Source organism: Marmota flaviventris, chromosome 19 (assembly GCF_047511675.1).
Source record: "Marmota flaviventris isolate mMarFla1 chromosome 19, mMarFla1.hap1, whole genome shotgun sequence".
In the NCBI taxonomy this organism is placed as follows: domain Eukaryota; kingdom Metazoa; phylum Chordata; class Mammalia; order Rodentia; family Sciuridae; genus Marmota; species Marmota flaviventris.
The window spans coordinates 18183906-18760621 of record NC_092516.1 but is presented as its reverse complement, the minus strand read 5'-3'; the positions used below and the strand labels follow the sequence as shown (position 1 = coordinate 18760621).

Sequence of the window (576716 nt, the reverse complement as noted above, 5' to 3'; positions counted from 1 at the left end):
ATTGGTTCCACACACTGTTTTAAGGGTGCGGGACACAAGATCAATTGCATCTCTGTATGCTCATGATAAATGATTGGAAACTTAGAAGAAATACTTGCAGTTTGATAGGAGATGCATAATACCAGCACACTGAAAAATGATCAAAATAATTTTTTTTTTTTAATATTTATTTATTTATTTTTTTTTTAGTTTTCGGCGGACACATCTTTGTTTGTACGTGGTGCTGAGGATCGAACCCGGGCCGCACGCATGCCAGGTGAGCGCGCTACCGCTTGAGCCACATCCCCAGCCCCCTGATCAAAATAATTTGACAATACAAATCAAAGAAGGCCCGAGTGGAAAGATACAGTGTAAACTGGGGAACCAAAAAGCCCTGTTGCCAAGAAATTGCCCTTTTTCCTCAAACTCTCACCAGAATTCTAGCAGGTTATTTTTTTTTTGTAGTAGTTGATAAGCTAATTCCAATTTTTTTTTTGTAAGAAGACAAAGAATTTACAAGAGACAAAGCAACTTTGAAGAACAGAGTTCTAGAACTTCTATTGCCTGATTTCAAGACATATTGTAAAAGTAGAGTAATCCAAATGGAAAAAAAAAAGAATAAAATAGAGTATGGAAATAAACCCACAGACAAATATATCTGGTCAACAGACATTTCACAAAGGTACCATGGTAATTGGAAGAGGAAGATAATAAACTTTTGTGTGTGTGATACCAAAGATTGAACTTAGGGGCACCCTACCACTAAGCTACATCCCTTTTTTTATTTTTTCAGTTTTAAAAAGTATCTCACTGAGTTGCTGAGGTTGACCTCCAACTTGGGATCCTCCTGCCTCAGCCTCCTGAGTCCCTGAAGGCATGTGTTATTGCATCTAGCTAAGGCACTCTGAAAAAGTTTGACCATTTCTTTAAAAATTAAATATATAGCTATGATATGACCAAATAATTCTCACATATCTCTCTAGGTATTGCCACGAGAAAAATGAAGGCAAATGCCAACAAAATATTTGAACATAATACTCTTATCAGCTTTATCCACAGTAGACCTAATGGGAATCAGTCCAAATACCCATCAAGAGGTGATGGATAAACAAAGCTTGTACGCCTGTACCACAGGCTCCCATTTGGCATCAGCGATGCTCACAGCAACACGGTTGAACTCACAATAATCATCCTGAGCAAAAGAAGCCAGGCCAGGGCTGGGCACAGTGGTGCATGCCTATAATCCCAGCTGCTCAGGAGGCTGAGGCAGGAGGATCATGAGTTCAAAGCCAGCCTCAGCCAAAGCAAGGTGCTAAGCAACTCAGGGAGACCCTGACTCTAAATAAAATACAAAATAGGGCTGGGGATGTGACTCAGTGGTCGAGTGCCCCTGAGTTCAATTCCTGGTACCCCTGCCCCCCAAAAAGAAGCCATGCCACAAAATACATGTTATCTGTTTCTATTTATCTAAAATTATAGAAAATGGGAACTAACCTGAAGAGACAAACAGGAGGGGTTCTAAATGGCTCAGGGAAACTTCTAGAGATAATGGTTATCTTCCTAAATGGGATTGTGGTGATGCTTTGGTTGGTAGGAGCAAACATCAAACCTCATCAAATGGCCCACTTTAAACAGCACAGCTGTGTAGGTCAAACATAACCTCATAAAGCTAAAAAGGGCAGCAGAAATACAAACCATGCTTCTCTCCATCCTCTCTGTACCTGACTCGCAAGTAGGTCCTTCTTACGAGGTAGAAGGTTTGGTCCATCAGTTTCCCATTTCTGTCCCACCTGTGGAACCACCCGAACCACCCGATCTCTTTCTCAGTCCCCCCCAGGGAAGCCCATGTGACCTTGGGCATGTTTGGTCACTTATCCACCTCTGAGATGTGCTCTGCGACTCAAGTGAAGTCAACTGGCCAAGGCTGTTTGATGGGCACCATTTTGGAACTAGAAAGGAGGTTCAACTTAATATTGGCTATAAGGACTAAGGGTCAGGGGCAGTTTCCAAAGGAAAACTAGGGTTATATTTATGATAAATATTCTAGGAACGTATTCAAGCTGTTCTGAATGTATTCAAGAGGTATCTACCAATGTTGCCCATCCTGGATTCTAGGTGGATTTGGAAATGCTCTGAGAAGGACTTGAAGAGATGAGCCTACCTGGGGGTCCACAATAAATACACTTCAAATACGACATCCCCGAGGGACCCTCACTGTCTCCAGATGACCAAATCAGAACAGCAAATATGAATTCTGTGGAGGCTCAAATAAATGAGAGTCTGATCACCAAATGTTGGCGAGGAATGAGCATCTGGATCTACCTGCCCTGGGGGCGGGGGGGGGGGGTGTAAGACAATACAACCATTTTGAATGAGATGAATGTGGTAAACATATGCACCCGTGATATGTACTTTAGGATTCATTGATATGGCTTTTGAGAACAGGTCAAAGTTTAAAAAAAATCATAAGTCAGAAAGTGCGTACCTCTTGGGAAGAGGGCTTGACTGTAAATGGGCATGAGAGAAGTTTCTAGACGGTGGAATTGTTCTCTGATGGTGGGGTGCGTGACATCAAACTGAATATATACAATAAACTGCATATAAATCATACTTCCGTGAAGGCCAAAGAAACATGGGAGCAGTATGAATAAAGCAACTTTTAATACTACGGTAGCAAACATTCACTGACTTCTTACCTGAGTCTTCTCAATAAAGCCTCACGTTAACTCTGAAAAGTAGGTCCTCACGTCATCCCCATTTCTAGGTGAGGAAACTGCAGCTTGGGGGGGGGGGGTCTGAGAAGTGTCCAGTGTCACTCGACAAGGAAGTGAGATTCCAACCTGCCTGGAGAGTCTATCTAGGTGCTGTCCAGCACACTGGGTTTGGGTCAGGAATGGACCACCTCTGAGACACTTCCAGAATGAAGGTTGTGTTGAGTGGAAACTGAGAACCCAGAGTTTATCATGCCCCAGGTGAGCACAAACCCAGATGGGAGAAGAATGAAAATGTCATTTATCACTAACATGGTAGGCTCTATCTGGGCGAGTTCGTCCTCAGAGCCCGAAGTCTCAGGTTGAATCTCAAGGACCTAGTCCTCTCTGTTTGGCGTTGGAATACATGTGTCCATCCTTCCATCCATCACTTCACAAACCTTCTAGCCAGGTCTGTCTTGCTGACCCTTATTCTAAAGTCAGGCCCAGCATGGATGATTGCCCAGGAGCCATAATGATCCTACCAGAAGATAACTCCAAGACCCCAGATCATTGCTAGAATTGACAGTCTTTCTTCTAGAGCCTGCAGAAAAGGGATCCCCATGGTCCCCTGCACAGGCCAGTTGGAATAGGACCCTCCACCGCTCCTAGGTTGGCTCTAAGCCTGCCCCTGGATGCTCACAGAGCCAGTGTTTGACAGGATTAAGATTTGATTTGACAGCCCACTGGGGCCCTGCTCAGGAACTCAATTGTGCCAAGCAATGGAGTAGCACTTATTGGTTTCAAAGGGCATGAAACACAATTTAAGCAACTTCTGTTCTCTTCAGCCCAGACACACACCATTGCTCTGTTGACTTAGGAGCAGCTGCTGACACTGAGCAGAGACGGAGCTCTCCCTGAAATCCCTCTCTGGCCTGTCTCCAACCCATCAAGGGGAAACCGCATGCGCACATCAGGCAAAAGCCTCTCTCTCCATCACTCTTCCAATTCGAGTTCTGGCTGCTGATCCCGGGGAAGGAGATGGAGGCTGGGAGAGAGAAAAGTCCTGGAGTCTTGGGGCCAGGAAAGGCAGAGGGAGTTTAAGAGGGTCCTGTCTTTAAGGGTATTGTGCAGGTAGGAAAAAGAGTGACAGAGCAAGTGAAGGGGAATTTTAACTGACTCAGAGGTGGCTGGCTGGATGCTTGGTTTTATTTATTTGATTAGTGCATATTATGGTTTGGAAGTGTGAGACAGGCAAGAGGGTTTGGAGGAGAAATGATTGGATTATAGCCTTGGTCCGAATCACTGGGTGAGTCCCTGATGGGATTAACGGGCGTGGCTGGAGGAGGTGGGGCGTGGCTGGGGGAGGTGGGGCGCGGCTGGGGGAGGCGGTTCATGGGGGGGGGGGCTTTGGGGGCTATATCTGTATCTGGGGAGTGGAGTCTCTCTCTGCTTCTGATCACCATGTGAGCTGCTTCCCTCCGTCACATTCTTCCACCACAATGTTCTGTCTCACCTGGAGCCCTGAGGAGTGGAGCCAGCTGTCATGATTGAGATCTCTGAAACTATGAGCCCCCAAATAAATATCTCCTCCTCTACAGTTGTTCTGGCCGGGTCTTTTAGATGCAGCAGGGAAACAATTGACTAAAACAGTGCATATGAACTAAACAGAATAACAGGTTTCTTGTGACATATTTGCACATGCCTATAACATCCTTCAAATGGCTTTGTTGCAGGCAGGGGGACTGATCCCCACATACTTGCCCAAAGACAGAAGAAAAAAAAATGCAAGAAAAAGAAAAAAAGTAGTTTAATATCGGCTGGAATAAATATCCTGGGTCAAGATTTCTGGGTAACAGAAATTTCCAGAATCAAGTAGAAATATGGATTCGAGATTGAAGAGTCAGAAATATCAATAGAACAGTGAACTCTTTGGTTTTTTTTGTTTTTTGTTTTCACTGCTGGGGATGGAAGCCGGGGTCTCGTGCATGCGAGACAAATTCTCTAGCACTGAGCCATGCCCCAGCCCCTTAGCCTCAGAACACAGGGCTCTTGAGTCGGGTCAGGTGGGATGTGGGTTAGCAGGAAAAAGAAGGACCAGCCTCGGAAGTCCCTTGGTTTTAGGGCAGGTCCCTAGGGCTATACTTTTGGTTCTATTATGCATCTGGCCCTGGGCTGCCTCTGTAGAGTTCATAGTCCAGGGGAGAGATGCAGAGGTGGCTGATGGTGGCTTCTGCACAGTGATGAAGAGTCACCGGGGTGGGGCCGAGAAGTCACGGGGGGTGGGGGGGGGTGCCCCCAGGATGGAGGCGAGCTGCAGTCTTCACAATGAACAGGGGTGGGGCAGGGTTATGAGCATCTTAGGGAAAGGTGGCCAATAGAACATGGGCTCGGAAGCAATCCATGTTAAGGTCCTTGCTGGATTTGGAGTGTCCCCCCAAAGCTCATGTGTTGAAGCCTTGATCCCCCAAGGCCTTGGGGAAGTGATGGATCACGGGGCCTCTGACCTCATCAACGAGTTCATCCACTGACCAACTCCAAGCTGCATGGACTACTGGGCTGTGTTGGAAACGGTAGGAGATGGGACCTAGATGAATGGAGTGGGTCCTCAGGGACAAACTCTTGGGGACAATGCCTTATCCCCTGCCCCTTTCTGTCTCTTGCTTTATTTCTGTGCTCCTTTGCTCTCCACGCCCTTCTGCCCAGGACATTGCCACCTTGACCCAGGCAACGAAGCCAGCTGACCATGGACCCAAACCTCTGAAACCATGAGCCAAAATAAACCTTTCCTCTTTTTTAGTTGATTTTGTCAAGTATTTTGTCACAGTGATGAAAAGCTGACTAACACAGTCCTGAAAAGAAACTACAACATTCTGTGGTATAGCATTGGTTTTCAAACCTGAAAGGAAATTTTTACAATGCTTTTAAAAATACAGAGAGTCCTTCTCATCCACAGAAGATACATTTCAAGACATCCACTGAGTGCCTGAAACCATAGATGGTACTGAACACCACATATGTTATATTGTTTCCTGTGAACACCATCTATCCTATATAGTGCCCTGCAACATTGACACACAGTTCTGAGTTAATCCATCCTTCTATGTTTTAATGCACTGAGGCCTCCTCTGCATCATGACTCTTGTGCTTTGGGATCAAATAAAATAAGGATCACTTGAACACTGCAACATGGTGAGAGTTGATCTGATAACTGAAAGGGCTGCTACATGTCTAATGGGAAGGTAGCATATACAGTGTGGATACACTGGACAAAGAGTTGATTCTCATATTGGGTGGGATGAAGCAGTACCGTGAAAGGTATTTCACATTATACATAGTGGTGAACAATTTAAAACTTATGAATCATTTACTTCTGGCATTTTCCATTTAATATTTTCAGAACACTGTTGATGATGGATAACTGAAACTGTGGAAAGCAATACCATGAATAAGAGAAAACTATTGGACTGGTTGATCTTCAAGGATTGCCTCTAGAGATTTGTATTTAATTGGCTTGGTATAAGACTTAGACTGTGAATATTATAAAGCCTGTCAAGTGACTTTGATGGGCAGCTTGAGCCAAGAACTACTTTTTCAGAAAAAGCTGTTAGACACTAATGCATTTGAATTTTTTTTATTTACTTCTTTGTTTTTGACTACTCAACAAAACAACATATATCTCACTTTCTCACTTTTTGTTGTTGTTGCTGGGGATTGAACTCAGGGGCACTGAACCACTGAACCACATCCCCAGCCTTTTTTTTTTCATTTATTAATTTTGAGACAGGGTCTCGTTAAATTGCTGAGACTAACTTTGAACTTGCAATCCTCCTGCCTCGGCCTCCTGAACCCCTGGGATCACAGGCATGCCCCACCATATTCTCACTTCTTTAGTAATACTCCTCAATTCCTTTCTGGGAAATTACCACTTCCCCTGTCTGTGAGCCACCCTAGCTTGGTAGCCACATGAGGTTGCGCAGGTTGTACACTACACAAGCCTCCCCGACCAAGGCGGATTTGGTGACTGGAGTTTAGGCCTGACTCTGTCCACCAGCTTTGCATGCTTGGATCAAAGAAGACATGTTTCTACAAAGGACATGTTTCTATAACTCGTGCCAACACGCTAGCTGTCCTGATTGTCAGTCAGGATGACTCGCTCTTCTTCAGCCCAGAATGGGACCCATGGTCGAGTGTGTACCCCCAGGGGTTTCCCTCTCCTGGGATCTCACACATCAGTGTTTCAGGAGTTGATTCGGGATAGTGGCCCGAGGAATTCCATCCGATTGTAGCACAAGGACCTCTCACAACTCCTCGGCCCCTGTCCTTTGATTTAAGGTGCCAAAGAAAGTTGGAGTATTCTGGAGGGCTCAGCAACCTGACCTCTCTGTGCCTCGTGCCCACATCTGGGGGTCACGACAGAACCTACCCCAGGAGGTTGTGTGACAGTTAAAATATGTCAGGCACTCAAAAGAGAGCCTGGTATGTAAGTGCCCAATAAATGTGAGCTGTTGTAAATTGTGATGAAAATTAGATTCTTATTCTCAGTGAAATGGGAAGTCCTTGGAGGGTTTTAAGGAGGAGAGAGACGTGAGCTGGTTCAAGGTTGAAATGATGGCTCTTGATATTATCTTGAGAACAGACTGACTTGCTTAAGTGGAGAATCTGCAATCCAGGCCCATGTCGATCACGGTGGCTTGGAGCCAGATGAGTGGTCCTGTACTCTGCTTCAGTTCATCAGAGCTAATTCCTGTGGTTTCCAAACCAAGATCTTGATAGCAAGGCTAAAGGTGGTGGGAGTTGAGGCAGGAGAGATAGTCAGTGGTCAGATCATGTGAGGTCTTAAATACAATTCTAAAGAGGCCGATTTTTTTTTTTCACACAAGCAAGGTGTATGTAGTCTTTGGAGGATTTTGAGCAGAAGAATGATACAATCATATTCGTATTTTCCAAACATCCCACTGTTACTTTCAGAGACCCAGATATGAGTATCACCAGCCAGTTAGCTGGAGGGAGAGTATTGTGGTGGTGACATTAAGTTATTGGGAATACCAGCTAAGATGAAAAGACACCTTTGCTCCTCTTGGTGGTGGATAAGGACTTCTCAGAAGAGAGGAGTGTTCCAGATTGCAATGGGCTGAATTGGCAAGAACCATCTCCCGTATCGATTGGTCTTAATCCAGTGCTGCAAGAATTCTACACAGCCCAGGTTGTGGAACTTCATCAAAGTTACGGGAAGTCATTTCAGACAGCCGCCTCTGAGCCAGGGGTCATGTCCTGTGGCAGCCCGCGGACTCAGAATGCCCTAAACCTGCTTTGCCGGCCCCTATCACTATTTTAAAACGTGAATTAGTTGCTACGGAGATTTGAGGTTGTTTCCATCCACAAAATCTGGCTGACCAGGCCGAGGTCCCATGCTCCTGGCAGAAATGAAGGAAGCCTGATCTCCAAGTGTCCCCAGTGTCGCCCTGGCTGGCCCATCCCAGATCTGTGGCCCTGCAGAGGCAAGGTCAGCCCACACCTGTACTACAGAGAAACGGAGGCACCGGGCTCATCTGCAAATACAAGGTCAGGGGTGAGTCACCTGTTCACCCCACCCATGTGCCCAGTCCCCGCGGTCACCATGCTCTGCCTCCAGGATCGCCCAAGCCATCGTCCCGGGGATCCATCCCCCCAGCCGCCCGTCTCCCTCCCTCTTTGGTGGGTGCCTCGTGTGCCGGCTTCCTGGCCCTCAGAATAATTGGGTTTGAGCGAGCATCCCTTCCATAAATATTAATTCGGCCATGCTTGGAATACTCGGCTTCTCTTAGATGAATTGTTAACTAGCTTTCTCATCTAGAGCTCTTTGACAAGCAGGAGCCAGATCTCCCTGCTGGCAGCCTCCTCCTCCATGGCGGTGGGGGCGGGGGGAGGAAGAACTCCCTAGAATTTGCAAGGGTTTCTTTTAGGAGGTCATCTTCACACGGATGGGCCCCCTGAAGCTGCAGGTACCCCAGGCTCTTTGGAATGATCTCGATAGGACCACCCTTGGCAGAAAATCAGCATCACTTAGGGCTTGAGCCCCTGACACATCCTAATTAGGATCTCTGCTCTGCCACGGAGGGGAAGTGCAACCTTGGGCCGGTTACTTAACCTCTCTGGGCCTCAATGTTCTCAACTGTAAAGGGATACAATGAGGATATAAGGATATGTATAGCCAGCGGCGGACATGGAAATTAAATTAGGTAATGCATAGCAAGTTCTCAAAAGATTAAAAAAAAAAGGAAAATGTGATCAATAAAAGAGGATTTTTAGAGCAACTTCAGGAAAGTCAAGACATGTAGATGGTTCTGGCCACCTGTGCAAACCTCGGGGTTGCCTTTGAAAGGTTTTTCCTGGATCCAATTTGGGGTGTAGATACAATTCCATCATTCCATCAGGTTGGGAGGGTGGCACATGCCCGTAATCCCAGTGGCTCAGGAGGCTGAGGCAAGAGGATCGTGAGTAAAAGCCAGCCTCAGGAAATTCGTGAGGCCCTGAGCCACTTAGTGAGACCCTGTCTCTAAATAAAATATAAAAGGGCTGGGGAGGCAGCTCAGTGGTTAAGCCCCCCTGCACTCAATCCCAAATACCAAAAAGAAAAACAGGATCCCACCCACTATCATTCTGTCTAAGCCCTGGTGCAATCTTGAAGCAGCAAATCCACCCCCCCGATCTATTCCCATATTGGATGAACACACTGAGCACCTACTATGTGTCTTACACACCCTCAGTGCTCAGACCCAAGCACTAAGGATACCCTGGGGAGCTGGCGCAGCCACGGAGCTGCCACGGGAGGGTGCTCGCTGCTGGGAGCCAGCACGTCTCAGGGTTAGGGGTACAGATTTTGGACTAGAGAGACTAACAGTCCATCATGACGTAACTGTGTGACCTTGAGCGGTGACCTCAGCTCTCTGAAGTTCACCTTCTTGGCCTACAGCATGGAGCGACCCTGTCTCCCCACTGGCTTTGGGCATAGAGCTTCGGCTTCGGCTTTGCTTACTTGCCTGGACTTATTTCTTGAGGTTCAAATTCCATGAGCTAAGGAAGGGGAACTTGCTCTGTCCGCTGCCTGTGCAGATGGACATGTAGTGCTCTCTTCCTGAAAGGAAGTTGCCCGGGCCCAGCGCTCTCAGGAGTGGCCACGCTCAGGTCATCGTCCAGGCCAGCCCCTCCTAGGACTGACGTGGAACCAGTGTCCACCCTTCCTTCACCTGAGCTCCCCAGTCAGCTTCCTTGGGGAGTGAGCTGGCAAAGCAGGTGATATGACCCGTCACGTAGTAAGCACTCAATTAAGTCTTCATCAGTGTCACTCGGACACCATCATTCCTGGTGTTCCACCATGTGTCCTAGCTGGGAATGGGACAGTGCTGAACTGAAATTAAAGGAAATATAAATGACTGGTGGTATTTATTTTTATTATTTTATTTTTATTATTGTTAATATTATTATCACTGTTATTATTTATAGTGGAATGAAGACCAGGTGGCTGGCACGTTTGGGTGGAGGCAGAGTCCTGTTCTCACCCGAGAGCTCTGGGCAGGGAGAGGCTGCTAGGGAGAAAGCCCACGCGGCCCAGAGGCTTGTCCTCCTGTCCATCTGTCCTCTGTTCCCAGAGCAGTTTCCACAAGGAGCTGATAATTGTTTCCATTGAATTGTCTGGTCCCTTGCTGGGCCCCAGGCAGAGCCGGCTCAGGCAGGCTGTAGAGTGTCCTGTGTCCCCCAGGCTGTGATTAGTGACCATCCTTAAGGCAGATGGGGAAACTCAGGCAAGAAGAACCCCTGTGGCTACCTCTGTCCTGGGGCTGGGCTCCACCTGCCCACAAGGTCAGACTTGCTTCCTTTCTGCAGGGCCCCAGGGCAGCCAGGGCTGGCTGTGCCTAAAGTCTCTAAAGTAGGTTTTCAGGACAAAGGAAGTATCCAGGCAGCTTCAGATGCTCCTTGACCTACGGTAAGGCTCCATCTGTGAGCCCACCGTAAGACAGAAATACCCTAAGCCAAAACAGCCCTCAATACACCGAGCATCATAGCCCAGCCAGCCCGCGTTCGCTGTGCTCAGAACACTTAGCTCACAGCTGGGCACAATCATCTACCACAAAGCCGATTTTATACTCAAGGGCTGAATATTTCATGCAATCTATTCAGTATTGTGCCCAGAGTAAAAAGCAGAAAGGTCGTGTGGGTAAAATCATGGGATCGTCAGTGGAAGTGTGGTGGGCCAGGACTGTGCATCTGTAAGAGTCAATGATTCCGGTAGAAAGTGTTAGTCACCTTGTCTCGTTTCACCAGCCTTTGAACTTCAAAAGGGCAGGATCCAGGTCTATTTAGTTTTGGTCCACTTTCTACATAGGAAGTGCTGAAAAGTACTAGTGGATGGGTGGGTGGACAGATGGATGGGAGGGTGAACAGGTGAATGGATGGTTGGTAAGTGGGTGGGTTGGGGGTGGGCAGATGGATGCATGGATGGATAGATAAATGAATGGATGGATGATGGATGATAAATGAATGGACAGATGATGGATGAATGGATAAGTGATTGGATGGGTGAATGGATGGATGATGAATGGATAAATGAATGGATGGAAGATGGATGGATAAATGAATAGATGGGTGAATGGATGGATAAATGAATAGATGGGTGAATGGATGGACAATGGATGGATGGATTGATAATGGATGGAAGGGTGAATTAAAGGATGATAGATGAATGGATGGATGGATGGATGGATGGATGGATAAATGAATGGATGATAGATGAATGGATGGATGGATGGATAGGCGAATGGATGATAGATGAATGGATGGATGGATGGATGGATAAATGAATGGATGGATGAATTGATGGTTGGGAAGATGGATGGATAAATGAGTTTCTCTGCATCTCTTGGTTGCCAGCACCCCACAGCTGCATCCCCTGGTATCCATAGCCACAAAGCAGTTCCTGGACTCTTCTGAAGGTGGAGGTTAACCAGCCAGTTCTTCCATGACACTTCCACTGGATGGGCCCATTCATCTGTCTCTGCTCCAGTGGCTCCTCCAACCTTGGCTTCTCTGAGCCAACAGGACTTCACAGAGTCCTAGCTCATACCTTCTGACTCCTACTTTCTGTACTTGGATTCTGAATGCCGGTATGTTAGAGCAAGGCGAGATGCTGCCATGACCCTGCATCTCACAGGCTTAAGGCAACAGCATATTTCTTGGTCATGTCACGGTCGGGCCAGATATTGAGCCAACAACGTTACATGCAGTGATTTAGCATCCCATCTCCTTCCATCATGAGTCTCACACTCCTCAGCTGAATCTTTATGCTACAAACACAGAGAGCAAAGCAATGATCATCAGAGCCACAAGGGACTGGCTTAGGAAGTGGAGTAAATCATGCTCATCCACATCCCGCTTACCAGAATCAGCATGTGGCCTCAGCTTAACAGCAAGGGAGGGAGGAAATATACCTTCCCTATAGTCCTGGGTCAAGGAAATGGGATTGGTGAACATGCAGCCACTCTCCATCACAGAAAGCCTGCCTTGTGCCCTTCCTCACACCCTGATTAGGATCAAACTTCTGCTCCGCTTCTTGCTCCAATGGCTGGTCCTGTCTGTAGACCTTGGGTAAGAGAGAGGCCATGTCATGGTCTGACACCTTCCTCTGAACAGAGGCAGCTCTGACTACTCAATGACAAACTAGTGGCTAAAGTTCTGCCCCCAAGGGAGGTGCGCTTGACTTCCTTATTGCTGAGGAATCTGGATGTGTTCGCCATTAATCTGTAAAATGACAGTTGATGGCCAAGGTCACTGGGTACCCTAACTTGCCCACCCGAATAGCAATCACTCAAGTCTGTGGCATTATCAACTCACTTGCTCAAAACCCAAGAAGAACACTCCACTCATGCCTTTTCTTCTCCTATGTTATACCAAATCGCTCAGCTGGTGCTATTAGATCTTTGGATTTACCCCCAAATATGCCCCCACTATACCACGTTGTTTTTCTACCACGGTGACCAAAACACCGGAGAAGAACAATTTTAGAGGAGGGAAAGTTTATTAGAGGCTCATGGTTTCAGAAGTCTCAGTCCATAGATGGCCAATTCCATTGGTGGAGGAAGAAAGCAGCTTGGGACATGGCGGACAGGAAGGAGAGAGAGAGAGAGAGAGAGAAAACTCCACTCACCAGGGACAAAACATAAACCCCAAAGGCCCATCCCTAGTGACCTACTTTCTCCAGCCCCACCCTACCTGCCTAAAGTCACCACCCAGTTAATCCATTCAAGTGGATTAATCCACTGATTAGGTTAAGGCTCTTATAACCCAGTCTTTCACCTCTAAAAATTCTGGCATTGTTTAAAAAATGAGCTTTGGAAACGGGGGGGGGACACCTCATATTTAAACCACAACATGTTTATTAACTTTATCATTAAAGTCTAATTAACACACAAGATGTGTACATATTTCAAATATTAAGCACGGTTCAGTTTCACTTTAGAATGTGCCTGTGCCACGTTCTCAAGAAGATCCACGTTTCCAGCATCCTGGGTGTTCCACTCTAGTGAATCCTTCCCATTGCAACCATGATTGTGAGTTCTACCATCTGTTCTTGACGGGCACATTAGTGGATTCAGACAGTGCATACTCCTTTGTGCCTTGTTTCCTGTGCCCAGCACTCTCTATGTGAGTTCTCTGCATGATGCTAGGTCACTGAGTTGCTTATTGCTTACCCGTCTTCCTGTTGATGGATATTTGGTTTTCCATTTTGGGGCCTGCCCTGAGCAGAAAGAGTTTCTCTACCCAACACACTCTTGCTGGCCCATGGCTGCGTTTTCTCCACCGCTCCTTCCTGTCTGCGTCACCTGTCCTGGCCTGACTGTGAACAGTCCTTTGCCACTTACCCGTTAAACTCATGAAAGCATGAACTTGCCCACCAACAGGGTGGGTACCCTCAGGGCCCCTTGCAGACCCCCATGAACAACGTGTGCTGGATACACTGGGAACTCAGGCTTATGTAGCCCAGGCACGTTCTGCAGCTTTTTCTAATGGCTCGTCACGAGCGCATTGCATTTTTCAAACAATCCCAAATTATATTGTGGTAGGTGATATTTAAAAGCAACTCAATTTCCATTCAGGTTGGTCGGATTAGAATCCAACCTCACCAAAAGATTCTAACGAGAGAGAGAGAGAGAGAGAGAGAGAGAGAGAGAGAGAGACCAAATCCACATCTTGACAGCTGAGCTCCCCTCCTTCAAATCTCCCTGCCTGTGTCTTCCAGAAGCATCCACTGACCTCTCAGTCCCAAACCTCCCTTCTCTGAACACCTCCTGCTTCTCCAGTTTCTATAAAAATCTGCCTTCCAGGGAACTCCTAGAGTAGAGATTTACTCCTCCCTCTGAGAGCCCCAGCGAGGGCAAGAAAGGGATTGTTATCATTTTCTCCATTTTTCACTTAAATAACCTGGGGCACGGGCCAATGGGGTCCTCTCTGCCCAGCGGTACCCGACCACGGTGCTGAGAGAGGGCTGCAGAGAATCCATCCACCTTCGTGAGTCTGTGTTGGAGAGAAAACAGAAACAAAACAGGTGCTCTTAGCGGGCTGGAAAAAAATGAGGTCCTTCTCCCAGCAATTTCCAGTGGCGCAGGGGAGGACGGATGCCCCATAGAATAGGCAGGGTGATCACTGTGCACGGGGACCAAAGCTGTTGTGGGACCACGCGGTCCTCCTGCAGGTGGGGGTGAGCCAAAGCCACTGGCAGCCTGGGAGCTGGGCGGTGCCTCTGTCTCTAGACCCCTCCGTCTGTCCATTTCTGTTTCTGCCATTTCTCCCTCTTCCTGACCCTCAAGCCTTCCCCACCCCGGGCCCATATGGACCTGCAATCTACAAATGACAGAAATAAGGTCCCATCTCACCTCCTTCCCTCAAGTCCACATGCACCTCTGAAGTAGATGTCCATAGGGGATATCTCTCCACGCACACACACGCACGCACACACGCGCCCATGTGCACACACACACAGCCCTGTGCACACGTACCAGCTCACACCACCTTCTGCCCAGGTGGAGTGATTCTGTCCCTAACCTTCATGCACCGCTGTCTGTCTGTCTGTCTGTCTCTCTCTCCCCACGAGTTCACATACACCCAGACCTCCAGGACCACCAAACTTAGAACCTCCTCCCCGAATGCTCTGCGTTTCCCGACGTCCCCAGAGTCACCCAGAGCTGCCCGCGGGCCCTGTTTTGCCTTCTTTGTCCTCACGCGGCTGGGATGGAGAAATTCTGTGTTCTCCCCACCTCGCTCCAGAGCGGAGTTCACTGTGCCCTGTCCTCAGTGTGGCTGATCCCTTGGGGTACGATGCACAGGGGCGACTTCTACCAGCCTCTTTGCAAGATGTCACCATGATGGACGGCAGTGACAGGTGGCCCTGGTGACTTTCCTTGGCCATCTTCCCCTCAGTGGGAAGCAATGCTCCAGGAGTGACAATAGCCTCACGCTGTTGACCCAGGGCCCCCGAGAACTGGGGTGATGAGAGTCAGATTTTCACCCCCAGACGACCGCTTTCCTCTGCAAACTAGAGTCTTATCTGCAACTTGGGAGTGACCCCGCACTTGTCCTTCCTGCACCCCAAAGCCCTATGGCTTATCACTGTGCGCTCTTCACTGACTGAGAAAATCTTAAATGGTCAATGAACTTCTTAGAGAAAATCAATAAATATGTCTCTGGGTTCTGGCAGCAAGAAGCTAAGGACAAAGGTCCTAAAGGGTGCTTGCTCTCGTTGAATGAATGGTCCATCACCCCTCCTGCACCTCCACCGGACCACCCATACATTATGCTTGCTCTCACGGAAGGAGCCGTCCATGCATCTACTCTCCCACCCACCCACCGGTGCTCCCATCCATGTGTCTCCTCCTCAGTGCATCCTCCACTCATTCTGGCCTCCACGTCCACCACCCTGGTCAAGGTCAATGTCGCCCTCACCCTGCACCCACTGGGCTCTCTCCATCCCCACCCTGCCTGCAATCCCATCTTCACCGGGGACCAGATGATCTTCTAAAACCACAAACCAATCCCTGCCTCTCCCTGCCTGGAGCCTCTCAGCAACTTCCCACTGTCCTTAGGTTATAGTTTAAGGTCTTTATTTAGCCTCAGGTTCCGAGTGACCTGTCCCCTGCTCCTTCTCTGGCTCTACACCAAGAACTTGCCTGAGACATTTCCCTAGCCAGCTAGATGGCTCTTTCCCAGGACCAAGTGGCCCTGAGGGACACCTACAGATGCAACATGTGACCAAGTGAACCAGCGTGGACCACAGCAGGTGAGAGAGCTTGTCATCTGGGGGTAGCATGACCAATTCTAGCTGCACATAAACCCTGTCCTCTCTTCCCATCGGCTCAAGGCGATGGCATAGTTTATTCAGATGCTGCTGCTATTTGGTGCAAATCCAAGTCACACTCAATGCTTCGGGGCTCAGAGGTCAATAGAGGTTGATCTATAGGACATGTCATCCTTAGAACTTTCTAATGCAGATAATGATAAGGTCCGTTTCTGGACTCCAAGGAGGGCAGCAGATGCTTCTATATCAAGAGCAACGGGCTCTTCTTCTGAGAGGACTCGATTCGGCTTCGACTGCAGCACGGTCTCCAGGTCCCTGGACACCCGTCTGTCCCTCACTTGCTGATTTCATCGCAAATTCTCAGCTGCATGTTAAGCTCTTTCTCCTCATCACCTAAGGTGACAAGTGTTTTCCGCCCCCCTTAATCCTATTAAATGTTGTTCCTGCAAGTGCCGGTGATTCTCAGTCCATGCACGTTGGGATTTGGCACGGCACGAAGCCACCGAGCTTGGTGTCCATGTCTGAATCATGAGCAGCCAGAAGCACCCGACCTCCCGGGCCCCCCGCAGGACGATGGCTGAGGGCAGAGGGGACATTTGGCCTCTCTGACGCTTGGGAAGGAGGTAAGTAGGAAGATCAGAGGCAGCTGAGGAGAGACAGAGGGGACAGGTTCTGTCCTGGTTCTCGGCCGCGTGGTGAAGAGCCCAGAGGACAGGGCTGAGGAGGCCGTCCCCCTGCCCCCTGCGCTCTGCCCTTCCCCCGCTGGCCACAGCCACATGGCTCCAGCTCTGTCCCAGGTCCCAGCTCCCTCACTTGTGAAGAGAGATTGGACCCGGAGTCCGGAGCCTGAGCCTGCAGCCGCCAAATGGGCCCGAGTCCCTCCAGGCCGGGGCTGCCGCCTGCTCAGGGCACACAGGGGCCGTGGTCTGCCGACGGACCTGACAGTCGATTTCTCTAATTATAGGTAATTTTTTTTTAATATAACCCAGCAGGGACAGAATGGGTCTCTCTGAAAAATTGTCCCCGGGAAGTTGAGTTGTCAAGGAAAAAGGACTTTGTTTCCTGGGCTCCTCTTTCCTCCCTCCTTCTCTCCCTTCTCTAGTTGCTTTCTCCTTCCTGATCTCCCTCCCTCCCTCCCTCCCTCCTTCCCTCCCTCCCTTCCCCCTCCCTTCCTTCCCCACTTTCTTCTTTTCTTGTTTTCTGATAACTCTGAGCTGACCTTATTTTTCTTCTGGAATCTACTCGTCTTAGACACCAGTTGCTACTTGGAGGTTGCAAAGCACCACAATCCACCAGGATTATCCAAAAGAGTATGTGTGTGTCTGTGTGTGTGTGTGTGTCTGTGTGTCTGTCTGTGTCTATGTCACTGTGTGTCTGTGTTTGTGTGTTTGTGTATCTGTGTCTATGTTATTGTGTGTCTTTGTGTGTCTGTCTCTGTTTATATCTGTGTTTGTGTGTCGGTGTCTATGTTACTGTGTGTGTGTCTCCATGTGTATGTGTCTGTGTTTGTGGGTCTGTGTGTCTCTGTCCATGTGTCTGTGCATGTGGATTTATCTTAAGGCATTGGCGCCCATGATGGGCAGGTCTCCCACCTGAGTCTGTAGGGCAGGATGTCTGGCTGGAATCTCAGGCAGGAACTGGTGCTGTCGTCCTGAGACAGAATTTCTTCTTCTCTGAGAAGCTTGATTTTTAGCTCTTAACACTTTCACCTGGTTAACTGAAGCCCACCCGCGTTGCTGACGGCAGCAACCTTTGCCCACCACCCAGGTCTGCAGACCCCTCCCCGGCAGCAGCTGGCTCAGTGTCTGATTCCCACCCCGGGTGCCCCAGGCTGAGAGGACACGTCAAACCCGCCCAGCATGCGGTTGCTGGTGGAGCTGTTTCATTTTCTTCTTTGCTGTTGTTGGGAACCCAGGGGTGCTTGACCACTGAGCCGCATCCCCAACCTCTTTTTTATATTTTATTTACAGACAGGGTCTCACTGAGTTGCTTAGGGCCTTGCTAAAATGCTGAGGCTGCCCTTGAGCATGCAATCCTCCTGCCTCAGCCTCCTGAGCCACTGGGAGGACAGGCACTGATGGCGTGTAAGGTCTGCAGGCCTTCCTCACTGTCACCCTGTCCTGGGCCCATGCTGAGTCCTCCCTCCTCTGTCCCCAGTGTGAGGACCTGGCAGGGGGTGACCAGTGCAGCACTGGACATCAGCGCAGGGCCACTCTGGGGTCTTCTGAGCACCCAGCACCCTCTGTCTCTGTAAGAACAGCCCAGGAGGGCAGAGGTGGGAGGTGGGAGGTGGGCCAAGGGCAGAAGCACAGCCCTGTCCCTTGGGTGGGATCCTGGGTTGGCAGTGAGGAGGCTGCTGCGGAAGGAGCCCTCCCTTCCCGAGCCCCGCCCACGTAGGTGAGCCAGCCTGGCCCACAGGGAGCCAAAGGAGTGGGGGAGACAAAGAGCGCACAGGGAACAGCCATGGTGGGCGCTCATCAGGAAGGCACTAAATAGTCACAACAATGAGGGACGACTTGGATTTGGGGTATAGGTTTGGGGAGACAGAGACCCCCACAGAGAGAGTTAGGTACTGGTTGGGACAAGTGTCCCAAAGTCCCAGGCAGCCCTTCCACTCTTCATAGTAGTCATGGAGCTAGTAGTAGCAGTAATAGCTAAGAGGGACTCGCTGACCGCAACTCGATGACGTGCAAGCATTGTCTAAAGGGCTTGAGGAACTCGTTTCAACCTCATCGGGATATTATGAACTAGTTCCTTTTGTCCATATTCTATGTAGGAGGAAACTGAAGCACAGAGAAGTTGAGGAACTAACTCAACGTTGCACAGCTAGTTAATGACCAAGCTAGGATTCAAAGTATTGGACCCCCAATTCTGTGCTTATAACCACCATACTCTATTATACTATAATAATACAGGTTATAAGAGATGGGACAAAGTTGGGCCAAGCTCTGACAGGAGACCAGAATGAACAACAAACACAGCACCTGTGTTTCAGGTGTTTTTTGGGTACTAGCGATGGAATGGTAAATAGGATGTGGCGATGGATTCTTGTCATAATGGCAGAACGTGGCAACTGGATGACCTAGCGGGTTCCTCAAGGTCACAGGTCATTAGCATAGAGCGCTAAGTAAATTAGAGATCCTGGCATTGCCCTAAAACTAGAGACTTGTGAGCACAAACCAAGTCCTGTTGAACTCCAGACACGTGGGTGCCGCAGTCACTTGAGGGTCCTTGGATGCTGACACTCACAAGGATGATGTCATAAGATGCCCATCGAAACAAAGGACTCCTGACTCCAAAACCCTGGGTTCCAATCCAGACTCTGGTGATTACTAGCCAGGGGACATCGGGCAGGTCACTGAACCTCTGTGTTCGGTTCTCTGATTAAAAAATAAAAAGAAGGTGATAGTAGAAAACCCTCCTCCTGGGATTGTGAGTACTTAGCGCGGCCCGTTGCACAGGTGCTTATGTCTGGACCGGGTTGGTTGTAAATGCTGCTAACAGCGCTAGTAAAATAAGCTCCTTTTGTAGTTCAGTGTGTCCAAAACCAAGTTGGCGGTTATGGTTTGGATGTGACATGTCCCCTCAAAGCTCCTGAGTTGATTCAGGGACATTCTGGGGTGAACTGATGAGGCTACGAGAGCTGTGACCTGATTGGTCCATCCTGATTTGAGTGGTGACTGTGGGCAGGTGGGGCGCGGTTGGAGGAGGCGGGTGACAGGAGTGTCACACCTTGGAAGGGTGCATGTTCCCCGTGACCCCTTCCTCCTTCCTCCTGGGAACAGACTGTAGGGGCAGGAGTCAAAGCAGGGGACAGGATCCAGCGCCTGCCCCACCATGGACCAAACTCCCAAAACCCCAAAGGAGCTTTTCCTGCTCTAAGTTGTTCTTGTTGAGGATTTTGGTCACAGCGATGACACAATCATCTCCTCATCAGTAGCTATTTCCTTCTTCTATCTTCACTGCTTTCCAACAAAGATACCAGCTTTGCCCAGATGCCCATGGCGCTCGGGACGCTGGGCATCTTTCATCAAAGTCCTAATGGGGCTTTGGGGAGCCAGACCTGCGGAAAGCCAGAATGAACTCCATGAGGCACTCCAGTTAGAGCCACCGTTCAGAGGCTGACGCCATTTAACACCCCTTCGGGGTGGCATTGTGGACTCATGACAGCCTGTCTACCGATTTGGCCCAGCCTATCCTCCATCTAGAAGTTTCTTCCCTGGGCACCCTTGACTCTTTCTTATTCATTTATGCCAGAGACTTTCCCAGACCTTCCCACCAAGACCAGCACTCCCGTCGTCCCTCTCTGTTTCCTTTGTATTGTAAGTTTCCACCACCAGGGATATTCGAGGACTTCTTTGCATATTTATCTCTTTCCTGGCTCCCTCCTCACCAGGACCATGGGGTAAGATAAACTCCACCAGAATTGCTCATTATTTTACTCCCTGCACCAGAAACTAAAAGTTCTCGGCACACACTGGGCGCCTGATGAGTGATGACCAACATGAGGCTCGGGACACTGCCAGGCGCCAGGTGGGCACCAAGGCGCAATCGCCATTATTATTTAAGTCCGATGACTGGAGCTCACATCGGTGTTCCCGGCTGGTGTGTGAGCTCTTCAAGGACAGTGGCTGTGTCGGATTCATCCCCGTGTCTCCGTAGCACCCAGCATGGAGCGGGAGCCACCCTGTGCATGTTAATGTCAAAGACCTCTGCAGACATCAGAGGGCAAAACCAAAAAAAAAAAAAAGATAAAAAAAAATAGGGAGAAAGCATCCCCTTTCCTGAGTGTGCCGGAATCTGATGGATGAGGGACATTCCGTCCCCTGTTATCTCTGGCAGCGCTGACATGGAGCTTCTGAGGGGGTGGACGAAGTCCAGAGGATAGGCTGGGTCAGGGCCACCCTCCCCGCCAGGCATGTGGCTCCCAGGAGGGACACACTCTGAGCCTTGGCACCCCCACCCCCACCCTGGCTCCTGCCTCCCCCCCCCAGCCCGGGGGGCCTCCAGATCTCATCCTCCCAGGAGGCACCAGGATCCAGTTCTTTCCTACATAAGCATGAGTCACCCTCCAGGGGACAGCTGCTGTGACAAGCTCCCCTCTCAGCAGGGCCCGGGGAATCCTGCACCTGGAGAGCCCTGTGTATTTTCTCCCAGCTCTTTGTCGTGCTGTGAATGTTATTAAAATGCTCTATTTATCAGAGTGTGGGGGGGGGGGAATCCCAGCTTAAGCCAAACAATATATAGGATCTAAAATACAGGCCGTGAATTTAATTTCCACAGCAGCGGCCGGCCGTGAGCAAGTACAGGGAGGGAATTTGTGATTCTCCTGGGGAAGCAGAAGCCCAGCTGGACGCTCAGAGGCACCAGCTTCCTGGGTTCCTGACCTGCTCGAACCCTCCCGCCCGCCCCGTCTGCCCCAGGTCCTTGGAGCCTTCCGGAGAAGGAGGAGAGCACAGCTGGACTGCAGCTGGCGGCTGGGGCAGTGGGATCCTGCTGTCTGCAAACATCGGGAAGCTCCCCAGGTGTGCTCGTTCACACAGGCAGGGAGCATCAGGTGACAGGTAAACGCAGAAGGTATGTGGAGAAGGGTACCCTAAGGGAGAGGTGGTCTTTGCCATCCAAATGTGACGCCCACGTGACTGGAGTGAACAGGACTCTCACCACGGTCCCAGCGCACCCACCCTGAGGATGAATCAGCAGGTGTCAGGCGTCAGCTTTGCCCTAAATAATTCTGGGGGAATGCATTTACTCCTCGGCTCCCCCCCCCACCCACCCACCGTGGGTCCTGCTGTCTTCATTGTGTAGATAAGAAACTGAGGTTCAGAGAGGTTGAGAACTTTCTCACAACTGGAGACAGAGGAGGAAGGTCTGGGAGGAAGAGGAGGGAAGGGATAAAAGAAGGAGAGAATTGAAAAGGAAGGACGAGGGGAGGGAGGGAGGGAGGGACCCTGAGCTGAACACAGAGTAAACGTCCCTTTACCTTTCCAAGTACAGGGAGGCAATCTGTGATTCTCCAGGGGAAGCAGAAGCCCATCCAGATGCTTGGAGGCATTGCTCTGTCCCAAAGTGCCATTTAAAGGTCCGAGCCTGTGCATGACCTTTAACCTTCGCCATCACCCTACGCTGTAGATCACGTTCTCTCCACCTTGCAGGCGAAGACACTGAGCTCCCCTGGGCTACATGTCCCCGAGGACTGCTTTGCTGGTGACTGGCGGTCTGTGCCCTTATTAACCCAGAGCCGCTGTGTTCAGGGGCCAGAGGCAGAGGATGGGCAGCCTCCGCCCGACTCAAGTGGACTGTATCCCTCATGGCAGCTGAGCTGGCCCAGCCACCCCAGGGGGTCACTTTGTGGACACAGCCGATCCAGCTCACCCTGCTGCCATCTACCCCACGTGTGCGGCTGGCATTTATAAAAAGGAAGAAGGAGGTAGTCCTGAGTGTCCCCTCTGTGCTGTGGTTGACAATGGCCTTCCTTTCCAGCCTCCACGTGGGCCGTCCCCAGCGTGGTCCACATACCACTGAAGTGACCCAGGGAGGAGCCAGCCCTGTTTCTAAAGTCATCTGTGATTGACTGTGTGTTAGGAAAGGACAATGGGGGTGTGTGAGATGCTGTTAAAAATTAAGTCACAGATAAATAATATTCAGGTAAAATATAAAAGTGGGTCATTTTACAAGGGAAAAATTAAGTGTCCAGTTGCCCCAGAAGTACAAGTATGTGAAGATAAAATAATAGTGATAAAAGCGCAGGAAACTGCATTACTTTATCTAATTTTCAAGGCATCTCTGCAGATAAGTCAGATATATAAATAGATCCCCTTATCTGATACATCTAAAATAGTCAAATTCATAGGATAGAAGATGGCAATCGTGGTTCGGGGCATTGGGGGACAGGGGAAATGAGGAAACTAATCAATCAGCATACTTTTAATCAAGAGGAAGAAGCTCTAGAGATCTCCTTTACACCCCTGTGCTTATAGTCAATGGTAATGTATTGAACACTTAAAATTTGTTAAGAGGGTAGATCTCATGTTAAGTGTTTTAGGACAATAAAATACATTTTCTTTTTTCAACATCGCTTGTCCAATTTCTCAAAACTTGGATTCAGCACATGGGAGCTGTGGGAACTCCAGTGAGTCCTGCCGCCATCTTTGTGGTTTGAATCCAACCTGGTGCACTTGACCCTGAGACCCAGAACAAACACCCCCCCCACCTTCTTCCCCAACTCTCCTTCCTGCCAAGGCACTCTCTAAAATCTGGTGGAGTCGCTAAAGCTACGGAAGTGTATTTATTTAAATTGTCAAGATAAATTAACTTTTAGGGCCCCATTGGAGTCGTCCTGCAAGCCCGGGCTGTGGGTTGGGAATCCATGAATATTCAAGTGCATGCAGCCATTGAATTAGGCGGTTGCAAACATATTTGGAGGCAGCTGCTCATTTAATAATCTGGGACAACCACAGGAATAGACAACCGGCCGCTCTGGCCCATTTGCGTGGGTAAAGTGATAATTTTATAACACAATTGCAGCAATTAGGTTTCCCCAGACAAAGTCAGGGGAACACCTTTGGGGAGCAATCTTGGGCGTTGTCAGCCAAAGCCTGCTGCAGCTTCTCCCCAGCTGTAAAGCAAAACAACCTGCTTCCTGAAGATACAGCCTCAAGGAAATGGTGAGAAACTGTCCCAGGAGTCCGACAGACCCAGTTGTAAATCCCAGAATTGCTGTCTATTCCCCAGCTGGTTGCTTAACCTCTCTGAGCCCCCATTCATTCATTCATGAACAAATGGATAAACTGAAGGTAGCTTCTGTTAATGGTTGATTGGGAAGATTAAAAGTGTTTGTGTTTCTAAACCCTTTAGAACCCTCTAGTACAGCAGTTCTCAAACTCCTCTACATGTTAGAATCACTGGGGGAACTTCTGAAAAAAATTACTGATGCCCAGACTGTACCTCCAGAGATTCTAATTGGAGTGTGACTCTTTGATAACACCCCAGGTGATGATTCCAAGGCATGGCTACACCCAAAGCCACTGTTCAAGTATAAAAAGACAGGCTCCGTAGGCAGTAGCTGGTGTGATTATTTCCCTCGTCCCAGCACTGATAGGGACAAGTTTCTCACATACAAGGGGACTTGCAATTCATCAGTAATTCAACCTTGGTCCTTACCTCTGGTCTGGTCCAAACTCACTCTTGGTAAAAGGGTGGGATGTCAGGGGATGGAGAAATGGGGGCGTCAATCACTCTGAGCACAGTTTCTAAGGTTGGAGTCCTTCCAGCAGTTGCTACAGGTAATATCTAGACAGAGTTGGCAGGACTAGCAGAAGGGCCCTGGGGAAAACGGCGTTCAAACATGACCATACACAGAACATGCAGACAAAGTGGCCAGAGTGTCATCTCTTCCTAGGCTCGTCCCCCAAATGCAGGTACAGACCAGTCACCCTGATCCCCTTATCACACTGTCACCCAGTGCTGAATCTCAGCTGTCCTTCCAGGAGGGGGAGGGGGTGGGAACCCAACATCTGGGCATCTCGGCGAGAAGCCAGCTATGGCTACCTGGTCTAAGTACCTGTGGACTCGGTTCTGTGTCTCCGCTCCTTCTACTGAAGGAACCTTCCAGGACTAAAATCCATCCCAAATTCTGACCTACTTGACTCCGTCATTGCCTGTCTCACCTCCTCCTGTTTCTGACGTTCATCTTTTCCCCTTGGTGTTGATAGACAATCCCCCCCCTCCAACACACACACACACACTCTCCTTTGCTGGTAGAACCCATTTCTTACCTAAGAAGTCCAGAACGTTCATGGGATCTCCCGGTCTCTGGTATTTTCTTCTACCATGAAGACCAGCGTCCGTAGAATCTCCGCTCCTCTTCCAGGTAGCTAAGCATCCCTTCCAGCTCCGCGGGAGGCCAGATGTTCTGCAGAGCCTGGGAAAAAATGCAAAGTCCAATGTAGGTCTGCGCCGCTCTGTGTGGCAAAACCCACCAAAGAGGACCGGATGGGAGTTTCTTTTGCAGGGATATGTGTAAATATTTTGATCTTCCACTTATGAAAATTCAGGGCACAAATCCAGAAAACAATGTATGGGAACAGCCGAGGGCCATGTTATATGCGTGGACAGGCGTCTTGGGAAACCATCAAGAAAGAAATCCTTTTCAGAAGAGAGAGAGGCAAGAAAAACCTGTGAGCAGCCTGGGTCTCCTGGTTTAACAGTCATCACCCCCAAAGAGTGGCAGTTGTGTTTTTGATGGCAGGAACTACTCTCTGCCTCTAAAGACCACACACAGAGAAAGGGCTGGTGGGATGGTTGGCTGGACTCCACCTCTGAACCTCCCTACCCCCTCGTTTCAACCCAACGTCAATATTTGAAAACGGATACCCACCGAACCAAAACTAGACCAAAACCCAGTCTGCAGCATAAGTCATAGAACAGAGAGGGCTATCCAAGCCTGCGTAGAATTTTCTACTGAGCCTGAAATATAGTCTTGTAGACTTCGGGGGTTCTCTTGCGTTCAATGATAAAACTCCATGTTTTGCAGAAGAAATAAAAGTGAATAAGCCTTATCAGTAATTGTCTGTAACCAAATCCAATCTGATCTCTATTCATATAGACCAGAGGTTCTGATTTGCTCTCTCAGACAAGATCAAATGTCCACTGACCAAACACAGCTCCTCCTGACCTTTTTCCCATCTGATTCTAGGCTCCCGGATCAACACCCTGTTAGAGAAGGATGCTGCCATATGTCCACAGAGTGCAGAGCAATGTGGTCTCTGGCTTATTGAATAAAAGGCGTCCCAACATCCTTCTTCCCCAATGCTGTCTCCTTGATCGGGAGCCTCCCGTGCCTGTCCGTCTACCTCACCTCCTGCATCCTCACGGGGACTCCGGGAAGGTGAGGGTGTGGGCAAGAAGGAGAAAGCACACCAACCTTCTTGGAGAACTCATGGCCCACTCGCCAGCCATGTGGCCATGGGTAATTAATTTGCTTAGCTCTTTGGAGTTGCTTTGGCTAATTGATGATGACAGTGACTTCAGCGGGTGGCCTGGAATTCTGCCCAGATACCTCTGTCAGGGCTGACACATCCTGTCCCCTGGTGCTGAAGGCATTGGGAGAGTGTTGGCCATTGGATGCTCCCAGCTGTACCCCTCTCTGAGCACCCTCCTCCAAGGCAGGAACCACCTTGCCCAAGGTCATGCCCTTCTTGTGGGGCCGTCCCGACCCATGCGTGGCTGGCGTGAAGCTGGAATAGACCAGACCCTCTGTGTCAGTTGGGGAGGACTCCAGAAGCAGTCCCACCGCAGGGCCTGCTGTGGGGGCTGCTCAGCGGCAGCTTCAGTGTGTGCTGGGTCCTGCGTCCCTCACTCCCTGACAGGTGTGTCCCCAGAGAGACACCTCTAGGAGAGCTTCCCTATTTCAGAGTCTGTTTCCAGGAAACCTTATCTGAAACAATGCTGGTGGTGGGGAGGATAATGACGAGAGCGTTTCCAACAGTGCGGAGTGAGATAATGAGCCCAGAGAGGGCTCAGAGCTGGTGCCCTCGGACACGTGCCAGTTTAATCCGATCGGAAGCCTCCCTTCAGCAAGGAAAAAAAACCCACAAATCCCCTCGAGAGGCATTTGGTATGATTTACACCTCCTTATGATGTCATCCCAAGAGGAGATCCATTAGTCTCTCTGTTCTGATAATTCTGGTCCCCGTTCCCCGGGGCCAATTACTCCCCAGGATGGGACGGCACCTATAATATGCACCCGGAGCCTCTGGCCTCCTCAAGACTGCAAAGTCTTACTCCCTCTGGGCTGGTCCATTAGAATCCATCCCCACAAGCGATAAACAACCCTGATCACCTCCTTTCTTACGTTCCAAGAGAGCTAATCCCCTGTCTGACGTTTTATCAGTCTATTGAGAAACACCCCGAGAAACCTGCCAATCTAAACAGGATATAGTGAGGGAAATCATATTAGACCTCCGTGTAATTCACCCAACATCACAGACAGTGAAATTCTAATGCCATTGTGATTCTTTTACTGTGGTGAGAACAGGAATTGATGTGACATCAATCCACCCTTATTGAAATATTAAGATTCCCCCTAAAAATACAACGCTGAGCTCAGACTCAGAGGAAATTCCATGATAACCTGCTTTAAACTGTCCTACAACCAGCCTGGGATTGCTCAGGCTTTTTTAGCTCGACGATACCAAAAGATAATGATTGTGCCTCTTAGAAATATCATTCCCCTCACAATCTGAAGTAGATTGTGTTCATGGTAAATCCATTAACAGAAGGAGCCTGGTGGGATGGAAATGCAGATAGAGGAATTGAGACTTGGCACACGCAGGGGCACTGTGGTCCATGTTTGTCCTTCTCCCCCGACAGCGTCCGTAGGTCTCGTTGTCAAGGGTAGGTTGGGCGTGGCTCTGGCATAAAGGACAAAATTAAAGATGAACCCTAGAGGCATGGCAGGTGAATGGTGATAGGAAACAGACCAGTCTTCCAGGCAGGAAGAGTAGCGGGCAGACATCCAGGTGAGCGGAAATGGGATGACTCCAGATTAATCCACCTTCCCCACAAGAGCCTGAGTGTATGATCAAAAGGAGGTGAGCCTGCAGTGGGCCTGCAGGACACCATCCTTGCTTCTTCCCTGTGTCTAGAGACCTGATATTAATAAAGTAGCCATGTTCCCGCTCCAGGAAGTAAACCATATACCTCTAAGCCAACCAAGGCAGTCAGCAGTTGGTGGACCATTTCACTGACAGGATCTCGCTAAGTAGCTCAGGACCTTGTTAATTTTTTGAGACTTGCTTTGAAATCGCAACCCTCCTGTCTCAGCCTCCCTAAGCACTGGGACTCTTTTTATTGAATATGGTTGGCCCTCCATCTCTGCAGATTCTGCATCCACAGATTCAAGCAACTGTGGATTGAAAATGTAGTTCCATCTGTGGTGGTCGCATCTCTACCAACCTGCGTGGATATTTTTTCTTGTTCTTATTCCCTAAACTTTACAGTGTAGCAGCTACTGACATAGTATTTACATTGTATTAGGTGTTATGAGTGATCGGGAGATGATTCAAGGTACACGGGAGAATGTGCATAAATTATATGCAAATATTATAAAATTTTATATTAAGGACTAAGTATCCTTGGTGTGTGTGTGTGTGGGGGGGGTGCTAGTATGTGGGATCGGTCCTAGTACCAATCTCCTCCAGACATGGGGGGAGACCTGTATTTGAGAAGGTTCACCCTTCATAGCAGTGAGAAAAACAAATGAGATCTGGTCTCATCCATGTAGATAAATCTCACAAAACTCAAGACAGCCACCTAAGGGGACACGTGCAGTTCTATTTATATGAAGGTAACACAAAAAGGAGCTTCATCTACTGTTTGAAGTCAGTGATATTCGTTGGGGGGCAGCTGAGGTTGGAAGGTGGCCAAGGGTGCTTCTGTTTGATGTTCTGTTTCATGGTTTGTGTGATTTGTTTCGCGGTTGGGTTCCCTTTGTGAACAAAGCGATCTCAGGCACATTTCTGATTTATGTACTGTTTGTGTGTATATTATATACATCACTGAACATTTATATTTAGAGTTTAAGAGTGGTTTTTCTGGTAGAGAGCTCTATTGCTGCCACCCAACTCCTTGCTTCCTGCTCTCACACTGTCTTGTAAGGGTGCAATGGCTTGAGCAATCGCAGCTATTTTACAACCAAAGAAATATTCATGAGGATGAAAACCCAATATTCCCAGGAGGATGGACTGAAAGATGCAATAGTCCCTGAACTTGATGGCATGTCGGAGCTCTGGAATTATCCTTTGCAATGTCTACCTCTGGAATTTGCTTTAAGAAGAGCATAAACATCTTTGTGGTTTGGGCCACATCTTTAAGACTTTTTTTTACTTGCAGCCCAAAGCTTTTTGGTAAAGGAAGCTCCTTTACCTATGGATCTGCTCATTGACATGGGAACCGTATAGATGTGGCCATGCCCTGATTTCAGAACCCACCTGAGCAAGACATTTTTGCTCCCAAACTCCCTTGGGCAGAGCTGGCCAACCAAGTTGCCAGAAGAAACTACCTGGGTTCCATGTAAATCCTACGGGGCAGTGCCCCACGACCCTGGGCCTGAGGCACCAAAGAAAAATTCACTTAGGAGGAAGCATGAGGGGTACTGTCCTTGTGAAGATGGCGGCCATGTGGCCACCCGATGTCAAGTTCCCCTCATTCTGCTCCTACTCTCATGGGCATATGGGCTGTGGAATCGGCTAGAGTGGCCCTAACGTGACAAACTACAGCAAGTTGTCACTAGAAGTCAGGCACCATGGTACTCAATGGATGTATCATCTTGCACAGGGGGCCTGGCCATCGGCAACGTCCATCAAAATCACATGCGGTGGGAAAACTGCACACATTCGAGCCCTGCTCCAAAGATGACCTTTGAATGGGCTGGAGGTGATTCCAGGTGATTCTCATGAGGAGTCAGGGCTCAGAGCCACCTTCCCAGATCTTTGAATCATTGTCCTTGCTTCTTGCTCAGGTCTGGGCATGTGAGTCACAGTCACGTGGACGTTCCCATGACCCCCCCCCACCCCACCCAAGGGGGCTCCTCTAACCTCTCGCTATTTTAGTTTCTTCGGGTCACCGATCTCTCTGGACGATGAGCTTTGATGTATATGCTTATTTGTTTACATTTTTTTCTGTCTCTCTAGAAACGTAAGCTTCATGAGGCCTACCTGGACTGTGTTTTATTGCTGACAACAGTAGGAGGAGGTCCATATCGTGATTCCTATTTGTAGGGGGGGACCCTTAGACACAGAGGAGTTAGCGACTCACTTCTCATGGCATCATACGGACCAGAAGTGTTAGGGTTTGGGTCTGTGCCCAGGTTCAGTTGAATTCAGAGTCGCCCTACTGGGGCTACTTACCACTTATTTCCTTGTCACATTATGCTTCATTAACCCCTTTCTTTTCCAGGACACAATCCAATTACGCTCTCAATGGAATGCTGGTGTGAGAGATATCAATAATCTCATTTAACACTGGGGCCTAGATCTGCAAAGTCCCCCAAAGGCTCATGTGCTAAAGGCTTGGTCCCCAGCTAGTGGCACTACGGGAGGGGGGTGACTTGGAAGAGGCATGTCACTGAGATGTGTCTTTGAATTTTGTGCCTGGACCCTTTCCTCCTCCCCCCTCTCTCTTCCTCTCCTCTATTCCCATTTCTGGCTTCCTGAGCTGAGCAGCTGCTCTCTGCCACATCTTCCGCCACGATGTCCCCGCCTCTCCCCAGGCCTGAAAGCCATGGAGCCAGCCAACCATGGACTGAAATCTCTGAAACCAGGAGCCAAACTAGACCTTTCTTCCTTTAAGTTGATTTTCTCAGGCATTTTGTCATAGCGACAAAAAGTTGGCTAATACAAGGGTGTTAAAGGACTCCTTCAAGGTCATCATATAACACAAAGGTGGCCCGTTTCTGTGCTCCTCAGTCTCATTCTCTCCCTGGCTCTGTGTTCTGTTTCCTCCTTCCTCCCCTCTCCTCCCTGTCAGATACCCTTTCCCTTCTGTGGAGTGAGGAGGACTTGGCCGATTTCGGCTCCTCGTCAGACGCATCAGCAGGAGCAGCAACCCGCCAAGGAACAGCTTGACACAACTGTTCCCGCCACAAGCTGTGCCCGCCTGGCGTGTTCCCGGCAGATCTGCCAAGCCACGGCAGCCTCTTGGCACCTCAGCATCGAATTAGAAAATGATAAGGTTAGAACATTCCAGGAGGAGGTAAGAGGCTCAGCGCCTCAGCCCCGCACGACTGTGAGAGAGTGAGTGGGAATCGAGTGGCCAAGAGCTTCAGGACACAGAAAGACAAGAAGAACTGGCATTTCCTGGGCACCTACCCCTAGCCAGATGCTCTCACGCACAAGTTCACCGAATCCTGAAACGGCCCACGAGGTGTGAGCAGGAGGAGAGGCAGGAGTCACAGCTTCCCCTCCTTCCTGCCCCAATCCTGTCCCATGCATGACACCCGTATGGTGTCCTCGGTCCCCACCCTGGGACGAGGCTTCTTGAGGAGTCTCTCCACGTGCCCTCTGGCCTCCTCCGGTTCAGCATCCTCGCTGCAGCCAGAGCGATCCTCACAACCCAGATGTGATCGGGTCCCTCCCCCGGGGGCCACCTGTGACAGCTCTGTTTTTCTTAAGATAAAGCCCGAATCCTCCACAAGGTGTCCTGGTACAAATTCTTGGAGGATCCACTTCCCGCCTACCTTGCAAGTCTCTCCTCCCCGCCTGCCAGGCCTCCTGGCTCTCTTTCAGTTCCTGCAACACACCACGTTCCCGCCAGGCTTTTAAGCAAGCTGTTCCCTCTGCCTGGTACACACACACACACACACACACACACACACACACACACCCCACCTTCCTTCCAGTGATGGACACCTGCTCATTCTCTAGATGACAACTCAGCTGTCACTCTCCCAGACCCGGGGCACCGCCTACTAGCCCCCCTTGTCCTGTGGTCCTACCTCATGCCTTCCCAGCATCTAAATCAGCCTGAATGGTGCATTCATTTGGGTGATTCATTGGGGTTTTTTTAGCAATATTCACAAAAACAGACTTCGCTGAATTTTTCCCCTTCTCCGAACGTGGAAATTAGCACAGTGCCAAAACAGAGCACAGGTCCTCAATTCATGCCAGTTTATCAAGTGCATGGCTTGATTTCACTCGACAAAAAAAAAAAAAAACTGGGGCCCAGAAAGGTCAAGTTCCCTGCCTGAGGTCACTCAGCAGAGCTGGGACACAAGACACCTGGCCCTGCCTGAAGCAAGCCCTTGCTTGACTTCCAAATGTGCCAGCTGAGGAGAGGGTCCCCAGGGAAGGAGGACCGAGCTTCTGTGGAGCATTTCAGCTCCTGAGAAATAAATGGACTGAGCTAGTCTCAGCCCATCTGCACTCCGTCACCAGCCAGTTAAGGGGCCGCCCTCAGCGGTGGGAGAGAGAGACTGATGGTCCCTAAAGACCCATCTCATTATCCCAGGAACCAAACTGGGGCCCTGTTAAGAGATAACTGGCCCATCCATAAACCCTGCGCTAATTCTGCAATGGCACAGGGACAGACACGGATCAAAGTCCCACGGCTGTGGCCTCAGCTCCCCCACCCCATCCCTCTCCCGAGCTAATGGTAATTTTCAGAAAATAAATGCAGCCCTGAGCCCCCAGAAACCATTCCCTGTAATGTGCTGTCGCCTTCTTCAGTGAGTGCCTGATAAACTAATAGGCCTGTTAGGCAGAGTTCATTGTGCTTGTCCCCTCCCAGGCGGCACGCCCGGGTCACCCAAGGGAAGCCCTCAGTGCACAGGTGGCAGATGAAATGCAAGACAACCAGCCGCAGCAGAGTGCGCCTGCGCATCTGGGCGCGAACGCGCATGCGCACCATCTCCACACTTAACAGACACGTGTAGCTGTGCACATGAGCACCAGTAAGCAACCTGCAGCAGTAAGCTGGTGGGACACTCATGCTTTGGGCACTTGCCCCTTGTGGACTCACACAAATGTGCTATCATCCCAGTCCCTGTACTGGCCAGATGAAATGCTGTCCCCCTATAATCCTACAAATATTTGCTATAATAAAACTTTATGATTGTCATACTAACAGCAATAGCAATGATTATAAGAGACGGAGCAAAGCCTTCTCCAGGTATATATTCTTCGGTGCTGCCATTAGCTACCTCTGGGTACTTGGGGAGGACACTTTCCTTCTCTGATTGGCCTGCGATCTGCACAGCCAGCCGGAAGTGTCCATCGGATTGCTTTATTCTGAAAGAGGCGAGCAAGCCCATTCCTAGACAGAGGGTAGCTGGTGGACCATTGCAGGGGAATTTGAGGACAGACAGCTAACTCTTGGAGATTCAGCCAAAATAAACAAGAGAGAGGTGCCTGTGTCAAACATTACCATTACTGAGATGCCTGAAGTATCCAGGTGAGGCTTTGTCCTATGAATGCGTGGGGTCGAGGAGCACCAGGCCTGGCTTCTGCAGTACATTTGCAGATGTACAAAACATCTTCCTGGGAAACAGAAGATGCATGCCAGAAGATGGCTAAGTCACTGAACTTGGAGTCTGGGTAGAATGCAATAGGAAGCCACATCAGGAGAAAGAAAGACTGGGATAGGAGAGACGAGACATGGAAGAGAAAAGGAAAGAGAGAAAGAGTCTAGAAGCTGTCAGCCAGTAGGAAAGCAGAACCAGCATGAAGATAGGAGAAAGCTGTTTGGATCAAGAGCTGTGGTCAGGTTTAGCCTGTGCGTTGGTGCACACCTGTCATCCCGGCAGCCCTGGGAGGCTGAGGCAGGAGAATCTCAAGTTGAAAGCCAGCTTTAGCAGTTTAGCAAGGTCCTAAGCAACGTAGTGAGACCCTGCCTCAAAATAAAAAGTAAAAAGGGCTGGAGATGTGGCTCAGGGGTTGAGCACCCCTGGGTTCAATCCCCGATTTTTTTTTTTTTTTAAAAATTGTGGTCAGGGAAACCAGGGGCAGCTACTTCTGGGATTGAGCAAATGGGGCCCATGACGGGAAACCAAGTGGAGGCCCGTATCATTGAAGAAGAAGATCAGGTGGTCAGGGACCCAAGCCTAAGGGAGAGAGAGGTTCTCTTTAAGGGAAGATAGAGATCTTGTAACCCTTTGATAATCTCATGAAGATATAGATCCTAACGAGTAAAAATAAACGAATAAATAAATAAACAAAAAGGAACAAATGCCACCCCCCCCCCCCCAAAGGAAAAATAAAATAGACCCTTTCTCTGTGAAAAAATGTCACCTTTACCCTCGTTCACGCGCGGTGCTCCAGCAGGGGCCGCTGCGGAGGCGCCGGGGCTGGTGAACCTGACCCCAGGAGGGAGTAGAACTCAGGCCACAGGGCGGGGGTTTTCTGCTGAGATCTTAAAGGCAGCCACCCACGCCGCCTTCCTAACCGCCTTCTCGTGGTTTGTGGGAGCTGGGTGACTTTTCTGTTTTTTGCTTTTTTTTTTTTTTTGGATGGGGCTTATTTTGCATCTCAGTTCCTTCTATTCCCAGAGCTGCCTCCAGCTGTCTGTCTGCCACCTCCGTGTTTGGTGTCCCATCCAGCTCCCAGTGGTGCTGCTCCTAGTCTGCCCCTCTTCCCTGGGGCCTCAGGACTCTGTCTCTAGGGGTTTCTTTTCACCCACCTCTGCTGGGGTCCTGGCTTCCGGTCCCTCTGCCTGGTCCCCTTTTCCAGAGCACGTGGGGGCGCAGCTCAGAATCTATAGAGAAATGGCTGGAGGTTCCTTATCGCTCTGGCTGGGTCCAGCAGGGCCGAGTAACGGCTCAGTGGGGCCTGACCAAGCAGCGAGGGAAAGGAAAAACCTCGCCCATTCACTCATCTACCACCTGCCTGGCTGCAGAAAGCAGGTCATCAAGACTTGGTCCCTGCCCGGTGGACACTGATGTCCACTGTGCTGGTGAGAGATGCTCTGACTGCAGCCTGGGTGTAGCCAAGGGGACAGAGAAGGGCCAGCCAGGGAGCCCGGGTACCGCTGAGCTGGGGCAGAGGCACCAGAAGAGTCTGAAGAATTTGCTGTCAGCCAAAATGTGAAGATGGGAAAATCTGGGACTCCAGATCTTATCCTTAGAGGATGTTGGGGATCCAAAGATGGGCTTCAGATGCTCTCTGGACACCCCTCTTTCTGAGATCACCACCAACAGCTCTTATTTTTTTTTCTTTTTTGAGGGGAGTACTGAGATTGAAACCAGGGGTGCTCAACCGCTGAGCCACATCCCCAACCCTTTTTATTTTTATTTTTTAATTTGAGACAGGTTCTCCCTAAGTTGCTGAAGCTGGCCTCAAACTTGTGATCCTCCTGCCTCAGCCTCCTAAATTTCTGAGATTATAAGCATGAACCATCATGTCCTGCTAACAGCTCTTGCTTCAGCACCCCAAATGTGTCATTCTGCATTATAATTGCCCCCTGACCATTGCATTTTCTTCCGAGGCCCAGGTTTACCCAAAGGAGTGCACCTTGCCCGTGGCTGTATTTGCAGGGTCCGACCTACAAGCTGGGGTAGAAGGTTCTCCACTGGTATTTGTTGATGAATGAAGAACAGGTCGGATTATGAATGTCCTCATCCATAGCTCATGTCCTGATAGTGCTTTAGGGAAGAGTTCAATGGGACTTCACATCTGCAGATTTAGTTGTAAGGGGATGATCCACGTTCTCCAAAGAGAATAAATTCTCCAAAGAGGAGAGCTTACTCTGCATCTGCTACATGCCAGGTTCAAGGTGCTGGATTGCAGAATGGACAGACCCAAGCTTAACACCCACCGGCTGAATGGGGAAAAGCTTTTCTCCAGAAGTTCTTGGGGCCTGTGAGAAGAAAGCAAAGTTGTGAGTGGGGTTTTTTAGAAGGACCCCTGGGAAGAGTATACCTGGCTTTCCAGGTAAGTTCATGGGGGGAGAACAATTCTTCATCCCTGTTCCACTCGCCCGCCCCAAGACAGGGACATGGAGAAATGGAATCGCGTGGCCCGCTCACCCATCCTTAGCAGACCATAACCTACTGTTCTCTCCCTCTGTCATACCCTATAGGAAATGCACGAATATTCTCACACTCAGGGGAGCAGTCACACGTGTCTCCCTGGCACAGACCTCCGAGGTCTGCATGTAAGTACTGTGTGCACCCACACAGAGTGACATACTTGGAACATGCTCCTCTAGAAACACATTCACTGAGAGAAGCACTTGGGTGCACACAGATTCATAGCCACCTAGAGACCCAGCTACATGGAGAAGTGCTGTTCACGGCACACAGACACGCCCATCCACATGGGCACACAGACATGCCCACGCAATTACTGGAGTAGACAAGAACATGTGCTCGCTGTCACACCAGATTCTGGAGAGAGGATGAGGACCAAAGGATGTCATTCACATGGAGTGGAAATGGAGGTGGTGACTGTCCCTCCCCGGAGTTTCTAGGAAAGTCTGAATGATCCAGGGCCATGTGACGCCTTCTTGAACGCTCTTATCAAAATAAATGTTGGAGCCAGGTGGGGTGGTGCACACCTGGAATCCTAGCAACTGGGGAGGCCGAGGCAGGAGGAGCACAAGTTCCAGGTCAGCCTGGGCAACTTAGCAAAGACCCTGCCTCAAAATGAAAAGTATAAAAGGGCTGGGGAGCCTGCTCAGTGGCGGAGCACTTAGGGTTCCATCCCCAGTCCTCCTCACGCACCCCAAAGAGCGCCATGATAGCAAACCAGCAAATGCTACCTGCTTGGTAGTGCATGCAGAGAGGACCCAGGTTGGATTAAAATCTTGCACCATTGTCTACAGCCCTGATGTGAAGGCTCAGGCCTCGCTGGAGAAAAGTTTATTTTTATGTTCCCTGCACTGTAATCTGAATGCAGAAAGACCACAGCAAGTGGCATTGAAAGACCTGTAAAGATCAGCAGGGCCCTTCTGCCACGTTGCTGGCAGAATCAGCCCGTCTGAAGGTGGAGCCAGTCAGGGTGATGGGAACAGGGCCTCGTTGACACTGTTCATGAACACAGCCAGAGGCAGCCAGAGAGGCCACCAGCCTTTTCAGCCACTGCGATTCCCTACATCATCCAGAGTGGCAGGAGCAGAACTGCATGGCGCAACTTGTTGTGGAGCAACTGGGAGGTTAATTCAGGATCAAAGCCTGAGCCAGCACTGCCCAATAAGGCACAGAGATGGGGGGGTTTCAGAAAACCAACCCCACACAAAGCCAGGATGCAACACAGACGCGGGTGGCCAAGGGCAGCAGAGGGGGCTTGGAACAGCAGGAGAGAGATCGAGTGGAGGGTCAGCTAGATCTGGGATGAAATCCTAGACTGGAGTCACTCTTGCTGTGAAAACCCAGGTACTTTCTTCACCTCACACACAAAATGAGTCGGATCATATTTGTCACAAGAAGTAAATGAAATCTATATGCACAAACACTTGTTTCCATTCATTCAACATAGGTATGATCAATGATAACGAATATCTGCCGGATGCTTATACGTAAGTTTCACTGTGGGTGCTGTTAATCCTATGAAGTAAGAATTAGTGTAATTATCTCCATGTCAAAAATGAAGCCCAGAGAGGTTTAGCAACAGAAGAGAGGTCACGCAGCTAGTGAAGAGTAGAGCTAGGGTTTGAACCCCAGAGCTCTGGCTATAGAAGCTACATTCATAGTTACTAAGAACCAGAACAGTTTCAGATACAGGATTATCAGTGGTGAATAAGATAATCAAAATTCTTGTTCCTATGGTGCTATATCACATGGGGGAGAGAGAAAGTGAACAAATAATTGCAGGTCGTGAGGAAAGCCATGAAGAAAATAAAACAAAAGATGTGGTTCATGACAGGAAGGGCTATTTCTAATAGGGTGCTCAGGACCAGCTTCTCAGTGGAAATACAATCTGAGCTGAGTTGTGATTCAGATTACTAAAAGGAGGCACCTCGGGAGGAAAATGTCCAAAGTTACCAGCAGGCACCAAGCTCTGGGGGGTAGGAATGAGCTGAGAAATGTCAAGATACAGAAGGAAGCCGGACTGTAGTGATAGGGTTTTGTGCTAAGTTACTAAGCAGGCGAGAAACCAGTGAGGATGCGGGAGAGGAGTTTGGATTTATTTTTGAATGCAGAAGAAATACACATCCAATAGCTGGTAAAGGACAATGACATGATTTGATTTAGCTGTTTAAAGATCCCTCTGTCCATTGTGTCAAGAATGGATAAAACTCCTGCCTGGCAGAGACAGGGCACTCGATAAAAATAGGTTCCCTCCCGACACTGGGAGACGCCTGGGAGAAAGCCCAGGAAGCACTCACTCAGCAGAACAAGGGGATCATACAAATGCCTTTCTCTTCCAAGGAGCATGGAGGCTCCAGAAGCTACTTCATCTGAGCCTCTGTGACAGACAGGACGCCTCTCAGAGATGCGGGCATATGGCCTGCTCCCTTCCCAGTGGCCTCTTTGCTTATCCATCAGGTTTTGTTTAGCACTCATCTCCTAAACCTCTGTGAACAGCAAGTCCTTTCACAGTAATATTTACCAAACCTTCAAGTGGGACCAAGCCATTTGGCAGGAGGCAAAGATTGCGACTTCATGCCCACTGGCCATTAAGATATGGCTCATCCAAAGAGTCTTTTCTCAGGTTGTCTGCTGAGATATTAATTGCTAATTCTGATTTCATTTATTGTTTTGAATCCCGCTCTGATCTTTGAGGACTGACTCAGTCTTTTGGTTGCCAAAAAACAATGATGAGGAAAAAAAAAAATCATGTCTTGTCTATGAAGAAAGAAAGGCATTAGATGGAACCGGTGTCGAATCCAGTTAAAAATATATATAGAGAGAAATCCACAAGGAAAAGGTTTGATTGGGGAATCAACAAAACCTAGAACCACATCCCAGGACGTGCGTGCAGACTGGGGTAGCCTCTGAGATGGCTGGAAAAAAAAAAAAGAAAAAGGTCAGGGTTTGATTGTGAAAGAGAGAAATTACATAAGTTGTTTTGAAAGACTCCTTGGCATGTGTGGTGTTATGTAAGAGCTGGTGATCTCTGATTGGCAGGTGGTGGCAATCACTAGGTATAACTGGTGTTGAAGTCCTAGCAGATTCTTTCCTTGGATGGGGCTTGTGAGATTGCTCCTGTACCAGGCATCTGTGGCCTGAGTGTTTTCCCTACTGTCCCCTGAGTGGTTTCCCTACTGTCCCCTGCTAGAGTTTGAGTCTCAAGGTCCTCCAAAGTCCCAGGAGTTAAAGGCGTGTTCCTCAAAGTGGCACTATTGGGAGGCACCTTTAAGAGGCAGGGCTTGGTGGAAGGTTTTAGGTTATTGAAGGCCTGGCCTCAGAGGAGGATCTGGTTTGTACTAGATGCTTCAAACTTCAAAACACAATCAATTCTACATGTTCACTCTGTGTTTTGTTCCTGGTCAAAGTAGCTCTTTGACTCCTCTTTCTTTCTCTCTTTTTGCTTCCTGGTCTGGAGGAGTCTGGCCTTGCTCTACCATACATTCCCGCCACGTTGTGTGACCACAGGTTTAAAAGGAAAGGGGCTAGCAGAGCATGGACTGAAACCTACAAAATCTGAGAGCCAAAATGAACCTTTTCTCTTCATAAGCTGATCTGCTCAGGTGTTTGTTACAGTCATGGAAAGCTGACTAACCCAGCCTCTGACTCTGTTCTGATTGGATATGACAAGAATTGACTCTGGACCATGTGTTTTTGCACGGGGCACTGGGTGCTCTGACGGGGATGATTGTCAACGGTGGTCAACTCAAACACACTGGGCATTCTGCCCCACGTGCAGTCTCCTTGCCTCCTTCTCCTTTCCCTTGCTTCTGAGTAGCTGCCCACAGGTCCAGAATTAGACCTGGTCAAGTTCAAAGCTCAAGTTATGTGTGCACTAAGATCCCACTTGGTTCCCTACACAGAGGGTGCTCCAAATGCCTGTGGGCCTCTCAATTTCATAATGTCCACGTGCATCAGGTTTGATACCCATGGTTGGCTGGAGTCCTGACTGGTAGGAGGAAAGTCCAGAAATGGTGACAGCTACAAATCTGACCATGGTCACAAGTCTCAAAGTGTGGCAAAAAAAGCTGCAGTAAGTTACGGCAGGCAGGGAGTGCAGGACTCCTGGTCACCAGGGTGAAATAAAACCCTGGGGAAAATCTTCTCCAGGCCCTGAAGTATGAATTACTAGATAAAGTCACTTCTACTAAATAAAATCAAGTCTTTGAGTAATCTAGAGACCATGGGAGACCTCCCAGGCTCAGTGGAGAGCAGATGGGATCCTCTGGGACTGGGTTTTTAATGCCCTTAGAGAGTAGTCAAGGCAGTGGCTGCTAAGGGCTGCAAAGACTAGGTATTCTTGAATAAATCAGAGGACCAGGAAAGAGATGCCGAGTCTGTAACCAGAGAGGAGAAACCGCCTTCCAACCCCAGGAGCAAATGTCTGCGCAGGTCACTGAAAAAAAAATTAGTAGCTGCTCATGGAAATGTTAGAACCCTGGCCCCAAATGGGATGTTGGTTATGAATTTCAGTTCTAACTCCTCACGTGGGGTGGAAACTCCAAGCCATGAAATGGCTGTTCAAACTGACGAACCTCTAGCAAAGTTAAAACCGGAGAGTTGGGATATTTCCAAATCTTTGCATGTGCGTGATTCCCCTGCGTGGCACCTCCTGCTCCATGTTGAGCTCACAGGCAAAAATTACAAAGTGAATTATCTTAAAATGAATGCAAAGGATGTGCTAGCCAATAGACCTTCGCCGAGAGAACCTGCAGGGGCCATAACCCAGCAAGAAGGAAATTGAATCCAAATGGAAAGAGATGGATAGGAGAAGCCACAGAGAGGAAGTAAACAGAAATGAAGAGACAGGAAAAGAGGAAGATCAGCGTGGGTCCCAGCGTGGCCAGGCAACTCACAAGTTAACAAGTGAGCGTCCATCTGCTGGGGGATGCTTCCACCTTGGGGAGAGGGGAGGTTGGTCCCTGGAAGCAGGTGAGAGCTATTTTTCCCCTGGTGACTCACTGGAGCCAGAAGCTGATTCTGGTTTCTCATCTGTTTACTCACAGTGTCAAAGGTTAAATGTGTTTGCATCAGAATAAGCGTGCAGAAGAAGAAAATGAGCTTCTCTTGACCAATGCAGCACTCCAATCCATGGCCCAACCCACTCCACCAAATAGATCTAAGTAGATCATTGTGTTTGGCGCATGAAGAAGTTTAAGGAAGTCAAGAGCCTTCAGTCTTTTTTGTTTGTTTGTTTTTAATTTTTCCTTCTCGTTTTTCCGCTGCAGTATCTGCTGACCTCAACACGGCCTCCTGCTGTAGCACGCGTGAGTGGATGTTAGAAAAAAATCACATGATGTCAGCACTCACCTATGCCTTGGGATGGGAACCTGTTGGCGAATCCTAGCCCGTCAATCTCCAATGAGGGAGATGGAAATGTCAATTTGTACAGATGCCTCCCCATTTTTTTTTGGAGTACAATTTAGGGAGATGACACAAATATCCAGAAGCACATGCCTAATGCATGAGTTTAAAATTCCACACTGAAAGGAAGATGAGGGAGAAGGAGATGGGGGTGACGGGAGGATTTTTTTGCTGTTTATTGAGCAATAAATGTGGGCAATGAAAGAAGAATGAGAAAGCAGGAGAGATCAGTTTTCTTTTTCTTTTTTTTTTTTTTTCAGGAAAGATGCTGAGGGAAGGATTAGGGTTTGGTTGTAGAAACAGCCCAGCAAAGATGGGAGAGAGAAGAGAATTTAGCAAGTGCAACCTGTCCGCAGGACGCACAAAGGAAACGGGGGGGGGGGGGGGGGGGGGGGTGTCTTGATAACTAAAGCAAGTCCCAAACACAGAGGGCAAGAAAGTCTCTGGCGGCAATTCTGTGGACAGGATCGTGGTCCCATAAGCTTCTTTGGGGTCCCTTTGAGTTCTGTGATATTAAGACTTGAGGGAAAGCAATTTCTGTGCTTTCAGACTCCCTAAAGTGTAGAAACTGGATTATATTAACAGCTCCTAGCAAGCAAAGCACAAGACAGTGATGTTGTTTATTTTCTGAGCATGTTCCTCTCCATGTGATGGGGCCCCGGGCACGGGAGCAAAATATAAATAGCAAGAAGAGAAACGAAATCAGCAAGCAGCCTGTTAAGGTCCTTGATCCTCCCCGGTTCAGGTGCCAGAGGTGGGAGGCTCAGGCTGGAGGTCACAGAGAGCCCTTAATGATGAGGTTCACACTTCATCGCTATTTTGAGTCCGGGACGGCACAAGGTGAGGGTCGAGTTTACAGAAGGGAATTATTTAAAGGGATTTAGGGCGAGCTATATTGGGCACCCAGATCAAGGGCAGAGGCGATTTCAAGCCATTTTGACGTTTATTTCTCTTGTTTATTTTCTCCTGTGGATCCAGGTTTCCACAGTTTCTAGGCATCTTATCTTTATTTTTTTTTCTTTTTCTTTTATGGACCTTGACAGTCCAGAAATAATCTGGGCTGGATTCTTTCATCTCCTCTCTATTTGATGTGCATATGGTGTATGGCTTTCATAAATCATAAAAAAACCAGCAGCTCTCATTTATTGAACACTTACTAGGAACCAGGGATTAGCATACCGAACCCTCAGATCAATTTTTGAGGTAAATACTAACACCTCCCCATATTCCTTGTTAAAACTCAGACTCATAAATTGATACGAGTTCATAAGCTCCTAAGGGGTCGAGCTGAGACCGACAGACTCCAGAAACGTAGGTATAAACGCTACACCACAGATGCTCCATCCAGTTCGTACTGTCACCGAGTTGAGAGGATGACAATTGCAGCCCATTGTTACCCAGGTGAAAAACAGCTATGGAAAGATGATTAAGTCATGCCACGAAAGCTCTGAGAAAGAATACTAGTGGATTCAAAGGAGAGTAGCTTCTTGCTACCTACCAATGGCAACCCTGTTAGGAAGAAAGCATGGTTTACCTTGGCCGCCACGAACGAATAGATTTTAGATATTCTTCATATTTTTATTGGTGCCTTATCGTCATACAGAAGGATGGGATTTGTTGTTAGATATTCATACATGTACACGATATTACAGTATAATTTGGCCAGAAGCACTCCCCAGCATTCGCCCCTCTCTCTCCTCTTCCCTCCTCCCCAGTACCTTTTTTTTTAATTCTACTGGTCTCCCCAGATTGCAGTCTTTCATATACGTACCAGGAGTTCCATATACACACTCCACCCTTTCTCCATTGTTAACATCTTGCGTTGAAGTTGTATATTTGTTACAATTAGTAGACACAGTTGCAAACCAAGGTCTTTCGTTTACATAGAGGGTCCTCCTTGGTGGTGGCCGGTTCTGTAGTTTCTGACAGCTAAATGCCCTCTGCAAACCATTAGGATATCACATAGAATAGTTCCATCACTCAAAAAAAGAAAAAATACAAATCCCTGGGATTCATCTATTTATTCTTTTTCTCCCTTTCTCCAAACTTCTGGCAAAGGCCTTCTTTTTACTCTCTCTATAGCTTTGTCTTTTCCAATGTCGTATAGTTGAAATAATATAGTATGTAAAGCTTTTCTTCTCTCACTGAGAAAAACGCATTGACAGTTTCCCCAAGTGCTCTCAGGGCTACAGAGCACATTTCTTTTCATGAGTTGAATAACAATCCATTCCGTGGTCATGCCCAAGACTATTTAGTCTCTTACAGAAGAGAATCTCTGTCGCTTCCAGATTTGGACTATTATAAATAGAGCTACAATCAACTTTTTGTGTGTGTGTGCAGAATTTTGTGCATGCCAAGGTTTTCAACTCTGTTAGGTGAAATCCAAGAGGAGAATTGTGGCATTCTATGCTATGGTTGAGTTTAGGTCCATAAGAAACAGCGGAGCTTTCTAAATGGGCTGTTCACCATTCCCACCAGTGGGAGAACTCAATTCTGCTGCTCTGTGTCCTTGTCAGCATTTGGTATTGTCAGGTTTTTGGATTTTAGCCAACCCCAAATGAATGCTGTAGCATCTTATACTCTTGTCTTAATTTGCAGTTTCCTAATGGTATATGATGGATCTTTTCATGACTTTATTTTCCATCATATCTTTTTGGAGAAGTATCTGTTGGATCTTTTGCTCATTTTTAATTAGGTTGTTCATGTTCTTATTGTTGAATTCTAATAATTCTTTGTATATTTTGAGTAAGTCTTTGATCAGAAAAATAAATGTTTTGCAAATATTCTTTTTTTCCGGTCTGTGGCTTGTCTCTTCATTTTCTTAGAGGAAAGTTTTTAATTTTAATAAAGTCCAACTTATAAAATTTTAAAAATAAAGTGTGCTTTGGGTGCTAGATATGAAAACTTATCACAAACCCCAAGGTCACTTAGCTTAATTCCTATCTTATCTTCTAGATATTTTACAGTTTTGCAATTTATGTCCCAGAATCTTATTTTAATTTTTGTGCAAATTCTTCCTTCTCTTCTTCTCCTTTTCCAATACAAATGTCTAGATGTTTCAGCACCATTTGTTGGAAAGACTGTCCTTTCTCCATTGAATTGTGTTTGCTCCTTTGTTAAAGATTAGTTGACTATATTTGTTTGGATCAATCTCTAGGATCTCTACTTCATTCTATATACAATTTATCTTTTTTTAAAAAAAATCAAATAAGTTCAGAACTCTAACTTTGTTCTTCAGTGTTGTGTTACATAATCTGTCTTTTGCCTTTCCTATAAACCTCAGAATACGTTTGTCACTATTTACAAAATAATACGGTGAGATTTTGATCATGATTGTGTTGAATCTATAGATGAGGTTGAAAGAATGGATATTTTAACATACCGACTTTTCCTATTTATACATATGAAATAGTTCTCCATTCTCCATTTATTTAGCCTTCTTCAATTTATTTAACCAGTGTTTTGTAGTTTTTCTTACATAGACCCTATGCATATTTCATTAGATCTATGCCTACATATTTATGGTTTTAGAACTGTTGGGAGTGATATTGTGTTCTTGTTCTTCATTTCAAATTCCAGTTGTTCATTGCTTGCATATGGGGGAATTGACTTTGTGTATTAATTGTATGTCATGTAACCACGCTGTATTTATTAGTTCCAGATGAGGGGGCAATTCCTTGGGACTGGCTACATCAGCAACCTCCCAGTCTGCAAAGACAGTTTTATTTCTCCCCTGCAGTTCTCTATGCCTTCAATTTCCTTTTCTTTTGTCCTTATGTCAGCTAGAAGCTCCAGCAGGAGAGGTGAGAGGGGAACACCGTGGCCTTCATCTTGATCTTAAGGGGAATCTTCAAGTTTCTCTCTCCAGCATGATGTTAGCTGTAGGGTTTTTGTAGACTTTTTTTTTTTTTTAAATCAAGTTAAGGGTGTTTGGAGGTTTTCCTCTTTCCCTAGTTTTCTGAGACTTTTTTTTTTTATATATGACAGTGGAATGCATTACAATTCATATTACACATATGGAGCACATTTTTTTTATATCTCTGGTTGTATATAAAGTATATTCACACCAATTGTGTCTTCACACATGTACTTTGGACAATGATGTTCATCACATTCCACCATCATTTCTAACCCCCTGCCCCTTCCCCTCCTACCCCTCTGCCCTATCTAGAGTTCGTCTATTCCTCCCAGGCTCCCCCTCCCTACCCCACTATGAATCAGCCTCCTTGTATCGGAGTAAACATTCGGCATTTGTTGTTTTTTTTTTTTTTTTGGATGGGCTAACTTCACTTAGCATTATCTTCTCCAATTTCTCCAATGTCATCCATCTACCTGCAAATGCCATTATTTCATTTTTTTTATTGCTGAATAATATTCCATCATGTATATATGCCGTATTTGAGAATTTGTATTGTGAAAAGATGTTGGCTTTTGTTCATACTGCTTTTCTATTAATATAGTCATTTTACCTGTTGATATGATGGATTGCATTAATTGACTTCGCTGTTTACATACCCTTGCAAACCCAGAATAAATCCTTCCTTGGTTGTGGTGTATAATTACTTGTATCCATGTTTGGGTTCCATTTTCTAGTGTTACCGAGAACTTTTGCATCTATGTTCATGGGAAATATTGGTATGCCATTTGTTTTCTTTCCTTATAATGTCTTTATCTCGTTTGCATATTAAGGTCACCCTGACCTCATGCAATGAGTTAGCAAGTGTATTTTCTGGAAGACATTATAGAAAATTGGGACCAAAATCCTTCCCAACTATTTGGTGAAATTCACAAAAAGAAATGATCTGTACTTGGCTCTTTCTTTTTAGGAACATTATTAATGATAAATTCAATCTATTTAATAGATATGGGCTGGTTTAGATGATCTATTTATTCTTGTGTAAGCAGTTTGTGTCTTTCAAGGAATTGATTTGTTTCATCAAAGCTATTAAATTTGAGGGCTTAGAAGCATTCATATTCCTTGATCACTACGAAGGTCCCTCTTTTATTTCTGGTAATAGTAATTCATGTCTTCTCCATTTTTTTTCTTGGTGAGCTTGACTGGACATTTATGAATTTTATTAACCTTTTTTAAAAATTACATTTTGGTTTCATTGATTTTTGAAAATTTTTTATTTGCTTTAATTAATTCTACATGACAGTAGAATGCATTTATGCACTTTGATGTATCTCACATAGATGGAGTGTGATTTCTCATTTTTCTGAGCGCACATGTTGCAGAATCTTATTGGTCATGCAATCACATATATACATACAGTAATAATGTCTGTTTCATTCTAACTATGTTTCCTATCCCCACATCCCCTCCCCTCCCATTACTTCCCTCTACCTAATTTAAGGTAGTACTATTCTTCCCTAGTGCCCTTTGCCTTATTGTGAATTAGCAACCGCATATTAGAGAAAACAGTTGGCCTTTGGTTTTGTGGGATTTTCTTATTTCGCTTAGCATGATATTCTCCAGTTCCAACCATTTACTGACAAATGCCATAATTTCACTCTTCTTTAAAGCTGAGTAATATTCTGTTGAGAATATACACCACATTTTCTTTATCCATTTATCTATTGAGGGACACCTAGGTTGGTTCCACAGCTCCATGGAGAATTGAGCTGCTATAAACATTGATGTGGCTGCGTCACTATAGTATGCTGATTTTAAGTCCCTTAGGTAAAAGCCAAGAAAATTGGGAATGGAATCACCATTTGACCCAGCTATCCCACCCCTTGGTTTCATTGATTTTTTTTTTCTGTTAATTTCCAGTTTTTAATTTCATTGATTTCCATTTTAATTTTGATTATTGATTTCCTGTGCTTATCCTAGATTACTTTTTCTTCATCAAGTTATCCACAATAGGAGCTTAATTACTAATTTTTGTTGTTTTTTTTTAATGATTGATCATTATTTAAATGCCAAAATCATTGTTTAAACAGAGATAATAAGGAAATATGGAATTTATAATACATGTAAAACTAAAGTGTTGACACAAGTAGATTTTCTTTTCTAAAATACACATGCAATGCTATATCTTCCTTTTTAATCTCTGTTTTCGCTGCCTCCCGATATTTTTGATACGGTGTATTTCCATTTTTCTTTAGTTTAAAATAGTTGTAAAATCTCTCTTGAGCCTTCTTCTTTGACCCTTGTGCTGTTTGGAAGAGTGCTGTTCACTGTCCAAATATTTGAGGATTTCTCCAACTGTCTTCCTGTTGCTTCATTCTATTCTTGTCTGGAAGCGTATACTTCATAGGATTTTTACTCTCTTCAGTTTGTCAAGGTGTATTTTACGGCTCAGAAAGTGTTCGATTCAGTGAATTTTCCCCTGTGAGCCCAAGAAGAATTTGCATCCTGCTGTCTTGGATGAGATACTCTGTACATTCTGTACACAGCAATGATATTCACTTAATGGATGACACTCAAATATCACCTCATTATTTTTCTGCTGGATGAATCTGTCTATTACCAACAGATGGCTATTGTGGTCTCCAGTCACAACAGTGAATCCATTACGTCCTTCACTTCTACCCATTTGGGCTTCACGTAACTTGAGACTCTGTTGTGTGGTGCATGCAGATTCAAGATCCTTGTCTTCCAGAGAAGCAATTCCTTTATCTCATGTCAGGATCTTTCTTTGACAAGTTCCCTTGCTTTAAAATCTGACTTGACTGAAATTAACATAGGTTCTCCAGATTTCTTTTGATTAGTGTTCGTGAGCTAGAATTGTGCATCATTTATTGCCTATTAATTTTTAATCTGCATACTTACATTTTAAAATATTTATAGAGAATATGTAAATAGGTTGTTTTCTAAAATCCACCTTGATGTTTTCTGACAGTCTCTCCTGTGTTTGGTATATTTTGACCGTTACTGTGTATTTAAAGTCTTTACTGCTACACTTTGATATCTCCATGCCTGAAGCCCCTTTGGTATTCATTATCTCTGTACTTTTCTTCTTTCTTTTTCCCCACTAGCAGCCTTCTCTGGTTTTTAACTGAGCATTTTCTATAATTCTTGGTTCTCCTTCTCTTAGCATGCCTATTATATGTATTTTAAGATTGGGCTGGGATTGTGGCACAGCAGTAGAGCACTCGCCTAGCATGGGCGGGACCCGGGTTCGATTCTCAGCACCACATAAAAATAAAGGCATTGTGTTGTGTCCATCTACAAAGAAGATATTCTCTCTCTCTCTCTCTCTCTCTCTCTCTCTCTCTTTCTCTCTCTCTCTCCTAAAAAAAAAGATTAATAGCTGCTCTAAAGCATAACATACATTTATAACAATGTAACATACATTTGTACTGTAACATACAAATGTATTTGTAACATACATTTATAATGTAGGTGCACTTTTATTTTCTTTGAATTTTTTATTTCTTTTTTTTAACAGTGCACATTTATGGAATAGAGCATGATCATTTTATACATGTATACAGTGTGCAGTGATCAAATCAGAGTGGCAGATGTTTCTGTTTCCTTAATTTAAAAAAATTTGAATGACATGTAATAATTGTACACAAGGTGCCACAGTCTAGCTGCAGCAAAATAACCGGGGGGGGGGGGGTGACGAGCAACTTGTGTACATTGATACATCAGGAGTGGGAGCCGTTTATTGTAGGACAGGAGGGGTATATATACATTCCACACAGCTTATCTTAATTAACATAAACTAGATACAGCAGTCAACCAATAAGGAATCTCCACACTTAATGGCTCGCTGGCGTTACTTCACAAACCACTCCCTCTGGCAAAATGCCAGGTGCCATCTTGACTTGTTTACAGACCCTAACACGAGGTGTGGTGTGGTATTTCAACATATGTGTGCAGTGTGTCCTGATTCTATCAGCAAAATTAATGTTTCCATCTCCTTATCATTACTTTGTGTTTAGAGACTTCAAACTCCTCTCTTCCAATTATTTATAAAAATGTATAATAGCTTATTGTGAACTAAATCACCCTGCAGTGCTGTAGAATGCTAAGGCTTGTTCTCTGTATATAAATGTATATTGGTTTCTATTATCGGCTCTCCATGCAAATCCTAACCAGGAGCAGATATCATCTCACCCCACTTGGAATGACTATTACCAGAAAGACAAAAACAAAAAAACAAAAAAACCACAACAACAAAAATCCCACAACTGTTGCTTAGAATGTGAAGAAAGGGAACTCTTAGAACTGTTCATGGGAATGTAAATTAGCACAGCCATTATGGAGAGCAGTGTGGAGGTTCCTCAAGAAACTCAATCTAGACCTACCTTACAATCCAGCTGTCCTACTCCTGGGTATGTCTCCAAAGGAAATAACATCAGGCTATCAAAGAACCACATACATACCCGTGTTTATTGCTGTGCTACTCAGAAAAGCTAAGCTATGAAGTCTACCAAGATGCCTGTCAGTGGATGAAGGGATAACACACACACACACATACATACCATGGAATATTATTTGGAATACTATTCAGCCATAAAAAAGAATGAAATCGTGTTATTCGGGAAAACATAGATGGAACTGGAGGTGATTATGTGAAGTGAAATAAGCCAGCACAGAAAGATAAGTATTGCATAATGTAAAATCTAAAAAAAAAAAAAAAAAAAAAAAAAGATCTCATAGAAGTTGGATATCAAATGTGCTTATAGAGGCTGGGGAGAGTAGGGGAAGGGAATGATGGAGCAGGTGGATCAATGGACACTGGGGTGCAGTAAGATGGCAGTCAAAACTCTACTGTGCTATTATGGCATAGTCGGGTGACTATAGATAGCCATTGTGTGGGGTACGTCTCAAAAAGAGCTAGAAAAAGTATTGTGAATGTTTTTACCATAAAGAAGTAATAAGGTTTGAGGAGATAGATAAGTAACCTGATGACACAATGTGTGCAACTGTCACATGATAGCCCATTGATACAGACATCTTTAATGTTTTTATGTAGTGGTTAATTTTTTTAAAATGCCATTTGAACCCTTGTAAAGTTGCCCCTCGGTGGCACTATCATGTTCACCATGTTGTGTGACTGTTGCCAGCATCTCGTCCCAGAGCATTCCCATCACCTCCAAAAGCAAACCCCGTATCTTTTAGCAGTCCCTCACCACTGCCCGCCCCCCAGTCCTGTCAATCATGATGCCTATGGCTCCACCTCCATGAACTTTCCTATTCTGGATATTTGATGCTAAGTGCCACATTTGGGGGGCGGGGGAAGAAGGGCTGTGATAGCGTATAGGTGTATTATTTTGATTTTGATTTTTTACTTGAAGCACTTTCTGTTCTTTTCTCTTTGGTTCTGCTGCTATAGCTAACACTGTGATGGACATCTTCCTGCGTGCAGTTTCTTTCTCAATTAGAGTTATTTTCTTGGAGTTGATTCATACATGTGGGGCCCCTGGATGGGAGCATGGAGTGTGGATGGAAATCTTGATAAATTTATATTAATTTTCACATCTGATTATTTTTTCTACTTAGTTTACCATACCCTTTCCAACAGCAGTTGCTTTTGGATATGATTTCAGTCTGCTTTTTGGTGAGAACAAAGGTGTTTGCAGCTCTCCCACTCCCTCACACTGGCAGAACGATTTTCTCAGAAAAACCAGCATATTGAGCCAGAGAGCATTTCCGATTTATGGCTCCCACGAAAGTGGCTGTGGGATAAGAACCAGTACAGCCTGTGTTCGACCTCTTCAATTAGAACAGAACAAGGAATTTATTTCACCACATACAAATCAGCAAATCCCATCCTGGTTGAATCCCATTTAGCATTGATGTCGGCTTAATTAAATCACCCGTGGGGTTTCTTACAATTATAATGGCCTTCAGGAAAGATGCTCGCTAAAGACGTCTCCACAGTGGTGGGCGGGGAGGGCTGGGCCGGGAGGGAGTGAGGGGGGCTGGCTCTCAGGTCCCCACATCTCCTCCAGGCTTCAGGTCTCTGCTCACTGGGAGCTTGCGAACTAACAAGGAGCTTAGGCTGGGTGTGGGGAAGGGCTGGTGGACAGGGTCAGGAGCCACTGTGTTCACAACATCTGGATGGCTCCATAAGCCCTGTTTAGGAGCAAGCATGCCTTCTCACACTGGACCAGGCGATTTTATATAAACACTCCAGCCAGCCCACACCCAAACAGAGCCAGCCAGCAGGGAGGAGAGAGGTGAAATAAGCCAAGCACAGAAAGAAAGTATTGCATAATGTGAAACTAAATGATCAATGTTACCAATGATCCTTGCAGAAACTGATCGCTCTGGCTCACTATCTGGTTGGTTCTCCAACCAAGCACACAAATGCTCCCCATGACTTCCTCCTCCTCCTCCTCCTCTTCTTCCTCCTCCTCTTCCTGTTCCTCCTCTTCCTGTTCCTCCTCCTCTTCTTCCTCCTCCTCCTATTCCTCCCCTTTCTCCTCCTCCTCTTTCTCCTCCTCCTCTTCCTCCTCCTCCTCTTCCTCCTCCTCCTCTTCCTCCTCCTCCTCTTCCTCCTCCTCCTCCATTTTCTCCTCCTCCTCCTCTTCCTGTTCCTCCTCCTCTTCCTGTTCCTCCTCCTCCTCCTCTTCCTCCTCCTCCTCCTCCTCTTCCTCCTCCTCCCCTTCCTCCTCCTCCTCTTCCTGTTCCTCCTCCTCCCCTTCCTCCTCCTCTTCCTCCTCTTCCTCCCCTTCCTCCTCCTCCCTTTTCTCCTCCTCCTCTTCCTCTTCCTCCTCCTCTTTCTCCTCCTACTCTTCCTCTTCCTCCTCTTCCTCCTCCTCCTCCCATTCCTCCTCCTCCTCTTCCTCCTCCTCCTGTTCCTCCTCCTCCTCTTCCTGTTCCTCCTCCTCCTCTTCCTGTTCCTCCTCCTCTTCCTGTTCCTCCTCCTCCTCTTCCTGTTCCTCCTCCTCCTCTTCCTGTTCCTCCTCCTCTTCCTGTTCCGCCTCCTCCTTCTCCCCTTCCTCCTCCTCCTCTTCCTGTTCCTCCTCCTCCTCTTCCTCTGAATATTCCTGTTCCTCCTCATCCTCTTCCTCCTCCTCTTCCTCTTAATATTTCTGGTCCTCCTCCTCTTCCTTTTCCTCCTCCTATTCCTTCTCTTCCTCCTGCTCCTCCTCCTCCTCTTCTTCTCCTCCTCTTCTTCCCCTCCTCTTCTTCCTCCTCCTCCTCCTCTTCCTTTTCCTCCTCCTATTCCTTCTCTTCCTCCTTCTCCTCTTCTTCTCTCTCTCCTCCTCCTCCTCCTCCTCCTCCTCCTCCTCCTCCTCCTCCTCCTCCTTCTTCTTCTTCTTCTTCTTTCTCTCTCTCTCTCTCTCTCTCTCTCTCTCTCTCTCTCTCTCTCTCTCCTGTTAGAAAACACTAAATGACACTAGTTACAGTAATAAGGTCCCCATGCTTCCTCTCTCCAAGCCAGCATGGTAATATGCTGAGACCCTCACACACATTACAACCCAGCAGATTTCCACTCTTGATCCAGTTGAGCCCCTCTCCCCTTCCTAGTCTGTGCTAAGCTTTACTTGTTTCGGCTTGTGCTGAGCTTTCCTGAGCTCAACTTGTTTGATCCTATCGAAGGAGGAATGTAAGAGCATTAATCCCATTTTACAGGGAGTGGAGCAGTTCAGAGAGGCCACTTAAGCCAATCTTCCTGCCAGCTTCTGGGTTCAGGTTTCCACCCACCCCCCTGTACCCAGATTCTGGAGAAGAGAAACCTAAGCAAGTCTCTCCTGCAGAATTGGCCTCTCGTGTCCAACCCCAGGAACGCACAAACACGATTGCCCATGTGTGCTCTTCCCTTATGAAGCTTGGTTTTCTGTATTTAAAACCTCCAGGAGAACCTTGCAGCTAATTCATCTCCAGGGTGCAATCCAGTCTATTAAGAGAAAGGCAGAGTCAGAGGAATTTTTAAAAAATGTGCTTCAATGAGTGAAATCTTTTCCTCCATTGGATTCCCAGTCTCTCAGAATTTTGAAGTCCCAATGGAGAACTGCTATAAACAGGTTCCTTCCCACAGAGACCCAAAGGACCTTGGAACTATCTCCCCCATCTAGGAAGGGGGAGGATCGAACAGAGCCAGAGCTGTCACCTCCGTCATTGTATCCTCAACCCCCTACTTCCTCCAGGAGAGCAATGTCATTTATCCTCTCTTTGAAAGACAGGAGATGGCATTTCCCTGGGACCAATGACTCAGACCCAGGCATTCCTCCTTATTTACAAAGATGCTAACTCTATTTGCTTGGCTTTGCAGGCCCCAGGTGGTGGTGATGTGGTAGGTTAATAGCCTCTTTGAATATGATCACATGTGAATGGGAAAGCGGCTGAATGTCATAGAAAAAGGAAATTGAATGTTGAACACTAGAGTTGGGATCCTGATCCTGACACTTGCTACTTGATTGATCTCTGTTCAGCGTTGCACTCCCGGCATCTAACACAGAGCCTGGCACCTACTGAATAATGCCTGCACACCTTCAAACAATGTTGTTAAAAAAAAAGAAAAGAAAAAGCCATTGAGAGATTGTTACCGTGGACTGTTATCAGGCTGCCTGATTTTTGACTTCATGCTAAATCTGTGACCCTGGGGGGATAATTCAATTTTGCTTAAATCTTTGTTTTATTGTCTGGAAAATAAATTTAGCAATAGCCTACTCTAGGCTGCTGAAAAGACTACATGGACAATGTGGCACTTAGTAGCTGCTCAATAAGCTCTTCTGCTACCATGCCCTCCTGTGCAGGGTCGTGAACCATTGTAAATGTGGATTGGTCAACGACAGAGAGTATGTACCACAGTAGTCCCATAAAAGTATATTGCCCAAGCAGCATTTGGCAAAGGAGATAACCTCTTTTTTAATGACGCTTGGTTTCCAGGGCTCTATATCAGGGATAAGCAACCTTTTTTTATGTAAAGAACAACCAAACAGAAACTTTTGACTTTGTTAACTGTGTAGTGTCTGCTGCAGTTACTGACTCTGCTGTTGTAGAGTGAAAGCAGTAGACTATGGAAATGAAGGAGCATGTGTTCAATAAAATTTTATTTACAAAAAAAAAAAAAGTATATTGCCCGTTATCATTACGCTAAGTACATGCATGAAGACATGAAGGATGTGACTCTCCTTTGTGTACAACCAGAGATATGAAAAATTGTGCTCTATATGTGTAATAGGAATTGTAATGCATTCTGCTGTCATATATAACAAATTAAAATCTAAAATAAAAAGTATGTCACCCAGTGATGTCATAGGTGTCTTTATTTGTATAAATCCACCCTGTGATGTTGGCATGGTGATGAAGTCTTCTTTCTAGTGACGGATTTCTCAGAATGTGTCCCCCTTCTTAAATGACGCATGACTGTGCGTGTGGGGACAGGGGTGAAGGGAGCTGGAAGAGGTGGATCAGAGGGACCATATTTTGAACGGCTTTGGATGTCACACTGTGGAACTGGGTCTACTCTATGAACATCCCATTTTATGATGCCTTCTTAACGGTGGTGCCTGCTCCCACCGTGGTAGAAAGGCATCCAGACAAGCAGATCAAGGAAGCCCCTGAGCTGCCCTCTCTCCTTCCTTCATTCTGTTTTCTCATTCTGCCTTCCATCTTTCCTTCCTCTCCATCCTGGATGGCGACGGATGCTGGATCTCATCTGCCCTTTCCCTCTGGGACGCCAGATTCCTCACTGGTCACCCCACCAGAAGCCATCTGCCTAACCCCACGTGGGTGGACACGAGGGAACGTTTAAACCCCTCCCACGTGTCAGAAAAGCAAGCCCCCCCAACTTTCCCAAAATCCCTCCTCCCTTCTGTCCTCCTTCCTTGTCACCAAGGTCGCTGAAGCCTGTCTTGAGCCTCCTCCTCTCATCCTGCCTGATTCATGTGTTCATGTCTTGACTCTCAGCCAGCTGCTACGATGAACTGTGATATTACAGGGAGGCTTTATTAGCAGGAAAAGCATCTGTCAGGACAGAGTAGGAGAAGGTAGGGAATGTTCCAGAAAGAGAGAGAACAAGAGTGGGGCAGGCTGAACTCAGACTGGGACAACGGGCAAGGCTAATTGTGCGCTGTTATTTATTAATATGAAATTTTCTTTTTAAAGTTGGCACACTGAGTGCTTTTAAATGTATTAGCTCCAATTTTCTTAATACTTCTATGAGGTGTGCATTTTAATTCCCATTTTACAAAGGAGGATAACAAGATTCAGAGGCATCAGTAGCTGGTGCAAAGATGTGCATCTAGTCCTTCATAAGACTAGGGTTTAAACTTAGCCTGAGGACATGTCAGTGTCCATATTTTAACCTGAACTCACTCCCATCCAAAGCCCCCCCACCACTCCCATTACGGATTTGGATATGAAGTGTCCCTCAAAAGCTCCGGTTAGCATAAAAATATTCAGAGGTGGAATGATTGATTGGTGATGAGAGCTATAATCCAACCAGTCCATCTTAATGTGAATGGATTGGCTGGGTGGTACCTGTAGGCAGGTGGGACACTGCTGGAGGAGGTGGGTCCCTGGGGGCGAGCCCCAGAAAGGGACATCTTCCCTGCCAACCCCTCCCTCTCCCTCTCTGCTAATCCCACCATGGAGTGAGCAGCTTCCCTCCACCAGGCCCTCCCGCCATTTTGTTCCGCCTCACTACAGGACGAGAGCGATGGAGTTGGCCATCTATGGACTGTGCACCCCCAAATAGACCTCTCCTTCCTTTTTGAAGGATATTTTCAGAAGAATTGAAATTATTTCCTTTTAGCGCTTGGAAGCAATCGTTATGTGACATTCTGGATTCCATTATTTCACCTGGGAATAGACCATCAATTTTATTGTTTTTCCCTTGCATGAGATCTAGTCCTCCTCCCACCACATCCACACCTTTTATTCTGGCTGTGTTTAGTTTTCCTTTATTTGTTTTTAAGCAGTTTTCTACAATGTGTTTTTAGAAGGAGTTGTTTTTATTCTGCTTGCAATTTGGTGGTGATACTTGAATCTACTGCTTTTATTGATTCTGGAAAATTCATTAGCTATTATTTTATTCCATTCTCCTTCCTGGGTCTGTCTTCTCTGTCTCCCCATCTTTACCTGGATGTGCAGACACAAGCATAGCTATAGACATATACCTTTTCTTTCCTTACAAAACTCCAGTTGCACAAATGTTAAATCATTACATTTTGTTCCATATGTTTCTTATATGCTTTTTGTTTTAATTTTTAAACATTTTTTCTCTTCCTGATACAATCTGTATTACTTTTTTTTATAAAGTCCTATTTTCAAGTTCAGTGATTTTTCCTGTCAGTTGCTTTTAATCTATTAAAAAACTTATCCATTGGGTTCTTAAGTCTCCTACTCGATTTCTCAATTTTGAATTCTTGATGCACTAATTTATATTTTAAAAAGATAGATTCTGTTCTCAAGTAAAGTTCTTCATTCTTTCATCTATGAGCCACAGAGTTCAGAGTTGATGGAAAGTCTGTGCCCCACTTTTAATAACTGAATCATCCATGAGTCTTCTTCCATGAGGGTTCTTCTTAGTTCCACGTCTTTCTGTGCCTAGTAATTTTCGATTGAATGTTAGATATTGCCTATGAAAAGAGGTTAAGTCCCTGGCTGATCTTTTTCTCCAGAGTACTTGTTTTAGCTACTGGAAGCCAATTAAGTGGAGGTAAAGCACCTCAGTTCAATCAGGTAATGAGCTAATTAAGGCTGGGTTTCACATAATGTCAAGTTCTATGTCCAGCTTACCTTTAAACCCAGGGCATAGCCCTTTGGCAGTTGCTACTGGAATCTGAGTGCCTTCAGGACCCCGAATTCCAGTTTTTGTTTTGCAGTATTGTGAGCCTGCCAAAATCTCTGCCTACATTCTCAGCCTCTTTTGACAATCTATTCTCCATATCTTATTCTTGTCCTGTGATGCTTATGGATCGGCAAATGCCTCTGGTAGCAACTAGCCTTCAGTTCTGAGTTAACTTCTATGAGCTTTCCTCCTTACTGACATTTGGGTCCCTCGACTCCTGATCATTTTCGCAGTCCTGAGTGCTCATTTTCATTTATCTAGCTCCTGGATATTACCAGAGGGCCATGTAGCAGTCACCCCCTGCTCCAGTCCTTGACTACATCCCTTGCACTACTATAAAACTCCAAATGCCTCCAGAGACAATGGAGGACAGGAAACAGATCTCTTGAAAGAGAGTCTCCTTCTTTCTAAGACCTTGTTTTGCCTTGATGGCTCCATTCTACCATCTAATAAAGGAGGTGTTTATTTGGTGTTTTATGCATCTTTATGTTTCAAACTTAATGCAATATCGCACCTGTTGACAGTTCATCCATTGTGTCCTGGGAAGTTTTCAAACATTGTTGGTGTTGTTGTTTAAAAGAAATGGTTGGCCAATGTAGGTATGATGTTGTGAGTGCTCCTATGGAGCCAGAGAGAAAGACGAAGAAGACAAGAGAGATGCAGGCAGAGTCTAGGGAGAAGCGCTGAGCACACCACATGGAGCATGAAACATAGATGCCCTGATCGCTCCAGTCATGCACTGTGCTCTTCCGGTTGTTCATGCCATTGGGAATCTGAAGGAAGCATGGTAGAGAGGTCAGCCTCTCAGCACTCGGAAAGCGTCAGTCGACTTCGGGTAGACGTAACAGAGAACAACAAACACACTGCAGGCTGTCCTCATATTTTAATTCTGAGACAAGATCTTGCTAAATTGCTGAGGCTGGCCTTGAACTTGTGGTCCTCCTGCCTCAGCCTCCCTAGTCTCTGGGATCACAGGTGTGCACCACATAGCCTGACCCTCTATCTTCCGTCTGAACAGAGGAAAGTGAAGGGAACACTGTAGGCTTGTGGTGAGGTTTGCACCAATGGCTCATGTTTTCAGAATATCTGGAATCATATCATTGCATGAGAATAAGAGGTCTGGGGAGGGGCACTGAGGGGTTTGCAGAGGGATGGGAAATCCTGGAATCAGAGTCAGGAGGAAAGGAGGTGCTCTTCCTGGAGCAACCTCATGGGAGGATGGGCAGCGCCACGTGTCCGATCTGGGGTCATGAATTTGAAGGGAAGATGGTTGATGTGCTCACTAGGTTTTCCTTCCACCATATTTACCTAACCATCCAAACAAGGTGAGAGAGGCGGGGCACTCTGGATAGGTGAGGGGGTAGTTGCAAAAAATGGGTTATGACCTGTGAATCCCACTCCTGCATATTTACCCTAGAAAAATAAAAATTACATTTACACCAAAAACAAAAGTCAGGAGATCCATACTGTTTAAGGAGGCAGGAGAAGATAGAGGACTGGTCAGCAGTGGAGAGCAGATGAGGCCACAGGAGAAAGGATTGCAATGGAAGAGTTATTGCCTCGAGGGTCCTGGATCCATGGAGTGGAAATATGAACGCGATCGTGAGGCCGAGATGTCTGAGCTATCTCAGGAATGGAGAGGGGTAAAATCACCGTTGGTGCCAAGTTCAGGGTGTGAACACCGGAGTGGGCAGGTGACTGAGGTGGACTGGTATAAAACATCGATGAAGGAAAAGAGGTCAGAACCCAATGCCCAGCCATAGCACGAACTTGGAACCCATCAAGAATGAGGAGGAGACCTGGGAGAGGAAGAAAGAGTGTAAGTCAAGAGCTAAAATGCTCTGCATAAAGACACTGGGGACACTTGCTCTCTTATACACAGCAGGCTCTAGGCTTGTCAAAGCCTTGCTGTGGCCAGCAGAGCAAATCTGTTACTTACAAAACAGCTTCAGACCAGCATGGAGAGTTCTCAGGAATTGCTCTGGATTTCCATGCATTCTGCTTTGAGAAGAGACTCTAAGGCATTGGCAAAGCCAATACAGAACTGCTACAGAATCTAGCTTCGTATATGTTCAAGTTCTTTCTAAGAAATATATATATTTCTATGTAAAACATGTAACTAAATGTGAAGTATATTTAAGATAGTTAAATATGATATATTATGAATGATATTTAATTACATGCAATTAAAAATAGATGAAATATGCAATATTTTACTTACTTATTGAATACATAATATAACTTATTCAGTTAAATAATTAAATATAAAATATTATGAATATATAATCAAACGTTATGATTCTATAATTAAATATAAATGCAATTTATAAAACATAAAAGACTATCATAAATATTTATACATATTTGTAATATCATATATAATAGTTATATATAAATATGGCTAAATTAACTATGTAAGGTATTTTTATTATATATCTGTGTGTGTATAGGTACCTGTATCAAAAGACCTTGGGAGAATGAAGTAGTGACACAGAAAATTAATTTAGGCATCCTTTCCAGTATCCTTTTATCTCTTTGAAAAGTGGCTTTGTGGTTTGGGGGGAATTGACTCTATTCTCAGGCTAATTAGCATAACATCATTCCCCTTGGACGTGATTGGCTAAAAGGGTTAAACAGGCAAACTAATTACACCATTCAGAGTAAAGCTCAAAACGTTTTTATTTTTCTTTTTTTAATGATTAGGAAAAGAGAAGGTCTCTGGGGCTCTGTTTTAGTCAGCTTTTTTACTGCTGTGACCTAAAGACCCAACAAGAGCAATTAGGGGAGGAAAAGTTTCTTTGGGGCTCACAGTTTCAAAGGTCTCAGTCCATAGATGGCCAACTCCATTCTCCTGGGCTCAAGGTGGGGCAGAACATGATGGTGGACGTGTTTGGCAGAGCAAAGCATCTGGGAACTTGTCACCAAGGGAACAGAGAGAATGTATACCTCAGAGGCACACCCCCAGGAACCCACCTCCTCCAGCCACACCCTACCTGCCTACAGTCACCACCCAACTAAGCCCCATTAGGGAATTAACACACTGCTTAGGTTAAGACTCTCACAACCCAATCATGTCACCTCTGAACCTTCTTGCGTTGTCTCACACATGAGCTTTTGGAGGACACCTCACATCCAAACCCTAACAGGTTCTGATAAGACTTATATGCAGATCTGACATCTACCTGCTTCCACAATTTGGTCACCATGAGGATAAAATCAGGAGGGCAGGCGTAGAAAATGACAGAAATTGTAAAAGAATACTGACCGAGAATCCTGCCTGAAATGTAATGACTCTAGACATCTTTTTGTTATATAAGCTCATAAATTCTCTCCATATTTAATCCAGTTCTTTTAGGTTGTCCGTAACTTGCACCAGAAAGCATCCTTAGTAACGCAAAAAAAAAAAACAACAACAAAAAAACAAAAAACAAAAACAACCATTTGACATGCTCCCTTCTGTATCTCAGTCAAATACAGGCAGAGCATCTTGGAGACTCCCCGGGAGGGAGAGGTGAGCAACACGGCACAGAGGCAATGGTGTTGCTTTACTGGAGGAATAAGTTCTCTGATGCTCAATGAAACAGTAGGGCGAATATAATCAACAGGGTTGCATTAGGTCTCTCCAAATAGGAGAGGAATTTGAATGTACTCGCCTTAAAACGTGTAAAGTGATGGATATGCTAATTACCCGGAATTGATCACTATCCAACGTAAACATGAATCAAAACATCACATTGTACTTCATAAATATGTACAAATATTATGTGTCAATCAAATAAGTTTTAAAAAAAAAAACTGAAAAGAGATGGGAGATGTTATTTAACCAGACTTGAATCTGACCAAATCAAACAGAGAAGCTAATATTCTGGATTTTTTTTCAATGCTTTGGCAAAAAGTCCCCAGTGGGAGTTCTCCAATAAAACAGCCCGATGCTAAGTGACCCAAGGATTTAATTTGAATTTAGATGCACCTGTTTTCAGGAACGTTGCTGTGGCCCTGCCAACTGAGGTTCTGGTTTGGTTTCAAGCCAAGAGCAGATACTGTGCAAACACACTTGCCTTCATCAAAAGGGTTCTTCTTGCATATACGAGCTTCGTCCAACATCCTTTTTTCTTTCGGGCTTCTGCTCCTTGAGATGGGAGCTGATTTAAGCTGTGAGATTGTGCAACACAGCTTGCTCTGATGCCCCAGGGAACTCGGGGAAGAGACCGCTGGCAGCTGATTAGGTCAGAAATGCAGCCGTATCAAACATGCCTATTGACAATCCGCCTTGAAAGCCAAGAGCTTCCCTCGCCTATTAGGCTGCCCCAGTCAGCCTCATTGCTGTGCACACCTAATGAGGAGAGAGACTCAGGAAGGGCTCAGGGAAGGGGAGCACCTCACTCTTGCAGATAGCACCATCTGATTTACTTATGGGCAGAGAAGTGGAGTGGAAACAGCTGCAGGACCCATTAAAGGAAGCAGCCAAACTAGGCTCTCCTGTAGAAGCCCGGGCTTATTAGACTAAGGAGCAAACCAGATCCAGGATAGAAAGTGTAATCCTCTCTGCTAGTGTTTTATGTAAGAAAAAAAAAAAAAAGAGTTTAACTCCTGATTTCTCAGCTCTGTTTGGTGGATTTTTTTTTTCTTTTTCTTTTTAGGTACCAGAGATTGCACTTAGGGGCCCTAGACCACTGAGCCCCATCCCCAGCTCTATTTTGGATTTTATTTAGAGACAGGGTCTCACTGAGTTGCTTAGCACTTCACCATTGCTGAGGTTGGCTTTGAACTCGCGATCCTCCTGCCTCAGCCTCCAGAGCCACTGGGGTTACAGGTGTGTGCCACCGTGCCTGGCTGTTTGGTGGTTTTTGAAGTTCCACACGCAGTGCAATCTGTCCCAGCAACTGACACAAGAGGCAAGAGAAACATGAGGAGCTCCGTTTGCAAGATTTGCCTAGAAATAAATAGCGTTTTAGGCATGCGTCTAGGTTATAGATGAGGAGACTAAAGCTATGGAGCTATGCCATTTATCAAAAGTCATAGAGTAAATGATACGGATGAAATGCAACTTGAGCCCATTTGATAAATAAGCTTCTCTATAACACCAATGAAGAGATCCTACCCAAAACCCCACCCAACTGATCAGAATGAGTGGGGACTGGGCAGAGGTATATTTTCAACCATTTCCCCAGATGGGGCTTACATTGATTTTGGCAGTGAGAAAAGTGGGATGAGTGTGGAGATTCTCAAACTTTAAATGTGCATGGAAATCAGTGGGGAAGAGTGTTCAACTGCAGACGCTGACTCAGTTGGTCTAGGGTGGGAGCCGGGATGCTGCATTTCTATACAGTTCACAGTGGGTGCTGATGCTGCAGATTGGGGACCACACTTTGAGAAGCAAGGCTCCGTAGCAGTGGTTCTCAAACTTTGGTATGTATAAGAATCAGATAGAGAATAAAGGGAAGGGGGGTGGGAATAAGAAAGCAGAATGAATGAGACAGAACTTTCCTCTGTTCATATATCAATACACAGCCAATATAACTCCACATCATGTTCAACCACAAGAATAGGATCCTACTTAGAATAGGTCATACTCCATGCATGTATAATATGTCAAGGAACACTCCATTATCATGTATACCTAAAAAGAACACTTAAAAAATTATTTTTAAAAATCAGAGAGTACGCTCAGATTTGTTCGAGTAGAGTAGGGCTGGGGCTTCTGCACTGCACCAGTGTTTAATGTGTTGGTTCTCAAACTTGACCGCATATTGCAATTGTCTGAAAATTTTAAAAATTCCGAGTTTTACCCCCCAGGAGGTTTTGACTTAACTGAACCAGAGGCCAATCACTGTAAGCTTTAAAAGCTCCCCAGGAGATCCAGCGTTCAGCTAAGTCTATGAATCACCCGCAGAAGCAGCTTTTACAAACTTGCCCAAGAATAAGAATAGTAGGTTCCTTTGCCATTACCCCAGGCACTGCAAATTTTCATCAGTGAGAGAGGAACCTGAGAATCTACCATTTTTACAAGTATCACAGGTTTTTTATTTATTTATTTATTTATTTAAAACCAAGATGTAGAATTCAAAACACTGAGTGTGGAACAAAATGTGTCAAGAAATCATTTTCACTTTTCTTTAGGTCCAGAATGAATTTTATCTGTCTCCCTGAATATTGGAAATTTAGATTCCATCTTTTAAAACTTGAACTATACTCATGGTTAGGGTTTGGTTCCTGCTACTAACTAGAGTGGTTGGTTGAAAGATTCTTAGAACCTGTCTCCTTCTTTTACAAAATAAAGGCAGATATGGTTTGATGTTGACTGTCCCCCAAAGGTTAAAACTTAGTTCCCAGAGTGACACTCTTGGGACATCCTTGGAGACATGCTCTTGAAGGGGACAGCAAGATCCCAGCCTCTTCCTGTTTCATTTTGTTTCTTGACTCATGATAAAAGCAATATGATCCTGCAACATGTACACTCAGAAAAAATGAGAAATTATATCCCATCTTCGTATGGTATATCAAAGTGCATAAATACATTTTACTAATTAATTCATATATAACTAATTAAAACAAATTTATTTAAAAAAAAATAAGCAGTTTGCCCCACAACAAGCTGCTTGCCATGATGTGCCACCCTTATAAGAGACCAAAAGCAATATGGTCACCTGATCTTGGCCTGGACCCTTCAGAACCATGAGCCAAAATAAACCTTTCTTCTCTTTATAAGTTAATTGCCTCATGTATTTTGTTACAGTAACTCAAAGCTGACTAAGACAGGGGTTATGCCCCTATGAAGACCCTAAGGACTTTCTTGAAGACTCTAAGGAATTTCTGTAAATTATTGTAGGAAGAAGGTTAGCAAAATAGACTTTTATTGTTTACCTCTTTGTTTTTGAGGACTTTTCCCTCTCCTATTCTCTTACCCAGCTTCAGAAACTGACATGTAAACTAGAGGTAATTCAAGAATGGGCATGCACGTAGGCTCATGACACAAATAGAATGAAAAAAAAAGAAATAAAGGGCCTAGTGGTGCTAGAAGACAGGCAATTTCCTACTAGTGTTGAACCTGATACCTTCGGAAGAGGAGCCATTATCTGTTCCTTGCCTTACAAGGGGTAGCCTGGATCACTGAGCCTGAGAAAGAAATAAACATCATAGTGAAGCCAAAAGATGGAGACAAACCATCAAATTCGTTTCCCTGCTTAGCACCTAGATTCAGCTATGCCTGAAGACATTTGTTCTCCTATTATGCGAACCTACTTGGATTTCCCACAGGCCCTATTTGTGGAGTTTAATGTCCTTTTGCTTAGAATTAAATATGATTTATCTGACATAATACATTGAAGATGTACAGGAGATGATGTACAGATACACCCCCATAAGCATATGGAAACTGACTTAAAACCGAAACCAATAAACATAAAATTGGTACATTAGAGAAGAACTTACCCTCGGTGAGTATTTTTCACCATATAATAAAGCTTTGGGAGGCAGATACATGTATGGCCTGCAGTGGTGGGTGTCTTACATAGTGACGGGAGACGTCCATCATCAAAATCCTTGAGAAGTCCTGAAGAGTGTCCCCAGAGCTGCACCTTCTGATCTCTCGTCATCAGCAAACCACTTTGTGATCACTTAGAACTACGAATTTCTGTTACTTTTGAAAGATTGGTCATAATTTTTTTTAAATCATGAAACCAGCATATGACATCTCATTAGGTATTAATAAGAACAGAGAATTTCATTTTCATCAGAGCTGTCCCTGTCAACCAGGGGCTCTTGTATCCCCAGGTGACATTCAGCAATTCCTGGGGACTTTTTGTTTTCTGCTGTCACACTGGGTGGGGAGTGCTGATGGTCTCTAGTGGATTAGAACATCCAAGAAAAACTACTACACAGCTCATGATGTGTGCAAACACCTCCAAACCAAGTACATCTGAACCCCCAATTCTTAAAACTCCCAGGAGGAGACACCCTCAGCTCGGGGTCTGACTGCGTTTGCAACATTTCACCAAAATGAAATCTGTATGGGTGAGGTTCAGCATTCGGATCTGTTTTCAGTCTCTGCCAATTTAGAAAAACCTGGTGCATGGTTAAAGATGACTGGAAATAATGTAAAATATGCAGTCGTTCTATCATGTAACAGGGAGATTCAGAAAGTAAAAATAGACTTAGGCAGCCACTTGGGAGCAAAGTAAATGAGAAGGCTGATTTGTTTTTTGAATCCCAGGCCTCCTCTGGGCTCTTATTCAGGATACTGCTCTCTTCTCCATATCTGCTCGACTCTCTTCTGCTTCTGGTTCGGCAACGTCCTCCATGTTTGTTGGTGAGGGTCATGGCCCCGCCAATCATACACAGCCAAGCATTAGTCTTGAGGGTCCCCAAAGAACTCATCAGTCAATGTAACTCACTAAGAACGGTTTCTTCCATTTGAATACTTCTTGAAAGTCACCAAAAAGTGTTTATATACATTTTTTTCCGTTGGGCTGAAATGCAGTCATGTAAACAGGATAGGTATCATTTGAGTGAACCTATCGATAAGGAGACAAAGTTTCAGGGTGCCTACGTCACTTTTCTGATATCCCATGGCTACTTGGCGAAAGAACCAGAAAGACAGCCTGGTATCTACTTCTGTTCTTATCCTATTGAAAAAAAAATTTCCTTTCTTATTTTGTTTTAGATTATAGAAGAGTTTATGTTCTTACTAACTAGTGAAGCAATGAAAGCATATGAGATTTGAAACATCAAGTCTAAAGACAAAAGGACTTCATAGAAACCCTGAACAATGTTTTGCAAATTTGCTTTTCACAAGGGTATTGGTTGGCAACTCTCAAAGGACTTGACATCTACACTAGGGATAAATGCATATCATATGGATAGTGGAGAATGAGAAACGAATTTCTTACCATCAGAGAAAAAAATCACAAATAAACCTTGGGATATTGAGCTAACATCAGAGACATCACTATGCACAGATATAGATAGATAGATAGATAGATAGATAGATAGATAGATAATAGAGATGAAAGCATGCATGATGTGTCCATACGCCTTTATTCCAAGCTCTGTTATCGAGCAAATCCAGAAGTGGAGACAACTTTATAGCAATGAGAACATCTCTGAAGGCCTCGGCTTCTAAATATCATTCTGTGTGAAATGACTGATTCTCAAACTGAGTCAGGAAATATGCAAGGTGAAGTTGAAATATTTTATAGTGTGGAAATTAAGGAAGTGATAAATAATAACAATAATAAAATGGGCCATACCAAAGGGACACTGGGGACATAGCTGAAAGAAATCTCAAGGGCCCAGAGCAGAACAATATGAGCCAAAAAATAAATAATGTAGCATCACATTATGACCCAGAGCAGCATAAAGTAAATATACCCAGTTTCATGCTGATATAAATAGGTGATCAAATTAATTAATTAATTTAATTAATTAACAAATAAATTTCTTCATATGCTTTCATTGCTTCTAGTTAGAGGCAGAAAAACAAAAATCTTCCTTATAGAAAATTCCAGGGGCTGGGGTTGGGGCTTAGCGGTAGAGCACTCGCCTAGCATGCGCCAGGCCCTGAGTTCGATCCTCAGCACCACATAAAAATAAGTAAATAAAATAAAGGTATGGTGTCCAACTACAACTAAAATATAAATATAAAAAGAAAATTCCAAATGTTATACAAACGTGTTCTTCTATCTAGGAGACGGAGTTAGCCCCTTGCCCTCTGAATGTGGCCTGGACTTATCGACTAAGTAGAGTATTGAAAAGGGAAAGAAAAGTATCAACTTTACAGTTGAAGATTTGGTAGACACCACCTTAGCCAAGTCACCCACTTAAAGTCACTGTTTAATGCATATCTCCTGATACGAGGTGATGAGAAGGACACGTCACCTCTTCCAGTCTTTCCAAAGCCATAACCTTGATATATAAGAAAAGCAACAGACAAGCTTAAATTGAGAGACATCTAACAGAACATCTGGGCCATGCCCTTCAAAACTGCCAAGGTCAGGAAAACGAGGGAAGACAGAGAAATTGTCACAGACCAGAGACTAAGCACGTCTGAGCACTGGAATAGCCACATGGCATTGTTCATTAGACCCAGAAGAGGAGTACTAGTGTGAGAAATCAATAAAATACAAATAAAGCCTAGAGTCAGTAAATAGCTACATTAGTCAACTTTTCGTCTCTGTAACGAAAATACCCAACAGAAACCACTTAGAGCAGGAACATTTTATTTCGGCTCATGGTTTTAGAGGGTCAGTCCATGGTGGGCCAACTCCATTGTTTGGAGTCCAAGGTGAGGCAGAACATCATGGTAGAAGGACGCAGTGGTAACTGCCCTGTTCAAGGTGTCCAAGAGACAGAGAGGGAAAGGGGAAGGTACTGCAGGAAGATGTAATGTCCCAGCACGCACCCCCATGACCCAAGTGCTCCAGCCGCATCTCACCTGCCTACCCATTATGGTTGTCACCCAGACCGTCCATTCAAACTAGAATGGACTAATTCGTTATGGCTCTCACAATCCAATCATCTCACCTCTGAATATATATGAACACGGGAGCTTTGGGAACACACTTCATAGCCACAGGATAACAGCAGTAACGTACCAGTGTTGGTTCCTTAGTCCTGGCAAAGGTACCATAATTGCACAAGACGTTAGCAATAGGGAAACGGGGGTCCTATGAAACCCATACAAGGTGGTCTGTACTGTCTTGATGTCTTGCTTCAGATCTAAAAATGTCCTACAAAAAACTCAGAGGGTAGGCAGTGCAGCCATGTTCAGAGGTCAACGGATTAGATTATGAAAGCTGTAACCCCATTAGCCCATCCTGGTCTAAATGCACTACGGGATGGTGACTGTAGGGGCGTGGGCCTGGCTGGAGGGTATAAGCCACATTCCCTCTGCCATGTTTTTGCCTTAAAACCTGCCAACCACAGACTGAGGCATCTGAAACCATGAGCCAAAATAAACTTTTATTTCTCTAATTTCTTTTTATCAGATATTTGGGTCCCAGCAACAAAAAGCTGACTCATGTTCTTGGCAAAGAATCTTTCCGAAAATCTAAAATCATTTCAAAATAAAAAAAAAAAAAAAACATGCAGTTTCACACCAAGTACAGTGGTGTATATTCCAGAGGCTCCGGAGGCTGAGGCAGTAGAATCAGGAGTTCAAAGCCAGCCTCAGCACCTCATCAAGGCCCTAAGCAATTTAACGAGACCCTGTCTATAAACAAAATATAAAAAGGGCTGGGGAAATGGCTCAGTGGTCAAGAGCCCCTGGATTCCATCCCTGGTACTAGAAAGATTTAAAAAAAAATTAAATACAATTTCCCAGTATTAGCCTTTGTAGTAGCTGTGGAGACAGTAGGTCCTCAGTTGATTCTAATATTTGGTCAACGTTGAAAAATCACCTTCCCGACATGGTTTAAGAAGTTAACTTTTTAAACTGGTTTTTGCAATAACAGGCCTATGGATGAACAAATAAACACAAACTTGCTTTTTTAAATCATCTACTACTCTACATAGATCCCGCTCATCTGCCAGCATAATATCCCATAATAATATGAGTGTGCCGCCACATTTTTTTGGTCAATCACTCTTTTCTTGATAGACACACAGTCGGTCACATTTTGTTTGGGACAGGTCCCACTCTTTGTTCTCCCAACCTGAGTGATGTCAGCTTTAATGGTCTGGGCAAGTATTCTCCTGGGGGGTTTGTGATCCCTCCTCTGGCAAAAGATACACCTCCTCTTTGTGTCTGTTGAAAATCCTTTTCTGTTCCCAGTTGAAGGGCTGCCCACATTTCTGCTGTTGGATTTACTCTTCACCCTTCTCAAACCTCCCGCTGAAAACCATTGTGCCCTGGGCACTGAAGTGTGGGCTGTTGTGGGTTGCCCAGCAACACAGGATGGAGAGACTGGAGACTGGGAGAGGAAGCCAGGGCTGGTCAGGAGCCCAGGCCCAGCGCAGGGATGGGATGGGGCCGCAGAGACGTCCCTGGCTGCTGGAGGACTCGATCGATGGCCCATGTAAATCAGACCCTGCCTTTCCCACTGCCTGCGACTCCAACTCTTTTGAGTTCCATTTTTGCTTCGAATAAAATTCATCCTCCATACAATCTCAAGGACTGCGTTTCTGCTACTTGTCTGTCCTTCCTCCACTGTGGTCACCTGGGTCACCTGCCCATGGAGGGACAGTATTGGGCTCTGCCCCACCCGAGTGCCTTTGCACTTGAATTTTCTTCAATATTTGATCAGTTGATGGGGCAGTGTCTCATCTCTCAATTCTCACCTCTGCAGTCACCATATGCACAGTTCCTATCTCACCTCCCTCTCCTAGTAAAACTAGAATCCTAATTCATCTCGTCTCTTGCTGTTATTTATCCCCTCCTGACTGCGTTTCACAATCTGTGAAGACCTCATGCCTTCTTCACTACAGGGAAGATCCACGAGACCTGGGGGGGGGGGGGGGGGCTGACTCTTTGGTTGATTTCTGTCTCCCTAGTATCTGACACTTAGTAGGTACTTAATCAATATTTTATTAAATGTAAAAAAAAATAAATGTTTCAGGGACTGCGAGATTCTGAAATATTTCCCTATTTGCAAGCTAACAAGTTAAGCTGTCAGAGTTTTATGGATATTAATAGAAGACAGAAGGCTGGGCCAGAAAAAGTACCTTACTCACAGAGAATAGTAATAATCTGAGCATCAACATATGGAAGGGTTCTCTGATCCTGGCTTTGTATAGGATGATGCAGAGACATCTGCCCGTGCAGAAGGGGGCCTCGTTCCAAGTGAGGAACCCTGACTTGATTTCAGGGAATCCGAATCTTTTTAAATAAGCAGTAAACATACCTGCTTATTGCTCCAGGGGGAAACTATCTTTCATGTTCTTCCTGGGAGATCTTCTGACACCAACAGATTCTCCATTTCTCTGATTCTCTGAGACCATCCAAGGATCCAAGTCAACTCTGACACTAGCCGTGTTAGCACAAGCCCCCGGGTTAAAGGTTGCATCCACAGAGCTGACCTCCACTTAGATGATGGCCACAGGTTTCAGAAATGACCCGTCATAAATTTGAGGGCTCTTGTCACCCTCTCTCAAGCCTGATGCATTGCTGAAATGACCCACCAGGACTCAGGAGAGCAGCTCTGTTCACTTTTGAGTTTATTACAAAGGACACAGTTCACTCAAGTGGAAAGGCTGTGGAGAAGAAGGTAGAGGGTGGCCAGTGTCACGAGTCCCTTTGCCCTCTCCGGGGCACACCACCCTGCCAATTCCTTTGATGCATTCACCAACAGATGGCTCCCTGAACCCCTTTGTTTAGAGCTTTGGTGGAGCCTCCATTATGTCGGCATGATTGATTAAACCGTTGGCCTTTGGTGATGGAACTCACTTTCTGCCCCTCTCCTCTCCAGGAGGTCAGGGAACTGGGGCTAAAAGTCCCAACTCTTTAGTCCCTGGTCAGTTGCTATGGCAACCCAACCACCCCCCCCAGCTTTCCTGGGGTTCACCAAACATCATCTCATTAGCATAATCCCAGGTATCAGAAAGGGGCTCCCTGGGAATAACAAAGATGTTCCTATAGCTCAGGAAATTCCAAGGGTGTTCAGAAGCACAGAGTCAGGAACAGAAAGAAGACCATATATATTTATTTACCTTATGGTATCCCAGGATTTCTATTTTTCAATACCACAAACAAAGACACCCTATGCACCAGAGAGAAATGCTTTTTCTCTCTTCCAAGGCTGAGGACGCTACAGAAGGCCTTGAAAAGAGGTTCAGAACAAAGCCAGCCAGTCTTTCTGCTCCCAGGACTCGCAGAAATGAAAGGCCCAGGAAGAACTAACTGGCTCCAAGCAGAAGCGGGGCAGGGGCTGCCTTCCAAAGCCTGGGACCAACCTGTTCTGAAGTATGTTATTTTGTTTTTCAATTTCTATGTCTTTTTTTTTTTTAATTTATCAGTGTATTGTAACAGTATTCAGGAGTGGGCTTCTTTGTGACGCGTCTTACGTGCACATCACACCATTTGGTCAGTTTCTTTAATAGACCTGGAACAATTATAGTGAGTCCAGACTTTGAGTATTTCCAAAATATCCACCGATCTCCTGTCGAGTTTCTGCAGTAGGGATGGAGTTTGAAGTAACCAACTCAGAGATGCAGAGATAGTCTCAGATGCTCGGTCTGTGGTTCACAAGACCAAGTTCTTGGGTGAGCAACAGGTGATAGAAATAGAGAAGACCAAAGTGGACTTTTGATCCAGTCGCAGTGGGGAGGGGGATAGCGTTTCACTGGCTGTCTACTGAGTCCCCAACACCTGGCCCTGTGCCATTGCACACAAAGTTCTCGTTTTAAAAATATTATTATCATCATCATCATTGGTACTGCGGATTGAACTCAGGGGCACTCGACCACTGAGCCCCATCCCCAGTCCTGTTTTGTATTTTATTTAGAGACAGGGTCTCACTGAGTTGCTTAGGGCCTCACTTTGGCTGAGGCTGGCTTTGAACTTGCCATCCTCCTGCTTCAGCCTCCCTAGCCACTGGGATTACAGGGGTGAGCCACTGCACCCAGCTATTTTTTAAATATATATATTTGTAGATGGACATGATACCTTTATTTTATTTACTTATCTTTTTATGTGGTGCTGGGAATGGAACCCAGAGCCTCCCATGTGCTAGGCAAGTTCTCTATCACTGAGCCACAACCCCGGCTCCACGGAGTTTTATTCAATATTTGTTAAACTAAGGACTGGCTCCTGGAATTTAAAAATAACCCAAAGACCAGAAGGTTTTGAATCTGCTTCTAACCTGGTTTCATCTAGGGGGAAATCTTGCATTTTAGAATTCTCAACAGCTAAATCACGGACCCTGGTTCCCAGGTCTCAAAGTGGAAAAACACACATGAACACCCTATTTTTGCCTGGGAACCAAGGGAAACCGGAACGTGGCCTTCAGGCGGCTCTGCTGCATGGACCCAAAGGTGGCAGGGGCCGGCGACATGGCCCAGGTGCTACACGGGGCAGCCTGGAGGAGAGAGCTATATTTTTTACCTGTATGGGTAAAAAAGGTGGCTGGGTCTTTTTCTTTCTTTTTTTTTTTTTAAGTTTAATTATTAAAAATGATGAAAAGCCTAGGGGGGAAAAAAAAAGCTGGTTTTAGGCACTGCTGTGAAGAAGGTAAATTGGCAAAAATCTGCCAAACAACAACCACAAAAGAACCCTAAGTGACTTCAGTTCTGCTATTTGCCTAAGAGAAAACTGGCACGTGAACTGCAACATTATTTAATTTAGTGAAAAATTACCAACAACCTAAATATCTGTCAAGTAGGAAATAGCTAAAAATAAATGGTAAATAAAAAAGAATGAAATGTTACATAGTTAACAAAACGGAAGATTTTTGAATGAAAAAGTAGTTTCCAGAATGATGTCCTTGATTTAAGACATGAAATGATTCTGCTTCATCTTCACACATGCAATGAAGGCAACGTGGTGATCATGGCTGACTTTGGGTATGGAGAGAAGAGACAGGTACTGGGTTAAAGGCAGAAGAAAACTTTAGCATTATATGGAAAAGTTCCAGCTTTATGGGAAGAAAGCATATACGATGCTCAGTGAAACCTGATGGTTAGGTGGATACGTAATCTTTTAGTGTCGGGTATCTGAATTCGAACCCTGGCTTTGCCGTTCATGAGCTGTGTGACCTTGGCGATCTCTCTCAACCTCTCTGTGCCTTACTTTTCTTACCTGTAATAGGATAACAGTAATAGCCCCCTCATCCTTCTCAACAGAATATTCCAAGCATTGATGTGTGTAAAATGCTCAGAACAGTGCCTAGTGCACCGGAAGCCATCTCTAAACGTTAGATCTTAATATCATGTCTTACTAATATTATTTACATTCATTTAAAATACCATTCAAGGAAACGAGGAAGAATGCTTGATGCTGCTCTTTCCAAAGTAAAGGCAGGCTTTGATCCGGAGTGTGTGTTTACAAAACAAAATGTCCTCTTGTATCATCCCAAATGTCACCCTCTTCCTCCCTGGGCTGGTAATTATCCCGGCTGGGAGCTGTTTCTTCAGTGCATACCCAATCATGATGTGGCAGCCCAGAGTTCAGAGACAGGGGAATGTCTTTCTTTCTCTCTCTCTCTTTTTCTTTTTAACATAATCTAAATTTAACAAGCCCATTAAAGCAAATGTTTCAACAGACGACATTGAACTGATTACAATATTTAATAAATCCGACTCCCAAACACGGCTTCTGAACACCAGGGAGGAGTCCCCACTCTGCCACATTCGTTCCTTTTGGGCCAGGATCTTGTGGGGGTGTCAGATGGGGGACCCCCCTTTGTGCTCCATCAAAAGGAGGAAAATAATTAGGATCACCTTTAAAAGTGCCATTTATACTTCTCGTGAGGATGCTTGAGTTGGGGATTCAGGTCTTTTTCTTCATTTTTAGACATTCCCCTTGTACCCCCAGAGGCCAGCTCAATGCAGAGGGGACCCCGCTGTTCTGAGGCCCTGAATGGCGTCCCCACCCAGCCAGCCTTCTTGGGGAGTCCCTTGCCTTTTGTTTTAGTTAGCTTTTTCATCCTTGTGACCAAAACACTTGACAGGAACAATTTTAGAGGGAGAAAAGTTTATTTGGGGGCTCAGGGTCTCAGAGGCCCAGCCCACAGAAGGCTGACTCTTTGCTCAGGGTCAGAGGTGAGGCAGAAAGTCTTGGTGGAAGGGAGTGGGGGGGGGGGCGCTCAGGAGGTGGCAATCCAGAACGAGGGAGGGAGAGGGGGAGGGAGGGGGAGGGAGAGGGGAGGGAGGAGGGAGGGAGGGGGAGGGAGAGGGGAGGGAGGAGGGAGGGAGGGGGAGGGAGAGGGGAGGGAGGGGAAGGGAGGGGGAGGTGGAGGGAGGTGGAGGGAGAGTGGGGGGAGGGGGGAGGGAGGGGAGGGAGGGGGAGGGAGAGTGGAGGGAGGGGGGAGGGAGGAAGGGGGAGAGGGAGGGAGACGGAGGAAGAGAGAGAGTGACTCATGAGGACAAAATATACACCCCAAGGTCAGGGCCCCAGTGACTGCCTCCTCCTGCCATGACCTACCTGTCCAGGTTACAGCCTATGGGGTTAACCCCTATGGGCGGATTAATCCAAGGATTACGACCCAAGTCCCATAACCCAGTCCTTTCCCCTCTCAACCTTCTTTCATGGGCTCCCACCTGAGCTTTTGGGGGACACCTCACATCTAAACCTTGACACCTTTGCATATTTTGTCCGCTCAGCTACAGAACAAAGAGGTCTGATGGAATGAGGATCTGGCCGTGTACTCCGGGGTCACAGTCGTGGAGTCACAGCTGTGCTAAGTGACAGGGAAGGGAAACTTCCCCCTGAGCGCCGGCTGTGTGTGTGCGGTATCTTCCTGGTGCAGGGGCTGAGCTCCTGAGTGCAGCGACCGCGGCCTTCCTGCGGGGGTTAGCCGGTAGAGGCCTCAGGGTTGGGGGTGTGAGTGGAGGGGGTCTCTGTGCTCAGGAAAGGTGGTCTCTGGTAGGAGGAAGGGGAGCCTGCAGACTGGAAGGGAAAGCGTGGAAGTGGGCCCAAGGAGGGTGACCTGAGCACCTGTCCAGTACCCTGGGGGGCTCCCTCCTAGGTGTCTGTATGTCCATCTGTCACTCTCTACCATGTTGTGTTTGGTTTTCTTGTCTTTGAAATGTACTGATCTTTGTGACTTAGGTTTGGGTCCGTTTCTAAAATAGTTGGGGACTTTAAAGATCCAAAATGGACAGACAGATAAAAGAGAGGGAAAATCAGCCTCTGAGAGTCCCAGCGCCGGGAACCAGCCCCAGGTGACTCCCTGACAGCCAGCCTCCACCCTCCTGGGGCATCTGCCCTCCTTCCTGGGCCTGATGGGAGGCACAGAAAGGAACCTGCCACGACCTGGTTCCCCAGAGGAAGGGAGAGGAAGCAGAGAGCAGTGCCCCCTGGGGCTTCCTGCCTCCTGGTTGCAAGCTGCTTAGAAAACAGCCCAGGGGGTCCCTACTTCAGACAGGCCCTGCCCCTCCCCCCTGGTTCCCAGGGAAATCCAGGCGTCAATGCACAGGGAGGAGGGGTACCCTCCCTTCCAGGCTTAGCCCAGAACCATCTCTTCCCCTACTCCTGCCCCCCCCCCCCCCCAGAGTCCAGCTGCACAGGGAGGGGCCAGGGGATGGGCTCAGGCAGAGACACAACTGGACTGGACCTGCTAAGGCCACCCAGGCTCCTGACTAGCTCAGCGGTTTGCACCCCAGGGTCTGATTGATTGATGATGATTGGGGAACTCAGGACAGATTGAGACCCCCCAGGAGAACCACAAGGAGGTCTCCATCCAGGCAAAAGACGTTCCAGCTGGCTCCCAGCCCAGGCCCACCCTGGCGCTGCCCTCCCCCATCCGACAGCCGCACAGAACAACACACAAGAAATAGTAAAATAATAAAATAAAAATAAAAAGGTTGTTTCTTGGGAAGAGGTGGTTTGCAGGAGTGAAAAGGAAATGATTTAACCCTTATAAAAATTACCTTTTACTATTTTATACTTTTTATTTTGGGAAGCATACTAGAGATTGAACCTAGGGGTGATTAACCACTGAGTCACATCCCCAGCCATTTTTTTATATTTTATTTTGAGACAGGGTCTTGCTAAGTTGCTTAGGGCCTTGCTAAGTTGCTGAGGCTGGCTTTGAACTTGCAATCCTCCTGCCTCAGCCTCCTGAGCCGCTGGGATGACAGGTATGCGCCAACCCACCTGACTTTTTTTTTTTTATAATCACTTATAGGAATTGCTCCATTGCATATCGATACAGTTTCAAATGCTGAATAGGTGACACCACACATGGTAAGACATTTTTTAAAAGCACGACTCTACCCAGTCACGTTGACGTTTCCATTCTGCTCTAGGGTAGGCAGAGTAGGAGTCTCCAGAGATGTCCCACAACCTGTGGATGCACAATCTTACATGGTCAAAGGGACTTTGCTGATGGGATTACCCCCCAGGACTTTGAAAAGGATCCTCCAGGTGGGCCCAGCGTCACCACACAGTCCCTTCCAAGACAGGTAAGAGGGCCAGAGTGGGAGGAGAGGTGAAGATGGAAATAGAGGCTGGAATGACGTGAGACCACCCGTGAAGGAACACAGGTGGCCTCTAGAAGCTGGGACAGCCAAGAAGATGCCTTCTCCCCTCCAACCTGCAATTGGAAGTTACCTCTGCTGACTCACTGTAGGACTTCTGGCATCAGAACCGTAAGAGGACACGTACTTGTTTTAATCCACTGAATGTGTTAATCTATTATAGCAGCAAGAGGAGGTTCCTACATACAAAATGTTAAGGATGCTAAATCTATGGAGGTAAGTGCATGTGCATTTGTTTGGTTTTGTACTGATACCAAATCTATGCGTTTTTCTATTCCTCCCCCCTCTCTCCTAATAGTCTGATAATCCCCTAATAATGGAGGCCTTTCCACACCACTCTGTGCAGATATGCTTTAATCTTAAGTTTTTTTTTAATATAAAATATAGGGAAAAAATCGAGAAATTCTTGAGACTCTGTTTTGCATTCTCGTTTTGAGCTGACCTGCTCTGTGAGGATACTTGCTGCCTGATTTGCTCTGTCTTTAGTTCCCTGAAAGACCTGCTGGTAATTCAGCCACTGGTGACTGAGGGGGAGAAGGCTGTCTTCCTTCTGATACTCTGCGAACTTCGTTCTACCTCTAACAGGAAGAGGAAATAATTGGGCCATAAGAACTGGTCTCTTGGTACCTGGACCTCATACACTTGTCCCATCTCTTGGTTAATTCAGAAATCATCAGCCAGAGCAGTGTGGCTATTTCTGAATCCCAGCCATCCTGGGTTCAAACCTTAGCTGAACCTTTACTAGACAGATAAACCTGCCTCTCAGCTTCGTCTTGTGATAGCCTCCGACTGTATGAGTCTCATGGCTTAATGGCATTGAAGATTAAATTAGATGTGACGTCATGAATAAAGCACTCAGCACAGTACCCGTGCGTTAAGCTGAACCCCAGGTGTGAGGATTCCCTAGGACTCCAACAAACCCTTCTACCCCCAGTTATGCTTTATCAAGGTGAAAGGATGTACATTAGCATCAGCAAAAGAAAAATAAATATATATCAGAGTCTAGAAAAATCCAAACCTGTCCTCTGCCAGTGGAGTAACACAAACAGCATTGAACTCTCCCCAAGACAACACCTGAGTCATGTTGCCACCCAAGGAAATTCACTTGAGACTCCATTTCCTGGGGTTTACAATGTATTAGTCAACTCAACATGAAGCACCCACCCTGCATGACTGGTCTTAATGGCTCAGTATCTTGTTCCACCCCCCTGCCATATGCATACACATGATATGGAATTTATACAGTATGTCCCCAAATCTGCCATATGTAGGTGACCACTGCAAATCACATTGTTAGCAGTATAAACTAGCAGACAGGGCCCAAGATCTCAGGTATGCAGAGACTCACTTATCAGGCAGGGTATTCCAGAAGCAGGTCAGGGGGCCACCCTGCATGTGTAGGGTTTGGGCAACTCAGGTCTACGGAGTTAACGATTTCAGCACCATCCTTTTTAGAGTAGGTGAATAAAGTTGTTTCTCTGCTATAAACTTCCCCGTTGAACCAAACAAGATCGCTAGTAACCTAAGAATAGGCTGTCAACGTTGAGTCCTGCCTTTGGGTCAAGTGCTGTCTTCAACATCATCTTATTTGGCCTTTATAATAATTCCACATGGTGTCACCTGTTCCTTATTTCACAGAACAGGAAACCAAATTCAAAGAGGTTGAGTAATCTATTTTATGCTGTACCACAGGTGTATTCAGAGCGAGGCTATGATCACCTCTACCTCACCCGTGTGTCCTAAAATCAGCACCAAAGAGAGGCGTATGGCACTGCACTTTGGCATGGATGCCCAACATATTCATGAGGCTTCTCGTCTCTTTCTTAAAGATTACCCACACCAGGAAGAATTCTCTGGATCTTCACGTTTAATTCAGTGTAGCTCTCAGCAGAGACACAAGTAATTTGTACTAAGGACCATCAGCAAGAAATGGGGCATTAAGTCATGAAGTAGTGGATGCAGACGGGACCTCCCACTTGCTATTAGGGCCAGTGGACACTGTGCCCTCGGACAAGAGAGTGGGCACAGCTCTGTCTGCCAGCTGTCAAAAAAGCTAGACCTGGACAAGCACCCAGATTCCTTGAAGGACTGAGAAGTGACACCTGGAGGTGCAGACAGGAAGGAATTGCCGAGGGAGAAAGGGCATGGCATTTGTACAAGCTTTTAAATCATTATTTTAAATGTTAAATGTTTGAACTTCTTGGACCCTGGGCCAAATTCCAAATCACCCTATTATTTAAAGTTCTCCTGTAGTGCATATTCTCACTTTGAAATACACAGAGAAAGCATAACAGCAATTATTTCAAATGCATAATAGCTATTTTCCTACTAGGTATTATCAGCTGCTTAAAAGCTGAAATAATCTCTTATTCATCGTAATATCTCTTATTCATCATTTCCAGTGTCCAAAATGGTACCTGGTACTTACCAGGCTTTCAATAAATATTTGAATGAGTAAATGAATAAATGAATAAAGTAGGATAAGAGATGTCTTTTCCTGAAGCTAGTTTATTCACCCTTTGGGGACACCCCCCCCCCACACACACACACACTTAAGGATGAAATGTTGTCTCATCAGATTAGGTGAGAAGCTAAGCAGACAGGTTTACAAACGGATTTGCCTGATTGTAATTTCCAACTCCGCAACTTACTAGTTCTCTAAACTTTACCAAATGGACTAAGTATCCCTTATCCTAAATTCCTGGGACCAGAAGTATTTCAGATTTCTAATTCTTTATATTTGGGAATACCTCTATATATGTTATGCTTTAGACGTGGTATCCCCCAAAATCTCATGTGTGAGTCAATGCAAGAAGGTTTGGAGGAGAAATGATTGGGTTATAGCCTTAACCTAATCAGATTAACTGAGTGGTAACTGGTCGTAGGTGGAGTATGGCTGGAGAAAGGAGTTCTTTGGGGGCGTGGTTATGGGGTATATATTTGTATCTGGAGAGTGGAGTCTCTCTGCTTTCTGATCACCATGTGAGCCTTGTGCCTCTGCTATACTCTTCCACCATGATGTCCTGCCTCACCTCAGAGCCCCGAGGAATGGAGCCAGCCACTTATGGACTGAGACCTCTGAAACTGAGAGCCCTAAATAAACCTTTCTTCCTCTACAGTTGTTCTGGTTGGGTCCTTCTTTTAGTCATAGTGGTGAAAAAGCTGACTAAAACAATATACATAAAGATATTTTGGGGATGAGACTCAAATCTAAATATAAAATTCATTTATGTTTTATATATACCTTATTACATGTAGCCTGAAAGTAGTTTTATAGAATACTTTTATTTCATCTACATTTTTTACTATGACCCATCAAAACAGGTCGGGTAGAATTTTCCATTTGAGGCACCATGTCAATGCTCAAAAAGATTTGGATTTTGGAGCATTTTGAATTAGAGACGGTCAACCTGTATTAATTTTTGCATCTATAATATGACAATAGCATCAATCTATCTCACAGGGTTTGGAGGGTGAAAAGGTTTATTATTACATGGACTGTATTTAGAATAGTGCCTAAGACACAGGACCTGTCTGTCTCCAAAGATGGCCACCACAATGTCTCCCATTCCACACACCCTTTTGCAAGGTGATCTTGCCGTACCTTCCTAAGGGAGTGGGATCTGTGCTTCCTTTCTTTAAATTTTGATTTGCCCTCTGAGCTATTCTGACCAATAGAATGTGGTACGAGAGAGCTGAGTAATTTCAATAGTGGGCCTTGGGGTATCTTCGGTGTCCATCTTTGCCTCTTGGAGTACTGTGTTTCAGAAGCCAGCCTCCATGATGTGAGGAAGCTCATCCACCTTGAGGAGGCAACATGTGACGTTGACTTTGGAGAAACAGGCAGCAAGGGGGGATCTATGAACAGAGGCCTGAAAGGCAATGAGAAAATTGCTACAAAACAGTTGAGAAAAGGTTATATAATGACACAGCATGCGGTAACACTTCACGTATAGTTTGGTCCAGAGATGGAGAAAAATGGACTCAATAAATTTGTGAATCTCTAAGGAGATTTCCAAAAGAATGATGAAATTACTGGTTATTTTCTTCAAGTTGCCTATGATAGAGTATGGTGGGGGGAGAAGATGCTCTACAGAAAGAAATGTTCAATATCCAAATTGAGAAGATACACTTTTAAACTAGGACTCATGGGTTTAGAAAACAATTTCTATTTCTAGCTTCTCCTTTGAGTAAAGAAGTCTCAAAGTAAATAAAAACTTGGGGAAAAAAGATCAAATCGAGGTCAATACCACTAAAGCCTGGCCTCAGGGACAAGATCAATAAAGAGGGATGGCTGTAGGCTTCTCAATTCCTCAGGGAGGAGGAAAAACCCTTGACACTGTACATACTGGATTCTGGGACCACAGAGCTCAGTCCCTTTCTGGTGAAAGATCCAAAGGGCTAGTAGTTGTGTCACTTCCTGTCATTGAGCCTCGGTTTCCACATGTGCAAAATCTGAGCTGACTCTGGGACCTTATATGACCAATGAAATATGGTGCAACTTCCTTAATTGATCTTAAGGGGCCATAAGCACTGACCTATAGCTCTTGCAATATTGGCCTTGACATCCAATTTCTACGCCAAAGAGCTGTGTGGAGAGTCTCTCAAGGGGAAGAGTGCAGTTTTCCATCCGAAGTTCTGCCTGAGCCCCCAGAGAGCATCCAACACCAGGTGCTTACCATTTGGGTGAAGCCATGTTAGAAAGCCTCGTTTTCCTGGTTCCTCCACCAATATCACGTGAAGGTGAGGAAACATCTAGTCAAATCACAGAATGTTGGGAATAATAAATCGTTGCCTTTCGCCACTCTGTTTTGGTGTTATTGATCCATGACTGTATTTTCGTAGACAACCAAAACAATGAGTGATTGTTGATGTTATTGTTATTATTGTGATTTCTAGTATTTAAAAAGATATTCCCATGGTGTTTCATTTTTCCTTTCCTTGGCTTAGGCCCACATTGGATTCAGGGATGAAATGGAAGCTCACTGTCTGCACCTCAAATCACCTCTTATGCAGTCAAGTCACAGATTAAGAGACACAAAGATGACACAAATACCTGTCAAAGGATCTGACGAAGTTTAACAAGGATGAATGCAAGGCCCTGAATTTGTATTAAAAAATCCAGCTGCCCAAGGACAAGGTGTCTTAGGAGAAACACACATTTTTAAAAATGTGGTGCTTTCTTTGTGACATTAAACTTATAAGTATTGAGAGACTAATGAGACTGCCATAAAAATCTGTTGTTGTTTAGACTCTATTAGGAAAAGTAAGGCACCCCCAGATAAAGCAAGCTATGCACTTACTCTAGTGGGGTCAGACCACACGTAGAAGATGCCATTCAGCAAAGGCACTGGGAAAGTTGAAACAGACTAGCTGGAGTAGATGCAGGGGAGAAAGACAAGGCAGTTTGCAGAACTCAGGATAACACCTGTTATTTTCAATTAAGCAAAGCCTAAAGGCCCCTTTTATCCATTGGAAATTTTTTATAAGACATCCAGTGGATGTCTGAGACATCAGAGAGTATCAAACCCTATGTATATAATGTTTTTTTTTTTCCTATACATACCTGTGAATAAGTTTAGCTTATAAATTAAGCACAATAATAAACTAGTAATAATTTCCCTAGATCATAGCAACGTCACCATATGATTTATTTCTTTTCTTACTAAGTCAAGAATTTTCACCTTTTCACTTAAAGGAAGTACTTTACAGAGCCTCTTTGGCATATCTAAACTGCCAGCATCACAATTTTTATGCTTTAGGATCATTAATAAGCAAATTAAGGATGTCTCGAACACAGACCTGGGATATTGCAGCACTCAATTTGAAAATTGAGATGGCTTCTATGTCACTAAGGGAGGGTAGCATATACAGAGTGGATACAGTGGACAAAGGGATGATGTACATCTTGGGCAGAATGAAGTAGGATGGTCATGGCAATACTTAGAAGATCATGCAATTTAAAATTTAAGAACTAAAAAAGAAAGAGTATAAAAGAAAAGATAAAATAAAATTTTAAAACTTTTTGTTCCTGGTTTACCATTTAATACTTTCAGACCATGGTTGACCATGGTCTGAATTCACAGAAAGCAAAACCACAGAAAAGAGGGGACTACTGTACTTTTGAGTTAATGAGTGCATATATGCATAAATAAGTGACCAGGGGAATAAGTTTTAAAATTTGCAAATTCAATTCTGTATTTTGCTTTCATCTACTCATTAAACAAATGCTAAATAAACACTGGATTTCTTGCACCTTTTTAAGTATTAGCAATGAAGCAATGAGTTGCTTTCCATTTTGAATCTTGTATTTTAATAAAACCAAGTAAATGAACAAGGTAATTTGGGTGATTCATGTGTTGTGAAGCAAATAGATACGGATGATAGGATACAAAGTCCCCGGAGGATTGAGAAGTCTTTACTTAGTTATTCAAAGAAGGTCTCTCTAAGTAAATGACATTTGAAATGAGACTTAGCTAATTAGAAGAAAGTCATGCCAAAAAACTGGGAAGTATCTTTCTAGTAAGTAGGAACCTAAAGTAGAAAAAGTCCCAAGCATCAAACAAGTTAAAAAAATACAGGGAAAAAGTTGATGTTGACCGGATCATGAATGACATGACCTGATATGGACCAGGTACATTTATTTGACTGTCCTGAATTTAAATGTTCCACATTCCTGAAGTGTCCTCACCTCTGTCATGTTTCAGGTCTTGAAGACAAGTTTGGGGCATGATGAATGATTGCCATGCAGAGAAGACATGGGGGTTTAGACTTGAGGAGCAGCCCTAGGAGGACCCTCGTTCCCACAGAAGCCACCTTTGGATCTCGGGAAGGCTGGCGGGTGGATTTTTGGGTAGAGTTAGGTTCAGGTTTGTATGACCCCACAAGGTCACATTCATGATCTCAACTGGCAGAAGTCACAGGGGGTCATAGCTCAGCATAGGGCAAGAGTTTCTAATTTGTACCTATAACCAATGACAGGACCCACCTTGGTATTAATGAGAATCCCATCACAGGAAGGGTCCCACCACAGCCTGGGTACAGCCCTGAGGTCACTGCAGATGGACAGCTCACGATTGATGCCAGATGAGAATTAGTGTTTCCCCAAAGGGTGGGGCATGCGCCACAGTTGGTAATGGGGGTTCCAGCATTAGATAACATCTCATCAAGCAATGGAAGAATCATTCCTTTCCATTTTCTTTCAATTATTCCATTTTTTTTGGGGGGGGAGGAGAACAGCTCATTTGTCTTGAATATCTTACTAATAATTGCTTTGTAGCTCCTTTATGAAAAGAGAAATAAATCCTCAAATGAAGAGACTTTGCAAGAGAGAGTACCTTGCCAGACTTTGGAAATGTTACTTCGCTTTCACGTGTTTGTGCATTCATTTGTGTATTTAAGGTGTTTGGAATTTACATTTATGGCAGGAATATAATGATCGCCCTTAAAAATAAATGATGTCATTAAAGAATCGTATTGACTTAAATTAAAAACACCATGAATATAGGTCTGAGTGTAATGTGCCGTGGAGCATAACCGTGGGGGAAATAGCCAGAAAAATGGTACGCAATTGCGTGACGTTGAGAAAGCCCTGCCTGGGTCTTCAGTTCCTTCCCACTTTCTAGATTCTATGGAACAAAAAAAGATGTTCCGATTGCTTTACTTATTTTCTAAAATAAATTCCACCCTTCTCAATAAAGCAGACTCTCAGGATGTTCCGTTAAGAGGAATAGTTACCTAAGGATTTTTATTCCCATTCTTTACATTTTTTCTTTTGGTACCAGGGACTGAACCCAGGAGCACTTAACCACTGAGCCACATCCCCAGCCCTTTTTATTTTATTTTATTTTTAATTCCTGTCCTCGGAGAACGGGACACACTCATTTCTTCACCCAGGGGCCTGAAGGTAGAGGGAGCTGGCTTCCCCAAAGGAACGAATTTATCTGAACAGTGTGAAAGATCTGGAGGTAAGAATAACAGAGATCTGTCCCTGGAGTGCTTTTCAGATATTAATGGGCTTAAGAGCCACCTGGAGGCTGGTTAAAATGAAGGCTCTGATGGGTTAGGTCTGGGTTAGGGTCTGGGACTCTGCATCTGTAACAAACTCCACGAGATTCTGACCCTCTTGGTCCTGGGTCCATACTTGGAGTCCCAGGGCACTTCGCCAGCTCTTTCAGAGACTGCCTGCTGCTTTACAGTCAGTGGTCAGACCAAGGCGGGGGTCCGAGGGCCCAGCCGTGCCTCAACGCTGCGTTTTACCAGCACTCTTGCTGGGACGAGGCCCTGGTTTTCACCTCCAGAGGGAGATCATCTCCTTTTGCTAGAGGCAGGATAAGGAGGTGGTCAGATACATACATCCTGTAGCAGGATCCCCCCCCCCCCCCCCCCGGGGGCTGTTCCGTCTTGCTCAGGCTAAGAGAAGACAGATAAAGATGTCCCTGTTACCTGCAGGCCTTTGTATCCGAGTCTGTAGGCCTCGAGATTTACACAATTCACCAGTTGGATCAGAGAAATAGCCCAGAGCTGCTGTTTGTATTCTACGTATGCGATTCACTGGAGAAAACCAGAGGTCAAGGGAGAGTCATATAATTTCATGGTTGAAGACTTCAGCCCATACTGCATACTTCTCAAATAAGGTGTTTATTGCTGTAGGGGAAATTTGAACTTTGTTGGACAAAGGAGACCAAAAGTCTTTTACTTTTTAAATACCATGTTAGTCTTTCAGCTAAGGGCTTATATAGTCGGCCTTCTGAGTCTGGCTTTTCAAGAGTACAGGATTCAGGAGCTACCTGTCAGGAGAGAAACACTGAGGCTTAGGAAAATGTCTTCAGTCGGATCAACTATTCCAAGGTCCGGGCCAGACAATCAATAGCTAAGGCAATCAGGATGGTAGCTCGCAAGGAATGGTTACATTGTTGCCATTAGGAAAATCTTTTGAAACATCTTTTGAAGAATCTTTTCCAATGGTTGATTCTGTTCTCAGCTATTGACCACAATGATCATCAAATAAATAAGTAAAATAAGCACACTGAAAAAGAAAGAAAGAAAGATTTTGTTATCAGTTTTTGTAAAGGTGTGGTGATTTAGGTCATAGAAGACCGGCATGACTTATCATGGTACCATCTTGCCAGATTTCACAGAAAACAGGCAGAGGAAGCAGGTATGGTGTAGAGGTTGAGGAATTAATGGACTTCCCTGTATATGGAAAAATCAATCTCCCTAGGTAAAATAAATCAATAATCATGGTGGTTTCTTTCTAAAATAACTTAATTTCATTTAGTCACTTGATTTTTAAGTTTATGCATGTGTTCAAGTATTGATTTCCAAAATGAAACTCCATCTGCAACAGAAAGAAAACAGAATCAGGGATATTGGAGTGTTTTCCTTGTCTGAATATTACTTCCCATGAGGACCGAGAAAGTCTATCGACCAGCATTGATACCTGCAAAGGAGATGTTGACTGTATGATATAAATAAATCCTAAATAAATAATATGACATGACATAATGTGCAAGTGGATTAAAATAGCTGGAAAGACATATTTTTCTTCTCATAGAGTTTGACTTCTGATAAGAAAAAAAAATGTGTAAGGAAATGAAAACATGCGTAGAGCAATGGAGGTTAAAAAAAGGGGGGGGCCTGGGGTGTTTCAGAAGATGTGGTACAAATCAAATGTTGAAATGCAGAGCGGGGGATGGTGAGAGATGAGTATGAAAAGGAAGGAGGGAGCCAGGTGATGATGTAGATTTGTCAGGCTCTTTTATTTGTAAGTGGAAAGATACAATTTAGATTAGTTTGAGCCTACAGTTAATTGTATTGGCACATGAAAGTTCTTGATTCAGGTTTGGCTGCATCCAGGTACCCAAAGGGCACCACTGGGAATCTTTCCTCCTGTATATCATGGCTCAACATCTCCCAAGTTTTTCTCGTTTTCAGATAGGCTGTCTGCCAGGGGTAAAAGGGTGTGCATCAGAAACCCCATGCTCATGTCTATCTTTCTACTTGAGGAAGCACCGTGGAAACAAATGCATTGTACTCATTGCTTGAACCAAACCTCAGACCAATGTGCTCATCAGCTTCTACTGGAGCTCAGGTTTGGTCGCATACCCATCCTTTGGCCAGTAGAAGTAGCTCAGGTCTCACCCAAATACATGGATTAAGTTTGGGGAAAGCTGGGATTATTAAAGAAAACCTAGGAAAAGCAGCAAGAAAATAATTATAGTATCCTCTACGATCCCATTTATATACAATTTTACGAAATGGGAACCAATCCACAGTCAGAGTGGTTTCCTGCCCGAGGAAGGAAGGAATAGAAAGATGAATTACAAAGGCAGAAAGGGAAGCATTGGAGGCGAGGCGATAGATACGTTCATTACCTTGAAGGTGTCCTGAGTCTATTCATATGTCAGGGTTTATACAATTACATGCCTACGTAGTGGTAGTTCCCTACGTATTAGTTTTGCTTCGAGAGCACAATGGGCAGGAAAAGTCCTGTGGCCTGTGGTAGCCTGTCACAGAGCGGCCAGGAATGGCCCCTAGTTCTTATTCAGAAGAATAACGGAGTCAGTGGTTTTAAGATCATTATGGAAACTGGGTGGAAGAAAATGCTGGAATAAAAATATGGAAAATCAAGCTCCCTAGGTAGAATAAATCTAGAATCCTGGTGGTTTCTTTCTAAGGTAACTTGATTTGATTTAATCACTTGATCTTTAAGTTTAGGCATGTGTTCAAGGAGAGCAGCTGAGGGGCACCCTGAGGGCTTCCTGTGACCCACTTCATCTCTCAGGACACCTTTCCCTGGAGCTGTGCTGTGGCAGCCACTTCAGGCTGGGTGTTCCTGGACAGCACCTCCCCTCAGGTCCGCCTCCCTCTCACTCGCTGCCACCTTTCACCTGGCCAAAGCCGGGGAGCCCGGAGCAACCAGCCCAGCTTTCAAGCAAGCCTCCCCTAGAAGATGCAGGAGCTGATGCCCCAGAGGGTGTGGAGCCAAAGGACAGAGGCTCCCCTCCTCCTCCACCCCTGGTGGCCAGTTCCTGTCATGCCCTGATCACGTGCTCAGAAGGACCCAGCACCTAACCCTAGTCACCTGCAGCAGTGACCACATCATCGATTTCTCTCCCTTTCCCCCTCCCTGGTCTTTTTCTCCTGCTCACTGAACCATGTCCCAGTTCTAAACTCTATATGAAAGTAGCAAACTCCAATTTCTAGGGATTTGGGGTGTACAGAGAGGATGATCGGTGATTATGACAATCTGAGTAATTCCCAATGGTGCCATTTGGGTACCTGGATGCAGCCATCCCTGAATTACTCAGAGTACAGACCGTGTGAGATCATGTTAATTTTCTATTGCGTCTGTACAAATTCGCACAGATTTAGCAGCTCAAAGCAACACACCTTTAATCTCTCACAGATAATGCCAACCAGCAGGAATATAATGCAAGCCACATATTCACTGTTAAATGGAGAATTAATTGAGAGTCTGAATTACGGTTATTCTGACAACTGGAGTGAAGTGGAGGAAGGGTTATCCAAAGAAGAACTGGTGGGGTGTGGTGATCGGCCTTGAAGATAGTGGGAGACGTCACACACACACACACACACACACACACACACACACACAACACAGCTTTCCAGGAAATCAGTGATACCTACATATGTATGTGTATATGTATGTGTGTGTGCATGGAGAAAGAGAGAAAATGTGTGTGTCAGTCTTTGGGAGAAGCCAGGATTATTAAAGGAAAACTAGGAAAAGCAGCAAGAAATAACTATATCATGTTGTATGATCCAACTTACGTAAAATTCTACAAAATAAGATGTATTGATGGATTGATTGATTTGGTGCACAAATGAAGTGATGTATCTAGGAGCCACAATTCTGAGGAGCTAATATTTCAATTCTCTGGACATTTAATTATGGAAAAAACTCTCTATATTTAAAAAAAATGCCACAGTTATGATATTTCACTTATCCCAGGACAATCAACAAGCCATCTTCCATGCACATTGATATGGAAGGTTTTAATGGGATGGTGGGGTTCAGGCAGAGCAGTGGTGGATAGTTCATCTTGGCACCATGTCGTCTACATCCTCACCTGCAAGGGCCTAAGGCTGGGTCTAGTGATCATCTGTTGGCTCATTTGCTCTGGTGGTTGATGAGGACTGTTGGCTGAGGGCTTCCTCCCATCATGGCCGTGCTCCAAGGCTCCTAGGGAGACAGCACTGCGTGAAGTATGGTTCTTTTGGTCAGGAAAACTACAAAAACTCACTTATGTTTAAGTGACTTATCACAGACTCTGTATTTTCATATAGGCCTTTCAGTATCACATCACAAAAAAGACCATGTGAGATCATGTTAATTTTCTATTGCTTCTGTACAAATTCGCACAAATTTAGCAGCTCAAAGGAACACACCTTTAATCTCTCACAGATAATGCCAAGCAGCAGAAATATAATGCAAGCCACATATTCACCGTTAAATATTCTGGTAGGCATTTTGAACACAGTAAAAATATACAAATAGAATGAATTTTAATAATTTTTGTTTAATCCAATAGATCCAAGACTCGTATCATTTCAACATGAAATCAATATACCAGTTAGCAAGATATTTCACATTTTCTACACTCAATCTTCTAAAATTCATGTTTTTCAGTTACAACACATCTGATATTGGGTTAATGGCCATCAGATTGGGTAGCTAGACAACTTGTTTGAAGTTTTTCAGGTTTAACCTCCAAAAAAATCTAAATAATAGTGGGACATCACATATGCCATCAAATCCCAAATTCTCTCCTCTCAGAGAGTTTTTTTTTTTAATTTTTTTATTTTAAAGACTATTTTTTCCTGCTTCTCCTTTGGAGCACACTCTTCCTCAACCAGAGGTAGGTTTTCAGGTAGAGAAGAGGGGGGAGACAGAAGCTCTTGTTGGCTGACTTTCAGTGAAGGATCCTGTATCATTTGCTTTAACTCTTCCTACTTGTGTTCCGACTCTACAGACTACGTTGGGACAGATCACTGGGTAGAAGGTGGTGGATCAGGTGTGAACAATAAAATTTCTCTCCCCCTTTTTTTTTTCTAACTCTTTGTTGCTGGTCCCACAGATTGAGCACCCTTAATCCTAAAATTCAAAATTTAAAAATACTTCAAAGTCTAAAACATTTTGAGCCCCACGTGACAGAACAAGTGGCAATTTCCACACCAGGAAACATTTCTTCATGCCCCAGATGACTTAAAATACTGCATGAAATTACCTTCAGGCTATGTGTATAAGTGATATAGGAAACATAAATGTATTTCATGTTTAGATTTGGATTTTATTCCCAAGATATCTTATTATGTATATGTAAATATTCCAAAAATCTCAAGAATCTGAAATCCAGAATACTTCCGGTTCCAAGCATTTCAGACAAGGGATGCTGGACTATTATATCCCTCTTTGAAGGACAGGTCCTCAGGAGGTTGTTTGATGGACAGGGTTTTCCTTCAGCGCTCCTTATCAGCTTAGTGGGCTGCCCCAGGGCCTTTGAACATCAACCTTTGAACATCAACCCTTCTAGCTGATCCCACGCTGGAAGGATTGAGTTCTGGAAGGTCAGTTCTTTTCCCTGTTTCTCTCAGGTGCTTCCTCCTCTGGCTATTTGGAAAATCCCCTACTCAGTTTAACCTGATACAAATGGTATTTTCCTTGGGAAACCTTTCCCGGCACTGCTAATCTCTCTCTGATGTCACTTCCGAGTTCCCTTGTACAACTTCTTACAGAGCCCCTGGTGCTCTTCACCATGATGGTTAATTCATGTCTGCGTCTCCCCTTTGCATTCTCCAAGGAAAAGCCCAGGCTGTTCATCTCTTTATTTTCCGATGATTGAAAGGCTTTCCCCCACAGTCAATGCTCGGTCATAGAGGCTGCTTTGGTTCATTGAAGAGAGAAAAGCTAATTGGCCCATGTGGGAGGATGAATGTGCCACCTTGGGTTCCTCTGTCCCCTGAGCTGGAAGAGAGAATCTGCATGCTTTGTGGTCCTGGGTCAAAGGAGCCACATGCAGTTCAAAGTGGTCGGGGTTGAATGCAGGGCTACGGGGCTATTTGACAACGCACCTCTTTCGTTAGATAAAGGGGACCTGTTCGGATGCGGTGGGGAGGGGAATCAATGATGTTCCTGGTCCCTGAGCTTTGACAATGGTCTTTCTCACAATGGAAAGACGGAGCCCTCTAAGAAGTGATTAATGTGAGCTCCTGCTGAGAACTTCCAATTGATCTGGGCAAAGAAAATGTCATTTCTCTGCCTGTCCCTGGGTTTCAGAGAGAAGATATGGAAAGGAAAGTTTCAAACAAACCAAAGACTCTACACAAGATGTTTTCAAAGGAGGCAGAGAGTACGGCCGGCCATCCCAGGGTAGAGAGAGGCACATCTGTCCCCTTGGTCTTACCGGTTCCACCCCACGTTTTCATTGTCTGCACTCCCCGTCATCTGGCCGCCTGTTGTCATCCTTAATAAGGACATACCTGGCCCTCCGAGCGGCACTCTGATCTCACAGGCTGTTGATCCCGTGCTATGGTGGCGTTCAGTCAATTTTCTATGTATTTGCAGGGTACCTGCTCGTCTCACGACACCGTCTTCAGCTCTGAGAATGTGGAAATAAATCTGACAAGGTCCCAGCCCAGAAGAAACTCATATTTTAATGAAAAACCCACATATGAAAATACAAAATTATTATCTACTGTCAGAGACACAGTAATAAAGATGCCTATGAGACATATTGGGATAGAGAAAATACAAGTATTCACTCCCGTGTCTGTGTTCACTCATTCAACGCCTGGGTATTAGCAGCAATCTCGTGGTCCGTGGGGCTGTGGGGTTGCCACAGTGAAAAGAATACTCAAATTTGAGGCTTGAAAAGATCCCTGGGCTTATGAATGCTTGGATGGTTCGGAGATCTAAGGAGATACGGTGTGGCAGGAGCTCGGAAGACAGAGGGCACGTGGCATAAAATGAGGTTGCAGAAGAGAGCAGAGGGCACATCCAGATAAGCTCTGCAGATTGCACCAAGGAGATAGTGTTTTAGGTTTTTGTTTGTTTGTTTTATCCCAAGGACTAAATCCAGAGGCCCTTAATCACTGAGCCACATCCCCAGCCCCCGACCTTTTAAATATTTTTATTTAGAGACAGGGTCTCGCTAAGTTGCTTAAGGTCTCCCTGAGTTGCTGAGGCTGGCTTTGAACTTGCAATCCTCCTGCCTCAGCCTCCCAAGAGCTGGGATTACAAACATGCACTACCACTCCCCGCTAAGCAGTTGATTTTTTTTATTCTTTGGTTTTTGTTTTTTCCTAGGTGGAAGGTTGTAGGTACAGGAATAACAGCATACAATTTATATTCTTGAATGACCATCCTGGCTGCCATGTGGAGAATGAATTTATTGTTGGGACTTCAAGTTTAGAGATAAGTCAAGATTGGAGAAAGTTCAGTTGGGAAGCGGTTGGAGTAGTTCAGGTGAAAAGTTATGGTGCGTTAGGATAGGATGTGACGGGGAAAAAAAGAAGGAAGTGAGAAAGCATGCTCCTAGGGCAGGATGAGAAATCACAGGATAGAAGGAGGGGAAACAGAAGAATACAAGAGCCAGGTGTGGTGGCCCAAGCCTGTCACACTTCCCAGCAGTTCGGGAGGCTGAGGCAGGAGAATGGCAAATTTGAGGCCAGCCTCAGCAATTTAGTGAGGTTTTAAGCAACTTAGGGAGACCCTGCTTAAAAATTTTAAAAATAATTAAAAAGCGTTGGGAATGTGGCTTATCTTTTTCCAAGTCACCAGGAAAAGCAGAATCACACCAGAAAGATCACAATCACTACTAACACCATCTTTACCACCACCACATCACCATCTCTGACATCACCAGCATCATCACTAATATCACTATCACCACCATCACCATCATCACCATCACCCACACCATCACCACCATCACCATAATCCCCACCATCATCACCATCATCATCATCATCACCATCACCACCACCATCATCATCACCCACACCATTAGCACCATCACCATCATCCCCACCATCACCATCATCTCCCCATCATCACCATCACCACCATCACCACCATCACCACAATCACCATCATCACCATCACCATCACCACTATCATCACCATCATCACCATCACCACAATCACCATCACCACCATCACCATCACCACCATCATCATCACCACCTTCACCACCATCATCACCACCATCACTACCATCACCACCATCACCATCACCATCAGTATCACCACCATCACCACAATCACCACCATCACCATCACATCACCATCACCACAATCACCACCATCATCACTACCACCACCATCATCATTATCATCATCACCATCATATCACAATCACCATCATCACCACCATCACCATCACCACCATCACCATCACCATCACCACCATCATCATCACCATCACCATCACCACCATCACCATCACCATCTCCACCTCCATCACCATCATCACCACCATCACCATCACCATCACCACCTCCATCATCATCACCATCATCATCACCATAACCATCACCATCACCACCATCATCATCACCACCATCACCTCCTCCATCACCATCACATCATCATTATCACCATCACTATTATCATTTCATCTTCATCACTTTCATGCTGAGTGACATCATAAGGAATAATAATCTACAATGAATAATAGCTTGAGGGTACCGTGAATTAGCGTCAGCATTAACTCACTTGAATTTCTCAAGTAGACTCCTCAGTTTTGAATTCTCAGCCTCTAACTGCGACTATCTGATTGAAACACCTTTCCCCCTCAGCTGTCCCTGGATGGTCAGTTCCCATTGTCCTTCCGATCTCCTCTGTTTCTGTGGGCCCGGCTTCCTAGTTCCACTGCGTGGCGAGACATTGCCCACCTCTCTCCTACAGCTCTAGTGTTTAATCATGCCTTGAGCATCTCCTGCATTCTAACCAGCCCTCAACCTTGGATCACCTTGAGGATTCAGTTGTTCTGATTATGAACGTCACCAAATCTTGCGGAGGGCAACCGCTGTGATTCCACTCTCCGTGTTTCATCTCCTGAAGAATAATCATCCCTCGCCTTGGAGCCCCTGTGATATCTTATCCTCTCTCTATTCAGCAGTCAGCTCGGTGAATAGCCTCACCCCCAACTTCAAAGGAAAGACAAAGAAAACCCTCATAGTGTTCCTGCACCTCCTCTATTCAGCAGCTTAAAATCTTTCTTTGCACCATTCTTTTTATGATCTCAATTTATCTTTGTATCCAACTGGTGTCTTTTCTCAGTTATCAATAATGGATAACAAACTAGTTACCTGATGGTTACTTCTTTTGAATCTTTTACTAAGAGCTCATCAGAGACAGCTGTGCTGGGGAGGTTTTAAATTCTATTCTGACTGAATCTGGTATCGATGCTATCTGCTATAATGATATTTGAGGTCACCACTGCTTTATGCTCTCTCTACAGAGTAGACTTTGGGGACTTGATCACTCATTTCTCAGCTCTGATGAAGATAATCCCGCCCTATTCCCTAGGTAATTCTTTGCTCGGCAGGGATGTATTCTTGTTAGGTAGCTCTGCATCCCTCCTCTGCACAAGCGTGATGATAACACACCCTACACACCCACTGGGGACGTCAGTCTTTCAAATCACAGCAGTATGATTTTAATAGGTAACAAAAGGAGCTACATTATTTTTTAAATGCCACCAGATATACTCTTATACTCAACTCAGTTTTTATCAGAATGCCAATTAAGAAAAACCCTATGCAGAGGTTACTTTAAAAAAAAAAAAAAAACACCACTTACGATTTTTAGAAAATTTCCAAAGATGTACGTGGGCAAAGCCAACCACTCAATTGCCAGGAATCTGAATGATGTTGGACAGATTCCTGCAGAACGGCTTTCTTCCAAGATTATGCTTTCATGGTCTGACTCTAGACTTTGTTTGAGAATCATTAAAAACAAATGACCATATTCACATGTTCAAGTATGCAGTAACGGAACCCACTATTCTGCACAATTATTATGCACCAGTAAAAAATAAAAATTTAAAGTGTTACTGTGACATTGTTCTTGAGACCACAAACATCTTCTTTATAAGGATCTCAGGCATAGATTCCATCTGGACCCCTACGTCAAGAGGATTTTTACTTCTGAAAAATTTGTCCTGCATTTTGATTTCACAGCCTTGTGAGTAATGGAAACAGTCAAGCTTTCCCCAGCAAGGCCCAAAGGCAAATATTTGCCTTGGCCATTTCTGGGCTGCTGTAATGATATTGAGTTATATGGCAAACCCTCTGATATTTTTTTCCCCACTAACTTTCACTCCAACTGTAATTTGCAAAAACTTTATGGTGTTGCACGAACTGCTAGAGCCATCGGGGATCCTTTCTGGAAAAGACGGAGGCATAAATAAAGAATGTCTTAGTTTCCAGTGTCTTTGAAATGTTGTGTCCCCTCGATTGCTGTGAAAGGATACCAATAATGTCCAGGGGAGGATGGCCCAGGCACGCAGAGGCACTGGGGTTTGATTAGAACTCTGAACTCATCGTTAGCGATTTCTGGGACTGAGTCTGGGGATGACATCTCACTTTGAGATGAGAGAGACGACCCGGTTCCTGAGACTCTTGCTCTGCCGATGTTTTCCTCTCTGGAGAATTGAAGGAAGCAGAGGTCGTAGCAAGAGGGAGGGTTTAGACACTAAGTCTGCTGTAGTCCAAACAATGTTGTGAATCAAAGAATGACTTTGTGCTGGTGAGGAGGGACTCATCCAGGGACAAATGAAGTTCTGGGTTATTAAACCAGTCTCCGAAAGCAAAAACAACTGGAACCGGGCATGGTGGTGCACGCCTATCATCCTAGTGACTCAGGAGGCTGAGGCAGGAGGATCAGGAGTTCAAAGCCAGCCTCAGCAACTTGGTGAGGCCCTAAGCAAGTCAGTGAGACCCTGTCTCTAAATAAAATATAATAAAGGGCTGGGGATGTGACTCAGTGGTTAAGTGCCCCTGGGTTCAATCCTCTGTACAAAAGAAAAAAAAAGAATGGGATGCTCCTCCTCTGCTTAGGTCTCTGAAGATGATAAATAAGCATCCCCACGTTGGATGTGACAGATTTCGAGTCTTGGAGCCAAAAGGAAGCTGATTTTATCCTGTTGGGATAAGAAAGTCAGAACAGAAGTTGCAGGCTCCATTTTGAATCTGTAAAGGCGAAGGCTGCTGCTGAGTACCTCCCGTTGGATAACACCTTGAGTTGCAAGAATATTTTTTTCCCAGATAGCCTAGTCATGATCTAGAGGACTCTCTACATTTCACATGCCACTATTTGAAGAGAGGCATACCGAGATACACCAGGCTGTTGGTGACACTGCTTTTCTTGGGCACATGCCCCATGTTTGAAGGCTGATGGTTGGGTGAACTCTCTGGTGGGCAAGAGGAAAGAAACCTGAGCTACAATCATGGCGGTTGGTCCACAGAAGCCTTTCTGCACGAGTGCCGTGGTTAGGCTGTGCCCTCCAGAGCGCGTGTGTTGGAAACTTAATACCCAGTACAACAGTGTGAAGAGCTGGGGACATGAGAGGCGATTGGATCCCGAAGACTCTGTCCTCCTGAATGGAATCATGCTGCTATGATGGAAGTGGGTTCCTGATGGAAGAATGAGCTTGTCCCATTTCTGTCTCTTTCTGACATACTCCCTTGCCCTTCTGCCCTCTGAGATGGGACGATGCAGATCTTGGCCCCTTGATCCGGGTCTTCCTGACCTTCAGAACGGTGAGAAATAAATTTCTTTTCTTTATACATTACCCAGTGTCAGGCACTCTCTTATGGCAACACAAAACAGACTAAGACAAGGAGCAACTCAAATTCCTCTTATAAGTAGGAAGAAAGGCTCTAGAATAAGTTAAGTGCATATTAAGACCAAACACTATTCCTATGTATTACAAAGGGAGGACAAACCTGGGTTTAGATTCTAGTTTTTTTCCACTTCCTAACTTTGTGATTTTTAAGAGAACTTGACTCTACTACTCTTCAGCATAATCATTTTTGTTGGTGTTTGTTTATTTGTTTGTTAGCAGCACTGAGAATTGAACCACCAGGCTTGGCAAACACTCTATCACTGAGCCATATGCCCAGCCCTTTTAATGTTAATCTGTAAAAAAGATTATCGCTAAGTTGTCCAGGCTGGCCTTGAACTTGCGATCCTACTGCCTTAGCCCCTTGGGTGGCTGGGATCACAGGTATGGGACACCATGTCTGCTAACACCACCAGTTCTGAAATGGAAGGAGCGACAGCACCCACCTCCTTGGGTACGTACAGTTGCTATAGAATAGCACCTGGTGTGTGCTGAGCACATATGCGTCTCTGTGGCTATAACGTTGAGAAATCATTTTAATTTTTTTTTCAAAATTAGTAACTGAGGCTCATCAAATTGGGACAATTTTTTCAAGTTTTCTGCGCAGCCCAGGAAGCCACAGTTGTTCTTCCCTCTGTCTTGAACCTTCCTTCTCTTTATCAGGTCTCAGCTAAGGACTGTCCCTGACCACGTCTCTGGATGAACCCCTCCCCTCCAAGTCCCAGCCTATCCTGCCTGCCCCGTCTGTTTCCCTCAGTGAAAACCCAGAAGCTTCTAGTTACTTCTTCTGTTCTCCGCTGGGTCATGAACATATTTTTTCTTTAGAACATGGAGTCCATGAAGACAGAGTCGTATTGCACTGTGTTGACCGCAGTCCTTCCAACGTCTCTTGTGGAACCCGGAAGGTCATGGAATTTCACTATGTGACAAGAATAACCGTAACGTGCTCTTACGGGGTCCTTACACACCTCGTGATTCCACACGGTTTCCATATATCCAGTCTACCCTCCCCATGGCCCGGGGAGTTGTATTATGATTGCTACGGCCACGGCCATTATTCCTGTTTGATGGATGAGGAAACAGGTCCAAACCTGCCCTGGCTGAAATGCCAGTTCCACGACTTTGGTCCAAGATGCCAAGCTCTTAGCCCTCATCCACACTGGCATCCCCCACCCTCTTCCCCTTAGGCATGAGTGAGTGAATGGCTACTGCAGGAAGGGTCCCGAGACAGAGATGGTCTTTTCCAAGTTCCAAGCTATTAGGGATTGAATGTCTTGGTCCCTCTCCAATTCAAAGACCCAAATCCTGGCCCCTAAGGGGATGATACTAAGAGGTGGGGACTTTGGAAGAGGATGCGGTCAGAGGGTGGAGCCCTCGTAAATGGGATTAGTGCCCGTATAAAAAGACCCCAGGGCATTCTTCCACTCTTTCAAGCATGTGCAGACACCCTGGGAAGTTGGCATTCTGCAACCTAGAACAGGTTTCTCACCAGAACCCAGCCGCCCTGGCAGCCTGGTCATGAACTTCTGGCTTTGGGAATGATGAGGAATGAATATCTGTCGTTCCTAAGCTGGATCAGTCTGGGCTACTTTGTTACAGCCGCCAAAACATAGAGAGTGGGCACTTTAACTTGGGATAGAAAAAAATCCATTTCAGAGACCTAGCCTGGCAAAACCCGGACACTCCAGACTTTGGGTCCCTTAACCGTCCTAGGATGGAATATCACGTCCCACCAGAGCTCAGTCATAGGGCCAAGTCAGCCCTGGGACCGGACAGTTACTGTTCTGCGAAGATGCTGCACTGTCGGTGGTGGGGCAGTGCATCCTCTGGGGCTTGGATATTGACAAAGTGGTCAGCGCAGCCCTGGGAAATCCTCAGTCCTACCTCCTTATGCTCGGAAGTCATGGGGGAGCAGAGTCAGAACTGCCCCATGTTTCCTTCTTTCTCCTTGATCCTCCTAGATAGTCTCTGAACCCAACAGAATTCAAAGACCTTGTGAGGGACGTGTCCGAGTGTGGGCTGGTTGGTTTTATCCCCTTATCAAGACTCTTTTCTAAATGCCTCGTGGAATTACTGGTCTGGATACTGTGAGTGGGCTGCGGCAGGATTATCTCTTTTCCCTTTCAAGTCTTGGACATTTTATTCCAATAGTGTCATCAGTATTGATTAAGTGTCGACTCTGTGCCTAATGATAATACCAATAACCTGCATTTATACAGTCCATATAAGCCCTTGAGCTTGCAAGGAAGTTCCAAGGTCATCAACTCTGACGGGACTCCCACAGGCAGCCCATGCCCAGTATTGATTTCATTTTATTGAATCCTCAGCATCATGGGAGGCAAGTTGAAATATTAGTTCTGATTTAAAGACGGAGAGATGACTTACCTCAGGTCACATGAGAATAAGTGACAGAGATGACACTCAAATCACCGTCCCTGTAAAGTGACACCATGTGATGGATGGCTACAACCTGCCAACTCTACCTGGGATGTATTAGTTTGCTTTTACTGTATAATGAACCTTTTCAAAACTTAGTGGCTTAACATGGCATCTTTTATTTGTCTCATTGTACTGTGAATTAGCAAATTAGGCTGAGCCCCGTAGATGGCCCTTGGGGTCTTGGCTGAGGTCCGTGGGAAGCTGACCGGCCCAGGGGGTGCTCAGCTGTTATGGTCCGTCCTCCAGTCAACTCGCCTGGACTTTCTAATGATGACTGGCAGAGTCCAAAATAGAAAGGTCACTGTAAATTCTTCTGAGGCCGAGGCTCAGAACAGGGAGTACATGGTTTCTGCAAACATCTATCTGCCAAAGCAAGTCACAAGGACAGCCCAGATTCAAGGAGAAAGGGTACCAACTCCATCTCTTAACTGGAAGGGAATACAAAGTCCTCTATTAAATAGTATGGAAACAAGGAGAGGAAACATTTATAACCCTTTTCCAAAAAGTTGACTACGGAATTTTACAAAAAAGAAAATATTTTGTAAAAAAAAAACATGATCCTTGCATTCAGAACTTTTACATTATAAAGATTAGTGGATAAAGAAAATGTGGTATATATACACAATGGAGTATTACACAGCCATAAAGAAGAATGAAATTATGGTATTTGCTGGCAAATGGGTGGAAATGGAGACTATCATGCTAAGTGAAATAAGCCAGACCCAGAAGTCAAAGGTCAAATGTTTTCTCTAATATGCAGAAGTTAGTTTAAAATAAGGGAGGGAGGGAGGGGGAGAGAGAGAGAGGAAATGGAGGGGGTATTCCATCAAAATAAAAGAAGGGGACTGAGGGGAGGAGTACGGATGGGATGGGAAAGACCGTGGAATGGATCTGACCGACCCTTCCTATGTCATATATGATTATGCTACAGTGAATCTCACCATTAAGAATATCCAAAGACACTCATAAAAAATGAAAGTAAATAGCAGAGAGATCTGTAGTAGAAGAAAGGGAACTTGGGGAGGGAGGAGGCAGACGGTAAGGGTAAGCACTGGGCACTAAGCTGGAGCAAATCACTCTCTGTATAATTACACTTATATCAAAATTAATCCTAATATATATAGCTAATATGAATCAATAAAAATGAGGGAAAATTTAAATGAAGAAGTCCCAAGTGAGTATTACTTTAAAAAAAAGATTAATGTGTTGGTGAGCTTCCCATTACTATTTAAAAAATACCAGATAATTAATTCATAAAGAGAAAACTTTATTTTGACTCTTCGTTTTGGAGGTTTCCGTCTAAGATGAGGATTCATTGTTGCTTTGGGCATCTGGCAAGGCAGCCCCCCATCACAGTGGAGACACATGGCCAAACAGAACATCTATAACACCATCCAGTGAGCAAAGAGGAAGAGAAAATATTGGGGTCCCCCCAATCACTTTTGAGGACCTGCCTCTAAAGACCTAAGCACCCCCCAGTTAGGCCTCAGCTCCAAAAGGTTCTGCCACCTCCCTCCCTATGGTGCCACCCTGGGGACCAAGCTGTTATGGTTTGGATATGAGGTGTCCCCCTAAAGCTCACATATGAGAAAATGCAAGAACACTTAGAGGTGAAAGGATTGGGTTGTGAGAGTCTTTACCGGATCAGTGAATTAACCCGCTGATGGATTAACTGAGTGGTGACTGCAGTGGTGGGGTGTGGCTGGAGGAGGTGGACCTGGGGCATGGCTACCGGGTACATATTTGTGTCTGGCAAGTGGAGACCTTTCTGCCTCTGGCAGTCACGTGAGCTGGTTCCCCCTGCCACACTCTTCTGCCACAATGGAGCTGCCTGTATATAGACTGACACCTCTGAAACCAAGAGCCCTTATAAACTTTTCCCCCTCTATAGTTGTTCTGGTTGGGTCTTTTTTGTCACAGCAGCAAACAAACAAACAAACAAAAAAGCTGACTAAAACACAGGTCTTCAACACATGGGTCTTATGGGGGACATTTGTCCAAACCTAGCAATCACATAAATCTTCACATACAAATATATGGAAATGACTCACCTATGAGGCTGTCTTACCCTGTTCAAGGACTTGCATAACTCTTTTCTCTTTAACCAAAGAGCAACCCTGAAGGAGGGCAGACGGGTTATTCCTCTGTTGTGCCACATCTGGAAAATCTGAGAAAATCTCAGAAATCTGGAAAATCTCAGAAAATACCAAGGACAAGCCAAAGCCGTACAGTAGGTTGAAACACTAAAACTATTGTTCCATTATCTGAGTCAAGCAAGCTTTCTGTTATAACTCCAACGGCTTCATGTTGCATGAAAGATTTTTGAAAGCCATGGTGAGAGGGGAAAGATATAGATGGCCCTTTAGGTCCTAAAGGCCTGTGACATCCTAACAGCATCTTCATGGGACATCCTCATGGCCTCTTGGCTCTTCCCTGCGGGGAAGCCTAGAGGTGATCCCGGACTCCTCCCCCACTGAGTGGCTTCAGAATGGCCAGAATGCTCCTGTCCTGATCTTGGTGCTCCCAAGAAGTTCCTCCCTTAGTCCACACAGTTGCCAGGTCCCATTAAGACTGGTAAGACGTTTGGGGCTTTGCACACAAGTTTTTCCATTTAATCTCCACAACTGGAGATTATTCTGCACCATTCAGAGATCTGTACACCAGGACACCTGTGGCTGCAGAAATCTAACTCAAACCGGTTCAAGGAAAACAACAATAAAAACGAATTTAGTGGCTCACACAGAACATGGGCCATCATGCCTCCATGGTGCCCTGGTGCTTTAAAAAAAAAAAAAAAAAAAAAAAAAAAACTTCCACCTCGAGCTCCTGCGCGCAAGCCACTAGTTTAGGGAAAACAACTGAATGAACCCTCTGATTCTGGCAGCGCCAGTAAAATTCCAGGAAGGATCCTCATTGGTCTAGCCCGAGTCACGGGACCAGGCCTGCACCAATCACAGTTGTCAAAGGCCTGCAGCCCTCTGATTGGTCAGAGCTGGGTCCTGCTGCTGGTGGGGTTGGAGCAGGGGATGGGGTGGGTCTTTCAGAAACTCTGAGAAAGGATTGTACAGAGGAATATCCATTAGGAGAAGGAGGGGGACCAGGAGAGGTCAAGGGTGCTGTGAGGAAAGAATAACAGGTACCTACTGCAGCCAAGAAGAGAGGGTCATATTCATGAAGCTGTTTCTCTAAGATGAAGTGACATAGTCCAAAACTCCAGCTTGGAGGTCATGCACTATCCCTTGTTGTCACCCACCACGGGTGTGTGTGTGTGTGAGTGTGTGGGTGTGTGTGGTGCTGGGGATCGAACCCAGGACCTTGTGCATGTGAGGCAAGCACTGTACCAGGTGAGCTCTGTCCCCAGCCCTTACCACAGGTCTTGATGGTGTCCTGATTCTTTATTTAATAACAGCAAGTTATAATAGGAGTAATAATAGTCATCATAGTAATATGGACAGAATGGGCTTATGTCTAAGCTCTTAGATAAACATATTTATCTTCACGGAAAGATGATTAGGTTGGTGCTGCTATGATGCCCATTTTCCAGATCAAGAAACGGAGTCAAGGAGATTTTTTAAATTTGTGTACAAAAAACACTTCTAAAGACAGAGAGGAGCAAATATTCCAACACCTGCCCAGTCAGCAATAAACATATGTAATATCTCCTGTTGTATGTTTAAAAGTGTATGAATCTACACACTATGCTAAGTATGAAAACAGCTAAACTTGAATGATATTTATAATATTCTGAAACTGGCAGAAATATAGAGACAGAAAAAGCATATATTGTCACCAGGGTTGGGGAGGAGGTAGAGAGATTGATGACAAAGGGCACAGGGGGCTTTGGGGAATAATGGAATTTTCTATCTCATTTGTAGTGCTTGTGACCCAATGGAATATGTTTGTCAAAACTCACAGAACAGTGTACTAAAAGGTTGAATTTAATGTATGCAAATTGTACCATAATAAAAAACGGAAAAGAATAAGCATTAAGAGACTGATCATTCTTCTCTATATATAGTGTGCATTTTTCTAGAAAACTAGCATTTTAATATATTTACCGAGAGATGAAATTAGCTCTGTTGGAAATGCCCATGGATTCTTGCTAACTTCATGTAAGGATTAAAGCCATCGGCTTTGGAATCCTGCTGACTTTAGGTCAACTGTTGGCACAGTCACCTAAGAGTGCCACCTGTGGGCAAGTCACTTAATCTTGCTAAGCCTCAGTGTCGTAGCTACAAAGTGAGTGGGTGATGTGGTGTGGATGTGAGGTGTTCCCCCAAAGCTCCCGTGTGAGTGTAGGGATATTCAGAGGTAAAATGACCGGACTGTGAGAACTGTGACCTACTTTGACTGGACTGAGTGGGTGGTGACCGTAATTGGGTAGGGCATGGCTGGAGGAGGTGGGACATAGGGGCCATGCCCTAGAAGGGTGCATCTTCCTGTGACCCCTTCCATCTCCCTGCTTCCTGGCCACTGTGTCCAGAAGCTTCCCTCCGCCATGTCTTTCTGCTAAGTTGGGTCCAGAGTAAGGGAATCAACCCGGTATGGACTAAGCCTCTGAAACTAAGAGCCAAAATAAACTTTTCATCCTCTAGGTTGTTCTCGTCAGGTGTTTTGGTCTGGGTGATGCAAAGCGAAAGGGATGGTGGTACCTGTAGAGTAGGGCACTTGCCTGAAAGAATTTTGTTATCAGTGGCTAATGCCATGGTATTGTATGTCTACGATCAATCCATGATCGAAAGTCTACCATCTGCAATCTCCCGTCAAAACATCAATGGCATTCTTCACCAGAGAAAAACAGTCCCCAAATTCATTTGGAAGAATAAAAAGACCCAGAAGAGCCAAATTCATTCTAAGCCAAAAGAACAATTCTGGAAGCATCACAATGCCTGACTTCAAACTGCATGGTATTGGCACCAAAACAGACACACAGACCAATGGTGCAGAATAGAAGACACAGAGACAAACTCCCAGAGCCAGGACCGTCTGATTCTTAACAAAGGTGCCAGAAACACACACTAGGGAAAAGACGGCCTTTTTAACAAACGGTGCTGGAAAAAACAGTTATCCACATGTAGAAGAAGGAAATTAGACCTTTATCCTCACCCTGCCGAAAACTCATTCCCCTTCCTCTCCCTGCTCTGTATGACCCTGGGGGGTTCCCAGTCTCCCAGGGCACCTGGCTTCCGATGGCCCTGACCAATGGCAGGCAATGACCCTCTGGTGTGCACCAATAAGAGAAGGAGAGACGGGGCCCCTCTGCTCTGTTCAGATGGCTTCTGGGGCAGGGACTGTATTCTCCGTGGCTTTAGCTCTTCTGGGACAGATCTGCCTTGGGCATTCCTGACCTCTCTGAACAAGAGTTGGCAGCAACCCTAGTTGCTTCTCTCTGGGCTACCACTGCATGCATGTTGGATTTTCACTCCTCAATCACATAGGCAAGTGATTCTCCCTAAGAGCCCCTTCTCTATTAAATCCTCGAAGTCACATCTGTTTTCCTGCTTAGAAACACCCTGACATAATCCTCACGGCTGAGAGGTTTGCAGGCCTCAGTTTGGAAAGCATAGATCTGACTTCTGCTTTCTGGTTCACCATGAGCTCACTGGGGGGTCTTGGCCTCGGTAGTCAACAGTCCTGTTTTCACAGTTGTGAAGCCAGAGAGCGTTCCGAGCGGTGGTCACTAAGATCTGCTGTTCTGCAGATCGGCTCTTCTAGAACTTTGCACAACGGCTTGGATGAACTTTTTCACCATGAGTCTTAGGAACATAGGCCTGCATTCTCTTTACTGATAGCCTTTGATGATGTGGTCTCTCTGGGTGGCTGAGCCAATTGCTGAACGAGCTGGTCTAGATCCGGGTGGTGAGAACGTGTGCAGTGCTCGGGATGATGGAGGCCATCTTCTCACCGTTGCCTTGAGCAGAACCAGACAGCCAGAGCTTCCTCATAACCCCTGCCTCAGACCTGGCCTGTCCTTCCTGCAGCCACGGGCACCAGACCTGGGCAGTTGCTGGATCCTAAACTCCCACATCACGAGGCACACGGCCAGCAACCCTGCTGGCTCAGCCCACGTTGCAAGTTGCAGAAGCCTAGACATGAGGACATTCCACCGTCTGAGTTAATTAAGATTTCAGCTTCCAGCAGATGCTCGGGGGCCTGAGAAAGAAAGCCCTTTTCCTCCTTTCCAGGAGCTCCTCTTTCTCTTCACGTCAAGACTTTCCCTGGAGACTCTGGGGGAAAAGAACACGGGTCCTCACTCTGTTCTCAGACCACGGCAGCGACCATGGACCACGGCCAATAATAGTAACAGCGACAGCCTTCTGCGTCCCGGGCACCTGCTCAGGAGCATTCAAAGTTAGCACCTCATTTCATCTCCACTACAACCTAACGGCTAAATCCTGGGTTCCACATTTTCAGCAGATAAATGGCTTTAGAAGTTACGTCCCTGGTTAAATGCCTGTCACCTCATCAAAGAGATTTTTTCTGAGGACTCAATATAACATGCATGTGCACTCATGCACGTGTGTGTGCACACGTGCACACACACACACACACACATTTCCACCTCACCTGCTTTGTCTGGACGGTTTTTATCACTACTCCACCTAGAGAGCCATCCACTTTTTATTATCTGTCCTCCCACCAAATTCCACGGGGATAATGTGTCTTTTCTTCTTCTTTTGTGTCTCTAGCACCTATTACAGCTTCTGACACTCATACATACGGGTTGAGTGAACTCCTTAAGTGAACCACTTCCCTCACAACAGCCATTATTTTTGGAAAGCGTTCTAATCATTTATGTCAACTGTTACCATCTGTCCAGAGTGTTGGATCCAGGAGAATCGAGGCCTTGCCTAAAACAGTGCCTTCCATCCAGGAAGGGGTTAATAAATGTGTCTTTGGAACCCAGAGCTGGACTTGAACTCTGTTCTCTTTGATTCTTGATGCCTGGTTTTGCCCTCCACTTCTAGCTTAGCCCTGGTCATTGGCATCACAAACACCCTGGAACAAGAGCCAGAGGTGACAGTCCAGTGTTTTTCCACACAGGAGTCCAAGGAGTGTGTCCTGGTCTCTGTGCATCTTCTCTTCCACCAGTTCACAAAGCCCTGACAACATGGCCCCGCTGGGGAGAGTGAGGACCAGGACTCACAGCTAACACCATCACGTCCCAGCTTCATAATGCTGGGAGGGTCAGTGGAGGGACTTCCTAGTGTTAGTGCAGAATAGATCCAGGTATAAATAAGGGTGGAAATGTGTTAATTCATTCCCTTAAGTTAACTGAGCACCTACTCAGTGGAAGATCCTATTCCAGGTACTAAGAGTCAAAGGGGGAGAAGGAAGACAATGTCCTCTTTCCCTTCCTGAAGTTCAAATCCCAGCAGCCTTCCCAAGGACCCAAAAAGCAGGACCTGAAAGCAGTCGTGTCTGATCTCAAAGTCCATTCATTTCAGCATCGCGTGGAAACACGCAGGTACATCCTTTCAGAGCAAAGGTGAAATCGGAAGATTACAAAGGTCAAAAGACATGTGCAAGTTCACACTGCTCTCCAGGTCCCAATCCAGGGTCCAACGCTCCTTACACCTCAGACCCAAGGAAGAGCGAGGCTGGGGCAGCCGATCCCCCTAGGAGATGCCAACTAACACCCCTCCCCGAAAATAAGGTGGAGGTGAGGAAGGAAGGGAGAGAGGAGGGCAGCAAGCAGGAGAGAGACTGTGGACACTCAAAACGTGCAAATGCACAATCTCTCAGAGCCCTGCTCCGGGGGATGCTGCCCATAAGTCAGAGACCAAGGATCACTTCTCAGGAAGAGGCGGCTCACCAGGGACCTCTAACTGCAGTCCCCCAAGTCTTCAGCCCAAGTCCACTTCATGACCCTCAGAGCTCAGGTCAGCCCTCAGTCCACTCCAGCTGTGGCCCCTCTACCTGCTCAGGTTCCAGGATGTCCTGGTCCGCAAAGCCCTGCAGGGCTGCCCAGAACCTCCTCCAAGTCAGGCTCACCCACCCCCCATTGCCAGGCTCCCAGCAGAGGTCACCCACAGCCTGCTGTCTGACCCAAGGTCAGACCCTGCTTCTGAACCATGCTGATTTTTGTCCTAAAAGGAATTGGCGGTCCTAAGACCATTTGCCCCGAGCCTAATGATATAGTCAAACCAAAACTCCAGAGACTCAGAAATCTCTGAAATGAAGGGTTTATTGAGTCATTCCGCACCAGAAAACAGTTCCCATGACTTCTAGCGAGAGGTGGCAAATGTTGGCCAGACATAGAGCTAAGAGTGTTTTTGTAAATTTGGCGGGGGGGAAAGCGCTGTTTCCGTTGAACCTTGGATATAGATAAGAAGGGGTGGTAAAACCTTTGCTATAGGAGGGCCGTCACGATAGAGCATTGTGGCTTCTGTACCCATGGGATGAACCTTCTGGAAAGTTGACATGTGAACAGGGGGGTTGGCCCTGGTGGTTAAGGTTTTAGCACACACTCAGAATGTAAAATTCTCTTCTGTTCTTTGTGGCCTGGAGCTTGTAACTGATTAACCTCCTTTCATCTCTCCTTCTTTCCATTCTCTGGCCATGTGTAATTAAATTTAAGACATCTCAAAATGTTTCTCTTATCAATATTTTAAATATGCAGAGATCCCTACAACCTTTCAACTACGCATCTATTTGGAAACGATTCATAGACACCTCTAAAAATCCTAGGAGCAGAATCCTATAACATCTTTTATGCATTTTCTTGCGATAGCAACCTCTTCCAAAACTGTAGTTGGATAGCCCAAGCAGAGTATCGACACTGCGAAGTCGAGATGTAGTGTGTGTCCTTCACCCTGAAGATCTCTCGCGCTTTTAGTCATATCTGCACCCACCCTCCCCCACCACCTCCTTCACCCCTGCAACCACCAATCCGTTCTCCATCTCTATCCAGTCTGCATTTCGAGTATGTTCTCTAAATGGAATCATACAATATGGAACCATTTTTTTTATGATGGGTTTTCATCACTCAGGGTATTTCTTTCAAGATTCATCCACATTATCACGTGCATCAAGAGTTCATGCATTTTTATCACTGGGTATTTTAGTATTCAGAGGCATAAATGCATGAAAGTCTGTTTGCATTTAAACACTGAAGGACATCTGGGTCATTCCGAATTTGGTTATTATCAATAAATTTGCTGCACACCTGCATGCACACAGGTTTTTGTGTGAATGTAAGTTTTTATTTCTCTGGGATAAATGTTTGGCTGAGTCATGTGGTAGGGTGCCTGTGTTTAGTTTTTTAAGCAAGTGCCAAAGTTATTTTCAGAGTGGATGAACCATCTTACATTTTCACCAGTTTCTCCAGGTCCTCATCAGAATTTAGTGTTGGCGTTTTTTTTTTTTTATTTTAAATTAGTCATTGTGACAGAATATGTTCATCATATCCGATTGTTTTCATTTGTACTTCCCTGATTGCCAAGAATGTGAACATCTTTCCATGTGCTCAATTGCCACATGTCAAGAGCCCCCATGTCTTTAATCCATTTTGTAGTTGGATTTCTTTTCTGTTTTCACTCTTTAGTATTGAAAGTTCTTTATATATTTAGATACTAGTCCTTCATCCAATGTGGTATACAAACAGTTTCTTGCATCTGTATCTTGTGTTTTACTTTCTCTTAAAGGGCTTTTGCATAGAACAAAGGTTGTTAATTTTTTATGAAATACACTTTTTCTTTTAAGGATGTACTTTTGATGTCAAAAGTACAAATATTTTCCCCTGAATTTCTATTTTTTTAAAATATCTTCAGCCAGGAGTGATGACACAAACCTATAATCCCTGCAGCGGGGGAGGCTGAGTCAAGAGAATCCCAAGTTCAAAGCCAGATTCAGTAATTGAGGAAGGCCCTAAGCAACTTAGTGAGACCCTGTCTCAAAATTAAAAATAAAAAAGGGCTGAGGATGTGGCTCAGTGGTTAACTGCCCCTCGATCCATGATCCATACATAAATAAAATAGCTTTACCTTTTACGTTTAAATATATGATGCGATTTAAATAAATTATTGTGTAGATATAATACTTATGTAAAGGTATTTTTTTTAGTTCAATTGCCTTTTCATAGAACTTACAGAGTAATGGTATCTATAGGCAAAATGTATGAAACAATATCTTGTTAGAATTTTGCTAGGAATTATATTAAACCCACATATTAATTTGGATATAATGGGTATTTTTACCACCAGACTATAGGCTTCTTTGGGGGGTACTTATACACTTACAAATTCACTTTCCCCCATAGTTACAGGGCTATTCAAATCATCTCTTTTATATTGAGTGAGTTCTGGTAGTTGGTGTCTTTCCAGGAGCTGTTGGCTTTCGTGTAAGATGACACGTTGATGTTTCTGTAGAGTTCTTCCTAGTGTCCCCCATATTGTTCTGCTCTCTGTACAGTCTGCAGTGAGGACCCCTGTTTCATTCCTGATATTGAAAAATCATATCTACTCTCTTTTTTTCCCCTTGGTCTGTCTTGCTAGCGTTTTGAATCCTACCCATCTCTTCAAATAGCTAGTTCTTTTGTTTATTGATTTTCTCTTTCGTTTTTCTGGGTTCAGTTTCATGGGTTTCTGCTCTTCTCTTGATTATTTCCATTTTTTTGCCTTAGGCTTATTTTGCTTTTCTTTTTTCCATGTTCTCAAGATGGCAGATTAGGGACTTGAATCTTTTCCTCTCTTCTACTCTGTGTACTTTGTTCTGTAATTTTTCCTCTCAGCATTTCTTGAACTGCGTCCCATGAATTTTGATATGTCGTTTTTTTTTATTCCACTAAATGTCTTTATTTATATTTCCCTTGAGAGTCCCTCTTCCATTCATGACTTTATGACTTAGAATTATATTGTGTAATTTCCAAGCATAGGAAGTCTTTTGTGTTGTTGTTGTTGGTTGGTTTCTTTTGCAGAGCTGGGGATCAAAACCAGAGCCTCACCCGTGCTATGTAAGAACTCTACCACAGAACTACATCTTCAGCCCCGTGTGAACTTTTTCTGTTGTTTCTGTTATTGATCTCTAGTGTCAATTCCCTTGTGATGAGAAAACATGCTCCATAAGAATTAGATTATTTGAATTTTTGAGGTTTATTTTATGACTCAAGATGTGGTCTTAAACACTGAAATGATCATGTATTCTGTGTTTATTTGATGGGATGGTAAACAAATGTTGAATAGATCCTGTTGGTTGATGGTATTATCAAAGCCTTCTATAACCTTGCTTGTTCTCTTTTGAGACCGGGTTGTGGAAACCTCCAAATATAATTGTGCACTTGTCTCTTTCTACTTTCAAGTCTGTCAGCTTTTGCACTATGTATTTTTGTAGCTCTATTTAAGGAATACATATTTAGGGTTGTTACTTATTAATGTACTAATCATTTTATCCTTGTACAATATTTTTATGATATTTAATATTGTATAATATTCCTTTCTGTCTCTGCTGAAGTCTACTTTATATGATATTAACATAGCTATCCCTGCTTGGTATTGTTTAATGTTTGTATGATATTTCTTTCTTCCGTCTTTTTATTTTAATGCTGCTTACAGCGTAGTGTTTAAAACTATTTTCCCATAGATGATACGTATTTGGGTCATGAATTTTGTTTAAGCCATACTGCCATTCTCTGTCTTTTATTTGGCATATTTAAACCATTTATATTTAATATAATGATTGATATTTTAGGGCTTAAATTTGCCTTTTCTTTTTTCTATTTGTTTTTCATGGTACTGGGTATTGAACTTGGCAAGAACTAAGCTACATCCCAGCCCTTCTTATTTAATCTTGAAGCGGTTCTTGCTAAATTGTAAAGCCTAACCTCAAACTTGCAGTCCACCTGCCTCAATCTCCCGAGTAGCTGGGAATACAGGTGTGCACCACTGTACCTGGATTGTTCTCCATATTTCTATTATCCTCTATGTACATAAATTATCAGTCTACTGGCGATATTATTCTGCCAATTCAAATGAAATCTTATCTCTCTATAGGCTCATTTACCTCTCCCATTCATTAGATAATTATCTTAAATATTTCCCTTTTAGACATTTAAAATGTTAATGTATGTTATAAGTTTTGCTTCTGTTAAATATAATTCAGAAAACTCAAGACAAGAAGGAAAATTTGTGTTATCTACTCATAATTTCACTTATCACAACTTTATTATTATTTTTTCTTATAATCTCATTCTTTATAGTTTCCTTCCTGATTAGATAACTTCCTTTCTTAAAAAGGTTCAACTGCTGTTGATAAATCCTCTTAGTTTTCCTTTATCTGAGAATGTCTTCATTTCTCCATTCCTGAGCAGCATTTTTACTAGACAGGATTCCAGGTTGACCGTTTTTCTCTTTTAACTTGAAAGAAAATTTTGTACCACTTCTGTCTGATCTCTGTGGCTGGTGAAAGAGTCTCTGTGGTTATGATTGTTTCCTACAGATAAGGAGGCATTTCTCTCTACCTACTTTCAAGATTTTTTATTTGTCCATAGTATTGAGAAGTTTGACTGTGATTTTTTTTTTTTTTTTTTTTTTTTTGGTTACAAATTCTTTCCAGCTTATTCTATTTGGGGTTCACTCAGTTTTTTGAATTTATAAATTTGTGTCTTTGGCCAAATCTAGAAAATTTGCAGCCATTGTTTCTTTGAATCCTTTGTGCAACCCCCACCTGGGTTCCATGCACCTTGCTCCCTCATGATGGTCTCACAAATCCTTGAGGATCTAGTCATTTCTTGAGTCAGTCCTCTCTCTCTCTCTCTCTTGCTCAGATTTGGTCATTTCTCTTGTTCTGTTTTCCAGTTACTGATTCTTTTTCTCTCTCCATTCTGGTATTCAGCCTATTCATTGAGATTTTTATTTCAGTTACTGTGTTTTTCAGTTCGAAGTTTTACATTCAGTTTTTCTTTGCATCTTTTATTCTTGGCCATTAGTTTCTATTATTTTTTTTCCGTTTGTTTTAAGCATGCTGTTTTTTTTTCTCTCAATGTCACAGTATCTTTATGGAATCTCTTTAAGATCATGCGAGGCTCAGCTATAATTTCATATTTCTAAATCATTATAAAGACTATATAATGACTGAAGGAAGGCATTGATGGATGCATTAGAGAAAACAAAAGGGACAACCTATTAGGACCCAGATTCTTATGATAGACAGAAAAAAAAATCCCCTTCCCCATTGTGATCCTTGAATCTCTGAAGATGGTACCTGGTTACCTGATATGTCAGAAGGGACTTTGCTGATGTGACTGATTTCAGGAGTTCAAGATCAAGCCTTATCCTGGGCTTCCTGTGGGGGATAATGCACTCACGAGGGTCCTTATAAATTAAAGTGGGAGGCAAGCATGTCAGATTCAGAGAAAGAGGTCTGAGAATGGAAGCCGAGGTTGGAAGGAGGGATCTCCGCAATGAAGATGGAAGGGTCCCTTACCTGAGGAGGAGGATTTGGAAAACATGGGAGTCGGATTCTTTCCTGGGGCTCCCAGAGGGAACATGGCTCTGCCAACACCTTGATCCAGGCTCAGTGACAACCATATTGGCCTTCCCACCTCCAGAAGCATAAGATAATAAATTTATGCAGTTGTAAGCTGCCAAGTTTATGGTGATTTATTCCAGCAACAATAGAAAACTAATAACAGTGCACATTGATAACATTAAACGGGCAAGCTCTCTAATGAGACTATGATGAAGAGTGAATGATTCACTGTCCGTTTGTTTGTTCAACGGTCATTGACGATCTAGATACAGTCCTGAGTGGGTTAAGGTCATGGGGTGGATGAATTCAAGCAAAAATCAGTTTCCCCTGAATCTGTGCAGTGAGGAGGAAGCAGTGGGCTCATGGACGATGGCTGAGCAATGAGGGGACTAGTGGCATTCATGGGGCAGCAGAATCTCCCAGAATCTCTTTCTATGCACTGGATTCATCTTTGCCCATTACCAACATGTCCCTTTCTAGACTATTTTGCTTTCAGACTGAGTTAGACTAGTGTTGAAGGACCTTCCGGAAGGTTCTAGGACAGTCTTCCAGATACCTAACAGTGCATCAGAGCCACCATGCACCTCCCACTGCGTACAGTCTGGTTCCACCATTTACAGCCCACGTGGCCTTGAGCCCATGACTTGACCTTGCCGTCCTGGAGAAAACAGGAGCACTTACCCTTCAGGGTTGTTGTGAAGAACAAATGAATTAATAAAATAGCCTCTGACAGATGCTAAGTGGCATCTGTGAAATTGCTGAAGTTTAAAAGGACATCCTGGGTCTGACCCTCCATCAGAATTTCTGGAATTTCAGCCACTCCACAGGGGATTTGGGGTTTGCTCTCTTTTGTTTTCCCAGAGGCCTTTAGGAAGGTTACTCCATCAACCTTTTCCTTCCCAGACTCAGGAGGGAGAAAGTAGGGAGAACTTTACTCACAAGCTAGCTCAGAATTAATCTGCTGTAAATTTACCCTTTTTCAAAATATCTGAAGTTGGTGCTTCATCAGGGAAAGATCAACGAGAATCATGTGCATGTGCACTGTGTGCCCAGCTGCTCTTCTGTCACAACTGTGTGTATGTGTGTGTGTGTGTCCTTGTCCCAGCCTCCTAGTGAGATGCATATGTACCCCACTATGAATCTGTCACCTGCTATGGCAGAAGGGACTTAGCAGGAACTTGTGACTACATTGGGCCCACACAGATCATCCAGGGAATCGCCCCATCTTGAAACCCATCATATATATAAATTGTGAGTCACGACGCAGATGGTTTACACTAAAATAGAGGAATAATAAGACATCATGATAGCAGAGGTATGTTGCAGGGATGGGGTGTGTGTGTGTGTGGGTGAGCGTGGTGTCTGATGGTGTGAGTGTGATGTGTACAGTGTGTATCAGAGTGTATGTGTGTGTATATGGCGTATGTGATGTGTACATGACGTGTGTTGGGTGTGGGTTTGGGGTGTGGGTGTGGGCAGTGTGCTGTATGTGTGTGTGTGTGTGTGTGTGTTGGGGTCACATTGACTTCTGGGGGAGGCAGAGTATTTAATAGCAAACAACTCAATCAATCAAATATATGGGAGAGGAACAGGGAGAAGAAAGATATTCTAGGCAAAGATAAGTCTTCCTCTCAGGAGACTCCCCAACCTCAACTCTTTCTGCCCTGGGTGAAGGGAGAACGGTACTCTGTCCCTCACGCGTGCGGCTGTCCTGCAGGACACACACAATTAGGCTGGGATCAAAGCTGCATTTGTGGCTGAGACCTGGGCCAACAGATTCTCCATCCATCCAGGCTGCAGGGAGGAGCCGCGTGGGAGAGCGGGTGGACTCAGGAGCAGGAGAGGCCTTAACTCACCAAGATAATCAGGACCCAGGGCTTGGTGCCCAGGTAGAGTCGGCGTCAGATCCTGATTCTGCTACTTATGGGCTGCATGAATTGGGCAATTTATTTAGCCTCTTTAACCTTCCCAGTACAATATAGATCAAAATTGTGTTTTTCTAAAGATTTTTGGGAAGACTTCATGACATAATGCTTGTAAATATTGAGGCTAAGGCCTCCGAGCACACATTGAAAATAAAAATAGTAGTCGTTGGTAGAGGTGGCTTTGGGGTTAATAATGGTAGTGCTGGGTATTTTTGTGTGTTCGTAGTTGTGTGTGTGTGTGTGTGTGTTATCAAAGTAGTGAACATAATATGAGTTCGTCATCAGGCAAGAGAATACCCAGGGTGTATATTTTTCCTTGGCCCCTTCACCCGCCACGGTGGGTGCTTCTGCAGCACCGTGGGACTCTACAGCTAAACAACAGAGATGCACACAAAGGAAGCCTGATTGGCTCAGGAAGGCCCAAAAGTCTTTTAAACCAGTAGCCCCCCTCTCCTATGCTGTCCTGTTAGGATGGGGTCATCTGACTGGGAACCTCTTGATGGGACTTACGTTAAAGGTAAGTCCTTCCATTCCAACCCCCCAGCTTGGTCCATGGGTGGAGTTTCTAGGGATTGGACAGAATGGGTAGAAGCTGCCTGGTCATCTCCATCAGCCCCTCAACACCAGGGAAGCCTTTCCCTCGCTGGTCATAGAGGACGCGTCCGCCCTTTTCACAGTGGTATAGACCATTAGTGGTTGGTAAGCTTGGAGGTCTTGGAGGCTGTTGAGGGTCATCGTCTCCCTGTCTTCACCTCGGCTCCATCCATATCTGGGTTAGTCACCTGTGTGTTCCTGTGACCAAAACACCCAACTAGAACGACTTAGAGGAGTTGATTCTGGGTTTCGGAGGTGCAGTTCGTGGTTACAGTCTCCATCGCTCTTGGCCTGAGGTGAGGCTGAACATCCTGGCAGGTAGGGCATGGCCCAGGAAAGCTATTCAGCTCTTGGTGGTCTAAAAGAAGGAGCAGCAACAAGGACGACATATAAACCCCAAAGCACATGGCCAATGACCTCCTTCCTCCAGCCATGCCCCACCTGCCTACCAGTTAGTCCATTCAAATTATTAATCCATCAAGTGGATTAATCCACTGATTAGGTTACGGCTCTCATAATCTCTTTCATCTCTGAAGATTCCTGCGTTAACACAGGAGCTTTCGGGGCGGGGGGGCACCTCCTATCCTAACCATAAGCTCTCTGTGCCGTGTGCCATATTGAAGATCAGGCTACAGCAGATTGGCAAAACTCACTGAGTGAAGTCATGCTTCGATCCATTGAGCACCTACCATAGTCTGCTTTCTTAATAAATAAGTGGTTGATAGGTGGAAATTAGCCCAAGTGGTATATTTCTCTACGGAAGAGTGTGTAAATATCAGAGAGAAGTATAACATGTAGGTGCAGGTCAAGATCTCTAGCCAGAGCATTGGGTTCAATTTCTAGCTCTACCTACCACTCACAGCCCGGATGATCTGAGGATAATGATAACCATCTTGTTTTTCTCATCTATAAACAAGGAGCGTATTGTCAGCACCAAATAAATAGTCTATATTTCACAAGGATGTTGTGCAGATCCAATGAAGCTTCTTTGGGCATCCATAGGTTTGATTTTTTTGGACTCCTATTTGAGAATTCCCTCACACAACTGGTCTCTGGCACGACACACTTGCTTCTAGCCAAAGGTTTTAGCAACACGGACATAAATAAGTTCCTGAGCCTCAGGCTTCGAGAGAAGGGAAAGAAGGTAAGAAATTACAGAAAGTCAGAGGAAAGAGCTCTTGGAGTCTATTAAGGAGTCCCCATATATTGCAAAGAAATAGATATTTGGCAAAACAAGAAATCAATGTGCTGACTGAATTACCCGATACGTTCACTCACTTCTCAGAGCATGGCCGTGGCTCTTGGCATTTGGAAGGAGAATGGATTTTTATTGCTTAATTCTCTGTAAGTGAAGGGCTAGTGAATTGTAAAATCCTGTTGCTTAACATGTAACATTAAGTAAGTATTGAACTTGCAAAGAAAAAAAAATCAATTTCAGGATTGGTTGCTTTTCGTCAGGAATTGAGAGCAAAGTGCCAATATTGCTCTTCTCCTTAATTTATAAAACACTGTGCGTGAGACACTAAGCAAACATGCTCGCCACCCTAGGGCACAAAATTTCTGTTCAGTGGCTGGCATCCTACAGACCCTACATGAGCTCTTTCATGACATGGTCCCACCAGCTGTTCTGGATGAAAGAAAGTTCTAGAAAAGGTCACTTCCCTGTTATGGACATGCAGGTCACACAATGTTGAGGTGACTCCAGCTTCTTGGAGGTCTTCTTTGAGCATTAGACCCTGGCCTTTCCCCAGTTCCCATTAATTTCAGATTTAGCCACCTCACTAAGACACAGGACTCCTATGTCCACCCACAGGTAAACCTGCATCTTCTAAACCCTGCATGGGTGGCTATACTGTGCATAAGCGTCTGACCCTGCCTGCTCATGGACTTGCCATCTTCAAACCTCTGAAGCAACTCAGTTCACCTGACCTGGTTAACTCTTGGTTGTTGTTGTTGTTTGTTTGTTTGTTTTGGTACTGGGGATTGAACTCAGGGGCACTCCACCACGGAGCCCCATCCCCAGCCCTATTCTGTATTTTATTTAAAGACAGGGTCTCACTGAGTTGCTCAGGGCCTTGCTGTTGCTGAGGCTGGCTTTGAACTCACGATCCTCCTGTCTCATAACTCTTGGTTTCTTGTTCAGTCATCCATGTCAGAAATCAGCGTTATGATATCTTATCGAGTTGTTTAAATTATTATTAGAAACTCTGTAATTAGTAGTTGTTTACAATTACTATTAAGTATGGCGATGAGTGAGGGGCCAAAGAAATTTGGCCAAAATTTTTGAAGCCCAAACCGATCCCAGTTTTGTGACTTCTGGAGGAAGTCATCCTATGAGCCGAGAGTCCTCCTTCTCCCACAGACAATCCCCTTTCCTCTTCTTCCAGCAAGTGCACCAGTGGATCCCACTACTGAGATATTCTACATTTCCGGTCACCTTTTTTCCTTGGAAATCACACCTGTGTAATTCCTTGCTGTGTTTCTGCTGATGTGGTCTCTGCTTTTGAGTCCCTGTCTTCCCCTCCTTCCTTTCTCTCTGAAAACACTTGAGGGATGAGTATACACCAGACCCTGAGTTTGAAAGATGAGCCTGAACATGGTCTTTGCTTTTAAGGATTCGCAACAAGAGGGACCCAGATGATTAGAGTGTTGCATGAGGTGTTTTAAGTACCAAAGAACTGGAGCCAGGAAGGGAATCGCCACGCTGAACTTCGAAGAGCAGAGAAGATTCTGCGGGAAGAGAAGTTTGACGTGAGTCTTGATAGAGGAGGAGAAACATCAAGGATTCTAGGCTGATGGGAAGTTCTTAAGGAAGGTTTGATACATGCAAGAGATTGCAAGGAGCCCATCATGGATATTATCCTGAGATAGGTCTGAGAGATTGAAAGTAGGCAGGGCCTGGTCCAAGATGGGTCTCAGCTCCACCCTGAGATTGTCTCTGGTCCTGCAAATGGCAGGGCCCATTGGTAGGTGCTGTAGCTGGACATGAGGATACATCAGTTCATTTTTAAGAACATTCACTCTGACAGCAGCGGGGAGAATGTTTGGAAGGCTGGTAGAGATTCTGGAAGAAAAGGAGGCAAAAAGAGAATTCAGGAGGGTGGTTGGAATGAGGATGTGGCAGCAGGTGTAGAGACGAGGCAATAGATGTTTAATGAACTTGGGATGGAGAGCATCTTTTTCTCTACCTTATATAGCTCCACATCAGTACATTTATATGTGTACAGATCATACATCTTTGCTATATATTTACACATTACGATGCAATTTGGACTTTGTGCTTGACAGTTATTAAAAGACAAAATTTTTTGCAGATATTAATTATTTTGTGTGTGAGTGTGTGCGTGTGTGTGTGTGTGTGTGTGTGTGTGTGTGTGTGGTTCTAGAATCAGACAGTAGTTAGGACCAAAAAAAATGGATTAAAATGCCTCATTCCATCACAGGGATAAGATATATTTATAGCCAGAGAAAAGGAAGTGAGACATACAGAGAATGAAAGTGAGGTTCAGAGACAGTCCCCAGGTACAGTTCATGCTGTCTTACGTGAGCATGTTTGTGATTGGCTGAGCCTTGACTACTTGTTACGAGAGTAGATTACAGGTGCTTTACATATCAAGTTAGGTCATACTTCACTGTGCACCGAGAAACCTTTAAGTCAGTCTTAAAATATGGAATCCGGGTGCCGTGGCCCAACGCCTATCATCCCAGCAACTTGGGAGGCTGAAGCAGGAGGATCGCAAGTTCAAAGCCAGCCTCAGCAACTTAGTGAGGCCCTAAGCAACTTAGTGAGACCCTGTCTCTAAATAAAACATAGAAGTAACTGAGGATGTAGCTTCATTGCAAAACACCTCTGAATTCAATCCTCAGTACCGAAAGAAAGAAAGAAAGAAAGAAAGGAAGAAAGAAAGGAAAAAGAAAAAAGAAAGGAAGAGAGAAAGAAAGAAAAAAGATAGATAGATCGATAGATAAAGCTTTAGACCAAACTTAACACAATCTGTCATGGACATTTTTAATAGTCAATAGCTATGAATCAAGTATTTTTTCTAATTTATTTACGCACATGAATGCAGAGATCTCTTGTGCTCTAAGAATAAATACCTTTTTAGTTTCCTCCAGGATCTCAGCACAGAGCTCCTAAACCCTTTGGGATCTCTGAGTGTTAGGGATGAAGAGTGCCTCTTTTGTCATTCATAATGAGCCCCTTTCAACCAGGAGGAGAATCCAGGAGGATGGGATGGGTTGCCAGAGGAACAGCCTTGTGATTGGATGATTGACATTTTCATCCCCAAACTCTAATCTCCAGAGAAGAGAAAGGAGTTGGAGATTGAGTTCAATGGCCCATGATTTAATCAATTATGCCTTCATAATGGAACCTCTATTTAAAAAAATAAAATAAAAAAAACAATAAAACAAAACAAAATGAAAAACAACTCAACAGCAGTGCTTTAGAAAGTTCTAGGTTTGATAAATCTTCACACTCTTTGGGAACAAGAGCCCTTTTCACCTGATTCCTCTGTTCACCTCCTAATTTGTATCTTTTGTAATACCCTTTATAATAAATGGATAATAATAGTAAATGTTAGGGAGGGGAGAGGTGATAGGGTCCCTCATCCATCAGAAGGGTCATGGCCAACATCTCCATAACAAAAGACAGGTTAATGAGGGAGAAACATAACAAATTATTTAATCAAAGTTTTACATGCATGAGAGCCTTCGGAATGAAGACCCAAAGACCCCGGGGTGAAGTACTCATTTTTATGTTTAGGTTCAACAAAGCATAGACAGCTATGTAGAGATGGGATTGGACAGGAAGGTAGAATCTGGTGGAAAGAGACCGAGTGGGGACCCAGCCGGGCCTCTCCATTTGTGTGTGTGGGGGTCCTCCTGGGTCCCTCTGTGCAGCTAGTCTTTCCTTCTGGGTATAGGGCAGGACGCTGTCTGCCGTGGGGGGGTCTTATGACCTACAGTGAGACAAGGTAGCTCAGAGACCTCTGGATGGCCGGTTGTTACCCAGAAAGGGGCCAGAAACCTCATGGCTGGCTTTGGGGAAATGAGTTCTTGTTTCTGCCAAAGGTGGTAAATGAGAAGGTCAGGGGCAGGGCCAGAGCAAAGGAGCACAGAGAGGGTCTTCTGATGAGGTCAACTCCCTGTTTGATGAAGGTGCTTATGGACACAAGCCGGGGACTCAACCAGACAGACACTTCTGTACTCCTGCTCCTAAGTGGGGGACCCAGGAGAGAAACTGTAACAGACGCATGGACATGGGCAGGGGGCACCGATCAATCATAGCGAGAAGCCTGTGGACAGGGGAGGAGGAGATCAGGAAAGGAGGGAATTCAGGAGACCATAAAAAGAACCAGCCCAACCCCCCCCCCCCACCACCACCACCACCAGATTCCCAGCTCTGGGGCCCCTTCTCTTCCGAGAAGTCTATCTCTGTCACATCTGCAACAAACGTACTTATTGCTTGTTGTCCTGTTGTTCAATTCTGTGCTGCTCAGAGACAACAAAAGCCACCTCCCTAGATGGTAACAATCCGCCTTGGGGGAAGAAGAATTCTAGTTTCTGTAGCCCGCTGCAAGAAAAGGTGAGAAAGGAACTTTGCTTCGGAGGCTGATTCTGAGGCCTTTACTTTGGGCCTCCTTTTCTGAACTGCAACATGGGCAGCGTCTGCCTGAGTTCTTTGAGGTACTCCAGCAAACCACTCAACCTAAGGAGGATGTGGGGACCCCCAGCTTGTAGCCAGGTCAGTCAGAAGTTATGGGTCACCTGGGAACCCCACTACTTGCAGTTGGCATCTAACATAGGGGCAACCTCCGGAGACCGAACCCTTAACTGAACCCTCATCCTGCGTGGTCCGGGCTTATTTGGGTAAATAGAGTCAGAATTGAATTCAGTCGTAAACCCCGTCAGCGTCTGCAGAGAGCTTATCTGCCTGGTGTGATAAACCCACAAACTCGGTGTCAGAAACATAGTGAAGAGAGGAACAATTTCCTTTACTACAATACCTAAAAGGATGGTACCGTGAGCAGGTTTAATTTGTATTTTACTATTTTTCCGGCCCTACATCTAGATCCCATAATCAATTAACCTGTGCTAACAAATCAGCAGCAATTTCTTCTCTTTCTACCTTTTCATGTAATTTTATTTTTTGCAAATTTGCACACACACACACACACACACACACACACCTTTTCTTGTCATTGTTAGCTTAATAAAAATGTTATGCTATGGAACATTCCTGCATTCTTCCCACTCAACAATACTCCATAGAAACCTTTCTGTTGCAGCCATCATCGTTCATACTTTTAAGGGGCTGCAAAATATTGTTATATAGATTCCGCCACACTTTCTTTGTCACCAGCATTTCATTTTGTTACTTGCTGGTATAAACATCCTTGTGTATGTGTCCTAATATATTGACGCTTTTATTACTATGGGTTGGATTCCCAGAAGTGGCATTCCTGGCTGAACAGCATGTGTGTCTTAATTTTAAGAGATATTGCCGTTTTAGTTTCCAAAAGCACGATAAAAATTTATACGGCCTCTGGTTAAGTTTTGAGAAAACAAATTTCTCCTTATGTCCACTGGAAAAAAAAAAGAGTTATAATTCTTAAAAATAAAAAAAAATAATTTTGGGGGGTCAAACTCTTGAGAATCGAGTGATCTTTGGTTCTTCCGTGAATTTTAATTTTCCTGACTTTCAATGAGTCTGAACCCCTACCTCACATTGCATACAAAACACAAATTGGGCATGAATATTCATAGCAATGTTATTTAAAATATCCCCCAATTGGAAATATCAGGAATGTCCATCAACTGGAGAATGCATGGACCTATAAATAAAAGGTAATTTAAGATATTGAAAAACCGTTGAGAAGCCAACATAGACAAATTGCCAGGATAATGATGTTTTATTGTAACAGGGTCCACTTTATGCTTTGAATACAGCCCTTGTGCTCTGCCTCTGCAACTTATTTCTAGAATAGACAGGTTTCTTCCTCTTCCTCTCTCCCTGCTCCTCCCTACTCCCTCCCCTTCCCTAATCTCAAGGGAGACAGGATCACCTTTCTTTCCCCTCCTAGGCAGAGTATCTGTCCTGAGCACACACCCACCATAGGAACAAGTCATCCCGACTTTGGGGATGGCACCTGAAGATCTCAGAAATGACTGTCTCCTAAATTAACAAGTGAATTACAATCCTAACCGAAAACCTGTGGAATGTAGCTTTGGAGTCACCTTTTTAAAAGCGCCCCCCCCCCCAATTCCTTCTGGTGGGCAGAACCACAGCCTTTGGGACAGGAGTCCCCTGTGTTTCTCCTTTGCTAGCAAAGCAATAAACCTTCTTTTTTCCTTTTTCTCAAAACCATGTCCTTGTTACTGCATTGACAGCGGGGATGAGGACCGCACTTTCAGCAACATTATCAGTTGGACCCGCATACCGGAGGCTACGTGTATACCTGAATATATATGTAATTTGACTAAATGTAATTTTGTACTTTGTATGTCAAAACATGGTCTAAATAAAATCAGAAGACAAACGATAGATTGGAAGAATATTTTTATACAAATGATACGCAGTGGCTAAAAACCTGCGATACACAAGGAACTCTTCTTACACACTGACATAAAGAAGCCAATGATTCCATGGAAGGATGAAGGATGCTTGTAGAATCACAGAAGAGCAAATCCAATGGGGGGAGGTGGGCGGGCAGGGGGAGCATGAAAACTTTTTATTTTTCCCAAGATAACCACAAAATTAATATCGGATTCTTATGAAACTAAAATGAAACCCACCAACACTACAGGAATTTGTACAAGTGCAAACCACATCATCTGCCCCGTGAGACAGGGTCCTAGCGTGAAAGCAGATGACCCTTTGAGGAGTTTAAACACAGAAGGTAAATACAGGTGCAATATGTGGACAGGGAGAGGTGGGCACCCGGTCGGGTCGGGCATCCACACAGAATGCTGACCTAAGGGCCAGCAGCAGCAGAGGGCAGCTGTTGTCACCGCTGGAATAAAGTGTCCTCAAGGGAAATTCTGCTTTTCTAGATCAGCAGCTGCATCTGTGGGAGCAGGGCCATCTGACACAGGCTGTGACCACCGAGGAATGGAGAGCCATGGCAAGACACGCAGCGAAGGGGCGAGGACCTAAATACCGGCCACGCTTCTGTCACCCTCTAATCTATTGTCAGGGATGCCCTTTAACCAAAACCAGCTAGAAAACAGAAAGCAAAGTCGTGCTAGCAATCAAATACACAGAGGACAGTCTCCTGGGCACAGAATAGAACAGGAAACAGCTGGGGTGGGGAGGGTGGCCCCGGATGGGGCTGCCAACTGAGAATGCCTAGCTCCACCCTGATCCCAGAGACAGGACATCATCCATAGTTGGGAGTTTATGCTATTAACATGTTTTCTATGCACGGTCTCATCACTGTATTTTTTCCCCCAAAGCTATGTATTTGATATTTAAATAACTTCAGTGGATCCATAAGGAAGAAAAAAGAAGAGCAGCCAATGGGAAAGAATCGGGTGACATAAAGTGACATTCACAGATGCAAAAAGGAAAAAAAAAATACATATGGATAATAGAGACCTAAAAGAATCAGCCTATTTTGCAATCCAATGGATGCAAATTAAAACAACAATGAAATGTCATTATTCATCTATCAAAGTGACAAAGAATGAAATTACATATGGAATACCTCCTGCTGTCAAGTGGGGGGGGGGAGATAACACTGGCACCGATGGGAGGCGCCTAAGTGATTGGATTCTTTCTTGAGAGTAATTTGACAAGACGTAGCAAAAGGTTTTTTAAGTGCCAATATCCCTCCCGAGGTAATTCTACTTCTAGGAATTCCACCTCTGGAATTTTTCCAGAGAAAAGACTCAGAGATGCACCCACGGATGTTATCGCACGTGATCTATGGTAGGGATAAATCACAACATAAATAATCACCACCGACGATCTGCGAAATAAATTATGGTATGGCCCTACAATGAAATATTATGAAGCCATTAAAATCATGTTGCAGAACACTATTTACAGACATGAGATAATGCATATGCTAATTCTATTAAGCAGAATCATCTCAATGTAAGCCAGGATATATGATACACCCTAAATCTTAATTTTTGTAGGGAAAAAAAAAAACCCTTCTATCTGTAAAGTTAAGATCATACAGATTTTTTTTATATTCTCTGTACTTTTCTGTATTTTCCACAATAGGTATGTTTTATTATCTATATAAATTTCATGAAGACAGGCAGAGTTACTGTACCCATCCACTCGCCCCCTATTGGCCACCTACAAGGGATCATTTCTCCCTAAATTAGTAGCTATCTTAAATTCCCAAATAAGAGGAAAATTTTCCAGAATCTGGAGAGGAAATGATAGCGCTCTTTCAAATACAGAAGCTCTGTGAAGTCACTCCTTGGATGATTTTTGTATGGGTGCAAAAATAAATAAAGAGGTTTTTTTTTCCCCCTCTTTGAATCTGTCTTCTGGAAGATAAAATGAAATAATCCCTCTGTATGAAATCCAACCTCAGAGGTCTGCTAACTGTCTAAACTGTGATCAGCAATGGGTGAACCAGATCTCTAATTAATGGAAAAGGATTTGTCAGAGAGAATTTGAGGGTGAAAACCTCCCTCTTCAGGACCGGCTGACCTTTTGTGGGTTTGAGTTTGTAAGTACTTACGAAGGCTGTGTGCTACAACATACAAATAAAGGAGTCCACATCTCCCAGGCTTTGAGGAGGAGCATGGTTGTATTTTAAACCGTGGGATGAAGACAGGTCTCTATATCCAAATATCCAATCTCTCTCTCTCTCTCTCTCTCTCTCTCTCTCTCTCTCTCTCTCTCTTTTTTGGTACTAAAGATTGAACTCAGGGGCACTTGAACACTGAGCTACGTCCCCAGCCCTTTTTAATTTTTTTTTATTTTGAGACAGGGTCTCACTAAATTGCTTAGGGCCTTGCTACATTTGTAAGTCTGGCCTTGAACTTGGGATTCTCCTGCCTCAGACTCCTGAGTTACTGAGATTATAGGCAGGCACCACCACACCTAGCAGATATCCATCTTTGCAGATATCAGTGGATCAGTTGTGATCAATTTAGGAGAAAAAGAAAAGGAGTTAAACCTAAAAAAATAGTGTGAATTTGAATTCAGCACTGTTTAACATGAGATTCGAGTGGCAAAAACAATTCAATAAGTTAAAAAAGATTTTCTACTTTGGAGGATGAATTGATATCATTAACTTTTATAGTTTAGAATGAAAGGCTTCAAATCTGTGCCCCCCCACTTGGTATTATAACTATTTGGGTATCTTTATAATCTGGAGATGGTCCATGGATAGGGGCTGTGCCTTCTGGTCCTTAGGAATTTGTCCTCTCTATAAGATTGTGGCTGGAAAGAATCATATGAGTAGTGGTCAAAAAGCAAGGCTCTGGAGCCCATATCCTACTTAACGACAGTATAATCTAGAAAAAGTTATTTGACATCTCTTTACTTTAGTTTAATTGTAAGATGAGAATGGTTATAGTACTTATACCACAGCACTCATTACTTTGAAGATTTGAATAATTATACTTGTAGAACTATGTCCAATATTGTTTTCAATTTTTTTTTTGAATAGTGTGTAAATACTCTACCATTCAACCTCTGCAGTGGTTGACCATGGGTAAATGTATACGGCCGTGTAATCAATACCACAACCAAGACATAAAAAAAGTGTGTCATTTTCCAGAGTTCTGGTGTCTGTCTGCCTAGGCAGCTTCTTTAATCACAGATGCTTTTCTTTTGTTTTTATCTGTTTGCCTTTTCCAGATGTTATGCAAATGGAATCAAGTAGGATGCAGACTTTGATTTGGGCTTCTTTCCCTTGGCATGATGAACCCAAAGATTTATCTGTGCTATTACATCCAGTAGGGGGTCAATTCCTTTTTTATTACTGAGTAGTACTCCATTGGGTCAGCTGAACATAGTTTATTTATGAATTCATTTGCTTAAGGATGGTTGGTTGTTTCCAATTGGGAGCAATGAAAAGGAAAGGTATTATCTATCAATACTGTCATGGAATTTTCTGGGGTGTTTTTTTTGGTGTGTGTGTGTGTGTGTGTGTGTGTGAGAGAGAGAGAGAGAGACACAGAGAGAGAGAGAGAGAGAGAGAGAGAGAGGACATAAGTCTACTGTACTTTGAGAAATGCTTGGGTGTGGGACTCCTGACTTACTCAGTAAATGTTTCATAAATTTCATAAGAAACCTGCAAATTCTTTTTGTGCCAAGTGTCTGCTATGGTTTGGATATGAGGTGTCCCCAAAAAGCTCACATGTAAGACCATGCAAGAAGGTTCAGAGGAGAAATGATGGGGTTGTGAGAGTCTTACCCCAATCAGCAAATTAATCCCTGATGGGATTGACTGAGGGGTAACGGGAGGCAGGTGGGGTGTGGCTGGAGGAGGCGGTTCATTAGGGGCATGGCTATGGGGTATATATTTAGTATCTGGCGCTGGAGTCTCTCTCTGCTTCTTGACCATCATGATGGGAGCTGCTCTCCTTCGCCACACACTCCACCATGATGTTCAGTTTATTTTGGTCGCCAAGAAACGGAGCTGGCCATGAACCAAGACCTCTGAAACTGTAAGTCCCCAAAAAACTCTTCCTCCACCACTGTCCTTCTGGTCAGATCCTGTCGTCACAGCAGCAGGAAAGCTGACTAAGACCGAGTCTCTCACATGGTACATCCCACCACCAATACCTGAGAGCCTGTGTGTGCTTCTCACGTCACCGAGTACTGCCATCGCTCTAATTATTCATGACATTCTAGCAGTTTGTTGTGATAGCTCCTTGTAAATCTTGATGACTTATGACCTTGAGGATCCTTTTGTGTGCTTCTGTGCCAACTTTATATCTTCTTCGGTGATCATATGTGGAAATATTTTGCTATCTGTATTTTGGATACACATCCTTTATCAGATACATCCTCTGCAGATAGGTTCTTCTCCTCTGTGGTCAGCCTTCTCCTTTGCTTCCCAATGTTACTGAAGAACAGAAGTTTGAAATTTTATCTTTTAGTTACGTGTTGACTCCCCTAAAGAGAATGATGAGATAATAGAATAAGTTAAGAAGATACAAATAGTTTGAAAGTGAAAGGGTGGGAAATACATTTCGCTGATACTGTAATCAAAAGACACCTGAGATGGCTATGATGATATCACACACAGGAGACTCTAGGTCAAGAATTGTTCCCAGAGGACAGTGGGTGTACCTCCGTTGTAGAGCACTTGCCTCACATGTATGAAGTGCTGGGTGGGATCCCCAGCACTGTGACAAATAAAATAATCCGGAAATTGTTTCAAGAGACAGAGAATGGCATTCCATCTTGGTAGATCAATCTATTCAGAATATATCAGAATTATCAACATGCATGCACCAAACAATAAGGTCCCCAAACATACAAAGAAAAAGCCTCATTAGATATAGATAATGTATAAATTCATCAGAACAATGATTTAATTTGGTTGAAACTAGATCCTCCTGCCTCAGCCTCCCAAGCCGCTGGGATTACAGGTGTGTGCCACCGTGCCTGGCAGATAGATCATTAGAGAGAAGCAGGAGAATAGCAAATATAGAGAGATGGATGGGCAGTGGGCAGTGACTGTCTGGGGCTAGGGGCAGGAAGGGGAGGATTGGCTTGGGGTAGGAGAGGGGAGAGAAATAGGAATGACTCCTAATGGTCCTGGAGTTTCTCTTTGGGGTTTTGAAAATGTTCCAAAACTGATTGCAGGTTGCGCAACTCTGAATGTGCTCAAAACCATCAGATGGGTGCCTTGGATGATATATAAATTAAATCTCAATAAAGCCATTTTTAAAAATCTATAATTCCATATCCTTATTTTCCTAGAATTTTAGAAACATTCAGTTCATAGAAGCACAATCTATTTATATATTACCAATCAGAAAAAGACCCTTTTAAGAGATTTTATGCTTGGATGTATTCACGCCATTCAGAGATAGGAAAATGCTAGAGTGGGCACTCTGTATCTTTGGATTCCAACTAGATGTACATCAAAAATACTGAATGTACAGATCTCCCCCTTGTTATGTTCTCTAATCAACACACTCTAACTACTATTTACATAGCATTTACATTGGATTAGATAAAATAAGGAATCTAAAGAAGATTCGATCTAAGTGGGAATTTGCATCAAATACTGTGCCATTTTTTTTGGTAAGGAATTTGAGCACTAGAGGGCTTTGATATCCATAGGGGGCCTCAAAACAAACCCCCCACAGATACCAGACTGTCCCCACTCACCCCTTCACAGGGAATGCATTTCTGAATTTCAGACCCATGGACAAGCACAGCTTATATTTCTCTTCCACAACTTTATCCATAGACTAAGAATAAATAAACCCAGAAACAGAAAAACTCACCAGTTCTGATGTCAAAGAGCTATTCAACTCCTGAAAGACCTGGAATTCCTAATTGATTTGAGCTAAAAGAAATTAGGAAGAATAATGCGTGAAGAGAGTCTCTGTTGTCTCCCACCCGATATAGACGAGATATCTATAAACTGCTGATTCATTTGCAGAGATCTTCAAGGGTCAGACCATAGAAATAAATTCCTGACCACTGCTGCCCATGAACGGGAATCATTTATCAGTTGCAAATATGCCTAAAACAAAACAGAATGCAAAATGAGCAGAGAAATTTAATTTAGGAAAAACAGAAAGTCTACAGAATGCTGTTGGCACTTGGGATTTAACTCGGGAGGGTAGAAAACAAAAAGCGAGAAAAAGTGACACTTCTCAACTCGAGCCACCTTGTATGGGGGTCACCTCTCTCTGTCCGTGATCTTCACCTGGCTCTTGGGGGTGAATCCATCGGTAGGGAGAGAATATTTTCAAACAGGTTAATAATCATGACATGCATAGAGATATCAAACGAGCATGTTTTAAAATATTCTCTTCAACTCATGAGGGCATGGCCAGACGTTATAACTGGTTCAAAATAAAAAAAATTAAAAATAGACATGGGAATAATAATCAAGAATACTAATCCCAGCAGCTCTGGAGGCTGAGGCAGGAGGATTGCAAGTTCAAATCCAGCCTCAGCAAAAGTGAGGCACTAAGCAGCTCAGTGAGACCCTGTCTCTAAATAAAATACAAAAAAATAGGGCTGGGGATGTGGCTCAGTGATCGAGTGTCCCCGAGTTCAATCCCTGGTATCCCCCTTCCCCTCCAAATACTAAAAGGAATACATAAATAGAGGCAAAATTGATTTTATTACATCATGAGGGGGAGACCCACACTGAAGGGAATAATCTACACATCTAACAGCAAACTAAAGCTTAGAAGAAGGTTGTAAAAATGTTCAAAGACAGGGACTGCAGGTGTAGCTCAGTGGTATCGCTTGTACTTAGCAGGCACAAAGTCCTGGGTTCAACCTTCAGCCAAAAAAAAAAAAAAAATGCTCAAACACAATACAATACCTAAATCAGATCATCTAGAAGAATCTCCTCTGGTCAAAGCAAAGCTTTCCATCAAAATACACACTTTTTTTCTATAATGTTAAAATCAAGTAGAAGAAACAGAGTTCGCTTTAAAAGAGACCCAGTCATTAGAGCGACCAGATACCTCTCATGGACATTTCTCAGCCCCAGATCTAGAATCGTGGCCAAGGAGATACCAACGACCAGTATGTGTCCTTTCCCATAGTAACCTTGGTGGCACTTTTTCCCAGATGGGTAGATTTGGCCAAGTCGACTGACCCAAGTTGAATCTTAAGGCATCCTGGACCCTAAAGGAACAAGGTCTCATTTCTATCCTCTGTACCTCATGTTCTCGCCTCTCCTTGGTCTGGAACAGCGTTTGTGACATTGAACTTGTGACACCTGGACTGGTGTCACAGTATCTGACAGTTTACCTCCTGAAGCTTGAGAGTAACAAATTTGCAACAATAGCTAGGGATGCCTCACCCTGGAGCCTGTGGATACAGTAACATGCAGTGATCCTAATCCTAGGCACCTATTGAGGATCATGAGCATCTCCCAGGTTAAGTAATAAAATGCCCTGATCACATAAAGAACCATCGATGTCTGGATTCCACACACAGCCGTGAGCCCTTGAGGCCTCCTTCAGCATCGCAAGGGCTCACAGGCGAGGGAGCCCCTTCCTTCTGACATTAGGGAGCAGCATGACATCTCAGCGTGGCTGGCTAAGCGGGTGGGATGCGGACTTTCTCATCCACTAAGGAACTCAAGGTCTGCAGGGGAGCGTGGCGGCTGGGCGTCTCCTTTGTAGATTGAAGTCCCAGAATGAGGTTAGCAAATGGGGAGAAGCTGAAGACCAGGACTTAGACGCCCATCACAGGAAACATCTGAAGGCCAGATACATTGGGCTGAAATAGACAAGATGGCAGAGCAGTTCACAAGAATTTAACTGGGACGGGGCTTGTATATGAAGACGGAGGAAAAACCAGGAAAATTCAGAAAAAAATAATTAGCGATTGTTTTACAACTTCAGTAAAATTATAGCTCGTCATATGTCCATCCAATCATTTTCTTCACTACATATATATATTTTTTTCCCCAAAACGGACTCATAACAATATCATTTACATCTTTCCATGGCACAGGCTGAAGGGTTACATGATTATCTTCATGAATTTGATTAGATGCATTTAATTTGATTATTATTATTTTCAATAATATTTTACTGTTGAAAGTAAAACAAAATGATTTTATCTGGAAAAAAAATAGTACCACCATAAGAGCAAATTAAAAGTTATTACTCTTGTTTCCCTGGGCAAAGGCAGGTCCATGCACAGTGGGACACTGAGGTTGACATTGCTGGGTCTGCTGTCACTTGGAATTTCTTCTTTACTCTTGTCTTTCTGACTCTCAGGCCCAGAGACCACCCTTTATTCTACAGCCTCCTTATTTTCAAGGTATACTTCTGTGAGCATCCTATGAAAACACCAAGTCCCGCCCGCCCTTTCCTAAACTGCAACAAGATGGTATCCTGTGCCATTTTTCTTCCTTTAGATAACAAGCATATAATCCTTGCTCCGCGCCAATGTCCTCAGCATTTCACAAGTTAGCAACCGTATCTTCCTAACCGCTCTGTAGTGTGAATTTTATTATCATCACCTATTTTACCTGTAGGGATCTCTGTGGCACAGAGAGGTTACTTTGCCCAGGGTCACCCAGCAAGCAAGTGACAAAGTCAAGACAAGAAATTGGTGCTGGCCAGTGGACATCCTTATATAAACTTAGCACAAACTCTGGACTCTAATGGGGTGTGTGTGTGTGTGTGTGTGTGTGTGTGTGTGTTTGCAGAATAATTTTTTTTTCAAACAGGTGAGACCTCTTTCATCTTTATTTTCTTGAATGAGCTAAAATATCAGCCACAGCAGTGATGAAATCAAGGACCACAGAGCTATGACTTTTACAGTCTTGTTCCATTTAAAAGGAAACACATCCTCTCTGTTACACCATCCAAATTTATTAGGACATAACCTTTCAAACTTGAGAGAAAAAGGTCAATCTTAGCTAGAGAGCAAAAGAAATTTCTGAATAACTTTTTTTTTTGGGGGGGGGAAGGGGCCTTGCTTCAGATTGTCCATAATTTTCTTTTCCCTATCACAGTAATGTTGAAAATTCATCCGGGGTAGTAGGAATCCTATTACTCCTGCAGATTACACAAAGATTATCAAAGTTGTAAACAGCAGAATATTTGCCGAGATCGATGGAGCACAACAAAGCTCATATTTAACCAGAGGAATAAAAGTAAGAGTCGCTGACAGGGGAGCCTAATGTCACATCATCATGCTGAAGGTGAAGATGTAATTGAAATCTATGTTATGGCTCCGTGTATCCCCCCAGCTCTCCTGCACCCTGACCGACTTCTTCTAATTTCATATCTGAGCAATTCATTTGCTTTAAACAGGCACACTATTAGGAGAGTGTTTTTATTATGCGGCCTCGCCACGAGGTTTGAATTCAGTTAGATTGTGGCAAATTAGGTCGTCTTTCAGCAAACAAGATTTTGATAGATGGTTCACAAGCCTACTGCATCCCTGTCTTCCCAGACATTGAAGAGCGGCACCCAGAGATGGGACCCCACAGGGGTTACTGTCGTGGGTGCACTGATGCTGGAGAGAGATGGGCTCTGGGCTCTGTTCTCCCATGTCCAGTTGTGTAACTTAACATCTGGGTCCAGGCTACCTGATCCATAAAAGGGAGATGTTTTTGGAGTTAAATGAGATGTCAGGCATTCATAGACAGTGTTTGGTACTTGGGCCAATTTGATTGATCAAGCATCATGCATGACACCTCTTCCAGGAAGCCCACCTTAATATCCAAAGCTGGAAACAACTTCCTCCTCCAATCTACACTGAATCTTTTATTGAGGTATAATTTAGTCACCATAGGAATTATCTGTTCGCAGTGTGTCATTTAATGATTTTAAATAAATTTACTGAGTTGTGCAACTACTGCATAATCCAGTTTTAGAAAGGGTCCCCCCCCAGGAATGTTCCTCATGCCTGGTTACAGTTAATACCCAGCCCCACCCCAAGTCCATGGAATATCCACACATCAAATCAGTATAAAAGGGGACACTACTGCTGGGCGCGATGGCACAGACCTGTAATCCTAGCAGCTTGGGAGGCTGAGGCAGGAGGATCATGAGTTCAAAGTCAGCCTCAGCAAAAGCAAGGTGCTAAGCAACTCAGTGAGACTCTGTCTCTAAATAAAATACAAAACACACCTGCAAATATTCACAATCGAATTACATGTTCCCACTTACTATATAAAATGTACAAAAAGTACTCTTTCTAATTTTTTTTAACCTTTTTTTGACTTTTAACCCACTTGTGAGTCCCTTATCCCTTCTAATTGACCTCAAGGAGGGAATTCAGACTCATTTCTATCTTCTGTGACACTTAGTGAGATGCTCTATAAAGCAATAAGATGCTGAACCAGTTTAAAATCTATTGAGGAATTCAGTTGACAGGAAATCACCTAACTCATTGCTATAGCAGCAAGTTTTAGTGCTAAAGTTGTGGGTCTTTTTGACATCAAGAAATCTCCCTGGTTTTCCAGAGAAGATCACTTCATGGAGGAAGAAGCCAGAATGGCTCAATCTAAGCATGGTATGGTGGCACACACCTGTCATCCCAGCAGCTCTGGAGGCTGAGGCAGGAGGATCATGAGTTCAAAACCAGCCTCAGCAACAGCGAGGCCCTCAGCAGCTTAGCAAGACCCCGTCTCAAAATAAAACATAAAAAAGGGCTGGGGATGTGGCTCAGTGGGTAAACAAACACCCCCCTGGGTTCAATTCGTGGTACAAAAAAAAAAAAAAAATTGCTCAAGGTCACCCAGTCATTAAGAAGGGAAAAGACAGCTCTTGTTTTTCTACCTACTCCAACAAAAAAGGTAAGAAAATGGAATAAAGAAAGTGTTCCTCAGAATTAATTTTCTAAGACTTATTTGTAAAATAATAATAGTAATGATACTTAATACTTAAATAGGGTTTACCATGAGCCAGGCATTATTGTAAGTGCTTTATGAATATTGACTATTACACTGCTCCCCTCTGTATTTTACAGGTAGGAAAAATGAAATTATTTATCTTGCCCACACTTCTTGCCTCTAAGAAAGGAGAGTTGAGGTTAGAACCCAGCCGACTGGCCCTAGAGTCTATGTATGATCTTTCTTGTTCTATAAAATAATAAGGAACTTGAGAGGGACATGCATTCTCCTAGTCCCTCAATCCAAGCATAGCTCCATGTAGGTGATAAATATTTGGAGAAGGGACCCAGAAAAGCACTGTGAAATGGACAAACATTTGCATGGAAAAGGATGAGCACAGCACCCTCTGAGCACCCTCTGGGCACCCCATAAGGCCCCAGAATCCTGATGCTTCAAGCCCAGCCGATGGCAGAGTGGACTGACCCGGAAACCAGGAAAAAGCCTGAATCATCGATGCAATTTCAAGGACTCGAGGTCAATATCCGAGGGCACATAAAGGAGAAAGACCACACTCAGGTCAAGTGCTACAAGTAAGCGGGCAAGGATTCAGGGTTACAATCCATTCTGTATGGGGTGGGGGAAGGAACTTAAGTATTGGGAGATAAGATAGTGAATCAGATCAAGGAAGGGATGTAGCAGGAGAACTTGTTCCAGAAGCCCTTTGGAGACACCCATTGCTCTCCGTCTCTGCAGACACCAGCTCTGCATGTACATAAAGAAAGTGAAAAGAAAAGCGACAAAGTGAGAGGACCTACGAGACCCCCAAAGAAGCAAGGAAGTATCCATGTCCAGAATATGTAATGAGCGCCTACAAATCAAGAAGAAAAATTAAAAAAAAAAAAAAAACAACTCTATGTTAGAAAAAGGACTTTGAATAGAAGGAAAACAAACACAAACACCCCATAAACACACTAATATATTTTAAGATTATTATTAATCAGGAAAATTAATTGATATGCCATTCTACCTCTTTAGACAGGCAAGATTAGAAATAAAAAAGTTCAATATGGTGAGGATAACAGGAACTCTCCTGAATTGCAAGTGGGCATGATAAGTGAACACTCACTTAGGCAACAATGTTTCCTTTCATGACAGAGTCAAACAAGGTATTGTCAAAGGTCTGTTAATGCCACACCTAGGCACACATGTCCTGGGAGATCCATTCAACAACTCTTTACAGAAGTAATGTTTTTAACAATGAAAGCAAATATTCCAAAAGTCTACCTTCAAAGGAACATACACACACACACATACACACACACACACACACACACACACACACACTCTTAGGCATTTATATAATGGAATTTACACTCACGAGAATGAATATGCTACTAAGCAGCAGGCACAGAACTCAAATTACAATTTTAACCACACAAATAAGTTACAACAGCACATTCTATATGATTCTCTTTATATTTTCTAAAACAGGCCAAATAATGTTCCGAAACTCATACTTTCGTGGCAAATTTATGAATTAAATCAAGGTAGGAGTGAATAACAAGTTCTGATTACGTTTAATGTTCTATTTTTCAAGTGAAGTTATAGATGAGGTAGTTTCTTAAGTATTATTTTAAACTGCCCATATTCTTTCTCCTTCCACTCATCTTTTATTTTTTTTAATGGTAAAAAGCAAAATTTTCCATCTTAACTGTTTTTTTTTTTTTCTTTTTTGGTACTGGGGATTGAAGCCAGGGGCGCTTAACCACTGAGCCACATCCCCAGCCCCTTTTTTTATATTTAATTTAGAGACAGGGTCTGGCTAAGTTGCTTAGGGCCTCACTAAGTTGCTAAGGCCGGTTTTGAACCTGCGATCCTCCTGCCTCAGCCTCCTGAGCTCCTGGGATTACAGGTGTGCACCACTGTGCCAGCTTAACTGGTTTTTTAAAGTGTGTAGTTCAGTAGTGCCAAGTTATATCCACACTGTCGGGAAGCAGATGTCCAGAACTGATTTGCTCCAGCAACACTGAAACTACACCCATTAAATGACACCTCTCCCCACCTCCCCCAGCCCCTTGTTACCAGCAGTCTAATTTCTGCTAAGGTTTGCCCACTTTAGATATCTCATCTAAGAGGAATCATAATATTGGCCTTTGGGTGACAGGTGTATTTCACTTAGCATGACCACCTCAATGTTAATCCATGTTGAAGCTTGTGACAGGTAGTCCTGTCACCAAGGCTAATATTCCATTGAATGTAAATGCATTTTATTTATTCATTCTCTGCCCAGGCATGCCTGGATGCTTTTACCTTTCCTGTATTATAAATAGCTCAGTTATTCATATGAGTGTACACATCTCTAAAGAAATGCTGCTTTCAATTATTTTGGATGTAGACCCAGAGGTGGGATTGCAAATGACTCTTTCTTTCTTGAGGATCTACTATACCAGTTCTTTATTTTTTATTTTTTTGTAGAAGTAGTACCATGTTAATAATCTCATCAACAATGCAAAAAGAGTTCTAATTTGAGCATTTTTAAGGGTCTTCATTTTAATGGTGTGCAAGGTAACAGCTCATTGTAAAGTCACTTTGCATTTCTCTGGTGATTAGTGATGTTCAGCATCTTTTACTACACTTTTGGTCACTTGTATGTCCTCTTCAGAGGAACATCTCTCTGAGTCCTTTGCCCATTAATCAGGTTATTTGATTTTCTTGTTAAGTTGTAAACTTTCTTTGCATGTTCTGGATATTAATCCTCCAGGACTTGCTCAGAGCTTTTTGGTCGACACGTTGTCTTTTGGCTCTGTTGTTTGTAACCTTCGATACACAAAATTCTCAAATTTGCAGTCACCTTGTTGATTTACTTTCCTTTCATTGATTGGGCTTTTGAGGTCAAATGTAAATCACTGCCAAATCCAATGTCATGGAGATTTTCCTCTGTATTTTCTTTAGGAGTTTAATAGTTTGGGGTCTTATGTTTAGCCCTTAAATCCATTCTGTGTTAATTTTTGCAAGTGGTGTTCAATCAGAATCCAATTTCATTCCTTTATACTTGGATATCCAGTTTTCCTAATACGTTTGTTTGCCAGAGTGCACAAGTCTTTTTATGTACTCTTATGTGATGAGATTTATTTAATAAGTGCAAATAATTCTGAAACGGGGGCTGGGGATATAGCTCTGTTGGTAGAGTGCTTGCCTTGCATGTATAAGGCCCTGGGTTCAATCTGCAGCACCACAAACAAATAATTCTAAAATGGGGTATAGCAACGGAAGCAAATCCCCTCCTCTTTTTGGAAGAATGAAAGCCATTTCACCCCATTAGTGATGAACCAAATTAGTTGAGCACTTATTATAATAAGGCTGCTCTCCTAAGGGTACTTGTAAGAATTAGTCCATGTAGTCCTCACAACATCCCTATAAGGTAGGTACTCATATTCAATGTATTTGAGGAGGAAATGGAAGCTCAAATGTATCAATAGTTTTTTTTAAAGAAGTTAGAAAACAGTGGACCTTGAACTCCAATGAGGGATGTTCACAATCAAAGTCTTTGTTCTTATCCACAGGGTTAAACTTTCTCTGAGTTTCACATAATTGCATTTAAACAGAAGAATCCGAGCCCAAGATGTTCCATCTATTTCTGGTTTTATAATGTAATAACTGCATTTACAATCCTTGTCCTGGACTACCTGCCGTGAGAGTCAGCCACATATCTCATTGAGCATGTAGTGATGAATTTTGGCATGAAGCTTCTCTGTGTTCGCTTTGGTTTATTTTGGTGGCAATGCTCAATTATAATATGAAAGAATGAAACAAATCTCTTGGGATTTCTTATAATCACCTTTGCTAAATCTATGATTATGAATAACTCTCTCCTTATGAGTTTCTCAGCCATCAACAATCTCTTTGCCCTAATTAGACGACTTTTAAAAAAAGAGGGTATGTCTAACTAATAATTTTTACTTTTAGGAATTTAAGAAATGTCTGGATAAGCATATTGTGGTAGTGCTTTTAGTGGTCCAACATCCATTCCCATTTTTTCCTAATGTATACTCTTGAATTTTTTCTTTGGGAAACAATTCTTTCTTTCTGTGATTTTGGTGGGATTATAAGTATAAAGGCCACATGGTCTTTTGGCCAAATGGTAGACGTGAATCCAAGAAAAACCTTATGGACCCTCTTCTCTGACTTCAGGAGAGACCGTCCAAGGTCAAAAGATGCTTGGAGTTGATTCATCTCCATGGTAACCGCCTCCATGCACTTCCCAATGTTAGTAGGTCCTCGGAGCCTCCCAGGTTCATCTCCTTTCTGATGTCTAGTTATTTGCTTTGTGATTCAAATTTGCGAGTTAGTCAATTATTCAATAAATTCCTTATTCTCCCCTTCAAGCTAGCCAGGATTGACTTCTGTTTCTCAAAGGAAGGGATTCTCAAAATAGAATAGTGAAAGCAATCTAAATATCCCACCACATGGAAAGAGTTTAAATAAATAGAGGCTCCATCCAACAAGGAACCACTCAAATGGGCAATGTGGATTCACAGTGATTGACTTTGCAAAACGTTTGCTACGTGCTGGAAAGGAAAAAAGTGGCCCTCATATCATGATGTGTAAAATGATCTTTTATATAATACCATTGTACTCCAAAACGGTAGTAGCGGTCACTCCCAGGTAGCGGGGTCATCAAAGTTAAACTGCTACACTGAATTTTCTCAATAAAATTGGCAACTTTTTTGTTTTTTTGGTACTAGGGATTGAACTCAGGGACACTGGACCACTGAGCCCCATCCTCAGCCCTATTTTGTATTTTATTTAGAGACAGGGTCTCAGAGAGTTGCTTAGTGCCTTGATTTTGCTGAGGCTGGCTTTGAACTCATGATCCTCCTGCCTCAGCCTCCTGCTGGGGTTAAGGCATGCACCACCTGGCGACTCTTAAGAGGGGAAAATCTTAGTTTAATTTATGCTCGTATGAGCAAATAATAATTTTTTCTAGAAGCGTTATAATGACCCAACTCTAGGAAACAAAGAAACATGAATCCCAAATATATTGTTGTTGAGAGTTTCCATGTAGAACCACGGATTTCCATGAGGCTAAATTCCTATTCTATGTCTTTTGTGGTCTAAGGATAAGCCCAGTTGAAGCAATGAAAAATTATCTGAAAGAAATGTTTCAATGGCTTAGAAAAGGAGGGAAAAACACTGACTCAGTTTTATCACAAATTAGATTGTGGTTAATTATCCTTTAAAAAGAGTCAGAGTTTTATGGTGGGGAAAGAGAAATGGGTTTTCACTCTGGCACTACCACTACCCAGCTCTATATTATGTGAAAAAACCACTTAACCTTTTAGTCCTGCTCATATATAAAACGAGGGGCAGAAATTAATTATCGCTGTCATTTCTCTAAACTCCTAAAGGTCTTTGTTTGGTAGAAGAGTATAGAGAGTGATTTCTATGTTCAACTTTCTAGTGATTTCTGTGTTACAGCATCTCTCCTGGTTACACAGTCAGAAATGAGAAACCAATCTCAAACCATGAGGTTGTTGGTAAATCAGGATCAGGCACCAGACTATCTCCTACACAAATAACCATTTGTGTAGACATCCGTGTATTTCCTAAGCAGAATCAATGACAATAACAAGGACATTGTCAGCGTGAATGAGAAAAGAGGTTCTCTCTGCTAGAATTGATAAAATGGCAAGATAGTTGCACGTGGAGCTATTTTTGCCACCAGAGGAGAAGAACATGGATAAAAATTTATAGTAATAGGGAAGGAAGTGGATCAAAGATGAGAAGGAAGAGAGAACTCTGGTAACATCATTTGAACTGCATTCCAGCCATTCCTGAAATCACCACAATAATCAATTCCTTTCTCTTCTATAAAGCTTATTTAGGCTCCTTTAAACTGGGTTCTCTTGCTAACAACCCAAAGGCCCTAGGTTACATCATCTCTTCATAGCTCTATATGTCTCCGTATGAAATAAATCTTTAGAATATTTATTCTAAAAATGAAATCTACAAACAGCCAATCTGTACGCACAGGGAATCACCCTTTGATCCTTATCCTCACAAAAATTTTGGAAGATAGGTATTATTATCTTCAATTTAGGCACACACAAAAAATCTGAGGCTCAATGAGGTGGAATGGTTTGCTAAGATAAGTCAATAAATTTGCCTTGCTGTGGAAAGACCCAAGAGGGGTTTGTGATCAGCAGTTTTTGGATGGTTTCTTAGGAGAGTTGTTGATGAAACTGAGATTTAGTTTTTGTGTCTCAGGCATCCTTTGGGTTGGGCTGTAAGATTTATGTCGTATCTAGTTCTTGGCAACTATTTCTATCATATTCAGTGATTTATTATGTATAGACAAGTGTGTTTGATAGAAACTGATTGATGTCCCCATTATCTATTCTCCCTTCCTAGTAATGGTATAATTAACAGGGAACATGACCATCTTCAGGGGTGGGGGGTGGGATTGTGTTTCCCAGCTTCCCTGTCACTTAGATATGGTCACATGACCAAGTTCTAACCAGTGGGACGTGCAGTGGAAATGTTAAGGAGGAGCACTCGTCTAAACCGACAATCATATCTCACCTTTTCCTTTTTTATCTTAATTAATTGGTCCATCCTGGCATTTGGGACATGGAGATGATAGTGGGAGATTTAGCCGCCATCTTGGATCATGGTGGAGAAGCAATTTGATGGAAGACCTCAGGTCCCTGAGATTTTGTGGAGGAGAAACATCATACCTGTCTTGGATGGTTTTCCTGTCAATTTTTAAATTAGAGAAACAAACTTTCATCTTCTCAAAACCACTGTTTTATTTTTCCATGTCTAACGATTGCTGCCAAATCTAATCCTAACTGATCAAGGGTTTTGGCTGGGTCAATGGATTTGTTATAAAGACTGTAAAATTTGAAAGCTAGAAGGAAGCTTCCAGGTCATTAAGCCCTATGCCTACATTTTAGAAATGAAGAAATTAAGTCTTTAAGTGGAGGAGTGTTCTTTTAAAGATGAATCAATAATTATTTTAATTATTTCCCCCTTGATATGTTAAATACTCTTACATCTGAATCCAATGGTGTGAAATTCATGGCACTCTTAATCTCTGGTTATTGGCTTTGAACTTTCTCAAGGAATCAATAAGAATAACCAGGAAATAAAACATGAGCTTTGATTTAAAATATTCATGAATTTGGGTTTCAATATTGGCTGCTTTTTTGTTATTATTATTTTATTTCTGTAACTTCCTGCTGCAATGACTTATAAGTTGGTGTTGGTGGCCACTTCATAGAGTTTCATGAATAAGAAATGAGATGATCTAATGATTTCATGTCTATGGATTTGCCAGGATCTGGCCCATAGTAGGTGCTCCATGGATATGATTTTATTATTTAACGTGGGAACACAGCCCCAGTGTGCGGTTTGTAGGATGGAATAGTGTGGGATGATGTAGTCAACATTTATTTGGAAGGCAAACTTGCCTGGATTTGAACTCCAGCGCCCTCTCCCCTGGCTGTGTGGTGTTAATAACCTCTTAGACCCTCATGTTTAAAGAGGTAACTAAAGATTTACTGACTATCACGTGAGTTGTGACAACTATGAGACATATTAAAGAGCCTGATATTTGGTAGAAAATCAAAAATGGCAGGTAGTGCTGATATAGAGTTCCCTTCAACATATCTACCTCTGCAGGGCAGGTGTCGCTTCAAGGACGGCTGAGAACAGTCTGACTTGAGGGTCTCAAAATGGTTATATTGTTCTTACTTAAATAAGTGATGGGCAAACTCAAATCTATTTTAAGTATGTTTAGACATACACTAGGAAAGAAAAGACAATTCTAATTAGCTTGTTTTCTTTTGAGCAGAAATTCAGCAAAAAGCTGAGTAAGGTGGTGGGGGGAGGCACTATTGAATCTATATCTTCATTATGCACATCTTCAGGATGCTGCTTCTCTACACCCCTTCCTGAATTTTAGGTCCATTTTCATCTCTTTTGGCTTTTTTGTTGTTGTTGTTGTTGTTACATTGAGTTCCTTCATAAGACATCAAAGGTGTCCACCAGTAACTAGAGGCTGAAATCTCATCAGGTCAGCTCATCTCTCAAGTAGGGGCTGCGACACTTTCTCAGCAGGGTTTGAAAAAAATCAAAATAACAGAGAAGTCGCCCATGAAGGGCTTTGTGGCAGGGGGTGATGTGGTAAATATTTATTTGGAAGGCAGACATGCCTTATTCATTTGCTGTCTCATTTATTATCATACCAAAGGCTTCAGGAACCTTGACTTCTTCATAAAATCGGCGGAGAGCTCCTGAAAGGTTTCAAGTTGGAAATACCTTTCTGTCTCCTGAAAATTAAATGTAAGAGAATAGAAAGAGATGGAGAAGGTGCTGAGATGACTCAGGAGATGGCTTCAGAAATATCAGAGGAACATTAGGTTCTGAACTGGAATTCTAGCAAGGGAGGCAGAGAATTCTGAATGGCGAAATAATTTTGAGGTCAAATTGATAAGATTGGGGGAGAGGAGAAGCAGAAGAAATGGTTCAGAATATTTCTACGCGGACAACTGCGTAGATCTTAAGTGTTATGGTTTGGATAGAGGGTGTCCCCCAAAAGCTCAAGATTAGATTATGAAAGCGGTTAGATGATCAGTGGATCAATCTATTTGATGGGTTAATGATTTGAAAGGATGACTGTGCTGTGTGATAAGTTTAGGCAGGTAGTAGGGCTGGATGGAGGAGGTAGGTCACTGGGGCATGACTTTGAGGTTTTTATATGGTTCCAGGCGCCTCAATCTCTCTCTCTCACAGCAACCAAAGTGGACGAAGAGATAAACAGAATTATCTAAAAACTGGAAATGCAAGGAGAATGTCGGTGAGAGGAACAGGGGAGAGTTTGATGGGCATTTTGAGAGCGACTGACATGCTCTATAAACAGAGATGTTTGCACTAGAAAGAGATCTGAAGAACTGGTTAAAAAAAAATGGACTGTGGGGTTGAGGTTGTGGCTCAGTGGTAAAACACGTGCCTCGCATGTGTGGGGGCACTGGGTTCGATCCTCAGTACCAGGTAAATAAATAAAACAAAGGTACTGTGTCCATGGATAACTAAAAATTTTAATTAAAAAAATAGAAGATGGAGACGACAGCATATTCCCGTGTAATACAGTATTGAATTTAATTCCCAGAGTCCTACTGCAAGTGAATAAGTGACCAGTTAGAACACAGTCAAAAAAGTCCCATTGAGATGAGGTGCCTGAGAATCATGTTGGGTGGCAAGGTTTTTTATCCATCTACCCTCTAGCATCTCCATGAATAATAAAGTGCACCAAATGGTGCAAATGGTGCAGAACTTTCCTCCAAAGTACTATAAATGCAGTGAAAGAAATTATTATTAAGCATTAGGGAAGGGAAGAGCTTGCTTGGCTTTTAAAACGAAAACAATATGGCAGCTACGAAAGGAGCAGATAATGTAGTTCTATTGCATCTTCAAGGAATAGAAAAATTCTCTGCCTCCAGGAAAAGAAGGTCCTGAGAAAGTTCCCCGTGACTTAAGTAATGCTGCTCCTGCCCTTTGGGACTCTGTAGAAACACATTTACAAAGGTAAAAGAAAAGCAATGTCTAGTGATGTGCATGAGACCCAGGGAATTGAGGGAAAAAAATCATGTGGATTGTCTTCCATTTGCAGGAGAGGACCTTCGGCCCTGGCTTAGTGAGGCTTGTCAGGCTAATGAAATTTGGCACTTGATAGCATTTCTATAGGAAATGAATCAGAGATAAACCCCTGGAAATTCTAGTCCTGGGAAATGACTTGAAAATATTTGGTCCAACCCACTTACTTTATAAATGCGAATGAAGCCCGGAGAAGTCACATGAGATTTTCAAACTCTTAAGCTAGTTTAGTCCAAGGGTAAGTGGTGGAACCAGGGCACCTTCAAAATACCTTTTTCTCTAGTTTCCTTATTCAACTTTTGTTTGGAAGATCTGTCCAGTGGTGATAGAGGTGTGTTGAAGTCTCCCATGATTATTGTATGGTGTCTATTAGACTCTTGAACTTGAGAAGAGTTTGTTTGATGAACATAGCTGCACCATTGTTTGGGGCATATATATTTATGATTGTTATGTCTTGTTGGTGTATGGTTCCCTTGAGCAGTATGTAGTGTCCCTCTTTATCCCTTTTGATTAACTTTGGCTTAAAATCTATTTTATTTGATATGAGTATGGATACTCCTGCTTGTTTCCGAAGTCCATATGAGTGATATGATTTTTCCCAACCTTTCACCTTCAGCCTATGTATGTCTTTTCCTATCAAATGCATCTCCTGTAGGCAGCATATTGTTGGGTCTTGTTTTGTGATCCATTCTACTAGCCTGTGTCTCTTGATTGGTGAGTTTAAGCCATTAACATTTAGGGTTATTATTGAGATATGGGTTGTTCTTCCAGCCATATTTGTTTATTTATGTTACTAAACATGGTTTGTTTTCCACTTTGATTATTTTCCCCCCTTTAGTGTCCTACCTCCCACTGTTGGTTTTCATTGTTATTTTCCATTTCCTCTTCCTGTAATGTTTTGCCAAGGATGTTTTGAAGAGATGGTTTTCTAGCTGCAAATTCTTTTAACTTTTGTTTATCGTGGAAGGTTTTGATTTCATCTTCCATCCTGAAGCTTAATTTCGCTGGAAACACAATTCTTGGTTGGAACCCATTTTCTTTCAGTGTTTGAAATATGTTATTCCAGGATCTTCTAGCTTTCAGAGTCTGTGTTGAAAGATCAGCTGTTATCCTGATTGGCTTACCCCTAAATGTGATCTGCTTCCTTTCTCTTGTAGCTTTTAAAATTCTCTCCTTATTCTGTATGTTGGGCATCTTCATTATAATGTGTCTAGGTGTGGGTCTCTTATGATTTTGCACATTCGGCGTCCTATAGGCTTCTAGGATTTGGGGTTCTGTCTCATTCTTCAAGTCTGGGAAGTTTTCTCGAATTATTTCATTGAATAGATTGCTCATTCCTTTGGTTTGAAACTCTGTTCCTTCCTGTATCCCAATGACTCTTAAATTTGGTCTCTTGATGTTATCCCATATTTCTTGGATGTTCTGCTCATGGTTTCTTAACAGTCTTGCTGAGCTGTCTATGTTCTTTCAGTTTGTGGGAAATAGACCACCGGCTCTTGGGTCCGACCCCAATGAGTGGATTTCACATTCTTTGAGGGTCAAACATTCATAAAAAGAGAGAAAAAAAATAAGTAGTTAGATTTGATTGAAAAGGGGTCTCTTTTTATTGTTGATTTGAAAGAAAAATAAGAATGAATAAAATAAAGCACACTTTTTTTTTTTTTTCATCAACATATGACAACTTCTTAGGGCCCCTTAGAGAGGCAGAGAGACCAAAAGGAGAAGATGAGAAATCAGCACAAATATATGTGAAGGATTTAATCATGCATAGAAAAGCGAGGAAATGAAGATCAGGGTGAAAAGAGTGGTAAGAGAAAAAGAGAGAATGTAATGGAGAGAAAAAGAGAATGTAATGCAGAGAAAAGGGGAGAAATACAGATGGCCACCAAGAATCTGAATATGAAGAAGGAGATGGATATTGAGAAAGAGGGGAACAGAAGGGACTCTCAAACCAGAGAAAGAGAACAGGGCAAATGGAACCAGATTAAAACGCGTCCAGTTAACACCAACGGCTGGGCAACCTTTCCAACTTACTATTAAGAACCTATTCTTAACATCTACCATTTCCGGAGCATCTGCTGTGCACTGGGTTCTCTGCAAGAATCTGGACTCAGCCTCCGTTCGGGGGACCACGTGAGCAATAGCATCGTGTTTCCTGACCAGAAAGCCAAGGTTCTGAGGCATCAAGTAATTTGTCCCAGTTGCTCAGAAAACAGCTGGCCTCTACACTTAAAACAAAAATGCCATGATATGTGAAATGAGGTCAATGTCTCCCAAAACCCCATGAGGACGACTTTATCAATTATGAAGAAAGAGATGCAACTTTTAGACATGTATTTTTGGGGCATTAGCCATCTTCCCATTCTGTCCTCCGGCACTCGATTTTATAACTCAGAACATTTTGGGGGCTCAAGACATAATTGTCGAACACATTGGAGCAGGAATGAATCTCCCCGTATTCAGGAGCAGGCCTGCTGAGCACGGGAGAGGCTACGGAGGGAGGTATCGGGTGTGCGAGCGATTAGAAAATAGTTTGATGAAACTGAGGTTAGAATTACAAACCAGAGGAGAACCAAATCAAGTTGTAGATTTCGGGGGTCCCAGAGATCAGGTTTTAGTTTCTTGGGGACAAGGGAGATCAAAAACCTATAATGTTAAAAAACAAAACAAAACAAACAAAAAAAAACATTTGCCCAGGCAACACACATACACATTAAACTTAAGAATGACCACTTGGTACTGAGTTTTCCAAAATTTCCTAATCATAAGAAATCACCTGAAACACGTGTTAAGCATGTAGTTCGGGGTCCCAGCCCAAACCAAGACAAGCAGATTATTTAAGGAAAGGGAGCAACTGGTAGTTAATGTTTCTTTCTTTTTTTGCTCAGTTGGGGCTTGCTGGATATTGGATACGTTGCCTCAGCCCAAAAGGAAGAAAGTTAATAACAGATCATGGGGTTGGATTTCCCAATTATCACTATTCTCTGGCTGTGATTTTCTTCTTCAAAGATGACTGCAGAACAAGAATTCCTAATACAATTATAATCATCATTAATGAGGGGCTCCCTCCGCAAGGCGCTGGACTAGGACGTCTCATGATGACCCTGGGCGGACTCCTTGGGGGTCCCTTCATAGAAATGAGGAAATGGAGCCTCCAAGTGTTTGAGGAGCCCGTCCAGGTCAGCCAGGCAGGACCCACGACAGCTGGAATTCCAGTCCAGGTGCCACTGGCTGGAAACCTTCAGGAACGCTTACTATCGTCATCTCTTATCAACCACATTATGCTTCTTTGCTCAGTCTCCCTCTGGCCCTAAGCTTCCTTTGTGTGTCCAAATTCTCCCTCCCCAGGAACTTCTCTTGCTCCCCCAGGAGATCCGCTAGACTAATGCTGCTTTGGGATGAAACGGGAATAATGGTGGGAGTGGGAGGCTAGTTAGGGGGCTGTGGGCTCATGGGTACGCCTCGACCTGCAGAACAGACAGGGCTGTTTAGTCTGATCCCTGCCGTGAGCCAGACACAGCCTCCAGGCAGGACCCTCCTCTCAACCCTTTGTGCCCACCTCCTGCCCACCCCGCTGCTGTGCCCAGGGGCTGTGCCTGGCAAGCGGCAGGGATCACCTAACATCTCATGAAAACCTTCCTGATAATAACAGACCAAGCCCAGGGTCTCCCCGGAGTCTCCTTGTAATTCTGGAAGCATCACCCTAGCCATTTTAAAAATGGAGGCTGAGGTAGGATTAAACCCTGCCCGGAGTTAAACACTGTGACTTGGGGGCAAGGTATACCACGTCTCTCTGACTCAGTTTTTTCCTTATCTATAAAGTGGGAATAATGACATACCAACACCCTAGGGTGGCCAGGAGAACTGCATGAAGTGCTCAGAGCAGTGCCTAACACTTGTGATAGGAGAGTCGGTCCCTGTCCCTGGTATGCTGTCCCCATTTTGCAGATAAGAAAACTAAGGCTCTGAAATGACTTTACCTGCAGTCATCCAGCAAGTCGGGGCCTGGCTGCTGCCTTGGACATTGTTCTATAGACATGGCCATTGACCTGGGCTTCTAGAATTTTCTCTGGGTCTTGAAAAAAATGATGAGGAAGGAAAATCAAGCCTTTTCCAGACTGGAGCCTTGGATCCCTTATCCCTGGGAAGGTTCTAGGCTCCCCCCATCCATCTTCCTTCACCTCCCCCCACCCTCACATCCCAGCAGCTATTCCCACAGCCCTGGAGCCGCAGGGTGACACACGCGCATGGAAGGAAATGACCTGTGCTAAGCACCCATGGTCTCCTCGCAGCTTTATTAAAAATTAAGTCGCAAATTATAACACCCACTGGGGAAGACTTGCTTTCCTCCCAATTACAGTTAATAGAAGAAAATTAATGTAGCAATTAATGGGGCTGCTCTTCCAGCCCAACCTAATACGCACGCGGCCAGAGCTCCTCTCCTTACCACGGCCCAATAACAGGAAAAAGACGGCCTGGTGCTTCATAAAGTTTTGCTTTTCCTGTGTTTAAACTCTCAGGCCAATACTTACTTAAGAAACATACCCACCAAAAAAAAAAAAAAAAAGAGAGAGAGAGATTATTTAACATTTTAGAGGTTCCCACGAGCCATAAATCATTTTCACGCACGCCATATTTGTTGAAAAGGACAGAATACATTCAATTTTACAGTATATTAAACTTCATCTAATTTGAACGTAAGAACAGACCAGCAAAATAAATGACCAATTTCTGAAGCAGAAATTACCATTTGGTGGGTGCCATTACAGAGCTGCTGGCATTTCGTCATGTTCTTAACATAATATTGTCTGTCTAGCGATGCGTAGTTAGAATGCTGTTCCAAATTAGGAGGCGGGGAAGGAGAAGTGCACACGTTTTTTGTTTTTTTTTTAAATAGGCGTCGTTTGTCAGATGTTAGTCTGAGGGCTTTGTGCTGATGATAATATGCAGATTAAAGAAGTAAATAGGGGGGAAAAAAAAGGAGCCCACAGCAGGAGGCAAAAGGTTTTCGTCCCAGGCTGTCAGGAGCCAGGCTGTCAGGAGGAGAGGGCAAGGGTGGGGAGGTGGCCTCAGACCCTGGACACGTGGAGCAGCGATTCATTGGCCCTGGAGAGACCTCCGGGGACAGGAAACCTGCGGTGAACACCTCAAAAGAGAAATGGCACCTGGAATTCCATCGTGGGGTCTCGGGTGTACAGTAGCAGTTGTAAGGACCCTGCTGCAAGTACCACGAGAGCCACCAGCCGCCTTCATGTCCATTGTCAATTGGGATGAGCCAGCAACCCCCAAGAGGCAGTCGCCTCTCTCCTAATTAAACCTCCTCCGTTAGAGAGGACAGCAACGCGGCTTGGCATGGCCCAAGCCAGGAAATGACCAGGCAGTGATTGGCTGTGCTTGATGTCATCCGGGGTTAGTAAAAATTAAGCATGCCAGGTGCCCTGCTCTGTGACAGGTGCTCTGATGAACACAACAGATCTTGGGTAGGTTCTGACTTTCTTTGGTTTTATTTATTTATGGTTTTTATTTATTTACTGCACCAGGGATTGAACTTGGGGGCATTTTACCACTGAACCACATCCCCCAGCCAGCCCCCCGCCCTTTTTTTTTTTTTTAATTTTGAGACAGGTTCTCACTAAATTGCTGAGACTGGCCTTGAACTTGTGATCTCCCTCTGCCTCGGCCTCCCAAGCCACTGGGATCACAGGCAAGCACCATTGCACCGGGCATAGATGTTGACTTTCTGCAAAATTCATGGGCTAACAAGGCAGCAGAGCGCACAGGCAGCCTTACAAGAGCGTGGACCTTGGCAGCATTTGAATCCCAGTTTTTTACTTCCAAGCTGTGTGATCTGAAGCAGGCTGCCTAACTTCTCTGGGCCTCATTCACTTTCCTCATCTGCAAGATGAGTCTGCTAGTAGCACCTGTGGCCTAGACTGGTGAAAATTGAATAAGTGAAGGTTTGTTTTAGATGGTGCCTGGCTCAGTAAATTTCAGCTATTTTTTTTTTTTCTTTTTAATCTGCTTTATGTTCATCCGGAAAACTCCTCTGTCCCATCCTGGTCCAGGGGCTGGCTGGAATGGTCGAAGCTAGGATAGGTCACCATTATCTCTCACCTCGAATTCTCTGCCTCTTACCTGATCTGGATTCCTCCACTCAATTCTGTACAGAAAAGCTTACGGGAACTATGTAAAGAGAAAATCTGATCACGCACCCCCCCCCCCCCTGTTTCCTGTGGCCCTTTGAAGAGCCCAGACTCTTCAGCCTGGCTGGACTAGGCCTCCCCCATCAGTCCCACCTCTCCAGCATCTTCTCTCGCCAGCACCCTCTCCAATTCTGCTCTCCAGCTTTCCCCACTGACTCTGTGCTCCAGAATTTTCCGAATTCTCTGTTCTGCATTCTCTAGCTAGTGTCTTTGACTTAGTCATGGCCACTCCCCTTCCTGGAAGTCTCCCCATGTCTCGGCTTAGAGAGCCCCCTCCTCTGCAAAGTGAGCCCTCACGGCCAAGGCTGGCTGGGAGGCTACCCTCTGCCACCCAGTGCCTCGTGTGTCCCTCATCAGCCCTCCCCGTGCTCTGACGCAATCATCAGCTCTCTAGTTCATGGCTCTCCGCGGAGCCTGAGAATCGAGACAGCTGACAATGTGTCTTTTCTGTCCGCCACTTAGGACCCAAGTACCTGGCTTGGAGAGGATGCTCAGTAATTATTAGTTTGGGTAAGTGAATGAACCAATAAGACACCTCCACCTTGGAGCCTGGGCCTTGCTTTGCCCTTAGTACCGTCAAGACCGTGCGTGCAGGTAGGGGAGGGTGGGCTCGGGGCTGGTGCACTGCCAGAGTGTGCCAGGCTGAATCAGGGTTCCCAGCAAGTGTCAGATTTACGCCCTAAGCTGTGGGGACCAACCTCCCAGATCACATAAATCACCCTGCAGCAACCTGGCTCCTGAGCCGGGGAGTCTCCTGAGCTCCTAGCACTTTGCAGAGAAGCCTCCAGAATTAGGCATAAATTCACTTCTTGATTGAATAAGCAAACAACCCACCGCTTGAAATGATTTACTAAATTACAAAGCACAGTGACACACTTGGGAGATTCGGAGCAGGGGCTGCTTAGCAATCGGAAACCTTCTCTGTCTACCTGGCTCTCTCCTCCTCTCTGCCCCTGTCTGGCTTTACCTCTGTAACCATTCACCCTCAATCACCATTCGCTGAACACTCACACAGGTGAGGAGCTTACGGGTAATTTACTTTACTTAAATTTCACCTATGCCACAACCCCAGGAAAGTGGGAATCATTTTTTTTCCTCCCATTTTTCAGATAAGGGAACTGAGGTTCAGAGAGGTTAAGAAACTCCTTCCATATCACACAGCTAATAAGTAGCTGAATCCAGATTCAACCCCTAAAATCATCTGCCAATAAACCCAAGAATTTGTCTACTGCAGACTAGATTTCCTCTTGTTGTATTTTATTCTTTATCCACAAACCCTGAACTCTTCCACTTCCTCTTTGACACTTTTTCTTTCCCTTCTCCCACCTTGATGCATCAGGAGAGGGTAGGATAGGTGATACTGAGGTGGGGTATCCTCAAACCGCATGGGCTTCATGAAACTGAAAGGTTTTGGTTTTTGTTTTTCGGTTTTTTCTTCTATTTCTTGCTCAGCCTATATATTTAATGCAATCCTGTTTGGAGTTCTGCTCCACACCGCCATTCAGGGACTCGGCCACGTCTCTGCCCTCCTGTCCTGCATATTTGGAACACAGGCCCATGGTGATCACTGCCGAATGGAAACGGTGAGTTTCCTAACAATTAAATACCTTCTACTGAAAGGAGAGCCTGACCCTGTTGCTCACAAACTACTTGACGTGACAGATTCTGCGGTCCCTCCCATCCAGAATGCAATTAAGTCCAGTCTGCCATGTGCCCGCGAGGACAGGATCATCTCTTATGATAAGCACTGTGCAACCCCCTCCCTCTCCTCTTCCTCTTGTTCAGGTCTTCATTCACTTAGTAGATATTTACCGAGTTCATGCAATATACCAGGGCCCCAGGCTGGACGTTGGGAACACGGAGGTGAAGCTAAAACACATTCAGTCTCTTCCCTCCGGAAGCAGCATCATGAGGAACACACATATTAATCGAATAAACACGCAAGTAAATCTGAACTGTGTCAGGTTGCATGAAAGGTGATTTTATGGCTTTGTGACAACCTGTAACAGAAGTGTGAATTAACCTTGGAATCAGGGAAAACATTTGTGTTAAGTACAGCTTTTGATTACCACCAACAGAATCCACCTCTGGCCAAATTAAATAGATAAGGCATTTAATCCGAGGATATTGGAGAGCTGACAGACTGGAATCCACACACTTCTTGGCTCTTGCCATTTGAGATCCTGGGCAGGCGCCTTTGTTTGGAGTGACCAAAAAAAGTCTCCTTCCCAGCCGCACGAAAGGCCATTCGAGAAATGGAGGCAGCCTGAAGACCTCCCTCTTCAAACTCGGATTCTTGGGATCGAGTCAGAAAGTTTTCTGACACGTCACTCAGAGGAACAGGAATGAGTTTGTGAAAGGAATAGGAAAAAGGTGAAGGGGACACTCTCAAGGGAGAGTGGACCTTCTCAGAGAGGAGAGGACAACATGATGCCCCTCCTGCACTCCAGCATTATTAGGGATCCCAGAGAAGTTTCCAGAGAGTCTCACCTGGGTCCACCTCTTGACTTTTGACGGACAGCAGGGGGACATCAGACTTCTAAGTCCCCATTGTCATGGCAACTCTAGGTCACCTTGGCCAGGCTGACTGGTTCTAATTGGGTTGATCTTTCTTCCTTCCATTTTTAATTTTTGTTCTTATTAGTCATACACGACAGTAGAATATAATTTGACATATTATACATATAAGGAGTGTGACTTCCCCTTCTTCTGCTTGTGCATGATGTGGAATTACATTGCTCGTGTCCTAATTTGATATTTTTAAAAACTGTTTTTTAGTTGTAGATAGACATAATATCTTTGCTTTATTTATTTTTGTGTATGTGGTGCTGAGGATCGAACCCAGTGCCTCACTCATGCAAAGCAAGCTCTCAGCCACTGAGCCACAAACCCAGGCCTCGAGTTTGATTCTTAACCATTATATTCTTACAGATATTATGGTCAGGAGGAACTATCTTTATCTCCGGGAATTTCAGGATCTGGTCACCAAAGTCTCCTCCTTCAGGGTGACTTGGGTTCCTCTTATCAACATGATGTGGGGCCTGCATTTCTCCTGCAGTGAACAGGTAGTTGGCTGAGGAGTGTGACGTCGTAGCCTGTCCACTGGGGCCAGGCAGGGCCGCGGTTACATGGCATCTTGGGAAACCAACCATGTGGGGGTCAGCAACTGGGCCCATTTTATAGAATTATTTCCTTAACCTCATGTTCCCACTATCCTCATCTGTCTGTTCCCCAACAAAAGAAGTTAACCAAGGCATTGAGAAAGCAAAGGATTATCTGATACAAAAGTTCCAAGTACATAAAAAAGTGGAGAAGACGACATAGTGAAACCGCATGCCCTGGTCGTTATGTGGAGACAGTGGTCACCTCCCTGTAGATCTGCATCTACAGTCTCCCCCACCTTCCCCTGCCCCGTATTTATTTATTTTTTAAATCCAAGATGCCCTGCAAACCGTTTCGTAGATATTTGTGAACATAAGAGTCTATTTATAAAAACAACATAACCTTGATGCTATTCCCCACACTTATAAAATTACAATAATAATTTCATATCGGCAAATACCCAGTTAGCAATTACATCTCACTGATGCTCTTAATAATTGGTACACGGTGCAGTGGATTGGAATCCAACCGAAATCCACATGCCGTGATCGATCTGGATGCCTCCAGTCTTTTTTAAAATGCAGGTTCCCCACCCACCCCCATTTTTCTTGCAATAGATGGATTAAAAAGGCTTGGATAAGAAGTAAGTCATAGACATCAGTGTAGACAGAGACAGAGGTGTAGGCACCGAGAATGATTGACACCGGCGTAGACACAGAAAATAAGTATAGAGAGATTCAAACACAGACATAGGCTCAGGCGTAGACAGAAGAGACGGGAACATAGACGGCTAGAAAACAACTAAGTTTGGGATTTTTTCCCCCGAGTCTTCCCTACAGTCTGAATTTTACCAGTTATCCCTCTGTTCTCTGTGTTTCCTATGCTTTGTAGTATAGGAAATATTAATATTATTTTTTAAAAAATTTTTTATTCTGATTTGTGATATATGACAGCAGAATGCATTACAGTTCATATTACACGTATAGAGCACAATTTTTCAAATCTCTGGTTGTATACAAAGTATACTCACACCATTCGTGTCTTCATACAAGTACTTAGGGTAATGATGTCCATCTCATCCCACCATCTATTTTACCCGCTTGCTCCCTCCCATATTCTCCCTCCCCTTTGCCCTATCTAGAGTTCATCTAATCCTCCATTCTCCCCCTCCCAACTCCACTATGAATCAGCTTCCTTATTTCAGAGAAAGCATTTTGCATTTGGTTTTGGGAGACTGGCTAACTTCACTTAGCATTATATTTCCAACTCCATCCATTTACCTGCAAATGCGATGGTTTTATTATCTTTTATTGCTGAGTAATATTCCATTGTGTATGTATACCACATTTTCTTTGTCCATTCATCTACTGAAGGGCATCTAGGTTGGCTCCACAGTTTAGCTATTGTGAATTGTGCTGCAATAAACGTTGATGTGGCTGTGTCCCTGTAGAATGCTGTTTTTAAGTCCTTTGGGCATAGTATTCTTATTCTTATTGATACTGTGATTGTCCCATTTTTAGCTTGTGGGGGCTCTTAATCATGTTGATCTCTGAGTCTTTGAATCAAACCTAGGAGTCCCTTTACAGCTTTCTTGCTTTCCAAAATGACCTTGTGAATTTTCTATCCTGATCCTGAATTCAGCCACTTTGCCAAGTCAAACTCTTTGAGTGGGAAATTAGAGATCATAATACAGGCACTAGGTTCATGGCTACTGGGTTGTTCATTGTTTCTAATCCATTTCAGTGGTCTCTCTTCATATTTACTCTTCTTCCTCTTTAATCCACAATTCCTTTATCTCCCCCCTTCTTCCCTTGTCGAGAGGGGTGTGTGTGTGTGTGTGTGTGTGTGTGTGTGTAAGAGAGAGAGGAGAGAGAGAATTCAGATATGGTCACCTTCCCACTATCTCTTGTACCTTGGTGTTACCCAAAGTTTACTCCTTGTCCCAGATGTCAACCCAATATCAAGAACACTGTTTGAAGAAAAAGGAAAAAAGAAGTTTTATTGCTTTGCTAGCAAAGGAGAAACACAGGAGACTCCTGTCCCAGGGACTGTGATTCTCTCCATTAGGAGAAAGAGAAGGTTTTTAAAGAGGTGATTCAAAGGTGTTCTCTGTCAGGAGTTGTAATTCACTTGTTAACTTGGGAGATGGTCATTTCTGAGATCTTCCGGCGCTATCTTTAAGTCTGAATGACTTGGCTGTGTGCTCAAGGACGGATAACTCTGCCTAGGTTGGGGAAGAAATGTAACCCTGCCTCCTCCAGATTATGGAGGGGGAGAGAGAGAGAACAGAAATACAAACACACTCACATGCCTGTTTTTAAAATAAGCCTTAGTAGCAGAGCAGCAAGGGCTATATTCAAAGCATGAGGTAGACCATTGTTACGTGGAGAAGGATTATCATAATGAGGGGAAAGAGGAGAGGATTTGTTGAAGAAATGTGGACTCAAGTTCAGTCTAATTTTATAGCTAGCTTTTAGATTAGTGCCTGACAGTCCCTTAATTTGAGTTTCAATAAGATTGAACTTGTAAATAGGCTATAGACTCATCTAACCCTACTGATAGGATTCCTTGGAGGAGGTTACATAAGAAAGTGAACTGATATCGTTCAGTATACAAGAGCTGTAAAAGAGGTTTCTACAAGGATATGGGGTCAGCACAACGGTGTGAGGGTCTGAGTGGCTGAGACAAGGGAAAACTAGACTATTCCCCATAGAAGAGGGGACATTTGTGCCATATTTAAAGAATCAGAATTCAAGCACAGATATACAAGTTTAATGTTTCTTGTGCATATATAGGTATTATGGCAATAGAGTAAATGTGGAAATACAAGGGCCTGGGATAGAGCAAGACCCCAGAGAAATCTGAGAGATAAATATATACACTCCCTCCAAGATATGCTTATTTGACCCAGCAGTGGGTAAGATCCAAGATTGCTGGCCTGGGGGACTTAAGTCAGAGTTGGCGTGTAGGAGACAAATAAGGTCTTCTGAGGGTAATGAAGAGTTTGTTTTAGGATGCAGGGTGTTTGAGAGGCTCATGTGGATGTGTTTAGGAGGAAGTGGAATACCTGGGCTGGAGCTTGGCTCAACTGGGGAAGAGTTTATGAATCTCAGATGCCTCTTACAGACACAAGCTCCTGCTGAGCACCTGACCGTAAGCAAACTTTTATGCACCTCTGTCAATGCTTTGAACCATGATGGCAGCTGATAGGATTAGGATCGGTTTGACCGATCGTCCATGATGTGGCCCGATGCAGAAATCCTACCCAGTATGGACCTGCTATCTTGCATGGTGACTGACTGTATTGGAGAGTAATCAAAGGACTCAATTAGGCTATTTTATCTCCTGGGAAATTCACATAATGATGAAGACCCAGAAGATCACAGATGTCCACAGAGGAATGTCTACCAGTTAAAAAAAAAAAAAAGCAAAACTGAGAGGCGGTGAGCCATGGAGTGGAGTCAGACAGACTCCCCATAGACCCATCACAATAAGAGATGGGAGAATTTAAGTGCAGAGATCAATGCACCCCCAGAGAGGCTGAGGAACTCTGAATGTTGTCCCTGTCCCTTCTAGAGGGGGCTGATCATTGCCTAATGGAAATTCTGCCTGAGATGGAGCTGGGACTCAGATGCGGTGTATCTATCAGTACCTTTAGATGATTCCTCATTGCACTCTCCAATGCTCGGGATCCATTCACATGAATCCGTATGCCTAAGGTGATTCATGTAAAGGCAGGGAAATAGGTCTCTGTTGGTAGGGACAATACAAGACATAGCATGACCTCACGCACCAGAAGAAGTATGCCAGAAAGCTGACAGCTTTTGTGAAACCTGGGATGTAGGCAGGAGCAGAATTCTTGACCAAAGGGAATGAGACTAGATACTGCCTTGCTAACTTGGGGATGGACCCTTTCAGGAAGATGAGGAAACAGATCTTGCAAAGTTGACGTTTTCATCTCGGGTATTGACAAGGGGGGGGTATTTCAACATAACGGGGGCAGCCAGAGCACAGGAGTTTGGGCACTTCTGTTCCCAAGTTCCTCAGAGATACCCAGTCAATGTCTGAATTCTGTGGGCAAGTCGCCAGAGACAGCAGAGTTTCCAAATATGAAGACGGGCTTGGCATCCGACATCGGGTAATTTGGATATGGGTATTAATGCACCCTCATTTGTAATCTTGAGATAGCCAAACCTGGGACATTATGGCTCCCTGTACTTCCTGTCATTTCTACAATAAAATCCCATGTCTCCTTCCTTTATTCCAAATGAGCCCAATTAACCTCATTAGCGAAAGTGAAGATACAGATTTGACTGGCACTAACAGCAGTTAGGTGGTAAGCTGAAAACCTTTTCTAATTAACCCCTTCCTGCCTGATATTTTATCTACTTTGGTCTTTCCCTGACAGCTCCAACCTCTGACAGTTTAATTTAGTAGCCATCTACTTCCTAATAATTGTCCCCAAGCCATCGATGTGACACTTTTAACTGCCCCCCCTTTATTTTAACGACTCTCAGTGATGATAGTGATTAGACCTGTTCTTATCCCATCCTTATTTTCCTATCATAAGTGACAGTCCCCAGGAGAAGCTCAGTGGATGCTTATTGATAACTGGACATCTCAATTTTTTTTTCTCCTTCATTCTTCTATGCTTTTTTTTTTTAAAAAAAAATAATAAGTCAGGCAAACAGTCGAGTGCCAGATGCACGTAGAGATGTCTGGTCTCGTGTCGTTCATGTAGATTCAACATTGTCCCCGACTGTGTGGAGGTTTTCCTTCCTCAGCACTTTGGTCAGCAACTGGTCGCCGGCCAAGGTATTTATTTCCACGGGTGCCTATGGCAACAGCCAGGGTCCACGACAAGGGAAGCCTTTCCTCTGTTTTGTTACTTTGTGTCATTTTTCTGGTCCTCTCCCGACCTCTCTGCGACACTCGGATGCTACTGGCTTTGAGCTGAGTGGCACTGTCAGGCTGCAGCTGGATCTGCCATGTGTGCCCCAGGGAAGGAAGCCGTGGGGGCGGGGAACGGCCATCTCGGCCTGGAGAAGCTGCCAACATGTTTCAAAAAACATCTCCAGTGCCAGTGTTTTTCCGTATGTTAGCCCAGGCTCCCATCATCACAGTTGAATTGAGGACCAGCTGTCAAAAGGATGCAAAATTGTTCAAGGATAGGGCAAGATCAGGCAGGCACTGTATGGAAAGGGAGAGGGGACCGATTCTGCTCCAGTGGTTCTTTGATGGATTTATTTTACTTGGTCCACAAACAAACCTGGGGTATTACTACCCCCACTTTGCAGATGGGGAAATAAGGCTCCTTTAGCTAGTAACCTGTAGTCTGCATCCCAGAGTTTTTTGACACGAAGACTGGGAACTTCAACTGCTACATAGTTGAAGTGTGTGGATGCTGGAATCCAAGCAGAAGTCACCAGCCAATCCAAGGGCTACAGTGGGGGAGGCAAAGCAGGATCCCACTGAAGAATTCAGTGTCCCTGAAAGAAAGAGGTGGAAGGAGTTAATTACAGTGTCCATTCTCCAGCAAGCAGCCTGGAGACCCAGGAGAAGCTGAAGTCCCCTCTTCTCTCCTGCAAGCCCCAGGTCCATCCTTCCCCAGTCTCTCGCTAACTCCTAGCCTTCACCCCGTCTTACCAATATGGCGGCCATGGTAGTAGTTTTAAAACGTTAGTGTGATCTTGTTTCTCCTTTGCTCGCAATTCTCCAATGTCTCCTCGTCCCTCCCAGAAGAGAAGCCAAGGTCCTCCCAGTGACATACGGGGCTGTTAATGATCCACACCACCCACCCCTTCTCTATAGCTCGGCTTACTGTTGTATCCCAGTGCCTGATGCACAGAAAGGACTTGGTAAATCTTTGTTCAATGGAGCGCAAAGGAGGCAGGAGTCCTGTGCAGGTGAGTGTGTTGAAGTTAGTGTAGTTTTGGAGGTTTCTTAAACAGCTCTCAGTCTCCCTGCCCTCCCCGCCATGTCTTTGGGTGGTCCCTTCCTGTGGAGAGTGAATAGCACCAGTGACTGGCTTCGAACCAATAGAACAATAATAATGATGGCAGGATGCATGAGATGTGTCCGTGATTACGTCCTGCAGCGACAGCTCTCTTCTTGCTCTCATTCCCTGTTGCCTCTGAATAAGCAAATTGATACACTGTGGGATCCCTGAGAGAAGAGGTCCTCATGTTCAGGAATTGAGAATGGTGTCTAGGTACTGAGGAGACAGCCACCATACAACTTCCAGCAATAAACTGAAGCTCTCGTTTTTTATAGTCACAAGGGATTATAATATTTCAACAAAGACAGATGCTCCAGGGACTATAGCCCCAATTGACCTTGACTGTGACCTTATAAGACTCACAGCAGGAGCCCCAGCTAAGCCACACCTGACTCACTGGACCGTAAGATCATACATGTGTGTAGTCTTCAACCTCTAAATTCATGACAGTGAGACTCAAAATTAGAAAGCTAATTTGAACGGGCTAAAATCCATGGTGTGATTCATCACAAGAAGGTACCCAGGTCTAATGGGATGTATCAGTCAGCTTTTGCTGTGTAACAAAGAACTCTTAAGACATTAGTGGTTTAAGTGACAACCATATTTGTTTTGTAAATCTATGGGATGACTGTACACTTGTCATGATCTAGGCAAGTAGGACACATCTCTGCTGGGTCCTCCCATGCATCTTATGGCAACTGACAAGGTCAACTGGATGATTTAGAGTAGGCTCACTCGCAGCTTTCATGGTTGGCAGGCTGTTAGCTTGTGCAATGGAGGAAATTGGGCTACCTGACTGCAATCACCCAGCAGGCTAGCTTGGGTGCCTTCAAATGGAGAGAGAGAGAGAGAGAGAGAGAGAGAGAGAGAGAGAGAGAAACCACTGTGCCCAAGTAATATTTAAGTCTATATCTAAATCACGTTTGCTAATATCTCTTTGCCCAAAGCAAGTGATGAGACTAATCTAGATTCAAGGATGGAGAAATAGACCCCCACATCTTAATGGGGAGAGCGGCAAAGCCACATTCAAAAGGGTATTGGGATGAGAGGAGTTTGTGGTCATTTGTCGCCCTACTCTGAGGAGGAAGAGGTGTTCCTGTACTACCTGCTGGTGGCTTGAGGCTAGTTTTTATCTTTAGGTGAGGATGAGCAGACACAGGGCAGGCTCTATCGGAAACCAATGGGTCCAGGGCAGTGGCCAGCTTAGTGGTGCTGAAGGACCTAGAACTGACCCTCTCGCTGCCTTCCTTCCACCTCGATTTCAGATGGGGTCTTTCATTGTGATTCCTCTTGGCTATTTCATCCATTGTAAAGGTCTGTCCCTTTGTCTGCATTTCCTTCCTCATTCATTCATTCCTTCAATAACCCTTTGAGTGCCTCCAATGAAGGAGGCTTTAAACAATCGATTCTTCCATTTCCACAAACTGCCCTTTTTGATAACCTCTCCCTTATACATTTAATATGAACATTCATAAACCCCCCCACACACACACACACCTAGTGTTTTATTCTTTTCCTATATATATATATATATATATATATTTTTTTTTTTTTTTTTCTTTCATGCTTATCCAATGGATCTGAAATAAAAGAAACCTTTCAAAACCTCCTCCTCCTCCTCCTCTCCAAAATCATCGTGTGGGTGGCAAGGAAGCACTCTCAAGAAAAAAACATTGTGGAAAACACGCTGCAGAAGGTGAAGGTAGAATAATACTCACTGTTGGCCACTCTTCTTGCTGTTCAGTATGGAGGAATCTGAGCTGTATTCACTATGATGGAGACATGAAGGGGAAAGAAATAGCATTTTCTTTGAGGCTCCAAGGTTTGATTTTTCTCGGCATGAATTGAGACTCTGGTTGCCCACAAGACTCTGTGTGATAAAGATCCGTTTTGGGGATTACTGAGTTAATTTATTTAAGAGATACAGAGGTTCTGGGCCCCACAATATTCTGGGAGCTGTGCTGTGTGCTGGGGATGGGTGGTTAATATGGAATGAATGTTTATGTTTCCACAAAATTCATGGGTTGAAGCCCTGACTCCCAATGGGGTGGTATTTGGAGATGGGGGTTTGGGGACTACCAATCAGGTCTGTGGGGTTTTAGGGTCCTTCAAAGAAGGGACACCAGCATACTCTCTTTCTCCACATACACACACACACACAAAAGATGTCAGATGAGCATAATTGCAAGATGCCAGACATCTACGAGCCCAGAAGGCAGCCTCACCAGAACGCGGCCAAGCTGGTAGCCTAATCCCAGATGTCCGTCCAGTGTCCAGAATCAGGAGAAAATAGAGCTCCGTGGGTTAAGCCCCCCAGTCTGTGGTCCTTTGCCCAAGCAGACGAAGACGGTGGTTAGTAAAACAGAGAAGGACAGCCCTGATGGAGTTTGCATTCTAGTAGAGAGAGAAACAGATGCTTTTGTAAGTAAGCACATAGATTTAAAATGCAGCAAGTTTTAATTTGGAAGTAAAGCAGGCTGAATGGTAGCATGTGGCATAGGGAAGGTCTGGCATGGCTGGCTTGGACGGGGGGGACGAAGGGGATTGCTTTTTTCTCGTGCCCACCAAGAAGTCAAAAACTGGGAAGGAAGACAGCCTGGGAAGGAGTCACCCTTGAGGGGCCTGAAGAGCAGAATGGCCGAGGTACAAGGGGTGCAGCTGAGGCATGCAGCAAGCCGACGTTCAAGGTCAAGGGTTAAAATTTGGAGGCTCTGGGGAAAAGAGGGGTCCTAGCCGATATTTTAATTCCTGGATTCCTGGAGGAACAACCTGGGGCACTTGCAAACCTGATATCGAGCTCTGGGCCATGGGTATGGAGTGGGGCCAGAGCACTGGCCAGTTTGAAATGCTTCTCTGGATGATTCTAATGGATGCCCATCTGGGTCAAGGAACCTCCTAAGGGTTCAGTGATTCTTGTTGTAAATTCAAATGAAATTCCTAATGTTCCACTCACGCCCCTTCCTCGATTTCCCTTTTTGCTCCTCTTGGTCTTCTAACTAGTCAGTTCTCCATTCTGCAAAGGTGCTAGCCTCTTCTCTCATTGCAGGTTTTCCCGCCCGCTTGGTCCAGTGCCCCTGGATGACTTAGTGTAGCATGGTGAGGGGCCAGCGGAGGGACTCAAAAGATTCAGTGCTGTGGGTTTTGGTGGAAGCACCAACCCGACTCATTTAAAAGACTTTAAACTTGAGTCATAAAATTGAACGCAACAGTTCTCGAGGGCTCTCTCTCTCCTGGAGTGGCAAAAATAGACACTAATGACTGGGAGCTTGCATTTCATCTTCTTAGTAGCCCTGGCAAAATAAGAACAGCTCCATCAAAACTCTCAAAACCAGCAGCATCAGCCACATCAGAGAACCTTCTAGAAAGGCAGATTCTCAGGCCCTGCCCCAGACCTTAGACTTTCTGGGGTAGGAGACAGTCATTGATCTCAAAGAGCCTCCAGATATCTCTGACAGGATATTCAAGACAGAAGCATCATCGTTCTAGAGAATACTTCACCTGATGGCTATTTGAAAAATTAAGTCTTGTTTTTGTGAGGTCCAGGTCTACGTGCCATACCTTTTTTAACAGGTTTCCATGGTCACCTCTGAAGTCTGCAATCTGGGGGCTCTGAACCAGAGTTCCTCCTATTTACTTCACCTCTCTTCAGTTCTTCTGCTCATTTAGTAAGAAATGACTGAGCACCGACTTCTTCCCGGGCCTGTAGGACTGACCTTCCTTCGTGGGGGAGATGTGTGAACAAACAATAATAACAAAGAGAACAGAAGTCACCAGAGCCAGACCAGGCCTTTGAAGCCCAGAGGAGAAGCAGGCAGACAAGTCTGCCTGGAGCAATCCAGCAAAGTTCACAGGCAGAGTCTGCTTGACCCCGGTCTTGAAAGACGGGGGGTGGTCGTTCATGAGGCTCAGAAGGGGGGACAGGAGGCAGAGCCAGCCGGAGGAGGGCACGGAGACATAAAAGAAGGCTTGCATGCTCCAGGAACAGCAAGCCCTTCCCACTTCAAGGGTTGCCAGTGTCAGAAATAAGACGGGGTGTCTAGAATTCTGGGCTGCAGTGAGCACAGAGAATGTTTTAATCAAGATTTCTGCCACAGTTGAATTTTTGCCCAGGCAACGGGTAAACTTTTTTAGCCCGGGCTCCCCCTCTCCTGCCGTCGGATCCTTCAGTGAAACCTGTCAGCTCCCAAGATCAATATTTCTGTTTCTTCTCCTCGGGCTGTCTCCCAGCTTCTCTTATCACGAGTCTTCAAACAGGGTCTGTATCTTTCTCAGCTCGCACCTGTCAGGGCTTGCAGGGGAGGCGAGAGGGTGCTGTGGAAAGTGGGCCAGGTGTGCTCCAAGGTGTGCTTCACGGCTGTGCCTCTTCATAGTGTGTGTGTGTGTGTGCATGTGTGTGCACGTAGGCACACCAGCATTCATGCATCAAACAGGGAGGAAGGGGCCATGATAAAAGAACTGCTAGGATGGCCGACTCTTGGAGCAGGAAGTCCCCTTAAAAATCCATCAGACTCTCCCTCTTTCTATGATGGGCAAAGACAAAGTGACCCAGAGTGGTCAGCCATTTTCCTGAGTCACCCCGCCATAATCACGCTGGTAGGCAGCTAGCAGTCATTTGTGGTTCCCCAATATAACTTGCCTGTTAAAAAGCTCCTGGGAAGATTTCCTACTGGAAACCCAGAAAGATGGCTGACCTCGTCTCCGCTGGAAAATAAAGCCTGAATGGTTCCCAGAGGAAAAGTCAAAGCTGTCTGAGAAAGGGGGTAAGATGCGTGTGAAGGAGATAACCGTAATACCCAAGAGCTACTACATCTGGGTCCAAATTTGGGGTCCGTAAATGGTAGAAGGGAGGCCAAAATCCAAGCCTGAATTAAACTTTTTAAGAAAATCCTTATTTATTTATTTATTTATAAAGCTCCTAGATATTTGAGAGCCACAGCATAGAAGAAAAAGCGAGGAACCTGGACTGGGATATTGTGGGGTTGTTCTCACCCCAGATTCTTAATCCCTATTGGCAAAAGACAAAGCAGGGATTTTACATATGAAGCCAATCTCAGGACGGACAGCTTTCGGCATGGCTGCATCCAGGAGCTCCCAATAATGCCGTCTGTCTGCCATCTCTCTTCATGCCCAGCTCTGCTTTGTCTTCAGGTGGGCTCTCCCCAGTAGTGGCCAAAATAGACCCTGGTGACCAGGAGTTTGCTTTGATCTTCTTAGTAGCCCTGGGAGAATGAGACCAGCTCCATCAAAGTTCTCAAGACCGGCTCTCCCCGGCCCATTCCTGAATTGACCACCAGGCTGCAGAGAGGCTTCCACGAGCTGGACCCAAAACACGTGCCCAGACTTGGATCCAGAGGTTTCTGGAGCATGCCTTGAAAATAAAGTGGGAATAATAATTCCCAAGAGGAAAAAGTAGGACAAAAGTGACAAGACCCAGAATAAGATACTCATCACAACTGGGTGCAAATTTGGGAAGCTTAAATGATGGAACTGGAACCAGAACCCAGGTTTCCTGAGAAGAGTCTTCTGCTGCGACACCTCCGGGCGGGGCTCGGTACCATCTCTGTGTTCAGGTGAGATGGTGACCCAGACTGCACCAGCTTGAAGTGCCCTGATGCCTGGATTCTCACCCTGGCCCCTGTAAATGGACCCTGAATGCGGACCTCGCCAAGTCCCAGATTTGGGCAACGCCTCTTCTTGTTCACAGATGGCTGGGTGTTCCCCACGACCCATCCTGTCTTCCTGGTCTCCCTCTGAGCCGCAGGCATTCCCCCACTGCTGTTATCACCGTGACTACTGCAACCACTGCTGCTGCTACAGTGCCTGCTGCCAACACTCCTACTGCTGCCACCGAGGGGTTACAGTTTAGATGACAGGTGTCCCCCCTGGGAGCGCATGTGTGAGGCAATGCAAGGATGTTCAGAGGCAGAATGATCAGATGATAAGAGTTGTTAACTTAATCGGTGGATTAATCCACTGATATGGATTAACTTGGTGGTGACTATAGGCAGGTAGGGTGTAGCCGGAAGAAGTAGGTCACTGCAGGTGTGACTCTGGGGTTTGTATTCTGTTCCTGATTACATTTTGCTCCTCTCTCTGCCACATTCTGAGCTGCTTCCCTCTGCCACGCCCTTCTGCCATGACACTGGTCCTCACCTCAGGCCGGGGTGATGGTGTCAGCTGACCGTGGGCTGAATCATGAAACCATGAGTCAGAATGAACTTTTGCTTCTCTAAGTTGTTCTTGTTGGGTCTTTTGGTTACAGCGGTGAAGAGCTGACTAAGACCTGTGGGTGCTGTTACAGTTTGGCCACTCCCCAAGGGGACTGGGCTCCAGCTTTGGGGACCCTTCCTTCCTAGAAGGCAGAGCTGTCTCCCACCCTGGGAGTTGCTTTCTCTGCCCACGTGGCTACAGGCTGCAGGGATGCAAGTCACACTCACCAGGAGAGGGTGTCCAGGAAGCTGTCACAGGAGTAAGAACTAAGGTAATTTGGACATGTTTTTCTTGGTTCTCTGGAGAGTCGGATCCTCTGTAGGCACCTAGGATCCTCTGTGTGCTCTTTGGTTAAAGTGGCCAAGTTCTTTTGTACATGCAACTGCAAATCTCGACACCATCTCCTCCCACTTTGCTTTGCTCTGTTGTGTTCTTTCTGTTGTTGACGGATCAAACCACACAACCCAGGTCACACGACTCTTGATAGGTGACACTTGTCATCTCCCCACCACAGCCGTTTCCACTTTGGGGCACTTTTATCCAAGCCTTGTCCGTGAGCAGAGGGGAATTGACCACGGCAAATGAGTATAAATAGAATCATATAATTTTTAATATTTAACATCGTAAACATTTAAAATGTTTCTCTGAGATTCAAATATTTATTACTTAAAATACTCTTGTTACTGCATCTTGTTTAAAGACAATAATTTCCTAAATATTCCCCTAAATGAGGGGAATTTGCGAATCGGCATTTAGCTAGTACAGGTACCATCATAGTGAACATCGATGAGCATAGAGATTGCTTTATCTTTTCTTGAATTATTACTAGAAATTTTTTTTTGTGTGAGAACTGGAATTAATCAGGTAAGGACGTGGACAGATGTGAGTATACCCCAGATATACTTTATAAGCACATATGTATGTCTATATGTTTACATCATTTAAAAAATATTTACTACTAAAAGGAAAGTGCCCATTTCCATGGATATCAATAGTTTGGTATAGCTACAGATTAAATTTATACAGTACATATATAAAATATATTTCCGTACATATATGCAGTATGCATATACACATACATAAACACATGTGCATGTATGAGGTCAGTCACACATTTGATCTATTGGATTTCTCCGGATTCTATTGGGAATGAGCCTCTTTTAAATATGTCACATTCGAATTTATCTCCCCATCCAAATGACAATGAGAACCACAATAACTATCACAAATGAGATTCACGGAGAGTGCACTAACACATATTTGGTTTTGTGTTAAGTTCTTTTTAGGGATTTTTAGACCCAATGTAGGTAGGCGGGATGATTTGCCCCGGTTCACACACATATGGGCATAAAGAACTCAAGCATTCCTTAGTCACGGGTGCCTGATGTTGGGTGTCCTGGGCACAAGCTGCCTTCACGCTTGCTCAAATTCCTACTGGTTTTTTTAATCATCACGATTGGTGGGAGGGTACAGCACCGTGTTTCCCAAACTTCCATGATTTCCTACATACCATCATGTGATTTGACGTTGTCTAAGCCATGGAACGATGACAGTGGTACCGCTGTCCCTCGAGCACTAAGTGTTACCACGTAGGGACTCGCCCTTCTGCACTACCATCCTGTGTGGTGAATGCTACTGTCCCCAATTTGCAGATGAGGAAACTGGTGGCATGAATCCCTTCAGTCACTGGTCCAAGGTCACAGGGTAGGTAAGTGGTAGAGCTGCCTCGAGATCACTAAACTACTGAGATTTTCCCCTAAATCTCGATAGACTCCCCCACTCCTTTACTTTGATGCATGCCCCTCTTAGTCTCACAGTAAGCTCAAGAGTCACGCATCACACTTTCAACAGATGGGTTACATTTTCGTATGTGTTTTCCAAGATGCATGAAAGCAGAATCATAACAATTACAATGTAAACGATCATCCTAAAATCTGCTTGTCTTCCTGCAGAGGCAGGAGTGTAGGATGTTCTGGTGGCCGGAACAGAGCCTTCAGCTCTGCCTTGCTACCCTGGATTCTGACTTTCGCACCTGCTAGGTGAGGACATTTGAGCTTCCTCTTAACCTTTGAATTTGGAAGCTCTTTTAACCTTTTTTCTTCTGTCAAATGGAAATTGGAGTCTCAGCTCTGTCAGAGGGGGTCGGGAGGGCGAGATTTAAATGAGAAACATTGTGCAAATAGCTAATGTCATGCTCAGTCTGTGATTTTAAAAAAATCAAGTGCATATATATATATATATATATATATATATATATATATATATATGTATATATATGCAATAGATATACATATATACTTATACCTTGTTCTGTGCTCAGAACTCTGTATAAACACATTTATATGCATTTTGAGTCTATATACACATATATGTATACAGACATACATTTACTCAGATATTCATCTTCATAACAGAACTGTATACACCCATTACCATTTCATAAGTAGAGAAATGGAATCTGATAAGAAACTCATCTACAGTCACATGACCAAAAGGGGCATAGTCAGGGTTTGAATCGGAGTTGGATTGCATCTGAAGTTCAACTTCTTGATGATTTCCAAATTGTATTCTTTCATCCTTTGGTTATTCTTTTCTTCGGCCCTACGGATGGGTTCAGTTGGACTATATTGTTCCAGAGCCTGAAAGGCAGCAAGCAGAGAAAAATAATCTGTGTGTGCTTTTGCACGGAGGAGGGCAAATTAGGTGCCTGAATCAAACAAGTAATCAAATAACGGGGTGCTGGGCGGTAAATTCCATAAATGAGATTGTCACAGGATGTTCTGGGGCCCAGAGCTGATGGCTGGGTAATGGGTCCTCGGGGTCTTTTTTAGCTGTTTGAATCCCAGGCTGGTCTTTACGGGGGGTGGGGGAGGACAACAGTTGGAGTCCTCCTTTTAGCCTGATGGACGCAGGATTTGGTGTGGATACAGCTAGTTCTGCTTCTGCTCGTTATCACACCAGGGGAACTGCATTCAGCCAAGAGAAGAAATCTAGTGACCTTTCTGGAGGGAAGCAGCTTCCTCGCACGGAGCAGGAGTGTCCAGTCCTTCTGCTCTATTCATCCTCTCAACAAACACTCCCTGGAGGTTTGCCACTGTGCCTGCTTTGTGCAGTGTGCTGGGGTCTCAGAGATGCCCGAGGGGGATCACAGGAAAGGGTTTACAATCAACACTAAAGCCCCAGTGTCATCCGAGGCCACACTGTGAAGTTCCCGAGCTCCAGCCTGCAGAGTGAGGACCTATCTTGTAGGTAATCAAAGCTATCAAAAACCATTACACAGAAAAGAGGCACAGACAACTCTGTGCTGCCCAGAGATCTTTCTGAGAGAATTATGGAAAAACGGAGACCCACGGAATGGAAGCCCGGGGGTCAGGGAGCACGAACGTTTGGCAAATGCACCTGTTTCAATACCGTTAGAAACCAGCGAAGATGAATTGTGAAAAAGAAAATTCTCCTGTTACTTTGAGGACAAACTAGGAGTTGGAAAATACATATGGGAAAAAAAAAGTGTCTTTTTTCCTGTTGCAACTGAGAGAGATTCAACCCAAATGGACTGTGGACAAAAGAGATAGGAATAACTCAAATGTGGGTTCAGCTTAAAGGGCTCAGAAAACATCTCCAGGCATCCGATGATGCTGACGCCGTTTTCCTCTACCTCGGACCCATCATGGGTGAACTTTGGCAAGATGGGTCCAGTCGCCCCAGACGTATGGCTGTCTCTGAACCTCTTGCAGAAAGAGGGATTCTGTCCCTGAATGTTTCAAAGATGGCTGTCACCGGGTCTCATTGATGAAATCCACGACACCTAAACAAAATATTCTGGAAGAATGGGGGAGAAATGATCCCCACCCCCACCCCGAAAAATAAAAATGGTATGGTGTTTTTCTTTCTTTTTTTTTTTTTTTTCACTTAAAGAAACTAGATCAGAGGTGAGCAAAATCAATCGAGGTACGCTGCAATGATGCCCACATTCTGTTGATAGGATGGTTCTGAGTCAGTGATTCTTAACAGAGCAATGTGCTTCTCCCCAGGGGAATGGGACGATGTTTGCAGACAATCTCCGTGGTCAGAACTTGGGGAAGGGGTGGAGGAAGTGGAGGTCAGGTGGGCAGCAGGGCACAGTGTCATCCCTGCAGCCAACTCTCCTCCAGCTTGTGGCTGGTGCTGAGGCTGAAGGATCCTTGCTTAACCAAGGAGTTGCCTCGTCTGCAGGGAGACACTCATCAGGCAAGGTGGTCACAGAGACGGGTGGCAGGTCATTTGGCCACCGGTGGAAGGTTGGAAGGTGAAACTGCATCAGAATTTCTCATCTCTTTTGTTCCTCTTTGCAGGGACAGAGATGCAAGACTCCAATAGGTGGCAGCTTCTATACAATTCCTGTGGAACCATCTCAAATTCCTGGCCTCCTCTCTTTGCCATTCAACAAAGCAGGACCTATGGCTTTTTGATTGTTTTTGCTTTTTAGACAGAGATGGAATCCAGGGTTGCTTAACCACTCAGCCACATCCCCAACCCTTTTTATTTTTTAATTTTGAGATAGATTCTTGCTAAGTTGCTGAGGGCCTCACTAAATTGTGGAGGCTTGCCTCCAACTTGACATCCTCCTGCCTCAGCCTCCCAAGTTGTTGGGGTTACAGGTGTGTACCACTTCACCTGGCTTGGCCTGGGCTCATTTAAACAGTACATTCTCCCTCTGTCCTCACCTACCCATAGAGTCAGATAAGTTCTTCTTTAGGAAGGAAGCAATCCCATCCACCAAACTTGGGAGACTCTGACTTCTCATTATAGGGTATCTTCTATTTCTGACATGTGATTATTCTAGGCATTGGAGCTTTTAAAAGTGAGGATGGTCATGCATGAGGACCTGGGTTCCATCCCCAGAATCACACACACATAAAAACCAAGGTTGGGCCGGGCACGGTGGCACACACCTATAATCCCAGCTGCTCTGGAAGCTGAGGCAGGAGGATCACGAGTTCAAAGCCAGCCTCAGCAAAATCGAGGCACTAAGCCACTCAGTGAGACCCTGTCTCTAAATAAAATACAAAATAGGGCTGGGGATGTGACTCAGTGGTCGAGTGCCCCTGAGTTCAATCCCCTGTACCCTCCCCCTCAAGAAGCAAGGCTAATAGAGGGTAGGGGGCTTCACAAGGGGAGTCTTCAGGCCCCAGAATCCATTCATTCATTTATTCATGCACCATTCCTTCAGATTACTAAGCATTATCTATTTGCCAAGTGCTAAGTCAGATGCTGACCAAAAAAGAAAAAAAAAAAAAGATATATATTTACCCTGCTATCATGAATATGTAGGTCTGGTAGACAAGAAGCTAAAACAAATAGAAAAAAAATAATTACAAATTGCATTATCATTATTTTGGTAAAGTCCTATTCAATGTGCTCTGGAGGCACAGAGTAGCCTCATCCGGGCCGCCCTTGGGTTCAGAAGGCCTTCAGAGAAGTGACATTTGAGCCGGAGGATATGTAAGAGTCATCCAGGGGCATGAGGAGAGGGAGACGGAGGAAGCAGCTTGAGAAGTAGCTTGGAGGTGAGAAGAATCCCAGGGGCGAGTGTTGGCCAACTTCCAAACCCGCATGACCTTGAGGCAGGCTGGGGAGAAGAGGGTTCTGGCTTTCTGAGGGAGCCGCCCAGGACTCCCGTGTGAGTCCTGATCCATCTGTCTTGACATTTCCATCTCTCCAGAAGTGAATGATTTCCCACTCGCTTCTGGGGTGACATTTTTTTTTTCCTCCCTCCAAAACCATGCTCTGTGAAATGAGATGTCTCAACGAGCGATTCTTTCTGAAGGGGAGAAGGCATGATCTGAGCCCAGGCTGGAAGGATGTAAGAGTGTTCCTGTCTTTTGCCAGGAGAGCTGGACAGAGCCCAGACACAGCAATTGCCAGAGACGTTTGGGGAGGGAATAGAAGGTACAAAAGACACGGGGTTCTAGTAATGGATGGGCTCACATCTGTGGTTTCTCTTGGGCATAAGAAAATTCAGGAGGCTAGTGAAGTAGCGAAACGGGTGACCCTCACCATCAATGGGGAGATCTGCATATTGCAGAATCCTAATATGGCATGCAAAACCCTGGGTGATCCAACTCGTCTTTCCTTCTCCAGTGTGTGCCTTCTGTCTCCATCACTATTCCCAGCCCAATGAAATCCTTTCACTCCCTACAAGTCGCCATATGGTCTCTTGATTCCAAGCCTCTGCAAGGATTATTGGGATATTCTCCTCCTGTGGCTTCATCAAACCAACTCTCAGTGCACATGGTCAACCCTGAACCAGCCTTTCTCAGGAAAGGACATCACGTTGGATATGTTCATCTACTTCTGTCAGTCTTTAATGCATCCCACTGTAATTTCTTTTTGAACTTGTCATCTATCTTGATACACTGCATACAACATGCTTGCTACTCTCTTGCAAATCGTAGTTGACTTGTATACGTTTTCAGTAAATAGTTGATGAATAAATGAGGGAATGAATGAACAGAGAGACCGAAGAACATTCAGAGTGAAAATAAGCCACATCCTCACCTTTAGAACAACAGAGGTCACAGAGCTAGTGAGTGAGAGAGCCAGGATGCAGAGTCGGGACTCCGATTTCCACCTAACCCAGCCGGTTTTCACTACAAAACTTTAACCTGGGGTACCAGAGGAGGACTCCCAGGGGATTGTCATGGGCTTTATTTGGGGCCAGAGTAAGAAGGGAGGGCAAGGCCTCGGGCTGTAGCTCAGTGGTAAAGGACTTGTCTCATACTTGTGGGGCACTGGATTCGATCCTCAGCATCACATAAAAAATAATAAATAATAAAGATGCTGTGTCAAAAAAAAAAAAGATGAAGGAAGGTCCATGTCTATGAATGGGAATCTAAAAAACATGAGACTGTGAAATGAAGACCCCAAAAGTACTGGGGGGTACAGCTGTTTGTGCTCTGCCTGGTCTTCCCTGAGGACGGGTCACCTGGCTCTCTGCATCTGCTGGGCTTTGATTCTCATGACCTTCCCACCCCTGGCTTACCCAACCCCCCACCTCAGAACCCCCGGGGGAGGGCTGCCCTTCCTGCCTGAGGTTTGGGAGGTGTCTGCAGCCTTAGCAATCGCCTTTTCCACACTTTCAGCAACCTCAGACTCAAAGACGGAGCCTTTTAGTATTTTACAAACTCACCCTACCCCGAGTCTACGTTTCATGCCAAATCATCGGCAGATGGGCCAGTGGAGATATTTATGTAAAGCCTCATTTCTAGAAAAGAAAGAGCCTCATATCTAAGACAGAAGTAGCTCTGTTATTTAGAGTTCTCAGGAGATAAAGCACCAATTGTGTGTGTGTGTGTGTGTGTGTGTACGTGTGTGCAAAAGAGAGAGAATTAGGAGTTGGTTCGTACATTATGAAGCTTGACAGATTCAGAGTCAGGAGAGCCTGTAAGGGTCCGGTGAACGACAGAGGAAGAGACCACCAAGAGACCGACTCATGCAACCGCAGAAGGGGGTTTATTGAAGAATCCAGTGCGCTGGGGCTCCGTGCTCACTCAAGAAGGGAGAGTGGCCCAGAGCCCCGAGCAGGGGTTGAGCAGTGCTTAAGTACACTTTTTGGGGAGGGCGGGGGCTTTGCATACATCAGAGCAAATCATCATGAGGCGCGGGAAAATCAAACAACAATTCTTAAACATGATTAGTACATCCATTGGCGGGAACAGGTCGGGCGGGAGTGATACGTCAATCCTAAGAAGGGGGGTACATTCAAACTGATTGGTTTGGGCCCTGAGATGCCTACATGCCAAGCTGCACAGGGTCCTAGGTTATTAAATAACTAAATGGTCAGGGGGAATATCTACTGAGCAGTCCCGGGAATTGTCCTAACAGCTACAAGAATTTCAGGTTTGGGGTGTAGCATAGGAACTTAACAATACCTGGTCCTTTACATTTTAACTCAGGCTTTGCAGCTTAGAAACTTTACGATACCCGGTCTTTTACACTTTAACTTCAATTTCTTTTACTCTTTCAAGCCCATGATGTAGCTGAAGCTCCAGTTCATGCCCCAAGGCCTGAGAACAAGAATGGCTGATATTGAGTCTGAGTCTGAATCCAAAGGGAGAAGACCCGTGTCCCAGCCTGAGAACTGGAAGAGAGACTTCCTCCTCAGCCTCTCTCTCCTATTCAGGCCTTCCATGAATTAGATGAGGCTCACCCCGTTTAGGGACAGCAGTCTGCCTTCCTCACTTTACTGATTCACATGTGAATCTCATCCCCAAACCATCTTTGAGACATACCCAAAATAATGTTTAAACAAGTAGTCGCCTGTCCTACGGCCCAGTCGAACTGGCACGTACAATTAAGTAAGCATCACAGAGTCGAACTTTTTCATAGAATTAAAAGCAATGAATCAACTGGAAATATTTACTAGATGCCGTACTGTGATAGTGATGAGAATAGACGAGACAATGGACATCCATGGTCCCTGTACAATCTCCAGGCAGCACATCTCAGCTCTGCTAGCTAACTCGGATAGTCACAGCAAGAGTCACAGCTAACGAGGGTTGGATGATTTTTCTGGAATTAGACTCGGTGCCACCAACCTACCACTGACTGTCCCAGGGGGACCCTCATAACCTGTTTTTTCAATGACACCTTCATTCTAAGATGAGGAAACTGAGGTTCAGACAGATGAGATAACTTTTCTAGGCCACACAGCCAGGCAGTCTGACCCCACAGACATCACATCTCAGACCCTGAACACTTTTTCCCCTGGTAAAATATAGATAGTTCCTAACCCTTCAAGGAGACCATGTCCCTGGCATTCTGAACCACATCTTTCATTCATAATTGCTGGTTCTTGGCATCTTCTGATGGCATTTGTGTGAACAAAATGATAACATAGATTCATACAAGTATGAAATAGTGTGCATACTGGTGTTGGGCTAGAAGGATGTTTGCAAGGGTGTATTGTAAGAAAGTCCATGGACATGTATATTAACTAGTCAAAATCACTGAGCATCATAATAATTCTGAATCATAAAAATCCATAAGTACTCAAGTCACTTATAACATTATGCATATTTTAGCCCAATGAGTGAGATGATATCAGAGTGGGATCCGCGGTTCTGATTTAACTGCAAAGCCTCCCTTGGCTTACGTGGCTTGGCGTGGACACTGTGTGGGCAGATCTAGCTGGGAGTGTGGCATATCGTACACTGATGGTCACAGGTTCTGCCTGAAGTGACACACCATATTGTGCTATATTTGCTCTATGCTATATTTCACACTGTATGCTAAATTTCATTGGTCAAAGCAGATGCACAGTTACGTCTTACTCAATGGAGTAAAGAAGTATAACCCTTCTATGCACCTTCCATACGTCCAGGATAAGAGGTAACATGGGCAGAACGAATTCCTCTCGCAGTAGGAAGCTCTAGGGGAACTCCTAATGAACTTAGAGCAGAGCTCTCTCTGCCGGGTAGCCCCTTTCTCAGGTGACTTTTGTGATTTTTGTAGATTTTCAGGAGCATCGAGAGGTCAGGGGTGCTTACTGTGGTCGTGAGACAGACCCCTCTGAACCACATGGCTGGTCTGATATGGTAACCCACACCATCCTTCCAGCTACCAGTATAATCTATTTCAGACATAGGAATAGGTCCATCCTGTGAAGTTAAAGAACTGGCACTGAGTGGCTCTTTAATGTGAATTGGATCAAATAGAGACTCCTCAATCTGCTGCTCAATGGCTTTATTTTCATATCTTCAGATATTATCCGCTGGTCCAATTCACCCTATCCAATTAGGCTGAATTCATTCATTTCTCTCTCTCTCTCTCTCTCTCTCTCTCTCTCTCTCTCTCTCTTTTTTTCTTACCAAGGATGGAACCCAGGAGAGTTTAACCACTGAGCCATATCCCCAGCCCTTTTTATTTAGAGACAGGGTCTCACTAAGTTGCTTAGAGCTTCCTGGTTAAGATGCTGAGGCTGACTTTGAACTTGTGATCTCCCTGCCTCAGCCTCCCGAGCCGCTGGGATTATAGGCATGTTGTGTTGCTACAGGCTTACGCTGAATTTCTTTATAATCTTAATTTTTGTTAAACTTCCATATCATACATCTTGACATCCAGGTAATTTACATAAATATCAGATTGAAAAATCAAAGCTCAGCAAGGTGAAGTCACTGGTGCAAGCTCATAAGGCTAGAATTGAAACTCATGCTTTCTTTTTTTCAAAAGCAAACAACAAACTAGTTTTAGAAGCATGGAGTTATGTGGAGGTATGGAGAGAATGATCTTCTCTGTGCACACTCTGCCCTGAGTCATGACCTCTAAACTTATCACCTTGACTCTCTAACTAGCATCTCATTAGACTTTATCACAAATCAGTCCATGTACACACCCTTCTATCCTCCAGTCTACTAATTTGTCCATCTTCTTAAAAAAATTGCATTAGACTTAGAGTGAGTCAAAAATATTGATTGAGTCAAACCATTGAAACTTCAAGTTCTTCTCTCTGCAGCTAACATCAATTCTTCTATTAGACGTGATACACAACTGGAGTCCATTTATCCAATTCTGAGCAGTTTAGGGACATAACCAAATAGCACCTCATTGGAGACCGTTTTTTCAGCCTAATTTGACCTAGATCTTAAAGAATGAACAGATTGTGCACATGGAAAAGGAAGAAGGTCCAGTTATCTGTGGTCCACACAGGTAGGGTCTCAGTGTTTCGTAAATAGGAAACAAATTTTCCTATCTGGAGGCTAGTTACATGATAAATTTAAAAAATACATAGAATAGTAGAAGTAGTGGTGGTATCTTGTAAGAAGACTCAATGTGCATTAACAGTCATTTATTTAACCCTTTCATCTTTGACAAGTTTTTATTTTCATTTTTATGGGCAACTTTTATTGAGGTGCAATTCACCAAACATACATTCGCTTCTTGGAGTGCCCAATTCAGTGGTATTTAGCATGTTCACGATGTTGTGCAAACATCTGCTCTTTATAGTTCCCAAGCTTTTTCATAATCCATAAATCACTTCATACTCATTAAATGGTCCTTCCTTATTCACCAAGCCCTCCCCCACCCCCCATCGCCGGGTAACCTCTAATCTGCTTTCTTACTCTGTCAATTTGCCTAAGAGATTGGCATTAAGATCTCCCACAACTCAACAATAAAAAGACAAACAACCCAATGTTAAGAATGGGCAAAGGAATAGATACTTCTCCAAGGATGACGTACTGACAGCCAAGAAGCATAGGAAAGATGTCATTGGCCATTAAGGAAATGTAAATCAAAACCCCAGTGAGGTACCACTTCATACCCACTCTGATGGCTTTAATTAAAAAAAAAAAAAGATGACAGAAAGAGACAAGTTTATGAGAAAGTAGAGAAAAGGAACATTCCTACATAGCTGGTGGGGAAATGGTGCAGCCCCTGTAGAAAACAGTTGGGCAGATACTCAAACAAGTGAAACAGGTTTACTACGTACCCCAGAACTTCCATTCTCAATTATGCATCAGGAGAAATGCAAACATAGGTTCATAAGGAAACATGTTCCTAATATTTATGATGGCATTCTTCAAAATATCCAAAATGTAGAAACAACCCCCAAATCCATCTTTTCTTTCACTATTCTGTAACACTCAGATATTTTAGTGCAAAAAAAAAAATGAGGTTTGTTCTACCATACCTTTTGCTAGTGCATTATCTTGAAATTGAGTTATATATTTGCCTTTGTCGATAAAGCAAGGGGCAATGCTTTGGGCACTGAAAAAGATACACTTCTGGGTACACTTTCATTGAGATTTTCTTTCATTATTATATTTCTATCATTGGCATTTACCATAGTAACAGTGGATCTATAAAATATCTCTCATTGGCTTCACTATCTCAGACCAGAATCCTTCATGTTTTTCCAGAATAGAGGTTCTTAGAGAATGGAACATTTAGGACTTTTGTTCTTGCATATGGTGGGACTTTGTCATGGCCCCTTGATGACTTCTTTTTTTTTTTTTTTTTAATTGTCGAATGATTTTTATTTATCTATTCATTTTTGTTTCGTTTTTTATTCTCATTAGTTACACATGACAGTAGAACGCACTTGGACACTTCATACACAAGTGGAGTATAATTTCTCATTCTTCTGGTTGTACGCCATCTTGTTCTCTTCCATCCATTGCTTACTATGCCCCATATGCTTTGGGTTCCCAGGGGCTAAAGCAGCTCAATTTAATTTCAAGACTCTTGCATCTGCCAGGAATAGTCTTCTTGCTATTCCTGTGGTTTCTTCTCTTTATTCAGGTCTCAGCTCACTTAGGAATTTGAGGAATTCTTCCTCAATTGCCTCATCCTCTGTAATCTCCATTCCCAGTCATTCTCTTTCATATCACTATGTTTAAGTCCCTGTTTGAAACTTGACATTCTCTCCAACGACCTAGATTATTCATCTGTTTCTTTCCTCTCTTATTTTTTCTCTCTCCAGACTAGAATATGTACCCCATGGGGGACAATAAACTCCTTTTCTTGGTCATCCGGGACCAGCCAAGCATGATCTCAACAAGTAAGATAATTAAGCTCACACTCCTCCGGACACTTACCCAGAGCTTGGGAATCTGTGTTAGTCTGTTCTTTAGTAATATAATGAAATACCTGAGGCAGGCTAACTTTATAAAGAAAAGATGCATATGCAGCTCAGAATTTTAGAGGCTAAAAACTCATTTGGCTGAAGACCCTTCAGAAAGACAAGGAAAGTTGAGATCCAACCCTGTTAGAATTGGGAAATTTGACTAATTTGCATTTAGAGAGAGTCCCATCATTCTCCTGGGTGAGGTGAATGTGGGGTGGGGGGGAATAATAATCTTAAGATATAAGGAAATTAACAAGTTTGGAAGACAGTATGACAGTGTTGACCAAAATAGTGATAGTAGAGACACACAAGATGTTATATCCTCATGTGACATCAGGGAGGGTGTTCAGAATCATCAATGGGACTTAGAAGCTATGTTTTGTATTCAATTTGCCAGAATTTTTTGGAGAATTTTTGCATCTATGTTCATGAGAGATATTGGTCTGAAGTTCTCTTTCTTTGATGTGTCTTTGCCTGGTTTGGGGATCAGGGTGATATTGGCCTCATAGAATGAGTTTGGAAGTGCTGCCTCTTTTTTTCTGTTTCCGGAATTAAATTGAAGAGTATTGGTATTAGTTCTTCTTTGAAGGTCTTGTAGAACTCGGCTGTGTATCCACCCAGTCCTGGGCTTTTCTTGGTTGGTAGGTTTCTGATGGTGTCTTCTATTCCCTCACTTGATATTGGTCTGTTTAACTTGTGGATGTCTTCCTGACTCAACCTGGGCAGATCGTATGACTTAAGAAATTTGTCGATGCCTTCAATGTTTTCTATTTTATTGGAGTATAAGTTTTCCAAATAATTTCTAATTATCCTCTGTGTTTCTGTAATGTCTGTGGTGATATCACCTTTTTCATCACGTACGCTGGTAATCTGAGTTTTCTCTCTCCTTCTCTTAGTGTGACTAAGGGTCTGTCAATTTTACTTGTTTTTTCAAAGAACCAACTTTTTGTTTTAGTTGGGTATGTGGGGGCAGTGGGCTCCATAATGAAACAAAATAAAGATGTTCAGCCTCTGAGATGGAGACTTCACACACAGCATGAGCAGTGCATTCAGAACTGGATCCCCCCTGGGAAAGGCAGAACCAAATTGCTACAGGTCCAGAGGTGTTTGTTAGCCCTCTGCTCAGCTCAGAGGGGCCATCTGTCCACCGGCTCAAAGCACTTTTTCTTCTTCTTCACTTTCCAATTTCAATTAGTCACCGAGTCCTGCCTGCTCTAACCTCCACAAAGTCCCCCAGCACCTCTTGGTTTCCATGCCTCTGCCCCAGAGAACACAGTCACCTCCTGCCTAGATTCAGCAGCTACCCCCGCCTCCTCTCGGGGTGCCCTCAAGATGAACACCTTTCCAGAGTTCCCAATTATTCCTACTCCCAATCCACAAGACGGTGTCAAACAACTTGCATGATCTCTGCATTTTATCCCGCCTGCTTCTCCGGCGAACCTTGACTCACAGCTTTTACATTTTGGGTGATTTTCACATGATTCTTATTTGTAGAAACACAATAATACGAATAAATATACTGAAGTCTCCTCCTCACTTGAATTCATCAATTCATTCCATTTTGCCCCATTTGATTTATCATTTTCTTTTTAATGATGGACAGGTAGAGGCTGGCTGGCTGGCTGGCTCGATGGATATACAAGTATATATATTTTTGTACGATGTAACACCATTCTCTTCCATAGCCAGAATACTATCAGTACTACCATGTCAACCACAGGCTGTGTTCAAAATTTGTCAATTTCTCTTTAATATCCTCTCAAGCCGTGCTGATTCCCCAGCCCAGGATCCAACTTAGAATCATGCATGGAATTCAGTTGCCTTATTTTTTTCTTTTTAGTCTCTAATCAAGAACTTTTCTACGTCTTCCTTTGTCCTTTTTTGATCTTGACATTTTTTGAAGGACACAGGCCAGTGATCCTGTAGAAGGTTCCTCACTTTGTGTGTTTTTTTCTGATGTTCTTTCATGGCTGGAGTTGGCAGATAATTCTGGCAGGGACTCCATGGAGATGATTCTGTGTTTTCCTCTACGCATCCCGGTATGAAGAAGCCCTTGATGTCAGATGCCACCAGTACTTGTGATGCTGATTTTGATCAGTTGATTAAAGCGGTCTTACTAGATTTCCTCCCTATGAATTTTCTATTTTTCCTTTCATTACTAGTAGGTGTCCTGTGGCAAGATAAGTAAATATCCTGTTCCCCAGAAAACTTTTACCCACTAATTCTATCTTTCATGGGTAATTGTCTAACTTTATCATGTCTTTCTGTATTTTTAATGACATTCTTTCTGTATTTAAAAAAAATTGTTTTAGTTGTCAATAGACCTTTATTTTATTTATTTTTATGCAGTGCTGAGAATCAAACCCGGTGCCTTACACATGCCAGGCAAGTGCTCTACCACGGAGCCACCACCCCAGCCCTCTTTCTGTATTTTTAATGATATTCTTAAAGACAAGGACGAGTTACCTATTCCTCTGTCTCTTATACATGTATTTATTTATCAGTTTATAATAGAATTGATTCACTGTTTTTTATTTCATTTAGTAAATTCGAAGCCATTTCTATCAACACTTACTATGATGATAAAATTGCCACTCATTTCTTCTGTATGGCTCCTGGTTCCTTTGAACAGGCTCCATATTGAAAGCAAGTTACTTCTGTGAGTCACAAGATCCTTCTTTTGAGACCATATTGTGCATCTTTCTAAAACAACTTCTTATCCAGTCTTATTGAACTTTTCCCCTCCTTTAAGAAGTGCACGTTTTTCCTCTTTAGGACTCTGGGTCATACTTGTCCAACACTCTACACCATTTTTTCCTTCCATGTGTCTGCTTGAGAGATAGTAGGAATGACACAAATGTTGTTGATTAACTCAATCAAGGAAACAGGTTCTACATGGGCCCAGAGAACAGATACATGGATACATAAGTAGCAATCGTAAGTGATTTTGTTCTGTGCAACAGAATCTTCAGGGAGTGAGTATTCTAGTGGGTGTTTGGTTGGTTTTTTTTTGGTTTGTTTTGTTATCAATGTTACAGAGAAGAACTTTGTGGGGGGTGGAAGGAATGGAATGAAGATCTCTGAGGTCTCTTCCTATTCTGAGAATCTATAACTCTGCTTTCTCTATAAAATATGCTTGGACAGAGACATCCCTAGTGCGTCTAGAGCTTAGCATGTTTGGAGATTTCTAACCTTACTTTTCTAGTATTTTCACTAAGATTCCTGATGGGTATGATGACTTGGAGTGAGGATTTGCCCATCAAGTTTTCATGAAAAAATGTCCAACATCTTTGGCAATTAGAGAATGCAAATCAAAACTACTCTCAGATTTCATCTCACTCCTGTCTGAATGGCAGTCATCAAGAATACAGGCAACAATAAGTGTTGGCAATAATGTGAGGGGAAAGGTACATTCATAATTGCTGGTGGGACTACAAATTGTTGCAACCACTATGGAAAGCAGTGCGGAGATTCCTTAGGAAACTCGGAATGAAACCACCATTTGACCCAGCTATCCCACTCCCTTATACCCAAAGGACTTAAAATCAGCATACTACAGTGATGCAGCCATGTCAATGTTTATAGCAGCTCAATTCACAATTACTAAGCTATGGAACCAAGTGAGGTGTCCTTCAACAGATGAAAGGATAAAGAAGATGTGGTATATATATTCGATGGAATATTACTCAGCTTTAAAGAAGAACGAAATTACGGCATTTGCTGGTAAATGCATGGAGTTGGAGAGTATTATGCTAAGTGAAATAAGCCATTCCCTCCAAACCAGGGCTGAATGTTTTCTCTGAAATACAAATGCAAATTCACAATGGGAGATGGCACTAGTGAAGAACAGAGTTACCTTAGTTTAAGTAGAGGGAGTGAAGGGAGGGGAGGGGAGAGGATATGGGGATAGGAAGGATAGTAGAATGAAACACATTATTACCTCAGGTATATATATATGACTGCATGACCGATGTGATTCTACAACATTTACAATCAGAAAAATGAGAAATTATACCTCATCTATGTATGATATAGCAAAGTGCATAAAGGCATTCTAATGTCATATATAACTAATTAAAACAAATAAAAAAATTAAGGGATTAACAAGTGCATTCAGAAATAATTCAGTTGCTGATATTTTTTCTTTCCAAGTCCAAGAATGCACAATTAGATGCCTGCTGACACTGAGGAAGGATCCAGTCACTCACAACCTTTTGCACTAGGATTCAGGGTGGTAAAGAGGGAAGAGAGTTGGAAAAGTTGGGTTGTCCTTTGGATCCTGTGTCCAGTGATTAACATACAGGTCTGGGTTAAGATGAAAATCCTAATGTCACCAGCTAACAGATGTGGGAAATTCATAATACTCTGACTCATTGAGCACCAACTTCCTCATCTAGAAAGTGGGGAGAGAAATCCTGGCTCTTGGGGGTAATGAAAGGATTAACTAAATGAGATAATGTTGATAAAATGGCGGGCAGTGAGTGAGGCACAGTGTAAATGCTAGATTCATAAATGGTTACTGTTCTTGCATAAATGACTTTAGGCCAGTCACTTTGGCTCTTTGAGCTTTGCTCCTCACGTCTATTACAGTGACTAATAATAGGGCTTTGTTGGGATTCCTTGCAGTACCGCATACTTACGTTCTGAGCAAACCAATGCATTCATAGTACGTGTTTCAACACGTTGGTGAAAATCTAATCTGATATGCAACAACCTGTACAAGAGGAAAGTTTCACTTTTAGCAATGTGATGTTCTTTTAATTAAATTCTCAGACTGAAGATTAACAAGTTATATCTATGGTTTTTTTTTTCATATAGCCATTCCATTTACGAATTTACATCAGACAGGATTTAATTGAAAAATACATCTTTCTATCTGGTTTCTAAAATATGAAAGTAGCTAAAAAGGCTGTGATCTTTTTAAACATTTCACATCAGACCAGGGAAGTCTTTCTCCAGGTAAAATGCTGGGGGCACCTGGTGTTTCCAAATGAGGCTGTGTGGGGTGGTAGTGACCTCTTCTCTGACGAGCCCAGGGTTGACTTGCACTGAAGCTACTCCTGAGCATTTCCTGGGGCTCTTCTGTCCACACAGGGCACCTGGATAATCCTCCTGATGGCGTCATTGCACGGGGCTTCTGTGTGTTAGCGTGAGCTCCCCCTGGGTCATTTCCCAGAACTGATGACCACGTGGTCTCCATTCTACTCTTCTCCAGCCTCCTGCAAAACTGCTAGTGGTTAAGTACAACTGCAAACATGGTTGATCAACTGAGGAAGGACTTATAAGTGCATGGGAGAAATGGGCAAGACACACCAGCATTGCCCCAAACAGGGAAAGCGTGGTATCTGAAGGGAAAGCTTGTGTCAGATGAGGCAGACCACCAACTCAGCAGCCCTCACAGTGGGGAGTCAGTATTGACAGGTGAAGTTGATAAATCAAAAATAATAATTATGGTGAGGGCACTATTTTAAAAGTGGTGACCCCCCAAGAGAACAAAGAGAATAGATGGTTAAAAGTAGAAGCCAAATGAGGGGGAAATTCAGCAAATGATTTTTTTTTTTATTATGGACTATTTGATTATATTATGCTTTTTATCTATATTCATCTATTTTTAAAATTTTGTTTCTTTTTGCAGCAATAGGGTTTGAACTCAGGGCTTCACGCCTGCAGGGCAGGTGATCTACCACCGAGGCGCATCCCCAGCCCTTTTAATTTTACTTTGAGATAGGATCTTGCTAAATTGCCGAGGCTGGCTTTGAACTGGGGATCCTCCTGCCTTAGCCTCCCTAGTCGCTGAGATGACAGGCATGCGCCACCACACCTGGCTTCATGTACAGTTTTGATAAGACTCATCAAACTAAATTACTTCTCTCATGTCCCTGGGTGGTCACCCCTGGGTGCCTCTGGGCTCTGGAGGTGTTATAACACATTGTCACTAGGGTAATTATGTTTTTGTATGTTTATCTCTTTCATTAAAACAGGAATGACTCAGGGGCAGGCTCTATCTCTCAGTTTCCCTGACATCCCTAAGGAGCTCTGGCACCGAGTAAGTCAACAGAAGAGGTTATTGAATAAATCACAGAGTCCTGGAGCTTTGGAAAGGAAATGAAACGGACCCAGAGTGTCCAGTTAAGAAATTCATTAAATCACGATACAGGGTGCAACAGCCAACGGATATGGTGCTCTGAAGAACAGGTACACAGGTGCCAGGGGACAGGTGCAGACCCCCCCCCCTGGCAGGCTGGTGGGGAATGTGGAGGTCGGTGGGACCTCTCCTCAGGAAATGAGGACCAGCTGACTCCGAAGCCCAGCAGGAGTTGATGAACCCAAAGGAATAGACAGTGCTCAGTGCTCACCCGTGGGAAAGAGACAGGGCCAGGGACACTAGCTGGGGTCTGAACATTCTGCTCCTATGTCAGCTTATGATCTGGGGACAGAGAAAAGGAAACCTCAGCCTGACGTTTTCTGAATACAAGCCAGAAAGAGATGCAGGAGCCATACACCCTGCGCAGCGAATCGGAAAAATGCCTCATATCAGAAATGTGGGAAGAGGAAGGAGCTGTCACGGGAAACAGCATGAGACGGTCATGACGGTCCTTCAAAGAGAGGGGTAGGAACATGGCGCCTCCGCTGTGTGTTGCTGGGTCTCCCAATTAAAAACAAAACAAAACAAAAATGTGTCCTAGTGCCACTTCTTCTGTCAGCTCCTGTCTTGTTTCTCTGTGTTTGGTTTTTTTTTTGGCTATAAAATACATATTTTTTTTTTGTTGTTAGTTTTAAAATACATAGTTATTTTTTTATTAGTTTGTGTTTTTTTTTTTTTTTTTTTTACATTTTCCATCTCTTTTAAACTGGGTCCCCAAAATCTCTCTTATCCAATCATGTGTGACCTCCGTGTTGCCAGACCCTGTGATAAATTCCTGGTGTCTGAGTCCACTTTTTTACTCTTGGGACCAAAATACTCAATGAGAACAACTTAGAGAAGGAAAAGATTATCTTGGTTCACGGTTTCAGGGGTTCAGTCCACGGTTGGCTGCCTCCCTTGCTGTAGGCGTCCAGTGAAGCCACAGCTAAAAGGTGGAGACAGAAAAGCTCACTTCAGGGCTGCCTTGAAGGAGAGAGAGCCAGGGGAAGGGGACACTGAGAGATGAACGCTTCCCAGGGCACGCTCCAAGTCACCCTCCTCCTCCGCCTTGCCCCATCTGTATCCAAACCATAACACCTGGTCTTAATTATTCGTAGCATTTAATGTCATTATTATTCCAATTTTGTATCTCCTACTGAAAATTCACTCATGACCTTCAGACTTATAAATTAGCTTTCTTATTCAGCATTTCTACTAATATGTCTAAAAGACATCTCAGATTTACCTTTACCAAAACTAAATTCTTGGGAAGCTGAGGCAGGAGGATCCCAAGTTCAAAGCCAGCCTCAGCAATGGTGAGGTGCTAAGCAACTCAGTGAGACTCTGTCTCTAAATGAAATACAAAGTAGGGCTGGGGATGTGGCTCAGTGGTCGAGTGTCCCTGAGTTCAATCAAGACCCCACCCCCCCGGCCAAAAAAAAAAAAAAAAAAAGCCTAAATTCTACACTTGCCCAAATCCTATTCCAACCAAAACTTTTCCCCATCTCACATAAAAGCAACTCCACCCATCTAGTTCCAATGGCCAAAATTTTTGAAGTCAACTTTTTCATTTATACCTCAATAATGTCTCCCAGGAAATCTCGTTATTTTTTTTAGTTCAGTATATATCCAGAATTCATAATTCTGAAATAAGTAAAACCGTTTCTTTTCTAGATTATTCTAGTAAGTTCCTGCTTACATCATTGATTCTTAGAGTCTCTTCTGGATAAAAAAGATCATCATTGTCATCTTAAAATATGAGTTAAAAGAAAAAAACTTCCCAATACATTATACAAAACCAGAGTTACTCTGGCACCAAAACCTGACAGAAACTTTATAATAAATAAAACTACAGATCAATGTTTATCATGAAGATAGACACAAAAATTCGTAGCAAAATATTAACAAATTAAATCCAATATAATTTCTAAAGTATAGTGTTTCATAACTAAGTAGAACTAATCCCAGGAAAACAAGATTGGTTTAGCATTCTGAAATCTACTAATATAATTAATCATATTAATAGAATAGAGGAGGTAAAATCTAAATAAATGAGAAGATATACCATGTTCATAGATGCTGTTTCAAAATTGACAAAATTTTATTTCTTCCCAAATACAATAGAATTAATGCAATCCCAATAAAAATCTCAATACAGTCATTTTGTAGAAGCTGTCAAGCTGAATCTAAAATTTATGTATAAAAGAGAGGGAACTAGAATATCTAAACCATTGTTGTAAGAAAAAAAATCAGAAGACTACCTGACTTTATGACTTACCATAGAGTTATGATAATCAAGACCATGTGATATTTACAAAATAACAGTCATATAGATCAATGGAACAAGGCAAAAAAATACAAACATTGACCTATAAAGTGTGTGATAAACCAATTTCTGAAAAAGGTGAAAATTCAATCCAATCAGGAAATGGTTGTCTTTTCAAGAAAGGATGATGTACTTACTGGATATCTGTGCAGGGAAAATATGAACATCAATCCTTATTTAATGCTGTGTACAAAAATATCTCAAGATGGATCTGAGACCAAAATGCAAAAGATAAAACTAAGCTCTTAAAACACAGGGGAAAAAATCATTGTGATCTTGAGTTAAATAACGATGCAAACTCAAAATCTAAGCTCCAGGAGCAGTCGGACCTATTCATCTCAATCATTCAAGAAAAGTACTTTCCAATTGGGATTCCCAAAAATCTGAGGAAGCCAGTAGGGCTGAGATATAAATGGAGGTATCTTCAGAGGGCCCACCCCAAGGTCCCTTCCACCTTCATCTTGTTCTCTGAAGGTAGAATTAAGACTTCCCGGATTTAAGCTTGGCCCCGGAGCTGATGTCCTCCTAATAATTATCCATTCACCTTCATTCAGCTCAACAAATATCTAATCATGCTAGTGCTCTGCCAAACAAAGATGATCAAGCATCAGAATCACTTGGGGAAGGCGTTGTTAAAACACAGCTTGATGGGCCCCCATTTCAGACTTCCAGATCCAGGACACCTAGGAGAGGATGTGGGCCCCCAGAATTTGCAATTCTGACCCTGCTCTTGAGGAAGGACTGGTTCAAGGTAAGGATTTGAAAGCACAGGATTTCTTGCCAGGGCATGCTGCTTGGAATCAGCGATGGTGTTATTTCCTGGAGGCCTGCTGTTTACATTTACCAACACGCTATTGAATCGGACACAGCTGTCTGCATTGAAATTCTAGGTCTCCAGAGCTGCTGTTATATGAACTCCTGAGCAAGTCATTTAGTGCCACAATCAATTTTTCCATCTGCAAACAAGCCTACCTACCCCTGTAGGATTGTTTTAAGATTAATTGTTAATAGAGTCAAGCATGTAGCAAGGTACATGGCAAATATACATATATTAATCTCCATAATGGAGTTATTATAATTATCAGTGGGAACAAGCTGAAATGTAAATGCACCGTGAAGATGTAGTTTGACACACACCCCAACAGAGGAATGTACTGGGTGCACAAAGGAAACCTGGCTTCTAGATTGGAGGAGGCTGGTCCTAGAACTGTTCCTTGGCTTCATCCTTTGAAGCCAGCAGTGAGGTGTACGGGAGGTGGGGGCCTGGATGGCAGGGATCAGAGAACCTGGACTATCACTGAGCCACCTTATGAAATTAGAGTGGGACCTGATTTTCACCCAGCACAATGCAGGCTCCTCACACCGTTAAATGCGTGTCAGATTCAGTTTGTCACTTCTGATCACCTCGAGAGCCTGCTCCCGTCAGCTCTGACTTCATAGCTGGCCTGACGACTGTTGTCTGTTGGAAAGTTTAATAATGAAAATCAATGGGGTTTTTTTTACAGTTGGCATAGCGTTTCCACTTTCTCGTCTTTTATCATGTTCACAAATGATATTGTAAAAAAAAAAAAAAAACAGGTTTACTTATTTATTCATCTAGTTATTCAAAAAGTATTAAGTGTCTGCCGCCGGGAGGGGGCGAGCAGACACGCCTAGCATGCGCAGTGAGCAAGGCGTCTGTGTCCCTGGACTCACAGAACAGGTGGGATTTAACTGACTATTTAATTACTACCCAGAAAGCTGAATGGGTGTGAGCTCCTACCGAGTCTGAGAAAGTGGCATTCACTCAGATAATTGAAAGATGACAGATTAGCCATGGAGACACTGCAGAAGACCACAGGATAGGAGAGGACCCTGTACCAAGAAGACTGAGGCCAGTGGGAATTGATCCCATCCCTGAAGGGGCAGCGTTGGCTACAGATCAGGCAGCAAAATGCCAATGGTTTGATAGATTCGTGGAGGAAAACAAAGCCTTGGCGTGATGACACCAACCCTGCTAAGGATTTGGGTCTAAATCCCGGAAGAATTAAGGATTCTAAGTAGGGGGAACTACTTGACCAAACATGACCAAATTTGCATTTTGAAAAGAAGGAATCTGTAAAGAAGGAATATTTCTGAAACCAAGTTTGGAGGGAGAATCTGCAATATTGGTTGCTTGTTGGAGGTAGGTGCTGAGACAGGGGGTTAGGTCAAAGGTGAGTCCTTTTAGACACAAAGGTTTGCTTGAGTGAGATGCTCTACAGGGAGACTCCGAACACGAGGGGAAGATCAGTTGGGGAAATAGAGGCAACTGGAATCCGGAGCTCTGTCTCCATGAGCTCACTCTTGGTTTTATGGGGACCATGAGATCTTAAGTGGTGATCTCCAGCAGATTAGGTATGGAATACGTTAACAGACCTCAGAGGAAAGATTGGGGCTAGAATTACCAACTTTTGGAGCCACCAGCAAACGGATGACAATCAAAGCTATGAATGTGGATGCTACTGCCATGTGAGGACAGGGGAAGGAGGACAATGAGAAGAAAAAAAGATCCGGGATCATGCTCCAAGCAATCACAATGAAAGAATCCAAGAAGGAGAGTCAGATAAATATGGCAGAGAGTGTGGCAAACCAACCAACCAACCAAAAAATAGCCTAAGAAAGGGAAATATTTCCAGAAAAAAAGCAGGGGTCAATAATGCCAAATGAAGCCAGGAGTGGTGGTGCACTCCTGTCATCCCAGTGGCTTGGGAGGCTGAGACAGGAGGATCGCAAGTTCAAGGCCAGCCTCAGCAAAACCAAGGCACTAAGCAACTCAGAGAGACCCCGTCTCTAAATAAAATACAAAATAGGGGTTGGGGCTCAGTGGTTGAGTGCCCCTGAGTTCAATCCCGGGTACCAGAAAAATAATGATAATAATGCCAAATGAGTTAAGCAGGGAGGTCAGGGATGGAAGGATCCAGCCAATTGGAGAAATTAGTGGTCTCAGAAAGAAACCTTCTGGTGAATTGCTGAAGCCAGGAACTTTCTTGGAAGGATGGGTTGGGACTGGAAATGAGGGAATGAGTTTGCTAGGATTCCCGTTGAGTCATTTGGCTGCAAGGAGGAGCGGGATGTGAGAGTCAGGACACGCTTTGTTTTACATTTCTACTTTGAACCAGTTACAGTGCTTTTTTTTTAAAAAAAAAATTTATATCAAGTCACCATGGCATATCAATCATTCGGTGAATCGATTTTTTTCCCCCAATTTGGTTTTCAGTGAATTGGCTTTAAAGGAACTGATTATCCATGATGACCTGGAGCCAAACTCAGAAGTTCATGTCAATAAAAACCATCAATTATTGAGTCCTTGTTGTATGTCAGGAACCTTGGTGGATATTGAGAGTGGTTACCTCACTAACTCCCCACGGGTCAAGGAGGGAGGATGGTCTCAGCCTCAATTGACTAGCTGAAAAGACAGAGGCCCAAGAAGCATCTGTGACTTGCCTGAGGTCTCACGGCTAGCAAGGGGTGGAGCCTGGATCCAACTCCTATCACCTTGCCTCAAACCTGGGCCAGATTGAAAACTTCAAGCCTCTGCTTGGCTCCCTCTAGAGCACAGGAGAGATGCCATGATGTGCCATGTCAGAAAGTGTCAACTTGCAGGGCACGGTGACACACGCCTGTCATCCCAGCAGCTTGGGAGGCTGAGGCAGGAGGATCGTGAGTTCAAGGCCAGCCTCAGCAAAAGTGAGGTGCTAAGCAACTCAGGGAGACCCTGTCTCTAACTAAAATACAAAATAGGGCTGGGGATGGGGCTCAGTGGTCAAGTTTTTTTGTCAACCTGAACTATGAGGCTACTTTAGGTCATAGAGAGTTTCTTCTTATAAAAGCAACATTGCCATGTTTCTCAGCAAAGTGGGAAGGATGAGTTTATTTTGGGCAGTTCTTTTTCTTTTTACTTTAACATAAATATACTATGTCGTCCACTGGATTTCAGTGTTACTATCACTTCCTCCCGGACCTCATGAGTAGTAACCTCATGGCCATTTTATTAGTGGACAGACTCCTAGCTCTCTGGTCCATGGCTTCTCTGCACTTATAGTTTGAAAGTTGCATATCATTGCTTATGGAAATGGGTAACCTCTACCCTACCAGTCGCCATTAGAAGCTCACCTGTAAATAATGATCTCACCTGCCGTACCCAAACTGCAGTTAGACAGGAGACATAAATACGAATGTTCTACAGCAGAGGAGGGCAACTATAGCTTCCAAAAATTTATTATGGTTCTTTGTAAACTATAAGACCTCATAAAGCACTAGAAAAGGGGAATTTGAAGGTTCCCAATGCAAAGAAGTGATCAATGTTTAAGGAGATGAAAATGTTAATCACCCTAATTTGATGGTGCACTTTTATTGAAATTGTAACATTGTGCTCCATAAATATGAACAATTTAAAAATAAGTAAATAAATAAAATTAAACACACACACACTTACACACCCAGGAGTAGGTTTATGAGGTCGGGAGGGGGAATTCTTTTGCTCACGGTTGTATTCCCAGCACACAATACAGCCTTCAGAACATGTTAGTGTTCGACAACCGTTTGTTGAATGATTGACGGAAACCCTAGTAGTTTGGGGAGCATCTCCCCAGGATCACAGGGACAGGGCGGTAGCTCCTGTGCAACCTCTGTCCCCCTCCTGGTGTCCTGGCCTGCTGGGGTCAGCAGGACATGAGCTCCCTGAGAAGCGGCCAGTCACGGGGATGGACAGGAGCCGGGATGGCTCAGCCACTTGGGTCTCGAGCTCCGCCTTGGTGAGTGAATCAGGGGCCAAGTGACCGGGCTGTGCTTTCAATCCCCCGCTGTGGACTCCTGGCTGATGACATTTGCCTTTGGATCAAAAAGACATTGAAAGGGAATAATCAGAGGTTTCTGCTCTGCTTTTTACGCTGAAGGACCTTTGGTGCGTTTGGCAGGCTGTATACAGATGTCAAATCAGGCTTGCTTGTCTCTCTGTGGGCAGGTGAAGGCGGAGGGCCTCCATCACCGGGTGTCCACATTAGCCTCTTGGTCATTCTAAAATCCTCCCTGGCCCTTCTTCCCCTCCCTCTTCCTCCTTCCTCACGAATGCACAAATTCACAATTACGGATTCTTCCTCGTAGACCTCTCTTCTCCACTCCCCATTGCTTCAGTTCAGGATCTCATTATTTCTCACCCACGTTTTAGCTCTACCCTCTGCTGTGCCATCCGCCACCCCGCCCTGCCACCATCCATTCAGCAGCCGCCATCTTTCTAAGACACCAATCTCAGCACATCAATCCTCTCATCAAACGCTTTGGTGGTTCTCCATTGTCCTTAGGACGGAGGGGAAGCTCTCTAGTTAGACCATAAGGTCCCCATCATCCAGGTCCACCAGATCCTCCCACCCCGGCTCCTGCCATTTCTCTGAAGGAGCACTCTGGCTTGAGCCATGACATACCTGGTATCTCCCAATCAGTTGTCCTGACGAGTCACGCCACCATGCCATTTCCCTCCCTAGACAGCCAGGTCGGTGTGGCACATTCCTGCTAATTTCTCAGGATCCAAATAGGATATTTATCCTCTTTGTTAAATTGTCCACCAACCCTTAGACAATTCGGTTGTATTCAACTGACATTGAGATAATAATTGGTTGTTGAGGAGCCCACTGGATCTTAGGCACCACTCACCACGTTCTTACTACTGAGACTGATGTACCTCTCTGCATGTCTGCCTCCCCAACGAGACTTAGGAAACTTAAGGAGGTTCGGTGGTAATATTGCCCAGCGGTGGAGAATCCAGGATAGGGTGCCATTCACCTCTCAGTTTCAATCCAGGTTACATTGTAGTTTGAACCTGGAAGGAATTATCTAACTTTCTGTGCTGAAGATATTTTAATCTAGAAAATGGGTACAGTAGCAACCAGTCTGCATTCTTTCTATGATTGGATTCAACATAGATTGCCTAGCAACGCCATTGCTTGATTTAACATCTAGCATAGATAAAGTATACTTAGGTAAGTAGATAAAAATGAAAAAGACAGGTTTTATGTCCATTTATCCTCTTATCATACAGTACAGGACTTGAAGTAGCAAAGGAGTGAATCATTATTGAATGAATGAAGTGAGCCTTCACAGGAATGCGGGGACTCGGAGATGTCCTCTCGTCTCTTCATCTGTACTCACAGACTACGATCTTACCCTATGGCTTTGCCCCCTTAACCATCAAGGCTGGAAGGAGATTTGACATTTTCCTAGAGTTTTAGTCAACTTCTTTGTTGCTGTGACCAAAAGACCTGACAAGAACAATGTCAAGGAGGAGAACTTTATTTGGGCTCACAGTTTCAGAGGTTAAGTCCACAGTCGGCCAGCTCCATTGTTCTGGGCCGGAGTGAGGCAGAGCATCATGGCGGAGGTGGGGCAGAGCATCAGGGCGGGGGGCATAGTAGAGGGAAACAGCCCATGATGTGGCAACCAGGAAGCAGAGAAAGCTCTCCTCACAGGGACAACATATAAATCCTAGATACCTTCCAGTGATCTAGCTCCTCTTATGACATCCCAGCTGCCTAAAGCTACCTCCCAATTAATCCAGATCAGTGGATCAATCCAGAGCTGTTAGGGAGCCACCTCATGTCTACAGCAGAATACCTCACCAACCATTGTTGAGACACCACGCCACGTCCTTCCACCTATGATCTAGATGGGAACACCCTCATTCTTCCATCAAGAAAACTGAGATGCAGACCAGGTGAGTGGCACAGGTAAGGCTGCAGCCAACAGCTCCATGATTCCAAACCCCAAACTCCACCCCCTACAGCCTCAGGCAGCAGCAGCATCAGCCCCAAAGGATACAGCTCTTGTGGGTCTCCTAGGTGGCTCTGGCAATTCCTTTTACTGAGAAAGATTCAGAGGACAGTGCATTATGCTGTGGCTGTTGCCTTGAAACATAAATAGTCTCTCACGGTGGAACTGTTTGTGATGAGGAATGTGCAGGCTGCAGAGAAGTGGGACATAAAATCATTATTTCATGCAGAAAGACATTGTCAAAGGGGTAGAATTACTTACTATATTAATTCTGTCCTTCAGCCCCCAGTTCATCTCCCTGCATAATGACTTAGTCCACAGAATATATTGTTGGCAGCGTTTTGGGACATTTCCACTAAGATTTCTGCAGAAGTTGGATAATCTAAGATGTTCCCCCTTCCATTCCCTTTCCCTCCAACTCTTTCTTTCCTCCCTGATGGTCCTTCACTCCTCTTGCCAATCCCTATTTCTTCCCACAATCTGCCCTCTCCTCTGTGACTCATTCTTATCCACCCTTTTATTCCTCCAAACTCCATGTCACCCTCCATTCTTCTGTCTGAACCTTTCCACTTTCTAGAACGGGACATGGGGGTTCCCAGGGGAAATCTCATCCTAGTCTTAAAGTTGATCCCAGAAAGAGAATGCTCCTAGATCCTTCTTTAGGACTCTCATATAGAGTCATGCTCTGGAATCAATGCATAGGACGAGCACCTAGAAAATCCTAGAGTTGGAGTGAGTGGTATGAGACAGTGGGGCAGCAGACTCCATGGGTTGATTTCTGTATTTATATATTCAAGGAACACTCTTATTGTTTAAAGCACACTCCGTGGCGAAGCCTGCTAATCATTTCCACTTCCATGAGGAACCATCGGTTTTCAGTGCATAAGTACTGGTAAGGAGTTTGATGCAGGAGTGAGCTAAAAAAAAAAAAAGAGTCAAAGCCACACTGTCCCAACGTGGGTCGCTGTTTGCTCTTCTGCTGCCTCATTGCCTGCCTTGAGAAGATTTATGGGCTAATTGTACCAGGTGCAGAGAGAGTTGTCGCGTGGAAGAGGAATTTTGTTCATGGTCTGGTGTGATCACCATTATCTAATGCTCTTCTCCAATTTCTTTTGAATTAACGAGGACTCTTACCACCACATGTTGAACACCTGGTGTGCTGGGAACGGCTCTGGGAGGACTACATTTACCACCTCATTTCACCTGCACAGAGAGGAGTGAATACGTCCAGCTTAAAGATGATCAAGGGAAGTTCAGAAAAGCAAGCTAATCCCCCAACAGTGCAAAGCGGAGGGATTTTACTAGTGGTTTTAACGGTTGTCAAGAAGGACACAAAACTTTGAAGCCCTACGAACATTGTTGCATATATTTACTGAATGTTTATAAAGGCAGATTTGGAGGGAAAAAACTTACTTTATTATTGTTTGGAAGAAGACTATTTAAAAAAAAATATCCACTCCCCTAACTGATAGGTGTAAACGGTCTCAATCAACATCCTAATAATTTTTGCATCTCGACGAAATGATTCTTACATTTAAAAATAAAATCTGGAAGAACTGGAAAAATATGGATTATCCGTAAGAAGAATACCTACAAACACATAATACGCATTCATTTATTAATATAAGGTAATATGCTAATGAAAGTATACCAGTGAATTATAATGTTATTAAAAGTAATGTACTCATTAGAACAGTGTGGACACTGGTTGAGGAAGGGAGAGTTTGAATCAAAGAAAAAGCAGAAGGAGCCCAGGAAGATATCAAGATGTGTATAAAAATGTATGGGGCTGGGGTTGTAGCTCAGCGGTAGAGCGCTTGCCTAGCACGTGTGAGGCCCTGGGTTCGAGCCTCAGCACCGCATAAAAATAAATAAACAGAATAAAGGTATTGTGTCCACCTAAAAATAAATATTTTTAAAAATATATATGATATTCCACATCAGTAGGCAAAGAAAGTATCGGTCAACATGTAGTCTAAAGAAAACCCACTGTGCATTTATAAAAGTAATAGTAGTAAGAAGAAGTGGGAAAAGAGAGACATTAAATGGTGACTTGAATATATGAAATAAATGAGGGATAGTAAATTAAAGCATTGTAAATAGAGAGGCCAATTATCAACTATGAAAAAAATATATTCGTAAACTATCTAAAAGAAATGAGATATTTAAAAATTTTTAAAATAATGTTTGTTGATTCTGGGTCTCTTTATGTACCAGAAATAGAATATTGGAAATATACAGAGCTCTCACCTTCAATGAAAATCATGTATCCTCTGATAGGAAAACAAGAAAAGGGTATGAACTGTTTACAGAAAAATAAACCCAGATACTCAGTCAATAGGAGCTGTGTTAGATCCCTCACAATTGAATTTTCTTTTGGATTCTTGTGAAATTTGTTTCACCCATTGGCGTGAAAGCAAATGGAAAAAACCATCATCGGTGAGCACAGAGCAGGAGGCGAAGGACACTTCTGCAAGGCCGGAAGTGGGCGGGGACACACTGCTGTCCCATCTGGGTCTTTGAAGGCACCCTAGCTGTGTGTGTCAAATGTCTTGACGCGGTGATAAACAAATCACTGGACCCAGTGATAAACAGGCACACGCTACCCCCTGATGATTCACCTTCTAAAACATGTATTCCAAATAAGCAACGAGATGTGTCCTGAAATACTTGCGTGGATGTAGTTATCTCTGGCTAGAGATATAGAGGCGATGCCAGTCTTAGCTCTCACTCCCTTGACTCCTGGTATATATGCCATCCTCCTGGGTAAAGGCAGTATTTAGTGATTCACTTCTACAACCAATGGAATACTGCAGAAGAATGAGGTGTCACTTCTGTGATTAGGATACAAAGACTGTCACCTCCTCCCCCCCGCCACCTTTCTCTCTCTCTCTGATGCACCACACCGCCAGGCTGTGAGATGCCCTGTGGCAAAGACCACCAGGTAAGTATCCAGGGGGTGGAAGTGAGGGGCTTTTAACCAACAATCAGTGAGGCACTCTGACTATAGCTCCCGAAGAACTAACCTAAGGTCTGGGGCTGTAGCTCAGTGGTACAGCGCTTGCCCAGCATGTGCAAGGCACTGGGTTCGATTCTCAGCACCGTGTGTAAATAAATGAACAAAATAAAGATCCATCAACCACTAAAAAAAAAATTAAAAAAACAAAAGAACTAATCTAAGAAATGACTCCTTCCCAGTTGAGCCTTGACAGGAGACCGTAGCCACAATCGCCATCTCTATGGTATCATACAAAGACCCAGAGCCAGAGGACCCACCTGGGTTAGTCAGCCTTTCATTGCTGTAACAAGAATACATTTCAGAACAACTTTGGGGAGGAAAAGTTTATTGTGGCTCAGGGTTTCAGAGGCCTCTGCCCATGGTGGACTGACTGCGTTGCTCTGGATCTAAGGTGAGGCAGAACATCATGGCGAGGGGGTGTGGAGGAGGCAAGCCAGATGTTTGAAGCAGAGAGGAAGCAAGGTGCCAGGGAAAAATATGAACCCCAGGTTCATGTCCCTACTTCCTCCAGCCACACCTACCTGCCTACAGCTATCACCCAGGGCACTAGTCCTTCCAAGTTATTCGCCCATCAAATGGATCAATCCAATGATGTGGTCACAATTCTCATGATCTAATCCTGAGCTTTCAGGGAACACCTCAGATCCAAACCACAACCCCACCCAAGGCACATTCAGATCCTTGATCAAAGAAGTAGTAAGAAAACAAATGTTGTTCTAGGTAACTACATCTTGGGGTAATTTGTTACACGGCAATAGATAGCTTGTACAGGGGCATTATTTACAATAATGCTAATTTGGGGTGGGAGTTTCATTAGAGAGCAAATAAAATAATGAGATATGTTAAATATTACTTTAAACATTATTTATTGGTACAAGAAAAAAAATTATGACCCGTGTAGGTAAGTTGAAATAGCATATGCAATTTGGCACTGTTTTATTAATTTAAAAATCCATATGAATGAAAATCTATCGAGAGAACACACAAAACTTTTCATTATCTCTTTTCAGAAGACTTTTTATAAACCCGAGAAAGCCTCAAGCAAGACTTGGGACCACAGAGCTTTGATTCATTCATTCCTTACTTTTTATTCAATAAGTCAAAGTCAACAAAATAAAATTCTTGTCCTCAGGAGTCTTACATTTCAGTGGAACAGACAATTAATCTGTCTATAACATCAAACCAGGGAGGCAGGAAATGATACACCTATACAACAGTATAATGGGAGACGAAGAGGAAGACACTGTTTTGTAACAGGGACATGAGTGATACTGGGGTGACATTTGTATAGGGACATGAGGTAAGAGATACTGAGCCTCCCAAATATCTGGGGAAATGATTTCCAGGTAGTGAGAGCAGGAAAGACCCTGTGGTAGAAGGAGACCTGTGCCCCCGAGACCTGACCCTGCTGTGATAGTATATAGATTTCACAACCCCAAGCCATGGAGACAAAGTTCAAGAGTTCAAGTCTACTTTCCTCTTAGGACCCTCAAGAGAAGTTGACCAGAAAATTTCTGAGACCCATATTTTCCTAAACTCTTTCCAGCTGAATCTGATCTCTTCTTCTCCTCCAGGCTCAATGTCCCTTCAGGCAATTTTGACTAGTTTACCAATGGCAGCTGGGACCTAGAGACATTATTATGGACTGAAGTGTGGCCTTGAGTTTCACAGGTTCTCCCACCCATTGGGTGGGCTTCAGGTGGTGTGTGATCCAGCCCCATGGAGTCTCCCATGGAGCTCTGCTGTGGATACCTAACTATCTACACTATGTGTGACCTGTTTAGCTCGCTGGCCATATTTCAAATAGCATATGCAATTTGGCACTGTTTTATTAATTTAAAAATCCATATTGTATCATCCAAAGACCCAGAGCCAGAGGACCCACCTGTGTTAGTCAGCCCTTCATCGCTGTAACCAAAATACATTTCAGAACAACTTAGGGGAGGAAAAGTTTATTGTGGCTCAGGGTTTCAGAGGCCTAAAAATTTCTGTTCTGTGCCCCTGGATGCAGCTTCTTCTTCAATATACCACAAGCACAGCCATGTGAGAGGGTCTTGTTTCTTCTACGGTAGGTTTTGGGACCTTGGATCCAGTGGTTTCCCATCCAAATCTGTGCCACATAGCAAAATCCACCTGAATGTTGGTTTTAAAAAAAATCCCCAGGTCTCATGCAGAGAATGAACATTGGAGAGCAGAACTGTGAATCTCTGATATTAATAAGCACTCCAAGGAATTGTCAAGATGTTTATGGTCAGACATTTCCTTGGCCTCATTGAATTAGCTCTACAGTGCAGTTCTGGGGGTTAGACAGTTAGGACGTGGGTTCGAGAGTTGATATCCAGAGGGTGGCTTATCCTGTCTCTTGTGCATTCTCCGTCCTTCATCCCAGAATGATGGATCCACACATGACAGAATTTCAGGATTTGCTAGGGAATCCATGGGAAGGTTGGCTCTGGGTATTTGAACTTCTGCCACTGAGAGATGCTCTCTGAGCAGCCTACTGACCTCCTCCCTCAGCTGATCTTGTTCCTGCATCCCTCCAGGTCTTAACTGAAGTAACTCTGGTGATCCGGAGACTGCATGAGCCTTCCAGGCATGTGTGTATGATGGACTGACTTGAGTTCCTTTTATGCCCTGAAGTCCCCACACCCATAATGAAGCTAGAATGTGACAACGTGAGGCCACAAGAGGACAGCCATTGGCAAGCCCAGGGGACAGGCCTCAAGGAAACCAACCTTGCCAACACCTTACACCTCCAGCTTCCGGGACCATGAGAAAATGCATCTCTGTTGTGTGAGTCACCCAGTCTGTGGTATTTTGTTATGGCGGCTCTAGCTAACTCATACAGGTTTCCATAACATAGTACTATTGACGGGGTGGCTTAGAATAAACAAACGTTAGTCTTGGGGTTCTGGAAGCTGGGAATCCCAGATCAAACTGGTGGCAATGTGGGTTTTTTTCCTGAGGCCTCTCTCCTTAGCTTATAGATGGTTCCTATGGTTGTGTGTGTGTATGTGTGTGTGTGTGTCCCAAACTCCTCTTTCTATCAAGAGTCCAGTCATAATGAATTAGGACCCACTCATAGGACCTCACTGTAACTGAATCACTTCTTTAAGGGCTCAGTCTCCAAGCACAGTCACCTTCGGGGGTATTAGGAGTTAGGACTTGGTCATGTGAATTTGGGGACATGATTCATCCCCTAATACAGACCTTAAGAAAGACAGAATGAGAGAGAAGGGCACTGACTTCTCTGGAGCATGTACTGTGGGGCACTCTGCATGTTGCCGCATTTCATCTCGACAAATGCATCAGGAGGTCAGCCTCACGGTCACACCTTTAAAGGTGGGAAAACAGATCCCTGGAGATCAAACTCCAAGTGGGAAGGGCTGGACCCATGGGATTTGAGTTTTTTTCACAATTTAGTCCTGGCCTCCCTAACCAGCCTCTTTGTTAGCTATTTACGGCTTTCAACCTGATGAACCAATTTTGACCCAATTGGCTAAAATTGTGATCTTAACGGCTCTTAGGCCAGTTGTGGCCGAAGATAACCCAAGCAGAGGACCTGGCCAAATGCGTCTTGGTAAATGCTCTGAACAGGGACGGCTTTTCTCATCCTGAAGCTGTTTGAACCTTGAAAGCATTAAGTGCATGAAAAAGAGGCCATCAAATTAGGGATTTTATTATCGGATTCTAGGTCCCTCGGCCAGGGCCAGGGCACAGGACTGGGGATGTTTTCACACACATTAGCAGCCCCGGGAAGGAGGCATCATTATTATCCACCACGTGGAGCGAGGTGGCCTTGCTGTTCTGAGAGCCACGGGAGGCCCAGACAAAACGGAAGGTGTCCAAGGCTTCCTTGTCTACTCAGGTGGGCTTATGTAAACAGAATGAGTCACCAGTCCCAGGGGGCTGCCCTGCCCTCCATCCCCTACCACACAAACCAGCTAAAACCCCAGGCTGCCCATCAGTCGGTGGCCCTGTGAATTCACATCCCCAGAGACAAGAGGTCACATTCATTTTCCTCCAAAGAACACAGGTCCTCACCCTCCACCCCACCAGGAATCCTCCTTCAAATTTTCATGGTGCAACAACGCTTACTCCCAAAAGATCAGACCTGCCACTCCACTCCGGAGATCTGCCCCACATCCCCAGAGGAATCTTCAATATGAAGGTGTCCTAGTCAGATTTTTTACTGCTGTGACTAAAAGACCCGACAAGCACAATTTTAGAGGAAGAGAAGTTTATTGGGGGGCTCACAGTTTCAGAGGTCTCAGTCCATAGACAGCTGACTCCATTCCTCGGGAAGCAGAGAGACTCCACTGGCCAGATACAAGGTATATACCCCAAAGCCATGCCCCCAATGCCCACCTCCTCCTTCAGTCCCCCATCAGTTAATCCCATCAAGAGATCAATTCACTGATCAGGTCAAGAATCTCATATGCCAATCATTTCTCCTCTAAACCTTCTTGCACTGTCTCACATGTGGGCTTTGGGGGGACACCTCACATTCCCACCATAACAGAAGGAGAAGATGGAAGTATCTAATAGTTCTTTGCACACTAAATTTTTTATTGTTCCTAACCAGCACAGGTGGGGGAAGTCGGATGGGCCCCGACTTTCCGGAAGAGGAAAATTGAGGCATAAAGACATTCAGTGACTTGCCAATAGCTCTCCATCAGTTACTAAGGGACCAACCAGGGCACACTGACTTCTAGCCACCTCTCCCGGCTCCCAGGCCTCGTGTGCAATGACTGACTGTTGCTATAATTCAGGACATCTATACATAAGGTTTTGAAGCTTCCAATTAATTTTACCAATAAAGAAACAGTCTTAAGAGTTGTTTGACGACTCACCAAGGTTAGTTAGCTCCCCAGGCAGTGAGTTGCGATCAGAATGTAGTTTTTCTAAGTCCAATCAGGGGTCATTTGCTAATTCGATAACAAAATGAATGGAGCTCATGCAATGGACCTACAGTAGCCTTCTGGGGGAAAGTGGGTGCTTTGCCATGAACATAACCAACTGCACCTATATAGTGAGTGGCAGTTAGGCCGTGTGCTCAAACGGGAATCACGGAACATAAGAGAGGAGCTCCGGGAAGGCTGGGGGAAAGGTCAGGATCTGAAATGCATGAGAAGTTGATGTTTGAGCGAAGACTTGCGGGAAGGAGCGGGAGAAGGCTGTGCATGTCTGGGAGCGGCGTCTTCTAGACAGAGGGCAGAGAGTGGGGACACTGAGGCAGAAGCTTCAGCCATGCTTGGTGACGGCGAGGAGCTCAGTGTCAGAGAAGCAAAGTAGTAGCTGACGTCAGGCCAGCAGATGGCCTGGGGACCCTGTCATCCTCCGGCTTCGGCTTTCCATCCTAAGAGACATCGGCAGCCCACAGTCAGGGTTCTGTGCCCCATCTGGGCCGGGCGGGTGATGTGCTGAGCATGTGGCTCAGATGAGACTGTGGCAAGCAGATGTGCCTGTCCCCTGCTCACCTTCAAAGAGAAGGCAGGCCCCATGTCACATGATCTAGTTTCCTTTTATCTTTTCTTTTTCTTTTGGTGGAGGGGGAAACCAGGTATTGAACTCAGGGCTGCTTAACTATTAAAGCTATACCCACCCCCTTTTTACATTTTTTTGTTGTTGTTCAAGTTAGTTATACATGACAGCAGAATGCGTTTAGACATGGTGTGCACAATGGAGCACAACCTCTCGTCCCCCTGGCTGTACGTGGTGCAGAGTCACAGGGGTTAAAAATCATACATGTACATAGGGTAATAATGTCCATCACCTTCCACCATCCTTCCCACCCCCACATCCCCTCCCTTCCCCTCACTCTCCTCTGCACAATCCAAAGTTCCTCCATTCATCCTTACCCCCTCTCCCCCATTATGGATCAGCATCCACCTATCAGAGAAAACATTTGGCCTTTGGTTTTTTGGGGGATTGGCATATTTCACGTAGGATGATATTCTCCAGCTCTATCCATTTACCTGCAAATGCCATAATTTCATTCTTCTTTAAGGCTGAGTAATATCCCATTGTGAAGATATACCACAGTTTCTTTATCCATTCATCTCTTGAAGGGCATCTTGGTTGGTTCCATAGTTTACCTATTGTGAATTGAGCTGCTATAAACATTGATGTGGCTGTGTCCCTGAAGTATGCTGATTTTAAGTCCTTTGGCTATAGACCCAGGAGTGGGATAGCTGGGTCATTTTGAGTCAGGGTCTCACTAAGTGGCTTAAGGCCTCACCAAGACTCTGAGGCTGGCTTTGAACTTGCAGTCCTCCTGCCTCAGTCTCCTGAGTCACTGGGATAACAAATATGGTCCACTGCACATGGTTTTACTTTACTTTTCAATTGAAGCCAGAATTTTACATGATGTCTGATTTAAAATATATATATATATATATATATATATATATATATATATATATATATATATATATATGCATATATCTACATGTCTATCTATACATACATACATACATACATATATGTATAAATAATCAATTCCATCTTTGCAAACACTATGCTCCTACCCAAAGACCTTTTATTATAGAATTGTGAGAAATGAATCCTGTTAGAGGCCTTTGAATTATCACCCAGCCTGATTGACAGATTTGGGGACACAAAGAAGGGTCAGGCCATTGTCTTCATGACCTGTATTCAGACTGGGACTTCACCTCTTGGTGTCGTAATGATCTGTATCCACGTCTGTTTCCCTTACTAAATCGTGAAGTCAGCCGGGGCCAGGGACCCAATCTTCCTCTGCTTTGACCCCTAGCCGAAGGCTACGCACATAATAGGAGACCAGTAATTGTTTATCGAATAAAGTGATGATGGGGATGGTGTAAAAATAGCCTGCATATTTATTAGAGGTGGAAGGGAAAGAAAAGGAACAAAATTAGAATTGGGGTTGTGTTAGAGGTTAGTATTTAAGGAAGTTATTTTCCTTCTGTGTTCCAAACTCCCCATACTGTTGTTATATCGATTTGATAATTTCTAATGGAAGAAAATGTTATAATAAAAAAAAATCAATTAATCTTCTTGGCCTTACCTTTCATAGCCGTTTGCCCTGGGATACGGACCCTGCTATGGAAAATTCACTATAAGACTCTACTCCTGGCCCCAAGCACTTCTCACACTGCTGAGATCACAACCAAGGCATCTGTAATTTGGTATTCTAGGGCCACATGGGAATTCATATGCTCTCACTGAATTATTAAAACCGAATCTCTCTCCCGTACCAAGAGCCAGTCCAGCCCAGGTCAGGTAGTTCTCATCAGGACTTCCAGCAATTTCTAAGCAATTGTTATGGTGAAGGAATGGCTGGGCATTTGCACTGGATATCAACAGGAACAGAAGCAGGGCTGGGGGAAGAGAGGACATGGCGGGCTTGGGTATAGCTAGTTGCTAGGTGATCCCGGCATCCTGTCCAAGAGAGAACTCCCAAGTTCTTATTAGGCCTGTATCTGAGTGTGTACAGCCAAGATATCATGCAGGAAAGCCAAAGGACAATGGAGGCCAGGTGTACAGTCAGGATCTTTGCCCTCCTCCCTGTGTCTAACACTCCACGGAATTTCACCCATTGGGGAAAATGAGGTGTGAGATCAGTATTTGCAAACGGCACCATAGCAGGTGGATGCCTCACACGCAGGGCCTCTGTGGGCTCCGATGCAAGAATATGGGACTGGTGCATCAGGAAGGGAAGCCGTCAGTCCTAACTCTGCCCTGCACATGGTACCAGCATGCTGGGGAGGAGAATGAAACCACCCTGCAGAGGTGGGTTCTGGTCCTCCAGACCCACCTCAACTCTGCTCTAGGGTGTTACTAAAGAGAATAAAGACACTGACTGCCAAATGGACACCTGACCATCAACTTCATTAATGCTCCAACCACCTCCTCGACCCCTTCTTCTCCCCGAGGAAGGTCATCTGGAGAGCATGGATTGGACCCAATCCAATGGAGTAGAGATTTCCTACTCTACCCGCCCCCCCCCCCCCATTTTCTTAGCAAATGTTGTCCTGATCAACCCAGAGTGGACCAGCTATTGAATGGAACAAAGGTGGGGACCAGTCACCACCCCTTCTTCCAGTTTTCTGAAAGCACAGTTGGTCCCAGAAAGCAAGAGGCCATGGCATCCATGAACAGTGACCACACCTACTACCGGCAAATATCCCCAATAGATGACATGTTCTCATCTGTCACTTTGGTTCCTCTACCTCTCTTGAGGAGGAGCAAGAAAGATGAGTGGAAGTTCCTCTTCCACCTTATCTAAAAGGGTTAGAAGTAAGGCACACACCAGTAATCCCAGCATCGCAGGAGGTGATGGTAAGTTCAAAGCCAGCCTCAGGAACTTAATGATGCCCTAAGCAACTTGGCGAGATCCTGCCTCAAAATTAAAAATAGAAAGGGCTGGGATGTAACTCAGAGGTTAAGCACCTCTGGGTCGAATCCCCAATACCCACCTCCCCCCCAGTATAAAAAAGTGCAGACAAAAGTTTGTATTTTAGTGGACACACACACACACACAAAGAGGTGGAATGTCATGTGAATCAGATCCTGTGCTTTATATAAAAGTTACCATTGATGGAGCTTGTCTATTGCTGACATTTTTTCTCATATTCACTCATTTCATGTTCCTGACCATCTCACGAGATAACTGAGGCACAGTGAGGCCAAATGACACTCTGGTCATAAGTATCAGCGTCAGGCTAGAAATCCAGAAGCCTTGCTCCAGAGTGTAGAGTCTCAACTTCTGCACCAGAGCTGACACATGCAACCCTCACCCCAGCTCCCTGTCCCTGTTCAACAAATCCTGAGGTTTGTCCGTTGTTCCAAAGACACCTAACTCTAGAACGTGGTCTATAGAACCACAATTACACCAGGAAAGACAAGAGGCCGATAAATGGTCATGAAGGTGCCCATACCTTGTGTCTGATGGACAGGGAGAGATTCACCCAAGGAGCCCCGTAGTTATGGTCAGCCCAAGGCATCTTAGATCAGGCTAAATAAAGGCCCAATTCCAGCCCAGGAACAGGAGACAGGAAGAAGTCAGGAGCCTGCAGCGATGGGTGGCTGGGTCTGCGGTCTCATCCTTAGCTTCACGTTATAATTACTAAGTATATTTTTTTTCTTTAAAAAAAATGAAAAGGTCTCATAGTAATAAAATGAGGTCCTGTCATGTAGTTCTATAGCTGGAAATGCATCCCTCACTGACAATTAGAATTAAAGTCTTCCCCTAAACTAACCTTTATCTGAGACACCTGGGCGTAAAGTGGCCAGTGGCACTTGAAATGGAAACAAACACTCTGCTATTATGTATGGAGTTTCATTCTGGCTCTGGATACTAAAGCAGAGGAGCTATTGGGGAGGAGAGCCGGAGGGGGTGAACTTGAACCTCTCGATGACACAGATGCAACCCGCATCAGCAACGCGCTGTCCCTGTTTGGTAAACACACCCAGTGCTTCATGGTGCCTAATGGTGCCTGTAATTGATGTCTAAAGTTATTTAAAAGTAAATTTACTAGAAAATAATTAGCAATTTTATAGTTCACTACTTCCTAATTTTGTGGATAAAAATTTGTTTTTTCCAATGGTTTTTATCAGGCACCACAATACAGCATGCTGGGAAATCTTCTGCCCAAAGTGAAGGTAAACAGGGATCCCATAGATAAGTATTTTTTTTAAAATAATGTTCATTATCGGGTTCCATCTGTTAGAATCTAAGCCTATCTTTCCCTTCACTGCCATCTCCCACCCCACTCCCAATCTCCCCTTTTGAATTTGTAATAAATTATGATTAATCAACATCTAGGGAAAGTTGAAGGGAGGCAGCTTGAGGGTGCCTTAGCTTTGACCTTGGGAGCTCTTAACCTTAGCAGTGGGAGTTGAGAAGAAAATTGTTTTCTCATTAGGCCTGATACATCTCTCCTTAATGAGCTTGTAAAAATATTCATTACAAGGCATTAGCTCACCTCGCCCTCTCTCCACCCTGCTAGCCCAGAGCTACCAGGAGAAACGAGGTGCTACAAACACATCGACTGAAGATGTTGCTGAAGGTTTAGCAGAGAATTTCCTCATTTGTCTCTTTGTGGAGACATGACTCATGCCTGGAGTCATGTTTTCAGTGGAGAGAGAGGTAGAGAGAGACTGCCAGTGTGTTCTAGAAGCCTTCCTTAGATGAAACCTCTGTATGCACCTGTCGGGTGGGCGTGGCCATCTCTCCCCGCCCCTTGCTACTCAAAGTGTGGTCCGCGGACCGGCAGTATCAGCATTCTCAGGAGCTTGTTAGAAACATAGAATTTCAGGTTCTGCCTTGAAACTACTGAAAGGGAACCTCTAGAGGTGGAGCACAGATATTTATTTTTTAGTAAGTTTCTAGGTAATTCTTATGCAGGCCAGAGTTTGAGAACCAAGATGGCCTTCTAGAGATATTGTGATAGGTTGTGAATGGGAATATGCTCTGGGAGAGAAAAAAAAAAAATGTCTTGTCCCTGTTCAACAGATCCTGGGTATTATTGTAATGATAATGAGGTGTATCACAAAAATAGGGAGTGATAGACCTCCAAAGTGCATCCTGTTGCTCCGTCAAAATTCCCTGTGTTTCTGGTTATCCCTTGAAGACTTTAGGCACAGACACATGTCAGAGAGCAGGCTGGCAGGAGACTCTAAGGACTCGTGGAGATTGGGGGGAAGTGGTGACCCACAGCTGGCCCATAAGCATCCCAATTCCCTGTGCAAACCGCAGAACCAGATCACCTAGCTCTGTGAGCCATAGGAGCTCGGGAGACTAAAAATGTGCACCCTGCCAAGGACTGGATTTGCCCAACAAAACCCACACCTCCGTCATATCATAGGTTGTTGCTTGACTTTGATTTTTGACATTCTGTAAGTTAATGATCTCACAGTCTGGTGGAGTCCGGTCATTTCCCTAAATAACAGGTTATTGGGGGGCCACTCCTCAGGACACAATCACTTGCCTCTTGGTGATGTTTACTGTCTCTGGCCACAAAGCACTTTTATAGGATCAAGAATCCAGGGAGCTGGTGAGTTAGAAATAATGTTATCTGGGGTAAGGACCGTGTGAGGCACGCTGGCTCTTTATGAAGAATCGTTTGGATGGAATAAAAAAAAAAACAAAAAAAAAACCCAGGAACTCTGAGCAAGAAATGAGCTTTATCCAGCACACTGGTCGTTTTTTTCAAAAAGTTCCATGGGACGAAACAGCCAGACCCACGTGCCTTCTCCATGTCAGAAACCCTGGCTATAAGTCCCGTTTCTTCCCATGAGTCCCTCCCTTGGCTACTCTGTTCACTCTCTGAGATACGAGTCGGTAAAAGGAACCTGGACTGAGTTGGAGAACTTCATCTGGGCCCAGTGAACGGAAGACCTTTTGTTTCTTTATCCGCAGAATGGGATTCATAACCTAAATCACAGACAAGTGACATCACGGATAGGAAAAGGATTTATAACCTGCAGGCGGCAAACTTGAGAGTCAATCCCATGGCTCAACCGTGACAGCAGAGCTATAGCCTAGTAAATCTCTTTCCTCTGGAGCCTCCATGGTGACAGAGAATGTCTGGCTGCCAGGGAGGGAAGATGTCCCACGAGGTACTCAAGAAGAATTTTAAACCCTAGCTCAGCTTTCTCAGCAAAGTCCAAAGATGCCCCAAAGGTGGACTTGCCCACTTGGAGCTTGAGTTGGAGTCAACTCTGCCACTTTTTAGTTACGTGACACTAAGGTGTCCTAGCACGGCTGTGTACCACAGTTTCCTCCTCTATTAGATGCAACGACATTAGCACCCACCTCATGGGGATGTTGGGTAAATTGGAGTACTGTGTGCAAGGTGCTTGGTGTTTCCTTATCCGCTTGGTAAATATGGGTTGGGTGCTCACTGCTGGTCGAGTACAGTTCTAGTAAACAGGTCAAAGTGCAAAACAAGGGTCAGAGAATTCCAGCCTCCAGGGCTTATTTTCTTGTGAAAGAGACCGAGTGAGTGCAAGTTCTAGAACATATAAAGACGACGAGGGTCACCAAGGAAGGACAGGAAAAAACTCCTGCTGGCTAGGCCAGTGGCTCAGGAGGCTGAGGCAGGAGGATCACAAGTTCCAAGCCAGCCTCAGCAACTTGGTGAGGTTCTAAGCAACTCTGCAAGACCCTGTCTCAAAATAAAATATAAAAAGGTAGATGTGCAACTGACGTGATTCTGCAATCTGTATACGGGGTAAAAATGGGAGTTCATAACCCACTTGAATCAAAGTGTGAAATATGATATGTCAAGAACTATGTAATGTTTTGAACAACCAACAATAAAAATTTAAAAATAAATAAATAAATAAAATAAAAAGGGCTGGGGATGTGGATCAGTGGTTAAGCACCCCTGGGCTCAATCCCTGGTACCAAAAAAAAAAAAAAAAAGAAAGAAAGAAAATAAAATATAGTCCTGACTAAAGGATCAGAGCTTCAGGGTAGGAGGCTTGTTGTGCTAGCAATGTCTAAGGAGAAACTTTATAGAGGGAGGTTACCAGCTATGGGGACATCTGGCAGAAGGGCCCTCTGGTACAGGAAACAGTAATTGACACTTAGTAAATGCTCAATAAACACTACTTTAAAATAAAGGAACTTATTATTATGTTATTTTCGATGCTGGGATTCAAGCCCAGGGCCTCAAGCATGCAGGGCAAGGGCGCTACTGCTGAGCTGCTTCCTCTTGACTAAAAGGAAAATTCTTATCCATGATGATAAAATGCTCAAAGGAATATTGATTAAAGTGGTTGAGTCTCCAAAGAGTTTCAGGAAGCGGCCAAAGCTGTCTTTCCTGGATTCTCTATCTTTGCTGTTGAGGTCCTTCGTGATGGTTTCAGATGGAAAGTCAGATGTCAATCATGGCCTGGAAAAGCAGACAAGGAACACCTGAATCCCCTCCTCCTTGGGAAATGTGCAAACCTCTAGTGTTTTAATTTATTCCCTTCTGAGCCCCACAGGAGATCAGTAAGGCCAGAGAGCAAAGAGGCAGCGACTGGGAAAGTGATGTGAGGGGGTGTGTCCAGGGAGCAGGCGAAGGTGGCGGGTTCTCTGTCCTGCTCTCTCCGTTCAAAACCTGCTTTGCTGGCTTCCTAAGCCCGACATTCATCCTCTGTTCCGTGTCCCCTGTCTGAATCCCAGGGATTCATGGGAACAGAGATGGGTGTCACATTCCCAGCTCCAAAGAGCTTGCAGTCTCTGAGAAGTGGCCTTAAGGATCTTAAGGGGCACCGTGGGGGCATGTAAAGTGCAGAGGATGGAGCAGTTCAGCTGGGGGATCTAGAGGGTGCCTGGGGGTCAGGTCTCTGAGCATTAGGTATGAAAAGGAAGGACTCAGGTGGGGGACACATTACAGAGAGAAAGCAAACCGAGGCTGGGTGGGGCAGGATGGCACGTGGTCGCGGGGAGCGTGGGCTGGGAGGTGGTCGTCAGAGGGCTTGCTGGAGCGGGGCTGGGGGACAGATTGCAAAGTCCCCAGGTGCTAATCTGAGGAGCCTGGCCTCCACTGTGGAGGCCATGGGGGACCATACACAACATTGCCTTGGTTTTCCTACATCTCCTATTAGGATGATGCCCCTCCATTCAATAGTCATATTTCCCAAGTCATAAGGGGAGGTGCTGGCCCAGCCTGGTCCCCAAGTGTGACTTCAGGCAGACTATGAGAGCCCTCTGGATCCTTAGCCACAGTGATCAGTTCCTCTGTGGCCATGTGTCCCACTGTGGGAGGGAGGTACTGGGGATTGAGGTACCGGGGGGCACTTTATCACTGAGCTATATCCCCTGCCTTTTCTCATTTTTTAAAACATTTTGAGACAGGGTCTTGCTAGGATTGCCCAGTGTGGCCTTGAACTAGTGATCCTCCTGCCTCAGCCTCCTGAGTAGGTGGAGTTATAGGCATATACTACCGTACCCAGCATGCCATCCATTTTATTTTTAATTATTATTATTATTCATTGTTGCTGATTGGTACTGGGGGTTGAACACAGAGGTGCTTTACTACATCCCCAGCCCTTTAAAAAAAAAATTGAAAAAAAAATTTAAGACAGGCTCTCACTAAGTTGCTTAGGGCCTCACTAAGTGGCTGATGTTGGCTTTGAACTTGCGATCCTCCCGCCGCAGCCTCCCAAGCCACGGGGATGACCGGCATGCGTCGCTGGGCCTACCATGTGACCCATTTTTGATGGAGCTCTTGAGAAAATAAAATTTGTCTCCATGTGGAATCTTTAGGCCTTGCCTCCAAACACCCAAATTATATAAAAAGACATTGATAAAAAAAAAAAAGAAAGAAAGAAGAAGACCAGGATCTCAGCAGAGCTAAACCCTGAAAGACAGGAAGAAAAGTGGAGAGGACTTTTCTCTCCAAGGCAGAGCAAACTCACTCCTATGATTAAATGATTAGGTATAAATTATACCTCAAGCCAGCCACCTTTTGGAAATCTGCTACATGAGCCGGTAAATTCCCTCCAGCCCTTGATCTTGGTGAAGTCTGTTAAGTCTTGCCGCCTGTCACTTCCACTTAAAGAAGTGACGGACCCACACAGGAATCCCACGTACTTCATTAGCAAGAGGAGGATCTGATCCGTCATCAGGGCCCTGGGTGCAGAATGTGCTCTGGGCAGGAGGGGGATTAACTAGTGTGCAAGGGAGACCACCACCGTGGGGACAAAGGAGAAATGGAAGCCCATTGGGTCTCAGCAGATCCAGTGACGAGATCTGCCTAATCTGATCGCTCAACGTGGAAGTGGGGAGAAGCAGCTGGATTCTGGACAGAGCTGATTTTAAATCACGTGTAGAGCGTGAGAGAAGGAGAGGAGCAAGAATGGATGCCCGTTTTTGGCTTGAAAGACAGGGAAGCCGTCTACTCCGATGAAGAAATACAGGAAGGAAGAGGTGCAGAAGGGTTAGACTCTGATTCCCATGGGTTAAGATCGAGAGGACTACTGTCCCTCAGGGACATTTTGATATAAAAACCTGAAGTTCAAGGGCAAGTCTGAGTGAAAAATGTGACACTTGGAGTCACCAACCTAGAGACCATGTTTAAAAGACCAGGAGAGTGGAGGAAGGGAACGGGGGTGGGGTGGGGACAAAGGGAGGGACAGGGAACGTGCTGGGGACTGAAATGGAGCAATTTATGTCCCATGCAGAAGGATTATATCAAAATGACCCCTTCGACGCACTCATAAAGACATTAAAAAACATAAAATGCCTGGGGTCACCTAGATCCATTAAGGACTCAGAAGGTGAGTAGCGACCAACATGTGGGACTGGAGGGTAACCAGGGGCACAGGGAGTTGGTGCTGTGAGATTAACGAGAGGTCAACACAGGTGCCACTGGTTGGCTGTGTGCCAGGAACACGTGATCACTCAAGAGAGTCGACTATGACTCATCGCAGTATTTATCATCACTCGAGGCGAGAAGGGAGGGGTGTACCTTAGTAGGGGTTGTTGATAGGCTGGTATTTAACAGGATGGGTCTAACTTGGGGTGTTCGATACGGTGGTCCTGTACTCAGGGAGAAGCTCATCTGGAGGTTTGGAGGGAGATGTTAGATCCTGGAATTTGGAGAAGTCACCGGGGAACCTACCTGTAACTTTCGTACCCGTGATGGTGCTGAAAAGAACCTGAAAATGTGTTATGAGATGTGACTTTTTATGATGATTGAGGGATAGTATTGGGAAGGGGAGGGACAAGGAAATGAATTGGAAAGGGACAATAGTCCGCATAGATCTGAGACCAGTTCTGTACTTTTAATGTAGATTTGACATACCATACCCTTGCCCAATCCCTGATGCCCATTAATCCCAAGGTCTTATGAATTTCTCACATACTGAGGTCTTCTGTCAATGTATTCTCTGGGTCCCCAAGGGACTTAAAATTTAGCATGCTTCCATATGCAGAAAAAAATATGTTGACGATTACAAGTGTTTCAAGCAATGGAGATGTTTCTTTTCTCACTTGATAGACAGCTTCAGAAGTTGACAGTTGAAGGGTCCCATGGTTCAGTCGATCAAGAACCACAAAAGTGACCCAGGCTCTCTTCAACAGTCCTGCTTGGACATCTTACTTGTGAGCCGAATTTGCCTTCATGATCACAAGATGGCTGCCACAGCTCGACATTTGTCCTCCTCTCCGCTGGATTCAAAAGTAGAAAAAGTCCGTCTCTTTCTTCTTGTCGTTGGCTACTCCTTGTTTTTTTTTTCTTAATATTTAAAGATCATATTTCTCAGAAATGCATTATATTTCAAATACAGATTATATTTCTCAGGAGATTTTAATACTTAAAGATTATATTTCTTACAGAATATATCAGATCATATTTCTATATAGAGATTATATAGGCTCCACTGGCCACTAGTGAACCAATCATATGGCAGTGGGAAATTAAGTGAGAGGAGTTGCTTAGGTAAGTCATGCTTCATTTCTGAGAGTCGAGGAAGCGATCCACTTTCCCTGCACACATTGCCCTTTCTTACCAAAACAGAACCAGGATTCTGTTAACAAAGGAAAGGGGAGTGGACAGCTCGTGGAGAGGCATCTCTAACAGGACTGAGGGCTATTGACATAGACTTGAGAGTGGGGAATGAGACCATCCATGGGTGAGAGTTGGACCCCCATGGTGATCTCCACCATTGAGTGTGTGGGGAAAATGGTGGACAGGGGAGGAGTCTTGAAGGAGAGACAGGAGCAGAGGAGGGAGAGGTCTCGGAGCGAGGAACGTTGGGGAGGAGGAGGCAGGTGTGCTACACAGAACAAGGGGTGTCCCACGGTGCCAGTCCCTGACGAGAGATCAAGTACATGAGGGTCGGAAATGGCCTCCTTACTTCTCAGCGACCTTCCCAAGCACTTCATGGGACTTGTGGAGGCCGACCTCAGGAGGCAGGGGTAGAGGAAAGGTGACTGAAAGAGTCGAGGGGCTCTTCTTTTCCAAACTCTAGCCTCTGAAGGAGGGATGTGCATGTGTGTCTCTTGAAAAGTGACACAGGAAGTTTTTATATTGGTTTCAACCGTGAAGTCCAAGATTTCAGTTCTGCAAGTGGAATTATTTCTCAGTTACCTGAAGTGGTGTATTGATTGATCAATAAGTTTTTAAAAGGGTTCCCCATCTGGGATGATGGGACAAATGGGTTAAATGAAGGATGGGATGGGAATGATGTGGGGATAGATTTTAAATATAAAGATTGAGTGGAGGGGGGGGAAGGAATTACACAGTGTTGGAGGTGAAGAGGAATTAAGGATCGTGCCACGACTAGTAGTTTTTAAAATGTATAACTGTGTTTGTCATTGTGATTGTATGATGGTTTAGATAGGAGGTGTCCCCCAAGGCTCACTTGTTAGACAATGTGTGAATTTTTCGAGGTGAGATGATGGGGTCATGGGGGGCCCTCCCCTAATCAGTGCGTGGATCCACTGACGTGAATCAGCTGGTGGTGACTGTGAGCGGGTGGAACGTGGCTGAGGGAAGGGGGTCACTAGAGATGCGTCTTTGGGGGTCCATACTTTGTCCACGGGGAGTGGGGCCCTCTTTCTGCTTCCTGGTTATCAGGTCCTGAGCTGCTCTCCTTGGCCAGGCCCCTCCGCCATGATGTTCTGCCTCCCCCTGGGCCCAGAGTTATGGCCTCTTGAGACCGACTAAACTTTTCCTCCCGGACATTGGTCTTGTCAGGTCTTTTGGTCACAGTAACAACAAAAGATGACTGAACCGGGAATAGCGATAATACCAGCAAGCGCATTGGACCCTCTTATTTTAATCTCCCTGCGTGTGTTCTCCCAGGCTTCACGCCATCTTGCGGGTGGTGGCCCCATCGCGTGTCCCCAGGGTGGATGGGGTCTGCAAGGTGATTTAGACTCAGCCCTTGGCCTGCAGCCGGTGACATAAACAGTTCCCATTTTATTTCTTGCTTTTTTTTTTTAAACCTTTCCTCTCAACAGGAAGCCCTGGGTCATGACAGCCCTGACTTCCAAAGCCCTTTCCCCGAGCATCCCCCCAAAAGCAGGGCCTCTCCCCTGGCGAACATGACAAGCACTTCCGTTGGGATTTAAAAAAAAAAAAAAAAACTAAGGAAAAAAAATGTCTTTCTTAAGTGACAGAAGACAGACCATCTCCTGCACAATAAGAAAGTGTGGCCTTTGATGGGCAAATCACAGCGGAATCTGCAGCCATCAGCTTGAACGTTTTCTGCTCTTTCCTCTTGGGACCGAAGGAATCAAAGCGGTTGCTAAATATTACTATTTTGAGGAGTTATCAGAAAGCACACACACACACTGCTGGGTTTTTTTTTTTCTTTTTACCATTTATTGGAGATTTTTTGACAGCTCCAAGTCTCTTCCTGTGATCTTTGAAGTTAACTGGGTGACAAAAAAACTCAGCCCCTGGAGACACCAAAGTGGGAAAGGCCTAGTTTACAATGACATGGGTGTATGGGAGTTCTGTGCAAGGATGTGGCGGAGGGAGAATGGCTGGGGGCCTTGAGCCTTCTTGAAATGTGGAAGAGAAGAGAAACATGTCCTTCCATCCATCACCGAGTCCATCTGGGCCTCTGCGGACCCGCTGCCGAGAGGATCAGGGCACAGAGTGACAAACTCTCAACTTTCCAAGAACCACGGTTTGTCATTTATTTTCTTTGGTTTCCAGGATTTTTTTTTTTTTGTGTGTGTGTGTGTGTGTGTGTGTGTGTTTCCTCCAGGTATAGGGGCATTTTAAAAAAATGGTGAGCAAGAAATTTTCAAAAACCTACATCAGCTCTTCTCTCGGATCAAGATGTAAAGGAAGGAGATGGTCAGTATCTTCTAGAGCCTACAATCCTTTTAGATAATCGATTTTCAGAACACGGTGTCCCCTGGGCCACCATCCTATCCACTCCTGCTTACTGGCTAGACTGATTTTGTACCTTCACGTACAGAAGAGCATCTTTCTCCTGTTAGAGCTTCATGAGGACAGGTGCTGGGACCTTTGCTCACGGCCTTTCTCTAACATCTAGGAAAATGACAATACATCAGTGCTTGCCAGGTCAGAGAAGGGACAGAATAAATGATAGAAATTGCACAGCTCCTTGATTTGATGTCAACTCTCAGTGACCCAAACTTCCTTCTTGGGTCTAGTTTGGTTGATCCTGTATAGAGATGATGGCCAATGGTCTCCTTGAGTCCCCTTCTTATTGAAGTGATGGTTCCAAGTCCCTGATTGACAGATTGGATATAGGGTTGGCAAAGGGCAGTGCAAAGGTGTGTGCACTGGTCAAACACACACCATAGGTCTAGCTTTATTTAAAGGTACGTTCCCATCATGGTTAGTATCCCACGGGTACCCTCTGATGTAAGGTAGACCCTTAGGAAAGAATGGGCTTTAGTTTGATAAAGGCAGTACACAAAGGATTCTAGTAATGAGAAAAATCTTTCCCAGACAATACTGGACCTTTTCTTCAAGTGACCATAGCCCAGTCATTAATAAGAAACCCACATCCTTCCCATGACTCTTGACCTCTCATAGTTTCCTTGGCATTATCTGAGAACAAGGTTAAAGGTGACCCTCTTCCCTCAGTGGTCAGCTATTTGCTTACTTATAAAGCAAGAAGGAAACATTAACACAATGTAAATCCACCTTTTCCAAAAATGGGCTAAAGTCAATGATAGTAAAAGCACACTCACACCCTTGCACATGTGAAGTAAGATGAGCTTCTGGGACCCATTCAGAACTGAGCTTCTCCTCAACTGTTGCCACTCGGAAATGCCACCCTCTTTGCATTCCGGAGATCAACCAGTTAGGCAAGGCTCCCTTTAAACACCCTTGCTTGATCTCTTGCATCTCTGATGGGTGCAGGTAGTGGAAAGTACAGAGGAAGAAAAGTCAGTGAATCCAGTTTGGAAGCTTGACTCTTCTCTGTTACCTGAGGTAGCACAGGATGTTTCCTGAGTTTGCATTTGTGAAAGTGAAGACATAAGACACAAACCTGCTCATGGCCCCATGGACCATTCCCCAAATGGGTATTATTCTCTCTGCAACTAAAACTCAACATCAGTTCTCCTATTTCAAAGTGGTCTTTTTTTTAAGGGGTCCAGAATGATTAGATGGGGTCAAAGTTCTTCAAACTGACTTTTCCTGAGATAATAGAAATAAGAAAACACTTTGGAAGTCATGTTTACTGCTGTTATTAGGGCTGACTGTACATGAACTTCCCCTTCCTACTCTTCCCGGTGAGAGAAGAGTGTTCTGGTTTTACTTTAGTATTATATTACATTTACTTTAGTATTACATTGCTATGGAAATTTGGGGAAATCCCAAGCCCTCACAGTTCCCATTTTTAAAATACAGCTGTAAGATTTGCTGATCTTCCCTGAGGGTATAGGACTGATTTACATTACATGCTCATCTAATTTCATATGTGCAAGGGTGTGAGTGTGCTTTCACTATTATTGATTTTAGCCCATTTTTGGAAAAGGTGGATTTCCATTGTGTTAATATTTCTTTCTTGCCTTATAAGTAAGCAAATAGCTGACCACTGAGGGAAAAGGGTCACCTTTAACCTTGGTCTCAGATAATGCCAAGGAGACTATGAGAGGTCAAGAGTCGCTGGAAGGATGTGGGTTTCTTATTAATGACTGGGCTATGGTCACTTGAAGAAGTCGAGTATTTTCTGGGAAAGATTTTTCTCAATACCAGTGTCCTTTGTGCACGCTTCTCTCTTTTTACCCCCAATTGCCTAACAACCTTCATAATTTCTGGATCTCATGTATTTTTACATCTCATTGTGTGATAGCCACATTCTGAAGTGCAACAATCGTCTTATGACTTGGGGTGGGGCAAATGCTCTGAGTGCGCGTGGTCCTTCATGCTACGGTACCAGGTGGTCTTTCCTTTCCTCTCATTGGTTCTATCCTACATCACCTCTAACCTGTCCCATTTCATGCATGCTGTGTGCACCCCCTCTTGTGAAAGTGTGAATCCTTTGCTCTATGGGCCCCCATGTCCATCTTCTCCATTGGGCTGGGAGTCCTATCAAGAAAGGTCATCTTTGCTCTTCCCCAGATCTCTTTCAGTTTCCACTGGGTCACTCTACAGATACGCATGGGATCAAAGACTGAAAGAATCATGTTTGAACCTACAGAAACCTCATTGTCCCATATCCATATCCTTACCCTCATTCCTCTGGAGTGCTAGAGATTCTGGCTTATTTTCCACTGTAGATATGCACATTTTGGGTCTTTATTTCCTGCCTTGATGACATTGGATGCACTTTTATGTCATGGAAGGTATTTCACAATTTAAAAGAGAGATGGTCCATGACTCTTATGTCTGAAAATGACAATTCCTCATTCCTATGAGAAACTGCAGAACATGAGCTCGGCTCTCCCTACCCTGATTTGTTACCAGAAGAACCTGAGGGGATCCTCTCCTTATTTCCAGAAACACGTGATACCTGCTTCCAGGCATGTGCCTGGTTTTCAACTATCTTTGTCTTCCATGTAAAAATTTCAGGACTCAGGATTTCAGCCACTAAGTTCCTGGCTTGGAGCTTGAAAATATCACCCTCACGTCCATTTTAAGAGGGTCTGTTTGGGCTTGTGTGAATGAATCTTGGAGCTTCATTATATCTAAAAAACATTTTGAATATGGATCCAGGAAAACACCGATCTATGGAGTAAAAGAAGGACCCTGCTCCTGGGTAGGGGGAAGGTATCCATGTGAGTGTGTGATGTTCCTTCCTGGCATGGGTTTTGCCCAAATCAATGGTGTTCCACTTCTTCTCAGCACTCTCACAATGATTGCATATGAATAGAAGAGTGGAATCAACTGAAGATGCCCTCTTGAAACTCTATGAAGACATACTGCTCTGGAAGTGGTATCATGAGCCTCCTTCTCCTCCTCCTTAATTTTTCTTCCTGATTAGCGGCCCCGCCAATCAGCATCTTCACCACTAGCAGTTCTGTAGTGTCAGTATCACCACCATCACCACCATCATCATCATCACCATCATCATCGCCACCACCATCATCACCACCACCATCACCATCACCACCATCATCACCATCACTGCCATCACCATCACCATCACCACCACCACCATCATCACCACCATCATCACCATCATCATCATCACCACTACCACCATCACCACCATTACCACCATTATCACCATCACTGCCATCACCACCACCACCATCACCATCAACATCATCATCATCACCATCACCACCATACTACCATCACCATCACCACTATCATCATTACCATCATCACCATCATCACCATCATCATCATCACCATTATCACCTCACCACCACCATCACCATCACCACTGTCACCACCACCACTATCATCATCATCATCATCATCACCACCATCACCATCACCATCATCATCACCACTACCATCACCATCATCACCACTATCATCATCACCATCATCATCTTCATTTCTAGAAGCCCTGCAGCATGAGTATCCCCATGATGATCATCCCCATCACCACCCTTGATGTCAATGAAGCATTTAATTCCTTTCAAATGCCTTCCAATGTATTAACTCATTTTAATCTGGGTGGGAGGTCAGGTATGGATTAAACCTACTTGTGTTATATGACATGAAAACTAAAATCCAGATTGGTAATTTTCCTTGCCCAAGACAGACGTAGGCAAGGATAAAAACCCAGCTACCTCTCTTTTGATAGAAGTGAGACAATGGAGATGTGATCTTTGGGAAATAATGAGGTGATCAAATGAGAGGGGGCAGGAAAGTGAAGAAACAAGAAGAAGAGGAGTTGAGGCTGTAGAGAAGTGAGGCTCAGATGGGGACTCTGGGTTTTGTATCTCAGAGTCTTGTATCTCCTGGCCTTAAAATTTGCTTTGAGGTGCTCCTGGAGTTGCAAGGAGTCCATGCAGTTTCTCATAAACAAACTAAAAATAAATAAGGGTGCTGGATGGTTTTGCTATTCTGGTTGCTGTATTCTAAGCTGGTAGCTCTAAACTGCAGGTTCTTGGCTTTCATGCACAGAATGGTGTTTCTTTTTCTTTCAGGTACACAATGGTATTTGCAAAAGAGACAAATATGGGAGCGATTTTGGCTGCACACTTTGGAAGGAAAAATTATCTTTTCTCATCTCTGAGCCACATGCAGTAGCCATCCCAGAGCCATGAATCATCCATTGGAGGAAAGGGAGGAGAATAGAAAATTAAACGTGATTTATGCTTTTTTCTAATTGAAATCAAATACAAAATTCAATCCCCTGTGCATGGCCACGCTCACATTTAAATGTGGCCAGAGTATGTTGACTTGGTTTTTCTGGATAGAAGATAATTTCTTCATCAAGCCTCTCCAGTGACAAAGGGGACTTGGCTTAGTGGCTCACCCCCTCAGTCACAAGCATCAAAACAGAGTAGGCATCGAAGAAAACAGACCTTAAATGTGTCAAATGTGCCTTTCTTTTCAGAACCAGGAGTTTTTCAACCATTTTGCCAAACAGACTCTTACAAGTCCTCATGATCCCAAGGTGAGACCTCTGCCCTTTTTACTCAGAGAATTTCATTCTGTTGTTATAAAGAAGGGTATATAAAGGGTTTAGGAGAGAGGGATTTCCTTGTGTTTATTTCCCAGGTGAAAATGGCTTATTTACTACTGGCTAACCATATTAAAAAATGCATTTGTTCGTCATATTTATGTGACATATTTATGTGAGGGCGCACGCTTACTAGCTTTCTTTGGAAGAAGCACTGAAGGTATTGACGTGCTGGGTTTATGAGGACAGGTAGACAGACAGGGAGACGGGAAATGGAGAGTTGAGTGTGGTTGACCATCTGAATCCACGTACATCTTACCCTTCTCTACATCTTCTCTAAAGAGAGGAGGGGAGGATGTGGCAACAGCCATTCTTAGTAGATTGGTATCTTTAAAGCTTTCTTAGAACCAGATATGTATTCCTATGTCTAAATTATAAAGTTGCTCCTTACCTAGCTGCCATTGAACTCCAGGAGAGAACATGTTCTTACAAGGAAACCATAAAACCCTGGGGAGGCACTTCCCTTAGGAATGATTCTTGCCAAAGCCTAAAAGCCAGGAGAGAGGAGGACGAGAAGGCAAAGAGGTGTACAGATGAGACTCCAGGTGTTCTCAATCCCGCCTTCTTTAAGAATATTTTGGAAAGGATCCATGCCTGAGCCCTACTCTCGTTTCTGAGCCAATGGGTTGGAAACGGAGCTGTGCCTTGAACAACCCCCTGGCTGACAGTGAGGTGTAGCTGGTGAAAACCCATGTCCTCCTTGGCTCTTTTCATTACAAACCCCACCCACACGCGCTGGACACACCGCACACCTTCTGCACCAGCCCAAATCCATTCTCTTCCTTCTGTGCATGTGTCTGTGCATTTTGATCTATATCTTCTTTTACATTGGTATTGAAAGTATATCTATTGCCGTCTGTTCACTTTCTCTTATCTAGGGGGAAAAAAAAACACATTTGTAAAGCTGTTTTTCGGAATCTGGAAAATCAGCCCATCCCTTGCCAGGAGTGGTGAAGACAGAGACATCTGTACTCCCTCTTAGGTACCATTTTCTATTGCAAAAAAAAAAAAAGAAAAAGAAAAAGAAAAGAAATCATCCTGCCCCACAGACAGAATTCTCCAAAAACTCTCCAACCTAGGTCTTTCTTTCTGACTGGAGAAAGATACTCGTGGGCTTGCAGGGTGAGGGTGGGGATAGACAGGACCAACACAAACAGGCGACAGAAACCCATGAGTTAGATTGCATTAAGCTTTATAACAACACAGTTTTCATTGAGTGGGAGAAATGACAGTTTAATAACAGCTGAGCAGGTTCGACTCCCCCCACCCCACGCTCGTACAAATTTCAAATTTTACTAGAACAATTCCTGGTTTGGGTGATCTGTGAACAAGTGCTTTGATGTCAGATGCTGCATTTGAATCAAATCAGACTCATGGGAAGGGTCACTTTGTTTGGCAGCCCTTGATGGGGGTGTCTGCAGACAGCCCTTGCCCTCCCCCACCCCCCCTTAAACTGGAGCTGATAAATGGAATCAGCCCTTGTGCCCTTGTCCCATATGTGCCATCTCTGAAGAAGGAAAATGAATCATGAGATGACCCTGTGGGGGTGGAGGCGGGAAAAAACAGAACAACAGTCAGTGATCCCTTCCCCCACTGCATCGCGAAGGGTGATTCATAACAAAAAGACATGCTGACTCTCTGGTCTGTGCCTCTCTGGGGGACCCTAGGGGACTGAGTCCATCCCAAAAGCATGCCTCGGGACCACCGTGCTTTGGGGGGAGAGGGTCTTTAGTTTAAGGAGACCTCCCACCAAAGAGGATTGGATTTCTTCTTTCTCCCTAAAATGTGCCATTCATCTTTTGCCAACACCAGGGCTTTGGACTTGGCTGTGATCACAGGGCTCTGAGAGAAGGCTTGTGGGCTGGATTTTCTCACATGAGGACGTAGGCTAAGCTTCCCACCACCCAGGATGCTCATGATGAGAGGGATCCTTAGCAGGAAGGCTCCCAGGGATGTTCGCTATTTTTTTTTGGAAGGGGAGGGCGGGGTGAGGAATGTTTGTGCATGCCTCTGTCTTCGCAAGGCGGGGAAGAAGAGAATCAAGGGCCTGGGAGGATGAGAAGGCTAGACATGCCTTAGAGGGAGGACTCTGCTCCCCAGGAGGCCTGAGGGTCTCAGGCACATACCACATTCTGGAAGAAGCCCAACCAGAGGTTCAGATGTAAAGCCAGGTACAGGTCTAGAACCCAGGTTTCCCCCAACTAAGAGCACCCCATGAAGTAGATCTTTCTTTTTCGTCGTCCAAATAAACATTCATGGCACTGTCTTTGATACGGGAGAGGTACCAGACTCTACCAGCTGGTAGGAGATAAGAATGAATGGTGGGTTCTGTGGCCATCTGGTCAACCAGACACTGCGGCTCAGATAGACCTGGTTCCTCCAGGGGGGTTGCTGTGGGATCCACCCCTCCGCCTAAGCCAGCAGCCCTGGGAACACTCCCAGCTGGAAGAAGGGGACCTACTGGGTGGCTGCAGACCCTGGGGGACCTAGGCCCCCGGTGAGGAGCCTCCTTGCCATTCACCTGCCTTCCCTCCCCAGCACTATCGTCTCATTTGTCCCCCTCTTCCTGCTCCCATTGGAAATCCTGGCCAGTCATTTGGTAGAACATCATGTTGAAGGGTTTGTAGAATTTCCGCAGTCTGTGGATGACGTCGGGGTCTATGCGAGGATGAGTCCGACCTTTGCTCTTGCCCAGGCACCTGGGGGCGCTGCTGTCTTCTGGCTTCTTGAGGCAAGGGAACCCCTTGGTTTTGTTGAAATAGAAATGTCTCTCGGTCACCACACGCTTGAGGCCCAGGAAATCCTGCACCTTGGCCATCTCCCCCGCGGGGTCCACTATGAGCCGCTCCCCGCTCACGAAGAGGATCTGGGAGAGTGGGAAGTACTGCAGCCAGTTCTCCAAGTGCAGGGCGTAGATCCCGATGCGGATGGCGCTCCAGGACGCGTCGATGAGCCCCAGGGTCCGGTTTTTGAAGGCCAGCACCTCGAAGGTGGGGATCTCGGGTTTCTTGGACAGCGTCTGGGTGTAGTCGGAAATGGCCCTGGTCACGGGGTTTCTCACCACCACGATCAGTTTGATGTCCTTAGCCATGGAGTGGATGCGCTTGGGGGCCTCGTTGGTCACGAAGTAACTTGGGGTCTTCTCCATGGTTATCTGCCCCTCCACCGTCTTGGGCATCACGTTCCTGGAAAAGGAAAGAGAATGGTTATTCCGATCTAGAAATACTTTATTTTTTTTTCTTTTATCAAAAAAAATGTATGATAAGAGGAACCTCGTGAGAAGCCACCAAATAAAATGATAAGCACTTGGGGGTTCTTTGGATTTACATGTCCCAACTAGAGTCTTGACTATGGCATTATCCAAAGAGGCCGAAGAGGCTCCCGCATTCTTTTCTGGGAACCTTATACCCCTGGGTTTAAATTGCTTTTCTACCTCTTACCAGTTATGTTTAACCTAGATATGCCCCTAATTTCTCTCCATATTAGTTTTATAATCTCCGAAATGCAGATAATGATAGCACTGGCTTCACACTGTAGTGTAAGGATTAAGGGAGATAATGTTTGAAAAGCATTTAGCACAGAATCTGTCATGTACAAGAGCTTAATAAATTAAGGATCTTATTGTCCTAGCGGCTTTCAGAAAATGTTTGAGCTCAACAAGACCTCCGGGATTATCTAGTCCAGGCTTGGAAAACTACTTTCCACCTCTTTCTTTTTATGTGACTCACAGCAAAGAAGGATTTGCAGTCTTTAAATGGTTGAAATAAACACACAATAATAATAATAATAGTAATAATAATAATAGTGATGATGATGATGATGACAACGATGATGGTGATGATAATAACATAATAATACTGCGTGGTCCATGAAAATTATACAGGATTCAAATTTTGATGTTCATCGATAGATCTTCACTAGGACACACTCACTCTCATTCCACGTGCTATGGCTGCATTGGGGCCATGACACCTGAACTGACAGGTGCAACAGAGTCCTTGTGGCCCACAAAATCTAGCACACTGATTGTATGGCCCTTACATAAAAAGTGTGCTGACCCCTGACATTGTTCAAAGGCGTTATTGTACAGATGAGGAAACCGAAGGCCAGGAACAGGGAATGGACACAGGAATCACAAAGGTTTTGTGACCTTAGTAATTAGAATCGCATCTCTGGTTCTTATTAACCTCATTCAAACAATCCTAAAGCTTACCTCAAGTTTAGTTGACAATAAAATGACATATAGGGTGAAAGCATCTAATATGGGTCTGCTTCAGTAAGGAGGATTTTCTTCTTCCTTTGCTCCCAAGTTTGTCCAGTGAGCCCCCGGAAAGATCCTGCTCTAGTTACATCTAGAATGTCCCCCTACGCCTCATGCTAAATGGTGGAACTATTGGAAGGGAGTAGAACCTTCAAGAGGTGGGGCCTGGAGGGAGAATTTAGGTCATTGGGGGCATGACCTTGAAAGGGCTATTGGGAACCCAGCCCCTTCCTCTCTTTTACCTATTTGTGGGGCCAGTAGATGAATGGGTTTCTTTTACCTATTTGTGGGGCCAGTAGATGAATGGGTTTCTTCACCATGTGCTCCTTCCATGATGTACTGTGCTGCCACAGGCCCAAAAGCAACCAGAACAATCAACCGTGGACTGAAACCCTCTGAAACCATGAGCTGAAATAAACCTTTCCTCTTGTTGAGTTGATTATCTGAGGCATTTGCTACAGTAACGGAAAACTAACTAATACAGATTCCACACCACCACCTGTGTCTTTTGGTTTCTTTGACAAGGGTGCTTCTCCCTATTGGCCACCCCTTCACCTGTTTACCTTCAGAATGATGCCATCTTATCTGGCTCCAAGATATTAAAGGGGTTTAATGCCATCCCCCCAAATCCCAATGTAGCAGGCCTGTCAGTGATCAAATGAGGCTCAGGATCCTATGAGGCAGTCAATTTGCTGTAGGCATATGTAGACCAGAGTTAATTGACGATGAACCTGTTCAATACCTGTTGGTACCGCGAGCCATCTGCCACCAGGAGCTCCATTAAGTCTATTCACTTCCGAGCCTTGCACCAAAGTGGTACATTTAGGATTACACAAGACCTCTTTGTTATGATGACATGCTTTTAAATGTCTCAGCTAATAAAACTTAATACAGACGAAGATCCCTTAGCTTCTCCTACCATAATTAAATTTATTTACTATCGCACGTGTGGAGGGAGAATGCCTTTTCTTTTATCTCTAATTCACATGCTCTGTCAATAATTAATTGCTGTTGGGTTTTGAGCTTTCGCAGCAAGCACTATTATTAAGCCAGAGGAATTTGCCTGCTAGAGAAATTCACATAGAGCTGGACCTTGTTAGTGTATAATGGTGGGGCAGTGCAGAGTTTTCAAACCAAAGCCATAGCCCTGATCATGAATAATCAGACTTGTCGTCGGGTGACATGTTCTCCAAAGTATTTGGGATGTCTTCATGTTTGTGTGCTGGTTTGGTCCTCACCAGATTTAATCGTCTCCTTTGGAGACATGGGGTTAAGAAACACAGCCTTGGGAATCAGATTTGCCTGACTTCAGAGTTCTGATGATCCCTGTCTCCTGCGTGAAGTTACTTACCCGACTTTTGGGCTTCCATTCCTCACCTAAAAACAGGCTAATCCTGGTCCAGTCTCAAGACCGGAATAAAGATTCAATGTGGGAGCAGACAAGGCACTTAGGATGGCACCAAGTCATGCCAGAATTTCTATTGAACTTAAGCCAGCTATCCAAGATCATTTTCATAGCAATTCTTAGAGGGAGGGCAAATAATTATTTTTTTCGTCTTTGGTGCTGGGGATTGAACCCCGGGCCACTTAACCACTGAGCCCCATCCCCAGCCCTTTTTTGTATTCTATTTAGAGACAGGGTCTCACTGAGTTGCTTAGTGCCTCCTAGCTAAATTGTTAAAGCTGGCCTTAAACTCATGATCCTCCTGCCTCAGCCTCCCAAGCCACTGGGATTACAGGGGTATGCCACTATGCCTGGCTAGAATTTTTTTTTTTTTTTAATATTTGACCAAATAGAAAAAGATAAACTCAGGGACAATTAAAAAAAAAAAGTAAATTCTGATTCAAGCCAATGTCATTAGCTGGACTTCTGTATTTAGATGCTGGTGACCAACCATTAGTTCAGGCTAACTATAAGGAATGTACCCACGTCTTATTTCTGCTTTAATTGCAAAGATCAATCCCTTATTTTATTATGGAATTTATGCCATATTATAAACCTATTAATTTGAAGTTGATGCAAAAAAAAAAAATCAGAACTGAAAGGAACTATTTTTACACGGCCTGTTCCAGATTTGGGTCCCCTGGAGGAGGTATTTTTTTGCATGTTAGTTTGGCTTTCTTTTTCTTTAGCACAGGAGTGGCTGCTCGATACTGTCACATCCATTCTTTGCCACTCATCTCTCAGACCTCAGAGCTTGCTTTACACTGAGCTCCATTCAAAGGCACCTCCTTTTTACTCCAGCTAATTGACAACCTGTCAAGATCTCCGTGGATCTGGAGTCTTGTTATGTACAGCATCTGAGAGGAAATGGTACCTGACCGGTAAGTCAGTGGGTATTGGCGGGTAAGCGTGTGTCTGGCTCGGGGCAGGCCCCGAAGGCCCAGTGAAGAGAGCAGAGGGAAGCCAGGGGGCCTGGGTGGCTTTGACCATCACGCTACAGACAACATGCCCAAAGCATGTAATTTGCGAGGGCTCCCACAGTCAGGGGACCTAATAATAAGACAGTGTCATGGCACCAAGATCCAACTGTTAGTGACATGAATTACCCAGGTTACTTTGCCAGTAAGATTTCTAGGAGCTGTTTAAAGTCTACAAAGCTGCAATTTCCCCTCTTCCTGAAACTCATTTATTCCATAAATAATCAGTTATTTATCATTAGGGGATCAGTGAACAAAATAGTCACGGTGCCTTCCTTCCCAGACCTACCAAGCTGGCTGTCACTTTGGATGAAAGCAGACCTTCTTTCTCTTCTTTGGTAATGCTGGGGATGGAACCATGGCCTTGGGCATGCCAGGCAAGTGCTCTACCGCCAAGACCCATCCCCAGCCCAAATGCAATGCTCTTTGTAGTACTACGTAATTAACTACTATAATCAACAAAGCAGGCATTATTATTATTCCAGAGAAGGAAACAGTCTCAGAAGCGAAAGATACTTTCCAAGGCCTCACCCAGTGCGTCTTCTGTTTTTTGACGTTCAATGGCTAAGCAAAACTGACTCCATACCAGCGTTAGTGCCTAACATCAGTTCCCGGCAATTAGCACAAGTTCAAAAATATATATATCTGTTGAATGAATGGGTGAATGAATGACAAGCCATTGATCTGTCTCCTGGGTTTTTTTCCTAATATTTATTTTTTAGTCGTAGTTGAACACAATACCTTTATTTTATTTATTTACTTTTATGTGATGCTGAGAATCGAACCCAGGGCCTCACATGTGCTAGGCGAGCGCTCCACCGCTGAGCCCCAGCCCCGGCCCTCTCCTGGGTTTTAGCTGTGACTGGTGTAGGTGTTCTGATCTTCCTGTTCTCCTCCCTCGTCCCCTTATCAAGGCCTCGGATCCAGCAATTATTTCCACACCTCCTGGTCTCCCTCTTCCTATAAGATGGGAGCAGATGCCTCTCCTACTGGAGAAGACCAACCTGTCCACCTGGCTTCAGATCTCGTCCCCCTCCATCTTCTCCAGAATGGTCCACACTCCAGTTTTTCTTCTCTCTCCTAGGTTTTAATTAAGTTCTTCTCAACTGCACCTGACATTTCAACAGGCCCATGTTGTCATATCTTGGGGTTCTCGAGGAACAGGAAAAAGGCCAGGAATGCTGGAGGGGGGGGGTGAGCCACAGCAAGGCAGCTAGAAACAAGGTCAGGAAAGATGGCGGGGAAGAGGTCGGGGAGGGATTAACAGGCCATGAGGAAGACACTGGAATATGTTTTCCTATGTGTACTGAGAAGTCATTGAAGAATATTGAACAGGAGCCTGTGATGTGATTTACATTTAATGTTATTTTTTTTTGGATGCTGAGAAAGGAGAGCAATGTGGCGAGGGCAGAAGGAAGCAGCCTGCTCACAGTGACCACCTCAGGAAAGCAGGGGAGACGTGGAGGGGCCCTGGGTGAGGGTGGCCAGGAAGACATGGCCAGAGGACGTGCTTTTAAAAAAAAAAAAATGCCAACAGTCCTTAATGATGGGTGGGATGTGGGTTCCAGAGAAGGAGAGGTGTACGGATGATTCCAAGAGCACTGGGCAGAGCTGAAGGCCACGTGGAGGAGTGGTTTACCCATTTGTGGGAAATCAGCAGCTCTGGGCAGAGGGGACCAAGCCTCACTTTGGAACTGTAACAGGAGGTATCAGCTACACCCTCCGCCAGGGGTGGCGTTGAGCTCCCAGAGTCTCAGATGCCCGCAGGGAGACCCGGGCTGGAGGAGGAGAGCATGTCCTGTGTCACACTCTACCCACCAGGGAGTAAGAGAACGAGGAAGGCCCCTCTTACCTTTGCTAGTAGAGGGGACGTGACATTTGCCTATTGGGGGACTTCTCTCAAATAGGAAAGGTGTCTAGATGCTGGCTGTACAATTTTATTTTTTAATTCCTTTACAAAGATTTTCACTAACTCCCCCACCACCATTTTTACAGTGCTAGGAATTAAACCCAGGGGACCCAGGGTTTCCACCAGAGTGACCCTCTGGCTTCTCTTTTTAATTCCCCAAAGTCCTTGAGAACTACCCACATTAGAGCTTAGAATAATGCCCTCCTATGATTCGTTCCTGGGTCCTGCATGATTAGTATCAGCTCTTGAGACCATAGGTGTGGTTTTGTCCATTGATGTTCCCTGTGCCTGATAGGACGTCTGCCACATTGTAACTTGCTCCGTAAGGCTTTGTGGTTCCCGATTGAATAAATGATTGACATGGGAATGAAGACAGGGTCCCTGGAAATCAGGAGGGTGGAGGCAGATTGGAGGACACGGCTCCCCCGCCCAGGCTTTCCACGCACAGGGCTCAGCCTGTCTGCGTTTTTGCCGTGCCTGTCTGAGACCATGCACTGCAGCATGGATGGATCATATGGTGAGAAAACACCGCATCTGGGCTTGGAACAGCTCGTTAACAGTATCTCGGGCGCTCAGAGCAGCCGCGACATCAGCGTCAACACACAGCCCTGAAGCGAGAATCATTCTGCAGGATGGCACAGATGCTCTCACAGCCCCAAATGTTTATGAGACAGGATCTAACTGTGTCGCCCCGTCCCCACCCAGTCCCACTGCCACGGGTCCCTGGCTAAGCACAACCCCATTCATACACAGGTCAGCAGTATCAGCGGACTTGAGAGAAACCAGAACAACCCAGTTAGCATTCAACCCAGACTGGGTGCTGCCATTAGCTGAGTGCTCACTCTGTTTCGCCGTGAAGAGTTCAAGTTCTAAGTCGGAACTGACTTCTCTAAGCTCCTTCACATGTTGGACTCCCCTGCTTCGTGGATAAGAGCAGAGACTCAGTGCCTGTCGGACTCGGTTTGAATCTACTTATTAGCTGTAGGATCCGGCACAGGTTACTCATTCCAAGCGCAGAGGGTCACCAACTTAAAATGGTCTGACTTAACCATGTTTCAACTTTATAAAAATATGAAAGCAATGTTCAGTTGAAACCATGCTTCGAAATTGCAATGTGGATCTTTTTCTGGGCTAAAGATATGTAACACAGTACTTTCTCTTTGGGAATGTTGGCCAGGCTGATCTTGAACTCCTGGGTTCAAGTGATACTCCTGCCTCAGCCTCCTTAGTAGCAGGAATTACAGACACACCCACTGCACCTGGCTATGATACTCTCCCAGGCTGTCCATAGGACCAGGCAGGAAACAAACCAATGTTCTAGAGTGTTCTGTGTTGCTGATCTGTTGATGTTCAGCAGATTAGGCATATCAAATGCACGTCTGACGCTGATATTCAATTTACAATAAATGTTATGGAAACACCACCCCATCATAAGTTGAGGGACACCTGCAATTTGTATCTGTTTCAATATTTGGAAATCAAGTATCCTTCTCATGGAGAATGCATGAGAACTAAATGAATTAAAATCTATAGGGAATGTCTCAAATATAGTAGGTTCTCAGTACGTTAACTTTTGATTTTTCTTTCTTTCTTTCTTTTTTTTTTTTTTTTTTTTTTTAGAAGGGATCAAAATCAAATCCAGGGTCTCACATACCCCAGACAAGTGTTCTACTCCTGGGCCCCAGCCCCATCCCAGCTGTTAAGTTTTGAACCAACTCTTTGATGAAACTGCCATTATTATCCCCACTTTAGAGATTGGGAATCTGAGCCCAGTGAGATTGATTTATTTGCCCCAAACCAGAAAAACAGAGTCCAAATTCAATCCCGAGGGCTTGAGTTCTTGGATACCACCTGACGGAATTCACCCAGAGTACAGAATGTGATCGGTGCCATATGACTGGCCCAAGGTCACTCTGCCAGTAGGGACCAAACTGGAAACTGAAAGAGAGACTCATGAAGTGAACCCTCAGGCTGTCACTGACTTACCACTGGGACGTCAAGAACTCAGGCCAGAATCCCTAGGAATTCTTGCCAGATCGAGCTACATCAGTCAACTTGTGATATGTCTCTGGAGCCTCCTCAGCTGAAGCAAATGGCCATCATGAATGCCCAGGGAGAGAGCGGTCAACCGTATGAGACATAAACGTCCCGTGCTCTCTGAAAGGGTCAGTGGCGGAGCTTGCCTTTGGCTTGCCTGAATTAGAGGTATGTGGGCACCTTACATTTTCCCCCAATGCACTATCCATCGGAATAAACGATGCATAAATTAGCAGTATTTTCCGAGCCCTCCCAAGAATGGCACTTAGAGCAGGGCCAGGAAGCAGGGCCAGCCCCTCTGCCTAGGGGAAAGGATCTCACTTGGAAATTCACTCCACCACGGGCTCCCTGCCACATGCCAAGCAGGACAATTTCACACGACATCCTGGTGGAACCTTCTGCGACTCGCTGGGTGCTTGATAGGAGTGTGAAATCAGAGTGAAAAGGAATCCTGCCCAAGAGCTCAGCCAGGACTTTGCTCTGCCCAGTTATGTTGGGAACTCCAGCAAGCCTTCCAACCCCCAAATCACGGATCCAGAACTTCCCGTAGGCAGAGAAGTCAAGCCATTCAAAAGCCTCAATTTTATAGAGAGATCCAAGAAGAGAGGGCTGCACAGGGGCTAAGGCTCTCGGCCAAAGTAGAGTGAGAGTCTCGAGCGACTGTTCCGACTTAACAACCGGCTTTGCTGGATGAATTTAGAACAGGGACTCTCTCTCCCTGGACCTCCAATTCCTGCACAGGGAAGAAGGCTCCATTAATAGTCTTTCCCTCATTAATTCCACTGAAGACTTATTAATGCTTATTATGCACCAGGTGTTGGGCATATGTTAATGATAAGGCTTCCATGGTCTCTGCCCTTCAACAGACTCTGCCTTCTTAGAAAGGAAGGCTGGGAGATTCCATTTCACAGAGTGGCCTGGGCTTCAGACAGGACGTCTCTGTTCCAGGCAGGAGTATCTTTTCAAATAGAATCGTCTCTGCCCCGTCTGCAACCCACGGAGGATAGAAAGGCAGGCACGGGGGACAGGCAGGAAAGAGAGGAGGGGCAAAGGAGATAAGAAGAAATAAAGGCAAAAGGAAGAAAAAGAGTGAGGGAAAGAGAGAGAGGAAGAAGGGGAAGGAGCCAGACAGGCTGCGCAGATTCCACAAAGAACGATCAGAGAAGGAGAAGGAGAGTGCTCCAGGTTGAAGTTGACCCAAGGTCACACTGTGGAGAGAACTGCAAACTCGGGCCTCATGCCCCGTTCCTTGTTTTAAACGTGTGTGATTTCCTATGTGCCTAGGACCAGTCCACAGTGCATTTCACCTTTCTGTCTGTCCATAGGCATTAATAAAAAATCTATTAATAAATAGAAGAACCAGTCGTAGAGTGGGGGAAGAGAAAGGGGAATTATTAGGGACTGAATTGGAGCCCATTATATTCCATGCTCGTATGATCATGTCAAAAGGAAACCCAAGATTAGATCTATAATGAACAAATACAAGAGTTGTGCCAGGCATGGACAGATATTTTAGACTCAGGAATCTATCAGAGACATGTCATTGAAGCACCAAGGGCATGAGTCCTGTGGAAACAGGTGAAGAAAGTAGATGCTAATATTTTCCCTGGTATCAAGCAACAGAGAAGTTAAGCAACTTGGCTGAGCCCACACAGCTTGCAGGCGGCAGAGTTGAGATCTGAAAATCGACCACCATTCAATGTGACAAAGGGAGAGGAAGCTTGCAAGACCAGCTGGATGGAGCCTAAAGGTCAGGGTCAGGGCAGTGGTCTCAGGTGGAGGAACCACAGCCTGTCCGGCATGCCTGCTCAGAGAGAATCCCTGGTCCCAGCAGACATGAATCAGAGTTGTGAGATTTGGCAGCTGAGAGGTGGCTGGGATCAGCAGTACTGGGGAGCACTGGGCTTGATGGCGTGGGTATCCCCGATGGCGGAAGGGTAGGGCTGCGCTTGAGGGCTTGGAAGGGAGTTAGAAGACTCAAAGAGAACGGAACGTGGTGGGATGATATTCTGACCACTGACGGATTCTGCTGACCACGGGAGAAACTATTCTGGGTTTGGTCTCCCCTTCAGAGATCCATCTGGAAGAAAAGGCCAGGGGGTCCATCTCTACCCCTGGTCCCCGTCACACAACCTCTCCACCAAGGAGGGCGGCCCCTCTTCCGTTTCCCAGGGGGGGGCTGAATTTTTTTCTCCTGGGGGAAGGAAACAGTTTCTCTGTTTTATGAACTTTTAAAAAAAACCCTACTAGAATGCCCCCAAACAAGACCATTTATAACCCTGACGTCATCAAGATCTAGGTCTCACCCAGGACTCCACAATGTCACCCCCGTCAATGTTCGGGATGGATCATTCTTTATAGTGGGCACTGCAGGGTTCTGAGTGGCATCTTTGGTCTCTCCCTTCAGATGACAGTGTCATCCTCGAGTCAGGACAACCACAAATGTCCCCAAGGAAGTGCAAACTGCCCCTCACCGACAGCCACTGATCTAACTGAATTGCCTGGACTTGAATCTGGGTTCTGCCCTAAGAGATGGGACTTTGGGCTCATTAACTAACCTCTCTGTGCCTCGCTTTCCTAATGGATAGAACGGAATGATGATGATGATGATTACAACAAGTAATTATCATATATGATTTTATATATATAAAATTATCTTCATCATTCCTCTATCTATCTATCTATCTATCACATAAGGTTGTTTTAAAAATTAAATCAGATCAGTGGCTGTCTGTTGTTTAAAAATGAGTCCGTGTGCATTGCACTGCATTAATTTAATTTGCATCACTATAACAAAATACCTGAGGCCAGGAAACTTACAAAGAAAATCAGCTTATTCTGACCTGCAGTTCTAGAGGCACAGGTTGAGGAGCTGGGTCTGACAATGGCCTTCTGGCTCTCAGAATCGCAATGTGGTGCGACATATCATGTAGGAAGAGATGGGAAGCGCACACGCTCCCCTGTTGCTTGGTCTCTCTCTCTCTCTTTATGAAGACACCCGTTAATCAATCACGGGAGTTGCACCTTGGAAACCATCTAATCCTAATCACCTCTCACCGGCCCCAACTCAACACCATCAGCAGATGACGTTTCCACCTCTGAGTGCCTCAAAATGGATATTAAATTTCAATTTCAACATATAAATTTGGGGGGGGACGCACTCAAAATGCATCCAGACCCCAGCAGGTGCCTTGGTTGCCTGCTACACGGGAACCCCTATCCACGCCTTGGCTACCATGATGGTTCTGAGCGATGCTTCACCTCTGAGACAATCACCTGCTGCTTCCTAGAGGCTCCATCCGGCTCCCGGGAGGGTGACTATCTGAGGTCTCCAAACACAGTGCCCTGGCTATGGGAGAATGTGGGTCGAGGACGGGCGCTGGTGCAGAGTCTGTGAGGACCACGTGGCCTAGAGAAGGGGTAGCCACCAACTGAGCCCTGGCAGAATGACCAAGAGGCCAAGATAGAGAAGATGCCCTGGACCCCATTTTTGTTCCATCTGGGGAGCAAGTTAGGAGGAATCCATGCACCAGGAGGCAGCGAGACGCAGAGGGCTCGGCAGTCTGGATGTAGACACAGGAATCCAAGAGTCGGCTGCCTTTCTGGGTATAACATGGAAAGAGAACTGGATTTTCTTTATATTTTTCCTGATGATTCTGCTAAATCAAAACCAGTCTGTGTAAAGTTCCGAAGCTGTCATCCTAAACGGATAGGGGAAGTGGGTAGGTTATCAGTAGGACCAGCAACCAGCAAGGAGAGGAGAGGGAGAGGGAGAATCTATTTCTCTCCGAAAACTATTTGGAAAAACGATGTGTGTGGCCTTTTGAGGACCCAAGTATCTTGAACCACTCTTGGATGGATCTTACCTCCAGGGATCAGAAGTCAAGCATCCTACCTATCCCATGAGACAACTCCTTCTTTGTGGCCAGAGACACTATAAATGACAAATAATAATGGAAAAAAAAAGAGAGAGAGAAAGCCCCTGTTCATGGCTTCACCATCTCTGTCGCGGGCTGGCTCACGGCTTTCAAAGGCAGGTCTTGCTCTTTCCGATGAGAATAATGAGGACGTCACAGGTTTGCATCTGCTCCAGTGGTGCCTTCTTCACCTTAATGGGCAGGAGCTACTCAGCTGTGGGACCAAAATATCCGATAAGAACAACTTAGAGGAGGGAAAGTCTATTTTGGTTCATGTTTCCAGAGGTTCAGTCCATGGTGGGCCAGCTCCGTTTCTGCAGGCCAAAGGTGAGGCAGAACAACATGGCGGAAGGATGTGGTGAAGAGCACTGCTCTGTTCATGGTGGCCAGTAAGTAGAGCAACGGAAGGGGCCACAGGGAAGATGAATCCTTCCAGAGCATGGCCCTCAGTGACCCACCTCCTCCAGCCAAGCCCCACCTGCCTACGGTCACCACTCAGTCTGTCCATCCAAACCAGGACGGCCTGGTTAGGTTACCGCTCTCCCGAGCCAATCATTCCACCTCCAAACATTCCTGAATCCACACAGGTGCTCCGGGAGGACACCTCAGATCCAAACCACAACACCAGCCATAATGTTAAGGCCCCCCGCAACCCTATTCTTGGATCCACCCCCAAAGAGAAACTGGCCGGGGGTAGGGCATGGTTTTGAGGTATGTGGTACCTTCTCCAGAGCTCAGAAGAAGACAGTCATCATGAGCCCCAGATGGCACAGCAATGCCACACTCAAGACCTTCACTTCGACACTGTTAGCAGATGTCCATCTTGATCTCCTGTACTATATATAGATATATTTGTCTTCGTCGGATCAAAGTTTGTGAAATAATTTCATTCATTAATTTAGCAACTACCGTGTGCCTGGCGCTGTGCTTATTAGAAGGTAAAACCCAGAGCAGGACTTTCCTCTGAGTAAGTTGTCACTTTCTGAAATAGAAAACTAGCGTGGCGAGGAGACACTGCGGCTCTGAAGACGCAGACTGGTCCAGAGTTTCAGGCTGGACGTCTCTGGCTCAGGGTCCACTTGAAGCTAGAGCTACACTCAACACCTGTAAAAGCTCCCCCAGGGCAGCCGCATCCTGACAGAGGTCCATGGTTGAGGGTTGCGCTCCAGGGCGCCATCTCTGAATCACGCTTGCTACGAGCAACTCGCATCACGTTTCAATTCCTGGTTCTCTCGTAGATTGGAGACCAGGCCATCTCCTGTTCATTCACAAGAAAAGAGATCAGGCACCCTGGCACAGAGCACGTTCCGGTGAAGGTGCCTCTTGCTATCATGGAGCACACAGTAGGTACAAATGAATCTCTCTGTTGCATTGATTCTCAAGGATTATTACTGCTTGCCTTGGACATGCATCCCCCCCGTACGTGGTGACTCAAGTTCACAGAACCCCACCTCTCAAATGGGCATCGAACGAGCCCACTCTAAGAACAGCCAACGGCTTCAATTAGGCACATAACGCCAGTGAGATTCCAGAACTCTCTTTCTCCTTGCCACCCCAAGGAGCCTAACCATTTGGAAGCTTCATCGCAGGGAAGAGCTTGGTTCCAATGTAGGACCCCCCCACACACACACTTCACACTGTGCCAATTGTGAGCGTTGGTTTTTGTCATCCCCGACCTCTCCGAGTGTGGTCACTGGTCATTAACAGCGACAGACCACCAGATGACAGAAGCTGACTTTTCCATATCGTTTGAGTTAGAAAGCACCTATGGGCAGAAAGCAACGAGGATTTTAAGAATCCTTTAAAAAGTGCATTTGTGATTGAGTCATCACTGAATCTGCATTTTCTAAAGGTTTCTTTATATCTGTGTGTGTGTGTATTCATGAGATTTATTTTATGGATTTTCTTTATGCTCAATGCTTGGTCTCCATTAAGGGAAGCAGAAATCCTTTCCAAGAATTCTGAAGCTGATAGATTGGAAAGCACAGATCTAAAATCTAAATCACTTGCCCGCCTAGACCCTCAGCTTCCAATCCGTATCCTCAGGCCACGGGACTCTTCCTCCCCTCCTTTATCTTTTGTGATTGGACCATCCCCCTCCGGAGGTTCTAAGACAAAATATTCCTCGAGTTCGAATGAACAAGATTATGGAAAACACTTGGCCTGCCCCCGACCAGGGAGCCCATCTGAAGTGCACGTCTCTGACACTTGATTCAAACACATTCAAAGTGTGTCCCTCTGCAGTCCCTCGCACACCATCTTCTATTAGCTAGTTTATCATATTTTCTTTTCCTCAGGCTTAGTGTCTCAAAGGGCAGGTGTGACAATTAAATAACGATGACAGAAGTGTCAGCGTGTCTGCCCAGGCACTTTGTGCACACAGTTGAACAGACAGTGACAGGAGAGAGCTTTTCTCAGGAAGCCCGGGCTCTGGGGCCGCTCTACCTCAGGCCTTCACATCCAGCTGGGTGTTAGCCCATCACGGTCTCAGAGAGGCTGCCAGCCCTCCTACCTTCTCACCTGCATCCTGCTGACAGCCAAGCTCTGTTGGTTCTTGCTGAAGCTGCCCCTGCCATTTACGCACGTATAAGCCTGATAGCCTCTAATCTCGTGGGGCACCCCAACTCTCAGCCTCGGACTCATGAAGACCCTGCTCTGAATGAAGGCAACTTGGCAAAGTTTCCATTCACTCTCTGTCTTTTCTTGGGCTACCTTTGGTTTTAGTCCACCTGCCCTTTGAAACAGCCCAGATCCTCTTTTTAAATGAATCATTAACTTTACATACATATGAAGTCCAATGTGATAAATTGATACAATGTGGAATGGCCGAATCTGGGTGGTTAGCATTTAGCATTTTCTTGGATGAGACACTGTCAGTGGCTTGCCCCTGTGCAGTCATGGCCCCCGAGCACCATCTTCTACCTGCTTAGGCAAGTGACCCTGGAGCCCTGGCTGCAGACTAGCATGCTCCTTCTGACATCTTGGTTCTTAATGACTTTGGGGAATCTACTTAGCCCCCTCTAACCTCAGTCTCCTCCGATCACCACCAGCCAGGGCGCATGTTTTATAAGGTTCACGTGCACCTTGCAGGGGGCTCCTTATTGCTGCTCTTACCTGTGAAACCTGTCTCTTTGTGGTGCATTCTCAGAGAATGCCGGTTTAGGACCTGTGCAGATGGTAGGTCATTTAATTTTTACCTCTTGTGCATCCTTAAAAAGATCTTTGTTCTTCTGTAAATCACGGTTGTGTGTTTTTCCCTCATGGTTCAAGGAACCTGGTCAGCAAGGCGGGATGATGCATTAGTGAGAGCCTTTTTCTCCGAGAACGCCTTGCCTGGCTATGGACACTTGTACATGAAGTCTCAGGGCTTATTCCATTCATCCATAGCAATGGCAGATGCGAATGTTCTGTGAAGAATAAGGGTGTTTTGCCATCGGGCTCCGTGCCAGCTCTAGAGTTTGGTTGCAATCGAGACCTGACATGGAAGGGAATTCATCCTCGGCTGATGGAATGCAGCCGGGAGTCCCCTTCCCCTGTACCTTGGACTTGGCTAGCAGGACAGTCTCTTCTACAAAATGCCCAGGCAAGAACCTTCTACCTTGCCCTTGAGCTATTTCCTTCAGAAAGTTGCGTCCCCAAATCAGGAGCTCTCGTTTCAGTGATGTAAAATACAATCATAAATTAATTAGTGCTTCCTACGGTGTCTGTATTTAGACCTGACTTTCACAGCTTGGGGTGCGTGAAATGCTCAACAGATTTTCAAACCAATCAATCGGATCCTAGAACAGATGGAGAAATGACAGATAGGACAGGAGGTGGGTGCACACCTAGAGAGACGCACGCATGCACGCACACACACACACACACACACACACTTTTATATTATCAGATACACATGCATATCCATCACCTATAGTCTGTCTCTCCCTCACACACGCTGCTCTTCCCTTAATTGGTCCCTTCTCCATATTATTCTCAGAGCAGATGCAGCCTCCCCTGAGTGCAATCTCCCACCCGGGCACCGTGTCTCCAAGCACTGTCCTTCCCATCAGCCTCTTGTGTCCACCTCCTAGGGCTCACTGATCTCTGAACTCATCTTGTCCGTCCGTGGTCCATATCTTCATGCAGCGTCGGTTTGCGAGCTCTCTTTCCTGGGTGTCACCTGTGTGTCCTAAAGCATGCAGCTCCAAATAAGGGAGGTGGGCAGGCTCTTTGGTAGATGGATTTGCTCTCTGGCACCGAGTAGGTCTCAATAAATATTTGTTGAATGATGGCAGGAAATAAAGAAGGGAAGGAGAGCAGTTAGGAAGGAAGGAGGGAGGAGAAAAAAAAATGAAAGGAGAAAGGAAAATGTGTGCTCAAAGAGAAGCACAGAATTATCCCCAGTGGGTTCCCCGACGCGGCACGTGATGGTACCCCCCTCCCCACCGCAGCCCCAGGACACCCACCCCAGTCATCCTCACCCAGGAAAGGCCTCCACTGCTGACCAGCTGGGTCCCAAACTGGAAGCCATCGCCAGCTCTTCCTTTCTTCGCTCACCCTGAAGCCCCCCCAGCAAGCCACGTCCAGAATGTCTGTCTGTCGCTTCTATTCGAAAGACACGTTTCAAGGCTAGCTCCTCCTCCCCATCACCCCATCCTTCCTCTGCCACATCCCTAGTCCACAGCATTGTCATCTCTCGCTACCACTCGTCCTAGGGCCTGTTTCTCCCAGTTTCGTTCCTCACTGAGCAAGAGGGATTTTTTCCAAAAGCAGACACCGGCCAAGAACGAGGCAGTGCAGCCCAGTGGTCAAGAGCGTGGGCTCTGGTCTTGCGTGCCCTGCTCCGCACTCTAATTCTGCAACTTGTAGACCGGGATGCGTGTTGGGTAACCTCTTGGCGCCTCTATTTTCTATCTTGAATTTAATATGGGTAATAACGATGACATTTTTTTTTCCCATTGGAATTATTACTGTGAAGACTGGGTCAGCCGATGTACACAAAGACTATATGATAAATTGACCTAAGTGTTGGTGGTTGTGATCGTCTCACTCTGGGACTTGAATCCTTCCAACCATCTCTCACCATATTAAAATAAATCTCCATACCCCTACTTGGGGTCTACTGGGCCCCTAGGATAGGCCAACCCACCTCAAATTCCATTTCGTCAAAATTCTCTCTGTTCCGGGAAGCTCCTTCGTAGGGAGCTGACAATTGCTCTTCCCTTATTACGGAATACAGCACCTCCCCCCCATCTTCCCACAACAGATCTCCACTACGTACCTCCATCCGTGACGCCCAATGCAGACGCCACTTAGCTACAGGTGACTACAAACATGGAAATCAGCTGAAATTAGAGAGTCGACTTCTTTGCGATACGACCCACATTTCTCAGGCCCCCAGAGCACAGATGGCTAACAGGTGCTGCCTTACAGGAGATTCTCATCACCCTGGAAAGTTCTATCGCATGAGCTGGGATTGGACCATCCACTATAGCTTTTGAGACATCTACATACCAACTGAAAGTCCTCTCTCTCTCTCTCTCTCTCTCTCTCTCTCTCACACACACACACACACACACGCTTGCTCATTTCATGTCTGAGCTGGTGATACCTAAGACCCCATCTCTGTTCCCACGTGTTGAGAGGGTAGGAAACGCTGAGGGAGGCCGGCCAGCCGAGGAGGCTGATGGTCACTCTTCGTACTGGTCAATTCAGCTGACAATCCCTAAATCGATAAAGAGCAACCTCCATCCTCAACCACGCACGTGGAGCACAGATTCCCCTGTCTCCTGCCCCTGGGAGGCAAAGTGGAGGAAGGGCTGACCTGGAATTTCAACTGAAGGCCTCGGTGCTAGAGATGATGCTGGAGGTCGAGTTACGGGTCAAGGATAAGGTCCATGACTCGGGACAAGGGCGGGAGCTCTGTGTTGGGGCTTAGCCTGCCACCTCCTCAGAGACTCTGTTCTTTGGAGAACAAGAATCAAGCTGAGCCTGCAATCTGTGCATCTTTGATTTTCCTGCAAGTGGATCCATGCCCTCTGATGGCCCATTAGAACTCCTTGGTCCACATAGCCAAGGATTCAGACTAAATTGATCTGTTGTCATCTCTCGAATTGAACTCAGGGCACTCAACCACTGAGCCCCATCCCCAGCCCTATTTTCTATTTTATTTAGAGACAGGGTCTCACCTCGCCATAGCTGAGGCTGGCTTTGAACTCTTGATCCTCCTGCCTCAGCCTCCTGAGGCGCTGGGATGACAGGCACGTGCCACTGCACCCCCAGCTCCTCGTATTGCTAAAAGCTCCAGGGAATTCTAAAATGCAGCCATGATTTAGAAACACATCTCTAAATCAAATGCCCAGAAAGACCAGAATATCTTGCTATTCCACGGATGGATAAACAGATGGCTGGACCCAGATGAATAAATAAACAGGAACGATTAACACATCCTGATAACATGGGGAACTTCTTGATCTTTGATCTTGCACATATTCCATCATTTCCGGATATCCATATATACTCACGGTATCTTGGACTCAACATTTTGAATTCTATTTCTTTCTTCTTTGGTTACATGTATCTATTTAAAGCAGAACTTGTGAACCACTATGTTGAATGGAAAAACAGTTACAGTTGCTGCGTCAGACAAATCCTAAGACAGTCTCATGATCCCAACCTCTTGGTACTCATGTCCTGGAGTGATCTGCCCCCTTGAAGGTGGGCAAGGCTGAGACTTGCTGTGACTCCCATCTTGCTGACTCTCTCGAGTGGCTCTCCCCCTGGTTGGCTCTGATGAAGTAAGACACCATATGGAGGAGTCCATTTGTCTAGAAACGGAGATACACCCTGGACCAAAGCCAGCGAGGAGCTGAGGTCCTCTGTAAATAGTCCACGAGAAACTGAATCTTGAAAACAACCACAAACATTGGGAAGTGGAACTTTTCCCGTTTGAACTTCAGATCCCAACCCTGGCCAACACCCTGACCAGAGCCTCATAAGAGACCCTGAAACAGGGAACCACAGCAACTGTGAGACCATAAATGTGTTATTTTTAGCCCTGGTTTATGGCAATTTGTTGTGCCACTAAAGATGTCTCAGGCAAATGCCATAATATGAGGTGACCATAAGAAAAAAAAAATACAATCCTGCCCCAGAACCTGACCCTGATGTTTTCTTTCTGATAAGGGAAATTAGCAGTGTTAGGTATTAAAGATCTACTAGCACCAAGCTGAGATTTTTCTTGTATGATTTTTTTTTCCAAAAAAATCAAACAGGAATTTTCTTTCCCCATCTTTACCCCATTGCCTGATTCTGGTCTTTAATTCCTTGACCTCCTTCCAAATGGAAAGGCGTCTGCACTCTGAGTACCCCGGCAGATGGGACCTTAGAGATAATAGATGGCCTCCACCTGAGCATGGAGGTCCCGCACCTGGGAGAAGGTGCCTTTCCCCCATCTCCAATTTCCAGCATATTTCCAGCTGTCAGCGATGGTGAATGCCTTTACCAGCCCCCTTCACTGTTTTGACAGATGGCTCAAGGGCTGCACTCAGAGTCCTAGGCAGCTTCCAGCTCCTAAGACAGAGACGGCTTCGGGCAGATCCAGGCCTGGGTCTGGGGTCCGTGCTCCTCGCTGGCGGGGTGATCACACAAGCACAAGAGCAACTGCCAAAGAAAGCGCCACTGGCCCAGGAATTGTTTTCCTGGTGAGCAGCCAATCCTCTGCTGCTCTCTTCTGCAAACACTCCTGCCCTGGTGTTCCCACACTCGCCCGGGCAGGATAGGGTTTTGCATTGGCTGAAAGATCACAGGGAGGCAGGGCAGGGGCCTCAGTTGACGTTTCACCTCTGTCTGGACCCACTGATGATTTTTGTCCCAACACACCTTCCATAGGCTGCTGCAGTGTCCCCCTGTTCCCATCCCCTGTCAAGGACTGTGGGAAGCACCTCCATAAATAAGCCTTTAGCCAGCGCTTCCTGGTTAGGATGGGTACACTGACTGCTCTGAGTCAGGGTAACTCAGCTGTCCCCTCTATGTCCCAAAGGCTGGCTTAGTACCCAGGACAACAAATACCACTGCTCCCTCTCTGGAGAGGCGTCTCCTACCCCGCCACCTGGGGCGTCACGTGGATCTTCAGAAAAGCTCTGTCTTCTCACCAGACTCGTAGCTGAACCCTCCTCCACCGAGCCCTGTTGGAGTCAGAGGCTTTTGGAAACCAATTCCCCCACCTCTACACTGCCCAAGGGAGTCCTTTTGGTGTGTGTTTTTTTGGTTTTGAGGATTGAACCCAAGGATGCTTAACCACTGAGCTGCATCCCCAGCCCATTTTAGTTTGAGACAGGGCCTCACTAAGTTGCTGTGGCTAGCCTCAAATTTGCGATCCTCCTGCCTCAGCCTCCTGAGCTGCTGGGATTATAGGTGTGCACCACTGTGCCTAGCTCAGTCCACACACACACACACACACACACACACACACAGATACATATAATCCCATAGAAATCATACAGAATACATAATATAGTTGTGGGTGAACCCATGGAAACATTGGGGAGTCTACTGGCAAAAACAGCATCATATCTCTTTGGCCCTTGAAAATTTGGATCTCTATGCAATAGAACTCTTTGAGCTCCCTCCACATCAGTGCACATCCCATTTTTAAATGAATGGCGCCCTATGGAATGTTTTTCTCCACTGGACTCTCCTTTTTATGGTTTTATCGGTGCATAATAATTACACACGACAGTGGAGCACACTGTGCTATATGGTCCTATGTGTCCGTGACATCATTTGCTGCGATTCGTCCGGGTCTCTCCCCTTTCCCTCCCCTCTATGGAGGGATCCGTCTGTTGTAACCAATTTCCCTTATGACAAGCACGGCCGACCTGAGAAGCCTTGCCCACGCCCCTTTATGCCCTTGTTGGAGCAGCTCCTGATGGGAGTCACAGGGAGGTGGGCTGCTGGGTCACGGGTCTGTGTATCGAAGGTCTAACCGAGTCTGGCAGCTCCCTGTCACGATGCTGTGCTCGGTCATGCTCCCGTGTCACCTGGATCATTTCACCAACCCTTCAGGGGTTTGAACCTCTGTATTTCTAACAGTCCAGCAGCTGGTTCTCAGCCAGGAGTACTGTTTGGCCAGGTTGCTGGGACACCTCCCCGCCCTGTCCCCTGCTGCCGACGCTGATGACGTTGATGCCTCGTTTCCATCCTTGACCCATCGCCCCTGGTTCCGGGGCAGCAGGGATGGATCAGATGAACCCCCTGCTTTTTCCAGACGCTACGATGTGTCTTTGCCAGGAACCCCTGTGTCCCCGGCAGCCCTCCAAACAGGTGGAGCCTCGCGTGTGCTTTGGGCATTGAAAAATATCTATGTGAAAATAATCATAGGAGGAAATTGATGAAGTTTGGTGGACTGTGAAGAAGTAGGAGAGGATCAGGACTCCCAGGTAGGGTTGGCAGGCCAGAATAAATCTGAGCCTCTGAGGTCCCCTCATGAGGAGCCTGTGTTCAGGCCACAGTCCTGACACCCTTTAAAATGCCCACCCCTGCCTTTGTGCCTCTTGGAACTTCTTGACACTTTGCAGACCCCACAGACTTTGTCACAACCCATCATTTGCCTGTGAGGCTCCGACTTCTTGCAACTGCCTGTCCCTCCTGCCCGCTGACTGAGCCAACCCTTGGTCACAGCTCAGTTGATCTGAAGTCCTTTCCGGCTTCCCTGGAATACGCACATACTCACATGCAAATATGTCTACTGTGTGTCCACACACATATGCACACACAGAGGTAGACAGGCATGCACCTGCATCCGGTCACCCTTCTGTGCATCCCAGGACCACCAGGGACTGAAGTCCCTTCCGTGAAGCTGTGTTTGAGCTGCATATAACCTGCACAATCTCCCCATATATGTTAAATCATTTCTAGATTACTTATAAGACCCAATACAATATAAATGCTATGTAAATAGATGGTATACTGTTCTGCTAAGGGAATAGTGACAGGAAATAAAATTCCGTCTATGCTCCATATAGATGTGGTTTTCCCCATCTTTTTGAGCCACAGTCGGTCGAATCTGTGGATGCAGAATCTGCATGGGGGGTGGGGGGTTACTGTGCATGCACACGTGACGTCATGACCCAAACTAAAAATGAGTAACGCCATTGCGTCTATCACATATGTTACCAGATGTTGTGCCAGAGGCATGGATGTGGGGGCAGAGAAGGAGGAGGAGGAGGAGAGAGAGAGAGAGAGAGGGACAGAGAGCGGGTAAGCTTTTGCAAGAGCATCACACTAGCAATTAAATGCTCTGCCTGAAATGATCTGCATCATTTCTAACTGATTGACCAGGACCAGTCACGTCACCCACCCACTCACAGGAGACTAAAAAGGCTGAAAGCAGAAACAGCTGGAGAATTTCCGGGAGAGAAAAACTCCCGCTCTTCTGAACATTGCGTTTAGCATTCTTGGGTGTGTGGACAGATCATATGTTGTGCTTCTAAACAACACATTGTTTAGTTCCGCTGTTTTTTTTTTTAAATGGCACAATGCTCTCTTCCATCTTCTGTTCATTTTTTAAAAAGTAAATAATAATCTTTGTAGATTCCCTATTTTGTTGTTGTTGCACTTGGTTCGCGTCCACTCACTTTCCCTTCTGCAAAATGATCCGTTGTGTTACTGGGAGGTGATTTAGCCACGGGTTGGATGGCGGGCAGTGGTGCTGTTCCTGTGGTTTTGCTTTCTGAACAAGGCTGCCACGTGGATTCCTGAACATGCCTCCTGAGATACAAGGGCTAGAATTTCACCAGGGTCCACTCCAAACAATGGACATGCTCACCTTCAGGAGATGAGGCCAGTCTGGTTTACGAAGCACTTGCAGCAAGTGACATTCCCTTCACCTGTGCATGAGTCACGTTCATCTCCATCCTTGTGACTTAATTTGGACTACTGCTGTAATATGAATTCAAGAAGCCTGATGATCTCTCTCTCTCTCTCTCTCTCTCTCTCTCTCTCTCTCTCTCTCTCTCTCACGCACATTTGAACAGACTGAAAGAACAAACCATGAGGTTCTTTAGGAGAAGACTGTGCTAAGGGGAAGGAAACAGTGCAAAGGTCCTGAGGTGGCAGTGCTCTTGGGCCAGTGTGACTGGAGATTTGATCGGAGAGGTCGTGCAAAGCCAGATGCTGCAACTTGCATTGCATTCAGATGCAGAGTGCAATGGAACATCTTCAGTATATTTTTTTTTTTGAGCAGAGAACTAAGTGTTATGATCTGAATGACAATAAAGGCCACTTTATCAGAAGCACTAAGAAATGGCTACACAGGGAAATCCTCAGGGAAACATCTGCAGCCGTGCAGGTAAGTGATGAGGATGAGGATCGTGAAGTAGAGAGATGAGAGACATATTTGGAAGCAAGAGCCAATAGAATTTCTGTGTGCATGTAAGAAGAAGAGGCGTGTCAGGGTAACCCCAAGGTACTAGCGAGATCCCGGGAAGAATCAAGTTCTTAGTGAGTTGGCGGAAGACATTGGGAGACGACTTGATTGTGGGGAATGGAGGTCAACAGCTCTGCCACGGTGATGTTACTCTTGAGATGCCCCATAGCATCCAAATGTCAGGTAAGCTGTAAACAGATGAGTCAGGAAGAGATCTGAGCTAGAGAAATACTTGGGCATAGACACATATACAGATGGCATACCCTGGGGTAGGTACGGGGATAGGAAAGGTCTACAGACTGAGCCCGCCGCCACTTCTATGCTGATCTCGTGGATTGGATGCACGTGCTTGGAAGAGCAGTTGCTTCCAGATGGGCAGCACATCTCTACTCCAGCTGTTTCCCAAAACCTCATGCCATCCTAGGTCCGTGCCATCTCGTGGGGGAACCAGTACAGTACGTGCCTGGCTGCTCCTCCGCTCTTCTCTCCCTCCACCCCTGGATGAATTACTAACACTAGTCAACGTTTGCTCTGGCTCATAAATGCATAATGCCTACCACACAAACCTCAACTGCCTGTAACCGAGACTCGTGCACATGCAGAAAAAGATTGTGTGCGTGGAAGATATAAATGACGCTGTCGCCCAAGGTTGCTGCAGGAAACGGGGCCGCTGGAATGGAAATTGCATCCTGCATGCATTTACTGCCTACACTGCCAGGCTCCCTTGGCCGCTACCACCCCGGAAGGTGGAGGGAATTTGCTGTAAATATTTCACAGCTGGTCATTTGCTGGAGTAAATCACTGTTCATTTTGCCAGAGAGTGCCCTGAAAGAGTGTGTGTGTTTCTTTTCCTTCTAAGGGCTATTTGTGATGTCATCTTACACCCTGCACTGAATTCAGTCCTCAGCACGCTTATGTCTTTGTAGTCAAAGTTATTCTTTTTGTTGTTGTTGTTGTTGGGGGTTGTACCGGGGGATTGAACTTGGGGGGCACTCGACCATGGAGCCCCATCCCCAGCCCTATTTTGTATTTTATTTAGAGACAGGGTCTCACTGAGTTGCTTAGCGCCTCGCCATTGCTGAGGTTGGCTTTGAACCTGCGATCCTCCTGTCTCAGCCTCCTGAGCAGCTGGGATTGTAGGCGTGAGCCACTGCACCCGGCTGTAGTCTAGGTTATTCTGTGTCTCTAGGACGGGCTGGGATGGTGTGCCAGGGTAGGGCAAGGAGGTAAAATTCCTCTTAATGGTCAAGACCAGGACTCGCTGGGCATTAATGCCCATCACCTGGTACCTATTTATTTGTTCACTTACTAAGCAATTTCTGATGGATCACTATAGGCTAGATACTCTTTCTGAGCCCTAGGATATCCTGACCAATATTCCACAGTCCCAGACAACAGGGAGTCCACAGCTTATTTGGGAGATCTCTTACAAAACCTAAAAGTTAACATCTACATATGTTTGCTATTAATATTTACTGACACCTTATTAAGTGTCAGGTAATAGTCCAGAGATTTACAAGAGTTAAACCCCATTATCTTTTACAATAATTCTGTGGGGGCAAAAATCACTTCCATCCCTAGGTTATAGATAAGAAAACTGAGGCACAGGGCAGTTTGGGGGACTTACCCAAGATCGCCCACCTGGATTGCAGTAAGACCTCTCTTGCTGCCTTAACCTCTATTGCTACCTTTTGATATGCAGGCAAGCGAAGCAAAGTGTTTAATGATGATGAAGCATCTATAACACCTGCTTTATGAGGTGGCTTTGCTATTAGTTGATTTCTGTGGGGAACACATTCTTTAATTCCTAATCCCGGGGAGGGAGTTCTCTGATTCTCAATTTTCCAAGAAAAGTGAGGCTCAGAGAGTAACCTAATCCAAAATACTCCAGTCCTAGGTCACCGGGCTGAGATCTGGGCTGGAATCATGAGACTCCCAAGCCCCAAGCTGTTTTTAATACTGCAGGGAAATGAAGCCCAGGGTGCTGGGTGCAATGGAACATGGCAATGGATCGTAGAGGAAGCCCAGGGTGTGTTCAAGGAAGTGTGGCCACCCACTCACTCCTGAGAGAGCTGGGGGGGGGGGTGCGGCTGGCTCCTCAAAGCTGTGAAGAAAAAAGAGGAATGTTCCAAACAGCTAGGGCTGGACTTGCAGATGAGAAGGCAGAACAGCGGGAAACAGCCCATGCAGATGGGAAGCGCCCCGGGCTGATGTTTCTTTACAGTTCTGCAATCAGGGGGTGACGATCCATCCTGCACTCAGAAGAGCAGGAGAAGGTAGGGAGGTGACCCTGCAGGGCTAAGGGGAGTGGGCTTGGGACCAGCTCCCTGGAGCTCTGTCCTTCCTCCCCATCTGGGCTGAGGGATCCGCTCAGCGGGGAACAGCACCTGTTTTGCTTTCACCCTGCTCCCGATTTGACCACGAGTTTCAGAGCAGGTCCTTGAGCTCTTGAGGCCTTGGAGCATCCATCCCCGTTGCCAAATGTTCCCCAAGCCCCCTGATGGCAGGGGGCTGGTGTGCCGTTCCATTCAGACCCAGTTGGCTCTGGGCAGGCTCGTTTCTGAGTGCTCATTAGTCACCCAACTAGAATGTTCCGGAGACAGCTGGACTTACAAAAAGTAGAACTAATAGATGGAGAGATATAAATTGGAAATCAGCATATATATAAAGGTCTTTAAAGCGATGGCTGCTGTTAGAAAGGGTGTGGGTGAAAGAAGGGAAAATGGTGGAGGACGACAGAGTCTGGGGCCTCTCAACAGGAGCATTGATGGATGGAGTTGCCCCCAAGTTGCACCCACTGATCTATTAATAAGAGACACCAGCTCCAAATGGTCACTGTTTGGTCACTTACAAGAGTCAGAAGAGTGAGTCTTATAGGGGACAGTGACTCCCAGGCACTGGCCACTTGTCCTTTGTCAATCACAGCGATCACAAACAGCAGAGAAGGCTACCACAGGCCATCGGCCCCAAGCCCGGAACACCAGGGAATCTGGCATGGATTGGTGGGAGGAGGAACCGGATTCTCAAACTTCCAGTCTATGGTCCCTGATAGACAGGATGGCGTGACTGATCAGCAGTTCCAGAGGAAGTCCACCTTCCCACGAGGTAATGAAAACGAGAAACTGAAGTTAGTGCGCCCAGACCCATTTCTCTTAATGAGCACCTGACAACGTAGGGGTTAGGTCATTGAAACTCACTCTTCTTTTGTAAAAATAAATAGAAATTGCATCTGTTGCTCTTTGAAAAGAAATGATGTATGGCATTTTTAAGAATCCAAATAATACGTTTAAGAGTATTACAATTCCACCAGTATTTCTAGCCTCTATATGCGTATTTAACCCACTTCCACATTTGGTGAAAGATGGCCTTTCTCTGTATTGGTGTGGGTGCTTAATATTCAATCACTCTCACCTTAAGTAGTCTTTGGTGTCATTGATAGAAACCCCATTCTTTAAAGTTTGGTTTTCTGGGATATAAAGAATTAAATACACAAATGGATGTGGAACACTCAAGGGTATTGAATTTTAAATGATATGCTCATTAATTGAATTTATCACTGGGTAAGGTGGTGTTAGATTAATTAAGCTTGGGGGATTTTGATTAACCATATACCCAAAGTTTCATTTACTAGGATCAAATAAAGTAGCCCAGAGAGATTCTTTGGAAGGAATAAAGTAAATCTTCTTATGGAGAAATGACTTGAGGATACAGAAGATAGAGCAGGTGAATAAATACTTTTTAACCAAGAAGTGGTTCCCATCTAGCTTCTGAGGCTAATGAGGGCTTCACTCCACACAGGTTTGTATCCTGCATCTATCTCTTCCTTCCTTAGAGAGTAACCGTCATCTCCGGGGGTGAACCTTGACTTGGAGTTGCTAGGAACTCTGTCAATCAGAAGCAACCGCTTACTAGCTTACTTACAGTGATATGTCTCTTGCACTTTGCTTTATGATGCGGCCTCAGTTTCCTCATCTGTAGTGGTGATAATATTAACAACGCCCTCCTGTCCCCATGGTGGGAGAACTACATAAAATGCTCAATTCTGATTGGCTGGCTACCCTTCAAAACTCACTTCAAAATGACAGTGAACCCAGAGGCTCTTCCCTATGGAACTGCTGAGAATTCTGCTGAGAACCCAGCCCTTATTTATTTATTTTGAGACAGGGTCTTTCTAAGTTGCTCCAGGGCCTCACTAAATTGCTGAGGCTGGCTTTGAACTCTCAATCCTCCTGCCTCAGCCTCCCAAGCCTCTGGGATGACAGGTGTGCGCCATCGCACCGGCTCATGAGAACTTTTGTCTGTAATTAGAATGTAACCTGAACCAAGCTTCCCAAGGAGATAGAATATTAGGAAAGAGAATATGAAGGAAAGGCGATTGCAAAAGGATTATAATTTTGGTTTTTAACAAAAAGTAAGGAAATTAAAAAAGAAAAATCTGTGAAATCAAAACCATGAAAAGCATAGATCCCATCCCATCCATCCGTTTAGTAACCACGGACTGAGGAACTTTTTATACACAGATACCACACGTGTAAGTATAAAATGAATCAGGAAAACGTATCAGGAATCCTTTGAATAAGAAGAGGGACCTTGTGCTTGTTCATACATACAACCAATGGAGTGTTTAATTCTGCCCATTTGCTGAAGTTCATTTATTCCACAGGTGCTTATTGGGCACCTCCCGGGTTTCGGGTTTCGGACATTGGAAGCTACACTCCAGTTCGTCACGGGCGTGGTGGTGTAGACTCATGCAAACACAATACAGGAAGAGGACGAGGAAGCCACCGCCTTCAGCCAGGGAATGGACAGGGAGACCAAGGAGGCTAGGCTGGTCAGGAACCTCCCTGTTGAAGTGACTGACATTTACAATCGGAAGGAGGAGAAAGCTGACCCCTCAAGAAGAGCCAGAGGTGACAGTGTTCCAGGGACAAGGAGCAGCATGTGTCTGGGCCTTGAGTGGAGGCAGTAAGAGGTGGCCCACTGGCTACAGCCCAGCCAGCCACGGAGAAGGCACTGCTGAGGCGGGAGGGGAGGGAAGGGCCCGGGGAAGGTGAAGGGGTTTGGGTTTTAGTGGCAGAAGCCGGTCAAGGAAAGGGGTGATGGGATGTGGGCTCCTTTCTCCAGCAACGCCCTCCTGTCCCCATTGTGGGGAGAGCGTGCTGGAGATGGGGGAGGGCTGGGAACGGACACCTGCTGACCCCTGCAATGGGAAGCGCTTGAGCTGGGGGCTGTGCAGAGGAGATGGGGGGACAGGGGAGTGAGTGGCTGCAGACTCTGCAGGGTAAACAGGATCTCCTGACCGCCTGGGGGTGGGCAGTGAGGGACTTGGACAGCAGGGGGGACTCCCAGCCTCCCGCCTTTGGTAACTCAGAAGCTGATGGACCATTTACAGAGCTGGGGAGGAACTTGAAGCCGGGCCCCCCCTCTTCTCCATCTTGTGAGGCCTGGATGAACTAGACAGCCGCCATGGCCCCGTCTGCCCAGAGGGGACACTAACGGCTCCCTGACTACTTCATCAGACAGTGAGGACTCAGAGGGTCATCATGACGTGATAATGAGGAAAACAGGGGTGAAAAGTCAAAGGAAGAAGGAAGACTCTTAGGATGCCAGGTGGTTGTGCCAGCAGATTTATTGTAGGTCCATACCAATGATCCTGGGTTTGGCTGGAGGACATTTACAAGGCAAATAATAATAATAATAATAATAATAATAATAATAATAATAATAATAATAATAATAATAATAATAATAATGCAATGGGACTAATAATGAGCAAATCTAGGGCAACCCAAGTAGGTCATTGTAATCCCAGTTGGGACCTGCTCATGAGCACAGATTTGGAGGGTGAGAGGACCCCACAGAGAGCTTGCTGCTGAGATTGTGCAAAACTGTCTGGAATTCACGCTGCTCCGAGACCTTGAAGGGAGGACCCCATTTTAAGGATCATGCTTTTTTATTTTTTTAAGCAACACAGTTGGGAGAACTCGCTCTCCTGAGGTCTCCTCCCTCTCTCCTTCTGTAATGAAGAGATTAGTCCCCTCACCTGACGTCCTTCACCCTCTGCGGTCTTCTTCCCAACCCTTGTCCCCGTTGACACACATATCTGTGTATCTAGGTAGGATCTAAAGTCCCTAAGGGCAGGCATTTGACCTGGGACAAGTCATTTAGCCATTCCCAGACTCGGTTTTCTCTCGGTATCACCCATTCGTCATTGTGATCGAAGCTCATCTTTTATTCACCTGAACCAGAGCGGCCGCTTGGACGGGACTGACTCCTGTGTGGCCACCTGTCAGTAGTCAGTGGAATCAGCTCTCTCCCTTCTTCCCTCTGCCCATCAGCCGTTCCATCCACCTGTCCATTTGTACATCCATCCATCCATCCATCATCCACATATTTGAACTCTCATGTGCCTGTCCCCATCATTTGCCCAGTTGTTCATTCAATAAGCACTTACTGAGCACCTACTGTGTGCCAAGTCTCCTGTCCTGCCCTAGAGATGCAGAGGCGCACCAGGTAACATGATATTACCCTGCAGGATCTACAGCCAGGGCCTGGAGCCTCTGTCCTGCCAGGTCTGATGGGGCAGTGGGAAGTCACTTGGGGCAGCTCTCTTAGGAACAGGCTCATGATTCCTGTCTGGTCATCATCTTCCTCTATAAGCCCAAGGGGGCTGAGATTGTTCTGTGGGGACAGTTCTTTCAGCGACTCCTTGCCATGTTGGTTCTGCCTAGGAAAGTGTAGCCATGGTAGGATCAGGGATGAGTCAATACCCCAGGAGGAGGATTCTAGAGATTCCAGAATATCATATCCTGCATGCAGCCCGTTCTGCCCTTCTGGGAGGACCCAGGTGGCTCTACACAATGACCTTGGTTCAGCATTTATGATGCATCAGAGTTGGTGTGTGCAATTCCTAGCCCTTAGGAATCTCAGCCTGAATGTTCTATTGTTAACCTCCTTTGGACGGCTCTCTGGGATATGGTACCTTCCGTCTGTGTATATATCTGAGGCTCGGTACCATCTTACTTCCATTCGCCCTGTGCCCAGAAGTCCCTGGAGGACTGGGCACGATGGTGTATTTAAGATGTCATGAAACCAGTGCCCAAAGGGTATAAAAGATGAGATTTCATCACACAAGCACCACCTTGGACAGGCAGGGAGCAGGTGGCCAAGAATTCTCTGCTGCTTTAATAAAAATGCCTACGTGGATCTGATTGGGCAAGATTGATGTTCAATTGAGTATCTATTATGTGCCAGATCCGATGCTAGATGTTTTCAATATATCTATTGATTAATCCATCCAACAACACACCTGGTACCATGGGTTAGAGTTAGAGAGGCTTAATAGGATCACAGATCACGGTAAGCATCACGGGCCATAAAAGCCACCTGGTTATTCCCTTCCATTCTTCTTCTTTATTAAGGATCAGTTGATGATCCTGACAGCAGAATAGTTTAAATGTCCAAACATCTGCATATAAACGTTGCTTCGGACTCTTTCTCTAACCTAGTTTGTGGTACTCAGACTTGAGTGTGCCTAAGAAAAATTCGACAGTGTTGTATTCATAAAACCGCACAGACTGCTGGGTACGGTGGCCCACGCCTGTCATCCCAGCGGCTTGGGAGGCTGAGACAGGAGGATCGCGAGTTCAAAGCCAGCCTCAGCAACTTAGCAAGGTGCTAAGCAACTCAGTGAGACTCTGTCTCTAAATAAAATACAAAATAGGGCTGGGGATGGGGCTCAGTGGTCGAGTGCCCCTGAATTCCATCCCCAGTAAAACCCTCTGACTGTATTTTGGGGGCCATGTGAGGAATGCTGGAGGTTAATGTTGACTCTGTGCTGAGTAAGCCTCCTGCTCTGACTTCCGACCCTGAGAATCCACCCCCTGGTCCAGGGGTCAAGCCTCACTCTTCTTCTTCCTGGGGACCCCTCACGGTCTTCCACGGCGATTTCTGGGCCAGGATGAGAGGCAGATGTGTGGTGAAGACTTCCCCAGCCTTCCCTGGCTTCCCGCCATCCTTTCCCATAACTCAGCTTTACTGATTCTCTTCGTGGTTGCTGGGAGGCGCGGCACCTCCAGATTAAGATTTCTATGACTATTTATGCTCACATGCCCTTTGGGGGGTGGAACAAATCTTCCACATGGCCCCCCGGGGTCTCCACGGGGAGGGCGGCTCTGCACCTGTGGAGGACTTGCAGGTCACCTTTATGCATCGAGCTGCTGTGATGGGCTCAGCTCTTTGGGTCTGATCCGTTCTTGTTGGGAGAGCTGATTCCCGCGAGAAGCGGGGGCACCCTTTCCACGTTGCTCTGAAGAAGGAGTGATTCCCCAGATGCTTATGTAGGAGCATCCCCCATCTACCTGGAGCATCCTGGCCGACACGGACACAGCTCAGTGACGGTGACTTCTAGAGAATGGACGAAAGTCTCATGAACATGCAACGCTGGGCGATTCCACGATTTCCTCAATCCTTAATCTCCTGGAGAAGGCTGGCACTGGAGGTGGACGGATGGGGACTCAGCTCCCAACCTGTCCAGTTGGGCCAGCCATCTAGGGAAAATTTCTCAAACTCTTTTTAAAGAGTGAAATGACCTACAATACCGTTGTGAAAATCAAGGGGGTGAAAAGAGAAGAGTTAACGCTTATGAAGAGCCTATCATGTAGGTGATACTTTAAATAGATCCCTGCTAACAAAACTATAAAGTAAGAATTAGTGATAAGAGTGAAAATATACCACTGTGAGTCTTGTATTTTATCAGGGCAACTATTTTCTATGCATCCGGGATGAGCCGGTGGTGCTAGTTGTCTACAGAAGCCTGAAGCACAGAGAGGTTAAGTGGCTTTCCCTAAGTTGCACAGTCTAAAGGTGTGAAAGCCTAGCTTAGAAACTCTAGCTGCCCTGGATCGTGCTGTCTCTGGGATTTGATGCCATCAAGCTTGTGAGGACCCGCAGGACAGACGCTGGAAGGCAGGAAGCCCTCAGCACACGTGAGGCACCTTTTGTCTCCCTTCGTCTCCCTTCAAGTGTCCTTGTCTTTGTACCCACTCGTCAGACCCTCCCTGGGGTGGCACTTGGTTGGCTGTCTCTTTTCCTGAACCCACCCGACCCTCTCTGGCTCCTGCACCAAATCTTCCTCCTCCATCAGCCTTGACAGAGGACAGAGTGAATCGGGCTGGATACAACCTCTATCGGTACTGTCAGGGTCATGACCGGCTCTGCTCTCGGCTGTCACAGGCTGAGAGCTGCCCTTCCACCTTGAAGAAGCTTGAAGAAGTGAACCTTCACACTCGGGAGAGGCAGAGGCCCTCTTCGGGTTTCCAAGGGTCCTTAGGTGGCCCCCACATATGCGTCTTTTCTGGGAGGTACTGAGAGGTTCTGGCCACAGGTCTTCTCGGAGCACAGCGGAGCTGGGACCATGACATGACACCGGCTCAGAACTGCCACTCAGCACCGCCTGCGCGTGCCTAGCAGGCACACCAGTCCTTGAAGGAGCCCTGGAGCAAGTCTGCAGTTAGGCGAGCAGCAGGGGACGTGCCCTTTAGGGAGACTTTCATTCACAGGCAGTTAAGTGTCTGCCATTTGTCTGAACTAGACTCAAAGAAAATGGCTAGATGGGTTTTGCAGAATTTGCAAGGTGTATTTTGGATGGTCTGACTTAAAATCTAACCTGCATGGGCCGCAGAAAAATTAAGGTCAAGGATGCTCATGGGGATCCCAAATAGAAAGGTGATTTTTATCCACTGCACCTGAAAGTGAGAGAAAATCAGATGCCCTTGTGACCGCTCATTGGAGAAGACATGGACACACTTGCTAAGATGGCGCAGGCAGATAACATGAGCTGGGATCTAACTCTGGGGCTGAAGCTCCAAGTCACGGGTGCTGGTTTGCAATGAGTAGCTTCTCTCTTGCACAGCTATACCCTGCGAGCTCCTCCCTTGTTCTGTCATTGAGCTGAGAGGGGAACTTTCCATGGATTGGTACCTTCAGTAAGAGCCATGTGCGCTCTAGAGCCTCCCACTCATCCACGGGGGTCAGCCGTCACCACGACAGACCAACATCACGACCAACCCATCACAACCAACCAACCACCACAACCAGCCACAACCAACTAACCAACCACCCAGCACAACCAACCATCCATCACCACAGCAAACCAGTCATTGCAACCAACCCATCACTATCACCACAGCAAACCAGTCATTGCAACCAACCCATCACTACCACAACCAACCAACCAACCAACCAACCAACCAACACAATCAGCCATTACCACAACAAACCAGCTATTACAACCAATGCTTTCACTCACTTGACCAACCGAACAACATCAGTAACCACAATCCCAACCAACCGATCCGAGCAATCCACACCATACACAACCACTAGCTCAACTCAGCAGACATCACAGCAGCCGATCAACCACAGGAAACACCATCACACAAAACTATCTCGTATTGCCCCCGACAACCAGTGCCTCCCCAACTGAGTAGCCAATGCAACCATCAGACAACACCACGTGCAACCACAGCGACCAGCGACCATGACCGTGGGTGATCAACAACATATCCCAGCTAACAGAACCATCAAACCAACCACTAACACAACCCACCAGTAACACAGCCCACCGCTCGTCTCTACATTCCACCTGCTCCCACCAAACCACCCCCACCATAGCCAACCAAGAGCGAGCACCACCGACGGCCGTCCCTGCTAGATCCCTTTCATTTCCCACTTGGTTGCAGGACTTGGGCTAAGTCCCTTCTGTGGATTAGCAGGTTCCCTTACACCAACACAGTGGAGGAAGCTGTCGCTGTCATCGATGCCTCTTTTTATAGTAGGGCACTTTATGTGACATTGTATTTATTCTCTGGCTTATTTTACATCCCACGATTTATATGACGTTAGGCCCTGATGCAGTGATCATCTCAACCGCTACAGAAACTGCAAGGCACAGGGGTTAGGTCATGTGCTCAAGGTCACACAGAGGACCCAGTGAAAGGCAGATTTGGAAACAGAACCCATCAGTCCAGCTTGAGACCAGGGAACACTTTCCCACCAAACCAGATGACTTGGAGTGACGGGGACCATCGGGCGGGCACCTACCTACCACCAGATGTATGCTAAGTACTCCTCGTGCAGTATTCTTGCTTAATTCCTTATCCAGTCTAAAACAGAAATGCTACGATCCAATCGGTAAGGGGAGGAGGTAGGGGATCGTCGGGTTACAGAGGCCAACCTGAGGCCACACTCCTGGTGTGTTTAGGAGAGCAGAGGTTTGTCTCAGGGGCTGCAAACTGCAAACTGCGGGAGACAGCGGTGCCCGAGGGAGATCTGTCCACTTGTGGGTCAGCCCCTCCTTTGGCATCACAGCTGCTGAATTCTCCATGGGCACTGCAAGAGCCCACCATGTCCCCACATGTCTGTGCTGGATGTAGTGCTTAGATACGGAGCCACTTCCATAACTAGTCACATGAGTAGCTCAAGGCCACCAGCGAGGCCAGCATACAGCTCCCCATTGCTAGCAGAGGGAAGGCCCTGCGGATGGCTTCCTTCCCAAGATGCTGTCCTTGGCCCGGCTTTTCTCAGGGGTGGAACAGCAGGGCAGCCTCTATCTGTGCTCAATGCACTGTCAACAGAACTTGAGAGCCAGGGGAACCAGTGCTTCTCTGTTTATGCTCCTACTGTTTGCGGTGCTGTGAAGGACAGACTGTCCTGCTCTGGTTCAGTAAGTCTTACCGTGTGCTCCCAACACTTACGGCAATTCACCAGAGTTTCTCTCCGCTGTCCTCCATGAATTAGGGTTCATGGTAGGACACAGAGGTAAAGGATGGGTCACAACAGTCAGGATCATGCCCTTATGCAAAAGAAAGAGAGTCCTACAAGTGAACTGTCCAAGCTTATAAATGAAGGATCTGACCTAGCCAAGGAGGTGCAGGAAATTCCATGAAGAAGGGTTTCAGCTGGGCGTAGTGGCCCACGCCTGTCATCCCAGTAGCTCAGGAGGCTGAGGCAGAGGATCGTGAGTTCAAAGCCAGCCTCAGCAACAGGGAGGCCCTAAGCAATTCAGTGGGACCCTGTCTCTAAATAAAATACAAAATAAGGCTGGGGATGTGGCATTCAATCCCCGGTACTCCCCTCTACCACCCCCCCCACACACACAAAAAGGAAGAGTTTCAGCGGAACACAGATCTAGGGATGGATGTGTCACCTGGGGGGAGAGGAACATGGGTCCCAGTGAAGAATGCAACATCTGCATGATTGTGTGGCCGCAGGGCATGGAGGAGGGGCGTACACCTGGAGGGGGCCACCGAGGCTCAGCAGACAGGGAAGTGGAGGTGGGGCCCGAGGATTTCAGGACCAGGCTCCCTGGAGAAAGTTCTCTTTATTCGGAGAGAAATGGGGACGGTATTTCAAGGTTAAGCAATGGGGTAAGCGACAGGCATCATCAAAATTATGTTTTTAAATCGTCACTGTAGCTACCACGGCAGGTGTGGGTGCAGGGAGGCGGGGCTGGATGGAGGACGGTGGTTTGGAGTGGGGTGTCAGGAATCGAAGCCAGATCAGTGACCCCCAGCAAACATTGTCATCTGCCTGTCCGGCTCCAGTAGAGATAGGGAACCATGCAGAGATGGGAGAGCGATTTAAGGGTTTAAGATAGAGGACCTGCTCATGGCTTGGACCTTGGGCCAGCGAAGGAGCCAGGAGCGTGCAGGTCAGTCCCGGGTTTGAGGTTCCTTCAATCAAAGAGCAGGTGTCCCGTGGTTCCACTAGGAAGCCTGTGTTCCACTGAATCTCACTCTCGGAGCCAGATTGTCCCTTAATGGGAAGAAAAAGGCCCCTGGTGCGCAGGTGAGTCATTATTTACTTACCAGGACAGCTGGGGGCTTGCTCTAACCACGTCGAGAAGATTGAAATGCTCTTGACTGTGAATAAACACATCTGAGCCGCCCAGAGGCGCCCACTCTGCAGAGCCAGCCACCTGCCCGCCGCTTCATTTAACGGTCAGATCACACACACCCGAGCCCCGTCTGGGCCTTGCGAAAGAGATGCCACCCAATTCCTAATGACCCCGACTCTTCCAGGTGTCGCAGCTCACACACAGGAGGCCACCGGAACCCAAGGTGTCTATGCAACAATTCATCAGCACATTCCACGTTAAAGGCTTGAGAAAGAAGCCCTTGCGCACTTGAGAGGGGTTGGGAGAACTTTCCCACCTAACGAGGAGGGGCAGGACGTGCCGGAGGAGAAGGGAGCCCGGACACAGGGGGAGCAGCGCCCACTTCCCATCGGGGCTCTGAAATGCAGACACTGGCCATCCGAGGAAACCAGAGTCGGTTGTCAGAAGATGGAGAGGAGACTTAGGGGTGGCAGCAATGAAAGATGCCACCAGAGGTTAATTGGCCGAGGGAAAAAGTGAACAAAGAAACTGATAAGGTGAAAGGGTGCTCTGCAGGTCCTCCCTTCCTTCATCAGGTGTTTCTTGAACACCTACTAAGTGCCAGGCATTCTTCTGTGGGTTTGGAAAGCAGACCCAATCTCCACCCTCACGGTGCTGACAACGGAAAGGACGAGCCAGAAAACAACTAGATACTCACAGGTGTGTGATACACGCTTGTGTAATAAGAAAAAAAATAAAAAGGGGTGATCATAAATCCAGCCATGGGGAGGTGCCCGTAAGGAGCAGAAGTGAGGAACTGGGGGTTCAGGGTTCCCAGGGTGCCCCAGATACACTCCATTTAACGCTAGGATGGCACATTCCATCAGCCCACTTTACAGATGACAATACAGAGGGTCAGAGAGATGAATGGATCTGCCTGAGGTTCTACAACTTAGAACTGGCAAGGCCAAAGTTTGAACCTGGTCCAGCCGGACTTTTAAATCAGCCTCTCTTCCAACCACGTCCAACTTCTTGTTCGCTGTTGCATCGAGGTTGACATCAATCAATACAGGAGTTCAGTTAACCACGGACAGACTGGGCTTGTTTAAAGAACTGGGTCTTGCCAGGCACGTTGGCGCACACCTGTCATCCCAGCGGCTCGGGAGGCTGAGGCAGGAGGATCGTGAGTTCAAAGCCAGCCTCGGTAAAAGTGAGGCACTCAGCAACTCAGTGAGACCCTGTCTCTAAATAACATACCAAATAGGGCTGGGGATGGGGCTCGGTGGTGGAGTGGCCCTGAGTTCAATCCCCAGCACCAAAAAAAGAAAACGAAAAAGAACTGGGTCTCGACACAGGGGAGAGATAGAGAAGAGCAGAAATAGGCAAGACACAGGCCACCAGGGGGGAGGACCCGCCCCGTTCCTAATCTGATTCACATGTGAACTTCTGTGAGACTCATTCTCCCCTGCTCTAGAACCTACCTGCCTCCTATGGGCAAGGTACACGATTGCCTTAAAGGAAGTGTCAATGACCGATGGCTACTACAGTGGTCGCAAAACTCTTGCTGTTGAAATCCAAGCCAAATGTCAACGCCTTTCTGAGATTTGCTAGTTCCCTCCATGTGGAATGACCCCTTCCCATTTGGTTGTACAGATCACTAATAAAGCACTGGTTTGTCTTTAAATCTCTAAATTGTGATTTTTTCAGTAAGGAGACCAAGGACTGGTCACAGCTCTGGGACTTCTTTGATTCTCTGAGGAATTTTAATCAATGTCTTTATGGTTAATATACACGATCCAATCTGAAGTGCCTTCAGGAGTCTTAGTCTATGGTATGCACGAGTCTCTGAAAAAACAAACAAAATCCACCAACCAGCATCTGGACCATCACTTGAAAGCTCCAAATAACCATTAGTAGAGCTCACGCCAGAAAACCAACACTGAACCAAATGAAGACGTAGTTCCCAATTTTTTTTCTTTCTTTCTCTTCTCTTTTTGGTATTAGGGATTAAACCTCAACCACTGAGCCACCTCCCCAGCCCGTTTTTATTTTGAGAACAGGTCTCACTAAGTTGCTTATGGCCTTGCTAAATTGCTGAGGCTGGTTCTGAACTGGCGATCCTCCTGCCCCAGCCTCCGTAACTGCTGGGATTACAGGCGTGCACCTCCATACCCGACTGTTTCTCACCTTTTTAATTAGAATAACTCTTGCTAACCCAAGCAAAGCCAAAAACCACAGCACCGATTGTATTCTGTGCTACTTCCTACTCCAATGAAGCAGCACATCTTATGGGTTAAGGAGAATAGTTTCAGAGACAGACCAACCGAGACTCAAAGCTGAACTCTGCTCCTATTATCTATTGACCCGAGGCAAGTTCCAGGACCTCTTTTAACCTGGATTTTATGATGTATAAAGTCGAGTTCATATGCAAAGTTTTAGGAGGGCTGATTAACACACGAACTAGTACAACGTGTCCTTCAAATCACAGTTGAGAAATGGAGCTTCTCTTTCTTTCTGTCTTGGAAAGGACAATAGTGGGTCGACATTTTTTCAGTGATAATCTATGATTTGCTGGGTCTCTGTATCTCTGCACAGGGTCTAGTATATAATAGCTGCTCAATGCATGTTTGTTGATTGAGTAAGTGAATGAACTCACTTTCACGGGTGCTCTCTTTAGGAGTCTCCACACGGTCCCCTGAGATGGGTGTTAGAGATACGCTTCCCGTGTTAGAGATGAGATGGCTGCGGTTTCCAGAAAGGCATAAAATTGACTCATTCGAAATCACCAAAGTTGCCAGGGAAGTGTCAGGACTGAGTCTGACTTTTCTGAACCCAAGCCCCAGCCTTGATTCACCTGTGAGAGCCGATGGATGGAGGAGGGCGATATCCAGACAGGGGTCTGCAGGGAGCCTCACAAAGCCTTTAGGGACTTTAGGAGATGTTAGGGGACTTTCTCTTTCTCAGTGCCACCAGGCCCTCCCGGGACTGAGAGGGATCTAAGGAAATGATAACAAATTCCAGTCCTTTGACTGGCAGATGAAGGATCCCAGGAGACCGACAGGGCAGAAGCATAGTCACTCTTCAGACTGAGAAGCATTTAATATTCCAATCCCCGCAATCTTGCAGGAAGAAATAAACGAGAGATTAGCTGGCGCGTGAGCTTTGAGAGTTGGCTTCGGAAAGAAAAGTGGGAGGAAGAGGGTCTTGGGAGACTCAGTTCCAGGGGAGAAGTTGTGGGGCCCTGGTGGCCCTGAGAAAGACAAAGTCCCTAACGTCTCCCTAGAAAGGTCAGAGCTGGAGGCTTTGAAATACCAGGGAAGGATTCAACACATTAAATCCATGGAGCTTGAATAAGCAGGACCCGCAGAGAAGCATAATAGCCACTCCCAGACACTGAAAGAAAGGCATGGTCAGCTAACAAGGGGAATTAACCCAGTAAGGCAAAGTCCAAATTTGGCAGGGAAGTCATCTATGGCAACTGGAGTCACTGGCCCTCTCTGTCTGTCCTCAGCAAACTGGGACAGTCTGAACACGCAGGCTCATTCCTGCCTCAGGACCTTTGCACCTGCCCCTTCTCTCTAATTCTGTAATCCCCTATCATTTTCTTTCCTGCACATCCCAGAAGCTTGCATCAGGTGCATTTCATGTAGTATTTCCCTCAGAGAGGCTGTGGTGACTTCACAGTCCAAGTAAAGGAGCCCCCAACCTCCCCACCCATCATCCACTGACTGCCTTTTCTTATTCAGAAAATCCATCACGTATGAAACTATTGTCTTTATTTGACTCTTTACTGGTTATTATCATTTTTTTAAAAAAAATTTTTCTATGCCCACGGGGCGCTGTGGCACATGCCTATAATCCCAGCGGCTCAGGAGGCTGAGGCAGGAGGATCGCAAGTTCAAAGCCAGCCTTGGCAAAAGTGAGGTGCTAAGCAACTCAGTGAGACGCTGCCTCTAAATAAAATACAAAATAGGGCTGGGGATGGGGCTCAGTGGTCGAGTGCCCCTGAGTTCAATCCCTGGTACCAAAAAAAAAAAAAAAAAAAAAAACAACCCACAAAATTTTATGCACCAAAACTTAAGAATGTCAGTTCTTATCTGTCTAGATCAGGGATCAGCCAAATCTGGCCCATCATTCAATGAAGTGAGTTCATTCACTTATTCAATCAACAGATATGCATGGAACAGCCCCTGGGTCAAATCTGGCCTCTTATCTGCTTTTATAAATGAAATTTTATTGGAACGCAGCGACGCTCATCCATTTATCCTGTATTGGTGGCTAGTTTTATTTTTTACAAGTATCATGACGGAAACCTTTTGGTCTGTGAAGTCTACGTATGTACTACCTGGCCCCTTTCAGAGAAAGCTTGATGATGATCCCGGGCAGCACTGAATCTTCTGTGATAGATCGCTTTGATGCAATAATGGATGGATAAATAAAAACCAGAAATCACGTTGCAGTTTGAATATTCCTTACCCAAAACGTTTGGGGTAAGACTTATTTCAGATTAAGGAATTTTCAGATTTGGGGATATACGTTCGAGGGGGGCTGATTGGGCATCCCTCATCTCAAAGTCCCCAATCCAAACCTTTCTGAGCATCACGCTGTGGCTCAAAAGAGTGTTGGATTTGGGAGCATTTCAAATTGGGGATTTTCAGATTAGGGATATGCAAAGAACAGAGATAACGCTCAGGGTAGATGGAATGGCCTCGGACGTACTCAGATTAGTGCAGCTCGCTCAGTTTAACCCGATCAGTTCTTCCAAACACCCACGGTGTCTGGAGCTGGGGAAGAAGTGGTAGGAATAAAAGGCACCATTCAAAGTTCTGAAGTCCCCAAGCGCTGGAGGGAGAAGGGCTGTGCTGTCAGAGGGCAGAGGAGGGGGCAGCCCCGCAGTAGACACAGAGGAGGAAGGACACCACTTGAGTCTGCCACAGTCCATCTTGAGAATCATTCAGAGTGGTTTCCAGGCATTGAGCATGATGCAATTGTCAACAAGAAAAGAAATAGGGAAGGATTGCGCTACCAAGTCGGTATGCAGGATCCCAGGACGGTAGACGCTCTACCAGTAAAGAAGTCACCACTGACCCATGAAGCTCCAGGTCTGTTGCCCCAGAGGAGGAGAGAATAGAGAATCCTGGGACATAGCTCCTATGTTCTGTGGCATGTAGCATTTTTTTGTTGGTTCAAACAAGTCACATGACTATGCTCAACTTCAAGGGGGGGTTAGAACGGTCCAGGAGAAAACCAGAAATCATGGCACACCCCAGTGATGTCTACCATAAAATAATTTACAAGTGAGAATACCACAGTGCGGAAAAGTTAGGTAACTCACCCGAGTTCCCAGTAAGAGTGGAGTCTGGATTCGAAACCGTCTGATCCTGCTACTACTTGTTCCTTAATCCGTTTTAGGACCCCGCATCAGGGACAAGACCTCCTCAGGGACAGAAGCGAAAAAGGAAGATGTGTTTGATAAACGGCGAAAGAAACAGAGGGTAGAAGTGGAGACACCACCAAAGACAGATGAAAATCAGGTGGTCACTGCTGCCACGCCAAAGTGTGACTATAGGAATATCAGCTGTAGCCACATCGTGGTTTCGAGAATTTTGAGAGACTGTAAAATGATGGACAGCATAGGAGACCCAGCGCACATCTCCCTAAGGACTGTGCTAGAAAGATCCCCGGGAATGGCAAAGCCGTGAGCGTCCACCCGTCTTCATTTAGAAGAATGCATCCTGAATCACGCAGATCCTAAATAGCTTGGGGACTCTTGCCTCTGCCTCAGACATTCTCCTGATTTTGTGACCTGGCTAAGCCCTCCAGGTCCTTGGGGACTCCGTTTAGATGCACCTCTTCTGTGAGCCCCTGTAGACCTGGGCATCCCCCCAGGACACTGAATCTTCTCCATGGGCCTAGGTCACAGGACCTGCAATACCTCCAGCATGATTCCTAGAGGTCCCCACTTGGGACTTGTCCATCAGTAATACTGGACACCTCATGGAATGACCGGCACCTCTGGGATTCACGATAGGTGTCTTGTTGATCGAGTGACTATATTTGGGAAAGTCTCGCCGTCATCCACCAACGACTGATGAGCGCCCAGGGAGTAAACTCCTGTCCCTTCGTTGGAGCCTCCCTGGGACGTTCTCCAGAGTGTCCCCGGAGCTTCTGGGTGGAATTGTGCTTCCATCATCCACGTGGGTAATTTGCCTGACAGCACATGGCTATTTGGGCTTTTTTTCCCCTCTCTGCCTTGCCTGCCACCTCTACGGGGGTTTCCTGGGATCAAGACCGAAATAAACCTCGTGCAATCGCAGCCTCGTTTTAGTTATTAAAGGGCATCTGAGACAGAGACAGGCAACCGAGTTGGCTGCACAGAACCCAAGGAGAAGCTCTCCTTCCTTCCTCCTGAATGAGAAGGGTTTTGTAGACAGCAGTGCAGATTCTGAAATCAAGACAGGCCTGGGTTCTAACCCCGGCTCTGAATCCGATGACTCTGGGCAATTCCTTCACCTCCCCGAGCCTCAGTCTCCTCATCTGTATGATGGGGATAGGAAGAGCCCCTCCTAGCACCAGGGCTCTCGCGAGGTATAAACAGCACTACGCACATCAAGTGCCGGATAAATATCAAGAAGTTCAATAAACGTTCACGGTTGTCATTATTATTGCTTACTTTATGCTTAAGGGGACCCCGGGAAACACCTGAGCTTTCAAATGTAGCAGCTCTGGCTCCTAAATGTCTCCAGAATGCTGCTTCACGACTTTCCCCTGACTGCCGGCTTCAAAAGAGCTCTTGGTTTTCAAAGCCTACATTGGATAAGTCTGGGCATTTGCATGCTACCAAAAGCTCCCCGCCCACCCCGTGGCTTGGGTAAGTCCGGATTATTCTGTTTATTCCTTCCGTCACAGTTGTCACTGATCATGTGGCAGCAGCCCGTTGATTATGTCTGGGGCCTCCCAGGCGCCTGCTCAGGGCAGCCTTTGTCAACTCGATCTGCCTGCCTCTGCCACCAGTGAAATGCTGATGGTCACAGCCGCCGCCGTCCTGTCCCCCAGCAAAGAGGACCTGAGAAAATGCCAGGGCTGAGAAATTCCTGGGAAGGGGCTCTTCTTTTTCCTTCCTGCTGCATCTCACCAGCGGTGGAAGTTGCCTGTCCCCCTGGCATTTCTTTCTGAATTGGTACCCACAGCTGCTTTCATCTTTACACAAGACAAACATAGTCATTTCCCTGTTTTATTATTAACACTCCGGCGTAATTGCTTGGGCTCTCAACTGTGACCTGTTAGATATTCATTCAGCTGTGGAATTTTCAAGGGGAATACAGCATCGTCGTTAAAGACGGCCATATGCAATTCCTCCCCCCCCCCCCGACCAAATCTATTTGCCTGTTAGCCCCCAAGTCAAATCTCTTGTTGAATTTGTTCAAACATAAATGAAGAGTTGAATTTACATAGATTTAATGTCTTATAATCTTTCTGGTCTGGGAATCTATATTCAAGACTTGACGCATCAGCTCAGATACATCGCGTTGAATGCTGAAAATAATTTTAATCCCTCTAAAGCCCCAATCCTTTTGCACATTACTCAACCCGAGCCGCCAATCCTCTCTAATAAGACACACAAAACCTGCTGCTGCCAACTAATAAATGCACATTTCTAGGATTGGGGCCATGTGCATGGGTCTGTTTAGAAAAACAAATATTAATGCACAGACAACCTTTGCAAAAAAAAAAAAAGACTTGGTGAGTTGTTATTCCTGGGGGGGGGGGTTCCCACGTTCCCCCCCACAGTAATACAAATGGTGATCATTATTGGGGGTTATTGGAAGAACATGGGATGAACATTCCACCAGTTATATTTACCCAGACTTCACTTGAATAGGTTCGCTTTCTGCATGCAACCAATATTCATGGAGTCCCTGGGATGTACCAGGTGCTGGTCGTACAGCAGTGAGCAGAACCTATGTCTCCCTTGCTGTCCTGGAACTGATATTCCAATGGGGGACAGACGAGCCAACAAATGTAAATGACTGTGTAACCTGTCAGGTGGCAGGAAAGAAGTACTCAGAACAACAGCATTGCAGAACGAGAGAGGACCGTGATGGTGTTAGGCATCACATGGTAGCTATAGGGACTGCTGTATAAAGGTGCCCAGGAGTTGGAGGAAATGTGCAGAAGCACACTGATGTACTGGTGACATAGACCAGGAGCATGGCCCCTGCTCAGTCGCACTTCCTGTGACCATGCCCATTGGCAAACGCACATTGCTGTTCCTCCTCAAAGGTGGGAAATACCCTATCTCCTTGAACCTGGCCTTGGTATTGCTCAAAGCAATGCCACACCAAGCAAGTGTGGCCAATATGACGCTGATGTTTACAGTCCTGGGCCGTGTTCCACATCTTTGCACGTATTTACCATTTCATATATATGTTCTTAACCACTGTATCCCATGCCTCTCGTGTACCACAACAGGACGACGGTACAACCCCTTGGGTGCCATCTTGAATTTTTAAGGTTGAGACCACCATCACGCGGATACCCCTATCAATCAGCCACAGAGCTCTAGAGAGCACTGGTCTGACACTGGGTACCAATCTTGATGCCCCATATTCCATACTATAAGAATCATTGCTTATTAGCCTTCTAGAAGGTGGGGAGACGATGGAGCATGGCGCTTCTAGATTACTTTTCTCCTCTAAAAGCTTGTTACCTATCATTTAGAATTGTAGGTCATCTGAGTCAGAATGGTCCTAAAATAGTGCATCCAAATGTTGTCAGATGGCCACGTCACCAAAGGTCCAGAAAGGAAAAAGCATGTGCACAAGGTCAAACAGCAAGTAAGTAGCCCGTCTGGATCCAGAGCCCCAGCCCTCTGGAGCTGAACTTCGTACATTACTCCATCTGAACTTTCTCTAACTAGTCTCTCTTCATGCTTCATGGTCCTGCTATTTTCCTCAAAACCCCAATACAGCAAAGATGGGGCTCTTCAGAGAAGGTGTGAGAGCCGGGTGACCCAGTCATGCATTTCCAATTGACCCCAACTTGAGATTTCTGATGAACCTCCCAAATGAGATTGTGCCTTCAGGAACATATTAACATGATTAAAAGAAGGGAAGGTATATTTGTAGGCAGGAAAACAGATGAAGGGAATTCAGGACCCACAGTGCACGATCCAAAGGCACTTGATCCCAAGGGGGAAGGTGCTCCTTCAAATCTGCCTCCTCCTCGTCCCTGCCCTGGTCCCTTTACAGCTTTGCACCCGAGTCCTGCTACCAGCTTAGGTGCATGACTAATGGATCTATTTTAAAATAAATCCTCTAATTATCTTAGGAAGAATATAGGTCTATTGCATCATGAGGAAAAGCACAAAATGGTTTATCAGGAAAAGCATAAAAATGCAAACAGTTGACAGGTGCCTCCATTTTATAATCTTGTTTTAGCTCTCTCTTGATTTTTCGAATGTGACAACACCCTCAACAAGGCAGGTGCCCTGGGCTTGTCACAGATTGAGACGTCTCTAAGAACGAATATATGTCCTTTCCTCTCTGGAGTCTGCTTTGAACTTAAGACGCCTCAATCCCTTGTCCTCCCTGTTTGCTCCTAGACCAGCCCTTTCCACCCTGAGCCCTGCTTGGCTCCTCTCTCCTGCAGCCCCTCCCCGTGCCTGCCTCACCTGACCCCATTCTCCCTCATCCCTCACCTGCTCCCCCACCCCATGGCTTCCATGGCTTCCGACGTGGGGCTCTGTTTCGCACGCTCCTCCACCCACCACGAAGAATTTCATCTCTGCGTTTGCGGATTCCTGTGCAGGAGCACCTACGGGGCTTCATGCATAATGAATGACCCCTCGGTGACACCTGTATTCTATTAGCCATTCAGACTCTTTTAGGACTTTTTTAAGAACATACGTTGCCATTCACCAAAATTCTGGGAGACATTTAAATAGGAAAAAAAAAATCCATAAAAAGCGCAGAATGTCTCAGGTTTCTGGAAGGAGGTTTTAATGAAGAATTTCTCCCCAGAGGAGCATTTCCTGAAATGCTTTTTTTGCTCTGTTCCACAAGTTTCTCTAGTGAGTACAAGACTAAATCGCAGGTCTCCTCAAAAACAATGTCAATGGAATACATTTTAAAAAAAAAAATGGTCCCAGGTTACCATAACAACCAAGGTTCCAACATCATGTTGACTAACTGCAAAGTGATATGATCAGGAAGACCAGAGAAGAGAACAAAAGTATCAGGTTGCTATAGCAACTGGATATACAAAAAAAAAAAGGAGTCGTTTCAGTAGGGATGTTTTCAGTACAAAAGTAAATGTAAAGAATGCTTCTTGGGTAAATGATCACCTAGGAAAATTTTTAATTAGCCAAGAGAGTTTCCATTATGTTGTTTGGCTGCCAGAGCTCTGAGACAGAGGCTGTATCGGTTAGCTATTGCTGTATAACAAACAGTCCAAGCACATAGTGACTTTGAACAAGAGCCACTTATTTTTCTTATGAGTCTATGTGTTGGCTCGGGGAGTTTTGCTGATCTGCCCTGGGCTCAGATTTTACTATCTGGTTATGATCATCTCATTGCCCCTGGGTTTGTTCAGGAGTCTGCAGGCAGCTGGGGAAGAGCTAGTCTAGGGAGGCTTCAGCTGAGATTAGTAGGCATGGTTGCATGTAGCCCTTCCTTCTGTAGCATGCTACTCTGGATTTGCTTTCATGGTGGGGCAGGGTTCCAGAAGAAAGTCAATTGTCAGAAGACCTCTTGGATCTGAGATTCAGCTCTGACAAGGTCTCTCCTCCACTATCTTCTATTGGTTAAGTGAGACAAAGTCTCAGTATATAGGGAAATAGATAACCATTTCTTGAAGAAAGACCTTCAACATCCCATTTTGCAAACCATTTATCAAGATGCCAACTTTTTACATGTAATATCCCCCTTGAAATCACACAAGGAAGTTGAACAGGCAAAAGTCAAACACATCCACCTAAATATTAAAAGGCTTTGGGCTCCCAGAGAGCAAAACAACATCATAAAATGCCAAATTATAGCTGTGCCTCGGATACCATTTGGACGCTGCATTTGTCGGGATTTTGTACTTGTTCTTTAATTTTCTTCCTTTCCTTTCACACTGAACAGTCAAGTGACCACTTGAGTCTCGAGGGGCACATAATTGAGGTTGAAGATGAGATTGCTGAAATGTTCACTCATCAGCTGATGCGGTAAAGTTGAGGGGGGTCAATGAAAATGGTGCATTCTGAAATCACATGACCTGGGGTCCAGTTTTCCCTCGAACTCTGACTCTTTACATGAACTACTTACTTGCTTGACTTTTGCATGTTTAACTCTCTTGTGGGATTGCCAGGAGATATTATTCGTAAAAGTCGGCATCTTGGTAAATCGTTTGCAAAAAATGACTTTAATTCTCCACATCCATTGCAGTGAATGGAACCCTTGACTTCCATGATCCTCGGTACCTACATGGCATATTCATCTACTTTATTGATACTAAGACTTTTTGCTTATCAATATCTCTGAGGTTGGGGGTGCGTGACCCAAGTGAGGTCATGTTACAATCAAACATAATAGTCACATGTCCAGCGGCTGATGGCATTCCAGATTCAGTAAATATGGCGGCACCTTTCTCAGAGAGTGGAGTTAATTCAAGTGGACAGATTAGAACCGTGTCTCTGGGAAGTGCTAATCAAATGTGAACTACGAGAAGGAGGAAAAATCCACTCTGGGCATGCATGCCAGTCTTAGAGAGGAAGGTACACTAAGTATGCACTTCAAGCTGTACATGGTTTGAATACATACAAATGTACCTGGGAGATGTCTTAAGAAAAGACTACTGGTCAATGCCAGCTGCAATGTTCCTTGATTGTATTTTAACGGTCACATCAACCCACAGGACACCCATTTTACAGAAGATGAAACTGAGACTCAGAGAAGTGGGTGGGGAGTTGCAGGGAGGGTCAAGAATCAACTAGAGACCTAGAGAACTTGCACCCAAATATCTTTGACTCCAAATCATCATTGCCGGCCAACTTCCTGGTGGCATGAACCACAGAGAGGAGGGGACATGAGTGACTCTATCATTTTAGAGCTTAGAATTATTTATTAAGTAGAAAAAGGGGCAGCTAGTCAAATACAGAACTTCTCTGTAGGAGGTGCTTGAGATACCCATTTGGTCAAAAGTAGGGCTGGCGACTTTGGAAATCATGTTTGCACAGAAAGCAAGAGGTTTTTATATAGATTGCGCGTTTGCTTGGGGGAGGCTTAATGGAGACTATGAGGGGCGAGTCCCCCCCTCCTGTTCTGAGAAATCAGTGCACCCTGTAAAATGCAGTTCATCCTCTCTGCTTCTGTGGACCTCCTACCTGATCAAACACGGGGGAGCCTCCACACATCTCTACCTGTGCTTGCATCCCTGGGAAGCCAGACCCCGCTGCTGAATATTTACTACATAAAATTTTTGGATGACTACACCATCCCCCAGGAATTCATTAAACACATAGTCTGGATGTGTAAGGAACAAATGGCTCCCAGTGTCCCATTCTGCAAAGGGATGTCCTTCCTCTGGTCACAGAAAGACTGGAGAGCGAGATCCTCATCTAAATAAGAGGTGAGACATCATTTGGAAGTTTGCGCTGCTGCTCAGGCAGGAGGAATCAGGCATTCCGGCCACACTCCTGCAGGTGTGCGCTGCCTTCTGTAATTAACCTTCCTATGTTTCCACAGTGCATCAGATGGCGACGGGTCTCGCTTACCTGAGGGACACGCAGGTGCCTGGTGGGAGACATCGGGGGTTCTTTTAAGCTGCTCAGTGAGTGAGAAGCAGCAAGAAGGAAAGGAAGGAGAAGGATCTTAAGAGGAAGAGATGAAAACACCCTCCCCTGGTGCATTTCTTATGTAGAATGATGTTTCATTTCCTCAACGAATGCAGATAATAGAAAATGGTGCCATGACAGTATTCTTCCTCTTAAAGGGACTAGTCATTAAAATGTTTTAATATTTCTTGCAGAAAAAAAAATACCCTTTCTCCTAACCTCCCTCTACAAATTACCTTTTGGAGTTCAGAGTCAGAAGAGAGTTCTATGTGATGGCGTGTATCTAATGGTTAGCTTGCGCCTCTTGGTTTTGTCCCCAAGAACCCTTAAGCATCTCTAGGCGGATGTCTTGCAAAACGAAGTCTCGGATTGACCTGACTCTTCAGAGTCCACCGTGGAGACCAGTTTTCTCTACAAGACCTTAACGACATGGCGTGTCACACCCGGTGAATGGTCCCGTGGATCTCCCATTGTGACAAGTAGAAAGTCTGGTGGTTCATTTTTAGAATATGGAATTTAGTCTTCAATGTGAAATTGCTTAAGATGTAGGAAAATCAGCCCAAGAGGAAAGAGAACAAATGGAACAAACGGTTACCAGCAGTTAACACCTGCGTGTGACACATTCACAGCTCCTGGACAAACAGGAGGAGATGGGGAAGGGCCAGGCCTGACCAAGGAGGACTGAATTCATACATCCGCAAATGCTCTCAATCCTTAGAAACCTCCTGGATCCAGAGAACAAAGGGAGGCGGGAACCACTAAAGGTATATTCCCCAAATAAAACCACAGATGCACCCAATAGTACTCAGCCAACAAGGAGCCAGGGAAGGGACCTGGTGTGGATGGATGCTGATTTTAACAACCCAGGGGTGTGTCCACTTCCCCAGACATCTATCTTGCAAGACGGTCAGTAAAGCTGGGTATGGTGGTGCACACCTGTAATCCCAGGGACGCAGGAGGCTGAGACAGGAGGATCGCCAGTTTGAGGTCAGCCTCAGCAACTTAATGAGGCTGTAAGTGATTTAGCAAGATCCAGTCTCAAAAAACACACACACACGCACAGCTAGGGATGTGGCTCAGTCCAGGAATGACTTGTACACATGCCCCTGAGTCCATTCCCCTGTACCAATAAATAGATAGATGATAGATGATAGATAGATAGATAGATAGATAGATAGAGTCAGCAATGCCCTGCTTTTTGCTATACCTTGTGCCTCTTGCTCCCTCCTTTGGGTTTGGACAGCTGAGGGGGTTCCTCACCGCATTATACTTTAGTTTCATCTTTCCTACATTTTCAAGGAGATAATCTCAAACATACCCTGGATGACATTCCCCACTTGTTGAAAAATCCATTATTACACCATCTAAATGGGCGGGCATTTGCTGGACAGATGCCTAGGAGCTGTGGTCTGTGTTTCGTTGTCTTTGCTCTTTCCCCAGCAGGACTCAGAAGCCTGTGGCAGGTTGGGTGTCTGGTCTCCTCCAACCCGTAAGTAGAGCAAGACAGGAGCCCCTTTCTTATTGAGGTGCCTGTGACTAGGGCTGGCTCACCTGAGCTGGGGCTTGGAGGACCCAGGTCCTCCATCCCTGGGAAAATGCTGCCTCCTTCCCCGCCTTCTTCCCCTCCTGCCTTCTGGGTTGATCTAAGCTGACTCTCTGACCCCACCGCCCTGATTTTAATTCAGCCTCCAATTCCTATGACCAGTGGACGTGGTATAAATAGCCAAATAAGGACGTAGTCCCAGCTGCCACCGGCTCCTGTCATTCTCCTTGATCTGGTTCTAGGCAACCGGTGTTCCTCTCCCTGGTCCCCAACTCCTCGGGCCATCTGCATGCCACGGTTTGGCTCCTGCCCGTGGTGTTCAGTCCTGCCTCTGGGCCAGTTCACACCTGCCCTGACACCTAGCCCGCCTCCCCTCCTGAGCTTCAAACCCGAAACACCTTGTTGAACGTTAGGAGATTCTTTTTTTGGAGGTGGTGGTGGGGGGTGAAGCTAGTCATTGAAAATAGCCCACATTGAAAATCCAAGTTTAGTTTAAAAGTCCACATTTCCATCATCTCTTGAGAGAGTGGAAGATTTGGCTCTGAGCACTTCCTGCTGGTGGGACACATACTGGAAGGAGATGACCTAGGAGCGGTCTGTATTATCCCCTTCTCACAATCCCCAACTCTCAGACAACATAAGCCCTACCGACCCGACCCGTTCCCCTGGCCTCCCAGCTTCTTATATATTTCTGTAGTGGACCTAGAGGTACCCTAAAGCCTACTCTCCATTTTATCCGGAAAGGATATCCTAATGGTGGTGTAATTGTTTCCTTGAGGGTAAAGCCGATGTTAACTGTCAACAGCAGGTTCTAACTTACAGGAGTTGGCCATTTCTTTAGTTACTCAGAGCTCTGTGCAATTCTAAAGGTTCCTAACCCGCTTCCAGACCAGCCTCTCTGTCCCCAGTCTCAGAACTGGTTACAGAATGAAACCCAGTGGGCCTCGGTGATGTCTGCTAGCAGGGCTGCCTGCAGTCACCTAGTCAGAGTATGACAGTCTCATCCCCCGGGGACAAAAAGAGGTAAAATTAAAGCAAACCTTCATTTGACTAAGCCCACCCAAGAGGATGTCACGGCAGATATATAAATGGAAAGACCATTAAGGTTTAATGTGCACCTATTACTATGGCAAGCACCATGAAAAAGCTTGTTACTCACTCCTGCTTTATAGATGAGAAGACTAAAGACCAGGGGGCGGGCAGCAGATTAGCGCTGAACCCAGGACTTGGACTTATTTGACTCCAATATTTGTTTCTCTAAATGCTCTGAGTTGGATCTGTTTTAGTTGGATTCCAATTTGGGGAACTCGGCTCTGAGACAGACATATAATAATATAATATAATATAATATAATATAATATAATATAATATAATATGATATAATATGATATAATATAATATAATAATGGCCACTAAGTATTCATTGGCCTTTCTCCTATGTTTAGTCCATATATTTAGATAGGACTCCATCATCAATTCCAGAAGGTCAAGTGCATGGCCCGGTTTGGTAAGACTATTCCCTCTGCCTGGCTACATAGGGTTAGCTCATGGATGAGCATGTGAGTTGAGCCAGTCCACCAGGATCAATCTCAGGACTATTGTAGGAAGGAAGGAAGGGAGGGAGGGAGGGAGGCAGGAAAAGTGTTCCTTTTCCCCATGGGATTCAAAAATGAGAGACCCTGGGGCTAGGGCTCACACCATGAGATCAGAATTGGTTACAGAATGAAATCAACTCAGAGATCTGAGCTCTGAGATGAAAGAAGAAAGAGAAACTGAGAGACAGGTCCTTACAACAGTATTTGTGTCCCCAGGTCAAGCTGCACTTAAAGCTGAATGACTCTTGCTCTTCTTATTCCAGAGCCAATAAACTCCTACCTGCATAGAACCGTTTGGTCAAATTTTCTGTTACGGAAGAAAATTTTTTCCGCACTCTGGTCGGAAGATCCCCTGCAGATGCTCTGTTACATCCCATGGAAGAGTCTCATCCGAATTCCAGACAAGAAGTAATGGCAAAATATACCAATGTACCTGCCCAGGACTCTTAAACCTACCCTCCTCTCAGTGGTTCCTAGATGTAGGTGTCCAGCCAAGATGGTGGTGGAGATGGAGGAGACTTGGATGCAGGTGTGTCTGGCTCTCATGTACCATGACCCGACACTGCACGTTAAGCCAGCCGCACACCTTTAAGCAAGAAGTAGGTGCTGGGTGTCAACCCGTCTGCTGTTAGAGAAAGACAGTGCGGCTTCGGTGGCCATGCACAAGTAATTTACTAGCGCTTTCTGTGTTGGCAAATACTCATCCAGCTAAAGTCGACTGTGGAAATAATTTAATCAGACTTAAAAAGAAGGAGAAGAAAGAAAGAAACCCTTTGACGAGTTTCTGTATCAAAAACCGTGCAGATGCTGCAGTGCCGGGGGACTGTGGATGTGTGTGCGATTCTCCGTGATTAGAGAAGGCGCTCAGAAGCCAGGAACAGAGCAGAAATAAACAGGCCCTTCAGAGGATGGGATCTGTGATACTCGGCGCAGCGCTTGTCCTGCCAAGCATCTTCATCAGATCTCGAGGACTCAGTGTCACCAGTGAATAGCAGGGAAGGCTTCTGGTTAATGAGAAGTCCAAAGGAAAAGGGAGAGCGTCTCTGACTGGAGTCCCCAGTCGATGGGCGTAATTAACGACTGATCAGTTAATTACAAAAATCCAAGCTGATCAATGGCAGGTGGCGTTTGGACATTCCAAAACCAAAGAGAACTAGAAAGTATGGCTTTATTCCTCAACGCAGCGTCTGGTAGACGGAGAACGGGTGACACTTATGGCAGCCTCTCAGCTGGATGAACAATGGTGAACCACTTTGGAAGAGAGTCCCGATCCCTGGTAGGACTACGTGTCTATAGGGTCTCCCATCTCCTCCTATTTCCTTGCTAGGTCCTCACCAAAGGTCGCAGAGTACCTGGACCACTCTGTGACCCAGTGGCTGCAGGTTTTCCCCAGCAGAGCTCAAATGGTGACCCAGAACATTGGCACTGATGAGGGGGTTTGGTTGTGGTCCCAAATACCAAAAAACAATGGCCCTGGCCCTGGGACAAAATTCCTTAAACCCTCCTAACTAGTCCACCCCTCACCCTCCTGCTGCAGGCCTGGCTCAGTAGGGCATCCCTTTCTGTCCCCATCTGCCGCAAGGACAGGAAGCAGCACTCTGTATGGAAGATCCCCTGCAGATGCTCTGGACTGGTCCCTCTGCATTTAGGGTTTAGGGCATCTTGCTTTGGGATCCCAGCTGAACTTTAGAGCGCTCTCTTGTGAGAACTCCCCTGCCATCTCTTTTTTGAGGTGACCCCCAGACTTGGGTTAGGAGCAATAAAACTGTGTCTGGGTTCAGATGAAGCAGTGCGGGGTGCTCTGGGAATACAAGCAGAGAACCGTGCGCATGTCCTGTTGAGCATCTGAAGACGGTTGAGCCGTGTGAGAGCCAGATCAAGGGGCTCGGCAAAGAGGGAGCTTAGGTTACCTCAGTGGCCACCAGGAAACCCTCAGAGCCCAAGAGGAAGGCAAGAGCTGGCAATTCACCAGAGCCAAACCGTGGAGCCAGCCTGGATGTCTGTCAGTGGATGAGTGGATAAAGGAAATGTGGGTGTTATTCAGCCAGAAAGAAGAATGCAATTACGTCATTTGCAGGAAAATGGATGCAACTTGAGAACTTTGCATTAAGCAAAATAAGATCAATTTAGAAAGTCCCGGGTCATTCGAGTTCTCTCATGACCTACAGAGAATAAAGGAAAAGGAATCTGGGGGAATCTCATGAAAAATCCAAGAGAGATCAGTAGAGTAGAAGAAAGAGACCAGGGAGAGAGAGAGAGAGAGAGAGAGAGAGAGAGAGAGAGAGAGAGAGAGAGAGAGAGAGAAAGAGAGAGAGAGAAGAGGGGAGGGAAAGGGGAGACACTGGGGAAGGATATTGGCCAAATTGTACTGTTACATTGTATGAATTTGAGACAAGAGTCCTGCCATTGTGCACAACTACAATGCTCCAATAAGAACATGGAAAAGAAAACAAAAAAACACGTGTTGATTTCAATGTTGCTACCTTCCTTGCATGTTGGGGAGCCAATAAAATGGTTTATTATGTTTCAAACATTTCAGTAGGAGTTTAATTGCATACTTGCGAATTTTAAAAAAAAGCTAAAAGCTGGTGCAGACAGAGCTGAAGAGGGGTCCCCTCTGGGTGCAAAGGACCCACACCACATTCCCCTCGTGCTTTCCACAGCTAACAGTGCCACTGTCATCTCAGGTTCCAATAAAAGGGGAACAGAGGTGGAGCTCAGGAGATGGCCCCTTCTTTCCTGGGTCCCTGGCTCTCTTTCCTCTTAGGGAGCTTGAGTGAGATGTATGATTTTTCTTGTGCGGTCAGGTTTGGGTTTCTCTCATTTGGCCACAAGGAAAACCTCTCACGCACAGACCCAAGGTCCCAACAGCAGTGAGCCCCGTCGCGGGTGCATTTGTAGCATCAACATGACTCCTTCAGGGTTTAGGATGCATCTCATTCTGGATTTCTTAATGCCATCGAAACCCCGGGGAGGTGTTTTGTGATCATCACCAGTACCTTCACGGATCAGCCCGAGAAGCGACTTTGGGTTGTGCCAGATGCACATCGTCAGGGAAGAGTGGAGCTGGGCACCTGGTAAAGGTCGGGCATGTTGGGCATCCATCCATAAACTGGTTCTTGATGGTGGCTTTTCTAACCCAAGCTTCAGTCCTCTGCCTGTTTTGTGGGTTTTTTTTCCCCCAAAATGGGCAATGCAGGGCCCTCACCTCTCGACTTTAGTTCACTGTTAGGTAAAAGGTAACAATTTCATTAACGATAATGAAGCAGTCTGCTGCTTCTGGCCTGTAGGCAAACCGGACCTCACACCCTAGTGCATTCAAGGAAAAGGGGAGAAGGGGAGAGAAGGAGGGAGGGGGGCATGGAGGGAGGGAGGAGGAGAGGGAGGAGGGAGGAGGAGAAGGGGGAGGAGGAGAGGGAGGAGAAGAGGGAGGAGGGAGGAGAAGAGGGAGGAGGGAGGAGGAGAGGGAGGAGGGAGGAGGAGAGGGAGGAGGGAGGAGGAGAGGGAGGAGGGAGGAGGAGAGGGAGGAGGAGAGGGAGATCAGGCGGGGCCGGGGGAGATGGTGAGGAGGAAGGGATGGAAGGGGAGTGAGAGAAGACAGGAAGCAAAAGAAGCAGCCCCCATCCCCAGTGCTGGCCACCCCGAGGCCCTGAACCTGACCCCTGGACAAGGTCTCCCTGCCACTGCCTGGTCACAGTTCTGGCTACACCTTGCTCTTTGAACCAGAGCCCTATTGTGGCCTTTTTTGGGTCCCACCCAATGCCGACTTGAACTCCTACTTGGAATCCCCCTCTTTCCACCGGAACCACAGGGTCTCCCCTTCTGCTCAGGTCCTTGGGGCCAGGAACTCCTCCCCCAAGTTTGCACTGGGGCAATAATGGGGCCCAGCCCATGATGCCCCGGGCACCTGCTCCCTCCCGTGAACTGACCGTCAGGCACCAGGGTCAGCGGGGCTGCTGGGCTTCCTTGGCCTCGGTTTCCTCATCTGCACTGGGCGGGGGGCTGGGTGAGGTGTCCTCTGAGGACGCTCCCAAAGCCTGACTCCAGCCTTATCTGCTCTCCTGCGGATTCAAGAGGAGGCAAAAGGCAGAGGGAACCTTTTTCCCTCTCCCTGCACAGACTGGCCTCTGCCTCAGGAAATGAGAGGATTAAAGAAAGAGCAGGGACTCTCAGCTGCGGAGCCCAGATGTGAGGGACAGGAAGAATCCCATGATTACGGAGCAGGGAGAAGCCGGGAGAAGCTGGGAGAAGCCGGGAGAAGCACCACCCATCAAGACCTCTTAGCTGCAGCCACCAGGGTGCTGTCCAACCCCTGCTGTGCCTGGGCGCCCTGTCACCCTGACTTTTCAGGGCCAAGGGGCCCTCTTGTGCCAGCTTATTGAGCTCACTCGTGTCACCCGCCCGCCCCAGAGCCCACAGTTAAGCCGACCCAGAGAGCCTGCAGGAAGCACTGCAATCTAAACATGTGACCGGCACTGGGGACCTGATTTCTTTTTCTTCTTTTGACAAATGGAAAATCCCCAGGGTCTGTTCTGAGCTGAAGCCACACAATAAACACAGGGCTCTTGTCCTGCCCCTAGCCCAGCCCCCTTCTCAACAGAGGCGGGGAAAGGGGGCTTCAGAAAGGTTTGGAGACTCCCTAGAAATCACATATCCACTGTCACCAGCTGAGAGAGCATCTCGAATCCTGAGCTCTAGTAGGACCAATTTTTTTTTTCCCCTGCAAGAACTTCTGTTATCTCCCACTTTGTGTAGTTAAATTGTGACGATTCCATCAGGACCTGCTTCAATGTCCCTTAAATTGTCATCAGACTAGATTTTAATACTCTCTCCTACTTTCTGGGCAGGACCATGGCTCTCTACCCTGACTCCCCGTGAGATATCCCCTGAGTGTCACTTCTCGGTGAGAGTCTGCCCCTGGCCCCAGGCCTCTGTATCCTTCTCTTCTTTAAGGGACACACACAGGTGTGGGCCACTATCCCTGTGTGATAAGTTACTCAATCTCCCCGAGACTTGGTTTCTCCACCCATCAAACAGGGAGAGCGCCAATGTCCCAAGGTTGGCGTGAAGACTAAATATGGCAAGAGATTATGGGAACTACTCCACAAACTGTGCCCCGTGGTCATTTCCAATAGGGATCCACTGATGTTGAACTTGGGCTCTTTAGATGTACATGACAGAGAATGATGATTCTAGGTTCTGTGTCACAACAAAAATCGAGACCAAGTAACCATGAATAAGTGTGTGTCATAGCCTGTCATCAGGGAGGCACGGACGATGCTCCGTGTGACTGAGGCTGGGTGGGGACAGTGGCAGAGGGTGGCTCCATCAGTGGGGGAGGGGAGAAGCAGCGGGCAGGGCTAATGGGTGAGCACTCATGGCAAAGATCGACTTGGAGCATCCGCAGCTGGTTAGTCCTGCCAGACCCCTAGCGGCGCTCGCCCGGAGGTAGCCACTGCTCCCAACCCCGCCTTCATGAACCCTGAGGCCCCGATCCTGGCCGTAGCTCAGGGGCACTCATGAGCCTGTGGACCCTGAGCTGATGACCTGGGCTGGCTCACACTGCTCCCAGTTCCCACTGTGCCATTTCATTTGGGGGAGGACAGGCAGTCTTCTGGCATGACCGTTTCCTGGCCACTCATCCTTGATCATTTCCACCACGTCCTAATGCCCGCTGGTCCTAAGCCACCTTGCTTTCCAGGACCCCTGATAGAAATGGATGAGGATTCATGGGAGACAGGCATTTAACCCTGACACTAACTAGTAGGTAATGGGCCAATGAGAGGGGAAGTTAATTAGCACAGACAGTGAGCATCCCTCTGAAAACCAAGGAGTCTGCATGCACTCTGTCTCTCTCTGTCTCTCTGTCTCTCTCTCTCCCTCTCTCTGTAAATATATATATATATATATATATACACACACACACATAGGCTACAGACATGTACACATATATATCTATATATATATATACACAAATATCTTCTTTTCCCATATTTTTATTGGTGCATTATACTCACACAGAATTGCGGGATTTGTTGTTACATCGTCAACCATGCACACAACACGACAACGTCATTTGGCCGGTATCCTTCCCCAACATCTCCCATTTCCCACCCCTCCTCCCTGCCCCTGGTCACTTCCCTCTATTCTAATGATCTCCCTGTGATTTTCAGGAGACCTCCAGCCCCACCCCCTTCCTTTTTCCTTTCTAGCTTCCCCACGTGAGAGGAGACGCACAACCCTTGACCTTCTGAGTCTGACCTATTGTGCTTCACATTATAGTCTCAAGTTCCATCTATTTTCCTGCAAATGACATAATTTCACCCTTCTTTATGGCTGAATAAAACTCCATTGTGTATATAGACCACGTTCCCTATCTGTCTGTCTGTCTGTCTATCTATCTATCTATCATCTACCTATATTGCTTTTGATACAGCAATATAGCCATTCTGGATGACCAAAAAAGACCAACTCATCGTAATGGAGGGTGGCAGGTCTGAGGAACTGTGAATTCAAACTCTTAGGAAGAAAATAGAGCAATCACATCGAATCTTCCCTGTGTCCTCATAGAATGTCCATTTCAGGGCTGGGACAAGCATGTGACGTCAGAGGCGGGGCTTTGCTGAACGGGAAGGCAGGTTCCCCGCCAAGGAAGCCCTCCCTGCTCTTACCCTGGGCACCTACTAAACACAGCCGCGGCCTTATGATCTGCTTCGACAGAAAGAACGTGGTTAGAAGTGACATGTGTCACTTTAAGACCTGGTGCACTCCCTACACACCTTCTGTGCCTCTGAGGAGGTGGCAGTCTGTGTTATGAGGCAGCCGTCGTCACCAAGGACCCAGAACACCTCAGTCCAGTACTGCATGAGGTGTGGTCAGCAGGTCTCATGGGTGAGAGTCATTTTATATTACTGAGGTTTTTGTGGGGGTTGACTGTGACATAACCCAATACACATTGCTCCACTTCCCTAAAAGGCCATGGAAAGGGATAAGAAACATAATCAATAAATAGGAACATGAACGAAAGCTTAGGTTGGTCCAAAATGTTGCTTGAGCCTATGAGATTCTGTTTCTGAGTCTCCACACAAGTAAACTGGGTCCCGAGTGGTAGACACTGGTCCAGGGCGACACACAGCCCAAATGCAGTAGTCCTCAACCTAAAGCCAGCATGTCCCTGTTCCAGGGTGACCAGAATCACACTTCCCAAGGTCCCCATTTAACTTCTCCTGAGAAAGCCCCATCCACGTTCCTTTGTGGAATAGAACATACATCATCAAAAGATCTGCACCTCTCCACAGACTGTGATGCGAAAGCCTTCTGGAAGCAGACATTTCTTTTCCTCTACATAATAGCTCCATGACTTTGGAAGTTCATGCTGAACAACAGGAGCAACAAGTATTAAAATCAATTCCTTGTGCTGTTGGATAGGCACTAACCACGATTTATCTCACTTCCTCTTTGTAAATGTGAGACCTCAGACTTCTACCAAGTCAGGCAGACCCTTAAAGGCAGACGCTGTCATCAGGCTGGGTGAGCTGTGGATTTCTGATGGGAGTGTCTTGTGTTGCCAGGATGGTGGAACTTGAGGGGTGCAGGGGTGCATGCCTTCAGGACTATTTCATTTTTGCAACAAATGTCATGGAGTCCTCTGAAGAACGCTAGCAACCTGCTACAGAAGATGTAAAGAGTTAATGAAGCTAGGCGAGAATACATTCTAACCATACTTTGATAACTTGCAAATCAGAAGTCCCGGGCTCCAACTACAAGTGACCTGCATAGACCAAGGCTCCCAGGTGAAGTAAGAGCACCAGGATACAGACATCTATTCTAGCTTGATGTCCAAGATCAGTGGGAACCAAGAGGTTCATGTCTCACTTGAAATGATCTGCAGCCGCATGCTGCAGCCGGTGGTCTCCAGGAAGGATGGAATCCCTGCCTCACCAGAGCTTCCGAGTTTTGCAGAAGACGTCAGAAATCCAGGTCTTATGTCTTAAAAAAAAAAAAAGAATAGATTGTCTCCTGAGTTTTAAATGTTGGTAAGGGGTGGGGAGTGGAAGAAAGGGAGGAAGGAAGGCAGAAAGGGAGAGAGGGAGGGAAAGAGAGAGAAAGGAAAGAAAAGGAAGGAATGGGACGGAAAGAAGAGAGGGAGGAGTGGAGGAAGGAGGGAGAGGCAAGGGAGGAGGGGGAAGAGCGTTATGTAGGTCAAGCAGAAAACATGCACCACATCTGGAAATTGGAGGAGTGGTCAGCAAGTTCAAGGTGGAGGGAGGGAGGAAAGATGGCCATCCGAGCAGCCCAGGGCTCTAGCCTGCCTGCTGAGGGCTCCTGGCCAGGTCCCCTCTGCCTTGGCCACAAAGCGCCTCCTGTCTGGTTTCCCATCTCCTCCCTAAAGTCCTCTCCTCCCACCTCACCATTGGTGACCACAGGACCTTCACACCACCACTTTCTCCACCTCCCTGTCCAGCCCATTGCTTCACCCCACTGGGATCCCAGAGTAAATGTCCCCTGTGCAGGGAGATCTTTCGGGGGCCCTGTCCTCGCCTGCCCTGGCTCCCATCCCCTCCAGCTTCCCCAGACACATCTGTTTATTTGACACGATATTTGCTTATTTCTCACCCCCGTCCCCCAGTTAGGAGGTTTAACTCAGGGAAGCAGAGACTCGGGGCTTCGGGGACATCAGGAAGCACATCCGTACCTGCAGGGCGCAGGGTGGCACAGGTAGGAGCCTGGGTCCCATAGGTGAAGAGCCGGCTCCGCGCTGTCAGGGGCAGCCTGCGGGCGGGCGGGAGTGCGCCTGCGCAGAGGGAGCCACGCCCCCGCGGGCTCCAGGCGGGATCAGCCTCTGCTGGAGGTTTGCAGGTGATTAGGGGCGCCGTGGGCAGGTGTCATTAACTCGTTAACCTGGAGTTCTCTTCCCACCCCCACCCCCACCCGCACCCCAAAAGAGCTTGCAAATGCGGTTGGAAGAACCAGGTCTGTCTTTGAATTATTCTGCACCGAGTCCTACACGTTGGGGAGGCTCGTTATGAAAATTCAGGGATGGGTCTCATTAATCCATAATGCCTCCCTGGATGAATGCAATGGAGGCTGGAGTCCTCACCACTCCCGGGAGATTCCTGACCTCCTGATCGCGGGGTCCTCTCCACCATCCCAGCTCCCCGCTGCAGAGGGGTTTTTTTGTTTTGTTTTGTTTTTAAATATTTCTTGTTAAATTGCTAAAGCCATGCAATTAGGTCTTCTCAGTAGAAGCTATATCTTTGGCATGCTTCCAAGGGCCATAAAGGCAAGGATTCTCTGAGTGGCACTTTTTTGGGGAGGGGAGGAAGGCACCAGGGATTGTCCCAGGGACACTTAACCACTGAGACACATCGTCAGCCCCTTTTATTTTGAGACAGGGTCCCGTGTAGTAGCTTAGGGCCTCCCTGAGTTGTTGAGGCTAGCCTCACAGTGGTGATCCTCCTGCCTCAGCCTCCCAAGTGGCTGGGATTTCAGGCATGCGCCCCTGCACCCAGCTTGGGTGGCACTTTTGAAACACTGAATGTAGGGTGTATGATAACACTGCGGTAGCATGGCTGTGCACAGTTTGTGGAGTGGGTTCACCCCTTTAGTTCCTTTATCACCAGGGCAGCATACATGGAGTCTGCCTGGGGATCGGAGGTGCGATGATCACTGCCTCAGGGGCCCTGGTTAGTGTGTGGCACGGCTGGGAGCCACGTGCAAGTCTGTGACCTCTTGACTGGGATCCTGTTTGTCTTGACCCCTGCTGTAGCTATAACACATTGCACAGTTCCTGGCCCACAGAACGTGTGAATTGATTCATTGATAACTACGTGCTTCTGGAGAACCTACCAGAATGCATACCACTATGTACTGCATACATAATATTTGGATATATTTATGTAATCAAGGAGACAGCGTTATGTCATCACTCCAAATGAAAGTCCAGTTCACTTGCCTGAACCAAAGGCAAACACAAAACATTAAATATGTTGAAAACAAGGGCAGTCTCCAATAGGAGCTTATTTTCCAAGACCCCTCGTCTTCTGTGCATGATAGGGAATGTTAGAGAATGGCAGGGAGGTGTGGAGACATGTTTTGATCAACTACTAACACATCCTCCCGGAAGAACTGAAAGAAAATGAACCAGGAAGGTCTTTCTTCTGCAGGATTCCAAGTTCTTTAATGTTGGGGTCTACTGCCACTTAAAACTGTCACAGGTCATCAAGCATGTATTCAGGGGCAAGTGGTCCATGTTGGGAAGAGGTGGTACAGAGGAAAGATGACATCCCAACTCCTCCAAGTGGCATTCCAAGTGCTCTGGCCTCTGTCCCCAGCCTTTTACATGTTGTCCCCGGACACAGCGTCTGTTCCAACCTATTATGAGCTGGAATGTGTCTACTCCAAATTTGTCAAAGTCCTAACCTCCAGTGTCTCACCCGTGCCTGTCTTTGGAGATGGAGAGTTAAAGAGGTGATTAAGTTAAAATGGGGTTATTGGGGTGGGTCTCAATCCAATGTGACTGGTATCCTTAAAAAAAGATGGAATCAAGACAGAGACACAGATGACGGGGAGACACAGGAGAAAGAACTATTTACAAGCCAAGAAGAGAGACCTCAGAAGAATCCTACCCTGCTCACACTTTGATGTATGGCTTTCAGCCTCTAAAATCGAGACAAATACATTTCCGTTATTTAACACACCCAGGCTGTTGCCACAGTCTGGCTGGGCACAAATCACGAGCCACTCAAGCAGGAACAAACTTAATTTCTGAACTCCACCAGCACACTCCACACACGCTCCCCGGGAACTCTCCCGAACCACCCACCCGGCTCCTCCAGGAACCACCAACCGGAAATTCCTCCTCCGGCACTTCCCCAAGCAATGCGAACTCTCCAGGAATCCCCGCGAGAACTCCAAAGTAGGGAGAACTCCAAAGTAGCTGGCTGAGGCGGACAGTAAAGGTCTAATACACAATTGAATCAATCCAGCATCATCTTAATGGCTCTCAACCAATACTATTCGCAAAATGCCAGGGGCCATTCCGACTCAGCTGTGGCTCTCAGCAGGCTGTGGTACTCTGACATGGCATCCCCAGAAAACCAATACATGGTGCTCCTCAAACTTTCTGCAGGTCTGCATTCTCCTGTCCCCTTGTCTTTGCCCAAGTGGTTGCCTCACATCTGGCTGAATCAAAAGTCATGCACTTCTTCACATACCACCTTGAACACCTACTTCTTCACAAGACATGTTGCCGTCATCCACACAAATGGGATTCCCAGTTTGGTCCATATCCTGCTGCCTCCGTCTCTGCCCCCCATCATCCATCGTGAAGCTCCTACATTTTACCTTTCACTTTTCATCTTGAGCTGCTTGAGCCTGTATTTGTCAGTGTTCCATTACTATAACAAAATGCCCGAGGCAGGCTAACTTTATAAAGAAAAGAGGTTTATCTAGCTCAGAGTTCTGCAGATTCAAGAGAAAGGAGCCAGCATCTACTTAGCTCTGGTGAGGACCTCAAGGCATCATGGCAGGAGTATGTGCAAGAGGGAGAGATCACAGTTCAAAACAGGAAGAGCTGGGTGTGGGCAGGCTTAGACTTTCATAAGGACCTCCTCTCAAGAACTACCAATAGAACTACCAGCAAAGGCATTGTTAATAATGCTAAATTAAGTAAAACAAACTTCAGTGGACTGACTGCAGATTGGAAGGAGTGGTCATAGCTGGGAGAACATGGGCACCAGAGACAAAACTGGGCTTGCAAGTTTGCCTCTCTTGTTTGCTCATGACACGACCTTGAGCGATTTCTGAAACGCTCTGAGCTTTCCCTTTCTCCCACTGCAAGGTTGCTTTCAGGATCAAAGCAGAGGATGGGGACTTCTGGTGCAAGACACCAAGCAGCTGGTACATAACCGGATTCACCTTGCATCACTTTCCTTGAAAAATATTCAAGGGAGCGTATAAGCTGATAAATGCAAAGTTGCTGCAGCCCCTGGGAACAAGAATATTGATCAAAATCTTCTGGCCTTTGATGAATTCACGAATCAAAGAAGGGAATGGTCACTAATGCAGAAAAGCAAGGCCAGGTCTTTCTGCTACAGTTCTCATTCACAGGGGCTTAGAGACAGGAAGCCTCCCTGCCCCGCAGGAGAATTCTCTCAGGAAGTGCCCACAGCCCTGTCCCTTCCTCTAATCTGTAAACAAGCAATGCAGGACTACCAGGTCCCGTCATGGAAAACACCATCATGTGGCTTCTCTTAGGTAGGAAAGAACAGAAAGAGGAAAATCAAAGCAGCTGGGGGTCTTACATTGTCATTTCTGGCCAGAAAGGAAGGAGAAGGAGGAACATCTCAATAGGTAAGAGCCAAGCCTTCAGGACCTGTTTGCTTTAATTGGAATTCCGGCTTGGTCCCATACTAGCTGTGACGTTGGGTAGATTATAGTGACTCAGTTTCCTCACTTGTCAAACAAGGACACTAAAGATTAGCAATCTCATAGATTTACTGTATTCGTCAGATTTTCGTGACTGTGATCAAAAACACTGACGAGAACAATGTAGAGGAGGGGAATTTTATTTGGGGCTCCTGGTTTCCGAGGTCTCAGTCCATAGACGGCTCACCCCATGGCTCTGAGCCCAAGGGGAGGCAGAAGATCATGGCAGAAGAATGTTGGTGGAGGAAAGCAGCCCAGGAGATGGCATCAGGAGCAGAGAGCGCTCTGCTCACTAGTCACAAAATATAAAGCCCCAAGGTACAACCCCAGAGAGCCACCTCCTCCAGGCACACACCCGCCCCCCCCACACCCCCAGTCTACAGTTCCTGCCCAGTTAATCCTGTGAGTGGATTAATGCACTTGATTTCGTGAAGGCTCTCATAACCCAATCATTTCACCTCTGAAAAGTCTTGCCTGGTCTCACACATGAGCTGGTGGGGGGGGGGTGCCTCATTTTTAAACCGTAAACAGTTATTCTGCAAATAAAATGGATATAAAAGGTCTTTGAAATAGTGCCCCAGTAAGCATTATATAATGTTTGATAAATTAACTACAGAGTGTGCGCGCGCACGCGCACACACACACACACACACACACACTTCTTGGCATGCAGTAGAGATAGAAAAATTTCTCCTGAATTTTAAAAGAACCACAGTAGCAACTATCTTCTAAGATGGGAGAAATCTGGTTCATTGGGGAATATCCCTAATGTCAGGGACAGCACGATGTGACAACATCCAGAAGAATCACGTGGAAAATACCCATGAATTGGCAATGGCTGATACAAAGGGCAGAGTTTCCCGGACTTCTTTGTGTCGTCCTACGATGGCAGTCAAAACCATACAGCAAGACAGACTGTTCTGAAGCACCCAAGGGGACCCCTATATGAAAGATATACCAGGAGGAACAAAAGCCCCTTCTTGAAAGTGTATATCTTATGGTCTCAATCAAGTTTCGAAACAACCACTCAATGAAATGAGAAGTAAGGTGGAAAGTATCCAAGAACTGGAACGAGGGGAGGGTCATTGGACACAAGTTTCATCATATGGGAAACAAAAATCAGAGAATCGAAATATCCATTAGAAACGGTCATGAAAAAAGGTAATCTTTAATGGGCAGAAATATAGTCATTAACGAAAAAAAAACATAATAAGGCAGAGAAATAGCAAGAAGATGAAAATGTTAAAAGAAATGGAAAACTCATAAAGGATAGTCCTAAACAAAAGACCAGCCGAGTGTAATCCCAGTGTCTGGGGAGGCTGAGGCAGGAGGATCAGCAGTTCAAAGCCAGCCTCGGTAACTTAGTGAGGCCCTAAGCAACTTAGCCAGACCCTGTCTCTAAATAAAATATTAAAAGAGATGGGGGATGTGGCTCAGTGGTTAAGCACCCCTGGGTTCAATCCCTGGTACCAAAAAAAGAAAAAAAAAATAGAGGTCAGAACACAAGAAGATCAGGAATCAAAGACTCAAGAAGACGGAGCTCTCTGCAAAGAAAGGCAGGATACCTTCGTTAGCAGAGTTAGTTCATATTGGTTAACATTAGTTCCTATTGGTGCAGAAGGTAAAATCCAGAAACCAGGTGAAATGCACCAATGTCGACAGTCCACCTGCTCATTTGCCTCTTCTCCTCCAAGTTTTAGTGTTATGTTCAAATAAATCAGCCTTTCCCAGACTTGCATCGCTAAAGATGATGTCGACATTACGGTACTGGCTCTTCTCTGGTCCAGTGAGTTTGGGCAAGAACATGTTAAGCTAAACCGAAAAAAAAAAAGAAATCTTTATTACAGAACTTTACTGCTCAGACGCAGCCTGAATTTCGAGGAGAGGGATGAGACGCTGCACTTTCCAATTCAGAAAGTGTAGAGGCCAATGTTTCCCTTTGCTTTTACGACGCTGGGCCCCCCACCTTCCTTTTGATGTCTTGTAACAGCAACTGACATGGCTCAGACACGCCTGAGGAATGCCAAGGTAGACAAGAGCAAACGAATGGCAGGATCGTCATGTCGGGCTCCCTGGGTGCGTTCGGCCTTCAGAGAAGGCCGATCAACAGATTTCGCATCCACGAGGGCTCTCAGCATCTTTGGCAAAATCTTGGCTGAGCAGACCATCAGCCTCTCAGATGGGCACTGAGACCCCGTGAACAGTCGGCATCACGATCTGTCCTGGATCTTACGGGCCTCCGTTTGCTTTTTCTGCCACTCCAGTGTGCTGGTGGCCACAGGACAAGGGAAAGCAGAGTCCCTGATTCTACCAGGCTGTGCTCTTCACGAGGAAATGAGTGACTTGTCCCTGTGGTCCTACAACACTGCATCCACCTGGGGTGGTCCTCTAACCCGGACACACAGCCTCTGCTACCTACCTGAGCCAGAGCATCGTTCCAGCCTGGAAGTCCACCATGCCTGGCCCCGGGCCCTGGGCTGGACGCCTGGAATGTTAAAATGCAAAAAACGCATTCGACCTAGAATCCCTCGTTTGCCCATCTCTCCTCCAATTTCCTCCTTTTAGCCCCTGACCCAGGTGTGCCCCTGGTCAGCATGCCCACCAGGCACGGAGTGTCCCACCAGAGCCCATCCCTGGCCTCCTAGGTGTCCCTCCCTCTCTCACCCCTTGGGAGGGTGGCCTGGCTGCTCCCTGGATCTCCTGCACCGAGGAAAGGTATGGGGTGAGTCAGAACCCATCCGGGTGCAAATGTCAGAGGTACAAGGCCCTGCGGGGTCTCCTCGTCCACACGATGGTCTGCACCCGGCGTGCCAAGGTGGCAAAGAGCGCGGGCCCTGGGGCCAGACTGCCGGGGCTGCAATTGAGCAACACCACCTACTAGGTGTGAGATGGGGGGCTATTTAGTAAACTTCTCTGGGCCTCCGTTTCCTAACCTGGGATTCAGAGCTGAGAGTGGATCTCCGAGCGCCCGAGACCACAGTGGGATTGCTGGAGAGCCTCTTGCCCTGCTCCAGATATGTGTAAGGGCCTGGCTTGGGGTGGAGGCAGAGAGGATGAAGGGGTAGAGGCAGATAATTATTTAGGAGGCCAAATGGCACGATTTGGTAGCCAGTTAACCGTGAGGAAGGAGGGGAGGAGGGAGTGGAGGGAGAAGTAGTTAAAGTGTAGCTTCTAATTTTTTTTTTTTTTACCAGTTTATCCAAGCAAATGTAAATGATATGATCCAAAAGCAGTCCAAAGGGGGGGACTCGAATGTGCTGTATGTGTGGCAGGTGGGGAAGGACTTTGGAAGAATCGACCGCAGTATGAACTGATCTCCTTTCATTCTTACCACTATATTCTGGTTGTGATTCTGGAACAAGGAAGGAATGGCTGAGGCTTGACATCTGTTACCTCACTTAATCCTCCCAAGAGGATAATGCTGCACTATTATCCCCCTTAATGTAACAAAGTCACTGAGCCTAAGAGAGGCAAAGCCACTTGCTTGAGATCACACAGCACTTTGGCTGGGATCTCAACCCAAAGAGGATTGGCCTCTCTGTGCTTCTAATATTACACACAATACTATGCACCTGCCCCCCTGGAAAACACTCTAAAAAGCACTCTACCAGAGAGGAGCAATCCAGATTTCACATCTGTGCAGTCTTCTTGCGGAAAAGACTTCAGATTCTTTTCCCATACATTTTATTTGAAACCTTCTTTGAAACCTCTAGAAGCTTCCCTAGCTAGTGGAAAGGTGTTTTTTTTTTTTTTTTTTTTTTTTTTTTTTTTTTTTTTTTTTTTATCAAACTATGCATTTGTCACAAGAGCCTGCCAATCTGTGCCTGTGTATTATATTTGCCCCGTGTGGTTTCTGTGTCTAATTACAATGTTGAAAGAGACTGCGGGCCCCGACAGATATGCGTATAGACATTAGGAGCACACAGCAATGCCACGTTAGCCTAACATCAAAGTTCTTGCGAGTTAGAAGAATAGCACATTTTTAACTCTTGGGCCCTATTTGCTTTGCTGATAGCTGAGTGAAACTGAAGGAGGGGGGGCTTTTAGAAAGCCGTGAATAATGTTCAATATTAATATTATAGGTTACCTGGGGAAAAGAGGGTTTTAAGGTATAAAATGATACTGCCAAAATCCACCCAAAAGGCTGCAAGTCGAAACCATTCTAAATATTGATTTGACTCAATTGTGCCATTTAGAACATTCCTTTTTCCCGGGAGAAGAGTCATTCCTGAGGAAAACTGTGGAAATAGAATGTAAAAAGGAGAGAGAGAAAAAGGTAAAAAAAAAAAAAACAACCACAGATCTGCCCTGAATGGAGTTCGCTTTCATCTTTGGGGAAATTTATTTCTACCACCCCCAAAAGAGAGAGCTGCCGATAATGCTTCTCCCCGTGAAACCATCGCAGCTGGATCATGCTGAAAAGCTTTTAGGAGGGAGGCAGTAAGTAAATTCAACTGTTCAGATGCATTTGGATGTAATCCTAAAGCAGTAGCCCGGGTAATCGCCCAGCCATCAACAACTAAAAGGATTGAGACTATTAGATGCAGACAACAGAGAAATAATGGATGTTAAAGAGGTCGGGGAAACAGAAATGATTGCATTCACCCACCACGAGGTGCAGAGCTGGGGATGGAGCAGGGAGGGTCCGTGTTCTAAGAAGGGAGCGTTAACACACACGGAGACTGATGAGCAGCGGTTTGATTATGGAGGTGGTCAAATAGTCGCTCTCTCTCTCTCTCCGATGTTTTGAAACACATGAAGACTCTGGTCTTTGACTACGTTCATAGTGGATAAGGAACAGTGGCTTCCTCCTCTGCCCACGTTCAGCCTGCAGGGCTCCTAGCTGGGGCCTCCCCATCAGACCGAGCTGCCTCACATGTAGACTCCGAGGCCCAGACCTATAGAAAGAAGCCAGCCTCCTTGAGGGAGGACTAGGATTCTTAATCCACTGTCCTTTCAGGATAATCATGGCACATACTGTGACCAGATACCATGATTTGACAAGGACCACCTTAGAATGCAGGACTTTAGACGTATTAGGTGAGAGATTCTTGGACAGCCTTGCTCAGGGGTCAGCAAACTATGGCCCATGAATCAAATCTGGCTGTCATTGTTTTTGTTTTTTTTTGTCAGTAAAGTTTTATTGGAACACCACGGTGCTCACTCATTTTTATTTGGCTACAGCTCAGTAGCAGAGCTGAGTAATTGCCACAGAGGATGCGCCTGGGTGCATTTTCTATTGCCAGTCACACCGTATCACAGACTGGGGAAGCTGTGAAGAAAAGTGGGTCACAGTTGTGGGACTGCAAGTACTGATGACCTTCTTGATGGCAGAGCCCAAAGTGACACAGAGCATCATGTGGTGAGAAAGCCCGTGTGTGTGTGTGTGTGTGTGTGTGTGTGTGTGTTCCAGTCTCTCTCTCTTCCTATAAAGCCACTAGAGTTCAATCATAGAGGTGCCACGTGAAGGCAGAGAGGCTACGTGAAGATGAGAGGTGGTGTGTGCACATCTCCTGAGACAGGTTAGCATATAATAAACCTAAATAAATATTGATGATGACGAGTAGGACATCGACATGGTGGACCATGACAGCTCTAATGGATGCCAGTGCCTTTGGCTCTCATAGTGCAATTGAATCTACATTTATTAAGCTCCAGCTGTATTCTGGAAGGGGCAACTGAGATAAATAAGGTGTGAGAACCTGGAGGAACTCACAGTTGAATAAGAAAACCAGGCACATAAAAAGGTATCAACAGCAATAGAAAAACAACGGACCAAAAATATATAGACAGAGAAGTCAAAGATGAGTCGAAGAAGAGGAGAATCTAATTTCCAATAAATACACGCGGACATGCTCAACCTCAGCAACGATCAGAGAAACAGAGAATAAAACTCCAACAAGACATTTTCTCCTAGTAAATAGGCGGACATTAAAAACCGCTAAAAATATTCTGTTTTCATGGGTGTGTAATTTTTATAAGCTTTTAAAAAGGGTGAGCGGTTCCTTTAAAATCGACACACTTTTCAAATCCTCTATTTCTCATCTAGGTATCTGGTCTACAGAAATATAGATGCACTAGTCTATAGAAATATAGATGCATGGGAGCATTCACTATAGCTTTGTTGCAATGATGAAAAAACATCTAAATATCTACAAGATGGGGAATGGCTAACCTAATCACCCTGCAAGTCTATGCAATCCAATGCTACAGCCTTTTTTTTTTTTTTTAAAGGAAGATATACAGGTAGGTACCAAATGGACAGTCGACCTCAGTGTCTCCTGGAGAAACTGCAAGTGTTCAGAAATGTAATAACACACGTATCATAAAAGCCGTACACACGCTCCGAACAAAAATGGCCATTTTTTAAATTTCCCATGTATGTATGCAAATTCCCAGACAAGATGCCTTCTGAGAAAGAAGGATAGATTTAGAGGAAAATAGAGATCTTTCCCTTTACCTGTCTTCTTTGAATATTTAACAACCTGAATATGTTCGTGGACCTCTGATGTACATTTTTTAAAAGGATAAAAAAAAAGAACAGGATTATAATCTTACATGGGGAGCACTGTCAGAGAGCTGGGGGTAAGTCATAGTGGCAGAATTCTGCTGGATAGGAGGGAGGCCATAGAGAGAAGGTAACCCTGAGCTGGACCTTGAGGGGTGAGCTGGCAGAGAAGAGGATGGTGTCAGTCTGTGGAGAGGGACCCTGGGGCCAAGGCACCCCCTTCAGTCCACACATGTGAGCGGGGGCCGACTCAGAGTTCAGATCAGTTCTCAGGGGCTGCAGACGGGGATGCTGATAAAGATCCCGACCTCCGTGGTGATTCTAGTCCATCTAGACAGACGATATTCAAATAAATAAAATGCACCATGTGATCACATGTATTTCTGGGGAATAATGTAAGGGAGAGGGAAATGCCCCTGTAGAAATGGGGTTCCCCTCCTATAATTGGGGACATCAGAGAAGATAGCATGAGAAGACACGGGCGTGGATGGAGAGTTGAAGAAAGGGATAGAACAGAGATGATCAGAGGAAGACCATTCCAGGCACAAACAAATGTATGAAGAACAAGTTGAACTTGAAGAAAAAAGAGAAGGAGAGTCTTGGGCAGGTGGTAGTCACCTGGAGACTATGGGCAGATGAGCTCATTTTCAGGCAAGACTGAATCAGGTCAAGGCTGAATCCCAGAAAATACAGGACGGGCAGTAGAGCATCCACCCCAGGTCAGTTCTAGAACAGATGGTTTGAGAATGGAGAAGCTGAGGTTCCGTATGACCAAGGGCTGCCAAGCTCCTGTTGACCTCAGCCTTCCTGATGAGCTCCCCGAACTGAAATAGGGGGGCAGCAGGGTGCATGTGAGGTGCATGGCCTCTAGAGGGAGCATCATCCCAGTTGAGGCTGCCATGACCTTGATTCCCTTTAGTTTGGACTTTGCTGGAACTCCTGCCTGGTCTTATGGCCTCTGGTTGAAATCAGGATCTCAGTCCACCTGCAGAAAGTCTGTGTCCCCTGAGAGGCTGCCCTCAGGGTGGGCAGGGTCCCCTTCTTCCTCTTGTGCCGATATCCTCTCCATATCTTGCCTTCCTCCACTCACAGCCCCCCTGCTGCTCTCTTTGGGGGTTGACTTGGTTTGTAGCTCCAAGGCTTTATGTTTAGCATAGAAGCAAGGAAGCCACTGAAGAGCTTTAAATATGTACCACTGGGGACAGAAGCAATGGCAGGATGATCTGATGGGTGGGGCACTGGGGAAAGAGCCCTTCGGCTATAGCGTGAGGGAGAGATTGCATTCAAGGAGATGAATGGCGAGATGTCAGGGTCTTAATGAAAGAACTACCAGGTCAGACAAGGGATACTGGCAGGACAGGAAAGAGAAGCTGCCGAGAGACTCGAGTGACTTTTAAAATGAAAATCAACAGGTTGGTTATGAATTTGATCAGGGAGATGGAGGGAGAAAGAACTATCACAAGGGACGACTAGGTTTGTACTTCTTGCAAGTGTATGGAGAAGCGGACCTTGAGCAATACAGGTCTCTCCAAAAGAGGAAGAGCTTAGCACAAGGGATCCATGAAGAACGTGGCCAAAGTTTGGAACATTTCAAAGCATATAAAAGGAGATGTTCAGAGAGCTACGCTGTTGGGGGTATAATTATGGGACATCAAGGATGTAAATGGCTGGAGATATCAATGTGCCAGTCCCCTGACAGATGGGCACCAAAGCCAGAATTGTGCATAACATTGGTCAGAAAAGAACAAAGAGACCAAGCCAATAACTGCCACCACCTATGTCCTCTTTACCTCTCTCCCCACTTTACTGGTACAATGCTGGTTTTCTACCCTCTCAAAATGTTCCCAATCATTCCCACATAACCCCAATTTCCCCATTGCTGATCTCTAAAGACGGTCCTTGGAGTTCATTCGCTATTTTTCGTAGTACAGATAGATCAAAGTTTTGCCCAGATATGGTCAAAAAGAAAATATAAGCAGATGTTGACGTTGATTCGGTTTGGATTTTATTGCTCCTCATAATGGAAACCGCAGGCACGGGGAATCTGCAGCCCCAGGCTCTATGTTAGCGAGATCCCCCCAACCCCCTGCCACTTCATGGAGCCCCTCCAGTTTGGGGGATCACACATTAGGACCGAAATGGATGATTAAGATTATTTGGTGGGACAAGGATCTAGGCCAGAGAGAAACCAGGAAGCCATCTAGGAGGGGAATCAAGGTAACTTTGGACATTCTCAAGACATTTGGGGAGGAGAGGGGAGAGCCGAGACCTGTTTGGTGTGGCCCCAGAAGAAGAGCAGACCCCGCCACCCACACCCGCATTCTCCCGCTCACACAGGCTGATGCAGAGCAGAAATCAGTCGCTGCATTGAATGACTCCAGGTGATGGCACATGCGGGGAGCTGTGGTCAGGCGCTAGGTGCTGAAGATTCAGACGTCCCTGTGCACACCACCTTTAAATAATGCCTGGGCCACTGGGCGTCTGCATTCGGCTTGCTCCTAATGTCACCAGGTGCACGGGGCCTGCCTCCATTCTGGTCCCTCTCTAGCTCTGCCTTTCCAAGAATCTGTGGAAGCCAGAACCAGAAAGCAGGCTGAGAAAGATGTTGGAGAATAGGCAATTAATTGGAGGTGAGAAGCTCTCACTCATGGAGACCAAGGTTGACTTTCTTGGGATCGTCCAAAGCCCGACATGGAATTTGGGCACCGACTAGGACTCTCGTGCAGGGTGCTATATGCACCGGGCTCTCTTACAGCCCTGTTTTCTGCTTTGTCCACCTGATCCCCATTACACACCTGCGTGCTGACCATCTTTGCCTAGAGATGAGGGAGCTGAGAGGCTTGGAGGGCCTGGATCTTGCGGCTGTGAATCAGGCCTTGACAGCTTTCTAAACGGTCATTCTTCCCCTTTTGGTTTTTTAATCTGGGGCCAATTTGCTCCTCTCTGCTTGATCAAGATCTAACACTGTCCTCTCTCAAAATAAATGCAAGGATCCTCGAGCTTGTCTTGGTGGAGGGAGCTTTAGCATGTACAAGCCTTGCCCGGCCCCCCTCCCTGGCTGGAATACAAATGTCCTCTTGGGACAGGCTGAGTCACACCACGATGCCAATCTTATTCTGATAGAAATGAGTGAGATGATCGCCTCACCCCTGCCAGAAGTCGCATTGTCTGAGGTTGTTCCCAGGGCTGGGTGGTCTGCAGCTGCCAAAGGATGGATACCTGCGTCATTCCGCCCGTTCCCCCAGCGTGGCCCACGCGCCTGCCTTTCTGCTTCCCCGGCCGGTCAGATCCCTCTTCTCAACTCCAGCAGCGTGCCTGGGAAGGCAGGTCCTGCTTAGAATGGGGCCCTTGGCATCTCAGTAACGTCCTCAGCCACCCCTTTAACCAGCATCTGCCATGTAGGTGCCGCTATCCACCCTTGGACATTGCATGATCCTGTTCTCTACTGCTCCTGCCCATCCTGCCTCGGCAAATGTTTATTTTGCCTTTCCTCTGCGTTAGGTAACAGCCAACCAGGCAAAAAAGCAGGAAACACTCTGCCCTTGAGGAACTCCTGCTCCTTAATGGAGGGAGTGTCTCTTTAAATGGATACAAATTCTCCCCATTTTTAAAGAGGAAAAATAAAGCTTGGAGAATCTTCGTAACTTAGAATCTCACGTGACTCCTGTTATGGTTGGGATCTAGAACGTTCCCCAAAGGCTCAGGCCAGGTCCAAATGAGAGGCTTTGGAGGAGCCATTGGATCATGAGGGCTCTGACCTCTCATCAGTGGATTAATTAATCTCATTTGATGGATTAATCACTTTAATGGATTATTGGGAGGTGGGATCCAGTAAAGGAAGAAGGTTCTGGAAGAGTTTATCTTGTCCCTGGCCCCTTCTTCTCTCTGTCCCGTCTGTTTCCCAGCTGCCATGAACTGATCAAATCTCCACCACACTCTTCCGCCATGATGTTCCGCCTCATCTCGGGCCCAGAGCAATGGAGTGAGCAGACTGTGGACTCAAACCTCCGAAATCTTGAGCCAGAATCAAGATTCCCTCCTCCAAGCTATTTATGTCAAACATTTTGGTCAGAGTGACACAATGCTAACTAATACAGTCATGCGGTAGAAAATGTAAAGGTAGGCATTGTTTTCCAGAATCAAAGAGGGAGGCTGAGGCAGGAGGATCGCGGGTTTGAGGCCAGCCTCAATAACTTAGTGAACCCCTTTCTCAAAACAAATAAATAAATAAATAAGTTCTGTGGGGCTGGGATTGTGGCTCAGTGGTAGAGCGCTCACCTAGCACGTGCGAGGCCCTGGGTTCGATCCTCAGTACCACGTAAAAATAAATAAATAGAATAAAGGTATTGTGTCCAACCACAATCGAAAAATCAATATATAAAAAAAAAAGTACCGTGATGTAGTTTAGTGGTATATCATCCCCTGGATTCAATCCCTAGCACTAAATGGGATGAAAAACAAGAGGGGAAAGGAGAAGGAGAAGAAGAAGGTGGAAAGCTCGTATTCACTTTATTCAGTCCTGCCACGTGCAGCCCATAGTAGGTCTCACCCCCAGAATCCTTGCGATGGAAGGGGTGAGATTCAAGTGCTGAGGTCCGGACAGCCAGCAAGTTCGCAGGGAAAACGGCAAACTAGTTCTACTTGGCACCACAGATCTTTCGCTCAATCCACGTAACTGGGTCTGGACGGAGAAATAGCCCAAAATTCTAGCTTACACGTGAGACCACCTACTACGTGCTAGACAGGGCTCCAGCTCCTCTGTGTGCCTCGACTACTTTGCTCCTTATAACTAACCTAGGCCCTGTTGGTGTTACTGACTTCTTTTTACAGATGAGGAGACTCAGGGTTTGGTGCTTAGCAGGAGCTGGGAGGGCAGAGCCCAGGTGCAGCCCTGGGCTGGTTGGTCCGTGCATCCCCACGGGACCCACTGTGTGCAGATAGACAGAACCCACCTCCTGTCACCGGCAGAAGCCGGGACTTCCAATGGCCCCAGGGCCTTGCTGCTGAGCCGGCCGCTCACATCTCTGACAGAGCTTGCTCTCCTAAAGACCCACAGAGGTGGAGGCCAAGGGATCTGGTTTTACAAGTGACTGGGGACAGGTGTTCTTGGGGGTAAGAAAAGAAGTATCCTGGATTCACAAAAACTGAACCAGAGATACCTCACATCTTTGGATACTGGGGCTGGTAGTCACCTCAAGAAAACAGCCCTTCTCTGGCCAGTTCCTTTGGTTGATGTCCTGCCCCTGGGACCAGAGCGGTGACAGCCCAGCGGCTCCCCCAGGCAGGAGCAGCTCTGTCTTGCAGACCCCAGTGCACGGTGAAAATGTGGAGCGTTGTGCAAAATTATTAAAAATGTCAAAACTGCCACGGTGGGTCCGCAGACCCAGCATGGGGCCTGGGAGTGGCAGGACCCTGGGCAACTGTCCGGGCCACGTACCCATGATGCCACTCAAGCCCCCGGCCTTCCTGAGCTATGGCAGCGTCACATCCCTGAGCTCATTCCTTCTTTGTGATAATTCTGGGAACTGAGTACAATTGTGACCACGTTCCAGCTGTGAGATCTGAACTAGCTGGTGTTCTTAGAATCAGTGAGTCACCGTATCAGATGAGAATCGTCACCCACGACAATGCACAGTGGACCGCGTGTCCCAGAACCCAGCCTAAGACCGTGCCTTTAATGCCTGCCCCACAGTTGACCCGAACACCCCTCCATGCTAGCTAATAAAGAGCTATGGCACTTCACCTGCCAATCACAGGGCACGTTGAGCTACAGCCTCGCCGCCCTGCCAGGGCCGTAACTCTTACTCAAATAGACAAAGCGATTGGAGTTTCTGGGGTGGTTGGTTTTATGGTCTGTAGATGTGAAAAATCCCACACTAGGTACCTTCGAGAGAAGGGCACCAGTGTTCCGGGAAGCATTTGAGATGCTGGGTGGTGGCCCATAAGAAGAATCCAATGGTAAAGGGGAGTGAGAGGCTCAGGAAAAACTGGCAGCCAGCCAAATGGGCCTACAACCGGGACCTGCCTTGACATCAGGGAATGTTCTAGAACCTTCCTCTTGGAAAAAAAATATTGATCTTTCTGTTCAAGAGGAACACCTCTTATCTTATACAGAGGTGGCCTAAGAGTGTCATCTTTATTTTCTGCTAAGCTATAAAAGATCAGCATATACCGTCCTCGTCTGGAGGGGCTAGGGTGGATGACATAACATGGTAAATCTGGAACTTTCCCTATTCGTTGTACGTTAATGGAAGGGGAGAGATTTCCTACACGAAGGCTCCCGGCGGTACTGCCACCCTAAGCAGGTCATTTGGTTCACTTACCAAATACCGGAGTGCTGTACCTGAGTCGTGACCTGTACTACGTCTGCTTTGTCAACTTGGCCATGGCTGAAATGACGCAAAGCTTCACTAACGACCCAAGGGACGTGTTTTGCACATCCTGAAGCACTCTAGGGGACTTGTTTTGAAACTCAACACAAAGAAAATCATTCCCAGGAGCTCTTCCTACCTGTGACTCAAGTAGCAATTCTGAAAGGGAAGGTGGATCACCCATCGGGCCTCACTACTGTCCATCTCAAGATCCCTGATGCAGAGCAGGGATCTCACTAATGGCCACCGCCCAGATACCACGCACTGAGCCAAGTGCTTTATAGGCGTTGCCTCTGCGACCAAGAAGGACCTCATGGGGACAGCTGAAGACACGGAGACTCAGGACGGACAGATCATGCTGTTCCACCATGCCACTATCAACTAGAAAGTGACAGGTAACAACTCGTAAGGACTGTTCCTTTATACAACTCAAGAGTTTCAAGGCAGCTGGTTTTTTTTTTAATTTTAATTCTGTTTTTCTATACATTTTAATACCCTTCATCTTATCAGGCAAGATGCATGGATATTTGGGAGAGAAAAGTGTGTGTGAGAGTGTGTGTGTGTGTGTGTGTGGTTTCACTATGCACATGACCCCTGGCGATGAAGTAACACGGATGATACTTCAGCATGACATAATCAGCAGCCATTACCCGTGACATTCATTATGATGTTTTTAAAAACATGGGGACCTGGTGGAGAAGGAACTTGAGAGATTAAAAAAAAAGAAAAGAAAAAAAAATCTAATGGAATCTAGACTGGACTGATTACAACTATTTAAAACGTTTCATAAAATAAAAAGTAATGCACGCCTATCACCCAGAGGCTTGGGAGGCTGAGGCAGGAGGATCTCGAGTTCAAAGCCAGCCTCAGCAACAGTGAGGCCCTAAGCAGCTCAGTGAGACCCTGTCTCTAAATAAAATACAAAATAGGGCTGGGGATGGGGCTTGGGGATGAGTGCCCCTGAGTTCAATCCCTGGTACCTGCTCCCCCCCAAAAAATAAATAAAGTAAAATAGGAAGTAGTAAGCGAAAGTGAACCTCCTTATTGACTCAGATCAGGATCAACATACAGAAGTCCATGGACTGGATCCGACCTGTGCTGTCTTATGGGATCAGCCCAGGTGGCCGCCCTTCTTCATGTCCGTGGTCTGTGAGTGTCTTCATGCTACAGCAGAACAGCAGGTGTCCTCTAGGTGAGCAAATCCTAAAATATTTTAGGGAAGAGTGTGCTGATCCCCTGATTTAGACGGTGGGATGATAAGGGTGTCTCCTCCCATACCTAGGATCAGATCTCTAGTAATAGTAGATACAGAGCAAGTCAACGGAAATCAGCTAAGGCCACCATTTCAGATTTAGATTTCTTGATCCACCCATGAACGGGGTGTTCTCAGTTCCACTGGATGTCTAGCCTGGATGTGGTCAGAGGTCGTCTTCATCAGGGAGGTGGCCTGTCTGATGTGTGAGCCTGGGACGCTGCTGAGCATCCCCGCGGCCCTGTGGCCCTGTGGTCCTCTGTGTCAGCCGCAGAAATTCACAGATGAAGCACTTTTCAGTGACTCTCACATCACACAGGACAGGCATTGTGAATGCAAAGACCACAGTGGCTGGACAGGAAATGGAAGTGAGTAGAGTGGGCTGTGTGGAAGACAATAGGGAGAGGTAGGGACAGAGGTGACCAGAGAGGACAGAGTGCCCATCCCATTCATCCCATGATGGATGGGGACAGTGAGCTCTTCCAGCAGACACTGTTGGACAGAGACGCAGATGGGTGTGGACAGACCTTGACCTTTTCTAAAGTAGCTGAAAACACTGTATATAACATTAGATATACACACCTACATGTGTGGGCACACTCGTGTATATAAGTATGTATGTGACGTGTAGCATATGTATGCGTCTGTATGTGTATAGACGTATGTATGTGTGTCCCCCATGTACAAATGTGGGCAACCATGTCAACTGCATCCATTGTTTTAAAATCACCACATAGAATCTGACAGACGCATTTGGCCCATGGTCGAGCAGCCATCCAACTCTGCTGAAAATAAATTCACAATGTGAGGGTTTGCAATGATCCCTGGGGAAGAACATCCCGCGGACATAGACAAATCCCTTGTACGAGGCAAACTTGGAAGTTGTAAAGCTCTAAAACTCAAATAAGGAGTGGTGCAGTATAATAGGTACTGCTGCAGACCCCTTGTGTGGATCGACACATCTCTTCCTGTAAGAGGCAAGGGCCACTCGACCATACTGCCCAAAGATGTGGAAGCTGAAGTGTGGGTAGTTATGCCGGTCCCCAAAGTTGACAAAACGGTTAAGCGCAGAGAGCGAGTTTGAACTTTGGTGGTGTGGGTCCCAAACCCTGTTCATTTATCACACTCCAATGTGCACACAGCTCGCCAGACTGAATGCAGATTCTGGCTTAGAAGGGATAGGGCTGGGGATTCACTGCTAACAAGCTCCCAGCTATTGCTGATGCTGCCGGTCCATGGACCACACTTTGAGTAGCAGAGCTCATCCATTACATCAGGGGCTTTTTAAAAGTGTGATTCCCAGGGCAGTAGCACCAGCATCCAGCACCTGTCTGCTCCTTAGAAACTCAACTCCAGCCATCTCTGTGTACCAAGCCCTCCAGAGGATGCCATGCAAGCTCAGGTTCTGAGATGTGCAAAGCCTCAGCCCTTTCTAAGCATCTCAGAGCAAACTTTCTCTGTGTCTTAGGACACGGGTTCTTTCTTGGGTAGGGGTGGCACAGTAGTGTGCCAACGGCTCTTAGTGTATCTGTTATCCCTGGCATCCCACAAAGGACAGCACTTTCAAGAGACCCTGTGCACAATTCACCTTCCAAGATCAAACGCACGAATGTCACCCATCCTGGCTTGACGCAGGTCTTCCCTTGGAATCTGCCACGTGTCCTCTGGGCTTGATGCTCCTCCTTGGGAGCTCCGGGTGCCCTGGGCTCCAGACAGGCTCAGCCTTTGGAAGTCAGGACTATGGAAGTTGGCTGCACTCGGCAGGAGGTGTTTAGGGGGAGCAGGGAAACCACACGGCGGGTATCTGGAGCACCAGACGTGTTTTGACAGCTTTCAAGATGGACATTAAATCACTTGCCGGAGAGAAAGTGAAGTGGGTGTCATCGGGCTGGGGCGGGGAGAGGCAGCTGGCAAGTGGCAGTGGCAGTGACTGTGGACGGGAGTCAGAATGAGCATCATAAATCTTGATTACTCTCTGTCTCGGCTGATTTGAACCAAACGCCTTCGACAGGGATAGAGTTCGCCTCGCGCTGAAAACGGCAAAAAAACTGATTAAATGCACAAACTGTTATAAATAGCCCTCGATCCAAGTTAATGTCCAGACCGTCACCACGGAGGGAAGGAGGGTGCCTTTTTGCAGATCAGGGGTCTGTTTGGATGAGATGTGGCATTGCGGACCCCCGAAAGCCAAAGGGACCCATCCCCTGCTTGCGGGTGTCCACGGAAACCCGTGGATATCTGTCACTCGGCTGCTGGAAGGCTGGTGGCTTTTATAATGAAGGCAATTAGAACAGCCAGCCCTCCCAATGCTGATTGCTCTCCTGTTAAAATTAGGTACCCTATAGAAAAATGGAAATGCAGGGTCATTACCATAAAGCAAACCATTCAATTATGAATGGGAAAAAAAGGCACTCGGATTAATAAGAATATTGTATGCTTAAGAACATTAAAATACCAGCGTATTACCATTTTGCATACAAAATGAATGAACTCGGAGATCATAATGATTGGGATATAAAATCACTAAATGATGGTGCCCTTTCTCTTATGCCAATGCTGCTGTTTAGGGTTTGGGGATAGAAAGATGTTCTGGACCCTGCAGGATCCCTGGACACTCACTGTTTGGAAGTAGGGATTGAGGGGCTAGAGGAGGCGTACAGATGCCAAGCACGGTGGTGTACGCCTGTCCTCCCAGCGGCTTGGGAGGTTGAGGCAGGAGGATCACGAGTTCAAAGCCAGCCTCAGCAAAAAGCTGAGAAATGAGGTGCTGTAATCCTGTTGCTATGACCTGAAATCTCAAAATTCACATCAGAATTTCCTTCCTGCCCTGTAAAGAGGGTCCTTTCAGAACGCTGCCTGCCCCCAATCTCCCACTAGGACCCCTTGCGGGGTCTGCCTTGCCTTCCAAATTGCTTCCTTTAGAAGTTCTTGCTTCTTCCACTTCTTGATGACTGAATATCCCAATCTTACACCATCGCCATGTTCATCAGGGGACTGGGAAGCCAGTCCCTTGAGGCCTCTTCCTAACTTGAAGGTCCCATGATTCTGATTCTAGGTGAACCTATAAAGGAGTTTATGACTTGATATTGGAGAAGGGTCTTCCTCGCGCAGGAGGATTTTCATTTCTTGGGAACTCAACAAAAAGAGCTGCCTCGGTATCAGCACTGCTCATACGGTCTCTGGGCTGGGGCTGCAGCTAAGCAGAACCCTGGGCAGAGAATGTGGAAGACCCAGAGTTTGATCCCCAGTACTGCAAAAAAATAAAATAAGATACAATAAAACAACGATCTTTACAATTTTGCCAGATCTATAGACCTCCCGTTCTACCACTCTGCAAACAATTTCTGGAATCTCTCTGTTTGCTTTCAATTCTAACTGCAAACTGTCCAGTTTTCCCCCGGTCCTGACTTCTACATACACAATATCAACGGACACACACTACGAATGTCCTACTTTCCAATTTCCCCCCTTAGAGCTGCAAGTTAGTCAGGCACATGGTCTGTCTCCCAAGTTGTCAACAAAGACAGTTCTACCCAGCGCTGGCCACCATCAACCAGGCGTTATCATGGTAGGAGGCTCTAATAGCAGTTTTTCTTGATCCTCATCTCCTACCTGCTAAGAAATTACTTTAGGTTTTTATTATGGAATCACCCCACTCCTGGAACTAGTTTCTGTGCTACGAAGAAGACTGTGTTACTCAGTGATAAAATATTGGTCCTGGAGTGTCAGGGATTTATTATGACATAAGTCATGATATTTGTAATTAATACATGCACATGATGTTTATTTCCTGCTCAACCATATGTCCAGAAGTTTCTGGTCTATATATTCCCCCAGGGCATCTCTATGGCAAGTGACACAGGTATCTCAACACCTGGTTTGGGTCGTCTGGGCCTTAATAGGAGGTAGCCAGGAGGTCATCTGGGCTATTGCCTGCTTGCAGTTTTTAGTGAGGAACAATGTCAAGACTCTAACTCAAAGGAAAATAGGAAATACAATCCCCAAGGGTGTCCAGAGAGGGAGGAAAGAAAGAGAACCAGAGAGGAGGGAGTCCTAGGTGTGTCTTCCACCTCGACTTCACGTCTTCTTTAAATGGAATGAATGGTCCATGGAAAATTCTAATTCCAGTTAGAATTGACGTCCCTCAAGATCAATTACTTGTCTAAGAAGACTTGCTGTTATCATCCACAAAGAGATAATTGGTACCACCAGCAAGAAACAGACAGGTCATATCAGAAAAAAAAATTAAGACATTTTTGAAATGTATGTAGGTGTTATTGGTGAAAGATTCAAGACTGAGACCCATTCTCCGGTTATAAAAGAGGGGACAAGAGGGGACGGTAGGGTAGTGACAGGTGCTAAAGATTGATTAGCCAAATGGAGACACTTCCCCCATCAGACCAATGGAGAAATTGAATGTGAACAACTTCTTCGTCTTGTGATTCATGGGAGAAGGAAAACTTGGTAGATCACACATTCTGTTCCACCCCGACGGTACCAGTCTGGGCTCATTTACAGCTTTAACTTAACACAGGGGTTTTCAACCTCATCACCGCTCATATTGGGGGGTGCACATCTTTGCTATGGAGGTATGAGTTTGTCCTGTGTGTTCCAGAACAATCCGCACCGTCTCTCAGAGCACATCCCTCTTGTTGTGACAACCAAAAATGTCTCTGTGCTTCACTAAATGTCCTGGCCCAGGGGGGCTACCATCACCCCTCATTGAAAAGTACTAGTTTAATCTGATTCCGCAAAATTGGAGGGACGGGCTGTGGAGTAAGCTATTCACCCTCAAAGGAAGAGAGGTGTGAGCTGGGCGCAGTGGCGCATGCCTGTAATCCCACTGACCCTCACGTGGCTGCCGGAGGATCGCAAGTTCAAGGCTGGCCTCAGCAATGTAGCAAGACCCTAAAAAAATAAAAAATAAAATAAAAAGAACTGGGGATATAGCTCAGTGGTAGAGTGCCTCTAGGCTTGATCCCTAAATCCCAGGAGAAAAAGAAGAGAGCTATGGCCAAGGCCCTGGATCTTGGCCAGCAACCTCCAGAGCCCTGGAACTTGTTGAGTGATAGAAACATCTTTGTTATTCATGGCGGGGCCTCAGACCCCACCCCCATGACTTATGCGCATCACATGATTCAAGGCAAGAGCTGGCCACATCACAAACACCAACCATGTGATTCGAGGGCTGGGTTTTTATTTCACTGATTTTTATTTTAATTAGAGGACTGAACTTGTACATAGTATTTGGGTTCATTTTGTTCCACCCCAAGTGATGGAGCCCCCAGTAAACCCCCCTAAAACCTCTGGACATGGGGGCTGAAGGAGCCACTTGCATGGCGCGACTACACACATATTGCCACGAGTCGATGTGGGATCACGTAGCATCCCTGGGAATCACAGAGGCTTCGCACCCCCTTAGATTCCACACCGTGCATCTCTCTCCCTTTGGCTGGTCCAATGGGTTTTTTTTTTTTTTTTTTCACAATAGAAAAACGTGATTGGGAAGCCTAGTGCTCTCCTGAGTTCTGTGAGTCATTTAGCAAATGATGGCACATGAAGTTGGTGCGGAGGATCCCTGGATTTATAGACACAGAGGTTGGGCCAGAAGACCCTTGAACTTGCCTGGGCAGACTTGGGCATCTAGATGTCTGTACCTTTAACCTCGATTTTACTCTCTCCGGCTGCAGATTTACGGGCTCATCTGTTTTCTTTTTAACCATCAATTTCATTAATTCTGTCTTTTTTTCAATAGTCCACTATAGCTCCAGAGGGGGAAAGGGCTGCATTCTCTCAGCTGTAGTTGAAGTCACAAAAATCTGGAGGAAATGGCTCTGGCCCTCTCGATCGCGAGTTCGAATCCAGTTCTACTTCCTTTGTTTAAATATGGTGGCCAACCCCAGCACTTTTTTGAGATCTACTTGCCCCACATATAAAATGGAGACCACAGAACTTTCACTCACTCATTCGATTATTACTCGTGGAGCGTCGACACTGAACACAGCACAACGCTAAGCACTACTCAACGGTGAACAAGATAAGTTCGAGGTCACATTGCAGCAGGAGGGACAGGCTACCAACAAACCACTATTTCATATAATCTTGGGTAAAGGTAGGTGCCACGAAGAAAAATAAAGCAGGGTTGGGGAAGAGAAAAAAAACAGGAGGTGTGGATGTTCCTTCCTATAGAACAGCGTAGAGCACTTCTTTGAGGAGGAGACATATATGCAAAGGCCCTGAGGTACAAACATGTGTGGTATGTTTGAAGTATAGGAAGACACAGGCATCAATGATTCAATGAAATAAAGCTGGTGGAAGCGATGGGCATAGTATCAGGCACTTATAGGAAACTTTAAGCATCTATGAGGTGAATCAGCATAAGTGCGTATTATATATAATTGGAAAACACCTCCAGAAATAATAATGGTGAAATTCTGAGTGCTTAGCATGTATTTTATTCTAATTGCCTTATTGGACCCTCACAACAGTCTCCTAAGGTAGATAATGTTGTGTCATCACCATTTTTAGCAATGAGGATATTTAAGCAAGAACACTGACTACAGTGCTCCCATTCACATAGTTGTTTAGTAGAACACCGGGAACTGGGCATCGTGAGCACCTTGCTACTAACCACTCAGCAACACTGCCCATTTTAACAACAGTGGTGCCAATCCACAAACTCCACTGCCTTTTCTGACCTCTCAGCACACATGGGAATGTTTTGGACTGTGAATTTCTTATTTAACAAATTTATTTAACCAGCATTTATCACACACCTACCAAAGTCCCTGGCCCTTGAGCAGGCACTGGGAAAATAATGCACGTGGCTCCACTTCTGTGTACATTCTAGAATGTGGGCGGAGACCAGTACAATATTCTAAGGCATCACATTGAGTCTCAGCGCACCATTTAACCGTCTTTGGCTTGTCTTCCAACAGGAAGATGTCAGCAGAGGCTGGGATCTTTGGAACTCACGGCTAATGTACCTGGACATTCATAAACATGGGGAAAATATGCGTGGCCTCGGAAAACAAATAAAAAATTCCATAGCAGCAGAATTTCGCATTTCAAGAAACCTCCGATTGCTCTTGGGAGAGAATCCACAAGCAAGGCTCCCTCAGTTTCCTGGATCTTAATAGTTTTTCTTCATTGCTGTGCCCTCTTGGAGAATATTTGTCGGGTGGGGTGACAAACACACCTTCCCTTCCTTTTTGGTATCTTTGCCTGTCATCTCCTCTTCCCCTGGACGCCAATCTCAGATGCTTTGACAGGAGGCTGTAGGCGCCTTTCCCCATAGGCCCTAGACGAACATCCCTGGCGCCTGGTTTCACAGTCAAATAGGATCCTCCACAGACCACACCTGCTGGCTTATCTACAGAGACACGAGGCCCCGTTGCCGTGGTTGATTAATTCTCGAGATTGATTTGGAATTTGTACATATTGCCTTCACAATCATTAAAGAGGCATTAATTGATTATTCAGGTGTAGAATGCATTCTGTTCCCCAATTTTATAGCCCTCTCCATCTTCCCTACTAACTGAGAGGGCTGCTTGGCGCTGGCCTGGATTTCATTAATCTCCGTTCAGGCAACACACGGGAAGTCCAGAAAGTGGGTGCTGCATAGCCTGGTTCCTGCACCCCAGATCTCCATCTCAGACAGCCCTCAGAGCATACAGCATTGCTAATAGATGAGTAAAACACAGATTTCTCTTCTCTGTTAGAACCCTTCGGTGTCTCTAGTTCAATTCCATTTTCTACACACACACACACACACACACACGTTCAAACATACATGCCCATTGTGAGATTGTCACTCTTCGATGAAACCCATGTCTGAGGTTATGATTCTTGTCCCAGTTCATGTATTTTATTTATTTAATTGGGCGGGGGGCGGGTACCAGGGATTGAACTCAGGGTCACTCGACCACTGAACCCCATCCCCAGCCCTATTTTGTATTTTATTTAGAGACAGGGTCTCCCTGAGTTGCTTAGGGCCTCGCTTTTGCTGAGGCTGGCTTTGAACTCACGATCCTCCTGCCTCAGCCTCCCGAGCCCCTGGGATGACGGGTGTGCACCACCGTGGACAGGCGCCCCAGCTCATGTGTTGTAAACAGCCAAAACTGAATGGTTTTAAGTAACACTTGGGCTCCTGACTCTTCCACCCATCTTTATTCTCTGGTTCCATTGGTTTATCTTCCCTGCCTGGCCCTAAGAGGAATTTGGGTTTGCAACCCTTGTCTCTAATCACACTGAAGTATTTCCAAATTCCTGACCATGCCCCTTGGTACCCAGCATTATGCAACGGCACAGGCTGCTCTCTATGCCCAACTTATTTTCCTTCCCTGGTTAGTAATTGTGGCTGTGCAGGTACCTTTGCATGGGGCACTGTGCTAAGCACTCTCGGATATTGAAAAGCTACCCTTATGAGAGAAGAGACTGTCACCCCCATTTTATAGAAGAGAAAACTGAGGTTTAGATAAATTATTATAACTGCCTAATAGCTCAGTCCACTAGCTCTAGAACATACCTTCTTCCCCCAAAAATTATCTCAGTAATTTTGCCTTATTGTTAAACAAACATTTCAGATATGTCTCCTTTGTGAAGCCTTCTTTGAGTTCCCACAGGGAGGATTAGGTATTTTCTCTTGACAATTCTCTAAGCATCTGACCCAACATGCTTAGTTGGAGAAGTTATCAGACCACTCAATTTATTTGATGGTATGTAAATATCCCATGGACCAGTATGTCTCTGCCTTGCTAATGACACCCAAAGATATCTCCACAGATTCCCAGGATTCCTAGAGCCTCAATTAAAAGCCTTAGGCTAACAAACAGAAATATATGTAAAATCATATTTTTCACACTGTCTTGCACCTGGACTTCAGAAATACGGAAAACACCTGTCCCTCCCAGTCTGTCGACCTCTTGAAGGCAAAGGCAATGTTCTACTCAAAATCGGATCCTCGCGGCTTAGCCTCAGGCCAGCTCCAGATTCCAAAAATGTTAGTTGAAGGAATGAATGATAAACCGAACCCCTAAGAACAAAGGAGCCCGTGTGGCTAGAATCAATTAGGCTAAAACTAAAGTGCTAACTCTGCAGGGCTGATTCCCCAATGTCAGTGCCCACCATCCATACACATCTTAGTTGACGTCATTTAAAGTTATATTTGCAGTTCAACACAGGAGAATTGCCCTTCCTGACCCTATGGAGGTTAGGCAAGAGCATGTGACTTTAGCCAATATGATGTGAGTAGAAGTGCAACATGTCACTTCCAGGGGGAAGGCTGTAAGAGCTGATGCACATTTTGCCATTTTCTTTTGTTCATGCAACAGTCCAATGTCAGAGCCTACATCCATCTACCTAAGTAAGGATTGTCATGGACACAGGCTACAGCCTACTGCCTGCACAGACAGCAAGAACAGGAAGGAAGCACCCCTTCACTGTATCCAGCCACTGGTATTTGGAGACTGTTACTGCAGCAAAACCTAGCCTATCCTGACTCATTCATGTACTCATTTCACAAATATTTATTGAGCATTCCGTGTTCCTGAAGTTATGCTGGAAGCTAAGAATACAATGATGAGAAAAATCAGATATGATTCTTGACCTCCTAGAAGTCACAATCTCCTGGGGTGGCCAAATATTTATTGATAAAAGACAAACATTTGAATTTACAACTGTGACAAACAAGTGGGCATGAGGAGCCTGAGACCCTGAGAAAACATAATGGAATCAGGGGATCAGAAATCAGAAGACACTTCTCTGGGGCATTCCTGCTTGAGGAGAAGGAAGAGAATGATGAACTAGGGGAAGGGTTTGGGGGAGAGGAAAGAGCATGTCAGAGAGAGAGAGAGAAGAGCAAAGAGTTCTTGACGAGACTCTGGGTTTAAACAACCAAACGAAGGCCTAGGCAACTCCAGCAAGACTAGCTCACGCCTTTCCCTTTTTGTCTGGGCTGGAAGCCCTTGTCCTGCTGTGCCTGGGTGCTGCCTACCAGGATGGTCCTTGCAAAAATTACACAGGACCCCGAAGGCAACTCCAACCTCGCAGTTGCTTAACCAACGCCCATCCTGCCTGAATGGGCGGCTGCAGGCATGTGCTAAATCCCTGCTGATTTTTTTCTTTTTCCCAACAGTAGCCATATATGTAAATGTCATTAGCCCCCAAGGTTAATGTCCTAGGTGGGGAAAGAAAGTGACACACTTCCCTTGATTCTGCCTCACCAACCCCATTTCCACCCATCGCTCATGAAGACAAAGCGCAAGGTCTCTGAATGACAGTGTCATGTTGTGGACGGGTTTCTGCCTTCGTTACCCCCAAGGACGAATGAGGAAGGCAGAAGATGGTCTCCTCTTGTGAGTTTGCATACCTGGGAGCAGGTACCTGGGCAGAAGCCAGGGATGAGGGTGAATTGGGGCTGGGAGGGGGCAGGGAACTGGTCAGGGCACCAGTATTTCTCGAATCCCAGGGCACTTTTAGACTTTGGCTCTTGAAACCTCCTAATTTCCCTTTGACGTACATGCTGACATTTCCCTTGCAGGTTTGACTAACCCATGGAGAAGGAAGCTGGGACCCAGAGAAGTCTCAACCCTAATAAAGGGCAAAGCCGAGGCCTGAATCCAGTTCCATCTGACATCCCATCCTCTTTTGCCTTCCTGGGGCTCAGGGACAAGCCCCCCCCCCCCTCCATGGTGCAAAATCGAAAGTCTGAGTTATGAAAGCAAATCCCTCTGGGAGTCTCTGCAGGGCAAAGGAGGGAAGGACCCAGATCTGCCAGATCCCTACCCCACCCGGCTTCAAGAGGATCCAGAAATTCAGACAATGATGTGAAATCCCCAAGCTGCTAAAATGCTAGCATCTGAAACGAAATATAAGCAAACAAAAAAACCCTCCATGCTCCCCAAACCAAGCTGTATTTAAGCCTCACTGAACTCAGTGTGTCTCAATGGGTTGGGGTATTTCCCACCCGCTGACATCTGGTGACGTCCGGAGACTGTTTGGGGTTGTCAGAACTGGGAGCAGGAGATGCTCTGCTCAGGGAGACTTCTGAACATCCTCCCTGCATTGGAAAACCCCTGACGCCAAGAAATACCCAAGCCCAATAGCAACGGTGCCAACGCGGAGAAACTCTGGTCTGCTCTGTGTCCCTCCAGCTCTGATCTCTGGTGTAAAGCCTTCTCCCCTCGTAGCTATCCTCTGCCAGGGACGGCATGATGATATCTATTTGCTTTTCCATCCGTCTGCCTTGTTCCAGACCCAGGCTAATTCTTACTAATGCTGAAGGTCTTGAGTTACACTTGCAAATCCAGCTTAATGTTCAAGTGTATAAGGAACAGGCGGCGATTCAACTCCAGTCAATAATGTAAACAAAGCTCGGTTTAGATAAACCCCATTACCAAGCCTGAAGTGGCCCAGGGCACCTCTGCTACTGCTGATTAGCGTAAATGCTAAACACAAACCAATTAACACACTCTAAGGCTGCTTATCTCCTGTCACTTAGTGGGGAAATAAAGCCCAACGCTAAATACACATATTGATTTAGCCATTAAATCCAGCATCCCTCAAAATAAAACTCATTATATTATTGAGTAAAAAAAAACCAAACAAAGTCACCTTAGTTTTCGGAATGGGCTGTATTATTAAGAAATTCCACTTCTGCAATTTTGTGGGTCGATGTCCCAAACTGGGTTGGAGATGTCTTCCTATGGAGGGTTCCCACTACTGGCTCTAGGATAGTCCCACCGAGTTGAGTTTTGCCTTCACCTTGACACGATCTTGGCTTTTGAAATGCACAATTCTGTGGGAATCCTTTGCCTTTAAAATACAATTTTAGCATTGAAGAGGAAATTTTATGCTTGAAAGAAAGGTTATTAAACGGGAAGGTGAACTGGGATATTAAAAAACAACAACAAATACAAGGACCACAGGCGATATAATAAAAATGGGTTAACTCTGAACATTAACCACAGGCATTGATCCGATGCTTATGGAGACAAAAAGAAAGAAAGAAAAAAAAAACACAGGAATACTTTCCAGTTCAGGTATAAACAACTGAGGGAGGACTCTGAAAACTGCAATCAGGAAATCCCTTTCAGTGAGTATTTATTCTGTATAAGGTGCCCATTCTAACATCATGGCGGCCGGCCATGGCACTATTGGAACGGAGCCTCAGTGAAGCCGGGGGCTTACTGACTTTCACATCCCTGTAAGTGAACTCCAAGTGCTCACAGCAAAGGACACTGTTGGGTATGTTCAACACAGAGACGTGGGCTGTTAGTTGTCCCATGAAACCCGGGCTTCTGGAAGCGCCCGCCTCTTGCAGTGCTTTTTAGCCATAGAGCTCTTTGGAGGGCGTTTCACCTTGATTTCTGAGTGAGAGGATAACTCTTTGATGGACACATGACTGGGGCCCTTGTGAATCAATCCACCAAAGGTGGTCCCCACCAGCATCTTTGCAGGGCACTCAGTAACCAGTTTGTTTATCGGCTGCTCTTAAAGCATGGCCCTGGAGAGCTTCGGATCAATGGTAGAGAAAGAAGTGTATTTAGGGCTCAGGAGTGCATGGGATCCAGAGTGTCTCCTGTTTACCCGACAAAGCTTATCGATGGGGCTCTGATATACCCCAGGATGCTGTTTGTCAGGGTACAAGAGCAGCCTGAATGAAACCTTCTGCAGGGACTCTTAGGACCACAAGGCAGAGTGGATATATGCATCTCTCCTTTCCCTCCAGAAAAAGTGAAAAAAACACTAAAACAACAGAAAATACACGTTGAACACTGTAAACAGGCGTGGAGCAGAGAAGACCCGGAGAGGGAAGAGGTGGGGAAGGAAACTGACTCCGCAGGGTGGCCAGGGCTGAGACGGAGCAGCCGCAGCCTCAGGAGCCAAAGAAAAGCTGTTCTCAAGAAACATGGCAGGCCCAGGTCTTGGAGAGTCCAGGGGCCACTGCAGGAGGTGTGCGTCCAGGACATGGAGCCCAGCGGGCTCGTGCTGATGAGAGCGGCTTTCTCCACCACGCACTGCCAGGAACTTACACCCCGCCCTCTGCAACCTACCCCCTCAAATGCCACACAGACTCCGGCTCCAGAAGGGAGGGTGTCCCCTCATCGAGATCCTTCTGCTGACCACAGTGGCCAGTTCAGGGGTGATCTCATGTTTTCCTGGTTCCACTGCAAGTCCCTACCACAATTTGGAGGTAGTGTAAGGGTGCCCCCCCGCAAGGTACACATGCTGGAACTTGGTCCCCAGTTAGGACTGGGTCCCCAGCACGGTGATGCCAAAGTGGGAGATCATTTAAGAGGTTGGGGCCCAAGCCAGTGGCAGTAGAGCCCATCTGGAATCCCAGCAACTCAGGAGGCCAAGGTAGGAGGATCACAAGTCGGAGGCCAGTCTGGGAAATGTAGGGAGATCTTGACTTAAAATAAAAATAAGAAAGAACTGAGGATGGAGAGAGAGAGAGAGAGAGACAGAAAGACAGACAGAGAGAGAGAGAGAGAGAGAGAGAGATGGGCCTACAAGGTTAGTAGGGCACTGCCCTCTTGCTACCACAAGAGCCAGTCAGGCCCCTGGATCCCTCTGGCTACCTGCCTTGACATGGACCTTTCCCCTCTTGCAGTTGTCCCCACCAGGATGTCATCTACCACATTGTGACACGGTGAGAAGGCTCTCACCAGAGCTGAGCAGATGCTGGGCCCATACTCGTGAATCTCTAAAACTGCAAGCTAACTCAACCTATTTTATTTATAAAGTATGCAGCCTCAGGTATATTGCTGCAGCAATAGAAAACAGGGAGATACAGCTGCCTTTGGAACTTTTGCTGGAAATGTTAGGCAAAAGACACGGTCATTCTGCTGGAAGAGCAAACTAGTTGAATCCAAGCTTTACATTTAATTTTCCCCAAGGAAAAAAGATTACCTGAGAATAAAGTCAACTGGAATAAAATATTAGAGAGTTATGGCAGACATTGCTTGAGTACCAGAAGCCAACCAAGGCTGACAGCCGTTATCCCTGGATAAAATTAACTAACATTTACTGAGCATTTGCTACAGGCCAGACCCTGTCCTAAGAGATTAAACCAATTGACTCTGACCACAGCTCCATAACGTCAACATTATAATTATCTCTGTTTACTGATGAAAAATAAACTGTACGGATAAATTAAGCAAGTAGTGAAACCAGATTCTAACTCAGGAGGTCTAACCCCAGAGCATGCCAGTTTCAAGATTATATTCTGCAACTCCTGATTGTAAATTCTGTGAGCCACTAAATCCACAGAAGTCAGCTGAAGTAGCCTCTCTATCCCTTTTATCTGACAGAGGTCTAACCCAGTCTATTGTGTTGTCTACAGATTTTACTCATGTAAACCCTATAAAGCTAGTAAAAAAGAAGTACAGAAATATCTTCATGTTTTACTCCGATCCACCTATGGTGAACATTTCATTCAAGCAAAAAGCTTTATCTTTTGCTCTTATAGACAGAGAGACCCAATTATTTTTCAGAACCCTTTGAGAATACATTGCGTACTTCATCGATATGCATAAGCAATACCCTATTCTGAGGGCATCCTGTCTACGAAGCCAAACCTTTTACCCCAGGATACTTCGGTGCTTATTTCTACGTGTTTTTATTTAACCACAGAACAGGGATCCTCTCTGCTAAATTCAACATCGATTCAATACTTTTGTCTAATCTACCATCTGAATTCCAATATTGTCGATGACCCAATAATGTCTTTGGTGGCCTCCCCTCTTTGGTACAAGACCCCATTGAGAGGATCAGAGATTGCATTGAGCTGCTCTGTCTCTCTAGTCCCCTGTAATCTGGGCCATTTGCATCATCTGACCATGACCTTTCTTTATAAGAACTTCCAAGAATCATTGGCAGGTAAGGAAAAATGCATCCGGGAAACTAATGTCGTTTCTCCTGAAACTTCTGTAGAGAATGATGAAGAACGTCTAGCAATGAGTAGCCCAAACCTGGTCCTCTTTCTAGTTCAATGTTCGACGTCTTCTGTGATCTCGCCCCCCCCCCCCCCATCAGACCCACACCCAGGCAGATCTCTGGTAAGGATCTGGGGCGTTAGCTACCTTCTTCCGCTGTCTCTGCTATATTTCCTAACACCCAAATGGAGTTTAGGCCAGCTGTCTCCCACACAGTCACCTCCTTGCTCGTACATCAATCATACTTAATATTGAATGGTCCCAGATGTTTGGGATGATCCATTTTTATTTTTTTAACGTCCACAAAGTCCCAAGCTAGCCCTCCTCTCTTTTATGCTCCTACATTTCTTGAGTCATCCCGGACAATCCTAAAGCTTTCAAGACCACCTCTGCCCAAAAGACCCCTAAAGGATGCTTGGACTGTCTTGCTGAATGACGTAGCTACAGTTCCAATTTCCTTCTATTACGTGTGACCTGAAGTTCCACGGGGCCATGGATGCCAAAGCTCCTCCCACTTGTCCATGATGCTCCAGAGCCCCCCCTCCAACTCCTCTGCCAGTATTGTCATCAACAACACTACGTTCCCTCTGGGTTCCAGAGCAGATAACTTGTCTTTCTTCTCTGGGGCCCTAGCGCCACAGTCAGTAGTTCCAAGTCCTGACCCCTCTCCCTTGTATCTCTCAAGGACAGCCCTTCTTCTCTTCTCATTAGTTCTTGGCTGAACTGTTGCAAGAGGGCCTTAAACATCTTTCCCACCCCCAGGTCAGCTCCTTCCTATCTGCCCTCCCCGTGGGAACTATCACGATCTTTCCCGAAAAAGACAATAAAACTTCAGAGCCTTGCAGAACATGGTACGCACAGGAAAGAAAGCCTATCTCAAACCCCCTTCAAAATGCCCTCAAACAGCCAAGGCACAAATGACGTGAGATCTCTGCAGACGGGATAAAACCAATTGCATTCTGAATCACAGACAAGCCGATATGAACTGCAGTGTCTTTGGAAATAGACTTAAAAGCATGCACTAGTTTATTTTAAAATTTCAATTACCTTGCTTTTTGCCTTAAAAAAGATAAACCCAAGTTGTTGTTTTTTTTTTTTAATTTTTAATGAAAGGAATTTCAAACTTACAGAAAAGTTGCAAAAAAGTACAAAAATAGATACATAGGTTTTACCCAGATCCACCTCTAGCTAACATATTGTTCAAGCAAAAGGCTTTATCCTTTACTCTTACTCTATATAGTCAGAGAGATCCAGTTGTTTTTTCAGAACCCTTTGAGAATACATTGCGTATTTCATTGATATGCATAAGCAATACCCTATTCTGAGGGCGTCCTGTCTATGAAGCCAAACCTTTTACCCGAGGATACTTCGGTGCTTATTTCTACGTGTTTTTATTTAACCACAGAACAGGGATCCTCTCTGCTAAATTCAACATTGATTCAATACTTTTGTCTAATCTACCATCTGAATTCCAATATTGTCGATGACCCAATAATGTCTTTGTGGCCTCCCCACTTTAGTACCAGACCCCATTGAGAGGATCAGAGATTGAATTGAGCTGCTTTGTCTCTCTAGTCCCCTGTAATCTGGAATATTTACATCATCCCCCCCCCCATGATCTTTCTCTATCTTTTATGGCACTGACATTTTTTGAAAAGTACAGTATTTTTTTTCTTCATTTAAATAGAACTTTTCTCATCTTGAGTTTGTCCGAGGGTTCCTCGTGATTAGAGTCAAATTAGTCATTCCCTGATGGAACGTATATAAGTAACGCCCAGTTCTTCTCAGGGTATCATGTCTGAGAAGCCCAGATCTTTGCAACGTGCATTCAAGGTCTTTACACATTGACTCAGGATTTCTACGGCCTTAGACTGGTGGGTGTCCCGAGGACCAGCCTTTGTAGAGACTGTTTCCCTGCCTGACATCTATTCTCCCAGGGGAACACCTGTCCCTCTATTTCTTCCCAATGCTGCTTAATCTTCAGTTTGCACAGTGCACATCCTGTACCTGGGTTTTAGTGACATCACTGGGGACCAGAGATAGCCAGTCAAGTCCTTCTTCCCCTTTGTCACAGAAGTGCGTTGAGAACAGGCATATATCTCAATTTAGTCCATCCTGTGCTTTCTCAGGACCTATCAGAATTACACCTATTTTGATTCCGTTCTGTGAATTATGAGAAGCACCTGCCTTTGGATCTTTAAGAGATGAGAGCATCTTATCACAGTGGAGAGGTCCCCATGAGCATAAGGGACAACACAGGCATAAGTTGACATATATGTGTTGGAGAAAAGAGAGAAAGGGAGATGTGATCACAACATCTGCACCTGATTCCTGCCGTGCCTGAAGCCTTCCCTCCCCAGGACTTGTGGGTTGCATGAGCTGGTAAATCCCAGAGTTGATTTAGCTAAAATGGGGTGTCTATGCCTCAGCAACCACAGAGCCCAACCGTCACCTTTTACACACTGCTCTGTGTTGTTAAAAGTCCCAGAATGAAAAAAAAGGGGGGGGGGGGGGCTTTTAATTTAACCCAGGCTTTTAATTTTCAGCACGTGCACATTTACAGAATAGATGAACACTTCTGAGGTTTTCGTCTTTACATGGTGCTGTAGAGACTGCTCGACTTTGCTCATGAGCAGTCAAACACACATAGGCATCAATTTTTAAATTACATTTTAAACAGAAAGTACAGGGTGGAATTTTTGAGAATCCCTAAGATATGTCTAAAGAAGCTACCAAAGGAAAACTCAGAGTCCCAGGTGTTATAGAGTTTAAATTATACAAGTGAAAATAAACAAAGGATCTTTAACGTGAGGATATGGGGAAAAAAGAAAATGGTACATATAACTGACAAGGGTAAAAGCAGAAATTACTAAATTACAGAATAGAGGGGGGGAGGAAGAGTTGAAATCACTGGTACAACCCCAAACATGGAAGATCTTGCCCTCCAAATTCTGTTCACCTAATCAATAAAAGAGCAAAAGTCAAATCCACAATCTTTTTGTTGTTGGGTTTGTGTGTGTATGTGTGTGTGCGTGTGCGCACATGCATGTGCGTGTGTTTAGTTTCTATTTATTTATTTATTTATTTTTGGTACCAGGAATTGAACCCAGAGCTACATCCCAGCCCTTTTTACTTTTCATTTTGAGACAGGGTCTCCCTAAGTCACTCGGGGCCTCACTAAGTTGCTGAGGCTGGCTTTGAACTTGAGATCCTCCTGCCTCAGCCTCCCGAGTTGTCAAATTCACAATCTTGAAATAAGAATGAAAATAATCTCAAATGCAGAAGCAATTCTATAGGTCACTTAAAAAGTACCTTTGTGAAGATAAGAAAACCCACCCCTGTCTCAGGCTCTTTTAATGTCAAATGCTGGAAAAACTACTACTGCAAAATTATCACTACAATGTTCAAAATTACAGCAAAGGGGAGCTCTTTAGAATTGCATGGTAGACAACCTACTGAACTGTACAAGGTGAATCTGTGAAAAAGACTATTTCCAAGAACAGTGTTCAATTCTATGTCAATTAATGGCAAAATCTTGATGAAATTCATTGTCTAGTAAAATTATAAATTATGGAAATTGAAAGCAGAAAGGGAGATGCTTAAAATAAACACACACACACACACACACACACACACAAAATCCCTGAAAACTTGCAAGGAAAATATATGACCCCAAAGCTTCAGAAGTTAATTCTATCAAACCAAGGAACAGAATGCGTAAGCCATTTAGCCCTTTATGGAGCATTTCTTAAAAGCAAGCATAATAAGCACTCCGGGAGAAATTTCACCACCTCATCAGGCACTTGAGCAGGAGAATTAAGCCCATGCTCAAAATCTGGCTGTGGTTCCATTAAATGGACAAGAGAAGAAAGTTCATTCCACACAATGGGAATTTTTGTGGGAGGTCTTGAAAATATCAATACATACAGAAAATAGTCATCAAATGGCACAAGCTTTTGAAGAGTGAACAGGATTGTCAGGGGCAGGAATGAAAAATACTCATAATCTGGGGATGGGGCTGATTCTAAAAATACACGAGTATGATATAAAACTGAGCTCAGGCCAGGAAAGTAGTCACATCTGTCATTATGGTCACTCAACAACTAACTCAGTGTTACCTAGAAATAGCATGTGGTTAGCAAAAGTAGGAAGCAATCCTTAGTTATATTAACAGAAGTACTACGATGCTCTGGAATATTTAACTAACTAAATACTGGCTAAAAACAATTAAATGGGATCAAGTTACTTGCATTTTTCTGATTGTAGAAATTAGTTAAGAGGCAGTGTTGGAAAGATTAAAATCGGCATATCATAAATAAACAGTATACAATACATGTTCTTTACAATATAGCATGAAGTGGTAAAGATATGTAGGTAATAAAAGTAAGATAAAATTGGAGAATAAAGACAATAAACAATTGATAACAAGAATTGAAAAAATAAATTTAAATGAGTAAGAATTACCAAGCAAGATTATACAGAATGAAACAGAAATGAAAATGTGGTAAGGTAATAATGAACAATGGAAATATATTGCAAATCTGTAATATTTAAGTACAATAGTATACTAAGAAAAATAGAGATGAGTTAGACTGAATATTTATGTTGGTCCAAATACAGTAGTGCCCCACTTTATCTGTGGGGGATGTGTCCTATGATCCTGGTGGATGCCTGAAAATTTGAATAGTACCAAACCCTACCCATATTTCTTTTTTTCTATCCACATCCACATGGTACCTATGACAAGGTTTGAGAGATTAACAGCCTAACTAATAATAAACTAAAATAGTTATAATAATATACCATAATAAAGTTGCCAACATCACTACTTTTGTTCCTTGGGGCCATTAACAACTAAAAATAAGAATACTTATATACTGTTACCCAAGTTTTGCAACAGCTGATCTAATAACAAGGGGGCAGCATATACAGAGTGGATACACTGACTGTCCTGGGCAGAACAGGAGAAGACTGAGCAGGAATGGAATAGGATGGGGCAAGATTTCATCTTGTTGTTCAGAAGGGAACAGAAAATTTATTGCCAATTTATTGTTTCTGGGATTTCCCATTTAATAATCTGGATCATAGTTGATCATGTTTCGTGAAACTGTAGAAAATGAAACCAAGGACAGGAAGAGAATATCATATGGAAGCTCTTAACCACAGTGCAATGGTGTTTAGAAAAAGACCTTAGCAGGTAATGAGGTTTAGCTGAGGGCATGAGGGTGGGCTGGTCATGATGGAATTAGTGCTCCTAATAAGAGGAGGACAGATCTCCCCACCACGTGCATGCCTGAAAACATGCACACAGGCATGCACACACACACACACACACACACACACACACACACGTCATGTGAGCACGGAGCAGACAGTCTGCAAGCCGGTAGGATGGTCTCTCGCCAACTAGCAAATCTGCCACCACCTTGATCTTCAACTTCCCAGCCTCTAGACAGAAAGAAACAAATATCTCTTAAATACCAGGCTCCCCGTTCATGGTATTTAGTTCCTGCAGCCTGCACCAAGTAAGAGGAGCGGAATTCCAGGTTGCCAGTCCCCTGGCGACACCTGACATTCACAGGGGGCGTGCGCAGCATGGGCCAAGCACTAGGGGGTTGGCATCTGGGATGTCACTGGATCCTGACAACAGCGCTGCAGCGTGGTATTAACATTTCCATTTTACCAAGAAGGAAGCTGAGTCCCTGCGAGGTTAAGTGATGAGCCCCAGGTCTCACTTTAGGGGAAAGTGAGGCTTAGATGTAAATTGTGGCATGTGCACTGCTCCCCTATGGTGCCTCTGAAATAGCCAGGGCTGTCACCCAGCTGGCCCTCTCTCCATCCTACATCCCAAAAGGCTTGCTCTGATTTGGAGTGTCAATGGGATTTCAAAATGGGTTTGGTCCCTATCTGTATCTGTGATCCCGGGATGGAGCCTCCACTTTGCATTATTTCAGGAATAGCTCCACTTCCCCCTTAAGAGTCCTCCCCTAAGAGACTCTTGGGCCACGAAGCTGCAAAGATGCCTCCGCTCACCTCTGAGATGGAACGCAGAGCAAGGTCCTCGGCCAATCAGCTTGCTGCATTTCCTTGCTCAACACTGATTGGTTCCAGAGTGCATGGGAAACTTTGGTGAACCAATCAGAATCAGCCATCCTGGTGGGTGGGGCTGAGCTCCCTGAGAATTCAATTCTGGTCCAAGTCCCAAGTCTGACTGCTGCACCTAAACTGGGAGGATCCAAACTGGCAGGACGGAATCCTACCATGGTGGCAGTCCTCCGCTGGTCGCTAAAGAAGCACTGGCCTGAGACTGGACCTCATTGCAAAGCAGAGCTGCTTAAAGGGGAGACAGTAACCAGGTCCTGGGGACGTAATTTTACCCTCAAACCTCAAAACCTCAAATTTACAAACTGCGACATCAACCTGAAGCCTTGTGTCCCCATAATAAGAAGTCCCCATGTGAAAGAAGCCTGGAACACTTTCCACCCCCTAGTCTCCAAGCTCCAGCAAGACACTGACCCTAACATGGGAGCCACCAGTGTCACGGTCAGACCTCAAAGGCCCTAAGTGGAAGATTCCAGCTTATCTTAAATACTCGACGGTTTCCCTTTATGGTTGGGCATTTTAACTCAATGTTAAAGAAGATCTCAGATTCCCCTTTGTGTTGGATTTCAATAGCACCAGTCAGATAAACCTGGACTCAAATATTAGTTGGGTCACGTACTACAAAACACAATCCTTGGGAAGTTAGTGGATTTCCTCTACCTCTGTGCCTTGGTCTATACTGTTCCCTCTACCTGGAATTCTCTTCCACCTTCCCCATTTACCAGCTAATCGCCGGCCATCATCTAGGTCTCAGCTTAGACATCACGACCTCCAGGGAGGACCCCTTGATTTCTCACCCTAAGTTCTCAGTTTCACCTTTTCCAAGTTTTCTAATCATTTCTACTGCTCCATTGTTCCAGGACTTATATCACTATTATAATTATCATCTCCAAAAGATAATCATGATTATCCATTCTCCCACTGAATAGGAAACTCCACCGGCCGGGATCATATACCAACGCATTCCCCATCAGATCCACAGGACTTAGCACATGATGGGTATTTTAACAGCCTTTCTGTTTTCTCATCTATATAAAGGACATAATTAGAGCCAGCCTCCAGGAACTTCCTGGAGATTTGATCAGTATGTAGAGAGCCCAGCACGTGCCTGGCACCCAGTGGGTGCTCTATGAACACTAATTCCTTTCTACTTCACTAACTCCTTCCAAGAAATTTGTTTCTTATGAAGTCGTTCTTTGCTAATCACTCCCTAACTTGATCTCCCTAATTGCTGTTAACAAAGCTAATAAAATCCTTACTATTTTCCCCGGAGACATGACAACTCAGGGGTTGAGGATCATCTGTCTTAGCTTGGCAAGAATGGCTGGGTCACCATCACCAGGTAAGATTTTTTTCTCTCTCTTTCTCACTCAGTAACTGTCAACACAGAAATAAAGCAATGAAAATTGTTAAATATGATATATAATGAAGGGCACCAATATCAAAACTCAATGTCCCTAATATTTCCTTTGAGTTGCTAACTTTTGCATTAATTGAAGCAAGAAATGTGCCACTTAGTTAAAATATCTACTTAGTATCCTGCTCATCAACACAGCTGCAGCCCGAGCTCACTGGTTCGGGGGGTTTAAATTCGTGCCTATCAATGTTACTGATGTTGAGAGGAGCCACAGAGGTACTGAGTCAGTAATGAGGTGGAAGGTGCTCAGGGGTTTCCCTCTTCTCCAAAAAATCACGGGGTAGGCCAGGGCTCTGCTCAGATGTGGGGTGAACTCGGCTGCAGGAATTTGCTACAATAAAAGCTACAAGAAGGAGCACAGTCCACCTGCTACTGTGAATGGGAGGATGACACCCAGACCCACGGGGGCCTCTGTTCTCCAACGAGCAGGATTGGGAGGCGCGGTCTTGTGGGAGGTGCTTGAGTCATGGGGAGGAGCCCTCTTGAATGGATTCATGTCTTTCCCTCATGAGCATCTTCTTGCTTGGGTAGGACTGGATCAGTTACCACCAGAACGGGTGGCCAGAAAGCCAGCCAGTCCCTGGTGTTCACTCCCCTGCAGGAGCCTGCTGCTTCTTTGACTTTCTATCAGGAGCTGTCGCAGCAGGGAGCCACCTGAGTTTGGATTTCCCAGCTTACAGGACTGTGAATCAAAAGAAACCTCTTTTCTTTGTAAATCACCCGGGCTTGGGCAATTTGCTATAGTTTTGGTGTTGAATGTCCCCCAGAGGCCACATGTGTTGGAGGCTTGATCTCTAGGGTGCTGCTGTTGAGAGTGATGAGGCCTTGTGAATGGTCCTCAGCTCATGGGGGCATACCCTTGAAGGGGATGATGGGACCCTGGGCCCCTCCTCATTCTCTCTTTTCTCCCTGGTACATGATATGAGTGGTTCTGTTTCACCTTGAGGTTCTGCTATGATGTGCCACAGATCCCCCAAAGGGAGCCATTTGATCATGGACTAGGACCACTTAAGCTGTGAGCCAAGATAAACCTGTTTTCTTTATAAATTAATTTTCTCAGGTATTTTGTTGCAGCAATGAAAAGCTATCAAACACATTATTGTAGCAACAGAAAATGCACTAAGACAAAGCCCTATGGTGAATAAGAGCCAAAGCACTTTATGGAGACCCCAGCATGGTAGTGGATGTCTTTGTTGAAATGAATGAAAACTGGCCCTCCAGTGTGGTTAGAGCAGAAGAATAACATTTTCACTGAGCATCTAGTATGTATAAGGCAATGCATAACATGGGGGTTAAGAGCACAGATTTGAATCTGGCTCTGCTACTATCTATCCCTCAGCACAGCTCTCTTTGATAGGCTGCTTCATTTGCAAAAAGAATAATAATAGCACCCACTTAATGGATTATTGTGAGGACTAAATTTACCTAATTCTTTTAGCAGTCTCACTATGTTGCCCAGGCTGGACTTCATCTCCTGGACTTGAGTGGTCCTCCTGTCTTAGCCTCCTGAGTAGCTGGCACATAGGCATGGGCCACCATACCCAGCCGAAACTTGTCTGCGTGATGCTACATGGTGGCACATGTCATTATGTATCTGTCAAAAAACCCAAACACTGTACATCACCAACATGAACCCTCATGTAGATTATGGGCTTCGGATGGTGTTTGAGTCAGATTTTTAGCCTCTGTGACCAAAACACCTGCCAAGAACAACTTTAGAGGAAGAAAAGTTTATTTGGAGCTTGTGGTCTCAGAGATCTCAGTCCAGAGACGGCCAAGTTCATTATCATTCCTCTAGGCCTGAGGTGAGGGGGCGCATCATGGAAGAGGAGTGTGGAGGAGGAAGGCGGGTGAGGACTGACGATCGGGAAGCAGAGAGAGATTCCTTCACCAGGGACCAAATAAACATCCTTCACAGGCCACCAGGGACCCACCTCCCAGAGCCACACCCAGTCAACCCCCATCAGTGGGTTAACCCAGTCATGCCACCTCTGAACTTTCCTGCACTGTCTCACTCAGGAGCTTTTGGGGGACACCTCATGACCAAACCGCAGCATAATTAAGACAAACTGATAAAGCACACCAGAGACCAGGCCTGAAGACTCCCTGAGCACAGCGTGCTAGTCAGGCCTCTCCAGTGAGCTTCCCCTTTCTCGATCTGCAAGCACAAGCAATGCAACTCGAGCTGTTCTTGATAAATATTCTCTTAGAGGAAGAGAAAACTTCAGACAAATCCATCGGGAGTGACCAACTAACTTATGGAACCAGGGACTTCCCTGCAGAGCCGACCAAACCAGCCCCCTCCATGACTATGACGGATCAGCTACTTCTTGAATCAGCTACTTCATGAATTTCCACTTATTCAATTAAACTCTTAAAAAAAAAAAAAAAAGGAAAACAGGGTTGTGCCTCTATTTACTCTCTGGCAATGCACACAGTACCAAAAAAAAAAAAAAAGTACCAGCTATGTCACCGTGGGTCCTGCCTTCCATCTCTCCAAAGGCCCCTGGCTTTATCCATAAGATGGGGATGAACAACCCACCTGAGGTCATCACCAGGAATGTCAATAAGATCGCATCAGCAGAAAAGCCCTGGTGCAGGGTAGGGGATCCACAGACACTGTCCTACCCAAGGCACAAAGCCATCCCCAGTCCCACTGGCCCGGGTTTGGGGGACCATGTCTCTTTCAGGAGGCACAGGGGGTGGGGAAGAGGAGCCGAGGCCGTGCCGTGCCCGCTGATGGGAGGAAGCCGGAGTTGTTTACATTCCTAATTACAGGAGCCCGAGCTTCAGCACAACCAGGTGTCATTCCAACAGACAAGGTTAATAGGATGTGAGTGGGCCCAGCTGCCACCGCTCGGCTCACGACGACAGGCGGAGTCAGATGAATGAGCCGGCAGCCTGGCCCTGCTGGTCAGCCTCACTGTTGGGAGGTTCAAATTCAATCTTGCAGAATCTCAGGTCCCCTGCCAGCACCCCCCCGGAGCTTCTGCTAGGACTCCTTTGCAGAAAAGGTACTGCCACCTGGGGATAGGAGGGCGGTGGCCGTGTGGGACACGTGGCCAGTGGTTCCAAGCACTGTCACCTTTGACTCCCAGTGGTGACATCCAGGAGGAGAGAATGCATTTAGTCTTGGGGTCTGGACACGGCTTTGGCTTTTGGACCGGTTTGCAATGCCTTTTCCTCCTCTGTAACACGGGAATCTTCTTTTTTTAGAGTTTCCGTGAGCAAACTAGCTCAAGAAATATCAGTGGAGATTATTCGCAGTTTGCTTGAGCGGCTACCAGGGCAAGCCCCCTGCCTGCCCCGCAGCCCTATCAACAACCTGCTTCTGATCTGGGATTGATGGCTTCTGCTTCCCGGTGAAGGCAATGCAGTTGCCGAGCCTGGAGATAACAAAAGTCCATCTGAAGAAGACCCCTGGATCCTGCCTGTCAAGCGGCAGAGACGCCCGGGCAGGTCGGGTGCATCTGATGATGGGGTCCAGCGCCACCAGCCCTCGCCTTAAAGGCGCTGATTCCGTTTGCAGGGGGAAGAGGTGTCCTCGCCAGTAGAGCCTCCTCCAAAAAAAAAAATGAATGCTGTAATGGGGCGCCAAATGGCCTTCGCTAATATGCTTTCGAATGAGGACTAAATTTTGTTCCTAAGCATCGGCGTCAGGACTAAAATAACATGTTTATGGATGCTGGGAGCATAAATGGCTGAGTCAATGGGGCCGCAGTGGGGGGACTTGTTTCCTTTCCATGTGCTGTTTGGACAGCAGGGTCACAAGCCGGAGAGCAGGGAGCTGGGCTCGCGCCTCTGTAGGCTCCTGCGTGGTGACGTTAGGGGACACATTGACTAAAAGCAACCCCCAACTTCCAGGGCTGTAACAACAAAACCAGCGTCGTGGAAGGCTTGGGAACAGGAAGCTCATTTATTCACCCATCCATCATGTGCGTTTCTCTCCCAGGTTCTGGGGATAGAGCTGTCATCAAAACGGAAACAAGGACTCTGTAGCACTTACGCTCCAGGGGGCGAAGACGGACAGGAAGAAATGGATAAGGACACGGTTTGCGCACTAGATGGAGACGGTTGTCACTGAGAATTATAAACCCAGCTGGGCTCGGTGGCGCAGGCATGCCTGCAATCCCAGTGGCTCGGGAGGCCGAGGCAGGAGGATGGTGAGTTCAAAGCCAGCCTCAGCCAAAGTGAGGCGCTAAGCAACTCAGGGAGACCCTGTGTCTAAATAAAATACAAAATAGGGCTGGGGATGGGGCTCAGTGGTCGAGTGCCCCTGAGTTCAATTCCTGGTGCTCCCCCTTCAAAAAAGAATAAACCCAAAGAGGAGGGAGGCTGTGGCGTGGAGGGTGCAGGGGATTTTAAATAGGGTGATCAGGTCCTACTGAGAAGGTGGCAGTTAAATGACCCTGGAGGAAGTGACAGTGTGTAGCTAGGACTCAGGCACAGAGCCAGAGTTACTGTATTGACCCGATCCATGGGCATTCACTGGGTGACTGCTATTGAGTCATTGTTGTTGTAACAATGATGGGAGGATATGTACGTGAGAGAGGTTTTGATGCTACAAAGACTCAAGCAACTCAGGTTAATGGATTCAATGTGTCTGCATATCTAAGTAGCTGTGGACAGCCAGGAGTGGCCCTAACATGGATGCAGTGGGCAGGAAACTGGAGGCCAGAGTGTCTGGGTCATGCAGAGGATCCCCCCTGCATTTCAACAGCTCCACACATGATGGGGAACTCGGATATTTGCCCAGTGACTAGAAGAGGCCAAGAAAGCCAGATGTGGTGGCGCACGCCTGCAATCCCAGCTGCTCAGGAGGCTGAGTCAGGAGGATCACAAGTTCAAAGCCAGCCTCAGCAATTTAGCAAGTCCCTAAGCAACTCAGTGAGAGCCTGTCTCTGAAATAAATAAATATGTATATTAAAGGGCTGGGAATGTGGCTCAGTGGTTAAGCACCCCTGGGTGCTTCAGAGGACTCTGGGAAAGAAGTCCTCAGCTTTCCATCATGACCTAAATTCTTGAGGGTGTTTGGGGACCGGGAACTGTGCTCCTTGTCATTTGAGCACTTGAACTGCTGGAGATTCTTAAAGATGTAAAGATCCTAGATGGTGATTTTTTTTTTTTCTATTGCTGGAGTCAAACGGGCAAAGTTCAAATCTGGGCCTTGACACTTCCCAAGTGGGTGGTATTGAAAAGTGTCATTCACCTGAAGACGTGGATCCCAGGACTGCTATGAGTCACCAAGCCAGGACAGGGGCAGAAGTGGGACCTAAATTTAGATCTCTCTGATTGCAAATCCCACACTCACACGGAGCGGGGTTGGTAAAAGGGCAGCTTCGTCAGAAGCTATGAAAAGAGAAAACACAGGAGCCCACACAATGTGACCCTGCCTTAGCTATCTAAATATATTTCCTCTGAACCAAAAGTTTTCTAATAACAGGGGACTCTATTTCCTTAGCAGAGTTGATCTCAGACTCCAGATATTCTACCTGTAGTGACAGTAGGTTTGATTGGTTGTCGTTTGTCTCTTCCTCTGGGAGCAACCCCCAATTTTCTTTCACAATTCAATACTAGTCCAAGCAGTTTATCTGAAGTTTAACTCCAACTCTGGGTCAACCAGTATACCTCAGGACATTTGCTACAACTATCCTGGGAATCATAGACAACTTTTCTGCTGGCGTAGCCCGACTGGTAGGGTATGAACCCTGGAGATGCTGGTGCCCATTTTTCCCTTCCAGAGGAGAGCCTGGATGAGGATCAAGAGTAAAAACAGAAGGCAGATAACCAGTTGTGTTGTTTGAACTCCTTGATCCAGCCATACCTGAATCAGTTAAATATTCTACTACATCTACTTCTTTCCAGAAGCCACGAATTGGGTTCTGTCTCTAAAAGATACTTAAAAGGCATATACTTTTCCATTTTATCCCAGTACCCTAGTCCTTTTGTGATTTTCTACTATGAAGGATGCAATCTATTACTTCAGAGATTTGTATAGATTTCATCACGATAGCATCATCAAGAGAGTCCCAAGACTTTATGACAATTTATGAGAGAGTCAAGGTTATTTGGTATTTAATCAAGTTAATGAGAATAACCTGTTGAGCAGAGCTGGGTCCTGATGCTCATAGCACCTGTGCTCTATTGGATAGATAAGGAGACAGAATCGGGTTGTCTTCTTGGTCTGCATTTTATCAATGGGTAAGGTGGCAATTCTGTCACCTGAGCCTCAGTCCTCATATAAGTTTGTAGAAAATAATACATCTGGGACTTTGTGTATCAAAGTGAAGTGAGAGGTCTAATTTCTTGAGAGAGCCACTCTCCCCTCTCGTCCCTTCCCATTTCCTTGGTCCCTCTGGCAAATGCACCTTCTGTCCCTGACAAGTGGATGAGTGGGAATTAATCCATCCAGAGAGAGATGTCGATTCTGCTTGGCAACACACGGAGGCCTGGTGGACTGGCTCATACCCCAGGACAGAAAAGCGCGTGCAGCCCTGTCCAGTCCTGAGGGGTCCTGCTAGACTACATGCAAGGATCCCTGGGAAAATCATCTGCAAACTGAGAGTCACAGCGTAGGTGGGTATGAGAAGAGTCAGGTAAACCAAAGGGCAGATGCTTTTTTGGAGGTCAGCAAGGGGCTAGGAATCCTTCTCAAAGATAAAACACTTCTCTGACTGCAGTCTTCCTTTCAATGGCCCCATAAAGTGCAGGAACATTTAGAAAAATGATCCGTGGAGCCCCTCCTGATGCTGGACATGAAACATTTAACACACGTCTCTGATCACCGCGACTCAGTTGGAAGGCGCGGGCTGGGTCCTGGCTGTGGGCTCCTTGCAGGGGAGGGGGTGAGATTAAAGCATCAGCCCCAAGAAGCCAAGACTCACAAAGGACAGAGGGAGAATGGAGGGAAAATCAAAGCAAGCAGAGAGGCCCCTTTAAGGTACCATTGAGGGAGGGGTCCCTGCAGCACATCCTGTTGGGATTTGCCCATGTCCCTGGGACACCAGCCATAGAACCAGGGATGGAGCGAGTTGGTGTATAAATACCCCAGCTCCCTCGCTGCTGGCTAGGATCACCTTGACCTTTCCATTCTACCTCGGGCCAGGTGCAGTGGTGCACGCCTGTCATCCCAGCGGCTCAGGAGGCCGAGGCAGGAGGATCTCAAGTTCAAAGTCAGCCTCAGCAACTTAGTGAGGCACTAAGCAACTCAGCGAGACCCTGTCTCTAAATAAAAAAATAAAAAAGGGCTGGGGATGTGGCTCAGTGGTTAAGCACCCTAGGGTTCAGTCCCCAGAATAAAAAAAAAAAATTTACCTTGGCTTCCAAAGTCACCCAGTGGGATTGGGAACCCCCCAAGTGGTCACTCTACCTCACTGGTGATTGGCCACCTTGTCTTTCTGTTGTCCCTTTTCCACGTCCTACCAATGTTACCTGGAATCACCTTCCAAGTACACTATCTGCCCTGGTTATCTTAGGGCCGGTTTGGGGGACAACCCCAAACTTAGACACCCCAGGAGGTAAGGATCGCTGTCCTACTTTATAGATAAAGGCACGGAGATTCATGCTTCCCCAAGTCCTTAGATGCTGGGCTCCCACCTGGGTTCAGTCGCTGCAGCCCAGGCACATCAGTAAACCCGAGCTCCAGAGGGGAGGGTCCTCCCTGGGATCCCCTGCCCTTGGCTCCCCTGTTGGCAGATGCTGCTCATGTTTTTCTCACACATGACCAGTAGGTGGCACTGCGTGGCGCAGGACTCACGGCGCATCCTCCTCCATATGAACTGAAGTCCACTGCAACACCAGGCATTGAATATTGACCCAGGGCAATGACAGAGCTCATCGCCCTTGACAGGTGGTGGTGACAATGGAGGCGACGTCTATCAGCAGATGCCCGTGTCTGAGGAAGCCGCTCAAGGGGTTAATGAGAACTGGGTTTAAAGAGAAAGAAAGGCCAGAAGACCCTTGGGCATCTCCCAGGAGAGGTCATCTGGTGTTCCCTCCCTTTAATCCCAGTCCCTCCTGGTCTGGGGAGATTCCTGACCAGCCTCATATCTACCAATGGGAATCTCTGATATAAGTGGCTTCTAAGATGGCCCCAGGGCCCCGGCCCCTGGAGTTCATGGCCCTGTGCTGCTCCATGTCTTCAACGCAGACTCCACACACCAACTTGCATTGAGCAGAGAGAACAGGTTGGGAGTCAGAACACGTGGTTTCGTTTATTTTAAATCAATAAAGGAAAGACAAGAATCTCAGTACAAGTCTCCCTTCCGCCTGGGTCACACCCTCTCTGCCTGTGGGCAACCCCCAGCCAACAACCAGCCAAGAAGCCCTGGTTCAAAACCCTGCAAGGATCCAAGCCTGGCCACCTGGTAGGTCACCTTGGAAGTGAACCCTCCCCATGGCCAGCCTACGATGGCAGACCACAGCCCCACAAGGTCACCCCTGGGTTCAGCCCTTGAGAGACTCTGAGACAGAGAGACTCGGGGAGTCCTGCCTGATTCCTGAGAGGCAATCCTGGTAGGTTGTTGGGAGTGACCTGGTCTCAGGGTGATTCATTGCATAGCAGGAGGTGACCAACAGTGTCATCTTCTTACTGCCTTCAGAGTGTCCCACCTGATGTGGGTGGACTAAGGGCCCAGCCAGGGTCGGGGAGGGCTTTACCAGTTCTTCTTCTTCTAGTTTTTCTTCTATTTCCATGAGCACTGCAGTTCTGGGAACTAAGTAAGTACTCAATAAATATTAGATCCTACATCGTCTCAGTGGTTATTGTTATCATTACTGTGTAACAGTGGCTGCTGTGACGTAGCCTCTGATCTAAGGATGTCAAACCCTCTACCTTCAGGGTCATATTTAAGCCTCACAACCGACCTCTTTAATTGTTTTTTCCCACACTACAATTACGCATATGAGTGGGATCTGTTGTTAGGTATTCATGCATGCACATACGCATTCCATCTCTGGTAACTTCCCGAGTCCAGAGCAGGGTGAGTTTTCCACTTTCCTATTAGAGTCGAAATAAAAGCTTTTCTTTTCTCACCTGTTTCGGGTGGTCTCACTCTGGGACACTGGTTCTCAAAATGGGACATTGTTCTCTAGTTAAAGGACACCAAAGCAAAGTTAGAGAGGGGGAAGCAGTTCTAGAGTTCTCTAGTGCAAGAGGATGAGTATCGCCTATGACAATACATTCTATGTTTTAAAACTACTAGAATAGTCTCGACACATAGAAATAACAAAATTGTAAGGAAATGGAAATGCTAAATGCACAGATGCGATCATTATGCATCATACACACGTGTCAAATTACCATACCATACCCATGAATATGTACCAATGTTATATGTTCATTAAAATGTTAAATCAATAAAGGAAAGGTGATATGGACCAGCAACGTCTGTATTACCTGGGGTCTTGATAGGAAGTCAAATTCTCAGCCTAATGTTCCAGGATTTCTGCAGGAGGGACCTGCAAGCCCTCCGTGGATTGGGGTGCTTGCTGAAGATCCACGGATATGTGTGTGTGTGCCTGACCCATACAGCACCTTCCTCCTCCTTCCCACAGAAAAGCTTCCAAAAGAGGGTGAGTCAAGTTGGAGATTCCAGAAAGAGGTTAAGGGGCAGAGTTTGGATCTGTGGCTCACTCTCAAAGCAGAGACTCAAACCAAGATGGTGGGTGGGACTGAGGGAGAGGTTCCTGTACCAGTCAGTACCAGGTACCTGTGCCTGAAATACACGGACCCAAACCACAGCCAGACGGCATGAAAGGCAGCAGGTGAGAGAGTCCTGTGGGGCTGTAGAGGCTTACGGGAGGAGACGAACTTCAGAGAAGATGGGCTTCCCACCCCAGCTCCATCCTCCACCACTGCCAAGCTGGAAATCCGAAGCCAACGGCTTTATTCCTCCGAATATTCTTTACTATCCCACCATTTGGCCAAAATCACTCTCCAGAAAGAGCTACAGTGACCATCTGAATGCCCAGGCCAACTTGGTGCATCTCTCTTTCTCCACATCCTCCACAGCTGCTGGCCACCTCCTGGCATCTCGGAAGCTCCTCCTTCCTCTTGGGCCAAGTCATCTGTATTGAGCAGCCCCCGAAATGCCCAGCACCGAACTAGGCATCTTCACACATCTGGGGTCCCTTCGAGGTGGCACGAGATAGCCCTATTACGGACAAGGAAATGGACACAGAGAACCCTCAGGTACTTTTGTCACGTCATCCCAGGAAGAGCTCTGAGGATCACAGGTTAGGGGAACTGCGGGTCAAGACCCTGCTAAGGATGACATGGAGCCAGCTGGAGAGGGCACAGGGCCTGCGAAGTCCCACCTAAGAGTCAGGACATCATCCTGGGGACAGCCTGGAGCTCCAAAGGCTTCAGCAACGGGTCCCATTTGTTTTGTTTTGTTTTAGAACTTTTCACGTGTGCTGTACGGAGAAGGAGGGTGTTCTGGGAGGCAGGAAGACCAGGGAGGACCACCGAGGGGAGACGGTCCCAGGGAGAGCTGATAGGACGGGAAGCAGCAGCATTAACAGTGAAGCATTGGATGAGAAGAATCCCCAGGAAGAGAGGGAGCCCAGGGGAAGAGGAAGTGCCCGGGAGAGTCTGAAGGGACACCCAACAGGAGACACCTGGTGGGAAGCCGGAGGCAGGATCCAGAGCATCACGCGAGATCATCCATCCCCTTGACCGACCAAAGATGCAAGATGCGAACGCTCTCCTGTGCACACTGAGTTCCAGTCATTAAACCACACGCTCCACACGGGCTAGACCACGAGCGCGGTTGAGCTGCGGCCCCAGGCCACACCCCGCTGTCATCTGATTTTGTAAGACACTTTTATGGTCACACCGCCATGCACCTTCTGTATTGCTTGTGGCTCATTTTGCTCCACAGTGCCAAAGCTGAATGGTTATGACAGTGACTATTTGCCCAGCCTAAGAGGTTTCTTTTGAATCCTTAAAAAAAAAATGGGGTGGTTACTAACCCTTGTTCCAGAAAATTCCTCTGTTCCTTTTTCTAGCAATCAGAATCTCTGAGTCTGGGAGAACTACCCTCCTCCACCCCAGGTGAATACCTACTGTGTGTCAGACACACTAAAGGCAGCTTCATTCCTCCACTACATTCCCGCAGCGTTGACATTTTTGGTCCCCGTTTTGCACAGGAGAATCTTAACACGCCACCGAATCTTAAGGTACTCCCTGGAGGTGACACAGCCCATGTGTGGTAAGGCCAATTGCATACCTGGGCTGGCGGCTCTCCCAAAGCCTTGTTTTGGCCCATGCCAACCTGCTAACCTCCAAGAAAGACCTCTGGCAGAGGGCTCTGGGCTGGGAGCCACCTGTCTGTCACCACAGGACACAGCAGGAGGCCCACAGGAAAGTCCTGGCGCTCCACTTCTTCTCCATGGAAGAGTTAAACTCAGACTGTCAACAGCTGTAGTTGCTCCGGCTCTAATTAAAGAATAAACAATGTCTTTCCAAGTTCTTTTATGTACCAACTCTCTTGGGACTGGGGATTTGAATTCCAAAGAAACCAGCAGCTTGCAATGATGCTAACACAGTCCTGTTTGGGGGTCGGATTTTAAATTCATTCAAGGGCAAGTTCAAAACACTTGGATGTGATACTAGTAGGGGGAGTGCATTTAAAAAGAAAGAAGCACTGGGTTTCATGGTGCACGGGTGGATATGTAAAAGCTTTTCAGATTGTCAGAGCTGTGTTATTTGTTCTTCCAGGATTGAAAGGAAACAGGTCAGGCCATGTTTAAGAGAATTAAGATCTAGGCCGCTACGGGAATTTACCGGGCACGTGAGAGTCGCCATGCAGGTGTGGAATAGGGAAGAATAAAGGCTCAAGATGTCTATTCCCATTTCCGCAGGGCAAGAGAAACAGAATGGGAAATTCTGGGACATACCAAGGAGGTCCGCACAAATGATGGTTTGAGTGATGCTTCGGCATGTCGACCGGGTGAAAATCAGCCTTCGTTTAAAAAAATGACAACTCTGAGAATGTATTACAAAATTATGTTAGTGTACCAAGAAGACCGACGTATGCTAAGCAATGAGTCTGTACCAAGCAATGGCTGAGTGATTGGCAATTGTAGTCCCTGACTTCCACGAGACCTGGGGTACTGGTTCCAGGTCCCTCCACAGAATGGGGTGCCCAAGTACCTTATATAACATGGCACAGTATTTTCATATAACTTGTGTACATCGCCTGCCGACTTTAAATCATCCCAAGATGGCTTATAAAACCTAATGCTATGTAAATAACTGTTACACTACATTGTCTGGGGAGTAACAACCATTTTAAAAGATCCACATACGTTCAATACAAATGCAAATTTTTTTTCCCAAATATTTTCCATCAGTGGTTGGTTGAAGCCACTGAGGTAGATCCCAGAAATTCAAAAGAGCCAACTCTATCTTTTCATTTGATCTGCCCAAATCCTAGGAGAAGGGTGAGCACCCGGCTGTCTCTGGGCCAGATCCTACCAGGGAGCTCAGTGTGGTTTTCTCATTGCTAAGTAGTTTGAGATATCAAAAGAATATTCTGTGGCGTGTACAAATGATATGAAATTCACATTTCAGCGTGAAGTTTATTGGAAAACAGTCACACGTTTTCATGTTGGCTGAGGCTGTTTTTTGCACTCCCAGGGTGGAGTTGAGTAGCTACGGCGGTAACAGACAGGATGGCCTGCAAAACCCAAAATTTACGTCATTCCTGGTCCTTTACAGGATTTGCCAACTCTGGCCCTAGGAGATTGGTCAGCACGGCTCCTGGGCTCCCGTTACTGGTATAGAAACAGACCGAGTTTGCCCAGTTATAATGCAGTGAAGCTCAGATCGAAATTAATACTCTGATTCCAGAAACTACTTGGGTAAATAAAAGCCCACACTGTCTCTCCCCAACTGCTTCTCGCACAAACACGGGCTTGTAGGAAACACCAAACACCTACTGGAGATTCAGTGGTGGGGACAAGGAAGAAATAACTGCCACTCCTGGAGAAATAGATGCAGAGCCCCTAACAGGCCACCAACCGACACAGAGGGTTTGAAAATAGAGAATGTAAAAAAACTGCTTGGAGCAAAATCAATGCAGTTAAGAAATTAGATAGAACATTTTTAATCCAGTTAATATAGGATGCATTTGTAAACTGCACCGCTGTTGAGGGTCCTAGTTTTACAAATACCCTCAGACATGTTTGTTAGAAATAGGAACTGGGCCAAACTTTGAAGAAATTAAAGTGGCAACATGATTCAAGTTCTCTCCTCACCCAGTGAAGTTAACTCTACCTGCAAGAATCCGTCTTAGATAAATCAGGAGAGAAGGAAAAAAAGACTGATGTTTATTAATAAATGAAGAAAGAAAGATGGCACCAATTGGCATGCTATTAATAAATGAGGAAAGATGATCCCAATTGGTAAATAACCAAATAGGTCATGATATATCACACCATGTAGACATCGTAGCCATTTGTGAAAATGGTGTTTTTGAAGAACATCGAGTGTGTACATTTAATTCTAAGGGAGATCAGGGGCCCTTGAAGAGATCAGACAGAGGAGAAACATGCGTGCTTTAACATTTTAAAAGCATCTCTCTCTTGCTGCCAGGTGAAGAATAAATTGGATGACAGACAAGACTACCAACGAGAGGCTACTGCAGGGTTCTAAGGAAGATAAAATGCTGACCAGAGGGACCACGGTGGAAAGAAGAGGTCACTAGGATATTTTTCAAAAGTAAAATCGACGGAATTTGCTGATGTCTTATGGTAAGAAGAGTCAAGGATGACTCCAAGGAATTTGACCTGAACAACTGAAAGAATATACCAGCTATTTGCTGAGATAGGGAGACTGGTATTGGAAGAAAATTAGGGAAGAAGTAGAGTAAGTGTCTAGCTTTGATACATTAAGTTCAAACTTACCATTATGGCACTTAATGTATGATTCTATAATTTGAAACATGCCAGTGATTTCCTATTACAAGTTATTAAGGACCAGAAGTATATCAAATCTGAAAATGACACATTTTTCTATTATTGTTTCTTGCAAAAATTATAAAATATCAATCAGGCATGATGTTGATGGTACATACCTGAAATTGCATCAACTCTGGAGGCTGAAGCAGGAGGATCACGAGTTGGAGGCCAGCCTCAGCAAAGTAATGAGGTCCTGTCTCAAAATATGAACTATGGAACCAACCTAGATGCCCTTCAGAGGATGAATGGATAAAGAAAATGTGGTACACATACACAATGGAATATTGCTCAACCTTAAAGAAGAAGGACATTATGGCATTTGCAGGTAAATGGATGGAACTAGAGAATATCATGTTAAGTGAAAGAAGTCAATCCCCCCCAAAAACCAAAGACCAAATGTTTTCTCTGATAAGGGGATGCTGACTCATATTTGGGTGAAGGGGATAGGGAAGAATGGAGGAACTCTGGATTGGGCAGAGGGGAGTGAGGGAGGGGTGGGGCTGCGGGGATGGGAAGGACAGTGGAATGAGACGGACATTATTATCCTGTACATATACACGTATGACTAAACTACATGTACAGCCAGAGTTGTGCTCCATTTGTGTACCATGTGTAAAAATGCATTCTGCTGTCATGTGTAACTAACTAGAACAAATTTAAAAATTCTAAAAAATTAAAATAAATAAATAGCATGGGTGATATAATGATCAAGGTGCAGTGGGTTCAATTCTCAGTACCAGAAAAAAAAATTATAAAATATCGCATCCACTACAGAATATCTGGAGAATCAAGAAAAAATGTGCAGAATATATATATATATATATATATATTTTTTTTTTTTTTTTTTTTTCCTGATAAGACCTGCCACCAGTCAGAGGTAGCCAGTGGTATTTTCTGCCTTTGGATGACAAGTTGCAGGCTTTGTTTTTGGAACATGGCCCTTGTAGTCACTTGAGCACTCCCAAAGGAGAGAGTGTCTTTTGTTTTCACAGACTTTTTAAAAGGGTTCACCGTGGATTCTCAACCAGGATATATTTTCCATCCTCAGATCCAGAATAAAGGGCGTCTCTGGGGGAATTTGCATCTGTAGCTTCTGAGCCTTCAAGTTCAACAGGATTTCCGTGGTATAGCTGTGGTGTGGGAGGGGGGCTAAGCAGCTTAGCGCCTCCAGGTCCCCTAGTACGTGTCCAAGACATCACAGAGCGGGGAGTTCAAAACAGCTTCGGAGGCAACCCAATCCAGAGACCCTGAGGGGCCCTCTGATGTACTGCAAAAATCCAATGCTGGATAAGCTATCAGAACCAATGGCTTGATGACTCATAAAAGTGTATGTAAATAAATACAGCTCAGAGCTATCAGGCAAATTTGAAGAAAGAAAGGCTGCTAGATTATGAAGATGGGTAGAGGATGGATATATTTGAAATTCTTTTACTTGTTCAGTGGGCATAAGTTGGAGGCTCATCTCTGGTCATAGCCGGGCAAGGAGATGGGTAAGGCTGACTTGGGCCCTGACCTTCTAAGCAGACTCTCTTGTATGCATAATTCTCAGGCAGACACACAGACCTTTCCTTTTTTCCTGAAAGCTGATTTGCAGAGAGGGAAGGGTTAACTGAGGAGGTATTTAGTGACTGGAATTCTGGCAGAGTGTCTGGGGAAAGAAATCACAGGACTTGGGGTTGTGCTCTCCCAACCATTGGAAAGTCATTTGACTCTTCAAACTCTCAGTTTCCTCATCTGTAAAATGGTGAAAGTACTGGATAAAGGGTAGTACTTGTCTGCAGATGCTTGTGATTTTCAGTGTCCAAGGTCAGCAGAGTCATGTGGTTGTCACGTGGAAAAGCTGAGATGCAGAAGATTAAATAACAATGGCCAAGGTCACAGAACTAGGTACTGGGGTCAGACTCATGAACCTGAGCTCTGAGGTCTTCAAGGTTATTTTTCCAGCCGGGTGCTGTGGCTCATGCCTGTAATCCCAGCGGCTCAGGAGGCTGAGGCAGGAGGATCACAAGTTCAGCAAAAGTGAGGTGCTAAGCAACTCAGTGAGACCCTGTCTCTAAATAAAATACAAAATAGGGCCAGGATGTGGCTCAGTGCCCCTGGGTTCAATCCCAAGATAATTTTTCCAGTAGTCAAGCTGCAATACTGGGTGAAAACAAACAAACAACAACAAAAAAAAAATGGTACTTTCTTTTTATGAGCATTTCTTGGAGAAGGGTCTCAAAGGAAAAACAGTCACATTTCTTATGCTGGATTTTCTTCGGTTGGATTGTTACAAAGAACAACTTGAGGATGTGTCTTTAGAGCTGCCCAACTCCCCGTCCCTCCAGCCCATACATTTATGCCTAAATCAATCCTCATCTCAAAACTCCTTCCTGGCTTCTCACTTCAGAAGAGAGGAACTCCCAACCCCTGTCAAAGTCTGGCACGAACCTAATTCTCCAAACTTCAAGTATCCTTGCCTTTCAGACAAATGCAACAACTGCTAATCTCTGTGCACATCCGGGGCTTTCCAGCTCTGTATCTCTGCCCTCTCCTGGCAACAGGACAATCATTTTCTACTCTATGCTCTTTATTTTGTAAATGAACATCCATCCCCCAGTGTACCAAAAGCCCGTTGAAGAAGGACCTTCTTTTAATTCATCTGCTCCCGGTTAACCCTCTAAGAACAGGCAACACTAGCGAGAAGGCTGTGTTTGTGCTAGTGGGAAACTCCATGAATAGTTGCTGAAGCAATTCATTAATCACATTAGTAATAATATTAGTTCAGATTTATCAGGTGTGAGCTATCTCCCTGACACTCCTCTGAATGTCTTGCGTGCATTTACAGCTTCTGATGACTCCCAAGGTCCCCCCCACCCCCTTCCTGACACTCACGCCCTGTATGATCTTCAAGTGTGGGCTGCACCTCATGATTTAATTATGAAATGAATGTAAAAGCGAGGTTACAAAACACTGAGATTCAGTCTGGCTGGGGCTCTCTCTCGTCCTCGGCCTTGCTCGCCTGGATGACTCAAGCTGACATGTTGTAGGACCACCTGGGCAGGAGTCCACAGGAAGGACCAACAGAAGCCTCCAGCCAATAGCTTGGGAGTAACTGAGACCCTCAGGCCAACAACCCGCAAGGGATTGGATGCTGAGAACACCCTCCTGAGCGGGTTTGGAAACTGACCTCCATCAAGCCTTAAAACAAATGCACAGGTCAACACCTCTTTGGCCTTGAGAGAAGCATAGACCCAGAAGGCAGCTCTGCCTGGCTTCCTGACCCTCAGAAACTATGAGATGATAATGTCACTGTTTCAAGCCACAAGTTTTGAGGTAATTGTATACACAGCAATAGATAACGAATGCAAACCCCTGGGGGAGAGAATGGAAACCCAATATAACCACTTTTACTATCCCATTTGTATGTCAGGGTCAAAGGAGGATGTATTTAACCACGAGCTTCTTCAGTGGTGCATGAATTTCATGCAACTCATGTAGACTAGCAAGCAGCAGAGGCGGGAATAGAAGTCAGGTGGTCTGGCTCCAGTATCTTTTCTCATGAGTACTAATACTACTATAACAAGGGAATGAGTGGATGGGTGGATGGATGGGGTGGGTATGTGGATGGATGGATGGACGGATGCAAGGATGCATGGATATAAGCATGTATGGGTAGATAGATGGATTTATGTATGAATGTATGCATGTATGGATGGGTGCTTTAGGTATGCATGCCTGCATGTGTGATAAATGTTCAGATGAGGAAGCAACTGATTGGTGTTCTCCCTTCCCTCACTGAAGGGGTCTGCTGTTTAAGCCCTTATAGAACAAGTGGGCTCACTATCAACCTCACCAAATTGTAGCATCAGCACAACGGAGCATTTTACTAAAAGGTGGCCTCGACAAGAATATCTGTGACTTGCTGAAGGCCATGTTTGGGTGGGAGGGGGCTAAACCATGGGAGGGAAACAGATTGCAGGAGTTGAGGAACGATGCAATCACGCAGCAGCCGTAAGCTCCAAGCAGGCTTCCGTCAGATACGTCATCTTGTCAAGTTAAGGTGTAGGTAACTATTTTCTTTATCCCTCAGACCAATGTAAAGTCCTCAAATAAAGAAGATGATATAATTCATTTTTCTATTCCCAGTGCCTCATAAGGGGCTTGTCATTGAAGGTGCTTCTAGAAAGGGAGCCATATCAAGATTATCCCTTTGAAAGGGAGGAATGAATTAATGAAATTGGTTGATGATGATCACCAGGAGGATGTATTTAACCATGAACTTCTTCAATATCGAATTTGAATATAAAAATGATTATTCAGAGGCCAAATCCTTCCTTTCACTTTAAAACAGCAAGAGGAAGGGGGAAAGGAAATCAGTGCACATTGAGCAACTATTAGGTATCAGGCTGTGTCTTGAAGTCACATTTCTTTTCCATGACAGTTCCATTGTCCTAGTTCTATCTGCAAACAGGACACTGAGGCTCAGACAGGACTGAATCTGTGCTTCAGGCCACAGGCCACACAGTTGCCTATGCTACCATTAACACCTGGCAAATGACTGGCCGGGGGAGGGAGGTGCGTTCCTGCTTAAGATGACATTTCATTGCAGCCTATGGGTGAAGCCTACGGGCCCGGACAGCACTGATGTCCATTGATAAACTTAGGCTGTGGGTCCCACTGAGCCAGGCACGGCTCTGGGCACCGGGAGCAGCCTGCTTCTTTGGGGTTGGAGGTGGGAAAAGTGCTTTGCTCCTGGGGAAGCCCCACACAGGTGCCTGAAATCAGAGCAGGTGGCCCTAATGGAGCTCACACTGAATAATCGGCTCATCTTCCCTGGCTCCTGGATGATCTGAAATGGGGACCATCTGCTCCAGATCAGTACATGACGGGTGCCAGGAACCAGGGATGTCATCCTCAAGGGCACGCCCCTAGTGACCCCCTTCCTCCACCCACGCCCTACCTGCCTACATTTATCACTCATTAACCCATTCAAATTGTTAACCCATCGAATGGATTAATCCCACTGATGAACCCAATCATTTTACCTCTGAGGTTCCTGCATTGTCTCGTGCAAAATTCGGGGGTGGGATACCTCCTGTCTAAACCACAAAACCATCCTTCCACTCCAGCGGGTACTGTACCAGGTGCAGTGCCAGGACCCCCACCTGCCCAGCAGGATAGCACAGTTCTTAGATTAACGAAGTTCAAATTCTCTACATGGTCATGATCCCAGAAATCTCCCTGTATCAAGAAATAAAATGTCTATACCAGACAGAATGCTGTCCTCAATTTTGCTCCAAAGACTTGAGGCCTATCATACGGGACCATGAGCAAACGCATAAAGGATGCTAACTCACTCATCAGTAACTCAGTGATTCATGTGGTAGACATAGGCAGTAAATAATGAAGGGCAGTAGTAATAATCATCACTAGTAGTAATAATTATAGCCTTTACTGATGGTGACTAACTCTCGGACTCTGTTCTAGGCACCTTACCTTCATCAACTTATTAAATTCTCATAGCAAGGCTGTTTTATGAATTGTTAATCTGAGGAAATAAAATGCACAGAGGGATTAAGTAATCAGGCTAATGTCCCAGTGCCGGTCAGGGACAGAGGCAGGAGGACCGGAACCCAGGTAACCTGGATCTAGAATCCACATTCTGAAATATTCAATTATGCTCCTTATTAATATGCATACAGGAAGGAGGTGGAGTATAGTAATATTAAAACACACACGGAATAATTGGCACCTGTCACTCGACCTCAGTGTCAGGGAAGTAACCACAAACTGGGGGAAGGAGTCTCAGGCACCATCCAAGGGGGCCGTCACTGTTCAACCCCCACTGTGCGCAGCCATCCAGGTTTTACGTGACATTTCCAGATTTAAAGTGTCAGCACGGTGCTGGCCACACAGAACTCTCCTGCAGAACATCGTGGCTGGCGCTCTTCCCACCTGCCACTTATGCCAGGGAACGGCACCGTGGGTCCTGCACTTCATTAGCCAGTCTTTCCATCATGGCTTAATTCTGATTGCAAGGGCTCTTTCTGACCCTGAGTTACAATCTGCCCCATCCAACATCTGTCTGTCTCCCTTCCCTCCCCTGAAAGAGCCTCCTACTTCTGTAATCAGGGAGAGATTAATCCCTCTTGCCCGAGACAGCCTTTCACATATTTTGATCACTGAAATGATTTCTGAGCTGGCATGAATCTTATTCCATCTAATGAGAATGACAGAGCGGTGACACAGTCACACACAGATTACAGCTGCTCTGGACACTCACTGCCTCTAGGGCTGCTCTGGGAGCAGCCTCTAACCCCAGGGTCCCCCTATTCCAACACCCTTCCCCTCTGGAGGTTCCAGACCCACCCAGGCTCAAGTGCCTGAGTCCGGGAGGTGAGTCTCAGATCAACTCATGGAAATGAAGGCAAACCAGAGAGAGTCTTATGATCTACACAGGAAAGCATCTAAACACACCTGCACCTAAAACCTAATAATCATGATCTATCTCTGCGAGATAGGATCCATGGGCAAGTTTGTGAAGTTTCTGCATTTTCTAATTTTTCGAAAAGAATGTCATATGACTTGTAAAAGGAAAAATATTCTGAATTTTAATTGAGAACTATAAAATAAAAAACATCTCCTGCTCTGGACCAGTGGTTCTCATACTTCAGCTTGCCCCCAATCTGCTGGAGGGTTTATTTTAACTCAGATGTCTAGGCTCCGCCCACCGAGTTTGAGGGAGATGGGCTTTTAATGTATTCTTGGATGATGCAGATGCTGCAGGTCCGGGTGCCATGTCTTGAGGACCACAGCCCTGGAGCTTTCTAAATATATCCCCCAAAGTGATGGGGATCATTTTCTGACCCCAGTCTCTGCCCAGGTGCTGCATCTCTGAACTGCAGCCCCCAAGAAGCTTTGTCCCCAGGGCTCTATGCATGCTCACATCTCCACTGCCCACCCCTATCATCTCACATTCAAGTAAAAATGCAAAAACACATACTGCAAGATTCCCTTCCTGCCCACTGTGCTTTCCAGAGAAGAAACGGAGGACAGCAATGTAATGTGCATCTCCACCATGGTGCAATTTCCAGATGCTCATCTTCTTATTCACCTTCCTTGTCAAAAGTTGAGCTGCCCGGTTGCTGGCCAACACCTGGAGATGCTCAGGCTACCCATGAAGGACAAAGCCTAACGGATGGCTATGGAAATGAAGTGACATTCTGTACACCCCACACACAGGGGGGTGTTAGGAAAGTGTCATGGCATCTGCCTCCCGTGTACCTTACTTTTCCAAAGTACAGATGTCATGTCAATCAAATAATAGTCCAGGGGAGGTCCTTGGGAAGAGCGCTGTGGGGAAAGGACATGACATTCCACTCAAGTTCATTTGTAAGTCTTTTGCTCATTATGATCTCGGGTGATGTCAAATGCCTTGCTTGCGTGAGCACAGGAAGTTGAACACGACCTGGAGTGCGAGATGGAGCTTTATCCATTAGTATCGCTGAGGCCACTGAGCACGTGATTAGAAAGCTCTACCATTCTCCCAGGGGTGGGACTTTGGGCAGGTATTTAAATATGCCTCAGTTTTCTCTTCTGCAAAATGGGAACAACAACAGGACCTACACCATACGGCTGCTGTGAGCATTATATATGTTGAAATAAAGCACCATCGCGTGCATGCAATTTTACAGGGGAATTTGGAACTAAATTTTGTAAATGCTCTTTTATTTTGTCATAATATTCAGCGGGGCCATTTTCAAAAGCACTCCTTAAATCCTGCCCACTGAAAACGCCAAGTAGCCTCTCTGCCTCTGCCCCTCCTACCAGTAAGATTGGCAGATCCTCAGCAAGGCTGTCCTGACTCAGCTAAAATACCTTCGGGTCTGCAAAGGACAAGCACGTCGAGCTTAAATTGGAAGGACATTTGCCTCCAGCCTTACAACGTTAAATTCTTTGATGATTTTGAGGATAAAATGCGGAGGAAACCCCTTGGGAATAAGTACATGCTGCTGCGTCCAAATCATTGAGGGTTTTGGGTCTGCCTGGGAATGAGACACTCATAGAGGCCAGCTTTGGCACAAAGGAAGTCAGAAGGGCAAGTTTGAGGTCTAGCTGTACCAATGACTGGTGGAGGCTAATAATAATAATAATAATAATAATAATAATGGGGAAAGGAACTGGTTCAGGGGGAAAATTTGCAAGTTCAAGATAACAGCTGCTGCATTTCTCTGCTTGCAGTCTGGGGGACAGTGGTGATGTTAATGTGACTGAAGTTAGTAATTATTTTTTTCTTGCTCAAAAATCCCCCATCACTTTCTAGATTTGATTTGATTTTTTTTTCTTTTGCTTTTTCTAGCCCAGAGTTCAACTCTGACTTTTTTGTTTGTTTGTTTGTATGTTTGGTTTTTTTGGGGGGGAGTGGAGGGCACCAGGGATTGAACCGAGGGTGCTTCACCACTGAGCCACATCCCCAGACTTTTTTTTTTTCTTTTAATTTACAGACAGGGTCTCACTAAGTTGCTCAAGGCCTCACTAAGTTGCTGAGGCTGACCTCAAATTTCTGATCCTCTGGCCTCAGCCTCCTGAGTTGCCGGGGATGGCATGTGCCACTGAGCCCTGCCATTCTTTCTGGGTTAATGTAACCATACCTTCCTGTCCATCTTGGATGGTAGTAACGGTAGGAGGAGTGAGAGAACTGATAACAGGATTTACTGAGGTCTTACTAGGTGCAGGGCACTGTTCTAGGTGATGGTTCATGTGCTAACTCATGTCATCACCATGAGCCTAGGAGAGTATGAGAGATGCGTAGTGTTCACTAATGATACTTCCACGTCTCCCAGCCTACCTTAGTGTGATTGGCTACACATCTTATTCTGAGTGGGAATAATGGATGTCGCTGCAGGCTGAGGTGGCTAATATCCATCTTCCAGTCCTCCATGTTTTCTTTTTGTACTGGGGATTGAACTCAGGAACACTTTACCACTGTGTTTCATCCCCAGTCCTTTTAAATGTTTTTATTTTGTGACAGGGTGTGGCTAAGTTGCTGAGGGTCTGGCTAAATGGCTGAGGCTGGCCTCAAACTTGCTACCCTTCTGCCTCAGCCTCCTAAGTTGCTGGGATTTACGGGTGTGGGACACCACGTCCTCCTCCATGTTTTTTGTTCGTTTTTTTATGGGGTTTTTTTTTTTTTTTTTTGGTACCACGGGTTGAACTCAGGGGCACTTAACCGCTGAGCCACATCCCCAACCCTTTTTATTTTTTTATTTAGAGACAAGGTCTTGCTGAATTCTTTAGGGCCTCGCTAAGTTGCTGAGGCTGGCTTTGAACATGTGATCCTCCTGCCTCAGTCTCCCAAACTGCTGGGATTACAGGTGTGCACCACCATGCCTGGATCCTCTGCTTATTCAAGGTTGGATGATTCCAAACCAGTGAGCTAAAAGGATAAATACTGGGATCCCTGTGTTATTGGACTGAGGAGAGTGGCCTAGGAAAGAGATCCTCATCAAGAGATCCTCATTTATATGAACATGACATTTTTACCATGGTGTGGCACTGGTTTCTTCCAGTTTATTTTTTGTGGTGCTTAGCACAAATGCATTACCCTGACTAAAATGAGAGGTATCACTGTCATGCCCACTTTATAGATGAGAACATCGAGGTCAGAGAACAAGTGAGTGGCTAAGCCAGGACACAGACCCAGTTCTTTCTACCTCTAGGATCTATGCTCTCCCTCCCTTTCCCCACCTTGGTTCCTGATTTCATAGCTATCTCCACATTTTCTTTGATGGATTTCCTCCTGTATCCATTCCAAGACCATTAAAGTGAGCCCCAGTGGAGGGAGGAACTCCCTCATTCTCCCTTAATAATTGAGGATGAGCCCCAAGACTTTGAATTTTGTCCCCTCCCTGGGTTTCCATCAGAGCTGCCCACACCACATTCCTGCTTAAGTTGCTAGTGAGCATTTTGAGAATGACTTTTCTGCAATTCCCTTCTCTTTTATTACATACTACAATCACACCTGGCTAAAAAGAGAATCAGTGACCAAGAAGCTTGCAAATTGTCTCCAAGCTTAGAGAGTTTAATTTTCTAAATATCAACAGTGCCCTCCTGCCTCATATACTGGTTCGTCACATTTTCAGAGGAAATAGGCACACGCAATCAGGGCTGAGGCGTTCACACAGCTTAAAGGTTAATGGCATGACTTTTTAAGTCAGGGGAAATGATTTCTGTGCACCTCTTTCATTTACTTGCTGTGTGACCTGAGACAAGTCACATCATCTATCTATGCATTATTTACTCCCTTTTAAAAGTAGGAATGCATCTCACCAGGTTTCACTAATGTTTCAATAAAATAATGCTTGAATCCCTAGGTTTGAGCTAGAATAATGAATGCAAAAAAAAAAAAAAAAAAAAAAAAAAAAAAAAAAAAACCCCACATGCACAGGTACACTGTTGCTCCCCCTAGGTAAGAAACACACTTTGTATAGTTATTATTTAATTTTTATTATTTCTCAAAGACAGAAAACACAGCCCATTCCTTTGATAGGCCCATTGTCTCACAAAAGGTAAGGTGAATAAGTGTTTGAAGAATGTTTTAGGAAAGGGAAAATGAATATGTAAATGGGTGTGAAACAGCATGAGTAGAGATGGAAGGAATAGTATGTAGAAAAGCGTAATGAGCAGGCGGTCACAGCACGCAAGACACAATAAGATGCTATTGGACATTTTCAGCATGTTCTTCTCATTGGGGAGCAGATGCTTTCTGACTTTGACTTTCTTCTTTGCACCATGGCTCCCAAACAGAAGGAATCTGTATGCATTTGAGAGATGCCATTAAGACACTTTTCTAGTTGGTGTGTTTACTGTACAGATACTAACAGATGAGCTCAAGAGAAAGAATCTGCTCTCTGCTTTCTTCCAACCATGCACAAGAGGAAATACAGAGTAAACTCTTTCAGGGACTATTTAGAAAAACATTTATCTCTCACTTGTCCTTCTATGTGTCAAAACATTTTGAACTATAAGAAGAGGCAGCAGTGGGGTGGAAAATAAAATGGGTCCAATGCTCCACCTTCCTTTTCTGACGTTCAAGTTTGGGGAGTAATCCCAAACCAGTTGCCATCTTGGTTTCCTGGGATGGATGTTCCTCTATTCATATTTCCTTCAAGAGTGAATAAAGAGGAATCTGAGGGGCTGAGCAAGCCAAATAGGCAACATTTCACTCTTTGTTTTAAGATGCATTACTTTATTTTCAACTTCTCAATACCTGTGCCTTGTGTTAAATTACTCATAGGGTCTCCATTAAAAAACATGGAGGCCCAGATTTTGATATATAAAATCATGGAGACGAATCATAGAACAAGTTAGTAGACAAAGTGGACATGCAACTAAGACCTCAGATTTCAAACTCCAAACCATTCAAAGGATGTTTTCCAGCATGAAGCAGATCAGGTGGCTTATGCTAATAGGCTGGCCCCTCCAGAGATCAGTCCTCCTCCTCATTATTTTGCTGAAAAGTGTTACTTGGGAAACTGATGATTCATGCAGAGTCACTATTGTTATTTCCCATGCTCCTTCACGATCTCTTTCCTAGATGCCCTCCCTGCACAGGTTTACCTTCTCTGTGTTCTATGGGAAGCATTATTTCCAAACATGGCAGCTCCATGTCCACAGACCCTCCTGCAATGTGATCTGCTCGCTCTCCTCCACAGAGTCTATGGACACCAGCTCTTGTGTTTTAATCAGATTTCGTGGTCTCTGGGACCAAAAGACATGACGAGAACAATGGGAGGTAGAAGAGTTTATTTTGGCTCATGGTCTTTGAGGTTCAGTTCATGGTCAGGTGACTCCATAGCTCTGGGCCTGAGAGGAGGCAGAACATCACGGAGGAAGAGTGTGGAGGAAGGAAGCAGCTCAGAATGGGACAGCCAGGCAGTAGAAGGAGCTAGCTCTGTTCACTAGGGACAAAATATAAACCCCAAAGTCATACCCTCCAGTGGTCTACTTCCTCCAGCCACATCCCATCTGCCTACACTTACCGCTGGGTTAATCCATTTGAGTGGATTAATCCACTGACGAGGTTACACCTCTCATAATCTCATCATTTCACCTCTGAAAATTGTTTCACACACAAGCTTTTGGGGGACAGCTCGTATCTAAGTCATAACACTTAAACTCTGGGCTGACTCAGTGACTGCCTTGACCAATAAATGGAAGTGACCTGCAGAGAAGTCCAAAGCCAATAATTTGAAGCCATGGGAGCTTTATTATTATTATTTTTTTTTTTTTTTGCAATCGGGGAAGTTGACTGTTGTGCAAGATGTCTAACTCCTCTAAGGTCACCATGCTGTGGGAAAACACACCAGACATGGGGCTAAACCACACAGCAGAGAGTGCCCTGTCTGCACCTGAGCCCCCAGCTCAAAGCCAGTGTTGACATCCATGACACCCTTAGAAATAGGTCCTCCAGCCACAGATGAGCCAGTTTTACTGATGCCACGAAGATCAAAGCAATGTCTCCCTAACTACGCTCTGCTCCAGGTACAGAATCACAAACAAAAACAGAATTGCAATTATTTAAACCACAAAGTTTCAAGGGGGTTGGTTATACAGTAAAGATAATCAAACATGGCGTTTACTGCATCAGACCAGTTATTAATCTGGACATTTATTACGGCTAAAGCATTTGTCTATCTCTCCAACTTGACTCCCAGAGCTTTCTCCCAGAGGGATACCACGAGTCTACAACATCACCTGGCACATAGTAGGTATGCAGAGAATCTCTGAAAAAAAAATAGTGCACCATGACTTGAAGCTCATCTTTGCTCTGTGTGACTCTGAGCACACGGCTTATAATAAAATCGCCTCCCTGCCCAGAGTTGGGAGACTTCCTGATAAGCAGAGTCCAAGGAAATGCATTACTTATTGGTTCCCACACTGATCAATGACCACCTGTCCACCCCTCCACCTGTATCTCAAGACCTGGTAGCAAGCTCCCAGAAAGCACCGAATTTAGCCAAATGACAAGCCTCCGTTCTTCCTAGGGCTGTTTTGTGATTTAAAGTGCATGTGTTAGGAGAGCCGTGAAGGTTCGCTGGTTTTTCATAGGCTACATTTCTGCAGATAAAATTTAATTAAACAGATCCCTGCAGTGATGCGCCCACTGCTCTGAATTGTGTGCAATTATTCTCCTTCCCTGGCCTCTCCTGGGGAAGGGGAAAGGCCCCAAGTTACGGCTGTGTGGCTGAGACAAGGGAGGGGTTTTCTCCAAAGGAGAAATCAGAGGATCTTTGGAAAGGACGTCAGTGGGGGACCCTGACCAGCTCAGACCACAGTGCACTTGGGTCCTCGGTCTTCATACCCCTCATGCCTTCCCTAGCAACCCCCTGCATTGGGACTCTGATTTTCTCTTAACAGAACATGGCAGGGACCTCCTTGTCTCCAGTTCCACCCAGATCTAACCCCAAGCCCATGTGTAAATGTGATCTTAATCTCTTAAAGACACGAACCCTTATCATGGCATCTTTTAGGCATCCACACAAACAAGATACTTCCTAACCCAGCCTTCCCATGGCCTGCCAGGCCACCTCTTCACCTGGAAGTAAGAAGTGACCACTGGATCTAGTTTTAGTCACTGAGATTTCATAGTGGGGCTCTGGGAAGGTTTACTCTGAATAAAAGAGAAGCAGGAGCCGGGTGTGGTGGCGCACGCCTGTCATCCCAGCGGCTCGGGAGGCTGAGACAGGAGGATCGCGAGTTCAAAGCCAGCCTCAGCCAAAGCGAGGCCCTAAGCAACTCAGTGAGACCCTGTCTCCAAATAAAATACACAATAGGGCTGGGGGTGTGGCTCCGTGGTCGAGTGCCCCTGAGTTCACTCCCAGTACCCCCCACCACCAAAAAAAGAGAGAAGGAAGAGGGAGCTGCTTTTTCTGCCTGCCGGCAGCACAGTTGTGTGACGGCGTGACACCTAGACCTGAGCCCATCATCCAAGGACCAAGAGGCAAAAGCCAACCTGCCAGAGGAATGCAGAATGGAAACCCAGGAAAAGCTCTGACGCCTGGTGATATTTCTCAGCGGCTACCAAGTCTAGAAGTATGTACCTCCAGACCTCACCATGTTAAGATAACTAACCGACTTTGCCACCCAGATCCCCAGGGGTGATATGTTCTTGCAAAGAATCATCTTCACTACTGATAGCATTTTGGAAACACCACTTTTAGTTAGCCACAGGAAAGCAGATGCTGTGTTCCGCTTGGGTGAACCAAGCTTTATCACCAGGGTCTGGCTTCCCTGAGACGTTGCCGTTTCTCCCTAAACAGTATCCTATAGACTAAGAAGAAGAAAAAAAAATGGAGAAAAATGTTCAGGGGGGTTTCCAACAGGATCTTTCAGGGCCTGGAAATATGAAGAAGGTTTTCACCAAAAAGAGGGGAGAAGAAGTGTCTGAGCAGAATAGCTGATAACTCTCCAAAGCATGGAGTTCTTTGAAAAATTATGGGAAAAGCCTAGTGTTAATGAAGCATAAGATGAATTGTTGCTTTCTTGATGTTTTGGGTGGACTCGGTCCTTCCTTCCCCTGGACAACACCTTTAGAAGGTACACATCAAACCGGGTGTGGTGGCACACACCTGTCATCCCAGTGGATGGGGAGGCTGAGGCAGGAGGATCGCCAGTTCAAAGCCAGCCTCAGCAAAAGTGAGGCACAAAGCAACTCAGGGAGACCCTGTCTCTAAATAAAATACAAAATAGGGCTGGGGATGGGGCTCAGTGGTCGAATACCCCAGTGTTCCATTCTAGGTACCAAAAAAAAAGTACACATCACATTATAACATTGAGTATATTTCTCCCCAAAACCCTGCAAGTCTTAATATCATAATACCATGTCCTATTCATATTGGTATTGTCTTCCTCTACCCAGGGCCTGAAACACATGAACCACTCCAGGAAATGCCAGTTGAATAAACACAGGAATGGCATTTTCTTATTTGAAGAGCCCTGGGAACAGAGATACCACGGAGCAATCTGTGGTCAAACTCTTAGCCTGCGGGAGCCAGAGTGACACCCACTCAGGAGACACAGGCTTTGCATACTCCTCTATTGACAGAGCCACTGTCCGGCTTCCTTAGTGGGATGCATTGTGAGTGTGGATAGTAAAGGCAATGGCTTCGACCTCTAGATTCGTATGGGCTTCCTGGAGGCCAACGAAGAGTGATAAATACTTGCACTAAGAAAAAAATAGGGTGCTTGCCAATGGTGGACTGGAAACTCCTTCTGAAGGCTGTAAAAGCTCCAGATGAGGTTTATGGCACCTGTAGGGCATTTTGCAGAGCCTGTCTGGTCTGGTGTCCCACTGCCACAACCCAACCTTCTACCTCTCCCTGACCGTTTGCCAAATGGCCTCTTTCTACACAATTCTGGGGGAAATGCCACCGTACGAGGGGCCACAGGGACTTTTAAGGTTACCCAGTCACGGGGTCAGCCTGAGAAGGTACGTGGAGTGGCAGGGAGTGGGGGACACTGCAGGGTTTTCAGAGATGGCTCTTTCCCTGGGCTACAGCATCAGTCACCAACAGGTGACAGGTTCCCCCGTTCTCTGGCTTCCTTTGGCCTGTGCAGAACTTGCAGGTGAAGAGCCACCCTGGTGCCCTGGAACAATCTCACTTGGCTCCTCGGGCCGACCTCACATGAAAGTGATCTGCCCCACCCAGCCCCGGTCTTTGCTGAGACTCAAACCCTTACAGCAGGTTCTTCCACACGTGTACAAAGTAGGATTTCTAAAGAAGGGGTTAAGAGCTGAAATCAGATCGGGTTTCCAATCTTGGCTTTTATTTTATTTTGTTCTCGTTATTCATGGAGTCATTCGTTCAATCAATATTTCTGAGCATTTTCTACATATAAGATATCTTGGCTGGGCGCAGTGGTACACGCCTGTCATCCCAGTGCCTCCGGAGGCTGAGGCAGGAGGATCGTGAGTTCAAAGCCAGCCTCAGCAATTGTGAGGCACTAAGCAGCTCAGGGAGACCCTGTCTCTAAATAAAACACAAAATAGGGCTGGGGGTGGGGCTCAGTGGTCGAGTGCCCCTGAGTTCAATCCCTGGTATATCCAAAAAAAAAAAAAGATATCTTACCCGGGACTGGGCAGAGATAAGGCAAGAAAGGTCCCTTCTGTGATAAAGTTTGCCCTTGCATATAGGTGAGGAGTTGGAGAGTACCCACCCACGGAAGCAGATTCAAATGTCACATGGTGAACACATGTGGATCATCTTATTAACATCATCATTATTATATTTGATGCATCATTTGGGATTAGGTTTGGCTATGGGCAAAAGAAACCTCAACGATGGCTTCAACAGGATAGCAATTTTTTTTCTTTGACAGAACTACACTACAGATAAGCCATGGGAGCTTGGGGCTCTGGCTCCACGGTCACCAGGGAGCAAGTCACCTTCTTCATGGTGCTGGGTCATGCCCAACCCCTCCACTTCAGAAGTGCTTCCTTTTCTCCCCTGCGGATTCGTCATTCCCAAAGGCCTGGCACACTCAGGGAGGCCTACTGTATGCAGAAATGCACTATCCAGGATGAAACTTAATGTCCCTGCTCTGTGAAATCGGTTTCATTATTAGTTTTATAGATAAAATAGCTAAGACTTTTTTTTTTTTTTTTTTGGTACTAGGAATTGAACTCAGGGGCACTCAACCACTGAGCCCCATCCCCAGCCCTATTTTTGCATTTGATTTAGAGACAGGGTCTCACTAAGGAGTTTGGTCCACAAGGAGGAGACTGGAAGCTGCCCAGGAGCAGGCCCCAACAGTAGCTGGTAAGAGTGATGCTGAGCACCCCACAGCTCCCTCTCCTGGCCAGTGCGCAGCTCTTCTGCCACTTCCCAGAATCCTCCAGCAGGACAGATCCGCCATAACTTGCTCATGAGCACATGCGGTCCTGGCTTCCTCTCCTTCTTGTCTCACTTCCCCACGCTCCCACCCGTGTTTTCTGGGATCACTTACCAAATAAATAATGTGCTCTCAAATCTCAGACTCAGAGTCCACTGCTCTGGGGTAACTGGGTCCCTGACCCATGCTCCATCCACCCTGTCCAGCAAGGGGGAAGGGGTGGGTCTCCACCCTGTAAAGACATTGTCACAGGAGACTGGCACCGAGACCCTGTGGGCAGGAATGTCCATGGCCTCTCTGTGCAGCAGAGGAGGCTGGGGAGGGACGGCATGCCAAGGAGTGACACCCAGTGTGAGGTCGGGCATCGATTTCTAGGGAGGAAGGAGATAAAGGGTGTAAGGAGTGAGCTTATCCGTGTCCAGGGGATGGAAAAGGCCAGGCTTCGGGAAGCAGGCGGAGGGCCCGGGAGCAGGTGTTTGGGTTTGTGCTGAACCATAAATAGCACTTCCCGGAGCCATCCACCTGGTGCCTCCCTCCCCACCTGCTGAGCCTAACTTTCTCACTCCCTCCCGTCCTGGGAGAGAAGCCAGCTCTGCCTCACGCGGTGCCAAGATCTGATTCGTGTATTCAAGTCACTCAGGCTGGTTTTCACTTCACCTTAACTTTAGGTAAATCGGGAGTGCCACACAGGACCCAGCCCTCAGGGGCTCCGATGATTCAGACAGAGGCTCCACAGGGGCACCTGGAAGAGGTGCTGGTGACACATCGGGGTGATCCAGTGAAAACCTCCGGGAAGCTCTCGGGACATGGCAAACTCAGAGAACCTCAGTGTATTACAGGGAAGGGGGAGGGTCCAGAAAACATCCACGGGAGGCCTACTGTATGCAGAAATGCACTATCCAGGATGAAACTTAAATTCCCTGCTCTGTGAAATCGGTTTCATTATTAGTTTTATAGATGAAATAGCTAAGACTTTTTTTGTGTGTGTGTGCCAGGGATTGAACTCAGGGGCGCTCAACCACTGAGCCCCATCCCCAGCCCTATTTTATATTTTATTTAGAGACAGGGTCTCACTGAGTTGCTTATGGCCTTGCTAAATTGCTGAGGCTGGCTTTGAACTTGCAATCCTCCTGCCTCAGCCTCCAGAGCTGCTGGAATTACAGATGGGCACCACCGCATCGGGCATTTCTAAGACTTTGATAGCTGAAATAACCAGCCCTCAGTCCCACGGCAGTTAACAGACTGGAAATAATAAGAATTATTATTATTAAATAATAATAGTTTTAATATTAGTAAAGGTGATATTTCATTGAAGGCTTTTTTTTTCTGGGCAAGGGCACGGCACTGGTATCTACCAAGTTCATGCGACTTAAATCTCAGGGCCCCAGAGTAAGCACAGTTATCAATTTCACTTTACAAATGGAGAAACTGAGGGTTAGGAAGGTTGAAAAGCTACTGAAGATCGTCACCAGGATTTAAGAGATTCTCTTTCAATCAGATGCTTGAGTCTTCTTCACGGAACTGTCTAGCAATCAGTACATGGACATTCTCTAAAAATGAGACGGTCAAAACTGCCCAGCCTCCTACACCCATCCATTTCCTTCCTGAAAGAAGCCAACTGCACAATCACTACTTTGGAGACTCTGGACGGTGAGTGTCGCACAGTCGGGGTCATTTCTTACGCTAAATTGCCCATGCACAAGTCGGACCTAGGACAGAACTCAGCAACCTTTCCTGATGGGTCAGATGGTGAGCCTCTCTGTCTTACCCCCCACCACCGTCTCCGTCTCAATGACTCAGCTCTGCCTTGGAACTCAACAGCAGCCGCAGACCCCCTGGACCGAGGGGGCAGGAGTATGTTCTCATAAAACTTTACTGATGGATGTGGAAGTCTGAACTTTACAATTTTCACAAATCACCAAATCCTATCATTCTTTTGATTCTTTCCCAGTCATTTAGAAATGTAAAAAAAGCGTTCTTGGCTCGTGGACTATGTATAATCAGGCATCAGGTCAAAGTTAACTCATGGGCAACAGTTTATCAAAACCCAGTCTAGGATGCAGACAAGCATTTAGGCCGACTGATGCTTAGGAGCCTGGTTTTCTTTCCCATTTACAGAGATGCTAAAGGATAGAGCAAAGCAGTGTGTGTGTGTGTGTGTGTGTGTGTGTGTGTGGTGTTTACAGTGGTAAAGATTAGAGAATTGGAATATAATTTGGGCCTGGTGCCACCTGTAAACCCCAGGGCTGAAGTACTGATATCTACAACCCAAAGGCTAGACTGGAAAGTGGGATTCAGAAAGCCAGGGCCCCATAAACCTCGCTAAGGAGACTGAACTTTCTTTACATTGCCATTTGGGCCCATGGTACCATGTGACAGTCCTGCAGCTGGTGTTTTACCGCCTTGTAGTTCCATAACGACACCCTTAGAAATGCATTATCCGCTCTAATTCATCGGTAAGGAAATTAAAACTCAGAGAGGTTAAGCAACTTGCCTGGTATCACCCAGCTTGTAGAAGGAACTTACACTCTGCCCTGTGTATCCTGCCGTGGATGAATCCAGACACAAAACCAAATTCAATTTTCCTCTGGGAAACAAAAAGGTCCGGGGCACCCTGCTGGCCCGATGCATATTCCTGAGTTCATGCCTGATTCCTGAACATCCCCAGGTGGCTCTGATCTGAAGCCCCTCTCAGCTTCCCCGGCACCAAATGGTACCAGGAGGCTGGTGCCCTGGCAGCAGGTGGGGTCAAGGCTTACAGAAGGGTTTCATGAGAAGATCCTGGGATGGAAGTCAGATGAGAGTCCCCCTGCTGCCCGGGACAAGGCTTGCCCAGTGGGGCGGAGGCCCAGGAGCTGATCCAGGGGCTGTGTTTTCAATGATAATGGGGCACCTCATCAAAGCCAGGATGGTGGAGTGCCTGGCCCCCTGCTGGGCCTCCTTCCGGGGGGCCTCTCAGGTTATCTGACTTAGTCCCCAGGACAACTGGAGCAGGTGGGGTTTATCGCATTTACTGTGCAGATGAGGGATGAGCCCAGCTAATCCTTGCCCCTAGCCTCAGGATCCTGTGGGACTCCACAACCCCTGCTCCGGCCACTACTGAGCTCAGGAAGACTGGCCGGACCTGTGTCCCCCTTCAGCTGGTGGTGGCCCTGCGGCCACAGGTCCAGATGTCTGAAGGGACAGCCAGACAGGCCGGCCGTGGAACTGGACTTAGTGAGTCTGCCCCTGGTTGATGGCCTTCACTGTTCCCGCTGGGCCACTGAGGTCAACATGGTCATCTCCGAGAGAATCCGGGTGGGTGGTCAGACGGCAAAACTGGCAAAACACGGGTCACATGTGAAGCTGCGAAGCCGAGTTCTAAATCTGAATGGTCCCCCGGAGGGACGGAGGTGTTTGGGTCTCTCGGAGTGTTCAAGGTGACCCTGATGATAAGATTCTTTCCTGGACTCAACTTGGGCCAGGCCCCTCTGAGCAATCTTTTCTGTTTTGTACCTGAGATTGAACTCAGGGGCGCTCCACCACTGAGCCCCATCCCCAGCCCTATTGGGTATTTTATTGAGAGACAGGGTCTCACTGAGTTGCTTAGCGCCTCACTTTGGCTGAGGCTGGCCTTGAACTCGCCATCCTCCTGCCTCAGCCTCCTGAGCCGCTGGGATGACAGGTGTGCACCACTGCACCCGGCTGAGCACTCTTTCTGATTAGGCCAGATCTTGAGCCCTGGCCTGGCCCATTGAGTCCCGTTTTAATCCTGCTGATGGCTTTAGTAAGCCCCCTCCACCTTTGAGATCTGAGTAAAACTCATCCCCTCTCCCTGCCCTCCCACCCGGCCCCTGCTGAGCCTGCAGAGCCACAATCCTCCACATCCATGAGGTTCTTCCTAGTCACCTTCTGTCCATCAACGACCCCCTACCCTTGCTCCAGGGTCCCAAATTCCTGCTTGTCCCTGACATAACAGAGCCCCGGTCTGTCCCGAGAGATCCCACTTCTCCCATTGCAATAGTTTCTGGGTCAAATTTGCCTTTGCCATTTGAACTCCTGTTCGTCCCTCATTTCCTCAGAAACCATAGACGCCATCAAAAGAGGTTCATAGGAAAAGGATTCGTTGGCTCATTCCAGAACAGTGTCGCTGCCGTATGATATTATTCTGATACACAGAGCAGAGCATCGCGGCAGCTCTGAGCCACAGACAGTAACGAATGCCATCCGGACCCAGGAAAGTCTCCCAGGTAATCGACAACTCAATTCGGTCCTATCATCTTGGGGAGCCCGGCATTTATTAACTGGTGAGGTAGTAAGTCTGTCTTTGCTTCCGTTTTCTCATCTATAAAATAGACCTAATAACCACATCCCTGCTTTGGAGCAGGGGTCTGAGTCAGCTGATACGTGCTGGGCACAGGTGGGCGCAGCGTCAGCGCTCAGTAGCTCCTGGCAATGGTGGTTACAATGTATCCATTAGCTTGAGGGAGGGGACCAGGTGTCGATGGCATCCAACATCAGAGTCCATCAAGAATATCGATGGAACCCCTGGAGTTTTACACAATCCCTAAACTCAGGAATCGATACAGTAATTAGAACAAGGGGTGCAGATGGATCAATGTCCTGAGACGGCAGCAACGGGAGACGTGATTTCCAGCTTGGGGGGTGATGGGCGTCCAAAGAATGAGGTGATATTTGGGATCCTGCCACAACTAGCATTTATGCATAAAGAGGGGTCTGGAGGGCATTTCAAGAGGACAGCAGGTATATAGGTCCTGCCACGCCATGTTCCAGAACTGGCCACCACCCCTCGTCCACGAACCACAAACCCCAAAGGCTGTGAAAACCAAAAGGAAGAACTAAGGACTAATTTCTGTGACAGCAGCTGAGCTGGTCTGATTGACATGTGTCTGCAAATTCCATTTTCCCACTTTACGTGTGAATGATCGTGTTTGACGGCAGAATATCTCAGGAGTTTGGTTAGGGGGCTATGATCCCAGAATCTGTGGGGTGTCTATAGACTATCATAGATAGTCTATGATGTACGGACAGTGTCACCTTTCTAAAATAGAAATCATTCTCAATTTCCAAGCCTGGTTTTGAATAAGGAGATAAGAAACCGTATAAATGAGTCTTGGAGTTTATTGAGCGATTATTATATTCCAGGTACTTGTCCAAGTACTTAACTAAGTTAGTTCTCAGGAGATCAGGGGATATTAGTATGATCTTTATCTTTTTTTTTTTTTTTTGTACGAATGAGAAACTGCCTTAGAAGGAGGCTATTAACTTGCCCACACTCACCCAACTGACAAGTTGCAAATATCTTCTCATTGCGCCGATACTGGGCTTTGCTTTCATCAGTGAGATGTCAACCGCAGTGACATGAGCCCAGGCTATCAGTATGCTTTGGTGTCTTGGCGGGGTCCTGAATCATTCTTAGGATTTTCATGAGGAAAGCAGAACCCAGGTAGCTGCGTGGACCTCAGAGACCCGTCCACCAGCGTTGAGCCCTATCCTCGGCCAGCCCAAGTGGCACAGAACCGGGAAGAAAGGCCGGATTCGGTGGCTGTGGATGGCACGAGCCCAGCACCAGCTGACAGACACAAGCCACGGGAACCGCTGGGCGTGAGGCGGATAATGAGCATCGCCTGAGATCAGGATTTAGAACTGACATGAACCACGCTGGGAAGTGTCCTAAAAACAACGTCGAGGATTTTTAATTTCATCCCAACAGCAATGGAAAACCTTCCGATGCCTCTCTGCAGAACCAGGAAATGGCACGACTTTGATTTTCTACGCTGCACTCAGAGGTGTCTTTGCAAACTACAAGCTGAGTCACTCTCTAGTCTCCCACCCCTCCTCCCACGGGCGCTTCCTTCATACCTGTCAAGGGCTTCCCATTGTTTTGAGGATAAAACCTCAAATTCTTAACATCATCTTCTTTCTGGACCCTGCTCAGCTACCCAAGTCCATCCCAGACCACATTTCTCCTTTGCACTATGCTCCCAACCACACGGGCCTTGACTGTACACTATTCCTTTTTGCCACAGGACCTTTGCACATGCTTGTCCTGCAACTAGAAATGGTATTTTGCCAACCCTTTGCCTACTTACCCCTCAATTCATTTGTAATTCCTTCTAGAAGACTTTCCTGACCTCTTGAGTCAATTAATTGCACCTGTTATATCTACTCTTAGCACCTGCACCTCTTTTTTCATTTCAGTTATTACAGTTGTAAATTCGTGTTGGGGTGTAACATTTGATTGATGTACATCTCTGCCACTAAATTGTCTACTTCCTGAGAACAGTTCAGGGTCTTTCCCCCCCACTCTCTTATCTTCCTATCTCCAGCATTGGAACAGCCCAGGATGCTCTGCTGAAGACCAATAGAATTGGTGGAATGCTATACAACAGAGGCTCAGAGAGGAGCGAGGGCAATGGATTATTTGGCTGCTTAAAGCCACACAGACATGACTAATCCCTCTTCCTTATTTGCCCAGACAGATCTCTCCCTAAACAACAGCATGGTGGGATGCATCATCCATCTGTTATCACCCACCGGGAAATAGGGCCCCAACACGGTGCAGTCTAAATGCCCGGGGTTCCTCCTGCGTCCCTGAACACCCACCCCGTGACTCTGCCATCCAGAAGCCTCCCGTAATTGGAGGAGGATGAACCATCGGGATGTGGCAAAGTCTCTCGACAGCTTCTCTATACCGTCCCCTGCAAAATCAATGCACAAGGAACCAGAGTCTCTCCAGCAGCAGGAAGAGAGGCTCGCGGCAGAACACGCGGCTGGATCCCCTTTACGGCATTAGGCAGGGCCGGTCTGGATTTCCACTGGGGGTGCCTGGGAATTGGGATCTGGCCATAAGGGAAGCGGTGGGTATGGCAGAAAGATGGCTTCGTTTTGAATGCGTTTGTGCCAGGAGGATGAAATAAGGGACAGAGATCATAGGCACGAATTCTGTGAAATCAGTAAGTGAACTCAGTACCCAATCAGTGCCCTAGGATCGTTTTGGTGGGAGGAAGCGAGAAGCGGGCATCTCAAGGCGAGGCGGTGGGTAGTTAACCCCAGGCATTAGACGACAAGAAGAGTCCCCCCAGGAATGCAGAGTGGGGATATGGCACGCTGTGGGACAATGGTGTCACCTCATTTCAATCCCGAATCAACTGCAGCGGTACCCCCAAGAGAACCAATCGGGAGTGCAGGAAAATCAAGCTGATGACGGCGAACGTTGGTGAAAATCGGGCAGGAGGAGGAAGAAACCTGTCTGCGTTGGGAGGCCCTGGGGATCAGCTTCAGGTGGTGTGCAGGCACAGGGGAGTTTCACTCAGCCACAGAGAAGGATGGAATTACGGCGTCTGCTGGTGGATAGATGGAACCGGAGATGATCATGCTAAGTGAAATGAGCCAGACTGGGAGAGTCGAGGTCCAGTGTTCTCTCCTTATGTGCAGAAACTAGAGCAAAACAAGGGGGAAAGGAGGCCAAAGCCCAGGAAAATAGAAGAGATATCTATACAGAAGAGAAAGAAGATTGACAGGGGAGGGACGTGAGGAAGGAAGAACGTGGAAGGAAGTTCACCCAGCTATCCTGTGTGCACGCAAGGATATACCACAGTGACTTTCACCTTTACATCTGTAATGCAATAATTAAAAATATTATAAATGAATTTTAAAAAGACCAGGAGAGTAAAGGAAAGGGAACACAGGGTGGGAGAGGGGAGGAAAGGGATTGAATCCGAGCAAGTTACATTCCATGCTTTTATGCTGATGTCAGAATTAACCCACAGACTAGGCACAATTATAATGTACTAGTAGGTAAGTCTCTGTGTCCTCTAGTCTGTACCATTGGACTACCAGTCTGTTTTGGTGCCAATACCATGCTGTTTTTGTTACTATTGCTCTGTAGTATAGTTTAAGGTCTGGTATAGTGATGCTACCTGCTTCACTCTTCCTGCTTAGGATGGCTTTAGCTATTCTGGGTCTCTTATTTTTCCAGATGAATTTCATGATTGCGTCTTCTATTTCTATGAGGAATGCCATTGGGATTTTGATCAGAATTGCATTGAACCTGTAGAGCGCTTTTGGTAGTATGGTTATTGTGATAATATTAATTCTGCCTATCCAAGAACAAGGTAGATCTTTCCATCTTTAAGATCATCTTTGATTTCTCTCTTTAGGGTTCGGTAGTTTTCATTGTATAGATCTTTCACCTCTTTCATTAAGTTGATTCCCAAGTATCTTATTTTTCTTTTTAAGGTTATGGTAAATGGGGTAGTTTTCCTCATTTCCTTCTCAGAGGATTTGTCACTGCTATACAGAAATGGCTTTGATTTATGGGTGTTGATTTTATATCCTGCTACTTTGCTGAATTATTTTACTAGTTCTAGAAGTTTTCTGGTGGAGCTTTTTGGGTCTTCTAGGTAAAAATAATAATAATAGTAATAATGCACTAATAAAAAATTCTTAAAGAAAAAAAAATTAAGACATACATTTACTGTGAGACAGTAATTACTCTTCTCAGAATAGACCAAAAGAACCCTCAACCCAAGTACAAAAGAAGGCACACAATAAGTTCACTGTGAAATATCCATCATGGTAAAAAGCTAGGAACCATAGCCACTGTTAGAGGATTGGCTGAACAAACTGTGATGTAGTCATCTATGGGATGCTATGCAGCCCTGAAAAATGCATTACCATGCAAATATTCTAAGATAGATTGTGGAGATGAGGGAGGACAAGCAAGTTGTCAGGTAGCCAGCATGCTCTGCTCTTTTTAAATAGACACTCTAAATAACAGTACTGACAGGGTGCATTTCCTGCCTCCATTTATCTGTTGGAATTGAGCAGCAGATGGCCCAATTTGTGACACTCAGGTTCCCCGATGCCCCATGAGGCTCTGACGGCTTTCACCGGTGGCTGGTCTGCCAGGGCACATTCCCAGCTCCATGCTACCTGGGGCCATCGGGGACCCTGTGACTTGTGGGAACCGAGGTTGTTTCACAAAACGATCATGTTCATGAAACCAGCACCGGGGGGCCGGCAGGAGGACAACAAGGACCTGGAAGATGGACCACCTTTCTTTAAAGACAGACTCCTAAGAGCCACTGGAGTTTGTTTAAAGGTTGTATAAACCACCTGGAAGGGACGGAGAGTTAAATATCTACGTGTGCAAAGTACATTTAAGCTCTGAGGTAGGAAAAAGCCAACAGATAAGATAAACAAGCCACTGGGCGGAAATGACCACAGGTCTGACCTAACCTCAAAAAAGTCACTGGGCTCATGAAGGCCCCTGGAAAAGTGTAAAACGGTGCACAAATGTTGCTCATGATGCCATCGGGTCCTGGCGGGTCTTACATCAGAATCTGATGACAGATGGAATCTGTGGTGGCGTTTGGTTCAGCATCCGGCCATCTGTCCTGACGGTGAGCACTTTCTACAAGAAAGATTTTGCTTTTACATGGAATCAACCTCAGGGTATTTTTTTTGTTTGTTGCTTTAAACTCAAATACCATACCCAAATTTTTAAAAATTGGGAAATAGAACAGAGAGAAAGCCAATCAAATTTTTCAGTATTCCTCAGAGGCCAGCTGGTGTTTGCTACGAGAATGAATGAATGAATGAATGAATGAGCCATTTCATCATCTCCCTCCCTGCCTGCCAGTCATTCCTCATCAGCATGTGAGTTCAGGGCAGCTCTGTGCTTTGAAATCTGCACTTTCCACCACTGTCACAAAGGGTTCTTCATCCTGCTGTAAAGTCTTCAGTTCTCTGTAGCATTTCCTAGACGCCATGGATTATGATGTACTTAATTCGTCCTTCTTGTTAGAATAACTTTCGTACCTCTGTGTGCTTTTCAGGGGGGATGTCTAGGTAGGGAAATGTCCACACCCCTGATATTGGACAACGTCCCAGAGATGAAACTGTGGGTGTCGGCAAAGAAGTTAACAGGGGTCCCATTTTAGAGAAATGGCTGCTCACAGGTGATGGCTAGGGTTATCCTTCTCCTTTAGTGTAGAGAGCTATTTTCTAAACTGCTGCTCAGTTTATTTCCTTAATTTTTAAAATAATGGAATAAGATGTCGTCTAGGTACCGCAGACGCTGTTTACAAAAGAAAAAATATGACAGGGCAGAGATCACATCTGACAATAAATTGTAGTATAAATGAAAGGCCCCCTAGAAAGAATTCTACGGAGAGACAACCCATGGTAGGGTGTAGATCTGAGGTGTTCTCCCCAAACTCGTGTGTGAAATAAAAAAACAAAATGCAGGAAAGTTCAGAGGTGAAATAATTGAGTAAAGAGAGCCTCAACCTAATCAGTGCATTAATCCCCTGGTGGGATTAAGTGGGCGGTGACTGTGGGCAGGTAGGGTGCAGCTGGAGGAGGGCTCTGGGGGGGACTCTCTCTCTCTCTCTCTCCCTCCTCTTCCTCCCCTCCCCTCCCCTTCCCCTCCCCTCCCCCTCTCCCCCGTCCCTCCCCATCCCCCTCCCCCTCCTCCTCTCCCTCCCCCCTCCCCCTCTCCCTCCCCCTCCCCTTCCCCCCTCCTCCTCTCCCTCCCCCTCCCCTCCCCCCCTCCCTCCTTCCTGATTCCAGGTCTGCTTTCCTCCCCCACATTCGTCCACCATGATGCTCTGCCTCCCCTTGGGCACAGAACAGTGGAGTCGGCCACCTATGAACTGACACCTCTGCCATCCTGAACACTAAATAAGCTTTTCCTCTAAAATTGTTGTCATCAGATCTTTTGGTCACAGCAGGGTGGGGGGACGGCTAGAGCCACCTGTTTCAAAGCCACATTCCTCCTGAGTGACAAAACCCTGCTTCTCAGAGCTCCTTCAGAAGTGACAGGGGGCTCCTGTGCCCTGGCCACTGGCCATTCTCTCTGGGGTGGCAAAGAGGAGACCAGCAGGGGCCTGTGACTAACTGTCTGACACACAGGCGAGGCTCATTCACAGGCCACTCATGTCCCCCACAGGTTCTACTGGCCAGACCACTCAAAACCAGCTCTCCATAGTGTCCGTTCTGCCAGAGATGCGCTGTGGTCTTTTGCTTCTCCTCCCCTGGCCTCCAAGGGCACAGCCCCGGGACCTACAGTTCTCCCAAGCTCCAGGGCCCCACCCATTGGTCCACCAAGCACCATCTTGCTGCCCCCACGGGTGACAGAATGGTGTGGCCATCCTGGACCCAATCTATTCATCCTCAATTTCCTTCAACTCCTGCAGTGAATGGGCTAATTCTCTCCTGGGGGCCAAGCTGTCATTCATTTGCTGATTCACTGCACAAACATTGCTTGAGCACCTACCGTGTGTCATGCAGAGTTATATCTCTGACAGCAAAAAACACAATGCATCAGAGTTCCTGCAAGTGTGGCAGGAGCAAAGGCCCCGGGGCGGAGATGAGCGGGAGTGTTTAAGAAAACTACTGGTTGAGTTTTCTGCTTGAAGCTTGGAGAGCAAGATGGAGAGAGGGATAGGAAAGGATGGTGGAGATAAGGCCACAAGGCCTGTCGCTTGGGCACTGAAAGCCCTGGGAAGGAGTTAGCCACTGGTCCAGGTGTAAACCCCGGTCCTGGATGGCACTTTAGTCCATCTGTCAACCCACTTCATGCTCTAACCCCCAGTAGAGTTTCCTTATAAATTCTCCACGGTGTCATCTGGGCATAGCTCTTACAAAGGTTCTTCTCCAAGAGCTCAGCGCTGCCTTCCATTTCCCTGGTCAGGGCTTACAGACTTGGCAAAGCAGAAGAGCTCTCACAGCCTACAGCACAGGGGGACAAGAGTCCAGGATTCTCTTTCATTCTGCAAATTCCAGCTCCTCCCGGGCCTTCTGAACCAGGTTCTGTTTTGCTTTGCCACTTAGACTTGACATCTTGGGCCAAGATAGCACAGCCCCAGCCCATGTCCTGTCTCCACTAGAGGTTCCCCTGGTCCACCTGGATCTGCCGCATCGCCTCATCCTCTCCCCCTCACCCTGTGCCTAATCCCCCCGCCCCCTGGCTAGTCCCTGTCCTACTCCTGTTAGAGCTTAATCGGACATCACAGTGGCCTCAAAACCAGTCATGTTAAGCTTAATCATCGGACTCATTCAGGGACTTAGCTCCAAATAACTCTTGGCAGTTTCCAAAAAAAATCAAATCTGGAGATTTGTCACAATTGAGGACATTTAAAAATTATGTTCCAAGCTCTGATGGCAATTTCCAAAGAGCAGTTCCCAGAATAGCTGGGAAATTGCCATGTAATTGGAATAAAGTGCTGACCTCCTCAGGGGTCTAGATAGAAGAAGGACCACATTCATGTGAACGCGTAAAAACCAGCATATTTGTTAATAATCGGCCTCATTATCCACCTACCACCCCGTGTGTGTGTGCGCGCGTGTGCGCATGTGTGTGGTCATAACTCTTGTGGCATTTTGAGGTCTGCATTCTTATTTGGTAAATTAGACACCAAACTGGGAGAGCCAGGGCAACAAAGCTCAAAAGCTCTGCTTTCAATATTTGCATTTTGGACAGCCGTTTATTTCACGGTTTGATTTCTGGATGCCCAATGTTTGCCTCTGGTTTTCAATAAGCATTTTTTTTAAATGGTACGGAGGACAGAATTCTCCCCTTCCAATGTAGCCTGAGCAGAGCAATTCAAAGAGGTGAGCAAGGTGGGCTCACTATTGAAGACCAGCCAGTGTCCCCAGGCCAGACCCCGCTCCATGTGACTCCTTTGACCAATAGAGGGTCTCCTCTTTCAAACTATTGTCGGGAGTGTTTTTTAAAAAAATTGAAATGGTCTCCCTAAAATCAAGATCTTAAATTTTCTTCACAAAATTGCACATCTGTTCACCTTGGTCCACTCTGGCATCTTATTGCAAGCATCGATTCTCTTTAGGTATGAGTTCAGATTCACCGCCATCCCTATCTGTTTCCCAGTGTGTTTCTGATCTGTGCATCCCAAGCCCAACAATTAGCAGCCACAAACACACCTGATACGGAGGGAGAAGAGTGGCCGTCTCTATGCACTCCGCCCTCAGTGGGTCATCACGGATGGCTTCTGAGATGCAGGACACATCCTATCAGACCCTAAGGACACAGACCTGACCCAGACACAGATGGTGCCCTGCAGAGCTTCTGATCTGGTTGTGAGGTCCCTGCCTTTCTTAGGGGCTGCAAAGGTAAGACGGGTTTCTAAGGAAAAGCCAAGAGCTTCCTTAACCAACAGGAGACACACTTGCCTTGTCCAGAAGGGAAGCCTTCTCTGACACTGTGACCCTTATGCTGAGCCAGAAGGACAAGGGAAAGTAAAACAGGGGACATGGAAGGTCGGCTCAAGGACAAGGAAATATCAGGTGCACAGACCTGGAGACAGGAAGCAAGCTGGCACACCTTGGGAATTAAAAGATGGCCTTTCTCTCTCTCTCTCTCTCTCTCTCTCTCTCTCTCTCTCTCTCTCTCTCTCTCCCTCTCTCTCTCCTCCCCTCTCTCTCTCCCTCTCTCTCTCTTTCTCTCTCTCTCTCTCTCTCTCTCTCTCTTCCTCTTTCTTTTTTTTAAATATCATAGATAACACCTGGGGAAGATTTTATTTCCGTTTCTTTCCTAAGAGCAGGTACCAAGCTCCCTATCACAGGAGCCATCTTTCCAATAGACGCAGCATTGTTGGGCAAGCGATAGGTGTCTGGGCTCCTGCGTGAGTGTTTTACACACAAATGCATGAATTTCTGGCAGAAGATGCACACTTCGTTGTTGTTGGTTTTTTTTTTTTTTTTCTAAAAAGACAATGAAATATATGTAACTCCTAAGCCCCCAACCTCATCAGCCTATGAGGACAAAATGAGATAATACCCTTCTCTCCTATGCAAATGATCATGGCCCCAGGCCCTCCAACTGTCTCCCAGCTGTTTCTGAGAGCTTCCCTGGGCCTCTGGATTGTCCAGAATTACACTCTGGGCTTCGCGTCAGGCTGGGCCCAGCTGTCCTCATGGGTGACTACTGCTGCGGATGTACTTGGCTCTGGGGGGGAGGAGACTGTTGTTCGGATCATTCCTGTTGGGTTTAGGGAAGGAGGAACCCAGAAGCACTTCTGAATTGAAAAGCTGCAGGGCTTCTCATAAATGCCAGCTGTCCCAGCAAACCTTGGTCACTTGGCACCCTGCCCGCCAACTCCCCTCCTGCCTCCTTCGGGGCAGAAGGACCTCTCCATACCTCGCAGCTGGGAGGCTCCACTAGGTAACGTTGGGCTGATGGCCACATCTGTCCACTCCTGTCTCTGTGCAGTAGCCCCCACCCTTATCTGCAGGAGAAACATTCCAAGACTTTGGATGGATGCCTCAAACCACAGATCGTAGGGAACCCGATACTGTTTTTTCTTTTTCCTTTGTATAACACTATGATCAAATTTAATTCATTAATGAGGCAGGGTAAGAGGTTAATCACGACTAGTAATGAAGTAGAACAATTGTAGCCACACACAGCGATAACAGTTATTTATGAATTATTTCTGAAATTTTCCATGTTAATATTTTCAGACCAACTGTGGTGGTTGGTTCCAAGTTCCTGAAACTGCAGAGTGTAAAACTGCAGGTTAAAGGGGACTACTATAATGGGAAAACGGATCTACTTACCAACGTCACAGCGTCCTTGGGAGGACAGATGAGTACCTGAATACAGAGGCACTCCAGATATTCTGAAACTAGCCAGAGGAGCCTCATAACACAACAGATGAGGGCAGAAGCCCTAGTGAAAATCTGAGAAGGGCATAACGGTGCCAACCAGAAAACATGTGACCATCTAGGCCAGGGCGTCCTCAAGGACCATCCTCATCCAGCTCCTTCCTCCACGCCCCCTGGTCCCCACTGTGTAACCAGGGACACTCAACCCCCAGAACCTCACGAGCACACAGAGCATCATGTGTCCCTGAGTCTGGGCGGTGCAGTCCCTGCCTGGAAATGCCCTCGCTCTGCTGCAACCGCTACAGATAAATACCATCCCACAGGATCCCCTGGATTTGGAAATGAGGGAAAAAAATCTCAATTCAAAATGATACAAGAACAAGGGAATCAACAGATTTGTGATGCTAGGGCCACATTTCAAGGACAGCGTTGTCCAAGGTCCAGACGAAAATAGCAAGACAAATTTCTCTCTCTTCACTTTTTGTGTCTATTTCCTGGATGCTAATTTCATTCCTATCCCCCATAAAAGGTACCACCCAGCTGTCGTAGTTCCAAATGGACTTTCTCTTTTTCGCAATCAATTGGGCAGATGGTCAACTTTCCCATTAACCCAAAAATCAGCCCCCGAAAGGTATCCCCTTGGATGGGTCCTCCTTGGATGGCCAAAGGGTGGAACACCCCGACCACGTGAGCCAGTCATCTATTCATTCCCCTCCTAGGTCAGCAGCTGCAGAACTTCATGCCACCTACAGAGCCCGAGAGATGCTCAAGGTCTTCCAATGCCAATGTCAAATACGGGATGTCGAAAAGTACAAACGTCTACCACAACTACCCCTGCAACTCTACTTCCCAATTTTTACCTGAAAAACTCCCACCCTTCCTTCAAAGCCTGTTTTTCCTGCCCAGTGTATTGCTATATAACACTAGAAAATAAGTTACACGATATTTGGGAGTCCCATAGTCCTCAGCAAAAAAAATAAAACAACTGTCCTGTAGAGTTTATCCTACTGAACTCTGACGGATCCTAATCTGTAACCAAGAGTTCCTCCATGTCTCAGTCATCTGCTTATTCCTCTGCATGGAGCCTGTCTCCTGGCACGGAGATAATGCCATGTAACAATTGATAAATGGGTGATCATCCATAAATATTCAAGCTACCACACTTTTATTATCTCTATCAGCTACTATCTATATTTATCTTGTGGTCAACAAATCTGCAAGATCCTATTTTTTCTCTCTCTTTTTTTTAACATAAACACATTCTAAATCAGCAGTGACACTGTAATTCATATTTTAGACCTAAAAACAAAATTTCGCGTAAGGCCCTACTAAATTTCAACTGACTAGCGCCTTTCCAGTTCTCCAACTTGTTTGGATTTTAAGTCCTGATATCATCACCCAGCTTGGCATCATCCGCAGACCTGATTAGTAGACCTTCTAGGTCCTCATCCAATCACTAATTAACATGTAGGCACAGAATTGAATGTAGAGTCCCAGGTACCACTCACAGAAGTCTCTCTCCAGAAGCAAAAAGAACTATCCATCTCAGCTAGAAGTCTTCGTAATGGTATCATCATAAACTAAATCTGATCAACGGAGCTGCCATAGAGATTGTCCCTTAGTTTGTCATCAGAGATTCTGGTATAACAATGTATTTTGTTGGTCCCCTAGTTTTTTTTTTAATAATAATTAAGTTGATGTATTTGTGTGGGCGATTTCACATAAAAGTCTCCATCGCTGACTTTTGTAAAACCATAGACATTCTATAAACACGTCCACATGACAGCAGCTTTACTCAGAGTGGCCAGAACGGGAGAGCAATGAAGATCCCCCTAGAGCAGGTGAATGGACACACTACCGTACACCCAGACAATGGGATTGTTTAGTGCTAAAAAGAAATGAGCTATCAAGTCCTGAAAAGACACAAAGGAACCTTAAACACATGTTACTTAGTAAAAGAACTCAATCTGAACAGGCTACCTATGGTCAGATTCCAACTATGTAACATTCTGGAAAAGAGAAAACTAGAGAAAGTCAAACCTCTGGTGGTTTCCAGGGCTTGGGGGGAGGGAAGGAGGGATCAAGAGGCAGAGAATATTCAGGGCAGAGAAGCTATTCTGTAACAGTGAACAGTGGCTATGATGAATCCACATCATTATCCATTTGTCCAAACCCACAAAACATTCGTCTGCAAGAGTGAACCTTAACTCACACCACGGACCTAGGGAGATAAGGACGAGTCTGTGTCTGGCCATCGATTGTAACAGATGTACCATTCCAGTAGGGGATGCCATGCCCGGGGACGGCTGTACCTGTGTGGGGCTGCGGGTATATGGAAATTTCTGGATCTTCCATTCAATTTTGCGGTGATCCTGAAACTTCTCTAAAAAATCAACATTGATATGGAAGATCCCAAAGGAGACTCATTATTGAGGGAAAATGTTCTGCAGGTCGCTGCTTTACCTGACCCATGGCAGGTTGCAACCCATCAACCCTGCTCACTGCATCTCTCTGATAGGCTAACCCCACTGTCAAGGGCGTGGGAGATCCCGTGTCCAGACTCCCATGTCCCTCAGTCAAGGTGCTTTGCAGAAAAGCAAACAGCTCAGCCAAACACCCAGACCCGTCATGCCTTGGCAGACTCTTATCTTTGCTAACAGAGCTGATCATTATGAAGGCTCTTTCTAGGGGAGTACAATTTCTCCATCTGCCTCTCTTTTCTATCCATGAGCCCTGATTGCATCCTCTGAAACATTCTTCTCACGCTGGCCCCTCTCTCCTCTGAAGGCTTTTCCCCCTTGTCTGTCCCCAGGTGAGAGTGGGTCTCTTTCCCTCCCAAATCCATCAACCGCTTCTCCTGGGTAATGGTTTCTGGTCCTTCCTTAGTGACCTGGTCACCTACCCTTAGCCAGGATATTGCTTGGCAGGACTCGGAGGGCAGAGGGGGTAAAGACCCAAACAGGGAGAAGGCAGAAACAGGTCAGATGCAAGTACCTCCTCCAAGAACCTCAAGGTCAAAAAGAACCTGAGAAATCATATGACCCTTTCTAGGGGGTGATGTGGAGATAGTCGGTGGGGGGGCGTGGTGCTGGGAAACCAGCAATGAGTGACTGAACTCCCTGGCGGTGGACAGAGGATACAAGCAGAGAAAATCTAATGTGGTTCCTGCAGAGAGTTCATAAAGCAGGGTCCACGTTCTCTGTGGCATCTGAATTTTGTTTTCTGCTCCAAGGAAACGAGGGGAACTGTTTTCTCAACTGCACCAAACCTCACTTCAAATGCAACCGAGGGTGGACAGCCAACGTCAGACACCTCTGCTTGGGATGAGGCTTCACCTGGGAACCAATTATCACCAGGAAGAATGTTCGAGAATTAGGGAAACTAACCTTTCCTAATCCGCTGTCTAAGGGAAACCTCTCTGCAGCCAATCAATAAGGGCCGTGGAGAAGAGACACACGAGAAGTCCCCCTCCTGGCCTGCACATGAGTAATTAAAGCCAGTTTAATGAGATTGCCGAGAGCTGGTGTCTGCAGGAGACAGAGACGGCAGCATCCAGAGAGCGGCTCTGCAGGAGGAAGCAGACCTCGGAGCAATAGATGACGAGTTGGCACCGTTGGGGGTGAGTCACCCCAGAGTGTCTCTGGCAAATGATGGGGAGCAGCAGCCTGAATCCACAGAAAGGTAACTGCGGTTTCCTGTCACAGCTGACAGCCCAGGGAAGGTGGAATGGGAAAACAGAGACTTATGGTGTCCGAGATCTGCTCCCTCTTCACATTTCTGAAGACAACTCCTGCATCTCGCCCTCCCTCTTTTAAAACGGTGAGAAGAGCCTGGGTTTGAACACCAGACTGACCGGAGTCAAAAGTCCAGTCCTGCCGCTGAGAAGCTGTTCTACCTTGAACAAGTACCTTGGCCTCCTGGAGCCTCAGGATCTTCTTCGGTGAAGTGGGATAACACCTTGAAGAACCTCTGAAGGATCTCATGAAGGATCAGTGGCTGATGCACTTAAAGAGCTAAGCAGAGCGCTTGGCTCCCAGCCAACATTGGACACATCACCTATTCCCAGCTATGAGTGTCTGTCCCTCACATCCCAGACGTCACCTCCAGGTGATCATGGCGTTGTCAAATGGGCAAGAGATGAGAACACTTGGCATGAATCTGGTGCCCCAAATGGCAGCTGCCACTCTTCCCCTCGACCAAAATAAATAAAAAATAAAAATAAAGAATAAAAGTCTGCAGAAAGGCATCAGGAAAGAATTTAAAAGTACTAAACTGCTTTCCAGGGTCCATATGGTGTGAGGTGCCAGGGTGAGGGGTGGAAAGGCAGGTAGGGTGGGGAGGGGTGGATTTTCAACACATGGTTTGGCTTCTGTCTATTGGGGAGCCTCTGTTGCTAGGAAATGCAGCCTCTGGGGCCCAAGTCCCTTCCAGTGGAATTGCTTCCCCACGGGTCCACCCTGGGGGAGCAGCTAGGCAGCCCTCGGCCGGTTACCTCTCCCAGGTGGAAAGCATCCAAGGCACAGCCAGAGCGACCAGGGGTGCTGGCAACCCCCCGTCGGAGCCATATGGTCTGCTGCACATTCCACATAAATTAGCTTTTGGCACTGAGCAAAAACCAAAGGACTTGAAAAAATTCTGCATTTTAATAATGGACTCCCTTTGTGACGCCTGTCTTCCGCCACCCAGAGGCGATCGGCATGTGCCCATGCCAAACGCATCCGGTCAGCCGGCCGTCCAGTGGTCTCAGATCAGCTCTTTCTCGACCCCATCCTACATAATGAAGTCCGTCCCTCCTTATTGCCAAATGGCTCCGGGCATGCCTGCGAGAGACGGCCCCGCAGAACAGTGCTTCTGCTTTCGGGAATAAAACAGCGAGATCTGAATTTCACCAAGATAAACTCGCGGCTGGGTCAATACATCGAGTGGTCATCGAGGGTGCCCTGCACTTTATCTATTTTTAGGCCTCGTTCCTGCAGGGGAATGGAAATGTATCACCTGAGTGTCCAGCAGCCAGGGGCCTGCGGGGAGGGGGAGGAAGGAAGGAGCATTTGTGAGCGGCTTCTTAGAGGGGACAGGAGCCAACCCAGCCAGGCCCTGGTTGCTGGCAGAAAAGCCACGCTGCAGAAATGGAGGCAATAAAAAAAGAAAAATCACCCCTTCTAGCACTGTCTGGGGCCCTGGGGTTCGTGGGTGGTGCGAGTCCTGCCAGGGTTTCTGGTGATCAGCTCCAAGTTTTACGCAGGGCACTGGGAGCCACTGGGGAGAGGGGCTTTCCAGGGTCCCTCCACCCTGGATGGTGACTGGAAACCACGTCTCCAGCTCTCTCTCCCCCCAGGTTCAAAGTCATGAGACCCTTCTGTCCTTGGGACTTAGCTGTGGCCTGCGGCTTCTGTGAGCCCAGGAACTGGGGGCAAAAGAGAAGACGATCACTCCCAGCAGAAGCTTTAAGAGCCGGAGCGCACTGCCAGATGAGTTCTCTCAGCGGTGAGAACATTCTAGACAGAGGCCCTGTGGGCCTGGGTCCTGGGAGAGGCCGTCCAGAGCTGAGCTGGAGCCCAACACGAAGGACAGACAGAACTAACCCCCTGGCTGCCTCTGGGCTCGGGGCTGTCTGGGGGGCCACGACCCAGCCCACCAGCCTCCCCAGTGGGACTTCACGGCTCCCTGCAAGGCCAGAGCGCGGTGCTGCTGTCTCCCAAATCCTCCGCCCACAGTTTCCTTGGACCCTCTTTCTTCCCTTATGAGATGCTCAATTTTTTTTTTTTTCTCTTTACCTTCTAGGACAAGAAATTAAATGGGAAGACGTCAAGTCCCTTGCCTGAAGACTCCATAGATACCAGTAAGTTAAGTTCATAGGTCGTCTTCGCTTTGCTTTTTTTAAAGTATTATTTCACTTAATAACTGCATATGTTTATGCGTATCGTGATATTTTGATATTCATCATATTTTTGTGGCGAGTGTATTTAAAAGTCCCTCTTTAGGTGTTTTGAAATATATAGGTATATTAATAGTCTCCCTTCCTCCCTCCCTCCCTTCCTTCCTGTCTTCAGTACTGGGAATTGAACCCAAGAGCGCTCTACCATTAAGCTGCATCTCCAGTCATTTATTTTATTTTATTTATTTATTTTTTAGTCAAGTTCTTGCCAAGTTGCTGAGGCCAGCCTTGAACTTGGGATCCTCCTTCCCCAGCTGGAAAGTAGATGAGGCCGACCCCAGGAGGACTGTGATGAAGGGAGCTTCCCACAGGGGCTTCATTCAGAAGCACTGACCTTCTGTAGGAAAGGCCACTGTCTCCTGGCTTTGCCCATGTCAGCCAGCAGACTGGCCCTCGCCTTCCAGATGGGATAGCTGAAGGCCTCTGTTCCTTCTCTTTCCTTTCCTGGGGCCAGCCAGAGGGGTAGGTGATCAACTCTACCAAGGATTGTGACGTTAGCACTGGAAAGTGAGCCTGCAAGTGCTGTCATCAAGTCAAGGCCAAGTCACCTGAGATGCGTGGCCTTGGAGAATCTCACGGGTTCGCAGGCAGGTCTTCCTCAAACACTCCTGCCCATCTTGCCTGGGGTCTCTTCAAATGGGGCAAGGGGTCCTAGAAGGGGGACTCCCATAAGGGTGGGTTCGGGTTGCAGATAGAAACGGGGAGCCTGGAGGGGAGTCCAGCTTCTTCTACGTGCCCTTGAAGATAACATTTAACCTTCCCGAGACTCAGTTTCTTCCCCATCACCTGCCAGACAGGGTGGCGTTCACTATCTTTTGTTTTTTTGTACCCTGGGCTGAAGCCGTCCCTGGACAACCCACTGTCCTCTGAACGCTGCTTCCTGTTTCTCTGAGTGTCACCATGCTCAGGCACAACACGGAACTTCCCAGCACCCACTTTGCACTTGACCTTCAGGGCTGCGGGTAGAAGAAATCTGGCCACGAAAGCTTCAAGGTCAGGTCAATGAGAAGGCCAAGTGGCACTCGGTGATTCCACTGGACAGGGATCAAGACCCCAAGCCAGGAGCTGTTAACATCATAGACCAAAGACTGAGTTTGGCCCCAAAATATAATCTGCTCGCTCCATAATGATTAAGCAGAAGACAGCCCACAGCTACATCCTCAGCACCTAGAACAGGACCTGGCACCCAAGAGGTGTTCAATTACCATTGACTAAAATTGATGGAAGGAATAAATAAAGGTATCAGAAGACTTTTCAATAAGTATCTACATATCTAGTTTGTTCTGAAAAAAATCAGAGAAATTGGGGGAGGGGAATATAAGAAAATGGTGAGCTGGGTTTTCAAGGAGTAGCTTCCTCCTGAAGATAGGAATTGTTTTGCTTTATTTTACCCTAGTCCTCACTACTCCCTATTACCCTCTACTGGGCCTACTTCATCTCCATCCATCACTTGCCAGCATACAGGCAGTTAGATTTCTTGACCAAGACCTAAGATACTGTGAGAACTTTCCAGGTTAAGTCCACCCTGGTCCCTGAAGAGGGTCATCCAGGGGATTCAGGATTATCCCATGCATTGGTAGCCATACAACATCCTTCTGAGAGCCAAGGCCTCATTTCTAGTGTTTGAGGGCTACAGCAAAGTCCAATGTCACAAACCCATCCTGTACCTTGTCGTTCCTTTGCTTCTAACATTCCCAAAATGTTGAACTTAAATCCTACCAAAAAAAAAAGTCAAAAGAATCCAGTTCAGTTTTTCTATTCGTCTCTCCAGCAGTTTTTCCCCCCACCAAATGCTTTGCAAACACTAAGTTTGTTGTTATTACTTCATATTCTACTGGGCCATTGCCTGCAAGAAATCTATGGGGGAAGGAAAACGCACAGTCGATTTAGCTGATCAGGAAAATCAAATGGCTTCACACTAAATTAGTCAAAGATCTTAACGTATTCCAAATACTCCCGTCCCTGCAGAGGGACCCCAAGATGAATGCAAAGGAGGTGCTCACTGACCAAAACACAAACAGAAATCTAAAGGGTACAGACCCATTGCAACTGGGGGAACCATTAGGCAAGGTTCTCGGGGCCATGAGGATAGCAGATGGGAGGTGCTCAAGATTTGAGGAAGAGAGGATGGATTTCAGGGCAAGCAGAGCCAGGTTGGAGGTCTATGGCTTAAGACTGCAAATCCTCATCTTTCCCCAGCCTCAGTCTTATCTTCACTGTACGTGCCAATGACCATAGTCATCACCTCTTCAGCTGGCATGGGGTTCCATCAGGTGGACGAGGTTTCAGTCTTAAACACTTGGTAGAGCATCCAGCACATAGTAAATGCTCAGTAAACGTTAGCTATGCTTTTCTTAGAGAAAGAACATGAAATTTTCCCCAGAGACCAAGTGAAAAACTTGATTGATGCCTGTGACCAGTCTCAGACAGACTGTTTCCACCTACCTGCCACGTGCAGGGATTCTACTGAGCCCCCAAGGTAAGAAAGTGACCTGGGTATCGAAACTCTAGTCGGAGAGGCACATTAACCGCAGTCAACAGACCATTTGATAAGTAAGTACAGAGGAGGTTCAGGGCAGAATTACTCTGCCAGAGGGAGTGTGCGCTCACAAAGACAAATCTACAGTGACTGTGAGATTTGTGGATGCCCGGGGTGGTGGGTGGGAATGGGAGTTGATTAGGATAAAGCATAAAAGATCTTTGAGGGGAGAAGAAATGTTCTGAATTGGATTGTGGGATGGTTGCAGCACTCTAAACTTTCTAAGCATCTTTGAATGGGGGCACTTACAATGAAGGAATTTTTTATAAGTAGATCTGATCTAATAAAGGTTTTTTGTTGTTGTTGTTGTTTTTTTTAAGGTGTACGGAGGCGGTACCATGGATGCCCTCTGGATGGGTGGTATTCTCTAGAGACAGGAAGGACTCAGCTTCCTTCCATACATAGGTCTGGCAGAGAAGCAAGACCATGGAGCTCCCTCCATGAGGGATCAGCAACCTGGCAGCTGGAAGGAGTCATGAAAGATGGGGGTGAGAAGGTGGGTCAGGGCTTCGCACTGGTTTTAAACCACGGGGCGGAGGCTCTCCAGCAACACAGCCTCCGCGTATGTCCTCACCCTCGGCCATGCCCGGCCTCTGCCTTCTGGTCTTCTCTCTCTTGCATTCACGGAGGGCTTTGGGCTTTGCAAAAGACACATCAGAGCTGACTGTTTGAAGCCACAAATCCCCTCCCAGGACATGAGAGCAGAGCAGAGTGTTTGATTTCTCTGATGTCTCCTCGTCCAAGCTCCCCCTTCACTGGGACTTAGGGGATTTGCCGCTTCTTTGCTGAAACGACACAAGAGGTTTTTCTGCTTAATCCCCAGATCTTTAGAGTTTGGGCTGCCTTCGGTTTGTGTTTCAAGAGCATCACAGAGTAATCTGTGACACTGAGCTTCGAGCTCTCAGCACAGGGAGCGAGCTGGGAGGATTCAGGATGCTCAGAAGCTTTCAAAATGAGGCCAAGAGCAGCACCCTCCAGCGCTCCCGGTGATGTCACGGTCTCAGCTTCTGCTTGCAGACAGGGCTGTACTGAGTAACCAAGTCCTGCTGGCTCATGATGCTCGGCCCCTCAGCCCACTGGGCCAATCCGATAGGCTCTCCAGAACTGAGCTAGGAGCTGTTAATTATTCTGGGACGGTCACTTGGACCATACCCCATTACCCCATGTGGAAGTTGAGCTGTGTGTATTTTTTTTTTTTTTTTTTTGGTACCAGGGATTGAGCCTAGGGAACTCGACCACAGAGCCACATCCCCAGCCCTATTTTGTATTTTATTTAGAGACAGGGTCTCACTGAGTTGCTTTGTGTCTTGCTTTTGCTGAGGCTGCTTTTGAACTCGCAATCCTCCTGCCTCAGCCTCCGGAGCCACAGGCATGTGCCACTGAGCCTGGCAGGAGCTGTGTGTATGTTAAAACTCTGACATCCGCTCTGCAGAGAGAGTTACAGTTGACCTCCAGCATCTATCCTGACGACTGTCTGGTAACTGTGTCTTCTCCTCTGAGACTGGGTTTGCTTGATTCTATCTCTGGGATTCATTAAATGACCTAGATGCTTCTGAGAAATGCCTAGCGTTTATGTAAGCAAGTTGAAAACGGATAACTTGGGATCAAAGCATCCTGAGTCCAAGAATGGTTTCCCCAAACCACAATGGGACATTAACACCAGACCCTACCCTCCTGCCGGACCAGGGGTCCTGACATTCATGAGCCAACATGGAGGAGGTGAGAGGCTCCTCAGTCCACACAGCTGCACTGAGTTCACAGGATTCTTTCCAAAAGCAGGTGTACGAGGAGACGACTGAGATACAGAAATCACCAATACACAGATAACCCAGGAGAGGGGTCATCCTCACACGATCTGATGGCACTGAAAGGATTTTGGCTTTGCTTAAGTGGGTTAATATAGGAAACTGGGTTAAAATACATAAAACATTTAATATCATATATATAAGTACCACCTAGTGTTGGTCAATAATTCTAATTATTATCCCGAGTACAATGGGACGTACCCAAAGGCTTGTGAGCAGAGGTGTGACATGGGTTTGGGATTTTGAAGAGCTCCCCCCCCTTGATTGTGGGTGGAGAACAGATTGGTCTGGAACCTCCCTGGGTACAGGAGACAGATGCAAATCTATTGCTGTCTTCAACACAAAACGAGCTAGTCCCTATGGAGAGGAGTCTCAATGGGTACCAACAAATCAGACAGACATTCCAGGGGTGAAACTGGCGTGATTTAATGGCGGTCTGGCTCTATGGAATCGCCACGCCAGCAGCTCAAAGATGACTGGGATTTTAAACTGAATCACTGGGTGGTTGGCCCAGTCCTCCATGAAGACAGGGAAGAGCAAAGAGAGCAAGGTGATACCCGGAAGGTCATGACGTTAGCCTTTGGGGACGATGAGTGTGAGATGAATTTAAAATATCCCCGTGAAGATGCCAAGCAAGCATTTGGGTATCGATGTCTGAAGCTGAGATGGGGAAACATCTAAAAAGGAAACCTTTCAAGTTATCAGTGTTCCAAAGTAGAAGCCATGGGTAGATGTGAGACGCTCCGCAGGGGTGTCTAGGGTCACATTCCCAGCAAAAGCCAATGGCATCTACTTCAGCGTGATGGATGCTACCGCCCACCTAGAACGCTCCCCACTATGCCTCAAACCCAGCTCGATAGTATTTACTTATTGAACAAACCAATCAATCCATCAGTTCATGGAGGGGATTGAAAGCGAGAGTAGCCCATTGGGTCCTTCTGCAGAAACACTGAGAGAGAACCACAGCCTGCAACCTACCTTTATTTCCTGAATTCTGGACTCTGTTGTCTACCCCCCCCCCAACACACACACACACACACACTTTTTTGAAATTTTGGAAAATAAATGTACAGCCAGAATTTGCAGGTAAATACAACATATTGAAGCCTGATTCCAAAAACACAAACAAACAAAAAACTTAATTTAGTTTTAGAAATCTGTTCACTACGGCTCTGCCAAAATGTCTCCCGCTTTGATAGATGCTTTGAGTTGCAGGCAACAGAACTCCCAGAGGCAGTCTCTGTTTAGCAGCCTCTGAAAGACATGACAAGCCAAGCCCTGAGCCTTCCAGTTTGGACAGAAGGAAACAGGAAAGAAGCCGGCGAGCTTGGCTGAGAAGGGGGCATTTAATAAGTTTGGCTAATACAAAGGCAGAACAGAGCCCTGAGTATTGCATTTGCCAATGAGCAGCCGCTCTTCCTCCTGAGGGATGGTGGCTGTGGTCATCGGGCGACTGTGTTTGCATCAGAGAAATTTATATGATGGTTTAGATGCCGGGCACTCTAACAAGCCCCTCAGAGAAAAAAAATTCCCCTGTTCCCACCTTTCTGCCATAGCTGAGCTGCCCCCGGGGTGATGCACACAGCCCAAGGGGAATCATTTTATATAGCCATGGTTCTTAAATATCCATGGGTAGAAAGAGCATCTGAAAACCTGGATACAACCTAGCTCTGTGGGACCAATGCTCAGAGACTGGAATTCAGTCTCCCAAGACTGCACTTCCAACAGGCTCTAGGTAATGCTGATGTTGCTGTCTCTGAGAGGAGTGTGAGCATACTGTTTAACAGCAGTTACCTCGTCAAGGGCATGGGCATTCAGGTATCCAGGGTGCCTCTGTGCCTGGGATAGGGCCAGGCCATAGTAATCGCTCCATAAATATTTGCTGAATAAGCAATCTTCTCTCTTGAGGGGTCTCAATATGTTTTGATGGTCTGTTTGGAATTCTGTAACAAAATACCAAAGACTAGGTGGCTCATAATCGACAGAAAATTATTTCTTATGGTTCTAGAAGCTGGGAAGGCCAAGAACAAGGTGTCAGCAGATCAAGCATTCTCATGGAATAGCAAGAGCAAGCAGCTTTTTGGGGGACCTCCTGAATAAAGACACAGATCCCCAATGTTCATGATCCTGCTTCCTAACACCATCAGGGTGGTGATTAGATTTCAACGTAAGTCATTTTGGAAGGATGGTAGCATTCAGACTGCAGGGGCCAGATAGCAGAAGAGAGAACCCAAAACACACCAACAAAGTAGTGCTATTCCCAGAACATGGGCATTCGGTCCCCAGGGGGTCCCTGGTCCAGGCTCTTGGCAACTCAAATTTTCTGAAAGTGAAAGCATAATCCATAAAGCAGAGTGGGTCGAGCAGGAGAGCTGGGTTCAAGGCCCCGTGTGTGCAGTGGACCTTGCCTTTATCAGGCTGTGCTAATTCTCCCCTGGGTGGACCTGGGGTTGATTGACACCTTGATAAACAGCTGAACCTCACACCATTTCTTTTCCACTGTGCATGTGTTTAAGTTGCTTTTTTTCCCCTGGAATATGCACAGAAGAGGAGTAAACCGCAAGGCTAATGTATGTTCACTAGCAACAGGTTGACTTTCGGTCAATCCCTCCAGCTACTGCGCGTGCCCAGGACTGGGGACTCCCCCCCCACCTCGGGTCTTGAGTTCCCATTGTGGTCCTCTAGCTTTCTCTCTGTAACTGCACGATGGCCTGGTGTCCTTCCCAGGAGGAGTTTCAGAGGGGGCAGAGGGCCCTAGGGTGGCCTCTTCTCATGCATCCTTCCCCGGTCCTGCCTCCTATCTGACTTGAGGACGGATCATGGAAGCAGCAGAGGCCATAAGAAAACTCAAAGCCCCGAGTTCCTACTACTTGGTGTGAATCGAAACTTAAAGAGAAACTCATCAGTAATATCCAGGGTGCACTGAAGTGGGGGACAGAAGCCATAAATATGATAAATATCATGGTAAAATGCACAGTGTCCTTGGGTCCTGTCAAGTACCCTGGACAGACAACCATGAGGAATAAGGATGGCAGTTTTAATATGGTAGCTTAGAAAGGCACACCCATTACCCAAGACCTAAAGGAAGTGAAGGCGCAAGTTTTTAGGCATTTGGAGACAATCATTCAGCCTGCCAAAGTACGCCCTGGGACCGGGGAGCACGGGATTGGAGGAGCACATCAAGGAAGCCAGGGGTCTCGGGAGAAAAACAAATGAGGTGAGTGTGGTATGAGCTGAACTCACAGAGGGCTTGGTTTCCAAGATGGATCGTGGATCCTATAGGCAGGGCCCTGTCGGGTGTGGTGACAGTCTGGCTTCCATGCAGCAAATGGCAACCTGGCTCAACAGAACTGAGCTAGGAGGCATCCACATAGCTTGTGATTAAATGCTCACATGATGAGGCGGGGGCGGAAGCGGGGAGAACATCTTGGGGTAGTTACTACAATAATCTAGGTGAGGATCCAGGGGGGCTCGAACTCAGGTGGAGCACAAGTGATTAGAAGAATCATATCCTCAACAGTGACATTGTAAACATGGGCCAGGGGCTGGGGCTGGGGCTCAGTGGTAGAGCACTTGCCTAGCATGTGTGAGGCCCTGGGTTCGATTCTCAGCACCACATTGAAAAAATAAAATAAATTTATTAGAAATAAAAAGGAACTGGTCCTTTTTCTCTGTCCCCTGTGTATCCAAGTTCTTAAAAGACTTGTTTGCGTACTGATTTCGATTTCTCTCCTCCATTTAAGTTAGTGAGTCTTGCTTTGCTGTGACGAAAATATCCAACTAGAACAAATGAGAGGAGGAAGTTTATTTCAACGCATGGCTTCAGCGGTGGGGTCCATGGTCAGTGGAGACTGTCGCTCTGGGCCCAAGGTGAGGCAGAACATCATGGCGGAAGCTGTCCTTACTCATCCCTCGGATTCCAACCTAATGTCACCTCCATGGGCTTTATTCTTCAGGCAGGTCCCACTCGACAGCTCTTGCCCTATGCACCTCCAATAGCTCTTCTTGCAATTTCTAACTCTTCCCACGTGTTCTGGTTGAGATCTGGAATGTGTCCCCAAAGCTCATGTGTTGAAGGTGTCCCCAATGCATCCATGACCAGAGGTGGAGCTTTGGGGGAGGTGACTGAATCCTGAGGGCTCTGAGCTCATCCATGGTCACTGATGCTGAACTGACCAGTGGGAGGGGGTGGAAACTCTGGGCAGGTGGGGCACGGTTGGAGGGAGTAGGCTACTGGGGACGTGCCTTTGGGGATGATATTTTTGTCCCTGGCTCTTCCCTCCTCTCCCCTCCCCTCTCTGCCTCTCAGCTGCCATGAGCTGACCGCTTCCCCCCGGCACGCCTGTCTCCCATGATGTTTCTGCCTTGAATCAGCTGACCATGCACTGAAACCATGAGCCAAAATAAATCTCTCCTCCTCTAAGTTGTTTTTCTCAGGTATTGGTCACAGTGACAAAAAGCTGACAAATACACTACGTGTGCTTAAAAATGTAGTGCCATCCACCCTCGCCTAGGCTGGGAACTCACACAGCCATTATCCATGGCGTTTGTCACCACTGGGAACCCAGGGCCTGGCATACATTAAATATCTAGTAAGCATTGGTTAAATGAATGAACGAATCAATGAATATCATCTGCCTTGGCATACACCAAGCGTCCAACTCTGTAACATGGTGACAGTGACATGTGCCCTTTTGTGTGTCTACCACTTGAGGGATCAAATAAAACCATGAGGTTGCATACAATCTGATTACATCTGTCTTCTCTGAGAAAAACTATTCTTCCCTTACTTGCGCCAGGTATAAAGTTACAATCCAACCCATGTGTGTTGAATTGGAATGCTGTTATTAGATGTCTGCAGAAGAGAAATACAAAAGTTGGTGCCAGCAGCTTGGTCCACACACAACACCCCCCTCCCTGCCCATCGGATCTCAAACAGATGCCTCGGCCTGATCATAAGGTTTGGAGTAAGCCTGGTTTGGGGTGAATCAATAAATTCACAGCCCAGAGCAAAGCTTTTTCACCCTGAACAAGTTTCTGTTTCTTACCTGTTTGTTTTATTTTTTTGAAAGGCATCCGAAGTTTGTCAATAAAGGTGAAGTTTATTGCTTGAAGGTCCGGGCAGCCAAAGAAACAGTTGCAGATTATAGAAACTCTGTCATCTCCCAGAGAAGACTAATAATTCCAAATATCGACTTCACACGTACAGCAAAGGTTAAAGCTAAGGTGTTTGAGGAGTGGTCGGGAGGCACACAACGGGTCTTTCACTGTGGCCTGTGCAAGGAATGCACACAGAGCCTTGGAGGGCAGACGTGCCTAGATTTGAATTCTCCCTCTCCTATGAGAAGCTATGTGATGGTATGTCAGGAGGTTCCCGGGTATGGCTGGACCTCTGGTAAGTGGGTCACATACGCTGTGGTCACCTGACATGTGACAGGTTTTGCTTCCTCCTTCCCATCTCAGGCAAAGCAAGATCACCATGAAATGTACCCTCAAGATGATAAGGATAATTTTCCTTTTCTGAGCGTGGGCTACATGTCAAGAATCCAGCTAAGCCCTCAGTGTGCCATATTTCACTAAATCCTTCCAACAACCTCTTTTTCCAACAGATCACAGAACTGAGCCTTGGAGAAGCTCAATAACTTGCCCAGCCTTACGAACAGAGCCAGGGCTCCAACCCAAGCTTGTTTTAAGCAGATGCTTGGGCTGTTTAACCACTAGGCAGCCCTGCCTCCTTTGCCACGTCCCAAGATGGCTGGTGTTGAGAAAATATAAACTGGTGTTGTTAATTCATATTTTAATGGTAACATTCCTTCTCCTGGAAATCTATGCTTACGCAAAATCAACAAGGAAAATTTAAGGGTGGGAAAATCAGGAGACATCAGCTCAGGCCATGTTTAAAAAAAAAAAATCAGCCAGGCTGATCTGATATCATGATGGAAAGGAAATTACTAGAAGCTCACTTTCCTAAAAAAAAAAAAAAAAAAAAAAAATTGAACCTTTTGTAAAAAGATTGCGGTCAGTATGTAAATTGCTGTCAATATATAAATCAAGTCCCCTTTCTAAATTATACTCTCTTTAGGTTGTGTCCTTAATGACCATCCACTGGCTCCCTGTCCCATATAGAGTGGTCTGGATCTCTTGCTTGGCACAGTTGCAGAAAACTCTGGTCTCCCACAGCCCTCCCAGAGCCCAGCACCTTGGACTCTTCCAGTTGCCTGAGAAGCTCTGACCCCTCCACGCGCAAGGCCCAGGCACGTACATCCCACCCCAACTGTCCCACTCATGAAACACCCAGCCAGCAGCACACACATACCCGCACCCACAAACGTACATACCACACATGCATGAATACCTCCACACACCTGCACACACTGCCCTGCCACACACGTGCGTCTGCATTCCATGTTCTCTCAGCCTGGTGACCCCCTCCTTGCTTCTCCACCTTGCAAAACTCTACTCAAACTCCAAGGTTTACTCATGTCACCTTCTCTAAACCCTTTCTGAAAATATTGAGCTATTCAAAGTTGGCTTTGTGGACTGTCTCAGTCCACTCAGGCTGCTACAACAAAGCAAGCATTTCTTCCTCACAGTTCTGGAGGCTGGGAAGTCCAAGATGGAGGCACTGACAGTCTGAGCATTCAGCGCTATTCGCCCTGCTTCACAGAGGGCTCCTTCTCAACCATGTCCTCGTGAGGTGAAAGGAGCACATAAGCTCATTAGGGCTCAATCCCATCACGGGGGCACGGATACCATTTATGACCTAATCAGCTCCCATAGCACCCCCTCCACGCCATCCCTTAGGGGTTAGCTTTGAACGCATGGATTTTAGGGAAACACAAACAGGCCGTAACATGGACCAATGGTCTCAGCATCACCTGGGATCCTCTAGAACAGCAGCATCCCAGGTCCCGACTCTGGACCTCCCTGCATCAGGATCTGCCCTTCAACGAGTCCCCAGCTGTTCCATCTGCATGCTGAGGTTTGAGAAGTACTGTCATAAAACAGCATGAGCTGCTGCATCCCCTACTCCCAGAGCATCCTAAATAGACCCTCGACTCACAGACCGACTGTCTAGCAATTGTCTGTCTTTCTCTCCACTTGTGATTCTGGCCTGTCTTTGTATCACTGACATCGAACAGAACTGGCACAGAGTAAGTACCCAGTATATGATGGCTGAATAAAAGAACCACCTACTTCTCCAGGCTTCCCACTCCTTCTGCAAACAGTTAAGCCCACTCTCTGTCCAGGGCCAGCCACAGGGCTATGGGACATCTTCAGCACCTTCCGCTGATATTGCTCAGAGCTAAGGAGACTGGGAGCTCACTCTGTGAGCACTGGGCTTGGCAGTGGGGTCCAGGTGCTGAAGAAAGCAGTCTTGTCCCTCCTTTCCCTGGGGATGGCATCTGGGGGGAAGGAGTCCATCCATGGACACGTCCTCTCAGGGTGGGCAGCAAGAGCAATGTGCAGGGTGGGAACAGCGTCCCTCCTCCCTGAAGGAGTGGCTTTCTAGCTTAGGAGCTGGCTGAGTGCCTGTTAGTGGGAGAAGTGGGGGGACAGGTCCTTCAGGAGGAGAGAGCTCAGCAGCACAGGTCAAATCCAAAGCTCAGGGTAAGAATATGAGGTTCCCAGTTGAGGCTTGAGAAAGCCACGGGGACAAGAGGGCAGGACGAGAGCTGCCAATACAGCAGACCCAGCGGGGTCTACCTGGGGGCACGGACATCTCCTGAGAATGGCCATCTCTAACCAGCTTCTGCCCCCTTCTGAACCAGCCAGCAAGAGTGGATGGGCCTTATCTCCACTGTGCAACCAGTACCTTCTTTCCCAAATGAACTTGAGACCTTCTAAATCGACAGCCAAGGCCTCCAAACCCTCTCCAGTCCCTTTAGAAGGTCACGTCTCACCTTTCTCAATCTTCCATCTTTTTTTTTTTTTGTACCAGGGATTGAGCTCAGGGGCTGTCAATCCACTAGTCACATCCCTAGCCCTTTTTTTGTATTTTATTTTGAGACAGAATCTCCTTGAGTTGCTTAGGGCCTCACTCAATGGCTGAGGCTGGCTTTGACCTCGGGATCCTCCTGCCTTCAGCCTCTAGAGCAGCTGGGATGACGGCTTGCTGCATTGAGACAGGTGTCTCCTATCATTCACTCACTCACTCTCTCGTTGACTTATTTGATACACTTACTGAATCCTCCTGTATGTCATGTCCTAGGTCACAGAGGTAAGTAAAACAGACATGAGGAAAATGAACAAAGAGAACCTGCCTCCTCCTCTGCACTCTGCCAGGGGCCGGGGAGTGGAAGGTGGGGAGAGCTCTCAGGGTTCGCCCTGCAGGCTGGCTTGAGCTTTATACCTAAGCCACCTCCTAAGATGCCCCAGCTGCTAAACACCAAGGAGACCTCCCTTCCCTCCATCAACACAAGCCACAGAGATCCCGTTTCTGCAGGCCTCTCTGAATAAATGGGAGTCAGCAGACATTCTCTAGGGGGGCTTTTATTTTGTGATTCCTGAAGGTGCTATGGGGCCTGGGAATCATGCAGGATGGGGCATTCTCAGCACCATTTGCCATTTGCAGGTAAGTTCAACAAACCTCCATCTCTAGCGTGGAGCTCATCTGTATTCCCCTCTGGGGTTCTCACCAGACCTCTCTGGGTTATTCCTTCTTCTAACAAGAAACATAATCACACCTAACAACAGAACAGGAACAGTGTTTCTAGAATACAAGAACTGTGCAGAGTGCTCTCTATGGCTGTGCCCTTTGACCCCCAGGAGATCCCATTTCACAGATGAGATCATCGAGTCCAGGGTACTCAAATGTGACGACCAAGAGTTTCATCACGGTGCACAGTACAGTGAGGGTCTAGCTGCTGACACAGGAGCTGTGATGGATGGACATCTCCACAGTCACCTTGGTCTGAAATCTTCCTGCCCCAGCCTGCGTTGACCTTCACAAGCTAAGGGATCTTGATAAATGGAGCACGTCCCTTTGCCTAATTTTGCACTTTGTTCAAAGGGACTCATGCTGCTGTTGCTCAGAGCCTTAGAGGAGAGCGTGCCTACAAACAGAGCGTCTTGGGGCCACTTATTTCCCAGATGACTTTCTTTTTATCTGACCATGGCAAGCTAGGTCCTGTGACTCCTCCCCAGCAGCGTCCCCTCTCCTCGGACTCCGCAAATCCCTTATTCTCCAAGTTGGTCTGTGGGCCACTTGGGAGCTTGAGAGAAATGCAGTGTCTCCCTTCCCAGCCCCCTCCCAGGCCCGGGAAATCAGAACGTGCCTGTTCATGGCAACCCCAGATGGCTCCTGTACCCACCAGGATGGAGATGCTCTGCTCTAACGTCCACCCTGATGAAGTCCCGGCCAGGGCAGGGCAATGGCAGGCTTCTCAGCCAGAGGTGAGGGACTGGGAGCGTGACATCAGGCCCTGTGCCCCAGGGCAGCCCAGGGCACCTGGGGCATCTCCATAACCATCTCACTTGGGCCCAATGGACTTCCGTCCTGGTTTTCTCACCTAGATCCCTTCAACAAAGCCAAATCCGTTTTGTCTCCCAGAGAATTTGTTGGAGTCTGTAAACAAGTCAAAATAACACCTGGCATTTTGCCAGGGGAATGTTAGAGTTCGTAAACAAGTCTGGATGGTGCCTGGCAAAATGCCAGAGGGAGTGGTTTGAGAAGTAACAAAAGCAAGCCATTAAGTGTGGAGATTCCTGATTGGTTGACTGATGTATCTAGTTTATGCTAATTAGATAAGCTGTGTGGAATGTATAAATACTGCTCCTGTCCTGCAATAAACGGCTCCCACTCCTGCTGTATCAATCTGCACAAGTTCTTCGTCACCCCCCTGATTATTCTGCTGCAGCCAGACTGCGGCAGAATTTACCTGGACCCTGATGCCTTCCCTGGATTTTACAGGCCTCTTCTCCTGAGGGTTTTCTCTATATAACTTTACGGCAATGAGGTCTTGACTTTGGAGAGCGTACTGCTTCACGTCAGGCAAGATATGCCCTCTGGACACTCGAGGTGATGCTAGCCTCCTGCACTTGAAGCCTTGTCCTCACTCTGGCTCATTTCAGAGGCCCCAGTGAGCCTCGTGCCTGAGATGTGACACCCACTAATTCCCCTGCAGGACCATGGAAAGAACATTAGGCCCTCATCCCATGAAGAGATGCCCAGGCTTTTAGCACAGAGCTGGGCATACGGCACATGCCCAGCCATGATTCCCAAGGCTGACCTATAGAGGTCAGGTCTTCTGCCCACCTTCGCCACCACATCTTCTAGAATGTAAAAAAAAAAATAAGTCAGAGACTGGTCTAAGCAAGTGGGTACCAGCATAGACAAATGATGGGAGAAGAACCTCATTCTATGCCTCGGCTGCCCATTACTTGGTACCTTGACTTCCTAGGGTCTCAGTTGGGGCAAATGTCATTAGGTCCAAGCAGACTGTGCCAGGCTGAACTTGCACTGTTTGCCAACCTCTGAAAATCAGATACTGCACACAGATGCCAGGAGGCTTCTCATCTCGCCCTCCACACCTATGATTCATCCTCCCTCCTCCCCGCCTTTTCTATCACAGACACACATCTGTTCCGACTTAGGATAACTAAAGGAAAATTAAATGAATCTGTTTCGTGTGTCTCTAAGGTTATTTATAGGACTTTAATACCGGCTGATACAAAATAAAGAAAGAAAGAGAGAAATAAAAATAAGTTATCTTCCCCGGGAAGCCAAGAAAAGTTCAAGGAAGGAGGGAAAAATAAGTTATGTCCTTCAGGCTGATGAAGCTGTAAGAGTCTTTGGTTTATCACAGTCTTTCTTCCAGGTCCTGTGAAAATCAATGTGGCCTGTTGGATTTTTGAGAGATCAATATTAAAAAGACACACTTTGCAATGCAGAATGTGTGCGGCGTGTGTTTTGAGGGGCTGGCGTGAGGATGGAGCAGCCTAATCAAGCACTTGGAGGAGAGTAAATATTGACAGGATGAGGGTATCCCCAGGTCCTTCTAGGCTCTGCCCCTTTGACCTCTCCCTCTGTGCTGTGGGACACCCAGCTATCTCAAGTGTAGAAATCTCCAGGTCACCGATGAAACTTCAGCTCTTAGTACCATCTGCATGTCCTCACCTTTCAAGAAACAGGTCAGGAAGAGAATGACAACTTCCAAAGGAAATGGCCAGAAGGTCAAGGTCACTGTGACCTCTAATCCAACATCTAAGCATCTTTGACCTTCCTTCCCTTAGCACCGTTCACTCACCACACTTCCTTCCTAGAATCAGCCCCCACGTCTCAGTCTCTCCATCCCTCCATTATGGGCTTGGGGATGCAGGTGTCTCCCATCAACCATCCCCGATCTTTAATTAAGACAGTCATCTCGGACTGGAGATATAGCTCAGTTGGTAGAGTGCATGAGGCTCTGGGTTATAATCCCCAGCACCAAAAAAAAAAAAAAAAAAAAAAAGTCATCTCATCCTGTCTCTCTGTGGCTTGAAATATAAAATTTCTGGAAGTTCGTTAAGAGTCTGCCTAATTTTATCTTTCTCAGAAGCTATCCGATCCAAACATGCTTCCTAGACACTAGTCACATTGGTACATAATGGACCTTGTATTTTTATTCCTCCATCTATGTGCTCAGTAACAATTACAATAGTCCTCCTTTATCCACGAGAGATATGTTACAAGACCCCAAAGGGATGCCTGAAACTGAATAGCACTGAACCCTGTCTCTATTATGTTTATTTCCTACTAAGTGACTAACAGGAGGGTAGCATATACACTACAGACACGCTGGACAAAGGAATGCTTCACATTCATGGAGGATGAGTTGAGATGTCACAAGATTTCATTAAGCAGCTCAAAGCAGCATTCAATTTAAAACTTTGGATCGGTTATTTCTGGAATTTTTTATGTAATATTTCACACTGTGGTTGACAAGTGAATAAATGAAACCTCAGAAGGCAAAGACTACTGTAATTACCAACATGCAGATTTAGTGTCTTCTCTATATCTATATCAAAGTGTGTCTTTTTAATATTGATCTCTCAAAAATCCAACAGGCCACATTGATTTTCACAGGACCTGGAAGAAAGACTGTGATAAACCAAAGACTCTTACAGCTTCATCAGCCTGAAGGACATAACTTATTTTTCCCTGATTTTCTTAGGCAGAAACATATGATCCTTTCATGTGCTTCCATAGGAAATGCATCTCAGTGTTTATCCCATTGTACTAATATTAGACTTCATATTTATCTGTTTACCTGTTCTTACTGCCTCCCTCCTGTCAGTGAAATATTAACTCTTTGAGGGCAAGATCTTTCTTTTGCCTACTGCTCTAACCCCAGCACCCTGCCCGGCACATTATAAGCATCAAAAATATATTTGTTCAATCAACGAATAAATGACAAGTCTACCTCCCCAGTGAAATTGTCAGTTCACTGAAATCAGAATTTCTGATTCATCCTGAGTACACAGCTAAGAGCCTGGCATAGATAGATAGCACAGAAGAAAAAGAAAAAAGTTTTGTCAAATTGATTTGAAAAGCACTTCCAAGGGGGTCTTCAGAATGAGACCCCTTCTCTATGCACAAAGCCAGACGGAAGGCTGAAAAGTGAGACTGTCTTCCTCAGAAAGAGAGGGGAGTCTTCGGTCAGGATCAAGGACAAAAGATCCCCAAATCTCAACACCCCAAATTGCCAATTATACGTCTCAGGCTTCACAATTCTATTTATGAACGTAAATCCTCACCTTATCTCAAGGAAACATGCAGCAATGTCAACTCGATTTTAAAAGACCTTTATGGTCGCCACAACTTTGATATATACATTTTATTGTGGCACCATTTGCACCGCTAAAGTTAAGTTTGAGTCAGCACTTCCAGTAAGAAATCCATGTTGCGGGAATTTATAACTCAGCCATAAACACTTAGCTATGGCTTGGGTGATAAAGAAATGAAACCTGCTCCGATGGGCGAAGATATATATGTGAACCCTCTGGAACTGTCGCCCCAAAGGGCTCAAGGAGAAACCAGGAGCCCGTCTTCCTTTTATAATGCTAATTCTAAATTAATATCAAGGAGTAAAAATCATTGTTGAGGAATACAATTCTCCCCCATCTCCCCAGAAACAAAATCTAGTATGTGTGTTTGGCTTTGTTGGACACCCTTATTCCTAATTAGTTATTCCCCCTTTTGCCCCTGCATCAAAATGGTCACCTAATCCTATGGAGTCTACCTGCAGCTCTTATCAAGTCTCAATGCCCCCTACAATCCCGCCGAGAGTCTTGCTCATGTGTGGATCTGCAAAGTCTCAGGTGGAACTCGAGAATCTGCATTTCTAACAAAATTCTAGCTTGCAGCCAAACTGCTCTGCCCAAGGATCACACTTTGAGAAGCAAAATATTAAAAGTCCCCCTGGCCGGGCATGGTGGCCCATAACTATAATGTCAGGGACTCTGGAGGCTGAGGCAGGGGGATTGCAAGTTCAAGGCCAGCCTCAATCACTTTGCAAGGCCCTAAGCAACTTTGTGAAACCCTGCCTCAAAATAAAAAAATAAAAGGGATGGGAATGTAGCTCTGGGTTCAATCCCCAGTACCCCACAAAAAAAGTCCCCCCAATACACTCCCTCCCCTGAATCCTTAACACAGGCCTTCCTATTTAACACCTGGACTGTTTAACACCTGCCCCAATCTCGGCCCAATCTACTTTTCTACAATCCCATCTGCCTATCTTCCATCTCCACCCTGCTGCCCAGGAAGCTTTAGGGAGAAATCCATCCATTATCCCTTCCTGGCTTAAAACATGTTGATAATCTCACAGGATCTGCCCTCCACAAGGACCCCGAATCCTGTATCCATGGCCTCCCTAGCCACACCCCCCACAACAGACAAGGTGAGTCCTTCTCCTCCAGGTCTGGATGCTTTCTGTTCTCCACCCTTAAATCTGTCAGAGAGTTTTCTAATTATTGACCCATGTCTCTGTCAGACTCAACTGACTGTGAGGTCTTAAAAGGAAGGAAGCATATTTTACCGAGTTCAGGGTCTGCTGCTGAATAGGAGTTCAATAAATATTTGACGAGAGCAGGGATTGATATATGGGGGAATTTATAATCAGAATAACATTTATTGAGCACCGCCTCTGTGTCAGGTGCTAAACAAAAATGCCTTCCATTTATGAACTCATTTTAATGCTCAGGACAGCCTTGAGAGATAAGACAAGGAGCCCCCGCTTTCTACATGAGTGAGATGAGGCCCAAAGACAGGCAACGCAGTCCCAGAGAAGCTCAGCTCGCCACGTGGCGAATCGAATCAGAACTCCACTTCATTAAAATTCCAAAATTCTTTCTCTTAGTTACCAGGATTGACTGAAGAGAAGAATGGAGATGGGAATGAATGAATGAGTGAATGAATGAATGGATGGATGGATGGATGGATGGATGACTTCTGTTGTCCTTGGAGATCTGTGAAGCCAGCCAACCTGTCCCCACAAGTCAATGAAAATACCCTACTCAGATGACCAAGTGCTAATATATAAAAACCAAAGAATGATTTATGCTGCTGGTTTGCTGCTCTGACCCCTGGCAGCTCAAAATAAGATTTGATTTTTAAAAGCCACAGCCTCCACCTGTTATTTCAGCTCCTTGACACAGAATAGAAGGGCATGAAGATGCTTCACGGACACGCCGGACTCAAAGAAGTCTAGGAGCAGTGAATATTTTTTATTTATAGACACCACCAAGATGAGAGAGGTCAGAAACACCAGACGTCATTCCCTCATCTAGCCACCTACTCACCCTTCCACTTACTTACTTGTTCATTCATTTATTCATTTTTATTCATTCCAATGTTCTGTCATTCACCAAATATTGATTAAGACTGAAAACATGATAGTGTTTATTTAATTGCTGGAAATAAGGCAAATTGGGAAGAGATGGTCAAAGGAATTTCATCACACATAATCAATTACCTTGGCATGGTTATCGGAAGGTTATATAAAAAAAATTCTAGAACAGGAGGCAGGGCACGGAGGGAACTCTAGACACGGGGTGTGATGGAGAGCCCGCCCTCTCAAGGCACTGAGGGGAAGTTCAGGGTGGCTGAGCAGACATCAGAGAACAGAATAGGGGAGAAAGGCAAGAGAAAGATGTGGGCAAGAATGTAGGACCCGCCCTTTTGCTTCTAGTTGGTAGTTAAGGGATGTTAACCATGTGGATCTGCAGGGGATGCTCAGAGGGAAGAGTTTCACAAGTTGAGTGGACTTAATATACCCACATTCCTATCTACAGCCATATCCTTATGGGCAACCATGACATGATAAGTCAGGTGTGAATGACAGCAATCACATGTGTGTGTGTGTATGCATATAAGTATTTATATATGTGTATGCATGTATATGTATGCATGTGTGTCTATGTATGTGTACATAGACACACACACACAAATATTCTTCATCTACCCATAAAGCAACTCATTTCTTACCCTCTATACTATGCAGTGTAGAGTCTGGGGGAAGAGTCATGCTTATCACCTGACAATTTTCTTCAAATGCTGCCTGGGACCCCATATTCCTAGACTCTCCATGTTGACACTTTCTTGTGGTCTTATGGTCTTCCCTGCATGTGTCCAGAAGACATACGGGGTTATCTCACTTCTGTACCCAGAGATGTCTCCATCACCCTCTTCACTCATCCACTCATTGCCCAAGAGTTGAAAGCAAATGTCTTCCTAGTTTGTGAGGAGAGGTCCCAGTTTCTCCCCATGAAGCTCCTTCATATCCAAAGTCCTTGCCTTTTCTAGGGCTTTAGCTCTTACAAAGCACAAAATCAAAAAGGAAGTGTGGGGAGACAACACTGGCCTGCCTCCTGCCAGATCCCTCCCCAGAGGGGAACTCTTTGGTTGCGGCGGGAGTGGGAGAGAGAAGAAGAAAGGGAGATACACAGGAAACAAAAACACAGATTAAAAAACTAACCACATTGTGATAGAGATGAGGTGTGGAGGTGGCTATAGAGACACAGTAGCAGACCTTGTAGATGGTGGACATAAGCATATGACAAGATAAAACAATGTTAGCAGACGTGCTGCCAAACCTCTTCTTTTCCCTACAGGCTAAATTATTTTTTTCCCTCACTTTTCAAAACTCTAAGGAGGGCCAAACTCTAGCTTTGGGGGAATTTTGTAATGGAGGGCATAAAAGGCAAGCAAAGACAAAAGAGAAGCAAGAGTTGAAAGGCCTCGGCCTGAGGTTTAAAGAGAGAGCTGCTGAAACGTCTCTTCTATGTGGGAACAGGAAGTGGACAAGGAAAGAAAGCAAGGATTTTAGGACTGAATCGTTTGTATTTCCTATTCCTCCCTGGAGCTGGAGGAGGGCCAGTGCATTCATAGCTCCCAAGGGATTGGTTAAGTTTCTGCAGTTGCTGAGATGCCCAGAGCTGCTCTTGCACATTTTTTCATGGCCCTGGGAGCCCATAGAGCCACAGCTACTGAGTAAAGTTCTCGGGGCAGAGATGGAAAGATATTTAAGCCCAGCAATGAATTTTGTTCCAGGAATCTGCACTAGGGACTTGTAGAGGAGGAGGAAAGGACGAGGTAAGGAGGAATATAGGAACTCAGGAAGCCAGAGTTCCTCCCCAGCACCACGGAAATACATTCTCAACCCATTCACTTCAAGGATGCACCCAAGGGGTCCACTGTCCTGACTTCTCAGGATAACAGGTCAAAGGCAGTGTCACTCCAGGTCTCTAGAAGGTGCTACTCAGGTAATGGAGCAGGAAGAGCATGGGATCCTGCCTCTTGTAGGACTGAAATTTATACAGTGAACCCACAGTATCCCTGGCGATTGGTTCCAGGACCCCCTAAGGATAAGACATCTGCAGGTGCTCAATCTCACATACAAAATGGTGCAGCATTTACGTATAATCAATCTACATCATCCCACATACTTTAAGTCATCCCTATCTTATTTATCATTCCTAATACAATGAAAATGCTATGCAAATAGTTGTTCTGTTATATTATTTGTAATTTAATTTTTTCAAAATATTTTAGTCTGCGGTTGGCTGAATCTGTGGATGCAGGGTCCGTGGATATAGAGGACCAACTGTGTTCCACCAAAGTCTCTCCTTGCTCTCATAAAAAGGAAACAATAAAAACTCCATACCAGTGTTGGTGCATTACATCAGTCCCCATGCCCAACACACCTGGCACAAAAGATCTGAATACACTCTAATTTTCTCATTTTAATGCCCCCCTGAAAGCTTGAGAATGTCAGTTTTCATGGGTTAGGAGAAAGTAAGCAAAAGGTAAAAAAAAAAAAAAGACAAAAAAGCAAAAGAAAATGAAATGCAGAACAAAATAACAGAGCTTCATTTACTCCCCTTACCCCAACATAAATCTCATAAAGTTGCTAAATAAAATTGGCATGAAAACCAATTTCTGCAAATCCTCCTGCTGGTCGGCCACTCATTCATTTATTCCCTTTCATCAATGACAAGAATCATACAACAGTGATTAAGGATCCAAGCGCTGGAGCCAGACAGACATGGAGTTTGAATAAATAGAAGCTGTTTTGTTGATATTAAAAAGAATAACAATGATAATAAATATGACACGTTCAAAGCCCTCTGTGAATAAGAGGATTACCAAGAGAAACATTTCTCTCCTACCTCAGAATTGCCCAAATGGAGAAAGGAATGGAGAACACTAAAGTGACTCTGTTAGCAATGTTTGCAACTGAGTATATCAGAACTTCTAGGTAGCAGTGGCGAAAACCATGAGGACATTTGTCATTTATTTAATAAGAAGTTTGGAAGTAGTTGGCCTAGAGTTGGTCTGGCAGCTCCACAATTCTTTTTTTTGGGGGGGTGGAGTGGTAGCACTTGACCACCCAGCCACATCCCCATCCCTAATTTTGTACTTTATTTAGAGACAGGGTCTCACTGAGTTGCTTAGGGCCTCGCTTTTGCTGAGGCTGGCTTTGAACTCAGGATCCTCCTGCCTCAGCCTCCCGAACTGCTGGGATTGCAGGCGTGCTCCATGATTCTTAAGAAGTGGGGATCTTCCCATTCCTCCATTCTTGTTGGGTAATCGCATCATTTCTGCACTAACTGTTACCATGGCACAGCAAGATTTCCCTGAAGGAGGGATCATGTTAGCCTTTGGGTCAGAAAGACAGAGAAAGAGACCATTCTAGTAGGGCTTTGTCCCAGGCTCCTCCCTACCACCTCAAAGCAAAATGCCCTACAAGTCATTCTGCAGACTTATCCGGACATGGCCTTGAACGAATGGGTCCCCAAGGGTCAGAGAAGGTAGGTGAAGTACAACTTGGGTTTTCAGCTTTGACAAAGGAAGGCAGTTAAGAAAGAAGATGAACGGACATGGTTGTTAGGCTACCAACCAACAGGGTGCCACTCTGAAGTGCCCAGCATGTACAAATGATGGAAATGGGGAAGCACCGTCAACCTGGGAACAGAGGAGGAGTGGGGTTTGGAAACGACTTTATGGAGGAGACAATATTGGGGAGCCACATCTGAAACAAAGGGACGGTGATGTGCCATCTGGTGTGGGGAGGCCAGAGCCTTCCAGACAGAGAAGAAGTCAAGGAGAGGCAGAGAGAGGGCAAAGAGCCAGGCATCAGTGAAGAAGCCTGAGACTTGGAGCAGAGAGAGAGGCTGAGCTGGGAAGGGGAGAGAGAGTGTGGGCCAAGCAGGTCAAGGTCCAAACATACTTCATCTTGTCCAACGAGAGGGTTTTCACACGCAAACAAGCCAAAAAAATTTAAAAAGGCATTGAGTTAAGGGGAAAGATCTTGGAAATTTTCATTTAAGCCTTATTTTTGCATCAAGGAGAAAACCTTGGCTTGGTGTTGCTGCATTTTTAACATCGCTCTGGCTCTTAGTCACATCTGTTTTAAGCACAAAACATGCAAGCCTCCAGCAGAGAGCCTCCTCAATGGTCCCCAGCCAGGATTTAATAACACGGTTTGGTTTTTTTTGTTCTCTTTTCATTATATTTATACTCATGGCCACCTTACAGTGATGGCAAATGACACTGTGCACTTGAATGAGAGCTATAATTTATTCTATTTTGATGTATGCAAATGTTTTCAAAACTAATTTTCAGAAAAATCCTGAGCCCGCACGACCTCGGTGGGAGACACAGGACGGTCCAGTGCGGATCATCCGTGGGCACGTGGGTGGCAGGACGACTCTGCCTCCTTCCTGGGTTCGAGGAGTCACTCACGTGGTGCAAAAAGGGAAAAACCATCGGTTCTGGTTCTGTGAAGCGTAAATGAGGTCCCATGGACAAAGGGCTTAGAACCGTGTGAAATACATGTGAACCACCGGAGGAGGGCTTTCGTCCCTCTCCTGTCACTATCTGTGTGGAGCCAAAGGGACTTTGAGAGCAGGTGGTTGGGATGCAGGAGGTGAGTCAAGTGGTAGGCAGTTTGATCACAGCTAAGGAAAATCTGGGAGCAGCCAGGGAGGGGGGGACATTTAGGAAGGACCTGCAGATCACAGGGTGGCGGAGGCCTGGGTGGTTGATTCCTCTCCCGCCCTTGGAGCTTGGAGCTGTCTGAGTCCCTGGTGGCCCTCTGTGACCTACCACCAGGCCTCCACACGCAGACATACTCCGATAAACACTGTGCACACACAGATAAAAATCCCCGAGCACATTCTGTCCCGAACGAAGCCTCTCGTCATTTTCAAAACATCAGCTGTCACTACATAGCGAGAGTCCTCATCTGTTCCAATGAGAAAGGGAGAAGGGACCGGAAAAAAAAAAGAAAAAAAAAAAAAGATCGGGAAGCTCCATCTAAAGATTGTCCCTGCAGCATCAGAGTCTTCAAGCAACATGACCCTGCACTTAACCTTGGCAGGGGTAAGACTGCAGAGGGAGAGGGAGAGAGACTCCCTCCAGGACGGCTGTGGGACCAGGTGCGCCCCAGCTGCAATCAGAGCCTGTCCTCACTGGGGCTCTGGGAAGAGACCAGAGCTCAGAGGAATTAGAGGACATGATAGCACCCAGCTAATAAGGGCCACTAAGATCCGAGCCGCATCCAGACTGCCCATGTCCCAAATGCTCCTATGGTTAGTATTTAAGGGAACCTAAGGGTTGGGAGAAACGAAGGTGTGAAGGCTTCTAGGACCCCATCCTTCTCTCCTTTATGTGACTGTGCTCTACCACCCAGCACCTGTCACTTCATAGCTGCAGCATAGACACAGCGTCCCTGCAGTCCTTCCAGAGCCTCGCGTGGGGTAGGAGAGCCAGAGGCAGATCACACAGGTTCCCACCCAGGAGAATGTCCTGCCCCTCCACCTCCTTGGCCCCTGCTAGGGACTAACATCTGTGTCTTCCTCCAGATTATGCTGAAGCCTAATCTCCAATACAGCATGGCAACAGGAGTGGGTGTCCCCTTGGGGAGGTGAGGTGATGGGGCAGAGCCTCTTCTTATAAAAAGGGACACGAGAGCTGCCCCCTCCCCCATCCCCTATGAGGATCCAACAAGAAAGCAGCCGTCCAGGAACCAGGACCCCCAACCTGCCAGGGCCTGGACCAGAAGAGTGGGAAGCAAATGCATGCTGTGCAAGCCACAAGGTACTGCGGCACAGTACTCCACTGCCTGCTGTTTAAGCTACACAGTACTGCGGCACAGTACTTCACTGCCTGCTGTTTAAGCCACACAGTACTGTTACACAGTACTCCACGGCAGCAGCCTAGGAGAGACAGCCCTGTCTCAGCTCCAGGTTTTACTCCTTCCCTGGTCCACAGTGGCCCTCTCAGCTTCTGCCACATGTCCTTTGGCCACCCCAGGCTCAGCCCACCCTTTGCAGGTGTATCAGTGTGACTCAGTCATGTCACTGTCCAGGAATGAAACTTTCCATCATTCCCCACTGCCCTCCCCTGACCACCACTGTCTGATCCTTGTCTACTGACCAAGCTTAATATCTGGCCGTGTCCCATTTGTCCTTTCTCCCTGTCAAACAATAACTCACATCACCCAGCTCCCTCTTACCTCAGGGCCTTTGTACACATGGTCCCTGTCACCCGGAACCCAACATGACACGTGCAAATGCACACCCCCTGCCCACCGGCTCACCCTCCCTTTCAGCTCCCACTCAGATGATAACCCCTTCCCAATTTCTTTCCATTGCTGATTTTCTGATGGTCTCCCATCCCAGACTAAGTGTCCTCAGTACTCACTTTCTCATCTCTACATCCCCATTATCCAATCCCTGCTATGCAGTAGGTGCTCAGTAAGAGTTTGTTGAATGAATACATGACTCAGGATGGATTCCAAATGGGAAGGGATATTTTTACCAGTGTCACTCAGATAAATAAAAAGAAGACTGGAAATGATACAATGTCACAATGGTTACTGAAAACCCAGAGGTCCCTGGGACCTTCCAGCAACCTCCTCCTCTGCTTCTCCAGCTGCTTTTAGTCTCCTGGTCTCCTCCAACATCAGGAGTTTACTGACCAGTGACTTCGTTGCCTGGATCTGGGAACAATTTCATTTGCATTCAATACTGTTTTATCTAAGCCAAATCAGGTTTACATCAAGAAACTGCCCTGTCAGACAAGGAGTCGCCAACTACCTTCACAGAACAGAGCATCTGGAAATCTGACGAAGCACAGCCCACCCCAAGGAAAGAAACTAGAGTCACAATGGAACTGTCACCTGGGTGGAGAAAGGGGTGAACTGGGTCATGTACAGAAGGAGAAAAAAAAAATCTACTTGAAGGAAATGTTCCTCTTCTCCAGAGGGCTGCAAGGATTGTATTTAAGGACCCTGGACAGGTCTTGGGGGGGCAGAACAGGACCACCTGGGTGGAAATCACCCCAGACTAAAAGCTGAACACTCTGTCACCGGAGTGGCTGGGCTGAGGAGTAGGGTAGGGGCGGCAGTGTGGAGGAGGAACGCTATGAGGTCTCATCCCAAGCAGAGACAGATGTCCACACTTCAAGGACTTATTGTGGGGCATAAAAGAGTTCTATCACTTCCACCTGAGCAACATCCACTACCTCATTTATCAAATGTACCCACAACTTCCTTTGGAGGAGTCGCCCTATCACATTCAGGGATATGTGCTAACTGCCTCTCTAGGCTGAAGAAGTGGATATGTGACCTCCATTGGACCATTCAAATTAACACACCATTGAGGCCACAGTGATTGGTCCATGAATCTGCATGTGACTCAAGGCTGACCAATGATATTCTTCCCTGGGACTTTGTCTGGAAAAGCTGCTGATAGGGAAGAATGCCAACCCTGACACGTCATGTCCCTCCTCTTTGCCACTACATTCCCCACAAAATTGAGTGCCCTTTTAAATAGGCAAATAAAATCATATTGTTCCCCTGCTTAGGAATCTCTAAGGGTTTCCTTGTTTGCTTAAAATAAAAACTCTTTATTGTGGTCACATCCCCTAGGACCACACCGCAACATGCCCCTCTCAGCAATCTCACATGACTTTCCTCTTTGGTCACTGAGCCCAGTCCTACTGGCTTCCTTTTATTTATTCAAACGCAGAAAATCCATCCCTGTCTCAAAGTCTTTGCAGGTACTCTTCCCTCTCTTCCCTCTGTTTGAAATACCTTTCCCATAGCAAGATCCGTCTCACTAAATTCATGTCATCAACTCAGAAGGATATTTTTTGATTATTCTCTTCCACTCCATATTCCACTACCTATCTTTATTGCTTCTATTACACTATGAACAGAAATGATACAAATATTTTCATTTTCCTACTTATTGTTTCTATCATCCCCTTCTGAAAAAAGTTCCATGAGATCAGGGACTTTGCCACCATGTTTGCTGCAGTAACCACAGCACCTAACCATGCCTAGTGCATGGTAAGCCCCTGATAAACACATGGCAGAGGAATCTATTCTTTCAGAGCCAAAGGGAAAGTGGCTCTGAAAGAGAAAAATAAAAATCCTAACAGCATCATTTGAACCTGCAGTCCCAGCTGGGGCTCTCTCTCCCCCACTGGACTTTTTAATTAAGTGAACAAATAAATAATAAATTCCTTTTCCACCTAAGCTGGTTTGAACCGGATTTTTGGTGACCAACTCTCACTTGTACCAGGCTAGTACATACATGGCGGAGCCCAGACAGGTAGGTGACTGTTCCCCTCCAATCCAACTCCAATTTCTCTAAAGATATTCAAACAAGGCTTTGTCACAGTGGTGTAGGCCTCTCCTCTGTCACTCCTGTGACTTCACATGGCTGGATGCCCGGCCTTTTGCCTGACACATGAGGAGGCTCAGTGAGACACAGAGGGGCTTACACAGAGAAAAGTGGAGGAAGAGTGGCAGGGGTCAGAACGTGTTAGGCAGAACCCGGCCTCCATTCTTCCTGTGCCTGGGGCCCTCCTTCCCATCTTTAGTAGGAACCACATCTCCCTGCTGCCCCTAAAACCGAGGTCCCATCTCTGCAATTGGTTCTGACCTGGAAGAGCAGCCATTAACAGGCTCACCTTCTACCTCTGAGCCTCAGGTCAGGTTGTCCACTAGGTTGGCCCCACCTTTGTTCCCTGGCTTGAGTGGATAGGTCCTTGGCTGGCTTCCGAAGCCTGAGTCTTGCAAGCCCTCTTAGTGATGAGAGCAGTAGGAAACACTTGACTTTAGCTGGTGTTATCACATGCCAGGCTCTGAGCGCTTGTCATGTTATGACTTTGTTTAATCTTCACATGGTCCGACAGTGTGGGTACCATAAATCGTCTCATTTCATAGACAAGGAGCCTGGGGCACAGAGAGTTTAAGTGCCTGGCCCAATCATCACACAGCTAATAGATGGTGGAATCAGGATGCGAAGTCAGGGAAGCGGGCTCCAGAGCCTGTGATGTCAACATTCAACCTCTAATAATCTAAAAAGAATGTGAACACCTGAGGCCAAGTGGATTTCCCAAAGATGGCAGTCGTATCTCCCACTGCATAAGCTTTTCTCACAATGTCACTATGACTTCCCTCTCACTGGGGATGAGGCATATAATCCCCTCCCCTTGGAGCTAGAGAATGCAGTGCTATGTGAATGTGAGGCAGGATAACACCATGGGCATTCATTTCTGTCATGTTCCCGTGGGACATTCAGTCTAGAAAGCGCCATGTTGTGGGGAAGCCCAATGTGCCCGCATGAAAGAGCACACAGTGGCATCACATCTAAGTGTACATCCTGCAATCTTAGCACTGAGGTCAGCGATGGCCACTATGCCACTAGACATGAGGGTGGAGATGCCACCAGGTGGTTCCTGCTTCCATTGCTGAGTTATTTCCGGTCTTCGGGGAGTAGAAGCAAACACTCTGAAATTCCTGAACGGTATAATGTGTGAGCCTAATACAGCGTCCATCCACAGCCACTAATTTCTGTAGTGGTTTCCTGTACAACAAGAGTAAGGAGAATTTCACCCAGTATGTGCAAGCTCTGAACTTGGTCTGGTTCAGCCCCTAATGTCCAGGGACAGGTTCACCAGAGTCTGCTAGGCTGATATGTCACACCATCATTTCTCTGTGGACTTCCTGAGTGCCAACAGCCACCTTTAATGACCATTTCTTGTCTACAGCCAGGTCCTCATGACACCACGTGTTACCAGCCGGACTGAACACTCCCTGGATCTGTTTCTGACCCTTCATGTCCATGGAGCTCAGTCTCTTGAGTCCTTTCTCTCCCAGGCAGCCCTAGCCGTGTGATTCATTCATGCTTCAGAAATGGAGCTGATCCATCTTCTTCATTTGAGAGATGCCAAACATGGAGACCCAGCAAATGGGAACAGAACAGTAGCTGCTGGCGTCTCTTGAACCCTTCGTGCACATTCTTACATGTAACCCTCACAAGTTATCCTGTGCGTCGAACAGGTGTACCATTCCATTATACAGAGGAAGACACTGAGGTTCAGAGAGTACATCATTTCTGGTTGAAAAGTTCTGTTAAGCTGCCTCTGTCTTCCCAGAAAGGTCAGATCTTGGAAGACTGAAGAGAAAACAGATCATAGATTCTAAGATGAAAAAAAAACAAAAAACACTTGAGTTCTTCTCCAGGAATAAAATCTACCTGACTTCCCAACAAAACCCAAAATAGCTGGTTCAGACTTCATCCTCCATGAAAACACAACACATGTCATCGAACACATCTAACACATCAAGATGATCCATCCCCATAAGTTGGTATGGTACACGAGGCTAAGAAGATATGCTTTGGAAAGAGCCTTCCCATTTTTATTTCTCTCTGTGTCCCACTCCAAAATCTAACAGTGGGTTCTTAGTGGTGGTAGTACACCCATCTTCAATTGGTTTGTGATATCTTCTCATGGAAAAACATACATATTGGTGGCTAAGGGAACATCCTTTGGAGTCAGGCACAGGTGGGAATACAGACCCCGCTACTCATTTTATTAGTTGCATGACTTGAGCCAAATTATGGAGCTTCTGTGAGCCTCTGTGTCCTTATCTGGGCAGTGAGGGTAACAAGTTGCATCTCATGGGACTGATATGAAGACGAAGTGAGATAATGCAGAGAGCTTAGCATATAATAAGGACAATCTATATGTCATTGTCATTTTCTTTACACATGGAAATAGGATCCTTACCAAACAATCTCCCTAGCTCTAGAAAAATCACCAACTTATCTCAGAATATATCCCACTAAGAGTCACAAGTGTCAACCAGTCCTCAGACTCCCAAGCAAGCATCCATTCTCGGGATTCCAGCCACTTACTGCACCTAAGTTTCTAAGAAGCATCGAGATACTAATCATTTTCAGGAAGGACACACTGCAAATGTCCATCTTTTCTGGGGACTTTAGTAGCCAGAAAGACCTTGCTTCTAACCTAGAGGCTGGAGAGGAGAGTCCCAAGGTTTTTTGATCTCAACTCAGAAAAGAAAAAAAAAAATAGGGAAATGATAAGATCAGAGTCCCATCCTTCCGACAAAGAAGAGTCCATAAGAGCAAGCGAGAAAAGATTCCATTGTAATCCGACTAATGCATCTCCAGAAGAGCTGCTATCTGCTGCAGAGCATCCCCATTAAAGAAATCAATTTAGCATTCGACTTCTCCTCCCGTGGTGCAGGCTGAAGTGGGATCTGACAAGGTTGGAAAACAGATTTGTGTTAAATACTGCCAATAGAGCCTGTAGCTCAAGGTTACAACAGTCAATGGCAACCCAGTGCCTTGGAAACCCGGAGACCCTCATCCATCACCTGGTGTCAGCAGCTTCGAAAGGAGCCAGTGGATCTGGCTCAGGAAGGAGGATGTTATCAAGATTGGGATTTGGGCCACCCCACCGTGGCCCAGGGGCTGCTTTCATCACGGGTCTTTGAGATAGGACCAAGTTTCCAGGATTATGAGCCTATTGTGTGATTGGTTTGGGTAGCTCATGTTTGACTGTTTGGATCTTTAAGGTTAGAGTTGCTCTCCACTCATTCATTCTTCTTTTTTCTATCAATAGAACTCTCTTTATCTTCTTCCACTTCTTATTCCATGAGGGTTCCTTGGAATTGAGCTCACTGCCATCTCTAAAGGTAGGTACTTGGGGGTTCAACCTCCCCCATAAAAGCCAATTAGCACTCTGACATCAGTGAGAGTCAGGGACATGTGCATGGCTCAAAGTGGGGGAGTCAGAGTCCACATCATTCCAGTCTTTGAATTTCCTGCAATTGTTTTGTTAAAAGAAGTCACCTTTCTACTGGGGTGGCTGGGAAGGCGGGAGCAATGGCAACCATTTTATCACAACAAAGAAAAAATAGAATCTACTTAAAGATAAAAGATATAATCCGAAATCTGATTTAGATCTTTTCAGCTTCTAGATCAAGTTTAACCTAAAGAACTTCCCCTGGACTTTTCGGCCCTTAGATCCACTAAGTTTCATTCTTCTGGGTTTTAGGCCAATACAAATTGAATTTTTGCCAATGGAATTATTCGGCACTACAATTCCAGTGTATGACACGTGTCCCAAGTGACACAGATGAAGCAGGCCTCCATGGACAGTGCCAGCTCTTCTTGGAACCTGATGTATGGCAATCAGTCACATCTTACGATCAGATTCTAATCTATGAATGACATAGAGGTCTATCAATGTGGATTTCGAGTGGCTGGTGGGAAAGCGGATGTGCGACCCACACCAAACACTGGGGTCCACGCAGACCCTGAGACCTCCATCTCCACACTCACCATCCTGGCTCCTGACACTCAGGGCCTCTGTGTCCACGCAGGCTGCCCCGGGTTGTCGAATCCCACTTTGCCTTGCCATGAACAGGTCAGTGGTGCCTGGGAATTAAAATGCCCTTGACCACTGGCTAAGAGGAAGGAGCCCACTTGTCAGTTCTGAGAGCCAAGATGATTTTGAGCCATATTTATAACCACAGGGATGGCTATAGGCTCTCCCTGTGACAGCTGGCTTACTACTGCACCCCAAATCCACGGTCCTGCCCGCCCCATGTGGCTTCGACTCACCCCCAGAACAAACCACACAGGCTCAGCTGCTGTCTCCACTCACTTCTGCCATTGTCTAGAGAACAGCGACCTCACCACGGTGCCCCCTGGACACATCTGTCATTCCCCTAATGGCAACGTGTCCCCTTAGAGTCCTGAGGAGACCTTCTCCAAATCCATTTTTACCATCCTTAGAAACTCCTCTCTCAGCCTGCGCATCTCACAAGGCAAAACAAAATCCTAGAAGCTCTCACATCCCCTTCCACCCACCCCCAAAACTCATCAATAGAGTCGTGCAGTAAAAATAGACTTCCTCCAGAACGCAATGCTACTGCCACCCAAATAGGATTTACCTATAAATACCAGAGCCAAGGACAGGCAAGCAGGCACCGTGCCGGCGTGAGAACTGCAGATCAGAGTCGGAAACACAACCTCGCAGGTCCTCCGGGGGTCTGGCTGCTGCCCCCTCATCTCCCACCTCTACTGTCACCCCCCCCTGCTGTCGCTTTGGCATTTTGTACAGATCTAGTCACACCAAATGAACCTTTGCAGTTCCCCCGAAATAGGCGCTGCCAACTCTTCTTGTGCCTTTTAAAATGCTGCTCCGTCTGCTGAAAGGTCTCGCCTGCTCAGAGGCTCTCCAGGAACTCGCTCCTTCTCACTCCAGCCAAACTCGTGTTCCAGAACTTTCTCACCCAAAGAGAGAGCCAGCGAGAGAGGACTTGGAGTGGATGGCTTCACAAGACGGAGCTGCGTACCCTCACCACAGATGCTCAGCCAGGCTGGGTGACAACGTGGCCAGATGTGACAGATGGGATCCCAGATTTGGTGAGTGGTGGAGCGCCCACGGCTTTGGACAAACAAGACGGTGACTAAAGACGTTTTTCCAGAGGTCTTCAGGGGGTACGAAGATCATTCCCAAATGCAAAATAAACAAGGTGCCCGGGTTTCCATTCTTTACCAAAAAGGAAAAGACAAAGCCTAAATCCTATGGCTCCCCCGTCCTCAATGGTAACAACCTCTCATGTTTAACCGGCGGAAACCATAGTGACCGTGACACAATTCTTCTTCTCCTTCTACTTATCCCTTCTACTTATCAAAAGTGAGAGGTTTTTGGTTTTATTTTATGTTATTGGTATCAGGGATTGAACTCAGGGGTACTGGACCACTGAGCCCCATCCCCAGCCCTATTTTGTATTTTATTTAGAGACAGGGTCTCACTGAGTTGCTTAGGGCCTCACCAGTGCTGAGGCTGGCTCTGAATTCTCAATCCTCCTGCCTCAGCCTCCCGAGCCACTGGAAAGACAGGCGTGCACCATCATGCCAGCATTTTTTCATTTCTTTTCCATCCATATTAACAATAGAAAGGGTTTTCTTGTTTTGTTTTTGATTTTTTGCTTGTTTGTTTTTTGGTTCCAGGGATTGACCCCAAGGGCACTTAACTACTGGGCTACATACCCACCCTTTTTTTTTTTTTTAATTTTGTGAGACAGGGTCTCACTAGGTTGCTTACAGCCTCACTAAGTTGCTGAGGCTGGCTTTGAATTTCCAATCCTCCTGCCTCAGCCTCCTGAGCTGCTGGGATTCTAGGCATGGGCTACCACACCCTGCATAAAGTATTTAAGTGCAAAGAGTCAAAAGATATTGTTTAGGTGCACACATACGTATTGTGTGATAACTATGATACTCTACACACACATACACACACACACACACACACTATATTGCATATAGTAAACACTGGCAGTGCTTAGATATGATAGAACTTTGTGAAGGTGATACAAAAGCTGAATTTGGGTGTGGAGGACTGGAACACAGGCTGAGGATTCTCTGCTTTAAGACTCCTTGCTCTCCTGATACCCAGACAGCATGTGAAGCTTCTGGGGTGGGGGGCAACAACCCTATGAGTTATCCTTCCAAACACTAGAGACACAGGCGGGGCCAGCTTCCCAGCCCCACAGAGGGTTTCAGGTAAAAGTGTGAACGCTGCCCTCTGCTCCCCTCATCCTGGGGAATATAAGCTGAATTTTTCACATTTCTGGATGATTTCAGAGTTGGAAAAAAAAACCCCACTGTTTTAGCCACATTTGGTTCCTCTGAAGTTCAAGGCAGAGGAAGTTCCCCTCTTGGTGAATCCCAGCTGTGATGTAGGACAAAGGCTTTTTTTTTAAAGCTTCATTTCTTTGATAAACAAATGAAGCTAAACTTGAAAAGTGCCTTCTGATCCTCATTTAGGGAAGCGGCCCTAAAGCCAACCAGCCAGACCTTCCTCAGCAGTTTCCGACACTCCCTAAGTGGTTGGCATGTCATTTCTATTTTGGAATGTGGCTGAGAGACAGGAGACAGGGGGACTCTTCTCCACACACCCTTCCTGTTGCTCCTTCTCCTGCAACCCAAACCATGTAAATGAATTTAGGGACAACTGATCCATTGTTCCCAACACCAGGGATAAACAGGAGGCCAGAGCCTTCAAAGGACCTGACCTCAAAAAGCCATGTTCTGAAGATTCTAGAAAACAGAAAACAGCAGGTGCAGAAGAACACCAGTCAGTGCAAAGAATCACTCCAGAAAAAGTGATGTTATTTGAGGAACAAAACAGGATTTGACAAAATGTATCTGCGGAAAGGGTGATCAGCGATGATCTCTAAGATATTTTGATCTGAGACTTGAAGAATAAAAGGAAAAGCCTTCTAAGGTCTACAGAAGCGGCATGCCTAAGAGCCAGGAGATTGGACACCTCGATACACCGCCTCCTTCTTTACCCTTCTGAGATCTTGAGCCTTCTTTTAAATGTTTTCCACTTCTTTTGTTGTTATTGGTGTTGTTTTGGTACGGGGGGGGGGGGGGGGGGGTGTGTTTGAACTCAGAGGTGCTTAGCCACTAAGCCCCCTTCCAAGCCCTTTTCACGAACTTACTCAGGACCTCACTAAGTTGCTGAGGCTGGTCTCGAACTTGCAATCCTCCTACGTGCAATCCTCCCAAGCCACTGGGATTCCTGCCTGGCTCCTCTACTTCTTTTTGACTTGGACGATAGATATGGCTCTCAGCTGGGTTTGACTCCTAGTCCCATCCCCAATGAAAACTAACCAAGTGACGAATCTCACTGAGTCTCAGTTTTCCTATCTGAAAAAAAAAATGAATAATAAATAAAAAGATTAATAATGCTTATTTCCTAGGGTTGCTCTGAACCTAAGGTGTGGGATGCAAAAGCACAGCTTATTCCCAGGTAAACAGTCAATAGGAGTCACTCACTTATTCCTGGGTAAACAGTCAATAAGGGTTTGTGGATTTCTTTGGACAAACTCCAGGACACACTTACGTTACTGGGCACTGTAGAAACCATCTGATCCCCGCTCCAGGGCAACAGATGCGCCAAACCTGCATCCCACGTCCCTTCTCGGGGTGAGGGTGCCATGGATGACTGTGAACCACAGCTGATGTCATCTTTCTTTTTTAAAATTTGTTTTTCTTCCAGATATTTCCTGTTACCCCTTCAACAGCTGGAGTATGCCTATCATCCAAGAACTTTTTTTTTTTTTTTCAGTAGGAATCCAAAGAGAGAAAGAATCAGAACTTGGCCTTTGAGGTTCAGAACTTCAGGCCTTTGAAACTCAAGGCAGGGACTCCAGTCTGGAGCAAAAGATTTTTTTTTTTTTTTTAGTTTAAGAGCCTGTATCTTTTGAGTTTCAAAAGCCCAAACTCTGGGGCTAAATAATAGGCCTACAAGAAAATGCTCGTGGATCTGTGAGAATGAGGTTTTCCTCCATTACCAAAAAAAAAAAAATTAAAAATAAAATGTCCCCCAGGCCAGGAGAAGAAGCAGACAGAAGCATGAGGGTTGGAATCTGCCTGGCTCCCTAGTGACACCAAGTCTGGAGGAATAGAAGAGTCCAGAATAATACTAGAAATGAATGCTTAGAGAAAAACCCTTCCCACTTCTCAAGCGGGGCCATGGGAAAGTGGGCAAAGCCCAGAAGTCGTCCATCCTCCACCCAGGAGTCAGAGTGACAGAATAGGAGGGACATCTTGGCACCACGAGGGGAAGGGGCTGCGGGCACTCTGTGTCCCTGCCTGCTTTCCATGGGTCCCGTGAGCCCCAGGCATCTCCATGTTGATTCCTCTTCTCGAGAAGATCTGGTAGGTACAGCTACCAACGTGTATTTCTCCTGTGCATGGTTCAAACAAGAGCAGCCTGTTCTGTTAACCAAGATTTGCTTTGCATTATCTGAAAGACCCCAGAGGGACAGTCCCCACTGCAGTGGCTCAGAGTGGTCATCAGCCTTCAGGGTGGATGGTGGTTCTGCGCCTCCAGGTGAACACATGAGTCTCAGCACTGACATTTCAGTGGGACCCAAAGTGAAGCAGCTTGAGTTCTCCCTGGAGCTGGAAGATGAGTCGCCTTCACTGCACACGTGCAAAGAAATTTCCTAGCAAGGCGAGCCACCATCAGCAAAAGCAGTCAAAACTACACGACATGAAGTTGGCATCCCCGTCAATTCCCCTAACCCTCCAATTCACCCTCTCTCCTAAATCTGCAATGTAGTTTCAGGAACATCAACTTGTACAAGCTCATGCTAGACTGGGGGGACTATTGCCCTGCAGATTTCTGAGCACATCTCTTCCACATTCTGGACCCCGTGCTCCAGGAAGCTTCCACAGGAGGAAGTAAATCCTACCTGGATGAGAAGGGGATGAGAAAGATTCTCAGAGGTGAATGCAGCTCAGTGAGTGCTAGGATGCTGTCAGAGCAGCAGAAGAGGGAAAAGAAGCTGCTCTGTTCTTATTTAGATCAAAAGACAGAAAATAGAAAGCAACGGCCTCCTTTACCCCAAGGAGACACTTTGGTATCTGGGGGTCTGAAAGCAAAAGTATCAGAATATACCAAAGCAAAGCTTTAAAAGGTTGGCTGGCTGCCTTTGCTCAGATAGAAGACTTTTCCATTAGGATTGTTCCTAGAAGCCAGGCACGGTGGCGCATGCCTGTAATCCCAGTGGCTCAGGAGGCTGAGACAGGAGGATCGTGAGTTCAAAGCCAGACTCAGCAACAACAAGGTGCTAAGCAACTCAGTGAGACTCTGTCTCTAAATAAAATACAAAATAGGGCTAGGGATGTGGCTCAGTGGCCAAGTAGCCTGGAGTTCAATTCCCATACCAAACACACACACACACACACACACACAATTGCCTCTAGAAAAGAGGCTAGACTGTGAATCTGTAACCTTTCATATTTTTGATAAAATAACATGCATTCTCAGTGATACTGGTCCTTATTGGAGCCATCCCTGTGGGTCACTGAGTTTACTGATAGGCCCTCCCCTGAACATCACCAGGCTCTCCATTCTGTCCCCTCCACTCTCACTCCTCTGACTTCCACCAAGGTGGCCACCTGCCCAGAATCTCACAGCAACCTGGGATCTTGGGATCTGGTTCACAATCCAGACATCAATCAGCAGCTGTCCGGCCATTGCCCCTAAATAAACACTTCACTAGGAGCTCATGCCTCAAAACTCAGTTTCCTTTTGAGTGTCTGTCTGGACATCCAGGTGTTCTGTGTTGCCACACTGATGTCTAAGCATCAAGGGAAAAAAATCAGCTAATATATCTAGGGATAAGTTGATCTTAATTTTACATGTCTCATAAACAGTAAACAAATCTCAAGTGCATCTCAGGAATGTTCTATATTTCTTGGGATTTGTTTCTCTATTTGCATATATATAAAATATATTTTTTAGTTGTCAAATGATCTTTTATTTATTTATTTACATGTGGTGCTGAGGATTGAACCCAGGGCCTCACACATGCCAGGCAAGTGCTCTACCACTGAGCCCCAACTCCAGCCCTCTCTATTGACCTTTTTGATTTTAACTTTATATCTCTATAGACTGGATAAAGTTCCTTTCTTCAGAATTCATTTTCATTTATATTGTCAGATGAAAAAGATATGAAAACACTCAAAAATGGGGTTGAATATTGTTGAATTAAGTTGGGGGTTCATGCTGCCTCCAAACCTAAAAAGTTTGGCCTAAAAGTTTCTCCACACCTCATAAACTGTAACCTAACTTGATGTGCAAACTGAGAGCAACCTATACCGGTGACAAGGAGTCAAGTCTCAGCCAATCCCAAGCAGCCAAATGGTCAAACCACGGTCAAATGAGATTGACAGGAGCTGTGACCAATCAGGCTTACTTCTGTTTTATCTACGTCACTTCCTTTTCTCTGGCCATAAATATAACCCACTTAGGCGTTGAGGTGGAGTATTCTGAACCCTTTCTTGGCTTATACTGCCGGCCAATTCTAGAATCACAAGTTAAACCCATGAAGATCTGCAAAACTAGATTTATTGTAATTTTGTCTTTGAACAAAGTCTTGATCATTAAGTGAATTGATGTTGCCCAATTTGCCTATAAGGGATCCCCACTTCTGTTCCACCCCATGTCAACCATTCTTGCTTATGTATCTTTCCCACCAGATCTGTCCCTCCCGTGAATTCCCCGCCTGTTTCTAAATGGTTGTTGAAAAGGCATTTCCTGCTGTTCTGAAAGCCAGCTGGTCCTTCCTACCTACCTCTCTGATGGGTCAGCCATCTGTCCTCAAATCTGTGTCAGAAGACTCATCCCCCCTATCGAAGAGGATTTCAGGCAGAACTAGAGGAAACCACCCATCCAGCCCAGCCACCACCTCCTCCCGCAGAACCACTGGACTGTCCCAAAGTCTATAAAAACCCATTATGGCAATGTGAACTGGAGCCGTGCTCTTTATTTAAAAGACATACAAGCCAGGAAAACCTCTGTGTGAGGACATCTCTATTCATCCCACACGCCTGTTCCTATTTTCACTCTATTATTTCATTTCTTAATTTAGCAACCCAAGCACTCTGTGAGTTATTTAGCAATTACCAGGGGGGACGCACAGGTCTAACGCACTGTAGCAAGGGGAGGGGGTGACAAACGCCCATTAGCACCAGGCCCCGTAATGGCTCCATAATGCTGCCTTGCACTTAGCCAGATGAAAGCTGCTATATATTCTAAGGAATTTGAAAGGGTGTCAGAAACCTTAATTAATTCTCCGCACACTGGGAGGAAAGTATTTACTCCCATTTGGGATTCTAAGAACTCCTGCACAGAGACGGTGGCGTGTCAAAATTAAAATGCTCTAAATCATGCTCACCTTTTGCTTGATAGGAGAGGTGGAGGGCGCACTTGCCCCTACCCCTGCTCCTTCATTCAGCCAGCAGCTACTGAGGGTTAAGACGCAGGCCAGGCTCAGACCTAGGCTCTCGGAGGAGCACAGAAGAGGCCCAGGACAGCCATGCCCAACCTAGAGTTTCCGGATGAAGTGGCCACTAATTGAAGATATTTCATAACCTTGTTAATCCCATAAACAACCTGCTGAGTCATATAAAGAAATCTTAGTACCCAAAGGAGCTTGGTGTCATCCTGAGCCTCAAGATAGAAAGATGAGTCTGTATCACTGCATTCCTATTGTCACTGATTGCCCTTTGACAGCTTTTTGAACCTTTGTTAGCCTCAGATTCCTCTACCCCTCACAATTCTGTGGAAAGGATTAAGTGAGGCAGTGTATTATCTCTGCCCCAAAGCAAAGGCCTAATAAAGGTGAATAATGACAGCTATGACAATGATTTTCTAATGACCTCCTAAAGTGTGGGGTTCACTGCTCACCCAAGGATGCATCCGATAAACCTATAGAAAGTTCTGGAATTTTTCAGAATTAAATGGAACTCTTTAAGAATTAAATGGTTCTGCTCAGGGCAGCTGGGCCTAGAATCTGGTTGACATGTTTGAGTCAGGGACACCCTCGTTCCCTCTTGAGGCCTGGGGTTTTTCAAAAAATTCCAGCTAGAAGACAGAGGGACGGGGACCTTCAGGTGTGTTCCTGAAGCAGGCAAAGGTCAAGGCTTCCCACGGTTCTTTCCAGAACCTGCTACTAGAAACCTTAAGATAGGTTCACTACATTAGCCAGGAGGGAAGGGAGTCTCAGCTTTGGCCTGATATTCAATATTTTCATTGAGGGCTTAAAATAAAGGCTGACACAAAACCGTGTGTGATACAAAGCTGGGACTTTACCTTGCAGGCAGTATGCTACCAAATGCAATCAGGATCCCAGAAGACTTGCACCAGCTGGTGTGGAAGGCGGAATTACACAACATGAAATTGAACAGAGGTAAACACAAGGTCCTGCCCTTGGGGCCCAACAGCCATCTGGACAAACCCTTAATGGGGATGCAGGTGTGAAGGCACCTGGCTGGATCTCACAGCCTGCCGTCCAGTACTGGTCCACGGTGTTATGAAGCTTTCCAAGATGGTCAGATCACTTTTGGGTGGCATTATTTGGGGTAGAGTTCTAGAGCAAGGGAGGTGACATTTCTGTTCTTCTGTGCCTTTCCTTATAAGTTTCGGTACAGTTCTGATAGACCGTGAAATAAATGTACCCAGAGAAGTGATGGGTATTTGGTGGTTGAAGACACTGGGATGAATTAACCTAGGAGAGGATTTGGGAGGTGGGGGACAATTGCTCTTTCCAATCCTTAACAAGCTATGAAGACAGCAGTGTATTGGGGACAGGCCATGAGCTCATTCATCCCTCAACACAACTCCATCATTACGCCCAATTTAAAATGATGACACTGAAGCTGATAGGGGTTAAAAGACAATATGCCAGAGACTGAGTGACAGGTCTAAGATCAAAGCTTAGATGCACTCGACTCCAGATTCAGCACTTTGACCATGACCTTCGGATATGCTCTCCAGAACACAGATTCCTTCCACAGAGACACAAGTTCCAGCAAGGCAAGTGCCCTTGGCCTGTCTGCTTTCCTGCTTAACTAGAAGCTGCTGAGAGACACATTGCTCTCTCGACCATCGCCTCAAAACCTGCACACAGTAAATACCCAGTAAACCTTGGCCGAGTGAATTCATGAGCAAAGACGAACTGCACGATTTCGAGGATGAACGGCCTGCCGTTAAGAATGATCACAACACCTGTGCCCCTGGGGCTGCTGTGAGAAAAAGCCACAAACTGGTGGCTGACGACAACAGACATTCATTTTGTTGTAGATCTGGAAGCTAAGCCTGAAATCAAGGTGTCAGCAGGGCCATGCTTCGTCTGAGGACACTAGGTGGCGAGTCCTTCCTGCCCTTCGCCTAGCTGTTGGTGGTCGTCAGCATTGCTTGGCTTGTGGCTGCACCATCCAGATCGCTGCATCCATCGGCACGTGGCTTTCCTCCCCGGGTGCCTCTCTCTTTGTCACCAAATATCTCCTGTCTCATAAACACACCAGTCATTGGGCTTAGAGGCCACCTGGACTCATCAGAACCTCATGTGAACACCATTGTAACTACAAAGACCCTATTTCCAAATAGGGTCACCTTCACAGGTTCTGAGATTTCATGAATTTGAGGGGGATTCTATGTAAGCTGGTACATCTCCTGAATAAGATGAGCCCTATTGTAAGGTAGGGCCCGGATCAATAGGCAAGGGGCTCAGAATTTAATAGTGAGGATGTCGAAGATAAAATCCAAGGCTGATCTAGAATAGTATCTTCTCATTCAACAAACATTTACTAATGCCAACTCTATAGGTAGCACAAAGTCATCCAGCTGGGCTTTTCCAATGTGAATAAGGTCCCATGGTTCCCCCCTCACGGGGAACAGCAGACCTGCAAAGGAACAGAATGTTCACCCTGAAGAGCTACGGAAGCCCAGAGTTGAAATGACCTAGCTCCACCTGGAAAAGAGGTAGATTAACTAAAGTGTCGAAGATGAGTGAATTCTCCAGGCAGAAAAATTGTGGGAAAGACACGCCGTCTCCAGCCCAGGTTCCTTCCTGCCTCCCTCTAATACAAAGAATGTCCTTTGGGAGACCAGCCCCTCACTCTTGGCTCTGTTGGTTGGTTGAGTGGGATGGCTCACCCCACACTCTCCAGGAGGGCTGGGCCAGTCAGCAGGTTCTATTTCTTCAACTAATTATAGACTGAGGAACAGTTGCTGGGGAGGCAGGAGAGTATGGATTCCCACTGTACCTCGTGCTGTAAGATTGGGGGGTTTGCAGCTGTTGGAACCATCTTGTAACCATAAGGGGAGAACCTTGAAGCTGCCAAGAATGACAGTAGGTCCCGGGAACAGAGCCATTCATAAGAGCTGCACCGAAGGCTGGATCCTGTTAACAGAATATATGTCCTGAACAAACCGTACCTGAAGCCAAACCTACACGAAGACCTTCATTAGGTGAGTCAATAATTACATTTTATTTTTCTTAGGCCAGTGTAGAACTGGATTTCCTGGAACCACCAACCAAGTGGTACTTGTGTGAGTCCATTTTGCACAAATGACACGTCCAAAGTCATGAAAAAGATCAGAATGCCCTCTTCTAAGAATGATCTAGAAGATAGTGCGGCTGAGGAATGAAAAGAGACTGGTGCAGGTCTCACTGGAAGGGATTTTAGGTGGCTTTGGGTTTAGGTTTCATTGTGGAGGTTATATACCTTCCAATTCTGAAATTCCTTGATTTTCTGCATTTATGTTGCTGAAATCTCTGCAAGAGGAAAGGAACACTAGCCCAGGAGCAGTAGCCCTGCCTGAGTTATGGCCTCGGATCCTAATGTGTCTGCTGTTGGGCATTTTATCTGTATCCATCAATCTTCTAGGAAGCAGGGGGTCAGAAGTAAAAATTACTGCCCTCGGTTTCAGGCCCGTGATCCTTGGGTGTGCTGATCACACACCTGGCAATAACCTTCACACACCACGTGACCCCCGCCAGGTCTCCCCGTGGCCAGGTACCTGCCAATCAGTCATACCAAGGGCTGCCTAAGACTGACACCTCGACTCCAGATCATTCATAAGCGCAGGATTGAAGCCTGGAGTCACAGCTTGCTGTGCATACAGTCCCTGAGTCCCATACAGGGTTCATAGAGGGGCAAGATTCCCCAGGGACTGCTGAAATCCATTCTTGCCCTGCCACAGAAGGCGTCAAGACACACTCCCTGTGCCTGGGAGGAGAAGAGGTCTGGGGAGCCAGCAGACGGGGCTGGGCACGTGGACACAAGCCGACGGCTGAGGGTCTCAGGAGTACCATAAATGACTCGTGCCACCCAGGAGGGGAACTGGCCCCTCTGTCTCCCCATAGGACCACACAGAAGAGCAGGAAGTCTCCTGTACCTCTGGACTCACACCTGGTGTTCTGCCTCCTGTCTCCCCCACACCCAAGAGAACAATGTCAGACCCAGCTGAGCTGTGGAAAGCTTGCTGATCCGAACTGGTCTTGGTTATCTGGTTGTTTGCCTGTTAACTGTCTGTCCAATCCTCAAAAATGGAGGTTCTAGGAGAGCAGTGACCTTGTCTTTTGGGATCAGCAGAATTTGTAATGGTAATAAAGCAGGAACATTAAAGGAGATTAAGATGAGCCAGGAACCCTTCTCTCCCTCTCTCTCACTCTGTGTGTGTGTGTGTGTGTGTGTCTGAGCCTTTCAGTGATCCCACGATGTAGGCACCGTCACTAACCCTGCAGATGGATAAGCTGAGGTTGGAGCTGAACAACTCACACAAGGCCACATGGCTGGTATATAGCGGAAGTGGGTTTGAACCCAACGATAAGTGGCTCCAGAGTTACGCTCTATCGCTGTGGGTGTACTGCCTTTCAACTGCCCGGGGCGTCACTAAACAAGAATTCATTGACTCTACCAGTCACAGTTGTTGATTGTTGGGGTTCAGCCAGAGATAGCAGGAGTGAAGAAAGAGTTCATTCAACATATCCCATGTGGATGGATGGAATCCAGGATGGATGGACGGATGCATGGACGGATGGATGGACAAACGGATGGAAGCTGAAGCGATGGTCTCATGGTAGAAAGAGTTAAGACTTTACAAAAGCCATGTCCAAAAGAATCCCCAGTCCGGCCCATTCAGAGCGGATGTCCCCAAATTCAAGAACAGACTAGAATGGAAAAATGAGCGCAAAACTTGTCAGAAACTTCAAATAAAATGACTTAAAGAAGAAAGAGTGCCCACGTGCAGGGGCTGTTGCTGATAACTAGATCCAGGGACCCTGTGGAGTGGCTTCAAATGTCTCCCACGCTTAGAGAGCCTTCTCTTTACCAGACAGCTTGGCAGTTCTTCCCATAAGGAGGGAATTTATTCCTCTAATCGTTAAGCCTGGCCTTGCTCATGTGACATGCATGGCCCAGGGGGCATTAGCCGGTGTACCAGGCCAGCAGAGAGGGCTGACATGTTAGGATCTGCGCGCCTGCTGCTGTGGGGACCCTGGGGCCACGCTTACATGAACTTCCCGTTGCGCTAAGCCTGTTAGATAAGGAGGGTCACCTGGCTAAGTCAGGTCCAGCTGACACTGAGCCAGCTGTCAGACGTGAATGGGACCCTCCTATGCCAGGCAGCCCCTGGCAAGCTGCCAGCTGACCTCAGCCCCACCTGACCAGCCACGGAGACATGTGAGATCATGGAATGGTTACGGTTTTCAGCCACAAATTTTAGGGTGATGTGTTGTGTTTTGAAAGCTCACTGAAAAAAAAAAAATAAGGAATCCCGAGGCCCGTGAGTTCCAGCAGACTGGATGAGCATGAGAGAATATGATGTCATTGCTCCTGTTGTCTGTCCTTGAGATGGAGAGAGAGAGAATTTCAGCAAAAACTCTCCTTCTCGGTACAAGCACATGAGCTGATCACTCTCTGAAATTCATGCATTTGTTAAACCACTTTTTAAAATAATTATTCGATGAACACTGATTGAACACCAATATGGATGAAGTCCTGCCGATGGAGAGGAAGCTAAGCTAGCTGCAGTCCTTCCCCGACCTTGGTAAGTGGTCCCATCAGGGTCTGGAGTGGGGCTAGGTCACACTGGACCTACAGCCAACCACCACCTTACCCTCCGTCACCAATACCCTTTGACCCCCTCAAAAATAGGAACCCAGATTTATATCCCTACTCCCACAGAGCAGTGAACACAGCCTTCTAACCTCATTTCCACAAAGTTCAGGGAGCTGTCAGGTTGTATCAATGCCACCAAAGGAAAGTTCTGAGCAGGAAGCAGCATCATGACAATTGTCTGGTCTGAGCCTGGATCTTCCGCCAAAATACCCTCCCACACTCTTTGACAGCACCCAGGGAGGAAGGGACAGCCATCTGAGCTCCAGCACAAGGAGAGGACAGACTCTGGGATTCCGCTGTCCTGGTCAAAGCCAGGACTTACTGCTGGTGCTCATTAATTTCTCTGTACGTCAGTTTTCTTGTTTGAAAAAGTGAGACAGGTAATAGGTGCTGTTCATAGGGTTCTTGTAAGGGCTGGACCAGATGCACCAGGCACACGCAGATACCTGGCACACCACAGCCACGGACTCTGTGAGTACATGCCGGTCTTTTTCAATATCCTCTTTCTTACTCCAATCATCCCCTCCTTCTCCCGGCCCCTCTCCCTCAAGCTCCTGACATGCTCCTTTGACCTTTAGGCACCAACATGAATTTGGTTTCCCTGATTTACACTCTGAGCATCTTCTTTGTAGCAACAAAAAAAAAAAAAAAAAAAATGCCTCTCAACTCTGCTGTTGCTCAGTTGGCAACCCTTGCTCCCGACCCTCCTTCCTCTGCCCTTTCTATTGCACGATTCAGACCTGCCCTGCCATCTGAAGACTCTCCTTGCCATAGCCACCATCCTCCCACTACTTCCCTTCCCAAAGATTCCTCCCAACCTGCATGTCTCAGCCCCCAGGGCATCTGCTTCTCTTTGAAGAACCCAAACGAACTTCCTCTCAAACCCAGTGGACCCTTGTCCAGTGTTCCTCAGTTTTCTCTGGTGATTGCAACCCCGGGACAATATCCTCCCAAACAACTGGAGTCCAGGACCTAGAGCACCTGTCACCCTTCTCTCTGCACCAGGAGACCCTGAATAAGAAGAAGCACGTTCCCTCTCCCAGGTTCTACGTCTTTCCGCCTCTACTATAAACAGGAGTGAGATCTCATCACCTCTTCCCAGCCCACCCACCAGCTTGGCTCAGCACCCAAGCAATGGAGCCCACCGTCCCCTGTGGGTCCATTACAATATTGTTCCTAGCTGGTCTCCTCGCTCCCGCACTTAGCCCTGGTTCAAACTGCTCTATCAAAACTAATGATCCTATTAAGATTCAGTGCGATTATGAGACACCTTTGCTTAATGTCTTCACAGAGTTTTCCATCCCACTCAGACTAGACCCACAGTTCTCGCCATCGACGACTAAGACTGGCTTCACCCTGCCCCTCTGTCACTTCAGTACGTCTCCCCCAGTTCATTCCCTTTCCCACGTTTCCATCTTGGGGACTTCCCACTGCTGTCCCCTCTGTCTCTTCAGCTCCTCCTGAGGCCATCCACTGGACTCATCCTCTGGCCGCTGAAATCTTTACTCAAATGTCACCTCCTTAGAGAAGCCCTCAATGGCCACTAGACCTGAAATTTCAAGCTTCTCCTTCATTTTATTTTATTTTTTTCATGACACTCATGACTGAATAACAGCTTTATATTTGACTTATTGTATCTTAGGTGTGTTTCCTGATAAATCCTTAAGCTCTAGGCAGCAGGAGATTTTCTCTGTTTGATCCACTGTTGGATCCGTGGCACTTACAACGTCATCTGTCCCATAGGGGATGGATGGAAAGGTGGAGAAGGGAGGGAGGGAGACACGGAGAGAGGACTGGGTGGATGGAGGGATGGAGGAAAGAATCATCGAGAAAGGTTTGGCAGGTTCTGGAAACTCTATGAAGCTCACCGCATGGAGAAGCTCATCAACTCATCAAGGACCTAAGTGATTCCCTTCAGAACAGACCCCCTGGATACACCCTGGACGCCTCATGCTGTAATTTAGTCTAGGTCATCCTCAGGTTCTCTGTTGAATGGGAAAATATAAAGTCAAGTCGGGAGCCCTGTGACATTTACTTGTGAAAATCCCAAAGACAGAGATGAGCATTCCAGAAAGTTCTGAATCTTTAGAGGAAGACAGGCAGAGAGCTGGACAGTCTTGGCCGGGTTACTTAACCTCTCTGGGAGTCTTGCTTTCTTTCTCTCTAAAATTAAGAAAGCAACATGTTTTATAAGAAGTTGGCATAATTAAAGAACACGTGTAAATGGCAGAAGAGTCTGGAATTTAATAAATGCTAATTATTCCCTGGGATAAATTATTCTGTATCTCGGTTTCCTTTGTCTGGTTAGTAACATGACTTAGTGATAGGGTTTCTGGGAAGATGAGGAGTGGACACTGGGCTTGGAACAGATGATCTGATAAATGTCAGCTGCCTTTCCTACTATTATGGAATGATGGGTTTTGCAGATATTTGATGTGCGGCCAAGACCCCACAGCTAGAATGGGTTACCAGTCAAATTCCTGAGCCCTTTCTGAAACTACTTATGAGACAAGTAGCTTCACCCACTTTGCATCCAAAAGAAAAAGCCAGAAAGAAGTCATAAAATCTGCCCAAAGCCCCAGAGTTGGCGTGGGGAAAAACTAGGATCTGCACTGAGAGGCATCTGCCTCCAACACCTATGGCTTCCAGACGCCTGGCCCCTGCGTGGGAAAAGCTGCTGCCACCTGCCCCTTCTTCACTGGTTCAGGGAGGGATGCGACTTCACAGTCCAGACTTTCTCTTGCTCCAGGGGAGGCTGTGAACCCACACAAGCAGGGCTGTTTCTCCACGGAGAGCAAATCACCAGCCCGGTCCTTGGGGCTGATACTCGTCTGCCAGCCCCTCCTGCTCCCCGGGAACAGATGGCTGCTCTGGGGCCATCTTTCATTTAGCTCCTTCCTGATACCCCAGGAACCTTCAGTAATTACTGCTATCACTCTTGCATTAAATAAGAGCAAATAACCAAGATTCTGAAGGTAAGGTAAGTAAACGCACAGAGACACATAGAAACACAAACACACCGATCCTCACACACAAGCACTTAGAAGCCATGGAGTCTTTTAGACATCAACGAAGAAACACTGAGAGCACCATCCTACCCATGAACCTGCGGACCCAGAAATCTGTTAACCTGGTTTTCTCTTACAGGCAGATGGGGCCTTTTATCCACCACCTCATCCCCTGCTTTCCTGCAAGGGGGGATGGCAGGGGAGGCTGTGATGGCATCAACAAGGGCACTCTCTGTTTCTCTAAATGCCTAAAATGCCTAACCAGTTTTTAAAATTGACAATCTGAATTCTAACATTTTGCTCCTTAAAGAAATGACTCACAAGGAGTCTAGCCTCCGGAGGAAATGCTAGGTTTTTTTTTTTTCTTCTGTTTGTTTGAATTATGGACCTTTTTCAGAGTGAGGTCTCACCAAATGGTCTGTGTTTACTCAATATTTTCTTCTCCAACTTCAACAGTAGTTGCATTTCTTTTTCTTCTAAGACGACCTCGAAATCTAGCAGGCTGTTGCTCCATGTCAAGGTGCTCCCGGGCGTCTGCTGCAGGCTGGGAGAAGGGACATCTGTTGTCAGGGCCCTGGGCTCCTACGAAGGGAGGGAGGAAGGAGGAAGAGAGAGAAGCAGGTTGTGGAGCCCTGCTGTTCCTTCCAGATTTAGCACTGTACAATGAATCTTCAATTTCTCCAAAAAAAAAAACTCAGATTTTTGGCATAGAAGCTGGTGCTGTTGCGGAAGTTCTAATTCCCTTTACAGGATTCCAAAGAAAGTGGCTTGGTCCTGGTTTTTCCCATCTTGACAGCTTCCCTCCTCTTTCGGATGGGAGTTGGGTAAAGGCGAAAGAAGAGGAGCTGGTGTGGCCTCTGCACCAGTAGAAACTTGTGCATCTCACGTCTTTACTGACTTATGCTCCCACTCTCTCAAAAGAACACTCTGGGGAGACACAGACCTGTCAACATGCCTACTTTCCTGCCTGTGTGGCCCTCTACCTCCCTGTCCACCCACAGACCCCTCTATTATCTCTCAGTCTCTCTACCTAACTATGGATTTGTGTCTTTTACCACGGGGGAACCGAGATCCCATGAAGACCTACTAAACTCCTGCTACGTGTTAGAGGTTGAAGCCAAGAGCCGTGCTTATGATTAAGTGGGTACAGATTCACTCAGCCCCTGACGTCATTCCCAATAATCCCCATGAGGATGCCACGAGTTGAGTAATCCTTCATCGTGATGATAAACAATGTCAATGTGTATTCAACTTACATTTATTAAGCACCTACTATGTGCCAGGTGAGTGAAGGAGGTCATGGCCGAGTCCCAGGGAGTAAAACCCCCGCAGAAAATGGCTTTGTGATTCTGTGTGCATTGAGCTAGTGTGTGTGTGTGTGTGTGTGTGTGTGTTTCTGTATCTGTGTGTGTGTGTGTGGGGGGGGGTATGTGGGTGTGTGTGTTTACTGAAGTTGAAGGCAGAGCATGTGTAAATTTAGAGCAGATAGACTACAGTGCAGTATGTGTTTGGCTAGACCAGTCGGTCTCACTAGCACAAGATTCTAAAGCCAGGTGTGGGTCTCTCTAGGAGCAGCAGATAGGGAGTTCTAAGTCTAGGAATTGGCTTCCTTTCTCCCCTCTGGCCTGACAACCTGGAAGAAATGGTTCTGTTGCCATTCCTCTCTTCCTCTTTAGCTCCCCTCCCAGCCTCTCTCCCGGGACTATCCTCTGAGAATCCTCCCTACAATCTTTGGGGAGTTTCCTAAAGACAAGAGCATCACTGTGCAAACCAGGCCCAGGAGCCAGGGTGAATGTGTAAGGTTTAGGGTTTGACAGGTCTTCTGTAGACTCAGTGGATGGTAACATCTTAAGGATAGATCTTATTTTAAGGTTTGTTTTAATTCCATTGAAGGGAAAACCACTGGGTGGGATGTTTTCTGTGGCCTGACAAAATTCAGCCCCACCTCTCCCTCTGTGATGGATGGACAAACCTTCCCAGATTCCCTGACTTCACGTGAAATTATGAATATGAGACTTGGACCAAGGAAACAGAGATGTAGACATTAAATCTGTTCTGCAGGATTCCAGCATGTAGAAAAATAAACCTTACTGCTTCCTCAGTAACAAATGCTATTTTTTTATATGAAAGAATAAGCATCTACCACCAAGTGTGTCTCTAAGACTTCAGTAAGATCCATATATTGCTTATAAGTGCAAGATTTACACTAAAGGATGACACACGTGAAATCTGGATGGGCTGTCACTGTCATGGGCTGTCATGTCACTGTCATGGGCTGAATGGGTCCCCCGAAAGCAGAAGCCCTAATCCCAGTACATCAGAAAGTGACTGTATTGGAGACAGAGCCTTAAAAGAGGTAATTCAGTTGGGTTCCTTAAGTGTGTTGGGAATCAACCCTTCTCAAATGTATGGTCTCTATATCAAATATTTTTCTCCATTTTACAGTAAAATATAGTAAAAATAGTCTTACTGTATGGCCCAGTAGCCACGCTTCTTAGCATCTGCCCAAAGAGTTGAAAACTTACGTCCACACAAAAACCTATACGTGGCTGTCCATAGCAGCTATATCCATAATGGCCCAAACCTGGAAGCAACCAGGATGTCTGTCAGTGAAAGGATTAACACACTGTGGTGCATCCAGACAACGGAATTCAGGTCAGTGCTACCGAGACAACAGCGGCCCAGACAGGAAAAGAATAACTTTAAGTGCACGTCACTAAGTGAGAGAAGCCGATAGAAAAAGACTTCATACTATGTGATTCCAAGTACATCACATTCTGTAAAGGGCAAGATTAGAAAAGTCGGTCAAAAGATCAGTGGTCAAAATCTATTCTAATGTCATGTATAACAAATTACAAAAAAAAAGACCAGTGATTGCCAAAGCCTAGGGGGCAGGGAGGGATGAAGAGATGGAGGACAGAATACTTTTAGGGCAAAGAGATCATTCTGTATCATACCATGAGGATGGTCCATGTCACAATATCCTTGTCCAAGCCCAGAGAATGCATGACACCATGAGCCAACCTTTGTGAGAACTTGGACTTTAGGTGATTAAGATTGTCAATTCAGCCCTGTGCTGTGGCACACGCCTGTCATCCCAGCAGCTCTGGAGGCTGAGGCAGGAGGATTGCAAGTTCAAAGCCAGCATCAGCAACCAGGAGGTGATAAGCAACTCAGTGAGACCCTGTCTCTAAGTAAAATAGAAAATAGGGCTGGGGGATGTGGCTCAGTGGTTGAGTGCCCCTGAGTCCAACACTTGTCTTACTGTCTGTCTTACTGTCTGGGTACAGAGTTTGCACCCGCTGACCCTGTGTGAGCTGTGGGTTTGGACTGGGTCAGGGGCATCTGTTTGGCTAGTGCAGATCACTTCCTCAGTGCAAGAGCAGTCAGGTCCTGGTGCCCACAGCTACAGTGGTGGCTTGTGACACAGGAGTCCCCCATGGATGCACTCCCTTGGTGGTCCCCTGCTGTTCTGTGTTTCTGCATGTTCTGTGTCCTCAGCTACTCCAGGGACTCTGTGAGCTCTGTACCATCGTAAATGTCACGGTGCCTACACACACTAGAGCGGATCCTGTGATATGCAAATAAAAACTCAGGCGAACAGAAAAGGCCTAGTTCTATTGTAATGTTTTGGGACTTTTTAAGTTTCTGTTGGCCTATGTGAAAACTTTTTGTTTGTTCTCAATTTTTTTTAAATGACAATTTATGACAATTACCATAAAGTTCACAAAAAATTCAGATGCATCTTTATGACACAACAGTCATATACCAGCTACTCGGGTCAGGGAGAAAATAAAGACAGTACCTCCAAATCCTGCTACAAATAACTTGATGAAGATCATACCTCCTTTTCTCACACAAACACACACAACTAAAGCTATACTAATTGATTTCTAGTTTTTTTTTTTTCATTTTATCACTTATCCCTTAAAAACACGTTTTGCCAGCATTTGGTTCAGCATGTCAGAGAAACCGATTTGAAATCTGATTTTTAGATCCTGGTCCTACACTTCTTGGGATAATTCTTTACCTCTCTTTGCCTCAGTTTTCTTAACTATAAAATGGGCATGACTTTATAGTTCCCTCACAGTACAACTATGAGAATTAAAGGAAATAATGGATGTAAAACAGTCTCATATAATATGTTCCTATTTCATCTTTATTTACCACTATCCTGGTTAGCGATTTCCCCAGAAGTTTATTCTATCAGTGCTTTCTGTCTTGCCAAATATGCATTTCTTAAAACTGCTTGTCTATTAGAAATACACTCAGAGAAGACTAAATTGATACATGATTTTAGAACAAGTGTCTTCTTTCTACTTCCAAAATTCCAATAAATTTATAAAAGCCCAAGGAAGTGTGCCTGATCTGTTAGGGGGAGGGTGTTAGAGTAACCCCCACATCACAGGAAATGACGGCTACAGAGGAATAAGCATGTTTGAGATCCAAACTCCAAATAAGTAAATACAAAAGTTTTCAGGTCTCTGGGCTAGTTTCAAGTTAAAATATTAATGAGCGACATTCAGAGAAACCAGACACATACACAATGTTCAAAGCTTTATAGATACAAGGAGGAATTTTTAAAATGATAACACTATGTAAAATTTATACCATCAAGTTTGAAAATCCATGCAAAATGAAGTACTTCTTGAGAAAATATAATTTCCAGAAATTGACTCACAAAGAGGTAGAAAACTTGAGAAGAGCAAGAACTATTGCAGAAACTGGAAATGTTGTCCAAAAACTACTCAGGATGAGGTACTAGTGAAAGAAATTTGAAAATAGCTATTGAAATTAAAAACACACATGCCTTTCAAACTCAGAAACCCCACACCTGAGAATTTATCAAAGAGATACAAGCACCAGTCGCACAGAAGAGGAGTTAAGGCTGTCAATGCAGAATCATTTGCAGAAAAAGAAAAAGCAAGAGATAAAGAGAATGTCCTCCTACAGAAAAAATATAGCCACACAAAAATGAGCTCGATCTTTATCAGTTGATTTGGAGCAATTTTCCAAATGTACTGATAGTAAAGAAAACGAGATGCAGCTAAATAAATGTGTGTGTTGTGATTTCTGCAAACAATAATAAATCCTTCTGTGTGAGTGACTATGCATGTGACTTTGTATAATCTCACGAGAATAGAGAAGGCTGCAGAAAGCTACATACCAAGCTGTGAGCATTGGTTATCAAGTGAAACAAAATGGGAAAGAGTTGGGAAGGAAAATGTAGGGAAAGTGAAGGAAGGATTTTAGCAAAAGAGAAGGAAAGAAAGAAGATTCCATGTAAATTAAGAATTCCATAATAAGATGTTTTCACGCTATGATTCATTCTAGCCTAATTACATGTGTAGGCCTGAGTGTGCATATAGGTATGTGTATTTTTCTTTTTATTTCATGAGTGCAAAGATTTAAAAAGGTACACAGTAACCCAGTGTGGTCTGTGAGTCTTAACAGGAAAACTGGACAAACATTATATATATATATATATATATACACACACACACACACACACACACACACACACACACACGCCCCTGAAAAAGGATAACTCAGTCTCACAGATGTGAAGAGAACTATGATCCAATCATATCCAGAAGCATCTGAGAGAATCATGGCCACAGATGGATCATTGTTCAAAGGAATCTTCCAGGTTCAGTTATACCACATAAAGAGTTTGAGAGTCTTCATTCTCGTCCTCCCAATAAGAAAAAGAAAATAATTGAACAAACTGAAAATTAGTGATGCTTTTTGGGTCCATCAGAGAACTCAAGTCTCGGTGGTAAACCACAATGTTGTCATCCAGAGAGACAGGTGAACCCAGAGTTCCAATCAAGACCTGCTTACCCCAAAGAGGGAGCCCCTGGGGCCATACACTGGTAGAAACAACTGAATGCAGACTTGAGACAAATTGCTGAGGGCTGAGTTAGACGAGGGTGAGTCAGAAACTCTTGGAAGGTCTCACTCTCTGGTATCCACTGGGTGTCCAACGATTCAATTCCATGTGACACCGACTAATCCAAGTGAGCACTGACCCCACAGGTATCAGTCCACAAGATACCAACCATGAATGGGGTACCATCTTGCCTATACTCTGCCCAGATAGCTATAAATTCAGGAGTCCCCACAGCAACCAACCCTCAGGTTAGAGAACTCACCAGAAGGACTCACAGTACTCAAGAAAAACTTTACTTGGGTTAAAGTGGCTGATCATACAGGACCCGCATCTCAGGAGCATCCAAGTGGAAGATTTGCGTAGGGGAAGCTTCAGGATTGGGAAGGGGTGCAGGGTTTCCACACTCCCTCTGAATCTAGCACTTTCCTGGCACATGAATATATTCATCGACCCCGAAGCTCCCCAAACCCCAGGGCCCTTCAGAGGTTCTAATGGAAGTTTCATCCCATACATAATCAATTAGATTCTGCCAAGGAGAGCTGGATTCAGTCTCCTCCCCTTCCTGGAGGTTGGGCTGAACATGACAACCTCTAACCCTGGCTGGCTTGGTCTTTCTGGTGACGGGTCCTCATCCTAAAGCCACCTGGGGTCTCCTGATGGACGTCATCTCAATAGCCTGGAAAAGACACTGACTTCCAAGGGTTTCTTCTTACTCTTCTCCTGTTCCTTTCCCTCTACGGACCTCTCTCCTATTTCTTTACAGTTCTGTTTTTTAATCAGTGCCTTGGGGAGATGCATGCAGACGAGATGTCCTGTGGTGTATTCCTGCCCTGGCCCAGGAAAGTGCGGTCGGCTCCAAACCATCCTCCCTCACTCCCTCCCCCTCAGTCTCCTTCCTCGGCTCCACTGATGTGATTCTATTTTCATGAGTCCCTCCTCCTCTTTTTCTTTCCTCTTCCTTTTCTTTTTTCTTATTTTGGTCTAGCTTCCGTGGACGAGAGAAGACATGCCATCTTTGACTTTCTAGATCTGGTGTCTTTCTCTTAGCATGACGGTCTCCACTTCCATCCATGGACTGGTAAAGGCTATCATGTCATTCTTCTTTAAAAAGCTCCATGCCAGGAACCAGGGGCCAAAAAATAATTTTTTTTAATTACATTGCACTTTTAATCAGTGTTACCTCCCTGTGAAGAACAGAGAAAGATCCCTTGAGGCTCATGCTTCAGATGAAAGGGGAAGGCTCCCCACTGTGGGAAATGCCCAACTGTGCCTCCAGGGTCCTCCACAATAAAGGCTCACCTTCCAAGGAATAACACCTTCCTGCGCTAATGCACAGCCCTGGCTCACCTGGGGAGGAGCATTCCCGGTGACCTTCCTGGTGGACCTAAAGGAGGGAGGAGGTTCAGAGGCACTCTGCAGGTCCCAGACTGTGAAAGCAGGCTCACGAAAACACTGAGATTTAACCTTGAGGCTACATCCTGGCACCTTGCTGCCACACCAACAGGGCTCTGGTATAATATCAGTGAATTATAACTGAAAGGGCTACAAGATGCAGGCTCTCTCTGAGGAGGAGTATTCAGGGAAGTCTTATGAAGCCTCTGGCACCTAAAGCTACAACAGATCAATCACTACCCAACCCACATAGTAAGGTTCCCATAAAGCTTCACACCCAAGGCCTATTTACCTCAGTTCCTATTGCCTAATACATCATGTCCAATGCACTGCAACGAAAACTAGACCCGTTCAAAGGCAAAATCCGTAAGAACTAACCAACTCCAGGGATCCTATTGATATAATCGACTAAATCACAGACAAAGCCAGACATTATTCGATTATTCAAATAGACATAGGAAAAGCACTTCATAAATTTCAGCCCTTACTTCCCCCCCACTTGGAAAACCAATTCCTTCTCCAGAAAGAATATCTACCCAAAGGCTAAAACAAATGTCTGTCAATGTCAAGAAATATTCTACCACGTGATTCAGCAATTCCCTGCATATAGGCCCCAAAGAATTTAAGACAGACACCTATGTTCATAGCATTATTCACAACAGCTAAAACACAGAAATAAAACAAGCATCCATCAGTAGATGAAGGAAAACATGGTGTACATGTACCATCAACTATCATTCAGCTGTAAAAAAGTGGGAAATTCTGTCATACAACATGACTTAAGAGGATCCATGAAAAGGTACATCTTCCTCAAATTAGCTGCATGAGGGAAAATTAATTTGTGAAAGTCTCTGGAGGTAATCGGAATGAAGAGTTCCACCATGGTACTCCTGGGCAGCTCTGTCTGTTACACAAACAGGTTACAAGAACAGAGGGACATCCGCAAGATTGCAGGATAGAAGCTTCCAGCACTCACCTCGCCCAGAAACCGCACTTTGAAAAATCCACCCGTGGACGAGCACAGCTTCCCAAGGACTAAGTATTCAGGTGAGAGGAGAGCATTTGGAACCCAAAAAAGATGCACAGACAGACAAGGACAGGAAGGGCAGTCTCGCACGACCCCACACCCAAGCAGTGTGGGGAGAGACACCCTTCACGCTGGGAGAGGAGAGTGGAGTGAGCTCACAACGGGGCCCCAGACCCCAGCAACAAGCCCACCTCAGTGAACTCAGGCACCAACCAGGCCCCCCTTATGAAACCAGGCTCTAAGCTCGTCATAGCACCAGGATACCCCCTGCTACCCCAGGCCCTGGGCCAGCCCGGACCCCAAGGCTTCAGGCACAAGGCTGATGGGTTCTACACCCCCACCCACACACACCCCCCAAGATTCCAGGCCGACCCCTAAGGTCCCAGGACCCAGACCAACCTCCACAGCTGTTCAAGGACAGCATCAGTGAATTCAGGCCCAAACAAAGCCCTAATGGACCCAGGGCTATCCATGTGGACCCAATCACCAGGTCAACTGTCATGGACCCGGGACCCAAATTCTCCCGTGGATTTATGTCCCAGGTTTGCCCAGCATCAGGCCAGCACCCATACACCCAGGGGCCAGGCTCTGCTCAAACCCAAGACCCAGGCCTCTCACATTCCCGGCCTTCTCAACTCCAGGCCAGCCCAGGACACCCACATTCCAGGCCTCTCTCCGAGACTCAGGCTCCAAGGCCTCTCCCACAGTCCCAGGCACCGTGCTGACCACAGATCTATAAAAGACCCTGCAAACGGAGACACTAGGCCTGCTGACCCTGGAACTTCAGCAACAAGCCCACCCACAGATACCACCAACCAATGTTCCCCAAATCTCTACACTGGAATAAGGCTTCCTCTGAAGAAGGCAGTCTATACATACCAGACAAGAGTTAAGAAGGTCCTACAGTACAGATAGGCAAAATCAAAGTGGAAATGACTAAGAAAGATTCAGAAGGATCAGAGAAAGAAAAGGGAGAAGAAAAAAATAACTTTAAAAAAATAAGGATAAAGGGCTGGGGATGTGGCTTGTCGAACATGCGTGAGGTCCTCCCTCTGCAAAAACGATGATGATGATAATGATGACGACAACAACGATGACAATAACAGACGATGATAATGACAACAGAAAACACACACTCTCCAGACAAGAAATTGCTCATTCCAATTCGCAAAGCCCAAAGAGCTCCAAACAGATCCAACACAAAGATACATTCACTGAAACACATTACAGTTAAATTCCCAAAAGTCAAACACAAAGAGAATTTGGAGAGCAGCAAGAGGAAAAAATGACTTGTCTCAGACAAGGGAACATCCATAATATGACTAGCAGATTTCTCTCTTTTTAAAAATGTTTTTTTATTTGTTCTTTTAAGTGATCCATGACAGTGGAATGTCCTTTGACCTATGAGACATACATGGAGTGTAATTTCTCATTCTTGCGGTTGGATGTGATAAGGAGTTACACTGGACTCACATATGAACACAGGAAAGTAATGCCAATTCATTCTGCTGTCTTTCCTATGCCTGTTGCCCCTCCTCCATTCCCCTTTGTCTAATACAAAGTACTTCTATTCCCTCCCTTATTGTGAGTTAGCATTCGCATATCAGAGAGAATATTTAGCCTTTGATTTTTTTGGGGGGATTGATTTATTTCACTTAGCATGATAGTCCCAGTTCCATCCATTTGCCAGCAAATGCCATAATTTCATTCTTCTTTATGGCTGAGTAATATTCCATGGTGTATCTATACCACATTTTCTTCATCCATTCATCTGTTGAAGGGCACCTAGGTTGGTTCCACAGTTTAGCTATTGTAAATTGAGCTGCTATAAACATTGATGTGGATGCACCACTGTGGTATGCTGATTTAAAATCCTTTGGGTACAGACTGAGGAGTGGGATAACTGGGTCAAATGGGAGTTCTATTCCAGTTTTTCTAAGGAATCTCCATACTGCTTTCCAGAATGGTTGCACCAATTTGCAATCCCACAAGCAATATATGAATGTGCCCTTTTCCCCACATCCTCGCCAACATTTACTGTTACTTGTATTCTTGATAATTGCCATTCTGAGTTCAGTGAGATGAAATCTCAGTATAATTTAGATTTGCTTTTCTCTAATTGCTAGAGATGCTGAACATTTTTTTCATATATTTGTTGACTGATCATATTTCTTGCTCTATGAAGTGACCAGCAGATTTCTCAGTATACATCTTGCAGGCCAAGAGAGAATAAAATTAATTTTTTAAAAAAGAAACTGCCAGTTAAGAATAGTATACCCAGGACTGGGGTTGTGGCTCAGCCGTAGAGCACTCGCCTAGCACGTGCGAGGCCCTGGGTTCAATCCTCTACACCACATAAAATAAACAAATAAATAAAATAAAGGCATTGTGTCCAACTGTAACTAAAAAATAAATATTAAAAAAGAATATCATACCTAGAAAAGCTGAAATGCATTCAGAAATGCAGGAAAGATAAAGAATTTTCCAAACAAATAGAAACTAAAGGAATTCATCACCATCAGACTTGCCTTACAAGAAATGCTAAAGATAGTTCTTAAAGTTGAAATGAAAACATGCTAATTAACAACATGAAATCATATGAAAGTATGAAACTCACTGTAAAGTTAAGTATACAGTCAAATTCAGAATATTCTAATACTAGATAGGGTGCAGTGGTGCATACCTAGCATCTCAGCTACTCCCTGAGGCAAGATTACAATTTCAAAGCCAGCCTTGGTAAGTTCAAGGCCAGCCTCTGCAACTTTAGTAAGACTCACCTCAAAATTAAAACAATAAAATAAAAAATAAAAAGAGGGTCATGCATGGTGTCCCATACCTGTAATCCCAGCAACTTGAGAGACTGAAGTAGGAGGATCACAAGTTCAAGACCAGCTTCAGCAACTTAGTAGGGCCCTAAGTAACTTAGTGAGATTTTGCTTCAAAATAAAAAATTTTTAAAAAGTTCTGGGGATGTGGTTCAGGGGTTAAGCACCCCTGGGTTCAATCCCTGGTACCAAAAAAAAAGAGGCGGGCAGGGGATGTAGCTTAGTGGTAAAAGCACCCCTAAGTTCAATCCCTGGTATTGTAAAAAAAAAAAAAAAAGAAGAAGACTACTATAATAGTAGCATGTAAACAACTTTGATTCTAGTATCAAAAGACAAAAGTATTTAAAATGACCATGACAACATAAATCTGTTAAGGGAGGGATGATATAAAAAGATTTAAAGGATATATCAATAACATAAAATGTAGGAAGAGAATTTTGAGTGTAAAGTTTGGTATGCAATTGAAGTCAAGTTGTTACCAACTCAAAATAAGACTGTTTTGTGTAAGCCTGATAGTAATCAGAAGAAAAATAAAACCTGGAATATACACAAACAACAAAGAGAAGAGAAACACCGCATACTAATATAAATAAATCTCAAATCACAAAGAAAGAAAGTAAGAGAGGATCAAGAGAAGAAAGCAACTATAAAACTAACGTCAGAAGACAATTAACAAAGCACTTTGGCAAGCCTTTACCTATAAGTAATTATTTTAAATACAAATGGATTACATTCTTTTATCCAAAGACGGTGTGGTTGAATGGATCGGAAAAAAAATAAGACTCATATATATATCTACAACCTACCAAGACTTACTCATGAAGAAACAGAGAATCTGAGCACATCAGTAATGAATAAAGAGACTGAATCAGTAATGGATAACTTCTCAACAATGAAAAGCCCAGGACCCGATGGCCACCGTGGTAAATTCTACCAAACATTTAAAGAAAAATGAATGCCAATCCTTTCCCAACTCTTCCAAAATCTTGAAGAGAAGGAGGAGGGAACACTTCCAAACTGATTTTACGAGGTGAGCTACTACCATGATACCAAAGCTCACCAAAAAAAAAAAAAATTACAGGCCCATATCCTCAAGGAACACAGTTCTAAAATTTCTCAACTGACCTCCAAAGCACATTAAAAGGATCACACATCACCATCAAGTGGGTTTTAACTCTGGGATAACAGGATGGTGTGGTTTAGATGTGAGGTGTCACTCACAAGCTCATGTGTAAGTTAATGCAAGCAGGCTCAGGGGTGAAGTGATTGGGTTACAAGAGTCTTAACCTATCAGTGCCATTTAGCCACCCATAGGGACTGAGAGGTAACTGTCGGCAAGTAGGTGTGGCTGGAGAAGGCAGGTCACTGGGAATGTGCCTGTGGGTGTATGTTTTGTCTCTGGTGAGCTGAGCACTATGTCCTGAGCTGCCCTCCTCTGCCACACCCTTCTGCCATGATGCTCGGCCTCACCTTGGGCCCAGTGGTATGAAGCCAGCTGCCTATGGACTGGGGTCTCTGAAACCATGAACACCAAATAAACTCTTCCTCCTCCAGTTGTTCTTGTCGGGTCTTTTGGTCACAGTGATGCAAAAGCTGACAAAAACAGATGGCTCAACATATGTAAATCAATAAATATGGCCCATCACATTAACAGAAGGAAGGATAAGGGCCACGGGATCATCTCCATGGATGCAGAAAAAGTATTTGACAAAATTCAACATTCTTTCATGCTAAATACTCCCACCAGGTTAGCTACAGAAAGAACGTACCAACACAATAAAGACCAACACAGCTATCAAACTCAACACTGAAAAGACAAAAGCTTTTCCTCTGAAATTAAGAACAAAACAAAGAAATCTACTTTTTCCTCTTCTATTCAATAGAACATTGGAGATCCTAGCCATAGAAATCAGGAAACAAAAGAAAATTAGTAAAAGTCACCCACACTCGGAAATAAGTTACATCGTCTGTGTTTGCATAGGATTCTTTTTTTTTAACATATAGAAAATCCTAAACTCTCTACCAAAATATTTTTAAACCAATAAACAATTTCAGTAAAGTTGCAGGATAGAAAATAAACATGAGAAACTCAGTTTCATTTCTATACACTAGCAACAAATTACCTGAGATAAAATTTTTAAAATAATCTCCTTTTTAAAAGCATTTAAAAACATAAACTACTTAGGAATAATTTTTTCATTTTTTTTTCTTTTTTTTGGTACTGGGGATTGACTCAGGGGCACTTAACCACTGAGCCACATCCCAGCCCTATTTTGTATTTTATTTAGAGATGGTCTCACTGAGTTGCTTAGTGCCTTGCTTTCGCTGAGACTGGCTTTGAACTTGCAATCCTCCTGCCTCAGCCTCCCAAGCCACTAGGATTACAGGTGTGCACCATAATACCTGACTAGGAACAAATTTAACCAAGGGTTGAAATATTATATATTGATGGTAAAGCTGGAAGAAACAAGCATATTGTAGAGATCAGAGCAAATAGCTTAGCAGATCAAAGCAGAACTGTCTAGAAAAAGAATCGGGACCTTAAAGAACAGTCTGTGCAGCATCAAGGAGGCTCTGAGAAGCAGAGAAGGTGGATATAATTGACTTTGAAGACTAGAGTTGGCAGAACTGAAAGGTGCATTTGGAAAATTCTAAATAATACAAGATTCATCTTTCACAATGCACACACCAAGTTACACTGCAGAAAAAAAAATTAAAGACTTGGACATTAAAAACTCAAAGTAATCAGAGAACAATACAGGATAACATTTTTAAAAGTTTGGAATGGGGAAATACCAAGCCTGGAATAATATGAAGAATTGATCAAGGGAAGTATTGATTGATTTGACATTGCAATTAATTTGAAACATCTATTTGACAAATCATACTTTAAAGAAAGTTGTAAGGTCGGTACAAGACAATAACATTGGAGAAGGAATTGTTTGCATACTACAAGACAAAATTAGGATTGAAATTCAGAATATTCCAAAGGCTCCTACAATGGTTTTCTGAAAGAGAAAAGAAAGATTGCTCGTTTTTTTCAAAACGGGAAAATATGCACGGAAAATCCTGAAAAAAATACATCAATAGCTGGCAAATATTTGAAGAGATGTTCCAGTTTACTAATAATTAGTAATTATTTCAACAATATCATTTCAACAATATCAAGAAGAGATTGGCCATTCATTCTTTTACCCAATTCCCAAAATTGGCTGAGCTCCCTCCTTTGTGTTGTCTTTTGACTTTGCATTATCTTTAATTTCATGAGTTTCCTAGGATCATTTGATGTTCCTACCCTAGCCGATGTGAATTTTGAGGAATTTATTTAGCCATCAAAACAACATGCTTCTGTTGGATTTCTAGGACCACTTAAAAAAAATACCCCAAACGGAGTGATTTAAAGGGACAGTTTATTATCTCACAGTTCTAGAAGCTATAAGTATAAATCAGGATGTCTCCAGGGCCAGGCTCCCTCTGAACTCCCACGGATTCTTCTTGGCCTAGTGCCAGCTTCTGGTGGCCCCAGGAGTTCTGGGCTTGTGGCAGCAGCAGCATTTCAATCTCTGTCCCCCTCTTCAGATGGACCTCGGTTCTCCTCTCTGTGTGCTTTGGAGCCTTCATATGGTAGTCTCTGCTCTGTGTCTCTCTCTGTTCTTAGAAAGACATCAGTCATAAGACCTTAAGGTCATTACAACTGCAAAGTCCCTATTTACAAATAAGAACATATATCCTGGGGCATTGGAGAAAGGATTTCCATAAATACTCCAAAGAAGTCAACTCTCAATACGTAGAAAGACTTGGCTGAATCTCAGACATTAGGTCAGTCACAGAAGCTAGTCTCTTAAGGTTGCTATGGTACATGACTCCATTTAGGTGACATTTTCCAAAAAGACTGAATTACAGGGGAAGAGATGGACACTTGCCAAGGGGAAGAAGTAGGGGGATGGTGAGATTCAAAGAGGCCACACAAAGGGGAATCTTGAGGGGGAGGTGACAGAATTGTCGTGTGGCCCCACTGTAGTGGTGGTCACTTAAATCTGTGCACGTGGTCAAAGTCTTAGAATTGTATAGAGGTTGAGCATTCTTAATCCAAAAGTTCTGAAGCCCCAAATGCTCCAGAATCCAAAACTCTTAAAATGCCAATATGACACAATTAGAAATTTCCGACTGTCACCATGGGTGGCTGAGAGTGACAGCTTTGTTTTCACTAAGCTGATTAGTAACTCAATGGACACCAACTTTGTTTCATGCACAAAATTATTAAAAGGTTGTATAAAATTATACTCAGGGTATGTGTAGAAGAGATCCATGAAACATAATAAATTTCATGTTGACGCATGGCTTGCATTCCCCAGATGCCACATTAGATCCCTGTCGATATTTCAAAATCTGAAAAATCTCCAAAATCTCAAGCGCTTCAAATCCCAAGCATTTCAGCCTGTACTGAAAAAGTGAATTTCACTGTCTGATCATTCAAGAAACTAAGTTAAAAGATGCCATAAATTCAGAGTGGTTTTGGACCTTTGGACCTACTCACAGTTTGGCTGTTTTGAGGTCCATCCAAATATTTAGACTAAAATCACATCCTGTATTATTTCTGCCTCATAAAAATCAGCCCCAAGCAGAACTAAATGATTCTGACATATTCCCACTTTACATGTACAGCCCTTGATTTGATAGTTTTTCCCCTACTGAGAACTGCCATATAGTATTGTTTACTCATTAGAAACCTCTCAAATTGATGATTATAGAGTCATTCCTACAAAGACACAGAATTTCTCTTTTAAAAAAAATGAAAGAGGAATGGTGGGATTGAACCATTTTGATATAATTAATACAGCTCGGATGTGATTTCTGCTGTTACTGACAAATCTGTAATGACTTGATCCTTCCCTTCCTGTAAGAATGGGTGTCTCTGGTACTGTTCCATGACCGCATTATTGTGGTGCTCACACTGCAAAATACACGTAAGAAGCAACGTGTATTTCTTGTTGATTCAGTCCCTGAAGGTGTGTAGGCAATGCATAATTTTTATGCAGGACTATTGTTGGTTCTAATATGTTAGAATCTAAACAATTTCAGTACTCCATTCACCAAAATACCCTAAGCCTTAAGAATGTGCCAGTATATTAGCATCTGCATAAAAATAATAATAAGCAAAACCCGAATACCTGGGGTATAATTCTTGCTGGTAATTTAATTCCTTTATGGGCACCCTAGCTGGCTAGGGCCTCTCTCTGTGTCTCTTCTATCCATGTCTCCTCTTTCTAGAACCCAATCTGCCAACCACCTTGGCCAAGAAAAATGGCGCAAGTCTAAGCATCTCAAGCAAGTTTACCTGGCATATGTCAGACCAAGGAGAGTGGCTACGAGGCTAAGAAGGCCTCTGGACTCACACAGTCTGGGTTTGGGTCTCTGCTTTAGCATTCCCTATCTCCATGAACTTGGAAAAATAATTTAAATTCTTTGTGTCTCTGTCTCCTCATGTGCATGATGGGGACAATAATGATAACTACTTCACAGAAAATTACAACAGCCTAGATAAGTCATTGCCATGATCTTGAAAGTGACTGAGACTATTTAAGAATTATAAATAAGGAGGGACTTCTCTGTTGTAAGTGAAAGAGAAAATCTCTTTCTAGTGGTGCTGTGGGATACAGAGACGAGGAGGTTCCTTGGATACCCCATAGTGACCAGGTGCGCTGTCTTTGGCGAGGTGTCTATATAGGTTGGGGTGGTGAAGGAGGAACATTCAGCATGGATTTCAGGATCTCCAGGGTCTTCATGATTCAAGACAGGAACTGGATCAGACTTGAGGCTCTCTGGATCGTCTAAGCAGGAATGCCTGGTATACACGTGGGGTCCGTGATGAGGGGAGACATCCAGACTGTGGCTGTTGACGTGGAGCACCCAAAACATACGGGTGAGCCGAGAAGTAGCCCTTTGGAGAGAGTCACCAGAATAACTAAAGGGGAGGATTTTAGGGGCATTTAAGGAGTTTCACAGGAAAAGAAATCAGAGAGGAGACAAAGAAGAGCCAGAGAGAAGCAAGCCAAACGAAGGTGGTGGGAGGGGGGAGTCCTTGTCACAACAGACCTGCTGCTTTCTTCAATGGGGCCACCCAGCCCCAGCAGATCAGAGTCAGACCTGATTCAAATCCCAGCTCCACCACCTACTTACCCAATCTCGCATGAGCTTCCTCTAAATATCACCTTTTCATCAATAAAATCAGAACAGTACCCAACACTCACCAGATGTCACCTTCACTGTGTGAGGATATAAATGCACAGGGAGGATTCGCAACACGTGTCCCTGACTATCCACCCTGTCCTTATTGTATCATGAGAGACCTAAGACATTTCTAGTCCGATAGGCATTTCTCCTGATAAGTCATGAGTTCACCACCCAGATCAACCTCATGGTGACTTTTGGAAGGAACATCAATATAGAATGAATTCGTGGCTGATCCCTAGGTTCAGGAGGAGTCTGTCCAACACACTGGCTACCAACAGGCCTCCTTGGGCCCCACAGCTCTCCTGCCTGACCCCACTGCTCTTGACTTAGGCAACAGAGATTGTCCACGCCGGCTCTGACAACACTCCCTTCCAGAGGAATGCAGGCTTCAGCCACCTCTGGCTGCCAGAATGTGCAGGGGTGGAGGGCAAAGGACCACAGGAGAGTCTCAAAAGGAACCAGAGAAAGAGAACAGAGATGGCAGCCCTTTAAGGGGAAAGAGTAGGTCACCTGATGGCAGAAGGAGGCAGCAATGGCGACAGGCCTTGCCAGCCCACGCAAATGCTCACAGAGATGGGACAATGGGAACAACAGCCTCGGGCATTGCCACAGGCCCTCCTCCAGGGTGAACGAATAAATAATCAACACAAAATAAAACCACCTGGGCTCAGTGCCCAGGCTGCCACTCATCTATTCAGCCAAGCCAGCCCCATTCTAAACCCCCAATAGAACCCAGTGTCACTGCAGGATAGAGCAGAAGAGTGAGAACACATTGCATTGTTTATTAGTGCTTCAGTTCTTGGCCGGGTCTCAGTTCCAATGGAATTTTTTTTTTTTTCCCTTGAGTGTTTGCTCCAAACTCCACTCTTTAGGAGTCCAACCACCCAGGATTGCCAGGCACTAAACTCTGCAAGTAAAATGGAAAATTAATCAACCAAAGTCCAAGGAGAGTCCCCTAGTGGTCCCCTAGGCTCACGACCTCCTTTTACATGAAAAGAATATTTCTACAGGGAAAAAAAAAAAAACAACCTGTTCCTTTTTCATACTCTGCCAACCACACCCCTGTTCTCTTTCACACAGAATGGGGCACAGTCAGGATGAGAGGCTGGAGCAACCCCAAATAGGGGCTGTGCTTTCCTGCAATGTGCTTCTGTGAAACAGTGCTCTCCTCTCTCTCTTTGCCTTTCCTCCAGGTGCAGAAAGAGCACACACAGGAAACCCAGATTCTCTGCAGGACTTTGCAAAACCAAGAAAGGGCAGTAGTCCTGATGTGGGTGCAGGGAGGTCAGAGGAAGGGAGAATAAGAGACAAGGATTTTGTTTTCTTCCTCATGAATCCAGGAGAAAGTTTGTTGAACAGATATTTATAATCAAATGTTTGAAGACTCAAATGTTAGATGTAATGAACTGTCTTAGAAATAGAGGAGGGATCCCCAATTGGGGTGTAGGAATTTCCAGAAAGTCTTCCCACAGGAGGTGATATCTGAACCACATACAGCTTCAAGACCGAGTAGAATTTTTCAAGGCAGTCAAGATGTGGGTTTCTTTTTTTCTTCCTTTTCAACAGAATTTCAAAGTTTTGATGCCACAAATGAGTGGGTTTTTTTTTTTAATGGCTCTAGATGCTCATTATGAGACATAAAATAAAATAAGTGACCCCCCCACACAAGATGAAAAATAAAAATTGCAAAGTAGAAAACCAACGGAAAGAAAAGAAAATGGAATTAGTAACAAAAATATAAGAAAAAAATAAAATTAAGGCAAGAGATATCATAAGAGAAAAGGAGGTTTATGTCATTAGCAAAACATGTGTCCTGTGAAGCTCTAAAAGTCTACAAAGTTGTTCACCAAACAACAGAACTTCAACCTATTTATATACAGCAGAAGCATCTGGAAATTTAAGGAGAAAATGACAACTTTCTCACTTAGAGATTCACGGATTAAAAAAAATTATAGAAAGTAGCATGATCTAACCAGATGTGTTCAGGTGTACACGCTGATGTGTGTAATATGCTAGTGTGTGGATTCTGTATGTAGATTGTATTAGCCTGCTTTCTGCAGCCAATAACACAAAACCACAGACTGGATGTGTTATAAGGAAAAGGCAGTTATTTGGGGTCCTAGTTCTGGAGGTGCAAGGTCCAGGGGGTCACATCTGGGCCTGGTCTTCCTGCTGGCAGAGTGCTTAGGTGACACAGGCATCAGGTGGCAATAGGTGTGGGGGGCGGTGAATAGTGGTCTCTCTTCCTGTGCTTACACAGGCACCGGAATTCAATGACTGGGCCACCCTGATGGCCTTATCTACACCCTGTCAGCTCCAGAGACCCCAGCCTGAACTTCACGTCCATTGATCTTCTACCCCCTTACTACCTTATAGCAGTGACTAAGGAAACCCTAGGGATGCTCAAACCATCTCAAATCACAGCCTATGTGTATGCTGTGTACCCAGAATACAGATAACCCTCAAAAATAAAGTTATTAAAAATGTTAATGTGTTTATGAGGCCATAGGCAAAATCTCAATGAAATCCAAAAAAAAAGGTTAAAAAAAATTTAAAGGCACAGGAAGGAATTAACATGATACATTCAGAAATTATTCACAAAGAAAAGCAAAACTACTCATTTGAAGATTCAAAACAGCTTGCTAAATAACTCTTGAGTTTAATAAAAATTCAAACCCGAAACGAAGAATGAGAATTACTACAGATCTAAATTATGGAATGTGAGCGGTAGGCTCAGGGAAATTTATAATTCGAAGGCCTTGTATTAGAAAGCAAGAAAGACTGAAAATGGACTCGACATCCTACCCAGGAAGTCGGGGAACAGCAGAGAGAAACTAGGAATAAAGATGAAAGCAGAAATAAGTGAAATAGAAAACAAAAGAAAAATAGGAGTCTGCCGCCATAAAACTGAAAGTTAGCTTTGTAAAAAGAGCAATAAAACACACAAACTTCCGGTAAGAACAATCAAGAAATAAAGGGAGCACAAATAATAACATTAAGAATGATAAAAAGGGGGGCTGGGGTTGTGGCTCAGTGGTAGAGCGCTTGCCTAGCATGTGTGAGGCTCTGGGTTTGATCCCTGGCACCACATAAAAATAAACAAGTAAAATAAAAGGTATTGTGTCCATCCACAAATAAAAAATATATTTAAAAAAAAGAATGATAAAAAGGATGTAACCATAAATGTGGGGAAACTCTGTCCTATATATAAATTCATATCGATAAATCTGAAAATCTAGATTACACAGATTAGTATTAAGAATTTTTAAATGACCAAAGTAAACACATTGCAGAAATAAAAAGTTGGTAAAAATTTCTAGCCCTCCCAAGTCACCAGAATGGTTTTATGCATGAGTTTGTTTCTTTGGTTTTTGTTTTTTTTTTTTTTTTTTTTTGTATAGGGGATTGAACTCAGGGGCACTTGACCACTGAGCCCCATCCCCAGCCCTATTTTGTATTTTATTTAGAGACAAGGTCTCACTGAGTTGCTCAGCACCTTGCTTTTGCTGGAACTCACGGTCCTCCTGCCTCAGCCTCCAAAGCCCCTGGGATTACAGGCATGTGCCATATGCCAGCGTTTTAACAACATTCTTATAACCGATAACCTGCACTTTATTGTGACTATTATAGAATACTAGAAAAGATTAAAAATTCTCCAAATCATGCTGGAAGACAAACATAAAACGGATACAAATTGCCTTTAACCAGAAATAAAGACCCTCTAAAAACAGATGAATTAAGGATGGTGGAATGTGATGGACGTCATTATCCAAAGTACATGTACGAAGACACGAATTGGTATCAACATACATTATATACAACGAGAGGTAGGAAAAATTGTGCTCTATATGTGTAATAAGAATTGCAATGCATTCCGCTATCATTTATTTTAAAAAATCAATAAAAAGGAACAGCAAAATTAATACCTACATATAAAGGCCAGAAATCATAAATAATACATGAGTGACTTTATTTTAGCAAAAACTTAATCTGTTAATACAGCAGGACCAAGAGGGAGTGCCCCATGGTCCTATGCTGTGTTAATAGGATTCCTAAAATGATCCACTTTCATAAAATAGAAGAGAAACCCTGCATGTGGAGGCTGAAAGTCTTGATAAATATTCACCTAAGTTCCAAAAGAAACCTCAGCAAACTAGAAATAAGAGATTTTACTTCATCTGATACATGGTATTTTGCACAAATCTACTAAAAACATCAGACTTTGTTGCGATCCATGAGAAGCATTCCCATTAAAACAAAAGAATAAACTAAAAAGCTGATTATCACTATTCATGTTCAGCATTGTTCTGGATATTCTAGACACTGCACCAAGCTTATAAGAAACCTGAAAGTTATCAAAATGGCAAAGAAGGCCATCCATTGCCATTATTCACATAAACACTGATTTTTTTTTAACCTAAAAAAAATGCTAAAATTGATTTAACTTTTCCATTAATAAATAAGTTACTAAGCTGGCTAATTGCAAACAAAAAAAAACCAATGGCTCTCTTAATCACAAAAAAAGAATTGACAATGAGAGAAAAATCCCAATTATGGTACCAGATAATATAAAATACCTGATTAAAAACATAACAAAAATTATACCAGATGTAAGGAAAACTCCCCCAGCCTATTGAGGTGTATTAAAAGATGTTTAAATAAGCTAGATTATACACCAGATCCCCTGATCAGAAAATCATGCCTTACACTAGAGTCCCAATACAATCCCACTAAGAATCCATCAAGATGTCTTAAAGAAATTTAATAAACTGCAGATAAAATTAATCCAGGGGGGGAAAAAAAGCATATATCTTCAACCTCTCCAAAGACCGTGGTGTTGCTGGGGGCGGAACAGGCAAGGATATTTGCCACTTGGACACTAGCATTGGAAGACAGAAGAAGCTATAGTGATTGAAGGATGGATGAAGGGAAGAAAACAGATAATACCAAAACAAATCATGCACATATGAAAAGCTTGATTATGATACGGAGAAAACTCACTGTCCACTTGAGGGAGAGAGTGGAAAGGTATTTTTCTATAATAGACTGTGAATAAAATTAAATTCCAGATTGATTTAGATAAACAAACAAAAAATCCCCCACAAAACTCAAAATTAGAATAAACTTGGTGCCGCAGTCCGGCTGCAGCAAAATAACCGGGGGTGACGAACAACTTGTTTACATTGATAGAGCAGGAGTAGGAGCCATTTATTGCAGGACAGGAGCAGTATTTATACATTCCACACAGCTTATCTAATTAGCATAAACTAGATACATCAGTCAACCAATAAGGAATCTCCACACTTAATGGCTTGCTGGTGTTACTTCACAAACCACTCCCTCTGGCATTTTGCCAGGCGCCATCCAGACTTGTTTACAGACTCTAACATTTGCCAGGCGCCATCCTGACTTGTTTACAGACTCTAACAACTTGGAACTTCAAAAAAAATTTATAATAAAAAGAATGAACACTAAAATTACCAGCCAATGGAGTGACAGAATTCCCTGCCTTCAAAATGTAAATACCTGGGATCTGAACAATACTATAAACTTAAGATACTGGTGGCAAATGGTTGGCAAATTGGGGAGAAAAATACAAGTTTGGTGACAAAGAACACAAAGCGTTAATACCCAGTGGCAGGGACTGTCAGTTATTTAACTTGAAAATGCTACCTTTATGTATATCTATAAAGCATGAATATCTTTTCTTTTCTTTTTTTCTTTTGGTACTGGGGATGGAACCCAGGGGCACTTACCACCAAGCTACATCTCCAGCCCTTTTTAAATTCTTTATGTGGAGACAGGGTCTTGCTAAGTAGCTTCGGGTGGGGGTGGGGGGCTCACTAATTGGAAGCATCCATTTAAAATAAATAAATAGATAGATAAATAAATAAATAAATGGCAGGCCAGCAGAATGAAGGCAAGGGGACTGGGTAAGGGACAGAGGAGGGAGAGAGGAAGTCGTGGGGCCTGTGAGGAGCACGTTGTTCTATGTTCGTATGATTATGTGTTCAAATGAACCCTCTCTGGTCCACAGAACTATAATGCATGGATAAAATATTACCACAATGAGCAGGAAAGCTTCTTCTCTCTGCTAAAAAAGACAGATGCCACCAGGTCTGATAGTTTAGGATCAGGAGACGTCGAGACCCCAGTGCTGATGAGACTGAGCCCCAATAGCCAGTGCCAAGTCAAAGAACGAACAAGGCTCGTCGTGGGAAAAAATGCCCGTTTATTGAGGAACAGCGCTGCATATTTATAGAGCTGGGGATGGTTTGACAGTTATGACAGTTTAATGGTTGAAGGGTTTGACAGTTGGCATGGGGTGCTTTCTGATTGGTAGGTAAGGATCATGTGAGTCAGCAGGGCTAATCTGATTGGTGGGTAAGGATCAGGTGAGTCAGCAGGGTTAGTCTGATTGGTGGGTAAGGATCATTTGAGCCAGCAGGGCTAGTCTGATTGGCAGGTAAGGATCATGTGAGCCAGCAGGGCTCACCATTGGACAGTTCTTCTCGGGGGATGGGGAAGTTAGTCCCAACACCAAGGGCTTCCTGTCCCTCGGCTTCTAGTGAATAAAGAGAAACAGACGCTTGGTTGATGGCCCTGTTATTCAGTTCCTTCTTCCTTTCCACGGACACTTCAGAAAGGACAAATTGTCAGAAAGGACAAATTAAGACAGTAAAATACTTATTTAAAAAAATTTTTTTTTAGCCTTCAGATTGGCAAAATATATGAAGAGAGAAAAACAACTCCTCCTCCTCCTGTCAAAGCGTGGCGAATCATTCTCTTTGTCATACACCCTTCCTCTGCACGGTCATGCTCAAAGTCAACTTTTCAGCAAGAGTTAATCAAAAACTTAAATGGGTCTTTCTTTTGACTCAGAATTTCCACTTTATATACTCTAATTTTTGAATAAAAATTGAATCCCTCCTGAAATGAATGAATGATCCCAAGTTTGTTTCATAAGCAACGAGACTATAAACATGTTCATCTGAAAGCAGAGACAATGGTCTTGGAGTATGGCTACTCAGGTGTTAAAAATGGATGTATCGGGAGGCTGAGGCAGGAGGATCTTGAGTTCAAAGCCAGCCTCAGCAAAAGCAAGGTGCTAAGCAACTCAATGAGATCCTGTCTCTAAATAAAATGTAAAATAGGGCTGGGTATGTGGCTCAGTGGTTGAGTGCCCCTGAGTTCAATCCCCAGTACACTCTCCCTCCACCAAAAAAAAAAAAAAAAAAAAAAAGATGTGTCTAGGGAGAATGACAGATGGGGCTCTTTGCTTTTACACTTTTCACTTTTTAAAAAAATAAATATACATTTATATGGGAGATTTAAAAAATAAATCTGTTTAAAATATGCCTTGCCTGTTCAGCAGGTGGGAATCACTATTTTAACAGGTGAGCCCAGGGATACCAGCATAAAACTTACACGGAGCTGAGCACCAACTGCTTTAAGAATCCAAGACACAAACTTCAGGAGACTGAGCCAACTTGAGAGAGGCCATTCAAAACCCATTAAAATTAAGTTCAAGCCGTGTCAGCCCGGATCACCTTGCATCAAGCCGACCCGGTTATTGGAATGATAATGCAAACCAAGACTTGCATGATAATCACAGAATCCTGCATGCAAAGCCCCAAGCGGCTGCCATGTGTGTGTAACAGGACTCATTAACAGCCATGATGGAAAGACGGAACCTGATTAGAGTTGTTAAATGCAGACGATCATTAGTCAGATCCCCTGCCATGTTTATTTCCAAAGCCTCTTTGCCCAAGGAGCTGAGCTTACTTTGGTAGCTGTTTCTCCAAGGATGGCCTTCTAACCCTTCTTCCCCCAACACACCATGTCTCCCGTGTTCATATCCACTAATTATAGTAATACCTCCTGATACCTCCTTGCCCTCAAATTGAGACTGACCCTGGACCTTGGTTTTGACCAATACATGTAATTGATGTTAAGTGTGAGGTTTGGTCCTGAGCCTTGTAGGTCCACTGGGGCTTTTCAAGTTCTCCTTGGAAATCAGCAGCTCTATGAAAGGGATACATTCCTGAGACCACCGTGCCATGAAAACCACCAAGTTACATGAGACATCGCGTGGGTGATCTCCAGGGGACCGTGCTACACAGACAGTATCAACTGCCCAGACAAGTGAGGAGTGAGAAGTGAGCCCAGATAAGTCTTTGAGAGCCATTAGCTTGGTTGGTGGAACTGCTCAGAACGCAACTGAGAACAGGCCAGCGCAGCTCAATTAATCCACACAACTATGAGAAATAATAATAAATTGTCTTTTCAATCCAATACGGTTCATACGTAGCAAGAGATAAGCAGAAAGATCGTTCATTTGCCAAAAAGGAAACAGTCCTAGAGAGGAATTAACAGAAAGTTATGCCGGGGAAGGGCGGGGAAGCACCCAGGCTTCCTGTCAAGACCTAGGAATAGCTTATATTTATTGCTTATATGGTTCATCTCTTTCGATGATTTATTTCATGAAGTCTGCTATCTCAGAGGCAGGCAGAATTTATTTAGCCCAATTTTATAGGCAAAGAAACTAAGGGTTTTTTTTTTTTTTTAGAGATATAAAATAATTAGTTCAAGATCACATCGCTAGTTAGGTGGGGTGGCTCAGTGGCGCACGCCTGTAATCCTAGGGGCTGGGGAGGCTGAGGCAGGAGGATCATGAGTTCCAAGCCAGCCTCAGCCAAAGCGAGGTGCTAAGCAACCCAGTGAGACCCTGTCTCTAAATAAAATAGCACACAGGGCTGGGGATGGGGCTCAGTGGTCGAGTGCCCCTGAATTCAATCCCCGGTATTCAATCCCCGGTACCCACCCATCCCCCCAAAAAAGATCACATCACTAGTAAAACAGTGTAGCTGGCACATTTTCACATCCTCATTCCCTCGAGAACACTGATAGAGCGCTCATAGGATCAGATACTCATTAACAGGCACCAAGCTCCTAGAGATCCAAAGAACAGCTAGTCCCTAAAGATCCTGATTTCGGGGACTCTGATGATGGAATGATCTTTCAATGACTGCCTCATAATTGGATTTTTTTAAAAAGCACAAACACAAAGAAAGGTTTCAAGTTTAATTCAACTAATTTACTGAGTATCCAAAACATCTCTGCCCAGGCCCTAGATTCTAGGAAGAAAAAGATTTAAAAAAAAAAAAAATACAGCGTTTCTGCCTTCAGGAACAATCCAAGTCCACGGCGGGAGCAAAGCAGGAAAATCACCGCACAGTGTGAAACTTCAAATAATTAAAATCTATACGAAGTGTTTTCGAAAGCCTCCGTTGTTGGACTCTATCGACGCTCTCAATTTATTTTAACACAAACTCACATGAAATTCTGAGATTTCTACATGGGTACTTCAAGTCACTCCCTCTGCCTAAAAGAAGCGCCATGTATGATTCCCAGATTGAAGCCAAAGCTTTGAGCCGCCCCCCGCCTCTTTTCTTCAACAAAAGGCAACCTCATCTGAACCACTTCCCTGCCCGTTGGCCAAGGGCATGCTCTGCAGCTGGACTCACCATCTGACGAAGAGCCCAAAAGGTCAAGGAGCCATTGACTCGTGAGTTTGTGCCAAGGCACTGCAAATATGGTTTCTTATAGTGGCAGAGCTGGGCTCAGCCCCAGAGTGCCAGATGGTACTGAGTACTCAAGAATAAAGCCATCTGCAGAACAACTCCTTCTATGGCCATTACAATTTGTACTGATTATAAGCCTCTATCAGAATGTCTTTAGGATGCTTACCCATGGATAATTCCCCCCCCCACAACCTTCATTACAGCTCTGAGTCTAAGCTACACTTTCAGCTATCAGAATGCATGGCTATTCCCCAGGACACCCACCCTGCAGGTCTTCATCTGCATCACGCCACCTTTCATTTGAGACCACTCAAATCCGCATGTGAAGGGCTGAGGATGTGGCTCAGTGGTATAACGGGCTTGCCTGGCATGCACGAGAGCCTGGTTCAAATCCCAGCACAGCAAACCAACCAACAAAACCCCACCTACGAAGGTTCATCTAATGACACAAGGAGCTAGGTGAAATTCAACTAGATCTGGAGGAATATTTGGAGAAATACATACAAATTGCATTTGCCCAACTATGAGACTCATCTGTCTCCGACGGAAAGCCTCCTCAACCAGAGATGGTTTCTGGATTGGATTCAGAAGCACGGGTTCACCCATGTGTCATATCTGGGTGTGGCCTGCAGCCATAAAACTCTGGACTGCTTATCTGATCCAAGCTGGAAGAATGTGCAGTGCTTTAAAAGAAGATGGTCACTGGGTGATGATATTCTTTCCTGAATCAATTTTGGTCCCCGTCGGTTGGTACATTATTACCTCACAGTGCGCAAAGCATAGAGGTACTCATAAAATGAGTTAATGACCCATTTAAAAATGCCCTTTATAGAAAAAAAAATCACTTTTCTATTCCAAGAAACTGACATTACACTATCTTTAGCATTATAACATGATAGCATCTAAGAACTATTTACACAGAAACACTGACTAGTCCGGGAGATACATGATGGCCAACCATCTATTTGGTATTGGGAATAAAAGAAGGTATCCAAGTTATTTACTAGAACCCAAGAAAACACTCTGGAAGAGTCGAGATTCCCTACCGACTGCGCAGGTCTGCACTAGGTGGTGGAACTTCTGGATTATAGGAGATGGCTTCTCAAAATGGGTCAGAGGATCCTAGACTGATCTCAGATTTCTACTGCAATAACCAGAGCTCTCCTGACAGCTATTTGAAAAAATTTAAAAAAAAAATTTCCAAGGGACTTAAGCAACAGTGGACAGGAGCCTTATCTGGACTGTCTCCCTCACACTCCCTCATGCTCCAGTGAATTATCCGGAGGAAAGTGACATGCAGACTATCGAGGGTGCCTCATAATGTAAGAAGAAATGAACCAAAAACGAACACATGGGGTTTCATTGATCAACACCCCGTGGGTGCTCTAACTGGACCGCATCACTCTGGACTTAACCGTCGTTAAATAACACAAATATTACAAGAGGGAAAGATCCACATTTGGTCTCCTTTCCTTGTCAACCACTGGCATTGGGCTCTTTCCAATAGAGGGACTGGACCTGCCCCAAACAGAGCCCAGTGCAGTGCCTCGTGAAGTTCAAAGTTCTGATTGGCCTCTGCGGCTATGACTCTCTTATCAATAAAATTAGATATATATATATATATTTTTTTTTTTTTTGCAAGAGGAGCATGTCAAGGGGAGGAAATCCTGTCCCAGCCACTTTGGGTTGACAAGACTCATTCTGACAATCTGTCACAGACTAAATAGACTCCGAAGTGAAGAGCAATGTTTCCTGATCACTTCAGCGAGGGCCCTGTGTTTTTATAAACCCTCCATATAACATAATACCCTGTGGTGAGAGAAACACACACACACACACACACCCCCCCCCACACACACACACACACACACACACACCAGTCCAAAGAGCCATCTCTGGCATATCCGAGATCAGAGGTCACTGATTCAATGACAGATTGGGCAGAGGATGGAGAGGATGTTCTCATGATCTTGATAACCCCCTCGGAACTGCTAAGAGACCATGACTGATTGCCCCAAAGGTAGAAAGTTCTGGAAAAATTCTAAACACACCCACACACACACCCCCACACACATATAATGAGGGAAGAAAAGACCAAGTGATAATTTTATCTGTACTGGATGAGTATGAGTTTCCCATTTGTCATTCAAAGAGCAGCAGGTCACTGGTGGAAGGACCAAGGGTCCAATTTCATGAGCTCTCCTTTGTTATCTATATGATGACCTGATAAAACCAGATATTTCTTCCCCAACTGCTACATAAATAATAAAGTGATACACTCCCTACATTCCATAAGTACATTATGTTTGTTCCAAGAGGTTAATCTTTAAAGATCTATTTAAAAGGATCAATACCAAAGAGGATATATATATGCATGCCATACTGGATTTACAAGTGCCTGACGCTTGAATTTCAAAGACTTTTTTGCAAGCTAGTTCCCCTGCTGTAGCAGTCTTTAGGTGGCAGCGATGGTGACTTGACAGCTTCAAAATGAGGAGGTGCCTCCACCTGCCAGATCCCCTGAACCAAAGGCCAAATCTCACACCGGCCCAGGCCAATTTGGTTCCATTTTATCTATGTAGAACAGTGACACCTAGCGGCAGGGAAGGCAAATCACAAAAGGGAATTCTCAGGTGGCACCTCCCACCCCTCAATTGGGATTAGTAGAAACCATGACCCCCAATGAGCTCAGCTCTTCTCTAGGTTGAGCCCTGGATGTATTTTAAAGGTATCTAGTGCTTCGTGGTTGGCGGACATCTCAGTGGGCTGGACCTTCTCTGGGAAAAATGCAGGCTCAGTTGGAATGCTCAAGGCTGGAAGGGTTCATGGAAAGGCATAGAAGAAGGTGCTGGTGTTCTAAAGATGGAGCATAAGCCGAAGAGGGCACCAGGGTGCTGAACCAGCCAACGGAGGGCACTGGGGGATGATCCAGAGACTGTGGACCCAATGGTGTGCTGAGGAAATCTTGTCAGCCTCAGAGATATGGAAGAAGGCACTGCAAATAGAAATCGCAATCACAGACTGCTTGGTGTTCTGCCATCCGATTGCTGAGTTCCTTGAGAGCGGAAACTATTATCTTTCCCTTTTGTTAGAACCAGCTGCATATATGTCTGACAAATGGCAGGTACACAGTAAATGTTGAATGAAAGCAATAAAGAGAATGAGTCAGGTCAGATAAGTACTTCTGGGAACTCGACAGGAGATAAGAAGCCTTCCCCCAGAGCCAAGGCAGCTTCCAGCCAACTCGGTGTAGTTAAATAATAATAGTAATAGTAGCTGATATCCACTGGGTACTTACCATATGCTGTTCAAACGCATTCCTCTATTAGTATTCTCATCTAGCATCCGGGAAACCAAAGCCCACTGACACAGGGAGGAGCAGCAGAGGGGATTCTAACCCAGGCAACCTGACTCCGGGGGTCCTCCTGCTCCTTATCATTGTGCCCCGCTGCCTCTCCCCCATAAAAGTGGGTGATATGCAAAAGGAAGTATTAAATTAACAGCAGGACTTGTTTAAACAGGGAGATCCAAGCATTCACTGAAAATATGACCTACACAGACGGATCCGCTCTTAGCTCTTCCCTTGCAGCATAGAACAGGCTGTTATATGGAAGCCCAGTACCCTCCAGACAGGGAGGGCCAGGCGCTGGGCCCTGCCCTCTCCGAAAGACTTTGATTTTTATAACTTCAGCATATTTGACATAAGAAAGCTCTCTCTCTTCCAATTCTCTGCTCCCGAATCTTTTTTTTTTTAATCTTGATATAACGATTTTAAATTGTATTAATTATTGTTCTAACCATACATATTTATGGGGTACAGGGTGATAATGTAATACATGCAAGCAGTGTGTAATGATCAAGTCAGGAAGGTGAGTAGTTTTTTGTAAATGCATTGTAATATCACACCGAACTTCATACATATGCACAATGATGACACAATAATAAAAATTATATATTTATAAAAATATATATAATATACATTTCTATATAAAAATATTTCTTACACATATAAATATATTTCTTATATATAATATAAATACATTTCTTATATATAATATAAATATATTTCTTATATATACATATATAAATATATATGTCATATATACATATTTACATAAATATATTTTATATATATATATATATATATATATATATATTTTTTTTTTTTTTTTTTTTTTTTTTTTTTTTTTAAGGAGATGGTAATGCTAACTATTCCCAGGTCATTTTAAGAAGAACATTCCATCATTTCTTGAGAACTCCTGGGAAAGGTCAGGAAAGTGCACCTCATAATTCTTTTCCCACATATTCCTTATTCAGCAAAAAAAAAAAAAAATCACATTCCCTCCTGAGGCCTCATGCGACCCTGCTTTGCCTACCTAGGACCTTGGTCCTTCGGGATGAGAGGAAAGCAGAACCGAGCACATGTCACATGCAGGGTCCACACGCATCTCGTCTGAACACAAATGAGCTTGGTGACATCTGAGGCCCTTCTGGACCCAACAACTTTCTGTAGTGGAGATGTCTTTGCTGGCCCTCGTCCCCAGAACAGAGTCCACGATTACACTGGAGAAGGAATCGGGTGTCACCTGAGCGCCATCTGAAACCATCCATGAACAGCAGATTGGAAAACCAGCTGTAACTGACCTGAACCGTGCTCACTGAAGAGGATCCCGAGACCAGAGAGGGCCCCAAGAAAGGAAGTGAGCCCAGGACCACGCATCTGCTCCGTAAATGCCATCCTCATTATTTCCCTCCGGTGTTAACAGATGAGGAACAGCTGCTGACTACATCTGGGATGCGCCTGAAGACCCCATCCTGGGTCTCCAAGTCACCTTAACTATAAATTGCACACGCTTCCTTTAATCGGAGTTCTTGCTACCTTGGGTTTTGATTTCCTCGAATCCTTTATTCAAGAATCATGCAAGGTTCTATTCTGGGTCTGTTGTAATTTAGCATTTATGGTCCACGGCGCCTCTGGGACTAGATCACCTCCTTGCGTGGTATTGTTTTTCATTTCGATGCTGACAAACACGCCATTTCAACTGTCACTGAGCAGCCAGTTCAAGCCCTGCTATTATTTTAGCTCCATATTGTCAAACAGGTGGATTTATAAATGTGTTACCTGAAGGAAACGTTCCTCCAAATAGCACAAGTGGAGACTTTATTTATTTATAATTATTTGTTAGATTTGTACAAATGTTCCTGTTGCTAGAAAGCCTCTGGCTAAATACAAATTAAAACACTTTTGAATGTAGTAAAAACAGCAGTGACATCGTCTTAATTACCCATTGGGGGAGCCAGGCAGCAGAGATGTATTTATTTCTTTTTTTTTTTCCCTATGTGAAATGGGGCTGCCTGCTTAGGGAAATGAGCTTGCTGTGTGTCTCCCGCCCAGCCTGCCTGGCCACGGGGTCCATTTTCATGGGATTCAGGCATCCCAGGGCCCAGGAAGAAATTCCTGCTGTGACCCATTCACCTCTTCCTGAAAACATTTTGATTGAGGGGACCTTGAGGGAACAAGGGTGGATTATCTTCTACCATTCAATAGGCTCCATAGGAAAGTGATTCAGAAGGACTCTCTCCCAGCCAGGAAGAGACCAGCTCCTTCCTCTTCTGGTCGGGACATGGCTATGATCCTTGCTGCCTAGTATTCCAGACCCCTTGGCTTCCTGTTTCTTCCCATTTCCACCTGAGATCTTCCAATCTTCCTTTCCATTCTTCCATCCCCTTTCAATCTCTTCCGCTTAAATGATCTAGTATTAATTTCTGTCGCTTGCAATCAAAACATCTGACTTGACAGAGAGAGGGTTAAAGGAAAAATGAACAACGCCACCACCCTTTGGTTTAAGGTAGATGTAGAAATGTTTCCGATCTCAAGGGAACTCAGGCAAATGACAGAAGTACAGTTTCTTTAGTAAAAAGAGGAGACACAAATAAGCCAATTAAAGGGAGGTTTTCGTCTTCACGCACATCACCTTTTGACACCTGTTCCTGCCCCTACCCCTGTTGGGCTTGAGCAAGTCCTTCGATCTCTCTGCTTCTCAGTTTTCTCATCTGGCAAATGGGATGGCAGTGAAGGGTAGGGTCTCCATGAAGTGTGTGTATAACACTCCTGTTGATGGTACCTGATTTCTTTCATCATCTATCAACTCATAATGTAGTGATATCCACACTCACCCCGAGTGGATCACAGGGTGAAATGTATCAGACATACTTTGAACAACGTCAAGCACAAATAAATCTGAAACCAGGAAAAAACAGATACGTTCCCCGGTGGCTCATGCACAGAACTGAACTGTCTCATAGAGCAAAACCGTGTTTGGGGCCGGGTTGTGGCTCAGTGGTAGAGTTCTTGCCTAGCATGCATGAGGCACTGGGTTCGATCCCTGGCACCACATAAAAATAAACAAATAAATTAAAGGCACTGTGTCCATCTACAACTAAAAAAAATAAAAAAAACAAAACAAAGAAACGCCATGTTTGCTCAGCGATTCCTCCAGTAGGGGATGTTGAGCAAATATTTGGGGGTGTTGACGTTCAAGATGGGGAAAGAGTCAGAATGGCCAGCATCAAGAATACAAATAACAATAAATGTTGGCGAGAATGTAGGGGAAACACACATTCATACATTGCTGGTGGGACTGCAAATTGGTGCAACCGATCTGGAAAGCAGGATGGAAATTCCTCAGAAAACTTGGAATGGAACCACCATTTGACCCAGCTATCACACTCCTCGGTTTATACCCAAAGGACTTAAAAGCAGCATACAACAGTGACACAGCCACATCAATATATATAGAAGCTCAACTCTCAATAACCAAGCTATGGAACCAACCTAGGTGCCCTTCAATGGATGAATGGATAAAGAAAATGTGGCATATATACACAATGGAATGTTACTCAGCCTTAAAGAAGAATGAAATTATGGCATTTGCAGGCAGGACAGGTGGAGCTGGAGAATATCATGCCAAGTGAAATAAGCCAATCCCAAACATCCAAAAGGCTGATTGTTTTCTCTGATATGAGGGTGCTAATTCACAATAAGGGGGAGCCTAGGAAAGAATAGAGTTTCTTTAGGCAGAGGGGAGTGAAGGACGGGTAGGGGTTTGGGGGTAGGAAGGAGAGTAGGATGAATTGGACATTATTACCCTGTGTCCATATGTGAGTGCATGACTGGTGTAATTCCACATCGTGTACAACCAGAAGAATGAGAAGTTACACTCCACTTATGTAGGGTGTGCAGAATGCATTCTACTGTCATGTATAACCAATTAGAACAAATAAAAACAAAGCCCCCCAAAATATATAAAAGCAAAAGAAGAAAAGAAAGAAAGGAAAAAAAAAAACAAAAGATAGGTAAGGAAAGCTTCTATAGAGACAAGTTTTTTTTTTTTTTTTTTTAGAAAAACTACTCTTTTCAAATTAATCGGTTAGACAATGAAAATCAAAATTTATATGTATAAAGTTTTGTGTATTTTAAAAGTACAACATAAATGGTGGCACAGGGCATGGATTCTTGTGAGACTTGCTTTCTTTCCCCCCTCCTTCCACATTGTTGGGTATGACCCTGTAGGACTGTGTCCCCACGATTCACAGGTGACAGATATGAGATCACTTCTCAGCCAACATCCTTCCCTTATCTTCTTTGAGGTCATGCCAGGGTCTGCCTGGACTAGTCATCCTCAAACTTGAGACACCATCGGCATTCACCGGGAGTGAGGATCTCCTAAAATACAGATTAGTCCCTAAATCAAGGTAAACACCCCCCCCCATTTCCAAGCAGTGGGTCTGAGTGAGATAAGATCCAATAATCTGCCCTTTTAACAAGCTCCGGGTTGCTATGGTTTCAATATGGTTTGACCCTCCAAAACTCATGTCGAATTTTAACTCCCAATATAATAGTTTTGAAAAGTAATGAAGACTTTAAGAGGCCATTAGGTTGTTTAGAGAGATTAATGCCTTTCAGAGAGGCTGGATTAAGTTCTTACTCTTTCTAGATTGAATTAGTTACCATGAGGATGAGTTTTTTATAACATGAGCTGCTCTTCATGTTTTTTCTGTTGTATACACACACACACACACACACACACACTTTTCCTTCTGTTCTCCCAGCCCCTCTAGGACCATAAACCAAAGTAGACCTCTTTTCTGTGTAAAATTATCCAGCTTCGGGTACTTTGTTACAGCAACAAAAAAACAGAACACTGACATCTAAACACAGGTGATGCTGACCTTGCTGGCCAAGGGGCCACACTTTTGAGAACCACTGCTCTAGGCTATCCCTAAATGGGGAAGTGGTGTACTATAAAACATAAACACCTTCAGCTTTGCTAGATCTGAGCAAATCATTTTCTGAAACGCTTGAGAACTGGAAATGCTTGCGGCTTCCATTCTTCGAATCCTCGCTCACTCTGGAAAATCATCCTGGTCACGTTTATCAAAGTTGTCCGGCAGCCTTCCCCACTAGGAAGCAAGCCCTTCAGAGCTTCTTAGTGTCATCAGAACTAGCACACAGCACACTCTGGAGTCTGCTATAAATGGGAGGGTGGGTGACCAAGCTTCTCGGGGTTCCCCCACAACATCCTTATTCTAGGGCAGGAAAACATTCAGGTCTACAAGGCAAAGCCCAGAACTCCTTTTGTGAACAGAGCACACTTGGTGGCTGTACTTCTTAATTTCTTTGCATTTCAAAAATTCTTCTTTCTCTTCTGGTTATCCCCTGGGCATCTCCAAAATGGATCTCAAGCTGGCTGAGTCCTCACTGTCCCTTGGGGTTCAGGGGACACAGGCACTCAAGGGTCTGTGGTCAGGGGAGTGGAAGAGAACCCCCAAGGAGATTTCTACCATGCCCCCAGGTACTTGAGCTACGCACCCTGCGGGCTCCATGATGTCCCCAGCATGTCACCACGGTGATAATAATAACGATCACCACAACAGCTACCTAATGAGTGCTTTGGGTGCACGAGGCATTGTTCTAAGGTCCTCGCCTAGACTGACTTTTTTAATCTTCTCTATAATCCATGGTGTGAGTCCTATGATTCTCACCACTTAATAGACAAAGCAAAGGTTTAGGACAGTTAAATAACTTAATCCAGTTAATGAAAACCAGGTCTGGTTGACTCCAAGATCTTTTTTTGGTTCCCCCAGTTGGTCCATCTGAGTCACTTGATTTGGTCACATATAAACCAGAATCCTCCCCTTTAGGGGATGCAACCTCAGTGCCGTTCCTATCAATTCAGCTTAAATTAGTCCCAAGGATTCCAAGCTCTTAAAGCAGAAACACATAGAGAATTATTCCAACAACATATTTTTCCCCCCAGAGGAAACTAGCTAGGTTCAGTGGAGCAAATCTTCCACTGGAAAGCTGTTAAGGAGGGCTGAAAACAAACATGAAATTTAATTTGAAAATATATTTACGGACACCCCTCTGTCAATCAGATGTCTACTTGGTGTGTGCCCACGTCTAATCGCCGTGAACTTGAACTGGAGAGAGGCTCTCTCCGCTACAGAACATCCACATTCAGAAGCCGTTGTCTTTTCTGTATCTTATTTATTTATTTTTTGTTTGGGAAAATATGGAGAGAGAGAGTCTTTGCTGCAAATTGTACTACCAGACAAGATGAATGATCATCAAAAAACAGTCAGCAAAATTTAAAAATATGGATAAAGGAAAGATATTAATATCCTTTCTAAGGTAATCAGTACTTTTTGTTTGACAAAGAAATTGCCCACTGTTTATGGTTTATGCAAATAATATATGTTAATGTCAAGGCTGCAGAGTCTATAGTTTTGCATCTAAGTGTTTGTGCAAAATACATGCCAATACATTTTAAACCTCTGCCTCCTATAAACACAAAGATTTCATAAATATACAGCACCTTGTTCTTAAAAACATTTATTATAATTTTATGCAATGCAAATCACATTAGAATAAATTATTTTTTGCTAAAATGGCCGAGTCAGCAAAATTACGGGGAAAATATAAAGTCCCAGCCATTGTGTGCTCTTCAATTACATCAACATGAGCTGACACCCTCCCTGGATGGCACTCTCAGGGACAGTCGTTGCGGGTGGGCCTCAGGTCTCTGAGTCAGCCCAGACTCTGCGTTCGTGGGCCCAAGTCTCACCTTTGCTGTTTGATCACTTGAAACAAACGTTCGTTATCATGGATTAATAATGAGGGCTTCTAGCCAACATTTTTTTTTTTAAGATCTGAGAATCAACTCTGATTACTAAGGAGCAGGGCCCTTAGTAATAGATGGAGACTATTTTTTTAAGGGGTCAATAAGCAGACCTAAGGGGAAAACCATAGATGTGCTAACAGAGCCACGGAGGCCCCCTGCACATGGGCATTCAGGTGTCCACACAGTTATTCATTCAACAAATACGTCCAAGCACCTAGTAGGTGTCAGCTAGGATTCTCTCACTGGAGATGGATCAATGAGTGGGAAAGACAAGGCCCATGTCCCTGTGGGATTTACAGGTTCAGGGCCAACAGGGGACTTAGTGAGGTTGTGGATAAGCAGACACCGTGATCTAGGACAGTGGTGAGTGGGGTGCCCGTCTTGGGTGACCTGGTGTGAAGCACCTGAAGAAGAGGAAGTCTGGACAGAGAGGTGAGGGAGTCGTCTCTGAAGAAGTGACATTTAAGGCAAAGCCTATAGGAGATGAGGACAAACGTGGAGTTCAGGGATGTGGTGCTCAGGGCGCAACCAAGGAAAAATCCTGGAAGAGGAATGCAGACAGGAAAGATCTGGTGGCAGAAGCAGACAGGGACAGTGACAGTGGCCGAACAGGAAGCCACGTTGGCTGGAGACCGAGAGGCCACCGGATGGAGTTCAGGGTTAATCCTAGGGGGACGGGAAGACACTTTGCTTACACAAGGCATTGACGCATTCTGAAATGTCACCGTGTGGAGAATGAGTTGAAGAATAGCCAGGGGAGACCCCACCCTGGAAGACCCTCACTCTTTGGGATAAGTCAGAGACAGACGCAGGTTGGACCGTGGCCGAGGCTGTGGACCACAGGGACACAGACCAATCTGAAACTGAAAAATAATTTCAATGATTTCACAAGAATTGAAACCTAAAAAAGATAGAGCTTGTGTGGGGGGGACTGAAGACAGGGAACCGAAAGAAGGAAGCAAGACCCACACATCTGCCCCACTCTTTGGGGAACACAGACTGGGGGGAGGCAGGACTCCACCGTGAGGTCCCGAGGACACGTCCAAGTGCCCCAGCCAAGTTAGCCACTGAATATTCAGGGATGGATTCTGCAGAGGTCAGAGAGGTCAGCGGCATAAATCTGGGGTACTAAGAAGACAGACGTGCTATGGTTTGAATGTCCCCACCCAAACTCAGGTTCCAAGTTAAATCTCTGCTGTAAAAAAAAAAAAAAAAAAATCAAAAGTTTGGAAACTTAAAAGAACTACGCCCGTGGGAGGTACAGCTTCTGAGAAGTAATTAGGACTGAATGAGGTCACCAGGGTGAGACCTCTATGATGGTATTAGTGGCTCTATAAAGAAGCCTGGTGTTTCATATCAGTGGATTAATCCACTGATCAGGTTAAGGCTGTTATGAGCTGATCATTGCACCTTCTCTCTAACCCCGTGAGATATCTGGTTCCCTCTGCCTCAACCCTAAGAGACGCGGCAGTGTCCTGAGACTCTGCAGAGGGTCCCACCAGCAAGAGGGCTCCCACCAGATGCAGCCCCTCCACCTGGGACCTCCCAGCCTTCTACGACCGTGAGCTGAATAAAACTCTATTCTTCCTAGGATGAAATCAGACTGTGCTATTCCTTTGTAAAAAAAAAAAAAAAAAAAAAAAAATCAGAAAACAGACGAAGACAAGGCGATTCCTCCACTTGCAGGGGAGAGGAACTGCTTCCAGGAAACATGGGCGCGAGAGAAACATCTGACACTTACACCGTGGGATACTTCCCACGAGGAATCTCCACGGAGGTGGCAAAACGTGCACCAGCCAAGATGAAGTGAGGAAGAACAGCCGAGCCATGGTGGCCTCGGGAGGGTGCACGGATCTCAGATCTATGCCTCCTTCCGTTCTGTTTTGCACCAACTCGTTTTGTCGACTACCTTCTAGGAAAGCACAGGGCTAACGGTATATCTCAACTAAGTCTCCCCTCCACCGTGGAGAAGGCTCACTGAGGGTACGCTGGATACTCCTGGCCTCTCTCTGCCTCTTATTTCACCTGCCCTAAGGGAAACGGAGTGATTTTCCTGATTGTCCCATTCAAGGAAAATGTCCTTTCTCCTCCAAGAAGCAAGCTGCCCGCAGGATGCAGGAGAGCTCTGCCCCTTCATGCAATGATGTCTTATCACACAAGTCCCTCAAGAAAGAAGGCTTATCCCTGAGAAGCCTCACCTGTGTCTGGGGGGGGGGGGGTAAGTCCCTGGGATGTTGATTGGGCCAGGAGACCCGTGTCTCACTCCAAGCTACATATTCCCCACACGCCCCTGGTCAGTCATGGAGATGGCGTGATCGCTTCGTCTGTCCCCCCTTGGTCTTTATGCAGAATTCAAGCAAAAGGGAGTGATGGCAGCTCGGGAGGCTGAGGCAGGAGGATCGCGAGTTCAAAGCCAGCCTCAGCCAAAGCGAGGCCCTAAGCAGCTCAGTGAGACCCTGTCTCTAAATAAGACACAAAATAGGGCTGGGGATGGGGCTCAGTGGTCAGGTGACCCTGAGTTCAATACCCCCCACAAAAAAGGAATGATGATATCCATTGTCTGTCTTAAAAACGCCAATCAGTACTTTCAAATGCGTTTTATTTTTCACATCCATCTTGCACTACTGTTCCTAGAATCCACTTTAAGGATGGATTAAACCGATGCTCCGGGAGGTTAATTGTTTGTCCAAGTTTAAAGGTCAACTAGTCACACAGCTGCTCTAAACCCGTGCTTCTGCTCAATATCGCCTCCTCAATGATCATTCTTCTGAGAACCCATTTTTCAGTATTTTTTTCTCCAACCAGTTCCTTTGGTGAATGCCTGAGTGCCACCAAATTAGAAACCAAAGCTTGCTCTCTTGGTAAGGACCACATTTTTAAGTTTATCACACTCATAATCAGTAGTAAGTTTAAAAGATGGAAAACCCTTCAGAGGGATCTGGGCCACTCTGTCCATCCCAATCTGTCAGTGAGTGTCCCAGCCACCTCTGATCCCACCTGAATGGCGTCAGCATCTGTCAGACACCCGGACAGGTGGAATCCAGGTACCAATGATAGTCACGTTGCTTATGGCTTCAGTGCAGGTCATGCAAGCTCCGGGACTGATCCTGCAGGAGGTGGGGCTGGACTCCACTTGCTGGAGACAGGAGAAACCCAACTTTGTAGAAGTACGCGGCTCTCTAGTGGGTGACACCCAGGAGGACCAACGGACTCCAAGTCAAATGGGGAATTGATCATAACTACCCTGGAGCCCCGTGGCTTCCTGATTCTTGGTCCCGTTAACTTGTTCCTGCTGGGTTTTCGATTTCTGGTTTCTGACCCCTTGAGAATCCGCCTCTCTTTCTTAGGAAGTTCCGCTGTCCGTCTCTGAATCCTTATCACAGAGTCCTGTTTCCTTCCCCCCCCCCCACCCTTAACCTAGCTTGAATGATCTTCTGTTACTCACAAATAAAGGCACTCTAGGGAATGCGGCTTTCCACCAGGGTTGGCGATAATGCTGGGGATCATCACTGTCTTAAAGATAGCACATTCTGGAAGGCTTGAAAAGGGCAAGCATGTCTATGTTTTATGAAGCGATAAACCCACTCACGGGAATTATGCAGCAGGAGAGGAAGTGGAATCACTAATGGGATCACCTTGTTCCTTAGCCACAGGCTCCTCTCCCGATTCAACCATCCCTCCCTCCTTGACCTCGCCAAGACACGGGGTCACTGGCTCCTGCACTGCCTTCTCTTTCTCTTAGTGCCCACCCCATTCTCAGGTGTCCATTACCCTCCCAGGTACGTCGGGTCCCTGTCAATCTCCTCGACACCCCACCCCTTCGTCATTTTGCTATACTCAGCAGGGGAAAAACCTATGTTCTTCTCTTTTTCAGGCAAGTGTAAGAGTCCCTCTGAACAGAAATCATCTCCAAAGCTAAACAAATTCATTCCTGGGAATGGCACAAATATGGCCCTTTGGCACACAGTTCTGGGAATCCTTCCTAAACGTGGCAGAGACAGAAGTACATCCAGTCCTTCATCTAAGGGAATAATTCCAAGACCCAAAGTGGATGCCCCAAACCATGGACAGCACCAAATCTTATACAGATAGAATAAACATCCCTATCTAAAAATCCAAAGCATCCCTATCCGGAATCTGAAATGCTCCAAAATCTGAGATCTTTTTTTTTTAGTACCAACACAATGCCATGGAACTGCCTCATGCACAAAATTATTAAAAAATGGTGCATAAAATTACCTTCAGATTATGTTGTTGTCTAAGGTCTATGTAAGACACAAATGAATTCCATATCTAGGCTTGGATTCCAAGGTGTCACACTACGTGTCTGCAAATATTCCAAAATCTAAAGAGAACACAAAATCTGAAGCGCCTGCTTTTTTTCCCTGTGTTTTATTTCCTATACAAACATGCATACCTGTCACAAAGTTTAATTTATAAATTAGCCATAGTAAGAAATTAACAACAACAACAAGAATAAAAAATAGAACTATCATGATAAATAGAGTGTAATAAAATCACCAACACTGAGGCTTTTGTTCTTTGGGGTCATTATTAAGGTTAATCTTATTAACCTTATTAATCTTATGGGTTACCACAAGACAAACACTGTGGTCATATGGAAGTCTCTCTAATAACCAAGAGGGCTACTTAGTGACTAATGGGCAGGTAGCATATACAGCATGGACACTCTGGATAAAGAGTGGCGGGATGGAGCCAGGTGGCAAAACATTTCATCACGCTGCTCAGCGTGGTCCACCCCTTAAAACTTCCCATATTGTGTTCATTTCTGAAGTTTTTGACTCAATATTTTCAGAATGCATCTGACTGTGGATAACTGGAACTGAAATCTTGGGTACCTAAAACCAATGAAAGCAAAATCCCAGAAGAGGAAAGATGTCAGTAACTGTCAAGAAGAAACTCAGGTCTGAAGGCAAGTCCCTTCCTGGGAAAGCAGAATGCTGCTAGTAAAAGCCATCCTAGGGGAATGGCAGGCACTCTGCCCACACCCCACCATATGGAGGAACAAGTGCTGAAAATCAGGATCTGGAAGGATCTCCGCTCTCTGTGATCCGGTGGTTCTCAGCAGGGGGTGGCCCTGGGTCCTCTCCATCCCCCATCCCAAGACACATGGTCATGTCTGTGGTTTGGGTTATCATAACCAGGGGTTTTTTTTTTTTAATCATCAGAAGGGCAAAAGGCCACTCCGAGGAAAGAAAATTCAAAGAATAGCTGGGTCCTCAATGTTGCCTGAACGGTTATGCACAACCCACCCCCCATGCCTATGCTGAAATCCTCACTCTAAGGTGATGGTGTTAAGAGGTGGGATCTTGGGAGGCAATTATATCATCAGAGTAGATCCCCCATGAATGGAATTAGTGTCCTAATAAAAGAGGACAGAGAGACCCCTGACCCCTTCCACTATGTGAGGTTACGATGAGAAGATAGCCCTCTGTGAGGAAGAGGACTTTGTCAGGCACCAAATCTGTTGACACCTTGATCTGGTCCTTCCTAGCCTCCAGAACTGTGAGAAGCAAATTTCTGCTGCTTATTTCCTAGTCTATTCTATGGTATTTTGTTATAGTAGCATGGACAGACTAAGATACCTGTCTTCACTAGAATAGTCTCTTCTGACCTATAGAAGGTTCAAGAAAAAGACTGAATCTAGACATACCAGAAACACAGATGAAGAAAAAAAAACAGAAAAAAGTAGATCTAGAAATCCAGGTTATGAGGTATCCAATATATCAAAGTAGAAAACTAGAGAGGAAATCTCAAATATGCAAAGCTCCTCACCTGTGACTGCCAAGAAATGAACAGCTTTCTAGAACAATTACAAAGAAAGAAAGCATATTGACAAGATTTTTTGATCATCTGAAAATAGAAAAACCTAACTAATAACTTTAAAATGAAAATGATTTGTTGAGGAGAATCTGCAATTTATTAAATAGCTATAGAGACAGGAGTATTAATAGGTAAAGAGTTCTTATAAAGCAATAAGAGGAAAATACATTGGGGGAAAAATGAGCAAAAGAAATGAATTGAGCTACCGATGCCTTAAAAATACAAACTTCATAATCAGATAAGTAACAACAGATTCGGCATCACTAAAATTGCAAAGGTGCAACTGTTAATAATAAACATTTTCCACTTATCTTTGAAGAAGATACAAAAACAACTGTAACCTGTGCTTTCATAGAAGAAAACGAAATTAGAATCTCTTTCAGCATCTGCTGGTTCATCTATACAGTGATAGAAACTTTCGGGGGTGGAGGAGGTGGTGGAATGAACAAATGTATCCAAACCCTAAAAAATGAAGAGATTCTTTATTCGGGAATTCCATTCCATTGGAATTGATTCTAAAGACCACTGTCAGGCAAGCAAATGAATAAAATATTAGCCATAAAAATAAATCAATGGACACAATAAAAGAACAAGGTCAAACATGTTTCCTAATGTGCCAAAGTTCCTTCAGCTGCTAAGAAGCAGAACAGGCGTCTGATCCCAAACGTATCCAGAGCCCTTGCCCAGGTATGTGCATGTTCAGCTCACAAGACACAGGACACAGTTGGACAGTGAGCAGTTACCAGTCTGCCAAACTCAAGAACCTTGACCTTCCCTCCCTCCACATGTGACATGAAAATCGTCAAAAGCTGCTGTAATGGGAGGAGCTGTTCATTCCTAAGGATCTGAACGCTCCGGGAAAATATTTTAAACCCCTGGCACTTCCACCGAACTCAAGGCCAGCATCAGACGCAGCAATGAATCGAATCCCTGGGCTCCGTCTGTTTCCCAGGCAAACACCCACGGTGTGTCTGCAAAACATCTCCCTGTTATTGAAGAGTTTTGTCTTACGAATGACAAATCACTTCCTTCCAGAGCATCCCCAGGAGCACGTGTCTCATTTGAAATGGCATCTAGCACCACCGTTCTGTGAGTGGTCACTGACTTCTGGGGATTGATGACCACAGAACCACCAGCCCAGAACGGAGGAGCCATGCATTTCTGCAGAGGTGACTCTGACAGTTTCACTGAATTGGGAGAGAATGGACACAAGACTTCCAGGGGGGAAATCTGTGATCTCTTCGAACATCCATGCATCGTCTCTGCAGACCAAAACACATCAAGGCACCCAGCGTAGGGCTGCTGCAATTAACCCTCTGTGGCTGCAGACATCACCTTGGGGTTTTTCCACCCTTCAAGAGTTGCAGATTCTGAGGCTCCCACCAATGGATCAGCCCCACCATGTTTTCCAGTCAAACAGTTCTGGGAAGGAGATGATGGTCCATCCAGCCAAGAGCAAAGGAATCGGGGAATCTCTGGCCAAACTTTTCTGAGTTCCTTTCTTCTGCCTCAGTTTCTCTGAATTGCATAGAAAGCTCTATAAAATGTGGAGGGTTGTCACTCTTCATACCTGGAAAGTCCACACCCTGGAAAATTCTTTGGAATTAATGTTTCACAGGAAGTTTAAGCTCAATCACTTCAAAGAGAGATTCCCTCTCTCTCTGAATCTGTCCCTTCTGTCCTCAGGAACACAGTGACTGTCTGGATGTGAAAGAACAAAGTAGAAAAGAAAAGAGAAAAATTGAGACTAAAGTGGGCGATCAAATACGACAGGAAGGCCCTTTTTGCATGGGGATGAAATGCAGATATGCAGAAGGAGTATTTAACTACTGAGCCAATCCCCAGCCCTTTTTTATTTTTTTATTTTGAGACAGGGTCTCGCCAAGTTGCTTAAGGGCCTCGCTACATTGCTAAGGCTGGCTTTGAACTTGTGATCCTCTTGCCTCAGCCTCCCAAGTCGCTGGGATTACAGGTGTGTGCCACTACACCTGGTTGGACTTTCCCACTTCTTTATCAAAGGTCTTCAGAGCAACACTGTTTGTTCCTGTCTCATGACACAAAACCAGCATCTCTCATGGGAGGTGAGGATGTTCTCTCCTTGGAAAGTCAGAAAATAAATGACATATTAATTTCAAAAAAAAAAAAAAAAAAAACAGCAACACCTTTTGCCACCCTGATGAAACTTCAGACATAACCTGTTGATCTCTTCAGGCTGCAAAAATATATATAAACAAAGTAGCTTCTGTGAACAACAGAAATTTATTTCTCCTGATTCTAGAGGCTGGGAAATCCAAGACCCAAGTGCCAGTTGATTCAGAGTCTGGCAAGGACCTCTCCAGGTACATGGTGTTTGGTGGCTATGTCCTCACATGATGGAAGAATTCTGGTCTGTTCTGACTTCCCCCCAGATGACCGTAAGAATCAAGGAGAGGGTTTTAGGACCCAGGGCCAAGCACGGGCTGAAGAGTGCCTGGTAACTCCTAGGCCACATGGTCCTGCAGGGGATAATGGGTTCAGTCAATGACATCACAAAAATGTCCCTGGGAACCACAACAATTGAAACTGGCTCTCTGTATCTCCGACAACAGAAGCTACCGCTAAGAAAACAATGGTTCATCAGGATGTAATGAATTAACCGGGGTAGCAGTGAAAAATGAAACCACATAAATACAGCTATTTACCTAAAATATGTCCTCAACATGCTGATAAATAAAAAGAAAATCCTGTAAAGAACAGATTGTAAAATATGACCCTATTTTTATTGAAACAAAAAGGCAAATGTACATAGCTCAAGCTCTTAACTGCTCTGTGAAGACTTGGTCTCTTCTGGATGCCATCATTCTGTTACCTAATCCTTGAGTACAGGAGGGGACAACTCTGCCCTGCTGCCTGTTTCTAGAAATAACTTTTTAGAGTGCTGAGGATGAAACCCAGGGTCTCACCTATGCTAGGCAAGTGCTCTACCACCGACCCTCACCCTGAGCCTTCCAGTAAGATTGTGCTGCAAGTCAGACACACCCATTCACGGGCATATTGTCAGTGGTTGCTTTTCAAGCAGAGTCGAACAGCCACAACAGACTCTGTAAGTCCCTCCAATGGCTAAAGGCACACAGTTCAGGAGGTTGGGATCCCAAATGGAACACAAAGTTGGGTATCTGTGGCTCCATTATCTGCAAAGTTGGCCTGAAGACAGAGGTGATCCTTATCCATTTCCACCTGTCCCACAAGTCTTTCTTTCTCTTTCTGGTTTAATTTCCCACTGTATTCCATTAATTACTTTTATTGATGTGTAATCGCCATACAATAAAAGAAACAGTTCTTCAGAGTTGAGTTTGTTGAGTTTTGACAGCCATGTCCTTCTGTCACCTTCAATGAACCCAAAATATAGAACAGGTTCTGTGACCTCAGAAATTCCTTTTATGTCCCTTTCAGATCAACCCCCTGCCCACTGGAAGCAGCTACTTCTGACTTCCATTACCATAAATAAAGACTACCATACAGAAAAGCAATCTTCTTGTGGATGACTGATGTTTGGAGCCACAGAAAGATGTTGCATTTATCAGCTGTTGGAAATCCTTCCTCTTTTCGCTGTTGTGTTTGATTTTGTTGAGTAAGACCCCCGTTGTCTGGACAAACACCAGACTTATTAGCCCTTCACCTGAGCGTGGATGTCCTGGGCTGTTTCCAGGTTTGACTATTGCGAACAAAGCTGCCGTGAGCATTTGTGTGTAATTCCTTTTATGGACACACAGTGACATTTTTTTTCTTGGGCAAAATATTTACGAGTGGAATTTCTGGGCCATTGGGTAAATGGATGTAGAGCTTTGTAAGAAGCGAAGCCACAGTTCTTCAAAGTGGTTGTACCACTTGACATTTCCCTCCAGCAATAATGTCACGTTCCGGCCGCTTGCTCCATTTCCCAGGCCTTCCTCCACACATTTTCGTTTTGTTTTGTTGGTTGGTTGGTTTTTGCCATTTTAAAACGCAGAGGGAATAGCATCTCACGGTGGTTTTAATTTGCATTGCCTTCATGACCAGTGATATTAAACATCCTTTTCATCCGCTTACAAGCTCCATGTAGACCTCTTTTAATAAAAAGTCCATTCAGGCCTTCTGCCCGTGCTAATGTTTGTGTCTCTGTATTGTAGAGATGCAGGCCATTTTTTTCTGCATCCTAGACATGAGCGCTTTGTCAAATAAATGTGCCATGAGTACAACTGATCTAGTCTGTGGCTCCTGGAACCGTCCCTATTCCAGAGGTTTTCAGTTACATGAATGAACAAAACTCCCTTCTTAAAAGGTCAGCTGGATTGAATCTCTGGGCTCAGCCCCTTGCAAACTGGAATCCTAATTAATGCATTAAGAAACACCTATCTCACGGGGTAGACCTGAGACTTAAATGCAGTCAAGTGGGACAAAGCCTGGGAAGTCCTTAACAATATCTAACAAGTGATAAGCTAGGTTTTTGTTGCATATATATTGCATATTTATATATATAAAACCTATTAATATATAATGTATCGTATATAATAATATTTATATAAATATATCTCTATTTATATTTAAGGTAGCTCCTTCTGTTATCACAGAAATAATCTCTCTACAAGAGGGGACAAGCAAAAAGAATTTTTGCTATGGGAACTGACAAGACAGACTCTTAACTTGGGCAAGTATGTCAAATAAACTTCTCAGTAAAAGATGAACATCATTAGGCCATAGTGAAATCTGGAAAGAATGATGGCAAAAGAGATGGAATTTCTGGGCAACAGAAAGATAAACAAAGACTTCAATGGGATGCACCCATCTGGGGCCATCAGGCCTGGCTGCGGTGTGTGGTTGGGGAGGAGACACCACAGGAGATGAGGCTGTGGGCGCAGGCAGAGTCCCATTATGTAGGGTCTTCGCCACATAGAGGATTTGTTCCTTGTCCTGAGGACCCAGCTTCTAGGAGTGTGATCCTCAGAGCAGCAATTTCAGCCTCACCTGGAAGTTGGCCAGAAATGAGGGAACCAAGATTTATACCTTGACAATGTCCCTGTGATTCCTACGGAAAATAAAATCTGAAGGGCTCTGAGGTAGACCATGGGAGCCACCTGAGGCTCTTGAGTGAGGGAATGATGGGGTCGGATTCCTGGGTTAGGAATCTCCCACTGGAGGCCCTGCTGAGAACTGACTGGAGGAGGCTAGAATTCAGCCAGAGAGTTCGGGGGAGTGAGATGTCCCTGGGTGTCCTAAGTCACTGTCACTTTTAATTAAAACTCATTAACAACTCAATTTACCTTGCAAATAATCCCACAGCATTGCAGAACCCTCCCAAGAATTCCCTGGAGGAGTTACCCACATCACTCAACTCCACAAATGATCACCATAATCATGATATCAAGCGTTATCTGACAGGTACCTATCAAGATGCCATCTGTACCGTATTTCTAACCATGTGATGTCGTCCTCCTCTGAATCCATTCCTCCCCCCCCACACACACACACACACTCTCTGCCAAGTGGTTTTAGGGGAACTGACACCACTCGTGGCTGTGCCTTCTTCGTGATGGTGATTGGTTCAGGAAAGATCATGTGACTCCGTGAAGAACCAATGACAAGCCAGAACATGTCTGGGTGCTCTTGGCAAAGAAGTTCACTGTGCTGTAAACTGTGGTTGGGAGGTGACCACCTACGGGGGTCTGGAATGATGGAAGTCCTTTTGGTGCCAAGGGAGAAGCCACTCTGAAAGCAAATCTGGCACTGAGGGGAGAGGAGAACTTTAGACACAAATACAGCAGCATTCCCTGAGAGTGAAAGAAACTTCCGGAATAGACCAAGGCACACCTGTAATTAGTTACTTCTAGAACTTTCGGTTAAATCCACCTATTTTTATTGCTCCATAAGCCAGCAGCTCTGTCCCTTGCCTCCGACAGTTTCTTAATTAATAGAACACCGTGGTTTTCATTTTCCAAACTCAGAAACTGGAAATTAAAGAGACTAAATTATCTGTTTGGTCACAGAGCTTATATTTAAAATTTTTTTAAAAAAATCTGTCTCTCTAGAAAATCCATCCACTTCCTACCAAGTTTGGCTCTTTCTCATACTTAAAAACATTCAAATCAATGCAGGAGGAAAAAAAAAGTACCATAAATGAGGAACTAAGAAAATTTAATTGAAAACTATATGATGCATAATTTATACAACCAGGGGAAAAGCACAGCTTGGGAAAGTGAAATATTTTCTATCTTTCGCTTATGTACTTATTTAATTTTAACTTGCTAAGTCATTCGGGGAATATTTACTGAAAGTCTATATTATATGCAAGGCACTGTATTAGAAATATAAAAATGAGTATAAGAATGATTCTAAATGTGTACTCACCAAACAACAGAGCCTGAAAAGATTGAGGCAAAACTGATAATGCTAAAAAGAGAGAAATAAGATCACAACGTAGGCTTGGGGCATCCACACCCTACATTGAGAAAAGTACCAGAACTACTAAGGCAGAAAATCAGCAAAGATCTAGGAGATACGGACAACCCAATCAGCCCCAGGAGCTGGCTGGAATGTATAGAACACCTCACCCCAAATAGCTGCATCTATTTTCTTTCATTCATCAAGACAGATTATCCCTTGGGAGATTAAAATAAACTTCAACAAATTTAAAAGAATTAAAATCGTACAAATCATTTAACCACAATAGCCAAACCAAAAATCAATGGCAGAAAGGCAAAAGGAAAACCTCTGAACACATGAAAATTAAACATCATGCTTCTCAATAATTCATGGGTCCAACATAAAGTCTCAAAGGAAATCATAAACATATAGCACTAAATAAAAATGAAAGTTACGACATCTCAAAATATGTCAGATGCAGCCAAAGCAGTGCTCACAGGGAAATTGACAGCGTTAAATTCCTACTTTTAAAAAGAGGAACAATCTCAAATCAATAATGCAAGTTTCCACCCCAGGAGACTAGAAAAAGAAGAAGAGAATTGCACACAAAGTAAGCAGAAGATATAATACAAAGCAGAAATCAATAAAACTGGAAATAGAGAAAAATCAATGAAACAGAAAGCTGATTCTTTGGGGGAAAAAATCAATAAATTTGATAAAATTCTGGCAAAATTGACAAAAATAAAATAGACACAAGTCACCAATATCAAGAATGAAGCAGAGGCTATCATTATACATCCCAGGGTCATTAAAAGGATAGTAAAGAAATGCTATGGATAAAGTCAACAATTTACAAGAGATGGGCCAATTCCTCAAATTCTGCAAACTAACACTCAAACATAAAAAAAAAAGAAAATTCAAATAGTCCTATAAACAACAAAAAACTTGAATTTCTACTTTCAACATTCTCCCAAAGAGAAATCTCTAGATCCAGATGGTTTCACTGGACAATATCACCAAACATTTCAACAAAAAATAAGCATCAACTGAACATCAAAAAATAGAAGAAGAGGAGCCATTTCTCAAATCATTTTATGAGACCAGTATTATTCTGATGCAAAAACCAAATGAAGACATAATAAAAAATAAAATTCAGAGTGCTATCTCAGATAAACATAGATGCAAAACTCTTTAACAAAATATCAGCAAATTTAACAACGTAAGAATTTTACATCATGACGAAGTGGGCTGTATTCCAGGTATGCAAGACCAATTTTTTTTTAAAAAAATCAATCAATGTAATCCACCATAGATCCACAAGTGAACAAAGAAAAAAAAATGATTTATTGTTAGAGTCTGTAAACAAGTCAGGATGGCGCCTGGAAAATGTTAGAGTCTGTAAACAAGTCTGGATGGCACCTGGCATTTTGCCAGAGGGAGTGGTTTGTGAAGAAATGCCAGCGAGCCATTAAGTGTGGAGATTCCTTATTGGTTGACTGCTGTATCGAGTTTATGTTAATTAGATAAGCTGTGTGGAATGTATAAATACCTCTGTTGTCCTACAATAAACGGCTCCTACTCCTGCTGTATTGATCTACACAAGTCGTTCGTCACCCCCGCCCCTGGTTATTTTGCTGCAGCCGGACTGCGGCAATTTATCAAAACCATGTGACAAAATCCAACATGATTAAAGACAATAACTTAGAACAAGTTAGGAAAGAAAGGCAACCAAGTCTGATAAAGTTCACCTACAAAAAAAAATATATATATATAGCCACCATCATACTTAATGGTTAAGGATTGCTTTCTCACGAATATCAAAAATAAGGCAGGGACATCCACTCTCACTGTTCTGATTCAATATGGTACTAGAAATTCTAGCCATTGCAATAAGACAGGTAAAATAAATAAAAACTATATGAACTGGAAAGGAAAATAAAACTATGCTTATTTACAAATGGCATGCATGTTGACAGATTTCGAGCCCATAAAAGACTTCTAAAGCTAATAAGTGTGTCCATCAAGGTGCAGGATACAGTATCAACATACAAAATCCATGTCTACATACTAACAATGCACATGAAGAAACCAACATTAATGACCCAAGAATTTACAACTGCTTTAAAGAAATAAAATATTTAGTCACAAGCATAAAAAGACAAGTACAAGATCTGTATGTAGAAAATCACAAAATGTTAATAAAAGGAATCAAAGAAGAGCTAAATAAATGGAGGGACATCCTGTGTTCAAGAACTGGAAGACCTGATTGATAACAGCAAAAATGTCAAGTCTCCACAAAATGATCCACGGATGTAATGTATTCCTATCAAAATCCACATAAGGTTTTTGTAGAAGCAGACAAACGTATTATAAAATTCATAAAAGAGGAACAGCTCCTATAATATTTAAAACAAGCTTGAAAAATGAAAAATTAAGTGAGAGAATCACTCACGTAAGGCTTACTATAAATCTACGGCAGAGAAGATAGTGTAATATCAGTAGAAGCAGAGACCCATAAATCAATAGAACAGAAAAACAGAACCTAGGAATAGACCCATATAAATATGTCCATCTGGTTTTTGACAAAATCATAAAAAAAATAATTCAAAGGAGGTATGGTACCCTTTTCAACAAAGGATGCTGGAACAACTGGAAAATTTGCACAAGCAGTAAAATGATTATAGACAAATTTCAAACCTCAGGGGAAACTTAAAATGGATCATGAACATGCACACATAACATGACATAATAACACTTTCCGGATAAAAATAGGAGACCGTCTTTGAGGTCTAGACTAGGCAAAGAATTCTTAGATTTCACATCAATGGCAGGATTCCCTAAAAGAAAATTTGGATGAACTTTATCTCATTGAAATCAAAATCTTTTGCTCTGCAGTAAATGCTCTGAAGAGGATAAAAAGGCATGCTGCAAAATAAGGACTTTTAAGAAAACATTTGCAAATAAAGAATGAACTTCTAAAATGGAAGACACTTAAAATTCAACACTAATTCAAGCAATCCCAATGGAAAAGGTGTACAAGACATGAACATTCGGGACAAGGTATACAAATGGCAAATGGGTTCCCGAAGAGACATTAACATCTTCAGTCCTTAGGGAAATACAAGTCAAAGTCAGAGTAAGATGCCCCACACAGCAATCTCAATGGCTAAAATTAAAAAGAGATGATTCCAATACTGGTGTGTTTGCAAAAAATCCAGATCACTCAGACATTACTGGGAAGGTCAAATGGTACCACCATCCAGGAGAACAATTTACCATTTCTTAGACACCTCAATAGGCAATTTCTATTGGGCCCAGCAATTATGCTCTTGGACATTGAACCCAGAGCAGCAGAAACTTCCGTTCACACAAAACCTGCTCATGAACACTCACAGCAACCTTATGCCTAATCAAGATGGAAACCGCCCAGGAGTCGTTCAACAGGTGAACAGTTCAATGAATTGGGCTATATCCATCCATGGAATACTATTTCACAATAAAAAGAAATAACTTACTGATATATACAATGACTTGGGTGAATTCCTGATAGTTAGGACAAGTTTAAAAAGTCTACATCAGGCTGGGCACAGTGGTGCACACGTGTAATCCCAGCAGCTCGGGAGGCTGAGGCAGGAGGATCGCGAGTTCAAAGCCAGCCTCAGCAAAAGCGAGGCACTAAGCAACTCAGTGAGACTCTGTCTCTAAATAAAATACAAAATAGGTCTGGGGATGGGGCTCCGTAGTCAAGTGCCCCTGAGTTCAGTCCCCAATACCCCACAAAAATTAAAGCTCAAATTAAAATAATATGTGAGAGCATCCTCCTTTCTTTAGAAGCTGACAGAAGCTAATTTAGATGACATTTAAATAAATATAAAGTGGAGTATGAGAACTTCCGTGGTGCAATTATGTACAGGTGACATGGAGTTCTGGGATGCAAGTTTTACCCCCCTCCCCCACAGCAGCATTTCATGGGTAGGGGACTAGCAGAGAAAAATGTGAGGGCTGCCTCGTGTTCTGCCTCCGCGGGGACAGACATACACGTGAGCACTCTCATATACAGACAAACTGACCAGACGAAATCGAAATAGGGGAACTCTGTGCAGGTGCTGAATCCAGCAGAAGGTACCACCGACTTGTCACTAGATGCCGATTAGGTACACGAGAGTAAATGACTCTGGACAGCTTCCTTTTCTGGAAAGCAATGGTATCAAGAGGCAATCTGTGGCACATCAACAGAATCCCGTAAAATCCTTCTTAGGGGGAGCAAAGATAAGAGGCTGAAGTCAGGCACAGTCCCAATTTAGCAGCCAGTCGCATCCAACGCGGGCCATGATTGTCACGAGCTACATGCATGGAATGTAATTTGCTCCATTCCAGTCCCCAGAGCTGCCTCCTCCCCTCCCCTCCTCCCTCTGCCTGGTCCTCTTCCTCTCCTCCACTCCACAGGTCTCCCTTCTATGTATTTATTGTTTCCTTAATTGGAGCTTTATAGATATGCATAAAGGTGGAAGGCTCTGTGATATATTTATACAAACACATAATGTAGTTTTGTGAAATTCTTTCCCCATTTCTTCCCCTTTCCCGTCCCTCCTCCCATACACGATTATGTATCACTATAATGCGCTAATAAAAACATTTAAAAACGGGCCATCATTTAGTCATCTCATTTACATTAAAAATATACCAACCGACAGGCAGATCCAGCAGAGCTTCAACAAACCTGGAGAAAAGAGCCGATGGATCTACCCTGGTCCTGGTCCCCTGCACACACCCCTGAGGTCACAGTGTCCTTGGCCTGCCAATACCAACCTCATCACCCTCCTCCCCAGCTCCAGAGAACGCAGCTCTGATAGTAATCGTCACCAACCATTAGTAAGTGCCAATATCAAGCCTTCGCCAATGCCAAGGTCGCCCAAGACATTATCTCACGCCATCAGACCACAGTCTTCACAAGATCAAAGATCAGGATCCCAATGGTACCCAGGCCAAGTGAGGGTAAACAGCAAGGTGGCATACGCCTGTCCACGTTCAAGGATAAATTGAGAACGAACATGACCTCCACCCACAGGAGAGGCTTATGAAAAGCAAAGGTAACTTTGAAGAAGGTTTTAAACATGACACGCAACAAGCCGAGGAGGATCATATTTTCGAGAAAAAAAAAAATTGCTCAGGAAATTTCAGACACCATCTGCTTTCCACTCTCAAGGAAATCATTGAACACACCAACTCTGTAAAATCAGAGGAAACACAGGGGCAATTTACTGAAGGAGAGAAGAGAATTGTCGATAGAGTTAAGAAATTAATTTGAGGCAAGGAAAAAAAGTGATTTACAGAATTAAAACATTAAAAGGGGGTAAAGAACGGAACTGGCAATACGAGAAATCTCATCACCTTTTTTTTTTTTTTTTTGAGCACAACAAATATATAAAAAGCTCTTTCTGGATGCACAAAGAAAAAGAACGGAAAAAGATAAAACTAATTAAAGAAATTGCTAGCTCGGTGATAAAGCATTTGCCTAGGATGCAGAAGGCCCTGGGTTTCAACATCTCCAACCATGGAAAAAAGAAAAAAGAAGAAGGGAAAAAAAAGAGATAAATTGCTTTTATAATGGGTTTTAGACCTTCTATGTTGATGTTGGTCATGGAAAGAACAAACAAGAAATCATCCAGAATTCAGAATCCATGGAATATAAAATATATTCATATTAATGTGCCCACAACTAGCATTATCACATTTAAGTCTCATTCTATACCTACAAAGCAGATATCATCTTATGTGAATTCTGCAGAGGAGAAAATGGAGGCGTCAATCATAACTTGCTTGATGTTATTGAGCCCGCAGGGCACAGGTTGAATGCACATCCAGAGGTGTCAGCAGAAACATCTGGAGATAACTTGGGAGGTAAATGCACACACCCCAGATGAAAAAAAAAATATTCACCGCATTTTGTTGGAGAATACAAATACAACGGAGCACATTGTTATACAAGCCATGTCCCTGGATGGGACAACTCAATACGGTATTGATTTTAAGTCCTTAGGCATTAATCTACAAATTTAAAACTATTAAATAAAATTCCAAAGTGATTTTATGTGGAACTTGACAACAGGATTCTAAAACTCATCTGCATATCTAAGCAGACCGGGATAGCTTGAAAATATTGAAAAAAAGAAGGATAAAGAGGGAGAAGCCAAGTATTACAGAATAAAATATAATATAAAAGAACAATAAAAAAAAAACTGCTGTCGTATTGGCTTGCGTATGCTGAGACCTCACAGAGGCAGATCAATGTGATGACTAGAATATAAACAAGGAAAATAGACCCAAATATATTAAGTATTTAGTGGGCCCTAAAACGGGTGTTTCCGAGACACAGGAAGAGAACAACATATTAAAAATAAATAAATAAATTTAGATGAAAGAAAGGTTTCAACCACACGTCAAGTCTGATGCCAAGATATTTTGTCAACGAATGCAAAATTGAAAAATGAAATCAGGGAAGGAGAAGGAGGAGCATGAAAGTAAACATTCCTATCATCCCTTGTTTTTCTCTGGAGCATTCATTAGCTGCTAAAATATGGTATCAATTCTTTATTAATCATTATGTTTACCGTCTGTCTCTCAACACTAGCATGCAGGCTCCGCGGGGCAGGATTTTTTTAATGGTGGTTCCCAGGGCCTGAAAATGTGTCTAGTAAGTAACAGAACAAAAAAAAGAAAAAAATACATTTGTTGAATACATGAATGAATAAATGATAACAGATAGAAAAAGGCTTGTCTACAGCAAAAACAAAATAAAATAAATCAAAGGAGAAAAGTAACATGTGAGAAAGACATAGACATAAAATAAAGTGAATTAAATTTTTCCTTACATCAAAAAAAAAGGCAAACAAAATTATATGGTAGATTGTAAAAATATTTATGACCTCTCTTGTAAAGGCTGAATATTTATGATTAAATATCGAGGCTTTCTAAAACCACAAAGAATGAAAAATAGACAACAAACAGGCCCAGAAGGAAAAAAATAAATAAACATTCAAAATGCACAGCATCAAAGATAACAGAGGAGTTAAAATTAAAGAACAGTGCAGGCTTTATAATCCCAACATTGCAAAATATTAAAAAATAAATAAAAATTAAGAAAATAGTTTGCCTTCAGCCAGGGTGTGAGGGGACAGGAACTCTTACATCCGGTGAGCAGAAATAATTTTAGTACAATCTTTCTGGACAGCGTTTGCTGTCGTTTGGATATGAGGGTCCCCCAAAAGCACCTGTTAATACAGGACTTCTCAGAGGTGAGATGATCAGATTATGAGAGCTGACCTAATCAGTCCACTATAGTTTAGATGGGATGACTGGGTGGTAACTGCAGGCAGGTGGGGTGTGGCTGGAGGAAGTGGGTCACTGGGGGCGTGTTTTGGAAGAGTGTATCTGCCCTGTGGCCCCTTCTGCCCCAACCTTGCTTCCTGACCCCATAGGGAGCAGAACAGCTTTCCTGCACCGTGCTCTTCTACCAAGATGTGCTGCTGTGCCTTGGGCCCAGAGCAATGGAGTTGGCCGTCTATGGAATGAACCTCTGAGCCAAAATGAGCTTTTCCTCTTCTAAGTTGTTCTTGTCAGGTACTGTAGTCACAGCTTCTCAAAAGCTGACTAAAATCACAATGTTCCTCAGTCACACCATCCCAGGGCATCCGATCTCTTTAAGAATGAATTTATCCTTGCAGTTGATATCATTGCTCAAAAGCAGTCACTACATCTCCTGATGGTGACTGTACTCCACCAAACAAACACCAGGTTTGTCCAAGTGACTTTCTTTAAACAGTGAAATAATAAAAAGAAGGTTCTGCATAAACACTTTTAATTAGAAGCTTTAAGAGACATTGATATCTGTTCAAATGAACCTTTAGGGTTGCGAGCCAGAGGCTTTGGAGTAATTTGTTACTGCAGCATACCTTAGCATAAACTGACTGATATCCCAGCATTCACATGTGCAGACCCACCTAACAACAAAAGTCAGTTCCTCCTAGAAGCTCGGTGACTGCTCTTTGCATATCAGAGAAAGCAAAGCTAGCCTGGGTGCATCTTCCTCTTTGGAATTAAGAATACTGATTTCTTCTGTTTTATTTTGATGGTTTGAATCATTGGTCTCTTTCTTGGAGTAAAGAGGTAGGCTGATTTTCTCAACCCTTCCTTCCTCCCAGGCTCACCATGCATTTCTATCAAAAATCTCCTTTCTGCCTGGCACGGTGGGGCACACCAGTCATCCCAGCAGCTCGGGAGGCTGAGGCAGGAGGAACACGAGTTCAAAGCCAACCTCAGCAAAAAGCGAGGCACTAAGCAACTCAGTGAGACCCTGTCTCTAAATAAAATACAAAACAGGGCTGGGGATGTGGCTCAGTGGTCCAGTGCCTCTAAGTTCAATCCCCGATACCCCCTGCAAAAACGCCACTTCCTTTCTTCCAGCATACCACACGGCCTCTGCCACTCCTGTGATAACAGGGTAGAGAAAGACTGCTTTGGAGCAGGGAGTGAAGCACACCTTCAGACAGCAGCCCAAAGATGATGAAACAGAACATCTCTCAATCCAGTCAATATCCCCCAGGCTCCTGACTTCCGGAGTCTTGCATACAGAAACTTACAGTGTGAATAACACTGCTTTCCAAGAATCCAGGATTTTAGCTACTATTCATAGTTCTGGCCACTGGTAACAAGGCACAGTTGTCATTGCCAATAAAATGCAAGTGTCTGCTTCCTAAATGGTTAATGAGCAGGACTTTCCAATCTCTGAAAACCTAGGAAATGATTCTTAGAGGCGAAACCCTTAGAAAAAAAAAATAAGAAAGACCGGGAGTGTTGGGAGTCGTCAAGAGGCATCGGGAACAACAATAACAACAAGAATATCATTGCTAAATATAGAAACTGACAGGAGCCCTTGACCGTGGCATGCAATGTTCTAAGCTCCTCACATGCATTAATGATTTGGCCATTACTAACCTGAGAATTTATTTTCCATATCTTACAGATGAGAAAACAGATTTAAAAGGTAACCTGCACCGGGCTTGGTGGTTCACGCCTGTAATCCCAGTTGATCGGGAGGCTGAGGCAGGAGGATCAAAAGTTCAAGGCCAGTCTCAGTAATTTATGGAGGCCCTAAGCAACTTAGTGAGATCCTGTCTCTAAATAAAACATAAAAAGGGCTGGGGATGTGGCTCAGTGGTTAAGCGCCCCTGGGTTCAATCCCCAGTACCAAAAAAAAAAAATTAAAAGTGGGGGGGGAGGTAACTTGCCAAGGGCCCTTATCATCATTCAATGGACTATTTTGCTTGAATTCTGGTCTCTTAACATTAGAGATCAAATACATAATCACCATCTTGAACTGATTAAGATAAAGGATACAAATGCATGAAGGTATTTAGGTTGCTTCCATATTTAGAATCATTTTTCAAGAGAAGTAATATGAAGTTGAAAATTTCCCTGCCTCGTGATTTTTTCCTAGAGTCCAAACTGTGGGCCTTTTTGCTTGTTTGATCTGGAACAACATATTTACCCACTCCTGAAAGATCTTTTCCCTCATTTATACAACGAGGAGGATGATTCTAATTATACAGGGTTGCAGGGAGATGAGAAAATGGTAACCCATAGAAACAACAGGTATAATCTCCAAAATGTTAAATAAGCATCGTTTGCAACAACTTTTTTTTTTTTTTTTTTTGCGGTGCCATAGTTAGTTGTTCAATGGACAATAATAAGCTGGAATCAACAAGCACTTTAGACCTGAAGACAGAAAAGCTGAATATGACATCAAACCTAAATACCTTGCAGAGGACCAACATGCCCACCCAAACATAGGGTACAAGCCCATAATATACCAAAATGCATCTTTCCGAAACCAGCCAGTACTTTCTGCAGCAGCCAGGATTTTAAAAGCCAGACCCCAGAAAGAAGGGATGTTCTCTGAGATCCGTCCAATTCTGTGTCCACTGATATTTTCCACAACATATGTCAATTACTGGCACAGGCTAAGAGGCTAAAAAGATAATCAGGGGGCAACGGCTACGAGGGACATAAACTAGCAGAGACATAGACCATGAATTGCACAAGGCTGGGGATCAAATAAACCAGGGTTCAGGGTTGCCAAGTTAGCCAGAACTTGAGGAGGAAATAATTGAGACAGAAGATATGAAGAGGGAAGCCAAACCAAGATTCAACCCAGTTTTCCTCTTGAGGTATCCATCTTTGAAGTGTCACAAAGCAGGAGGCTAAGAAACCAAACGGAAAGGGATACAAAGGAAGGAGGAGTTGGGTGGTCTCACAGGGATGGAAAGAAGAAAAATTATATTTGAAGATCGACCAAGGGAAGGAGTTGTAGGAAATCGCGTGGGCTGTAAATTGAGCCACCTGGGAGGTGATGTCCTAGGACTAGAGATGAATGGCAGGCAGAGGTAACCACGGGGGGGGGGGATGCAGCCAGTCCTGCATCTGCTCTACCCACGAATGACGTGGGATGGTCTGAGCCCCTGCTGCCCACCATGGGGAAGGGCAGATCCACACCAGAGAGTGACAGCATCACCCAGAGGCTCAGCAGTGTGAGCTGCATGACATCTGACAGCCAATTGAAATGAGCAGGCATAGCCAAATGCATGTCTCAACAGAAGAGAGAACAAAATGAAAACCCAAGCACTAGTGACTCCTTCTGTGGAATTACGAGACCCACACTTGAAGCCCTCGGATTCAAAAGTCCAAAACAAAACAAAACACAGTTGCAAAGTTGGATGATTCCAACGAACCAAAGGAAACAAAGAATGAAACAGAAATTCTTCTAGGTCCCACAAAAATAGAGGGGAGGTCAGTGGAGTAGGAGATGGGTACAGAGGAGGAGGGAGCAGAGCAGAGAAATCGACAGAATCAGGCTCTATGCAGATATGATTCCATCTTCATGTTCATCTATAATAAGACATCAATGTCAACGAAACACAGAATAAATGAAGGCAGACCTGTAGAGTAAAGGAAGGAGAATGGTTGAGGGAGGAGAGGAGGAGGAGAGGCAGTTCTGGGGACCGAATTGGAGCAAATTAAATTCCATGCATGCATGAGTGTCCAAAGGCACCCAATATTGTATATAGCTAATAATGCACAAATAGAAACATTTTTCCAAAAAAGAATATGAAAGATAGATATATATATATATATATATATATATATATATATATATATATATATATATATATATATCCCTATGTAAAGATTTGCCATCTATGGAATTTGAACCTCAGAAGAGAAGAAAACAAAGAGAATAAAACCAGATTGATCGACACTTGAATAAATAATAGCTCCGAATTTTCTACTGCGGGAAAAGAGCATCAAGGCATACATTAAAGAAGTGATCTAATCCTCAAGAAGGTACACAGGAAACGGTGACACCTCAGGATCTCAGAGATAAGCTGTGGGAAATGAAGGGAACAGAGAAATGTTTCAAAGCATCGAGGATGGAGAGACAACCCAGGGTAGGAGCAAAAGTTAGACTGACAGCCGACCTTTCCACAGTAAAGGGGAGCTCAGCACAATGGAATGACATTTTTAAAGTGAAAGAAAAAATAAGACTCACCAACCCACCATTTTATCCTCAGAGAAAACATTCTTCCCTAATAAGTGTGAGTTTTTTTTTAAAAGACATTTTTAAGCAGTTAAAACCTGAGAGAATCTACTGCCAAAACACCAGTACAAAGGAATGCCACAGAGTTCCTTAGAAAGAAGAAAATGATCCCAGAAAGAAATAGAAAATGCAGAAAGGTATTTTTTTAAAAAAAAGAACAAAAAGGTAAAAGATGGGAATCAATATAATGACATATTGACTTTATAAAAAAGCCTAATGTTTTGTAGCATGCAAAATATATGTAGAATCAAAATGCAAAACAACAGCAACACAGAAATCTAGAAGGGGTCATAGAAGCTAAAATGTTCCATACCCCTAGCATTGTTGGTGAATTGGTTAACATTGGGCTACAAAGACCTGAGTGTTGATTCCCTGGGAAGATCCTACAAAATCTACCAACTTCCTGAGGAGGAAAAATGAAACATTTAATTAGCCAAACAGGAAGCAAAATTAGAGATGGGAGAGGAATAAAAAACTGTAGGGAAATATCGAAAAAAAAAATCAATGTTTAATCATAATGATTCCAGAAAGACAAATGCCTCGTGTTCTCATTTATATGTGGAAGGTGACAGAGCTGACGTCATTAGAGAGCAGAATAGTTGCTAAGAGGGATGGGGAAGGATGTGGGCGGGTTGGGAGAAGATGGTTAGAGGGCATAGGGTGCACCTGAGCAAGAGAAATAGTTTCTAATGCTCACAGTGGGGTAATTATGGTTGATAGCAATTAGTTATCTGTTTCAAAATAGCTGGTGAAGAGGATTTTGAATATTCCCCACTCTAAGAAATGGCAAAGGTTTAAGATGATTGACACACGGATTATCCTGTTGTGATCATTGCACATTATATCCACGCCCTGAAATGTTACACTGTACCCCATAAACATGTAGAATTACTACGGGACAAATAAAAATAATTTTTTTAAAAAATCCAACAACAGTAAATTAAATATAGTCTAAATGCACCAAATAAAAGTAGCCGACTAAATTAAAATTAAATATTATATGCTGCTTTTATGAAAGACACCACTGAAATGTAAGAACAAATGAAAGTTGATAGAAAGGGGTTGGGGAGCTATATCTTGCAAACACTAACCAAAGGAAAATTGAAGGAGCTATATGACCAAAGAGCAAGGTAGCTTTTAAGGCAAGAAACAAAATTAAAGATGAAAAATATCATCCCATTCTGTTAAAACCGTCAATCCGCCTGAAAAAAAATATAAATATTCTAAATTCATCAGCAACTAATACCATCAAATACATAAACCTAAAAATGACATAAATAAAAGAAGAAATAAATGCACCAACATAATAAAAGAGTTTTAATAAAATCGCCATTAGCTCACAGTAAACGGTAAAATAAGCAGAACAGAACATCAGAAAGGATTTTTAAAATCTTAACAAGGCAAACAATATTTTTTTAATTGAAAATATACAGGATGCTGCACTTGGCAGTGATAAAATACACAAAAGTTCCAAGTTATTCCAATAGATACTAAAACCTGCTAAACTTTGGATTAGACTGAAGCCAAAGCTGCATTTAGAGGAAAAGGTATAGCCTTAAATGCACCCCTTAGAAAAGAAGGAAAGTTAAAAACCTGTCTTCACTCCTCTCACTCAAAAATAAAAACTAGGGAAAGGAACAGAAGTCAGGATAGTCCTAATGATTGGAAGGCCATGACCGTGAGAGACACAGGTGGGGACCGTGGGCAGTGTGCTCTTTCTTGGAGCGGGTTGTAGGATCAGACGGATATGTTCACTCTGTGTCGGTTCATCACACGGCACCCTTAGGATTTATGCACATTTCTTCTGTTTTTGCTTGTTTGTTTTTGTTCCAGGGACTGACCCAAGGGTGCCAAACCACTGAGCCACATCCCCAGCTCTTTTTATTTTTTGAGACAGTGTCTCGCTTCGTGGCTTAGGACCTCCCTAAGTTGCGGAGGCTGGCTTTGAACATGTGATCCTCCTGTCTCAGCCCCCTGAGCAGCTGGGATTACAGGCAGGCACCACCACACGGCTGCTCAGTTCTGTTTATAATGATGTTTTCAGGAGACCAAAGAGAGAGAACAAAGAGAAATCTCATCGTACCTGGGTTCTTCAATCAGTAGAATGAGAAATCAAGACTTTTGTAGTTACCGTTTCTCCTTCTTCTTGTTTGAAAACACCCATCACCCACTCTGAGACCAGAAAGTCCAGGCAGAATTGACCCCAGCCCCCAGCCCCACGTGACCCAGGCCTGGCCAGGGTATTTCAACTCCTGGTCACATCAGTGATTGGTTAAGAAATGAGCAGGTGATGCGTACACAGCCCATTTTAGGACAGCTCTTTGGTGGAATCTATCTGACAAGAATATCAACCTTTGCTGTGGAGACTAACAGACTAGATAACTAGGTAGTGAATATCATCCTGGCTTTTGTCCCAGTGAGCCACCCCTGCCTGAGAACCAGTCAAAACTACAGGGAAGGACAGATGGCAATGATGGCGACAGGTACATACAGGTGCACACACACACTCAGGTGATAGGTAGATCATTCATGGACATGTACCAGGGTATGATGATGTTCTTAAGAGAACCTGAACATGAATCCATCTGATTTATTTTGCTGACCCAATAAATCCCCCTTTTTGTTTGAGGTAGTAAATTGGGTTTCCATCATAGCTCCCTAGAACCAAGAGCTCTGACTTATCATTTCCAGGGCCACTTCTGGCTTTGACGCTGCATCCCAAACTTCTCCAGTTAAGCATCACTGTGGCCTAAGAAGAAAGAACCGCATACTTGGGGGGGTGGGGTGCAGCCCCTGCACCAGCAAACCTGATGTTTTTCAAGTTTCATATCTTGGGTTAAAAATGAGAAATCGGGTACATTTTCTGATGGACTCCATAATATTTCGCTTGTCTTAATGGGAGAAAAAAAATTCTTCCAAACTGTCACATAAAACTGATACTCCAAGAAAAGGCGCCCTATTATTCTGCAATAACCCAAGTCACCCACAGGGGCTCCTAAGGGACAGCATATCTCTGTTTTAAAATAGCAGATTTAGAGAAGGGGTTACAAGTTCAAAATTTCTCCAGAAGTCAGAGAGATCGGTGAAGTGACCCACATTAAGACAAGGGTACAGAAGCGAATGGACACAAGCCCCATCCTCTAGGGACAGCTGCTACGAAGCTCCATTCAACTGTATATATATATTTTTTAAATCCCCAGGCATCCCAAATATATCTACAAGATAAATAAAGTTCTGGACACAGCCACTTCCCCAGGCCTGACTTTGTACATGACAATCTCTTATTTTCCATCTAAGACACAGGGACATACTTACACCACGCTAACATCCATTCTCCAAATACTCAGTGTTTTTCTTCTTAGGAAAGATATTTCTTTCAAACAGAGATAAGGCACAGAAGCTCTGGCATATATTTATTTAGTGAAACTATATTATACTTTGGGAAAATCGGATGGCTTTGCCTATGCAATCTCTTAGAAGGAAAATTACCCTTTCCTACTGGTAACGCTCACATTTAATGTGACATTTTTAACAGCCTTGAAGTTTCAACTTCAACCAGCAATATTTGAATTGCTTTTAATTTAGCAGGTACGGAGAATAGAATAATTTGGCAGCTACTTCTTGATGCATGTCAGAAGCTTGGGGTCCTCCTAAGAGAATCTGGTGTTCATGTAAGTCAATTTTCCCATTCACTGCTGAAAGCAGCCCCCTTACAGAGCCCGGCTGTCACTCAGAAGACAGACACCACCCTCTGAAATAAGAGGGTGTGTGGATTTTTTTTTTAAATAACTTAATATGATTGAGATTTTTGATCTGAATTATTAAAGAAAGGGGGACAATTAATTTAAAAACAGACACCAGCGATCCTTTACAACTCTGTGTTGTAGATTTCCAGACAACCTGCTTTCAAAGGCTACTGTTTGTCTTATTTATTTGTAACAAGCGGTTCTTTAAGGGGTGTAAGATCCCATTGTTCAGAGGGATCCACTGTGAAGTCAAAAAGGAGATTTCATTGGGGGTACAGCATAAAAGTAGGGTTGTCTCCCCTGCTGCACGGAGGGACTTCAGAATTTTAGTTTCGGATCATTTTAAAATAAGAATGGGTACAATGATGATTTCTAGGTAACAGATAAAGTACCTACTATGTGCGCGACTCCAGAATGAGGGTTACATGCACGTTTTTTTTTTTTTTTAATTGCATCCTGTGAACCACTTAAGGCAGGGACTGATGCTATTCATCTTACCAAGAGGGACACTGAGGCTCGAGGGGTGACTTCCAGATGGAGTGTGGGCTCCAGTCATGCCGGATGTGTTTTAAGCTCTTCCCCACTCACAGCCTGCAAAGCCAAAGACCCTTGGAAAAGCAACTATTCCATGTCTCACCCTGAATGGTCATCCCCATTTCGTGACCTTTCCCCACTGGTCATTTTCTTCCATCCTCCCCCAAATCAGCGGAGGTCAGGATGTCCCCAACTTGCACACTCAGCTTCTCAAGCCAAAACTCCAGGAGACATTCTTCAGGAGTCATTCCCATTGTCCCTCCTGCCCTGCCTGGCCACAGTCAGTCCATCTCTAAGACCAGTTGGTCCTCTCTCTTTACCAACAATGACATCAAAGTATGTGTCTGTGTCTGCATCCCCCCACCAGCAGCCTGGCCCAGGCCACCAGCATTTATTCAAAGATCGCAAGAGTCTTTACCCCCGGTGTGCTCCAGATGCATTTACTCTCCCCTGCCCGCCCTGGCCGGCACCTCCCGCCTCTTGTCCACCCCACACTCTCTCCTCCTCTGTGCTTCGGGCATTTGGAACCTCACTGGAAAGCTGCGGCCTCCCTGATACACCTGCTCAGCTCCCTGTCCCATCGCCCCTGACCCTTTCCCCAGGGACGTCAGACCAGGCCCGACTCCTCTCCCAGTCCCACCTGCCTCTCCTCTGACCACTCAGTACAGCTTTCAAGGGTCCCTACAGGAATGACGGGTCATTTATTTGGACTAAATAGAAACAAACACTTTCTGCGTGAAATTCCGGAATGCAAGAGCACCCAGAAGGGAAGTGGCCCGTTCTCCCAAGTCAGGGAGCTCAGTGAGAATCTTGACTCTGCTCCCCGCGACATACCGCCCACTCAGCGGTGTGGCCTTGCAGAGACCCTGGAACTCCCTCTCCGTTTTCTGACACCCAAATCCAGCATGGTGTCCAAATCCTTTCCCTCCCAGCGATGCCTTAAGGTTAAAGGGTGCAGAGAGAGGCAAGGGACCTAATTCAAGGTTCCTGCCACGTGGTGCAGACCCAACCAACATTTGTTGGGAGACTTGAATCGAGCAAAATGGATTGATTTTCAGGAAATTGCATTGAGTTGTTTTTTTAAAGTAAACTGCTCTGATTATGCAGTGCTATCTACAACATAATACCATTAATATTTAAACAGCCCTAAACCTGTGTCACAGTCTACTCCGATGATGTCCCCTGTATTAGTCAGTTTTCTGTCACTGCAACATAAACAACTGACACAGATTCCTGGCATAAACAACTAAAAGGAGGAAAGACGTATGTTTTTGCTCACATTTCAGAGCTCTGGGTCCAGGACTGGCCGATTCCACTGCTCTGGGTGGGCAGAGCATCATGGCGGACGGGCAGAGGAAACTGCTCAGCTTCATGGTGGCCAGGAAGCAGAGGGAGACAGAAGAAGGGGCTAGGGACAAGATATTATCCCTAAGGTCATGCCCCCCAGGTACCTCCTTCCTCCAACCATGTTCCAACTGCTTACAATTCCCACCTCCTCCCGATAGTGCATAAAAGCTATTAAACCATCAAATGGATCAATCCACTGATGAGATCAGCATCTCCATGATCCAATCACTTCCCCAAAGCTCCATCTCTGGGCATTGCTGCATTGGGGACCAAGTCTCCAGGACCTGGGCTTTCCGGAACGTTCCAGACCCAAATACAATCTTGGGATGGAGTCTGAGAAGAAGGCTGGAATGGAGATCAGAAATAAAGGTGAAGGGAGAAGGACCTTGGCTTTATTTGAGGTGATTTATTTTTATCAAAAAAGAAGAACGTGTGCACATATGTACAATAAATAAATGTTACATAGTCAAATAGTAAATGTCAAATAAGACATACTCCAGCCAACTTAGTAGACTATAAATTATCATTAGGACCCTCAATACCTAAAATAATCCCGAACTTTTTTATTCAATAGCTATACATTGTATGAATGAACAAATGAATGGATGAGAGATGTGTCTCAAGCAACAAATTAGAAAGCCATAAGCCTGCAATTTCAGCGGCAGGGGAGGCTGAGGCAGGAGTATCACAAGTTCAAAGCCAGCCTCTGCAACTTAGCAAAGCCATAAGCAACTCAGTGAGACACTGTCTCTAATAAAATACAAAAAAAAAAAAAAGGTCTGGGGATGTGGCTCAGTGGTTAAGTGCCCCTAGACCTAACCCTTGGTACCAAAATAAAGATTCTCTCTCCTCTCTCTCTCTCTCTCTCTCTCTCTCTCTCTCTCTCTCTCTCAGTGTTTAATGAATCTGGTCATCCAAGTGTTTCAAAATCTCTCCATCAATTCTGATCTTGGAGAGTCCTCCACCTTGGGAATGTAGTTAACCTTGTGAACAGTATCCCTAGAAATGACTAAAATGGTCAATTTCATATTATGTATACTTTACCCTAGCCAAAAATAAAAAAAAAGTTGATAAATATCTTTTTTTCCAAGTATAGGAAAAAATTACGCTCCGTGTCTGAATTACCACCAATTCTCTATTAATCATATATTTTTTTTACTGTCTCCCTGCTCACTGCTTTGACATAAGAATTTCTCCCCAGGAAGTGGTTGGAGCTTTGAAATGGACCCAGGGACTGGAAATCAGGAGATTGTCATTACACCACCAGCAGGAAAAAAAAAAAAAAATCTAGAATTGGCCTGATTATCAAAGCTCTGGTGGGAAGCTGGAAAAGTGATTTTCAGTGACAAGTGACATCGAAAGAGCCGATGTTGAAACAGAGGGCAGGGACGCAAACCCCCTGTAGTGCTAATTGCAAAAATCCGAGAAATATGGGCAATTGGCGGCAGCTTGGAAAAAACAGAACCATCCTGGGAAATATTAGGAGGCTGGAGGGCGGGGCGGCGATCTATAAATAAAGGCAGTGGTGGGCTAGAGGGATAATGAGATGAGTGGAAAAGAAACAGCGGAAGATGGATATGAAGCCTTTCACACACATCGACATCCGAAGATATCTGTAAATCTACGCATATAAAGAAAGAGGGGGGAAGGAAAATAAAAGAATGAGATTCCCCCAATATAAGAAGGCAGATTGTCTTGATAGCTCCCAATCCTTTTCTTTATTATTTTTTTTTTCCCAAAGAAGGCATCCAAATTGCAGAGTGGATTCAGTTTTATTTGTGTTAAGCAGAAGAAAAAGAAAAAGCTGATAGCAATCAAAAGCATTTGAGGAGAGACCCCAAAGCCACCAAAATAGACAAACCATCACCAAGAAAAACCAAATCTCTGAAGACTATTTTTAAACTATTAAGCCAATAAAGACCAGTAGTGGGATTTCCTAGGCCCACGTTTGGAACAAAAAAAAAGATGAATCCATTTTATTCCATTTTATTTTAATCTATTTGGATCTTTGAATTTAATAAAATTTCATTAATCTTAAATAAGGTCAGAAAATTAGCAAGAACAACCTAGGGTTTCAGTATCTGGCTGCGGCTCGGCCTGTGTTTGCATGAAGGCAGGAGGGCCCCCCTTGGCCGCTGCAAGGGACACTTGACTTTCACTAATCACTCACGGCCTCCGTCAGGTTGGCTCCAAAATAATCCCCAAAGAAACGGAGACGTGGCTAAACAGAGACAGAGGGTAGACAGCGTAACCTGATCAAGCGCAATGTGTTTTTCTTAGAAATTGAATTCCAAACCATGCAGTTTAAATCGGACGGTGGAGAAAATCCAAGCATGAGCCGGAGAGAATTAGCACAGAAAAGGCAGAGATGACTGCATGCTCCCCAGGGCCCGTGCGTGCACCCCAGAGCCCGTGGGGCTGGCTTGCATGCCTTCGAAAGACTTTTGACACCTGCAAAAGCCACTGGGTGGGGGTGGGGGGGTTCTGTTTGGTGGCTGAATTTGCTTTTGCTTTTCTGCACAGATTTTGCAGGGGGTGGGGGTGGAGAAATAAAACAGGAGGTAAATGCTGTAGAAAGATGAGCAGAGCCAGGCACAGTGGCCCACGCCTGTCATCCCAGCAGCTGGGGAGGCTGAGGCAGGAGGATCGTGAGTTCAAAGCCAGCCTCAGCAAAAGCGAGGCACTAAGCAACTCAGGGAGACCTTGTCTCTAAATAAAATACAAAATAGGGCTGGGGATGGGGCTCAGGGGTCAAGGTCCCCTGAGTTCAATCCCCAATACCAAAAAAAAAAAATGAGTAGAAATCGGTTAACCTCATACAACTACCCAAAAGAGACGAGAGGGACCTGTACATCATCTTTAAACAATCTTTCCTCAGACACTAAAACAATAACACTGTACGTTTGGTGGAGTGGGAATGATCAAGACCTTGGATTTGGGGTCAGGCCACTGGGATTAAGATCCCCCCTCCTTCGTCCCTTGCTGGCTGTGGAGTCCTGGATAAGGGACATGGATGCTCAGGATTTAGGCCGTGCCTCTGTTGAGTGCCGAGGACAGATCTCATCACCCAGCAGCAGGTAAAGATGAAATGAGTTTGTGGGGAAGCTCGTAGGTCCTCGGAGATGACAACCAGGTATGCGGTGACACAAGGTTCTGTCCAAGAGGAAGACTGGGAATGAAAACAGGACCTCAATAGAAGGAGGATGGATGTGCAATCCTGCTTCCCTGAGGGCTGAGGAGGAAGCAGAGGTCGCCATGGAGAAATGAAAACTGCCATTCGCGGCCACCAAGAGACTGCTGGAGAGACTCGAGCGATTCAGGGTGCTGGTGGGCACGGGGATCTCCAGGGGCACCCTCAGCAAAGAGCTTGCGCCCAACATCTGCCAGTTCCAAAAAGGGATGAGCCCCCCTGCCCAGGACGGTTCCAGGTAAGTTAACCTGGGGCTCTCCTTCTTGGCCAGAAATTATGGCCAGGAAGATGAGGTAGGGGACAGAGAGAAGACAGCTGTCTCCTTTTCATGACGACAAGCTGCCCTGTCTGCAGCCAGCCCCAGACACCGGGGTCAGGGGGTGGGGGGATTGAAAATGGCACCTTGGGCCCAGAGCAAGCTTCTTCATCTTCCAAGAACTAAACCTCTGGAAACACGAGTGGAGATCAGCTTCCCCTCCCCTCAGCTGTCCGGGTCAGGTACTGTTCCCAAATGCCTGACAAAAACATCGACTCACACAGACTGCAAAAAAAGGTTACTTCAGGATGACATCAGACAAATCATAGTCATTTGACAGGATGGTGAAATGTTTTAAGGTTCGTAGCCACAGGTAAGAGGAAGTATATCCATTGGACTGGACCGAGGGCTGAGGTCTGTGCTCAAAACTGGCCAAGCAGCATGTCAATGTCACAGGCACCTTGTGAAGTGGCACTGTTATCGTCCTCTCTCTGTAGGTGGGAGAAACTGAGTTGAGAAACAAGCGAGTTGGAGAACACACTGGGATTTCAAGCTACCGTGCCAATTCTTAGCTCTGTTGCTTCTGGGGAGTGGAGTTAAATGAAAAAAGAGAAACTATCCCCCATGGTCATTTATGGAGGGCAACCCCTGTGATGTACACGCATCGGCTCAAATGAAGCTGGACACAATTTACGGGTGCAGAAACCCAGGTTAAAAGAGAGAGAGAGAGAGAGAGAGAGAGAGAGAGAGAGAGAGAAAGATCGAGATCCCAGAGGCCGGGGAGGCTGAGGCAAGAGGATTGCAAGTGGGAGGCCAGTCTCAGCAACTTAGCAAGGTCTTAATAAGCAACCAAGTGAGACCTTGTCTCTAAATGAAATATAAAAAGGGCTGGGGATGGGGCTCAGTGGTTCAGTGCCCCTGAGTTCAATCAACCCCTGGTACCAAGAAAGAAGAGAAAGAGCAGGACCACAGGGCGTGTCCCAGGAGCTGGACGCCCAGAACTTGCTCCCTGGAGAGTTCATGCACGGGCCACGGGGACGGGAATCAAGTTGTGACTGGCACCCTGCGCCCACTCACCTCCTAGGACACCCTCGACGCTCACGTTAAGACACAGAGCAATGACCAACCAGGACCTCGGAAGGAGAGCGAAGCAACGCGCCTCCTTTGGCACCGCGAAGCCAGTGAATCACAGCATGCCCTGATGCCCAGCGGGCGCCGCGCACAGAGCGCCCCTGTCAACCACAGTGTGTGGACTTGCTGTTATTCCTGCCCTACCTCCTGCTTCCCCTGCCGCCGGACTCCGTGGAGCGAATGGAAGACAAGTTGGCTTGCTGGAAAAAAGGAATTTGTATTCATCTCTGAAGACCCATCGGGATCTGAATTGCCCCTAGAAGCTCCAGAAAGAGAGGATCTGCTTCACCAGAGCCAAGGAGTGGTTTGCAGCAGGCAATGGCTTCTCTCCCCAGGGACACTTTTGAGGTTAGATGGTGGCGATTCCCAGGGTTCGGCAGAGTTAGTGCAGGCGGGGGATCAGGGTGGCTGGCTGGGTGGCTGGGAGATCCAACGAATTAAATGAACAAATGGATGAGTGTGGGCTTTCAGATTAGGGCCACGGGGCTGGGATCCTGCTCAAACACCAACTTCCTGTGTGACTTTGGCCAAGCCTCTTAACCTCTCTGAGCCTAGCTCATCTGTAGGATGGGATGATAATTGGTTAACCATCGTAGCAATCAAGAAGGTTCCACCCCGGGAGCAGTGGAACAAGGTTTAACAGAAGGAGACCTTCTCCTTCCTGAGTGGGAAAGGAGATCGGGGCAGAGAACCCAGGACAGGAAGGGTGACGGGCTCAGGGCGGGAGGGCAGGCGCCGTAGTTCTCCCACGTGGGGAAGCCAGGTACCGTGCACAGCCAGAGCCCAGGAGAGGCCAGAGGACTAGAGTCCCCGACACAGATGAGGCTGGGGAGGTCTGAGGTGCAGGCCAAGAGAGGCCACCTACACCTGGGAAGTGCTTTCCTCTTACAGGTTGAGCGTCCCCAACCCAAAACCCCAAATGACCCAAATCCAAAGCTTTGGGCTGGTTTGTCATCACAAGTGGAAAATCCCACCCGGACCTCCTGTGTCGAGTCCCAGTCAAAACAGGTCCATGAAAAACAGTATATAAATGACCATCAAGTGAAATGACCGTCTTTAAGGAGCACTTTATCTATTAGGGAGGCAAACTCCCAATGAAGGGAAATTTTATGTTTTATGATATTTTATGTCTTGTTCAAGAACAAAGGGCTGTGGGGACAGACAGGAAGGAGCACTTCATCTACCTGGTGGGGTACCTGGTCAGGGCAGACCTCACTCCCGGGGGGGTTAGGATAGAAAAGGTCACAAGAGCCAGGTGCAGAGGTGCACGCCAGTAATCCCAGCCACTCAGGAGGCTGAGGCAGGAGGACGGCAAGTTGGAGGCCAAGCCTCGGCCACTGAATAAGACCCTGTCTCAAAATAAAAAATAAAATAAAATAAAAAGAACTGAGGATGCAGCTCAGTGGTAAAGCACCACTGGATTCAAGCCCCAGCACCCCGCCCCCCAAAAAAGAGGAAAGGTCACCAGAGCTGAGGGGCACCAACATGGATTTCCTGGAACCCAGAACTGCGAACTCAGCCTGCACTGAACAGAGAGGTTCTGGAACACTCTGCAGAGATCTTGTCTGGGAACAAAACCTGGGAAGGGTGGGCAGACGAGGAATCTGACAGCAGCCACTCGGGGGACATTTAGTGGCCCTGTGCCACACACAAGAAGCTGAGAGCGTCATGCCTGGGAGCGGCAGGGACCCCAGGCCGGCTCCTCCCAGGTCCACATCTCCTTCTGCACCCAGCCTCGGGCCCCTGCCTGGGATCCCCGAGGGCACCTCAGTTTGGAGCCCACCTGCCTCCCAGGGGCCCGTGCCGCCTCCCTGCACGGCCTGCACAGCGCCCGCCTGCAACTGCCATCTCCCTGTCCCCTTGCGTCACAGCCACCTTTGATGCCCGCGCCCGCGTGAGACGGGTAACATTACAGGTGTGAAAAAGGAAATGTCAAATTCTTCTCGCGCTCTCTCCCCAAAAGAATGGTGAGACACTTGGAAGCCACGGATTCCTCAGACTCTAAATGTCTCTCACTTTCCAAAGTCCCTTTCTGGAGTCCCGGAGACGCGGGGCCCCCTCCCTGGGCCCCACTGACTTTTACAGTTGATATTCCCGTGTTTTCGTGGAAAGGTTGAGATGCTCAAGAAAAAGCCTGCGAGAAGACAAAATAATGAATATTCGTTCAGTTCTCCTTGTGGACCTGAGACACTGGATCCGGCCATTAAAATTTTTTTCAGGAAAGTAGGCAACCCAAGAATTGTGGATACAAATAATCAGGGTTTTTAAAAATATAGACCAGAGAGGCTCAGTATCTTACCTAAGATCACACAGCTCATTGCAAGATTCTAACTAAATACAACTGACTCTAAAATCAAGGTCCCTTCTGCCACGACTTTCCAGTAAGACATCATCTAGCGATGATGAGTTCAGGGTGACACTACAGATGACATCAAACAGGTAAGACTTCCTTCGACACCCAATTTAAGATGGTGGCTGAGGCAACTAAGCTGATCTTGATGTGATAAGAGAAACCCGAATACCTTCTTCTAGTACTTGTCACGAGTACAGTAAGGGTCAGTGAGCCACAGACCGTGTGCCAAGTCCAGCCTGCTGCCTTGTTCTGTAAATAAGTAGCCGTGACACAGACCACGGAGCCTGCAGAGCTTAAAGGAAAAAAAAAAAAAACTTATTACCCTTGTGTTTACCCTTTGACCAGAACATGATTCTGCTTCTTTCTTCCATGGACTGCAGAAGAGAATGAGCAACAGGGAGACGAGAAGCCATCCATAAACATGAGCCTCCTCTTGTGCCAGCCGGACACGGCCAGCAACCCAGAGATGCGCTCCCTCGAGCGATTTCCTGAGCACCTACTACACACCAGGGTGGGAGCCGGCAGCCAGGGGACAGACGGCCAGGTCAGCTGCGAGTTCTAGGAGAAGCCCACCCTGTGCGCCCTGCTTCAAGGACCCCGCCACTCCACAGGTAAGAGAGTCCCCCAGGGAGAGGCCGCCAGTTCTTTCCACAGCAGATGAGGAGGGTCCCCTGGGGGGGGGGTCAGAGGGGAGGGGGAGAGAGGGAGGAAGAGAGACAGACAGAGGGGAGAGGGACAGACGGACACACACAGAGGGGCACAGACGGACAGTCGGAGGAAGAGCCGGAGATGGAACGCAGCTGTCCTCCTAGGGCCTCTGGATCAATCTGATTTTCCCCACGAGACACGCAGCACGCTCAAGGACACAGCAAGACTGTGACAATTTTGAAAATAAATAAGACACCAACAGGACGCACGCCCCCGAGGACCTGTGTGCACGCGCCTGTGTCTGCACACAGTGTGACCACAACTGTGCAGTCTCGGGCACACACGTGTGGCTAAACAGCCAGACAAGAAGGGCAGACAGTGGGGGTCGCCAAGAGCATGGCCTCCGTCCCTGAAGACCTCATTCTGGGTCTTGCTGCCCCCCAGATATGTGACATCCGTCGAGCGCATCCCTGCAGCTCCCTGGGCTTCCCCCGTATGATGGAAGGCTGAGCTTTCGAACTGGGGATTGGACCCAGGGATGCTCTAACACGGAGCCAGATCCCAAGTCCCTTTTATTTTTTTATTTTGAGACAGAGTCTGTCTAAACTGCTGAGGCTGGCCTCAAACGTGCAATCCTCCTGCCTCAGCCTCCCGAATGGCCGGGATTACAGACGTGAGCCACCACACCCAACACAAGTGCTAAATTTCTAATCCCCACCATGAGTTCCACCAGGAAAAGCTACGGCTCTGTTTCTGCGTGGACCCACGCCACAGCTCAGTGCCAGGGATCTGCACACGGTGAACACACTAAAGTGCTCGGTGCCATCAGGGACAGAGAAGAACCCATTGGGGACTCTGAGAGCAGCTTCGTCACTTACTAGCTGGGTGTCCCTGGATGCATGACTCAATCTCTCTGAATTTCCCTTCCCATTGGGAAGTACGCAATGGAGCACCACAATGCTCCAGGCAGTGCACACAGTAGGTGCTTAGAAGAGAACAGCCATCACTGTCCCAAAACCATCAATTACCATAACCCCGAGATCAAAAACAGCCTTCCCTCTAAAACTGCCTGCAGCTGTGTTGGCTTGGTCCCCACTCCAGATGTTTCGTTTTGTTGAATCTGGGCTAAAATTTAAAATCAAGAGGTTCCACCTAAATATCGGGTCTATGTTTGTTTTTAAAAATGAGAAGCTCTGACAATATCCAAGGCCCTGGCTCCCCAAGGGAACCAGATGCTGCTGAGTTTCTGCCATACCCATAAGGGGACATATTTACCCAGGGTCACCAGTAGCCCCCCCGGGCTCCCTTGACTCACTGTGACCCCTACCCGCCCCCCTGGTGTCTATACCGCAGCCCCAGCACTAAATCTAAATAGGATGGAGAAGCTTCTAGAATGTTAGTTTTGCAAAACCCCAGCGGGAGGCCAGACTTTCTGGGATGGGACCGAGTGGGAGATACCGGCCTTGCCTTCCCCGGGATATTGAGATTCTCCTGGCAACACAAGAAGCCCAGGTAGGACCCGGACCAGCCCGAGGAGATGCGCCCTGGGAACTTAAAACCAGCCACGGATACAGGAGGAGTTGAGGGAGCTCCTCTACCAACCTTGCAGCTCGCCAAGCGTCTTAAGGTTGATCTGCAAACTCTTCTTCTTAAAAATCCTCCTCTGGGTTCTGCCACTTGGCATTTCCTCCTCCTCCCGGGAAGTCACACTATGGGAAAGTGGAACAGGGGCGGGACGTGAAATCAACCCCCTCCTCAGAGACTTCCTGTACCTTGCAGCTGGGGACAGCGAGACCCACTCACTTCTCACGGGGAGAAAAACGAGACAGCGCCTTGTGGAAGCTCCATCTACCGCCACCATCTACAGCGACTTTGCATTTATCGTCTTTTGTTCCCCTGACCCCAAAATATAAGCTTTGTGACATCAGGATGTTTGGGTTTTTTGTTTTTTTTTTTTTAATCACTGAATCTCCAGTGTTTTTTATCAGTATCTGATACATATTTTGTATTTGATAAAAAATTTTTATTCAAAAAACGATGTATGTGCACCGATGACTGATGGATGAGCCAAGTGATAGGTTAGAAACTGACCCATGACAAAGTGGACAAGAAAAAGCAAGGGACAGAACTGTCACCAGCTAACACCATCTCCATCTTTTATCTGCATTTCAGCCTAGAAAGGTTGGCCGTGGTCTGTCAGGCTCCCTCTGCAGAAGGTTTATGCTCCACCCTGGCCCCTGGGGGATGCGCGCCTTCCCTGATTTATTCTCCCTGAATGGTGGCCTGTGTTTCATTGGAAGGTGACACACTGGAGCCCGTTCTGCAGGGGACCGGGAGCAGGGGTGGCCCCCTTCATCTCACTTGGTCCTCACTACCCTGGGAGGGGACATCGTGGCAAGCCCAAGGCACAGCCGGAGAGATGGAGGCTCTGGGGGGTGCCTGCGTCTTCCCAAGAGCACGCAGACCTGCTTGGGTGGGGGTCAAGTTCAGAGCCGCTCCCACATCCCTGAGAGCAAGGGCTCAGGGAGCCCCCCAAGGTCTCACATCATGCTGGGATTGTTGAATTTCTACTGAGTGCGGGGTGCTCTTCCTGGAACCCCCTCTAAGCACAGTGGTGGGTGAACTTGCCAACCAGTAACCAGACTGCTAACCCCGCTGTGGGCTCCAGCCAAGGTCTGGCTGTCTCCAGCCCTCTCCCAGTGCCCCTCCCCTTGCTTGGCAAAGGTTCGTGACCTCTCTGGGTTGGCCTCTGCTTGGACTCGGGTGAGGTACTACCCAGAGGAGAGACCTCCATCCCTGGCCGACCTTGACCTTGAGGTCTGTTACAAGGGGTCTGCCCACCAGGGGGCGCTACACTCAGTCCCGCAGAAGGGGAGGTTCTCCTCCCACCAAGTGGGAGCAAATTCACTAAGAGATGCCACCAGGATCCCCGAGGGCCTAAAAGGGACATGAAGACCGTCACAGCCCAGAGCTGAGTTTGTGTTCTAGCCCTGAATCCCTACTCAAAGAAGGATGGCATCAATCCCTAGGACTTGTCCCCAGCCAAAGCCAACGCAGCCCCTCTCCTGTTCAGATCCCATTTCAAATCTGTACCCTTGGGCTCCTATCTCACTCTAAAGCAGTCTGAGCTGGCCTTTATTAATTTTTTTTTTCAGGGACACTCAGGAAATCAGCATTCTCAAGCCCTGGCTCGGCTTCCACAAAGACAGGCTTCGACCAGCTCCTGGTGACTGGGTCTTGACAATCCAAAGCCCCTACAATTGGCTCCTGGCCAGTGTCTCTGGATTCTCCTAATGGCCTGACCCACGGAGCAGGAGCGGCTTTCAGAATAAACTCAGTGGAACGGAATTTTACGCCAGGATTCGTTTCCTTTTCACCCACAAACACACTCACACAAAAGGGTCTGCCTCCAAGGATCAAAACATCACTTTTAATAAGGTTAGGGCCTCTGGAAACCCCGTGGCTGTGATGCACTCTCTGCTATTTTACAAAATGTTTCACCCCAAAAAACTCAAACTCTCCCACGCTTCGATGGCCCGGAGAACTCAAAATCATGCTACGCCGCCAGTCTCAGCTGTTTATTTATTTTCTTTTCCTCTCTTTCCTCCCCTTAAGCAATTTCTCTTAGGTCTAAGCTTCTCCTCCCCTCAAAAAAAAAAAAAAAAGGAGATAGATGTCCAGATCAGGAGAAAAAAAGAAGAAAACAACCTCACAAGGTTACTCTTATCTCAAACAATACTTCAGCGAGTTCATGGGCACACAGCCCCGAGTGGAATGATTTTTCTGATCTCTTGCTCTCCAGTAGAAAAGTGATTTCACCCAGACCCATGTTCACGGCCACGGTGGCTGCCCATCTAGCAGGCTGCAAAAGGGACCTTCTCCATCTAGCGTCCTCGCCCCTCTCCCCTGGCCTGTCTTGGTTTTCCTCCCATCAAGCCAGCGGTGATCTGAATCCCGAGGTCTGGGATCCATGCGCTGTCCCTATTCTAGGGGCCGTGGAGGCTGGATGTCCTGTACGACGCAGCCAGTGAGATGTGCCAAGATGGCAAAGACAACTGTGATATTTTCAAACATTTGCTGGCACGGGAAGAGTGACGATGGCACTGTCTATGGGGGAAACGCTCATGGACACACACGCACGCATGCATGCATGCACACATGCACACACGCACGCACGCACACATGCACACACACATGCACGCATGCATGCACACACATGCACACACGGTGTGGTTCAAATCTAGGCTTGGACACTTCCTGGCTGAGTGTGATCCTGTGGGGTTGGATTATAAGAGCTCAGTCAGAAGACATGAGTGACAGTGCCAGCCTCCTGGAGATTCCCATACGCCCTTCCTCCCTTCTTGTCCTCTGCAGCTCTGCCCTGCCCTGGTGCAGACCGACTGACGGCCGAAGACCTTCTTGCGATGTCCTGACCTATCCCAGGCAGAATCCACCATCTCCCCCGATACACCTGCTCCTCCTCCTGTGTTCCCTGCATCCCTGATGGGGACCACCTTCTAACCAGTCTCCTAAGCCACAGGTCAGCTCAAATGCGGTCTTCTCTTGTGCATGCATGCGCACGTCCCTTAGCCCTTGCCTGTTGGTCTCTGGAATTCGCCCCCTTCAGTCCACTCTTGATTTTGTCTCCCTAACTCACCTAAGGTAGCTGCTCTCCATGCATCCTTTCTTGGCCTACCTCCAATCCCATAGCTAGAGCGATTTTTCAGACCGCATCAGACCAAGTCTTTCCCTGGCTTAAAAAAATGGTCAGTGTCTCACGCCTGAGCTCAGCGCCTCCTGTGATCCATTGATGTGCCCTGACTTGTCAGGCTGTCTCCATTCTCATGTCCCTCCTCCCTTGGCCACAAGTCTTGCTCCTTCCCCTTTTAGGTTCCGGGCCCTTCTGCCTCCCCGTGGTGCCCTTACGATCACTACACACGTGTCTTTCCCAGCCTGAAAGTCTCCATCTCTCTCTGGCCACCGCGTCCCGTGTGCGCACAGGTGCATGAGTGTTCTCCAAGCGCCTCCCGCTCCCGCGCATGCGTGACTGACAGTCCTCCACCCTGCCTGGGCTTATATCCCAGCACCCAATACGATTCCTGATGCTCGGAGTATTTGGGGTAAATGCATGAAGGACCCCACGATGCCTAGACGTGGGGGAGGCATCCACTCTGGCCCCCGAGGGCTTCTCTGTGTTTCCTTCTGCAAAGCTCCTTCTCATCGTCGGTTTGAAGCCGCCGGGAGGAGGTGGGAGACAGCCATCAGGTGGCATTTTCTGTGGCCTGGGCTGCCTTCCACCCTGCAGAAGTGGGAGAGCAAAAGCAAATCCAGCCTTTGGAATGAAAAGTTGCTGCAACTTTCCCCCAAGGTGAGTTTCCCCCACAGACCGACAGTCTCCACCGGATCTCCTGGACCTCACGCGGCCTGGCCTGGGGTGGGCAGCTTGCTACCGAAATGTGTGCCTGGTCTCAGGTGGAAATGCTGCCACTGTAGGGGCGTGGAAAGGGGTCACAGGCAGGCGGGTGAGGCCAGCTCCTGCTTCCTGACCCCTTGCCTTTCGTCTCTCTTCTCCAACATGCATTCCATGTCCAGGTGCTGAGCCAGCAGGTCCTTCACTGGCTGGACGCCTGCCCCTTATTTGGGCTCAGCATGGTCATAATCACCTTCCCTGCTGGCCTCTGGGATCTCTGCCCCAGCATCCCCCCTCCCAAGAGCTACTCTTGTGACAGTGTCTCCAAAGCAAGATAGGTTCACTCTTGCTTTTGCTCTTCATGGAATTATCCAGCCCACACCCCTCACATGCACCCTCTCTCTAGGGAGAGCTTCCAAAGATCACTGGGCTTATGAGCTTGGATTCCAGAGTCTCACGGGCCTGAGTTCTAAACCTGCCTCTTCCAAGCGCCTGGGTGTCCTAGTTTGGGTTGCTGTCACACAATACCATGGACCAGGTTGATGCTCCATGGAGGTGCGGGGCAAGCCCCTCCCTCTTCCCCAGGGCCATGACTGCTGAATGCATGAGCCTGTGCACGCTCTGGCCTTTGTCCAGAAGGGGGCGCAAGTGGGAGGCCCATTCCCAAGAGCTGGTTCCCTTCAGTTGCTCAGTGCGGTCTCCAGGTCCAACCAGCGTGGACCAATTGCTCCATCCAATGCGTTTAACTTCCGGAAAGGGTCAGGGCTCAGCCCTGGTTGATGGAGAGGCCAACTCCTCTCTGGTGGATCTACCCGTCAACACAAGTCAAGGTGGCACTGTTCGGGACAACCAGTCCAAGGTGGCAGCCACCACGGGACTCGTGGCTTTTGAAATAGTTTAAACTTAGTAAAAGCTGAGTGAGACTAGAAGTCAGCTCTCAGTCACGTGTGACAGGTGCTGGCATTTTGGAGGGCACAGGCAGCAAACACGACCATCATCCTAGACAGTTCTGTGGAGCAGAGCAGGGTCCACGCCACTGAGTTAGATGGTGGCTGGGTACTGGCACATGGACGTGGACCCGGCTGGTAATCGAGAGCAAGTGGGTCCTGACTGGTCCTGGGGTCCTCAGGAACTGCCTCTCACCCCAGGTCAGCACCTGGTCCAATCTGGCTCTTTTTGACCTTGGGGTCCCAGGTGGGGATCAGCCTGCACGCATCCACCTGGGCAGGCAGCAGCCACTGCTCCCCTGCCTGGCCTGGCCTTTGTCATTTGTCACACAGCTCTGACCAGAGCCTCATTCCTTGTCCCCAGCTCAGCACCCCCACCTCCGCAGCGTTCTCCTGCTTCCTTGGGTTATTGAAGCTCTCTTTGGGAAGGTCACTGTTACAGGTCAAATTATACCTCCCCCGCCAAAAAAAAAGATTCATAAATTGAAGTCCCAACCCTCAGTATCTGGAGCGAGGACATTTAAAGAGGTGATTCAGGTAACATGGGGTCATAAGGGTATCCCCAATTCTATAAACTGGTTGTCATCCTTCTAAGAGAGGGTCAGACATACATAACAGACCAGTGGCCAACTGCATGACCACATAGGAAGAAGGTGGTCATCTGGAAGCCGGTGACCACTGATGACCACCGAGACCTCAGAAGGAGCTAGTCTTCCAGGTCCCCAGATTTGGGTCCCTGAACTGTGGAAAATGAATTTCTTGCTGTGTAAGTGACCCAGTGTCTTCGTCCACGCACTGTTACTGTAACACAATGCCCGAGGCTGGATACGTGATTCAAAAGAAGGTTATTCAGCTCACAATTCTGGAGGCTCAAGAGCTGGGTGCTGGCTCTGGGGAGGGCCCTCCTGCCTGCATCACATCATGGTGGATGGCATCATGGTAGGAAAGAGAGTCCGTGTATGAGAGGGAGAGACCACGTGGTGCGGCAGGGAGCCAGGGAGAGGGAAGGAGCCGGGCTCTATAACAGCCTTCAGTTCCTGGGGAGCAGAGCATGGCTCCTGACTCTCACCAGGCCCCACCTTTTAAAGGTCCCACACCCCACACATCACCCCCCTGAGGACCAAGCTCCAAAACGTGAGCCCTGGAGCACACACTCAAATCACGCCTACACCACGGCACCCATGTATGGAATTGGCCAAGGATGCCCTACAGACTCGTGCCATCACCCAGAGGGCTCAAGTCCCTGCTCTGCCACACACCCCACCTTCAGCCATCTCTCCATCTCAGGTAGCGCCGGTGTCCACATCCACATGCCCGGGAAACCGCTTCCCGTCCTCCTGACCCACCTGCCTCCTCTTCCTCCAGCTCCCAGCTTAGTCACACCCCAACCTCCAGGAGGGGTTAAATGCACGGGGCAGTGGCCGTGTGAACACAGGTATTGATGACAGATGCAGTCTGTTAGGCAGGACCTGATTAACACTTGTAACCAATTAAAATAACCAAGAAGAGGATCGATGTGTGATCCACAGTGGTATTGAACTAGAAGATACAATGATGAGATCAAAGATGGTGCTTAAATGAGAAATAAAGACCAAGGAAGTGCTGGCCCTCGTCCAAATTTCTGTCTTCTGCCTCACCTTCCAAGGTGGAGAGAATCCGAGGAAATCGAACCCGGAGGTCGCATCTCCACTTATCCCCTGGGGGGGCAGAAGCATCTTTCTGTGACTCACTGAGATGCTCCAAGTTATTAGTGTTGCTCAGGAGAGAGGTGGGGAATCCTGGTGCCCCTAGCAGGTAACGTCTCCCTACGGGATAAAAGTGACTTTCCATTCAGGGACCCAACTCAGGAGTTGAATCAATACGAGACCTTTATTGCGATTCTCTGAATCACTCCCAGCATGTTGAAGGCTGGGAATTCCACAGGAGCCAGAGAGGCTCAGTCCTTGACCTCCAGAGGCCTGAGTCCTCTAGCAGCCCCCACCTGAAGACACCTGCACTGGACAGTCCCCTGCAGCCCCCAGGAGGGACAGCTGCCGGGCAGGACACTCCCCTGAACGGGGCTCCTGCCCAGAGCAGTGGAAATTCCAGATCATGTGAACAGGATGTCATGAGGGCACACAATTGTTATTTCTAGGCAGAGTCTCAAAGTACATTATTAAGTACAAGAAGGCAATAGAATAAAGTCATGAAATTAATAAAGAAAAGGAAAAGTTATTAAAAACTGAATTTGCTTTCCAGCGGGGCCCATCTGCTCTAACAAAACCTCACAATCTCCAATTCCATATTCTAGTCTTTTCAGTACTCCATTGGCCCATGCTTATGTAGCATCGATTAATTGAACACCTACTATGTGTCGGGCCCCGGGATCTCCTCCAGGGTCCTCCACAGAGGGGGAAAGAAAGCACTGTGGAAGGAATCATATCTAAAACCCACAGAAGTGGAATATGTCACTCCTTGAGTTAGAATAAGCATCCATTGAGCCATTATTATACACCAGCCTTGGCACCAAGGGATTAACATTGCAAAAACAGACATTTAAGGAACACCCCTGTGTGCCATGCTCTCCTCCCAGGATGATACCACACACATTAACTCACTTAATGAGCGCAAAAATTCCATGAGAGATGTGCTGTGATTATCCCCCCATTTTACAGATGATGAAATGAATTGCACCGAGAGGGTGAATCTTCTCAAAGTCACTCGGGTGGGAGGTGCGAAGATGCTTTGGGACTCAGGAGGAACAGCCCCAGAGCCCCAGCTGCAGATGAGTGTTGTAAGCCAACCAGGTTTTAAAGACACAGAGCACGAGAGCAGGGGACAAAGGGAAATACCACCCCCCCACCCCCCACCCCCCGTGCCTGCTCGGTCCTCTGCCGGCTCAGGTCACCCAAGCAGCCTTCAACATACTGGGGATTCCCTGTGGCAAAGACAAAAGCTCGTGCACAGGTCCCGTTGCTTCTTGTGACGGTCCCCACCAAAAGTCCTGGTGCAGGATGGACCTCCTGAGCCGGGAGTGAGCCATCCAGGAAGGGAAGTGTGGCTCCAGGACAAGGAGGCTTCCTTAAAGCACAGGTGTCTGTGCAGACGGTTCTCCAGCCTCAGCACCAAGAGGAAAGTGTGAATCACAGTCGCGTCGCTGTCATCTCACCCACACGTGTGCCATTCGTCTGTCCACAGAGGCAGCGAGCTCTGGAATAAGGGCTGCGATGATTTCAGCCCAAGCCCTTTCACATTTTGGTAAATATAAATCCGCGCTGTGCAATGACCAGTCACCCAGGGAGGGGTCCGCAGGTGTCCTTTCCACCTCCACTAGCATTAAACTCTCACTCGGCCCCAGGTTTCCCTCCAGGGTCTGTCTCTTCCTTCTGTCTTTTCTAGTTTTGATTGTTACCTAAAACCTGCTTTTAAGTTAATCCATTTTTTGTGGGGTTGGGGGGTACCAGGAATGGAACCCAGGGGCGCTTAATCACTGAGCCCCCTCCCCAGCCCTTTTTATTTTTTATTTTGAGACAGGGTGTCCCTAAGTTGCTTAGAGTCCCACTAAGTTGCAGAGGCTGGCCTCAAATTTGCAATCCTCCTGCCTTGTCCCCCGAGTCCCTGGGATTACAGGCGTGCACCACGGCACCCCACTTTGTCGTTAATCTTTATGTTCTACGTCAGCTGCTGTGGATGTACACACCGCTACACGATATATATAAAATAAGGATAAGAAGCATAAGGCTCAAAGTAGTTACATAACTTGCCCAAGGTCATATAGCCTAGAACAATGACAGCTAAGACTGAGACGCCTGTTTGAAAAAGTTATACCAGAACAATGTCGGGAAAACCCCTATTTGCCAATTTCAAAATACACTACAAAGTTACCGTAATCAAAAGAGTGTGGTGATGGCATTTAATCTGATACAGACAATAAGCACAGTTATGTAGGTTGAGTGGGGCAACAACCTAGAGACGACTATGAACACTGGGATCCACCTGAACAGTGGTCTCTTAGAGCTGTGCAGTGCACAACCGACTCCACCCCACACGGCAATCCAGCATGTATGGGAAACTGATTTTATTAAACTACAAACGGTAAAGGATTATTAAAATAATCTAGGAAACATATGGCTAGGTCCCTGCCCTCAGCTTACTCTTGATCTTATTAAAGAGAGAAGATATTCTCCGAACACGAGAGCTGAAGGGAGCTACTGTAACACATTTTGCTTCAGTGAAGTAGGAAGTTTCTCGGGCGTTTGCCATCCGCTGCCAGAAAGAGGTGAAGCCTCAAAGCAGTTTGGCTTCTTTGCTGTTGTGCTGTTAGGTCTCTCTTTTTTTTTGTTTTTAACAGTGGTTTCCACTCCACCGTAATGCTTTGTCTTTACTCATCTTTCCGCACCAGCACGTGGTGACATCCGATTCACACGGGAATCAGTTTTACCCACAAAGCCGTCGCACCGCGAGGGTATACTGTAGGTGTACTGGATTCAAAGACCTGGAAACTTTCTCAGAGCGTGGGATCTTCCTGGGGTGAAATGAGACTGAGATCCAGGCAAGGGAGAGAACAGTCCCCTCTGCGGCTCTGCTCCTGCCCTCGCTCCCGTCTCCTTGGGCCACCATCTTGCCTCAATCCAGATGGGGCACTCCCCCCTCCCCTGGACAAGCTCCCTTGGGGCTTCTGCCTTTGGACATGCCCAGCACCCAGGTCTCCCCTGCAAACTGTGATCATCCGTCACAGCCCTCGCAGTCACCTGACTGGTTTTAGCAAAACACCAATCCTATGTCACTAGGCTGCTTAAAAATGCTCCCAGAATTCTTCACTCCTGCTCTGAGGGTCGTAGATTCAAATGTCTTTTGAGGCCACACAGGCCACATAAAGGAACGAGCCGACCAGGTGTGTGTCTTCAAAGCCACCTCCCAGAGCTGCGCCCCTCCCCACGTGGACACACTGTGCTTGCGTGGTAAAGAGGCAGGAATGTTCTAGAAGCCCACAGAGACGCATGTTTTCTGCCTCCCTCTTCCTGCAGCAGACAGACCTCCCTCTGGTTTTGATAGAGAGATGAGGGAAGGAAGTGTTGTCCTGTCTGCTTTGCGTAAGCACGGTGACAGGAGAAGAGCCAGCTGGGCTTCACGGCCAGCGAGGCGGCTGGGGAAGGTGGCCCCGAGTGGACAGGCCACCCCTGGCTGCTCTCAGCCCACTGCCACCTCACAGGAACATGGGCTCAGGGGGACCAAACGTCCTGGCTTTTCTAAGAGAAGCCAGGAATCTGGATTTTGTGTATAAGGGGAAAAGAATTTAGGAAACGGACACCTTCTTCTCAAACCCCAGGCCAGGCTGAGCAAAGCGCACCTTCCAGCCAGACATAGGTTTGACTTCCCTGTCAGGACCTTGAACTCAGACCCAGGACGGGAAGGTCTATAGGGGTCTCCATCCTCACCTCCAGCACGGCCCTTCCCACAGCACCATCCTCAGACCCAGGTCCCTGGATGTCTGTGTCCCCTTCTTTCTCTTCCTCCAAGGCGTGCCTCAAACACCACCTCCTCCAGGATGCCTGCCCTGCTTTCCTCTCATGAGCCTTGACTCCCCCGAGTGCTACACTGTGTGAACCGTTTCTATCCATTTCTCTTTTGATAGGATTCAAGCTTCTTAAAAGCAAGAGCTGTGCTTTTTTGATCTCTGTGACTCCTGTGATAGAAATGGGGTTTGCATGTGAGCTTGTGGATGGGTGGATGGATGGATGGATGGATGGATGGATGGATGGATGGAAAGACTGGTAGGTGGATGGATGTATTGGCTGGTGGGTGAGTAGGTAGATGGATAGATGAATTAGTGGATAGATGGATAAATGAATAGATGAATGGATTGTCGAGGGAATGAAAGAATGAATGAATAGACAGACTAGTGGGTAGATGGACTAGCTGGGGGTGGGTTAGTGAATGAATGGATATATGGACTAGTGGGTGTGTGGGTGGGTGGATGAATAAATGGATGGATGGATGGATAGATGAATGGATGGCTTTTCAGGTGGGTTGGTGGATGGATGGATGGATGGATGGATGGATGGATGGATGGATTGACAGACTGGTAGGTGGGTGACAGGTTGGCTGATGGGTGAGTAGGTAAATGGATGGTTAGATGAATTAGTGGATGGATGGATAAATGAATAGGTGAATGGACTGTGGGGGAGATGGAAGGATGAATGGATGGACAGACTGGAGGGTGCATGGACTGGCTGGTGGGTGGGTTAGTGAATGAATGGATGAATGGATGGATGGATGGATGGATGGTTTGGGGTGGATTGGTGGATGGATGGGTGGATGGATCTGTGCATAGATGAATAGATGACCAACGGCGAGACCTGAGATTCCTTGCCAAGGTCTGAAGTACAACTTCCGAGAACCAGCCCAGACATTCCAGCTCTAAGTCCTTTCCTAGGGACTTTAAACTTGTCCTTTCCCGACCTCCTCCCAAGACTGGCGCCTTCTCAGGATTCGGGCTGGAACTCAGATGAGACTTCCTCAGGAAGCCAGTCTCAGCCATCTCAACCACTGCAAACTAAGGGCCACCACCAACCAACCAGGATGACGCTGTGTGCTGGCTGGTGATCCTCACTGTCTCCAAAATCGCCTTGCCTATACTGTCTACCTGTTTATTCTCCGTCTCCCACCTGTCTCCACTAGAGAGCTGCTATTTGCTACCTCCACAGCCCTTAGTGGTGTAAAAGGAAGAGAAATCTCCTTTCCCTATCAGAATTTCCTCTATAGCTCACCACTGCCTAGCCCCTGGCATTGAGAACCAGATAACCCTGAGACTGAGACCAGGACTCACTACTGATCACCCCTAAGTGACCTTGGGAAAAAAAAAAACACTATACTTGGCTAAAGCCTCAGTTTCTTCATCCCAAACAAAAATAATAACAGCCACGCAAACCCACAAAGTGCCTTTGAGGATTAACTGAGATCACCATGCATGCAACCCACCCACGCAGCCCAGGGTCACTCACAAACTAAACACCCAGCTGAAATACGCCATCACGGGGGAGTGGAGAGGCCACTGGGCCCATCCGCCACCCATGTTGTGAGACCTGATCTGGACAGCCAGGGCATGGACACCCCTGACTCCCTCCCAAGTCACTGTCCCCATGGAGGCTGCATAAGCCTCAGCATCCTGGTCCAGATACGAGTCATGAGCCGCTGCACCGCACAGGATGCTACTCAATCAGCTTTGAAGAAATATTCAGGATTGACCCCCACTGTAGCCGAGGGGAAGGGGGTCGGCCATACATACCTAGTACCCGTCTCCTCAGGGGCAAGGCTGCTCCTGTTCACAAATGACTTCCTCTGGGCAATGCCCTCCTCCAGGGGGACTTCTTGGTTGAGCAGTGTCCCTGCAGGGTAAGTGGAATTCTCTGTGGGCCCAACATATGTCAACATGGTATTTCACTAAGAGGAACATAAAGAGGATTGCCGGCTGCAACACGACACTCGCTCTATAATTCCGTCGGTCTAATTGTTTCCAGAAACAAACAATTAAACCGTTTATGAGAAAAAAGTCTCTCTGTGATGGCGGGGCCCCTCCGCACAGCTGCTTCCTACGCCAGGCACTTGGAGCCTGGCTGGCGAGGATATTAAAGTACAGTATGTATTTAGCAAGATGGCACCGGAACGCATCCGACCAGACCTACTGGGGAATAAACAACAGCCCAGTGTATTTTTGGAAGACAAATACTCAATACTTCATTTAATGTACGGTTTGCAGTTGGTGGTTCATCTAAGACGATGGAGGGAGAGCCGTGTTTCACGGGGCTGTTGAGGAAATGCAGAATTGATTGTAGGGGATGATGAAGGATTTTTAAGGAGCACAATTCCCAAGTGGGCTATGCCCTTTGTTAGTTTTCTCCTCCTTCTTTTAAATTTGCCTATAATCCATTCAGACAGATCCTTCTCTCACGTTCACCTCCTCTCATTAGGACCAATGTGATGAATTACTAAACTTTTCCCTCCACCTTCCTCAACTCTCAGATCTCATTTTTCATGAGTCAAATGGCCTTTCTTGTCCAACTACACATATCTGCATGCCACCCCCCCCCCCAAAAAAAAGCATTTCCATTTTATGTGCCTGGGTTATTAATCATGATTTTCCATTGGCCCATTTGGCCCGCCATTTGCAATTGAGAACTAACTGGAAAGGCGGTTGAGCCAGACTACAGAAGAGCCCAACACCTTGACTGGATAATGAGTGGGCATCATTAGTGACTGTGACCCCAAAAGTCTTCCAGGAAACTCCTCTTTCGGTGACATATTTATTCATAGAATCAATGAGCAGGAAACTCCCTTTCCCTTCCAGCCTCCACCTATATTTCCAAAGCTGGTCTGAGTCATCCCCTACCTCGCTGGCTTTCAGACAGTGCCAGATTTAATCTTAGAAAAGAAAACGGAAGCAGGAGGGCAGATTTAAAACTAACTAGTCACAGCAACACAGTGGGAAGGCCATTTTTTTTTTCCTTAACCAATCCGATGCATAACGACTTTGGGACTTCCTTTCATCCATCACGGTCTGGGATCACTACCCACTACAGCAATACCTGCCTTTTCTCCCCCTACCTTCCAGCCAACAGCCTAATCCCTGTTTCCCTCAACTACCACCACTGGGTGCAAGCCAAATAGCAGAGGGAGACATGAAAGGCAATTAGATTTAAATCCAGTCCTGCTTACGCCCCGCCCCGCCAGTCTCGCCCCCCACCTCACCACAAGACTCCTTAGCATCACAGCAAATAGGATTCCCCCCCCCAAGTGCTGCACAGCAGGAAGCCAGCATCCAATGCAGCTGCGGGAGCACTGCTCAGCTACCTGATGACATTTCCCACTCCTGAAAGGGGACTCTAAACACAGATTACTAACAAAATCCCCGAGTGCTTTGTAATTATTTATATGTCATTCCTACATAATCAGTGTCACTCCGGCACTCCCAGACCTTAATTCCTTGCTTGGCAGAACGTCCTCTGACATTCTGTGACTCAAATTACAAGGATCCCGAGCTCCATCTCTGCCACCTACTGCATTTTCCCAGTGATGGACACAGAGAAAGAGCATTTCCATAATTGTCAGGGGTGGGGGTGGGGTGGGGATGGAGAAAAGCAAATGAAGCCACACACACACACACACACACACACACACACGTGAGCACATACACACGTGTACACACACCCACATCCCTCCAGGGGAAATCTCTCTTTTAAAATGGAGAAAGCCATGGTGGCCATTGGCCCTTGCAGATCCGGCTTTGACCAGGACCCATACAGCTGCGCTTTCCTGCCATGTCATGGGTCTCAGCACGACACACCCCACTGCGGTGCCCTATGGAGCATCCTGCATCGAGTCTTCATGTATCCCAGAGTGGATCCGGGGACCGCTTCCAGGCTCCTCTTTGGGCAGTGCTCCTCTTCCTCCCTGCAAACACAGGACGGGGACTCCCTGCAAATTAACCTTCCTCTCCTCCTGCCTGCCCTGCCCTCAAGTTTTCCAACATAACAACAATCTAAATGAAATAACGAGAGGCACTCATTCGAATGCTGCAGGAGGAAGTGTTTTATGGCGAAGGCACGAAAGAGAACTTAATTGAATCCACGGTGAAGAAGGGGAAAGAGATGATGGAGTGATGCAGAGACAGAGGAGAGACAGAGGAGGGTCACACACACACACACAATACACACACACACACACACACACTCGGGCAGCTGAGTGGAACCCCAACATTCCCAGGAGAGGAAGAATGAAACAGCTTCCAAGATGGGGATACTGGAGAGGGTTGGGCTCCCGGATGCGGAGAAAGCACCACAAGTGGCCCCTGAGCTTTGCAAGACCCTGTCGTGCTAGAGGGAGTCACAGCTGTCACAGAGACGGCGTCTAGTCTCAACAGTCCACAGGGTGGTGACACATCATAGCGGCAAAGGCTGCGGCTTCTCTTCCATGGAACATGGGTCTGTGTCCCCTTCCCTTGAATCCAGCTGGGCTGGGGACGGCTTTGGCCCCTGGAATATAAATGACAGTATGTGATGGCCAAGGCGAGGTCGTCAGCAAGGGTGCAGCTTCTATCTTGGTCACCAGGACGCTCGTCTTTGGGGCTCAGAGGTGCAGTGTGAGACGTCTGCTGTGGGGGCAGAAGGCTGGGAGGACACCCACCCAAGCCACCTGGGGGGCTCCATGCAGGCGACCAACCCACCAGCCCAGGGCCAAGCTGTCTGCATTAGGAAGCCTCCAGAGGATTCCCGGGTATCCCAGCCATTTGGGTTCTTCAATCTGAGGCCACAGAACCATGGGGTGGAGAGAAACCCACCTTGCTGTGCACAGCCCCCACCCCAAGGCAGGTATGACTCTAATAAAATAGAAGCCACTTTGTAGAAGCACTAGCTGTACAACACAATAGCCACCCAGTTGTATGTGTCCTAAACACACACTGCTTCTTTTTGGGGGGAATGGGGGTGGGGAGGCATTGAGAACTGAACTCAGGGTCACTCGACCACTGAGCCTCACCCCCAGCCCTATTTTGTATTTTATTTAGAGGCAGGGTCTCATTGAGTTGCTTAGTGCCTCACTTTTGCTGAGGTTGGCTTTGAACTTGCGATCCTCCTGCCTCAGCCTCCTGAGCCGCTGGGATTACAGGCGTGTGCCACTGCACCCGGCCACACACTGCTTCTTTAGTGAATCATCCATTTCTACATGATGACCCTTAGTTGCAGCATCTGGAAGTTGGGGCCAAGACTGACATCTACCTCACAGAGCTTTTTGACAAAACACCAAAATGTAATAATCATAGCAACAACCTGCCAACCAACATCTTCTTAGAGTTTCTCATGCTGCAGAGATTCTCATGACACACAATACATAGTCTCATCCATTATTAAATTATGAATTTCACAAGTGGGAAACTGAGGCATAGAGAGAGAAGTAATCTGCCTAAATGCACATTGTAAGAGCCAGATGTGAATTCCATTTTTTTCTTTTTTTAAGAGACAGGGTCTTGCTAAGTTGCTTAAGGCTTCGCTAAGTTGCCACAGATGGCCTCGAACTTGCAACCCTCCTGCCTCAGCCTCCTGAGCTGCAGCAATTACAACTGTAGGCCACCACGCCTGGCCAGAACATGAACTTGAAACCAAGTCATTGTTGTTCCAGCTTCTTATTCAGTTCCAAAAAAAAAAAAATCTGTCTATAGATGAACAAGCACATAAGACCATGCCCGACACATATTTGAGCTTAAGAAATGTTCATCACTGCTGTTTAAGAAACTGATAATTAATAGGCATAGAATTGGAAATTGTCAAAATGAGTTTTTCTGCCTCTCCGGTTTTAGCATCTACAGGTGAATTCTGGAATGTTCTGTCCACTCTTCTTAATCCCCCGGCTATCAGAAAACAGGAAGAATATTCATATTGTATATTTCACATGCCAAAAAGATTTCAATTTCACGCTGTACTGAATCTTAGAAATGCTTCCTTTAATCCTGTTTTTATTCTAAACCAGTATAAAAACTTTAATATTTCCTAATGGAGTGTACATTTATTCATTCCTACCAATCGAATGGCAATTTATAAGAAGTCAGAGAATAGCCCATAAGATAAGCTTGAAGCTTTGGTTCCCAAAGTTCAATCAGTTAACCTAGGACAGCAATCACTTCTCCAGAATGAATAATGATGTGGAATAATATTTGGATGGAGAGAAACCCTTTTTTGCATAGAAAATTGCATTATCATGTACAGTATCTCAGCTGGATTGTAAGTTTACCAATAAGGATCTTGCTTCATGCATTTTTATCGTGAAGCTTTCTGATGCGGAGATTTCCCGGAGATTCTGCATGGAGAGAGGAATCCTTAATGTTTGTATAATGCATGATGCTCTCTGAGCCGAGGGGGCGGGCGTGGGAAGGCAGGTGCTGGGCTCTGCAGCTCCTGAAGAGCCCCCACTCCTCTTTCCAGGGGTTCTTCATTCCACTTAGCAGAGAGGGGAAGCTAGCGACGGCGGCGGCACGGTGAGCCTGAGTTCTTTAAGGAAATGGCACTGAAAACAACCATCATGTCAATTTCAACTAATGGGGCACAGTATGCGCTCATTTTAAAATTGGGAGGGGAACAGCATGCAACCATTAAGACAGAAATGCTGGTGCCACTTGTGACCAGGCCCACCAAAGCACAGCCAGGAGCTAGCAAAACTGGGGAGAGCCTGACTTGTCTCTCCCACAGACTCTGAGATGCCCCAGGGGGCCGGACAAGCCCTGCAGAAGGGTAATTATAAAGGATATGAGTATGATGACCCCAACACCACCAATATCAACAACATGTGGATCTTCAAAGGCTCCTCAGTGTGAGACAGGAACTTAAAGTCTAAATTCCACTAGCTCCCCTTTCACAGGTGCAGATGCTTGCAAATTTCAAATGGGCACACACCTGCTCAGCAGCTGAGCCGCAGAGCAGAGAGCACCCGTTCAAACTCGGCAGGGGGCGAGCTAGGAAGAGCCCTCCCTCCCTCCCCAGCTCCCAGCATGGCTGAGATGGCTCTAAACACATTTCCAACTCTTGAGCTGTTTGCGGTGCCAGCTCTCTGCTGAGGCATTAGCTGTGCTTGGGCACCTATCTGCAGGGTGTTGGAGACTTCCACGGGAAGCCAAGGGCGGTGGCTGAATGCACAGATGTCAGAGCCAGGAAGACCCAAGTTTGAGTCCCTGGATCTGCCCCTTCTCTCTTCTCCCTGTGCTCAGTGCCTTCTCCTGCAAAAATAAAAATCAAAAATAATAATGCCTGCTAAGAGCCATGAGGATTGAACAAGGACGAAATGCCAAGGCTAGGCACAGCCACATGGAGTGAGGTGGCTCCTACTTCTTGATTCCGAAATACAAATGCTCTGCCACCACAGTCTGGGAGTCCTGTGGGGTCCTGTGCCCTGCCCTGTGGCAGGAGACAAACCAAGCAGCTGGCCCCATAAAAAACAGCAAAGGCTCAGCTTTGCCCTGGGCGCTGTCCACATCCTGTGGTGCTGAATGCGCACCATCTTGCTGCCCTCCAAAAACAGCTCAAAAGACTATGTGGCTGTCCTGTCCACGTCCTCTGATGACCAGAAATGGAAAGAAGAGTAATCACCAGCATCAAAGAATAACGAACACACTATTTCTCCATGCCAACCATCAAAATTCTCTCATTTTTCTCTAATTAACTGTGATGATTAACATCAACTTGGGCTCACAGCTTGATCCCTCCTTGCTTGCTACATACCTTATGTTCTGATGGCTTGCAACACTTTTCTCCAGACAGCTCCGACCCCCTCACATCACCCGGCCTTTGTGCATACCGGTTGCTCCACCAGGGTGGTCTGATCCCATTCCTTGTCCAGCAAATTCCTTCAAGACCCAGTTGACAACCTCTGCCCACCACTCACTGATTTTCCCTGGCTGACCTGTAGCCTCTTGTACAACATCCTACCCCTTCAGCCCTATTTCTGTGCTCAATGAATTCACCTGAAAATATTTTTTCAAGGGCAATCATTTAAGCACTGAAGATTTGATGATGAGCCAAACAGGTAGGACTGTAAGAGGCACATGGTGTAATGGAGCAGACTTAGAATAAGCTGGGAATCGATGGGGAAGCCCGTGGAACAATGGCGGCATATGGAACCAGCACCTGGCGCACAATGGGGAAGATGAAAGGATTTCCAGGGGAAGCAGAGCCTCTACTCAGGACTGGATGATGACTTCATCAAGTGGAAATGAAGGAGAAGGGCTGTGTTTGGGGTATGCGGTTTCAGTATTTGCAGTACATGATAGCTGACAAATTACCCCAGGATACTATAGAGGCCCTAGGAAGAAATTAAACACAGGTGAAACAAGGTCAGAACAAGTCAGAGATTATTTTGCTACAAACATATCTATGTATACATATGTTTGTAGCAAAATAATATATATATGAATCTCAGGCTATAATGGTATCCAGAAGATGACATACTATGATTCTTTTATGGAAAACACTGGATACGATAAAAACAAACTGATACAAAGTATATTTCCAAGGACCAGAGAGGGGGAGAGGAGCACAAAAGGACACAAATGGTACTTTGGGGGGTGATAAAAATATTCTATACCTTGGTAATTATGATATTGATGTAACTGGAAATATTCATCAAAGCCCACCAACTTAAACATATAATATTGTGAATATTATTGAATGTAAATTAGAAATTGAAGTGAAATTGAATTAAAGGGGAGTAGTAAAAGATTTAATGTGTCTGGAATACAGGACATGCCCAGGATTCTGCATCTTTGATAAACATCTCTGACAAATAGGACAGGAATAGTCTGAGACCAACCCCTCCAGAAATGTTGATGGGTTGAGCATTGACTCAAAGTCATACCTGAGAAGGTTCCTAGTGATACCTGACCCAATCCTTGATCTTGTTCAAAATATTGGCCTCAACAAATGTGTAGCCAAGACTGCAGGTGGCCAACTCTCTGATATCTCTCTTTCATTGTTAGTAATAGAGCCCTTATTATCACTTGGGATATTTCTGCTACACACTAAGCTGAACTTGTTCTAATTCTCATACATGTGATTTATTAATTTTGCATTTTGCACCAAACTAGTTTAGTTATCCAGTATGTTTAAAGACAGAGTCAAACTTCAGGCATATCACTAGACCCATTACAATATATGACCAGAACACACACACACACACACATCTGACTCAAAATTATTACAAACTTAAAAGTTCTGTCTCTCAAGCATCTCCATTGACTCCAAAATTCCATGTCAGTCAACCTTGTGATGTAACTAATTTTAAAAAACTAATTCAATACAGGGTGATATTAATAAAGGTAGAGTATAAAGAGCAGAGAAGATGAGTTTTTGAACAGAGGTCTTAAACAACAGCTGGAAGACTGAATTCACTTCTAAATGCTCATTTGAAGAAGAATGAGAATGAAATTGAGGTGATGGCGCATGGGGTGGTGGAGCGCTTAGGAAAGGACATCTGAAGACATGAGGCTATTTAAACCCGAGAAGGAAACCTAGAGGTGGGTGGCACAGAGGTTGGGAAGGATTTGGAAGCCAACACCTTCTAGAGCAACAAGACTGAAGGAGCAAAGGGGACAGGATGTGGGGATTGAGGGGTCAGTTAAAGCATGTGCATGAAGAATACATCGCACCTTGCAAAACACTAAATTCCCAGATATGCCGATTGAGTCATCGATTTACACCTTGACATACTCCCCAAATTAATTCCACAATGTTCTGAAGTGATTATATGATAACACTGTTCTGGGTGCTTTGTATGTATAATTGGTTTGATTCACACAACTCTCTGAAGTAGGTACTATTATTATCTCTTTTTTTCTTTTCTTTCTTTCTTTTCTTTTTTTTTTTTTTGGTACTGGGGATAGAACTCAGGGGCACTCGACCACTGAGCCACATCCCCAGCCCTCTTTTGTATTTATTTAGAGACAGGGTCTCACTGAGTTGCTCAGCACCTCGTTTTTGCTTTGAGCTCAAGATCCTCCTGCCTCAGCCTCCTGAGACGCCGGGATTATAAGCGTGACCACCACACCCAGCTCATCAGCTCTGTTTTTATGGATGAGCAAACTGAAGGGAGGGAAAAAAAGGTTCAATAACTTGCCCAAGGTCACTCAAATAAAGCCAAGATTCAAAGATGGGCTTCCTGGCCCTGGGTGCCCGTGCATCACCATGGGCTGTAACGAGTGAGGGTGACTCATCCTTGCAGGAGTGGCCAGGCTCCCATAAATGCTCTGCTCCTGCAGCATGGTCCTAGTTAACGTCCTAGTTTGACTTGGCTGTATGACACCTTCCATGGTCTGAGGCTCTCGGGAAACTCAGCGGGGTTCTGTTTGTGGAGCTGCTGATAGGATGGGTCTGGGACCTGTCCTATTGGGTGTGAGTGGACCAGCCCTGAGTCCAAGGGGTGCAGGAGGAACTAGAGACACATGTTTATCAGGATGGTGGAGGCTGGAGATGAAGACCTGGAATCCAACCCTTGGGTGTGTGACGTCTGAGGTCACAGGGCATTCACACTTGACAAGGGAGGAAAGAGAAGGAGCCTGGGAGATGCTCAGGCCTGAACCATGAACCCCACAGGGCTCCCCGAGAGTGAAATGATGAGCCGGCCTAGAAACAGCTCAAGGCTACAGAAGACAACGCTCAAAAGATTGACAAGCAGATGCACAATTTTTATGTTTTAATGTGCGCTAAAAAAAAAATAATAAGTTTAGTGCAAATTTAGGGGGGGGAGTCTTAGAGACCTCGGATGCTTTTGCTTGCTCAGAACCCAGTTGCCATTCTTCTTCCCCCCACGTCCCTGTCTTCCCCGGGGGCCAGGCCTCTCTGTCACGGGGTCCTGGCACCTTGAGGATGCTGCCTTGAATCCCAGGCTGTCCATGCCCCAGACCTGGCCAACAGCCACAGTCCATCCTCCCGATCACCACTGCTGGTGTGGGGTGGGCACCTGACCCAGGTGGGTGCCATGTGAACCCACGTGGAGACTTTTGGTGAAATCATTAGGACGGAGTTTCTCTTTGTTACTCATGAGGGAGTGAGATGGCCACACAGAGGGGATCACGTTCGTCAGAGAACGAAGCCAACAGGGACGGAGGAGGCCCAGCTAAGCTTTGGCTTGGCCGAGGGGGAGGGGCATTAGCACTTCTGGATCCAGCTGCTGGATATCCACCCAGTCCCCTGGGGGCTTCCAGCTATGGAGGCAAATTCTCTTTTCAGTTGGCCTTTGTCACTTGCATTTGAGAGCAAATGTCCCTGGGTCATGGCTGTGCTTCTGGGAGCACATGGCTATGCTGCTTCTTTACAGCACAGAGAACAAGGGACATGCATCCTCCACGTGGAGGGCTCGATCCAGGTCAGGCACGTTCAGGACACAAACAAACCTCACTAAATTCACTGGAATCAATTAAATGTAATGACAGAGGCAATGGGTGGATAAACTCCAGAGAATTCTCTATTAGCCTTTCAAAGATGATACAAAAGCCTCCCTCTATTTTTTTTGGCTGGGAGGGGGGTGCTGGGGATTGAACCCAGGGCCTTGTGCATGTGAGGCAAGCACTCTGCCAACTGACTAGATGCCCAGCCTCCCTCTATTCTTAAAATTGACCAAATCTGAAGTTCAAGCAAGTTCAATGAGGAAACATGACCCTACAAGTACTTTGTTCTGCTACAGAGCATCCTGCCAATCAGATCTCCCCCCTCCCTTTTTTTCTTAACCCTGAAAGCATCCTTTAAAGAAATGCGGCACTGGTATTTAAAATCAAATCTTGGCAAGGTAAATGCACTCCCTTTAAAAAAAAAAGAAAGAAAAAAAAAAGACTGAGGAGTACATCATTTAAAGCAATAAAAAAAAAGAAACAATTTATGATCCGTCTCTGATTTTCAGATGCAAAATGGGGCAAAAACGTGTCTGTGTATAATGAATTTTGCAACATTTGCTAAAGTCCTACACGGGAAAGAAAGAAGACAAATGATTCGAAAATAGAAATCCCTTCAACTCAAGTACTTTTTGCAAAAGAAAAATACACACACACCACACACACACACACACACACACACACACAACAGTGTGGTATAATCAAAAATGTAATAGTGATAGATTCTAGGCAGGAACTGAAAACAATAGGCCCCCGAATGAGAAACTCTTGTATATCTTTCGACTATATTTATTTACATACTTTTCCCCTCATGGATCTTAAAACACATTGAAAAGGAAATAATGGAGGGCGGAGGATTCCCATGTATTAAGGACATGAGTTTTGAGCCAGGTGCACATATGCATAATCCCAGGGGCTCAGGAGGCTCAGGTAGGAGGATCAGAAGTTCAAAGCCAGCCTCAGCCACTTAGTGAGGCCCTAAGCAACTCAGTGAGACCCTGACTCTCAATAAAATACAAAAACAGGGGCTGGGGATGTGGCTCAAGCGGTAGCGAGCTCGCCTGGCGGGGTGCTGGGCTCGATCCTCAGCACCACATAAAAATAAAATAAAGATGTTGTGTCCGCCGAGAACTAAAAAAATAAATATTGAAAGATTCTCTCTCTCTCTCTCTCTCTCTCTCTCTTAAAAAAAAGACAAAAAGAGGGGCTGGGGATGTGGCTCAGTGGTTAAGCTGCCCTGGGGTTCAATCCCCAGTACCAAAAAAGAAGAAGAGCATGGGTTCTGGAGGGCAGGAGGAATATGAGCCCCATCTTACTTTGAGCCACTCAGACCGTCCCTCTGAGCCTCAGTTTCCTCACCTGAGTCATGAGTATTCAAAGTTGTGTCCTTATAAGTTGTTGGGATCCGCGAGAGGGGACAAGGCGTGGACAGGGGTGCTCCTAGTTTTGGTATCTTTAAATTTTGCCTGGTGTAAGTCAACCACCACAGAGTCAGAAAGACTCCTCTCTGTGAAGGAGGCTTCAGCCAGAATTCCTGGTCGTTCCTCCTGGCTCGGCTGCTACCCGTCTCACCTTGACCCAGTTAACTCACCACCTGTTAATTGGGCCATTAAAATACCTGCAGTTCCACGGGTCTTTGGGGTTCATCCTACCCCAGCCTGTTCAGAGGTGGCAAATATGTAGGTGAAAGAAACTGGCCGGACGGTGGCCTTGGTGTCAAGGGCACAGGGATCACGGGCCAAGCAGGCTCTCCTGGTCCCGGCTCTACCTGTCTGGAGGAAGCAGGTGCTGTGCTTTAATCCCTTGGTCCACAGAGAAATGGCAACAGGCTGCAACAGAATTTTCCTCCTTGTGCCCAAAAGACCTGGGGACCCAACTCGGAATCTCAAACAGAGCTTCAGCCGAAAGAGCATCTCGCAGTCACCCGTATCATCATCACCCCCTGCCATGCCATCTCAAGTAGACGGAGGGAGTCTCTGCAAAGCACCTGCAGGAACAGTCAGCTGAAGATATCACCCGTCCAATTCACCTTGACTCAGACCAACAGTGTCACTACTCCTCAGACTACAGGAGCACAGAGTCACGGATGACAGCCGATGACCAAGAGCCAGGCTTTGGAGTTTTGCTTTGCCTTTAAGTGTTATTCATATATATATTTGTACATTTATAAATATACAAATATATATTTTTAAAACATGGACAGGGAAAGTCGGTACCTGATACTACCTACCTACCTAAGTGGACACTTGAGATAATTAGCAGACAAGTCTAAGCCTGCATCCATTCCCTCCTGCAGCACACATTTACTGAGTGCAGAGCTCCATTCTGGCAGCTGAGGATACAAAAGGGAACCCAACAAGGCAGGTCCTCGCTCTCGAGGAGCCTACACTGGTAAAAGGACCCAAAAGTAATGAAGCAAGCAGATAAGCCAACATGCTGATACTAGGCAGAGACGCGTGCTACAAGGAGCATTAACTAAGTGGGTGACAGTGGCCTGGGCCAGAGGGAGCAAGCTGCAGCCTCCTGACACACACACAGAATGCTGGGCACACCGTGAATGAGTGACAAGGGAGAGACAGGCTGGAAAGCCAAGGGGAAGAGCCACTAAGGCACAGGTTTTCTCGTCACCTGGAGGGGGTGGTTTATATTAGGTGCACCTGTCCTGGGAAATCAAAGGACATATTTTGTGGGTAGGGGGTGGGGGTACTGGGAATTGCACTCAGGGACACTCAACCACTGAGCCCCATCCTCAGCCCTATTTTGTGTTTTATTTAGAGACAGGGGCTCACTGATCTGCTTAGTGCCTCGCTTTTGCTGAGGCTGGCTTTGGACTCATGATCCTCCTGTCCCAGCCTCCTGAGCCCCTGGGATGACAGGCATATGCCATGTGCCCAACCAGAGGACATTTTTGCAGCCCTTCACCCTACCTGCCTGATATCTAAGAGGCTAGAGCTGAGCTCACTGGCACCCACACCAGGCTGTGGTGCCCGAGTCTCCATGCCATCGCTCAGGGTGACCCCATGTAGAAGACAGAACCAAGTCACCCACACAGCTTCTTCACCATGTGGGGACATGGGACACAATGAGGGTAGTTTTGCTACCCAGGTGCCACTATCAGAAAAGAAGGGCAAAGGGAGAGATCAAACTACCATATTCATCCGTCCTGAAATGTACGCTGTTTTCATATTCGAATCCAGCTGCACTCAGAATGTGCCTGGCAGTCACACGGGCTGGGCTGCCATCATGAAGGGCTACCACCCTGCAGGGGGACTTGGAGACGGGCATCCAAACCAGTAGCAAGCTTGGAAGGAAAGTCCAGGGACAATCCTGGTGCACTCTGCAAGAGCAGCAGCCTTCATAGGACAACAGATAATACCATGGGGTGGACAGGGACACTTGGACCCCTGGGAAGGGTCCAAAAGGGTCAGACTTCAGAAATTTTAGATATGCTTGGAGCAAGTTCTTTTTCCTGACATATGAATACACAAGAATGACAAAAGACAAATGTCTAAGGATACAGATGCTCTTTCAATGCATACGAAATTTAAGATTCCCAATGCAAGAGGAGTGTCCTGGTTTAATTAGCAATGTTTTATTCTTAGCCATCGCATGAATCAGAGTGCATCTTACAGAATCGAGGAAACCTGAGAACACTCACTGAGCACCCGGTGAGTGCCAGGAATGTCCTGTGTGCCCCGTGGCACGTGATCTTCAGGGTCACACACTCGAAATCCGAATTATAAACTCCACCTCGCAGATATGAAGAAGGGACTTCGTGGGGCACTCAGTGTCTTCTCACTTCAAATGAACCACATCTGATCTTTAAGGGTCAAGATCGTGGTGCAGGGACAGGATGACATGGAGTGGTCATAGCCTCCAAGACTTGTTCCTGGTTTGGGGTCATGAAGCCAATTAGCTTCTCCCAGCATAGCCCTGGAAAATAGCCTTTTATCCTCCGCTCCGACAACCTGGGAAGGCCATTTGAGGAGACTCACGTTAGGAGCTGAAAACCCAATTTGGGTACGTGGAGGGGGATTCATGAGAAGCAGTGCTAAGTTAGGTGGAACTTCGTGATTTAATAAATTAAGCTGTTATGAGATCTTAGACAAAGGACGTGGCCCACTGGGTCCAATCTCTACCGTTCTTTTCCCTTCAATAGTTAGTACCCCAATTCTACTTTGGGAGACATCTCCAGACCCTCTCGCTTGGAGAATACTGAATGGCCCCATGCTATCTCCATCGATGGCAGGAGACGCAGGTCTAGTCATCAGGCTCACCATGAACGGCTCATGTAGTCAAATCTGGACCAAACCAATCCGCCTTAGAACTTTTCTGAACTCATTGGAAAAGCAAGTCATTTTCTTCTGTTATCGGAGGGCCATTTACAAGTAAACTGGGACCTACTGGGAGCCCCAATGTAAGGAAGGACCTCCTAAGAGCAAAGATAATACAGAGAAGAGTAACAAACTTGGAAAAACATCGACCCCTGATGGGTTTGAGTTCCTGGATCCAGCATTGCCTGAATCCCCTGGATAAGGCTAGATTTTTTTCAGTTAGTGGAGCCATCAGATTCTTTCGTGGGGAAGGGTGACATCCCCTGAAACAGGCACAGTCCCGACTGATTCAAACACCATGAACTACTCTTTCCTGTAGTGTCGACAGCCTACATGTAGGTAGACCACGTCGGCCTCCTCCCCAAGCCCTGAACTCAGTTCTTCTGTTAGCGAGCAGGGGTCGGGGAGCGGGGGGGGCGGGGGGGCAGGCTCTCCAACGCGCGGTCACAGGAAGTGACTCACTCTGAAACATTTTGGGGAGTTGGTTACGTGCCAAAGCCAAAGCCTGCTTCAGAATCCACAAGACACATTCAATGTCGAGAGCGCTACAGATGGTACAAGCCGTCCCAGGGTCCAGCATCGGTGTCCCCTGGGAGGTGATGTGAGAGGCACGAAAATCCCTGAGCCAGTGTGGTCTTTGGACCCTCATCACACCAGAGCAAAGCCTGGGACCCTCCCGTTGCCTTCCAACACTCCTCTTGGGACACATCTGCTATAGGTGGGTCATTTAAAAGTAAACTGGGACCTACTGGTGGCCCAGTAGATTGGGCACCTGATTCACTCACTCATCTTGTCCACGTCACACAGTTCATAACACCAGCGGGCAGCCTCCTGGGGACCTCAGAGAGGCCTGGCGTTGTTGTCGACTATGGTCTTCTCCCACTGTACCTTAAGTCCCCCCAACTTTATTTTTTTGGTGCCAAGAATTGAACCTAGGGGCACTTAACCCCTAAGCCACATCCCCAGCCGCCCCCTCCCCACCTTTTTTTTAATTTATTTATTTTGAGACAGGGTCTCACTAAGTTGCTCAGGGCCTTGCTCAGTTACTGAGGCTGGCCTCAAAATTGTGATCCTCCTACCTCAGCCTCCTGGGTCACTGGGATTACAGGCATATGCCATAAGTCCCTTTTTAAAAGGGAGGAATTAGGTTTTTCCGGGGGGCCCTGTGAAACACTCGCACCTCACAGCACTGGGACAGGAGCAGGTCATAAATATTTACGAGCTACGTGGCTGATGGTAGAGGCTCTGGAGGTGGGAGCGGGAGGCCTGTCTTCTGGTCCTAGTTCTGCTCCACGTGTACCTGCTTCCATTCATTCTGGGCCCTCTGGGGCCTCTTCCTAGCACAGAAAGAGGGGGCCTCTGAGCCCTGACAGCAAAGCTAGGACACCTGCACAGATGGGTGCACTTGGCCCATTCTGTGACTTTCTGTGTGTTGGTGACAATGTAAAAAAAAATGGGCAGATTTCATCTGAAAGTTCATATTTCTGGCATTTCTTGCAAAAACGGATGCTCTAGCAACACGGAACACACACGGTACCTGGGCCCAAAAGAGGAAAGTCTGTCCGTCCAGATGAGGCCCAAAGCCGCCCGTCTCTGCTCTGAGGCCAGGTGTCAGCTGCCTTTGGTGGCCAGACGGACCCTGTGTCTTTCCTTTAGTACATGGATATTTATAGAGAGCGATCAAGAAAGCCATCTACTTAAAAAAAAATCTTTGAAGAGTGCAGATTTCTAGGTAGAAGAGCTTAATCACCCCGTTTACTAATATAATGGATCATTTATGTAGCACTTAACACAGGTGCCCGGGGAGCTCTTTAACACAATGCGTTAATGTAGTCCATTCAGTCCTCCAAGGACTTCCAATAGATAGACACCGGGAATACGTATCTTTTTTAAAAGAGGAAACTGAGGCACAAAGAGGGGAGTGATTTCTCCAAGGTCACATAGCCAGCAAGCAGCCAGTATTCACCACCATGCGTGATCCGGAGCTGAAGAACCCAACCCCACTCACGCCCAGGCTGTTAACCCACACACCCTAATCCCGGTTTCCAGTTTTCAAACAGGAAAATTGAGATCCAGAAATAGGAAGTGATTTCACACCCTGGGACAGGGCATGGGGGGGGCGCGGGGGAAGCACAATCCAAACCTCCAAGAGACTCGGATTTGCTATTTTCTACACCCCGATCTTTAACCCTGGGACATGTCCTGAATTTAGGCGCCCGTGTTCCTTCTCTCTGAACCAAGAGAATTGAGGCCTCTATAGCGTCTCACTCACCAAAACAGGGTGTCTCATGACCAGCCTGATGGCTGTCCAGTGTCAGCCTGTGCACAGGGGTCTCCTGGCCAGCAAGTGGCCCCCGGGGAGCTCCTGCACCTTTGACCAAGAGGAGACTAACAAATCCAATTCACCCAGAAGAAAGAAAAAGAGTCAAGATGACTCAGAAAGCAGGGCACGGCGGCCCCCGCCTGTCATCGCAGGGGCTCGGGAGGCTGAGGCAGGAGGATCGCGAGTTCAAAGCCAGCCTCAGCCAAAGTGAGGCCCTCAGCAACTCAGTGAGACCCTGTCTCTAAATAAAATATAAATGGGGCTGGGGATGGGGCTCAGTGGTCAAGTGTCCCTGGGTTCAATCCCTGGTACCCACCCCCAAAAAAAAATTACTCAAGAAAACAATGACCAAAGGTACAAAAAGCCTATCTTGCATAGTCACTCTGCTGGTCCCATGTTCAGAAGACGAGATGCACGTGCTTGCATCCGGATGGTCCCTAGAAGGCATCTTCCTCTGTTTCTGTTTCCCCCACCTGAAGGATGGGGAGGCTGAGACAGAAGGCTCTAGAAATCCCCTGCATGGGATGGAGCTCAGAGATGGTCCACCTGGGCAAGCACCTTTCAATCATCCGTCTGCAGAGTGGCCATGAGATCCTCAGCAGGACCGGGCTGGGTTCTTGCTTTGATCACTACGGCTGAGGACCCTGGCGCCTGCTTGCTCCTTGCTGGGCACAGAGCCGTGGGCTTCCTGCGCTCTGGGCTCATCATGGTTTCAGAGGTGCCAGTCCCCGGGTGGCTGGCGTCACTGTCTCTGACCTGTGGTGAGGTCCCCTGGGGAAGAGGGCATGGCAGCCAGAGTCACCCACCTCCCTGGAGAAGGGAAGAGTCCAGGGACAAGATTAGTCCCCACTGGATTTCCTCCCAGGGACCTGCTCTTCAGTGACACCCCACCTCCTGAGTTACTGTCACTTCCAAGAGCTCCTCAAATCATGACCCCTTCCACGGACCGATCAAGTCCATGGACAAGACTGATCAGAGTCATCAGGATCCAATCATTTCCCCCAAAATTGCGTCTCTGAAATTGCTGCATTGGGGACCAAGCCTTCAGCGCGTGAGCCTTGGGGCCATCTCTACACCATCTGCCTCCTCCCACAAATCTCCATGGCCCCCCTCCCTTCCAGTGCTAAAATGCAGCTGTCGAATCAGTGGAGACTGCACAGGACGATTACAGCCAAAAGCCACTCCTTAAGGTTTCTTTGGGGTATGCAGAGCTTCCCAGGGCCACCCAGACTCTGACCATCCTTTGGGACACCCAGGATGCCCACGGAAGGTCTTGCAGGGTCTCTGAGAATCACTAGAAAAAGAAAAGCTTATTACTCCACAGTGCTTGTTAGCATGAAAATAATCATGCGTCTCCTAACTGGGCGGTGGCAGAGGGATGACGAGGGTCGGCCTGAGAGCTGGCGCAGCGACTGGCTCACCCGATGAGCCAGTCAGGACGGGAATATCAATGGATCTGCGCAAACACCATCCATGGAATTCACACCATGGGAAAAGGCAGCCCGTACAAACTGTGCCCTGAAAGGAGCACCCATGTGGCCATTTCTCCTCGCCCACATCTGGTGCCCAGGTTTTGAGGGGAAAAGCAAAGAGGGTGAGAGAAAGAGGAAAGGAAGAAGAAACCCTTAAAATGGTTGTGAGAATATCTGTTCGAGGGTTGTGGGTGCAGCTCCTGATAGAGCACTTGGCTGGCATGCCCAGGGTCCTGGGTGTCACCCTCAGTACTGGAGGGAGTTAAAAAAGGGATATGACATTAGTCTCCAGCATGAGAAGCCCAATCTGGTTGCTTTGACTGAACTGACCGTCAGGCCACCTCTCGCCACACCTCCACAGGGTTAGCAGTGCTTCTCCCACCATCTTGGATGAGGCGGGGCCCAGTGGTGCTGCAGCCTGAGGTTAAACCGCTTGTGTTATGAGAAGGTACAACCTCCCAAGGTGGAGTCCACCGAAATTAAGCAGATCCTCTCCTGGCCCCTGACGAGTCTTCACGGTTGCACATAACAACAGGAACGGCTTTCGTTTCCCAACACCTGCCCCCCGTCCAACCCAGAGTCTGTGTTCCTATGGCGCTGGGCAGGAATGGACTCCCCGGTGCCTAAACCTTGCACGTTCCAAACAAAGACTGACCCTGGCCACACCCTAGAAGGATGACCTCTGAGCCCTTGGAGTATCCCACCTGGTAAGAGTGTGTCTCCACGGACCTAAGACCTTGAGCCACACCAGACAGTGCCTGCTAACAATGTGGTCTGCAGGGAACATCTGGTTTTGTTGGTCTGGGTCCTGGACCACATCGCATCAGTTTGACCTCAGAAGGCAAAAGGCTAGAGACCCAGGAACAAAGGTCAGTCACATGGGCACTCCATGTCTAGGTGACTGATCCCCAATACAATTCCTGCATAACAAGCCCCAGCTAGGGCTTCCCTGGTTGGCAATATTTACTAAATGCTGTCGGAGGGAATCAAGCCCCGTCCCCTAGACACCACTGGGATAGAGCGCCGGGAATCTCCAGGACCCTTCCCGACGTGTTTTTTTTTTTTTTTTTCTTTGCTGGGTTTAATGTGTTTTCTTTCACTGTGATAACCCTGAACTGTGATTAGGAGAGCTTTTCTCAGTCCTGTCACATCACAGACTTCAAAGGTGGTCTTGAAGACCCCGAATCCAGGCAAGAAGGGAGAAAGGTAGAAAAAAAGGGAAGAAAGAAGGGCTGGGCTTGGTGGTGCACACCTGTAATCCGGGGGATTCAGGAGGCTGCAGCAGGAGGATCGCAAAGTTGGAGTCTGTGGTCTCAGCAACTTGGCACAACCATGTCTCCAAATGAAAAATAAAAAAGTCTGGGATATGGCTCCATGGTAGAGCATCCCTAGGTTTAATCTCTAGCTCCAAAAAAATAACAAAAGAAGAAGGAAATGAACAAGAAGAAAACAATCCAAGAAACTGTCCTAGTACCAAACCTCTCCGTGTCGGGGCTCAAAGCAGCAACGGGGAAGAAGATCCCAAGAATCCAAGACCCTTGAAGGCCACTGAAAATAGATAGAAAATCGGAGGCTGCCCAGGAAACAGACGGGACATAACTTAACACTCTGTCCCAATGTCACTGAGATTGCTGGGTGTGACCATCTCACCGGTACAACTAACATTCACCTCCGGCAAGTTAACAATTCCCTTCTGAGGAAGACGTCCAGCTTCAGAAACCCAAAAAAACTTTCAAAAGTCACCTGGAAATTATAGTATTAAATAGTGCCTCTTTCTTTTTCTTAGTTTTTCCTTTTTGTGGTCCAACAAGAGAATAAAACAGTTTGCCGTCTACGCAGGGGGCCCCAGCACCATTGTGACAATCCACATTGGACGTTCCGTCATCCTTGGGGCCGATGCTCGGAAACCCGGGGCTTCCTTCCCATCCTCGTCCTGCTCGATTCATCGAAAACCACTTGGAGCAAAAATCATTTGAAAGAAATTACCTCTGTGGGTTACATCACGAACGGTGAAAAATATCCCACAGGAGACTCGACGGTCCCGGAGCAATAAAATTTTTGCTGAAGTGTAAGATGTAATAAGTCAGGGAAAAGAAGTCCCCATGGCAACGAGAAGCAGGAGGAAATGAGTGGGAAATCAGAGGATCCGGGTCTCCGACAAGACAAGGAAGCCATCGCTAATGTGCACTTGGAAGTGAGTCCTTGGGATGGAAATTCTGGAAGTAGCGTCCTCTCCGTGGCTTCCCAGCCTGCTCAGAGGGAGCGTCCACCTATAACTGCACTTGGCCAAAAGAGGGTGGGCCTCTAGGTGCCACCAGGAGGGAAGCTCAGCCAACTGCAGGCTTTCTGTGTCCCCCAAACCTGGATGCTGTGGGTGCACTGTGGCACAGAGAGCAAGGCTGAGGTTCTAGAAGGTTCCATGTGTAAGTGGTTCGATGTTGTGGCCAAACCAGGAAGCCAAAGCATTTTCCCATGGTGTCAGGTCAGGGGTCACTTTCTAAGCATGGTGTTTCATTCTTTTTTTCAGGAAATTCCCAAGCAGGGGCTACTTTCTGGGTTCCTGGGTTTGCTGCTCCCAGCCCGGCTCAGGAGTGTGGCCCCAGGTCCTCCGATTCCATACGACTGAAGGTTTTGAAGGATGTTACCTAAATGTCATCACTGAGACAGAGGAGACCCAGGGAACCAACACCAGAGATCCTGATTCTTTTCTCCTGAGGTTACAGATGCTCTGCCCCTTCTGGTCCTGCTCGGCTCGAAGGCCTTCTTTCATTCCCACGAACACTCTCCATACCAAAGTTTTCTCTTTCCCAAACATCGTCAGTGATTCAGTACCTACCATGGAGCTGCCCTCGAGCCAGGCGCTTCGCTTTATTCCATTTAATCCAATCAACAGCCCTAGGATCAAAGTATTATACGTTCCGTTTTGCAAGGTCAAAAAAGTAGATCACAGAGAAGGCAAGCCACTAGGCCAAGGTCACACAGCTAGAAATTGGCAGATGTGAGATTTGAACCTAAGTCAGAATGACTTCGAAACTTGAATACAGAAGGGAGATCCGTGGAGTAGAGAAAGAGGACTGAAGGGAAGGGAGGAGGGATGGGAAAAGAGAGGAACAGAGGAAAGAAATCAACCATATTATGCTATGTACACATATGGACATACCACAGTGAATTTCACCCTTATGTATCTCTCCAAAGCATTAATTGAAAATACTATAAATAAATCTAAGGAAGACCAGTAGAGAAGGGAAAAATGGGGGGAGGGAGGAAAGGAGAGAATGAGGAAGTAATGGGGAAGAAATGGAGCAAATGTGCAGGTATGATTATGTCAAAATGCCCCCCATGTTATGTATGACTATAATGCACTAATGAAAACATTTTAAAATTACCAAAAAAGTAATTTAAAAAAAAATTTAAACTTTGAACTACTGAAAATACCATCAGAAGAGAAGGATGAAACCCAGGTGGTAAGTTGGCAGAGTCTCTGCTAAACCAGACCTACTCTCTCCACGCCCCGCCCCCCAGTATTCCCACCAGATCCACTACGTCAAAGGAATAGATGCTGCACTGTCTTCTGAAGCGTGTGCAGAGCATGCGTGTGCACGGAGTCCTGCTCAGCTTCAGTCTCCATAACGCACTCCCCTGACCAGCAGCTCCAGGTGCTGATCATAATTCCAACCATGGGGGGACCCAGCTGGCATCACCCAGCACCGCACGGGCTCCCTCTAGAATGGACTGAGTCCCACTGAAGGATGCAGTTCTCCCTGGGTGTCCACGGGGCAGAAGCAGGTGGAAGTGGGGCTCCCACGCAGGGAGGTGCAGTTAATTTTTTCCAAGTGTCTATTTGAGTCCCACGGGTTCCTTCTACCCTGCGAGATCTCAGGCCAAAATTCTTTTTTGTCATTTTAGTGCCGAGAATCAAACCCAGGACCTTGGGCATGCAAAGCACCCACTCTACCACTGAGCTACACCCCCAGCACCCAAGTTCTTCTTCTTTCTTTTTTTTTTTTTTTTGGCACTAGGGATTGAACCCAATGTCACTTTAACACTGAGCCACATCCCCAGCCCTTTTTATTTACTTACTTATTTTTATTTTGAGACAGGGTTTCACTGTGTTGCTCAAGCTAGCCTCAATATTGAGATCCTTCTGTCTCAACCTCCCAGGCCACTGGGATTATAGGCATGATGCAACATTGCAGCCAGCCCCCAGCACCCAAATTCTTAACTGGGAACCACACAGTGTCAATAGTAGACAAGTGAATATTTTTTTCTTGATTGACAGTTTTCCAAAATATATAGATACTCACTAACCTTTATTTTTTCCAATATCTGTAATTGCAATAATACAAGCAAAGGTTTTATTAAAAAAGGTTCATGGTGTAAAGAATTTATCCTGCACACCAGTCTTCTTCCTGTCTTTCTCATAAACAATAGATCTTAAAGATCGTCTCCCGTCTGTACACACCATGCTGCCTCGCACCCCTCCAGTGGACATGCCATAATTTGTTTAAGCGGTTAGCAGACTCGAACACTCGTGGTCTCCCGTTTTTGCCATTAAAAATAAAATGAAACTCATGCATGTCCTTTTTTTTTGTTAAGCAACTAAGGTTTTTGCAAACTGAATGTAGATTGACAGTTGCTCTAAATGCAAATCCACCCCTGTTCTGGTGGAGACTGTGCTTCAAGTTCACAGGTAGAGACATCAAATAACCAATCCAAGCAGACCTGTGGCCAGAGGAGCTGGAAATGAGCTCTAGCGGAAACTGCACTCCTTCCCTCCTGAACCCACCCTGCCTCTGAGACCATCAGCGAATCCTGGCCACCGAGAGCGGAAAAATACGGAGGGTCTATAAAGCATGGTGAATTAGAAATGCAGATGCTCAACGTCACCCGCAGAGCAGGTGGCCCAGGATAGGAACCCGACACAATTAGGCACCAGGGCAATCCCAGTCATGGATCACCCCAATCACTGCCAGAAACATCTCTCCTCTCGTTCCTGAGGGATGTCACCAATGTCCTCAGCAACTGAGAAGCCAAGTGGAACTCCAAGAATACAGCTTTTCCCTGGGAGGGCGGGGAGAACCAGGCATCCCGAGACACGGCTGGCAAAACCCTGAATATTTCTATAAGCCCTCCTGGAAGAGAAGTAGGGGTGTGGAGCAAAAGCCTTTGAGCCATTCTAAACGCTCACCCTTGAACCCTGTAACCAGTGCCCAGGGATCTGTCCTATGAGAGTTGTGTGTGTGCATACACACACCCACACTCGCATGTGTGTGTCCGTGTGTTCTGTACCCATTCATTTCACTGTAATGTTTTCACGCTAGGGAAACACTGAAAGTGATTCTAATGTCCCCCGGGAAAGCACCAGTGAAATACACTGGAATCCACCCACACCACACGCCCCACACTCTACAGCCAATAAAATTCATGTGATGAAGGAATAGTTTTCAATCTGTGGGTCACAAATCATTAATGAGTCATGAAGCCAATTTAGTAGGCCATGGCCAGCTTTTTAAATAGAAGAATAATATATATATATATATATATATATATATATATATATATGTATGTATATATGTGTATATATGAATATATATAAATGTATCTCACGAAGAAAGAGCAAGTATGGTTTTGCAAAACAGTTTTTTTTAAATGCATGTGTTTATGGTAGGTCATTACATAAAATGGATTTCTTCCTGTGGGGTATATTAAAAAAGAAAGAGGGATGAAAGCCACCATGGTGACAGTATTCAGTAGCATGGGACTGTATCCCATTCTGTTTAAACTGGGAGGAGAAAAGAGGAGTTGGGGTGCACCTCAGTGGTAGAGCACTTGTCTAGCAGATGTGAGGTCCTGGGTTCAAGTCCCAGCCCTGCAGGGAAAAGAAAGGGAAGGAAGGAAGGAAATATATTTTCAGTTTTAAAAAAAAATACAGTATAATTCCAAATAATACCAATAATCACATATCTGTCTGCCTCTAGGAGCACAGAAAGAAGCATCCTGAGGATGATAGGAGAATCCAATTCTTCTCTAGGCGCTTTTGGTGTTTTCTAAATTTCCTATAATTGACGATTATGATGTGAACCTGTTCAAAAAAGTGGGGACGGGGGGCTATTTTCAAGCCCGTAGAGGGCTCCAAAGAATGATCAAGGGCAGCAGAATAAATGATCAGGAAACAGAGCAGAGGAAATAAAAAAGAACCCTTGAGAAGCTTCCGCACACTGACTAGGGTTTCAGCCACCAAGGGGCCTTCAGAAGTTACCAAATTCTTAAATGCCCCTCCCTGAGTCCGTGCTTTCACTCATGAGCCCCTGAAGTGACCAAGTGACCTTTTTATGAGCCTCATCCACTCCAGGCTCAGAGGACAATGTCAATGTTAGGAGAACAGTTAATTTTTTTTTAAAGAGTTGGGTTGAGTGTCACAGGGAGACACAACCGTGAGTGGCTCTGTTGGGTTTCCTTTTCCGGGGGGTCCTGGGCGGGGGGGGGGGGGCTGTGGCTGCTGGGATTGCAATGAACAAGGACCTGGTGTTCTGCTGGATTCAGTCCTCGGCTCTGCTTTCCAAATCTTCCTCTGCTGCACACACGACCCTGGCCTCAAAATGTGTGTACCCTGTTGAGAAGTCGGGGGAAGCGCCCAGACTCCTGCTCCGCAGGTGATTCGTTAATGCTGAGTGGAGGGGAACACCTGCCCGGGGAAAGGTTCACCCGCCTGCCCAGGGCCACGGAGACGAGCCCCACGGAAGGAAATAGAGAGAAATGGGGCTCCACAGAAGTGAACCACCACCCTGGGCTGAGGAGGAGAGGCATCTGAGCTTCACAGTGGTTGTATGTTGGGGAGGAGAAGATGAAAAGGGGTCTTGGACAGGTGGACAAAGCCACCTTTTTGCATGTTGCTATGAAAAGGTGGAGCCAAGCCAGGCATGGTAGCACATGCATATAATCCCAGCAGCTCAGGAGGCTGAGGCAGGAGGATCACAGGTTCAAGGCCAGCCTCAGCAACTCAGTAAGGCTGTAAGCAACCTAATGAGGCCACTTTGAAGTGGAAAAACAAAATAAAATAAATAAATTTAAAAACAGGCACTGGGGATGCAGCTTGGTGGTTGAACCTAAGCCCCCTTAGTTTCCATCCCTGGCACGCAAAGAGAGAGAGAGAGAGAGAGAGAGAGAGAGAGAGAGAGAGAGAGAGAGAGAAACTGGAGAGAGAGAGAAAGAAGGTGGGCCCACACTCAGATGGCTTCGTGGATCGCATGTGACTGTCAGAGGCAGTACTGGTCACATGTATACCACTTTTCCAGGACTTGTGATTTATTCATGTATTCTTACACCTCACGCAGGACTGGAGATAGCAGACAGTTTGTCAAATAACCATCCACGATTAGATGACTATGGTTCCTTATTTGGAATCCAATGAGGATTGAGGAAAAGATACAGACATGCTTAAGGAACATGGCTAGTTTAAATTTAAAAAAAAAAGAAAAAAAATAACTACCAAGGGCACCTGAATCAATTTGTCTATATTCTATATTATTCTATAGGTCTGTAGATAACCTGCTTCTCATTTTTTAAATGTCTGCATCTTGGACTTTGCATTTATTTTCCAAACCATTGCTTGTGGGATCTCATTTAGTCTCCCCAGCTGCTTATAAAGTGTGCACATTGACACCCTCTAGTAAGAGGAGGGAACCGAGTCTCACACTCAGCGGGTAAAAATCTGAGGCCACGCGGCCAGCAGGCTGTGGATCCAACACAGAGAGCCATGCAATCCTCCCCCAGGTCCACCCAGCCTCATCACCCCACGTTTCTAAGACAGTCTAAAAGCCCATTCCTCCTCCCCAAAGCCACTTGAGATAGCCTGTGATACACTGTGACCTTCCCCAAGTCGCTCGCTCTCCGTATGCCCTTGCCTCGCATTGTCTAAGAGACCAAGGTGATTTCCCACAGGGCAGCTTCATTTCTCATGAGCTGAAAGACAGAGCAAAAGAAAAAGAATACAAGGGTTATCTGGGCCCTCTGTGGACTGGACATACACAAATAAAACAGCTTTAATTCAGGACGGGCAAGCGAGGGCAGAGCTACCTGACACCTGTGTGAGACCAGACAACCCTGTCACCGCGGAGTCTCAGAGATGGGCAAAAAGACCCCTCTGGGTGGGTTTCGCACCCTCTGAGGTCTGGCGGAGACCTGTAGGTTGTAAGGAGAAAAATCTGCATTGAAAGGTGGAGGGAGGAGCGGGCTCATTTTGGGATGGAGTCAGGGAGCTTTTCTCCAGTGAAGCAGGTTGACATCAACTCCCTCCCCAAGGAGTCCCCCAGGCAGATATCTAACAAAGCCGAGTTTCCGGAACAGGTCACACACTGCCAGAACATGACGCTGACAACAAAGAACCACAATCTTCTTTTTAGAATGGAATAAAACTGAGTGCACTCAAGAAGCCTGGTCGCAAATGCACACCTATATGTCTCCTGGCCCTGTCTCTGCCTCCTTCCAGCTTGGTGTGTCTCCTTCACAGAAGAGAGAACTTTCTCAGCCTAAGTGCGCGTCTGAATTGTAAAACAGAATACAACGAATGCACTTCAGAAAGAGAGGCCGCAGGACAAACGCCCTCGCCCCTGGCCTCCTCCGGATCCCATCCCCTCCTCCTCCGTCCACTCTGCAGCTGGGCAGGAGCAGGTCCTGGTGATGCGCTGCCCGGAACGTCAGGTGTGATTTGACAGATGTCATGGCGAAGTGGGAAGAGCAGCAGCCTCTCAAGGGTCCTGGGTACCTAAATGCCCTGGCGGGCTCTGGCTTGCAGAGCCGTGGTCCATGGGGCCAGCCCAGGAGGTGTGGGTGTCCAAATGCGTTCCTGCTGAGTCGGGCAAGCTGGGCATGTTGATCCACTTGAATACAGTTGGAGAAAAACATCACTTTGGGTTAAAGAAAGGTATTTCACTGTCACACAGGCGTGTGCCACCAGGAAAAAAATAAAGTTAAGAGGCAAAAAAGACTAGGTTCTCCAAGGCGACCCTCAAGGCAGAATAAATGAGTGGGGCCTGGGAACCCCCAAAGTTAGACTGGGGTTACCGCCCCTGCTGTAATTTGGATCTTGATCCAGATGGTGAAGGCTTTGTCTCCAGCCTGTGATGTTATTGGGAGGTGGGGGGACCTTTAAGATTTGGGGTCTCCGAGTGGATGTTAGGTCATTCGGGGTGTGTCCTTGAAAGTGATACTAAGAATAGAGCCAAATCTTTTCTCCTTTAAGCTGATTTCCTCAGGTATTTTGTCATAGCTATGGAAAACTGACTAACACAGAGATGTACGCTCCATCCTCTTTCCCCTCCAAGCCTTTGCACATGCTGTTCCTTATTCCCTGATACCCTTCCCTCACGACCCTCTTTTGGTCTAAATAAAAAATCCAAATGGGTTCCCTGCTACTCAGTGTAAGTGTCACCTCCTTTGAGACATTGTGGCAGACACTCTTACTTGCCTACCAAACCAGCATTCCCGTTCAGTGCTTGCTAACAGAAGTCACCTTTTGTTTGGGCTGACAGTGTGCTCAGCTCTAGAAGACGACTCGTGGTCTCGTGGTTGGCATAAGGCATTCTCTTCTCCTTTGCCAAATGTGACAAATGAAGGTAGCCAAGATGTGGCCGGTGGGATGTCAAGGAAATACCCTGGAATCTTCTGGAAGGAATTTTTCTTTCCAATACATTCAAGAACTAACCAAGAAAAAGGCCTTATTGCTACTTTTCTTTCTTCTCATACTCTTTTTTAAAAAAACTATTGTTTTAGTTGTAGATGGACACAATATCTTTATTTTATTTATTTATTTTTTGTATGTGGTGCCGAGGATCGAACCCAGGGCCTCACGCATGCGAGGCAAGTGCTCAACCGCTGAGCCACAGCCCCGGCCCTCTGTGCATAGTCTTAAGAGAGGATTCGGGTGCCCAGAGCCGCAGCTGCCACCTGGAGACCACGCTGTAAGTCACAGTCCAACAGCCAGCCAATGACCACAGCAGAAGGGAAGCCTGTAACAGCCCGGGTCCTTCCTGTGCTAGTGACCTGCTGGTTCCTTCTCAGGGCCAGCTCTCTGGTTTCTTGCTGAGTGAAATCTAAATGTCCCAAGTCACTGTCCATTAGGTTCTGTCTTGCTCACAGCCAAAAGTATCCATAATGACATATTCTGCGTTTATTAACCCAAATTGTGCTTGCCCTCTGTTTATCTGTCTTCTTACCTGGACTGTGAGTTTCACCGGGAGACAAGTGTCACGCAGCTCATGACCATCTCCCGGGCATCAGCGACAGCACCCACTGAAGCATGGGCCACCCTCCGTCCTCGTTACAGTCACGACCTGCGTTCCGGAGAAGGGAACCTTCACGCCGACCCGTTCCTGTCTTTCTGAACCTTTAGTGGGTCTTTCCTGTTGGGGCTGCATCTCCCAGGTCTCGGGATGCTAAGGCACATTTAAAAAGTCAACTCTTCCTCAAGCTCTACCTACATCAAATGGACATTCTTTTGACTTCAGTCGAGATGATCGTCTGGTGACAGCACGGTGGCTTGTCCACTCCTTTCTAAAACGTGGTTGCATAAAAATGCACTTTTTCTCATTTTCCTCCTACGTTTTTATTTCCTTTACAACTTCATCTTTCTATATGCTCCAGTTTCAAAGCTCCATCCTAAACCCTCTTCTCTTACCATCTCAGACTGGCTCCCTGTGGAAAATAACCTTGACCGTGACTTTGACTGTTGCCTTTCTGCTGAACATTCACAAGTTTACATCTCCTGTCCCTAACCTCCCCTGGACGCCCAGATCCACACAGCCAGCTGCCTGTTAGACACCAGAGGCAAAGGTCTCAGAAGCCACCTGGAACTCAACAACTTTGAAGGGAACCTATAATCTGCTTGACTAATCAGGAACCCTTGGGTAAAGATACCAGAAACCCTCTTCAAAATGGTTTAAGGCATGTGAGACAATACACTGGCGTGAGGAACTAGAACTTTAACGGAGCCGGGCGTGGGCATGCCAGAATTCAGGAGGGTCAACAACAAGAGGTCTCTCCGTCTCTCTCCAGCTCTCCTCTCTGTTTTTCCTGTCTAATTCTCTGTGTAAGTCCCTAAAAAGGAGTGTCATGTGCAGGAATGTCATGGGCACTCTGGGCGGATGCCTGCCCCCTTCATGCTGTTACACAGTGAGCTTTGGCAGGTCCCCAGGGTTCTCTGCAGGACAATCCAGCCCAACCCCATATGACTGGATGAACTCTTCCACAAAGGGAGAGGGTTCAGGGTGTGCTGGTTAGCAGAGCCAATGTCCACTGCCTACCCCAGGCCTGCTCCTCTTGTGAGGTCCTCCTGTTGGGGAATGACGTCACCCCTCTCCCACGCAGATGCCCTAGCCAGAAAAGCAGGAGTTCCTGCTCACCCCTCCTGAAGGCAAGCCAACCCCACACCCTTCAATTTTACATCTCAGAGGTCACTCAAAGTCACCCACTTCGTTTCCTCTGCACAGCCATCGCTCTAGTATCAGCTTCCAGAAACTTTCCCTGGACCACGGGAAGATTCTCCAACAAGCACTTACTCCTGTCTCTCCAATCCCCACCCTACGCAGCAACCAGGCTGATCCCTCCAAAGTGTACACCTGACCATGTCACCCATCTGCTAAAACCGCTAGACAGCTCTCACCTCTCCTAGGACAAATCCCCAAATTTGCCACATGGCCCACAAATGGCTGCCTGTCTCTCTCTCTCTAGCTTCATCTGAGGAACGCTTCCTCTCTCGCTGAGCTCCAGGACCCTGACCTTTGAGTGTTTCCAACATACAATTCATCTTCACACCAGAGGTCTTTGCACAGGATTCTCCCTCTGCCCCCCCACCCCACCCCCCCCCACACACACACACACACGCACAGAGCCCTTCACCTCCAACTCCTCCTTCAGACACCATCTCAAATACCATTCATTCAGATGGGTGCGGTGGCACATGCCTGTAATCCCAGACACTTAGGAGGCCGAGGCAGGAGGATCCACAAGTTCAGGGCCAGCCTCAGCAACTTAGCAAAGCCCTAAGCATCTTTGCAAGACCCTGTCTCAAAATATAAAAAGAGAAAAGCTGGGGATATGGCTCAGTGGTAACGTGTCTCTGGGTTCAATCCCTAGGTGTCTCCCCGCCCCCAAAAAAGGTCCCATACTCAAAGGAGTCTCCTCAGACCCTCCAGTAGGATAGATCTCTTGCTACTGATGCTCAAATTGCACGCTTTTAGTATTCTCTTACAGACCTGGTTAGGATTCCTCCTGACTACTACTCATTATGCCTGTAATTTTCACTTTTCCTCAACTGATTACTTCTTTCATCCCCCCTGGAAGGCAAATCCTTCAAGAGCAAGGATCCATTGATTTTGCTTCCCTGTGTCTCTCTCGCAGCAAGCACAGCACCTGGCACCTGAGAAGCCATCCACCCGGACTGAGATACAGATGTGCAGAAATTAAAAGCACCAATTCTGGAGTCGAGCAGATCGAATCCAGGTCAGACGCAATGTCCCTTGTCTCAGGGATTTTGTGTCACATTGAACAGGTCACCTGCAATTCCCTTTCTTTCCATCTCAGTTTCCTCATCTGTACAATGTGGATGACGAGAAAGGTCCTTAGGAGGGTTCCCGGAGTTGATCTCCAGTTACAGTCCACACGATGCCTCGAGCATACAAGGTGGTTGCATCCAGGACAATTAGAGCAAACAAAACCCCAAAATCATTGGCTTAAGTAACACGGAAACGTATTTCTGTCTTACGCAAAGGTTCCCATTGGGCTCTTTGTACCCTGCTGCTCCGCCATTTTCACGATGTGGCTTCCTCTGCAGAGAGACTGGAGACCGTTCAAACTTCAACATCCTCTCTCCATCCTCAGCAGCAGCCAAGGAAAGTGCTTCCTCATAAGGACATTTCCAGGAAGATCCACGCAGCACCTGTTCCCGAATCCCATTGGTCCAAACTTACCCTCATTCACCACACCCAGCAGACAGAAGACTGGGAAATGTTATCCTTACTCCAGTTTCTCATGTGCCCAACCAAAAATTAAAAAAAAAAAAAAGATGAGAGGCACATGGCAGCATCTGTCCCAGCAAGACAGGAGAGGAGAACCCTTACGTGCACACAGGGCTTTTGATGTCAAGGGGCGTCTCCATAACAGATTCTCTGGGCACATGAGATGCAGACACAGCAGCTACAGCATCCGTTGTCAGAGTGACGGGCACATCTGTGTATTTGTTGAATCTGAGAGAAGAGTCCCTCCACCTCTGCACCAAATGAGCGTGCATACTCCAGGGGCCCAAGTTTCACAGATTCCCCGGGATACTGTGCAGCTCTGGTCTTGCTCAAGTTCCCCCTGACTTCGGTCCTCGAAATAGTGGTAGAGAAGCCTGCAGAGGTCTCTTGCCATGGTCACACACACACATGCCTGTCTTGGAATCTGCTCTCTGGAGGATTGCTGCTGGTGCTGACAGAGCCACGCTGGGTTTCCCAGGGAGCCCCAGAGCAGCGCTCTGCCTGCACAATCCCTCTCCAGGGCAGAGGATGCAAAGGCTGTGCTCTGCGACACCTGACACACGGAGGGCTTCCCCATCTGTCACAAGCCACACCTTGGGAATCTATTCTTGCTTCAGAACTACAGCCATCCTGTCACTCCGCTTAAATTCACTTGTGAAAAGCTTAAAAAAAAAAAAAAAAGGAATCTTTGGCCTCCCTGTGAATTCTCAAGTCATAGAAAAATGATTCTGCGGCAGTTCAAAGGGAGAAGGGAAGTATTTACTTTTCTCCCCTTTCATGCAGAAGTGAAAGGAGCAGTATTATTTTGATAATAGAAACTAACAGGAGCATTTGAGAGCAAGGCCCACACTGCAGCCATGTATTTTCTTTCATCTCATGGTAATTGTACATGGAGACTCCATCCTTATTATTAAAAGCTTTTATCAAAGGTCAGGAGGTGCCTGGGGCGCAAAAACCTGAGTTCTCCTAAATCTATACCATTACTTGGGGATGACACGGAGGTCTCTCCCAAGAACTCAGAAATAAGCTTGCCCTCGGAGAACTTTGCAAAACAGATCAAAAACTTAGAAGCACACATTCATTCCGTTTTCTGCACAGAGATGCAACCCAGGGCAGGAGTGCCCCCTCTGCATCCTGGTTTGTAAAATCAACAGATGGAAACCACAGAGGTAGCCATCAGGAGAGACGGGTCCTGTCCAAGCCTGCAAAATCCCTTTGGGAAAATATAACATAGCCCTCATCACATAATGAACTCGCTCTCTATAGGGAATCGTGGCAAAATTTCACAATCTAATGATCAGGAAACCAAACAAGTAAACGAACCACCAAAGCAACACAAGCAAAGAAGAAATGTAGGCTCTGAAGTTCATGGGTCTATCCCAGCGGCTCTGGAGGCTGAGGCAGGAGGATGGCGGGTTCAAAGCCAGCCTCAGCAAAAGCAAGGCACTAAGCAACTCAGTGAGACCCTGTCTCTAAATAAAATACAAAATAGGGCTGGGGATGGGGCTCAGTGGCCGAGTGCCCCTGAGTTCAATCCCCACTACACGCCTCCCCCCAAAATGAAGTTCACGCGTCTGATTCCAGTTATATCCCAGCTCTGTGACTGTGGGCAAGATACACAGCAGGTCTCATCTGGAATGTCTTCCTCTGTAAAATGGGGTAACACCAAGACCATCTCCGAGGTTCCTCGAAGGATGCACTCTGCTCACCAGCTTGGACGTGGTGACGGGGAGATGGCATGTGAAGGTGCTGACTAGTGGTCTCAGCCATTCAGAAGGGCTCATCATCTTGCGCCATCGATCTCCAAGTCTTAATCTGCCATGTTAATCACTCTGGGGAGTGAGGCCCAGCAGGATCTGAGCAGCAGCCCCCCTCTGGGGAACGAAGTCAGCGATGCAGGAAGCAGGCTATGAGCCATGGAGAGAGAAGGGTTTCTCCTTAATTGCATCCATCGGTTAAGCTTTGGGGTGGGTTTTCCCCATTTTAGAACGAGCTATTTTCACAACAACGGGCTTGTTGCTGCTGTTCAGATTGGCCTCTAGGAACTGAACGTGAACTACAACTCCTCCTGGGTTCCCACAAGGACATTCTAAACCTGAGGTGAGGGCTGGCTGGTAACTTGCCTAGAAACAGTCACATAGCTCAAGACACTGACCGCATATGGCTCGTGAGTGGAGATGTCACCTAGCCCTAGCAGCTCAGAAGGAAGGGGGACAGCAGAGGTGGCAGCGTCACCCATGCAAGGCAAGGGAGAAGGAAGGAGTCCTCAGATCCATCTCTGCAAATGTGACCTCCAAGACTCCTCGCCTGGCTTTGGGGGATGTTATGGGTTAGCTGTACACACACTTCCCCCCCCAAAAAAAAAAATCACCTATTGAATTCCTAACCCAGTACCTGAGAATATGGCTGCATTCGGAGACAGGAGTTTTAAATAAGTAATATGGTTAAAATGAGGACAAATGAAAGAGCCCTAATCCAATCTTGACCAGTATCCTCATACAAGAGGACATTAGATACAGAGGTCCCCACTCATGCACCTGGGCAAGACTTAATGTCACACAGGAACATAACCAGGGGATGCATATGTCAACCAGAAGGAGAATTAGCAAGAAAGAAGCTTAAAGTAAAGGTGAATAAGACGCAAATAAATCCTTCCATCAGGTGGGCAGGGGAATCTTGAGCCTCGGGCAGGTAAGTCCTAACAGGAGCTCAGACTCCCCCAGGCTGGGTGGATCATACTGACAGCCCCTGGGCTCCTGTCAGGGGCCTCAACCCCACAGTAGCCACTGACACGTGAGCTTCCCACGCAGCCTGAGTTTGAGAAGTGGACACACTGGTACAGTCTAGGTGACCGCCCCACTTCTTCCTGTCAACTCATAAGCAATCGTTCCAGTTTTGGAGAGAGAGAGAGAGAGAGAGATTAAGACACAGTCATGAACAAAGAGACAAGCAAGGGGAGAAGAAGCCATCTCAAAGTCCAGAAGGGAGGCCTCAGGAGAAACCACCCTCCTGACACTCTGATCTTGGACTTCCAGCCTCCAGAACCGTGAGAGAGACATTTCCGTGGTTTAAGCCACTCGGTTTGTGGTATTTTGTTATGACATCCCTGCAAACTAACAAACTCTGTGGGCGATTCTTTTCTCATACAAAAGAATTGTATATTTGTTCATGTGCAAATCCATCAATCTTTCCCTTTATGGAGGCTGGGTTTATTTCTTTTTTTTACTCTTGATTTTAAAGGATTTTGCCAACCCAATATTATTCAGATGTATCCACAGTGCCTTCGAATACACTTGCCATTTTAGGTTTTGGTTGTTGTCATTTTTCCTATTGTGGTATTGTGGTATTTCTTTATTTTTTTTTACCTGCAATTTATGTCTGTAAGTAGTCTACAGTCAGGTTCTAAGTTTGAGGGTTCTTTCTCCTCAAAATGATAGTCCATTGTTTATATAATTTTCTCAGCTTTGTTAAGAGATGGCTCGACAAATGTATCCATTATTTTTTTTATAATCATAAAAGTGTTAAAGCTATTTGAGAGAAGTATATTTTGACACAGGTAGATGTTCATGCTATACGTTTAGGTGGAAAAAAATTTATTTTAAAAAATATGCAATGGTGAAAGAAATCTTTTATGTCTATTTTATACGTACTAAAAATTCATGGAAGAATACACACTAAATTATTAGGAATAGATATCTTTGTTGGGATTTTTATTTCCTATGTTTCTTCACTAACCGTGTATTATTTATTTATTTATCGGGCGGAGGGGGGGGGGGTACTAGAGATTGAACTCAGGGGCACTCAACCACCAAGCCACATCCCCAGCCCTATTTTGTATTTTATTTAGAGACAGGGTCTCACTGAGTTGCTTAGGGCCTCACTTTGGCTGAGGCTGGCTTTGAACTCGCGATCCTCCTGCCTCAGCCTCCTGAGCTGCTGGGATGACAGGTATGCTCCACCATGGCTTTACTAGTTGTATGTTATTTAAATTATAATAACCTCAGTAAGATCTACCAAATCTCAGCGATCTACTAAGTGCAAGGCAGGCAGGAAGAGCCACATGTGACTTCTGTGAAAACAAAGAATTCCACAGGGTGACTTCCATAGATTCAGTCTGGGGCTTGCTCCCAGGGCAGGCTGACCTTGGGCAAGTTAACTGTTTTCTACTCTGGATTCCTTCTGGGTAATGGGGGAGATAAGAATAGTCTCCCTTTCACGGAGATCTCATAAGGACCTCTGTTTGGGGAGGTAATGCATAGAAAAATTCTTGGTGGGCAGAACAAGCCCTCCATCAACAGCACTACAGCCTTTCTACCTGTGCAAGGAAGGAGAAGGCCCAGGAGGAACAGCAGGTAGAGAAGTGGGGAAAAGAGCCGCAACCTCCCTGGAGCAGACAGGAAGAAACCGTGCAGATGTCACCGTCAAGCAGGGCAAGAGATAAAGTCAGGCCCGGGAAGAAGCCGGGTTTCGGAGCTTGGCCTCTGTCCTATTCAGTCTGTGGCATATTCACGTCATAGAGCTTCGTTGACAGGGGAGTGACGGTATCACTAAAATTCTAGCCAAAATACCAACTTGTGAAAACACTTTTCCAAGGGCAGTTGTCCACAGGGATCTCAAGGGCTACAAAATACTCTTCACTGCAGCATAAGAACCAGGCCATTATGTCAGCATGTCACCATGCAGAATACTAGGTGACACTGCCACCAGCCTTTCCCTAACAAGCCATCATTCACCAAGCAGGGTCAGAGTGCTCCCCCACAGGGTGACAGGGAAGAGCTGTTTCCATCCCTCCCACTGACTTAAAAGAGCCTGGGTGGAAGAGATGTCTTCCTCCCCTCCTTGCCCTCCCCACCCCCAACTCTCTTTTTACAGAATGTACAGCCTGGGCCAAGTCTCATCCCTCAGTTATCCCACACAGGGAAGAGGAAAGCCAAGTCCCCGGGTCTTGGAAACGAGCAACTCACAACAGGGTCAGAAAAATCAATACCTCTCTCTCTCCCTCTGAAGTTACTGGAAGCGTCGAAACCTTTAAACCAAACTACAGCAGGTGGACATGGCCAACAATCAGTCAAGCAGAGGGGATGCAGGCCTATGTCCCAAATGGCCCAGAAATGCAACACTGGAAACTATTCTCTCAAGAGGGAGACAGGTTGCAGTTGGCTGTGGAAGTGGTTTCCACAGAACCGCAGGTCTCTCTGCAGATAGGTAGACTCTGAAAAAATAAATGGTCCTACTTTCAAGTAGGATCCGTGGATGGAAGAACATTCTAGCACCTTCTCTCTGGGAGAAGCAAGCAGCCTCAGCTAATGCACTCTGAATGCCTATGTTCAAATCTGGGTTGCAGGACCAGTCATCTGTGGGTGTGTCTTAGGGTACCATTCTTACCTCTTCATGCCTCAGTTTTCTCATAAAATACAATACCCGAACTCAACAAGGGTTGCTGGGAAGGTCGACTAAGATAAAGAAGGAATGTCCCAGGGTTTTCTGTCCATCCCATAAGCACTCCTCGGGAGTTAACTGTCATTATTAAGAAATGCATGATATGAGCCGGGCGCGGAGGTGCACACCTGTAATCCCAGTGGCTCAGGAGGCTGAGGCAGGAGGATCGCAAGTTCAAAACCAGCCTCAGCAACTTAGCAAGACCCTAAGCAACCTAGTGAGGCCTTGTCTCTAAATAAAATATTTTCAAAAGGGCTGGGGATGTGTCTCAGTGGGAAAGCACCCCTGGGTTCAATCCCTGGTGTCAAAGAAAAGAAAAGAAAAAATGTATATGTAAAAGCACTGCTGCTGGAAAACAGAAATCACAGAAGTTAAACTTCCTTTCTAATTTGTTTCAGAATTTTGCCTTGCTCTGAAATAAAACGGAACTTTTTCTGCAGACTCTTAATAAAATCACAAGAAATTGGGAAGGGAAACCTCTTTCTGAAGATACGCACTCCAGTATGTGGGCCTACCAGACACCAGATGACCAATAGTAAGTATTTCTGTGGCTATCCCTAGTTCCTCCATCCTGGGGGAATGGAGGACAGAGCCATGCTGTCACTCCACAGCCAGGGCTATAGGAAGGATGCTAGGACAAAAGTCATCATGGTCAAAATGGCAGAGGGAAAAATGGAGGCAGAAGCCCAGGAGCCATCAGGAAGCTGAAGGGTCATATAGGAAGTTGGCCTGGACCTAATACAGGGCCCCAGGACTTGAGAAGACCAAGGTCTACACGCTTCCCAAGAAAGCCCTACTGAAAAACCTTTAGAAATCCTTGGAAACACTAAAAAATGTACACACATACACACACACACAATCTGAGGAAGAAAATATTCTTGCATGTTAATGACAATCCCCCCCACACACAAGGTATATCTTTTTACAAAACCTCAAGCCACTTGATGTGACAAGACAAATCCCCACACCACCCCCCACCCAAAAAAAACTAGGAATTTGCTTTCATTAAAATGTCTCACCAAAGCATTAAAAAAAATTGACATTTAATTTTATATTGTAGGCCTTACCTTAAGTGAAAAGAATAAAATGGCAAAGAATCAAGGCTGTTCTAGAAATTCCGGGCTATCTAGTTGTTATATTAAGACTGATCAAATGCCAAATCATTTCTCCCTCTCTACTTGAAGTGAATCCGGGCAGGAAGACTAAATGTGATGAAACGGTTTTTACTTGCTATTTGAAGAATTCTCTGGTAAGATATACAATCCCTTTCAATTTTCCCAGGCAGCTGCTAAGGGTTGCTAAGGAAGTGATAGAAATAGAAAATATTCTCAATAAATAATTAGTGATTTCTGAGGGGCAAGTTACTTAGATTTTGTTTTTTTCCAGGATTTAACATCTTAGGTACAGAGACTGGGCAGGTCTGTGATCTGGGCCTTCTTCCCTCTCTCTCTCTCTCTCTCTTCTTTCCTTTCTTCCTTTCAGGGTGAAAGGAGAGATGCAAGATCTTCAAGCGGTGAGCTAGAAGAAAGAGAGAGATTTGGGAGCTGTTCTACTTGTGCCCACATTGGTTAAAAAAAAAAAAAAAAAGACCCAGAAGGGGACCCAGGCTCTCTGTCTGCATAAGAGCCGTGGAATTGAGGGTCTGATTTACTCCTTGGTCGCCTTTCAGTTTCAAGATCGCATGTAAGCAGAAGTTTCGAAATAGACATCTGTTGTTTTGGCATCAGCATCCATTTCTTTTCGTTGATAACCATATCCTGGTTTGGCTCGGGGAAAACGCACCATATCCCAAACTCTGTGCATCTAGAAAAAACTAACTCCTGCCTAGGCTCCAGATAGTTGGTGCCTCAGCCTCCCGTATCCCGGCAACAGGGAGAGTTGACGGACAGCAGGGCACGACCCCTGAGAGCCAATCAGATAACATGCACGACCCCTGAGAACCAATCAGCTAACAGGAGGCCTCAGCCGCAAAGACTTCTGGGACAAAGATGGCGGCCTCTTCCAACTGCACCTGGGGAAAAAGAGAAATAAGCTGGCACCCGGCATTACAGCCACCGGGGAGAAGTGTTGAGAATGCCAGCCGAACCCTCAGCAGGAGAACCCAAAAGCCGAAATCTGGTGCCATGAAGCCCTATTGAAGTCAAACTTAAAAAAATAAATAAATAAAAAAGTCCCAACCCCCCACCTGGGTCTCTTCTCACATGAGCCTTAAAATTCCCTTTTGGTTTCCATGCTTGATTGAGATTCTTCCTGGGGTTTCTGCGTGTTTTAACCTAAAGCATCCTCGCCAAAAAGACTCTGAAGCTGAACCTATGTGCTGAACTGTGGGAACAACTTTCTTGGAAGGTGCTCTAACATATGGGGGGTTCCTCCTCCTGGAGAGGTGGGAAAAGCAGGAAAGGGGTAGGTACCATCCCAAGAAAACCCAGGAGCGCAATCCCACGATGCATAAGTGAATGAGAAGCAGCAAGTGCAAAGTCAACTCACTGCTGTGGGATCAGTGAGGAAATGAGTGGTTCTGGGCAAGGTCATGGGGTGTGCTGGTTAGGGTGTTTTCTGTATCAAGTACCTTAACATATATTTATGGTATCATATGCTGATTGTTTGCCCATGTTCCTTTAGTACTAAAATGGAATAAAAATGCTACCTGGCAATATTCTTTCTGTATCTGACACAAATAAAGAAATTGGCTCACAGGGGAGTAGACATAAACAAGATTCCCACTGTATTTAAGTTTGCTTTAAACAGGGCTCTATGGATCTGTTTGGATATTTACTGTTTCCTAAAAGTGAATCTTTGAGAATGTCGCTCATTTCACGATTTGGGGACAGAATACCCAGAGTTAATCCCAGCTTCCTGGAAGGACTAAGAAACCACTCACGACCCACACCCCACCCACACCCCACCCCCGGATTTCAGGCAATGTCTGGCTTTGGACTCAACCTGTGTCCCACGACCACCACCTGGTGGCAGTGTACTGAAATAGCAGGGATAGCGGAGAACTCGGAGACTTCTAAATTGACCAGGGCAACATTAAGGTCATTTTATGGCATCAGATCAAGACCAGACCCTCTCTCCAGAATGGGGGGAACTAAGAACCAGGAAATTGATGCACCATAAACCGGGGTGGGGCTGGAGTAACTATGGAATGTAGGCGTGTATCAATGGCAACGCAGTGTTTACCAATATTTCCCAGTGAATGGTGCTCCTATCACTAGCAGCGCACAAGGTGAGACGAGGTAGTACAAAAAAAGGTGGAGCAGACGCAAGTGAAGGGAAGACGGAAGCCAAGCAATTATCTATTTGGGAAAGAAAAAAGTCCCAGGTAGAGGGAGGAGCAAATGCAAATATCTTGAGGCAGGGCCACGTTTAATTTCTCAGATATAATCAGGAGGCTGGTGCAGCTCAAGCAGAGAAGAGGGCAAATGAATGTAATTGCAGAGGTTGAGAAGAGTTAGATCCCATAGGGCCTTACAGATTATGAATGGGACTTAGAATTTTCTTTTCTCGAATAATTTTCTAGAACTTCTAGAAAATTAAAGTCAAGAAAGTGATGAGCTCTACCGTGGGTTTTCAAAAGATCACTCTCTGGTTGCTATGTGAATAGCAGAGAGCAGAGAGGAATTCCAGTCTATCACAGTAGCCTGGACAAGGAATGGGATGGTACCCAGGTAGGAGAAGATGCCAAATAGTAGACAGATTTATCAATTTAATATATAGATGTATCTGGATATCTACACATGCACGTTAATACACACACATATGTGCACACTTAAACACATATACAAACACATACACCTCATCACACACATGCATCGTAATTATATAGTCTTTACAAATATTTTTAAAATTACCATTTTTCATTAAAACATCAGTATAGGCAAATCTACAGAATTTTTTGAGCTTTTATATAATCAATAAAAATCTACAGAGAAGGCAAAAATCCAAAAGAGAAAATAATAATAATAAGTAGTAGTAGTAGTAGGTGGATATGTATACCTTCATGGAAAATAAAAACTACAAGATCAATACTCATGACTGGAGTTGAGAAAACATCAGACTCTTAATATCAAAATATAGTATTGGCAAATCAGATACATTTTACATGTGCTTCTAAAATTTCCTGTGATCTCCTGAAATAGTTCTGTGTTCCATTTGAAAAAAAAATACTTATTTATTTCAATTTATTTATGCTCAATTGATTTCCTCCTTCCACTGGATATACTTCTTGATGGAAGAGAATAAAAAGAAATGTACTATGACCATATTTGTGTGTTAGCTCCTGTGGCAGAGACAGCCAGCTGTCCCCAGGCCCAGTCTTCCCTCCTTCTTAGGTGGAAAACCACCCAGCACCTTCCCCGACCCCTCTGCAGACAGGAGTGTCTGAGCAACTGTGTCTCACCCACAGAGTGTGAGTGGAAGTTCTAGGCCTAACTTCTGCCTCCCTTGCCGAAGAGGAAACTGCTTCCAGGACTTCAGCCCTGGACTGTAGAGGAAGCCGACTCCCAGCTCTGATTATGCAAAAGAGAAAAACTCTACAAGGTAAGAGTTCTCAACCAGCACCAATGCTGGCCCTCCAGGAGTCAAGAGGCAATGTCCGGAGCCATTTTTTTCTACAAAAATTGAAAGGAAGTGCTACTAGCAGATACTAAGGAGAGGCCAGTAAATACCCTACCATATGCAGGGCAGTTCCTCACCACAGAGACTTTTCTGGCCCATTCAAAATGTCAATAGGGCTAAGGTTGAAAAGTCCCACTCTAAGGCAGTGTTTCTCATGCTCTGTGCATAATAAGTACCTGTGTATCTCCCTAAAATGCAAATTCTGCTGCAGAAAGTTTGGGATGAATCTGAGATCCTGCATTTCTAACAAGCCATCTCGGGGGCAGTGGAGCAAGAAACTTGGGGTTGGAATGATCTCATGGAGCAAAGCTGCACCCTCAGTCTGCATTGGCTGGCTTGAGCTTGCAGGGCTGGGATGCAAACATACACACCATACACCTAACCTCTGTTTTCAGTGTGTGGTGCCTCCGAGTGGCTGGTGGCCAAGCAAGATTGATTGCTACATACTTTGAACACCACTCTCCATTATGTAGGAGAGAAATAAACTTCCATGTTATGTGAGTCACTGGGACCATTTCCATCTGCAAACAGAAGATGTTCACACAATGCTCCACTGTTTTGAAAGACACCTAGAAGCCCTGGAAGTAATACTTTCCAGAAAACAGAAAAAAAAAAGAAAAGAAAAGAATCAAGATGGTGACTACTAGAGACATCTACTACATCTACTAGAGTGTATTAGTTTCCCGTGGCTGCTATAACAAAAGACTACAAGTTTAGCGGCTTCATATAAATGTTATCATCATACAGTTGTGGATCCTAGAAGCCCAAAATGGGTCTCAGTAGATAAAAATGGATCTTGAATTCCTTCTGGGGGCACAAGGCAGGAATCCATGGCCTTGACTTTTCTTTAGTTTCTAGGAATTCCCCAAATTCCTTGGTTCACGGCCCCTTCTTCTTCTATGTTCAAATCCAGCAAGTCAATGGAGTCCTTCTCAGGCTGCCATTCGTCTGGTTGTCTCTCCACCTCCTGTTTCATTTAGAAGGTTCTTTGTGGTTATGTTGGGCTCAATCATATAATCTAGGGCAACCTTTTATTTTAAAGTCAACCATTGAGCATTTAACAACTTTAATTCCATCTGCAATCTAATTCCCCTTCAGCACGTAATCCGACATATTCACAGGTCCCAGGGATGAGGATGTAGACACTTCAGGGATAATTCTTCTGCCTATCACAGAGGGTTAGAAAGCAAGTTGGGCAACAGGAAGCCGGGAAATTAATGCACCAACCAAGGAAATACCACCAGGACATGCAAGAGAAAGAGAAGATGGGCCAATAGAGAAAAGGTGAGAGAGTCTTCCAGACACTTCCAAAGCTCCTCCACTGCAGGGAAGTCCGAGGAAGCAAGCTGTGCCCCATTAATTTTTACATTGTTTCAGTATAAAAGAAAGACCCACTGATGGCTATGATTTGGGAGAAAGAGTTATGCAGATTGAAGTTGTCCAAGAATTCTCTAGAACTTTATGCAGTCTGCCCTAAGAACATTTGATATCTGTGCTATATAATAGTTTCTGTAAATTAAACCTCTTAATCTAACTTTATGATAAGAGTGCTCGTCCTGTATTTCAGGTACTCCCTGGAGTGCAGCATCCCAGAAAACCAATTATCTAGAGGAATTCGTGAAAACGTGCATGGATTAATAACAACTGACGGATTGAGACAAGGTAGCTCCCAGCATAGAATCATCATTCCCTTGTGCAAAATCACTGCAGAGTGAGGAGAGGTGGTTATTCCCATTTTAGAGATGAGACAACAAAGGCTCAAAGGCTAAATACTGGTCTATGCCTGCAAATCAAGGTAGATGCAGAACTCAGACTCAAATCCTTTACTTCTGATTGCAGGAGATTTTTTGGATTTGGTACCAGGGATTCTTAACTACTGAGCCACATCCCATCCCTTTTTTATATTCGTTTTTAAAGACAGGATCTCACTAAGTTGCTAAGGCTGGCTTTGAACTTGCAATAGCCCTGCCTCAGCCTCTCAAGCTGCTGGGATTACAGTGTGTGCCGCTGTGCTCAGCTAATGTTGGGCTTCTTTTTTCCAAATATCACATGGTTCCAAGTAGTTCAATTGCTCTATGACAGAAAAGTGTGTATGACAGGGGTTTGACTCGAATATTTCCTGAGCTCCAGAGACTCCTGAAGCTCTAGCCATGAAATCTTAACTCATAGGCAGAGGAAAAGGTGGACCCATGTTAAAGAAGGTCACATAAAAACAATGTGTTGGCCTCTATGTCACTGCCTCATTATTAAACAGCAACGATGTAGTTTTGAGAATGCATTTAGACAAAACACAATCCCAACAACCTTGGAGCATGATGATCTATCAAGAACAATTCATGTTCTTCTCCTAAAGCTGCTACAAAAGAAGCCAAAAACCAAAAACCATGTGTCACTGGGGAAAGATACAACCTGCGGTGTGACCTCGGGAATGTCACTTGCCCTCTGGAAGTCTTGTTCTCTAACTATCTGTAAACCTGGGATAAGAGTCTCTACTTCATACCAGGAAGGAGAGGAGTCAATGGGGTAATGTGTATCTTGGACACCGTCTAAGGTGGTTTGATGGAATGGGTTTCTCTTATTTGCACCTGAAATAATCTTGCAAAATTAATATGCAAAAGAGCTTAGAAAATTCTTAGCTAAAGTTTGCAAGACGCGTGTATGTTCTCTGTTCTTAGAAACCTGGAGCACTGCATATAGATGGCCCTTCTTTTCACTCACTAACTCACTCAATCATAATTGGTGATTAATAAATCACCATGTATTGAGTGCCTACTGTGTGCCAGGCACTGTTTTGGGAACTGGAAAGGGCCAAAAGGGATAAGATCTTTGCTTTCTTGCATTTTTGCCTTCGGGTGAGGAGGAGATAAGTCACTGGATGACTTTGGAGGGCAATCTTTGGTCAGAAGAGAATGAACAAGCAGAGAAAGTTTCAGATCTTGAAATTAGGTCAGCAGGAAGGGGGTTATTTTTTTATTGGTGTATTAGAGTTGGACCTGATGGTGGGACTTGCTGTTCCATATTCACACATGCAAACAATATGACAATATAATGTAGCCAACGTTGTTCCCCAGTATTTTCCCTTTCCCTGGTCACTTTCCTCTATTCTCCCAGGAAGGGTCTTTCTGAAGAGCTAAAATTTGAGCCATTATCTACAGGCAAGGAGACACCAGCAGTTCGGCGATCAGGAGACAGAGGATCCCAAAAGGAAGAAACAGGTGCTTGGAATAAGATTGGCATCCTCCCTGAACAGCATGAGAGCTAGTTCCAGTGTGTTGTTAGGGCCAGACCCCTGAGTGAGCCTGCCCTGTGGGTAGCCAGTCCAACTGCACCCAGAGAGGTCAAATCAAGAAAATGCTAACGTGTGCTATTTACTCCCTCGATGGTGGAAGACACTCCCAGTGGGAAAGAGCTCTAAGGGCACTCACCACACTCTGAGCAAGTTACTTCACCTTCCAGAGCCTCGGTTTCCTCATCTGCAAAGCAACCATCCCTCCCTTGCAAGGGTCTTGCAGAGACTGTACAAATCTGGCAGAACTTGGTGCATGGGAGTGCAGCATGTGTCCCCCACCACTGATCTACATCAGTGACTGGTCTTCAGAGCCAAGCCTTCACTCCTGTCCATCCTAAAATAACAGCCATTTGTCCCTGACCTGAGTTTTACTTTGGATCAACATGCGCGCCTCTGCTTATAGGAATTCACACCAGTTCAACTGTGAATCAGCACCTTGGACAGGGTTAGCACCAAGGCAGTCACCACCACCCACAGCAGGGAATCAGAACACTGTTTATAATTGTCTTACCATTCTTCCCTTCATCAAATAAGATGAAGAAGGTAAGGAAATTCGACTTGTGGACTATAATGCTTTGGTCGTATTCATTTTTCCCATCACTCTCAAAAATACACCTGAACCTCAATTTAGGCAGCAAAGAAGTAAGCAAATAAAAATGAGGAAGTGGAGGGTCAGAGAAAAGGAAAGAAAAGAAAGAAATGCTGTCCTGGAGAAGGTCTCCGCCTTCCCATTTATTCCTGCCTTCTTTGGTTCCTCTAAGGATAGTATTAAAACTTTGTAGTTCCACATCCCTTATAATTTTGTTGCTAAATTTCTTCCTACTCATTTTGTTTCTTTCTTTGGTTCTGTAAAAATAATTTTTTCTCCTATTCTATTTTCAAAATGGTTGGCGTGAGCAAATACAAAATCCCAGGCATTTCCTTATCAATCACCTTAATGAATTCAATTCATGGAGAGATTGGGTCTCAGGTTTTCCAAAAATGGTGGCCATTACCTTCAAACAGTGGTAACTCTACCTCCTTTTTTTTTCTTCTTTTTCTAACTGAATTATCTATTAATTCCTGAATGATGTAAATAACATTGATGTTAACACAGCTTTTTATCTTGTTCTGGATTGAATGGGAACACTTCCAGTGTTGTACTACATATGATAGTGCTGGCTCTAGGTACGATCCTGTTTTATTAGTAGTCTGCTCCAAAAAGTAGGAATGGCTATTTATTCTTATCAAATATATTTTTAGTATCCTTAAAATACATCACAGGATTGTTCTCACTTATTGAAATTTGCAATGAATCACATTCGTTATTAAATTTCTGGAGATTGAACTATCCTTCCATTCTGGGGACAAATCCTACTTTGTCCAGATTTATGTTACTTCATAGGGTAATCACGTACATGCCTGTTTGCCCACTCTATGAGCTCTTTCCAGTCACTGGGCATGTATGGCTTGTGTTTGAACCCAGCATGTAGCACAGTTGACAATATATGTTTAATGAATACATGAATGGATAACTGAATAACAAGTACACTGAACTCCTCAAATGAATCCTTTGTACCTCTTCCCAGTTAAAATGCTAGATTAGAGACCCAACTTCTGTCCAGTAGTGGATCTTTATGTTTAATGGACATCTAGTTTAACTGGCCTGTTTTTGAAGTATTGGAATCTTTGAAACTATGGGGCAACCATTCCCTGTGGTTTCAATGGGACCAACCCTGCCTCTCTGCTTCCAACCCTACCCCAAGTCAAAGGATGGCTCCATCATCCAGGACTAATCAGAGTACTACACAGGTATTGCTTCAGGAATGGACACCCATCCCAACCTGGACTGAAGGCATCTCCAGGAATTTCATTCAGAAGCTCTAAAAATAATTTCTAAAAGGATCGATCAACATAAAATATGTTTGTCTAGGGTTGTTACTTAACATTTTGACTAAAATGTGTTAAGACAGCCCATCTGAGAAGGATGTAAGGTACAGACAGACCTGGCAAAGAAAGAAAAAAGACGGAGGCCTAGTGACATCATTGGAGCCCCTAGATCCAGCTTTTCTTGAAGCTGTTACCCCAAACTTCTCAATCATGTAAGCCAACAAAGTGTCTCTTTTTTTATAATCACTTAAGTTGGATTTCTATTATTTGCAAACAAAGAAAATGTTGCCCAATTCACATGTTGTTTTGTTCCCCTCTAAATACGCTCTGTGTCTTCTAAAGTAAAGGTTAAAAATAATTTTTTAAAGGAAGGCAATCCTAACTAGTGAGTGTTAAAAAAAAAAAAAAAAAAACTCCTGCTTTTAATTAATGGCAAGATCAGCTGAAAACCTCCCTCAGTGAATTATAATTTCACACTGAAATTCCCAAGACAGTTATAGAGTAGCTTGTGAAACCACAGAAACCAACAGAACCCAGAGATGGTGGATTGCCAGATTGCCAGGGTGGTGGTTCAATCCTCTCCAGAGAGATCATCCATTATGCAAAACCCAAACCTCGGAAACTTTCGAATGTACGCGTCGAGCAATCTTTCATTCACCTCAAGTCTCAACGCCTCTCCACTGGCTCGATTGCCTGGCGTGAATCACAAAAATAAAAGTAAATAAATAAATCACTTCAGGATGACAGGCGTGTGCCAGGCCCAGCCACCCCCAAATCTCAGGACAGGGGAAGTGGCAGGGTCTTCCTGAGCCAGCCTGCATCCTTTCAAAGCTTTCAGTTCTGCAGAGAAACGGAAGGCAGGAAGCATGTCCCCGGAGTCGTTCTAAGTGCCTCTGGGTCCATCTGGAGCAAGTGGCATCTGTTCCCAGTGGAGGCTCAGGACGGTGGCGGCCTGCAGCGCAGGGAGCCTGGCTCCACCCCACCCCCATGCTCCCTGGGTGGAGAACTCCGGCTGCGGTTACCTGGGGAAGCCAGACTCTTCTCCTGCTTTCGTTCCAGTGACAATAGATTAAAATCTGGAATCCGGTTTTGATCATCCTCTGGAGAGCTATTTAAGAGCAGCTTCAGGACTTAAAATCCCTCCTTCAGAGATCATCTTGAAATAAAAGACTATATTGAAATGAAAAATCCATTACAGCTTTCTCTTTAGGGCCCTCCATACTAATAGGCAGGATAAAAGAAGGGGGGAGAAAAAAAGAAAAAAAAATGGGAGAAGAGAGAGAGAGAAAGAAGAGGGGGGGAAGAAATGTGCTCTTTCACAAACTCTACATATGGTGCGTGAAATTCCATGTCATCTCATCCTGACAAAATCCTCTGGGAGCAGGTGCTGTGGAGCCCATTCTGCAGATGGAGAAACTGAGGCTTGGTAATATTCACTTATCCGAGGTCACACATTGCACCTGCAGTGGATTCTGACTCCGACCTGCAAAAATCATGCTCCAATCATGTTGCTTCTGTTCTACTAAAGTCCGCTCTCTGAAGAGTCTAACAGAAGTCAGAGTCAAAGTATTTCAGTGAATGAATGGACCCTGCGGAGATATGGCCTTCCCTGCCCACCCCTGAGCAGCAGAGATTGACATAAGCCGATGTCCAACAGAACAAAGCAAAGCCCCAAATCTAGTGTTTGCACCTTTCAGGTCTTCTTCTTCGGCCTGACCAGAATCTCTCTTACAAGTTCAAGTTCTCTATACAGATCAATTATAGGTGCTTCTGATTAATGAGTGAAAAATCAAGAAGTTTCCTCCCTTCAGGGAAATGCTAATTGGGAACAAAAGGGAGATTTACAGATTTACGTGTGCAGTTTTTTTTTCTCTGCCTGGTGTTCCTGTTTGTGTCGATTTCTTTTTGTTGTTATTGTAATAGATCTGAAAGGTATTTCCCACATGCTGTTGCAAAAATCTGCAAAAGGAGAAAAAAAAAAAAAAACCTCAACCAAAATAGCACAAAATAAGCCACAGTTCTGGCCACTGCAGAGGGTATGAGCTTGCCAGTTAGTCTCCGAAATGAGTTTAAACCAGAGGTCACCAACTGGTGGCCAGCTGGCCACATCCAGCCCACAGATGGGTCTTGTTTGTCCGGTGGTATTGGCCCACATAGAGCTTTGAAGAAATCTGTGACCAACACTAAGAGTCAGAAGATCGCACACCCAACCCAGCTTTCCAGCCTCTCCTACCAAGTGGAAGATCTGATCACCCGGATGCTTCCTTCGTCGGTGGCACAGGGCAGATGGAACAGGGCAGCAGGTGCCCCTTCGTCACCACAGGAGACCTCCAGTTCCTACCCACTTTAGTCTGCTTGCCTCATTCAGATTGATCTGCAGGGGCCCCGAAGGCGTCTGAGTCTGCGGCTCTGAGTCGGAAAGATTAAGCAGATGGAGGCCCAAAGCCAGTCATGGGTGAGCATTTCCCAAATCATAAGTCAACATATCAGTAATAAAATATAAGGCATGTAAGTGAACACAATCATCTGAGAAATAGGAACACCTCGTGGTCAGGTCTACTTGGATTTGGGCTCCAGGATACTCTTTTGTCTAGAAATACATTCACTTTTATTATTTCATTTGTTCCTAAATTACTCTCCGATAAACCACTGAAGCTAAGTTATCCAACCAAGATCACCCAAATAGCCAGCTCTGAACCCAATTTCATCCCCCTACAGTGTTTTTCCAATATTGAATCAACACTCGGCAGGGCCACAAAGCTTTTTCCACCCCAGGACCTTTGCATCTGCTGTTTCCTTTACGTGGAAACCTCTCCAACCTCTTTACATGGGAGGGTCTTACTCTTTCACCTCATCTGCATCACCTCCACAGTGAGATATTTTCCTAATCAGACTAGTTAAAATAGCACATATGCACGCACACACACATATGTCCACACCCTCACACGACAATTACTCTCTAGGCCCCTTGCACCTCAAAGTGAGGCCCCGCTATCAACAGCCTCTAGAAGCATTTCTGAAATGCAAAGAAAATCTCAGGCCCTGCTCAGAGTGGCAGAATCAAGATCAGCATGTTAGCAAGATTCCCCAGGTGATTCATATATTCTTAAAATTTAAAAAGCACTACCTACACAAGCACTGCCCAATAGAAATACAATGCGAATCATGAGTCTACTTGTAAAATTTCAAGTAGCCACATTTAAAAAGTAAAGAGATGGAATTAACAATATATTTAAGCGAATAAGAATGTTGCAATTTCAACATGTACTCAGCATAAAATCCCTAATGAGCCATTTGGCACTCTGTGTATTTTACACCTACAATCTATTTCAATTTGGGTATTTCCTGTGGTCAGTGGCCAGAGGTGGACAGTAGCTACCCCACCAGACAAAGGCACTCCGAGCCTCTGCTGACTCTAGCTGGTCTCCGTAGCCTTTATCCCAACCAGAATTTTTTTCTCCGAATCATTTGCCTTGTTGTTTGTTGTTTCCCTGACTCTAGGGACCAGTTCCAGGAGAACAGGAGCTTGCTGTCTTATTTTCCACTTGACCCTCGGTACCAAAGACAGTGCCGGGTGCCCGGTCAGCATCCACTCAATATTTGTTGAATGGAAGAATGAAAACCGTACATGACCTTCCTAGTAATTGCTGCGTAGCGGAGCCGCAGAGGGACACAAAGCATGGTGAAACGGACAGATGTGGGTTCAAATCTCCGCCCAGGAGTTGGCCAGTCTGCGACCCTGAAACAGTCGTTCACCCTCCCCTGGAATAATGGAAAATCTCGCCCATAAAACAGAGATGCTGCTATTTAGCTCACAGCACTACCGCGACACTTAAATGTGAAAACACATGTACAAAGCGCAAGCCACCACACTGGCTGGCACTTCTGTCAATGCCAGAGCAATTCCGTCCTTCATTCTCTCTCTGGGTGACGCGTGCAAATAACGCTGCTGTTACTGTCCATCTCCCCCAGGGTGGGGCAGCAGGAGTGTGGCTTTGGAGAGATTGCCCTGAGTCAGTGAGTGAAGGTAAATGGGGCACCTCTTTCCAAGGGGTCCCCTGGAGAACAGTTCATCATGTAAACCACAGGGGAAGACACCAGTCATGTCACTTTGTCACTTTGGTGAGTCATGCTGTGGCAGCCAGGGACCTTCCTCAAGGTCCCATCCCTTGCAATAGTTCAAGATCTCTGCCCAGACAACTTGTACCAGATCCCACGGAAAGACAGGAAGGGATGAGTGGTGGATTGAATCTTCCCCAACTTATTAATCACTGGTCCGTGTCAATATTCCGAGGGAGGCCGGCTTCTGCGAAGCCTCACCACACACCACCTAATCCATTAGTCAATGTTGCCCTGAGAACCGAACGCACATGTTCTAATCTCAAATGTGTTTTTACATCACATTAGATCAACAGCATAGGAGCAAAGCAAAACCCGGATTGAGAGATAACTGGAGTGACGGGAAGGAAATAAAATGGCTCAGGCTGATTAGTGGAGTATCAGGAAACCCCAAGACGGCAGAAGTGACAGCCGCCCCAGTTTCTTCTTGGCTCTTGCTATGAACAAGAAAAAACCAGAACCGCGTGCAGGATCAGTCGGCTACCAGAGACACATTAAAAATAATCAGAAGTCAATACATAAATCGGGGGAAATCAAAAGCATAAATTAACCTCTGGATCTCTCATCGGACAAATAGAGTCCAGGTAGCTCACCTGGTATGTACGGGAAGGGATTTTGCCATGGAAGGGCATCATTTTCAAAGACTCAAGACTGGAACAATGAGGTATTTGTTATTGGTTTGAATCCATGCTACCACTTCCGTTTCTACAATATAGTGTGGTTGTTTGTCCATCCGCTCCTCCTACATGGGAAAGAGGGATCGGAGAGGCCAGGAGACCAGGAACTAATGAGAAGTCTTACACATTCCCTGACAGCACTGTCATCTGCCTGTTCAAGGCCGGGGCCAGCACATTCTGCTTCTAGGAGCCCAGGAGCGTGCACACCAGCCAGCTTGAGTGACGAATGATTCCCTCTATGTCGGATAGACAAGTATTAGCAGGAAAGTTGTTCTTGAGAGGATCTTCTCCCACACTTCCAATCAGGACCACCCAGCATGATGGGGCTCTGTCATGGGCTAGATGCTGGGTGAGCAATGGAAGGCACAGAGATGTCCCATGGTCCCTCAAGTGAGGACCAAGCGTATCTCACCCCTCTCCACACCTCGTGAGGTTAACCATTCTATGCATGGCCCACCAAATAGTGACATTAATCCCCAAAGATCACAAGCATTGGCAGGGAACAGGAGGCTTGGCACACCACAGTGCTGGAATATCTTCAGTAGCTGTGGTGTGACAGGGAGATAGTTTATGTACCTTCAAGTCTATGTACCAAAGGAACATAGGACTGTCTGGCATCTGCTTTCCTTTGATTCAAAAAATTACCCAGACCCCACCATAGCACCCCACCCAGCACTCGTGGGCCACTTGAAGTCATCTGAATGAAACACCCATACTCTCTTTCCAGCTGCCGCAAAGCAACCCAAACACATGTTGGAAAGATTTGATCTTTATGCCTCCCTCAAAAGACATCTGACACTTCTCACAAGAAACACAGCTTTAAAATTAGAACTGGAAATCAAAACTCGCAGTAACCCTCACAAGGCGAAAGCCACCCCACAGAAAGAAACCAGAACATCCCCAGGACCAACAATGAGGCAATCAAACTCTCCCGAGACGTCGTACCCTGTCTTTATTTGTTGTTGCATTAGTCATCCCAACACCTTTTAAATTATAATCACAAACTGAAAGCCATGGCTTGTGATGTTATAAATACTGATTTTCCAGTTAAATTAAGCATTTGCTGTTTTATGTTTTGATAGGAAGGGGCTGTTTGAAGCCTCCTAAAATATTGCAATTAGTTCTCGCTGTTGAAACAGACAAGACATTAACAGACACATTTGCTGTTTCGGGATAATGTGCTAGAATGCTTATGCCTAAGTGTTCTTCTCTGAAGCTTTTACAACACCAGACATATTTTTGAAAGTGGAAGAAATCAATCACAATACACACATTGATTATGTATTTTTAAAGTTAAGTTATTTCTAAAACTTTCCCAGGCTGTAATTTAAACCTAGAAAGCACATCTCTTCAACAGGAAGGCGATCTGTCAGGAAACAATTTTACCTATTGGCTCTGTTAAGATGATAACATCACTTTAGCTGACAAAGGCCATGTTTCTGTTTTGACAATTGCAATTATTTATTGAAATGCAATTGCCGTGGGGCTGGCCATCCAGATGGGTTCTCCAGAAAGACATGAAACAGGAGGGAAAAGGGAAAGGAGATGGGAGGAAGGATTGCATTTGGAGTATTTGTACAGTGTTGTTGCAAATGTTATTGCTGGCAAGATTGGTGGATTATTAATTTATTTCACCTGCACTTAACTTTCTATACTGCCTTACTCACACCACCAGCAAACGGTGGGAAAGAAGGGCCAGGAACATCTCACAAGAGCATCTCACAACCTCCAATTTTGGCTGAAGGAATTGCAGATTCGAAGGGGCATCAGTGCAGGGCATAAACATTCTTAGGGAACCAACTGCCATGTAGGCACTTAGGCTCCTGATGCAAAAGCAACTCCATGTTCATTCAGCCGAGGGGGGCAGAAAGTTATGGAGGTGGGAAACACCCTGTCTTTACTAGAAAGCCAAAGCGCCAGCATCATCTTTTTAACCGGCTTTCCTGTGCATTTTTGCTCTGACCTTAAAATACTAAAGTTGGATTCCAGCCACGCAGATGCGTTTGAGGGCGATTGTGATTGATTCCGGGGGATCTCAAAGCCCCTTCGTCAATTTAGTTATCCTGTCTCGTTCCTCCAGCGTCCCCACACACACAGAATCCCAGAGCCCTGCAAAAGCCTGGGTTAGGAAACACCCCGCAGGCAGGAGGACCGGGGATCCCCAGGCTTGGAGCTGGGTAGATGGAGAAAGCGCCCCTTTAGATGGGAAGCCCCAGGCAAGGCGGGGATGACACGTCCCCTAGCCCTAAAATAAAGTGATCTGAAGCTGGAGTCCAGCCCTCTGAGTCCAGCAGCTCCCCCTGAGCAACCCCGCCACGACTCCCAGAGCCCCAGCGCAGGGACAGAGGACTCCCGGGACTGTTCTTGGATCTCGAAGGGCACGGAAAGCGGCGGCTTCCCCTCCCGGTCTCCCCAGGGGTCCCTCCCATCCCGAGGGGTCCTACCTGTACCACTCCAGCCCCTTTTCGTAGTTCCTGTCGAAGAAGTGCGGCTCTACGCCCACCGCCCGCACGTCCGGGTGTACTCGGATCGCCTCTAGCAGCGCGCGGGTCCCTCCTTTCTTGACCCCGATGATCAGCGCCTGGGGCAGCTTCTTCTCCCCGTAGTCGGGGGTGCTGACGACGCCGCCCCTCTCGCTGCTCCCGTTGGCCGCTCTCCGGCCTGCCAGCTCCTCGTCGGTGGTGCTGGACTCCTGCGCTTCCCTTTCCAGCAGCGCGCTCTGCGCCGTGATCATCTCGCTGGGGGCCAGCGGAGTCCGGAGCCAGGCGTCCCGGGCGCCTCCGCCGCCGCTCGCCAGCCCCCAGCCGTCGGCCCCGGGGGCGGCGGGCTGCTCCGGGGGCTCGGGCGGCTCCCCGCGGCTCGCGTTGTCCGGCGGCGGCGGCGCGGGCGGCTGCGAGGGGGCGCCGAGGCGCACGGGGGGAGGCAGCAGAGAGGGTGGTGGCGGGCTCGGCGGGGGCTCGGCGGCGGCGCCCGGCGGCTCCTGCAGCGCCAGGGGGAACTGCAGGGAGCCCGAGCCGCCCAGGAGACTGTAGCACAGGTAGGTGACAGACAGGGACAAGGTGCACATGAAAAGCAGCTTGCGCGCCGGCGGCCCCTTAGCAGAGGCGCCGGGCGGCGGCGGCGCGGCCAGAGGTGGAGGCGGAGGCGGAGGCGGAGGAGGTGCGGGCCACGGGGCCATCGCGGCTCCCGGCTCGCGGCGGCGGCGGCGGCGGCAGCCCCCGGCGCTGCCCGGACATGGTTTCAGCCGCCGCCCCCGCCGCCGCCGCCGCCGCTGCCCAGCCGCCCCGGCTGCATGAAGCGACGCCGCTGCGCCCCCGGCCCTGGCCGCTGTCCCGCTGCGCCGGGGGGAAGCCCGGCCGCATGGCCCCCCTCCCCACTCTGCCCGCGGAGTCCGGGTGGCCCCCCACGACCCCCCCCCCTCAGCCTCTGGCAAGGGGACCGAGGGGGGCGCGCGGACCCGCCGGCTGCACCTGCTCCGTCTGCAGCGCCCCCGCTTCCCCCGCTCCGCCGCGGCTCCTGCTTCAGTCCCTGCCGCCGCCGCCGCGCGCTGTTGCAGCCCCGAGTTCCTTCCCCGCTGCTAACTTTCTGCCGGGAGAGAGGAGAGGCGCGGAGGGGAGGAGGAGGGGGCAGCGCGCGCGCCCGGCGCCGCCGAGGGAAGGGGGGTGCGCCTGGCGCGCGCCTGCGAATGGGGGCGCGGGAGCGGAGGCGTGCGCTAGGGCTGGGGCACCCGGGAGAGCCGGGATCGTACCCCCACCGCCGCCCGACACTCTGCGCTGGGTGTTCCCCGCCCCACCGCGTGTGCGTCCCCTCCCTTGGGAGTCTGAGACGCCGTGCTGCACTTCAGCCCTCTCCCAACACTTTTAAGGAATTGGAGCCCAGAGCCAGTAGCCGGTGCCGCGCACTGGGGAGCCAGCGGGGGGCCAGAGGGTGGCGAGCTCTCCCTTCCGTTTGTCCCCTGGGACTCCCAGTAAACTCAGCCCACCCCCTACCCTTCCTTCTCTCACCCTGGGGTCGACCTGCCTTGGATCAGGAGGAATTCCTTCTCCACAACAGCTTCCCCATCCCAAATTCCATCTTTCCAGTCTCCCCATCTTTTCTTGGAGATTACGATGGGTGGAGCTTTGACACAAACCCCCATGTTTCCCAACCTCAGAGCTCTTGCCTCTGTCCCATCACTAAGTGACCGTGCTTTTTTACTAAAGATGAGGCCACCCCCTCCGGGACACCCTTAACCACAGGTGCACATACCCGTGCCCTTTGGAAGGCATTGGCCACTAAAGAAGTTCGGATTTGCCTGGACTGAAATAAAATGAGAGTCCATCTCTCTAAACGTCTAATAAGCGGAGACAAGGTGGGTTGCAGGGGGTCTGTATATGATCGAATTACATTTTTTTTTTAAATGTATTGTCTCTGAAGAGATTTCCATCCCTCACTTCCCTCTCTTGGGTAGGGAGGCCAAATGATAAATATCAGAAAGCTCTAGAAGTGTCCAAAGTAGACTCTGCTGTTGCCTTTGCTCAGGAAAGTGAGGGAAATGACAGGGTGGGATTGAAAGGAAGAGGCAAAGCAATCAACTGGGGCTCTGTAGCCACCTCTGCTTCCTGGGAACAGGGCTGGCCCTGCACCACAGCCTGGCCAGTCTCCTCCTGGGGCAGGCTCTATTCAGCCCCTTCTTCCCTGCTAGCCACAGCTGGGTGCCTGGCAGATCTGCTTTCCCCTCTTCTGCTGATGTGGCTGACTTCCCCTGTTTTGTTTGATCACATAATAGGAACAACAGCTGAAAGAAAATGTATATAATGTCTAAATATTAACAAAATACCTAGTGCCAAAGAGGGAAAAAAAAATGTTAATCAAATAAGATGAAGAACACGGACTTTTCCCTGAGTGAACAAAAGCTCACTGCTGCTCTCAGCTGGACATGAGTTTCCTTCACTGCAGCTTTAGTTTAGATAAAGATTATTCCTTTATAATATATTTTTTATGGTACACAGGAGACCTCTGAAATGCAGAGTCTGGTGTCCTGTAAATCATTCCGTGTAACTAGGGATGCTTTTTCAAACACGGCACAACTGTATTACTGTAATGTCAATGGGAAGGGGCCAACAGAAGTTGCAAGGAGCCCAGGCTTTGGCGGGCACTCCTTCCACTCCCAGAGGGCCCCAGAGTAGCCAGCCAGGAAGCTGACTCTTCTACTGCATTGGCCCATCCCCCTTTCAAGACTCAGCCTCCAGGGTGCCCAGCCCCCTGGCCCAGGCCCTCATGCTCACATTTCTTGGTCCACTCTTTCAACCATCTGAAACCAACCTGTTATGAGTCTAGTTTGAGAAATAAGTGCATTCCCAAATTTGGAAAGGTTTGGATGAAATGGTTGGAAAGGTTTCGATAACATGGCGTTAAAAATCTAACCCAGAGGTGGCAAACTGAGAGTGATACTAAAAAATGTAAATAAGCTACAAGCTGCAATTGTTTAAAATTGCAGGATTTCCCTTAAAAAAAAAAAATCTGAAGTTTCTATTGGAAAATCAGCCTATTCCCAACTTCAGCCAGAGGTGAGATGCAGATGAGCCTTTAGAAGGAGCATATGGACCTGCACATTTATGTCCCTTGCCTGAACTCTGGTAGTAAGGAGATCTCTCCCTTCCTTCTCTCTGTCATCCCCTATAGCCATAGTCTTGAAAGAATGCAGTTCTATTGATAAGATAAGGGGGCCACACCAGTGATCAGGCAGAGGACAGGGTTTTTTGTTTTTGTTTTTGTTTTTTTGGAGAGTTTTGCCCATTGCACACTTAGACAGTTGTTGTTTTCTTGTTTTTTTTTGTTTGGTTTTGGTTTGGTACTGTGAACCCAGGGTGCTTAACCACTGAGCGACATCCCCAGTCCCCCCTCCTTTTATTAATATTTTTTTTAGTTGTAGATGGACACAATATCTTTATTTATTTTTGTGTGGTGCTGAGGATCGAACCCAAGGCCTCACACATGCTAGACAAGCGCTCCATCACTGAGCTACAGCCCAAGCCCCCCAGCCCTTTTTTATTTTGAGACAGGGTCTTGCTAAATTGCTTAGGGCCTCACTAAATTGCTGAGGCTGACTTTGAACTTGCGGTCCTCCTGCCGCAGCCTCCCAAGCTGGGATTACAGGCGTTTGCCACTGCACCCAGCTAATGGAGGTGCTTTCTAGGAGCAAGTCTTTGAGAAACCAACAATTAAAGTAGGAGCCGTGCGTGTAGGGTGACCTCCAACTTTATCCAAAGTGGGTCTAGAGATGCTAGAATATTGTTGGTTCCACGGCCAGTACGCATGCTCATTCAGCCCCACATTTTCACAGTGTTTCTCCAACTGGGCTCCTTGGCAACAATAGCAGATCACTGTTTGGGAGGAATGTCTGTGTGGTGCTGAGGATGGAACCCAGGGCCTCACGCATGCTAGACAAGCACCCCATCACTGAGCTACAGCCCCAACCCATCCCCAGGCCTTTTCATTTTTTTTTTAAATAAAAATATCCCCTTGCTGACTCACTGCCTAACTGATCAATTCCAACCTGTCACCTTGGTACTCAAGGCCCCCTTTCACCTTTCTTGAAGCACAGAGTTTTGCCAAACCAAACCGAACATACCTAAAATCACATTGCATTATTCTGGTATCCTTCTGCATTATCAGATGATACAGTCCAAACAGAGCTGTCATTTGTTAGCTAATGGTTTTTGAGGCAGGTCATTTTGCCTCTCTGAGCCTCAGTTTCTGCATCTATAAATTATGAATAATAAGATTCACCTGACATTGTGTTTATAAAGAATTAAATTGAATTAGCTAACATATGCAAAAACACCTGGCTCTCTGCCTGACATGTGGTGGCTACCAATAATGATTTGGGTCTAGATATTGGCTCAGAGCATGTCCTATTTCTTTTCCGATTAAAATGTTGTCCCTGAAAAAAAAAATTGTGTGTCCTTGCTTCAAAATCAGGATGTGTATGCTGAAGTTCACTTTCCCAATCTGTCCGGTTCACAGAGCGTGTAAAGCCAGGTCCGACACCTTCTGGGGTATTTGTTAAGCAGTAGAAATGAACTCTGGCTAACTTTTAGTCTTGTTTTTCTGTTTTTTAAAGAAAAAAAGACTAGAAAGGATTTATGACTCACATAACAAAAAGGAATTAAAAAAAAATCAATGAACAAAAGACAAAAACAGGTTTGGGGATAAGCAGGAGAGTGTGTGGTGGCTAGAATGGTCCAGTCTTCCTGCAGATTCCTGGGAGGGAGAGACTTTCCAGGTCCCTTCCAGTTAAGGATACTTTGGCTAATGAAACAGGAATAGAAGGGAAGACAGCAGGAGATTTGCCCTGGTCTTTTTTCCAGTCTGGCAATTGTAGAAGAAAGCGGTGCCATCTCCCTCAGCTTCCGTGGACTCAGAGCTCCTCCCTGAAGAAAGATACTATAGATCCAGGCCTCAACGCTGTACAGATGAAAAGAAAGAAACCTATGCTGTTTTCAGCACCAAAGATGGGGCTTTGTTACCATAGCACAACCTAAACTGTCCGACTCTTTAAAACATAATACCATGTTGCCAGGTGCGGTGGCACACACCTGTAATCCCAGTGGCTCAGGAGGCTGAGGCAGGAGGATTGCAAATTCAAAGTCAGCCTCAGCAATTTAGCGAGGCCCTGAGCAACTTAGCAAGATCCTGTCTTAAAATATAAAAATAAAAAGGGCTGGGGAGGTGGCTCAGTGGTAAAGCATCCCTGGGTTCAATCCCTGGTACCAAAAAAAAGAAAAAACAAGAAAGAAAAAATCATGTTAATTTCTTTTGCGATTGATCAAAATGACTTCATTCCTCCCATACTAGAATTTCTTTCATGAAAGTGAGTAAATAATACATTAGAAACCCCATCAATTAAAAAAAAAAAAAAAGTTTTCCCAGCTTGTCTTTTACCTGTATGTAAAAATGTATACCTCAACAAATCTGAGGTAAACTAGATAAACTTCCAAACAAAACCAACGTAGCAACAGAGAAGAACATTGTGTTCTTACAAAAGGGGCGAAATACTTAACATAGTAATCACAACCATGAAGGTATCACCTTGAAAAGGAGCTCATATGGAAAAATCAGGAATTACTTGGACTAAAAGCACCATACCACAAAACACAGAAGATAGAATTAAGCAATACATACGAGAAAGATTATGGATGTGAACATGCTTATCTAGAAAGGATAAAAATGTAAAGCAAATGAGCTGTGGGTTTAACTCAAGCTAGAAAATAAGGAAGAGTCAGCAACTCAGGAGGATAAAAGCATTTGTTTACACTTATTTGGTATTTATTTATTGCCGTGGATCACACTGTGTTCCCCTTCCCACCAAGTTCACATATGGAAATTCGGATCTTTAATGTAACGCATCTGGAGAGGGGGGCTTTAGGAGGTACGCAGGGGTCAATGTGGTTTTTACAGCTGAAATCTTATCCAGTGGGGTTTTTTCCTTATTGGAAGAGGAAGATCTTAATATTATTCTCTCCTTATTCCTCTCCTTCTCTTGTTTTCCATGTAAAAACACAAGGAAACCATAGCTGTATACAAGCCAAGCAGACGGTCTTCCCCAGAACCCAACCCTATTAGCACCCCAAACTCAGACTTCCAGCCTATTATATTTGGCTACAAAAACCCAAGATGACTCAGATCTTTCGTGCTTGCATGTTTATTCATATTTTTATAAGTTTTTAATTGCTTTGTTGCCACTTCATATTGATTCATTAAAGCCTTTCATTGATTTGGAATATCACCAATCTTTTTCCCTCTCTCATATATCTTCCAATTATTGAGTTTCCAATTTGCTTTTCCTCTAAACTGTTTCATTGGGTTGGACTATTAGTGTTTTTCATTATTTTGAGTGAATCTCTCAGTTATATGCTTCATGGATTTTACTTAGGGAAAAAAAAAATCCCCTGAAGTTCTATCTGTATTTTCTTCTAGTACATTTTTGGTTTATTTTTCTAGGCAAAACTGTTTAAAGCATCAGAAATTCATTTGGGTACATAGTTTTACACAAGGCTCTAACTTTGTTTCCCTAGCACTAGTTATTTCTCAACATCTTGAAACTCTAATGTTATATTATAAATCTGTTATGTTGGAATTTTCCCATTCACAAATGTACAAAGTAAACCTCCATTCATTTAAATCTTTTATACCTCTTATTGGATTCCAGTAATTACATTGACAGCAGCCCTGCACAAACCTGCCTCTGGGTTAGTGTTTTGATATCTAATTCTGCTTTGTTTACTCTTATAAAATTTCTTGTTCCTTTTGATCTTCATTCATTTATTCACTCTTTTTTTTGGGGGGAGGAGGGAAGTATCAGGGATGGAACTCAGTTGCACTTGACCCCTGAGCCCCATCCCCAGCCCTATTTTGTATTTTATTTAGAGACAGGGTCTCCCTGAGTTGCTTAGCACCTTGCTTTTGCTAAGGCTGGTTTTGAACTGGCAATCCTCCTGTCAAGTCCCCAAGCCACTAGGACTATAGGCATGTGCCACCTTACTGGGCCATTTATTCATTTTTTTAACTGTTATTTTTAAGCCAGTGTATTTCTTGTCCTGAATTACACTTGGAGGATGAATTAGTGAGACCAACAACAGGGTCCCTGTTCTCTCAAAGGCAGAAACAATTAAACAAGCCAAGTTGTATAAAGGGAGAAAAGCACTAAGAATACAGGGTATCCTAGAAGCATATTGTGGGCACACCCAAACTTGCACACAGGCATGACAGGATGCTTCACAGAGGAAGGGACATTTCCTTTCCTTATGCAAAGGAAAGACTGGATTAAGCCAGGTAAAGCAAGTCGATTTTTAGTATGTGTGGCATATCATTCACTCCATCCATAGATAATATAGCAAGCAACCCAAAATGCTAGTAACTTTCTAAAGAGAAAAGGGAAAAATTTCCAAAAACGTATAGAAAATATTATAATGAAATAAGAATAAATATTAAAACGGGGTCCTCCCCTAGCATGGTGATGTGCACCTGTAATCCCAGCCTCTTAGGAGGTGGGGAGGCAGGAGGATCACACATTTGAGGCCAGCCTCAGCATCTTATTAAGACTTGAAGCAAATTAGCAAGACCCTGTTTCAAAATAATAGGAAATAAAAAGGGCTGGGGATGTGGCTCAGTGGTAGCAAGCCCCTGGGGGCAAGGGATGGGGCACATAGTTCCTATAAGTACAGGAACGATATAAAATAAGATAATACATAATGCTTTCCATTGCAGTTTTGTATTCAGCATTGTATGGCATTCCCAGTTAATGCAAAGAGAAAGAAAAAAAAATGACATCAGAGTTGGGGGTGGAAATATTATTACTATTTACAACCTGCAGATTTGTTAACAAAGAAAAACCTACCGACTAAAGAGCTTGACAAAGTTACTGAATAACATTCAAATCACAAAGAGTAATAGTATTGCTGTTTACAATCAGGATAACAATGATGTGATTTTAAAGAAGACCCTATTCAGAACTACAATGTATTCCAAAAATTATGTAGGAATAAACTTAATAAATCCAAGCAAGCCTTTTAAAGAATTAGACAATTTGGGGGAGGGTACTGTGTTCATTTCTTAAGGCCACCATAACAATGTGCCACAACCTGCTTACATCAACATAAACGTGTCCCCTCTCAGTAATGGAGACCAGAAGTCTGAAATCAAGGAGATGTCAATAGGGGTAAGCACCTTCTAAGACTCTGGGGAAAATCCAGAATGAGTCCATGGATTGAAGATTCAATATTATAAAATTGTCATCATTAATCACTGAATTCCAAGTAATTTCAAGCAAACTTCCAACAGGGTCGTATGTAGGTATGGAGGGAAGATAATTTGATAAGTTGATTCTAAATTTCACACGGAAGCAAAGTGATAGTAACCCCTCCTTGGAGAAGGAGAAAAGAAAAGTGCAATCAGAAAAATGAGTCTCCCTTTAAGAAAGGAAAGGAAAATGTGAAAATGAACTCCAAAAGATATTTTATGTATTCAGGTGTGACAATGTAAATTCATATTCTGATAAAGAAAGCTGAATTTACAACCTCCTGAACTAATCAAGGAGCTCGGGTTTGTTGATATTAAACGAAGATGAAGCTCCCAAGAAGAAATATTTCAAGTAGAAATAAATATAACTATCTACTCTGAGCTCCATCTTAAGTGATAGAAAGAATGGGCTCTTTAATAAATCATTGGTGATCCATAGGCAAAAAAAGAAAAGAACAGTTCCCTCCTGTCTCTATGCACAGAACAGGTGTAGACAGACTGCAGACCTGAAAATTAAAAGAATTTTTTTCTGTATTTCATAAGAAAACACAGGATATTATTTCTATTAACATCTAGGAAGAAAAACATATCATTGACTAAATGCACAGAGGAAAAGATTGACCAACATGTCTACAGTTTGTATTTCTTTTTTATACTCGGGATGAAACCCAGGAGTGCTCTACTACTGACCTACATCCCCAGTCCTTCTTAGTTTTTATTTGGAGGCAAGTTCTCCCTAAATTTTTTAGTATCTCATTAAATTGCCCAGGCTGGCCTCAAAGTTGAGATCCTCCTTCCTCAGCCTCCTGAGTCACTGGGATTACAGATGTGTACCACTGCATTTGGCTATGATTTATATCTTTTTTTTTTAACACAAAGATAACCATAAAGAGCATGAAATGACCAAGTAGACTAAGATAAAACTTACCATTCAGAATATAGATTTACAGATATATATAAAATGACAACCAATAATTTGAAAAAATCACTAGGAAAAGAAAGAAAAAGAGGAAGTCACAAAGGAGAATACAGACTCACTATTGATGGGAACAGTGGAAATTAAAACACAGATACATGAGTGATGTTCCCCGTCATGCCCATGATTTAAAGTGAATGACTTACAGAGGTTGCATAGACCTTATCCGACATGCTTGAGACGAGTAGTGTTTTGGTTTTTAGAGTTTTTGTCTATTTTTTTTTTTTTGCATTTTGCCTTTTGCAATAATTCCATAGACTTTACCAGTTGAACACCTCGAATGTGAAAATCTGAGATCTGAAATGCTCCAAACTTTAGCAAAGATGTAGGGAAAAGGGCTAGCACACACTGCTGATGGGAATGTAAATTGTTACAACAACACTGGTAAAAAATGACAATATAGGTAGAAGTAAAAATGTGTGGTCATGTGACCAAATACTACTTCCTGGTGTCTGCACTAAAAAATTTTCACTTGTAAACACAAGAGATGTGTAAAATGGTTTTTTGTTTGTTTCTTTTTCTTTTTTTGGGGGGGGGCATAGTCTAAAGAGGGAGGGCAGGGCTGAGCGGGGTCCATAGCTCAGTGGTAGAGCACTTGCCTAGTATGTGTGAGCCCCTGGGTTTGATCCAGGCACTGCAAACATTAAGAGAAAAATTTTAAAAGATATAGACCATCTGGGCTGGGGATGTAGCTTAGTGGTTAGGATGCTTGCATACACAAGGCCCTGGGTTCAATGTCCAAGGTCACCAAAAAATAAATAAATAAAAAGCTTTTAAAGAGGGCAACAACCTGTTCCATTAGTAAGAGAATGGATTATTGTGGAATAACAATGGATATTATTATTCATATGCTGGATATTATATTGCAATTAATGAGAACAAAGTAGCTCTACACCTGTTAATGTGGATACTCAAGAGCTACTGTGGTTTAGTAAGAGTCAATCTAAGGAGGATATATGCAGTATCAAGGCATTTATATAACTTTTTTAATGCATTTTTAAAAAACCTAGTCTGGTGTTGCATACCTATAACACCAGCAACTCAGGAGGATCACAAGTTCAAGGCCAGCCTCAGCCCTGTAGAGAGGTCCTAAGCAACTTAAGGAGACCCTGCCTCAAAATAAAAAATAAAAAGGTCTAGGGGTATAGCCCTTTGGCAAAGTGTCCCCAGGTTCAATCCCCAGTGGCTAAAATTAAAAGTGTAAAAATTTAATCTTTGGATAATGATGATATGCACACATATATTCTTGGAATGTGTCATCGTAAGTGTAGGACATTGAGACCTATGATGAGGGAGAATGGGATGGAAAAGCTAATTTGAGTTTTTACAGCATCAGTTTGGTTCTTGAAACCAGAGAAAACTTTAATCAGGGGCTGGGGATGTGGCTCAAGTGGTAGCACGCTCGCCTGGCATGCGTGCGGCCCGGGTTCGATTCTCAGCACCACATACAAACAAAGATGTTGTGTCCGCTGAAAACTAAAAAATAAAAATATTAAAAAAAAAACTTTAATCAGTTGAACTGTTATCACCTGCCCGTTCCCCAATTTATATACTGATCCCCTATATTTCAGAGTATGACCATATTTGGAGACAGGATCTTTAAAGAGATAATTAAGGGAAAAGGAGATCACATGGGTGGGTCCTAATTCAATATGATTGAAGCCTTTATAAGAAAAGGAAACCAGGACACAGACACACAGAGGGGAGACCACACAGAGACATAGGAAAGATAACCATCCACAATCCAAAGAAGGAGACCTCAAAAAGAAACCAATCCTGCCAACACCTGATCTCTGACATCTGCCCTCCAGGGTTGTGAGGAGAATACAGTCTCACTATTGTCTCACATCTGTTGTTTAAGTCATCTGGTGATGCCTTTTGTTACAGCAGCATTAGCAAACTAATACATGCAAAGCAAATAGGGAAGAGCTCACATCTGTAACTCTGGGTATTGGGACCCAAAATATAGGTTATGTTATAGATGTTTCCTATGTTTGAAATATTTCTAGGTAAGTTAAGAAAATAATGAGCAGATCCCCCCCACCACCACACACAAAAAAAGATTGGCATACAATAGAAATTAATCTGTGATACCTTCTGGACCACAGTGGGTATTACTGTTGGTAGACGGCTATCAGCTACTCAGAACCTTCCATCTCCAAGGTCTTTGTCTTTGTCTGCAACCATCCTGCACAAGGAGAAAGAAGATGCACAGACAGGCTGGGAACATAGCTCAGTTGGTAGAGTGCTTGCCTTGCATACACAAAGCTCTGGGTTCAATCCCCAGCACCACAAAAAAAAAAAAAAAAAAAAAAATGCACAGAGAAAACACTGTTGCTTTTCAGAATTTCCAAGTTGAAGCCACACGGCTCGTTTCTACCCTATTCTGCTGATGGGCACGCTGCAGATCTGGGAAAGCTGGTGACATAGTTCCAATTCCACTCCAAAGGCCTGCGAAACAGGAAACTCATGTTTCAGTTCCAGTCTGAAGACAGGCAAGATTCCCCCTCCTTGGAGGGAGGGTCAGTCTTTTTCACTCTATGCAGAATTCCAACAGGTTTGGGTGAAAAATATTCACATTAGAGAGGACAATCTGCTTTATTTGATCCACCAACTCAAACATTAACCTCATGCAGGAGACGGCTAACACCCTCCCAGACCATCCAGAACAAAGTTTCACCAAATATCTGGGCACCTCATAGCCAAGTCAAGTTAACACACAAACCCGTCCATCACGCCTCCCCTGTAAAAATAAATTGTCTATCTTTGACTCTCATCTCCTCTCGAATGTTCCCTCATCCCATCTTTGGTATATGCTTTGAAATTCTAGATCAATTGTTGCTGAATCCATATTATAATAGCATATGTTGTCTTCATCAGGAAGAGTGTCTTTTATATTTGTGTGTGTTTTCCACCTAAATTTATGTAATCATTTATTCTTGAGTCGTGCTATATCAAATGTGTTCTGTTGCTCATTCCCTTCCAGTTCTTTTACATTCCCTATACTTGAGGTATTTTTTGATTTGACTCAGTTTTCTAGAATATATTTTTCTACAGTGTAAGGGTTTCTAACTGGGACCTGAATTTGGCAGGGACCCTAATTTAATATCATGCTTTTACACAAAAGACCAGAGTCTATTGTTTTTTTCTGGGCACAAAGGACTCTACAACCATGATTATTAGATCAAAACAAGCTAACAAATAAACGAAAAACATTTTTCATAAAGAAATAAACACGGGCAGAAATGCAATTCTGTTCTGCTAGTAAATACCACAATTATAAGACATCTTCCTTTTTTTATTGTTTTCTGGGTTGTTTTTTTTTTTTTTTTTTGCAATTACAAAATAAAATATGAATACATACTCATAAGTTAAACCAAAAATAAATCGAAGAGCACAGACATAATTGGAAGCTCCTCTATTAACAAATATTGAATTTACAAATCCTCATATATGTAATGAAAGCTACTTTTCACAGTGAAAGCATATGAAGTCAGCGGCTGACGAATAACGTGGCCCAGATCTGCCCAGATCTGCCTCCCACAGCCCCTTCTACAGAGTATCCGCCACGCTGGTGGTTGGTGTTTAGATATTTCACAAATATTATTGACACCCTGGTATCTGATGGGGACAAGGCAGTGAGGATATTGAAAAAGGGACTTAGAAAGGGCTTCTGAGTAAAAGGGAAACAAATGAGATTTACAATCATGAAATGTGAGAGAATCTGGAGCGCGACATTTGACACGGCTTGAGTCATGGGAGCTGGTGAGTGATTTTGAAGAAAGAATGAACAGGGCAAAAATAAGAAGAGAATCATGCTCCGGGAATCAAACGCATTCATCAAGAAGGGAGGAAAAGTATCTCCATGTAGGAAAAATAACTTTGAAGTCTCCTGCAATAAGATCAACGTCAAAGTCAGACACCCATCCATCCACCTGGTGTTAAATGATACAGAGGATTTAGAGAGGAATTCAGTGGTAGAAGCCTGATGTTGGCTCCGATGTCTGCCACATGGGTCCCACCAAGGTTTAAGGGGCATCTGAATCCGCACCCCATCAATGAGGATGCCAAACTAGAACAGGTACACTTCCAACTGCTGAAGAATAATGTCTGACACTAGCTGAGATTATGCAAGAAGGGAGAAATACTTCCCTGAACAGATTCCCGAGGAACACAAAATTTATCTATTTGGAGAAAATAAATCTACTGCAAAATATATGTGTAAGGAGGAGGAGAATATGGTTTTGCTTTTCAAGCTTCAAGAGAAATTGATTCACGTTCCTGTTAGGCAGAAACGCAATGGGGACCGAGTTTAAATCTGTCTCTGTTACTTTGGACCTAAAAACTTATAGGTTGACAAACACTCTTTCAGAAGCTAATCTGTCCCAAAATATCAGCTTCTCCTAAGTAACCATTGTTAACCATTTGCTAGGGATTAGCCTCTTCCCCCCCCCATGTTATAAATAAAATTGAATTATATAACAAATAATATTAGTTACCAACTTTATATAATAAAGAATATTAGTTACCAACTTTGTCACAAAGATTTAGGAGACTTTTCCTATCAATTCATTTTCTCTCTTTGAAGTTTCGATAATTTGAGTTTGTGGAGTACATTAGCAGAGGCTGGGGTACAGCTGAGCTAGAGTACTTGCCTAACCTGCAGGAGGCCCTGGGTCCCATCTCCACCACCCCAAAAGATAAATTAGCAAATAAGTAAATAAACCAACAGACAAACTGACCACCAAAGAAAAGACCTTCCAATGTATTACAGGCACGAGCAAAGCCTGAGACTCTAAGAGGGGCCAGGTGGCTGAAGTTTATATAGCATCCTAAACTAGGGAAAAGAACAGATTCTTCAGCCAGAGAAAGAAATCGAGGGTTGGGGTTTCTGGGGAGAGGTGGTGCAAGGAAGGAAATGAAGGCCATTTTATTATGTAGATAAAGTCTCCTGGGTAGCAGATGGCAGAAGAATAGGTGGTAATAGGGGGTGGAGGAATCTGCTTTCCTGGGAGTTAATCTTCTGCCTTTGATGAGATTCTGGGGGCAGGCAGCTCTGGACAATTGCATCCTCCTGGAAGACCTTCTCTAACTCAGGTAAGGAAACCTCAGAGAAAACCCTTCCCTGTGCTTCAGGGAAGAAATTGGGGAGAAGCAGGCAGGGGGAGGAGAAGGGAAGAGAGACCTTGAGCAGGAAGATGCATCTTAGGTCCATTCCAGTGTCCTTTAGGTCAAAGTACTCAGCATGCCCAAGTGATGAACTTTGAGGTATCATTTTCTGAATCCCGGCAATTTATTTAATTCCTTTTAGTGGCCTCAGAG

At 45.7% G+C, this 576716-nt stretch overlaps 1 protein-coding gene across 1 annotated transcript; it reads right to left on the bottom strand.

Moving 5' to 3' along the window:
- Nucleotides 1-220679: 220679 nt before the first annotated feature.
- Nucleotides 220680-562814, bottom strand: Hs3st4 (heparan sulfate-glucosamine 3-sulfotransferase 4). Its single transcript, XM_027948794.2, has 2 exons — nt 562081-562814; nt 220680-221316 (listed from the first exon to the last, which is right to left on the bottom strand). The coding sequence occupies exons 1-2, from the start codon at nt 562812-562814 to the stop codon at nt 220680-220682; spliced, it is 1371 nt and encodes a 456-aa protein (XP_027804595.1).
- Nucleotides 562815-576716: the final 13902 nt, after the last annotated feature.

What these genes read in the sequence shown, in the direction of transcription:
- Hs3st4 (XM_027948794.2), bottom strand. Translation starts at nt 562,814, where the DNA reads ATGGCCCCGTGGCCCGCACCTCCTCCGCCTCCGCCTCCGCCTCCACCT. An exon ending in AAGGGGCTGGAGTGGTACAG is followed by an intron (nt 221,317 to 562,080) that starts GTAGGACCCCTC and finishes TTCCTTTTCCAG; the next exon opens with GAACGTGATGCCCAAGACGG.